This window comes from Lethenteron reissneri, chromosome 39, assembly GCF_015708825.2.
Source record: "Lethenteron reissneri isolate LAM-NWPU_2019-01 chromosome 39, ASM1570882v1, whole genome shotgun sequence".
Classification (NCBI taxonomy): Eukaryota; Metazoa; Chordata; class Hyperoartia; order Petromyzontiformes; family Petromyzontidae; genus Lethenteron; species Lethenteron reissneri.
In genome coordinates, this window is record NC_083817.1 from 5,168,224 (window position 1) to 5,667,128 (window position 498,905).

Below are 498,905 nucleotides of genomic sequence, written 5' to 3' on the forward strand. Positions count from 1 at the left end.
AAACCCAACCAGGACAGGGGGAGAACATACAAACTCCACGCAGAAAGGCGAACCCGACTCGAGACTTGAACCTAGGGGCTTCTTGTTGTGAGGTCACGCGTGTCGCCACTGCACCACCACCCCTCCGTCCACAAACGATGGTTGTTATCGTTGTTTGTGGTGATGATCGCGGTGGAACTGAGGGTGATAATGATGGTGGTGGTGGTTGTTGTTGATGGACGGTGGTTACCACACCACGCTACGAGCCAAGCGACGCGAGTTCGATACCCAAACAAGGACAAGAACAAAGGTGAACACACATTATCTGCATCTCTTTTAAATATCAGGTCGACTCAGCCCAAAGCCGACAACAAAAAATGGCTTTTCTTGTAATTTTACATGCCGACCCCTGTACCAGATGCTTGCACACAGAAAGCAAACAAATATTCGCATATTTCTCAATTACTATTTTTCAGGGAGGCTGGGTCGCACCGTCGGAGTTTGTATTCTTGTGATTATTATCACGTAACAAACGGTTTTGTCAATCCACTGCTGGATGAGGGCCTTCATCACACCTGGGGGTTATACTGGTAGGAACTGCCTGGTTACACCAGCCCACAGGGGATTATTGTGTCCGTCCGTCCGTCGTGCATCCAAAAATGCGAGGGGTGTAGCTGGGTGGAGAGGGTGGGGAATGGGCTGGGTGGGGAGGGGCTAGTCACCCCGTGGTGCCCTTATAAAACTCAACGTTTAACCTACTCACGCCGGCTTGTGCCCGCCCTCACAGTCGGGCATATTTGCGGAATACACCACGCCGCCGTTGACCCTGCCCATTGACCGAGCAACCCGACGTTCCTACCAGCTCCCTCCGCAGGAATGTGTTTTGACCATACTTCGCCAGGACAACAGTGGATCTTGCTCCACGAGCTCTGCTGCCCATGACGCTGACTGCGCTGATGGGTGGTCAACCATCCACGCACTCCACGCACTCCACACAATCTTTATTTGGACTGCAGGAGGAGGACTCCAACGATGTATGAAGATATGTTTTATTATTACACGATTTCATTTCATTCACTCTGTCTGTTGTTGTTGTGGTTGTCGTATCCTCAAATCTTGTAACTCAATTTTAACCCAATTTCCAATGTGGTATCGACTGGAAAGTTGGTATACTTATGTCATACTGATGACAATACTATATTCTATCATAAAAAATATATTTTTTTAAACATTCTTTTTTACATGTTATGTTTTGGCTTGGGTTTAATTGTCCACGGTCAACTAACGTTGCCTATAATTGGCCCCTTACGTTACGGCAAGCTTCGGGGCCACTTTCTGGAGTCGTGGAGTTCTTCCATTACTAGTACAGTACATTTCATAAAAGCGTGTTTAAAAAAAAGTGTTTTTAAATATTGCTTATTTCACAGTTATCCAGTACGGGCGGTCAGCACGTTTCAGGCTCGAGTCTTCTTTACTGATCGCGATTTGGTCATACAAGAAATAGGCTCAACGTGTTCACGTCTTGATGCCGCAGCTTTCATTTATTTCGACATGAAGAATGTTCTACTAATTGGGTCGACGTGTGGCTCCCAAACCTGTGTGACCCGGCCTCCCTGGTCCCTGCCAGTGAATGACCGCGTCGGCTCGCCCTAATTGTGTATGAGCTAGCGTATGAGTCAGCGAGCTAATTAATCATCTCGGAGGCCTGTATCACAAAGCACCCGTGGTCGCGCGTGTGTGTGTTACGTGGGGTGTGATTACTGTGTAGTGGAGCGGTGGTGGAGCGGTAATGTAGCGGTTAGCGCGCTGCGCTACGAACCCGGCGACCCGAGTTCGATTCTCGCTCACGGCCAACACCGGTGACGATTATCTGAACTGGTCCTGGGGGAGACAAAGGCGGCCGGGCGTGGTGCTGGCCACCCGCCAACCCGCTCTGTGTGTGCCACAGTGCCGTTCCGGCCTTCATAGGTGCTCGCTAGCAGCACTTGCCCCAACAGTCTGTTAAGGCTATGCGGGAGATCATTGTCTTTCTGTTAGGCTTTTTCGGTAAAGTCACGTAGGTAAAAAATAAAAAATAAATTAATAGAAGTAATAATAGAAATAAAATAATAAATCACGACGTTTATTTCTATTATTACTTCTATTAATTTTTTTTTACCTACGTGACTTTACCTAAAAAGCCTAAGAGTATGAATGCTTGCAGTCACGAAAGCTTCAAATCTAGAATTTGTCTTTCTGATTACTGTATATCAATTCGCCCCCCCCCCTTTGTCAATCCACTCCTGAACGAACACCTCCCCCATGAACGCCGTGACCATACTTCATCACGCTGGTCATTGCAGGATGGTGAATTGAGTTGTCTTTGTTTGGGGGGTGATATCACTCGCCACTGACATTAGCCCTTGCCGGGGATTGGATTCGGGGCGGCGGATTTATTGATGGCGCTGTGCGCTCACCGCTTCGCCACCGTCATTATATTTCGGGTTGTTATTTTGGCCGCGGCTTATAGGGGGGGGGGGGAGAGGTGCTTCATCCAGCAGTGGATTGACCATGGTTGATGATTTCCAGTATTTGTTTGTCCATTAAAACAAATGCTTTGCACATTCATTACCGCCTGACTGCTTGTATTCAGGATGTGTTTGTCGTGAGTTTGTAAAGTGAGTGAGTGTGCATGAGTCAGTGCACAGTGCACTCTCTCTGTCATCTCGGTCAGTCAACCCGCGACACCGGGGTCTATCTCGTGACTTCCTGTACCTAGCCTGGCACGGGAGTCAACCCACAACACCTGGGTCTGTCCCGTGACTTCCTGCACCTAGCCTGGCACGGGAGTCAACCCACGACACCTGGGTCTGTCTCGTGACTTCCTGCACCTAGCCTGGCACAGCAGTCAACCCATGACACCTGGTTCTGTCCCGTGACTTCCTGCACCTAGCCTGGCACGGGAATCAACCCACGACACCTGGTTCTGTCTCGTGACTTCCTGTACCTAGCCTGGCACGGGAGTCAACCCACGACACCTGGGTCTGTCCCGTGACTTCCTGCACCTAGCCTGGCACGGGAGTCAACCCATGACACCTGGTTCTGTCTCGTGACTTCCTGCACCTAGCCTGGCACGGGAGTCAACCCACGACACCTGGGTCTGTCCCGTGACTTCCTGCACCTACCCTGGCACAGCAGTCAACCCACCCGTGAACTCCTGCCAGCAGCAAGTCTTCGACACTTCACGTGGCCTCCAAGTGCACCTAGCCTGGCACAAGCACCGTGGCGACGTCACCGCCACTGAGTGACGAATGTTGTTGCTGCGACTGATTGCAGCAATGTCTCACACACACACGCGATTGTAACAGTCATAATGATCGGCCACGATCTGTACACTGCTGGACGAAGGCTTCCCCAAAACGTCGCCAACCCGTCGCGCCGTCCTGAAACGCAACAATTCATCACTTGGTCCAGCAGCTGCTCCCAGCTCTCTCCAATCCCATCGCTCCATCTCCGCGATGGGCGTCATCGCGGGCGTGTGTCCTCCTTTGGCGAGACGAGGGGGTCGGCAACCCGCGGCTCTCTGTAAGGACCACTTCCTGGCGTTAGTCATTTAGGGCTGTCTCGTACTCGCGTGCTTTGTGGCTCTTGAAATATTGAAGGGGGGGAGGTTTACCGAATTCGGAATTTTTTTTCTCTTTCTTGTTATTTCGATTCCTACCCCTGGGTTAGACAATTGGTGTTTAATTTTCGATTTAAAGCTTTCGTGACTGCAGGGATTCATCTTCTTGGTTCTTTCGGTAAAATCACATAGAAGGGAGATAATAAAGTAATAAAAATTAACCATAATAAAATAATTACCACGACGTTTCGGCCACAAAAAGACAGCGCTGTCTTTCCGACAGACCTGTTCTTCACCTGAGGACGGCTGCTTGCGTTGTGGCCGAAACGTCGTGAGAATTGTATTTTATTATGTTTTATTTTATTTATTTTATTATTTCCCTTCTACGTGACTTTAACGAAAGAACCAAGAAGATAAATTGGTATTTAAGTATAGGCTTGGGCGTGTCACGATTAATATATTAAAATCGACGATTAAACCCACGACACGAGCACGGATTAGTGTGTGTTAAGAATTAATGATACTTTTAAAAGCAATTATCGTATAATGATTCATATGTTTGATGATGATAATGGCCATGATGATGATTATGATGATCTGCAGACCTTCAACCAGCATTGAATAAACCTTGGCTCAATGATTATGTGGAAACCTTCAAGCATCAGTGGATAGACCGTGGCTCACGATGATCTAATTTACGACGGAGGTTATGATGATGACGGTGGTGATGATGACACACTCCGGTGTAACCCTGTGGGACACGTGTGGATCGATATATCTGCGCGTGGGACGAATTTTCACAAAATCCGCCACCGCCCAGGGGATTTCCTGCTTATTAATAAATCTCTGCTGCAGCGATGGCTTTATTATTATTATCACCATCATGATGATGGATTAGAGACGCGGGGTTTATCAACCCATGCAGGGATTTTCTACAGCAATAATTTTATATGTGTGTGTGTAAACATTAAACGTATTTTTTTTGTTATAATCCGTTTAGTATTGGGCGCAGAAGCCCAAATGACAAATATTCAACACATTATTTATACATACTGCCCCTAAAGGGGATGTGTTTATATAGCATAAATATTTGTGTACATTTTAGGGGAGTGGTATTGCATGTGTTTGTTCGCGTCTATAAATCTGTCATATTTTGCAACGTATATTATTTTCACTTTTCATTTCAATCTTTAAAAAAATCTTTGTTGTGAGTGAATAGTATTCATTTACAGTCCGTTTGTCAACCAACTTCTGGGTGGCAGCCTACCCTCCACACCGTGCCAGTCATGTTTGACCATACTTCACCACGCTGGTCAGTGCGAGTTTGTGAATGGGGGGGTGGGGGTACCGGGGTATGGGGGCTGGAGGGGGGTGCACTACCCACCGTTTAGATATCACTCGCCACTGATGTTAGCCGTGGCATAAAATTCAACTCCGGTAGCCATGTCCAGAGCGCAGCGCGCTAGCCACTACACCACCACTCCTCACCGAAATGTACATGCAAAAATACTGGTAGGAACTTCCTGGTTGCACCAGCCCACAGGGGATTATTGTGTCCGTCGTGCAGAGAGGGGCTGGGTGAGGAGGGAAGGGCTGGGTGGGGAGGGGCTGTGTGGGGAGGGTGGGGAGGGGCTGGGTGGGGCTGGGTGGGGGGGTGGGAGGGGTGGGGTTGGGTGGGGAGGGGATGGTCACCCCGTGGTGCCCTTATAAAACTCAACGTTTAACCTACTCACGCCGGCTTGTGCCCGCCCTCACAGTCGGCCATACTTGCGGAATACACCACGCCGCCGTTGACCCTGGCCATCGACCGAGCAACCCAACGTTCCTACCAGCTCCCTCTGCAGGAATGTGTTTTATTTTAAGAGAAGCAATTATAAATACAGTACTCATCATTTATAATAACTGTAGGAGGAGCAGTGTTGCAGTGGTAGGTCGCGCATGGTGGTGTCAAATTGTGGTGACTCCCAACGTCTTACAAGACGCCTGGTTGGCGTGGAAGAGGTTGGCCGAAATCCACCTCCAGAGGACGCTGTCTCGAGCCTTCTCAAGTGTAGACTCTTCCGACAGCAGTGGCGTAATCAGGCATTTGCAATGCTGCGCATTTTACCTTTACTTACTATTAACTAAGTGGATTTAGGTGGGGTTGGGTGGTGTCAAGTGATGGGCTCAGCATGGGCGCAATGAGTCATCAGCATATTCTTGGTTCTTTCGGTAAAGTCACGTAGAAGGGAAACAATAAAATAATAAAAATATAAAACAATACAATAGTTGTTTCCCTTTTACGTGACTTTACCGAAAAAATCAAGAACATAAATCCCTGCAGTCACGAAAGCTTTAAATCAAAAGTCATCAGCATGTAAAGGATTTTTGTTTATGATCACGCATTCCAGGAGTTAATATGTGGATTGCATAGTGTAACGAGTGAAACATATATATACACAATTGTGTACACATCTAACAGTTGGCCAAATGCGATCATTAGATTGCCCGCTGTAATGAATAGAAGTCCGCACTGAGTACACATTTTGAAGTAAACGAAGGCCGAACAGAGTTCCCTGCAATTCCCGCACGTGTGCCAATGGGACGAGTGTGCAACGTGATGTTCAAAGCGCAGGCCCTGCAATGTCTATCTGCTGCCAGAAGATTGCCCGCTGAAAAGAAAGCTCTGCAGAGCCTCTCTGGATGGATGATGTTTTGGCCTTCTCCTCCAGTTTGGCAAGTCGTTTCGATTCAGTTTTCAGTTTCATTTATTTGGTATAGCACTGTGAGTCATTCGGCTCTTGAATCGGGTGCAACCGCAACAAACAAAAGACAAAAACATGAACAAGAAAACATCTTAAAGTGACTATGCGACTAAGTGCAAACAGAAAATCCAGGAAAAACAACAAAATATTCCAGAAAAAACACCGTACACCAACGCTGTGTGCAAAAATCCCAGTGGGATGCAAGTCAAACAACAACAACAACCACAAGACAACTTAGATCAAGGCCATCAGTCTAACTCTGTACTACAACAAACAAACATGGCCATACCAAAAAGCGTTTTCGAGATCACCAAAATAAAGCCATAAAAGCAATGAAACAGTGCTCATAGGAACTGTGACAGAATTTTCCCAATAAACAACATAAACAACATGTACCATCAAACCCTGCAGCCATAGCTGGCTGCATTAAACACTCCATGGGAGTACAGTACCCCGCCGACTAAACTGTGCTGTACAGGTGTGTGCAAAGGGTGGACGGAATTTAAGAAAATGACACAATCATTTAAATCTCCCACGCCGGGAGATGGAATCGAAGTGGCGACGTCTGTATTGTAATTGCAGCAGCGTTACTAATCCATTACCTCACGGTGGAAAGCAGCAGGCTGGATTTCATGCGAATTGGGTTCCATTGACCTGAATACAACAGCTCTACCCATAATTCAATGTTCCAGCAACACTTTATAATTTTACTTTCAATACAAATGAGTTTATTTACGAATAAATATTTGATCATCGGGGTGTATCTGTTCGCCAATAACTACGAAGAGTTTAAGTATTTGTATGGAAATTTAAAAACTGTTCATCGGGAAACATTAAAACGTTTGTCATCTGGCCCCATGGTGTAAAGTGCAGTCGCAAATTCGTTTCATCAGAATCAGAATGTGTATTTATACTGGAGGTATTCGGTGAGCTATAAAGCTTTCTTTTCACAGATATCCAGTAGGGGCGGGTCAGAACGTTACAACAACAAACAATACAAAGTACAGGAAATGTAAACAAATCACTTGAAAAATATACAAATAAATCTAAACATATATTTTTTAAATCCTTTATATTAAGTTCGCATGCTTGCTTGCTTGCTTGCGTGCTTGCGTGCTTGCTTGCTTGCTTACGACCGTGCAAATCTTTCGGTCGTTTTTTAACCCACTTCCCGTAATCCAATCGAGCTGACATTTTCCACACAGACTCGTTGTGCCAGACAATTAATGTTCGTGAAAAAAATTCCCAAAATTTTACACTTTTTAGGCAAAAAAAATTATTTTACATATATTCAAATAGAACTCATTCTTGGCTTTGGCTGAACGTCACAGTATAAGAGCCCAGAGCGTAACCCCTCCACAGGCCGTGGCGGAGTAGCGCAGTTGGTAGCGCCCTCGCTTCCCATGCCAAAGGTCGCGGGATTGATCCCCGCGTCCTCCACAGGCGAATATATTTTTAAATCCTTTATATTAAGTTCGCTGCCACGCATATAAAGGATTTATAGTGAAAAACTTTGTTTTTACGGGTTATACTTATTATCTTACCGGATAAAGCCCACTGAGCTATTAGCTTCTTCTTTCAAAAGCGACCTGGCCACAAATCATAACTCAACGAAGTGGCTTATCGTGTGGATATTAAGACCGAAACGAGAGGATTTCTCCACAAATCTGGCTGTCGCCTGATGAAGCTAGTTGTAACGATTGCCAAAACGTCGTACTCAAATTGTAAACGTGGGTTTACTCTCCAACACACTGGTGTGCTGTACTAGTAAGTAGTAACGAATTGGTGTGCTTCGTTTACGTGACAACCCTTACTAATTGGCTGTGTTGGGTGGTGGCGGATTTAACGATACATTTGTATTTACACGATCTAACCCAAGAACCTCGATTATGGATGTGGAAATTTAAAGTAGACAAATACTTTAATAATAGTTTTTTACCCTTTTTTCTGACCGTAGGTATTGTGGTTAATGCAAACATGTTTCCTTGAAAAAAGTGTCGGTTTTGTTGCCAGAAAAAAGGGTAAAAAAGCCTATGATTATATTTTGCTACTGGCAAAGGAGGCCTCATGATAGACAAATACTCTAAATAATCTAAACGCACGCTTCTATGCATTCCGCCAATTTTAGTTACGTGTTGTCCAGAAGCACAAAATAACAAACAATTGCAGGAGGGCCATATCCCGAAACATTGCTCGTTACATAATGAACACATTCCACAATAACACCATGTCATGCGGTGTTTTTGTGGAATGTGTTCAATTATTCATTAACTGTGCTTGTGCACCACTGGCAACGCAGACGACGGCAACAAATTATTAATTGCAACGGACAAAGGGGGCCTTCCCCCCCGAAACGTCGCCTATAGGATATAGTTCTCCTATCAAGGGCCACACTGTCATTGACAAGTGCGTTGAGTCTCAACATTAACAACAATAATCGTGCAATTTGTAACGCACGCAAATTCGCGGACAGAACGGCGCGGAGCCAAGCTCAGAGTCACTCGAAAGTCACGTCACAGAGGTGAGTTGTTAAGCGAAGGTCGTGACGATGGAGGGGATGCTGCGAATGTGCAGAGGGGATGGCGTTCCAGACTTTGCGGGGGGATTCCTGGAACCTTGGTGTCGAGTTGTCTTGTGGTTGTTGTTGTTTGACTTGCATCCCACTGGGATTTTTGCACAGCGTTGGTGTACGGTGATATTTTCTGCAATATTTTGCTGTCTTTTCTTGGATTTTCTGTTTGCACATAGTCACTTTAAGATGTTTTCTTGTTCATGTTTTAGTTTTTTGTTTGTTGCGGTTGCACCCGATTCAAGAGCCGAATGGCTCACAGGGCTATACCTAATAAATGAACTTTGAACTTTGAGTCGCACTGCAAAGCCTTCTCGACATTGCTGGCCCGATGTGCGTTTCTTTTTGCTCTGGTGCCCCCCTGTGGTGACTTTCGTTATACCCCCGAGCTCGCTTCAACGCGACCCTGGAAGGCCGGGTTAGGGGCCATCCATTGAGTACGTGCGCATGGAGGGGGGTTAACCCAAATGCGTTCGCTTGCGTTTGGGGGGGTCTACTGACAATGTACGCATAGGAAACGAGGGGGGGGGGCGGTGAAGCCTCGATAATAATTTGTATACATTGGCCTTCAAATGAGTTAGATAGTCCGGCCGTGGAGTATCTGTTTGCTTAAACACGTTAATATTATTAATCCTTGGTCGTTTCTGCGTGGATTAAATATCGGCCGTTCTATAGGATTCGGGGGGTGGGTCAAGTGTACGTACGCAGGTGGGGAGGGGTGGAGGTTAAAAGTCTGCGTGCGTACAGGGAGAGGGGCAGGGGTCAAATTTTGACAGATTTTTGCGTACCTACTGAATGGATGGCCCTTTAAATCGATTCGTTAATTGTCTGGATAATTGGCGCTGTGATTGGCAAGCGAGAATCCCGTGAGAAATGCGACGTTTCCTCCGCATTGCAAGGGAGCGGTCCCAAGTTGTGTTTGCTTTGTCGGCACAGAGAGTTTGACACGATGTTGTCATGTGCGCATGTTGGCAAAGACATAGCCTTGACAGACGTTTCGGGGGCAAGCGCTGTTAGCGAGCACCTATAAAGAGGGGTAAGGGGACGCGAGGTGGAATGGGTGGCCTCTACCACGCCCGACCGCCTTTGTCTCCCTAGTGGAGATATTTCAACACACCGCACCAAGTTATGTTATTCTTTTGAGACCGAGGTGACCTTTACAGTGTATAACTCTGCATGTAGACAAAGGTCCCCCGTGTAGCCTGAACAATCTATTGGGGCAAGTGCTGTTAGCGAGTAGCACCTACGAAGGCCGGCACGGCACACGTGGGTGGTCAGCACCACGCCCGACCGCCTTTGTCTTCCCCAGTGGCGATGTTTACTACACACCGCACCGCGTACTCATTTGAGGCTGAGTCGACATAGAGGATGCCCAGGACCGATTCAGATAATCGTCACCGCTCCCCAATTTGCATGCAGATACACACACACACCACATGGTAACCTCGCTTCGATGCAGGTAAAGGTTAATTGATATCAAGGCCGTAATTATAATATATATTGGGGGGGCACACATCCCCGAGCTCTCAATACTCTGATAGTGCGCTGTCTTTGAGTTTTACGCCTTTTGGCGTCATCTGGTCCAACACCAATGGAGACTAGGCTCTAAGAAAAGCTGTCTCGGGTGTGGACCAATCAACTTCAAGGACAGTGCATATCATTATCATCATCAGAGTTGTTTCTTTTTGTTTGCATTTTGACTGCTTGTGTTGTGGTTATTGCAAACATGATGCCTTGTATAAAGGTGTCAGTTTTTGTACCAGTTAAAAGGGTAAAAAAACCTATTACTCGCAGCTTGGTCAAGTTAAACTTTTAGAAACGTCAACAAATTACTCGTTGTAGGACCATCGCCCGAAACGTCGCCTATTTTACGTATATTGTTTTTTTAAGGCCCGCAGCGGTCACTAACGAGTTGTGTTTGTTAATTGGGAGGTCGTCTTTGCACCACGGCATTAGCATCAACCACCACGTCATCAATCCCTTCAACACACATCACTCACCGCTAACAACAACGACGACGTTGTTGTTGATGTTGTTGATGTTTGTGAGCCGTCTCTTGTGAACGTCGTTCGAATGACAACAGCGATTTCACCCCCCTCGCCCCCCTAACAACGTTGAGCCTGAACAGACTTCATATTCTTGGTTCTTTCGGTAAAGTCACGTATAGAAGGGAAATAATAAAATAAAAAATTAAACAATAAAATTATCACGTTTCGATTGCAACACAAGCAATCATCATCAGGTGTGAAACCCACAGCAAGAAATAAAAAAAACAATAAAATTCTCACAACGTTTCGATTGCAACACAAGCAATCGTCATCAGGTGTGAAAACCACAGCAAGAACATTTTTTAAACAAAAAAAAAACACAATAAAATTCTCACGACGTTTCGATTTCAACACAAGCAATCATCAGCAGGTGTGAAAACCACTGCAAGAATTTTTTTGAGAAAAAAAACAATAAAATTCTCACGACGTTTCGATTTCAACACAAGCAATCATCATCAGGTGTGAAAACCACTGCAAGATTTTTTTTGGAAAAAAAAAACAATAACATTCTCACGACGTTTCGATTTCAACACAAGCAATCATCATCAGGTGTGAAAACCACTGCAATATTTTTTTGGGGGGAAAAAAACAATAAAATTCTCACGACATTTCGATTGCAACACAAGCAATCATCATCAGGTGTGAAATCCACAGCAAGAAAATGTTTGAATATGAATCCCTGCAGTCACGAAAGCTTTAAATCTCACCCTGAACAGATTGTTGGGGGCTGCGAGTGATAGTGAGCAGCAGCACGAGCCAGCCAGCAGCTAATGAAGGCCGACACGGACTGAGTGGCACGCAGGGAAACACACCAATGCCGACGACTTTGTTAGGGTAGTCATTTGAGGCCGAGTCGACCTAGCGGAGGGCCCAGCAGCGGCTCAAGACAATCGCCACACGAATTAAGCCGGAGCCAGCCTCGGTGTGTGGGGGAACTTAACACGCTCACGTTGCAACTTCTACACAAATTATATTTGCCGTACAAGTGCAACCTGAAACGTCAAATGCAACAAACACAAAGGGCCTTAATTATAGATTTGAAGCTTTCGTGACTTGCAAGGATTCATACTCTTAGGTTTTTTCGGTAAAGTCACGTAGGTAAAAATAAAAATAAATAATAAAAATCATATAAATAACAATATAAATCAATTTATGATAATTTATATAATTTTTATTATTTATTTTGAATATACTTTCTATTATTATTAATATTATTTGTATTATTTATTTTAAAAAATAATTATCATTTCTATTATTTATTATTATTATTTTTCCCTACGTGACTTTACCGAAAAAACGAGTACAAAGGGCCTTGGCGAGGAGGGTGGTGGTAGTAGTGGGTTACGCAAATGAATTTAAATGATTTTAACCCACGAAAAAAATGCAGCAGCAACAACGACACCAACAACAATAACAACAACAAAGATCACGTTTCGGTTGCGTCGGGAAGGGTAAAAAGGTTGCGAGTCAAGACGACTGCGAACTCTGGTGTAGAGGTCAAACATCCTCAGGAAAACGAGAAGCCACCCGAGTACGGATTGGGGGGGGGGGCCCAACGCGACATCGATTAATTGTTTTACTACTCTTAGGTTTTTTCGGTAAAGTGACGTAGGTAAAAAAATAAATAATAAAAATAATAGAAATCAAATAATAAATCACGACGTTTCGAAGGCAACACAAGCTTCCTTCATCAGGTGTAAAAAGGCAAAATAATTTTCGATTTAAAGCTTTCGTGACTGCAGGGATTCATCTTCTTGGTTCTTTCGGTAAAGTCACGTAGAAGGGAAGTAATAAAATAATAAAAATAAAACATAATAAAACAATTCTCACGACGTTTCGGCCACAACGCAAGCAGCCGTCCTCAGGTGAAGAATGAGACAATGCCAAGCTAGGAGCTTATATATAAGCTGCGTTGGAGGTGGAAGAAAGAGCGCCTTAACAAAAGAATGTGCATATGAAGAGGAATTTAGCATATACATGGAAAATGCGTAGGAGGTGGGCGGGGGGGGTTTCAAAGTCATATTATGCCCATGCATTATGCAGGATCAACAGCACCAAGGGGGGGGTGCAGGGATTAGCAGTAACAAAGGAAAGGAATGTTAATGATATGTAGCTGCAGTTACTCAACAACCACGTAGAAAACTAAAGTATAAACTACATAAAAAACTAAAGTATAAATTGCATAGCACCATCAGTATACTTACTATACTCTACACTAAGCTGAGTTACTAACAGCAAGTAATACATTACAATTCTACGTCATAAAAATTTATATATATGCTTTATTCTATTGTATATGCTCGTGTGATACAATAGAATAAAGTTTAGATGGAAGCATATTATATAAATTTTTATGACGTAGAATTGTAATGTATTACTTGCTGTTAGTAACTCAGCTTAGTGTAGAGTATAGTAAGTATACTGATGGTGCTATGCAATTTATACTTTAGTTTTTTATGTAGTTTATACTTTAGTTTTCTACGTGGTTGTTGAGTAACTGCAGCTACATATCATTAACATTCCTTTCCTTTGTTACTGCTAATCCCTGCACCCCCCCCTTGGTGCTGTTGATCCTGCATAATGCATGGGCATAATATGACTTTGAACCCCCCCCCGCCCACCTCCTACGCATTTTCCATGTATATGCTAAATTCCTCTTCATATGCACATTCTTTTGTTAAGGCGCTCTTTCTTCCACCTCCAACGCAGCTTATATATAAGCTCCTAGCTTGGCATTGTCTCATTCTTCACCTGAGGACGGCTGCTTGCGTTGTGGCCGAAACGTCGTGAGAATTGTTTTATTATGTTTTATTTTTATTATTTTATTACTTCCCTTCTACGTGACTTTACCGAAAGAACCAAGAAGAAGGCAAAATAAGTGTCGTGGGAGTTATTTGTGATGGGGCATTAATATATAGGGGAGAGGAGGGGGGAGGAGCCAAGGGGGGCGGGTGCAGGGTGGGGGGGTTTGGGGTGTGGGCGGAGCCAGGAAGGTGAAGGTGGTCATCAACGTCGTGATTTATTATTTTATTTCTATTATTATTCATATTATTTATTATTATTTATTTTTTATTATTTATTTTTATTTTTACCTACGTGACTTTACCGAAAAAAAACCTAAGAGTATGAATCCTTGCAGTCACGAAAGATTCAAATCTATAATTGTTTAAACTCTCAAGCGCCTGTGACCCGTAGCACCGAGGTGCCTGGCACGTACTGAATAAGAGAAGAAGAGAGGGGGGGGGGGTGTTATAAGAACTACGAAGTATACAAGTCACGTAGAAGGGAAATAATAAAATAATAAAAGTTTCACATAATAAAATACTATTGTATTTTATTATGTTTTATTTGTATTATGTTAAGTCACGTAGAAGGGAAATAATAAAATAATAAAAAGAAAACAATAAAATACAATAATAAAATAAAAGTTTCACATAATAAAATACAATACACATAATAAAATACAATTGTATTTTATTATGTTTTATTTGTATTATTTTAATTCATGTAGAAGGGAAATAATAAAATAATAAAAAGAAAACAATAAAATACAATTGTATTTTATTAAATATTTTATTTTATCACGTAGAAGGGAAATAAAATAATAAAAATAAAACATAATAAAATACAATTGTATTTTATTAAGTATTTTATTAAATACAATTGTATGTTATTATGTTTTATTTGTATTATTTTATTAATTCCCTTCTACGTGACTTTACCGAAAGAACCAAGAATATGAATCCCTGCAGTCACGAAAGCTTTAAATCAAAAATATAAATACATTGTTTAGTGTTTGTGTGTGTGTAAGGGGAGTGAAGGTATCCCACAATGCTATCGCCCTCTCAGTCACCATCGCTTCCGGGTTAAGGGTCACGGCGGCGGAAGTGAGACATTCGCTACGACGACGACGGCGGCGGCGAGTGGGGCTGACGCGAATTCTGCCGTCGTTGCTACATCCGTCTCACGACTCACGCCTCACGACTCGCACTCCCTGCCTCGTCGTCCACCTCGTCGTCCCAAGGTGAGGACACGCGTTTGTTACACAGCAACAGCAGCCACATCGCCACGCACAAGGTTGCCACCAACAACACCTCCTCCTCCTCCTGCTGCTGCTGCTGCCTCCCCATCAACACCAACACATCCTCCTGCCTCCCCATCACCACCTCCTCCCTCCCCACCACCACCTCCTCCCTCCCCACCACCACCACCACCTGCCTCCCACCACCACCACCACCTGCCTCCCCACCACCACCACCACCTGCCTCCCCACCACCACCATCACCTCCTCCTCCTGCCTCCCCATCACCACCTCCTCCCTCCCCACCACCACCTCCTCCCTCCCACCACCACCTCCTCCCTCCCACCACCACCTCCTCCCTCCCCACCACCACCTCCTCCCTCCCCACCACCACCTCCTGCCTCCCCATCACCACCTCCTCCCTCCCCACCACCACCACCACCTCCTGCCTCCCCACCACCACTACCACCTCCTGCCTCCCCATCAACACCACCTCCTCCTCCTGCCTCCCCATCACCACCACCACCTCCTGCCTCCCCACCACCACCACCACCTCCTGCCTCCCCACCACGACCACCACCTCCTGCCTCCCCACCACCACTTCCTGCCTCCCCATCAACACCACCTCCTCCTCCTGCCTCCCCATCACCACCTCCTCCTGCCTCCCCATCAACACCACCTCCTCCTCCTCCCTCCCCACCACCACCTCCTCCCTCCCCACCACCACCACCACCTCCTGCCTCCCCACCACCACCACCACCTCCTGCCTCCCCATCACAACCTCCTCCTGCCTCCCCATCACCACCACCACCACCTCCTCCTGCCTCCCCATCAACACCACCTCCTGCCTCCCCATCACCACCACCCCCTCCTGCCTCCCCATCAACACCACCTCTTCCTCCTGCCTCCCCATCACCACCACCTCCTCCTGCCTCCCCATAACCACCACCACCTCCTCCTGCCTCCCCATCACCACCACCTCCTCCTCCCTCCCCACCACCACCACCTCCTGCCTCCCCATCAACACCACCTCCTCCTCCTGCCTCCCCATCACCACCACCTCCTCCTCCTGCCTCCCCATCACCACCACCACCTCCTCCCTCCCCACCACCACCTCCTGCCTCCCCATCACCATCACCACCTCCTCCTGCCTCCCCATCACCACCACCTCTTCCTCCTGCCTCCCCATCACCACCACCACCACCTCCTCCTGCCTCCCCATCATCACCACCTCCTGCCTCCCCATCACCACCACCACCTCCTCCTGCCTCCCCATCACCACCACCTCCTGCCTCCCCATCACCACCACCTCCTCCTGCCTCCCCATCACCACCACCACCTCCTGCCTCCCCATCATTATCACCACCACCACCTCCTGCCTCCCCATCACCACCACCTCCTCCTGTCTCCCCATCACCACCACCTCCTGCCTCCCCATCACCACCACCACCCCAATCAACCTCCTCCCCATCACCACCACCTCCTCCTGCCTCCCCATCACCAACTCCTGCCTCCCCATCACCACCACCACCTCCTCCTGCTGTCTCCCCATCTCCACCACCTCCTGCCTCCCCATCACCACCACCTCCTGCCTCCCCATCACCACCACCACCCCAATCAACCTCCTCCCCATCACCACCACCTCCTCCTGCCTCCCCATCACCAACTCCTGCCTCCCCATCATCACCACCACCTCCTGCCTCCCCATCTCCACCACCTCCTGCCTCCCCATCACCACCACCTCCTGCCTCCCCATCACCACCACCACCCCAATCAACCTCCTCCCAATCACCACCACCTCCTCCTGCCTCCCCATCACCAACTCCTGCCTCCCCATCATCACCACCACCTCCTGCCTCCCCATCACCACCACCTCCTCCTGCCTCCCCATCACCACCACCACCTCCTGCCTCCCCATCACCACCTCCTGCCTCCCCATCACCACCACCTCCTTCTGCCTCCTGCTTCCTCCCCATCACCACCACCACCACCTCCTGCCTCCCCACCACCACCGCCCCAATCAACCTCCTCCCCGTACTATCTCCATCCTCGCACAATAGCGATTATACATATTTATCTTGTGAATTCTGTACGTGTAGGTGAGCGAGCGTGTGTTTTTTATGTGACACTAAACGTTTAGATAATATGTTGGGTTGTGTGTGTGTCGGAGTGGGGAGGGGGGGGGTGTTGATGATTTTGTTGAAAGGGAATTGGCGGTGGTTGAGGAGGAGGGGTCGTTTGATCGCTCGTTGTTATGGTGGGGAGGGAGGGAGCCAACGTTGTAGACGGTGGTGATGTGAACGCGATGATGATGATGGTGGTGATGATGATGGTGGTGATAATGATGGTGGTGGTGGTGATGATGGTGGTTGTGGTGGTGGTGATGATGATGATGGTTATGGTGGTGTTCGGTTCGTTTAAATGCCGCTCGAGGGGTGGGAGGTGGTGGTGGTTCGTGTGATGGACAAGAGGGCGGCTATAGACGCGGCCCTGTTTCCCGAGCTCTCGTTCTTCTCGCTCTCCTCCTCACTCTCGCTTGGTGGTGGTGGTGATGGTGGTGATTGTTGTGGTGACGGTTGTCCTATTGTACGAGGGTTTGCGCCGCCGATGTTGGCTCGGGCCTGGTCTGACGGCCAGAGTCGAGGGCTCTGTCACGAGCATCATCATCATTCATCAGCAACATCATCAATAGCTACACTAATCGCACTCCGTATTTTAATCATCATCATCTTCATCATCTATAGTCTGATCGATCGTCCTTTTATACTAAACTTCATCACCATCATCTCCGTCTCTTAGACGACGCTCCTTCAGTCTCTACATCATAATCATGTTCTGCCTTATAATAATACACATCAATATCGTCGTCATGATGATCATCATACCCACCCTCAACTTACAAACAATTATTCCCACTACACCATCATCATCGCCATCATCATCATACATTTCAACCATCCTCATCGGCGATTCCTCGTCACCATAACATCGCGACAATCATCATCATCATCACCTTGTCACCTTACTGTCACCATTACCCTCATCATCAGCACCTTACTGTCACCATTACCCTCATCATCACCATCACAACCATCATCACACCTCCTCACGTTGGGGTTTACGATGTTCGTCTGGCTTTCACGAGCCTCCTTGGCAAGGCCCCGCATGAGCATCGTGTTGTTCACATCTGCGTGTTACATTAAAATAAATAAACACTTACGATGTAATAAAGCGGCGCATTCGTCTGTACACATCCGACGCTCGCAATAAAGAGCCACCATTCGAAATCACAATCATCAGCAGCAGCCTCGGGTTGGACTAAAACGGAGTACTAGTTTGTTAGTGCCACTCGACGCTTCTCTCCCCCTGGTCCTTTCCAGTCTTACGAACGAATACGTTCCATCTCACGGGGTATTATTTTACGTGACACTATAGGGTTTAGATAAAATTAAAACCCAGCAGTGGAGCTGTGTTCATGAATGTACTGATCCCCGTCATGGGAATTTGGAATGTCCGCCGATGTGTTTTTGTTAACTGTAATCGGTAGGCGAACAGGTTTGAGCTCATCTGTCGAAAAAGTGGAACACACTTTTGACATTTTATAGAAATGTGGACTCTGACGTTTGATTTAATTAAAATGGTTTTGCTCCCATTTCTTCTAACGACGATCTGACTAAAGAATCTGTTATTTTGTTTATACGATCTTATTTGTACCGACTTAACTGTTAGTTCTTATGTGTGCTTGTCTTGTGTGTACTGGGTTATCCCTTCCATACTGTCTATCCCATGTGTACTGTCTGCCAGCAATGTCTACTGCCTTGCCTTTACTGTGTTGTCTGTACTATCAGTCTAGTCTTCACAGTGTAAACTCTATTGGCTGTACAGTCTTCACAGTGTAAACTCTATTGGCTGTACAGTCTTCACAGTGTAAACTCTATTGGCTGTAGTGTCTTCACAGTGTAAACTCTATTGGCTGTACAGTCTTCACGGTGTAAACTCTATTGGCTGTACAGTCTTCACAGTGTAAACTCTATTGGCTGTACAGTCTTCACAGTGTAAACTCTATTGGCTGTACAGTCTTCACAGTGTAAACTCTATTGGCTGTACAGTCTTCACAGTGTAAACTCTATTGGCTGTACAGTCTTCACAGTGTAAACTATATTGGCTGTATAGTCTTCACAGTGTAAACTCTATTGGCTGTACAGTCTTCACAGTGTAAACTCTATTGGCTGTACAGTCTTCACAGTGTAAACTCTATTGGCTGTACAGTCTTCACAGTGTAAACTCTATTGGCTGTACAGTCTTCACAGTGTCAACTCTATTGCCTGTACAGTCTACACAGTGTAAACACTATTGACTGTACAGTCTGCACAGTGTAAACTCTATTGGCTGTACAGTCTTCACAGTGTAAACTCTATTGGCTGTACAGTCTTCACAGTGTAAACTCTATTGGCTGTACAGTCTTCAGAGTGTAAACTCTATTGGCTGTACAGTCTTCACAGTGTAAACTCTATTGGCTGTACAGTCTTCAGTGTAAACTCTATTGGCTGTACAGTCTTCACAGTGAAAACTCTATTGGCTGTACAGTCTTCACAGCGTAAACTCTATTGGCTGTACAGTCTTCACAGTGTAAACTCTATTGGCTGTACAGTCTTCACAGTGTAAACTCTATTGGCTGTACAGTCTTCACAGTGTAAACTCTATTGGCTGTACAGTCTTCACAATGTGAACTCTATTGGCTGTACAGTCTTCACAGTGTAAACTCTATTGGCTGTACAGTCTTTACAGTGTAAACTCTACTGGCTGTACAGTCTTCACAGTGAAAACTCTACTGGCTGTACAGTCTTCACAGTGTAAACTCTATTGGCTGTACAGTCTTCACAGTGTAAACTCTATTGGCTGTACAGTCTTCACAGTGTAAACTCTACTGGCTGTACAGTCTTCACAGTGTAAACTCTATTGCCTGTACAGTCTTCACAGTGTAAACTCTATTGGATGTGCAGTCTTCACAGTGTAAACTCTATTGGCTGTACAGTCTTCACAGTGTAAACTCTATTGGCTGTACAGTCTTCACAGTATAAACTCTATTGGCTGTACAGTCTTCACGGTGTAAACTCTATTGGCTGTACAGTCTTCACAGTGTAAACTCTACTGACTGTACAGTCTTCACAGTGTAAACTCTATTGGCTGTACAGTCTTCACAGTGTAAACTCTATTGGCTGTACAGTCTTCACAATGTAAACTCTATTGGGTGTACAGTCTTCACAGTGTAAACTCTATTGGCTGTACAGTCTTCACAGTGTAAACTCTATTGGCTGTACAGTCTTCACGGTGTAAACTCTATTGGCTGTACTGTCTTCACAATGTAAACTCTATTGGCTGTACAGTCTTCACAGTGTAAACTCTATTGGCTGTACAGTCTTCACGGTGTAAACTCTATTGGCTGTACAGTCTACACAGTGTAAACTCTATTGGCTGTACAGTCTTCACAGTGTAAACTCTATTGGCGGTACAGTCTTCATAGTGTAACCTCTATTGGCTGTACAGTCTACACAGTGTAAACTCTATTGGCTGTACAGTCTACACGGTGTAAACTCTATTGGCTGTACAGTCTTCACAGTGTAAACTCTATTGGCTGTACAGTCTTCACAGTGAAAACTCTATTGGCTGTACTGTCTTCACAATGTAAACTCTATTGGCTGTACAGTCTTCACAGTGAAAACTCTATTGGCTGTACAGTCTTCACAGCGTAAACTCTATTGGCTGTACAGTCTTCACAGTGTAAACTCTATTGGCTGTACAGTCTTCACAGTGTAAACTCTATTGGCTGTACAGTCTTCACAGTGTAAACTCTATTGGCTGTACAGTCTTCACAATGTGAACTCTATTGGCTGTACAGTCTTCACAGTGTAAACTCTATTGGCTGTACAGTCTTTACAGTGTAAACTCTACTGGCTGTACAGTCTTCACAGTGAAAACTCTACTGGCTGTACAGTCTTCACAGTGTAAACTCTATTGGCTGTACAGTCTTCACAGTGTAAACTCTATTGGCTGTACAGTCTTCACAGTGTAAACTCTACTGGCTGTACAGTCTTCACAGTGTAAACTCTATTGCCTGTACAGTCTTCACAGTGTAAACTCTATTGGATGTGCAGTCTTCACAGTGTAAACTCTATTGGCTGTACAGTCTTCACAGTGTAAACTCTATTGGCTGTACAGTCTTCACAGTATAAACTCTATTGGCTGTACAGTCTTCACGGTGTAAACTCTATTGGCTGTACAGTCTTCACAGTGTAAACTCTACTGACTGTACAGTCTTCACAGTGTAAACTCTATTGGCTGTACAGTCTTCACAGTGTAAACTCTATTGGCTGTACAGTCTTCACAGTGTAAACTCTATTGGCTGTACAGTCTTCACAGTGTAAACTCTATTGGCTGTACAGTCTTCACAGTGTAAACTCTATTGGCTGTACAGTCTTCACAGTGTAAACTCTAATGGCTGTACAGTCTTCACAGTGTAAACTCTATTGGCTGTACAGTCTTCACAGTGTAAACTCTATTGGCTGTACAGTCTTCACAGTGTAAACTCTACTGGCTGTACAGTCAATAGTGTAAACTCTATTGGCTGTACAGTCTTCACAGTGTAAACTCTATTGGCTGTACAGTCTTCACAGTGTAAACTCTACTGGCTGTACAGTCTTCACAGTGTAAACTCTACTGGCTGTACAGTCAATAGTGTAAACTCCATTGGCTGTACAGTCTTCACAGTGTAAACTCTATTGGCTGTACAGTCTTCACAGTGTAAACTCTATTGGCTGTACAGTCTTCACAGTGTAAACTCTATTGGTTGTACAGTCTTCACAGTGTAAAATCTACTGGCTGTACAGTCTTCAAGGTGTCAACTCTATTGGCTGTACAGTCTTCACAGTGTAAACTCTATTGGCTGTACAGTCTTCACAGTGTAAACTCTATTGGCCGTACAGTCTTCACAGTGTAAACTCTTTTGGCTGTACAGTCTTCACGTGTCAACTCTATTGGCTGTACAGTCTTCACAGTGTAAACTCTATTGGCTGTACAGTCTTCACAGTGTAAACTCTATTGGCTGTACAGTCTTCACAGTGTAAACTCTATTGCTGTACAGTCTTCACAGTGTAAACTCTATTGGCTGTACAGTCTCACAGTGTAAATTCTATTGGCTGTACAGTCTTCACAGTGTAAACTCTACTTGGCTGTACAGTCTTCACAGTGTAAACTCTATTGGCTGTACATGTCTTCACAGTGTAAACTCTACTGGCTGTACAGTCTTCACAGTGTAAAACTCTTGGCTGTACTGTCTTCACAGTGTAAACTCTATTGGCTGTACAGTCTTCACATGTGTAAACTCTATGGCTGTACAGTCTTCACAGTGTAAACTCTATTGGCTGTACAGTCTTCACAGTGTAAACTCTATTGGCTGTACAGTCTTCACAGTGTAAACTCTATGGCCTGTACAGTCTTCACAGTGTAAACTCTATGGCTGTACAGTCTTCACAGTGTAAACTCTATTGGCCTGTACAGTCTTCACAGTGTATTGGCTGTACCGTCTTCACAGTGTAAACTACTTGGCTGTACAGTCTTCACAGTGTAAACTCATGTGCTGTACAGTCTTCACAAGTGTACACCTATTGGCTGTACAGTCTTCACAGTGTAACTCTATTGGCTGTACAGTTTCACAGTGTAAACTCTATTGGCTGTACGTCTTCACAGTGTAAACTCTATGGCTGTACAGTCTTCACAGTGTAAACTCTATTGGCTGTACAGTCTTCACAGTGTAAACTCTATTGGCTGTACAGTCTTCACAGTGTAAACTCTATTGGCTGTACAGTCTTCACAGTGTAAACTCTACTGGCTGTACGTCCTTCACAGTGTAAACTCTATTGGCTGTTACAGTCCTTCACAGTGTAAACTCTATTGGCTGTACAGTCTTCACAGTGTAAACTCTACTGGCTGTACAGTCTTCACAGTGTAAACTCTACTGCTGTACAGTCTCACAGTGTAAAACTCTATTGGCTGTACAGTCTTCACAGTGTAAACTCTATTGGATGTACATGTCTTCACAGTGTAAACTCTACTGGCTGTACAGTCTTCACAGTGTAAACTCTACTGGCTGTACAGTCTTCACAGTGAAAACTCTACTGGCTGTACAGTCTTCACAGTGTAAACTCTATTGGCTGTACAGTTTTCACAGTGTAAACTCTACTGGCTGTACAGTCTTCACAGTGTAAACTCTACTGGCTGTACAGTCTTCACAGTGTAAACTCTATTGGCTGTACAGTCTTCACAGTGTAAACTCTAGTGGCTGTACAGTCTTCACAGTGTAAACTCTATTGGCTGTACAGTCTTCACAGTGTAAACTCTATTGGCTGTACAGTCTTCACAGTGTAAACTCTATTGGCTGTACAGTCTTCACAGTGTAAACTCTATTGGCTGTACAGTCTTCACAGTGTAAACTCTACTGGCTGTACAGTCTTCACAGTGTAAACTCTATTGGCTGTACAGTCTTCACAGTGTAAACTCTATTGGCTGTACAGTCTTCACAGTGTAAACTCTATTGGCTGTACAGTCTTCACAGTGTAAACTCTATTGGCTGTACAGTCTTCACAGTGTAAACTCTATTGGCTGTACAGTCTTCACAGTGTAAACTCTATTGGCTGTACAGTCTCACAGTGTAAACTCTATGGCTGTACAGTCTTCACAGTGTAAACTCTATTGGCTGTACAGTCTTCACAGTGTAAACTCTACTGGCTGTACAGTCAATTCAGTGTAAACTCTATGGCTGTACAGTCTTCACAGTGTAAACTCTACTGGCTGTACAGTCTTCACAGTGTAAACTCTATGGCTGTACAGTCTTCACAGTGTAAACTCTACTGGCTGTAAGTCAATAGTGTAAACTCTATTGGCTGTACAGTCTTCACAGTGTAAACTCTATTGGCTGTACAGTCTTCACAGTGTAACTCTATTGGCTGTACAGTCTTCACAGTGTAAACTCTATTGGCTGTACAGTCTTCACAGTGTAAAATCTACTGGCTGTACAGTCTTACAGTGAAACTCTATTGGCTGTACAGTCTTCACAGTGTAAACTCTATTGGCTGTACAGTCTTCACAGTGTAAACTCTACTGGCTGTACAGTCTTCACAGTGTAAACTCTATGGCTGTACAGTCTTCACAGTGTAAACTCTATTGGCTGTACAGTCTTCACAGTGTAAACTCTATGGCTGTACAGTCTTCACCGTGTAAACTCTATTGGCTGTACAGTCTTCACAGTGTAAACTCTATTGGCTGTACAGTCTTCACAGTGTAAACTCTATTGGCTGTACAGTCTTCACAGTGTAAACTCTATTGGCTGTACAGTCTTCACAGTGTAAACTCTACTGGCTGTACAGTCTTCACAGTGTAAACTCTACTGGCTGTACAGTCTTCACAGTGTAAACTCTATTGGCTGTACAGTCTTCACAGTGTAAACTCTATTGGCTGTACAGTCTTCACAGTGTAAACTCTATTGGCTGTACAGTCTTCACAGTGTAAACTCTATTGGCTGTACAGTCTTCACAGTGTAAACTCTATTGGCTGTACAGTCTTCACAGTGTAAACTCTATTGGCTGTACAGTCTTCACAGTGTAAAATCTACTGGCTGTACAGTCTTCAAGGTGTCAACTCTATTGGCTGTACAGTCTTCACAGTGTAAACTCTATTGGCTGTACAGTCTTCACAGTGTAAACTCTATTGGCTGTACAGTCTTCACAGTGTAAACTCTTTTGGCTGTACAGTCTTCAAGGTGTCAACTCTATTGGCTGTACAGTCTTCACAGTGTAAACTCTATTGGCTGTACAGTCTTCACAGTGTAAACTCTATTGGCTGTACAGTCTTCACAGTGTAAACTCTATTGGCTGTACAGTCTTCACAGTGTAAACTCTATTGGCTGTACAGTCTTCACAGTGTAAATTCTATTGGCTGTACAGTCTTCACAGTGTAAACTCTACTGGCTGTACAGTCTTCACAGTGTAAACTCTTTTGGCTGTTCTGTCTTCACAGTGTAAACTCTACTGACTGTACAGTCTTCACAGTGTAAACTCTTGGCTGTACTGTCTTCACAGTGTAAACTCTATTGGCTGTACAGTTTTCACTGTGTAAACTCTATTGGCTGTACAGTCTTCACAGTGTAAACTCTATGGGCTGTACAGTCTTCACAGTGTAAACTCTATTGGCTGTACAGTCTTCACAGTGTAAACTCTATTGGCTGTACAGTCTTCACAGTTGAAACTCTAATGACTGTACAGTCTTCACAGTGTAAACTCTATTGGCTGTACAGTCTTCACGGTGTAAACTCTATTGGCTGTACAGTCTTCACAGTGTAAACTATACCGTCAGTACTGTCTTCATTTTATAACCTTATTGTCTGTACTGTCAGAGTACATACTGTGCTGCCTTCATAGTTTATAATGTATTGTCTGTACTGCCGTGTCTCTTACTGTCTCTTTCTCTCACCGCCTTCCTCTCCTATATTACCATATTATCAGTACTGTCTTGTCCGTACTGCCCATCTCATTATTTGTACTCTTATTTTTCTGCCACCGCTCATTCTGCCTCTGCTTGGCTGTCCAGTCTGTACTCTCTGTACTCCACATGTTGTCTGCCGTTTGTTCTGCAGGGCCGCCTTTCTTACGTCTTATCTGTACTGCCCTGTTTGTTGTACTGCCTCGTGTGCCCTGCCTCCGTTCCGACAGCCTGAGCCATCTGACGCGATGCACACACCTTGACAGTACTGCACCCGCATCGAAGGCAGTCGATTCTTCACTCGGGACTCATCGCGTAACGTGCTATCGTGATCGTAAACGATATTAATCGGCAATGAACGACGTCGCTCGCCTTTCTGCCGGGCACTTTTCTCCACGGATGTGTTGGTGCTACTCTGCTGCGTTTCCCTCTTCGTACGACTTTGGAGGGTTTCTCTGGGTACTGCGGTTGCCATTCACGTTGCTGTTAACCCACACGGTTTAAGCCCCAGTATTCTTGTGCAGGGAAATTGAGTTTTCAGGTCCATACGCGGCGTGCAGTCAGTTTTAAATTACGGTCAAACACATTTTTTGTGTGTCCCTCTGTTTGTGTTTCTCTCCTTGCGATGGGACTTTGTAGGATGAACGTTGAGATTCATGAGGGGCACGGGGTGACCAATAAGGTCTGAATTGGTCTGTCATAAGGTAGGGCACTGATAAGGGGTTGATAGTTAGGCATTCATTCCGCTGCTGTAACATGTGAGGGTTGACCCTCACATGTTACATGGGAAGAGGGGGGGGGGGTTATTTGGCCATACTTCACCACGCTCGCCATTGAGATTTTTTTGTACAGGCGGGGAACATAGCAATATAGTACAACCGTCGATTTGTTGTGCTGCCCGATGGCGGCCAATTAGGATGGTCACTCGGCCAGACACTATCCAGGTTCAACAACCCTGCTGCTTTAGCTTCCTTTAACTGACCGCACGTAGCCAACCGTGCTAATTGGAGGTGCGAGTTGAGGCACATATACCCGGTGATTTTGGTAATCGGCCAACATACAGGAAGAGGCGTTGTGGTAGCGAGATGTTAACTACCTCGCCTGGTGTGCAGGAGGGATTGTGGGTTCGATCCCGACCCTGACGCCTGCTGTATAATTGTAGTTTGCATGCTCTGTACGTGGTTGCGTGGATTTTTCTCCGGGTCCTCCAGTTTTAGCCACCACATTGAGAATCAACGACACGCGTTTAGAGTATTTGGTTGCTCTAAATTTGCACGTGATAAGCCACTTTATGACAGTCAGGTCGCATCTGAAAAAGAGCTGCATCACTCAGTGGGCCTTACCTGGTAAAATAAAAAATAGTTTAGTTTATAGTACAGACTCGTTATTAAAATGACCAAACATCCCTACGCAGGATCTACATGAAAGAAGAGTCTCTGGTACTTCTTTGAGGATTTTGTGGGTAAATAAATGGGCTCTGTGTTGAGGTGAAAGAAGGCAGCGGAGTGCGACTGGTGGTGGCGGCAAAGGGGTTCGGTATGAGAGCTCTGTGTAAAAAGTGTGGTTTTGTTCAGTGGATTTCTAGTTTCAAATGTCTGATCCACTGGAATTGATTATCTCAAGAATTAAGTGCAGACATTTGAGAAGTTGTCTCTCGATTTTCGATTAAGTAAATCGATTAGCTATCGCTTAAGTGGAACAGCGTGATGATAAACAGAAGCGTGTGTGTGTTTCAGTGAATTGCGGTGAGGTCAATGGCTCGTGTCAGAGCCAGATTCACACACTGAGGGGGGCGTGCCCTCACTGAGGGGGGCGTGGCCTCACGGAGAGGGGCGTGTCCTCACTCAGGGGGGCGTTTTAGACACGTCCCCCTCCGTGAGGCAGATGTGATAGCTGCCTCCCCAGGTGCTTTTTCATTGCAGTTTCATCACGATACCAGCGAGCTTAAATATCTTTATACACATATGTGAAATAAGTTACCTGTAGTATGGAAGGCGAGGACATGAAATGAAGGTGTCTACAAACATTACATTGGTGACATACTGAGATAGTAACAGGCGCGCGCTTATTGCCCGCGCTCCATCCAGTTACTGAGGGGTTGCGCAATCAGAGGGGAGGCTGAGCTCGTCGCTGCCTCACCTCTCGTCTCTTCCTGTATTTGTGTAGCAGCGGAGCTCCGCAAATTTGGCGATTTTTGACTATAAAAATGATTGGAATCGTACATAAATGACATTTATAATACAGATCAGTGGAGAAATCTTAATATATTTTTTTATTCTTTTTTTTACTTTTCGTAACAGCTATTTTCATTGGAGTATGGCAGGTGTGGCTCTGCCTCCCCTGCCTCCCTTGACCGCACGTCCCTGGTGTGTTTGCATGGTGAGCTGTAGTGCAGTGGTTAGCGTGCGGCACTACAAACCCGGCAACCCGAGTTCGATTCCCACTCACGACCAACACCAGTGGTAGCCATTATCAGAATGGGTCCTGGGCCTCCACTAGGTGGACTCGGCCTAAAATGAGTACCTGGTGCGGTGTGTAAACATCGCCACTAGGGAGACAAAGGCAGCTGGGCGTGGTGCTGGCCGCCCACCCCCCTGTGTGCCATGCCGACCTTCATAGGTCATCATTAACAGCACTAGAGTCTGTTGAGGCTATAAGGGTGATCTTTGTCTTTGTGTATGTAAATGTTATGGGTATATAAATGGGGAGTGGTGGAGCAGCAAACCGGGCAATCTGGGTTTGATTTCTGGCCACGGCTCTCATCAATGAGTTACGAGTGATATCTGAACTGGTCTTGGGCTGCTTCTAGATTGACTCAGCCTGATACGAGTAACTGGTGCGGTGTACAACACCAATACTGGGGAGACAAAAATGGGCTAAGTGGTTTTTGCCACTCCACCCCGTGGTGCTTTGTTCCACTTGGCTTTGATCCATTGCGTTGTTGGCAAGGGTCAATGGATCACCTATGAGGTGGCTTGTAGATGGCAGTACAGAAAGTGGGTTCGTGAGCCCTCATGAACAGACATTTGATTGTGTGTAGTGGGTTTTCTCCGGATACTGTACTTTGCTTTCCTCCCATGCAAAGCCATAGATATGAATTTGCCAAAATTCCAAATGTAGAAAAACCTTTCTGAATTCGATTCAATTCAAGAATAATTATTTTTGGTCCGTACTGTTCTTACTGCGTTGTTTGTATTGTTCCTCTCTTTGGTACTTCCCCATCCCCGTCATTCTATGGCTCGTCCAAACCCGCTGATGGAAGTTCCACATTACCATGGCCAATGCTTTCTTTAAACGTGTGCACCATGTGCATAGTAAATCATCAGTGCTCCCAATTCTATCATCATCATCAGCCATGATCTACCCACTGCTGGATGGGGTCTTCATACCCAATTCTCTAAATCTCTTTTTGTATCTGTGTCTCTTTGCGTCTCGCTCTCTACTATAGACCTACAACCTCCATTGTCGGTCGGTGTGGGACGCTATGTGCAGAGTTGTGGCACTGGTAGTTAGCGCGTTGCGCTATGAACCGAGTGACCTGAGTTTGATTCCTGGCCGAGTCGGCAACCCGACAGGGGATTCCAACTCAGGCGTGTATTCCCAGCATGCACCTCTCCGTTATTCATTGCAGCTTTTGTTCCATTTTCTTTCAGTGTTTGTGATCTGCATGGCCACAGCAAGTAATATACATGACGGTGCCACTCACTCCGAATGCAAGTTTGTTATATTCAAGATCACGCCTCTTTGGGTTTTGTTCGTACCTCCAATTAGCACGGTTGGCTACGTACGGTGAGAAAGAAGTTCTACATACCTACATGCATTCGTTTGCCTTCAACTGAAGCCACTGTGAGTTTAAATACGACCCCTCAATATTTACCGCTTGCTCGGCGGAGAGGGGAGGAGGGAGTGAGGGAGGGGGTTGTGAGGTAGGGGGGTGAGGTGGTGCTTGTTCACCGATTACACAAAAAGCTAAAAGTATGTATGTATGTACGCTGAACTTCTTTCGCGCCGTACGTAGCCAAACGCCAAATCATGTTGGGAGTGTGGAGAATCGATCGCCACGAATCGAGGGTGGAGCGTCGTATCGCTGCAAAAAAAATCAGCGCTTGTTTTAATTGAACATTTGTTATTGTGCACCAATATGAGTCCGAACGCGCCGTGCTGATCACACGCCGTAAGCTAATTTGAAATAATGAGTTTTTTTTAAGTCGTGTTGTACATTGCTTAAGCCGCGTTGCGTCGGCTGGCACGAGGTAGCAACGATTGTAAGTTTTATCCCGAAAAAAAAAAATTCAAACACAAACAACATTCCTGTGCAAAGAAAAAAAAACCCAAACCCCTCGGTCGGAACTTGCTTAATTTTTGAGTCCGTTGGGATGTGAAAAGAAATGCGTGGCAGTTTGACTATAAAAGGACTTGCTGGGGAAATGAATGAAATGCGGGCCACGTGCTCATTCCGCCTGGCTGTTGCATTTATTGTTCCGGCTTTGTTCTAAAATAAGACGTCGCATGGGACACACTTATATCTTGCCTAATTCTTAATGTTAACTGTCTTGCCTGGTATACAGGAGGTCGTGGGTTCCGATCCCGACCCTGACGCCTGCTGCTAAATATTTGGAGTTTGCGTGTCTCTCTCTCTCCTCGTGATCGCGTGGATTTTTATTCGGGTCCTCCTGTTTTTCCCTCTACAGTTATAATCAACGTGCGTTTAGAGTATTTGGCTGCAATACATTTCCACACGTTAAGCCACTTCGTTGAGCTATCATTTGTGGCCAAATGTACTATATAGCTCAGTGGGCCTTACCTGGTAACATCACAAACATTTTTAACAGTTTAAAAGCGTGATTTATTTTTACGTTTTGGTTTCACTTGCGCTGCTTTCATTGGGCATCGTGGTTATCACGTGACCCATTCCATCGGCTGAGCAGTGCACCACATTGTGTGAGAGAGTGCCCTGGATGATGCTGTTACACAACTACGTCTGAAACCAGGTTACCCCTTATCAGGTTACCCCTTATCAGGTTACCCCTCGTCAGGTTCCCCCTTATCCACACTAAGGTGGTGCTGTGCCTTCCCACGTGCCCTGCTAAGATTTTTAGTTTTCCATTTGGCAAAGCAATATTGTCATCCTCACAACTGGAACTTTGCCAAATGCCAAACCAAATATAGAAATAGGTTTCTCTCTGCGGTCATTGATGACCAGACTGAGGCCATCAACTCGCCAAACCAGAGAACCCGGTTTCCTCGCGATCAGGCTGTGTGACTCTGGGTGTCTGTGTAAGTCTATAGGTCTACTTAAACCAGTACCTGGTGCAGTGTTGTGTAGTAAACATCGCCACGAGGGAGACAAAGGCGGCCGGGCATGGTGCTGGCCGCCCACCCCCTTCGTGTGCCGTGCCGGCCTTCATAGCTGCTCGCGAACAGCACTTGCACAACAGTTTGTTAAAGGCTATATTGAGAACTTTGTGTTCTGTACATTTATAAGGTCTATATCATAAGTGTTATTCTCTATGTGAGCCTGTGATCCTCTATGTGAGCGCACGGACCTCTATGTAGGGATACGGGTCTCTCTGTACGCGAGTATATGGGCCTCTATCTGAGCCTCTCTGAGTCTCTGTGTACATCGTTGGCAAGTGGACCAACTCATCACTCAACCCTCTTTGAGAACCCAGCGTAAACACAGGTGGGCAGGCGAAACTCCTCGATTTTTGACCCAGGGTCTCAAGCTGTGTGGTCTGAGCTGTCGCTGACCTCGTCATTATGAATCCACTTGAGCCCCACGCGGCCACGTCGCGCTATTTTGTTATTGCTGGCGCGGGGAATGTCGACGGAGACCGAAAGCCGTATTGTTACTGCTAGCGATCGCTTTTTGAAACTCTTGCAGCCAAAGGCCGTCTCCTGCCTTGTGAAGGTGACGTAATGCTCACAGCGAGGGAAAGGAAGAAATGCGGTCGCACGTTTGTCTCCAAGCGAAGCGCCAACGGCGCTTGCAACGATTTTCGAGGGGCGATGAAAGTTGCTTCGAGAAGCTGCTGCTACTGCCGCTGCTGCCATGGGTGCTCGCTTGATGCCATTGGCTTAGCGCAAGGGGTCGGCAACCTGCTGCACCAGAGCCGCACCTGGCTCTTTGAGGACTGCTTCGTGACGTTGTTTGTGAAATGACCACCGTCGCGGATTCGCTCTTGAAATATTTTTTTTTTGTTACCGAATTCGGGGAAAAAATGTCTCTTGTTATCATGGTTTTCCGACCTGGGGCTTAGCGCAATTGGCACGGGAACCTTGGCCAATGAAAAATCCTGGTGCCTGGGCCCCCCCTCCAGCCTGTGCGTCCCGGTGCAGTTACACTGCCTGCACACTCATTCATTCGCTATGCCCCTGGCTAATGTGCTGCAGCTGCAGCTGCTGCTGCTTCCCCTTGCAAACATCTTGTGAAGGAAAACATTGGCTCTTTTGACTTCGCTTTTTTGAAGGTCCAGGAGATAGCCCAAGGTGAGAGGGAGCATTCTTACTTGGGCATGCTCTGGTATTTTGTGAGACGTTGTACTTGCTAGGATTTGTGAGTCAATTAACTTGGATTTGTCGTATATTTTTTTTTTATGGAATTGGATATTTTTCTGCAGTCGTGTTAAATGTTTGTGTTTATCGGGATCACGTCATCAGATTAATTTTCCGTTTGTCTTGAGCCGGCAGTGCCTGAGAGAGCAGCCCTGGCAGGCGAGATCACACAACTCCTTCCGAAGTCTGATCAAACACACGAGGGCCACACCTTTCACGTGACCTTAAAATAATGTTGGTCGCACACTTGGGCGATGGTGGCTACGCACGTGCCCGCCTGTAATCGAGCGCTTGTGTGAAGGCAGCAGCAAGAGTTGGTGGATTCACCGCACACATGTCCATGAAAGTCCCTTCTACTCTTGGGCAGACGAGGAAGTGCCATTCCCTGGCTAGTAAGGAGAAGGCGGTACAGCAAGCTGACTAAATATCCATCTTTTTCCATCTGTACGGTAATGGAGTGTTGCCGCGCCCTCGCGATTGTGGGCTTTCTCTGGGTGCTCCAGTTTCCTCCCACACGGAAATAAATAAACACGACTCGCCATCATTAATTGGCTGAAAAAATCTTTAAAAAAAACGAATTTGACTTAAAAAAATGAAATTTACCAAGGTAAGGCCCACTGAGCTGTATAGCTCTTTTTCAGAAGCTCAAAGAAGTGGTTTATCACGTGAAAATGTATAGCAGCAAAATACCCTAAGCGCATGTTTATTCTAAATGTGGGGGGGAAAAACTGGAGGACCCAGAGAAAAATACACGTGACCACAGGGGGAGAGACATGCAAACCCCGAATATACAGCAGGCGTCAGGGTCGGGATCGAACTCACGACCTCCTGCATACCAGGCAAAGTAGTTAACATCTTGTCACCACAGCAGCAGGACCAGCTTGAAAAAGAGTCCGACAATTCAGTGTGGCTTTCCTGGATAAATAAGTAAATTCATTCATTTGTATCATTATCAATCAAACCAAAATGTTCAGTCTCAGTGCTGGAGCTCAGCAACATTAAGTGACAAAACAAACTTAACACGATGTTTTTTAGTTTGTGCGTGCAGTCATTGGTGACGAGACTGAGACCATGAACTGGTCGCGCTTTGAGATTTCGGTTTAAATCACGGGGGCGTCTATCACCTGGATTCAAACCCAGGTACTCTGAGGTGCCGTCTCCATGCCTCTGACCTCTGTGCCACCCAGCTTCCTCTTAGTGTCCGTGTTTATGCTCATTATACGCGCATCGAGTCGCGTGTTTATAAGAACGCAAATGTTAACTCCGGGCTCTAGTGGAATGGAACAAGATGAACAAACAACACGCAAGGCATGCAGTACAAATGAGACAAGAAGAAAATTAGGTTCTTGTATTAAAATAATGAACGTTCCTCTATTGTAATTCTATTGTAATTGTGCTCCAATGCATGATAGTAATTTAGTTTGTGTCATTGCAATGGGGTGTGTGATTACAGTCAGGTGTGTGGTGGCTGTGTGTGTGTGGTTGAGTGAGTGTGTGGTTGGGTATCGGTAGTGTCGTGGTTAGCACATTGCACCACAATCCTGATGAGCCGAGTTCGATACCTGCTCACAGTCAACACCAGTGGCGATTACCTGAGCTGGTCCTGGGCCCCCCCCCACCCCTCCTCTTAAGTCGACTCAGCCTTAAATGAGTACCTGGAACGGTGTATAAACATCCACACGTGGGAGACAAAGGCAGCTGGGCATGGTGCTGGCCATCGACCTTCTCGTGTGCTATGCCGGCCTTAATAGGTGCTTGCTAACAGCATCTGCCCCAACAATTGGTCAAGACTATTTGGGGGATCTTTGTCTTTATTTGGTTGGGTAGGTGGGCGTGTAGTCAAGTATGTGCGCGGTCGAGTGTGTCGGTTGTTGTACGGTTGAGTGGGTGATTGGCTGAGTTGATGGTTAGCTAGGTTCCTGTGTGTGTGGTTGGGTGGGTGGTTGCCTAAGTCACTCGATGTGCCGTTGGTGGCTGACTGAGTGAGTTGGGTGAAAAGTTGGACAGGTAATGTCACCGTACGCCACGGGGGGACCGCGTTGAAACCGGAAGAACGGGCTCGTTATTGTAACCACACTCTGCCTCTGCGATTTTATTTCTGCTACATGTTTTGTCTTTAAATGTCATTTTCTCTCACCTGTCGCTCGAGTGTTCATCACAGCCGCCAGTAACACCGCATTGACAACCAAAGAATAATAAAAAAAAATAATCAAGACAATTGAAATTCCAATGCCGTTTCAGGTTAGTTTAACACGTAGGCTACCAATATTATCCATCATAAAGGTTGTTATTTGGGTTAGATCGCGTAAATATAAATGTGTCATTAAACCCGTCACCACCCGACACGGCCACTCGGTATTCTTTGTCACGTAAACAGAACGTGCCAATTCGTGACCAGTTCAGCACGCCGGTTATGTGTTGGAGAGTGGAAACCCACAACATTTGCTATTCGAGCACCATGACGTGTCACCGGTTACTACAAATGCTTTCTCACGCCACTGCTGGCAGAAGGCCCTCCGCTCGAGGGAGCTCCAGAGAGCCCCTCTGATGGGTTGTTTCGGCACGCTTGATTCCCGCTGGCCACAATGAACTTTCTAAAAATTAACCCGTAAAAACAAAGTTTTTCACTCTAAATCCTTTATATGCGTGGCGGCTAGAGTCCTCTCGTCCTCTGGCTTGAGATGGCTGCCACCTATGGGTCAGATGATTGTCTGCAGTATTAAACAATTGGTAATTAAATATTTAATTTGTTTTCCCTAAACAGTGTAAAATTTTGGAAAAATGTTTTCACGAACATTCATTGTCTCGCACAACGAGTCTGTGTGCAAAATGTCAGCTCGATTGGATCACGGGAAGTGGGTTAAAAAACGACCAAAAGGTTTGCACGGTCGTAAGCAAGCAAGCAAGCAAGCACGCAAGTGAACTTAATATAACGGATTAAAAAAGGAGCGGGGAGCGCACCCACACTTTACCCTGCACTTTTGTACTGCTGGGTGAACAGAGGTGGCGGGAGGATTTAAGCAACTTGCTCTATTGTTTCAGCTATAATAACAACAACTATGCATGTATTTATTTATCCAGGAAAGCCATGCTGAGTTGTAGGACCCTTTATCAAGAGGGTCCTGCCAAGCCAATTAACAACGAGTGTTTATGCGTGTGGGAGGAAACCGGAGAAAACTCATGTGCGTGAGGGGGCAACACTCGATCCCATACAGAAGGGATAGATGGTATCAGTCCACACTTTGCTGTACTGCATTCTGCTGGGCAGAGCCAGCGCGTACGGGGTTTTGCACCTCAACGCTCAGGGAAAGGGAGTGTGGAGGGAGGCAACGTTCGATCCCCGTACAAGACAGAAACAGATGGCAGTTAAATTTCGACTTAAAGCTTTCGTGACTGCAGGGATTCATCTTCTTGGTTCTTTCGGTAAAGTCACATAGAAGGGAAATAATTAAATAATAAAAATAAAACATAATAAAATACAATTCAGCACGCCGGTGTGTTGGAGAGTGTAAAAAATAAAACATAATAAAATACAATTGTATTTTATAATGTTTAATTTTTATTATTTTATTATTTCCCTTCTACGTGACTTTACCGAAAGAACCAAGAAGATGGCAGTTAGTCCGATTGCTGCGCTCCTCCCCGACTGCCCTCGAAGAAGCGGTGATCCACCAACCGTCACTGCTGCCTCCACAGCGCTGCTGGGTTACAGGCGGCAGGCAGCTCCCGTGTGCAGTGTAGCCGCCACCACCGCCAACCGGCCACCGCACGCCGGGAGCCCGAATCGGACCGAGGATTTCTAGATTGCAAGTCCAATGTCACTTTGCCTCTACAACCAGCACCGCGGCGTCCGTTGTCTCAGTACGCCCTCACAAAGCTTCGCAAGCCGTGGTTCAGTGCAGGAATCTCCTGTTTTACATTGATGAAGCTAGTTGTAATTACTGGCAAAACGTCGGACTCAGATTGTGAATGTTGTGGCTTTGCTCTACAACACACCGGTGTGCTGTACTAGTAACGAATTGGCACGTTCTGTTTATGTGACAAACCTTACTAATTGGCTGTGTCGGGTGGTGGCGGGTTTAACGACGAATATATTTACCCGATCTAACCCAAAAATTCTGTATTATGGATGATATTGGTCACGAAAGCCTATGTGTTAAACTGGTTGTTCTGTTGTTGCCTGGTATGGGTTTATTTAGATTTCTCTTCTCTGCCTATCGATTTGGTTGGCGTGTGTGTGTGCGCGCATGCGGGGAGCGGTAATGCAACGATTATCGCGCTGTGTTACAACACCAGTGATGATTATCTGAACCGGTCATGGTCCTCCACTAAGTCGACTATGTCTCAAATGAGTACCTGGTGCGGTGTGTTTATCATCGCCACTGGGAAGACAAAGGTGGCCGTGCAGGGTGCTGGCCACTCACCCCCTCGTGTGCCGAGCCGGCCTTCATAGGCGCTCGCTAACATCACTTGCCCCAAAAGTCTGTTAAGGTTATGCGAGGGGTTTTTGTCTTTGTGTGTGCGTGCGCGCGCGTGAAAAGAAATTCAATTACGCAAAGAATTTGTGAAATTACGCACACACACACAAACCCACGGGAGAGAGGCGTGTCCTGCCAGCGTCCTATTCTTTTTGTCTTTTGAGAGATTGAAAAGGAAATGTACTGGTCACTGTACACGTGTACAAGAAAAGCCACACAGACAAAGATGAGGACAAAGATCTCCCCCCCCCACTGCCCCATAGCCGCACAAACCCGTGGGACAGGTGCCGTTGGTGAGCACTTTCGAAAAGCAAGAACGGCGCACTGAGTTGAACTCGGGGAGACCCACGGCCGGTTCAGATATTCCCCACCTATTGTTCGTGAGCGGGAATCTAACTCGGGTTGCCGGGGTCGTCGCGCAAGCGCGCCTATCCGCCGCACTTACCCCTCCCCCACGGTTATAGTACACGCATTACTGCACACGCGTACACCTCAAAGACACCCACTTGCATGCGTACTCAAAGACAAACGTCCCCCTTATAGCCTGAATAGACTGTTGGGGCAAGTGCTGTTAGTGAGCACCTATTAAGGCCGGTGCAGAATTTGAGAGGGTGGGTTGCCAACAGCACGCCCGGCCGCCTTTGTCTCCCTCGTGCCGATGTTTACACACTGCACCAGGTACTCATTTGAGGTTCAGTCGACCTAGGGGAGGCCAATGACCGGTTCAGATAATCATATGCGGGTGCATACTGGCACACATATACACACCCACGGACACACCTCATTTTCTTTCCGTCTCTCTCACACATACATTCAAAGAAAATTCTTGACACATTCTCACGCACGCACTCGCTCACCCTCTTTCCCATTATAGGCCATGTAGGCCATTGGGGAAAGTGGCTGTCAACAAGCAACCAATGAGAAGGTTGATAATCGGTATGGCTAGCGCCAGGCCTCTCCGCCGTTGTCTTTCTCCAGTGCCTGCTGATGTTTTAGCGCACAGCAGCTATTGATTTAAGGCTGAGCTGACTTAGGGGAGGCCCAGGACATCCTCTGACACCACCGACATTTGGCGACCCAGATCTGCGCTCGCAAGTGAGACTCATCCCCGTCTCTCGGGTTCTCACCTGGTTAAGTAAAATAAGCGTTGAACTTTCAACGTATGCCGGGTTCTCAAGTGCGGTGAGTTGATGGGTCTCATCGGTGACTGCAGAAACAACAACAAAAAATGGCATAAAATTCGGTTCTACAACTTCATTTGGAAAACTCCCAGCTCTGAGAATTCAAAATATCGGTTTCACCGTCATGCGATGAACATTGCCCTCGTGTACATACCGGGTGGGAAAGTGCCGCCCCCTACCGCGCGGGTTCAGAGGTCACTTGAATTTGATAGGGAGCTCTGTGATATCCGCCTCCGCGGACCGTGCTTGAATATGAAGGGCCGCACTGCTCTCTGAGACTGTTTTTATAGTCAGAAATAAACCATAATCAACGTTTTTGGGTTAGATCGCGTTATTTTTAAATGTGTCATAACCCTCCACCACCCGACACGGCCAATCAGCAAAAAAGTGTCACGTTGACAAAAGACAAATAGTTCACTGCTTTAACCCACCGGTGTGTTGAAGCGTGAAACCACAACATTTACATTTTTTTGAGTACGACATTTAGCTGGTACAGTGATACCTTGGTTCACGAACGCTTCTGTTCACGAACAACTCGGTTCACAAACAGAAAAGTTCATAAAAATATGCTCCGGTTCACGAACTCCGCTTCGGTTCACGAACAGGAGCCGCGGCCATTTTAATGCTATTTCCAGGCTGTCACGTGGTCGTGACTTCCTGTAGGAAGATAGTGGAGAGAAGAAGAGACACAGAAAGAAGTACTGTGAGTACTGTGAAGACACTTTCAGTGACTTTGCTTTTTGGTGTGCTTTTTAGCACATACTGTACTGTACAGTACTGTACTACTGTACTGTACTGTACAATACTGTACTTACTGTATTGTACAGTTCACCCATTTGAGTGCTTACTGAAGTCATCTCAAGCAAGGTTAGTGTTCTCTCTTTATACATTACTATACTGTACAGTACTAATGTGTATTGTAATTTGTTTCATATTTTTGTGCTTCAAAAACCAAAAAAAAAGGTCAGAACGGATTAACCGGATTTACATTGAACCCTATGGGAAAATGTGCCTCGGTTCACGACCAATTCGGTTCACGACCAGAGTCAGTTCACGAATTAAGTTCGTGAACCGAGGTATCACTGTAATTGCATCCAGCATTATCGGGAAATTCGCGATCTAACCCAAAAACGTTGATTATGAATAATATTGGTCGCGAAAGCCTACGTGTTAAACAGAAATAAACCGTTAGAAAGGGTTTTTTTGGTGAGATTGCTTGAATGTAAATGTATCGCTAAACCCACACAACAAGGCCAATTAGTAAGGTATTTAAGACCGAAAAACAGCTGGTTTAAATCACCAGCAAAACATACATTGTAAATGTGGGTTTACTCTCCAACACATTGTTGTGCTGAAGTAGTAACTAATTGGCACGTATAGTTTATTTTACAAACCATAATCATTGGCGGTTGCGGGTTATAACGACGCATTTATATTTACGCTATCTGAACCAAAAAAACATTTATTGTGGATAATATCGTTCGCGAAATCCTACGTGTTAAACAGTCGGAAAAAAAAACACGGGGGAGGAAAAGACAAAAAAATGTCATCGTGAGAATAAGAACATTTATTGTGAATAATGTCGGTCGCGAAATCCTACGTGTTAAACAGTCGTAAAAAAAAAAACATGAGGGAGGAAAAGACAAAAAAATGTCATCGTGAGAATAACAACGACAACAGTCATGTATCGGCAGTTGGGCGGCAAGCACCACCGCGTTCCATCAATACCAGGCTCGCCACGTTCTCTCTATGCGAAAGGTTAAAGTCCATTCGGGTGAAATATGTTTGCACTTTTAACCAGATGCGTTAAGATCCACTCCTCCACTCCGCTGCCTGCTTTTGCGTGGGCCCTGCCGCAAGGCGTTGAAGGGAACGAAGCGTGAGTCCCCTCCTGTATCCACTTTACCCACCCCTCCTCGGGGCAGTTGCACCGCCTGTACACTCAACAGTGGCGGCTGGTGATATTTATTTTTGGGGGGGCGCATTTTTTTATTTTATTGAGGGGGGCAAATAAATATAAAGCAGTACCAAAAACCATTTTGACTACTTGAATATAAATTTTGATGATCTTTATTTACATTTCAGACCAAAAGAAGTACCAAAAAGCATGTTTCCTACTTGAACATAAATGTTTCTCTTTTATATACATTTCAGACCAAAGTACCAAAAAGCATGTTTCCTACTTGAACATAAAAACGTTAGTTTCATGCTATTATCAATATGGCTGCGGCTACTTTCATGACGTTTGCATTTGTCAGAGAGATGTTTGAGGTCTCTTACCCCCGTCGTTGTCCACAAAACTTCAGTGCCGACACTTTGAAATAAAAGACAGGGAAAACAAAAAAGAGAATTGCTAACATCACATCCAGCCACCCACCTCCGTTTCTCATAACAAGCGCGGGTGAAGCTTCGTGTGTAGCTTCGTCCTCTGTCACTGGCCTGCTGCTGGATTTGTAAATCGGGTTGGTCCGGTCCGAGATCCTTTATCTTTTTTATTTCTTCCAGCGAAAGCCTTGTGAAAGGATTTTTTTGTAAATAAATTACAGAATTTGGATGAACTGCTGCCATTGTTTACACAAAAAATTTGATTAGCCTAGCAAGTGTCAAAGTGGTGTCGCCGGCGCACTCGCAGTTGTGGCCCAGAGCGTAAATTTGAATGACAGGTGACGAGAACCAATCAGATTGGATAAAATAACATGTATCCAATTCTGATTGGCCAGGGACGCAACGACTTGCGCCCCGAGGAGAATCTTCAAGAAACCAATTAGAGACCAGCTTCAGGTCACATGCTGTCCGAAAATTTTAAGTCTCACATAGACATCCATTTGTCCGGCGCCCCGCATGAAACACATTGAAAAACATAGAAAATAGTTGACCGATTAAAGCCAGTTTTTATTAAATGCTGATGCTTTTCTTACTACCAGCCGGCACATCGTATGAAAAAAATATTTTATTTATGTATTTTTATATAAATTTTGTATATCTATATGTCTTGAATATTGATGGGGGCGGCGCCCCTGCGCCCTCTATTGACGAGCCGCCACTGACACTCAATAGCCACACCCACTGCCTCTCCAGCCCCGCCTCCGCTCCCCAACCTTGTGGTTTGATGAATCCGTCAGGACACTTGGAATCATGAATTTATTCGAGTGCCCTTTTTTGCTCCTGCGTTTTGATTGTTTCTCAAATATCGCCATTTAGGTTTACAGTGCAGTCTCGTGGACTCCGTTGGCTAAATTGCAGCGTTCACGATAATGATGGCCGTTTAGCTCTGCGTTTTTGAGCCACACAAGCCACTTCTAAAATGTCAAAATGTTATAAATGAATAATACATCTTGCCCTGATACTACTTAATTTATTCGAATGGCGTTTGGCCGACATTTCGGCTCGTAATTCGACGGCCTAAACACCAAATAAGCAAACCCAAAAAATTCTACAAAAAAAAATCTCCAAATTTTCAAATTTCTCTTTTTTTTTGAGACTGGGTGACCTGAGCGGGAGAGCGGACGGACGCAATTTAATGGAGTGACCGGCTGCTTGTGATTACTCGCAACGCCTGTTGATGGACTGCTTCGCGAACACATTTTTCATTCATTGAGTAGCGTTCGCCTTGATTTTTAAGATCCCCCACGATTCCGTGAGATGCACACCGAGCTTCGGAAAAGCTAAAATTCAGGAAGATGCAACAATCCGGGGAAACAATGGGGGTAAAATATAAAGTTACAGAAATCTCCGAGAGTGGCCGCTGCGGGGTGGGGGAATGATCTTATGAGCGAGAGAATGCGCTATCGCTGTGCAGTGCCACGGTCTTCCAGAGGATTATGACGAACGTGCTGCTTTGCAAATTGAGAAATGATTAATACGGGCAGCTGGAAGATTAATTTGGGCAGCTGGTGGTGGTCTTTGGTGTCCCCCGATGTCGTGATGCATTGGTATGGAGAGATGCCTTCCTAGTATTATAAAACGCACCCCCCCCCCAGATTTTGCTTTAAAATATGGGGGGGCGGGGGTGGGGGAAGCACGTCACGACGGTAGCCGGGAGAGCGGGTGGTGGAGGTGCTGCCAGAGAGACTGGGAAAACACGGCACCACGTGGCACCGCACGGCACCGCATGGCGCGCGGGGGGGGGGGGTCACGGAGCCCCCCCCCCCCACCAAACCGTCGCAATCTTACCGTTCACCTAAAAATATCCTCGTCGTCGCCATCGATCGGGGCGTCGCGGGACTGCGGGCGTGGAGCGCGTGAAACGTGGTGACGCACGTGGCGGAGAGCGGTGGCCGCGGCGGCACGCCCCGACTCGCTCAGATCGCTCGCTCGCAGCTCGTTAGCGACCCACCGCAAATTGATGCCACGGGGTGGCGGTGATGGTGGTGGACGCTGGTGCGGTGGCGGTGGTGGGGAGCGGTGGCGTGGCGGTTGGCGCCGCTGCGCTACGAACCCAGCGACACGGGTTCGATTCCCACTCAAGGCCACCAACACCGGCGATGATTATCTGAACCGGTGCTGGGCCTCACTTAGGTCGGCTCAGCCTCAATTGAGTACTTGGTGCGATGTCTAAACTTTTGCCACTAGGGAGTCGAAGGCAGCCAGGCATGGTGCTGGCCACCCACCCACTCATAGGTGCACCATGCCGGCCTTCATAGGGCCTCGCCAACAGCAGGCTAAATGGGGGGATCTTTGTCTTTGGTCGTGGCGGCGATGGTGGTGTCAATGATGTGGTTGGTGATTATTCTGGTGCTGGTGTTGGCTGTAATGATAATGGTGGTGATTTTTATCTGCAGTGGTGTTTGGTGCTGGTTGTGATGCATCAAGGTTGCTGGTGGTGGTGGTGCTGCTGCTGCTTCGTCTGCTGTTCGTTAAACGCAATTTCGATTCCGCACGGACTCGACGCTCGGTCGCCTCTTTGCCATCCACGCACTTCTCTCGTCTCCCCTAACTCGGTGGACCGTCACGGTCGTTTCCTGCTCCTCCATTTCCACGTTATCGCTCGTCACGTTACGATCCCGGTGCCTTGCCCCTCGTGCACATGTCTACATGTGTACATGTCAATATGTCAATCCACTGTTTACATGTGTACAGGTCAGTCCATTGTTTACATGTCAGTACATGTGTACACGTCAGTCCACTGTGTACACTTCAGTCCACTGCTGGATGACGGGCCTCTCCACACAGCACGGGTTCTGTGGCTCTCTGCAGCATTGGAGCAAGAATCCGTCAAGGGCTGGGCTGGGCCGGGCCGTTCTAAGATAGGCTCGGCACGGCTTGGGTCCTCTCTCCAATGTTCATTGAAACGCAGCATCAATGTGGATTGAAAACTAACTTTTCGTGTTTAGTTTGTTGTCCTTCCCCCCCCGCCCGCACCTCCGATTCGCACGGTTGGCTACGTACGCACGTTGATTCTAAATGTGGAGGAAAGAACGGGAGGATCCGGGGAAAAATCCACGCGACCACGGGGTGAGAGTCACGCAAACTCCAAATATACAGCAGGCGTCAGGGTCGGGATGGAACCCACGACCTCCTGTATACATCTCGCCACCGTGGCGCAATGTTGACTACCTCTTTCCCACGACCGTCGTCACCATACATAATACATACAAGTGAATGTAAACGCTCATTAATTGGCCGATAACACATTTGGCCGATTGTGTGGTTCCTCCTCGCGCCTCCCCGTCGCTCTCTCTCGGAGAGTGAGTGAATACTGTGTGGCACGTTTCAGGGAGGGAGGAAGGGGAGAGGGGGGAGGGAGGGGGGAGGGAGGGGGGAGGGAGGGAAGGGTTTGCGGCGGCCTGACGGATCGTTATGTAAGTGAATGGAAGCCCGCACGACCCTTCAGGAAGGGTGTGCGCGTGCGGTGTCCGCACTGTCCTTGTCAAGGAAGATACCATCGGAGTTCCTCTTAGTGTTTTTATGATTATTATTGAATTTAATATATTTATTTATTTTGACGGGACCACTGCCGCCACCTCCTTGCGATCCTGTGACGCGGCAACCCGGCCGATTACACCGCTCCGTCTCCTTGGCGAGGGTCTTCTTGGACGCGTTCCACACCTCCTCGGCTGCCGCCACTCCACTGTTGTTCTTGGGCTCCAGCCATGGACCCTTCGAGCGATGGGTTTCAACCCAGACCCACCGCTTACTCTCCTGCATGTGTTGGGTTGTCTTTCGCCTGCGGATGTGCTCTAATCAAACATGGATTTTTTGAAATTTTTGGCATGGAGAGTCATCGTTAACAGCAAACTCACAGCCACAGCTTGCTTTTAATTATGTTGTAAGTTGTATGGAACTGTTCATGTTTATAATGACGTGATGGTGGTGCTCTCGAGTGGCAGCTTTGTGCCAGAAATGTGCCACGTGTTAAAGCCGAGTTGATTTAGGAGAATCCCAGGATTGGTTCAGATGTTATCCTTGGCTGGGAATCAAACCCCGGTAATTGGCTTCTTAGTGCAGTGTACGTACCAGGTCGCTACAGCTCTACACACAAATACAAAGAGTCTCCGTAGCCTGATCGACTGCTGGGGCAATAGCTGTTTTGTCAGCTCTTCGTTATACACATGTACACAAAGACAAAGATTTCCCATATAGCCTTTAACGGACTGTTGGGGAAAGTGCTCTTAGCGAGCACCTATGAAGGCCAGCACCGCGCACGAGGTGGTGGGTGGCCAGCACCACGCCCGGCCTTCTTTGTCTCCCCAGTGGCGATATTTACATACCGAACGAGTTACTCATTTAAGGCTGAGTCGACCTAGGGAAGGCCCAGGACCGGTTCAGATAATCGTCACCGCTGTTGGCCGTGAGCCGGAATCGAACTTGGGTCACTGGGTTCGTAGTGCAGCGCGCTAACCGCTACATCACCACTCCCTACACACACACGTACACACACGTACACGTACACACACAACAACAACAACAACCGCCATTCGCCACTAAGTGGCGGTGACGTCACCACGATGCTTGTGCCAGGCCAAGTGCACCTTGAGGCCACGTGAAGTGTCGAAAGCCCGCTGGCAGGAGGTCACGGGGCAGACCCAGCAGGTGCCACGGGTCGACTGACCGAGATGACCGAGATGACTGGCTGATGCACCACCTGTGCCCCCTACTGTGCCAACTTGCTGTGCTTTAGCCACCCGGCACACACACACGTACACAACGTACACAAACACGTACACAAACACGTACACAACACGTACACACACGCACACACGTACACACGCACACGTACACACGCACACGTACACACACACACGTACACGCACGTACACACGTACACGCACGTACACGCGCACACACGTACACGTGCATAATAAGACAGGGGGGAGGGTTGTGGTCAACCCCATCTGCCTGGCAAAGCCACATAGCCCTATCAGCTGTCCGCACAGCTTCACAAAAGACTTAGCAGTAGCGACAACAGCAAACACAGCGACAAGTCAAAACAGCGGAGGAACGTTGCATTATCATCATTATTCTCGTCGTGCTAGTTGTTGTCCATTCTCAAATGAAGTTGACGGTGGAATAAAAGAAATTAAACAAAAGCCATGCGGAGGCCGTATGAGCTGGAGGTCAGAGGTATCTAGAGCCGAGGCTGAAATCCACGTTTCAGCCACGGCCCGTGATGAAACCGGTTTCTCAAGCGTCGCGAGGGGGTTGGTCTCGGCCCGGTCACCGAGGGTCGCACAACGGAGCCATTCTCCAAGTCCCGATCTATTTCATTGAAATCGTAGCGATTTCGGGTGAATTATGCAGTAATATAATCGGATGGCATATTCATTGGTGACAACTTAAGCGCTGGATTCATCACGGGCACCCGTCAATGTCTCTGCACAGCTCAAATCTGTCGGCCGCATTTGCCGGAACGCGTTTTGCGGCATCCGTGGAGTTATTCGTGTCACTGCCGCCCCCTACACAACACACACACACGTGTGCGCGCGCGATCTCGTAAATCTTGCAGACCTTTAAACTCTTGTTTTGGTGAAACCTTTGACTTGACGAAGACCCCCATGCAAAGAAATCCAAAAAGGTGTGAAAGCATATATATGCACTGTTAGTTCAATAATAATAATAGGGTCTTCATGGACACCCTGTATTTAATATGGACCTGCGCTTAATGTGCAGCTTTTTATTGGCTTCAGCGTAGCACTCGGACCCTTCGAAATGTGACGTCATATTTGGAAGGGAGACAGCATCTCAACAGCTGACCCCCCCACCCCCCTGCGCACGAATAGCACTTTGGGCTGAGAGAAAGGGAGTCGTGTTTATTATGAGCCAGCGGAGTGCTTGACGAGACAAAAGAATAGATCGAGGATGTAAAATATCCCGGTGAGTGGATGAAAAACGATGCCATTGCGTTCGTCTCATGAATCCCATTTCAGCCCTCCTCTCTGTCTGACTGATGCCGACGTCTTGTCCACTCCCAAGCCCCACCCTGGGTCCCCCTGTTTGACCCACACGCATCTCAAAACGGGTTCCTTGTTTTGCGTTTTTTTAAAAATCCTGCCCAGAGTTTCTTCATCTTGGATTTTGCTAGTCATCGTTTCTGAGCGGCAGCACTTGCTGATCTCCCAAAAAAACCAACCCAGTCCAGCGAGTGAGCCTCGGCCTAGACCAGGTTGGCTCTCAACCTAATTTTAAATCCTTTATATTAAGTTTGCTTGCTTGCGCGCTTACGACCGTGCAAATCTTTCGGTCGTTTTTTAACCCACTTCCCGTGATCCAATCGAGCTGACATTTTGCACACAGACTCGTTGTGCGTGGCAATTTCTTTTAGTGAAATTTTTTCCCAAAATTTTACACTTTTTAGGTAAAAAAAAATTATATTTAATTACCAATTGCTTAATGGTGGCAGGCAATCATCTGACCCATAGGTGGCAGCCATCTCAAGCCAGAGGACGAGAGGACTCTAGCCGCCCGTTTCAAAGACCAATGTGGGCTGGGTTGTGGCCCATTGAACACGCATATAAAGGATTTATAGTGAAAAACTTTGTTTTTACGGGTACATTTTTTGGCTTCTTGTAACCCCCCCTTGTTGAATTTAGTTTCAGCCGAAGTGCTGCTGCCCCCCTTGCCTGACCCAATGTGGTTCCGAGAAATAAATGTATGTAGAATGAACGTCAATATTTGAACCAATTGTACATTTTGTGAGGTATCCTAACTTGCGAGTAGCTGCAAGCAAATAAAACGAAATTCAACGGACCACGTGCGACGTCATTTGTTCTCGCCCGCTGGTTACTCTTGGAAACCGCATTGTTTACGAAAGGTCTTTTATATCGTTCTACGTTACCATACGCATAAGTTATCGTAGTTATTTTATTTTGACAGATTCACACGTGGTTATTCACCGATGACTCTCATGTACGATATCATCTCGCACGTTTATATATCGCCGCAAGTGTCCCCTGGGACATTGCCACGTACCACCAGGAGTCTGCCACGTACCACACCCCCGTTGAGAACCACTGCTGTAGCGTATAGTCGTGTAATGTATAGAAGTGTATAGTGTAGTGTATAGTGTAGTATGTATGTAATGACTATCATGTATGATTATAAATTCACACATTTATAAGTCGCCTCACGTACCCCCAGTGGTCCGCCACATCCGGTTGAGAACCACTGCTGTGGTGTATAGAGTAGTGCGTAGTGTATAGTGTAGTGTAGTGTATAGTGTAATGTGTAGTGTATATAGTGTAGTGTATAGTGTAGTATGTATGCAATGACTCGTGGTTGAGAACCACTGCTGTAGTGTATAGTGTAGTGTATAATGTAGTGGAGTGTGTAGTGTGTAGTGTATAGGGTAGTAGGTATGTAATGACTCGTGGTTGAGAACCACTGCTGTAGTGTATAGTGTAGTGTGTAGTGAGTGTAGTGTGTAGTGTAGTGTATATTGAAGTATGTATGCAATGACTCGTGGTTGAGAACCACTGCTGTAGTGTATAGTAGTGTAGTGTATAGTGGAGTGTAGTGTGTCGTGTGTAGTGTATGGTGTGTAGTGTAGTGTATAGTGTAGTATGTATGTAATGGTTCTCATTGTTGAAAGCACTGTGGCCTCAACGAACCGATGTATCGTGTCCCCGGTGGTCGCTTTTTAAGAGATCGTCGCGGCGGCGGCCGTTTGACTTTGATTGTCATAATCAGTGTCTCTATTTAGGCTGCCGAAGGAGGAATCCGATGAACTATGAAGCTCGATTTTGTTCACAGATGGTTCAGTATGGGGCACGGGGGGGGGGGGGTGTCAGCAAGTTACAACAGCTAACAATACACTACACTAGGAGTGCAAAAATAGAGAAAATGGGAATCAAATCACTAAATAAAAATTACTAATGAATTGCAAAAGGTATATATTTGGTCTGTGGACATCTTTACACCTGTTTTATTGCCAAAGGGTAAACCCCTATTATTTTTCATTCTTTAATATTGACAAAAATTCTATAGTTGCTCACCGCACGCTATAAATGCTCTGATAGTGGCATTGTCTCTGTACTGGTCGCCTCTTGGCGTTTCCTTGTCACCCACCCCTCCCACCCCCCACCCAGCCCCTCCCCTCCCCACCCAGCCCCTCCCCACCCTCCCCTCTCCACCCAGCCCCACCCCTCCCATTTTTGGATGCACGACGGACGGACACAATAATCCCATGTGGGCTGGTGTAACCAGGAGGTTCCTACCAGTAACATTGAACAATCTGGCACATGAACACTGAACTATCGATGGGGTTTGGTGCAGAGTTTTAACCGAACTGGAATTCCTCGCAATCCCACCGTGGTGGAGGTATTCCCGAGTTTGACTGATGAACCGCCACTCAAATAGAAATGCAGGTGGAGTACACGCTGCACGCGCCTGATTATGGCTAAACACGTAGCATATGGATTCAAATTGAGCAATCATTGGAAAGATGTGATTAACCATGTTCAACCTCAACCGCCACTCTCCCCCGCTCTACGCCCCCCCCCCTCCACCATCCGTGACGCGGTCTTTTAGTTCCTTCACTTTCCTGGTCCCCCCCCCCCCATCCTGCACCCGTCCCCCTTGGCTCCTCCCCCCTCCTCTTACCCTAAATATATTAATGCCCCATCACAAATAACTCCCACTACAGTTATTTTGCTGTGCCGTTTTTTACACCTGATGCAGGAAGCTTGTGTTGCCTCCGAAACGTCGTGATTTATTATTTTATTGCTATTATTATTTATATTATTTATTTTTATTTTTACCTACGTGACTTTACCGAAAAAACCTAAGAGTACGTAGCATAGAGATCGTTGATTTAAATGGCACCGGTAGTTGGCACGCAGGGAGGGGGGTTGGAGGGGGGCTACGTTCTCAGCCTTTGACTGCCACTCCGTTGTTCGTCTCGATTCCGTTTCGCGACGTCGTGGCCAGGCCTGAGCGAGATGTTAATTACCTCGCCGGGTATGCAGGAGATTTGGGTGCGATCCTGACCCAGACACTTGCTGTATAATTTTGAGTTCGCGTGTTTCTTTAAACTCTCCCCGTGGTCACGTGAATTTTTCTCCAGGGTCCTCCGGTTTTTCCCCTCCACATTCAGAATCAGTCTGCGTTTAGAGTATTTGGCTGCTTTAAATTTCCACGTGATAAGCCACTTCGTTGAGCTTACATTTGATAGTCAGGTCTCTTCTGGAAAAGAGCTATACAGTTCAGTGGGCCTTGCTTAAATAAAAACATAGTTTAAAATATATTTTTTAAGTGTTTAGGCCTCCGTGGTTTTCTCCACAATGCGATTGGTGGCTGTGACTCCCTGCCTAGGATTACAGCGCCCTCGTGTGGCCAACAACAGCTGCTGCAGAGATGAGGCAAAATATGCAACGCGAGTTTTGTAGCATTCAAGCAGAGGTCGCAACCGGGTACCCGATACCCGGCTACCCGGTCCCGGCCGGGTACGGGTACGGGTACCCGTTTGCGACCCTGGTGCGGCCGGGTACGGGTAGGCCGTGAGTCACTTGTGAGTAACCGTTTGTCACTCATTTCGGGTAGGGTACGGGTAGGGAACGGGTACCCGGGTACGGGTACTCATTTGCGACCCTAGTGCGGCCGGGTACGGGTAAGGAATCAAAATCCGTTTGCGACCTCTCCATTCAAGTAAATGTCCATCTCAAGCTTCGCTGTTGTATAGTGCTGTGATCGCGTGTTTTGAAAGCTGGAAGCCACCACGCAACTCAACACGTGGAGTTGCCAATTATTGCACCAGACTTTTTACCAATTATTCCACCAGACTTTTTACCAATTATTTCACCATTTTTTTGCAGGAGGGCCCTTCTGCATTTGAGATCTTTAGGCCATTTCCATTTTTTGTTGACATTTACACAGACGATGGGGCCCACCAATCAGCTTTGCTGTACTGCCACCTCCAGGTGAACTTGCGGCACATCGGGTCGGGCAGCCTCTCTGATCTCTTGCGTGATCTGCTGACCCCCCTTGCCTTCGGAGCGCTGAAGCACGAGCGTGCATATTCAGCATCACAAACAGAGAGAGATGTCAGAAAGTGATTCCGGGGTCACAGCGATACCTCCTATATCGTGAGCCACAGTCTCTCCGCTGCAAGATGAAGGCCTTTCAGTAATCAACGTCATCGCGAGCAATGGACCGTCCACTGCTAAACGAAGGCATCCACGTCGTCGCGCTGAGCCATGGTCTTTCCACTGCTAGACGAGGGCCTCCCTTGTCGTCGTCGCCCCCCGATTAGCGCGGTGGGCTACGTACGGTGCCAAAGGGAGTTCACCGTATGTCCATGATCAGTGGTCTGCTCGTGGATGGAGGGCTCCACAAACTGTTGCCACCGCGACCTCGCGATGGCAACGGGCCTGTGCAGCACCCGCACGCACCCCGCCAGCCGACTTCATTGCTCCACCTTCTCCGTCCACGTCCTTTCGTCTCACGTTTCCCAACTGCACTGGCCGCCGTCATTGCCACCATGTCCCTGCACAAAGCCCTCCTCCGCTGACTTATGTCAACAGTCCTACAGACTCGCTGCAGCATGTACAACTGTCTCGTGAAAACACGCAATCCCGCACTGCTGGAGGGGGGGGGGGGGCGAGGGTTGCAGGATCGGACGAACGGCAAAATGTTGCGGGACTCTCCCTTCCCTTGGGCGTCGAGGTGCAACACCACACCGTACCCTGGCTCTGCCAGCAAGATGCAGTACAGAAAAGCGTCGACTGCTATCATCTGTCCCTTCTGTTTGGGATACGGTGTTGCCTACCACTCTCCCCCCCCCCACCCCGCTTCATGCGCGTGAGGCTTTCTCCGGGTGCTCCGGTTTTCCTCCCGACGTGTACAATAAACACGTGTGCGCTGATTGGTTGAAAACATCTTTGCATGTCGAGGTGCAGCGGGGGAAATTTGTGTCGCGCACCGGCTCGTCGCCTGGGTAGCCTTCCTGCTCGGTGTCTTGGGTTTCCCTTTGGCGATTGTGAGATGCAATTTGTGAAACGAATTGTCACATTCATTGATTGATTGATTATTTTTCAGTGCGCTTTGCATACAATTAGCAACAAAAACCCCCAGCCCCTCCTTTCCATGCGATTCTAATTGATCAATCGATGCCATCGTCACGGCCGGTCGGTGACCACTCGCGCACCGCGTGGCGGCGCCGTGGGCTGTAGTTGGGATTGAACTCGGCAGAGGGCGCTCTTGGTGCGCGGTGGCGGCGTTGAACCGCGGGGCCACGTGTCTGGTCATGGGGCACAGAGGAAAGTCATTGTCGATCATCAGCAGCAACAGCAGTAGCGGCTTCATCGATAATTATTGCCATAATATTTAGTTGATGATTGATCGTCCGCATCATCTACCAATCGTCATAATTGCATAATCAATCATCATCGGTGTATAATTAACATCATCAGGGTAGAATCATCATCATTGCATTATTATATGTATGAATGTTGAACTTCATTCGCAACATGCGTAGCCAACCGTGCCAATTGTCAGAATTATATTATTAATCATCATCAGTGTATCATCATCAGTTTATAATTATCATCATCATGGCATAACAGTAATCAATCATAACCATCGTTCATTGTCACTGTCAATCAATTATCGCCCATGAGGGCTACTATTCCAGCAGGAAGTTGGAGCAATGGTGAAATCCGCTGCTGTGCAGGTTGCTAGACGCATCGTTGCATCTACTGCAACGGATTTTCAGTAGCCTCCATCCAGCAGGGGATAGATCGTGGCCGACGACGACGATAATGATGATGACATTCCGTTCGCACGGTCACGGTTTGGTAATTCTGTCTTTTGATAGCAGAATGACAGCCTGAGTCCCACCATGACGACGACGATGAACCGGTGCCACGCGACCCGCGTAGAGGTCGTGGGCAATGTTTGACGGTGACGCCGTTGCCGCGCTGTCGTCGTAAAAAAAACTGCGCGACCTGTAAACTCGCGACCCAGTCTGTATTTTCTTCGCCGCCAAACTCAATTTGCCAAGTCGTCACGTGGAGAGCACGGCTTGAAAGATTGGGTGCCCACCGCAGTACGGTTTTTTATTTACATTTTATTTTGTGCACCGTCAACTTCAAAGCTACGTAGTGCCCACCATCGCGGTGACGTACGTGGCCTCACGGCAATCTCCACTGCTGGATGAGGTCAGCCTCCATGTGCCGTGTTGGGTCATGGTGGGGGGGGGGGGTGCGTTGGACCGTACTTCGCCACGCTGGTCGGTTGCGGCGGTTGGCGAAGGGGGAGCCAGCAGGGAGCGGTCGTGATATCGCTCGCCGCCGATGTTAGCCGTGGCCTGGAATCGAACTTGGGTCGCCAGGCTCGCGTAGCCCCCAGTGTGCTTTAACGACCGCGCTGCCCGCTTTTGTGTCCATAGTTTATATTCAGTCGGTGGATTTAATGGCAGGTCACAGCAGATGGGGAAGTGCAGAAAAAAAATCCATTGTTTTCACTGCACTGCGTTGCACTGCGTTGCACCGTCTTTGCTCGCCGCCTTCACCAACACGCACTGCCCAGTGTGGCGAAGTATGGTCAAAACGATCCCCATGACCAGCACAGTTTGGGCAGGCCTTCATTCAGCAGTGGAGAGACAAACAAGGGCTGTACATTGTAATCTATTGCAGGGAAGAAACCCCCCCCCCCCCCCCACTTAGTTCGCCCTCATGGACTGCTTGGGGTAACTTGCTGTCTGCGTAGGCCTGTAAAAGGCCAGCAATGTGATTGCTATACGTTTGAATCTCCTGTAAATACTCCGGCACAACGATTCAAGGCGCCGCGGGTCGATGTCGTAAACGGCGAACGCCTCGCGACTTTGTACTTACGGCAAGGTCGTCAAAAGCACGCGGGTAAATCTGCCCGACGGATTAAATCCATTATCTTTTGTTTCCACAAAAAAACTATTTATTTAGCAACCAGGTGGTAAGCGATCGTGTGACATATTTGGACGCCGCACAAAAAAAAAACCCGAGGTCGCAATTACGTTTTGGAAAAACCCACCACCCCCACCGTTAATCTGTTCTTTGGACTCGGCACGGCGGGGGGGGGGGGGGCTTACCGATCGCCCGACGACTGGCTGTCTACGATCACACCAGTCTCGCGACTTCTCCTAACTCCTCCCCCACCTCCGTCTTTGTCTCTCCGTTCCCCCACCACCTCCACACTTCACCACCCCCAGCACCCACCCCTCCCCACCTATGACTGCCAACCGAGCGAGGAATACCCGCAGTGCTGCTGCTGCTGCATTGGCAGTGGCGCACAAGGACAGATCATGAAAAAGTCAACCCATTCGTCAATAACGCTGCCCTCAAGAGGGAAACAAATATTTTTGTATAGTCTGTGTCGGTGACGTTTCGGGCAGTGGTCCTTCTGCAAGGCAGAGAGATCTTTTAAAGTGTGGCATCTGGATGACGGATCCGATCAGTGAACCCGTGCCCTCATGCGCCATGCGTCTGCCACCACGTGCCCTGCTGGTGGCGACCGTGCACTCTCTCAATATTGGACATTATAAAAAAAAAATTCTAAGAAAATAAAAAAATTAATGTTTCAGCATCCCCCCCACTCACCCCGAAAATGTATTAAAGCCTTCTTGGTTCTTTCGGTAAAGTCACGTAGAAGGGAAATAATAAAATAATAAAAATAAAACATAATAAAATAATTCTCACGCTGTCTTTCCGACAGACCTGTTCTTCACCTGAGGACGGCCGCTTGCGTTGTGGCCGAAACGTCGTGAGAATTATGCAATTGGTAGATTTTATTATTTAATTATTTCCCTTCTACGTGACTTTACCGAAAGAACCAAGAAGATGAATCCCTGCAGTCACGAAAGCTTTAAATCGAAATGTATTAAAGCCCTTTGAAATAATATTCTCACCCGCCTCATCGGTCACTGCTTCGTACCCCACCACCTTGAGTGAGATCTCTCTGCTATTCTGTACTTTTTGTGAACGGTTGCAGCAGTGTGCAAGCGCCGAGGTCTGCTCGCCACCACGAGAGGGCTTCAGGAGTTGAGCGTTTGGTTGAAGGAGCGCAGGCCACAGTGAGTTCGCTATACGGTCCGTAGTTTGTGTTGCGTGGCCAAAGACGCATTGCTGTGCCTTGCGGTGTACCGTGTCTCTTCGAGTCTCTGTTTTTGTTCTGTTTGTCTCTATGTATCTCTATGTGTCTATTGATCTCAGATTCGCTACAGATCTCTATGAGTCTTTACTTATCTCCTGAGTCTCTAGGTAATTCTGTGTATCTCTTTGCGTTTACTGTGTGGTCCATATTTTGGCTCGCATGGCCACAGTCACACTCCTTGCAGGCTCGTCTTAAATTTTTCCCATTTACGTACGTACACACACACGTACATTTTTTTCGCACCGTACGTAGCCAACCGTGCTAATTGGAGGTGTATTTCGAAGGAGACGATGCGGGCACCTAAGGAAGGAGAGGGGGGCGGGAGGTCCGCTGCCCGAAAACATCGTTCGTTTTAAAAACAACGTTGGGCCGTCGGGCGGTGGCCGTGGCGAAGTGCGTCCGTGGTGGTTGGCGGCACGCTTCAGGAACACCGCCGGGGGGGACGCGTTCGCACGGCCCGACGGCTACATCTGGGTTAATCCCAGCAGTTATTTTAGCGAAAGCGGGGCAGTGTGATGCGTGCCTCGCGGGTACATTAATGAGGTCGGCTGTGCCGTATCTGGGCTAACGACGCCCAATTTTGAGATGTGCATTCCAGAGTGCGTGCGTGCGTGAATGCATGCGTGTGTGTGCACCCGCGCACGTGATTGAGGTGGTTGGGTGGCTCGGTGGGTTCATAAATGGCCGTGTCGGGGACACCGAGTCGTCGGCGCCGCTGAGATCATGGGTTTGAAATTTGGGTTTCGGCGGGCCGGTGATTACGTTAGGGTTCTCGGCTGTAGCGAGTTAACGGCTCAGCTCCGTCACCGGTGACTGCATACGGCGACAAAAAACACACACACATCAGTCGGCGATGCTGCTGCAGTGGTGCAGAAGCACAGTGAACCACGACAAAAGTCAATGCGTTCGTCAACAGCGACACTGTGTGTGTGTGTGGCTTTAAAATAAAAAAAACATGTGAGAGGTGACGTTTCGGACAATGGACCTTCTTCATGTTATGTGCTCGGAAGAAGGACCGCTGCCTGATATGTCGTCTGTTATCAAATTTTTTTTTTAAGTAGTGTTATTGACCAATGCTTACAAAATAAAACATCCAGGTAGGGTTTTTGCTTAGTTTGGCTAATTTCCAACTCCGAGAATCAAAGGTGTATCGCTTTCACTGCCACGTGATCCACATTTCCCTGTTACAGAGCAGCGTGGGAGTCCTGGCACGTGACCCAGAATGCAGTGCGCTCGGTGGTCGCCTCCCTCGGCTTTGTCCGCGCTCAACCCTGCTTGGCTGCAGAGCTCTGCACGAAATCGGGAGCATGCTGGGCGATGCGGTCACAGGCCGTACGTAGACTGTTACACACAAGGATTAAGGTCCCCCCATATAGCCTTAACCGACTGTTGGGGCAGGCGCTGTACGCGAGCACCTAATGAAGGCCGGCATGGCACACAAAGGGGTGGGTGGCCAACACCACGCCCAGCCGCCTTTGTCTGGACCTGAGGGAAGTCCAGGACTATTTCAGATAATTCTCACTTGTTTTAGCCGTGAGCGGCAATCAAACTCTGGTCCCCGGGTTGGTAGTGTAGTACACTAATCGTAAGACAAAGATGAAGATCCCCTGTATAGCCTTAACAGACTGTAGGGGCAAGTGCTGTTAGCGAGCACCTATGAAGGCCAGCACTGCACACACATGCACGCACACGCACGCATTGAAATCAGGTGCATTCTGGGCAATGCGGTCATAGGCCGTAGACTGTTACACACACACACGCACACAAGGGACGCACGTAACCTACATTTAATGAAGCAGTTGCAATTGATGGAAATTCAGGTCAGGAGACTCGGATGATGATGGTGATGATGGTCATTGTTGTTATAATTACTGACTTTGTAGTACACGGCTTGGTCCTTTGTGTTCAGCCGGCGGTGCATTATCCATCACCAGACACCTCTTACCCTGCTGCGCCCCCCCCCACCCACCCCCCGCATGGGACGGGACGAGGGCCTCTTAGCGCGGCGCGTGACACATGCACACACGGCGAGTCCGCTGCGACGCGGAGACGCAGCCCACGCACCGCCGGTCCGACGTGCGGCGATCGGGAGAAATTTCCGGATGGCCGTTGTCGTAGTGCGGCGTACGGGAGTCTGATATCTAAGCAAGGGGAGGCAGTGGGGGGGGCATTGGCGGATGGGCAGGGGTGGCGTTGGGGAGGATGAAGTCGCGGGGGTGGCACGTTCGCCACTCGTGGCACAGGCCCGTGGCTCGAACCCGGCAGCCCTGTTTACCACCGCGGGTGTATTTGGCCGCTGTAAAATTCCGCACGATGATGAACCCACTTTATTGAGCTATTGTTTGTGGCCAGGTCGCTTCTGAAAAAGAGCCACATCACTCGGTGGGCCTTACCTGCATATGCTCGCGCGATGCCGAAGTAATTAGAAAACGTGTTGGCGTCACGGTCCAAACTCGCCAAATATAAGAAAAATCACCTGCCCACTACCCAATTGGGATTTGCGCACAGATAAAGTCTGCCCATGGGGGAGCGACGTTCCTCATTGAGGTTACACGAGGCAACGTCGCTGCCCGCTGGGAGGCCATATCTGCCTGTGCAACATCGCAGCTTCCTTCGTCATAATCCTGCGCTATTAAAAGGGACGCAAATACTAAACGTGCCAAATTATTATTGTTAATGAGTGAAAGTGTCTTCCTGCCCAACGGACCACGGGCTATAAGTAAACGCGTGTGTGTGTGTGTTAGGTGCGCAACTTTGCAGTTTCCCCTTTGCTAAGAGATTCAGCCATTTCTCCCACGATATAGATAGCCAATCAGGTGTTGAGAACTGGCAAACACGGTGGATCTGCTGCTGGCTCCGCCCAGCTGCTGAAGTGGCGCGCGGAGCGAAACGTCGGGACGTTGTTTCTGAACAAACCCGCGGTGGCACGACCCCCGCAAAGCGCATCGGAGGAGGCCCCGTGCAGCACCGTCACCATACAGCCACGTATCACAACAACAACTTCAATAATGATGATAGTAATAACAACACTTGCATTCATATCGCGCCGCCAACGCGACTGAAACAATGTCAGTTCCAAGACGGACACAGAGGGCAGTGTTTGTTTACACAAAAAGTGATTTGTAGCCGCCACAGAGTCTCGGGTGTCCCGACACCGGAGGGATACGAAGCGCGGACTGCGTGTGTCTCGTCTGCTAGTTTTTATCGGCAAGACAGCCGACGGGAACCGGTGCTTGGGCCGCCGGGCGGCCGAGCGCTCAGAGGCGGAACTGCCGAGTGCCGGCGAGCGGGCGTACAGCTCCGGCTCGTCGCTGCGGCGTTACCGGTTCGTGCTGGGTTTGTGACTGGGAGCCGGTGGGAGCCGGAGAGATGTGGGTCTGGGTTTGTGATGGTAGGGGCGGGGTGGGGGTGGCGGGGGGGGGGGGGGTGTGGGGTGGGGGTCTTGTGAAGGTTGGGGGGCGGTTTTGGGAGAGTGAGGCAGGTGAGTGGAGGTGAGGGCTGCGTGTGTGCGTGTGTCCGTGTGTGCGAGACTTTATCTGGTGGGGAGCGGTAGTGCAGTGGTTTGCACGCAATCGGCGTGGTGCTGGCCACTCGCGTGCCGCGTTGGCCTTCATTAGGTGCTCGCGAACAGCACTTGCGCTAAACAGTCTCCGGAGGCTATACGGGCGATCTTTGTCTTTGTTGTGACTATATCAGCACTGGGAAGACAAAGGCGGCTGGGTGTGGTGCTTGTCACACCACGCTCTTGTGCACCGTTCTGGCCTCAACAGGCGCTCGCAAACAGCACTTGCCCCAACAGTCCGTACGGATTGTCTTTGTCCCCGTTGTGTAGGTGTCTCTTTGAAGATGTGTACGTGTTTGTCAAAATGCCACATAGCCTAGCACAGAAGCTGTGGTGACATGCCACCACCTGGTTGTGCGTGGCAATTGTTGTCTGTGCGTATATTTGCCCACATGTCTCGTATTTGCGTGTGCACAATTTCGTATTTTGCCCATGTGTCATTTTGTTTGTTATCATCGTGCACACCACGTGTGTGTTCGCATGTCTGCAAGTGTCTTCATATTTCCATGCTCGTGGGCAACCTGTGCGTGCGTTTGACGTGAAATGTTTACGGAGAGCCGTAACCTCGCGTGCCCTCTTCCCTTTTGGAACGTTCACCGTCTGAAATGAATCTCAATCGCACGGGGGGGCGCGGTGGCGGGAGTGGGGGGGGGGGGGTCACCGATTGCGTCAGTGGACAACTCCGGCGCTCTGCCCTTCGTAACCTTTTGCCCCTTTTTTCACCGAGTCCGCGTGCTTTGAAAGGGTTCTGCCGTTTGGCCTGCGGTTTGAATGACGCGAGCCGGGCGAATGGGTTTGCGTGGCGACCTAAAACCCCCGTGTTTAGACCCTGAGCCACAGCACCAATACCCCGCCATTCGCCACGATGTGTGACGGTGATGTCACCGCGGCGCCTGTGCCAGGCCAGGTGCACCTTGAGGCCACGTGAACTGTCAAAGTCTCGCTGACAGGAGGTTACGGGACAAACCCAGGTGCCATGGGTTGACTGACTGAGATGACTGGCAGATGCACCAGCTGTGCCCCCTACTGTGCCACCACCACCACCGTCTGTGTCTATGAGAAGGCCCCTGTTTCTGCGCAGTAACTTGAGAGAGCGGTGGCTCTGGCGTGTGCGAGTCAGCTGCTGCGACTCCCCAGATTTGCAGCGCCCAGCACCTCCTGGGACAACTTCCCCCCGAAAGCAATCCACACACTCGACCCTATCATCACTACATTCACAACGCAACAACAGCACACGCCTCTTTGCATTTGCACACACGACAACAACTAACTCACAGCCGCAACTTGCTTATGCTTTAAAAAAAAACTATAGATAGTACTGTGTATCTATTTTTTACTCCTTGTGTAGAATAACAATTTTTTAAGTTATTGATCATGAGCCCACAAAGCGTGAGCGATTCAAACATACTTTAAAATGTTATCTTCGTGAGTATTAAGCTGATGGTGCTTTGAGTGGTAGATTTGTGCTAGAAAGACACCACGTGTTTAAGCAAAAATAAAATTTACTTGACTGGAGATTGCTCCAGCTTAAATAAATATTCTGATTATAGTTTGTTCGGCCAGTTCCATTACTGAGCGTTAAAGTCTACATTCACGAATGCCAGCGAGTGATTTGTCTGAAGTGTGTGTGATTGTGAGGGTTGCGGGCAGGGTGGTGGTTATGGGCGGTGGATGGTGGTTGTGGAGGCGTAGGACAGAGGTCGCAACCGGGTACCCGATACCCGTACCCTACTCGATACCCGGCTACCCGTACCCGGCCGGGTACGGGTACCCGTTTGCGACCCTGGTGCGGCCGGGTACGGGTAGACCGTGAGTCACTGGTGAGTAACTGTTTGTCACTCATTTTCCAACGTCTTGTCTCTTCTCACAATTTAAGTTCCTAGAATCAACCCACCCGCGCCTGCAACATGGCTTCATCCCAGAGGTCGCAATCGGGTACCCGATACCCGTACCCTACTCGTACCCGGCCGGGTACGGGTAGGGTACAGGTACGGCCGGGTATGGGTACAGGTACCCGTTTGCGACCCTGGTGCGGCCGGGTACGGGTAAGGAATAAAAACCCGTTTGCGACCTCTGGCGTAGGAGGCCCGGGTTTGTGGCTTTGACCGACACTCGGGCGAAATCATTTTTCTGAAGCCCCACCGTTGTGGACCGACGGTGGCCTCTCTACGCTCTTTGTGGCGGCCGAAGTACGTCGGAGGCTCTAAATCTCGCGGGGCGGCGCGGCGTGCGCGTCAGTAGGGGGGTCGGGGGCTGGGAGGCGTCGTCAACTCATTGTGCGTTCACGCTCAGGCGAGCGCGGAGAAACGCGTCGGCGGCATTCTCAGCTGCCCCCTCTCGGCCTGCCCCCCCTTACGTTGTCGTCGTTGTGACGTCAGCAGCGGTGTGAGCAGCCCGCCCCCCTTTCCCTGCCCCCCCTCTCGCTTTGTCTCGTGATCTTTAGCCCGAGTCCATTTCCCCCCCCACCTTAGCGTCGGCCAGGAGGGCGATAGAAAGGCTCGGTCGTTGACCAACGTGAAATACCTCCAGACGATGACATTTAGCGTCGTCATCATCCCCCCCCCTACCCCGACGGGTGCCGTGGTCACGAGTTCATACCTCAGTGGACTTTGCCTGTATGTATGTATCTGTATGTACGTTGAACTTCTTTCGCACCGTACGTAGCCAACTGCGCAAATCGGAGGTGCGGGAGACGTGGTGCGTTCGCCCCGGGTTCTAGCGCAAGACACGGCCGTCGGAAGGGGGTTGATGGGCCACAGTCAAGACGAGCAACGAGGGATGGCACGCATCCGAGGGGACACACACCACTGTGGGGGGGGGGGGGGGGTGGCGAGACGGAGCGTGGAAATTGGTCCCTGTGTGAGCGCCAGGTGGAATCGTCGCATCGAATTACTGGAAGAGGCACTCTTTGGTTCTTTCGGTAAAGTCACGTAGGTGAAAAAATAAGAGTAAAAATAGAAATAACTAAATTACAACACGACGTTGACGGAAGCTTTTGTTGCTTCCGAAACGTCGTGTTTTAATTTACTTATTTCTATTTTTATTTTATTTTTAATCTTAATTTTAATTTTTTTCACCTACGTGACTTTACCGAAAGAACCAAAGAGTATGGACCCTTGCAGTCACGAAAACTTCAAATCTACTGGAAGAGGATTTGCGACGGCTTGAGAAGGCCTTCATCCAGCGGTGGATTTGATCGTGGCCGATGATGATGAAGGTTAACTGTTCTCACTGGTCGTTATGAGCACAGTGTTACTAACGTCGCTCCTGTTGTTGTTGTTGTTGGTTTGCAGGAGCCTTGCCAGGTGAATTGCTGCAGCCAAGCGCCGACGGCCTGCAGTGCCATCTACAACCGTAAGTGGCCTCCTCAGTGAATTGAGTGATGAATAATAAATAAAATTCTCAATCAATCTACACACAAGGTGATTACTTGTCTCACGCATGCGTGGAGTTTATCCGTCCGAAGACACGAAGGAAGAGCCCGTCGCGTGTCCGGTAGCCAAGGAGCGGAAACCATCACGCAAACTTCGGTTATCCTCGCAGCACTGACTTTTGTTAACCATCGAACAAACACAGTCGCTGCATAGCGCGCGCTTTCAGATGCCCTTCTGCGGCCACCTGGAATGATCTTTCCGATATTAGGAATGCACTGGGAGCTGTGCATTTTTAAATTCTCGATAGAAAACGCATTTCTTTCGCACTGGTTTGTTGTCCTTCCCCCGCATCGCCGATCGGCACGGTTGGTTACGTTCATGCAAAAGAGGTTCAACGTACGCACATACTTCATACATACATACACACGTACACACGTACATAGAGTTTCTACCCCTTGGTTCACACTGACGTTACATTGAAGCCGAAGCGGGTAAACGTCGCTCAAGATATTCTGTACAAGCGACGACCACAGGGTCGGGCACTCGGTGTCGCGTTGTCTGGAGGGGAAGGGTCAACGTTGTACCTGTGGCCGCACCACGGGCAGGGAAAGGAGGAGAGTCGAAGGATGTAAGGTTTGGCGAAAGAGAATGGAACAGGAGAGAGAAGAGAAAATCATGCATATGCACACGATACAAAAATAAAAAACATCACGGTAAACATTCACCATTTTTCTCCGTGAGAAGAAGGGTCATTTAGCGGCTGTTTATTTTTTTTTTGGAAAGAAACCCACGTTTATCCCGGTTTGACGCAAGCCGTCGCAGTAAAAATCGGTTGCAGTAAAACCAGCAGAGGGTGGGCGCCGAAGCAAGAACCCACTGTTGTACCCCACTTCTACGTGCCCGCGTCCGTGCCGCTCTCCGGCTTCGCCAAGCGCGGTCGAGCAAACCCTCTCGACCCGTGCGGTGTGGGGCAGGTTCCCCCCCCCCCCCCCCAATCGGAGCAGTGGAGAGGCAAAAGAGGCACACGTGTAGGCGCCCCCCGTTCGGTTTCCTCTCCACGTACAAGAAGGCGGCCGGCGTGCTTGCGCGAGTCTGGCTGTGACACGTCTCGGAGCCATAAACAAACGCAAGGTTATACGGAGCTGAAGATGAACCCCTTCCTTTAGCCAGCGTGGACAGGTAAGGCGGCGGTGGCGAAGCGATGAGGGAACTGCAAGGTGAGTGAGCGGACGACGACGCAAGCTACGCGCCGCTGTATGGAGTTGGACTACCTGGGACAGGTTGAGGCTGCTTCGCGTGGAATAAAGGCTACACTGCACAATAACGCGACACTGCTTAACAAGGCTAGACTGCACAGTAACGCTACACTGTGTAGATTAAGGCTACAATGCGCAGATTAAGGCTGCACTGCTTAATAAGGCTAGACTGTGTAGATTAAGGCTCCACCGCAGAATATGGACAGACTGGACAACACGGCGACACTGCATAACAAGGCGAGACTGCACAGCAACGCTACGCTGTGCAGATTAAGGCTACAATGCACAGATTAAGGCGATGCTGTCCAGAATAAAGCAACAGTGTGTGGAATCGGGAACACGGCGTGCCGTGTGGAATGAGACGAAGGTGGGCGGAGTGAGCGGGGTCCTGCGTGACGTCCGTTGAATAATCCCGGTGGCGTTGGCATCTCGTCCCTGGTGAAGGTGACGGCGCCGTGTGTGTGTGTACATATGTTGATTTTCTTTCACACCGTACGTAGCCAACCGTGCTCGTCGGAGGTGCGGGAAGTTGCGGCTCATCGTGATGATAATAACATACAGATATCAACACGTTCGTCAATAACGCTGCGGCCTTAAAAGGAAAAATTATATTGAACGGGGAAAGCGTCTTGTTGATTTTTGGGTCTGATTGCGGCGTGTGTGAAATGTGTGTCGTGCACCCTCCTCCACCCGACCACGGCTAATTATTAAAGCTGTCGCACGATGAACAAACGTGCCGATTGATTACTGCTTCGGCAGCAGAATCGGCACCGGTGCGTTGTCGCTGGAGGAGCGATCCACACGCGGCTACCAATTGGGGGTGCGGATGTTTCGCACGTAGTTACGATCGGGCATCATCAGGCAATTGCCAGAAATCCTGGGGGGGGGGGGGGTGGGGGCGTGTTTGCGAGGCTCCTTCACTCGCCGGGTTCTTTGTTCTCTGATCACAGGGCTACCCCTCCTCCGCCCCATTCGACGTCTCGATCGGTTGATCAATCGATGACGCCGCGGTTTGACCGACGTCGACACACTGACGACTTGCCTACCGGTTCTTATTTTGGTGTTTGCGTGCGTTTTCACAAACCGAGACTCTGAACGTGAATACCCCCCATTTTTGACCGGGAAAATTGTAGGTACTGCAAATAGTCCCGGGGGGCGGGGTATAGGTGGCGGGTAGGAAGAAGGTGAATTAAGTTGCATGGGCAACTCGGAACAGTTGGATGCAACTGGGAGGCATCGCCAATGCCACGGGCAGAGCGAATCGCTGACCTGTTTGAGAAAGGACACCGTGGTACAAAGAGAGAGACATTTAATCGCGAAATGAGTTTTGCACCCGTTATTAACCACTTTACAACTAAGGATGATTAAAGGGTGTTCGCATCAGCTCTGTCCGTCCACCTGTTTACCTGTCCGTAATTAGATGGGGGGGGGGGGGAGGTTTGTGGGGGGAGGCACTGTAACTCGCGTACAGAGGATTCAATAGGAACGAGTCTCTGTGCTTTGAGGTTGTGTTGCTATTCGGAACATGCACGATTGGAAACCGGCCTAAGCCACCGCACGATTGGCCAACGCTCGGAGACAGAAACCAGCGCCCAACGTATTATCCTTTGTAGCAGAGGGAGAGAGAGGGGCAGAGAGAGATTCACTCACTTTTCTCTGTTGGTCCACGGGCCAGAGAAGAAATCTGTTCCACCTTAGGCAGCAAATTACTTTATAACCCCACACATTTCAAATGGTTATCACATGATGCACCATTGTTGAGCACGTGGAGAGATTTTAACCTCTGAAGCTGTGCCACCTCGGGTGGTCGCGACGTGGAAGATCTGAGCTTCATGGACTCTGTGGGAGGTCCAGGAGAACATGGAGAAGTTATAAGCCAGTTGACTTGGCGTGCCGCGGTGGCGAGATGTTAACTACCTCGACTGGGTTCAATCCCGACCCTGATGCCGGCTGTTTATTTGGAGTTTGCATGTCTCTCCGTGGTCACGTGGATTTTTCTCTGGGTTCTCCGGTTTAGAGTATTTGGCTGCTATGAATTTTCACACGATAAGCCACTTGAGCTATCATTTGTGATGGTCAGGTCGCTTCTGAAAAAGAGCTACATAACTCAGTCGGCCGTGCCTTATAAAATAAAAAATAGTTTAGTTTTTAGTGACGCGCGAGCGGTTTTCAAGTTCGTTACGCACGCACACCGCTGCCAGTGCAGGGCCTTAACTGCTAAATTAATGTTTCCAGTTGTAAATCTGAGAAGGTTGATTGCCTAAAGATAACTCTCTGTCAGTTAATGGCGTTTAAGCAGCGGTCACTCTGAGTTACAGCAGCAGCGGTTTTCCTCGAGGCAACAACAGTCACGGGGTCTGAGTTCCTGTCGTCATTTTCGTTTACTCTTACGCGACAGACGAGAATCACTCTGGCACAAACCCAATGCTTACCGTCATGTTCCCCCCTCAACCTCGGCTGCCACCCCCCCCCCCCCCCACCGGGTCCCTGTGCCCCCCTCTCTCCTCGTGGCAGCCCCATTTGGGTCGGTCTCCGTATCTCAAGGAATCTGAAAGTCAGGTGAAGGCGAAGGGAGCGATGATGCGTCTATTAATACCGGCTCCCAAGGCTCGCGCGACGTTACACCGCGTGGAGTGTTGTAAGTGATTTAATGTTTTAATGCAAGCGAATGGCACTCGCAAGATGCGCGATTGTTAAAATTAATATGAATGCGCAAAGAAGTCGGTGCAAGTGAGAGGGTTTTTTTTACAATACAAACGAGGCGGTAAAAATGAGACGAAAAATCGATGCTTGAATCAATCCGTGGCCCTGAAGGACGAGATAGAAGCTGAGTCGGCACTGTTGAGGCCCAGGGTTCGAATCTGAGCCCGTGCCCCTCTGCAGAGCTCTCTATAGCTCATCGGATTCCTCTAGTCTGACGAAATATTCTGATTCGAATCTCCAGTGGGGTAAGTTCATAGTCTCTCAGCCCGGTCACCAATGGCTGTATGTAAAACTCGCAAGAATATTTGTTTTACTTAATTTGGATGAATATCTTCCTTGAGAGAAAAAAAAAAAAATGGTTTAACAGCCACGTGATCAACCTCTCTCCGTAGCAGGGCATGTGGGAAAGTGCATCCCCTGGTGTCGCATGAGGTCACTTTTAAAAGATCTCAGATGTAGTTCTAAGAAATCTCCTTCTGCGGACCGTCCTCTCACACGGTGATGTGCACTGCTCTGCAACAGTTCAAACTCGACACGCGTCGTCTCTTGCTACGACAGTGGGAATTAAATTGCTAGAAATGCAAAAAAAATCTGAAAGTAAAAGGTTTTTTTGTACATGTAAAAAAATTTTCGCACAGTCTCTGATTGGCTTCACAGTCATCAACATCATCATCAGCCATGTTCAATCCACTGCCGGCTGAAGGCCTCCTCCACAAGCAGTCTCCGTCTTCTCTCGCGCCGGTGCCGCAATGCGACTGCGCGATCTGGATTTGTACCGTGCGCGTGCAAGCGCGGCAGCGTCACGTCCAGCGGCTGCACCCACACGAGGCTGATTTCACTGCTCCGTCTCCGCGGTGCGACGTCCTGACTTGACTGCCTTCGGGAGAGAGAGTGAGAGAGCACGCACGCGCGTCTCAATTTTCGGCCGGTCTTCGAAAACATAAAACGTGCAACGGTGGTGTCCCTGCCTCCCTCCTTCCCCTTCGTTTAAGCTTAACTCGTGGAACGGGTAATCGCTGGGCAATGTCGGGGGTGGGGGGCAGTGGGGGGATTTGCCCAAAAGAATTCTGTTCTTGGCAGCGCCACGCCGCACTTGGTGTGCTGCCCACGCCGATGTTTTTGGCCGCACAGCTGCAGTGGTGGCAGCAGCAGTCAGTACTCGGGTGCGGTGCTCTCTGAGTAAAAGGGGTCCGCTTTAGTCTCCGTGTCAGCGCGACATTCGCGCACGCCCCGTTCCCGGCTCCCGAGTTCCACGTCCTTCCTGTCGCAGCATGGAGATAAACATTTTTTTTGGTATAGAATGTTGAAAGTTCTTTCGCACCGTACCTAGCCAACCGTGCTAATGGTCATTCATGCAAATGTGTCACACGCCGCTGTGCCATCTGCAACGCGAAGGAGACGCAAACAGATTGTGGTGCTTTCAGCCAATTAATTAATGAGCGTTTATGCGTCTGGTAAGAAATCTGGAACACCATGGAGAGAAGCCACGCGTGCGAGGGTGCAACACTCGATACCATACACATGGGACAGATGGCATGTTGCCGTTCCACATTCTCCTGCCAGATTGCTATAATTCTCAGAGCCACAATTTAGCCAACGTCTCTGCATGGGGAAAAAATAAAATCAGATTTTTACGGAGTATTTTTTTGCGTGTGTGCGGCCATCGTTGACTGGGGCTGACATCATCAACTCCGTGCAACCCGAAACCCAGATTCAAACTCGGGCTCTCAGCAGTGCTGGCTGGCCCAGTGTCCGACGCCTATGACCTTTACCCGTATCGCATTGCGAGCGTGCGAGGCTTTGTGGGTCACCCGGCCCCGCGGTGGTCGCCGTCTTGCGCGCAGGCTGCCTGGCTGGTTCGCGACGGGCGTCACGGAGAGCGCACGAGAGGTGGCGGTCGTGAACCGCGGTGGGACGGAAACGCGCGATTGGTTTGAAGGGTGGGGGGGGTAATGGTGGCGTGGGTTTTGTCGGGGGGGCGGGGAGAGGCTGCGTGGGATGAAGGGTGGGGGCAAAGTTTGGTTGTCGGTGGAGCGGGGGGTGGTGCTCTGTTGAGGTGTGGGGTTGGTGGGATTCCCGCTCGTGGCCAACACCGGTGTGACGATTATCTAAACCGGTCCCGGGCCTCCCTTAGGTCGACTCAGCCTCAAATGAGTACCTGGTGCGGTGTGTAAACATCGACACTGGGGAGACGAAGGCGGTCGGGCGTGGAGCTGGCCACCCACCCTCTCGTGTGCCGTGTCGGCCTTCATAGGTGCTCGGTCACAGCACTTGCCCCAACAGTCTGTTACAGGCTACATGGGGGTGTTTGTCTTTGTGCCTGTGTGTTCGTGTGTGCACCTACGTTTTTGTCTGTATGCATTCGTGTATGCGAGTTATATCCACGGGCTCGGTATGTATGTGAGCTGTACGCGTGTACCAGTACGTACGCGCACACGTGCGTTGCACGGGCTCGTCTCTGTGCGCGTGTCAGCAAGCTGCAAAGGCAACCGACCCCGCAGAGGAATTTGATGTCGGGCACATTTTGTGTTACGCCTCTGGGCAAGGTCGTCGGCAACACAAAAAACCACACAAAAAAAGTTGAACCGAACAGAAACTTTTCCCGCAACCTCATCACCCCTCTCTGTCTCCCACACGCCCTTCACCCCCTCCCCCAACGTTTTTTCGTTTCCCCCGTGTCTGTAACGCTGCCGTGGCATCGAAGCGATTGACGCGGAACGTCGGCCCTTCTGACCGGCGATCGACGTTCGCCCCCCCCCCCCCCCCCCGGTTATTTCCACGTGGCAGAGCGTGCATCGAGAGTGATGAATAAATATTAACAAATGCAATGGTTTAAAGATGGCTATGATGCTGGTGGTTGTCGTGGTGATGGAAATGTATAATATGCATACGCACACACGGCCATGTGTTTTAGCGGTAGTCGTACTAATGACAATGCAATCGTTACCAAGGAATGCGTCAGCGTGAGTCTCTCAAGGACACATCTCGTTCAGGAGGGGCCCTGCATCGTCACCGCTGGGACGTTTGGCCAGTCGCCTCCCTAACGGTTTGCCTTTGCTTGGCTTTTGTGTGGGAGGAAATTGGAGAACCTCGGAGGAAAATAATACGTACAATGGATGCCCTTTTATATTAATAACCTTCGCCAGAGCCCATAATTAAAGTTCAGTTTTCCACCAGTGCTCCGACGTTGTTCTCATCCATGGGAACCACGCCCAAGGCGACGCCCACCGTGGAGATGGAGTAATGCAATTAGGCCACATACGCCTCGCGGGGACCGCAATAGTTGGATCATGGCTGGTGCTGGTGATGATGGTGGTGGTGGTGATCGAGAGCACGTAGTCATAGTCGCACGTGTCTGTTATAACCCCCCCCCTCAAAGGCAAGTGGTAGGTGTGAATCCTACTTGCTGCACTGCCTTTGCAGGCCTCGCCTCCCCGGGATGTAATTTTCTTTTGCATGAATGTCTCCCCTTCCTAATGCTCCTCCTCCTCCTCCCCTAAACTCCTCCGTCTGTTCCCACGCCATCTTGCCGCTCCTGCAAACCGGCCCAGACGCCACCGGACCAGCTACACCCCGTCGCCTGCCCCACCGGCCAGAGTTGCCACTGCTTGAGAATCAGAATCCGCACTTTAGACTGGAGCAATCAGAATCAGAAAGGGTTTTATTCGCCATGAAAGTTTGCACAAACAAGGAATTTACTATGGCAGGAAGGTGCATACATTCAACATGTCGGAATCTTAAAACTTAAATAAGTGGTATGCAGTCTAACTATACTAAAATTACAAAGTCTAACTAATACTCAGGGGCTAAAGTATGAGAATCAGAATCTGCACTTTAGACTGGAGCAATCAGAATCAGAAAGGGTTTTATTCGCCATGAAAGTTTGCACAAACAAGGAACTAACTATGGCAGGAAGGTGCATACATTCAACATGTAGGAATCTTAAAACTTAAATAAGTGCTATGCAGTCTAACTATACTAAAATTACAAAGTCTAACTAATACTCAGGGGCTAAAGTATGAGAATCTGAATCCGCACTTTAGACTGGAGCAATCCCATTGGCTGTGAGTCTCTTCTTTTCTTCCCCCCTTTCTCTCACAGATGTCCAGGAAGCGCCGCGTGGCCTTGCTGCAGACGATCAGCTGCGATTGGCGGTTTCCTGCTGGCGAGGCGGGGTTTTTTGTTGTTGTCTCAATCTCGCTTCTCTCCGGTGGTGGTAAATAAATAAATAATCGCGCCGTTAATGGTTACGTGGGGGGGGAGGAGGAGGACGCGTAGGAGTCGCCCCTCGTGCTTGTTTAGACGGGGGAGGTGAAGCGGTCTAGCGGACGACGATCGTAGGAACTTTATTTTTACCCCCCCCCCTCCCGCGTTTGTGGTCCCACGTGCTTGCACGTGTGTTTGGTGGAGGTGTTTCCCAGGGTTTCTGTGTGCGCGCATTTTTTAAGGTGTATTTTTTTTGTATGTGTTTGCATTTGCAAGTCGTGTGTGTGATTGTATATATGTGTGTGGAGGTGCGGTTGGCTCTGCTGCGGCTACGAACTCAGCAAACCGAGTTCGATTTCCGATCACGGTCAACACCAGTGACGAGTATCTGAACCGGTCTCGGGCCTCTCCTAGGTCTACTTGGCCTCAAATGAGTACCTGGTGCGGTGTGTAAACGTCGCCACTGGGGAGACAAAGGCGGCCAGGCGTGGTGCTGGCCACCCACACCCTGGGTGCCACGCCGGCCTTCATAGGCGCTCGCTAACAGCACTTGCCCCAAAAGTCTGTTCGGGCTATACGGGGCATCCTTTGTCTTTGTAACTACCGACAGGTTTCAATTGTGTTTGTGAACACATTCTCATTCTCTCTCTCCCTATTAAATCCCATTGCCTCCCCCCCCTTCACCCTTTCCTTCCGGCTTCCACCAGACCTGGGAATATGTGCGCGCGTGCACTTGCATTGTTTCGGCGTCAATCTGCACGACGACAAAAGTCCGCTCAGCAACTCACCCAGTCACATCCAGCCACTGCTAACCCATCCCCTAAGCCACTCACTCACCCACCCACCCGACCAAGCGCAGATGCACTCGCCCGTCTACTGGCTCGCCCAACAACGAACCCACTCACCCATTCGCTCACCCACTCACTCAAGCATCCACCGTACACCCAACCTCACCATCATTCACCCGCTCACCCACTCACCCGCTCACCCACTCACTCACCCGCTCACCCACCCACCCACTCACCCACTCACCCACCCACCCACTCACTCGCTCACTCGCTCACTCGCTCACCCATTCGCTCACCCACTCAAGCATCCACCGTACACCCAACCTCACCATCATTCACACACCCATGCACCTGCTCACTACACACACAATCTTCCTTTCTACCACCTTTTCCTGGTACGGTCTTATCCCACAATGCATTGCACATTTTCTATTGTTCACATCGTTTTGCTTTACATTTCCACATGATAGGCAACTTCGTTGGGCTATTATTTGTGGCGAGGTCGCTTCTGAAAGAGGAGGAAGCTTATAATAGCTTCGTGGGCTTTACCTGGTAAAATAAAAAGTTTGTTTCGTGATTTGCTTACCATTCCTATACTTTGCACTCAAACCGTGTCTTTGTGTTATTTGTTCTAACGTTCTGATCCACCCAGACTGGACATCTATGAAAAGAGCTTTATAGCTCATCGGATTCCTCCAGTATAAATATTCTGATTCTGAAAAAGAGTGTATTCGCTCACAGACATAAACTGTGCATAACCTGAAATTAACCGACTGACAATATTGCAAATTTCTTATGCCTCTAATTTCTCATCGATTGGAGGAAGTGCCATTTAAAAACAAAGTCAGGTGGTAATGTTGCTGACCCTGTGAATTTAAGCAATTAATAACGCGCTAACAAAGACTGGCAGGTGCACACCAAAACAAAGGTCCCCCGTATAGCCTTAACACACTGTTGGGGCAAATGTTGTTAGCGAGCACCTATGAAAGCCGGAGCGGTTACCCATGGGGGTGCGTGGCCAGCAGCACCACTTTTGTCTCCCCAGTGGCGATGTTTTACTGCACCAGGTACGCATTTGAGGCTGAGTAGACCTAGGGGAAGGCCCAGGACCGGTTCAAATAATCGTCGCTGGTGTTGGTGGCTCGTGAGCGGGAATCGAACCCGAGTCCTAACCACACGCACTGACACTCAATGCAAAAACATCAACAAAAAATGACGTCACAGATCGTGGGTTCCAGATTTAAATCCCTATGATCTCAGCAGTGCTAGCTCAATGTCTCTTAACACGGCCAGTATGAACCACCTTCCCCGAGCCCCCCCCCCCCCCCCCCTCTCAGACCACCCCCATCATCATCGTCCTCCCAACATTCCCAGTATTGATGGTGCTTGCGAGTGTGTGACAATTGCCCGCGCAGCGTTCCCACTCCCCGCCGTTTCCCTTGCTGTGGGAAACCTCCAGCCGCCCCCATGTGTCCACGAAGGCGACCATTGTTTTTTTTAGGCTCGAGTCACGAAAGGTGAGAGCGTCTGTCTCGGGAAACTTGCCGTAGGGCGAATCCATTCCTACGGCATCCCCCCCCCCCAAAAAAAAAACCTCCATCCTCTTTGCCTGCGAACTGCTCTCAACCCCGTTCCAACTTTCCCACCAGCAGCCTCACCACCAGCAGCCTCACCACCACCAGCCTCACCACCACCAGCCTCACCACCACCAGCCTCACCACCACCAGCCTCACCACCACCAACCTCACCACCAGCAGCCTCACCACCACCAGCCTCACCACCACCAGCCTCACCACCACCAACCTCACCACCACCAGCCTCACACCACCAGCCTCACCACCACCAGCCTCACCACCACCAACCTCACCACCACCAGCCTCACCACCACCAACCTCACCACCACCAGCCTCACCACCACCAGCCTCACCACCACCAGCCTCACCACCACCAGCCTCACCACCACCAGCCTCACCACCACCAGCCTCACCACCACCAACCTCACCACCAGCAGCCTCACCACCACCAGCCTCACCACCACCAGCCTCACCACCACCAGCCTCACCACCACCAACCTCACCACCAGCAGCCTCACCACCACCAGCCTCACCACCACCAGCCTCACCACCACCAGCCTCACCACCACCAGCCTCACCACCACCAGCCTCACCACCACCAGCCTCACCACCACCAACCTCACCACCAGCAGCCTCACCACCACCAGCCTCACCACCACCAGCCTCACCACCACCAGCCTCACCACCACCAACCTCACCACCAGCAGCCTCACCACCACCAGCCTCACCACCACCAACCTCACCACCACCAGCCTCACCACCACCAACCTCACCACCACCAGCCTCACCACCAGCAGCCTCACCACCAGCAGCCTCACCACCAGCAGCCTCACCACCACCAGCCTCACCACCACCAGCCTCACCACCAGCAGCCTCACCACCACCAGCCTCACCACCACCAGCCTCACCAACACCAGCCTCACCAACACCAGCCTCACCACCACCAGCCTCACCACCACCAGCCTCACCACCACCAGCCTCACCACCAGCAGCCTCACCACCACCAGCCTCACCACCACCAGCCTCACCACCACCAGCCTCACCACCACCAGCCTCACCACCAGCAGCCTCACCACCACCAGCCTCACCACCACCAGCCTCACCACCACCAGCCTCACCACCAGCAGCCTCACCACCACCAGCCTCACCACCACCAGCCTCACCACCACCAGCCTCACCACCACCAGCCTCACCACCAGCAGCCTCACCACCACCAGCCTCACCACCACCAGCCTCACCACCACCAGCCTCACCACCACCAACCTCACCACCAGCAGCCTCACCACCACCAGCCTCACCACCACCAACCTCACCACCAGCAGCCTCACCACCACCAACCTCACCACAACCAGCCTCACCACCACCAGCCTCACCACCACCAGCCTCACCACCACCAGCCTCACCACCACCAACCTCACCAACACCAGCCTCACCACCACCAGCCTCACCACCACCAGCCTCACCACCACCAGCCTCACCACCACCAGCCTCACCACCAGCAGCCTCACCACCACCAGCCTCACCACCACCAGCCTCACCACCACCAGCCTCACCACCACCAGCCTCACCACCACCAGCCTCACCACCACCAGCCTCACCACCACCAGCCTCACCACCACCAGCCTCACCACCACCAGCCTCACCACCACCAGCCTCACCACCACCAGCCTCACCACCACCAGCCTCACCACCACCAGCCTCACCACCACCAACCTCACCACACCAGCCTCACCACCACCAGCCTCACCACCACCAGCCTCACCACCAGCAGCCTCACCACCACCAGCCTCACCACCACCAGCCTCACCACCACCAGCCTCACCACCAGCAGCCTCACCACCAGCAGCCTCACCACCACCAGCCTCACCACCACCAGCCTCACCACCACCAGCCTCACCACCACCAGCCTCACCACCAGCAGCCTCACCACCAGCAGCCTCACCACCACCAGCCTCACCACCACCAGCCTCACCACCAGCAGCCTCACCACCACCAGCCTCACCACCAGCAGCCTCACCACCACCAGCCTCACCACCACCAGCCTCACCACCACCAGCCTCACCACCACCAGCCTCACCACCACCAACCTCACCAACACCAGCCTCACCACAACCAGCCTCACCACCACCAGCCTCACCACCACCAGCCTCACCACCACCAGCCTCACCACCACCAGCCTCACCACCACCAGCCTCACCACCACCAGCCTCACCACCACCAACCTCACCAACACCAGCCTCACCACAACCAGCCTCACCACCACCAGCCTCACCACAACCAGCCTCACCACAACCAGCCTCACCACCACCAGCCTCACCACCACCAGCCTCACCACCACCAGCCTCACCAACACCAGCCTCACCAACACCAGCCTCACCACAACCAGCCTCACCACCAGCCGCACCACTACCACAAATAACAAAGACAAAGATCCCCCGTATAGCCTTAACAGACTGTTGGAGTAAGTGCTGTTAGCGAGCACCTATGGCACGAGGGGGTGGGTGGCCAACACCACGCCCGGCCGTCTTTGTCTCCCCCAGTGGCGGTCTTTACACTCCGCACCAGGTACTCATTTGAGCCTGAGTCGACCTAGCGAAGGCCCAGGACCAGTTTAGATAATAGTCACCGGTGTTGGCCATGAGCGGGAATCGAACTCGGGTCGTTAGGTTTGTAGCGCAGTATGTTAACTGTCACGCTACCGCTCCCCACATGACTACAAATACAACCACTAGCAGCCCCATCACTACCAGGACCAACCAGCATCAGCCCCACCACCAACACCACCACCACAAATACTACCAACACCACTATCACCACCAGCACCACCACTAGCAGCAGTAGCACAACGATCCATAAACTTCGCTTGTCTTTATGCCCTCGGAGGATGAGATACTCAATAATTTCTCACCGATCTTCTGATGTGCAGTTTTGCAAGGGCTCTTCCATCTGTGATGGCGTGATACTGATAGGCCTGTCGCCATCGAGCAGCGAGGCCTGATGGGAAAAAATATTTAACGCTTGAGCACCACGGTTATGTCTCATTAACGACACTTAATATCCCACTTGACTTTTTCCTGCAATTGCACTGGCCAAAGTTTAGAGGGTCATTAAATTAGTCTACGTCCTATTTAAACATGACTGTATCGTCTTCCCTTAAAATCTCAACATTTTTCGGGAACAGCATTAGCACCACCACTACCACTACTGCACAGTCAAGCCCAACCGCCCGTCAACCCCTCCCCATCTGCTCGTTTCCAAGAAAGTCGGCATTGGCACCACCACTACCACCACCATCTCCACACACCACCACCACAACCACCACCACCACCAACTAATCCTGCCTCTCTACAAACCAACAACTGCCGTTCACCACTAATTGACTTCACCACGGCGCTTGTGCCATGCTAGGTGGTCCCCACAAAGCACCACAATCACCACAACCACCACCGCCACACTGTCACTCCCGCCAACCCGACCCCCATTGCACCATCCCCTCCCCATCGGCTTATTTCTAGGAAACGGCAGCAGCAGCAGCACCACCTCCTCCTACCTCCCTCTCCACAAAACAGCCGCCAGCGCCACACCGTCACTGCCATCCATGCACCCCCCACCCTCTCATCCCCCCCCCCCCCCCACATTTCACCAACTCCCCACCCCACCCCTTGCCCCAGCTGCTTATTTCCAGGAAAGAGTCAATGCAGGCACACATGCCTGGCAGCCGTGCTTTTGTACATGCGGCATCGCAGCAGCGGCAGTGAAAATGCAAGGTGGCTGGTAGCAATAGAGGAATGTCCACTGAATCACAATGCATGGGGGGGCGGGGGGGGGGGAGAGATTGTTTGCATCGGTGCACTTGTGTGATCCCACCCGCATTTACGGCTCAGGTCGTCCGCGTGCGCACGAGAAGGGGTGTGCTTTGGTCTGTCTCTGGGCGCGTTCATGTGCTTTAAATCAAGTTCACGCGTGTGTGTGCGCGTGCAGAGCTGTAGTGTAGCGGTTCGCGCGCTGCGCTACGAACCTGGCGACCCGGGTTCGATTTCCGCTCGCGGCCAACACTCGGTGACGATTATTTGAACCGGTCCTGGGCCTCCCCTAGGTCGACGCAGCCTCAAATGAGTAGTTGGTGCGATGTGTAAACATCGCCACTGGGGGAGACAAAACGCGGCCGGGCGTGGTGTTGGCCACCCACCCACCCACTCGTGTGCCGTGCAGGCCTTCATAGGTGTTCGCTAACAGCACTTGCCCCAACAGTCTGTTACAGGCTATACGGGTGATCTTGTGTTATCTTTGTATATTGTGCGGGTGAGCCGTTGTGGATTTGATAGACCGCTGCACCATCAACTGAACTCCTGCACCCAACCTGCCCCCACCAGCCCTCGCTAACCAATGACTGCCGTGGGGAGGCCTTCATCCATTTGGTGGATAGAAATATAGATGTGTGTGTGTGAACGTGCCGAATGGTGGCACAGTGGTTGACTCGGCGCGCGATGAACCCTTGCGACTGAGGTCCACCTTTTTGGGCGACAGTGGCCAGCGACACCTGAACCAAGTACCGGATTAAGTTAGTGCGGGGGCCTTTAGCATATGTTACAAAGGGGCCCTAAATAAATAAATAAATAAACATGTTGAAACACACATTTTAAACTTGCATAGTCAAGTAATTGTATTTTTTTATCTTCTATACAGCCAGATAATATGACAAATCACTAACCTTAAACACCCAGTCGTTCATAAAATTTGAAGGCGGTATAGTACTATAGTAATAGAGCAAGTGCAGAATCACTGAACCGGAATTGATATCTTGAAAGCATTTAGCGCGGGGCCCTTGAAAGTGCGAGGCTCGTAGCTGCTACATGTGCAGCTGCTACATGTGCAGCTGCTACACGTGTAGCTGCTACACGTGTAGCTACTTTTGCTACGAGGATAATCCGGCACTGCCTGAACCACTACTGGGCTTCTGCTGCTAAGTGGAGTCTTGATGAGAGGGCAATATAGATGTTCGAACCGCGGCCGCCATAGTACAGCACAGCAATGCATTTATCTTCACTTCTCTCTGCAGACTATTTAGCCCTGGGGCAGGAAAATATATGACTTTAAAAATATTTTTTTAATTTGTTTACCTAATGCAAATGTGTATTCACTCGCGTAGACATGAGAGTACAATAACTCTTGACTTAAAGCTTCCGTGACTGCAGGAATTCATATTATTTGTGGGTCTTTCGGTAAAGTCGCGTAGAACAAACAAAAAAGCCATGCTAATCTCTCACATTACAATAGCCACTTCCACGTCCTCGCCGTTAAAGTCGCCTTTCGGTCTCACATTAGCATGCAAATGTATCACTTTAACATCACTAGCGCCGCCCACTTCGTTTATGACCCTTGGGCTACACACATTTCAAACCTTTAAAACAGCCTGCCTCAGTCGCCTTCCCCCTCCCTTTTCCCTCCTGATGACGATTGCTTGTGTTGCGATGGAAACGTCGTAGTTATTTGTTAATTTTTTATTTTTTCTACGTGACTTTATCGAAAAACCCAAAGAATACAATCTCTCTTGTTTTACTTGCTCTGGTCCGTGAACTTGTGGCAGCACTTATCCGCGATCATCGCCGGCAGCCTTCGCCTGCTCTTGAGGTTTAAATGGCATTTAAGTTACGCTTCAGAAACCGGGGTGAGTGTTTATTTGCAAGAGTGACCAAAACGACAAAAGCAGCAACAACAAAACTACAATAAAAAAATACAGCAGTGAAGCAAACAACAACCGCGAAACAAGCAATTGAAAACATTCCTCTCAATCAGTCCATATAATTCAGTTATATAAAAAAAAAAACAGGTGACGTTTCGGGCAATTGCTCTTCGATGCACAGAAGAAGGGCCATTGCCAGAAACGTCACTTATCATAGATCCCCCGCCCCCCGCCTTTTAAGTCCGCAGTGTTATTGACGAACATAAATCTTCGCTTGTTAATTCCGCTTGTGCACCGCTGCCAACTTTGCAGCAGCGTCACCAGATAGCGAATCCGATTGCATTATGCATTGCGGTAAATTCCCACAGCGCAAGCATCGACGCTGAGAACCTCATTGCCTCCCAAACAAACACAGAGAGACATCATCCATCCACCTCATTTCCAACTGTACGCTCATCCTGCACCAACACCACCACCACTCTCTTCCTCAACACATACACCCTCCCCACCACCCTCCCCTTTGATTCCACCACCACAGCCGCAGGATCTCGGAGACAGAATGTACAGACACGCGCTTGGGCACATGTGCTTTGCAGGGCAGGGAATGTCTGTGCCTGTCCATGTGTACTCGTGTGTGTGTGTTTTCAGTGTGTGTGCATGCACGTGTTAGGTGGTCTCTTACGGCACTTGTATGGCTATGTGGGGGATTGTTGCATTTGCATTGCGCGTGTGTGTGCACGTGTGTGTACGTGCATGCACACATGCAAATGTGTGTGTGTACGTGCATGCACACATGCAAATGTGTGTGTGCACGTGTGTGTGAACGTACGTGCATGCACAAATATGCAAACGTGTGTGTGCATTGTATATGTAGAGAAAATTCTGTGCATTCTTAATAAAAGTGTGTGTGTCTCCATGCATCTGTCTGCAAATGTGTCCTCGATGTGTGTGCGTTTGTGTACGTGCATTTACGTGTGCAAATGTGCTGTTGGTGTGTGTGTGTGTGCGCGTGTGCGCATGAGGGGCTCGCTAACAGCATTTGTCCCAACAGTTTGTTTCGGCTATATGAGGGCGGGTCATTGTATTCGTGATTTTGTCTTTATGCATTGTGTGCACGTATCTTTATGCATGCATGTACGTAGCTGTATAACTATGTGCGCGGTGCATCTGTCAGTCAAATCAGGCAGTTAACCTCTAACACCCTGGGTCGGTCCTCTGACCTCCTGTCAGTAAGCCTTTGATACTTCACGTGGCCTCAAACAGTGCACCTAGCCTGGCACAAATGCAGTGGTTACATCACCGCCACCTCTGAATCAGAATATGTAGCCTGGAGGAATCCGATGACATGGTGGTTGTTGTTTAATATCTGTCTGTGTGCATGCATTTTAGTATGCGTGCCCGTGGCGTGTCACTGTGTGCATACGTGTGTGTGTGTGTGTGCAAATGCACGTGTGTGTGTATGTTATGACTTGTGGGGGGAGCGATAGTTGTCGCGTGTTAAGGCTATAAGGGGGGTGATCTTTGTCTTGTGACTTGTGTGCTGTTTTGGATCGCACGCTGCTCAATGACGATCACAACAAGCCACGTTCGTTTCCACGCACACCGCCAGCGGTATTTATAATCTGACCTGACCCGGGTCTTCTGCAGGTAAACTCGGCCAGAAATGGAACTCACGCACGGTGCAACGTGATCAACAACATCTCCCCTCCCCTTTCCACCCACCCCCCTTCCGCACCCCCCGAGGAGAGACCAAGACGTCAGGACACGCACGGGGTGCGGCCACACCCCCCACCCCTCTCTTACACCGTCCCGCCCCTTAATAGGTGCTCGCTAACAGCGGGCATTCTTCGCATGCTAAATAGACACAATTCGTCATTCGGCCGCATGTATGCTGTACGTGACATATGCGGCTGCCGCAGGGAAGCACGCCGTGGATGGAGAATCAAGAGAAAGAGAGAGAGCTGGCAAATTTGGTCTCGTGGCATTTGTAACGTAATGGCCAACACCACCTATTCCGTTCCGCGCCAGTCCATGCCCCCCCCGCCCCTGCCCATCATCCTTTTCAATCCCCCCCTCCTTTAAAAAACGGCTGCTCCCACATCCCGCAACAACATTCGGGACACTTTGACCGCTGCCAGTGGTGATGGTGTCACGAGAGGACATTCAATCGTCATCACGACAACGACAACGCCGCCACCGTCAAACATCGCTGCCTCTGCGCACTGCATCAACGCAACGACCCAAATTTTATTTTAGCAATTCAAGACCCCCACTACCTTTCTCCCAGTATCTTTACCCCCCCAACCAAACCAACCGACCGACCCATTTTTGCCTTCCACGCGTTTACGCCGAGTCAGCGCTCATCTCCAGATTATTGGTGAATCATGCGTGCCGAGAACGACTCTTCTTTCCCAAGGTCGCGGCAGCGGTGATGCGATCTGGACAGGGATGAGAAAATTGCGGACGGAATTTTTGCATTTGTAGCCCCACCACTTTGCAACGCTCAATTTCGCGGCATGCTTTCGTTTCCCGGATGAGTAGGACAACATTTACTCTAGATCGCCCCCTCTAGTGGAGGACGTTTACGCCAACAGTGGCGTGAGCGTGCAATTGCAGGGCCGCATCTTTACCGCTGTTTTGACTTCTGCTGGGTCGCAATAACTCTAGCGGTTCCAATGTTTTTTTTATTTTCACGTGACCAATACCAGTGAATTATGTCAAATCCACTTGAATTGAATGCGGTTAGTTCGCTCGAATTAGCCATGTGAATGCGGTACCCTCAAGACTCCTAAACTTTTTGCTACCTTAGGTGGTTGCTACTATCTCTTCTCGCCCGCGCACCACAAGGCTCGTGGCTCACGCGCAAAATCGCGCGCGTCGACTGATTGACGTGACACCTCCAGCAGCCACTGGAGGCGGGGTGCAGTCGGATTTTTTACAATCGGGTTTAATTGTCTTTTTATATTAAACCTGATCATCTGAGATTGGGAGAAATCCGGTTTAATTGGTTCTAAATGCAGAACCTCACTTCGCCAACTTCTCAACGATGGGCTTCGTCCATTCCAAGCTAAGGAACTCACTGGCGCCCACGATTGTGGAGAAGCTCGTGTTCATCACGACCAACCTGCCCGCCGCATTCTACGACTACCCCGTGCCAGATGGCCCCGAGTACGATAGCAGCACCGACGAGGAAGCAGCCTAAGCCTTGGATCAGAGTTTCGTATTCGTTAAACCAGGTTTTTATTCCCCGAAATCGGGTTTAATTTTATTAAAGAAAAAACCTGATGCCTGCCGCTGGAAAAATCGGGTTTTTTCCACCCATGCTGAAGCGTGACCATTGATACAAGTGTGCGTGGGGGGAGGGTCGAGGTTGAATTGTCACCACCCCTATTTACAAATATGCCATCGCTCCCATCGGTGCACCGAGTAAGTCGCTTCCCGTGAAGGATGACGCAAAAGTTAACATTTCAGACATCCGGGTGCACGGCTATTTCTAAAACCCGGCCGTCTATAAATACATTTCTGGACTAAGATCAAGGGTCAAGGGGGAAGTGGAAAGTGTGCGTGATTGAGATGAAAGCTTTCCATTTTGTAAGTAGACCATCAAAGGTGTGTTCGAGGAGGGTGCTGCTGCATTGGATGACTTGGGCCCCTGAAAGTGCCTGCTTAGCACGTGGTGGAGGAGACCCTGGGTAGGCCCACACTGCATGCTGAGGGGGGGGGGGGGGGTAACAACACTGAAAGCTCTATCTACGGGACATTTTTTGTTGTTGCCAGAATCAAAGTACTAAAATTAAGAATATGGTTTTACCCTTTCTGGTGACGTGGCCTTGTCTCACCAGACGAAGCCTGTTCTCTGGTGTCGGCCAATCGGTTTCAAAGACCGCGCGTGTAATTATTAGAGCATGTTTGCTTGCGTGTTTTGGTCACAAGCACGTGTGGTGAATGCCGACTTGATTCCTTGCAAACGGGCTCTATTTTGAGTTTGAATATCCTAACACCTGTTTTTATTTCCAGAAAGGGTAAAAGCTATTTGTATCTTTTTTTCCCAAAACTGAAAGCTCTGCCGGTCTGCTGGCGACCTCGCGGCAAGCCTTGGCGCGTTTGAACGTTCCACGAACGTTGCTTGATCCACCCCCCTTGCCTTAAAAAAAGTTCTGGGTCGCAGGCCCGTGTGACCGGGCCCCGCCTCGGGGTTGGAGTATAGAAATAGCCGTTTCCAAACAGCTGACTCGAGGGCTCCCCACAATCGGCCCCATTGTTCCGACGCGAGACGGGCGACGGAGCCTCTGCCCATGCCCGTCTCCTCACACTCTCCCCGCAGACTCGGCCACGTGGCCACTGCCATCCCACCCAAAGCACAACCTCTTTCCTCCGCATCCTCCTATGAACGCACTGCTAATCATCATCATCAGCTACTACTTCCTCCACCGCCTCCTCCGAATCGCACTCTGCTCATCATCACATTATCTCCACCCTGCAGATCATGCTCTGCTCTCCCCTGTTGTCCAGATATAGGCATAATTTCAAAGTGCACCCATTTTCTACGTTGGGGGGGGGGGGGGTTGGGGGGGTGCACTCGACTGATTGACCTACAGTCGGGGTGGGTTCATCATTTGCCTCCACCCGCTTGAGCGTGTTGCACACTGGCTGTGACTGAAACGAGGACGTGTATACACAAACGACATCCTGCATCGAAGCAGGGCAGCCTCCTGCCCAATGCCATGGCTGTTCCCAGGCGCCGTGGGGTCCGGTGGTCTCTGACCTGTCACCAGTGGCTAATCGCTGCCACCTTTGGGCGCCCGCCCTGGCGAGACGCTATCACCCTCGCCTGGTATGAAGGAGGTCTTGGGTTCTGTCCCTGACGCCTGCTCTATATTTGGAGTTTGCGTGTCTCTCTCTCTGTCTCTCCCCCTGCGGCCGCGTGGATTTTTATTCCCGGGCCCTCCGTTTGTTTTGCTCCCCCCCCACTCCCCCCACATTTAGAATCAACGTCACGCGTTTAGATTATTTGGGCTGCTATAAATGCCCACACGATGAGAGGCCACTTGCTTTAGCTGTCGTATGTGTTGGCCAGGTCCGCTTCTGAAAAATCGGTCAAATTGACCTCGGTGGGCTTTACCTGCTTCATGAAAAAATAACAACAAATATTTGTGAGGTGCGGGGGGGGGGATGAGAGGGGGGCGAGCCGTCAATCGCTTCCGTGCCCGCATCTCAACAAGCCACTGTGGAACTTGATGGCCGTCGCGTTCGCCTCGCTCGCTCGCCCTCTCGTAAGCTGCTTCTCCGGGGCCGAAGACCAAACCCGCCGCCCTCCGTATTCGCGACGATTTGCTGTGATACAACAGAGCGGTTGCTCACGATTAACAGACGGAACCGCAGGAACCGTGACGGAGAACGCGTTCCCTCGCCACGTTATCATTCCTGTCCAGAAATATCTCTCGCGCGCCGTGTGAATGCCCCGCGGGCGTGTGGGGGAGGTTGGGCAGGGGGGGGGGGGGCGCCAGAGTTATTTTCGTACGGACCCCGGATTTCCGTGGGGGGGGGGGGGGGGGGGGGAGTTAGTGAGTGTGTGAGTACCGTCTGGGTTTTTGTTTTTGCGGTTGGGTTGTTCGTCGTCTTCGCTGTCGCGCTCTCTCTCTCTTGTGAGTGCGCCGTGGAATAAGGATTCGCGTGGGCCCGGCGGGAGAAGGCGCGGCACGCGGACTTGGTGGACTTCAGGGTGGAGCAATCTCGGTGATTCGGGGAGCGGCGGCGCTGCGGTTAGCGCACTTCGCTGCCCGAGAGAAGAGGAAGAAGAAGGACGACACGGTTTTTTAAATTCTTTTGAGCATCGGTGGCGAGCGATGTCTGATATTGATCTCAACAATTCCTGAGCCTCCCGGAGGTGAACTTAACCTTAAACGAGTACCCCCTGGTGTGTGTTAACATCAGCATCGGAGAGACAAAGGCGGCCGGGCGTGGCGATGACGAGACAAACGGCTCGTGTGACGTGCCGTCCTTAATAGGTGCTCGCTAGCAGCACTTGTCCCTACAGTCTAAGGCTACATACAGGGGGGTCTTTGTGTGTTGGTGCACACTTCCTGTGTGAGTCGTGAGATAAGAGGCGCCTTCTATCTGTTCCACCTTCACCCCTTGACCCCCAGCAATGTGATCCCCCCGCCCCCCTCCAACTTAAGTGGAAGAATTTAACGAAACCCACTTCGAGGGGAAGTGGGAAAAAGGAGTTAATGTTCAGCGTAAGGACGCACGCATTCGGCCACACAACTTCACACCTGCATTGTTACGAATGAACACCTCCATTATTGTGAATGAACACCTGCATGCACTCACACCTATGAAGGCCGTCACACGCGGGGGTGGGTGGCCAGCACCACGCCCGGCCGCCTTTGTCTCTCCAGTGCTGATGTTTACACACCGCACCAGGCACACAAACGCGCATAGACGCATAGACTCGATGCCCCCACTTACGATGTTTACACATTACACCAGGTACCCATTTGAGGCTGAGTCGACTTAGGGGAGGCCCAGGCCGTGAGCGGGAATCGAACTCGGGTCGCCAGGTTCGTAGCGCGCTAACCGCTCCACTCCCGCTCCCCACACCTGCATACACAGACTCAGCTGAAGACGTGCATGCAAAGACAAAGATACTCGCGTTTAGCCTCAACACACCGTTTGAACAAGTGCTCTTAAGCGAGTAACACTTGTGGTGAAAAATAAGAATACCATTTACCCTTTCTGGCAATAAAACAGGTGTTAAAATGTTCACACACCAAACATAAACCTTGTGCAGGGCATCAAGTCTGCCTTGACCACACATTCTTGTGGCAAAATATGCAAACAAACACGCTCTGATAATACACGCGTTGTCTTTGAAACCGATTGGCCCACGCCAGAGACAGCCTTCTTGATGGCCTTGTCTGACTGCCAGCGTCAGACCGGAGTATGACGCCAAAAGGTCGAACAGCATAAAGCCAGTGAAGGTATCGGAGCATCTATAGCTCGCGTCGTGAGCAGTTATCCCAACAGTTTTGGCCACATGCATGCACAGACGCATCGAGTGTCGTAAAACACACACACACACATTAACATATATACACGTGTACGTTATAGTTTTGCAGTAGCTGCGGACAGCATGTGCGTGTGGTAGCTTGGTACGGGAAGGGGGGGACGCGTCCCTGAGTGTTGAGGGCGTGAGTGCTGTTTTATTATTGTGAGCCCACATCGCTGCAAGAAGAAGAATTAAAAAAGCAGTCTCCCACGCTCTCTTGCACGCTCGCACGCACACCCGCACGTGTGTGAACACCTGGGGCTGTTTGACTTATTCCGCCCAATTCATAGTTACTTAAGCGAACTTTTTATTGCGTTTGAAGTGAGTGACGGCGTGGGTGGGTGGGTCGCTCAATGTGTCAACGAGTGAGCAAGTGAATTAGTGAGCGAGTGAATTAGTGAGCGAGTCGGTGCATGAGTGAATGTGTGCATGAGTGAATGTGTGCATGCGTGAATGAGTGCGAGTGAGTGAATACGTACATTACGTCTGCGCGTGCATGCGCCAGTAAATGAATGATTGCACGAGTTGTGGTGTTCCACTGAATATTTTATAATTTAGCCTACCCGCCTTACGATATCATCACCCGAGACTGCAACCTTCCTCCCCTCCCCTCCCCGATGTTCACGTTCTGGCCTCACCGAAATGTGGCATCCCGCAACTGCCACGTTACCCATCCATACCCATCCCGGTGGGTCACCAGCGCCCAACGAGCCACTTCGCACCCAACTCCGCCCTTGCCCTCCCTCTCACGGCTTCTCTCCCCCCTCCCCTGCGTATCGCTGCCTCCCCTCTCCGTGCGTGGACGGCACAGCACGTGCTATGCGGTACAACTCGTCTCGACCGCAAACACGTAACGTCCCCCCCCTTCCTCTGTGCTGCTGCTGCTTCTTGCAAAACCAGTTTTCTCGGGTCCGACCGGTTCTCCGGATTTGACTGCTGCCCGCCTCTGTCGCTCGCTTCCGAACGCAGAGACGTGGCTTCGGGTGCTGCATTGTTATTGAGTTGTAAGAAGTGAAGGTGAAGTTACGGTGGGCGAGTGGGTGAGAGAGATGGATTTCTGCATGGTGGGTTGCCACCTGTCCTGATTTTTTCTCATTTTCCCAAGGATCGTTCGAACAGGCCTGGCATATCTCAACGGGGTTGCCCCGGTGCATTAACAATGCCCCGGTTACGTAATCATAAAGCACCGCGCAAGAAGATACATTCTTAAAACGCAGTCCTCTCTCGCTCGATTGCAATGTAGGGAGTGAGCTCTTCTGCTTTCCCATGACGTGTCTCAGTTTTGTGTGGTGTGTGTGTGGTTTTTTTTAGCCTCAAAGGTTTGTAACCCGAAACGGCGGGCGTGCAGATGCCTGCGTGGGGCGGTTCGTGAGGCGTGCGGGTGGGGAGCGGACGGGATGGGTTCACACGGGACCCGGGGTCATTACATTAAACACAAACACGAGAGAGCCACCAACTATTCCACCCACCCCCCCATCTCCGACCCTCCTCCCTCCGTATGGCAAACAAAGATCGAAGTCTCATCATGCAAATAGTTTGTGTGCCCGCCTGCATTCCAACTCGAGAACAAATTCCACGCGCGGCTCGGCTCTTCTTGGGAATACGCGCCTCGCACGGCGGGCGGGTTCTTGTTGTTGGAGATATTTCTGCTGAGAATAACTTGGCGGCGATGCCACGAAAAACACAACTCTCGTTAAAGCTGGGCGGTGTTGGCGTGCCCGAGTCGCACCCCCCCAACCCCCCCAACCACCCCCCCAACCTCCCCCCCCACCCCCCCAACCTCTCCCCCACCTCCCCCCCACACCCCCCAACCTCCCTCCCCATCCTCCCTCCCCACCCCCCCAACCTCCCCCCTCAACCTCCCCCCCACCCCCCAACCTCCCCCCACCCCCCCAACCCCCCCAACTCCCCAACCTCCCTCCCAGCCCCCAAAGTCACCCCCCCCCCCAACATCCATCCCCCACCTCCCCCCACCTTTCTCCCCCAAACCCCCAAAATCCCCCCACCCGTTCTCAAACACACGAGTCACGTGGTGATGCTTTTTTGCCCTCAATATTAAAAAAAATAGTTTTTGTACCGCGGGTTGCTGGGGCCAAGAGGCCCAACATCGCCACGCGGCCAGCAACAAGCAGCACTCTCGGTGTTGCAGGAGATTAGGAGCGACTGGAGTGTCTCAAAATCGAGGAGGGGTAGTTTTAGGGCGTTATTCATGAGAACAACTTTTGGGCGAACGAGTCCGCGATGAGAGGAGGGAATTCGTAATGTGGAGCAGTGGGAAGGGCGTGGCGTGGTTTTTGTTTTTAATCTTCATTTCCCAGCCAAACAACGAACGATTCTTGAATTTAATCCCACGTGTAAGCATGTTTTTGTTCATCGGTTCATGTATACGTACGTACTGTAATGCTGTATGGAATGGGTTCATGGTTCACTTGGAAACGCATTTTGTGTTCAGTTTGTTGCCCCCCCCCCGCCACCGCCACACCTCCGATTAGCAAGGTTGGCAACGTACGGTGCGAAAGAAGTTCAGCGTACGCGTCCATAAATACTTGCAGTGCTGGAGTCTTCGAGCCGCTCGAGGCCGCTACAATCATCGCCGTGTTTACACGAAATAATAGATTGTTGAATGGAATCGCGATCCTGATTTGTGACCAAGCATTGACAGAGGAACATTTTTTAAAACCTCAATAAGTTTATCTTGCAGGCGACAAATGCCTTACTTTTGAGGGCCCATTTTTTTAAATTCATATTTGCGGCGAAAATATAAAATGACATTTTGACCTTGGGGCCTGGGTGGGAGTAGATAATTATAATGGTATGGAGCGCGTAAAATGTTTTTTTGTGATTATCGCACGGGATGCATTTTGGCAAAGTTGTGGTGTTGTGGTGCCCCCTCCCCCCCCCGAAAAGCCGAGGGGGAGGGGGTGGGACCTTTTGTCGGAAGCAATTAGATTTGTTTCCCGTTTACAGATTTACACTTTCATTTTATTGGCAATAACAGCGCACTCGTCCCTGTGGTTTTTCCACGAAAGTGTTTTTTTTCTCTTTTGTTGAAAACAAAATCCTTCTTTCGGAGCACTGCAAATGATTTCGGAGGGAAAACACGCATTTTTATTTGGGCCTTCATCAGCTTCACCGATGACACCATCGTGATGAGCCACGGTCTCTCCCCTGCAGGATGGCTGTTGCCATTCTTCGCCTCGCCACCGCGGGGCGCTACGGTGGCTAGAAGATGTTGACTACCTCGGCTGATATACAGGAGGGCCGTGGATTCGATTCCGACCCTGACGCCTGCTGCTGTATATTTGTAGTTTGTGTGTGTGTGTCTCTCTCTCTCTCTCTCCCCGTGGTCGCGTGGACTTTCTTCCGGGTCTTCCTGTTTCCCCCCTCAACATTTAGAATCGACATCACGCGTTGAGAGTATTTGGCCGCTATGCATGATGTCCGCACGATGATACGCCACTAAGTTGAGCTATCATTTGTGATGGACAGGTCGCTTCTGAAATATATCTAAGTATGATAATTGTTTTTTTACCATTTTATCTGGCAACAAAACTGACACTTGTTTTTTACAAGAAGTCATGTTTGCATTGACCACAATACCTGCGGTCGGAATGCAAACAAAAAACACAACTCTGATCATGTATGCACTGTCCTTGAAATTGATTGGTCCACACCCGATACACCTTTCCTTAGAGCCTAGTCTCACATGGTGTTGGACCAGATGACGCCAAAAGGCGCACAACTCAAAGACAATTCACCATCAGAGTATGAGAGCTCGGGGTCGGCATTTACACCATTGGAACCTCCTTTGCCAGTATGATGATTATCATATTTTGCAACTGGCAAAGAAGGTTCCAATTTGTGGAATATCTAAGTAGCTCAGTGGGCCATTACCTGGTAAAAAAAAAAGTTTGTTTGATAGTTTTAGTTCAGCGACTCCACAACCCATCTCACACCCGCGCGCGGTCATTACACGCACGGGTCCGTGTGAGTCGTGGGCTATCCACTGCTGGGTGAAGGCCGCTCATCAACCCACGCTCATCGCCATCCCTCACAGCCCCGCAATTCCACGGTGCGGGTGAACCTGCGTCATCACTCCACCCTCTCCGCGGTGGTCGTTTTCTCAGGCGTCGCTGCTCTCTCCTTTGACTGCCACTCCATGACCACTCTCCTCCACTGCCCATCGTCATCAATCATCACTTCTGGCTATGATGCATCTTGCCTCTCCAGCTCACTTACTTTTCCCAGCAGTCAAATATTATTCCTCGACCTTGCATTCATTAATTCCCTGACCAATGCTCTCACTCCTCTTCCCGTCTCTCTCTGCACTTACCCACGTGCTCGCTCGCTCTCTCTCTCTCTCCGCACATGTCGTTCGCCATGCGTTGCGCACTCTATTTATAGACGTGTGAGCGTGCGTTGAATAATTGCCGCCGGAATGAAAGTTGGGCGTGCACGTTTCTGCCAAATAAGCAAATCGAGGAATGTTTGAGGGCTTCGAGAGCAGTGTGCGTCCGGTGGCCAAGTCGTTTATAAGGGCATTGGTGCACACGTTGTCATTGTCATCGTCATCACTTATTTTTGAACCTTGAGAATGCGTGCGTAGCTCTTGGGTGTGGTGGCACACACGTCTGTACTTGGGCTGCGAGGTGTCTATGAGAGAGCAGTGCAGCAAGTGGGTTTGTGGGCCCACTTGTTGAGTGACATCTATTGTATTTATGCGGTTTCTCCGGATATTCTGGATTCCTCCCACGTGAAAGCCAAATGGTCGTTAATAGCATTTGCCAAACTTTCTAATGTGGCAGGACCCTCAAGTAAATAAATGATACCATTACAACTCATTAACGTGAAATTGATCTAACATCCTAATATGGTAGGGACCCTTTTGAAAAAGTTTTCAGGATCAATGAGGCTTTCCTGGATATGTGCAATCATTGTAATAATTTAATGTGTAATTAGCTACACATTCCAAGGCATCAGTACACTTTTGAAAATGAGTCTATGAGCCCCAGTGAGTCTCAAGATGATTAACTCAGACTAAGGGGGGGGAGGTTGAATTAATTCAGTTTCCAGAGCCTGGGTCCACACATACCTTGCATAACTTTATTTACCCACAAGCAGCTTGATCAGACAGTGGAGCGCATAGCAAGATACCCATTCACCCCACCACCCACTCACCCACCAACCCTACCACCTACTCGCCCACCAACCCCACTCACCCACCAACTCCCACCGTCTACTCACCCACTAGTCCCACAACCCACTCACCCACCAACCCCACCACCTCACCCACCAACCCCACCACCTGCTCACCCACCAACCCCATCACCTACTCACCCACCAGCAGCAGTATCATCATAATCGGCAGCAGCAGCGGCATTCCTGGCACGCTCCGCAAGAGGCACTGATAGGTCACTTTGAAAGCACGCCTTGTGAAACCTCCATATTTGGAAGTGGCTTTGCTGGGGGGCGAGGGGGAGGGAGTAGGGGGCTATTGATGGTGGTGGCGGTTGGGGACTTCCAATTATTGCATGCACACACACGCACACATAAACTACATGCAAGACAAAGATCCCCCGTATAGCCTTAACAGACTGTTGGAGCAAGTGTTGTTAGCGAGCACCTATGACGACATGCACCACATGCACCACATGCAAAGGCAAAGATGCCCCCTGTGACCACATGTATTGCAGGGACAAGTGCTGTGTGTTACTTGTGGCGAGCGCACCGTAAGTACTGAACACGGTGCACGAGGTGGGTGGAGGTGCTCATGGCAACAACTCTGCTCGGGCTGCCTTCGAGTGCAATCAAACGAGTCGCTGTGTGTGTGTTGTTTGTGGGTTTCTGGACCTCCCTTAGGTCGACTCAGCCTCACGATGCGTAGTTGGTGCAGCGTAAATACATCGCCACTGGGGAGACCAAGGCGGCCGGGTGTGGTGCTGGCCACCCACCGCCTCGTGTGTTGATTCTGACTTCATAGGTGCTCGCTAACAGCACTTGCCCCAGCAGTCCGTTGCAGGCTACACGGAAAGTATTTGCCTCAACTTGCCACGAGTGCTGTGTGTGTGTGTGGAGAGCTGTTCACGCAAAGGTGCGTGTTGAAACGGGCAATCCCCCCCACCACCACCACCACCCCATTCCATTCCGATCGTGTGAGCCAGCCCGTGAAAGTCCCTCCTGTCTCTCCGCAAGACTGCCAGGATGCGCACCGAAACTGCGATTTCTTATTGGCCCAGCCTCGGACGACGGTCGCTCCCCGTGGACTCGCGCGCGTGTTGTGTGAGTGGCGGCGGCAGGAGCCGTGGGTGCCGTGCATCGCTCGCATTCCTTGGTAGAAAAAAAACACAAAGCGACCACGTGCGTCTGTGTGTGTGTGTGCGCATGTGTGTGTGTGTGTGCATGTGGTATGTCTTTGTGTTATGTGTCTGCATGTGTGTGTCTTTGTGTTGTGTGTGTGTTTGGTGTCTGCACGTGTCTGTGTGTCTGCATGTGTGTACCCGCGCGTGCGTTTGTCTTTTATGTGTGTCCGTATGCATATGTGTGAGCATGCATGCGTGCAAGCATTTATGTCTGTACGCCTGCAAGTGTGTGTGTCTGCCTGTGTCTGTCTGTGCGTATGCACGTGTATTTGTCTTTGTGCTCCTGCACGTGTGCGTGTTTTATCTGTCTCTGGTTTGACCACCAGAATGTGAAATCGTAGTTGCCGCTCTGCGTCTGCATCATCGGCCGTATGACAAAGAAGGAGAATTCGACGACGATGATGCATTTGGTGGCATTGCCCCCTCCGCTTGCTTTGCAAAACGTTTCTCTCTTGAACTTTGAACCCAGAGATGAGGCGGTGAGTGTGGAGGTGGGGGGTGAGACGGTGGGTGGGAGGTTAAGGAATGGGAGGGGGGGTGCCGGCAGTGGTTGTTGCTGTAAAACGAAACTTGGATTTTAATGCCTCGGGGCGATGGGGGGGGGGGGGCGTAAAGGGGGGAATTTGCTCAAAATCATTTGCATTGCAGTCTTCCAAGAAATGCACACACGCGTGACCAATGGGCCCGGGTTGGTGGGGGGGGGGTTACTTTATCTGAACTATGTGCATGCGGCGTGGTTGGTGGTGGTGGTTGGTGGTGGTGGGGGACTGGTGGTGGAATGTACGCGGGAGGGGGGGGTTAGAAGGCATCCCCCGCTCGCAGGTGCAGGCGGGCGGGCGGCGTGGATTGTTTTAAATGTCGCGGGCGGCGTGGAGAGACAGCGACAGCTTTTGCCGACTACTTCATCCAGCAGTGGAGCGATCGTGGCCGACGACGACGGTTCGTGGGGAGTGGCGGCGCTGTTGTTAGCGCGCCCCGTTGAACTCTCTTTGAGTTCGATTCTCGACCCACGGTTGGCGCCCGCGCGGCGAGTGATATTTGAATCGGTCTTCGGTCCTCCACTGGGTCGACTCAGCCTTAAAAAGAGCACCTTTCGCGGTATATACATCGGTACTGGAGAGACAAAGGAGGCCGGGCCTGGTGCTTTCCACACCATTGCATCGAAAATGCATGTTTAAATAAACATGAGATTTAGTTTAAAGCTTCAAGTTTATTTTGTTTACCCAGATAAGCGGCTTTTTTTCCCCTCGCAGCGGCCTTTAGCTAACCATAGAACAGAAACGGTGGTCACCGCATCGTGCGCGCTTTCAGATGCGCTTCTGTGGCCGTCTGGAACGTTCTTCCTCCCGATATTAGGAATCCACTGGGAGCTGTGCATTTTTAGATTGAGATTGAAAACTCATTTCTTTAGAACTGCTTTTAGTATTTAAATTGTCGTCCTTTCACCCGCTCCTCCGGTTAGCACGGTTGGCTACGTACGGTGCGAAAGAAGTTCAACTTGCAATTCATAACAACGAACTCACGAGTCCAGGAGGAGTCATTTGCAAGAGTGGACCTGGGGCCGTTAGTGTGCTGCCAGTAGAGGCAACGATTCTTTTGCTTCGAATAATCGCAGTTGAGTACATTTGCGAATACACGTTGGGGGGGGGGGGGGGGGGTGCCCAGATGCCCTTCCTGGGTGGTGCGAGACGTGGCCAGATTTTCGTTTCGAAGGTCAATAATCGAAAACAAACTTGATTTGGAGCTTTCGTGGCTGCAGGAATTCATCTTTGGATCTTTCGATGAAGTCACGTAGAAAGAAAAAATCAATTAAGTAATAGCATACGACGTTTCGATTGCAACACAAGCGATCATCATCAGGTACAGATGAAAGAGAAAATAAACCGAGTAAACTTAACTAGGTTTAGATTTAAAGCTTTCGTGACTGCAGGGATTCATCTTCTTGGTTCTTTCGGTAAAGTCACATAGAAGGAAAATAATAAAATAATAAAAATAAACATAATAAAATAATTCTCACGACGTTTCGGCCACAAGCAGATCTGTTCTTCACTTGAGGACGGCTGCTTGCGTTGTGGCCGAAACGTCGTGAAAATTATTTTATTATGTTTTAATTTTATTATTTCCCTTCTACGTGACTTTACCGAAAGAACCAAGAAGATTAACTAGGTTTGTTTGCTCTTTCAATCGAAAACAATTGAAGCCACTGGCACGTGAGTACAAGTGTCATCAAACCCTTGTGCATTTAGTAACGCAAACTACATTTACGAGTGAGAACCAACGGGGGTGGAGGTGGGGGGAGTGCAAAAAGTCTGCGGCAAAGCTTACGAACCCACTGGCTTGGTGGACCCTCGAAACGTCTCGGCACGCAGTGTCCAGGCGTCATTCAAGCTGCGCCATCCTCCAACGCGGCGTGGCGCACTGCCGGCTGCAGGGAGCTGCCCGGCTTGGGGTCGCCTCTTCTCGTCCTCGCATTGTTCCGATCAGGCAGTGGTGGGGGTTGCAGAATCGGTTGAAATTCGGAAGCAGACCGAATACTGCTCGTGGTGCAAACATTTTAAATGTGGCAGTACCTCGATCTGCCCGCCAGGTGGTGATACCCGCACGGTTTAACGGCGGTGTTTTAGTTCGGTTGGAAGCGAGTTGGGGGGGGGACACCCAATCGATGCTTAGGTCATCGGCGTCAAATGTTGGTTATCAGTAACCACCTGGTGTGGCAAATCCTCACGACGATTTTCCTTTTTTTAAAGTCACAATTATGTGTACGATAGCAAGGTCACTGCGGTAGTTTTTTTGTACATGAGAAAAATGCGTCCCCAAATAAGGTGCCCGACCCGAAAAAACGTTGAACGTTGCTCCAACGGTGCCAGTTGCATCCCCCAACGTTGGCCTGTGATTGGCATCGTGTTGCTTGACAGTGAATATTGCTTCGGAAATAAAAACAAAACGTGAGATGAAACCGCTTCGGAATATGAACACAAATCGGAAGGGTTTCGTTTCAACAGACAGTATTTCTACCCATGGTGGATACGTTGGGCACTGCCTGTGATGGACATTGCCGGTGGTGGACACTCCTCGTGGTGGACACTCCCCATGGTGGACATTGCCGGTGGTGGACACTGCCCGTGGTGGATTTGTGAGTTGCATAAAAAACTCGACGGCAACGCCAACGGTAGTGGCCCCAGGCTTACCGACGCTTAAACCCATCCCCTGCGAGTTACTCAATCAGGATTACGCAGCAGCAGCGGCAGCATCGCCTCATGCTGCGAACAAAACACTTGGCAGGACCCTCCTGAAAAGGAGTCTTGAGACTTTTGCCGGGTAAACAATCGGGATCACAACAATCATCATCATCATCAAAGCCGTGTGGGTGGCATTTGCTGTGTGCGTGACTGCATACTTCATGGCGTGCTGGAGACAGGCAACCCCACATAACCCACGCCGCCCCCCCCCAACCACCCCCATCCTCCCATCACACCTCCTCTTATCCTCCCATCACCTCCCCCACCCCACTCCCCTGGGTAAGTGGGTACACGGGGTTCCTGCGGGCGAGACGGATCTGCCTGACTCTTGCCTTAAGAGGAGACGTGGATGACCCGGCGATGTTTGGGTACTGCAGTTGGTAGTAGTTAGTAGCCGTCAGGGGATAGGGTGGAGAGCTCGTTCAAAACGGCAGTCACGTGTGTTGGGGAGGGGGGTGCGGTTATCTCCCTGGAAAGCCTCACCTCGTCTCAAGGACTCGTTTTTTGCACGAGGGTGCTGCTGCCATTGGCATGTACTGACCGATGGGTTCCTTGCTGTCGAATATCATTGCACGGTAGCCTGTCTGATGATGTCAATAGCGTAATTTACTAATCTTATTAATGCCCCCTTGCTGATGATTATGCAACTGATTACAATAATGCATTTACTGCTGCTGCTGCTGATGATGGTGCAGCTGTTTAAAATTAAGCATTTGCTGCTGCTACTGATGTTGGTGCAGCCGATTATAATGATGCATTTTCTGCTGCTGCATTTGCTGCTGATGATAATGCATTTGCTGCTGATAATGATGCGTTTGCTACTGATGATGATGGAGCTGATTATAATGATGAATTTGGTGCTGCTGCTGAGGATACATTTGCTGCTACTGATGATGATGCAGCTGCTTCTAAACATGTTACAAATACTGCAGCTGTTTCTGCTGCTGCTGATGATGACAACGATGCTCTTGCTGATGCAGACGACAATGCTGCTGCTGCAGATTGTGATGATTCACCTTATGCGAGTGCTACGGCTGTTGCAAATACCGCCGCTTTATTCTGCAACTGCTGCCTCTGCAGCTGCCACCGACGATGATGATGGCGGTGGAGATGTGCCGAGCTCGCCGCATAATTGCACACGTGGTGTTTTGTACGCGCGTTTTATCTCAAGGACTGGCGGCTCCACGCAGGGAGCAGAGTCTACATTCTCCCTCCTCACCGCTGCTATTCTCAGAGACCCTCCGAGCCCCCTCCAAGCATGTCCATGTGCCGCTATATATAACCCCCACACACACACAGCACGCACTCAACGCGGCCCCGCGACACTCAAGTGGCTTTTTGCAGCAGATGTCTCGTGATAATTGTTCCGTGTCCATGAGATCCTTGCAAGATTTCTTTTGTTAGAAGAATGCCGCCGCTGCTGCTATTGCTGGCAGTGGGTCGACGGTGCGGGGAGCGGCAGCGTAGTGGCGAGATGTTACCTACCTCGCCTGGTATGCAGGAGGTCGTGGGTTCGATCCCGACTCTGACACCTGCTGCTGTATATTTGTAGTTTGCGTGGTGTTCTCCCCGTGGTCGCGTGGATTTTTTTCTGCGGGTCCTCCCGTTTTTCCCCTTCACATTTAGAATAAACATCACGTGCTTACGCTATTTGGCTGCTATACATTTCCACGTGATGAGCCACTTCGTTGAGATATAATTTGTGATGACCAGGTCACTTCTGAAAAAGAGCTACACAGCTCAGCGGGCCTTACCTGGTAAAATAAAAAAAATAGTTTAGTTTTAGTAGTGGTCAGCGCACGTGCAGCACCTGCGCTACTACGCACCCGGCGACCCGAGTTCGATTCCCGCTCGCAGCCATCGACACCAGTGACGGGATTGTCTGAACCGGTCCTGGGTCTCTCCGGTGTATAAACGTCACCGCCAGGGAGACAAAGGCGGGCGGGGCCACTCCACGCTCTCTCATGCGCGGTGTTTTGTCTTCGTAGGTTTTTGAAAAGCACGCCGCAAATTGCTCTTTTTGGGTCTCTGTAAAGAGCAATCGTCGCTCGCTCCGGACAAACTTGTCACAGCTCTCGCTCATGCAAATGAGGCTAACCCCCCGCTCTCTGGAGTTCTCTCTTATAATGTACGCATCCAGTACGTCTACGAGGATACGCGCCCACACGCGCGCACTTGAAGTTACGTATAAAAAACTATCACATTTTCAATTTTTTTTTTATTCTACCAGGTAAGGCCAAACTGAGCTATGTAGCTCTTTTTCAGAAGCGACCTGGCCAACAAGGATAGTTCGACGAAGTGGCTCATCATCGTGTGGAAATGTATTGCAGCCAAATAACTCCCAACGCAAGTTTCTAAATGTATGTGGGGGGGGGGAGGGGGGACCAGAGAACCCGAAAAAAATCCATGCGATCGCAGGGAGAGAGAGACATGCAACCTCCAAATATACGGGTGTCAGGGTTGGGATCGAACCCACGACCTCCTGTACACCAAGCGAGGTACTCACCAACAAAGATTCGCCCGTATAGCCTTGAACAGGCTGTTAGGGTGTGAGCGCTGTTAGCGAGTAGCACCAACGAAGGCCAGCGTGATGCACGAGGGGGGGGGGGACGATGCGGCCAGCACAACACCGCCGGCCCCCTTTGTCTCCCCAGCGCTGACGTTCACGGCACACGAGCAGCCGGACTGTTGCGTCGATCGTTAAAGGCCGAGTCGACCTAGGGGGGAAACCCAGCACCGGGTTGAAAAACATTCTCCACTGTTATTGGCCGCAAGCGCGTTGAACCCAATTCGGGTCACGCACGCGCTCGCGCGCACACAGATACTCCTGGACTCACGCAGACACGTGTGTGACATTGAGCGTATAATACAAAGACACAGACGCACGCGCGCGCACGTATGAATGGAATTGTCTGCTGCCCGTGCCCCTACATGTGCCGCTTAAATTCGCTCCGCAAGACCCCGGCGCATCCCATTGGCTGGGAGTTGACCAGCCACAATAGGACAGGAGCATGTGGGTGGGAGGGAGGGAGACGGGGAGGGATGGGGGAGCAGCAGTAGCAGCAGCAGCAGCAGCAGAGATTATGTACATGTGAAGTGGGGGGGGATGGAAGTGGGGGGGAGAGGGGAAGGGCAACCCCCCACCACCTCGCTGAGAATCTCTTAGACTCGCGCGCCGTCTGTCATAGCTGCCGTGTGTTTGTGTAATTTATGCGACGTCATCAGGGTTTAACCGAGTGCTTGTCCTTAATTGAGTTACCGTTTTACAACAACAACAAAAGTACTCAATCTGAAACTGCAATAATTTCATTTGAAGGAAGAAAAAAAAAAAAAGTGAAATGTATTTATTAAGGAAAGCCACGGCGAGTCTCAAGACTCTTGCATGAGGGTCCTGCTACTGGACATCATCGGATGCCTCCAGTATAAATATTCTGATTCTGACATCCCACAGGCATATGAATTTATTATAAATTAATAATTAATTTTTGTGATCTTTTTAACACGTTTAAATGCTCACGAAGGTTGTAATTCACCCTGCGTGTCCATCACCTGGTTCGGAAACGCGGTCAACATCCGGGGGGAGGGGTGGGGGTTGGGGGGGGGGGGAGTTTGAGGGGGGGGGGGGGTAGAATTACAACAAACGTTGAAAAATACGCAAAGCAACGTGAAGAGATGCGTGATCGGAATTACGTTGAGAGACGGAAACGGGAAACTTGTGGATTAGAGGGAGACGCACGCAGGTTTTGTGACATCATCCACACCGTGAATAAATGTAAGCGGGGCTTAGACAGGACACGTCACGGCCGGAAAGGGATGACGACCGACGGCGTTGGGGGCCGTGAGCGACGGCCACGACGATGACGACGGCGGAGTGGCGGCCACGGAACGGAACGCGCTACCGAGGAGATGGAGCGGCGAAACCGGCTCGCGTGCGTCGCCAGCTGGACCGTTGATTTGTCGCGGGTGGTTGCGTCAATCGACGCGTCGTTGCCAGGTCGTTGCCAGGTGGATCGTTGCGTCGATTGTTGCCATGCCGATCGTTGCCAGGTGTATCGATGCCAGGTCCGTTGCCTGGTCAATCCCCGCAACGTTGAGATGTCCAGCAGTGGATCGACCGTGGCTGATGACGAGGATTTGGAAGGAATCGCGATCTCCCACAATGTTCGTGTCGAACACCGCACAGGTCCGATTCATAAAGACAAAGATCCCCCGTATAGCCACTAACAGACTGTTGGGGCAAGTGCTGTTTGTGAGCACCAATCAGAATCTTCATTTATCCTGGAGAAATCCGATGAGTCACAAAGCTCTTTTCACAGATGTCCAGTCGTGGTGGGGTCGGAGAGTTACAACAACAAACAGGAGTGCGAGGTACAGGAAAGGTAATTAAATCGTAAAAAATAAATACGTAAAATAGACCACGTGTATCAGATCAAATTGCGTAAGTACACCAATTCTCAAGCTTGGGTCAAGGCTGGCCCGGCCCACGAGGGGGTGAGTTGCCAGCACCATGCCCGGCCGCCTTTGTCTCCCCAGTCGCGATGTTTATACACCTCACCAGGTACTCATTTGAGGTTGAATCGACCTAGGGGAGGGCCAGGACCGGTTCAGATAATCGTCACTGGCGTTGGCCGTGAGCGGGCATCGAACTCGGGTCGTCTGGTTCGTAGCGCGGCGCACCAGCCGGTGCACGACCACTCTTCAGACACAGACACAGACACACACAGACACACACAGACACACACAGACACACACAGACACACACAGACACACACAGACACACACAGACACACACAGACACACACAGACACACACATACACACACAAAGAATTAGCGACCGATTTTAACCCCCTTGTGAACGTGAAACGCAACCGCAATTGTCAGAGGTGTCTCATAAAAAATATAGCCACCTCAAACGAGACTCGCTTGGTCACTTCGCGTGGCACGCAAACGGTGTCCCTCTGTTGTGCACAAGAGGCAGTTGAAGTCGTTTCAGAAGTTTGTTCACAGGGTGACGCCACCGGCAGCTGCCGGCTGCTCGGACTAAGACTTCCATTTCCAGAGGTTTGTCGACCACGAGATTTGGACGACGACCGCAGTTACAAAAACAAATGCCTCCACTTACGTGACTTTCCATCTTTCAACTTTATTTTGTTTCAACCCAGACGAGAAGAACATCTCAAGAGACCTGGATGAGTCTCGTGGTGGGGGGGGGGCGGCAGGAGCATCAGTCTCTTGCCAGTAGGTGGCGATGCTCAGCTGTGCGTAATCTCAATTGAGTCATTTGCGGCGCCGGTTGTTTTCGAATGTCGGTAAACTTGGAACCCCTGACGCCGGCACACGATGGGCCTGCCTCTCGCGATGACATCACGGGGGGCGGGTTCCTTTAACGTCCGCCGCGGTAACGGACAACAGCGCCGGCTGCTGCGTAGGGTCGACACTTTTACTCGCCTCCGGTATTAACCGGTGGCGGCCCCTGAATTCGAAACCGCGAAACCCTCTGCGGCCATCGAAGCGGCGAACACGCGGAACCAACGCCGCCGCCGCCGCCGGAGGGCCACGAAACGTCTCCGCTATTTATAACTCAAACGCTCGATCTCTCCGTGTTGACATTTTCCCTCGGTTTCCAATTCTGGCTTGATATCGGCACGGCCAATAAAAACATGCCGTGGATCGGAATGTCTATCAGCGTGGGGGTGGAAACAGCTAAAAGTAGATTATTACAACCGTTCGCAGGTTGGAGGTTTCTCAGATTAACAGCGCGGGCAATTACGGAGAGACATCTGTGTCCCCTCTCACCGGGGTTTGCACTCGGCGGGTGAACGGTCGCACCCAGTTGACTTTGTCCGGGCGATACGCCGGTCGCCGAACCCCCGTTTTTTTTTATTTAGACCACCGCTCGTAAATTCCGTGCCGATTGCTTGATTACGGTCGGCTCCCTGTGGACTCCCGCATCTCGCCACGTGACCCCGCGTCTCAATCCGAACGCCGCCGGGTTGAACGGAGCCGCGAGAGACCCTGCACACAAATGGTAGCCCAACGTGTAGTGACTTATCACGCGGAAATGTACAGCTGGCAAATACTCTAAACGCGTGATGTTGATTTGAAATGTGGAGGGGAAAAACCCGAGGACCCGGAGAAAAATCCACACGACCACGGGGAGAGAAACACGCAAACTCGAAATATACAGCAGACGTCAAGGTCGGGATTGAACCCGCGGCCTCCTGTATACCTGGCGAGGTAGTTAATATCTCGCCACCGTGGCCTATGGCTCGCGTATCTTGGTGACACCAACGCTCACTCTTGCAGATGACTCCCGATGCAGAGGCGACGTCGTTTGATTGGTGGTGCCCATCTCCGTGGAGCCACTGGGCCATGGGGGGGGAGGTCCCCTATCGCCCCACACGGGGCGGAGCGTGCGAGCTCGCCAGCGTTCGCCCGCAGGGGAGGGCGGGCGAACGCTGCACGACCCACGCGGCCCTCACCTTGTGGCTGCCGCCCAGCGCCCCGTGGGCTGCGTGTGTCTCCTGGCATGTCCCACGCTGAGCCTGAAGCTTCGTGAATGAGAATGAAGACGGTTTTGTTATCCTCGTCATCGTTATTGTTTACCTCCTGCTGATCACCATCATCCTCGCCGTTATCATCATCGACAGCCTTCTCTTCCTAACCTCTCTCTCCACATCATCGTCAGCATTATCATCATCTACCTCCTTTTCCCCTTGCCCCATGGTTTCCTGGGCTCCTGCAGACCATTGCGGAGAGAGGGAGGGAGGGGGGGGCGAGGGAGGATATGAGTGCGTGGTGTGATGGAGCTGGGTAGCCTGGACGCGTCAAATTTGACGCCTCCGCAAAAGCAATTTGATCTGGGAGTGAGCGGCTGGCTCCTGTTCACCAAATGCCCTCGCGTATCCACGTTTCACGTGCACCCGTGTATGCGTGTCTGTGTATGTCGGGGAGGGGGGCTCCGTAGTGCAGAGGATAGTGCACCGCGCTAAGAACCCGGTGACCCGAGTCGGATTCCCGCTCGCGACCGAACACCAGTGGCCTTACCTTAGTAGGCGCTCGCTAAGAGCACTTACCCCAGCAGCTGTCTGTTCAAGGCCACACCGAGGCATCTTCATCTGTTGTGTGTGTGTGTGCGTGCACTCTCGCGTACTTAGTAAGCGGTGGTTAGCGCGCTTCGCTATGAATCCCTTGATCCGAGTTGGCTACCCACTGGACCGCCAACACCGGTGACGATTATCCGAACCGGTCCTGGGGTTCCCCTAGGTCGACTCAGCCTCAAGGCGAGTACCTGGTGCGGCGTGTAAACATCGCTACTCGGGAGACAAAGGCGGCCAGGCGTGGTGCTGGCCACCCAGCCACCTAGTGTGCCCTGCCGGCCTTTGTTAGGTGATCGCTAACAGCACTTGCCCCAACAGTTTACTTCGGCTGAACGTGGGAGGCTTTTGTCTTTGTAGTGAGCATTAATGTGCAACAAAGGTTAATTTGCCTGCACAGTGTTTTGGGTTTCAAGAGAGGTCATTTCAGTTCCTCTGGCTGTGATTTCGCCGCGTGAGAGCCCATCGAGACAATTGTCCCTCTCCCAGCGCAGATGTCGGGTGAGTTCAGGTGGTAAAACATGAATCAGCCCCATAGCAGGGGGAGCGGGCAAGGTGTGTGTGGTGTTGTGTAGGAAGCAAACCCACCACGCAGAAACTAAACTAAACACTGAACTATCTTTTTTTTATTTTACCAGGTAAGGCCCACTGAGCTATGTAGCTATTTTATTTAGAAGCGACCTGGCTATCACAAATGATTGCTCAACTAAGTGGCTTATCATCACGTGGGAATTTATAGCAGCCAAATAATCTACGCATGTTGATGTTGATTCTAAATGTGGAGGGAAAAACGGGAGGACCTGGAGAAAAATCCACGCGACCGCGGGGAGAGAGACGCACAAACTCCAAATATACAGCAGCCGGTCAGGGTCAGTATTGAACCCCCCGGCCTCCTGTATACCAGGTGAGGTAGTTAACATTTCGCCACGGTAACACGTACCTGCGAGGACTGTTGTCGAAGGGGCGAGCGAGCGAGCGCGCATTCCCGTTTGGGACAATGACATCGTTGAGCCGTGATGTCGAGGGACACGGAATTTGAGGCTCATTTAAGACCAATTAGTGGCGCCCATCACGGCAATTTGGTGTCTGTTAAATTGGCGGTGGGCCGCCGCGGCATTTCGAGCGACATTATCGCGTGGGTGCTGCCACGTGCGGCACGTTCGCTCGCGGAAAACCCTGCGTAGGTTCGCACGGCACGTTGATGTCACCGTGCAAATTAATTCACCGATTGGGACGTTTAGCCCCACGTGCGGCCACCGGTGAGAGGAATAAACGACGGAGCGCGTCGTCACCTGATGCCCGTCAGCACGGCGGGATGGGCGCGCCCAAAGCGATTGATGACCTTATGAGCTTTCCGCTATCGGGGTTTGTGTCAAACCAGGGAGCTGTGGCTAAAATAGAGGTGGGCGGTGGGGGGGGGGGGGGTGGTCCTTGCCTCGATGCGCTTCTGCGGCCGTCTGGAACGTTCTTTCTTCCGATATTCGGAAGCCACTGGAGCTATGCACTTTTAAATCGTCTAGATTGAAAACACATTTCTTTCAAACTGCTTTTTGTGTTTAGTTTGTTGTCCTTCCTTCGCACCTCCGATTAGCATGGTTGGCTACGTACGGTGCGAAAGAAGTTCGACATACATCAACGTCTAGCAGTTCACCAGCATCAACCTTGACTCTGCTGCTGACGAGGGATTGAATGTCGAAGCCGGTTCAGAGTTTGCTCGTGTTGACCTGATCTATGCTTAAAATACACACTGCCAGAAGGCCGTACGGCTAATGGGATGAGTATAAAAAAACTATTCACATGATATGTCAGGGGTCAAATATGAGAAGGAGGTGTATTGTTGTTGCTTACAACCATGTCCTTGAATAGCTCCGATGGACCCAGACAGTTGATAGCGTTTGTGGCCTGCAACTCGCCACACGAGAGAGACAATGAAAGGGAGAGAGAGAGCGCGAGAGATTGGACACGGAGTGGATTTTCCAACTCGGCATTCGGTTATAAACTCTGTCTTGATTTTCAAATGCCGTACGAAAGTAATATTTAATTGTGTATGGACGTTGCTTTGTATGACAGATCATGATCATTATTTATTTCACCGGATGAGAACCCGTTGAGATATTGCCACTTTTATAAGGGCAACCAGGGGGCACCCTGGGGTTCACCTCGGTAGCAACACGATAATCCAGGGAAAGCAAAGTTCACATTCTGGAAAGTCGGGCTTTTTTTTCAGAAGCAGTTTGCGGATAACGGAAGTGAATCAGTAAGTTCATTGTGATGATTAACACCGATTATTTACGTGGATGTGAGCCAACCAAAACGACGATGTCAGAACAGAATTATTCAAAGTGTTCTGCTGGTGAAGCTGATATCTTGAACGCGTGTTCAAGATATCATAAAAAATAATTCCCTGAAGTTTGTAGTTGATCAGCGATGACCTTACGCAAATTGCTTTGACCTTACTCGGTGGTGACGGCAGGCGACGGGGTGAATGCGGGGGTGGGGATGTTGCTGGTCTGGTGAGAAAGCGGTGGTGGTGGTGGTGGTTGAAGGGCTACTTTGGGAATGCTCGTTCTGTCCGTTGGGAGTTCCCGAGATCATTTTTAAATCCTTTATATTAAGTTTGCGTGCTTGCTTGCGTGCTTGCGTGCTTGCTTGCTTGCTTAGGACCGTGCAAATCTTTCGGTAGTTTTTTAACCCACTTCCCGTGATCCAATCGAGCTGACATTTTCCACACAGACTCGTTGTGCCAGACAATTATTGTTCGTGAAAAAAAATTCCCAAAATTTTACACTTTCTAGGCAAAAAAAAATATTTTACATATATTCAAATAGAACGCATTCATGGCTTTGGCTGAACATCACAGTGCAAGAGCCCAGAGCGTAACCCCTCCACAGGCCGTGGTGGAGTAGCGCAGTTGGTAGCGCCCTCGCTTCCCATGCCAAAGGTCGCGGGATCGATCCCCGCGTCCTCCACAGGCGAATATATTTTTTAATCCTTTATATTAAGTTCGCTTGCTTGCTTAGGACCGTGCAAATCTTTCGCTCGTTTTTTAACCCACTTCCCGTGATCCAATCGAGCTGACATTTTCCACACAGACTCGTTGTGCGTGACAATTAATTTTCGTGAAATTTTTTTTCCAAAATTTTACACTGTTTAGGGAAAACAAATTAATATTTAATTATTAATTGCTTAATACTGGCAGACAATCATCTGACCCATAGATTGCAGCCATCTCAAGCCAGAGGACGAGAGAACTCTTGCCGCCACGCATATAAAGGATTTAGAGTGAAAAACTTTGTTTTTACGGGTTTACTTGTTACGTATTCAGAGTCGGTGTTTGTGTGAAACCAGGTGTGTGTTGCCACTAGGAAGACAAAGGCAACCGGGCGTGGTGCTGGCCACCCACCCCCTCACGTGCCGTGCCAGCTTCCTAGGTACCACTCGCTAACAGCACTTGCCCCAAAAGTCTGTTCAGGCTACACGAGGGATCTTTGGCGTTCGTGGCAGTGGCGGCGGCGGCGTAAAGAGGGCCTGGGTGTAACCGCAGGCAGTGTGTTGTGGCGCAGCCCACGCGTTTGTGAATAATTTAAACGCGAGATCGATCCCGGGAGACGGCGACCGCACGCGCCGTGCAAGCGAACCACGTCGCTCCCTACCACCTCGCCCACCTCCCCACCACTGCCCTGCCGCACCACCCACCCACCCACCGTCCACCCGCCCACCACAACCGCCCCATATTGTAGACAGCCGTTGTTCAGCGAGTTCACGTCGCTCATTCACATCGACGATATGTGGACGTGCGGATACGCATAAGCGCGTCGGCAGCGTGTTGAACGCGAACTTTTCTTCGCGCCGCACTTAGCCAGCCGTGACAATCGGAGGTGAATGTACGACCGTTGTCATCGTCGCAACCTCCGTGGCGAAAATTATTTGGGAGCCAAGTCACATCCCAAGAACGGTTCGAATTAACATCTCGCGCAGTCGTCGCTGTTTACTCGGAGTGACCACGTCTGGGAGGCGGAGCGATGGCATGGGCTCGCGTGCAGGAGCTACACGGATTTCCACTGCACCTCGGGATGCCTACCGCCAACAGTGGATAGATCATGGCTGATGATTATGACGACGGTGTGATACATTCACGCGTATGGCATTCCGCGTACAAAAAGTTACGAACGCAGAACTGCGTTGAGCAAAGAATCGCTTCGAATGATCGAGTCCACAGGGAAGTTCAATCCCAGTCCATCGTCCCTCGCGGGGAGGGGGGGGGTCGCTAAAATAGGTACCGCTCTGTGAATTTAGCATCGGGTTGTCTTCGCGTGCGGTCTCTGCCTCGCGTTAATAGGAACGTGGAATTTCCACCGTTGTAACGGTCACGTGGGGGAGCAGAGTGAGGTCTCTGTGTGGGAACTTTCCGTTACCGAAGTAGCTCCCATGACGTGAAGCGTCGGACACTGCGCGGGCTCGCGGATAGAAAGCTGGGAGAGAGACGTCGGGCAGAGAGCCGCGCGGCACGCGAAAGCCCACCGCGGTGACCTCTGACCCCCCCCGCCCCGTCGTCGATCGAAGTCGCTCGCGCAGTGTCGTGGAGAGAGAACGCGTCTCAACGCTTGACGCACGTCGCACGTGGCGTCGCACCGCCGTGGCGTCGCACGTGGCCCACGGTATTTTAGCGGAGAGCCGAGATTAAATTAATTATCCCCAAAATGTCGGTTCCGTCATCGCCGTACTCTGGGGTGGTGGTGAGGGGGGGGGGGCAGGTTGGGTGGGGAGGTCAGCGATGGAGCTAATTGTCCTAATTGGACCAGCGGGTTAGTTGCTGCTCTGGCCGTCACCATGCGTGTCAGTGTGTCCGTGTCAGTGTCCGTGTCGGTGTGTGTGCGTGTCACTGTGTGCGCATGTCAGCGTGGCTGCTTGTCTGTATGTCTTTGTTTTGTGTCGGTGTGTTTGCATGTCAGTGCGTGCGCCCGTGTCGGCGTGCGCGATCGTCGTCGGTATTGGTGCAAGGCCTACAACCAACGAGCAGAACGTCGGGAACGGATAAAAGAAACCACCACTGTTTGTTGCTGGCTTCTTGCATTTTATTTGGGGGGAGGGGGGGGGCTGGGAACTGTGCTCAGGAACCGTGACAAAAGATAATAGCTCAGGTGGATTTTATTTCTTTCCGCTCTGTTAGTGGATGTCTTGCGGTGGGACAGATGTAATATGGTGTGTGTGTGTTTGCATATGCATGGAATTTACGTTTATGTCTGTGCGATGGTTCATTGAGAAAACAGCTCGGGCGAGGGTAGCCTGGGTGCATCTGTGCGTGCGTCTGCATATGTAGGCGCGTTTGCACACGTGTGCGCATCACTACACGTGCGTCGCACGAGCACCAAGGCAGAGATGCACCGACAGCAGCACGCGCGCAGATGCGCGTGCTGCATTCGGTGCATCTCTATCCGTGCGCGTCCACGTGTTGCCCTGGCCGCGCTGCCGCGCCCACGTGCGAGTCCAAACCCCCTTCCCCCCCCCCCACGTGCTCGCGCGCGCCCCCCCCCCCCCCCCACGTGCGTGCCCACGTGCGCGCCCACGTGCGCGCGCGTTTCATTTGTGCGCGTCAAGCGAGCGTCGCTTCTCACTGCTCGTCAACGCTGGCGGAGGTGGTCGATTCTTCGTGTATTTGTTTTTTATTCCTCCGCTCATTCACCGCACCGTTTGTTGGGCTCCGGCTCCGCTCCGGTCAAGGCTGCCCGCGGTTATTTGTTTGCCTTCTCTCCCTCTCTCTCCCAAAAGAAACCTCCCGGAACCACAAAAGCGTCGGGCTGCAGGGTGTCTCCGCCGCGTTCTGTGCGTTAGCGAGGTGCACCCCTCCTCCCCCCCCCCCCGCTGGCGTCACCCCCCTCCCCCACCCCCCCCCCCCCAGTATCGGATTAGAGCGCTCTCACCGATGACCGTTAGCAGACGGTAACACCGGCGGTGTTTGAACTGTGATGGCGAGCCTGGGCCTGCTGATGAGAATCGGAAGGTCGAAAACCGCTCCGTGGTTTCGTCTTAGTCAAGCAAATGCCTTGCCCGATAATCCGGGTGTGGAAGGCCAATGGGCTGATGGACGACGATGACACGCGTTACTTTCACGAGCGGCGTGGGAAGGGAGCTGATTCATTGAATGCATCGCAATAGCCACGTTTTGCGTTGTATGTCGAAGCGAGTTGGCCGCTGCCGTTGCCTGTGAAATGTCACGAACGTCACACGAGCCTCGAGGTGGGCAGGAGAGGTGGCAGTCCAGGAATGGATTCTGGAATCCATCTGTGCAAAGCCTCCCCGCACCCCTCGAATGGGAAGTGGGTTCATACTCTTAGGTTATTTCGGTAAAGTCACGTAGGCAAAAAATAAATAAAAATAATAAAAATAATTGAAATAGTAATAGAAATAAAATTATAAATCACGACGTTTCGGAGGCAACACAAGTCTCCGTCATCAGGTGGGACCGTCACAGCTAAATTTACTGTATCAAGTGAGTAAATTTAGCTGTGACGGTCCCACCTGATGACGGAGACTTGTGTTGCCTCCGAAACGTCGTGATTTATTATTTTATTTTTATTATTTATTTTTTGCCTACGTGACTTTTCCGAAAAAACCTAAGAGTATGAATCCTTGCAGTCACGAAAGCTTCAAATCTGGGAAGTGGGTTGTCTCCGGGTTCTCCGGTTTCCACTCGGCAAAATCCAAAGGTAGCAGGGAGCCTCCTTCCTGCCACACTTGAACTTTGAGAGTAGGTCCAACTTTCCTGGGTCTGAACAAATGACATTGCCCGATTCCGTCAGTTTGGCATTCAACGAGATTTGTTTAAGCAAATTAAGAACCGACGTTCAAATCAACGAGTTCATTCCCATTGTAGAAAATTTAATTTGCATTTGCGGTCACACGTTCGTGGAAATTAAAACCCCGCTGGGTCATAAATTAATGTATTATTTACTCTGAGTTCATTTTGGTAATCACTGTTGAGGTTTAGATCTTTGTTGTTGTATTTAAATGCAAATGAGTTGTTGGAAAATATCACGCAAAGAAAAGTCACCGCTGTTTAAAACGGCTCCGGGGATTTGCATTGCATTGTTTCCTAGCGCCACAGTTACCCACACCTGTCAACCCCTTATCGGTGCCTTACCTTATTACAGACCGAGTCAGACCTCACTGGTCACCCCGTGCCTTTATAAATCTCAACGTGCCATCACAAGGGAGAAACACTAACAAATAGACGAATTTTTTTTTTACCCGTATTGAAACGGCTGTACACGCCGTGTGAACCTGGAAATTCAATTTCCCCTTACAAGAATACGGATAAACCATATGGGTTGACAGGTATGGTTATGGATATTTACACACACACACACGCATATACACGCACACCTACACACTTAACTACAACCTTAACAGACTGTTGGGGCAAGTGCAGTTAGCGGGCAGGGCCTTGTGAAGGCCGCCACGGCCGCCTTTGTCTCCCCAGTGGCGATGTTTACACATTTTTGAAGCTGAGTCGACCTAGGAGAGGCCCCAGGACCCATTCGGAAAATAGTCACTGGTGTTGGCCGTGAGTGTGAATCGAACTCGGGGTGCCGGGTTCGTAGCGCAGCGCTAACCACTACACTACTGCTCCCCCAACACGCGTGAACACACACAACAACAACAACAAGCGCCATTCGCCACTAAGTGGCGGTGATGTCACCACGGCGCTTGTGCCAGGCTATGTGCACGTTAATGCCACGTGAAGTGTCGAACGCCCGCTGGCAGGAGTTTCGCGGGACAGACCCAGGTGCCATGGGTCGCCTGACTGAGATGACTGGCCGATGCACCACCTGTGTCCCCTACTGTGGCAACATGCGTGCAATGACATGCGTGCAATGACACGGACACGCACGCGCAAAAAGAAGCTACAAGGTGGCAGCGCGGGTTGGAAATGTCATTCATTGGCTGCTCTTTGTGTGGGAGAACGCTCTGGCTGCAAGATGAGTAATTGAATAAGGGGACACTTAATAGCGGCCCCGCTGCTAGTATCCTCCCGCCTTCGGGGACGGGAGGGGAGGAGGCGCAGGGGGCAGATGTGAAGGAGTCACCACCCCACCGCTTAAGTCGTTCCTGCAAGGCAGCACACGCACACACGTGCGTGGGAGGGAGGAGGGGAGGTGCATGCATATGGTGGTGGTTTGGTGGGGTGGTCTTTGTGTGTACACGTCTATGTAGGTATCCGTGTATGCAGTAGTGTGTAATGGATAGCGCTCTGCGAACACGGCGACCCGGGTTCGATTGTCTGATCTGATCCTGTTCCTGGGCCTCCCCTAGGTCGACTCAGCCTCAAATGAGTACCTGGTACTATGTGTAAACATCGCCACTGGGGGAGACAAACGCGGCCGTGCGTGGTGCTAGCCACCCACCCCTCGTGTGCCGTGCCGGCCTTCATAGGCGCTTGCTAACAGCACTTGCCCAGTAGTCTTTGAAAGGCTATACGGGGGATCTTTGCCTTGTGTGTCTGCGTGGGGTGTGGTGGAACCGCAGTGCGGTGCAAAAAAAACGACAACCTGTTTTAGATTTCGATATCCCGAACCGGCCGTGGGCCGCCCCCGTAGGTCGACTCAGCCCTAAATCAGTGCCTGCTGTGACGTGCAAACTTCAGCGCTGGGGAGACAAAGGCGGAGAGTGAGAGAGAGAGAGTGTGCGGTGTTGTTGTTTTATCTTCCGGCCACACCACCGCAACGTGGCAGGCCTTAACGTTTCGAGTCGACGCGAGTTTGGAGTATTTGACTGCAATAAACATTTCCACGTGATGACAACGCCACTCTGGTCGAGCTTATCATTTGTGATCGGCCAGGTCGCTTCTGGGTAAGAACAACAAAAAATAGCCGCGTAGCTCAATGTGGCATTACCTGGTAAAAAAAAAAACAAATAAAAAACTGTTGAGTTTTAAGAGGTGCTCGCTCACAAACTACCTGCCCCGACAGCCTCCCCGAAGCGCCACGCGATGGGTGGGTGGGAGTCGTCGTCTGTCCGTGCGCGTGTGGGGGGGGGGGGGCATGTGGGCGTGAGAGGAAGGAAGGGCGGAGAGGGAAAGATGGTTCCAGTGAAAATGTAATTAAACCTCCTCTCTAAGCTCCCAGCTGCTTTATATTTCCAGAAATTCATTGCTCGCTGTGATTACGAGAGGTAGGGGGTGGGGGGTGGGTGTTGGGGGAGGGTTAGAACTGTGTTGTCAATTTTCTTCTCGTTTGTGACGGCAATTTACATGCAGAAATGTACCGTCAACAGCAGATCGTGTACCAGGAATCCCAGCATGCTTTGCATGTCAAGACGACTTCGGTGTGCCCGCTGTTAATGTTATTTGTTGTTATTTTAACTCCGTTGCCGAGCGCAGAGGAACAGAGGCCCAAACTTCGTGAAGCGGCCAGCAGCAAACAGCACTGTCCAAGGTGCAATAGACGAGAGCCAAAGACGTTTCTCGAATTGAACATCTAAGGTTATTAGAGACTCGGGCAACGAGAGCTAACGGGAAGGTATTGCGGACGAGAGGCTGCATCGATTCGTGAGATCAATATCGATCATTTGAGCTTGCAATACAAGCACGATGTCGATATTGTGTGAGAATCATCATGGGGAGCAATGGGCAATGTCCGTGCGAGGGCTTGTGGGTGACTGTCGTTGTGTCCGGCGTGTCTAATTGTCCTTGCTGTTGTCAGTGTCGTCTTGGTGTGTCTCGCAACCTCAATCGGCTTGTTTCCCACGCTGGGTTTGTCTGGTGACATCGGTGTAAAGTTGGCACAGTGGGGAGGGAGCACAGGTGGTGATGCTGCATCTGTCGGTCATCTCAGGCAGTTTACCCATAACACCTGCAGGGTCTGACCCGTCGCCACCTCTTGCTGGCGAACCTTCGACACTTCACGTGCCCTTAAGGTGCACCAAGCCTGGCACAAGCGCCGGCGGCGTCGTTGTAGAGTGGTGAGTGCGCTGCGCTACGAACCCGGCGACCTGAGTTTGATTGCCACACACGGCCAAGATTGCTGGATGGTCTCCCCATCGGCATTTTGAGCCATTGTCTATTCACTGCTGGATGAAGGCCTTTGAATCGTCATCATCTCCATGAGCAATGGCCAATCTGCTGCAAGAGTAAGGTCTCTCCCAATTCGTCATCATCGTCATTGGCAGTCATCCACTGCTGGATGAAGGTGTCCTCCACGCACATAACCTCCCAACGTGCTAAACGGAGGCCGCCTCATTTCGTCCATCGTTTTACTTTGTAAAGCGCGGCGATGCCCGCCCATCCGCCACGTGGTTTTATGAATGAAATAAAAAACCACGTGCGTTTGCGTGAAACTTAAAAGTGGCGCCGCTATGAGGGAGGACCTTTGATCGGGGACGGACCGCTAGAAAGCGGCAACGGCAGCAGCAGCAGCGGCAGCGGCGTTTGGCCAAATACCAGAGCAGTGACAGTGGACCTCGCTGCTTGGTTTTGTTTGCTTAAAGAGGAAGTTCTCTCTCTATTTTTTTTAAAGCTTCGGAGCCTTTCAGGGTGCAAAAACCGCACCGATTGAAGCCCGCCGCTAATGTCAACCGTGCACTTTGACGCCTGCCGCTTAAGGGGGAAAAGAAAAGACGCAATCGTGGAAGAACGCCGATGGCTCTCTGATCTTGTCGCTGTAGCTAATATATGACGAGGGGGGTGAGTGGGCGGGGGGGGGGGCGGTCTGTGTGAGCCCCCCCTTCTCCCCATTCCAGGGGGGCTGCCCCACTCACCTTTTGTGAAGCCTCATTGCAGAGAAGCAGATATTCAGAGAGAGAGGAATATCTACACGTTGAAATATAGCAACAAACAAACAAGCATCGTTAGAATGTGTTAATTGGGTTTCGTTCGAAGTTTTGCAGAAGGGGGTTGGACGGGTGGGTGTCGGGTGTTGGGTGTGTTAACTTCCTGGACTACTTCTCGAATCGTTGCTCGCTGCATGTGCAGTGTGTGCAGTCACGGAGGTTCAACCTGACATCACTCCACCTACTCTCCGGGGCATTGAACACTCTCGCTGTGCACTGCAGTGTATCCCGGAGGAGGCCCGTCACCCGAAACGTCGAGATTTTTTTGTCAGTGACGTGTAAAAACCAAAAACAACTACACACGTTTATTATGATTTTAGTACGGTCAATTTATCCCGCTGTCCATTTGCATGAACGTTAAAAGCTCCGAGAAACTAACGCGACTCACCACCAAGGCACGCCAACCCTTTCACAGACGATTAGCACGGCTGGCTATGTACGGTGCGAAGGAAGTTTAACAAAAAGGCAAATATTCCCCGGAAAGTCTTAACATACTGTAGGGGCAAGTGCTGTTAGCGAGCACACAGACATGCGACGCATGGAGTCAGCAGGCCACGTCGAGAAGCGGAACATGCGCACGTGCGTTCCACGCGGTGCGGTGCACAAGACCGTACCGTGCAACTCTCTCGATATTTTGTTAGGTTTATTTTTTTATCGTCTCGTATTTTATTTGTTTTAATTTCTAACGCCAGTGCGGCCGAACAATGCCGAGCGCGCGTGCACGCGTGCGCCCGTTTGAGAGAGGGACCCACATCAAACGCCTCCGCTGCGGTTTTCCCCAAAACACCTCCCACCACCACCTCCCCCCCCCCAAAAAAAATGTCGGTGTGTGTGTGCGGTGTGTGATGTACGCGCGCCTCCGACTTTTATTTCACTTTGTGAGAGCGCGAGAGTGGTGGGGGACCGGGGTGGTCGGTCAGCATCAAAGAGACGAGCCCCCCCAACCCCCCCCTTTTTTCTGAAGGGCAGCCCGAGAAATGCAGTCATTAGGGTCAAACGATCCCTAGCTGACTCGCTCAGCGCAGCTCCCTCCCTATCCCCGTGCAACTCCGCTCGCCATCAGCCCTCGAGTCTTCCCCCCCTCCCCTCCAACGCCCCCGCCCGCCCGCCCGCCCTCCCACCTCGGGGAGAACATTGCAGAGTCTGAAATGAAGGGCTGACTCATACAACAAGTGTTGTGTGAGTAACTGTGTAAGTGTGAGTAGTGCAGTGTGTGTTTGTGTTGTTGTGTTTCTCATTGTGCGAGGGTACGTTGGTGGTGACCATCGTTGCGTCTGGGTGTCTCGGTGTCATTGTTGTGGTCAGTGCCTGTCCCCCTGGGTGGCTGTGTGTGTCACGGGTTGTGTGTATCACGGGCTGTGTGTGTCACGGGCTGTGTGTGTCACGGGCTGTGTGTATCACGGGCTGTGTGTATCACGGGCTGTGTGTGTCATAGGCTCGATTGGGTTGTTTCCACGATGTTTTTTTTTTTGGTAAATCGGTGCAAATGTTGACAAAGTGGAGAGCACGGGTGGCGGTGGTGGTGGCATCTGTCAGTCATCTCAAGCAGTTGACCTGCAACACCCGGGTCTGTCCCGTGACTTCCAGCCAGCGAGCCTTCGACACTTCACGTGGACTCAAGCCACACGCACCTAGCCTGGCACAAGCGCCGCGATGACATCGCCGCCACTTGTTGGCGAACGGTGGTTGCTGCAGAGAGCGCACTGCGCTACGAAACCCGGCTGCCCGAGTTTGATTCCCGCTCACGATCTGAATCTCGGTCCTGGGCCTCTCCCCGAGGTCGACTCAGCTTTTAAACGACCTTAATAGGTGCTCGCTGACAGTCGAAGACACAATCCTATGCTGCAGCATCGGCAGCATCATCATCTTCTTTGTCTTGTGTGTCGGTGTATACGCATCCGTGTGTTAGTGCCTGCGTGTAATCGAGCATGCATCATCTGTGCGTATCGGTGTTGTGAATCGGTGCGTGCGTTTTTCTCACAGAGCCTCTCTCTGTGTCCGCGCACGCGCGCGCGCCTTGCCTCACTCGGCCCGCTTAGCGAATCGCAATGACATCACTCGCTCGGAGTGGGGAGCTGCTGCTGGGCCGCCTGATGGCATCGATGTTGATGAGGGCGGCGGCGGCGGCGATGGTGGTGAGGATGGTGAGGATGGCCGCGCGGTACGCATCAGATCCCCGTGACCATGAGTCATACAGCAGCGCCGCGACCATAACTTGACATTTACAAAGCAACCTCCTCCACTACCTCCACCGCCTCCACTCCTCCCCCTCCCCTGTGCATCACTCCACTCTCCGTGTGCATCACCTCCTCGTCCGCCTACACGTGCATCCCTCCTCCCTTCCCCGCTCTCCCTCCTACACCGTGCATCCCTTTCTCCTCTCCCCTATCTCCTCTCTCCTCTAATAAGACATCCCTCCTTCCTACTCTCTCCTCCACGTGCATCCCTCCTCTGCCCCCCTCTCTCTCCCTCCCTCTCTCCCCCTCCCTCCACGTGCATCCCTCCTCTGCCCCCCCTCCCTCCCTCCCCCTCCCTCCACGTGCATCCCTCCTCTGCCCCCCTCTCTCCCCCTCCCCTCTCTCCCCCTCCCTCCACGTGCATCCCTCCTCTGCCCCCCCTCCCTCCCTCCCCCTCCTTCCACGTGCATCCCTCCTCTGCCCCCCTCTCTCCCCCTCCCTCCACGTGCATCCCCCCTCTGCCCCCCTCTCTCCCCCTCCCTCCACGTGCATCCCTCCTCTGCCCCACTCCTCCTCCCTCCTCCTTCCTCCCCCTCCCTCCCTCTCCCTCCTCCACGTGCATCCCCCCTCTGCCCCCCTCTCCCCCCCTCCTTCCCCGCTCCCCCCCTCTCCCCCCCTCTCCCCCCCTCTCCCCCCTCTCCCCCCTCTCCCCCCCTCTCCCCCCCTCTCCCCCCCTCTCCCTCCCCCCCCCTCTCCCCCCCTCTCCCCCCCCTCCTTCCCCGCTCCTCCTCCGCCTCCGCGCCTCCCGTGCCCAAGCCAGCGGTAGCGCTTCAAGACGAATCGCGCTTCGGCGCCGCGTTTACAGTAAATGCGAGGGATGATTTACCGACTTTGCTCCCTTTTCCCATCACGTGAAAATGGCAAAGATTCCCGATTATCGGTTTTTATAGACTGTTTGGAGCTACTGGCGTGTAAGCGGTAATCACTCACAGACCCACCACACACACACAGTATATACTCACAGACAGTATACACTCGTTTCGAGTGTGTGTGGCAGATGATAATCCACCCGCACTGGTTTCACGCTCCGTCTCCTCCACGGTAGTCGTCCTCTCGGACTCGTTCCATATGAATAGTAATAGGGTAGTAGTAGTAGGACAGCGGTTTAAGGAGACGGATTGCCACCCGTCAGCATCAGTGGCGTCATCCGCAACACGTCACCGCATCTTCACTTTCAACATGGTTATCAATATTAGCAGTAGCGGCAGCATCAACAGCCCCAAACAAAGACAAAGATCCCCCGTATAGCCTTCAACAGATTGTAGGAGCAAGTGCTGTGAGTGAGCAACTACGAAGGCCGGCACCACGCCCGACCGCCTTTGTCTCCCTCGTGGCGATATTTACACATACCAGGTACTCATTTTAGGCTGAGTCGACCTACGGGAAGCCCAGGACCGGTTCAAATTGTCTTCACTGATGTTGGCCATAAGTGGTTCGTAGCGCAGCGCGCGAACATCTACACGACCGCTCATCACATGGACCCCACCAACCTTGCACACACACACCTCCAACTCACCTCTCACCTGCACACACCCCCTACCCATACACCCCGACTCACCTTCGCCTCCCTCTTAACCACTCGCAACCCCCCTTTCCTCACACCCCCTCTTCACACACCCACACCTTCACACACTCCCTAACCAAAATCCCTCACCCCGCAACCCCTTCTCCACACACCCAAACCTCCTCACCCCACACCCCCTTCTCCACACCCACACATCCACACACCCCCTCTCCCCACTACCTCCCTGACCTCACACCTACACCTTCACACCATCCACACACCCCCACCTCCACACACCCCCCTCTCCCCACTACCTCCCTGCCTTCACCCCCCCACCCCTCCACACACCCTCTCCCCACTACCTCCCTGCCCTCACCCCCCCCACACACCTCCACACACCCCTCTCCCCACTACCTCCCTGCCTTCACCCCCCCACCCCTCCACACACCCTCTCCCCACTACCTCCCTGCCCTGTCCCCCCCACCCCTCCACACACCCCTCTCCCCACTACCTCCCTGCCCTGTCCCCCCCACACCTCCACACACCCCCTCTCCCCACTACCTCCCTGCCTTCACCCCCCCACCCTTCCACACACCCTCTCCCCACTACCTCCCTGCCCTCACCCCCCCACACCTCCACACAACCTCTCCCCACTATCTCCCTGCACTGACCCCCCCACCCCTCCACACACCCCTCTCCCCACTACCTCCCTGCCCTGACCCCCCCCCCCACACCTCCACCCCTCCACACACCCTCTCCCCACTACCTCCCTGCACTGACCCCCCCCCCCCACACCTCCACACACCCCCTCTCCCCACTACCTCCCTGCCCTCACCCCCCCACACCTCCACACAACCTCTCCCCACTACCTCCCTGCCCTGACCCCCCCCCCACACCTCCACCCCTCCACACACCCTCTCCCCACTACCTCCCTGCACTGACCCCCCCCCCCCACACCTCCACACACCCCCTCTCCCCACTACCTCCCTGCCCCCCCCCACACCTCCACACGCCCCCTCTCCCCACTACCTCCCTGCCCTCACCCCCCCCCCACACCTCCACACCTCCACACGCCCCCTCTCCCCACTACCTCCCTGCCCTCACCCCCCCCACACCTCCACACAACCTCTCCCCACTACCTCCCTGTCCCCCCCCCCCCACACCTCCACCCCTCCACACACCCCTCTCCCCACTACCTCCCTGCCCTGTCCCCCCCCCCCACACCTCCACCCCTCCACACACCCCTCTCCCCACTACCTCCCTGCCCTGACCCCCCCACACCTCCACATACCCCTCACTCCACTACCTCCCTGACCTCACCCCCCCCCCCCCACACCTCCACCCCACACCTCCACACCTCCACACACCCCCTCTCCCCACTACCTCCCTGACCTCACCCCCCCCACACCTCCACCCCTCCACCCCTCCACACACCCTCTCCCCACTATCTCCCTGCCCTGACCCCCCACACGCGTCCTCTGTTACGGGAAGCCACGTGCAGCATTCCGTGAGGACAAATCGAGGCACAAATGGCAATTTCATTGCAATCTCTCTGTCGCGCTCTCTCTCCCCCCCGCGCCCTCGGCCTTTGTGATTCGCTGCGGGGCTCCGCCGTGTGGAGCGAGACATTAAAAACATATCCAATCCACCCTCGTTTGCTCTTCCAGGAAACCTCGACGAGTGTCCACATGTATTTGCAGCTTGCACGCTCAGTCGCTAATTGTGTTTATGCACTCACTCGTGTGTGCGCGCGCACACACACTCTTACTGGTGTGTACACTTGCTCACACACACACACTCACTGGTGTGTACACACACTCTCACTGGGGTGTTCACTTGCTCACACACACACACTCACTGGTGTGTACACCTGCTCACACACTCACTCACTGGTGTGTACACCTGCTCACACACACACTCTCATTCGTGTGTGCACACACACACACTGGTGTGTGCACCTGCTCACACTCACTCGTGTGTGCACACACACACACTTACTGGTGTGTTCACTTGCTCAGACACACACATTCACTGGTGTGTTCACTTGCACATACACACTCTCACTGGTGTGTTTGCACACACACACACACTCTCACTGGTGTGTTTGCACACACACACTCACTCACTGGTGTGTTCACTTGCTGACACACACACAGACCCGGCCACTCACCATCCAGTCACTCTCCACTGCTGAGCTATGATTGTTCTCTGCGCGATGAACCTCGTTACACGAACTCTATCGTCACAATCGTTATGATCATCGGCGTTGTTCACACATCCCCCCCCCCCTACTGCCCCCCCCCTCCGCTCCCACCACTTTAATCTCGTGTAAGCAGCTCTTAGAATCGCGGTATTCGGAAACGTCTGATGACAAGCCCCAAAAATAAACCCCGAAAAATATTTTGTTTAATATTGCTTACGGAAATGTGATGCTGATATCCCAATTTGGCAATTCCGGGGAATGCCCAACGAATGGCCTGGGCATTTGCAGAATGCTTACTGGAAACAGGACGACACGTGCTTTGCATAGCAGGCGCATACTTTAGCCACTGCCAAGGGCAAAGTCCCTTCCCCCTTCTCGCCTGGGGACAAGTGCTATCAGCGAGCACCTATTAAGGCCGGCAGTGGTTGCTGGACGGCCTGGCCAGAGCCATGTGAGCCCTGTCCGCCTTTGTCTCCCCAGTTGTGGTGACGTTTTTTTTCCTGCACACCGTGACCGGCCCAGGTACTTGTACTCGTTTAAGGCCGAGGTGACCTAGGCGGCAGGTGCATGATAGGTTAACATGTTGCTTGCCACTGATGCTGGTCGTGAGCGGGAATCGAACTTGGCTCGCACCTATTAAGGGCAGCACGGTACAACGAGACGTGGGTGGTCATTACCTCGCCCGGTCGCCTTTGTCTCTCTCGTGGCGATGTTTACACACCGCATCAGGTACTCATTCGAGGCTGAATAGACCTGGGGGTGGGGGGGGGGGTCCCAGTACCGGTTCAGATAATCGCCACTGTTGGTGGCCGTGAGCGGGAATCGAACCCTTGTCGCCGGGTTCGTAGCGCCATACCCCCCCCCACCCATACAAAGACAAAGACACACAGACATGCACACACACTCGCAACACAAGGCCACTCGGTGTAGATGGGTGAGCGGGAGTGAGTCAGAGCTGACGCGAGGGGAGGTTGGCGGCGGCGGGGCTGGGGGGGTGTTATGGGGAACCACTCACAACACGGGGAATCTCAAGGGACAATGACAAAGACTTGTGGGGGAGGAGGAGGAGGGAGGGGGGGGGTGAGCGAACCCCCACACGTGTTCTGAATCATCCGTCGCGCATGCAGCGCTCGCTCGCGTGCTCTGCATCGTCCAAATCACTCAGTGGGTTCAATACCTCGTCCGTGCAACGTCCAACCACTCAAGAGAGCCGCCAGTTCCCCCCCAACTCGCTCTCGTCATTCACTCCGCCAGGTGATGACGTTTGGCAACTCTTATCGCTGCCTCGAAATTCCGAGCAACGTCGGCACGCTTCTTGTGTTCGAAGGCCAGGCGCTCTTCCCCCGCCCCGCCCCCCCCCGAGTTGCTTTGTTAAAATTCCAGATCACTCGTGTCCTAAACTGTCACGTGGGTGGAGCGGTGGCGCACTGGTTAGCGCACTCTGCTACGAACTCGGCGACCCGAGTTTGATTTTCTGGTCACGGCTAACATCGGTGGCGAATTATGTCTGGACTGGTTCTGGATTAACTCGCCCCCCCCCCCTCCCCATGAGTAGGTGGTGCATTGTGTAAACATCAGCACAGGGGATACAAAGGCGGCTGGGCATAGTGGTAGCCACACCACCCCTTCGTGCACCGTACTATCCGCCTCCATAGGGGCTAGCAGGTAATACTTGCCCCAACAGCCTGTGTGGGCTATATGGGGGGGGGATCTTTGTCTTTATTTATGCACGTGCGTGTGTGTGTGCGTACTTGTTTTAAAATGAGTACCTGGTGTAGCGGTGTGTTAACATCGCCACTGGGGAGACAAAGGCGGTCGGGCGTGGTGCTGGCCACCCACCCACCCACTCGTGTACCGTTCCGGCCTTCATAGGTGCTCGCTAACAGCACTTTACCCCCGCGGTCTGTTGAAGGCCACACGGACGGGGCGGAGGGGGGGAGGGGGATCTTTGTCTTTGTGCGCCGACCACGTGTGGAGGTGCGCTCCCGTCACGTGCTCGCGCACGCGCCCTCCCACCCACGTGCCCCCCTCTCGCTCGCATTCCCTCTCGGCTCGTGATTGACAGGTGAAGGACTCTGGAAGATCCGTGGAAGCCCCAACCCATAACCCCCCTCCCCTCTCACACACGGTGATATTTCTTAACTGATGCAATTTACGAACGTGCAAAGCGGGCCGTGGTAACGTTTGTATAATTATGTTTAAGTTGCATTTTAGCTCGAATTTAAATCGGCAATCAGTTTTCTCAGAAAAAGAGATTTGCTAAGTGGTTAGAACTGGTGCGTTTTTTATATTATTATTGTGTTTTGAGTCACGGCTAATGTGTGAGCTCACGGTTACTCATCACAATAAAAAAAATTCTAATCAAGAATGCGGATTTATTGTTAAGCCTTTTTTTTTTTACAAAAGACCTCGTGTTGTGGTTGTCAATCAAATGCTGAAGACTCTTGAGATCTCATCGTTTTTGCAGGAATCCACCATCGTCAACCAACAGCGATTTAGCTCGGTTGGCTACGTACGGTGCGAAAGAAGTTCAATATACGTGCAATACTTACATACACGATGGCTTCCAGCTGCTCCGAGGCAATCGCGGTTGTGTTCGTCCAGTCATGGAAATGTCACGTTTCCTTGGCGGGAACCCGGATATCCGCTGCTGTTCATTTCCCTGCATCAAGTCGTGTCGTCTGGTATGGTTGGGCTCCTTAGTTACCACCATGATGATTGAATGATAATGTGTGATAGGGATTTTTTGCATCATGATAATGTGTGCTAGGGATTTTTTTGCATCATCATGATGATAACGATTATTCTTATTGACGAAATTTGAATAATTATCGGTTGGATGATGATGAATAATTATTCATTGATTGACCACATGCTATCTCGATCTAACAAGGTTGATGGTTGGACAATGATTTATATTTTCACATGCTGATTATATTTGAACAATGATGATGATGATGACAGGAGGATAATGAAACCTAGATGATAGCGATCATTATTTCAAGACGACATTGATGACGGTTGAATCATAATCATTGATTTAATGATTGATGATTCAATCAATGATCATCATTTAAGTACCAATTATGGTCACGGTCTGATATCTGTAACAACTGACACTTTGACTTGCGGTATCGCTCAATCATTTGACGTCCTTGACCTTTGCCTCTCGGACCACCGTCGACTCTGCTGCTCGCTGTCCTGCGATTCCTTTTGAGCTCGCGGTGTGAAGCGATATTAACCTTAAATTTCGATTTAAAGCTTTCGTGACTGCAGGGATTCATCTTCTTGGTTCTTTCGGTAAAGTCACGTAGAATGGAAATAATAAAATAATATTTCATTTTGTTTTATTTATTTTTATTTTATTATTTCCATTCTACGTGACTTTACCGAAAGAACCAACAAGACGATATTAACCCGTTGACTTTGTCAATGGTCCTTGCGCACCACCGCCAAAACAGTGGCAGCATCGCCACTCAATTTTGCGTGCGCCGAGCATGGTGACGTCAGCGCAGGGCTTTCCCAAACTGTTGACCTCTGACCTCTGCTGCACGGCAAGGCCGTGGGGGAAGTGACCTGCGGAACTGCAGCAGCTTCTACCATCATTTGTTTGAAATTCCCCAATAAAACACCGTTACTTTTTTGTTACTGCCCATTGCAAAAGCTGATTTAGATCAGTCACTAAAAAGCGAAAAGTACCGGTGTTTAATTAAATTTTCGGAGCGCTTCCAGTGTGGTTTTAATGACGTTATTGGTGCACGGTGATCCTCAGGATTTCGCCGAAGGTTGACAGTCGTGGGTCGCGGACCCGGTGAAGTTGGTGGGCTTTGTGAGCTGGAAGAGGGGGGGCTGTGAGGTGGGGGGGCCCTGTGAGCTGGGGGAGGGGGGGACTGTGAGGTGGGGGAAGGGGGGGGGCTGTGAGGTGGGGGGCCCTGTGAGCTGGGGGAGGGGAGGACTGTGAGATGGGGGGGCCCTGTGAGCTGGGAAGGGGGAGGGGCTGTGAGGTGGGGGCCCTGTGAGCTGGGAAGGGGGGGGGGGCTGTGAGGTGGGGGCCCTGTGAGCTGGTGGAGGGGGGGGCTGTGAGGTGGGGGCCCTGTGAGCTAGGGGTGCCCTATGAGCTGCCCTAGAGAGAGAGAGAGAGTGTCGCTCTCGAACAAAGCGATCGTTATCCATCGGTGCCCAAAGGTCACCAGGGAGCTTGGCACGGATTCCGTCTGCAGGGTCAGTGACCCGGGATAGAGTTGGGTTTGGGTTGGTGAGGGTCATTTGTTAACGTAGCGGCTTCTGCTGGCTGGAGGAGTGTCGCTCTCTAACAATTTTATTGGGAAAAAAAAAACCCCGTCTGATTCTGACTTGCGCGCAGTGATTCGATGGCACGTATTGGTGCGATGAAGAGTCCGTGTTCGGCAATGCATCAATGCATCCGTTTACACATCGGCTAGTCCGAGAGATGTATTGGTGATGGGGGGTTAGGATAGGAGGATTTGCAACAGCATCATCATCATCATTTCTATTATCCAATCACTCATCATGAACATGCAATAACTGATCGTGATCATCATCGGTTATCCAATCATCCATCGTCATTTCCATGATCATCATCCGTGCACTAATCAATCAGTATGCAATCACTCATCAATATTATCCAATCATTCATCAAGATCACCATCATCTAATCATCCTCCAGTCACTCATCATAATCAACATAATCGCTCACGATCATCCACTTGATCGCCATCATCATCGACGTCATGATCCAAACATTAATCGTCATCGTTGGCAACACTTTTACCGGGTCGTATAAAATGAATGGCACGAGTGAGTCATGATATTGGGGAATCAGTGGGAACAGCTGATTGCGAGGGAGGTTATTAATGCGATTAGGAACAGCTGATGGTTGTAACGGGATGCGAGATATTGGCCGCGTTTGTTCCCGGTGATGCTGGTGGGTGGGGAGGGAAATTGCTTTCCGTAAACCTCATTATTAAGCAGTAGAGGTGGCGATGATGGTAATTATTGTGCAGCTGCTGATGATGATGCTGACGATGATACTGTTGCTCCTGCAATTTGCTGCGGATGCCGTTGCTGCTATTTCTGTTTTTCTGCTGCTCACGATGCTTTTGCTGTTGCAAATGCTGCTGCCAAATATATTGCTACTGATCCTAATCATGATGCCGCTTGTGATCATAATGCTGCTACTGATGCTGATTATGCCGATTCAGCTCCTCTTACTGCTATTGCAATTGCTTATAATCTCACACTGCTGCTATTGCTGCTAATCACGCTGTTGCTGCTGCTATTGCTGCTGCTATTGCTGCTGCTATTGCTGCTGCTATTGCTGCTGCTATTGCTGCTGCTATTGCTGCTGCTATTGCTGCTATCGCTATTGCTGCTGCTATTGCTGCTGCTATTGCTGCTATCGCTATTGCTGCTATCGCTATTGCTGCTATCGCTATTGCTGCTATCGCTATTGCTATTGCCATTGCTGCTGCTGCTGCTGCCATTGCTGCTGCTATTGCTGCTGCTATTGCTGCTGCTGTTGCTGCTGCTGTTTCTGCTGCTGTTGCTGCTGCTGTTGCTGCTGCTGTTGCTGCTGCTATTGCTGCTACTATTGCTGCTGCTATTGCTGCTGCTATCGCTGCTGCTATCGCTATTGCTATTGCCATTGCTGCTGCTGCCATTGCTATTGCCATTGCTGCTGCTGCTGCCATTGCTGCTGTTGCTGCTGTTGCTGCTGCTGTTGCTGCTGCTGCTGTTGCTGCTGCTATTGCTGCTGCTGATTTTGCAGCTGCTGCGCTGCTCTTGCCACCACGAAGCATTTCCATTGGGGCACAGTGCAAGCGAGCGTGAGAGAGGAGAGATCGCGATACACCACATGGTCACCCGACTTGGCACAGCAATTTTCGCGCCGCGGAACATGCAGTTCCCTGCCGTGGGGATCTGGGTGGGGCGCCACGGGGGGAGGTGGGGGTGCGGGGGGTTCAGGTAGAGAGAGGGACGGAGGGAGGGATGGAGAGAGGGGAGCGCGACGAGCATGAGCTTTAGGTCATGAAGTTCCAGGTCAAATTATCCGGGTTGTTCCATTCTTTGCAGGCGAGAGGCGGAAACGAAGACAACGATCGCCCGCATGGCCTTAACCGGATTTCCGGGGCAAGTGCTGTGAGCGAGTAGCAGCTATGACGGCCGGCACAGCACGCGAAAGGGGTGGGGGGCCAGCACCACGCCCGGCCGCTTTTCTCTCCCCAGTGACGATGCTGTTTTTACACTCCGAACCGGGTCCTCATTTGAGGTTATGTCGACCTCGGGGGGAGGCCCAGAACCGGTTCAGATAATCGTCACGGGTGTTGTTTTGCCGTGAGCGGGATTCGTACTCGGGTCGCCGGGTTCGCAGCACACTGCCACAGAGACACACGCATACACACGCGCATACACACACGCATGCACACACGCGCACACACACGCACGCGCATACACACACACGCATACACACACACGCATACACACACGTGCACATACACACACACGTGCACACACACGCATAAACACACGCGCAAACACACACGCGCATACACACACGTGCACATACACACACACGCACATACACACACACACACACGCTCGCGCGGCTCAGGTCGGCGCCTGCTAACGACAACACCGAGGTGCATTCCTCGCGATGCCGCTTCCAGTTTGACAAGGTTCGATTCACCCGCCAGAGCCCGCGCGTCGCGATGGTTACCCCCACCAAGCTCTTCCCAGACGCCAGGAGGAGCGTCGAAGAGGAGGCAGGCTCAAGATTCCCTCTTCCAAGGCGGGCTGTCCGAGAGCGCCCTTCCACCAGCGGTGGCGTGATCAGGCGATTGCAGGGCTGCGCCTTTAGCGTTACCCGCCAGGTCTGGCCCCACTGCCCGACCGATGCCACTGAGAGAGCGGCTCTGGGCTACGGGCATTTGCTGACCTCGCCCGAACAGTCACCACCTCTCAAGTTTAAGACGGATAAATAAATAAATGAAAGCTATGATCGTCTACAACTATGTTCCCTGGCCGGCTTTAACATCATTACTCCTTGTAGACATGCTGCTGCCAAGAGGGCAACATTACTTCCCGAGGGGTCCTCTTAGAGGGGTTCTCATCATAGGGGGCTCCCACGGAGCAGATAAGGCATCCTTCCGCCAGCAGTGGAGTGGGCCAGGAAATTTCAGGGCCGCGCCTTTTACAGTCACGAGCACCACCACCAAACAGTAGCATCACTTTCTCCGACATTCCTCACTCCCTCCGCCCGGTTTCTTGGCGCTCTGAGCCAAGTCTGAACGCTGCAGATGTTCTGAATTCCGTTCGCTCGCAAGCCAAAGCCAAAGACGCTTTTCTGGCCGTGCCCTGCGGTACATTATGTAACCCGCTCCCTGTACGCGCACGCGTGCATGCATGCATGAGCGCGTGTGTGTGCGCGTGCGTGAGTGTGTGTGCGCGTGCGTGAGTGTGTGTGCGCGTGCGTGAGTGTGTGTGCGCGTGCGTGAGTGTGTGTGCGCGTACAAACTGTAAAGTCCTCCAAGCCGAGAACGCCCTGTGCGCACTGAGACCGCACTCTGCTCTGCTCGCCGTGCACCCGATCACCCTCCCCCCCTACTGCCTGCCTCGTGCCATCGACAAAATCAATCCTCCCCAAGTTGGACTCCCTGACCTAGCCGGTGGAGAGCGCATGGGTGTGTTGGGGTGTGTCGTGGAGCCGCAGCAAAGCAACTCAAGACGAGCAAAGTTTTGCGAAATGTTCGTCAAGTCGAGACGTCCTCGTTACGTTTATTACTTATTTTTGTTTTCTTTGGTGCGGCGATGCCTTCCTTGTGCCGGATTATCGCACCGTTGATGTCGAGGGTCCGTGACCTGAGCTGGAGAGCGGGCAACAACAACGTAACGGCTCAGCTACTTGCACCGCCTCACCGCCATCTGCGAGTCGCGCCAAGCGACGGCTGCTGAGCGGATACCAGAGAGTGCGTCACGGTGCGCGCTAACAAAACTAAACGATTCGGGATCGGCGCTGCCATGGACCCGGTGCGCCGAACAGAAGACGCTCCGAGGACTTGACCCTTGAGTCCAAGGGTCAAAGGTTGCGCCAGTTAGCAACTCGTAACGAAAGTTGCATAAGTGTGGCGGGTGGGGGGCAGGGGCAGTGTTGGTGTTGTCGTGTTGGGGATCTCAGCCGGTGAGTGCCGTTTGTTGCTGAGTGTCACCTCCCCTCCTGCGGTGAATTATACGAAGCTACGCGAACGCTCGCGACACGAACTCGCGACACGGGCTCATGCTGGAACCTTGTTGCTGTGCTAACCCTCAGGTGAGCGGGGACGTCCTGTTCCTCCTCACTGCTCCACGAGTAAATCCGTTTTGTAAATTCCACCACCCCCCCTCCTCCTCCTCCTAAATACACCAACGGGGTGGCGGAGTTCGTTTGGCTCTGCGCGACCTTGCGTCCACTTGCCGGCGTGCCGTCATCAAGAACTTGCCGATCGTTTTTCAAAAATCTAAAAATCGTAACATCTTGAACCAATGCATTATTATTAATGCCGTTAATGGGAACAATGTTCACTCTCAGAGCGGGTGGGAAAGTGCTGCACCCCCCCCCCCCCCTCCACCACCCCCTCCTCCACGAGGATTGTATGTTCCTTGAAGGAATTTCAAAAGTAGTTCTGTGCTATCTGCTTCCATGGGTTGGGTCATTCTCTGACACAACGGGTCGAAGCTGCCTCTGCAAGGGGTCCGATTGTGTTTTCATCCTCGGCATGTGACGCCGATTTTCGCAAACCCGGGGTAAGAAAAAAAAACATCTGTCATAAAAATATTTGAAATGAAATAATTGAGAGAGCCCTTGGTTAATTTCCTGTTGGATGAAGGCTTCTCTGTAGGGTGCTGTTTGACTTTACTTCACCAAGCTGGTCAGGGTGATCCGGTGAGGGGGAACCGGGGGAGTTTCCCAGGACAGGTTTAGATTTTTGACCTCCGCCTCTGATGTTAGCCGTGGCCAGGAATCGGACTGGGGTCAAACGGGTTCACGTTGACTCACTGTGCAGCCACCCGCCAAACTCCAAAGTGATTTAATGAAACAAACGAAATAACTGAACATGTAAACGAAGAAGAAAACCGGCTCGCGATGATCTAGACGCTTATAAATATAGCAAGATGATTTCACACCACTGCCAACCACACCACCACAACCACTGCCAACAAGGACAAAGAGATCCCGCATATAGCCTTCATCAGAATGTTGGGGCAAGTGCTGTTAGCGAGCAGCACCTATGAAGGCTGGCAACGGCACACGAGGGGGTGGGTGGCCAGCACCACCCCCAGCCGCCTTTGTCTCCCCAGTGGTGGCTATTTACACACCGCACCAGGTACTCATTTGTGGCTGTGTCGACCTAAGAGAGGCCCAGGACCAGTTCCAGTAATCGTCAGTGATGTTGGCCGTGAGTGGGAATCGAACTCGGGTCGCCGGGTTTGTAGCGCAACTCGCTAACCGACACACCACTGCTCCTCACAGCCAACAACAAACAAACAAAGATCCCCGTATAGTCTTAACAGACTGTTGGGACACGTGCTGTTAGCGAGCACCTATGAAGGTCGGAACGGCTTGTGAGGAGGTGGGTGGCCAGGATCACGCCCGACCGCCTTTGTCTACCTCGTGGCAATGTTTTTACACATCGCATCAGGTACTCATTTGAGGTTGAGTCGACTCGACCTAGGGGAGGCCCAGGACCGGTTCAGATAATCGTCACTGGTGTTGGCTGCCAACAACACACACAAACACACCGCCACTCCCCCCACCACGCCCAGTACAAAACATTGGATTTGATTTCCTGCAAAGACAAAACCCCTCATGCCCTGCCGTTCCATTTAAGGCCTTGTTTTGAATCTTGCAAGCTCCGCCTCCGCCCTCCACCCTCCTCCTCCCCTTCTTTTCCCCTCCCCTACCCAACCACCACCATCGCTGCCACCACCACCGTGGATTAACAATCTGAGTAATGGATTTTAAATATCCCTTTGTCTGTCATGCAAGACGCGTTGTTAATCTCTCTGGCAGGATGCGTGAGAAAGTGCTGCCCCCCCCATAAGGTCACGATGGAATCTCAGAGGTAGCTGTGACGTCACGACGGGAGCTCAGAGGTAGCTGTGACGTCACGGTGAGATCTGAGGTAGCTGTGACGTCACGATGAGATCACAAAGGTAGCTGTGATGTCACAATGGGAGCTCAGAGGTAGCTGTGACGTCACGGTGGGATCAGAGGTAGCTGTGACGTCACGATGGGAGTTCAGAGGTAGCTGTGACGTCACGATGGGATACAAGGTAGCTGTGACGTCACGGTGAGATCTGAGAGGTAGCCGTAACGTCACGGTGAGATCTGAGAGGTAGCCGTGACGTCACGGTGAGATCTGAGAGGTAGCCGTGACGTCACGATGGGAGCTCAGAGGTAGCTGTGACGTCACGATGGAAGCTCAGAGGTAGCTGTGACGTCACGATGGGAGCTCAGAGGTAGCTCTGCTATTCCCACTTCTGTGGGTCGTTCTCTCCACGCGCAGGGTTTGCCGCCGCTCTGCGTGCACGGCACGGGCGGATTCTACGTCTCAAGACGCCGACGGCCAATTCGGCATGAAATGGTGCGAGAAATCAATTGGCTCGATCGTGATTCTGAAAATTACAGAACCCACCCGCCCCCCTTTTTCTGATGAGTGTGTTTATCCGATGAAGGCCTCCAGATTCCGTGTCGGGCCATGGCGGTTGCATGACCATACTTCACCACTGCCGCATGTCAGCGCCGCTTGCTGACGGTGATGACCCCACGACCGGATTTTGGGGGGGAAAAAGGCTGAAAACAATTTGTGTTTGTTTGTTATTCAACTGAAACGCAGCCGCTGTCAACACAAAACAAAATACAAATGCCCCGAAACTAGCGGCGCTGTGAGATGACCCGCCGCGCGACGTCGGATTCCAACGCTCGCTCGTCGTTGCCGCCCGTCCGCCCGTCACCAGAGACTCCTCGGGGTCGCGAGTAATCGCCGCGCTAAGTGAGAGTGCTCGGTCCCCCAGCGAGTGCGTGCGTGCGTGGGCGCTCCAGAGGCTCTCGGCTCTCTCCCACTCGCCGACGAACCTTTTCCCCGTCGCGGCTTAGCCACGCGCAGGGACGGCGCGACAGTTGCGGCGGACGTCCGGTGAGACGGGGGGCAATGACGTGCGCCCGTGTGGAGTGGTTCAGGCCGGTTTACTATGCCCCGTGGTAATCTCTCCCCACACACCAAATGGCAAAGAGACAAAGGTCCCCCCGCACGGCCTTCACCGGACTGTCGGGGGGGCAAGTGCCTGTGATGGCCGGCACGGCACACGAGGTGGGGTGAGCAGCCAGCACCACGCCCGTGCGCCGCCTTTGTCTCCCCGGTGGCGATGTTTACACACCGCACCAGGTGCACATTTGAGGCTGAGTCGACCTAGGGGAGGCCCAGGACCTATTCGGATAATCGTCACTGGTGTTGGTGGCCGTGAGCGGGAATCGAGCTCGGTCTGGCCCAGGTTCGTAGCGCAGCGCGCTCACCGCTGCGCCACCGCTCGCTCGCCACGAATAATCTCCCACCACCTCCGCACAGAAACGCGCGCACATGTTTCAACACGCATGCGGACACAGTAACGCGCGCACACGTCCACAGCCATGCAGACGCAATCACACGCGCATGTGGAGCCGCACATGTTTTTCACACGCAGACATCCACGCACACAGACAGGCATACACACACACACACACGAGAAAACGTGTGTGTGTGTGTGTGCATGTGTGTGTGTTTCCACATTGTGTTACTAACCCGAGTTCGATTCCCGCTCACGGCCAACACCGGTGATGATTATCTGAACCGGCCCTGGACCTCCTCAGGGTCGATTCAGCCTCACATGAGTTACTTGGCGCGGTGTGGGAAAACATCGCCACTTGGGGAGACAAAGGCGGCCGGGCGTGGTGTTGGCCACCCCCTTGCGTGCCGTGCCGGTCTTTTAACAGCACTTGGCCCAAAGCCTGTTAAGGCCATACGGGGAATCAATCATTGGCTTATTGTATTTCCACACGCAGACATCATGTGGACACAGACGCACACACACACACATGCACGTGGACGGATGCAAAAACACACATGCACACAGCTCGGTACAACCCACATTTTCGCACAAAGTTCCCCCGTATAACCTTAACATACTGTTGGGGCAAGTGCTGTTAATCAGTAGCATCTTCGAAGGCCCGGCACACGAGGGGGGAGGGTGTCCAGCGCCACCCCCGGCCGCCTTTGTCTCTCCAAGTGCCGATGTTTTTACGCATCACACCAGGAACTCATTTGAGGCTGAGTCGACCTAGAGGGAGGCCCGGCACCGGTGTAGGTAATCCCTCACGGGTGTCGGTGACCGCTTCCCCAACGCGCGCGCGTGCAATGTAGCGCGCTCACACACACATGGGCCGATGCAAACACGCGCGCTCTCGCACATGCGCATAAGCGCTCGCGCGTGTGTGTACGCGCATGTGCGGCAGCGAGCGAAATCTGAACCAGTCCTGCCCCCCCCCCCCGCTGCCGCCTCTTTCTCCCCCCCCACCGCTCTGACCAGCCCGCAATGAGCAGCAGTGGTGAAGTATGCTCGAACAACCCCCAACGAGCGGAAACAGCACGGGCAAGTGCCTTGTCCAGCAGTGGATTGACGGAGCCGCCTGTACATACAGTACATATATCAATACGATGTAGACCGAAGACTCCCACTGTTACTGCCGGTGTGCCAGGAGGACTTGAAGAAGGGCTTTTGCCCGAAACGTCGTCCCTCTTAGTATGCCCTTTTGTGGCCGTGCTGTTGACGGATGCGTTCAGATTTTGTGAGTCATGCCAAATGCAAATATCACAAAAAATGCCCACTGCTGCTGCAGGTTTTTTGCTCGCATCAAGAACGGGTTAGGGGGGTGGACATAGCCCCCCCCCCCCCCAACATCATCCGCACCCCCCCTCCTCCTTCCCTCGCTGCCACATCCCACACTCCCTCCCTTCTCCTCCTCCCTACCAGCCTCGTTTCGTCTGGCATTGTGCGCGGCATGATTAGCCGATTGATTGCGCCCGTGATCTTGTTGCCCTGTGGATTAGGGCCGCGTGCTCGCGAGACGCAATCTCCTTAACACCGCTCCGCGTTGTTCGCCCGACTGCAAAAGCTGCCCTCATTTGTTGTTGTTCTCGTTCGCTCTCTCTCGTCGCCGGCCCTCCTGCTTGCTAACCTTCCTCCTCCTCCCCTCTCGTGGCCGGCCGATCCGGCTGTTCATTTGCTCCCTTCTCAACCCGGTTGGCTCGCAGCAAGTTATAAGTCGTTTGCGCGCGCGTGTACGTCAAATCCGTGGCATCTTGGGTTTGTGTGTTCCGTGACCTCCTGTCTTCGACACGTGGCCTAAAAGTGCACCTTGCGCGGTGGTGAGATGTTAACTCTCTCGCCTGGTATACAGGAGGTCGTGGGTTTGATCCCGACCCTGATGCCTGTTGTATATTTGGACTTTGCGTCTCTCTCTCTGTCATCATCATCATCACGGTAGCTAGGAGATGTTCATTACCTCGCCAGGTATACAGGAGGTCGTGGGTTCGATCCCGACCCTGACATTTGCTGTATATTTGGAGTTTGGCTGTCCTCCCCGTGGTTGCGTGGATTATTCCCTGGGACATCCGGGTTTTCCCTCCACATGCGTTTAGAGTATCTGACTGCTGTAAATTTCCACGTGATAAGCCACTTCGTTGCGCTATCGTTTGTGACCAGGTCGCTTCTGAAAAATATCTATATATCTCAAGTGGGCCTTACCTGGTAAAATAAAAAATAGTTTAGGTTTTAGCATAGCACAAGCGCTCTGGTGACGTCACCGCCACTTAGTGGCGAACGGTGGTTGTTCTTGATGTTGTGTAGCGTGGGCAGCGGTGGTGCAGTGGTTGGTTATCGCGCTGCGTTACGAACCCGGCGAACCGAGTTCCATATTCGCTCGAGGCCACCCAACGCCAGTGACGGATTATCTGAACCGGTCCGGGACCTTCCCTAGGTCGACTAAGCCTCAAATGAGTACGTGGTGCGGTGTGTAAATATCGCCAAGCGGCCGGGTGTGGTGCTGGCCACCCACCCCCTCGTGTACCGTTCCAGCCTTCAGAGGTGCTGCTCGCTATAACAGCACTTGCCCAAAAAGTCTGTTGAGGGGGATCTTTGTTTCGTGCGGGTGTGTGGGTGATGGCTAGCGTCAAGGCCAGGCGTTTAGAACAATTCCGCAACAGTGAATGGTAAGTGGCAAATGTTCCCATTTTTGCCACCGTCATGAGGCTTCCGGAAGCCAGCGGCCGCCCCTTCCTCATCCCTCGCGATCCTGGGATCCACGTTTGCACAAAAACGCAGACACAGTGGGCACAACGATCTGTGTTTACGTAGGCGAGGCTGTCGGGAGGCATCGGGAGGATCGAGTGCGATTTAAATGTATCCATCGATCCGTCCTGGGTTCAGCGAAGGACATACGAATAACGTTGTAATCAATCGTCATCAAACTCCACGGGGAGAAGGCCCGTAGGTGTCCACTGCAACTTTCAACACTTGTTTCCACCTCCCTCTACCCTGTGCCAACGTGCTGAGGCTCTGCCACATCTCTCTGGCACCGATCTCTTATTAAGCCGTCCAGCCATTCTCTGCGGGCTCTTCCTACTCTTCCACTTCCCCTCCTTTATTCCCATCATTACAGTTTTTTTTTATATTCCTCTTCTCCATCCTGCACGTGTGGCCCAAACAAGCTCAGTTTCCTTCTCATTACTGCTTGCGTCAAGTCTTCCACTAAGATGCAATTGCGTGGCGAAACATTTCCACCGGGCGCTGTTGTTTAGTTTCTAGGTAGGAGTGCGCATTCACGGGGCGAGTGAACTACATTGAACCCAGCTCCCTTGAAGAGAGAAGTGGACATCTGTGCTCGACGGGGGTGGGGGTAGGGGGGGTTTCTCCCGACTCGTGCCAAAGGGGATGTCTTGTTTAGCCTTGGCCGCCTTTCTCATGCAGGTTCGACGCCGTTTGATAACGCCGCCCGAGCCCTCGGCACAATCGACACGTTGTTCACGCCGGGTTGTTATGCGTTGTGGATTCAACAGGCTTGCAGCGATCCGTCACAGTGACCGACTCGGTGCAAGGCGCCCTTGTTGTCTCGTCCGACACAGAAGCCTCGTGTCACCCAACGGGAATTCCTCGACTCATCCGATCCAGAACCCTACGCCTCAACAGCAGCGTTTATTCAACAGGCCGTGCTGATGAGACTCGCATGAGTCGAAACCGGTGCAGGATTTTGCGTTGCTGAAACGTTGGTTCGGGAGGCCGAACTGGCCGACAGATTATAATGTTAATTTATGTAACGTCTGTTGTCAAAATGGCCAAACCTTCACGCGTATCTGTTTACGTATTACTTAATAACCTGCCCGTGTCGTCCGTTTCGCACAGCGCTCACACGTGGACACACGCGTGATGAGGGGGGCAGGTGGGCGGTGGGGGAGGCAGGTGGGGGGGGGGGGGCAGGGGAGGAGCCGGTATCGGGTAAACAACAGTGTGGGGGTGGGACCGAGTGTTTAATCGCGTGAACTCATTGCCCGCGCTCGAGTAGCGTGTTAACGACTACGACGACGACGACGCATGTGCGTGCCGCTATCAGGAAACAGACCTCCACGCCTCTGCTGCCCAGACAGCGACTGTGCAGCCCACGTGTTGTTTCCCAGTATGCATTGCAATTACCGTGTTCTCCGGATTATTTCGCTCACCCCCTCCCGCCCCACTACCCGCCCCTGAATCTCAAGCGGTTTTATTTTTTTCAGGATGGTCCTGGCAAGTTTTCGCCGTAGTGCAAGGGGCGACGATTGCTTTGTATATTCCAAATATATACGGTGGACGTATCGATCGGAACCTGCGGCTCCGGAAGCACCGTGTGTGGCCCTTTAAGGGCTGCTTGGTGACAGCTATTTATTAAGGACCCACCGTCTCGTACTCACCACCACCACGGTGCATTGCGGCTCTTGAAGTATTGACTTGGATTTTTTTTATTTAGCTTTAAAGCTTTCGTGACTGCAGGGATTCATCTTCTTGGTTCTTTCGGTAAAGTCACGTAGAAGGGAAATAATAAAATAATAAAAATAAAACAATAAAATAACAATAACAAAAACGTTGGAACACGGTCGCTCTACTTGTTCACGCCGATTACACTGGTCAACACACTTTTTCTGGCATAAGCTATTCCAACGGTTTTAAGGTAATTTTGGGGTGCTGATTCCAAATCTGGCATCAGTTTTTGTCTATCACATCAGATATCAAATATTGCATTTTCAATAAAAACTGCAGAAGAAAAATATGAAATAAATGTGGATTTCTACATAAAATGATATTATAAACACACTATCCGAAAAATACAGCACCATATTTTAACACTAAAGCAGTCACTGACTCGCAACAACTTGCAATCATAAGTGACAGAGTTAATTTCGAGTAAAATCAATGAAAATGGGGTATGCCGATAGCATAAAAATTATGTGATAGAGCAAATCTGAGATCAGATTTGGAATCGGCACCCTGAAATTAGTCTAAAACAGCTGCAAAAGTCCAGGCCAGAAAAAAACTCTTTTTTGTTGACCAGTGTTTGATCAATGATGTAATGCGTGCGTGCGTAATCTACGTGTGTGTGTGTAAACTAAAACTACTTTTTATTCATTTTACGAGCTAAGGCCCCACTGAGCTATTGAGCTCTTTTTTTTCAGAAGCGACCTGGCCACAATGGATAGCTCAACAAAGTGCTTTATCAACGTGTGGAAATTCATTTCGGCAGCCAGATACTCTTAAACGCCCGTTTATAAATGTGGAGGGAAAAACCAGAGGACCCGGAGAAAAATCCACGTGATCACGGGGAGAACATGAAAACTCCAAATATAAAGGCGTCAGAGTCAGGATCGAACCCACGACCTCCTGTATACCAGGCGAGGTAGTTAACATCTCGCCATCATGGCCCTCCTGTACCTGTGTGTGTGAGGGAGCGGTAGCGCAGCCGTCATCACGCTGCACTACGAACTCGGCCACTCGAGTTCAATTGCCGTTAACTGGTCTTGAGCATCCCCTTGGTTGACTCGGCCTCAAATGAGTACCTGGTGCTATGTGTAAACATCGCCACTGGGGAGACAAAGTTGACTGGGCATGGTGCTAACCCCTTATAGCCATAACAGACTCGAGGGGACAGTGCCGTTAGCGAGTGGCACCTGTGAAGACCGGCACGCCACACGAGGGCGGTGGGGCGACCAGCACCACGCCCGCCCGGCTACCTTGGTTTTTCCCGAATAGCGATGTTTATACAATGCACTGGGTACTCAGTAGAGGCTGACTTGACCTAGGGTAGGCCGAGGATCGATCACTGGTGTTGATGGCCGCGAGCGGGAATCGAACTTGGGCGGCGGGGGTTCGTAGCGCGGCGCGCGCTAAACGCCGCACTCTGGCTCCCCATTATCCGCGAACAACACACACGCACGCGTGAATAGTGCGCGTCACTCACGCACGCACACGCAATTATCCAATCTTCGTGATTCACGGCGCTCTCGGCGCGAAGGGGGGAGGAGGGGGGGCGGCGGCGGCGGGATGGGGGGGCAGTTGCTGCTCCTTTGTCAGCGAACTTAAAAATAAATCGCGGAGCAGCAAAAGAGACGAACGGCGCAACACTTTGGGCGCACGTCACAATGCGCGTACCTCTTGAGAGGCGGTAAGGGTTGTGGGGGGCGCGATGTTTTTCCGTCGGGGAGAGGAAGCATTACATGGGGGTATGTTTGGGCTTGGGAGTTGGGGGGGCGGCGTGGGGCGGAGCGCCCGAAAGAGACGGATGAATGTTGTGTTGTTGTCCGACCGAGCCTGTACTTAGCGGGTTTTTTTTATTATAAATGTCACCGGCTGCAGACAGGCGTGCGGTCAGAATCTCTCATCGCGTGACGGCCGTGTCATCTTGACGACAACGGGGGGGGCAGTTTCGTAAATCGCCACTCTCGTCGCAGTGCATCATCGAAGGTCACCGACTGACCTACGGCGGTGAACTCCGACCTCCGTAATTGGTGCCCCATCGCAGCGGCCCCGAGGCTGGATGAGGCCCTTTGAAGGCCTGGGTTGCGTCGCGTGCGGAGGTGATGGAGGCCCGCTGAGTTGACGAGCAGGCGATTGGTGCCTTTTCCGACAATGAGGGTGTGCTTGATACAGCAATCGGGCTGTGACGGTTCCACCTGAAGATGGATGCTTGTGTTGCCTCCGAAACGTCGTGATTTTTATTTGACTTTTATTAATTTTAATTTTTACCTACGTGACTTTACCGAAAAAACCTAAGAATATGTGCGAAAGAGGTTCAACATACGTACATAACGGAGGAGGAGGAGGAGACCCGTCTACACGCGTTGACACTTATTTTCTTCGAGGAGGGTCCTGGGAAAGTTTTCTCAGTGACGGCCAAATGATTTCCGTCTTTATTCCAAATGCAAGGTCGTACAGATGTGCATCGAATCCTGTAGACTGAGGCCCATAGGATAACATAGAGATCAATAGATGTGTCAAATTACACCAAGACCCATACACCTAATTACAGATCCATAGACCTATAAATATCTAAATAGAGACCATTAGACGTGCACAGAGGTCCGTAAACTTGCATTTAAACCCATAGACATACATAGAGGTCAACAGATTTACATAGACTAGCATTATGACATACACTCGTATCAATTTGCAGAGCGTACCATATACTTATTCTACACTTGAATAGACTGAAACCACAACCAACCACAACCCCCGATACTACCAACCACAACCACCACTCGCAACTAGAACCAAAGACAAAGATCCCCCTTAAAGTTTAACAGACTGTTGGGGCAAGTGCTGTTAGCGAGCACCTATGAAGGCCGGCATGGCACACAAGGGGGTGGATGGCCAGCAGCACGCCCGACCGCCTTTGTTTCCCCATTGGCGATGTTTACGTACCGCACCAAGTACTCATTTAAGGCTGAGTCGACCTCAGGACAGTCCATAACCGGCTCAGATAATCGTCACTGGTGTTATTGGCCGTCAGCGGGAATCGCAGTGCGCTAACCACTCTGCCACCGCTCGCCCAACTGCAACCGCCACCACACCGATTCCCAGGTGACTCTCCAACACCCATAACCACCCTTCCCGTACCCACCCATCCATCTCCGTCCACTCTTCGACCTCCAACCCTCCTCTCCCCCCACTTGTCCCCCGTCCCTGGGGGTCTTGGTCGTTCTCTCCAGGAAAGGCTGAACTCCACACCCAAAACCGCACGCGGCGATGAAATCATCATAATTGTGAGAAGTGTTCCAGACAGACGAAGAACGGCTTCCTCATTAAAGCTCATTTGTGTCTGCTTGCAAAGGAATGCGTGCTGCTGCTGCTGGTGCTGATGGCGGTGGTAATAAAAGCAATACTTGTTTTTTTTATCCAGGGAAAGCTTCGGGCGAGTCTCAAGACTCGTTTTCAGGAGTTGTCCTGCTGGGTTGGGATTTTTTCGGCCGATTCCTCGACGGATGATGATCCCTTTGCCCCCTTCGCGTGGGAGAGAAACGAGAGGTGCGATGGGTAAACAAACATCGCCGCTCGGGAGACAAAGGCGGCCGGGCGTGGTGCTGGCCACACACCTCGTGTGCTGCTCGTTAACAGCACTTGCCCCAACAGTCCGTTATAGGCTACACGGGGGGGGGGATATTTGTCTTTGCAGCCATCGGTAACTGGGTTTCAATGAAGAGCAGAGTTCCTAGACAGTGGGAAGAGCCTTGGGGACAGCGTGGCAGCTCTTACCACCTCTGGTCTGTGTGGGAAATTGAGGACGAGGGCGGGGGGGTGAGAGCGGATTCAGGATTCTGGGAACCCGGAATCTTCTCTGGAGCCACGGGGAGGAGAGGGGAGAGGTTTGAGAGCGAGAGAGAGAGGGGTGGGTGGGAGGTGAGGAGCTGTGGGAGGCGAGTGAATTTTTCTGAAAGAGGCAATCAACCGAAAAGCGCCGGGGGAGATCGCGAGATTGGAAGCAAATGAACGCCGCATTTGCCTGTGCATGGGAGCGAGAGAGTGGAGGGGGAGGCTGTGAATGAGTGTAAAAGAAGGTCGGAGGGCGTGGGGAAATGGGCAGCAGGGGAGTAGGGTAAGGGCAGCGCTGCTGAACATTGCTGATTTTAGAAGCAAAGCATTGTGGTCCTGCACCGTCCGTGCCCTGCCAGGTTGTGAGAGGGAACGTATTAGCATGCGTGTGCACCGTTGATTATGGGGAGGTGGATTGACGATGCTTCCATCGTGATTACGGGGAAGTCTCTATGCAGCAGTAGATGGGACTGAGGCTCGTGATTATTACGTGGAAGCCTTCATCCTACAATGGATAGACAAATGCTCAATAATGATAATAGGTCGGGGTGTAACGATTTGCCTCTCTCCGCCTTTCACAATTCCATAAATTGTCAGGATTCAGGTTTGCGATTCGATTCAAGAAACTGCCTATTTATATTGTATTTCTATTGTATTTCTGTTATATTTCTATTGTATTTCTATTGTATTTCTATCATATTTCTATTGTATTTCTATTGTATTTCTATTGTATTTCTATTGTACTTCTATTGTATTTCTATTGTATTTCTATTGTATTTTTAAAACCATTGCAGCGACTCTCGGCAGCGGCCTCAAATGGACTTGGGCCGCCACTCATTTAAATGACAAAGTCATTGACAAAGTCATTTAAATGACAAATCCATCCATTGCCACGTCTGCCCATGTCACGGGACGATCTAACCCCGGCTAATTGGGCAGCGCTTCGAAGCTGCCGTCGTTAAAACGAAAGCGCGGGACCGCGAGCCTCACCCGCCCTCCCTCCCGGCGCTTTGGAGGCAAGGGTCGGTGGATCAGGCGGAAGATCCTCGTGTGAGACTCCCAATCCTGCCGCATGGCGGGGATGACCAAGTCGACGGCAATACTGCAAGGGACCCCCGGTTTCCGGCCACGCACAGCGGTGAAAACAAATATCTCATAATCGGTCAAACATCCCAATGTAGTAGGACTCTCCTCCAAAATAAGTCCTGCACAAATAAAGAAACGCGCGTCGCTATAAACAACCTTATCTATTTCAAGCGCTTTTTTTGGTACATTCCTACCGAAATACACGGCGCGCCCCATTGCTCTGGGTTTGGTTTTGTTGCATCATCGGGCTCGCTGTTGTAGTCGCATTGCGTGTGCGCGGGTCACCCGGGGTCGTGATGCCCGAATAAGGTGGGAACCCCCCACACCGCACGGCGGCGCCACGCGCCGTCTCCACATTTTTTTATTTTTTTTACCAAAGCAGAATCGCTGACACCTTGCAGAGTCACGGGGCTGTTGAGCTCACCACGCACACACGCGCAGACGCTCGCTCGTGTCAGGTCATCAATGAAACTGGGTGAGAGTGCACAGAGAGCACTGAGCAGGTGCTGGCGGCGATGATGATGATGACACTGCTGCTGCTGCGTTGGCAGTGGTGCACAGGTACCGCTGCGAACAGCGTAACGCGTTCATCGATAGCGCTGTGACCTTAAAAGGAGAGAGAATATGTAACAGGTCAAGTTTCAGGCAAGTGATTCTCAACCTTTTTTGGCCTACTGTTTCAACCGAGTTTACCCCCCTTGCCTGACCCAACATGGTTCTGAGAAATACATCTACGAACAATAAACATCTTTAACCAATTGTCCATGTTGTGAGGTTATCCTAACCAGCTAGCAATTGCAAGCGACGTCATTTGTTCGCGCTGCGCCGGTTACTCTTGGAACCCGCGTTGTTTACGATCACTGAGCTCAGAAAGGTCTTTTGCATCGTTCTTGGTCACCACAAGGATTTACATTTTCTCGTCGTTATTTTACTTCGGCAGAGTCGTACGTGATTATTCACCGGTGACTCTCATGTACGATATCATTTCACACGTTTATAAATCACCTCACGTACACCCCCCCCCCCCCCCGAGAGACATCAGAATCAGAATATTTATTTATACTGGAGGAATCTGATGAGCTATAAATCTCTTAAATTTCGATTTAAAGCTTTCGTGACTGCAGGGATTCATCTTCTTGGTTCTTTCGGTAAAGTCACGTAGAATGGAAATAATAAAATAATAAAAATAAAACATAATAAAATAATTTTAAAGCTTTCGTGACTGCAGGGATTCATCTTCTTGGTTCTTTCGGTAAAGTCACGTACAATGGAAATAATAAAATAATAAAAATAAAACATAATAAAATAATTTTAAAGCTTTCGTGACTGCAGGGATTCATCTTCTTGGTTCTTTCGGTAAAGTCACGTAGAAGGGAAATAATAAAAATAAATAAAGCATTATAAAATAATTATCTTTTTAAAAGATGTCCATTGATTCACAGATGTCCGGTCGTTGCCACGTACCCCTGGTCGAGAACCACTGCCCTAGTATGCATATTTGTTTTTACTTTCTTGAAAGGCCATTGCCCGAAATGTCACCTATTATAAATGTTCCTTCTAAGGTCACGGCATTATTGATGAATGATTTTCAAGGGGTTTTTTGTTTGCTGCGTAATTGAGAACTCAGGTGCGTTTGACACTGGGGTCATACGAAGGGCAAAAGAGGCCTGGTGAAGTTGGAAGGCTTTGGAGGTGAAGCTCCGGGCTGCTTCAGATCACCCGCCACTTGGCTTGCCACCTTTCCAGTTGATGATGATGATGATGACGCAATTTATAACGCACCCATTATTTCACCCACATAAATACCTGTGACTGATGGCAAAAGGGTTTTGGCCGGTCCACTCCGGGAATTGGCGCCTGTGGTTCGGCAATTGATTCTTGCCGAAGTGCCGGTGGCTGTTGTTATTTTTGTGTTGTACTTCACTGCAGTAAATGCTGAAGTTTTGATGAGACTGATCAATTGCCGATGGAGGAATATGTCTGAGTTCGCCTGCGAAAAATGTGGTTTTCCGCGACGGACCACGGATGTCAGCCCAGTGCGCGAACCGCCAGCCGCACCGCGCCACGCGGATAAATAAGTGACGACATTCGTTATTTTTATCATCATTACGGACGTTAATTATATTGAGCATGACGACAGCATCACGTGGCAGTCTAAACGCACGGGGGTCAAAAGAGATCGATCTTTCCACGCGGCGAATCGACGCGGCGAGATTTCTATTCGGGCGCGCGATGACGGCGGCTTGCGTGGCGCTCAGGAACTCGGTGCAGCTCACCACGAGAGGGCTTTCGGGAGTTTAGAGTTGGTGGCGTAGACTTGCAGTGGTTTACTGGACCGTCCACGGATGCACAGGGAGATGATGTTGTTACATTCCTGGTGGCTGGTGGCTGGCGAGGAGGCGGAGAAGGGGGGGAGGTAACGAGCGTTTGAAGTGGTGCAAGTGATGAATGCGGAGCTCACATTCGCACACCGGCACGTGGCAGAAGCACGCATTCCTGTCTCCGAACTTCACAAAATCCCCACCCGACACTTCAAAAAAATGTAAATCAAAGCCGGAGGCTGTGAGTTTTTTTTTCTTCCCTTCTTCTGCTTCTTCTTTACAAAAGGTACCGTGAACCCGGCGTTCCCTTATTTGGCTTTGTGGTGTTTTTGATTCCTGTAACGCCGCTGCCGCGAGAGGCCTTAGCTTCGGGCAGAATTCGTCTTCTCGCCGAGGGTTTGTGAGCAACACCAGCTGAGAAGCGAACGTCAAGACGGAGCGTGGTTGATGGAGACACGGCCTAGGTGTGTGTTGGGGGGGGGGGGGTGTTCTGAGTTTGGGTTCGTGTTGGGTGTGCGGGGTTAACGGTATGCCTAGTAACGCTGGCAAGATTGGCTATTTGTTTTAAATTTAGTTGTGGGGACTATCATTCGGTTGGTTCGTGTGGTTAGTGCAAGCCAAGGCCGTAATTATAACATATATTGGGGGGGACACACACCCCCCCAATATTCAAATATGCTCAAAATGTCCCCCCCAATATATTGCTATAAAAAAATAATTGTTATGCTATGTAAATAAAAAAAAACTATTTGCTCAACCTTGGCCACAATATCTGGACTTGTCTTCATATAAATCAATGCATAGATTTTTGTTTATATGATTGTGGTTATGGTTGTACTTTATTAATCCCTAATCTCTGCCATTATATACAATGAAGCAAGAAATGGTAAAAAAAAAGTAAAAACAGAGCAATGTAAATACAATACACTGTTAGACATTATTGTGAAAAATAAATAAAAAGTCCATCCCATGTGTTAGTGAATTTTTAAATATTTTAGGAAGGAAATGAGTTTTAAAATTTAGATATTTTTCTGGGTTGGGACCCCCAGACCCCCTGGAAGATCTGGTCCCCCCCCCCCAGTGTTGCCTCCATGGCTACGGCCTTGGGGCAAGTACACGTGCTTGGCTGGCTAATTGGTTAGAGCTCTGGATAGACTGTCATATGGTTGGGTTGGATAGTGGGTGAGGGCTAGAGCGAGTTCTAGTACCCAGTCAGCTAGAATGTTAGGAGTTGGGGATAAAGCTAGCTCTTGCATCTGATTGGCTAGTTCGAGTTGGGGACTAACTCGAACTAGTTGTCTCGTCATCTCCGCAGAGCCGCTGCTGCCACGGCACCCACATCCCAAACCTCTCTCTCCCACTTCTCAACTCCGATTGCACTGCGTTTGAGATGTTATCTCCCTCGCCTGGTATGCACGAGGTCGTGGGTTCTATCCCGACCCCTGTATGTTTGGAGGTTGCGTGTGTCTCTCTCTCTCTCCACGTGGTCGCGTTGATTTTTCTCCGTTCCCTCCGGGCTTTTCCCTCCACGTTTAGAATCAACGTCACGCGTTTGGGCGTTTGGAGTATTCGGCTGCTGAAAATTTCCACTCGATAAGCCGCTTCGTTGAGCTTTAATTTGTGGCCAGGTCGCTTTTGAAAGAAGGAGCTAATAGCTCAGTGGGCTTTATAATAATTATAATAATTTCATTTTATCTAGCGTTATTCATGCAATTGCATCCCAAAGCGCTACACATCAATTATCCATATTCTTTGTTCTTTCGGTAAAGGCACGTAGAGGGGAAATAATAAAATAAATAAAATAAAACAATTAAATTATCACGGCGTTTTGATTGCAACACAAGCAACCGATTATTTTATTTGTATTATTTTATTATTTCCCTTCTACGTGACTTTACCGAAAGAACCAAAAATATGAATCCCTGCAGTCACGAAATCTTTGAATCGAAATCAATCATCCAGTTCCATAACACAGATAATACAAAAATAAAGATAGGTTAAAATAATTAAATAATATGGGTGAATAACATTGGCACAAGACAGGAAAGTGGAAAAAAAATATTAAACGTGCAGTGGTGGACACTCGCGGGCTCTCTGCCCACGTGGATCGTGATGATGATGATAAAATAAAAACGCTTTTGTGATGTTAACGCTCGCGAGCTTAAGTCCACTACCGTCTCCCACCACAAGGTGGTCGCATCACAAAGCCCACACGGCTTTCCTCTCTCGGCTCTCTCTCTCCCCCCTCTACTCTCCACCCCCTTCTCCCTCCCTCTCTCTCTGCTTACGCGGCCCACGCGCGTTATGCAACGAGCAGGCAACTTGAGCGGCAGTTCACGTGGGGCCCTCTCCCCTCTCGCAGTGCAGCCTCGCCGCTGTGACCTTGTGGCAGGCAGCAGGCGGCATGTCGGTGGCGCACCGGGGCGGGGGTGGGGTGTTGGGGATACGATGGTCAACATGTGACTCGAATGCCATGCTGGTGATCACGCTGGCGATTGATGCACAAGTCTCGTGCAATATATAAAACATAAATATACATAAAGACAAAGATCCTCCTCTCCCACACACACACACACCGTATAGCCTTAAACAGACTGTCGGAACAAGTGCTGTTTTGCGAGCACCTATTAAGGCTGGAACGTCTGTACTGCGTGTTTGCACTTGTTTCGCACCGTGCTAGCCTATGAGGTGCGGGGGAAGGACAACATTATAAACACATAGAGCAAGTTCTAAATAAAATTGACTGAACGTGTTATGTTGAAACGACGCAAGGGATGGGTGGGGAGGAGGGGTGGTGGCCAGAACCACAACCGCCTTTGTCTCCCCAAGTGATGCTGTTTTACAAGCGGCGTCAAGTTCTCGCTTTTAAGGCCAAGTGGACTGTGGGGAATCCCAGGACACGGGCAGGCAGATATCGATTGTAGCCGTGAGCGGGAGTCGGCCCCAAGAATACACAATAGCGCCGTTGCATTCCAGAAGATTGGGAACTATGTTCAGTATTTCACAAAATGCCACGAAACCCAGCAAAGGAAAGCCCCAAAACTTCAACTTCCTCCTCTCTAATAAACTCCCCCCACCCCCCACCCCCATCTGATACCTCTCAATGTCCAAACACGTGAACCCAGACCCCCTCCCCAGACACCGCACATCACTGACATAATGCACCGCGCAGCGCTGACATAATAACTGCCGCGTGATCGGGGGCGGGGTAAGAGGATCGAGGGGGTAAGCGGGGGAGGAGAGATGGAGAGAGGCTTAGTGGGGAGATTGGGGGCACGGGCCGTGGGTGAAGCAACGATACGAGAGGTGAGAGAAAGAGAGTGGGGGGAGGAGGGAGGGAGATATGAGAGAGGGTGTGAGAGCAGATAAAGGCGAGAATGTGGAGTGAAGGGGAGATTTTGGAGGACAAATTGCGTTGGAAATAGGAGGGACAAGTGGAGGAGAGGCGAGAGAAAGGAGTGGGGGTTGGGGGAGATAAGAAACAAGCGAGATGTGACATTACGGAGGCTGTGATCTCATAGAAGAGAAGGAGAGAGGCAGGCGAAGAGGGGAGGAGACAGAGAGAGGGAGGGAGGGAGGAGGAGGAGCCGAGGGGGAAGGGAAACCCGTGACGTGGCGAGGCGGGATCGTCTGTCGCCCACACGCCGCACTTGCAGCCCTCTCAGCGTGACGAGGCATGTGGGAGAGGGGAGGGAGGGGAGAGAGAGGAGGGGAGGGGAGAGAGAGGAGGGGAGGGCAAAGTGATGCAGCAATCGCAGTGCAAGCTCAGTGGAATCACGTGTCCCTCCCTGGATACACGAGAGGGCGAGTCGCATGCATCCACGTGGTCGCGCGCGCGCATCGCCTTTACCTGCCCCCCCCCCCTCATCACCACCCCTTAGAGTGGAGGTGGGGGGGGGTGCGGATGATTAGCATCACTCCGTGGGGGTCATGTGCCTTACTAACCAATGGCTCCCCGAGGATGACACGATTGAAGACGACGGTTATGTTAATGATGATTGTGGTTGTATGAGAGATGATGGCATTGCAATTGGTTAATTGGGTTATTGAAATTAATGCTCCATTGTGGTTCACGGGAGACGGTGGTGGACGATGAGTCTAAATACTGCACTGCACGTAACAGCGCTGAAATAAGGGGAAGCGAAAAACAACACCACGTGTTCAGGTCACGTGCCATTTATCATTGATTGCGTTTTGATTGCAAGACGTTGGCTTCCATGATCAGGATTAGCTTTTTGCATTGCCATGATTAATTATTCGTCAAGACGATTGATTGATTGGCAATTGCTCAACTTAAATAATCGGATGACGCTTATTTGGGTGATTGTTAATTTATTTGAATTATGACGATGATGAGCGGTAAGCTCATCATCATAGGACAGATTCATCATTACAGAACCATCATCATCGTCGTCGTCAAGTCCGTTACCTTTGACCACGCGAGAGCCAATTGAAACCCCAAGTAGCCTGGTTTTTTCAAGAGTAGACCTGGGCTATTTCACGGCCGACTTGACGTCTTACAGCAACTGCTGCGTAATACTGTTGGAAGTTACCCGCCCCCTCCTGCCTCCCCCCACCACCCGCCCCCCACCACCCCCCACCCGCCTCCTTCTGCCCCCCACCCACCCGCCCCCTCCTGCCCAACACCCGCCCGCCCCCTCCTGCCTCCCCCCACCACCCGCCCCCCGCCTCCTTCTACCCCCCACCTCCTTCTGCCCCCCACCCGCCTCCTGCCCCCCCACCCACCCGCCCCCTCCTGCCTCCCCCCACCACCCGCCCCCCCACCACCCCCCACCCGCCTCCTTCTGCCCCCCTCCTGCCCGCCCCCTCCTGCCCCCCTACTCACCCACTCGCCTCCTCCTGCCTCCCCACCCTCCCCCTCTTCTGCCCCCACCCCTCTCTTCCGGCCCCCCACCCACCGAAACGCCCCCTCCTGCCCCTGTCAAGGCGACAACCAAGCGATAATCCCACTTAGCCCGCACACCACGTGGATGCACACACACAAAGACAAAGATGCCCCCCGTATAGCCTTAACAGACTGCAGGGTCAAGTGCTGTTAGCGAGTAGCACCTATGAAGGCCGGAACGCCACTTGAAGGGGTGTCGTGGCCGCTACCACGCTCGGCCGCCTTTGTCTCCCTCATGACGATGTGTCCACACCGCTGCAGTATTCATTTGAGGCCGAGTCGATCTAGACGAGGCACAGATAATCGTCACTGGTGTTAAGCGCTGACTACTGCACCACCGCCCCTCACTGCACACCCACAAGGCACACGATCACCACCACCCCCACCGTCCACACACGCTGCCTCTCCCCTCCGTTGCACGGAACCTCGTGTCGGGGGCATTTACCGAATTTTATTTTGTTCAAACCGGCGGCTCCGGCTGAGACAGGAAGGCGTCTGCCGACCAGCGGAGATTTACATCCCTCTGGGCCTGTAACATTACTTCTCACTGTCATGGTCATGGTCACTGGGCACGATCAAATCTGCTGCTGGATTAAAAAGAGTTGACTCTTCCCCACCCCACCTACCCACCCCAAGTCCTGCGCGGTCCCTCGATGCAAACAATCCACCCCAGCAGCACCGGCAACGCTAGCCGGTCTCAGCGCTCTGTCGAATGTAGCGGCCTCTAGCGGCTGGGAGCTTGGGAGGGTTGGGTCCGGGGAGACCCCTGCGGGGAGGCATTGAATTTCCAAACGTCGCGGGGCAGTGTCAATCGAGGCGAAAGTTGAATCCCCCCCCCCCCAATATCCTGTTGCATCAGAATGAACTGAGCAACGGTTGATGTCACGGGCTAAAGGTTCAATTCCTGACCCCGTGGCTGCTGCGGAAATGCGGTGAAGTCACTGGCAGAGTATGCAGGGGGTTTAAGGAAATCGCCGCGCGTGCTTGTGTTTGAATGTCTGTTATGTGTCTGTACGTGTATCTGACTATGTAATTGTATGTCTGATATGGCGTATTGCGTGTGCAACTTGCCCCAAAAGTCTGCGAAGGCTACGCGGGGGAGCTTTGTCTTTGCGCGTGGCGGTATGTCGTGTCTCGCGCACCTCCTCTAGGTCGACTCAGCCGTCAACGGGGGTACCTGGTGCGGTGTGTAAAACATCAGCACTTGGTTTGGGGGGGGGGTGGTGGGGTGAAAACGGCTGGTCGTGATTCTGACCAACACCGCTCCCTTGTGGCCTTCATAGCTACTCATTGGCAGCACCGTTCAATGCCTTACAGGGGGGAGGCTGGGCTGTGTGTGTGTGTGGTGTGTAATATGACAGGTGTGCGTGTGTGTCTGCGTAATGCATTACCAGCGTGTTACAATTACCCCTAGTCAAATCACAGTCGTCTCATTGTGACATGAAACCTGTGCAGGGGAAATCGATGCCCTTAAGAATGGGGGGTGGGTGGGGGGGGTGATTGAGGTGCAGACATGCACAGACACGTGCAAAAAACAAAAGTCCCCCGGATAGCCTTGACAGAACTGGTGGGGCAAGTGGTGTTAGCGGACAACTATGAAGGCCAGCGTGGAACGCGAGCGGGTGCTTGAGCAGCACCACGCCCGGGCCGCCTTTGTCTCCCCAGTGGCGATGTTTTACACACCGCACCAAGTACTAATTTGAGGCCGAGTCGACCTAAGGAAGGTCCCGGACCGGTTCAGATAATCGTCACTGGTGTTGGCCTTGAGCGGGTTCACGGACACACACAAACACGTGGTCCATCACACCACAGGCAGCTCCCTTCATATTTGAGAGTTTTTTTTGTGTTGCTTCACAATTCTTCGTGTGTGTGAAAACCGGATTTGACTTCGTTTTGTCAAGCGGGAACCGGTTATGCACACTTTTCTATAAACAAATTCTATTGTTTGCCTATGGCAGCAGCAGCAACAGCAACAGTTGCGGCATTACGTTTCGGATATACATGCCAATGTCGAGGTCTTGCTGCTGGCCACGACAAGATGGCTTCAGGAGACAGAGAGAGAGTTGGTGTCGTTTTGCTGTTCCTCCTCCTCCGTTGAAGGTGCGCAGACCACATCGGGTTTACTGTGCAGTCCAGAGTTTGGGTTGCGTGGCCAGAGTTGAACCGACTGTGTGGCTTGTGTCTCTGAAGTTTCCATTCGTGAAGGAGATGCGGCGCATCGGCCTGTCGATGTTACGATGCGGTTGGTGGTTCTGCACCCATCGTTGTCTTTGAGGAGGAGGAGGAATGATGTTTGGGTCACGAATGAGGTGTTTGTTATTCTAGACGTCCGCGTTGTTCCACTCTGCTCGCCAGCCTCCTTCCGGATCTGGACACACACACAGACACACACACAGACACACACACAGACACACACACAGACACACACAGAGACACACACACACACAGACACACGCACAGACACACAGACACACACACACCTTTCCCAAGCCCCCCCCCCACTCCTCCCCTCGCGTTTCCCCTCCACCCCTACCCCTCCACCCCTACCCACCCACCCACATCCTCCTCCACCAAACTCCACTTCGTGCCACCGCTCTCTCGCGAATTGCGGGGCCAGACAGAGCTGTCCAGATCTCTCTGGAATATTCCGGAAGTTTTTTTTTAATTCTTCCAAAGTAAAGAAACCGTGACGAGGCTGCCGATGACGATGGATGAATTGCATTCGTTGCATTTCGAGCGTGGCCATGTATACGCGTGCGTTAGGAGTGAGATAGCGGATGTGAGAGAGTGTGCATATAATAGGTGCTCGCTAACAGCCAGAGGCGTCCCCGACGGGTGCGGCGAATCGGGGAGGCTGCCCCGGGCCCCGCAATTTCGGGGGGGGGGGGGGGGGGGGTGCTCTTCGTCAGATGTAATACTCCCGGCTTTTTTTGAAGGCGCCAGGGGGAGGGTGGAAGGGATGTTTCCTGGGCCCTGCACCCCCACCACCACCCCCTCTGGGCGACCCTGCTAACAGCACGTGCCCCACCAGCCTATGTAGTGGAGGCTGCACAGGCGGTCTTTGTTATAAGGTGCGTGTGTGAAAGTGTACGAGTGTGCAGGAAATTTGTGCGTGAGCGTTTGCGTAATGTGCAAATGTGTGTGCGTGTGTGTGTGTGTGTCTGTCACGCCATTTGGAGTGGTTAACGCGCTCCGAACCCGGAGACCCGAGTTCGATTCCCCCGTCACGGCCGGCACCCGTCACGATTATCTGAATCAGGCCTGGGCCTCCCCTAGGTCTACTCAGCCTCAAATGAGTACCTGGAGGAATATGCAAACATCGCCACTGGGGAGACAAAGGCTGCCGGGCGTGGTGCTGGCCACCCACCCCCTCGTGTGCCGTGCCGGCCTTCATAGGTGCTACTCACTAACAGCACTTGCCCCAACAGTTCAGGCTATACGGGGGATATTTGTCTTTGCATGCGTTGTCGATGTGTGGACATCTCGCACGTGTCACGTGCTCGCCAGCGCATTTGTCCCCGTGACAGATTTGCACACTCACTGTTACCGAGCTGCAGATACAATTACACACGGGCAAGCACATACAAAGGTAAAGACAAATTCACCCGCCCCCTCCATAGCCTCAACAAACTGTTGGGACAAGTCCTGATCGCACCTATGAATGCCGGTAGGTGGATGGGCTAGCACCACACCCGGCCCCCTTTGTCTGCCCAGTGCTAATGTTTACACACATTGCACCAGGTACTCATTTAAGTCTGAGTCGATCCAGGGAAGGCCCAAGACCTGTTCCGAAATCTGTCTCGCTGATGTTGGCCGTGAGCGGCAACGGAAGTTGGGTCGCCGGGTTCGTCGCGCAGAATGCTAACCACTGCACTACCGCTCCCCACGTGCACTTACACACACACACGTGCACTTACACACACACACTTACACACACACACGTGTACACAACAAAAATCGCCATTCGCCACCAAGTGGCGGGGACGTCACCACGGCGCTTGTGCCAGGCGATGTGCACTTTAAGGCCACGTGAAATGTCAAACGCCCGCTGGCAGGCAGGAGGTCACGGGACAGACCGAGGTTCCACGAGTTGACTGAGATGACTGGCAGATGCACAGGTGGTGCATTTGCTACACTCATGCACACAGACATGCTCATGTACTCTTCAGAAACGAACATACACATGAACATGTATGTGCTCGACATACACGCACGCACGCATATACATCCACCGCACACAAGACAAAGATCCCCCGTATAGCCTTTAAATGTTGGGGCATGAGCTGTGAGTGAGCACCCACAAAGGCCTCCACTGTGGACGAGGTTGTTATTGATGTGGCCAGCACCATGCCCAACCACCTTTGTCTCCCCAGGGATGACACCGCACCACGTGGGCACTCTAAGGTCAAGTCGACCTTTGCAGAGGAAGCCCAGAGCGCACATGCGCCAGAGCTGCGCGCACACACACATACACAGAGCCATAAAATGTTGGCGCCTGTAGGAGAGAAACTGAGTGTGTGAAGGAGAGAGATGGGGGAGGTGTGGGGTGACGTGGTGGGGGGGGGGGGTTGGAGTGTGGGTGTGTGTGAAGTAATGAGTAGCGAGAGATGCCTTCCGTTTCATAGTGCGGGGAAAAGAACATGCAATTATTTCTATCCATTCTTCATCTTCTTCCGGGAAGAGAAGCCGGGCTGCAGTGTTAGCGAGCTTGCCTGTAAACTGGCTGACTCACGAGGGTAAATGTTTTAGTTTTTTTTTCGAACAAGACTCACAGTAGAGAGAGCGCCAGCGGTAGCAACACATACAGAAGTGGGGGGGGGGGGTGCTCGTGGGGGGCAGGACACGTGGAGAAAGGTCCGCTCACTGCAGTCCCCTGCTACTACCACCACCACCACCACTGACGACGTTGGGATAACGATCAGAGGGCATGGGGGGAAGGGAAGAAAAAGGGGAAAAAACGAGGGTGGGTGGGCGGAATCATCAGGGTAGTAGTTTTAACTTGGTTTATTCCGTTGGAGATTTCAAATTGCGGTTATTTTATTTGAAATCATTACTTGGCGAGTGCTTGTAAATCCCCCCCCCCTCCCCGCCGCACGCTGCAGCCACACACACACACGGAGAGGGCTGCTGGGTGGTTTCCACGTTATTTGTGAAGGTCACAAAACGCCCTACGAAGGTGGCCACGTGGCGAGGCAGTAGAGCAAGCGGGTTTGTGAACCGCGGCGCGTGGTCCGGGGGTTTTCTCCGCACACTCCCACTTCCTTCCGCAAGTGGCAGCAGCAGCAGCAGCAAAACACCCCTTGTGATTTTACAATGTGATTGGAAAAATATTTGGCAAATGTTAGCAGGACACAAGTAGTACTAATCACATATCTGCATTTCCCATATCCCCTCCCTTGGATGCTGCTAATCCTGCATAATGCACTTACACAAGTAGTAATAATCACCTACCTGCATTTCCCATGGGTATGCTGGATTTCTCTTGATATGCAAATTCTTTGTCAAGGCGCTCCCTTTCCCCCCCCCCTTCCAACCCAGCTTATATATATGCTCCAAGCACGTGTGCTGTTTCATTCAGACGCTGTCGCCTCGACAGACCTCGTTTCACCTGAGGACGGCTACTTGCGTTGTGGCCGAAATGTCGTGAGAATTATTTTATTATGTTTTTTATTATTTTATTACTTCCCTTCTACGTGACTTTACCGAAAGAACCAAGAAGAGGACCCCCTTCTTGAAATTCAGCGAGGCGTTCGTGAAGAAATTCAAGATTACATTTCTCGTATCGATTAGCACGGTGGACCAAAGCAGCTCAACATCCATCTGTGCAGTTCATTGGCGTGATGGGCTGCGCGAGCATCAGCTCGCAAACACTCGAGCCCAGTTTGATCGCGTGCGGTTGAAACCCGGGTTCCAAACCCCGCAGGGCCCCCTGTGCCTCCGACCTCTGTGCCACCTGGGCCACCTCTGAGCTGAATTTTGTTTTTGTTCAACACCGCTGCGTCAGCCAACTTGAACAAACTTCTATTGCGCATAACGAAACCTGCCACGAATACGGTTATTTACCGGCGAGTGTCCATTGGGATTTAGCTTGTGTTGTGCCTGTTGTAAACAGACCTTCACGGTTAAATATGGTGTGTGTGTATAAGGGTCCTGACGAGAGGTGGGTGACTTGTCACAACCCGCCCCCACCCCACCTCAAACCCTGAACATGCCCCCAACACAGTAAACTGTTCTCAAGGCCAGCTGTAGTGAATGTTGTCTGTCAGGAGATGCTATTTTAAAGAAGCAGCTGTGAGTGTGGCGGTGGGTGGCTGTGCTGTGTGTGGCAGAAGTATAATGTAATTACCTAGCCCCCCCACCAAGAAAGACAAAGATCCCCCGCTTAGCCTTCACGGACTGTGGGGGCAAGTGCTGTCGGTGAGCACCTATCAAGGCCAGCACCACGCCCTGTCGTCTTTCTCTCCCGAGTGTCGATGTTTACACACCACACCACGTACTCATTTGAGGCTGAGTCGACCTCGAGGAGGCCCAGGACCGGTTCAGATAATCGTCACCTATAACACACACGTACACACACGCGCACGCACACACACTCACTCCCCTCCTGCCAGTGTCGTTCTGTGCCGTGCGAGGACTTATAAACACGGTTTGGGCTGCAAGACCGTGTTTTGGTGGAATATTCGTTTCATGAGTCAGTTATTTACATCCTTGAGTAGAGCAAAGGGAGAGAGAGGAGGGCCCCATTGGGCAACTTTGCAAGGGATACGGCCTATTCTCCTACAACGCTGCGTGTTGTTTTCATAGCCCAAATGGGATATGACGCGATACATGTATTAGTGAACACGTTTTTCAAATTCTAGATTTGAATCTTTCGTGACTGCAAGGATTCATATTCTTAGGTTTTTTTTGGTAAAGTCATGTAGGTAAAAAATTTAAAATTTTTCTTTTTATTTTATTTTACTTTTATTAATTTAAATTTTAAATGTTTTACCTACGTGACTTTACCGAAAAAACCTAAGAATGCATTTTTCAAATATACATATATCACGTGGATGCGAGTTGGATATAACGCGATCGAGTGAACGCAACTACGTCGCTGCGAGTAGGAATAAGCGGTCGTAACGGTTGCCTTGGCGGAGCATCGCACAAGGCAGTGGGATGCTGCTGGATGGCACGTGATGCCACCCACGCGCCTCGGTCTCTGTTCGGCCCGGGTACGCACCTCACGCGTCATCTGGTCGAGCACCAATTGGGTCGAGGCTCAAAAGAAAGCCGTCCCTTGGTGTGGACCAATCAGTTTCAAGGACAATGCATATATTATCACAGTGTGTTTTTGTTTGCATTTTGACTGCAAGTATTGTGGTTAATGCAGACATGAATCCTGGTGAAAAGGTTTCAGTTTTGTTGCCAAAAAAAAGGGGAAAACCCGATTATTATATTTTGGTACTGGCAAAGGAGGTCTAATGATGTAGATGCTCACCCCGAGCCCTCATTACTTTGATAGCGGCATTGTCTTTGAGCTGTACGCCTTTTGGCGTCATCTGGTCGAGCACCAATTGGGTCGACGCTCAAAAGAAAGCCGTCCCTTGGTGTGGACCAATCAGTTTCAAGGACTATGCATATATTATCAGAGTGTGTTTTTTGTAGGCATTTTGACTGCAAGTATTGTGGTTAATGCAGACATGAATCCTTGTTAAAAGGTTTCAGTTTTGTTGTCAAAAAAAAGGGGAAAACCCCTATTATTATTACCTTACACGTTATCGCGGACTGTGCATTACCCTGCATTATATATTATTCATCCAAACGCAATTTTTTTTATAAGACGGTGTTCTTCAGGAATGCTTCTACTTGCGCGTGATTATAGAACAGACCGTGCTTGGGAACATTGCTCAATTGTTTTTGGAATTACACAGTATTTGCCGACTAGTTTCAAACAACAATCGTGCTAATTGTTTACCCTGGAAGAAAGCCCGAGTCTCGGGACTTCTTATCAAGAGGGTCCTGCCACATTGGGATGGCGCGTTTGGTTTTTTGGTGGGAGAGCAAAGCGGAGAAGCTGGAGAAATCCACATGAGGGGAAGACACCCGGCACCACCATCTCCTGGCCGCCACTAAGACAAAGATCCCCCGTATAGCCTTAACAGACTGTTGGGGCAAGTGCTGTTAGCGAGGGGATGGGTGGCCAGTGTCACGCCCGGCCGCTTTTATCTCCCCGAGTGGCGATGCTTACACACCGCACCAGGAACTCATTTGAGGCTGAGTCGACCTAGGGGAGGCCCAGGACCGGTTCAGATAATCGTCACCGGTGTTGCTGATCGTGAGCGGGAATTGAACTCGGGCCGCCAGGTTCGCAGCGCAGCGTAGCGCTAACCGCTACACCACCACTCCACTACGCAACCCCAGAGGTCGCAACCGGGTACCCGATACCCGTACCCTACCCGATACCCGGCTACCCGTACCCGGCCGGGTATGGGTACGGGTACCCGTTTGCGACCCTGGTGCGGCCGGGTACGGGTAGGCCGTGAGTCACTGGTGAGTAACCGTTTGTCACTCATTTCCCAACGTCTTGTGTCTCTTCTCACAATTCAAGTTCCTAGAATCAACCCACCCGTGCCTGCAACATGGCTTCATCCCAGAGGTCGCATTCGGGTACCCGTACCCTACCCGATACCCGGCCGGGTATGGGTAGCCGGGTATCGGGTAGGGTACGGGTACCCGATTGCGACCCTGGTGCGGCCGGGTACGGGTAAGGAATCAAAACCCGTTTGCGACCTCTGCGCAACCCGCTACGCCTACAGCACCCCTCGCTTGCCCTGGTGGTCGCCTATACAAGTTGTTAACAAGGATCAACCCTCGCTTAGCTTCTGAGATCCATCGGGCGCACGCACGGTTGTTTGGTTGTTGGGTTGTTAGGCCTTGGCCGTGGTGGGCTGCTTACCATTAATGAACGCCATTGTGTGAAGTGGACCGCAAGGATTATCGGCAGCTTAGAATTGCAACGGCGAAAGTTTCCCAATACGAAGCGTCGAGTCAAAAGTCTTAAGAGGTCAATCCCAGCCGGTGCTGCGGATGCCACCAATCACAGCTCGTGGTCGCCTCCTTCCTTCTGCCGGGTCTCGCTTTACCGTTGCGCAGTCAATCCCCACCATCCGCTGACTACAATTCTCACAGCCTCGATCTCCATTTGGCACTCAGCGCGTTCTGCGAGGATGACTCTCACAATTAAGATTGACTCTCACAGTCGTCACCACCACCGCCTCCGACTTTCTTTCTACGACGTAGTGGCCGCAAAGTGGATTCGAGCCCACGATCTGAGCATTTGCCGGCTAAGTGCCTCCGACAGGGCCATTATAAATTCCCCCCCCCTTCCGAAGCGAACGGCCGCCTCTGTCGTTACGGTACATTCCCTACACCTCTGATCACGTGTAAATGTGCCGCTCAAGGTGAGGGGGACACAGCTGTGTGTAGTTGGGAGCGAGGACCGCGTGTGCCCTAGCAAGCAATTACATCTCACGCGCCCGCGCGCGCGAATACAAAGGTCCCCCGTGTCGTCTAATAGCCTGCCAGTCCAAGTGCTGTGTGAGCACCTGAAGAGGATACATTTGCTGCTGCTGCGTTGCCAGCGGTGCCAGGGCCGTATTATCTACTAGGCACAGTGCCTTCTGTGCCGATTGGATCGCACTGTGCCTAGGGCCTACACAAAAACTAAAGGGCCTACGAAACTACATTTTGACCACGTTTTTTGTTGTTTGTATGATAAAAACTTTTTTTTAAACCAAGATATCTTCATGAATGAATATATTTGTAGAGCAAGGATAGCCACAGTGTTTATAACAAGGAGCAGTCGTGTCAATCGTTTTTCTTTTGACAAGGTGAGAGAAATGAACACCGGGGATGAACTTTTATAGATTTTTTTTGTCATCGCAAAGATATCAAAAAACATATTCAGATGGTGTTTTCGCACAATCTCATTCTCAATAGAGACTTGCTGTGCTACGCGTGAAACAAGCTGAGTGACGGGGGCGGTGTTTAGTGACATGGGGTAGCAGCGGTATCAACCGCAGAGAGTTGTCACTAAAGGCCTTCAAAACAGAAGCGCAGATAACAACAACGAATCAAAAGTGCGTCAGTAACCCTGCGTGGCCTTGAAGGGAAAAATAAAAATGACAGGCGTCGTTTCAGGAAGAGGGCCTTCTGTTAACGACGGCACGGCACACGAGGCGATGGTGTGATGGCCGCCTTTGTCTCCCTAGTGGCGATGTGCACACACCGCACCAGGTACTCATTTGAGGCCGAGTCGACCCAGGGGAGGCCCACGACCGCTTCGGATGATCGTCACTGGTGTTGACCGCATGCCTGTCAACCCCTTATCAGTGCCCCTACCTTATTACAGACCAATTGAGATCTTATTGGTCACCCCGTGCTCCTTATAAATCTCAACGTTCATCCTACAAAGTCCCATCACAAGGGAGAGAAACACAAACAAATAGACGACACATTTTTTTTGTGAAACGGCTGTGCACCGCATGGACCTGAAATCTCTTTTCTCCCTGTACAAGAACACGGGGTAAACCGTACGGGTTGACAGTGATTTGACCGTGAGCGGGAATCGAACTCGGGGACGCCGGGTTCGGAGCGCAGCGCGCTCACCGCTCCCCACAAACAAACACGCTCTGACACACACACTCCCATACATCACACACACACTCCCATACATCACACACACACTCCCATACATCACACACACACCGAACACACCCTGGACTCTAATCCACGATTTCCAGGAATATAGCCGCTCCCCTCCTTGCCCCCCCATCCCCTCCCTTCTCTCCCCCCTCCCTTCTCTCCCCCCTCCTTTCTCCCCCCCCCTCCCTTCTCTCCCCCTCCCTTCTCCCCCTCTCCCTTCACCCCTCCATTCCCCCCAATCACAGCAGTCCACTCTGCGTGGCCGCCGCTGTTAATTCGCAGCACACGTGTCCCAGGCGAGGTTCGGTGGGGGTGGTGGGGGGGGTGAAAGCCACCTCCGTTGCTGCTGAGTGGATGATGATGCTGCTGCTGCTGATGATGTTGTGTCAACAGAGAGCACCTGTCACCCACACGCGAGTGGGGAGGGTGGGGGTGGGACACGTGTGTCCCGCATGGACTTGCCGGTACTTGCCCCGGATAGAGGGGGGGGGGTTGAGGGTGGGGGGTGATATTTGACCAATTGCAGTGATGATGATTGTTATCTTCATCAATAGATGGTGCCATGTGCAGTCTCCAACTCTCATCATCATCATTATTATTACCCACTGCATCTCTTTGCTGGCCTTTCTATGTCCTACAAAGATGGGCCATTGTCCGAAATGTCGCCACTTTTACATTGATATATTTATTTTGCTTTCAAGGCCAAGGATTGAACAACGCGAACGTTGAGCCGTCAAACGCATCAGAAGGTCATCAGCGGGCCGACGCGCGCATCTTGATGACTGCAAAATTAAAGACAAGCCGCAGTAGTGCGATCACGGTCATGCAACCCAAACTACGGACCATATAGTTCAGCCACAGAGACACATAGAGACACACAGAGACCCATAGAGACACACAGAGACACACCGAGATACACAGATACCCATAGAGACACACAGAGACACACAGAGATACACAGAGACACATAGAGACACAGAGACACACAGAGACACACAAATACATAGAGATACACAGAGACCCATAGAGACACATAGAGACACACAGATACACACACAGATACACAGAGACACATAGAGACACATAGAGACACACAGAGATACACAGAATCACAGAGATACACGGAGACGCATAGACACATAGAGATCCACAGAGATGCATTAAAGACGAGCGGCAGTCGTGAAATTGTGGCCACACAACACAATCTATGGCTGATATGGCAACACCACTCGGGCCTGCGTTCCTTCCACGGTGGAGGAACAGCAAGTACATAGATTTTCCGTAACTTTGCGAAGCATTCAAACGCTCAACTTAAAAGGAGGGTCGTTGAACTACAAGCGCGGCACATTGAGCACTTTCGAAAGATTCAACCTCCTAACCTTAACACGATCACGTGGCTCCCACCGAATTCTAAAAATAGTCGGGCGGCGTCTACCTCACCGTCACGCTCACAAAACTCCGTGGTCATCTGCTGGAGAAGCCGGATTTGGCTGCGTGAATGGCATATTTTCTTGACGGAGAAAGCGGAACATTAAACAGAGAGAGAGAGGGGACTGTGTGTGCAGTGAGCCCTTACGACACCGCCGAAAGAGCGGTTCTTACCGGCCGGCGGGGGGGGGTTGTGTGTGCGGGGTGTTGGGAGTACCTGTCCGGTTAGGTGGTGGTGTGAGGAAGGGGTGGGGGGGGCGGCTGGGAGAGGTGGGGGGGGGGATGGCAAGGAATGGAAAGTTGGGGTGAAGTTGAAGGGTGATTGAATATGTACGCGTGTATGTTGAACTTATTTCGCACCATACGTAGTCAACGGTGCTAATCCGAGGTGCGGGGGGAGGAAAAACTAAACGTAAAAAAGAAGTTCGCTTTAAATCTAGATGATTTTAAATTGCATAGCTCCAGTGGCTTCCTAACATCGGAGGGAAGAGCATTCCAGACGGCCGTAGAAGCGCATCTGAAAGCGCCGCACGATGCGGTGACCATCTTTGTTCAGTTGGTTCGCCAAAAGCAGCCACCGTTGCGTGGATGACACCCTGGTTGATGCCCCCTGACGACATCAGTTGGAGCTGTGTGAGGAGGGAGGTGATGGTGCCGTGACTTGTGCCCGTTTGGGAGTCCAGGTGCCGAGTCGCCCTGTGCCGCACAGGGACGGCAGCCGCTGGGGGTGCCCCCTGCAAAATGTGTTTGAGACGAGCTGTGACGATGTAAGTCGCTCCGGGAGGAGCCCAGTGTCAAGGGGAACTGTCATAAACGCCACGGTGGCTAGGAGATGTTAACTACCTCGCCTGGTATACAGGAGGTCGTGGGTTCGATCCCGACCCTGACGCCTGCTGCTGTATATTTGGAGTTTGCGTGTCTCTCTCATCATCATCACGGTGGCTAGGAGATGTTAACTACCTCGCCTGGTATACAGGAGGTCGTGGGTTCGATCCCGACCCTGACGCCTGCTGCTGTATATTTGGAGTTTGCGTGTCTCTCTCATCATCATCACGGTGGCTAGGAGATGTTAACTACCTCGCCTGGTATACAGGAGGTCGTGGGTTCGATCCCGACCCTGACGCCTGCTGCTGTATATTTGGAGTTTGCGTGTCTCTCTCATCATCATCACGGTGGCTAGGAGATGTTAACTACCTCGCCTGGTATACAGGAGGTCGTGGGTTCGATCCCGACCCTGACGCCTGCTGCTGTATATTTGGAGTTTGCGTGTCTCTCTCATCATCATCACGGTGGCTAGGAGATGTTAACTACCTCGCCTGGTATACAGGAGGTCGTGGGTTCGATCCCGACCCTGACGCCTGCTGCTGTATATTTGGAGTTTGCGTGTCTCTCTCATCATCATCACGGTGGCTAGGAGATGTTAACTACCTCGCCTGGTATACAGGAGGTCGTGGGTTCGATCCCGACCCTGACGCCTGCTGCTGTATATTTGGAGTTTGCGTGTCTCTCTCATCATCATCACGGTGGCTAGGAGATGTTAACTACCTCGCCTGGTATACAGGAGGTCGTGGGTTCGATCCCGACCCTGACGCCTGCTGCTGTATATTTGGAGTTTGCGTGTCTCTCTCATCATCATCACGGTGGCTAGGAGATGTTAACTACCTCGCCTGGTATACAGGAGATCGTGGGTTAGACCCCGACCCTGACGCCTGCTGTTTATTTGGAGTTTGCATGTCCCTCTCTCTCTCTCATCATCATCATCACGGTGGCTAGGAGATGTTAACTACCTCGCCTGGTATACAGGAGATCGTAGGTTAGACCCCGACCCTGACGCCTCCTGGTGTATATTTGGAGTTTGCATGTCTCTCTCTCTCTCCTCGTGGTCGCATGAGGTTTTCTCCGAGTCCTAGAATCAACATCACACATTTAGAATATTTGACTGTTATACATTTCCACGTGATGAGCCACTTCGTTGAGTTATCGTTTGTGGCCAGGTCGCTTCTGAAAAAGAGCTACATAGCTCAGTGGGCCTTACCTGGTGAAATAAAAATTTCTAGATTTTTTTTGATAGTTTAAAACCGATTATTATCCTTTTCATTGATGTGCATTATTATTGATCATCATATTGTCATGCAGTCGATCGTGATTGAATCATCATTATTATCCAAACTTATCAACAATCACCCAGTATTTATTATAATGTATTTCCATCAGTCACCATCATACAGTCAATCAGTCTGACCATCATTTATTCACCCACTGATCATGCAAATGGTTATTATCAGATCATCCTCAGCCAAACGAATCAATCATCACCAAATATCATAATGCACTCAAACTATCGCCATCAACCAATATGTCATAATCGTCACCATCCATGCATTCATCATCATCACACCCACCGAATCGGTTGGTGGGGGGTGTTTACAGAGGGGGCCCAGCAGGGGATTCAAACCCCGATATTAAAACTCTGATGTCACTTACAACACTGAGTCAGCCGAGCCAGTGCTGGGTGGGCAACAGCTGAAGGGACAATGAGGGCAAGACAGCAAGGGCAGAGATGGTGAGAGGTGGGGGAGAGTGAGGAGAGACGTGGGGAGAGAGGGGAGAGTGAATGGGGAGAGGCGTCTTCAACGGCCCTTGTGTTGCAGTGAGCAGCGAGCGTGTGTGCATGTGTGTGGTGCACGGGGAGTAGTGGTGCAGCGGTTAGCGCGCTGCGCTACGAACCCAGCACCTCGAGTTCGAATTCCGCTCACGGCCAACATCAGTGGCGAATGTTTGAACCCATGGGGTGACTCAGCCTGGTGTGATGTGTAAACATTGGCACTGGGGGAGACAAAGTTCGTCCTGGCATGGCGTTGGCCACCCCCTCGTGTGCCGTGCCGGCCTTCATAGGTGCTCTCCAACAGCCCCTTGCCCCAACAGTCTGTTAAAGACTACGCAGGGGATCTTTGACTTTGTCTTACGGTGATTAGGACACTGCACCACTATAAACTTCACCGCTTTGCTCCAATTCGACACCAGGAAATGGCGGGACAGAAACGTATCGTTTAACTCATCTGTGCAGAAATTTCAGTGCTGGGACCCCTCTTATGCCCGGTGGGTTTTCCCTGGGCACTGCGATTTCTCCCCACAATAAGCCAAGCGTTTCCAATGCAGCACCCTCTTGGTCCGGATAAATAAAGGCCGTTATCGTTGCCGCTCAAAAATCACTTGTACATTTGGTGCTTGCGGCACGCTGAAAGCACAAGGGTGGTCGTATTTTGAAACGATTATTCATTCACGTGCCCCGCAGTATTAACCAGGGCGGGGGCTGCGGGGATCGAACCGCGAAACTTCCACAAACAAGCGGCAAACCACGCAATGGCCCATGCCATTTCGCAGCCCGGTGCTAGGATACGTAACGCGCTGTTGTGCGCGTGTCGCACAGTGCCTCGTGCTTTACAGCAACGCGCCGTCGTATGAGTCTCCGCAAACACCTTCTTACGTAAAATTTCAGAAGCCAGCACTTTTGGTTTAGTTGTGTAAGAGAAGACACCTGACTTTTCCAAAGAAGTCGCTTTTCCAAAGTGTAATTCTCACGCAGCAGGTATTTCATAAGTGGTTTGTGGTGTTTATCTTTCATACCGAGGGTAGATGGATAAGTCATTGCATTCCACATGACGTGTTGTTTTCAGCGCCTCACATTGCCCAAGATGAAGGGGAGGGGGGAAATCTACGTTTGCGCATTCCATGTTCTCTTCTTGTTGCAAGGATGTTCTGTTTGATTGTTGCGTCCTCCTGGTTTAGGTTAAGGGTACGATTTCGGTGAGGCCTAGCGTGAAATTTCTGTTACGAGGATTCGGGTTAGGAAGGTACCAAGGGCTCAGGACAGAGCCGTCCCTGGGGTGATGGTTGAATCGGGGTGGCTGCCCCGGGCCCCGCGCTTTGGGGGTCTCCGCACTTCGACGTTGCGGCGTCAGATGTAATACTGCCGGTTCAGTTTGAAGGCGGTAGTGGGGCGTACACGGTGGGATTTGCCCTGGGCCATGCACCCCCCGCACCCCCATGGATGGCTCTGGTTAGGATTAGTGTGTTAAGTCTTTGGGCTAACGTAAGGTTTTGGGTAAGAATTATGGTTCCGGCTGGGGGTAAGGCATTGTGTTATTATTACTTCTGTGGTAAGGGAGGGTTAGGGATAATGTTAGGATTAGGGATAGGGTCAGGATTAGCGATAGGGTCATGGCTAGAGTTAGGGATTGTATTATGATTACCGCAATGTTAACGGTGAGTGTTAAGGATAATATTAATTTCAGGGCTAAGGTTAGGCGTTGTACAAATGTTTGGGATAGTGCGAGAATTTTAATTAGTTTCATCGCTTGCGGTAAGGTTTCTGCTACCGTTGGCATTGTATAATTATTGTTTTGGATAGTGTCAAGATTTTAATTCGGGTTATCGCTCAGGTTAAGGCTCGTATGGCTCAGGTTAGGCATTACAAAATTACTTGAGATGGTGCTAGGAATTATGTTTGGGGATTGATATCGACTGCTCGGGTGGGTGTTGGGGTCACGGCTAGTGTTGGGGTTAGGGCTCGGGTTACGGCTGCGGCTACAGAATGTGTTATGAGTGCCGCTGTGGTGGTCAGGGCCGGGGTTACGGGTTGACGTAGAGGTGACTGCTAAGGTTGAGGATCCTGATAGGATTACTGCAAGGGTTAGCGAGGTCCGATACCCAACACTCGCACAATTGCAGAATGTCACATTTTTTCACGGCGTACAAAGATTTACTGACCGACTACATTCCCCCCCACCCTCCCCCCCTTCCATGATTGAATGGCGTTTTCTCCAACACCCGCAGATGCGAGGTGCGTGACATGGATCATCCCATTCCATAGGTCAGGGGTTGTTCATTGACCGACTTGGGATGCTCATTACGAGATTCTCTTGCCTGCGGTGCTGGGGTGGAGGGGGGCATTCTCACAGGTGGTCCCCCCCCCCCCCCACACACACACCCCCACCTCGTCTTTACTGTCGTTCCTTTGCAGCCACGGATGGCCTCAACACATCGGCCTGTCACTCAGCGAGAGCGAGGGATGCACGTGTGCTCTCACACGTGTGAGCACACGTGTGAGAGCGAGCGAGGCGAGTGTCACTCTGTGTGTGGTTTTGTGGCTGTGGATGCGCGCGTGTACGTGTCACTTTGTGTGTGTGTGGCTTTATGCGCCTGTCCGGTGTGTGAGTTGTCATGTGTGGGTGTGTGTGTGGGGAGCGATAGTGTAGCGGTTAGCGCGCTGCGCTATGAACCCGGCGACCCGAGTTCGATTCCCGCTCACGGCCAACACCAGTGACGATTATCTGGACCGGTCCCGGGCCTCCCCTAGGTCGACTCAGCCTAAAATGAGTACCTAGTGCGATGTGTAAACATCGCCGCTAGGGAGACAAAGGCGGCCGGGCGTCGTGTTGGCCACCCACCCCCTCGTGTGCCGTGCCGGCCTTCATAGGTGCTCGCTAACAGCACTTGCCCCTACAGTCTGTTAAGGCTATACGGGGGATCTTTATCTTTGTGTGTGTGTGTGTGTCTGTGTGGGGAGCAGTAGTGTAGCGGTTAGCGCGCTACACGATGAACCCGACGATTATCTGAACCGGTCCTGGGCCTCCCCTAGGTCGACTCAGCCTCAAATGAGTACCTGGTGCAGTGTGTAGTAAAAATCGCCACTAGGGAGACAAAGGCGGTCGGGCGTGGCGCTGGCCACCCACCCCATAGTGTACCGTTCCGGCCTTCAGTAGGTGCTCGCTAACAGCACTTGCCCCTACAGTCTGTTAAGGCTACACGGGGGATCTTTGTCTTTTGTGTGTGTGTCTGTGTATGGCTGTGTTTGTGCAAGTATGGGGAGCGGAAATCTCGTGGCTATCTTGCTGTGCTACGAACCCAGTGACTCCAGTTCGATTCCCGCTCACGACCAACTTCAGTGACGATTATCTGAACCGGTCCTGGGCCTCCACGCGGTCCGCTCAGCCTTAAATGAGTACCTGGCGCGCTTCTGCAGAAACGCCAGCGCCGCGGACGCCAAGGCGGCCTCGCCTGCCATGCCGGCCTTCATCATCGGCGCTCATCAACAGCACTTGCCCCGGCAGGCTGCTATGAAGGCTATACGGTGTATCTTTACCTTTGTGGCGAGCTCCCAACGGGGGGGGGGGGTGGTCGGGGGACACGTGTGTGTGTGTGTGCACGCACTTAACCCGTGACTCGCTGTCGAGCCGAGTCAACGTAAACGCGAGCAGGCAAAGCCGAGCCGGCGCCTTGCGGTCACAATCCCCTTTGCATTGGGGGCGGGGGGCGGGGGGGGGGGTGCCGGGGGGGGGGGCGAGGGAGGGAGGGGATACAAAGGCGGCAGGGGCAAGCCGCAGGTAGCTGCGAGCGCTTGGTTCCTACGCTTCGCCCCCAAGGACGCGCGCGGCAGAGAAGCCACCGCAAGTCTCTGTCGCTGTCTAGCGGAGGACGCCGTGGGGGGGGGGGGCTATGATGCATGGGGGTGCGGGCGGGGGCTGGGCGGGAGCAGGTGTGGGAGGGGAGCGGTGGCGAAGAATTGGACGCTTCACGTGGCCTCAGGGTGCACGTGGCCTCAAGGTGCACCTGGCCTGGCACAGGCGCCGTGGGGACGGCACCGTCACCTAGTGGCGAATGGCGTTGGTGGTGGTGGAGGGGGAGCGAGAGTGCGACGGTTCGCGAAGCTGCGAACTCGGCGACCCAAGTTCGATTCCCGCTCACGGCCGACACCGGTGACGAATATCTGAACGGGTCCTGGGCCTCCCCTAGGTCGGTTCAGCCTCAAATAAGAACCTGCAACGGTGTGTAAACATCGCCATTGGCGAGACAAAGGCGGCTGGGCACGGTGCAGGCCACACCATCCCTCGTGTAGTTTGCCGGCGGCCTTCCGCGTACCAGCAAACAATTTGCATGACCGGGGAGGCCTTCATCCAGCAGTGGATCGACCGTGGCTCATAGAGACGTTGCGGATATAACGCCCAACCCTTCTCGTCGATGACACTGTGGCCTTGAACCAGAACGAGGTCATAGGCGACGTTTCAGGCAATGGGCCTTCTTCACAGCACCAAGTGCTTGTGTAGAATATTAGTTTCGTTAGCGGAGCGCCCGCGTCAAAGGAGCTGCTAATAGCTGACGACGAAGCCTCCCGTGGCATGCCGATGGGCACGTTGATTCGTCTCTGCACTGTGAGACAACCCTTAGTTTATCTCTCCTCGCGTGCGTGAGCAGATGTCTGAAATATCCGACTCCAGAAATCGCGTTTCTTCGTTCTCACTGCCGTGTCGCCATCGTCGGCGTTGCTCTCTCCATCATCATCATCGTCGTCGTCGTCCTCCTGAAATTCTCAACATTGTTTGAGTGAAACAATGCCGCGTTGTTTTTAGAGGATTGTGTCATGCGTTCTATTCCGGGGAGAGGAGGCGTGGAGAGAGTTGTGGGTTGGGCTATCATGCCTCTGTTCCCACACCCTCCCCTCGCCTCCCCCCCCCCTCTCATCTCTCGTCCCCTTCTTTGTCTCGCTACCCTCTTTCTCTGTGTCTCCACTGGCCTACTCTTCCGTCTGTACCTCCTGTCCATCTCTCTCGCACTCTCCTCATCTCTCTCGTGTCTCTCTCTCCTTCTCCCTTCCCTCTCCATTCCCTCTCTTTTTTTTACGATCAGTGGAAACAAGAAGATGCTCGGTGTAGTCGGCACTTTGCTTCGTTCATCATTTCGTATTTTTTTAAAAATAACTTTGCTTTATGTAAACCCCCACCTCTCGCTCACTCTCTCGCTCACTCTCTCGCTCTCTCTCGTTCTGTACGCAGCCCTTCTCGCAGTCCAACGGCCTCCGACGGGTAGCTCATAACTGCATGCAGAGCTCCCCGTCATCTGCCACCGAGCACACAGCCTCCTCCATCGCCCACTTCTCCTTGAAGGCCGGCACGGCGTGGGTCAGCCGCGCATGGCGGAACTCCAGCCCACACCTCTCCTCTCCCCATTCTTTATCTCCTCCATTTCTGTCCCTCTACCTCTCCCATCCTCTCCCCTATCTCTCCGTTTTCTCTCTCTCCCTCTCCCCACTCCCTCTCTCCTCCCTCTCCCTTGTCTCCCCCCCCCCATGCCTCTCCTCCCCCTCCCCGTGCTCACAAACGCCGCCTGCTCCCCGTGAGTGCCACTTTCCCAGGCTGTCCTCCGCGGTAAAAAAAAAACCGCTGACTCGCGCGCAAAGTCTGCAAAGCGCCCGCAATGTTCCGCATAAATCCGCCTGTGAATAATGGTTACCAAGCCACGAATAAAAGAAAAAAATATATATTCATACACACACGCATGCACATACGTGGCGTGTTCCTCGGAGCCCACGCTGCTACCTGCTCAGACATGCCGCGCTCGAAGCCGCGTGTTTTATTTCCCACGGAAACCGTGATCATCACCTGGGTGTCTCTTGTAAGTTACAATCAATAAATTAACGTGACATTTGAACGGCGAATAATTAATTTCCATGGAACGACTTTGCCCCCACCACATGAACGTGGAATGTTTGTTGCCAGCTATAGAGCGCCCTTAACCAGGGTATGAACGGTGTGTGCTCGCTAATTTGGCTAAGAACCAACTTTGACGTTTTTTGTTAATAAACACTGGTCAACACACGTTTTCTGCCATAAGGTATTCCAACGGTTTTAAGGTTATTTTGGGGTGCTGATTCCAAATCTGTCTATCATATCAGGTTTTTGAGATATCAAATATTGCATTTTCAATAAAAACTGCAGAAGAAAAATATTAAATAAATGTGAATATCTACATAAAATGATATTATAAACACACTATCCTAAAAATACAGCACCATATTTTAACACTAAAGCAGTCACTGACTCGCAACAACTTGCAATCATAAGTGACAGAGTTAATTTCGGGTAAAATCAATGATTTGGAATCAGCACCCTGAAATTAGTCTAAAACAGCTGCAAAAGTCCAGGCCAGAATTTTTTTGTTGTTGACCAGTGTAATTGACAATGAAAGCTAAATTTGCAGCCCTGTGTCGATCCACTACTGGATGAAGGCCCTCCTCCCCCACGTTGCGTCGGTCACTCGGGTTGCTTCACCATACTTCACCGGCATGGGCAGTGCGGGTCGGTGCGAATGAACGAGGGCGACCCAGCGCCGGCTCTCGTGATTTCATGACCGCCGGTGTGTTGGCCCCGGCTGGGAATCAAACTCGGTAACGCCCAAGCGTCGCACCACCAGCTTCGTACAGAGCGTCATTGCCACTCCACCGATGTCATCTTGACATGCAAAGCATGCTGAAATGCTCCACCACGTTTTGCATCTTAATTCTTTTTTTTGAAGACTGCTTTCTTTGCGCGTAGCATTACAATGGGAGGGTTTGTTCTCGGCCGAACGTCAGTGGGGATGAATAAAAACCGTGCCTTGCTTAAAATAAACAAGGCGAACTCTGGAACTGTTTCAGCTACATGAGTTGTAACGAGAAGGGTGTGGCCAATTTGGAGCAGTGTGCTCCGAAAGAATAGCGCCGTATGTGTTGGGCAGCTGCTGAGTCGGCTGGAAACTCCACGACCCTCCAATCCAGCTTTTAAGATAAATAAAAACATAATTCTTTCCAGCGACGTTTCCCGCCCCCCCCCGCCCCGAAGTGAGTAATCTAATTCCGCGGCGAAGAGTCTGCAACGCGCTAATCCTTCACAGCGAAGCAAGCGTCTTAAACTGACCTCGGGTAATAATGTGGCGCTAATGATGTCCAGACAGAGCCCTCTCTGGGGCCAATGCCATGCCTCTTCATTTACACGCCATCAGCCCCTGCTCCACCCCCCCCCCCCATCCTTCTCTCCCAGAGCCAGAGGAGATTCATGGGTTTTGTGTTGTTTTTTCGGTAAAGCCACGTAGGTAAAAATGAAATTAAAATAAATTTTAAAAAATCACGACGTTTCGGAGGCAACACAAGTCTCCGTCATCATCAGGTGGGACCGTCACAGCCAGATTTGCTGTGTTGCCTCCGAAACGTCGTGATTTTTTATTATTATAATTTTTTATTATTATTTTTTATTAATTTTAATTTTATTTTTTACCTACGTGACTTTACCGAAAAAACTTAGAGTAGGAATCCTTGCAGTCACGAAAGCTTCAAATCTAGAATTTTTTGTTGTTGTTGTTACAAAGCCGCTCACAAACATGTGCTCGGGTTAAAATAGTTTTTTAGTCCGCCGGTTGCGGCGCTGCGGTAATATTGGGCATGCCGCCAATATGCTGTGTTCACGCTAACGAACGAACGCTCCCCGCTGGAATGTGGTTCGCGGCTTTCGCAGAACCGGTAACCGATTCTGGAATGTGGTTACGGGTTCGCCGGTTGTCGCTTGGCAGCACTTGTTCGCACTGAGCCAAGCAAAAGGGGAAAACAAAATGAACATCGCAAGCGTAGGACGAAGGAGTGTGCAAATGTCTGGGGAAGCACCATTATAATGTTTCTGACAATTCAGTAACCTAATTAAACCCCGTAACTTATGTAAGGGTCCCCCCCCCCAAATAAAAATGTGCATTCGTTCATAGTAATTTGTTAACTTATTTTGTATGCTGCCTGAATGATAACTCTTCTAATAAGGTTATTAGGCGCAATAATTGAATTTGGATTCATTCGGCGTCTAAATGGAACCATGTCTCAAGACGCCGGCTGCAAGAAACGGCTGTGGCCAACGCCGATGAGGGATGGACCGGAGCATAAAAGAAGTGCGGCACAGGGATTGGAACCGAGACTTGGACAAACGGCCTAAGAATTGACGGAATGATTGCTCGATCAGTACAAGATGTGCCGTCTTAAACGCGGGGCCTAGTTTTTCTCGCAGGAGACGCGAAACAGATTGTGCTCTTCGATTATAATTATGCCTAAGCCTTTAAAAAAAAAACCACACGTGGCACTGCAAGAGAGGACAAAACTGCTCTGTGTAACAGCCACGCTCTGGGTTTTTTTTTAGAGTGGGTTACGGTAAGGAGGGTAGTTACAAAATCCAGGCCAGTGGAAATCTGCAGAAGTTCCTTTAAAGAGATGACACGGGCTGGAGCGTTGGGTGCACTGCTGTGAGCGCGTGTCTCGGTGTGTGTGCGCGTGTGTGCGCATGCGTGCGTGTACGCATGTGCGCAACAATGCGCAACAAAGGAGAGCGGCAGTGCATTGGTTAATGCACTGCGGGCCCACGCGACCCGAGTTCGATTCCTGCTCACGGCCAACATCGATGTCGAATATTTGTACCGGTCCTGGGCCTCCCCTACGTAGATGCAGCCTCCAATGAGTACCTGGTGCCATGTGTAAACGTCATCACTGGGGAGACAAAGGTGGTTTCGGTCACAACACCCCACGGGCCTCCAGTGGTGCTCTCTAACAGCCCTTGCCCCGACAGCCTGTGTGCTCTTTTGTGCACGTGCCCTGGGGAGTGGTGGCACAGCGGGTTGGCACGCTGCGGTCCGAAACCCGGCGATGTGAGTTGGGTTCTCGGCTAACATCGGTGGCGAGCGGTAGCTGACCTGAACCGCTCCCGGTCATCCAGGTTCAGGTGCGTCAGCCTGCGACCGGTCCGCTGCAGCAGCAGACACGGGAGTATTTTTTTGAACTTCTATTTTTTTTATTAAAATGTTGTATTGATGAAACGCGTGGGCCCGTTACATCACGTTGTGCCGCGTGTCCACGAGAATAATAAAAAATATATATATTCGGTCGACGGAACAGGGCTCGTAAAATGTATTTCATAATGCGGGAGGGAAATAAATTGTAAGAAACGTTCAAACGGCCTTTCGGAAAAGTGTTCTCTGGAGAGGAAAAACAACTACAAATCAATCTGTCTCGTGGAAATTAACAAAAAGACGTTGGCAACGGGGGAATAAATTCCACCGTTTCCCGTAACGAGTGGTTTTTTTTCTTTCGTCAAAGTGGAAATAACGATCTGAGAAGAGGGAAAAACACACAAAAAAAATCCCAGATCTAAGAAAACCTGACAACAGTCATCGCCGAACCTCGCCGTGTAGGGTCACGGGGACAACAACACGTGCAGGTGTGTCGGCGAGACGTCTCGCCTGCATGCTTGTTTTGTTTTACCCTCCCCGCAGTGTCGCCGTTGATGATTATTTCTGCGCTGCGTTGAACTGGGATCCACGTCTGACGGAGGGGGACCGCTGGCGGTTCACCAGCGTTGAGGTCAAGCAAGCCGCACTGCTGATGAGACGCTGGATGTCGAACCCGGTCTAGAGTTGTGCTCGCGTCGACCCAATTTCGCTGAAATGATGCACTTGCAGAAGGCCGTGGGGGTTGATCGGATGTGTAAAGATAACTTTTTTTCCTTCATATTTTTTTTTATCGAAGGAGGTAGAGAGATGTGAAGGGTGTTTCGTTTGCTGTGTCCAAGGTCGGATGCGATTTCAGTCGGGGGGGGGGGGGCGGGGGCTTTCTTCAGGGGGTGATGCTTGTCCGTGTGTGGACACCATTGAACTACTCGTAGGAGGAGTTGGGCGAATGCAGCGACCCTCCTGAAGAGGAGCCGTCAGGCTGGGGGACGTCGTTTGGCGGCCGCGATGGGAACCTGGCGGTGTGGGGGTCGTGGTGACGGGAGGGCGGGCGGGCGGGCGGTGGGAGATGTGGTCATGTGAACCAGAGAACCTCGGTCGCTGGGACTCTTGAGGCGACATGAAAGAAGGGCGGTACCGTTGGGGTGGAGTTGACGGCACAGGAAGGGACGAAGGGGGGGGATGAAGAGTGGGGGATGGAGGGTGGGGGGGATGGAGAGAGGCGGTGGCTGGGCTAGAGTCTGGTGGTGCGGTCGGTGTTGGCACGAGTCAGATGTTCTAGACAACATGGTGACACACACGAATGGGTACAGATGTAAGCATAGGCGGCCACACAGACATGTACGCGTACACTCTCACATGTGCACCTATAAACAAGGACAGATCACCCGTACAGCCTTAACAGACTGTTGGAGCAAGTGCTGTTAGCGAGCACCTATGAAGGTCGACACGGCACACGGGGGGGGGGGGGTGGTGGGTGTTCAGCACCACACCCGGCCACCTTTGTCTCTCCAGTGGCGACGTTTACACGTGGGGAATCGAACTCGGGTCGCCGGCTTTGTAGCGCAGCGCATTAAACACTGCGCCACCGCTGCCCACACATGCACACTGTCACATTCAAACACGCACGCTCGCTCTCACAATCACGCACCTGCAAAGACAAAGATACCCACCCCCCCCCCGTATTGCCTTCGCAGACTATTTGGGCAAGTGCTGTTAGCGAGCATGCATGCGCATACACACACACACACGCACGCAGCCAAAAATGTTTTCTAGGCCACGTGGGGCTAATGGGGATTACGGGATTACACCCCTGCACACACCGGCATGGTCTGCGAGAGACGTAATCGTCCCGCAGTGCGCGAGCGTCCAAGAAACTCTCACAGCCGCCGCCGCTGCTGCTGCTTTTGTGATGAGGAAGGGAAAAAAAACCTCGGCACAACGCTCTCGCGAGTGCGCGCACACTCGCTCGCTCACTCGCTCGCTCATGTGCGCCACGCGTCGCGTGGGCTCGCACAGTCGCCCCCCTGTTGCACGTCGCGGTCCGGCAGCGCCGCTGTTTTTTTTTATTGCAAGGGTCACAATGATACCCATTGTGAGTGTCGTCGTACCCCACCCCCACACCGGCGATCAGGGAGGAATTAAAATAATGAATTCACAGCTCGGCAAAAGCACCTCGGCTATATTTAAAGCGAGAGCGGGGTTTTTGTGCGTCGTAGCGGTGGTGGTTTTGGTGAAAGCGGTCCGCTGTTTGTGGTTGAGGCTGCAGTCTGTCTGCTGTTGCTGTTGCGACGCAGACCACATTTGCCACCTTGTCGGGAGTCGGTGTTTGTGTTGGCGTGGGGGCCGTTTGGGGTTTCCATGCGGAGAGAGAGGGGGTGGGGAGACGCAGGAATATTTTCGACCGCGCAGGTTTTCAGGCTTGTGCTCCGTCTCCCCCGGAGCCTAACAATGCCGGCCGACCGGCCTGCATCAACCAGCAGCAGCTGTTGGCAACGCTGTACTACAATCACAGCTCCCGGCCGGCACATAAAGCGAAACGTCAGACATCGTGCCAGACAGCACGCTGCGGTAACACGCTTGCTCCCCAGACGCATGCAGCCTGCAGTTGCACGTGGCACTCCATCGCGCGTGCCACTCCGTGGCGCGTGCCACTCCGTGGCGCGTGCCACTCCGTGGCGCGTGCCACTCCGTGGCGCGTGCCACTCCGTGGCGCGTGCCTACGCTCCTTAAACGTTGTGCCCCGCCGGCAAAGTTATGGGTTCAGAAAAAGTTTTGTTTGCCCAAAGCCATGGAGCCATTGTAAGGAATTTTGCTCACCTCACCGAGTGAAGATTTTCAAAGAAGTGTGCAGAGGGAGAGGGATACACGCTTGTAATTGGAGAGAGGAACACGTGGATTAGAGAGCATTACGCAGAGAAATGACATCGTTCTGACCGTGGATGAAAGCAATTGGGCTTGGGCAGGACACGTAGCCCGGGGGAATGTTGCAAGAGTGGAGCACGATGGCTCCTGCACACCGTGCCCTCGTTCTGTCTCGTCCGGACAAAGGGGGCGGATCTCGACAGCGTCTGCATCGTGGGTTCGTCAGATCTGTCGTGGCACCGTCCCTGACCTGGCAGGAGGGGAGGGGCCTCCTGCACCGCGGTGGAACGTGGCAGTGCACCCTGGGTGGCACAGCGCGGCTTGATGTCAATGACGATGATGATGATGACGGTGACGGTGGTGATGATGATGATGACGGTGATGATGATGACGGTGACGATGATGGTGATGACGACGACGACGATGATGATGGCCACCACCAGCAGGGTTTTTACGACACATTTATATATTTACGCGATCTAACCCAAAAACCTCTATTATGGATGATGACGATGATGATGATGACGATGATGATGATGACGATGGTGATGATGACAGTGACGGCCGTTGGTCGACAATAGCAACGGAGTGACGTGCACTCCCTACTGCAAAGGGCGCAGTGAAATGCGCGGGAGAGGTTCACGCTTGGAAATACGTCGAGGGACGGAACGTGTAGAGCACGTGGATGAGAGAATGAACGCAAACCGAAAGTACGCTGTAGCGAATTCGAAAAAAGGCGGTCCGCAGCTTGAGGAGGGGGAGGGTGGTCGAGACTTACGACAGAGTCGGAGCCAAAGGCGGGGAGCGGCAGGCGAATCGTTGCCGACGACATACGATCGGGGGACGTGGGGAGCGGCTGGGAGCTGTCGTTTCACGTGGAGCAATTCACTACCCTGAGATTCGTTGAGTTGTCGGGCTGATGATCATCATCATCGTCATGAATATTATCATCACCATCATCGCCATGTCCTACAGACTATCAGGCGCACCTTTTTCAAGCAACATTTTTGGCGTTCACCTAATAACCCAGTAGCTTGTGTGTCCGTGTGTGTGCGAGCATGCGTGTGTGTGCGAGCGTGCGCGTGTGTGTGTGTGTGCGAGCGTGCGAGACCAGATTCGCGCAACTCTATTTGACACCGTGCGGCGGAAGTTAGGGGCGCGTCTTGCTTTCTAAGATCCAGGCGATTTGAGTCGCAAGCCTTCTGTACATTGGTACTGCAGTCGTGAGCCTACTTTGGTTTCCAAAAGTAGTTTTCTCCAACGTTTGATGGCCGCTTTTTAACTGCTTGATTAACGTTTTTAGTTTTGTGAGCTTCTTTAATGAGCCCAGCGGCATCCGCCCCCCCCCCCCCCCCCCCCCCCGGGCATAGCCTGTACCGATCGCCAGGACGCGACCGGCGTTATCCGGTCGACCCATGGTGTTGCCGCCTAAAACCGACACGGCCAGAGATTTTTTGATCCGCCAGTTGTTGTTGGTGGCGGCCCGTTGACGACCGCCGCGAGCGGCAGCCTGGCGGTGATGTCACGCGGACCGCACGGAGCCTCGACGGGAGGTCCGAAGCGACGGTCGCACGAGCGCGGCCCCTCGTTTTTGCCGTCGACGAAATCGGACGATCGCAATTTTCATTGACGCTGGAGGAATCCGACGGGGCTTCGTGAAGCGATTTTCTTTGGCTCGCAAGTCGCCTCCCGTGGCGCGCATCCTCCAATTCGGTCGCTTGCGGCGCGGTTCGCGAGAGCCGCCGGGGGGCGTCGATGGCGCCGCCGCAGGGGGGGGGGGGCGGGGGGTGGTTCAGGTACCAGCCGGCGATCGCGTGAGCGCCCGACCGGCGTTCGGAAGCACCGTGTGAACGCTGCGAGCGAAAGTAGGCCATGATGCGCCGCCGCCGCCACCGTCGCGCACTCAATTTCGCATTACAGCATCGGCGGGTGCCGAGTCAGCCGCGTGTGACCCGACACCCCGTGACCCACTTGGCAGCGGAGTGGCGAGGCCTGTTATGAAATGCGCTATTAAACAATTACGGTGGCGGCGACGGTGGCCACCGCAGCGACGCCGGCGGCGGCGGCGGCGATGTTGGTGACATCTGCTGCTGCTGCTGCTTTCGATGGTCTTGATGATGATGGTTGTGGCCCCTGGTTTGGTGGGGGCAATCATGGTGCGATGATAATAATGATGACCGTGGTGGGTTGTGGCAGTGGTGGTGATGATGATGATCGTCGTCATCATCTACACGATTCATAATTCTTGATAATGATGAGGAGGACGATGTTGGTGGAAGCATTTGGTGATGATGGCAATGATGGTGGGTGGCAATGTTAGCAGTGCACGGGAGGCGTTTGTGACTGGTGGTGGATGGTGCTGATGACGATTACAATATTAATCCTTCTTACACTACGATTGTTCTTGGTTTGGTTATTTACGATTGTAATGCTGCTGCTGCTGATGACGACAACGACAATTTATCTCGTGCTGCGACGCAGCAGCCTGCATGCACATGCCCCTTGCAGCCCGCCCGCCTGAAAACCGCCGTCGTCCTACCCGCGACGTGACCTACAAACGCCCTTTTGCGCGCTCGCGCGTGACGTAACGCGGCGCCAGCGTCACTTTGCGGCGTCGTGACAGCGCCCGCGACAAATATGTACATCCCGACGCAGCGCGCAGGTCCCGTGCAAATTGTCAGCTCCCTCGGGCACGTCGGCAATATCCTGTCCTTCGCATGCAAATAAATATTTACGTTACAATTTTTGTGGGTGGGGTGTTTTTTTTTTGGCTCCAACCCTATAAACCCCAGTATGCAAATCCTATGCAAGAATGAGGATATGAGTGGTGAGCGCGCACCGCACTGTGTACCCGGTGACCCGTTGCTCGATTTACGGCCACGGCCGACGTGAGCGGCACGTGATGTCGGTATCAGAACCCGTCCTGGTGAAGTACGGTCAAACATCCACCGACGCGCTGTGTGGGGGGGGAGGGCTTCATCCAGCAGTGGCTCGATAAAGGGGTTCGACATTTTTCGTTGCTTTACGATGCATTGTCACATGTGCCAAGAAGTAAGAACACTGGAACACCTGAGAATCTTGCTCTTGTTCCCAATCGCTCTTCCAACCAAACGTTGTTCCGACAGTGCTGTTGTCGAGTGTCGCCTACCACGAATCTTGAGAATCCATTAGAAGAAATTTGTTTTCCAAGTAAGCCGGGCATCCCCCACCCCCTATGCCGTGTTCATCAACATCTATTATTAATTCCCTGAATTTTGTTGTTTTCCCCAGAAGCCCGGACTCGAACCCAGCAAGCTCAGCGGTGCCGACTCAGCGTTCTCTGACCCCACCCCCTCCACCGAGCCCGCCCCCTTCCTGTGCGAAGCCAAAACGGTGAGTGTTTGAGTCGCGTCGCAACTGTGCCCGCTAAGGTCTTGGCAATTCCATTTCCTCTCCAACCCCTACCCCTGCACCTCCCCCCACCGCCCCCCCCCCCCCTCCGTCTTCCCATCCTTATTTGTTTTCGCTCTCACTTTCCCCACGTGCCTGCTCTTCATGTCGTTTATGGGAAATGTGCTGTGCAAAGGCTCTTTCTCAGAACGCGAAGCCCTCTGCTGCGCAAAAATTCCACTGACCTGTTGCACAGAGCACACAGTCAGTGGAGTTTTGCGCGCGCGTGTGTGTGTGTGTGTGCTTTATGCACATATCTAAAGCCGCGTAAGGAAATGGTAGGAATCGGTGGAGCAGCGGTTAGCACACCGCAACCCTAATAAACCCCGGGGAGCTGAGTTCAATTCGCGGAAACAGATAACATCGGTGGCGAGCGATATCCGAACTGGTGCTCACCCAAAGGTGGCGGGGTAGGGGTGAGAGGGGCGACCTTTCACAAGCGCACTGACCATCCCTCGTGTTGACACAGCATGCTGAGGCCTTAATAGGACTTAATCCAGCCGTAGATGAATGAATGATGTCTTGTAAATCACGTTGTATTCATCGTTAGGTTAAGGGAAAGGCTCACGTAAGCCGTTTTTATTCCAATGTCAACAAAAGTGAAACATTTACAAAAAATGAAATTCCACACTTGAAAATGAAAGGCGGCCCCTGCACACGCCAGCCTAGCAGACACTGGCTCTACCCCAGCCCTTGGATGAACGGATCTGTGGATGGATGGAAGAATGAATATATGAATGCATGTATGGATGGATTTGACGATTGAAGGGATGGATTTGGTGAATGTGTGAATGAATTAATGAATGGGTGTTATTGAGGATGGTTGACGAATCAATGTAAGCGATCAATTATTCAATTAATGGATAGATATATGTATGACTTAACGATAAGAACGAACGCACGCGCGCACGCACGCACACACGGATGTCCATGGACGAGAGCCGGGGGCAGAATGTTGCGCACCACGTGTCCCAAGTTACCCGCACGGACAATTCGGTCCGAAGAAACACGCCGCGCCTTGCCGCGTTAAACATTTCACCGGGGGAGAGCAGCTTTGCCAACATCGCAGCCGCACGGTCTGCGTTGTGCGAGTTTAGTTTAGTTTTTTATCGGTTTAACGAGGTTGTTGGTGTACGTTGCGTACGCGTGCGTTTTAAAAGAAACATCTCTTAAATTCCTCTCCGCCAGACAAATTCCTGGCTACGTGTCCCCGTTTGCACACCGAAGGGTTTGGCTGAATAACAGTGACCATAGCTTGCCAAGGGAGAGCCACAAAGGGAATCTCAAGACCACAACCCCCCCTTTTCAAGAGGGTCCTGCCGCATTGCTATTGTTAATGAGATGTTTGGCTTCGTTGTTCGAGGACACGGGAGAGCCCCGACGAAAACGTGCGGGGTATTTTGATGGGGTAACACTCTGCGCAGGTTCACTAGAGAATCCGTTTGCCAGCCGTATCGGGAATCGCGTTGGCCACCTCGCACAACGCATGCTGTATAACGCCAGCATCCACAGGCAGTCTCACAAGCAAATAGTGACCAGGTCAAATACCTGCTTGGCTTCTGAAATCTGGCAAGGAATATGGTTATCAGTAGCGGTTGGCGGTGGTGATAATGATGGTAACGGTGGTCAATGGTCGCATTGGCGGTGATGGTAGCTCTGGTAGTCGTGGCAGTGATCGTGACGATGATGGAAATGGTAGTGGTGAATGCGGTAGTGGTGGTGGTGTTGATGGTGGTGATGGTGGTGGCAGTAGTGATGGTGGTTACAATTGCATTGGTGGTAATGATGTTAATGAGGATGATGATGATGATGATGGCGATGGTGTTAATTATGCCGATTCAGGATGATTGTGGTGGAATTTCGGGCGATGTCGCCGGTATTGGCTGTGGCCAACGTGCCACCCCACCCCCCTCCCTGGCTCCTGCAGTGACTGTGGCCATTGCGATGGTGTTTGATAGCGGGGTGGGGGGGGGGGTCCTGTGTGTGTGGGGGAGGGTGGATATAATTCTAGAGTGAACCTTTTTTCCTTGTGGCTACTCTGAGCCAATGGTGGAAATTCCACGTTGCTGTGGAGAGGGGGGGGGGGGGAGAATGTCTTATCCATTTATCCGCAGGACAATCGCTGCTGCTGTTGACTTCTCCACAAAGCGGTTACCTATTTTACCAACCACCATGGAGACAATGAGCCGAGTCCCACGCCCCTAACCGGGAGTTCAACTCCTCAACCTTCCGAATTGGGCGCCGCACTCTCTAGCGCCGAGTCAACACGGCCACCGTGGTGATGGCGGTGATGGCGGATGCGATGGTAAACGAAACAACATTTTGTTTGTGTCACGACGCCGACTCACGTTGCTACTCGGAGCCTTTCATTGGACCCGGCATCAGCACTCGGCCCGGGCTTCTTTCTCGCTGCGTGAAGCTCGGTCCTCTCCCCCAACGCCCCCCCCTCCTCCCCTTGTGCTGCCCCCTTGTACACCGCTTGGAGCCTCCTCTCCCGAAGCTTCGCTCGCCCCAACTCCTCTCGGGCAATCCTCGTCCTCCTCCACCAATGGTTGTCAACCGTCGCCCCCCTCCTTCTCGTCAAACGTCGCTCCCCCGTTTGAATCTCCTCTCCGATCCTATTTGAACCTTCACCTCCCGACCGATCACTCTGGAGGCCTCTCTGCAGCAATAGGAGGACTTGGCCTACTTGCGGACTGTCCGTCTGCCCCTACGCCTGCCTCAGGTGAGTGGTCTGTTGCCTCGGTCATTACAAATGTATCACTTGTTTCACACCGCACGTAGCCAACCGTGCTAATCGGAGGTGCGGAGGACAACCAGGTAGGGCCCACTGAGCTCTCGAACTCTTTTTTCAGGAGCGACCTGGCCATATTAGCTCAATGAAGTGGCGGCTTCTCGTCATCGTGTGGAAATTTATAGCAGCGGAGAAATGCTCTGAATGCATCGTCGATATTTAAGTGTGGATGGGAAAAAACGGAGGACCCGGAGAAAATCCACGCGACCACGGGGAGCGAGAGAGAGAACATGCAAACTCCAGATATACAGCAGCAGGCGTCAGGGTCGGGATCGAGCCCACGACCTCCTGTATACCAGGCGAGGTAGTTCACATCTCGCCGCCCTCGGAGGCGGTGGTGATGTCAGCGATAGGGGATATGGGGGGAGGGGGATAAACAGCCCAGCAGCAGCATTGTTCTGTGGTTATTTCCAGGACACTAGTCATAGTCATCTCACAAATTCAAGTGCCACAAAACTGTGACCGCGCCAAGCCCAGATGCTCAGGCAGAGGGTGGTGGGGGGGGTAGCAGTGGGGAATCGCTATGAAATGACTCACTGATTAAAATGCAATTTAACTGTTTATGCCGATAGTGCAGGGACGCATTTAAGATGCGTCTACATGTGATAGCAGCAGCAGCAGCAACAGCAGCAGTGAAAACAGCAGCAAGAATCTGCAGCAGCAGCAGCAGCAGCAGCCGCGATAGCTATACAATCATCAGCATTGTCATCATTCACAGCTGTAGCTGCGATAGCAGTAATCATCAGCAGCAGTATCATCAGCAGCAGCAGCTATTGAATCATTATGATCTGCAGCAAAAGCAATACCATCAGCAGCAGCAGCTATTGAATCATTGTGATGAGCAGCATCATCATCATCTATTGAATCATGATGTGCAGCATCCGTAAAATAAAGAGATTTATCAGTAGCAGCATCATCATCAGCGGCAGCTGTTGAATCATTATGATTTGCAGCAAAAGCAATACCAGCAGCAGCTTTTTAATCATTGTGATGAGCAGCATCATCATCATCTATTGAATCAGGATGTGCAGCATCGGTAAAATAAAGAGGTTTACCAGTAGCAGCATAATCATCAGCGGCAGCTATTGAATCATTAGGATATGCAGCATCATCATAAGCAGCAGCTATTGAATCATGATGTGCAGCATCACCAAAAGCATTAGATTCATAACTAGCAGCATCAGCATCATTAGGATCTGCAGAAAAGGCAATAGCATCATCATCACGAACAGCGGCAGCAACAACAGCAACACAGGGAATGATTATATTATCATCGCGAGCGTTAGCAGCAATAGAATCGGCAGCAACAGTCGCAGCATTGCCGTACTTTTCACACGTGGGTGTCACGTGACAGACACTCTGCTGTAACTTTAGCACTATCGTGCGCTTGCAGCGATACGCCACCGGGGAGGCTAGGGTTGGCGGATCACGGAGAGATCTGAACCTTATGGCGGGACCCCCGCGGTCCCGTAAGCCCCCGGCTCTGGCATCAACTGCGTTGCGACGTCATTTTACGCCTGTTGAAGACGAACAACACGGCAATCTATTCCTCTCGACGAGCTCTACACGATGCGCTAATCAAAGTTTCAAAGTTTTGTTTCTTCTGTGCATTCGTCCTCGCTGCTGCGCTTGGACGACACGACAAGAGAACGATCCGCGCCAGGCGGGTCGCGGTGTTTGTGTGCGCGGTGGGACGGAGTCGCCAAAAATAAATAAATAGATTGCAATTCTGACTTCCGTTTATTCGGGACCCCGGGGTCCCGCCATAAGGTTCATTTGTGAACACCTCCCCCCCCCAATACCATCAACAAGCGCCATTCGCCACGAAGTGGCAGTGACTTCACTCCCGTCGCTTGTGCCAGGCCATGTGCACGTTAAGGCCACGTGAAGTGTCGAACGCCCGCTGGCAGGAGGTCAAGGGGCAGACTCAGGTGCCATGGGCCGACTGACTAAGACGACTGGCCGATGCACCACCACCTGTGCCCCCTCTACCACCGCCCCCATAACCCCCTGGGCTGTCTGCATCGCGGTGATGAATCGATGCACACCGTACCCACAGCAAAGTAGCCAGCCATGGTCACCCCTCCCCCCCGACTCCCCATGCCTCACCTGTCTTAACCCAGCCTGTCACCCCCACCAACCAACCAGTGGTCACACTTCACACTCCCACCGCCACCACCACCGCTGGTTATCCTCATTCTTGGTGCCGAGCCAATGAAGCCGTGTGCTCTTGCATAATAATGCTGCTGCCCCATTGCCAGAAAAGAAATCCTCGGCAGTTCCGCAGAAAGCCACCGCCAAACGCTGCTCGGCACCCCTCCTCTGCAGCGGCGCCGCACCTGTTGGTTGGGGCGGTGGAAGAAGCGGCGTTTGTGACCACACCGCGCGGTGCCCCCGTAAGCAGAGGTCGCAACCGGGTACCCAATACCCGGCTACCCGTACCAGTACCCAGCCGGGTACGACCCTGGTGCGGCCGGGTACGGGTACTGGTAGGCCGTGAGTCACTGGTGTGTAGCCGTTTGTCACTCATTTCGGGTAGGGTACGGGTACGGGTAGGGAACGGCTACCCGTACCCGGCCGGGTACCCATTTGCGACCCTGGTGCGGCCGGGTACGGGTACTGGTAGGCCGTGAGTCACTGGTGAGTAGCCGTTTGTCACTCATTTCGGGTACGGGTAAGGAATCAAAACCCGTTTGCGACCTCTGCCCGTAAGGTGCCGCCGTCAAGCATTTTACTTCACTGCAGATTTGCAGCCGCGGTGCATTTGACCCTGGGGGCGGGGGGGTTGTGGGTGCGGTGGTGTGGGACGCCTCGACCCAGTAGTGGATAGGACATGGCTGCTGCTGCTGCTGCTAGTGACGGTGATGCACAGCAAAGGGCGGTCGTGGCGGCAGCGTGAGTCCGCGTCGCTTTGTCAAGGTGGGACGCGGGGAGATCGAGGGATGCGTCCAGGAGAGAACAAATGCCCGTGCCGCAGATGACGTGGGGAGTTTGAACGTGATGAACAGGGGAGGTGGGGGGCACAGCCGACGTGGTTTCCCAGGGGTGCCAAGTTGACGTCGTAAACAAAAACGGCATGCGAACGTCTGTGAATTATCTGCAAATGTTCGGTGCTTTTTGTTGTTGTTTTGTTGTTGTTGTTGCTGCTGCAAATTCACAACGGGGACACTTTGCTCCGGAAAAAAACGTCGTGCACGTGACTTCACGGACCGCTTGAAACATCAGCTGTAGCTGCAGCAGCAGTAGTAGCCGCTGCTATTAGCAACAGCAGCTATCATCATCATAATCCAGCTGCATATTATCAGCAACTGCATTATCAGCTGCAGCAGCGGAAACGTTGTCCTCGGGATTCGCTGCGGCTGCATCAGCCGCAGCGAATGCAGCACCGGCAGTAGCAGCATCATCATCATTCTCATAATCCGCATCGGTTGTCTGCAGAACTGCGTCATCTTCATCATCAGCTGTAGCCAACTGCGTCATCATCCTCTGGTGCAAGTGGCAGCATCAGCAAAAGCAGTCGCATTGTCATGAGCCGCTGCATCATCAACAGCAGCAGCAATCGCTGCTGCTTAATCATCAGCAGCAGCAACAGCCGCTGCTGCATAATCATCATCAGCAACAGCCGCTGCTGCGTAATCATCATCAGCAGCAGCAACAGCCGCTGCTGCATAATCATCATCAGCAGCGGCATCAGCAGCAACAACCGCTGCTGCGTAATCATCAGCAGCAGCAGCAGGCGCTGCTGCATAATAATCAGCAGCAGCAGCAGCAGCAACAGCCGCTGCTGCGTAATAATCAGCAGCAGCAACAGCCGCTGCTGCGTAATCATCAGCTGCTGCTGCGTAATAATCAGCAGCAGCAACAGCCGCTGCTGCGTAATAATCAGCATCATCAGCAGCAGCATCATCAGCAGCGGTGAATGTTGGGGGGGGCGGGCGCTTTGCTGATTTGAGGCTTCCGTAGATTTCGATGTCGTGCCCTTTGGTCACGTGGCCCTGCCCTTGTTTACGAGAGGGGGTTGAGGGGAGGAGGAGGAGGGGGTCAGTACATCGTGTCCCCAGCTCAGAGAGTAGCACGCGCCTGCACACACACACACTTACACACTCACACCACACACACACACCGCGCACACACACACACTCACACACCACACACACACTCACACACCACCACACACACACTCACACGCACCACCACACACACACAATCTCTCACACACGCTTATAGACATGCAGACTCAACTGACAGACGCACACTGATAGACTCACACATGCAGACTCACACTTGTAGACTCACACTTGCAGACTCTTACATGCAAACTCACACTTGCAGACTCACACTGACAGACTCACACTGACAGACTCGCACATGCAGACTCACACTGACAGACTCACACTTGCAGGCTCACACTGACAGACTCACACTGACAGACTCGCACATGCAGACTCACACTTGCAGACTCACACTGACAGACTCACACTGACAGACTCACACATGCAGACTCACACATACAGACACACTGACAGACTCACACTGACAGACTCACACTGACAGACTCACACATGCAGACTCACACTGACAGACTCACACTGACAGACTCACACTTGCAGACTCAAACTGACAGACTCACACATGCAGACTCACACATGCAGACTCACACTTGCAGACTCACACATGCAGACTCACACATGCAGACTCACACATGCAGACTCACACTTGCAGACTCACACTCACAGACTCCCACTTGCAGACTCACACATGCAGACTCACACTCACAGACTCACACATGCAGACTCACACGCGCACACTGGCGCTGGGCAACGTGGCACGCTGCACTGGAGGGGAAGGAGGAGCAGCCCGCCACACGAGCACCGTCGCTCCTAATTAGTCGCGATCATTAACGCAGCCTCGCACTTGAGCAGTCATTATTTTTAGATGTTTAGGTTTTTTTTGTCCTTGTAGAAATTGCACAACTGAACAACACCCCCCCCCCCACCCCGTCGTAGGCGTGGCAGTTTGCTTAGGGTCCTTATTGAGGAGCGTTCATTTAAAGATGCAAGGATTAATCAAGTAATCGGATGATGATATTTACGAGTGCAATCGTGCACAATCGTATGCACTGCATATTGCATGCAGTGCATATCATTGTGCATGCATGTGGTGGCATGCATGCACAAATCATCGTGGTATAGCATGGGTTCCTCGCCTTGTGATTAATCATTCGGGTAATCGATTGTTGCATTCACAATGCATGCGATTGATAATTATGAGAGCACTATTCGGTTTTTTGTAACGTCATCCACATAACGACTTTTTACTCACGGATGATCGATGAATCGATTAAAATTGACGATGGCACTTGGGGTACGTGTACGGTATATAACCGCAACAGTAGATTGTGTCACCCTGTATAACTCTGCATTTCTATTACAATAGGGATTTTGCTAAGCATTTTGCAGGAACTGCGAACAAAAAGTCGGTTCTTTAACGATTAATTAACGGACGAAGCCGCTGCACCAATGCCCACAGAAGCATTAATCGAATCGCGAGCCATTGCAGTCGCCGGATCAGCCACTGTCAGACCGTCCGTGCCACGTATCACTTTCCGCACGTGAGCTCTGGAACAGACCGTGTGTTTGACATCGAGGTGTATAAATAAGCCAGCCACTGGCCTCCCTCGCTCCATGCCCTCTCGTGATGTTCCCCCCATAACACGGATACCTCTCCCACGAGATGAACCGACGCCACCACCGCTATCATCATCATCATCACCCTCGCAGCTCTCTTTCCATGGCTTTGGGAGTTTTGCCACACAGCAAGCCAATGCACGGACACACGTGATTGAATTGCAAAAACAAAATAGCGTGTGGCAAATATTTTGTTGTTTGCCTGTCCTGCCAGAGGCGTTCCAAGTGACCCCCCTGACCATCAAGGCAGGGGAGGGGGACACGTGATTTCATTCCATAATTATCGATGTTCTTTTTTTTATCTCTTCACTCGATGCACGCACGCACCACGAGCAGCATCAATCGATGTTATTAATCGTGTGTGGTTGTGAGTCTGGCGATAATTTTCTACCCCCAAGATTCGATTCTATCCAGCGTCGCGCCACCCTTGCAGAATGATGATTAAATACACAAAAACATAGACAAGACTGCTGCGTGTTGCACTTCTCAACCTGTTCTTGTTGTTGTTAAGTATGATTTACACTGCCGCATACTTGCACAGCTGTTGCTGCTGCAGCAGCTATTACTGGTGCTGTCGCTGCTGCCACGAGGCATTTGCACGTGGATCTATGAATCATATTTAGTGCACATGTACTCCCCATCTTACGTCTCCCATGCACTGTTAATAGTGTGGAGGTGGGGCGGGGGGGGGGTGTTTGATCATACTTCACCGCTCTGGTCAGGGCAGGTTGGTGGAGTTCATGTCGTTGCGTGTGATTGGTTCACGTGACGACCCTGCACCCACGCGCCTCTTGCAAATGAGACTCATCCTGGGCTCTTGAGTTGTGTCACTTGGTTAAACAAAGTACAGTCCTGTAGTCTTGACTTTCTATTCACTGTGATGTACACAAATTAAATATACGTGGTTATATTTTATCTAATTTGTTACATCTTAATGGTTGCAGCCGTGTTCTCTTTATTATCCATAAATGTGACTTTAGCATCTCCTTTGCGTGACGCTTAGATGAATTGATTTCCTACGTGGGCTTTCACGACCAATAATTACGATTCGTAATAAGTTTGCGGTGGGTTAGATCACCTCTGACCCCCTAAGCCACTCAGCCACCTCCTAAATTGATTTGTTTAAAATTACGATTCATGCTTGCGGTTTTGTTGTGGGTGACACCGTGTAAGTATCGTGTCAACGAGAGCTGCACGCCATCCGCGACAGAGCCAGTCAAATCAAGTTTCAGTTTTAATTTATTCGGTATATAACCCTGTGAGCCATGCGGCTCTTGACTCGGGTGCAAGCGCAACAAAACATGAACAAGAAACATCTCAAAGTGACTACACGCAACAGAAAAATCCTGGAAAAAGATCGCAAAGTTGACACGTCATGGGCAAACATGGGCAAAACACAGGCGGCACAATGTGTTTCGTTTTTAAGCAAAATTGGAGGAATGTTGGAAAGCAGGCAACACTTGTTTTCGACAATTTTACAATCGATTATACAATCGTTTAGATGCCAACGTGTAAATAATAAAATGTTAAATTAATCCCACACACGCACACACACACACACACACTTTGACCCGAATGCAAAGTTGTGGCTGGCAGTAAACAGACTGGGACAAACAAGTAATGGTCTCTGTGGGAAAAACAACCCCAGGTGATTACCCCGTTAACTGTTTGTTCAGTTGTGCTCTCACTTGGCAAGCTGGGACATCTGCCTTCACCGGTTTATCCTTAATTCTTTGCCATTGGTCTTAATTATTACAGAGTACGAACTTTTATCACGTTTAAATCGTATATTGCCTTCAGGCACTACGGTGCTTTGTTCATAAACTTTAAACTACATGTCGATTACATTTCGATTTAAAGCTTTCGTGACTGCAGGGATTCATATTCTTGGTTCTTTCGGTAAAGTCACGTAGAAGGGAAATAATAAAATAATAAAAATATCAAACAATATAATTCCAACTTTCTTGCTGTGGATTTCACACCTGATGATAATTGCTTGTGTTGCAGTCGAAACGTCGTGAGAATTTTTTATTGTTTTATATTTTTATTATTTTATTATTTCCCTTCTACGTGACTTTACCAAAAGAACCAAGTATGCATGTCGATTATCTAACATATTGCCAAGTGTTTGGCATTCGTGCAATTGTTATTGTGTGTTAAAGCGCTCTGAGATGCCTACAGAGTGCTCTGAAGAAGGACCACTGCCTAAAACGTATCCTTTTTATATATACCGTATATATGTTCACGTTAAAGCAGTGTTGTTGTTGACGCATCTCACCATGCTGGACAGAAACAGTGGGCATCTTTACCAGAGGTCGCAACCGGGTACCCGATACCCGTACCTTGGTGCGGCCGGGTACGGGTAAGGAATCAAAACCCGTTTGCGACCTCTGATCTTTACTTTGATACAAACAGGCAGCCAGTCAGTCATTAGCAGAGGAAAACAAATCAAGGTACCGAGTCTGAACTTGAACCAGAGGGCAAGGAAGTCGACAGCACCGGCGGCTGGCGGGGGGGGGGTGGGACTTGGGGGTAGGGGTTGTGTGTGTGGGGGCGCGGCAGTGCAGAATGAGCAAACTCATCTTGGCGTGGGATGCTCCAAGCTCCGTGAGGTTTTGACACGACAGTCTCTAGAAAGTGATGGGGCTGGAGGGAAAAGTTCGGATCCGTGCCAAGTTGTATTTTTTTTATTGAAAATGTCACGACATCCCCATTGGTGGGTTTCCCTTCGGCGGCTTGGGAAATTACTCGGCTTATTCACGTGAAATATTTACACTGCATTCACTTCCTCGTAATTGCATTTATTTGAAAAACGGGAAAAAACCCGACTGACTTTGAAACACGTTTTTTCGTGGACTTGAGTTCCATAAAATGATGTCGTTGCGCTCACCTCCAATCCAGCGCCTTTAAAGCAAGGTGGTTGGTGGATCACGAAGAGATTTTTGAAACTCCCAAAAACCCACGGGTCTTCGAGGCGACCAAAACATTGCAGTAGAGCAAGTGGGACGGCGAACCTCTCTGTGAGCGAGTGTGTTACCCTCGTACGCACGCAGTGCTTCCTTCACGCTTCTCCAGACTTGGCCAAATGTCGGAACGTAGCACGACTCTCCTGAGTACGAGTCCTCGGACTCGGTGAACCTTTTCATAAATAAAAAAAATTGTGCATGTGATATTATTTTTAAATCCGACTTAGCCATTTGCACAAACCGTTTTTGTGTCGAATGCTCGCAAGAAACATAGTAAACGTAAAACTGTGGACAGAGCAGTGATGTATTTCGTTATGACAGGTACACAGCAAGACGTGGCATTAGAAATATGGATTTGGGAAAGAGGAGGCAGTTATGAGGTTAAGATGACCAAAAAGATTGCAATGACGTATGTCAAAGCTTGACTTCTTGTGTTGAGTATTTTTCTCTCTCTCTCTGCCTGGTTTGCATCAGTGGCGCTGATTCATTTTCAAGTGTATCGCGATCAACCAAAAATATTGTGGCAGGCGTAAAAAAATGGGGGTAATTTGAATAAATTTTTCTGTTGTGAGACTTAACGAAAGATGCCTAACTTTCACCAATTTTGCAAACCTCTGTTCACTAACTAATGGTAATCGATCACTTAGTTTGCACATTCCCACTCTGCGATGTTCGGTAACTGCCAAAGGTCTTGGGCTATAATCGTCCTTGGCTGCTTAGCTCAATGGGCATTACAAGCTGAAATTATAACGTCTGAATCTTTTAACGACACATCGATGTGTCCATCAGAATCGATGATCACTCGCGATACGTGCACCGAATCAGAAAGTTACAACAACAAACAATACTAAAAAAACACAAACGAATCACGTGGGAGCTTGACAAAGATTGATGGCTGTGTCAAATGTTGGGAAGATTATTTGAGAATCATTCTTCTCTCTGAAGGTCTCTCTGGGTGAGCCAGCACGACTGAACTCCTGGGTTTTAATCCAGGGTTCAGTCGCCCACGGTTAGACCGGGTTCTAAAGTGTATCAAGTTGATAGTCTCAACTCGGTCACCAATGGCTGCAGCAACAGCAACAACAAAAACTTCACGTTCAATTACACTGGTCAACAAAAAAAATACATTTTTTTCTGGATTGGACTTTTGCAGCTGTTTTAGACTAATTCAGGGTGCCGATTCCAAATCTGATCTCAGATTTTCTCTATCACATCTCATTTTTATGCTATCGGCATACCCCATTTTCATTGATTTTACCCGAAATTAACTCTGTCACTTATGATTGCAAGTTGTTGTGAGTCAGTGACTGCTTTAGTGTTCAAATATGGTGCTGTATTTTTTAGGATAGTGTGTTTATAATATCAAGTTATGTGGATATCCACATTTATTTAATATTTTTCTTCTGCAGTTTTTATTGAAAATGCAATATTTGATATCTCAAAAACCTGATATGATAGACATGCCAGATTTGGAATCGGCACCCCAAAATTACATAAAACCCTTGGAATACCTTATGCCAGAAAAAGTGTGTTGACCAGTGTTATTTGTGTGTGTGTGTGTTTTTAGCTTCGTCTGGCACAACTTCTAGCTCTGAGAACTACGCACACCGGTTTGACTGCTCCGTGACAAACTTTCCTTCGGCATCAGGGCATTCGAGGAAAAAATAAAGTGCAGCGCCCTCTGTTGTGTGGCTAAAAGTGGATCACGTGAATGTTTTTTTGCTGTTCTATTTCAATTTCGAAGAAATCTTTGGAGACGGAATGTCTTGTTTGCAAGTGTGGGCAGGCCGTCACGTGTAGCACGTGTAGCAAACACGTTAATGGCACCGATATAACTTATACGGTAAACATACGATGAGCGTCATACAAATAGATACTTATATAATTAAATGACACATACCACTGGATCGTACTGAATGTACTGCAGCTGGAACAGTTGCAAATGCCATGCAGAAAATTACTGTTGGAAGCAGTTCAAGTTTGAAGTTGGTTTTAGTTTAGCCAGATGTGAGAACTCAACGGACCGGTACGAGTCCCCTTTGCAAGAGTGACCTGGGTCACGCACAATGATTAAAGCAAATACAAATAAAATCAAGCCAAGACAAATCAAAGCAAAAAAACCAACTGCGTCGCGTGAGAAATCTGAAAAAAAAATCGTTCCGTGATGCCCTCCTTACGTTGTCGCGCACGGGGTTATGCACTGGTCATTGCGGGAGCGCCGCATTTGAACTTTGGTCACGTGTCATCATGACGCTGCTTGCGCAATAAAAAAATTGGTAAAAAATTGTTTTTCAATGCACGCACTTTTGTTTGCACTCAAAAGTCGCAAATCTATTATTTTGACCCCAGAATGTATCACATTTTTTGGCATCATCTGGTCCAACACCAATGGAGACTAGGCTCTAAGAAAAGCTGTCTCGAGTGGGGACCAATGAACTTCAAGGGCAGTGCATATCATTATCAGAGTTGTTTCTTTTTGTTTGCATTTTGACTGCTTGTGTTGTGGTTATTGCAAACATGATGCCTTGTATAAAGGTGTCCGTTTTTGTACCAGTTGAAAGGGTAAAAACCTATTACCACATTTGATGTGTTGAAGAAAAAGTTGGTGGCTTGCATAAAGGACATTTACCAAATCGAAAGCAAGCCACCCACTCTTATTCAGCACACCGAATTGGAGCTTGGGTCACCATATCAACATGACGCTGCGGGTGCAATTAAAAAAAAACGCAAAGTGTGTAACATTTTTCCATCTAAATACAGTTCTCGAAAACATTACGCACACGTTCTTTGCGAATGACCTTTCGTAGCCGCCTCCCGTGACAGCTTTGACGAGCATCTGCCGTAGTCGCGTGTCTGTATCCACGTGAGAAGCGTAATTCACGTTGCGGTGGAATGCTTTACAAATGACGCGAGCCCCCTCATTATGAGCTGTAATCGCATGCCCGACGCTACGCTTGGTGCAAAAATAAAAATGAAAACAAAGTTCTCTGGACGAGCTGATAACATTGCCTGCCAAAGTTGGATTCACGCCTCTGATCATTAAGCCTCCGATCATTAAGCCTCCGATCATTAAAGTTTGACGTCGATTTTGTTTAACCGGGTTGAGAACTCGATATACCGGTGTAAGTGTCGTTTGCAAGCGTGACCTGGGTCACCGACACTGACAAAATCAAAACACGTCAAATAAAGCAAAGCGATTTAAACAAATGGATATCGGAAGAAACATCTGAACGGGTCCTGGGCCTTTACCCGAGGTGGATTCCCCCTTAAACGAGTACCCGGCGCGGCGTGTACGCATCAGCACACGGTAAGACAAAGGCGGCCGAGCATGGTGTTGTTTCTCGTGCTGGCATTAATAGGTGGCTCGCGAACAGCACTTGCGCCAACAATTCGTTGAAAGGCTCCACTGGGGTGTTTTTTTGTTGTACACGTGGCCCACGTGAGGGATTAGCACGGCGTTTAGCTCGTCTTGTTTGCATCATTTCGTAGGTGACGGCTGGCGCCGTGTGAGCGTCCCAACACGTGTATTGTTTTTCGCGCTGTGTGATGTTTTTCGTAGTTTAGCAAACGCAGAAGTTCCCATGGCTTCCTTCCCTAAATCCAACTCGGTTCAATTCCAAGGGCCACCCACCTCGCCAATGGGAAGCTGGCTTCCAAAACCCTGGGCTGGGCCTCCCCTAGGTCAGCTCGGCCTTAAATGAGCATCTGTTGCAGAAGTAGCATTGTCTGCAGCCGTAAGAAGCGTGACAAGGGATAAACATGTGGAGTTGACCCTCAGCCTATAAATATTGAACTTGAATTGTGACTCTCCCCTACGTCGACTCAAACTGAAACAAATACTCGGCGATCGCCTGCCGGTAAGCATTGGCCACCCCACGTGACCTCAACGTGCACCAAGCCTGGCACGTGGCACAAGCCCTGCGATGACTTTTCCACCACTTTGTTGTTTTGCAACATGGGTTTGATCCGTGCTCATGGGTAACAGCGGTAAATTGTAGCCATCCCCCCCCTCCTGCCCCTAGGTTATCTCATAAATGAACGACCAGCGGTTGCGGTTTGTAAACAACAGCACTCGGGAGACAAAGGCAGCCGGGCGTGGTTGCTGTTCACACCACCCACCCCACTCGGAAACACGTGCGTGGCTGCGGCGTTAACAGGCGCTCGTGCAGAGCAATTGGCACGGTAGCACGTGGCAGGATTTAGCCTGCCCCGTATGTGACCTGGTGGCGGGGTCTATATCCACGTCACGTCACTCGCTCGCTCGCTCGCTCCCACCCCCACTCCCGTTGATCACTAGCTCAACCAACCCAATCACTTCACTTAGCTGAACCAACCACTCCGCAAGGCGCCCGCATACTAACTTAGTCAGTACCTCGCTCACTGACTCAACCATTTGCTCACTCGGTCACTTACGTACGTAACCACTCGCTAGATCAATCAATACTAGTGATGAGTGTAATAGTGGTGACTATTAGTGGTGATTGTCTATTTCCGTTTCTCCCTTGTGATGGGACTTCGCAGGATGAACGTTGAGATTTCTAAGAGGCACGGGGTGACCAACACGGTCTGAATTGGTCTGTAATAACGTAGGGCACGTGATAAGGGGTTGACGGGTTAATGTCACGGCGTGCTAACCGCTGCGCCACCGCTCGTTCCCATGCCCCCCTCCCCCCAGCTGGTTCCCATGCCCCTCGCTCGCGACGCGTGAACGGAGCACGCGTGCGCTCCTCCTCACTCATTCCTTTGGCGGTGCTCAACGTCGCCTTGTGCAATTAAGCAATTATGGGGGGGTAATTGGCTCTGTACATACGTGCCCGTACACGTCCTGGGTGTTGTCAGGGTGCGTGTTTGTGTGAGGCTGTGCGTGTTTGTGGCTGTGTGCGCGTTTGTAGCTGTGTGTGTGTGTGTGAGGCTGTGTGTTTGTGTGTGAGGCTGTGTGTTTGTGTGTGAGGGTGTGTGTGTGTGAGGCTGTGTGTGTGTGAGGCTGTGTGTGTGTGTCGCCTTGCTAGGCACGCTGAGGAGGGGCTTGCGGAGCCCCAATGCGGTTTCAGGAAAGGGCGGTCCTGCACAGATGCCATATTTTCTGTCCGTCTGCTACAGCAGAGGTGTAGGGAATTTAAACAGGACCTACATCTCTGCTTTATTGACCTGGTCAAGGCCTATGATACCATCAGTAGGCCTGGGCTCTGGGTTGTTCTTCGTGCTTTCGGAGTCCCTGACCCTCTGCTCACGATCATTAAGGACCTTCATGATGGTGAGCGGGCCCGGGTAAAACTACGTGGCCGGGAGTCAGAGCCTTTCCCTGTACACCTTGGGGTGCGGCAGGGATGTCCTCTGGCTCCCACATTATTTAACATCTATTTTGACCGCGTAGTTCGTGAAGCCTTCAATAGCTGTACCGGGGGAATTTCCATTTGGTACAGATATAATGGGAGGCTGATCGACGCCCAGGTGCGATCAAGGGATGGCTCCCTATTGGTCAACCACGTTATGTATGTCGATGATTTGGTAATAGCTGCTCATTCAGAGGAGTTGGAGACGCTGCTGCTGAGACTGGAGCGTGCCACTAAGAGAGGGGGCCTTACCATCAGCCCCACCAAAACTAAGCACCTGCCTGGGTATTTTGTACCATCGGACACTCCACCCCCACAACTCCCAATCGATGATGGGGCAGTAGTGGAGAGTTTCCCATACCTGGGCAGTGTGCTTATGACCGGCTCCAATTTAACAGCAGAGGTCTCATTCCGAATCAGTCGAGCGGCAATATCTTTTCATCGGTTGCGTAACGCTGTGTGGAAGCTACCTGGTCTGTCGTTCCGCACGAAGCTTCAGGTCTTCTCGGCCACAGTCATTCCCTCCCTTCTCTACGTTTGCGAAACGTGGACCCCCCTAATGGAGCATCTTCGCCGGTTGGAAACATTTAGGCTAGCAGCCAAATACTCTGAACGTGTGATGATGTTGATTCTAAACGTGGAAGGAAAACCCGGAGGATCTGGAGAAAAATCCACGCGACCACGGCGAGAGAGAGAGAGAGAGACACGCAAACTCCAAATATACAGCAGCAGGCGTCAGGATCGGGACCGAACCCACGACCTCCTGTATACCAGGCGAGGTAGTTAACATCTCCTAGCCACCGTGGCGCCCCCAAATGGTTTTGACACGCACTGCGTAGCTGTACGGTATGCAAGACCGTTTTTTTGTTGTTGTTTAAAAGTTCCCATTCGCAACCCGACTTCTGGAAATCTGTGGTTGGGGCGGGTGGGGAAAGCGGTGACTCGCGCTCCAAGGGAGTTCCCACGAACACGAGAGCGAGCCGCGCGGTGTTTTCCCTTCCCCTGACCGGTACCCCACCCAGTGGCCCCACCGGCCTCGTCTGTTCCTGTCCTCCATGAGCAACCACACCCAGCCGCCCTCCCTGGCCTCACCCGGCCAAGAGTTCCCATGCCCCCCCCCCCCCACCACCTCACTACCCTTCCTCCCACAGCCCCCCACCCCACAGTATCCCCATCCCACCACCGTCCACGCAACTCCCTCCACTTCCCCACGCAACTCTTATGACCACCCACGGCTGCCCCCCCCCCCCCCCCCCCACTCTGTGCCTTTCTCCCTGTCTTTCCGTCACTTTCCCACCATCATTTCTGGTTTCTACTATTTCTCCCACAACCACCAGCACCACCACCACCACCCCCTCGGGCCGTCTCGCCATGTCCACGTCTGCGTATGTTCTTCCCACCGAGTGCACGCAAGACGCGTTCGCGTTTTTTCGCTTGCGGGGTGATGTCATCGCCATCACGAGCATCGCAATCGGGAGCAATGGGCATCAGCGTCATCAGCGTCATCATCGGCAGCAGCTACTGCTGCTGCATCGTTAGCGGCATCATGACCGTGATCATTATCGGCAGCGACGGCACGATCCACTAATCGTGCAATCATTGTCATCCACCCATCATCCATCGTTATCGTCCACCCATCATCAACAACCCTTTAATCGTTAGCAGCAGCCATGGTCAATCCGTTGGAGGATAAATGCCTCTCCCCTCCACCGCAAAGCCATCACCATCTCTCGCGATCACGCGATCACGCGACGCATCGATACGCCCGATTACTAAGCACAGACGATTTCATCGCTGGGGGTGACCGGTCCTGTCTTGGACAGCCGCCGTCAAAGTTCCCGCTCGCTCTGCTGCAGGCGGGAGAGGCGGCCCTGACCTGGATGTGAACTCGTTACTCTTTATCGCATTGGCTGCGTGCTACCAGCACCGACCGCAAAGAGATATCCCAGCTGTTTGAGTTTTATTGCCGCTTTGATCTAGGCAAGCGTTTGTATGTACGTGTGCGTATTTGGTATTTGAATGTGTGTGTTTGTGTGCGTGTTTGTGTGTAAACATCAGACGGGCAAGGTTCTGACTCCAACCACCCCCTCGTGTGCCATACCAACCTTTAATAGGTGCTCGTTAACAGCAATTGCCCCAACAGTCTATATAGACTACAATCTTTAATGTGTGTTTGTGTGTAACAGTGTGCAAGCGTGTATATACGTGTGCGAGTGGGTGCACGTGTGCACACGTGTCTCTGTGTGTGTCAGTGTGTGCATCAGTCTGTTTGTGTACCTGGAGCGGTGTGTGGGACATCATCAATGGGGAGACAAAGGCGGGCGGACGTGGTATTAGTGTGCCATTCCAGCCTTCAGAGGTGCTTGTTAACAGCACGTGCCCCCAACAATCTTTTCAAGGCTCTGCAGGGTGTATTTATCTTTTGTATGTAATATGCACGCACGGGTGTGTGTGTGTGTGCGTTGACGTGTGCGTCAGTGTCTGTATCTCTCTTGCACAAACTGCCAGAGCAAACCCCAATTCAATGACAGCAAACACAGCCGTCTGTGCAGCCACGTTCTGGACTCTGTGTGCGAGTCAGTGGGTTGCCTCTGCCCGTGTGTAATGTACTTTAAGTGCTCGCTGAAACTCCCTTAAGATCAATTCGCTGTGTTAGTATCTGCCCCGGCAGTCACGTCCTGTGCTCATGTCGGCGTGCGCGGAACCGTTTGGCGCAGGGGTTGGCGCACCGCCCCACGTGAAACTGGCGGCTCCGAGTTTGAATTCCTGCTACGGCCAACATCGGCGACGAGTTATTTGCTGAACCAGCCTGGGGCATATCCCCTAGGTTGACTCAGCCCGAGCTCAGGACTTGGTGCGGTGTGGAAACTTTAGCACGGCGGTGACCAGGCGTGGTGGTGATGGGCACGCCACCCCCTCGTATGCCGTGTCCCCCTGCTTATTGTTGCTCACTGGCAGTTCTTGCCCCAAAAGTCTGTTAAGGCTATACGGGAGACCTTTGTCTTTGTGCACGTCTCTGAGTTTCTGAAGTGCGCGCGTGTTTGTCTGTCTCAGTGAGTGCATATGCATCCATATATATGCGTGCGTGTGTATTTGCGTCTGTAATGTTTCTCAGTTTCTATGCGTGTCAAGAGCGTGTGTGCGTCCGTGTCAGTACAGTATAGATTCCTGCTCACGGCCAACACCAGTGACGATTCTGAAGCGGTCCTGTGCGTCCCCTAGGTCGACTCAGCCTCAAATGAGTACCTGGTGTGGCGTGTAAACATCGCCACTGGGAAGATAAAGGCGGCCGGGCATGGTGCTGGCCACCCCACCCCCCTCGTGTGCCATGCCGACCGTCACAGGTGCTTGCTAACAGCACTTTCCCGAAAAGTCTATTAACGCTATACAGGGGATCGTTGTTTATGTGTGTGCGGTGAATTTGCATATTAACACACAACCCAAAAAACCCTTCACCACCAGCAACCCCAGCTTTCCTTTCGCCCGGAAACTATCACCCCCTCCATCATCTCACAGAGACAGGCACGCACCAAACATTCCAGAAATTATTTAACTTCTGCAAAAAAAGACATATTTCGAGGTTAGTGCGGCACGCTGCAGGGCCCAAAACAAAATCGTGAAGTGATTCGTCAGGGTCGCGGAATGTCTGCCAGAGACGGGGAACTTTTTTTTTCTGTGACCAAGTGTTCATTCCGGAGAAATTCCACCTGCCGTATGAGCTCAAGTCGAGTGGTCGGAGCTGTTGAGTCCTATTTGCTCCTGCTGCTGCTGCTGCTGATGATGATGATGATGATAGCCATCAGCCTGACTTGACCCCTTGTAGCGAGAGGAGCTAATGGTTTTGTTAGCCAATAGCAGCGCGGTGTTGCGTTAGTGCGGTGGCAATTTTTTTCATTTTTTCGATGCAGGAATTAGGTTGATATGTTCGCCACTGGTCGACAAGGTCATTTTGATTATTGTTATTTGCAACAGTAAAAAAAAGCATCATCAGCTACAGCGGCATTAGCAGTCGTCGTAGCAAAAGAACAGCTGTTTTCATAATCAGTGGCAACATCATCATCAGCAGCAGGAGAATCAAAATTATCATCGTCAACGGAAGCACTTTAATCATAACGTTTGTCATCATTAGACATGCTTACACACAAACGCACAGATAGCCTGGAGTATCAGTTGGTTCTTAACGTCTGTGTCGGAGAGCTGGCACGGCCGAGGACCTGGGTTCTTATCCGATTTCCATGCACCCATGATTGCACCAACTTCTCAAGTGGTAACGAGTTGAGTCTCGATCTGATCTCCAATGATTTCACCCGCCCCCATCAAATGACAATTTATTATCACTCTCCTCGGATTATTCCAGCTGAGAAACCCCTCACACACGAACACACACACACACACAAACTCCTTTCAAGATATTGTTTACACATGCACGGCACATTGAACTCAATTTGCTCGAACCGGCAGAGACAGGAATCCTGACGCCCGCCCGCCCGCCGTCAGCCCGGCTCCGGTCAGCGCCGGCAAAGTTCCCGGAGCGTCCGGCAAGCTCCGGCGCCAGTTCCCTTCGCGAGGAGAGCCGAGCCCGGCCGGCTCCGCCTGGGCAACGCGGCGCCGGCAGACAAGCAGAGCTGGCACATTCCAGATTCTGGGCTGCAGGAACAGCTGAGAATTATGATTTGAATGGGGCACCCACCCCACCACACGTGCAACATGTACAGCTGTTTTGTCAATCCGCTGCTGGATGAGAGAGATCCCCTGCGTGCCATGCGAGGCGCGCGGGGATTATTTACGTGGCTCCGCGTACGCGTCGGCGAAGGGCGTGGAGCGTAGACGCGGAACCATAGAAGTGCAGGACAACATTGGATTTTATTTAATTGCCTTCTGCAGCCTGCCACTAAAGAGGCTGTAACTCTGGTCCCCCTGAATGCGCGTGGTGTGTTCGCCGGGCTCAAAACCTGCTTCGCTTTGAAAAAAAATCTGGCGAGATATTGGGCGCGTTCCGAGTGGGGGACCCGGTTATGCGTCGCTTAGTTACATGCAAAGGGGTTGTTGTTGCCGCAAGTCGATGTCGTGAAACCCGAAGGCGCCGAATGAGAGGGGGGGGGGGGTGGGTTTTTTTTCTCTCCAAAAATGTACAAATGAGAAACGAAAGTGACATATCATGGGGTTAAGTTCCCCGAAAGATTTTATCAAACGTACAGGCACGCACGCGCGCGCGCTGTGCACACGTGCAATTATACTGACACACACATACTCGAAGACACAGCTAACAGACAGTTTGGCGCCTGGGGCACAAAGTGCAATTCTCACACCGATATATAAATTGGTATACGTGTGACAATTTGCATGCTACGTCCTGCAGCGTGCAGTGCACAAACAGACCTGTGCCTGTTTAATGTTTTCTGCAACTTAATTTAGTAAGTGTGCTGCACTGCGGATCAGTCGAGAAAATAATAATCTGCTGACTCGAGTTGTAGGAAGTGTAAGTTCGTGCAATGCAGTATTTTAGAATCAGAATTTTTATTTATACTGAAGGAATCCGATCAGCTATGAAACTCGTGTGACGGCTGTTGTTTTTCTGATTTATTTTTTCTTCGTAATGGTCCTCAATTTTTTGTTGTTGCTTTCATTATTTTGGGGACCCGGGTTACGCTTAGGAATGAGCGTCATCCTGGTCTGAGCTCCCACCTCGTTTAACGAATAACCTTGAAACTTAAACCCACTCGCTCATCATTTCACTCAATTGTGTACCCACTCGCCCACCAGCTCGCTCACTCGGTCACCCAACACTCACTCGCCCAGTCACTCACGCTCTTGAAAATGAGACTGTCTTGGTCACCCGTTGAAGCAAATTAAACTTCTAATTCAAACTCGCTCAATCGTGTACCCACTCACCAACTCTCTCACCCATTTACTCACTCACTCACTCCACCATCTCATTCACTCAGTTCCACATTCACTCACTCCTTCACGTGCACTCTTGCAAGTGAGACGACTGCATCTCCCTCTCTTCAGTTATCACCTCGTTAAGCAACATAAACTTGTAAAAACGCACGTCTCTACAAACTTGCCTCACTCGCCATATTCCACATTTCGGCTCGAGGCTATGGACAGGAACGCGCCCAGTCGCACGGCGTGATTGGCATTGGGCCCTTGGTTGCAAGGAATACAATTCCCATCCCCTGCCTGCACACTCGATAGCTACGATGCCATTGGACGCACCTGCACACGTTATTACTGCGGGTGGTGCGGGGAGGGGGCGGACGGATCCAGATCACGTGTGGAGTGTTACATGTGCAGCCCTCGGTCAATCCACTGCTGAACGGGAGTCTACCCGTTCGGCACGGATCATGGGGGTCACATGACCAAACTTCAGTGAGAATTTGGTGAAGGGGTGGGTCAAAGACCTCGAGCATAGAAGTGCAGTACAACACTGGCTTTTCATCAGCTCTCCTCCACAACGTAGCCCCGTAGCAGACAAATAACAACACATTGTGGGTCGCACATCCAAGCGTTATCCAGGATGCAACCTGCTTTAGCTTTTGAGATTTGGCGATATAGGCGGAGGTGGGGGGGGGGGCGGCGGGGTTGCCGCGCATTGCCGGGCGATTTGATCACGGGTCAGCGGTGGTCATCGACGGGCTGGGTTCACGTTCGTTTGCACAGCTGCCCTTGGCTTTGACGTCTGCGCCACATGTCGCCAACCGCCGTTGTTCTTATTGAGATAATGAGATGAATTCAGATGATTGCTGGCGAGCGGCCCCTTTGTGCAGAGGGGGGGGGGGGTTGTTGGCAGAAGATTGCGCGGTACACACGAACCGCTTAGATGCAAGCGGGGGATTCTTGTAAATGGGTTGGCAGCTGAGCAGAGATGGGTGGAGAGGGCTGTGTTGTTATGCGGTGGGGAAGGGGGGAAGGTTGGTGGTGGTTGAGGATTTTTTTGTCAAACCTGAGTAGAAGGTGAAGGGGAGGGCATTGTTGTTGTTGTTGTTGGTTGTGGTGGTTGTGTGTTGGTGGTGTTTTTCGTGGTGGTGATGTTGGTTGCAGTTGTGTTGATCGTGCTGGCTGGTGGCGATAGTGGTTGAGGATTCTGCTTTACCATGTTTTTTGTCTTTGAGCGAAAAGGCGTTAGGGGAGTTGGGCGTGGGGGGGGGGGGGGTTACATTGAGTGTGGTGGTGGTGGTTACTGTGGCGGTTGTTGGGTGGTGGTTTAGGATTCCGCTGTAGCGTAATCTGAATACTGTGTCCAAAACAATATCACCTTGTTTGAACCGCTTTCATAAACCTCAGCACATCACACCCAGTCGTCACCCCCCTCCCCGTCATCCTCCTGCTCATGACCAAAAGTTATTCTGTGAGCAGCAATATAGACACCTCCCCTACATCCCTGCTACCTCTCTCCCTTCCCCCACCCCTCTCGCTGATACCCTCCCCTGACCCCCCCCCCCACGTCCGTTCGTGCTCACGCTACCTCTGCCACGGTTCACCCTGCAAACCATCTTCACCCTGTCCACTGCCAGTGGGGTTCTGTCCCCCCCCCCCACCTCCCCCCCACCACCCCCCCCACCACCCCACCCCCCACCACCCCCCCACCACCTCCCCCCACCACCTCTCTCCCCACCACCTCCCCGCACCACCTCCCCCCCACCACCACCTCCCCCCCACCACCACCTCGCCCCACCACCTCCCCCCCTACCACCTCCCCCCCACCACCTCCCCCCCCACCACCTTCCCCACCACCTTCCCCACCACCTCCCCCTACCACCTCCCCCCCCACCACCTCCCCCCACCACCTCCCCACACCACCTCCCCACTGAGTATCACTTTGAATCGAGCCGACGCGTGATGGATGACGCTGTTCGGTCACGATGGTGGCAACTCGCGGTCGTTTCGACACAAGACGGGGGGCGGGCGGGGGGGTACGCAGACGCACCACGCAACGATGCAGACGCAGGCCGAGACACACACACGTGTTGTGTTCGTGCAATGATGGAGCCTTAAGCGCCTCTTGGAGACATCAACAAACGAAGACACACAGACAAAAACCCCCCGTGTAGCCTTAACAGACTGTTGGGGCAAGTGCTGTTAAGGGAGCAGCACCTATGAAGGTCGGTACGGCACACGAGGGGGCGGGTGGCCAGCACCACGCCCAGCCGCCTTTATATCTCCTAGTGGCGATGTTTACACACTGCACCAGTTACTCATTTGAGGCCGAGTCAACCTAGGGGAGGCCCGGGACCGGTTCAGATAATCGTCACTGGTGTTGGCCGTGAGCGGGAATCGAACACACACACACATGCTGACCTTGGGGAGGCCCGGTACCGGTTGAAACAGAACAAAGACCCCCCCCCCCCCCCTATAATAGACTTTAAGAGACTCGTGGATATAACAACAAACAAAGACACAGACACACACACACGGGCATTCAGACCCACAATCGCCACCACCATGCTCTCTTGAGGCCTAAACAACGGACCTCAGCTACCCATGACGAGCCCAGTGGCCCCTGAGGCTATCCCTCCCCTCCCTCCCTCCTCTCCCTGTCTTAAATGTAATGAGCCCTATCTGAGGATGGGAGTCACGCTGACGCACGAGACAAATTCAATCTCGTACGAGGGATCGCGCGCGCGCACGTGCTAATATTTATTTTCAATTTGAATTAATATTTTGTCTTGTGCGTTGGGCACCGCGCGTTTCGGCCTTTGCAGCAATTATGGTCACTGCAAAGGGTGACATTGAACAACACACACACACACATACGCGTGTGTGCGTGTTCGATTCCCGCCCACGGCCAAAACCAGTGACGATTATCCGAACCGTTCCTGGGCCTCCCCCTAGGTCGACTCAGCTTCAATTGAGTAGCTAGTGCGATGTGTAAAAACGTCGCCACCTCGGAAAACAAAGACGGTCTATGGTTGGAGCTGGCCACCCACCTCTTCGTGTGCAGTGCCGGCCTTCAGAGATGCTTTCTAACAGCACTTGCCCCATAAGTCTGTTAAGGCTATATGGGGGGTCTTTGTCTTTTGTAGAGAGAGTGGGGGAGCGGTAGTGCAGTGGTCAGCGCACTGCGCTACGAACATGGCGTTCCGAGTCGCGATTCCCTCTCAAAGCCAATATCGGTGACGAATATCTGAACCGGTCATGGACCTCCCCGAGGTCGACTCGGCCTCAAACGACAACTGGTGCGGCGTGTAAGACGTCAGCACTCGGGGCGGACAAAGGCGGCCCGACTCACAGCACTTTTGTCAGTGATGAAAACCTTGATGACGCTTTTCCAGTTACAATGACGAAAGATAAAACGTACAAGGATGGCGATTATGATGATGACGGCAACAACGATAAATTAACGGGAAAGTCAACAGTCACGGACTCTTGCGACGTCACTTGCAGCAGTAGGTCATCGCGTGCCAACGAGCACATATCAAACCAACCTCGCGATATCAAAGTAGCAGCTGGCCCCCGTCTCCACTCCCCCCCACCACCTCTCTGTCTGTCCGCCTCTGTGTGTAACTACACCCACACAACTCTTCCCATGCGCCAGAGATAATGAATCTTAATATTATCATTAGGGACAGCTGAACGGACAAGGCACATGCAGTAGGATTTTAATCAGCTCCAGCGTGACAGGGTTATTGGAATTGACGTATTGGTGTTCTGTGCCCTTGTTGTTTTTCATTATCAAACTTCTCTCCCCCCTTCCGCGACCTCTCTCCCCTCTCTGCTCTCTCTCTCGCCACTGCACCTCCACCTCGCGTGGGCTGTGTGATGAAACACGTGTGCTGCTGGATCAATGACGGCCTCCTCCCCCACCACCCCCACACCTCCTGCTTGTTGGACATAACGTGGGGGACAAATCGTTGAAGCGTTGGCGAAGCTCGGCCAAGCGTCGATCGGTGCAAGTCTGATGCGGATATCGAATCCCGTGCGGCCAATGGGATGCGTGTGAAAGTTGATTCTGGCAAATCGCCAGTGAAACGTCACGGGACTCAAATTGTAAACGTTGTGGGTTTACTCTCCTAACACACAACCGGTGTGCTGAAGTAGTAACCAGTTGGCACATTTTATTTACGTGACTAACCTCACTAATTGGCTGTTCCGGGTGGTGGCGGGTAACGACACATTTATATTTACGCGATCTAACCCCACCAAAAAAAACATTGTTGTCGCGAAAATAGACCTCTTCTTGGTTCTTTCGGTAAAGTCACGTAGAAGGGAAATAATAAAATAATAAAAATAAAACATTTTTAAATAATAATAATAAAAATCCCTTAATTTATTATTTCCCTTCTACGTGACTTTACCGAAAGAACCAAGAAGATGAATCCCTGCAGTCACGAAAGCTTTAAAGCGAAAATAGACTTCAAACATTATTGATGCGTAGAGACGAGTATGGGAAAGAGACGAGTATGGGAAAGAGGCGAGTATGGGAAAGAGGCGTTACGCTAGCCTGCTTACTTATTGCTTTCCAGCATTGTTGTGATGGGTTTGATCACAAGGTACCAACAATGGTACCGAGAAGTCTCGCCGCGTCTTAACAAGTATGCGGCCTGCAAGGCTGTGGGCAGGGGGTGGCGGTCGTGAGCGTGACTGCTGCCGTAGGCGACCATGGGTTTTCCTCCCGCTTCTCCACTTCCTTCCGACGCGCGGAAGAAGACGCCCATTCGTGGGATTTCGTGAACCTGTCATGATGCGCATTACGGTAATCAGGCGTGGGGAGGTGAAATGTCGAAGATCCAGATCGTGCGTGCCGACACAGCGGTCAAAGTACCTGTGCAGCGGCACTGCTGGGCTACGAAGGCCTGCCCCCACCGTGTCGGTCACGGGGGCGGGGAGGGGGGAGCATTTGACTATACTTCACCGCGCTGGTCATTGCGGGTGAGTGAAAGTGCGGCGGCAGGGAGGGGTGGGGGGCCGTGGTAGGACCGGTTGAGATACCGCTCGCCCTCGCTCATGTTTGTCAAATAAGTGCGCTGAGGACACTCGCAATGGGAATAACAAGTTTCATATATGCCGTGTACGTCAACAAGCACAACCGTTTATCCTGCGCTGCGGTAATCTACGCCGAGTGTGAGAATCGCTCGCTCACTTTCTCCGAAGAGCCGACGGCACTGACAGATTCCAGGAAACGCGACCTTCCCTGTTCGTAAAGCTCGGCTCCGCGCCGCTGGTCTCTGTGATTTCCTCCCCCCTCCCCGTCTTTACAAATTGCAACAGCAACAACAAAAAACCCATCTATCTGTTCTCCCAGCAGAGAGCGTGCGTCAGGCCTATTTATTTATTCATTCATTGGGTCTTGGCCGAGGTCACTTTATTGGCGAAGGGTCTCGCAAGGGCGGGGGGGGGGGGCTTAGGAAAAGTCCCCAGCGTTGAGTCCGTTTGTAAACAGCGACGGGGGCGGGGGGGATGGTGCGGAAAAACGAAAGAGAAAAAAAATCGTGCGCGCGCGCGCCACCTAAATTACGTAACGCTCTCCCTAACCTGCGCTTTTGTCCGCGGTCATTATTTGATTCGATCATCGCGTGACGGGTATGGACGCGCGTCTGCATATTTGGCCTCTGGCTTTTGTCGTCCACGGGTTTTGACACACGGATGCTTTGCGGCCCAACCAGGTCGTCGCGCGAATGAGACGGTTTTTTTGCGCTCTCTCTCTCTGTCTCACCGGTTGTTAAACAAAATTCAAACTGGGAACATTGCGGCCAAGTCACACATCAGTAAGTCCCTCCTAAGAGCCACGCAACTTCTTTTTATCCTCAAGTTTCGTTCACATTCGATCATCAATTCAACGAAAGTCATGTTGACCCCATGTTTCAGACAGGCGGCACTAAGCGCGTTTACGATTGCAACCTTAGTTTGGGTATAGCAGTGTCAGGATTTTCTACTGGACGCTTCCATTCAACCTCTGCTCCATGGAGGTCGGTGCCTTTTGGCGTCCTCTGGTCCAACACCGTTTGAGACGAGGCTCAAAAGAAAGTTGTCTCTGGTGTGGACCAATCAGTTTCAAGGACAATGCATATACTGTCAAGAGTGTTTTTTGTTTGCATTCTGACCACAAGCATTGCGGTTAATGCAGACATGATTCCTTGTAAACGGTTTCAGTTTGGTGTTTTAAGATCTTAACACCTGTTTTGTTGCCAGAAAAAAAGGGGAAAACCCTATTATCAATACACACACAGTACACACACACAGTACACACACACACAGTACACACACACACAGTACACACACACGCAGCACACACACACAGTACACACACAACGTTGTGCCATGTCCGACCGCACAGCCGCATCTGAGTGAATTCAAACCGCACAGAGCTCGAGATGGGCATGCGTCGAGGGGGGCTGAAGGGGGGGGGGGGGGCTGAAGAGGGGGGCTGAAGGGGGGGGGGCTTTACTTCCTCACACGCAGGCGGCACTGCTCGTCGTGAATGTTTCTGAATGAAGAGATCATCACCGCGCGCCAACTCGACACCGCCGGTGGCACAATTGGAAACTGAACCCCGGAGGGCGAGGAAATGAAACGGGGGAGGAGAGGGGCGGGGTTGGCGGGGTGCGGAGGGCCAAAAAAATATTTACGATCAAATGCCCGTCAACAACAAGTACGATAATGACAAACGGGGACGGGATCGCTGGCCCTCCACTCACTGCCTCCCTCCCTCCCGCGCGCGCAAACACCGGGGGGAGAGAGAGGGGAGCTCGCAAACAGGAGTGGGAGAGAGAGGGGAGAGAGGGGCTCACAAACAGGAGGGGGAGAGAGCGCTGTTGTGACCAGTGTGATTATTGATTATTTTGGAGCGCCTATCGATGATTACACTGGTCAACAACAAAAAAACATTTATATTCTGGCCTGGACTTTTGCAGCTGTTTTCGACTAATTTCAGGGTGCTGATTCCAAATCTGATCACAGATTTGCTCTATCACATCTCATTTTTATGCTATCGGTATACCCCATTTTCATTGATTTTACCCGAAATTAACTCCGTCACTTATGATTGCAAGTTGTTGCGAGTCAGTGACTGCTTTAGTGTTAAAATATGGTGCTGTGTTTTTAGGATAGTGTGTTTATAATATCATTTTATGTAGGTATCCACATTTATTTAATATTTTTCTTCTGCAGTTTTTATTGAAAATGCAATATTTGATATCTCAAAAACCTGATGTGATAGACAAAAACCGATGGCAGATTTGGAATCGGCACCCCAAAATTACCTTAAAACCGTTGGAATACCTTATGCCAGAAAAAGTGTGTTGACCAGTGTTATCAATATACCCAAGCTATGAAAAAGAGAGAGAGAGAGAGAGGGGAGGGAGGGGAGCTCACAAACAGGAGGAAGAGAGAGGGGGGGGAGCTCACAAACAGGAGGGGGGGCGGAGGGGGGGGGAGCTCACAATCAGGACAGGCGGGATGAGTTTCTGCGTTGGGGACGGGGTCGCGTTGGACGCCGCGGTGAGGAATGTGCGGCACGCGCGCGTTGTGGTGGTGGGGACATCGCGCGGGTAACACGAGGCTTTTGTTTTTGAAGTTGGGGGGTTTTTTTTTTCTCGAAACTACAAATTAGTTGATTCTCTATGGCCCGTTACGACCCGTTGTTTGTCTCTTTACAGCGATACCGTGGAATTCGTCAACAAATTAATTTGGTGTTCCTTCCACCCTCCCCCCTCTCCACCCACCCACCCATCCATCCCCCTCCACCCACCTTCCACCCATCAATCACCCATGTATTCTGCAATTGAATGCATAACGCCTGCATGTAAAATCAACTTAGGAAATGTAATAGCTCGACTGGAACTTCGAAAGCAGGGGCAATGTTAAGGATTGCCTAGAGTGTGGGTCGGTGCTGGAACCGGAAAATGGTCGATTTCTGAGTGAAATTGTGAGTGAATGAGCGAGTAATTAGGTGGGTAGGTGAGCGAGTGGAAAGGTCTTTGGGAATATCACCGAGTGAAAGGGTCGGTTGATGGTTGAGTGAGTGCATTTATGAGAGCGTGCGTGAGTGAGTGGACAAGTGCGTGGATGAGTGGGTGAGCGTTTGGCTGAGTGAGTGAGTGGACACGTGTATGAGTGAGCGAGTGGATGAGTGTGTGGCTGAGAGAATGAGTGAATGGACGAGTGTATGAGCGAGCGAGTGGATGAGTGTGTGGGTGAGAGAGCGAGTGAATGGACGAGTGTATGAGTGAGCGAGTGGATGAGTGTGTGGGTGAGAGAGTGAGTGAATGGATGAGTGTATGGGGGAGCGAGTGAGTGAATGGACGAGTGTATGAGTGAGCGAGTGGATGAGTGTGTGGCTGAGAGAGCGAGTGAGCCAGTGGGTTAATGGGTCAAATCGGGTCACGTTCACTCGCCACCGATGTCACCCCTGGCCGCGAATCCAACTCGTGTGTCGACGGGAATCACAACTCAGTAACCACGCTCACCCTTGCCGGCGCCCACCGATCCACCCCACCGCAGCAACCTCCTACAAATAATGACCGCCCCCCCAACCCTATCCCCACCCGAAGAAAAAAAAAAGCGGCCAAACGAACTGGATAAATGAAATCATAAAACGCTCGGTTGTAGCAACGGCAGCTCACTCGTGCGCGTGCGTCTTTAAAGAACAGGAGCTCCTTTATACACAGGGCGGCTTACCAAACCCTGGCGCTGCAGGGGCTGATGTCACGGTTACCCAGCGAGAGGCGGCGGTGATTCCTCTCCGTGGCCGCCGCCGTCTCCCCGTGAGACACAAAGGAGCGCTCTGTGTGTGTGTGGTTGGGCGGCGCGATTGGGAATCGACTCCAGGGGCAATCGCGCGGGGCCTCCCCCCCCACCCCCAACACACACCCCACCCCTCCCACGCGGGGCACGCGACAATTACTGCGTGAAGTCTTGAGTCATTAGTTTTAAGAAAAGACTCGATATTTATTTATTTGTTGCTGCTTTAAACAATGGGAAAGTTTATTACGTCCCCCCCCCTTCCACCGCCTGTGCCCCCGAAAAGACAAAGGTCCCCCGTATAGCCTCAACAGGCTGTTGGGGCAAGTGCTCTTAGCGAGCACCTAATGAAAGCTGGCACGGCAGCCCCACGTACGGCCGCCTTTGTCTCCCCAGTGGCGATTTTTACTACGCACCGCACCAGTTACTCGTTTGAGGCCGAGTCGACCTAGGGGAGGGCCACAGGAGCAGGTTCAGATTATCGTCACCGGTGTTGGCCGTGAGCGGGGATCGAACTCGGGTCGCCGGGTTCATAGCACGGCGCGCCGACCGCTGCACTGCCTGCCGCCGCCACCACCACCTCAGTCCACCCGGCAATCGGTATGAATGGGCGCACGCCACAGCTCGTTGATGGGGCAGGTCGCGTGGGCTGGGGGTCAAGTGTGGGGACTCGCACCTCCTCCGAGATGGCTGTCCGTTCAAAATACTCTCCCAGAGCGGTGCTCCAGAGAAGCGCCCTCGGCTGGAGTTCTTTTCGCCAACGGCGCCGTCGGTAACACATCCCATGATCTATTCCGTTCAGTTACGTTGGGAAATCCCTGCAGCGGGCAGTGCACAACCCTGTGGCTCTACGGAGAACCCAGGCCACCCCCCCCCCCTCCCCCCCAGAAGACGATGTCATTCTAACGTCACTTTTAATCGCAGCCTCTATCCACATCAGGGACGTGCAGTCAACATGCCCTGCAGAGAGTGTGTTCGTTGCAAGTCAATTAAAGGGAACGTTGTAATTGTCGCGGGTACAAAGACAAAAATCCCACCCCTCGCCCCGTGTCGGCTTAGACCAGTGGTTCTTAACCTGGGGGTGCGAGATGCCCTTGCTGGGGCGTGCCCGCAAGTACAACTACTTTGTCAAACCCGATGTATGTATTAGCATTGTACATTGTTTCATGATTGCGATCCGAAGGGGTGCAAGGCTGCAGTAGAGGTTAAGAACCACTGGCTTAGACAGTGGTTGGGGAAAGTGATATTCGCGAGCACCGATTGCAGTCAGAGTTAGTGTGGCCAACACCACGCCCATCTGCATTTGTTTCCCCATTGCTGATGCTTATTTTGAGGCTGAATCGACCTTGGGGAGGCCCAGGTCAAGTCCTGATACATACCATTTGCCACTGATAATAGCCGACACAGATACCCACAGTTGCATGCGTTCATGCATACGCTGACACCACGCACTGAGACACTTAAACACACACACTCATACGAGCGCACAGATACACACACTGAGATACAAGAGACAATGACACATCACACACAATGTAGACATGAACACATTGACACATCATACACACTGACATACACACACACACAGACAATGAGACACCAAAACTTCACATATGCCCAACTGACACACACACGCTGACAAAGATGCACACACACAGAGATACCGACACATCACACGCACGCAGAGGCACATCACACGCACGCAAAACCACAGAGGCAGCCGTGTTATTGTCTAGACTACAGACGGGTGGCTTCAAACGAACGAACAGAAACTTGTTCTTAAATCTGGACCCCAACTCCCTCTCTCTCTCTCCTCTCTCTCTCGACAACGCTTATCCCACCGTTGTCGCTTTGATCCTGCACCGAAGAGTTTGTAAAGGGGCGGTGGTGGGGGGGTGGTGTTGTGTGTGTGTGGCACGGTGTGTGCTGCGAGGGGTGGGTTTCGTTGTTGGGTGGGGGCCACGTGCGTTTAAAGTTGCCGACTTCAAAGTGAAATTTGGCCGCGGAGTTTCGGCTGATTTCTGTGCGTGCACGCAACCCCCAGTGTACGTGTAACTTACCTGTGTTGCACCTACACCTACATGCATGCTCCGTCACTTCGCTGCACGCAGCTGATCACTGCACGCGCCCATTATACCTGCACGCGTCCAGGCTTACCTGTGACATGTCAACGCACCTGCGTGCAGCCCATGCAACTGCATGCACCTGAACTGACACGTGTGTGCCTGAACTGAACTTGCAAACACTTGAACTTGCAGACATGCACCGTTCGACCTGCCCACACGTCGGTTTATCGACACACCCCTTCACCTACCTGCACGTACACCTCGCACTCCTGCATGCCAGAATCAGAATCTTTATACTGGACAAATTCGATGAGCTTTCTACTTTAGCCTACCCGTTAACACAAAACCATACCTGCATATGCTTTTGCTATATCTGCATTTATATTGCCACAACTGCTTTTTCATGGACATGCATGCATATACAATGATGTTCCTGCTGTGTGCACTCACATTCTTGCACACATCCCTTACACCTGCATTGACGAGATGCTGCCTGCGTGCTGTGCACGAGTTCAATTAGCAGACGATTTCATTCTCATCCCTCAAGTGGACTCGTGTCTAGCCAGGCGAGAACTCGAGGCCAGCGGAATCCCACTTTACCAGAGCGACCCTGGGCCGGGTACGTAGGGGCAACTGCGATGTGAACACAGGCAAACGATGCGTTCGATTACCAAGAGGAGTTTATTTTTTTTACAGATCTCTACGTGATCCACAAACCCTTGCCTCCAAAGTGCCATGCCACGTATGTTGCAAATGATATCCGCGCACGATCTTAAACTATGAAGGAAAAAATACCCGGTAAGGGCAATTGAGCTACACAGCTCTCTTTCGGAAGTGACCTGGACGCAAATGATAGCTAAACAAAGTGGCTTGTCGCGTGGAAATTTATAGCAGCCAAATACTCTAAACGCGTGTCGATTCTAAATGTGGAGGGGAAAACTGGAGGACCCAGAGAAAATCCACGGGGAGAACATGCATTCCCCAAATATATCGGCGTCAGGGTCGGGATCGAACTCACGACCGCCTGTATCATCTGGTCCAACCCATGTGAGACTAGGCTCTAAGGAAAGCTGTCTCGGGTGTGGACCAATCAACTTCAAGGACAGTGCATACATTATCAGAGTTATGTTTTTTGTTTGCATTATGACTGCAGGTATTGTGGTCTATGCAAACATGACTCCTTGTAAAAAATGGTGTCAGTTGCCAGATAGAAGGGTAAAAAAAAACAATTATCATCTCCTAGCCACTGTGGCACCTTCTCTTGCCTCTATGCAAGTGGACGGGCGCAGACCGAACAAATACGATTCATCAGATCAATGGTACGAATGAGAAAGAACAGAATCGATCTTGGAATTTAATTTTGATGGTGTTTTTTTTTCGGCTAATTATATTTCTTAATTGTGCACTCATCATCATTATCACGTCCTGAGACAAAGTAATTTCCGTTCCGAAAAAAAACCCTGCAGCTAGCAGTGCAGCAGTACATCACCCCGTGTTATAAAACGACCCCAGAAGGTGACATCGCAGAACTATTTTGTGAAGCCGCCTTTTTATATTTATATAAATATATATGCTCTGATAATAGTGTTCATCACGTGTGAGTCGTACCGAAACATGTCATCCTGAGGGCTGCAATTTTTTGCCGACAACCCAAATTTAGCACGACTGCTGTTTTTGAAAGTCATTGCCGACCGGGCCGAGACCACCAACGCCCCACATTGGACAGCCCGGGCTTAATCACGGTGCGGCAGCCAAGACGCCGATAGCCTGATTCCAGCCCAGATTGTGTTTTTTGGGGGGAGGTGGGGGGGGTGTTGCGTGTCCAGGCTGAGACCACAAAATCCACCGCTGCAGAAACACGGTTTGATCATCGGCAGCTGAAACTCGGATTAAAACCCAGGTACTCAACTGTTCTGGCTCATTACCTCTGACCCCTCGGCCACTCGGCCACCTCCTAAACTGTTGGGCACCGCGGTGACGAGATGTTAACTACCTCGCCTGGTACGCAGGAGGTCGTGAGTTCGATCCCGACCCTGACACCTGCTGCTGTGTGTTTGGAGTTTGCATGTCTCTCTCCCCGTGGTCGCGTGGATTTTTCTCCGGGTCCTCCGGTTTTTCCCTCCACATTGAGCATTTGCCTGCGATACGATAAGCCACTTGGTTGAGCTATCATTTGTAGCCAGGTAAAATAAAAAAATACTTTCCGTTTTTAGTTTTTCTTTCAAATTACGATTCATACTTAGGTTTTGTTTTGGGTGACAGCGTGTAAGTATCATGCCAGCAGGAAGCTACGCACCCTCGACCGCCCAGCGACAGAGCCAATCAAATCAGGTTTGTCACGTGGGGGTCACAATGCGCCAGTTGATTTTGAAGAGCCGAACTCTCACGCCTGATGATGACGCTGCTTGTAATGAGCGGCGAAACGTCGCGGAAAAAACCGTCGAAACCTTTCTTCGGCCTGCCGTCACAACGTAACCCCGGGATTTTTTGGCTGAAAGAAAATCAAATCAATCGACGCACATTTTGACGTGGCAACCCCACGTGATTTTGTTTTGCTCGTGTCAGATGGTCGAAGGTTTATAACCCTGGCTGACGTGGATACCAAGACGATCGGGCACCCCTGAGAGAAACCCAAAGTACGAACCGTAATATCGCTCCCGAAAGCCTGCGTGTGCGTGCTTTATTTATTATCGTCACCAACGTGTGTAACAAAAAAAAGTCTTTAGCACATTCCTGCTCCGGGCTTATCTTCCGCGTGCACTCTCGTCGCGTGCGAGGCAACCCTTTGAGTTAACAGAGGAGAAGGAGCGGAGGCGGGAGGGGAGGGGGGGGGATAACAAAACAGCGGTGCAGGAGAATAAAAGGGCAACAAGAAAAGGCAAAGAATGGAGAGCGATGTGATTTACACTGTGTGCGAGCGTTGAATGCAATGCTCGCAGGTGGGCTGCGGTGACTCAACAGGAGATGGGAGGGGGGTCATACCGGCCGTGTCACCCGCTTGCACGGACGGCTGTCACCATGGAGAAACCCGGGTTCGCGTCCGGGTTGCAGCCGCACCCGCCCAACCCGGTGGGTTTAGCGCTCGGTTCCCGAGGGCGTTGGTGAGTTGACGGACTCGGCTTGCCGCGTCACTAGCGACTTGCACGCACGCAAACGAAAAAGGTTGAGGAATTTGCTTTGCGTGTAATTTGGTAATAACAAAAAAAACTCCTTCCCTGAGAATGAAAGCTGTCGGTTTGATTGGCGTGTGACGGACGCCTCTAGTGTGGCTCAGAGGCGGTTCAACGGGACTCAGAAGTAGCTCTTTGACGTCAACTTCCACGGGCAGTGCTCTGGTTCACACGAGGGTGCACTGCTCACTGCGGGAGTATCCCAATGGACTTTCCGTCGTCTCCTAGCAACGCAACGCTGAGGACAACACAATTAGGGAAAATGTAAATGAAGTGTATTTTTTTTTATACTTGAGGGTGAATGTGGGATGTGGCTGGTGTGGGGGGGGTGTGAGGGTGGGAGGTTGAGGGGAGGGGGGGTGTGGGGGATGAGGGTGGGTGGGGGGTGGCCTCTTGGACCCTGGAATGTGAATGGGCAAGGCGGTGTTTGATGTTTGAGTGGTCATCGTTGCATCAGGAATGATTGGGTGTGGTGCGGTTAAAAGCAATGCACACGCATGGCCCTTGGTCAATCCACTGCTGGATGAAGGCCTAATCCCGCGCTGTGTCGGTTGCCTTTGGGCTTGTTTGACCATACTTCGCCACGCTGCTCGTTGAGTGCGGGTCGGTGAAGGACGGAGGCCTGCGACCGGGTCAGATGACGCTCGCCGCTGATGTTGGCCGTTGCCGAGAATCGAACTCGGGTCGCCGGGTTCATTGCACGATTGCATTCCTCCATACGCCTCCAGCCCACCCGAAAGCAATGTGTGCTGTGTATCTTCTCGTGCGTGCAGTACAGCAAGTGGGTGAGTGAAATCTTCTGTGTGTGTTGGGTTAGATCAGGGGTCGGCAACCAAAATAACAAGAAGAGCCATTTCTTTCCAATTCGGTACAAAATTCAGTATTTCAAGAGCCGCAATGCATCTGAGTACATACTGTACATATCGTCAAGAAGCAGCCCGTAAAGAGCCGCATGCGGCTCCGGAGCCGTAGGTTGCCGACCCCTGCGTTAGATGGTGTAGCGGTTGGCGGTCAGCGCTATGAACCCGGTGACCTGAGTTCAATTCCAAGTGACGATTATTTTAACTGGTTCTGGGCCTCCAGGTCCACTCGGCCTCAAATGAGTACCTGGTGCGATGTGTAAACATCGCCACTGGGGAGACAAAGGTGGCCGGGCGTGGTGCTGGCCACCCACCCCCTCGGGTACCGTACCGGTCTTCATAGGTGCTCGCTAACAGCACTTGCCCCAACGGTCTGTTCAGGCTATATGGGGGCGGCGGAGGGCATCTTTGTCTTTGGTTGGTTATATCCACGTACACCCGATTTTCTTCCCACGTGCAAAACACACAATTTTTTCGTAACAAACCCCAAAAAATCTGCTCCACATACAATTGCCCAAACATCCCAATGTAGCGGGACCCTCCCTAAAGAATCTTGAGACTGGGCGAAGCGTTGCGTGGTGGCGAATGCATACCATTGTAATGTCAATGTTAGGTGAAATTAACAGGTAACAAACCCCATCCCCCCTCCCCGAAAGAGCCACACCACGCTGCATTCCAGTGCCACTCAACGGCCAGACGCGCGAGTTATTAATATCGGTGAGCAAGGCCTTTGACGTGCATGCCTCGTAATTGCACTTTACAATCACACGCTCGTACATAATAAGGGGCTATTTTTGAAGCGCCACTGAATGGAATTAAATGAATGCGCGCGCGCGTGAGTGAGTGTGTGTGTGTACGCTGAACGCCTTTCGCACCGCACGTAGCCAACCGCGCTGAGCGGGAGGCGCTCATCAAAGAGGGGCGCGCACCGCAAGACGAGTCGCTCAGATAGCACGGGCGGGAGAGTGCGAACGAGACGAGTGGCGAGTCGAATCTTGAACGGTTCCCGTGACGCTCGATGGAATTGCCGTCGGGGCTGTCGTGGGGAGTGGGAGATGGAGGGGGGGGAAGTAGTGGGGGGTGGGTGGGAGGGGTGGTCGATGAATCGTTACGTGCGCGCGGTGGATCAGCCGCGATCATTGCCCGGAGAGAAAGATTTTTTACCGTCTCGGATAAATCCTTCAGATCTCTCTCTGTCTGTCTCTCTCGTCTCTTTGATCGCGACATTAGACAATTGACAGGTTCCATAAAAAAAACCGCTCTCGGCCTGGCTTTTAAACTTTCTCTCCTCCCTCTCTGCTCCTCCTTAATCTCTCTCTCTCTCTCTTTCTCGAGGTCATTACCAGACGCCAAGAGCGATCGCTGTAGAGGCCGTTAAAAGGTGCTGTCAAGGACCTTTTGGCCCGGCCTGGCGCAGGCCTCGTCCTCCAAACACCCCCCCCCCCCACCCAAAATTCCCCAACAAACCAAACAGCGCTCGCGGTGCGTGACCCCGTGCAGCAGCAGCAGCAGCAACACGCCTGGCCGTGACCTTCGTGCTGCACGCGCATCTCGCTCTGTGACGGAGAGCGCGGTTGGCATGGAGAGCCCGGTGCTTGAAATGTAGAGAAGTCCTTCTGACCTATTGCACCCTCCCCCCCCCATCCCCCCACTCCCCCCACTTCCCCCGCCCCTCATCCCTTCTTAACCCAGAGCCGTGGGCCCCTCCGGCCCAAGGGCCCCAGTGTAGTGACACCGCCTGCGCACTTGATCGCTACACAAATGTGCCGCTCTCCTCTCGCCTCTCTCTTTTTTTTACGATCAGTGGAAACAAGAAGATGCTCGGTGTATTCGGCACTTTGCTTCGTTCATCATTTCGTAATTTTTTTTAAATTAACATTTTTAAACTTTGCTTTGAGTAAATCCCCACCTCTCGCTCACTCTCTCGCTCTCTCTCTCTCCCCGTCTCCTGTTTCCGCCCCTCTCCTTCCTTCTCGTCTCTCCCCTCCATCTCAGCTCTCTCCCGTATGCTCCCTCCCTCTCTTCCATTCTTCCACCTCTCTCATCTCTAGCTCTCTCCCCTCCTCCCTCCCTCTCTCTCCCCCCCTCCCTCTCTCTGTCTCCCCCCCCACCTCCCCGTTACCCGGCAGCGTGCGGGTATTGAGCCGGACGCTTTAGAATCGCCCCTCGGATTCCAGGAATCGTGGCAGGCACGCTCGGTGACTCTGCGCGCGGAGTTTACTCAGCTGCTTTCAGAGAGGCTCAACAACGCAAACAGGGTGCGTGCGTCTGCGGGGAGTGTGTGTGTGTGCGCGCGCGTGTGGGGAGCGGTGGCGCAGCGGTTAGCACGTTGCGCTAGGAACCCGGCGAGCCGAGTTCGATTCCCGCTCACGGCCAACGACAGTGACGATTATCTGACACCGGTGCAGGGCCTCCCCTAGGTCGACCGGGCCTCGAATGAGTACCCGGTGTGATGTGCAAACAGCGCCACTGGAGAGACGAGGGTGACCCGGGCCTCGTGTGCTGCTGACCACCCATGCCGACCTTAATAGGTGCTCACCAACAGCACTTGCCCCCGACATTCTGGGCGAGGGGGGGGGGGCTTCGTGTTTGTCTTTGTGTCTCAGAGTGGGTGCTCGAGTTGCGAGCAGCGCGTGGCGGAGAGAGGGAGGGGGTGCAGAGAGAGAGGGGGGGGTGGAGGGAGGGGGGTGGAGTTTGTTGCTGGGGGGAGGGGAGTTTGTTGCTGGGGGGTGGTGGAGTTTGCTGGGGGGAGGGGGAGTGGTGGAGTTTGTTGCTGGGGGGGAGGGGGGTGGTGGAGTTTGTTGCTGGGGGGGAGGGGGGGTGGTGGAGTTTGTTGCTGGGGGGGGAGGGGGGGTGATGGAGTTTGCTGGGGGGAGGGGGAGTGGTGGAGTTTGTTGCTGGGGGGGGAGGGGGGTGGTGGAGTTTGCTGGGGGGAGGGGGGGTGGTGGAGTTTGTTGCTGGGGGGGGAGGGGGGGTGGTTGAGTTTGTTGCTGGGGGGGGAGGGGGGTGGTGGAGTTTGCTGGGGGGTGGTTGAGTTTGTTGGGGGGAGGGGGGGTGGTTGAGTTTGTTGCTGGGGGGGGAGGGGGGATTGAGCTGCAGCGTCCACGTGGCCACTCAATCCACTGCTGGATGACAATCCGGCTCAGGATTTGCAAAACCCGCATGTTTGGTTCCCATGAAGTTTAAACCGTTTTGAAACTCCAGTCTTGTACTCCACCATTGCCAATCTTGGTCAACAAAGCAAAATATGGATCTGTGCACCGTGGTTGGGTGAGCTGTGTGGTGAGTTTAGGAATGAGGAACGGACTTTTAATGTTGTCGCGAGTGCAGCCACTATAATCAATGCACAATTTGTCTCCTATAAAGCGGTAGCTATTTTATCGACCAAGAAGGGATGATGGACCGAGGTGACCCAACAACCCCCCCCCCCCCCGTTCCTTCGCCCGCACCGCCCCCTCCATCGTATCGTGCCACCCGGAATTGAGAAGAATAAAAAAACATTTGCGGAACACGATCCAGACAAACACGGCTCCCTCGTGCTGCTGGATTCCAGCCGCTGCTCTCCGCACCGAGTTCCGGTAACGGTGCATTCCTCTGTCCCGACAAAAACAACCAACAAGAACCAAACAAACAAGAACAAAAACATCTCTCGTGGTGCCGCTGTCGTCAATTTTGGCAGCGACGTACGAGCACTTCGGGTGTCGTGGTGCGTGTTGGCATATTTGGTGCGGGGGGTTCCCGATGTTCTCGCACAGAGCGCTGCGCTGCGACGCACGGCGACCTGAGCTTGTCCCGGACAACGGGTGTCGTCAGTGGCGATTGAGATATCGATGTGGTTCTGGGCCTCCCCTAGGTCGACTCAGCCTTGAATGAGTACTTGGGTACGGCGTGCAGACTTTAGACCCGCCCCTACTGTGGACATGTGTGAAAAATAACTTCATAGCTCATCTCATTCCCGCAGTACAAATACATATTCTGATTCTTATTACCGGTCATATTGGCCATGGCCATGTTAGCCGTGGCCTGGAATCAAACTCAGGCCGTCAAGTTAATAGCGCAGTGCGCTGACAACTGCGCCGCCGAGCAGTGCAGAAATAACGCCCTCTATTTACCCAGCGAATAGTCGTTGATGCTCAAGACTAACTTTGAGGAGGGTCCTGCTACTGCCCTGGGATGTGTAGCCAATCCCACGAATGATAAACATTTCAACTGTGTTGTCATTTTCAGGGTTCTCCTGGGTTCGTTGAACCTTCCCCTCCCCTCCCACTGTTTTTTTTTTTTAAATGCTTAGATTTGGTTTCACAAGAGAGGCTAAAAAAACACCTTTTCAGTTTGCACTTCCAAACATTGTGTAAAATATGGGGCAAGAAAGTGTTTTAGTCCCCCCTCCCTTCTTCACATTCCCAGCATGCCACTAATGGCCACCCTCCTTCCCCCCCTTCCCTCCCCCCCTCCCTCTCCTTCACCCTGACCAAGACCCTGACTTTCCAAGGGCAGCAGATTTCAATAGATTTCAGGCAACCCTTCCACAAACACGTGTGTGTGCGCACGCATGTGTGCGTATGCCATTGTGTATGCGTGTCGGTATAAGTGTGTTTGTGGCCGTGTGTGTAATTGGTGGGGAGCGGTGAGTGCAGCGGTTAGCGCTACGCTGCGCTACGAACCCTGCGGATAAATTTCGATTTAAAGCTTTCGTGACTGCAGGGAACCAAGAAGATGACTCGAGTTCGACTCCCGCTCACGGCCACCAGTGACGATTATCTGAAACGGTTCTTGGCCTCCCCTAGGTCGACTCAGGCTCAAATGAGTACCTGGTGCAGCGGTGTGTCAATATCGCCACTGGGAAGACAAAGGCGGCCGGGCGTGGTGCTGCCCGCCCACCCCGCGTGTGCCGTGCCGGCCTTCACAGGTGCGCGCGAACAGCACCTGCCCCAAACAGTGTTAAGGCGATACGGGGATCTTTGTGTCGCACGTGTGTAGTCAACACACCGCACTACATACTTAGAGGGCCAAAGTTAGATTTCTGGCCACGGCTAACGTCAGTGGCGAGTGACACCTGCACGGGTGGTTCCTGGGTTCCCCTCCCCCACCCGACCCAGTCCTTAGCAAACCCCAGTGGCCAGTGGGATGAAGTATGGTCAAATAACCGACATGGCGTGGGGAGCCCTTCCCCACGCCATGTACGGTGTGCGTAAGTGCGCATTCCAGTTGGTCACCGCATCGCGAGTGCTTTCGGACGCGCTTCTGCGGCCGTCTGGAACGCACTTCCTTCCGACATTAGGAAGCCACCGGAGTTACGCACTTTTAAATCATCGTCTAGATTGAAAACGAATTTCTTTAAAACTGGATTTTTGTGTTCAGTTTGGTGTCCTTCCTCCGCACCGCCGATTGGCACGGTTGGCTACGTACGGTGCGACAGGAGTTCAACACACATACATGCAAGCATGTGTAATGGCTCCGGCAGTATGCAGAAGATGTAAGCAAGCAATTTGTGTGTCCTTTTATCTGTCTCTCTGCATAAAAAGTAATCGGAATACATATGTTTTGTATAACCCGTTGATCCCACTGCCATCTGGGAGTGCATCATTTCAGCGGCGTTGATTCAATACGAGCAACAACAAGAAACAAACTCTGGACTGGTTTTGCGACACGCAGCGCCTCGATCCGCAATTCTCACGTCAACTCCAGAAAGGCCGCATTCCCCACCACCGCCGCGTCTCCGTTTCATATTCATTGCTCTGCAGCCGGAGCCTGCGACTTTACAACAGGGCGATAATTGAACACAAACATAAAGGTAGCCCTCCCCCGTATCGCCTTAACAGACTGTAGGGGCAAGTGCTGTTAGCGAGCACCTACGAAGGCCGGCACGGCACACGAGGTGGTGGGTGGCCAGCACCACGCCCGGGCCGCCTTTATCTCCCCAGTGGCAATGTTTTGCACACTGCACCAGGGACTCTTTTAAAGGCTGAGTCGACCCTGGGGAGGCCCAGGACCGGTTCAGATAATTGTCCACTGGTCGAACTTTGATCGCCGGGTTCGCGATGCGGTGCGCTGACCCATGCACCACCAATCCCCGCACACACACGCGCACACACACACGCACACATACAACAAAGACCTCAACATACTGTTGAGCCAAGTGCTGTTAGCGAGCACCTATTAAGGCCGGCACGGCACACGGGTCGGTGGTTTGCCTGGTGCTGAAGTGCACACACCGTGGCAAAATGCTAATTTAAAGGTTGAGTTGACTTCGCAGAGGCTCCAACCAAGGCTGGTTTCAAATATCGCCGTCAAACTCAGGTCGCCGGGTTCGTATCGCAGCACACGTTGTGCTCACCACTCCCAACGCTCTTTTGGCTCATCACACCACAGACACTTGTATACAGAACACACACACGCACACACACCCATATTCACACACCCAACGTGCCAAATGCAAACCCCGGGCCAAGCCGACCTCACCCAACCCAGGCCGAAGTGACCCAGCCCAACCCAGCCGGGTGGAATATTGCCACAGAGCACGCAAAGACAAAGATATCTATCTGCCTTATGGCCTGTTACAGACTGCTAGGCCAAGTGCTGTTAGAAGCGAGTAGCACCTTTTGAAGGCTTGCTATCCATGGCACACGAGGGGGAGTGGGTGGCCAGCACCACGCTGCCTTTGTCTCCCTAGTGGCGATGTTTACACATTGCATACTCATTTGAGGCCGAGTCGACCTAGGGGAGGCCCAGAACTGGTTCAGATTATCGTCACCGAGTGTTGGCCGTGAGCGGGAATCGAACTCGGGTCGCCTGGTTGGTAGCGCAGCGTAGCTAGCGCTAACCGTTGCACTACCCCCCCCCCCAACCACTTAGACATTCGCTCACGCAAACAAGCGTTGAATCTTGCCGTACACTTTCTCGAATGCCTCTCTGCGAGTATTCACAGTGAGTGCTCAATAAACTGGCCTTGCTGGCACTTTAAGAGGTTTTTTTTACACCAAACGAAACAAAGCACGTTACACGGAGAGAACGTAGACCCCGCGCACGCACATAAACACGGAGATTGTTTAGCCGTAGCCGCTGGTAAGTACTGTTAGCGAGCGCCTGTTAAAACCGGTGCGACACGTGAGTGGGTGGTGCGGTCAGTTTCAGCGCACGCCTCGGCTGCCTTTGTGTCACCCAACTTGCTCGTGTTTATGACCGCATTGCAACCACGTGTTTTTATTTTTGGCTGAGTTAACCTAAAAGGGGGGGTCCTGGACAAGTTGAGATATCGCCGACCAGCCGCGAGATATTTCTCGTGGCCGTGACTCCGGATGGCAATCGCGGCGCGCTAACCACTGCACCACCGTTTGCCTCGCAGCACGTCCGCGTCGCACATCCTGAAAATACACGTGCACATTTGCACCTGAACTTACACTTTCTGCACACGTAAAGACAAATATAAAGATTCCCCTGTATAGGCTTTTGGAGCTCGTGCTGTTAGCGAGCACCGATGAGATATTTCACGAGGGGTGGGTGGCCAGCACCATGCCCGGCTGCCTTTGTCTCCCACGTGGCGATGCTTGCACATCCCACCAGGTACTAATTTGAGGCTGAGTCGACCTAGAGGAGGCCCAGGACTAGTTCAGATAATTGTCACTCGTGTAAGCCGTGAGTCGAAATCGAACCCAAGTCGCTGGGTTCGTAGCACGGCTTGCTAACCGCTGCGCTACCACTTGCCACTGCACACACACTCCAAAAAAAAGATCCCCCGTATAGCCTTAACAGACTGTTGAAACAAGTGCTGTTAGCGAGCACCTACGAAGGTCGGAATGGCACACGAGGGGGGGGGGGGGGGGTGGCCAGCACCACGCCCAGGCGCCTTTGTCTCCCGAGTGGCGATGTTTACATACCGCATTAGGTACTCATTTGAGGCTGAGTCGACTTGGGGGAGGGCCCAGGACCGGTACAGATAATTAATTATCACTGGTGTTGGCCGAGAGCGGGAATCAAACTCAGGGCGCCGGGTTCGTAGTGCAGCGTGCTAACTGCTGCACCACCGCTCCCCACACACACACACACGCAAACACGTGTGAGCAGAATCTGAACAATCTTCAAGTTTCGAGTAGATTTTGTTAAAATCAGGATTGTTCTCATTTGCAAGGCTGACCTGGGGCATGTCTGCTGGAAGGGTGACGATGATTGCCGCTGTGTACAATCCCAATTTGCACAGTCCGTCACAGGGTCTTTAAAGTTCACTGCTAAAGCCGACACTGCTGAGTATTCGGTTAATTAGGTTCATATCTCTCTCCCCGTGGTCGCGTGGATTTTCTTTCTCCAGGTCCTCCAGTTTTTCCCCTCTACATTTATAAACATGCGTTGAGAGTATTCGGCTGCGATAGATTTCCACATGATAAGCCACTTGGTTAGGCTATCTATCCTTTGTGGCCAGGCCACTTCTGAAAAATAGCCATTTAACTCAGTGGGCCAGCAACCGGTAAAATAAAAAAATAGTTGAGTTTTAGTTTAATTCACCCGCAGCGTTAACCAGGGCGACCGTTGGAATTCGAACCGTGAACCGCTGCAACGAGCGGCGAACACAGCACTACCGCTAGGGCCGTGTCACCGAGCATTTGACTCACCCATGCACACGCCACGTGCACACGCGTCACATACACACACGTCACGTGCACACACGTCACGGACACACGTCATGCGCACACACGTCACGCGAACACACGTGCACCCACATGGGCGTCCTGAATGCGCCGGCGTCACGTGCATACATGCTCACGTCACACCCGCGTCACATACACATGCACACACACGCATCACGCGCAAAGACAAAGGTCTCCCTTATAGCATTACCAGATTATTTTGGGCAAGTGTTGTAAGCGAGCACCCTGTGAAGGCCGGTCACGGCAAACGAAGGGGGTGGTTGGTCAGCACCACGCCCGGTCGCTTTTGTCTCCCGAGTGGCGATGTTTACACATCACACTAGGACCGGTTCAGATAATTATCATCACTGGTGTAGGCCGTGAGCGGGAATAGAACTCGGCTCGCTGCACTAATCACGACACACATTACCTCTCCCTACTGAGTACACACAGGGCACGCACACACGCACACAGCCGTGCATCCACATGGATCCAAGCACGAACATCCTGTGGACAGAGCCCACGTCACCCACAGTCTCGTGCGCGCGTTGTCCCGAACAGTGACGCTGACGATGATGCCGTTTGTTGATATTTTGTTGGTTAATTCGTCCCCCCCCCCCACCGTTATCACTGCGTGCCCCCCACCTTTCACTCACCGCCAACCCCCCCTCTCCAACTCCGGGCGTAATCGCCACAACTTTGTGAAACAAAACAAGCGGCACGGACGCACGTGCGGCAGAGGACGTGGCCGTCGTAATGGCCGTGTTGTCGACGTCCTGCCGCCACGCGTTTCTCGCGTTAATTGGGCTGTTTTGTGTTTTGTGTGAGTGAGTGAGACCCCATCGCTGCAAACAACCATTGTCGATGGCAGCAGGGAGGGAGTTTCCTGTTGTGAGCCCCATTGTACAAAGGTGGGAGCGTGCTCACCGCCACCACAGCTGGCAGATGTTGAATGTGGCTGTGTGTGTGTAAGTGCGTAAGTGTGGCTGTGTGTGCGTAAGTGTGGCTATGTGTGTGTGTGGAGCGGTAGTGTCGCGGTTAGCGCTCAATGCTACGAATTCGGTGAACCGAGTTCGATTCCCGCTCACGGCCAACACCAGTAACAAATATCTGAACTGGTCCTGGGCATCCCCTAGGTCGACTGAGCTGCAACTGAGTACCCGGTGCGATGTGTAAACATCGCCACTGGGGAGACAAAGGCGGCCAGGCGTGGTGCTGGCCACCCACCCCCTCGTGTGCCGTGCAGGCCTTCATAGGTGCTCGCTAACAGCACTGGCCCCAACAGTCTATTGAGGCTATACGGAGGAGCTTTGTTATTGTGGTGAGTGTGGCTGTTCAGTGAACGTGTTCTGTGTGAATGCGGTAGTGCAGTGGAATGTGAGCGCGCTCGAGTTCGAATCCTGCTCATGGCCAACACTGGGGAGACAAAGGCGGCCGGGCGTGTTACTTGCCGGCCTTCGTAGGCGTTCGCAAACAGCACTCGCCCCAAAGGTCTGTGCCTTATCGCCGCCACTGCCCGCTCCCTCGAGAGGGATGAGGCCCGAGCGTTTGATCTTCCAAAGGCATTGCTGACAAACGAGGATTGCCTCGGACGGAAGGACAGGATGGACAGAGAGACGGAGAGCGAGCGACGCTCCGACCTCCCGGGGTCACGCGGTAATGATCTGCGGGGTCGGGTTTCTGAGGATGACACGAATTGGCAGGGGGGGGGGGGTCGCAGGGGTCGCCAACGGTATAATTAACTCGCCCGTGCGTTCGTTTGTATATGTGTCAATGTGCGAGTGTGTGTGTGTGTATGTGTGTTTATCATGTAGCCAATTAGTGCTGGGCTTGAGGCGTGACCGATTGGCCAGGGAGATCTTTTCGCTGTAAAGATTGTCATCAGCATCCGCGTCATCCATCGGTGGCTCTCGCAGCGGAAACGATGCTCGTCGCTGGCAGCAATGTTTGCGACTGCAGCACTGGCAGCAGTTGCGTCAGCAGCAGCAGCAGGAGCAGCATTGGGGAGTTATAGAAACAGCATCAGTCGCAGCAGCAGCAGCAGCATTGCTTTGTAGTAGCAGCACAATCATCAGCAAGCAGCAGCAGCAGAAGAATCATCAGCAGCTACAGTTGCAACAAAGACAACAATCCCCCATATAGGCTTAGCAGGCGTTTGGGGCAAGTGCTGTTAGCAAGCATCCTATAAAGGCTGGGACGGCACACAAGGGGGTGGGTGGCCAGCACCACGCATTTGAGGCTGAGTCGACCTTGGGGAGGCCCAGGACTGGTTCAGATTAACGTCACTGGTGTTGGTCGTGAGCGGAAATCGAACTTGGGGCGCCGGGTTCGTAGCGCAGCGTAGCGCTAACCGCGACACCACCGCTACACCATCATCATCACTTTTCCACCACCACCACCACCACCACCTCAGTCATCTTATCACCACCACTGTTATCATCATTATCAATCATCGCACTGCGAGTCCATTGTTTAACAAGCCTATCTTGACTCCACACAAACTGCACTTTTGTTGAGTCGGGAGTTACGACATCATTGCCCATAGCCCCTGTGCTAAATATAGCGCCATTGTTTCTTGGAGCGTTCAAATCGCGCGACACGACGGGACCTGGGCGCGTGGGAAGATGACGGGGGACGACCAGTCTCGCGCCAGGGTCAGTGGCCTGCGAGCTCTGAAACTCGCCAGGAACAAAAGCATAAATCAGAAACCAAAAGCCGGTAGCAGTGCTTCTGTTCTCCCGTCATCGGTGCTGCGACGCCTCCAGCAATGTTAGAGGGAGTGGAGGTGATGGAGATAAACGTAATCGTAAACTCAACTATTTTTTACACTATGAGACATCTCGTTTACCAGTGGCAAATATGGTAATAGGTTTTTACCCTTTCAACTGGTACAAAAACTGACACCTTTATACAAGGCATCATGTTTGCAATAACCACAACACAAGCAGTCAAAATGCAAACAAAAAGAAACAACTCAGTTTTTGTACTAGTTGAAAGGGTAAAAACCTGTTACTATATTTTGCCACTGGTAAAGGAGGTCTCATAGTGTAAATGCTTACCCCGAGCTCTCAACACTGATAGTGCGCTGTCTTTGAGTTGTACGCCTTTTGGCGTCATCTGGTCCAACACCAATGGAGACTAGGCTCTAAGAAAAGCTGTCTCGGGTGTGGACCAATCAACTTCAAGGACAGTGCATATCATTATCATCATCAGAGTTGTTTCTTTTTGTTTGCATTTTGACTGCTTGTGTTGTGGTTATTGCAAACATGATGCCTTGTATAAAGGTGTCAGTTTTTGTACCAGTTGAAAGGGTAAAAACCTATTACTCAACTATTATTATTTGACCAGGTAAGGCCCACTGAGCTATGTAGCTCTCTTTCTTTCAGAGGTGACCCAGCCACAAATGATAGCTTAACGAAGTGGGCCATCGTCACGTGGGTATTTATAGCAACAGCCAAATACTGTGACCGCGTGGCGATGGTGATTCTAAATGTGGGAGGGACAGATCGGTGGATCCCGTGCGAAAAATCCACGCGACCACGGGGAGACAGGGAGACACGCCAACTCAAAATACGCAGCAGGCATCAGGGTCGGCATCGAACCCACCTACCTCGCCTGTATACCAGGCGAGGTAGGTGACATCTCACTCACTCAACGAAGTGGGGGGGGGGGTAGAGGGGGGGGGGTCAAGAAACAGTCGATGCTAAGCAAACTTTAAACAAATGTTAAATCAATATTACATGAAATAAAGCACAAATGCTGTGCTACTTTGGTTGTGGTGGGGTACACACTGACCTCGGACAAATATATCCGGTTCCTGATAGCAAGCTGTGATGCTGCTGCTGCTGCTGCTGATGATGATGATAATGATGGTGATGATGATTCTGAAGATAATGAAGATGGCAGTGATGATGATCATTTCCCTGCCTCGGGTGCTGATGCTGAGTATTATTATAGTGGTGGTAGTGCTGCTACCTCTGATGTCAATACAGCCCATGCTGCTGCTGCAGAATTATAGTGGTGGTAATCCTACTGCTTCTGCTGCTGATGAGTGTTCACACATGGCCGGATCCGGAAGCCACTCATCCTGACTCTAACCCCACGCAGTTCCAGACCGGCTGTCTCTCATCAGCGTCCGATCAGCAATTTCCTTTCTCAGGTCCCCCGCTCTCCACACGCGCGCATTCCCACCTCGTTTGCTTGAGAGGTGGGGTGGTGGTGGTGGGGGGGAGACTCTTCAGACCGTCACGTGGCCCACTCTTGAAGTGTCCCCATTCATCTTTTTTGCAGCGGCTCTGAGTTTCCGCGTGTGCCGCGCGTACGCACCGTTGTTCGTGGTCATGAATGCGAGGGTTGTTTTCACGGCCCCTTTTGTCAACCCACCGCTGGATGGGGGCCCTCCCCCACACCGTGTCAGCAGTCGAGGTTGTCTGACCATACTTCACCACGTTTGTCGGTGCGGGTTCGTGAAGCGGATGGAGGGGGGGTGCGCAAGGCCCCCGTTTGGATATCGCTCGCCACTGATGTTCATCCTTGGTCGGGGATCAAACTCATGCGGCGCAGTGTGCGCTGCCACTCCGCTGTCTCTCAGCGCCGTCGTGCGTGGCTGTCTCCCTACCTGTGTCCGTCTTCTCTGTCGCTGTGGGGCTCCCCCGTCTTGCCGGCAGGCCTGTATCTGTGTGCGTTTATTTCTGTGCACCTTTGTCTCGCCGTGTCTACATCCTCGTCTTCATTTCCGTGTGTCCCTGCACAGCTCGGTGTGCCTGTGATTGTCTCTCATTGAGCCTCTCTGAGTCTCTCTGTCTCTCTGTCTCCACGGCTGTTTCCATTCCTACCCGTGCATCGTCCCTCTTTCTGCATTTCCCCGTGCGTCCAACCTCCGCCGTTTCTGCCGCACGGAATCGCCCCGTCTTTCCAACCAGATCCTCCTCCCGCTGCGCCAAATCACCCCCAACATCAAGGTCAGAGGAACGCTATCACGCACGCCGGTTTCCCCCCAACCCTTCGCTTGCATTCCACGGCGAGGGTAAACACGCTTCCGCCTGCAAAGTGCCCTCGCCAACGGTTGTCCCGACGACGAAACGCCGCCACGATTGCCGCCAAACCCACGCGGGGGCATCCGGTAACAAGAAGCGGTGTGGTGGTGGTGGTGGCGGCGGCGTGGGGTGGTGTCTGTGGGGCTCACTTTTGGTGAAGAGGAGGAAAGCCATGACTCAAAAGCTAATCAAACAACACCGGGGCGTTGTTTGAAGTGTCGGCTTGAAGTATGGGAGGAATTTCATTACCGGACTGGGGAGCCAAGACTCCTCGGAGGCTGTTTGCCGTACCTGACCGCAGATTGAGTTTACATTCCTAAAGAGGACTGTCAAGGTGGAAGCAAAGGGGAATAATCACACGTGGCTTGTTTTCTTTACCATAATGCCAGCGAACGCAGTGACCCTGGCAGTGCCGCCGCGGCTTTGACAGTCTATGAGAATTGGACAAATTGTTTTTTTCTTTTGGTGACGATGCCGCTGCCGATGCCGCGTTTGGCAGTGGTGCACAAGCACAGGCAACAACCAGCTCCACGCGTTCGTCGATAACGGCGCTGCGGCCTTACAAAGGAGCAAGCGTATATCATAGGCGACGTTTCAGGGCAGCGGCCTTTCTTCATCGCAACGTTTGCAAAATGATAGATAGGCACATGTGCTTGAAGAAGGTGTCGTTGCCCGTAACGTCGTCTATTATATATATTTTTCCTTTTAAGGCCGCAGTGTCATTGACGAACGTGTTGATGTTTGTAAGTTGTTATCACGATGAAGCGACGACACCTTCCCGACTTACGAACAGACCTCTGGAACTTAACTCGTTTGTAAGTCGAGGGGAAGGTGGTGGTGGTGGGGTGGGGGAGAAGTTGTACTTTTACTTTTGAGTACCGGTGATAAAACTGCAAACGCGACGCGGATTCTGCAGAGTCATTTCGAGTTCCGGGAGGCGGTGCAATATAATAATATAATCATTTATTTATTTTAAGTCACGAGAAGATCACACTTGCGTAAGGCCGTAGTGGCGCGCCTAATGAACGCGGTTTCTTGCAACAAACCTTTTGCCAGCATTCCCGGTTGCCACGTTTGTTTCACACGGCGGGAGTTTTGCGTGCTGACTTGCGTTGACACGCATCTGCGTGTTTTATATCTGCGTCGGTGTTGTTGTACGGTACTGGCCACCCCGACCGCCTCGTGCGCCTTGCCGGCCTTCATAGGTGCTGCTCGCTGTCAGGACTGGCTCCTGCAGTCTGTTAAGGCTATACGGGGGGCGTCTTTGTCTTTGTGTGTGCGTCATGGTCTATGTACCTGTGCGTATATGTCTGCCTGTGTGCACGACTTGCATACGTGTTTCTGTGCATGCATACTTGTGTGTGCGTGCATACGCGTGTGTGCGCGCATACTTGTGCGTGCGCGCATACTTGTGCGTGCGTGCGTGCATACGTGTTTCTGTGCGTGCATACTTGTGTGTGCGTGCATACGTGTTTCTGTGCGTGCATACTTGTGTGTGAGCGCATACTTGTGTGTGCGCGCATACGTGTTTCTGTGCGTGCATACTTGTGTGTGCGTGCATACGTGTTTCTGTGCGTGCATACTTGTGTGTGAGCGCATACTTGTGTGTGCGCGCATACGCGTGTGTGCGTGTGTATGTAATTGTGTTTTCCAGCCGGGTCACAGTTGGACGCGTGGCTGAGTGGGTCGAAGTTCAGATCCTCCGATCTTAGCTCGTATTTCACGCTGTTGGAAGAAATATCCAGCCCCTTCCTGCCAGCCATCCACTGACACGCCACGGTGCACGCTAGGAGATGTTAACGACCTCGCCTGGTATACAGGAGGTCGTGGGTTCGACCTCGACCCTGAAGCCTTCAGGTGCTCCGGTTTTTTCCTCCACATTTAGTCTTTGGCTGCGATACATTTCTACATGACAAGCCGCTCTGTTGAGCTGTCATTTGTGATTGCCAGGTTGCTTCTGACAAAAGCACAGCTGTATAGGCGAGTGGGCCTTACCTGGTCAAATAAAAAAATAGTTTAGTTTGTCGAGATTCGTCTCTTGTTTACCCTCTCGTGTTGTATCGCTCTCCATTTCACCTCTTGTCTCAACAACGTATTTCACCACAGTACCCTCCAAGCATATAATTTGCAAAAATCACAACTCACTGCTTCTCACTAACGCGCGATACGTGAGCGCGCGCGCGAATCGAAGATGTTCGTGCCCCAGGGCGGGAGCTTCCCGTCGTGCCGACTTCCAAGGATGCTCGGGAAAATCAAAGCGCCGTCACAGAAGTGTCCCCTTTGACCCCACGCCCCCCCCCCCACCTCCCCCACCGCATCCCCACCGCTCATCACCCCCAGAGCCGACTTTGTCCCTGGGCGTGATGTGAAACCGCGTCCGGTGGTGGTGTCACCGAAAAGAAACGCTGTCGAGCGAGCGAGGTCACGGGGGGGGGGGGGGGTGGTGGTGGTGGGGGGGGTGGTGGTGGGGGGGTGGAGATGGGGGGTGGTGGTGGTGGGGGGGGGGTGATGGTGGTGGGGGGGGGGTGGTGGTGGGGGGGGGGTGGTGGTGGTGGGGTGGTGGTGATGGGGTGGTGGTGGTGGGGGTGGTGGCGGGGGGGGGGGTGGTGGCGGTGGTGGTGTGGTGGTGGTGGTGGGGTGGTGGTGATGGGGTGGTGGTGGTGGGGGTGGTGGTGGTGGGGGTGGTGGCGGGGGGGGGGTGGTGGCGGTGGTGGTGTGGTGGTGGTGGGGGGGTAGGGTGGGGGTGGGGGGGTAGGGTGGTGGTGGTGGTGGGGGGTGGGGTGGTGGTGGGGGGGTGGTGGTGGTGGGGGGGATACCATCTCGACCCTGTCGTCTTCCCATCGTCACGTGCTCGCTCGAGAGCCCTCGTGTCGAGCGGTGGCGTTTGTGGCGGTGCAGAGCGAGGGTGGCCGGGTGAGTGGGTAGGAGGATTGACCACGTGAGCTACATACCGATCAACAGAGCACTTCGAATTTGCCTCTTGCGCGCGTGTTGGCCATTGGCCGAAATGTGGCCCATTATATAAAACACTTACGTAAAATGTTTCTCGACTTTATCACCCGTCCTCCCCCACCCCCCGTTGTAAGGTCACGGTGTTGTTAGTGACGAACGTGTTCAGTTGCTGGTGGTTATTGGTGCTCTGTGCACCGCAAGCTAAGGCAGCAACACCGAATAGCGTGCGCTGTGTTCTTTTTTGTTTACTCGGGAGGAGTTTTGAACGCACTCCGATGCATTTGCGTACAGGAGGAGCAAACAACGTTTCCGGATGCAAGAGAAATCCCCCCCCCCCCCCGTGTTCCGTTGCGTTAACAAGCCGGAAGAGGCCGTGGGGCAGTTTGAAACGACACTGCATCCTGTATTCGTGTTAAGATGAAAAATAAGTATAACCCGTAAAAACTAAGTTTTTCACTATAAATCCTTTATATGCGTGGCATCGGTTTTATTTTATTATTCATTTCTGTTTTTCTTGAGTAAGAGTTTCATTTTTATCACATTGGTATTTTAAATTAAATATGAAAAAAAAATTTTCCTTAAAAGTGGAAAATTTAGGAAAAAAATTTTCACGAAAATAAATTGTCACGCACAACGAGTCTGTGTGCAAAATGTCAGCTCGATTGGATCACGGGAAGTGGGTTAAAAAACGACCGAAAGATTTGCACGGTCGTAAGCGCGCAAGCAAGCCAGCAAGTGAACTTAATATAAAGGATTTAAAAATAAAACGTGTTTCCTAGGTTAATGAATTTATCACCAAATGAGCGGCGGCCCGGATGACTTGACTGAACAGGGGTGACTCATGCAACAGACATTCCGCGGGCAGCAGGCAGGCAGGCGGGTCTCAACTTGGCAGTCAGGTTGCAGGCTTAAAAAGGGCAGGAAGTTTCGAAGTTTGGTATGTGGGATGTTTCAGCTGCGTGCCATGAAGCGCTTGTCACGATGATAATGAGGGAAAGTACAATTGTGATCGTGGTGGTGGAATTTTAACGACGATGTATTTGGTTGCATTTGGTTGATGTTGTTGGGTGGTGGTGGTGATCATGATGATGGTTATGGTGTGATCTTAATGTGACGATAAAGGTGATGGTTGCATTTGGTGATGCCGATTGCATTCCACATTATTCACCGTTACTGTTGTTGACACACATCGTATACAGTACACACAGTACCTTTACTGCGCGTGCATTCCTATGCTCTGAGTATTTTTTTTGTAAACTATCCCATCCAAAATAGAAAATATTTGCCGAGAATCCGCGTCGCGTTTGCATTTTTCAAAGCATTCTACAAACGCACTGCTCCCATAAACATCGTCACCACCGCCATCATCATTATCATCTATCCTCCCACCTCCCGTGCATACGGCTGAAATCAACTCTAGAGCACGCTGGCTGTCTCTCTCTCTCTCTCTCGCCAACAATCCCGGAGATAAACCCACGTCACCGCACTCGCGCGAATAAAAAAAACGCACGGTAATTTTCCGCGAGACATTACGTATCGCGTGCGTTGGCCGCGTTGCAAATTAGCGAGGAGCGCAGACGTCTATAGAACGTCCTCGGGATGCAAACCGCGTGCGCGGGGAGCAGCTTCCTGTCGCCGGCTGACGCGGGGCACGGCACTGGACGGGGAGAGAGAGGGATGGGGGGGGGGAGATGGGGGCCGAGGTGGTACATGTTACGAGAGAGCTGCAATGGGATAGAATTTTCCAGGGAGTGGAGGGGAAAGGGATGGAGATTAACTCAACTATAAACGCATGGTTTGTTTTTTGTTTCACTAGGTAAGGCCCACTGAGCTATGTAGCTTGTTTTTTCGGAAGCGACCTCGCCACAAATGGATAGCCCAATCAGAAGTGGCTTATCACGTGGACATTTATAGCAGCCACGTGTTCTTAAGATGGAGAAGCGGTGAATAGAGAGATGGGACAGCGAGGAAAGACGGAAGACGCGAATGAGTCAATGGATAGGGAGGACTTGAGGGGAGAGATGAAAGTTGCACAGGCGAGATATATCAGAATCTGTATTTATGCTGGAGAAATCCGATGAGCTATGAAGCTCTTTTTCACAGATGTCCAGTATTTTACAGATGTCCAGGACTGAGAAGGGATGAGCTATAGAGGGGGAGAGGGAGGGGAGAAGGTAGAGTGTTGAAGAGAGTGAGTTAGACGGAGGGACAGAGTGAGACGGAGAGAGGACAAGAGACGGGTACATTGAGACCGAGTGAGATAGAGACAGAGACACAGAGAGACAGACAGGGACAAGGTGAGAGAGACACAGAGAGGGACAAGGTGAGAGAGACACACAGACAGAAACAAGGTGAGAGACAGAGAGGGACAAGGTGAGAGAGACACACAGACAGAAACAAGGTGAGAGAGACAGAGAGGGACAAGGTGAGAGAGACACAGAGAGGGACAAGGTGAGAGACACACAGACAGCAACAAGGTGGGAGAGACAGACAGAGAGGGACAAGGTGAGAGAGACATACAGAGACAAGGTGAGAGAGACAGAGAGGGACAAGGTGAGAGAGACACAGAGAGGGACAAGGTGAGAGACACACAGACAGCAACAAGGTGGGAGAGACAGACAGAGAGGGACAAGGTGAGAGAGACACAGACAGAGACAAGGTGAGAGAGACAGATAGAGAGGGAGAAGGTGAACAAATTCCTACAGATGAGGGGCAAAAAAACAAGACGAGACGGACCTGGCTTTACCAAAATAATTCCTGGAACAGCGTTCCGGCTGAAATTAAGAACTGCTAAAGACTGTTTTGTGAATCCCGGGGAGGGTGGGGAGAGCGGGAGAGGGTGGTGGGCGGGGGCCTTTTGGGCCTGCCCCTGACTTGCCACAACGCTGCCCCTTCTGCTGCTGCTGTTGCTGCTGCTGCTGTTGTGGCTGCAGTGTTTTTGTTTCTGGGGAGCGGTCGTGTAGTGGGTCAGCGCGCGCTGCGCTACGTAGCTACGGACCCCCCCCGGGTTCGATTCCCACACACGACCAACACCAGGGACGGTTGTCGGAACCGGTCCCGGGCCTCCTCTAGGTCGACTCGGCCTCAAATAAGCACCTGGTGCGGCGTGCAAACGTCGCCGCTAGGGAGACTAAGGCGGCCGGGCGTGGTGCTAGCCATCCGCCCCTTCGTGTGCCTTCACAGGTGCTACTCGCCAACAGCACTTGCCCGAACAGTCCGTTGAGGCCATCCGGGGGATCTGTGGCTGTGTTGTTGTTTTTGCCATCGGGCCTGACTCCTTGTAACAAACCGAGAACGGCTTGGTCTCTCCGTTTATGACCCGTCCACCTCTCCACCCACCCCTACCCAGCAGCCCCCGTGAGCACATGCTGTTAAACTAGACCCGGGGTCAGGTTGCCCGTGTGATTTCTAGGAAAAGCTCATTGGCCAGATAACACGTGGCATTGAGAGAACATCCAACCCTACCCCGCTCCCCCTCCTCCTCCTCCCCTATCACTCGCCAACTCCAAGAAAGCACCGCTCACTCCCAAAACTCTCCTTGGACTCCCACGAGTCGTCCCCCTCCACCCACCCCGTAGCGAGCCCACCCACCCCGTAACGAATCCACCCACCCCGTAGCGAGTCCACTCACCCCGTAGCGAGTCCACTCAGGGTCACTGTGCACGGCAGCGTAATGTCAGGGATGTCACCTTGCCACATTCTTATACACGGGGACCCCCCCGAAAGTCAGACGCCCGCTTCCACGGTGTTATTAGTGGCAGCCCCCCCCCCCACCCCCCCCCAGCTGCCGTTCACTCTTGTCTCTCCTGGAATTATCTCTCCGCTGCCATTGCCCCCGAAACGTCGTCCGTGTCGTTTCGGGGGGCATCTTGGTGCAGCGCGTAATATTGTCGAACGCCTGCGAGCTTTCGCCACCGCGCTCGCCCCATTTATAAGACGCTCCCGAGAGCGAGACGCATCACACACCATCTGGTGCCCGGCGTCAATAATAAAGTTACATAATTGTGGCCTCGTGATCATAGACACCCAACACGCCTACCTGCACGTGGTGCGAGACCCCCCCCCCTCCACACCCCCCCCCCCCCCTACCCAGCACCCACCACTGCCCCCCCTCCCTTCCCCCAACTCCAAAAACTGCCACGAACACCCAAAACTCACACGCTTCCATAAAGTCCTTCCCCCACCAACTCACCCCTCACCCCGAGGTTCACCTGCGTGCCCCTCCACCTCCCTTCCCACCCTCACCTCGCTCGCAGCCCCTCCCCACCGGTGGCGGTCACCTTGAGAAGTCGAGCACGCTCCACCACCACGTGCGGTGTCACCTTGCCGACTTAGGGGGGGGCGGGGCGGCGTGGGGGGGGGGGGCGAGTTTGGCATTGATGACCTTTGTGCAGCTGCCGTGGAAGGGAGCAGGAGTCTGGATGCAAATGCATCCTGGTGTTCCTCGCTCCTGAGCTAGGCTCCGGAGCGTGTATTATCATCGTATCATCACCATCATCACCCTCACCAGCCATCATACAGGGTGCTTAAAAAAATGATTTTACACTTAAATGGGACTATCGTTTTTCATGGGAAAAGAACGGATAATTCGCTGTAATAGGATAACAAATGTCACGTTAATAGCTTCAAAAAGTCAAAAAGAGTCTCCACTTGTTCGCCGTCATTGTCAACGCGTGCCTGGAATCTTCTCCAGGTGGTCTCCAGAGCCCGAAGGCAGCACATTTATCGCGGTATTGTTGTTGCAAATTCTTCGAAGTGTTAACATTTCTTTGAAGCAGCCTGTACATCCGCTGCTGGATGAAGTCCGCCTTCCTAAGCCTGTCGCCAACCCTCAGCGGTCGCGCCAACTGCGACAATCCACCTGGGCGCACGCGCCGATTGATTCCGTTGCTCCATCTCCGCGTCCGACCTCCTCTCGGGCGAGTTCGGCCACAGCACATCATTGATGCGTGCGTCAATGGCTCGTGTGTATGTACATTGAACGTCCTTCGCACCGTACGTAGCAGGCCGTGCTAATCGGAGGTGCGGGCGAAGGACAACAAAACTGAACAGAAGAAGGCAGTTCTAAAGAAATGAGTTCTCAATCTAGGCGATGATTTCAAAGCGCTTAGCTCCCGTGGCTTCCTAATATCGGAAGGAAGAGCGTTCCAGACGGCCGCAGAAGGGCGTCTGAAATCGCGTCTGACCCCAATCTGTATCTGGTTTACCGTATCTGCTCGTTGTCTACTCAGTCAGTTGCCCCCCTCCCCACCCGACCTCGTGTGACACTGGTTCCGGCACCATCTCGATGGCTCGATCGTTACGCAGTTGGAATTCACGCCCAGCAACTGCAGCAGCTAGCAGCGGCAAACAAGCATCTCTCCTCCCCGTGGAGGAGAGACGCACCAAAACAAAACAAAATTCACGAGGCTCGTCGAAACTTTGGCTGGGAAGGGAAAAAAAACCAAAACCAAGCGTGACACATTATAAAAAAAAAGACACGTGTTGTCTCGTCGGTGCTGCTCGTCTAGCGCGGCTTGTCTCATTCGCGTCGCCTCATTGGTATCGCTCGCCTCGACTGCCGCCTGCCTCCCCCCGTCTCGAGCACGAAGCTGGCCTTGAGCCCGAACTCACGTGCCGCGTCTCATTCGGAACTGCCCGTCCCGTCCGTTCTGTCGGCACCGAAGGAGGCTCAAGACGTCGCGTGCGGTGCCACGTGGCTCGCCAACAAAACAATCTCGCCCCCCGCGCCGCGCGCTCTCTTGCCCGTTGGCGTCCGTGGTCAAGTTGACGCTCATGACCCACGCGGACGGAGCCTTCATCCAGCGGTGGATCGACAAGGGACTGTGTACAGGATGGTCCCAGATGTCTTGTGACCCCCCCCCCCCCGCCATTTAATTATCCTGAAACTTAATAAATATTTTTTTTTAATTGGGTTTATTTTAAATAGAAATTACTATGCAAAGGGAAAAAAAAGGTTTTTGGTCAATTAATTGAGGGGGGGGGTCACAAGAGATATGGACCGCCCTGTGCATCATCGAACCTTGAACTTAAGAATCGGCACGTCATCGATCGTTATTGATTAATAAGAATGTATAACAATAGATGATCAGTAATCGATTGTCGATAATAAATGTAGTCACAATCTTAACAGTACCACGGATGCTGCCATGGTGGTGTAGTGGTGAGCGCACACCACCCCCCATCCCCCACCACCACCACCCATCTCCCACCACCACCACCACCCATCTCCCACCACCACCACCACCCATCTCCCACCACCACCACCACCCATCTCCCACCACCACCACCCATATCCCACCACCGGTCCCTTCGTGTGGCGAGGTGACGTGCGACTATTTCCACCGCTTTTTCCCCAACACCGGTATGGCCAGCGTGAAAGAGTAGGCCGAAGGTACGCGTTTAATATATATACAGGGGCTCGTTAGCGCTCCCTCGAGTGGCGTAACAAAGATATTGCAGGGCTGAACATTTACCTCGCAGCAGCAGCAGCAACACGCACGATTCGATGCGTGTATTGCATGATAAAAAATCGAAGATCGATTAATCGTCAAAAGTTTTATGAGTAAAAAAAAATTGTTGGAACCTTGTTATGACGCCGCTCGTGCGGGTGCCGTTGCACCGACACCATCCCTCGTGGGCTCGCGGTGCAAACATAGGGCACATGAACTCAGCAGAACAACAAAGTCACGTGACTTGCACCACCACCCCCCCCCATGTGTAAGTCTGGAGACAAGCCCGTAACGATGACTCACCTCTTTGCTTGCACGTGATGGAAGTTGTATCCAAAGCGACGCACAACACGTTCACTCGCACGCACGGGCCTGCATCGTCACCCGATGAAGATCGCATTGAGGCACCGATCTTGGGTGACTTCATGGGCTGCTCGCCACCCCCCCCCCACCCTCAAGCTTGACCGCCACGGTGGCTAGGAGATGTTAACTACCTCGCCAGGTGTGCAGGAGGTCGTGAGTTCGACCCCGACCCTGACGCCTGCTGTTTATTTGGAGTTTGCATGTCCCTCTCTCTCTCATCATCATCATCACGGTGGCTAAGAGATGTTAACTACCTCACCTGGTGTACAGGTCGTTGGTTCGATCTCGACCCTGACACCTGCTGTATATTTGGAGTTTGCGTGTCTCTCTCTATCATCATCACGGTGGCTAAGAGATGTTAACTACCTCGCCTGGTATACAGGAGGTCGTGGTTTCGATCCCGACCCTGATGCCTGCTGCTGTTTATTTGGAGTTTGCGTGTTGTCCCCGTGGTCGCATGGATTTTTCTCCGGGCCCTCCGATTTTTTCCCCTCCACATTTAGAAACGACGTCACGCGTTCAGAGTACATTTGGCCGCTGTACATTTCCACGTGATGATAAGCCACTTGATTGACTTATCATTTGTGGCCAGATCGCTTCTGGAAAAATATACCTATATAGCTCAGTGGGCCTTGCCTGGTTAAAATAAAATAATAGTTTAGTTTTAGTTTAGTTTGAAGTATGGTCAAACAACCGCCATGACTGATGCAGCGGGCATGGGGTGTATCATTCAGCAGTGTGTTGATTAGCAGGTGCACACCTTTATCCCTTGAGTTATTATCATTGTCATAAAACATGCTTTCATAGTGCATTGTCTTTGTGCTGTTCGCCTTTTGGCGTTCTCTGATCTGACACTCGTGGTGAGGCTGGGCCCTAAAGAAGGCTGCTATAACTGGTGCAGGCCAATCGCTTTGCAGAGCCGTGTGTGTTTGCATGTTCGCCACAAGTAGCACGTGCGGTTAATGCTGAGTGACTTGATTCATTGTGAAAAGGTTTCTATTCGGTGTTTGAACTTCTTACCGCCTCCTGTTTTATTGCGCAGAAAGGGTAATAAACCCTATTCCCATGTTTTCATATCATCATCATCATAACCAACTCCACCAACCCACGCCCCAGCCGTCGTGCCCTTGCAACCAAACTGCAGCACGGGCGATCGTCCTGCAAAACCGCATGAATCGGCGCACGAGCCTTGTTCGGCCTTTAAAGCCAAATGTCAGTGGCGGCTATCACTCGAAAGTTGGCGTACCACAGCCGCCCGTGTGCGTGGTGCGTGTGCGTGTGTCGTTGTTACGGCGTCTGTGTGTCCGTGCTCGCTGAACAGAACTTGCCTTAACAGTCTGTTGAGGCTATACGGAGGATATTTGTCTTTGTGTCTGTGTGTGTCTTGCGGAGTGTGAATGTGCATGAGAGCGTGTGTGTGTTTGCTAAAAGCACTTGCCCCAAAAGTATGTTAAGGCTATACGGATAATCTTTGTCTTTCGGTCTGTGAGTGTGCATGAGTGTGTGTGTCTGCGCGCATGCGTGCGTGCATGTGTGTGCCATAGGTGGGGAGCGGTGGTGTAGCGGTTAGCGCACTGCGCTATGAACCTAGCGACCCAGGTTCGATTCCCGCTCACGGCCAACACCGGTGACGATTATCTGAACCGGTCATGGGCCTCACCTAGGTCGACTCAGCCTGAAATGAGTACCCGGTGTGGTGTATAAACATCGCCACTGGGGAGACAAAGGCGGTCGGGCGTGGTTCTGGCCACCCACCCCCTTGTGTACCGTTCCGGCCTTCATAGGTGCTCGCTAACAGCACTTGCCCCTACAGTCTGTTGAGGCTATACGGGGGATCTTTGTCTTTGTGTTACGGTGTGTGGGTGGCGTGAGTGTGCAAGCATCTTAGTCAGCTCGCCATCGCGACCACGTGTGGGTGTGTGTGGTGTGAACAGTCATCTCCGTGTAGGTGGAAGTTGTTTATTCAATAACACCAACAACACAAACACAATGATGCTCTTACCCCCCTATTGTATCTCCAGTGCTTTATGGATTAACGCACTCACATGCTGAACAGAGCTGTGCATTCAGGATATGTTATTTTTCAACTCACGTTTAAAGGCGTGCAACTGAGATGAGAAATAAAAGGTCAAAGCGATTTCTTGCTGCTCAAATGAGCATTGAGGCATGTGTGCTCAACTCCCGTTTACAGGCCCTGAGCCACTTGTGGAAATTCCACATTCCTATGTCGGAGACGAGTATATCCGTGGGACGATTACAATATCTATATGATTGTAGAGTCTATATTATTTATGATGAGAGCAAGCCGATATCTTCATCTCGTTTATATCTGCCCCTATGTGTGTGTGTGTATGCGTCTCACCGTTTCTCTGTCTCACTGTGTGTGTGTCAGTCAATTTCTATTAATTTCTCTGTCAGTCTCTGCGTGTCTCTGTCTTCTCTTCTTGTCTCCGAGTCTGTGAGTGTTCACGCATTCCCTTGTGTTGTTGGCACTATCTTCAGCAAATGCCACGTGCTCTTGTTATGGTCAGGGATTGAAAGAGGGGGGGTGAGTGGGAGGGGGGATAGGATTGAGAGGGGGGTAAGGTCGGTAGGGCTGATTATTTTTGCAGAGTCATGTTTAGTGGTAGCGGTGGTTGCATTGGTGGTTGTGCACTTGGGTTTGCAGAGTGCTGCTAAGTAGGAGTGGTTGCAGTGGAGGTTAATGATGATGGTGGTGGTGGTAGTAGTGGTTTTTGTTGTTGTGGCTGTAGCAGTAACAGTAGCGGTAGTGGTGGCTGTTGTTCTGGCTGTAGGGGTAGCAGTAGCGGTGGTTGTTGTAGTTGTAGCTGTAGAAGTAGCAGTGGTTGTTGTTGTTGTAGCTGTAGCAGTAGCGGTGGTTGTTGTTGTAGCTGTAGCAGTAACTGCGGCTGTTGTTGTTGTTGTGGATGTAACGGTTGCAGTGGTGGAGGCTGTAAGGTTACAACAGAAGGGCACGAGCGCTGCTCACGATATATGATAACAACAACAATACAACCCCCCAGCATTTTCCACCCCACGCACTTGGAGCTGCCAGGAGGTGCATTCCCTCCGCCTCTTCTTCCGTGTTTGCGAACTTCTCTCTCTCTCTCCAGGTCTCCACCTCCCCATGCGTGACGTCCGAGCCACCACCCCCCCACTCCTCCTCCTCGTCAATCCGCTTAGGTTGTTTACAAACAAGTCGGTGTGCTGAGACGTCACCCGGAGGGAAACAGCCTTCCCGAAATCTGATCGCAGTGGGGAAACGGCAACAACAAACTTTGCCCGACCTCTGTGATCGCCCACGATATGCTTATTATGTGGTCGATACCAATTTTTTTGTAAATTCAATAACAGGGAATAATAAATGTAAAAACAAATTCAGCGTGACCTGCTACCTGGAACAATCCCCTATGGCTCACTTCCCCGTGTTTTGATGGCTGTTTTCATGAAACGGGGAGGTGGTGGAACGTCAATTGAACTATGCACGCACACACAGAAAACAATCAACACAACGATTTGCCCTATGAGTACGGCTGGAATTTGTGTTTTTGCGCGTTCAGGCACCCGGGAGTTAACAACAATAACAACCACCAAGCCGGCGGGACTGGAGTTTCACTGGTAATAAAAAAAAAACACACGGTCACTGAAGCCAACACCAAACCTGTCAACCCATACGGTTTACCCCGTATTCTTGCACAGGGAATTCGAGTTTTCAGGCCCATTCGGCGTACATCTGTTTCAATGCGGGTAAAAAATCAATACTTATGAACGTAGTTTTTGTCTCTTTGTTTGTGATGGGACTTTGTAGGATGAACAATGAGATTTAAAAGGGCACGGGGTGAGAAAATAGGGACTGAATTGGTCTGTCATAAGGTAGGGCAACTGACAAGGGGTTGACAGGCGTGCAACACCTTTGACAGATGACGGAAACATCTCTTAAGAGGACGTCATTGCAAACGTGAAATGAGGCTGTAAATAACCGTTAGGCCTCGTGATAAATAGGCGGGCGAATCCGAAGCAGGCTGTCCGACAACTGGCTCGCCACAGACGATTGGAGGACGCGCGTCAACCCGACGCGGCTGGAGGATTTTAAAAAAAGGACAAATAGTCGGAGCTGCGTTCCGACGCGGAGTTAAAACGTCGTCACGCGGCCCCAAGAAGGCTGTGGCCGCAGCGGCTTTCGTAAGCTTGGCGGAACGTGCTCGTCACTAACGTCGTCACTAACGTCATCACTAACGTCGTCACTAACGTCGTCACTAACGTCGTCACTAACGTCGTCACTAACGTCGTCACTAACGTCGTGCATCGGAGGGAGTTGAAGTGAATGGTCGATTCCATCTGTGGGGCGAGAGAGACGATGCGGTGAAAACGTTTACACAAAAAAAAACTGTATTTGGCGAGCAACTAAACTGAGCTGAACTAAATTTCGATTTAAAGCTTTCGTGACTGCAGGGATTCATATTCTTGGTTCTTTCGGTAAAGTCACGTAGAAGGGAAATAATAAAATAAAAATTATTATGTTTTCTTTTTATTATTTTATTATTTCCCTTCTACGTGACTTTACCGAAAGAACCAAGAAGATGAGCTGAACTATTTTTATTTTACCTGGTAAGGCCCCCTGAGCTATTTAACTCTTTAATCAGAAGTGACCTGGCCACAAATGACAGCTCAACGGAGCGGCATATCACGTGGAAATGTATAGCAGCCAAATACTCTAGAACGCGTGATGTTGATTCTCAGTGTGAAGGGGGGGAAAACCGGAGGACCCGGAAAAAATTCCACGCGACCGCGGGGAGAGCGAGAGAGAGAGACACGCAAACTCCCAATATACAGGAGGCGTCAGGATTGGCATGCGTTCCCACACACACGAACACACAAAGCAGAGATGTCGGATATCAGGTTTTGACAAAGATCATCCCGAGCACAGACACGCGGACACGTTTGGCTGCGGCAAGCTGCTTCCTCGCGTGCCGTCTGCTTTCGATCATCTCCGTCCGGGGCTCCCCATGACTCCTCCACTCGCTCCTCCTCTCTCCGACCTCCTCCCCGCCACGCCTCGCCGTGTTGCCCTTCTCTGCAGTGTGTTGCCTCATCTTGACGCGTTGCCTACTGACTACGGCTTGTTGCCCGATTGACCCAGGCTGGGCCTCTCGTGCGGTTAAATAAAGGGGCTTTGTTGTCGGACCCAGCACTTGCACGCGCGGTGCTCTGGACCCCGGTGACCTGAGTTTGATTCCCGGCCACGGCCGACATCCGAACCGGTCCGGTCATGTGCTCCCCCTCCCTGTCCCACTTCACCAATAACCCCCACTGACCAGCGTGGTGAAGTATGGTCAAACAACCCCCGCTGTGGGGGGCGAAGCTTCTCAAGTTTAGCGAGTTGGTGCAACTGCACCGAGAACCCACGGAGAGAAAGGGGGGTGGGGGGCCCCATTTAATTCCTTGCACCAGGACCCATGGCCAATACCACGCACACCATGGCTTCATCCAGCAGTGGATGGACAAAAGGGGCCTCTTGCAACACCGCAACTAACATCACCGTTATAAATAAAAGGCTGTGGTGCTGCTGTTATTGTTTATACAGACGTCGCGACTTGAAAAGTCACAAGCGTGCCACTTGGAGAACTGTCAGTCATGTTCCCATAAATACCCGCGGTGTTTTTGTTCTTAATTTAGGGGAGAGGAGGCGGCGGCGGCGGCGCGGAGGGGGATTAGTTTGTAGAGGGAAGGGGTAAGGGATGAGGTAGAGGAGGGAGTGCGATGTTTCTGGGTCACGTTAACGAAGTACAGGTTGTACCAACCCACCGCCGCGGTACGTGGTTATGTAACCGGCGGTGTCCACAGGAGAACGTGAATGCTCACTCCCGCCGGCGGTGGCGAGAGCGAGCAAGTTTGCAGGGCCGCAGAACCGTGCGGTTGTGATTGGTTCGCGCACCGCGAGACATAGAGAGGTCGACCGGTCGATCCAATCTCCCGGCGCGGCAGGTAAACAACGTTGCAAGTTTCTGAGCTATCTCCGCACGCCACCCGTGTCTGTCTACCCATGGGTATAAATGGTCGTGTGTGGTAAGGTATGAAGTGTGGGCACTCCCACGTCTGGCATGCGTGGAAGAGTAGGCCAAATACCCTCTAGAGGGGTTTTCTTGAGCTCCCTCGAGTGAAGGAACCTTCCGCCGGCAGTGGCCTGAACTGGCACTTTCATTGCGGCGCCTGTACTTTTTACGTGAACGTAATCCCTGCCTTGGAGTGAACGCGTAGAACCGATATGCCGATGCATTTAACTTTGAGCACGCGCAGTATGAATGACGTCCTATCGGTTACGATATGGATGCGTATCATCTTGTCATCGTAGAATATATCATCGGCCGCAAGCCTTGCTCTGCCCACTTTCTGCATCTCGATGCAGCGATGACCCCGAGCATGCGGCCGTGGGTCATTGCCAGGCCGCTGACACAGTACCGTCGGATTTTAACGAACACCGTCGCGCCTTTGGCACGGAGCCAAACTTGTGTCCAGGGAACGACGTGTCCTCTGCTTATTGTTACGCGCCCTACCTTAACCCTCCACTCCCCCCCACCTTCGCGCCACCCACCCACCCACCAGCGCACCCAACCACAAGCAGCGGCGGTCTGAGCACGAGGGTGTGAACCCGGCTCCAGGAGTTCAAGTTCAAATCCTGGCCATCGCATCGGTGGTCAGAGCCAACACTGCGCACGCCATTCTCCCTTTACCCTTGCTTGCATCGTACAGCCTGAGCAGGCTGTTTGGGGAAAGTGCTGTTCGCGAGCAGCACCTATGAAGGTCGGCACTGCACGCGAGCGGGTGGGTGGCCGGCACCACGCCGGGCCGCCTTTGTCTCCCCAGTGGCGATGTTTGCACACCTAGGCGAGGCCCAGGAGCGGATCAGATAGTCGTCACCAGTGTGGGCGGTGAGCAGGATTGGAACTCGGGTCGTGGGGTTCGTAGTGCGGCGCTCTAACTGCGACACCCCCCCACCACACCTCCCACCACACCCCCCCACCACACCCTCCCACCACACCCTCCCACCACACCCAATCCCATCCCACCACACCCTCCCACCACACCTCCCTGCACCCACCCACCAAACCCCTCCACCACCCCCCTCCACCACCCCCCCACCACCCCCACACCACCCCCACCCCCCCATCCCACCACACCTCTCCCACCACACCTCCCCCTCCACACCCCCCCACCACCCACCCACCACTCCCCCCACATCCCCCCACCACCCCCCTCCACCCCCCCCCCACACCCCCCCCCCTCCACCACCCACCACCCCCCCTGCACTCCCTCCCACCTGACACAGTCCCACCCTGGCTTCCGGTGGTTCACGCCGGTGACGTCATCCCTGGCCCTGCGTCAGTGTGACACTTCAGGAGGCCCGGTGACGGGACACGAAGGCTGAGATGGTGTTGCGTGTCTACAAATAGCCACTGCACCTCGCCCACGCGAATAGAGGCACCGCACTCGAGAGATGATGCTTGAGGCGGCGAGCCTGTGGAGGTGCGTAGGATGATGATGATGGTGGCGGCGATGGTAATGCGAGGAGAAACTCGCGTGTTCGCACACCGGTGCAACGCTCACGCGTGCAGGGACATTTGAAATAAAAAACGAGCTCAATGACAAAAAATATTTTTTTACAAAGGGTATTGTGTTGGGAGTTGCGGTGCACAAATGCAAATATTGATTTTTAAAGAATACATTTCATCACGTTCATCAGAGATACTGTCATTAAAACAACAACAACAACATTAATGTACAGCTCTCCGACAGGGTCGCGGGTGAGACCGCGTGTTTTTCGGCACCAAGTCCGACGTTTCGCGATGCTGGTCTTCCTTTTTTTTTTACAATGCCTGGGTCCTGTGTAAGTCTATGCATGCTGTGTATTAACTATGAGTCATATGCACATCTCTTGAGTCGTATGCAAGTCTATGGTTCTTTTACATGTCAGCTTTCTTTGTATGTCTATCTGTCCTGTGGAAGTCGACGTTATTTTATCAGGGTCCTGTGCAAGTCTATGGTTCTTTTGTATGCCCGGACCTGTGTGTAGGTCTATGGGTTCTGTGGTGCAAGTCTACGGGGTCCTGTATCAGCCTGCAATTTTTATTTATTTTTTGTTACCGAGAAAAAAAATACACGTAAGCTCTTAACATAGGTTATTGACGCTCTCAGAGGCGTGTGTGTGTGTGTGTGCGGTGTGTGTGTGGTGCGGTGCGGTGTGTGTGTGGTGTGTGTGTGGTGTGTGTGTGGGGTGTGTGTGGTGTGTGTGTGGGGTGGGTGGTGTGTGCAGTGTGTGTGTGTGTGTGGTGCGGTGTGTGTGTGTGGTGTAGGTGGTGTGTGCAGTGTGTGCAGTGTGTGTTGTGTGTGTGTGGTGTGTTGCGGTGTGTGTGGTGTGTGTGTGTGGTGTGTGTGCAGTGTGTGTGGTGTGTGTGATGTGTGTGTGTGGTGCGGTGTGTGTGTGGGGAGAGGTAGTGTAGCGGTTAGCGCGCTGTGCTATGAACCTGGCGACCCGGGTTCGATTCCCGCTCACAGCTAACACCAGTGACGATTATCTGAACCGGTCCTGGGCCTCCCCTAGGTCGACTCAACCTTAAATGAGTACCTGGTGCGGTGTGTAAACATTGCCACTGGGGAGACAAAGGCGTTCGGGCGTGGTGCTGGCCACCCACCCCCTCGTGTACCGTTCCGGCCTTCATAGGTGCTCGCTAACAGCACTTGCCCCTACAGTCTGTTAAGGCTACACGGGGGATCTTTGTGTGGTGTGGGTGTGCGACCGAGCGTCCCGGCCCACATGAGCCACCTCCGCACGTCGGTGGCACGCGCCGGGGCGTGGCGCGGAGCCGCCGGGTCCCGCGAGGAACTTCTCACGCGCAGAGTTGCGGTGGCGGCAGCCACGGAGGCGGTGGTGACATTAGCACGGCCACGTTGACAGCCGCAGCAGCGCCGTGCTGCGTGCGCCCGAGTGTGTATATATAGCCACGGATGAGGCGCCAAGAATAGCACCCCCTGCTATTTATAGCGAGTCTCTCCGCCGGGTTGCTGTGAACGGGGTGGGGGGCGGGGGTGCCGAGCTTGAACTTGTTTGTTGGTGGATGAACGTGGACCGCTTGAAGACAAAAAGGGGCAACACGGTGTGAGCGTTGCAGCATTGATGACGTGCCCCCCCCCCCACCTTCCTCACCTCCCCCGCTTTATCCTGTTAACAGTACCCCCTCCCGCACCGTGGCCTGTGTTTGTCATTGAATGGCAACGAAATTATCACAGTAACGTGCATCGAATCAGCGGCGTGGGGGAAACACGTTTCGGTTCGCTGATCGTGTTGGGGGTGGTCGTTTTCCCGGTGTTCACAGCATTCCTCCTCCAGTGGCGGATCCAAGTGGCTGGCGCTGAGGGTGGGGGGTGGGGGCATGAGGGGCACTCACCGGTATTTTATTTATATTTTCCAGGAAAAATGTATGGAATGGGTTTTGTGTGTCTTAAATAGTTACCAACGTAGGGCCCTCTTTAAAAGGCTTGCCATTTCAGCGCCCACCCCACTCCCCACACCCCCTGCTTTGGAAAGTTTCAAGATCCGTCTCAGCCTCCCCCCCCCACCCTCCTCTCTCTCGGCCTCGCTCTCAATGGGCCCACGGCACCGTGTGGTGGTGTGCACGTGGGGCTGTTTCCCAGAGTCTTAAGCATTCCGCATTCCACCTGCCTGGAATCCGAAATAGAATGGAACTTCCCTAACTTGTGACTGGCAACTCGGGGGGGAGGAGGGAGGGTTGTATGTATGTTGAACTTCTTTCGCGCCGTACGTAGCCAACCGTGCTAATACCGAGAACCGGTGCATATATCGCCCCCCTGGAAATCGAATCTGTGGGGGTCATAGTCGCGGATTGACCCCCACCCCGACCCCCCCCCCCCCGCCCACACACATTCTGATGCGCTTACTTCGCCAAATAGTTTTAGGGGATATGGATTTAATGTAGCAGCGCTCGCCGACTCCCCACTTAGGGTTGGAATGTGACGGGGAGTTGGTGAATATTTGAGGAGTTATAATTGAACAGGGTGGAGCCTTTTGCAATCCAAGTGACGTAAGGACCCACTCACACTCAAAAGGGTTGATAAAGGAACACATTCCTGAGTGTGTGCGTGTGTGTGTGCGTGTCTGTGGTGGGCAGTGCCGTGGGGGGTGGGCGTTCGTAACCACCACAGCGGCCAAATGGGGGCTCTGGACGGGTGCGAGGGGCTGGTAACCCCTCCACCTTCAATTAATTAGCACTAAACCACGACTGAAAATTTTAATTAATTAGCTTGTGCCGGAGGCCCCGGGGGGACAAGCTTCTATGACGTTTCCGGGCCAAACCCCATTTGGCGGAGCCAGGAGAATCCTTACCCTCGGGACTCCTCCAGAAACAACAAAAATCACTACAGGTGGCCACGTTGAATGTTCGAACGCTCACTGCGGAGGAGATGCTGCCACTCCTCTGTCGGGAACTGGACCGGTAATGCCTGGATCTCTATGGTATTCAGGAGGTCCAGTAGACCGGCTCTAGCTCCTGCCACCATGAGGGGTGGACAGTCCTCTACTCGGGGCAGGACACTGCCAAACAACAGGAAGTGGCTCTTCTTCTGAACAAAAGAATGAAGGGGATGTGGGAGCGTGGCAGTGAGGTGCGGGAAGCTCTAAGCCCCAGGATACTTTGGGCTCGCCTTCCCATCAACCAGAGGCGAGGAGTGGTGGTCGTGGTTACTTATGCCCCCACCGAACACGAACATCCGTGGAGGGATGCAGGCAAGGCCGATGAGTCAGATGCCTTCTATGACCCGTCACAGGTGCGAGCTAAATTGACCCCTCGGGATAGAGTCATTTTTTTGGGTGACTTCGATGCCCGAGTTGGTCATGATGCTGGCAACTGGTCTGGAGTGATTGGAAGGCATGGGCCAGATCAGCTCAATAACAACGGCAGGAGGCTGCTAGATTTTTGTGCAGCCCATGGGCTTGTAATTACCAACATGCTGTTCCGCCATTGGCACATCCACACAACATCATGGATGCATGCCGGGTCTAAGCAAGAACATCTGCTGGACTAAATAGTGATGGAACAGCAGATGCGGGCCCATTTCCTTGACACCAGGACCTACCGTGGAGCTGATCTACCCACTGACCATCGACTTGTCATCTGTAAGATGTGCCTGCCATTATTTCACTCTGGTGGTGGGTGTACACCCAGGACCCCATTCAAATCCAAAGTGACATGGTCTCAGCTAGCTGATGAAAGTTGCAAGCGAGAATTTCATCATCGCTTGCAGCTGGGGTTGGCATCGTCCCCCACTCCTCCAGATGTGGAGGGGAAATGGGCGAGATTTAGGACTGTGGCTCATGCAGCTGCAATGGCTGCTTTGGGTACACGGTCCAGACCTCTCCAGAGACCCTGGCTGACAAAGGAGGTGTTCAGGCTGGCTGAGAAAAAGCACCAGGCCCACTCTCATTGGCTACAGCATCCCACGTCAGAAAATGAGGAGGCTTATCGCAGCCTTCACTCAGAGGTTCGGAGAGCCGTGAGGCGTTGCAAGGATGGGTGGTGGTCGCGGGTTGTTGAGGTGATGGAGTCTACCTCAATGGCCCGCGATCACAAATCGCTATTTAACTCCATAAAAAAGTAACCTGCAGCACCATACCTATTACCATCATTAGGGGAAAGAACGGTGATCCAATTTCCCACCCCCAGGAACAGGTTTGCAGATTTGGTGAGCATTTCTGTGAGGTCCTGGGGGAGGGGAAATCCCTCAGCCTGGAAAACAACGTGGGACAAAGTGGGGATGACCCTGCTGAGGCTGCGGTGCCTCAAATATTGGAAGAAGTCACCCCCTGTGAGTGGCTGGCTGAGGTGCCATTTGTTGAAGAAGTACTGAAGGCGATCCGGGGTCTGAGACTAGGAAAGGCACCGGGCAAAGATGATCTCCCAAGCAAAATGTTGAGGGAGGGTGGCGTTTGTGCACAGACTGCCCTACATGACATCATAACAACAGTCTGGGCCACTAGACGGGTTCCTCAGGATTGAAAGAATGCCCTGGTGGTCCCTCTCTTTAAGAAGCTGCTCACTCAGAGGAGGAGTTGGAGGCGCTGCTGCTGAACCTTCAGCTTGCCACTAAGAGGTGGGGACTTACCATCGGCCCCACCAAAACAAAGCACCTGCCTGGGTATTTTGTACCATTGGACACTCCACCCCCACAACTCCCAATTGGTGATGGGGCAGTTGTGGAGAGAGTGGAGAGTTTCCCATACCTGGGCACAGGTGGTGCATCAGCCACTCATCTCAGTCGACCGGTGGCACCTGGGTCTGCCCCGTGACCTCCTGCCAGCGGGCGTTCGACACTTCACGTGGCCTCGACGTGCACATAGCCTGGCAAGTGTCATGGTGACGTCACCGCCACTTAGTGGCGAATTGCGGTTGTTGAGTGTGCGTGTATGTGTGTGCATGCATGTGCGCGTGTTTTTTGTGTGGACAGCAGCGGTGTTGGGGTAAGCGCGTTGTGCTTCCAGTTCGATTCCCGCTCACGCCCAACACCAGTGATGATGATCTGAAACGGTCCTGGGCCTCCCTATAGATTGACTCGCCCTCGATGAGTACCTGGTGCGGTGTGCAAACATCGCCACGAGGGTGACAAAGGCAGCCGGGCGTCGTGCCTGCCCACCCACCCCCTCGTGTGCCGTTCCGGAATTCATAGGTGCTCGCTAACAGCACTTGCCCCTACCGTCTGTTAAGGTTACACGGGGGATCTTTGTCTTTGTTGTGCACGTGTGTGCGTGGTGCGTGCATGCATACCGGCCTGAACTGGGGGAGTGTGAATAGGAAACGGCCCCTGGTCTTTCTGAAATAGTTACGGATTTGGCAATCGAAAGACGCACGCACGGAGGAGGCTCGGCTATTTTTGGTCGAAACTGAAAATGTGCCTCTCCGGGGCTTTCCTGTAAACCTGATGACACACGTGGTGGTGGAGGTGGTTGTGATGGTGACGATTTTGGTGATGAAGGTGATTGTGATGATTATTGCGATAATCATGATGGTGGTGTTTATTATTGATATTATAGTCGTGATGATGATGATGACCGTGATTATTACAGCGGCGATGATATTGTGGGAGGTGGTTTTGATGGTGATGATGATGATGATGATTTTGGTGATGAAAGTGATTATGATAATGATGGTGGTGTTTATTATTAGTATCATCGTGATGATGAAAATAATGTCCGTGAATATGACAACGGCGATAAGAAAGAACCAAAGAGTAATTGTGGAGGTGGTTTTGATGGTGATGGAAGTAATATGATGATAATGCTGCCGCCGCTGCTGCTGGTAATAGTGGTGATGATGATTTATAGAAATGATAATGGCGTGGATGATCATGATGATTGTGATCGTGGGGACGATGGCTGTAGCGATAGTAATGTTAATGATGGCCTTCCATATTGTGCTGGTCATGGTGGCCGTTTGACCATACTTCACCACACCGGTCAGCACGTGACGGCATAGGACCAGTTCAGGTATCCCTCACCACTGATGCTAGCCGTGGCCGGGAATCAAACTCAGAGGTCACCAGGTTCATCGCACAGTGTGCTAACCATTGCACCACCACTCATACATGCATGCATGTGCATAATTAAGCAAGCTCGGATAAATGCTGCGCGCACGTGGATTATGTAACGCTTTATGTAACGCTTTCCAACGTGGTCTTGTCTTTAGTATTTTTTTTTTATTAACTGTGAGAAAGCTACGGAGCAGCTGTCAGGGCAGAACGTAGTTGTGTATTTGCAAATCGGTTTTTTTTTGCTGTCTTTTTATTCTCAAGTTTTGAGCCACGCTTTGATCCCCGCGGCCGATGTTAAAGTCTCCCACCTCTCATCCACGCGACCTTTTTGGCCTTTCGATACGCTCTGAAGAAGGGGCCATTGCCTGAAACGTCGCCCGCCCCCCCACCCCCTCAAAGACCTTTCCTTTTAAAAGACCACGGTGTTATTGACGAATTGTGTTGAGCCTGTTAAGCTCCACTGTCGCTCGTTCATTTTTGGATCATCTTTACGGAGACTCGCAGCGACCCCCTGCCACCCCCTCAACTCCCCTGTGGGTATTGCCTACTCCAGTGGGTATTGCCGACCATAGCTGAGGTTCCTGCAGCGCGCAAGTCAGATGTGAGATAAAGCGTGCGTGTGTGTGTGTGCGCGTGCATGGGTTTGCACGCTGCGCTACGAACCCGGCGACCCAAGTTCCAATCCTGCTCACCGCCAACACTGCTGACGACTATCTGATCCGGTCCTGGGCATCCCCTATGTCGACCCAGCCTCAAATGAGTACCACGGTGTGGTGTGTAAATATCGCCACTGGGGAGACAAAGTTGGCCGGGCGTGACGATGCTGCTCCCCCCATCCCCTCGTGTACCGATGCCGGCCTTCATAGGTCCTCGCTTGCAGCACTCGCCCCAAAAGTCTATCGAAGCTTTACGGGGAATCTTTATCCTTTGCCCGGGTGTATAGTTTGTGTGTGTTGTGTACACGCGCCTGTGTGCGCGCGCGTTGCCCCGTGGGTTTTGGGAAGCAGATAAAGTGACCGCCTGCGTGTTATCGTTGCCGTGACGAATGCACGGGGGCCAGGCCGTTTCCAAGCGGCCCCTGCATGCGTGCGTGCGTGTTGTGCGATTCCCACTCATGGTCACCAACACCCAAGTGACCATATTATCTGAATCGGTCCTAGACTCCCCCCCCCCTCCTACCTCGATGGAAGCAAGCCGAGATGAAGTGATGCCACGTGGGAATACATCAGCAGCACGGCGGACGGGCGTGGTGCTGGCCACCCACCCCCCTGTGCATGCCGTGCCGGCCTTCATAGGTGCTCGCTAACAGCACTTGCCCCAACAGTGTGTTCAGGCTATACGGGGGATCTTCGTCTTTTTTGTCCGTGAGCGCGCGTGAGTGAGTGTGAGCGCGCGTGAGTGAGTGTTCACGCATTCCCCTTGTGTTGTTTGCACTACCTTCAGCAAGTGCCACGTGCTCTTGTTATGGTCAGGGGTTGAAAGAGGAAGGGGGGGGGGTTGAGTTGGGGGGGGGATAGGATTGAGGGGGGGGGGTAAGGTCGGCACTTGACCCAAGAGGCTATTGAAGGCGCTATGGGGATGTTTTTTTATTTTTAGGTGTCGTGCATATATTGTACTCATCTACATACTGTACATGCACGCAGAGACGCACACACACACACGTACACCCATGCACGCTCAAAGACAAAGGCAGTCTGTTGGGGCAAGTGCTGTTCGCGAGCACCTACTATGAAGGCCAGCACGGCACACGCCCGGCCGCCTTTGTCTCCCCAGTGGCGATGTGTGTGCACAACGTGCTCGGTCTTCATTTGGGGCTGAGTCGACCTAGGGGAGGCCTAGGACAAATACAAAGACTACCCCCCCCACTCCGTCTAGCCTTATTGTGGAAAGTGCTGGTAGCGAGTCGCACCTGTGAATGCCGGGACAGCACACGAGGGGGTGGGTGGCCAACACCGCACACACACACACACAAAAGTCACAGTTGAAAGCAAGTTCAGTTAGTGAGCACCTATTAAGGCTCACTGGTGGCACAGCACGCGGGGCGAGTGGTGAGACCAGCACCGAACATTCCCAGCGGCACCGACGGCTCCAGTAATTCAGGGCCCTCCTTTGCATCCACTCAGCATAAACAGAGCACGTAGTAATGGTTTCCCTGAGATGACTTTTCGCTTGGAATGAGATCTCCTCCCAGAAATGGACCCCCTGACTCACGACTGAGTCATGGGAAAGTGCAAAGTAATAGCTTTCCCCTAGGTTTACTTAGCAGTAAATTTAATTCTGGCTCCGAGCCTCATGTTTGCACACAGCTCCGTGCAGGGGGAGGGTTAATGTAAAATGACCGCCCGCCCCCCCCACCCGCCCGCCCGCCCCCCTGGGTTGACTCAATCGAAAATGTAAAATCGGTGGCTTGGCAGAGGCCACGTGAGTGGCGGCTGACGTGGCCACGGCGCAGTCCGAGGCCACGTGCAGTGTCGAAGGCTCGCCGGCAGAAGGTCACGGGCACAGACCCAGGTGCCACGGGTTGGCTGACTGAGACGACTGGCATATGCGTCACCCGCGCCCCCGACGCACCCACACACACACGCACACACAGGTAGATTGTATGCACACACAGGGACATACACACACACATATGCGAGCACACTCTGCACGCGCGCGCACACACACACACAAACACACGTACAAACATGCGCACGGGCCACATACTTTCAAATAACTCTCGCTTATTAACATAAATAATTCGGTATTATGGTTACACATCCCAAGTGCATTCTAATCGATGTAAGTCTCCGCCGTGTATGGTATTACACAAGTATGTGAGCACGTGGCCCCTTGTGTGTTTATGTGGGGGGGGGGGGGGCGGTTAGCACGCTGCGCAATGAAGCCGGCAACCCGAGTTCGATTCCCGCTCGTGGCCAATGCCAGTGACGATTTATCTGAAAATCGGTTCTGGGCCTCCCCTAGGTCGACTCAGCCTCAAATGAGTACGTGGTGAGGTGTGTGTATGTTGTATGTTGAACTTCTTTGGGACCGCACGTAGCCGACCATGCTAATCGGAGGTGTGTAGTAAACATCGCCACTAGGGAGACAAAGGCGGCCACCCACCCCCTCATGTGCCGTGCCGGGCATCCTCTAGGTCGACTCAGCCTCAAATAAGTACCTGGTGCGGCGTGCAAACGTCTCCGCTAGGGAGACTAAGGCGGCCGGGCGTGGTGCTGGCCGTCCAGCCCTTCGTGTGCCTTCGCAGGTGCTACTCGCTAACAGCACTTGCCCCAACAGTGTGTTAAGGCTATACAGGTGTGTTGGCGGTAGTGTTGTGGTTAGCGCATTGCTTGTTAATTGTGCTTGTGCTCCACTATCAACCAAGGTAGGGCAGTAGCAGCAGCACCATCACCATCATCATCGCGCGCGCGTGTGCGCGTGCACTCGTCGCGATGCCAGTGAACGCATTCCTGCTCTTAATTTTTCGTGGTGGAGTATTTTTTGTTGTCGGGTGTGTAACTTGAATTCCGACACGCGGGGCGTAGCGAGACGACGCAGAAATAGACGCGCCGGCTGGAATTCACAAACGCCGCTTGGAACGCGACTGTGCGGTTCGTTTCTTAAACTTTTTTTTTGTTGCATTTAGTTTCATTTTTTTCTCTTTCCCGCGTCACGCGGAATGTGGCGAAGGGGGGGGGAGGTTTGGTCTAGTTCCAAGAGCGAGCTGAGACCGCGTGGGTTTTCCGAGTAGACTGTTAGTGTGTGACTGAGACTGTGTGTGTGTGTGAGACTGTGCAAAGTGAAACCGAGACTGCGAGTGAGACTGTGCGAGTGAGTAAGTCTGCGAGTGCGACCGTGAGACTGAGACTGTGAGACTGAGTCTGTGTGTGTGTGTGTGTATGAGTATGCTGGACAGAGCGGGACTCTGTACCAGCTAAAACATACGGAGAGAGGGGGAGGGACGGCTGCAAACACAGAAAACGCGACACAGAGACAGACAGACAGATAAACACAGACGGACACACGCAGAAAGGTATACTTAGCGCCCAACCATGCGTATATCAATATCTGTTATTTTCTGGATTCATAAGTGGAGAGTTTTTTTGTGACTGTTCTCAGAAGCCTTATAGTCACTATACATACACCACACCACATGCACCAAGACGTTATGAATCCCTTTCAAGAATTCACGTGTGAATCATTCGCACGCAGAAAGAGCAACTTGATTCCCACGATAATTAACCCAACAAGATTCTGCCTCCACATCGAAAGTCACGTGGGGGATTTCCTGCTGAAATGAGAATGAAACTAGTGCTGATATCCCGTTTGTGGCCCGAAGCCATTGGTGGTACTGATTTTATCGACCCCACCCCCCAATAGGAATGATGATGATGGGCTGAGTCATTCCCCCAACCAGGAGTTGAACTCGCAAACCTTGAAATTACAAGCCGCTCGGTTTACCGCTGAGCCGCTACCCAGCCAATTCTTAAGGGCACCATAGGGCATTTCGCTTCACGATGCACATTTGTTGACAGCGTCAGCTCTTGGTCAATCCACAGCAGGATGAAGGCCTCCCCATTTTGCCGCCACCCTTCCGTTGTCCGTCATCCGCCTTTCGTGCAGGAGGGCCTGGGTTCGATCCCGACTCTGACAGCCGCTGTATATTTGGAGTTTGCATGTTCTCCCCGTGGTCGCGTGGATTTTTCTCCGGGTCCTCCGGTTTCCCCAACTCCCCCGCATTTCGAATCAACGTGCGTGTCGAGTATTTGGCTGCTATAGACTTCCACGCGATAAGCCACTTTGTTGGGATATCAGTTGCGATAGTCAGGTCGCTTTTGAAAAGGAGCTCAATAGCTCAGTGGGCCTTACCTGGTCAAATAAAAATAGTTTAGTTTCAATCATCGCCCGCGGCTGTCAACCGCACGTGTAACGGAAACAGTCGTTTAGCGCGGCGCGTGTGTTGACTTTGTGTTCAATCAACCAGTTTGCTGAGCACGGGCACCACCACCAACAACGGGGAGCGTCTTACAAAGCAACGCACCCGGTGATAGCTTCATCTGCCAATTAATATATTTTCCGGCTCGTCGCTAGACTAGAGTGTTAACTACCGCGCCTGGTATACAAGAGGTCGTGGGTTCGATCCCGACCCTGACGCCTGTATGATTGGAGTTTGCGTGTCTCTCTCTCTCTCTCCACGCGATCGCGTGGATTTTTTATCGGGGTCCTCCGGCTTTTCTCTCCACATTTAGAAACACGCGTTTAGAGTGTTTGGCTGCTTTAAATGTCCACGTGATGAGTCACTTCTTTGAGCTGTCATTTGTGGCCAGCTCGCGTCTGAGAAAGAACCATATAGCTCAGTGGGTCTTAGCTGCTAAAATAAAAGTACTAGTTTTAGAGGCGTCACGTGACTACTAAGTAGCCACGCAGGAGTCGGTGGTGGTGGTGGTGGTGGTGGTATACTGGATGTGGTGTGCTTGGTACGGAATCGTTTTTTGTCCCCCGGGCCGGCCGGTCGATCAGGACAGGCCGGGCAGAAGTTATGCCCTGATTAGAGGAAATGTACTGTGCAGGAAATAAAAAAAAAACATCTTTATTGAAATGAGCGAGGTTTATAGGAACATGGGAGGAAGGATAGAAATAGGGGGGGAGGGCGAGGGAGGGGGGCGGGGGGAGTGGGGGTGGGGCGGGGGGGCGGGGGGGTGGGGGTAATCCAAAGGAAGCAACTTCCCTTCTACGTGACTTTACCGAAAGACCCAAAGAATATGAATTCCTGCAGTCGCGAAAGCTTTAAGTCAAGATTCAACTTCCCTTTCTCGCGCTGCACGACATTCCGAGCTGCCTCCCATTCGTCGAGAAGCGCGCAGTCACAACTCTGCCGACTGAACTTTCAGCAGTGCCGGCTCGTTGCTCTGGCCGCTTGCCAGGGTTTGGCACACAAATGCACACAAACCCACCGTGATTGTTTTTTTTATTTCTAAAAAAGCCCCGCTAAACAGAAAGCGATGGTTTAAAAAAAAAATTATAATCCCGAGTAACTTTTATTGAACCCCGGTGTTAAAACTTGTGGGGGGAGGGAGGGGGGAGGGAAGGGGATAGTGGGAGGGGGAGAGAGTTCCATTGTGGGCAGGGGGGCGGACGGTGGGGGGGGGTGGAAGAAGAACGAGGAAAATAAGTTCCGCGTCCCGTCGCACGTTTGCGGCGGTGCGAACACGGCGCCGCACAGATCCGAGGGGAAACGGCGCCAATCTGGCGGAGGGGATCTCCGCGGCAGCCGATACAGAGCAGCCGAATCGCCGCTGTTTCACCATTTCCAGCGATTTGCGCCCAAGAGCCCTTGCGCCGCCGCACACCCCCACGCTCCGGTCGAACCGAGGCGGCCTGCCCGCGCCCGCGCGTGTCTCCTCCAGCGTGCAGTCGCGGGATTAAGATGACCTTTAATTTCGAGCGAGTCACCGGTCGAACTAGTTAGTCACCGGTAGCGGCTACCACCGCCGTCTTGCTTGTCGGATTCAAGGGTCGCGGTCACCGTGGGTGGGAGACTTTTTACACCGGTTTTTTGCAGACCGATGGTTGCGCCGTGTTTGGCGATGTGGGCCCTGCCCTCTTGAGAGAAGCCAACCCGGCAGCGCCAAAGACAAAGATGCTCCCCCCTCCACCTCCCCCTCCGCTCCTGTAGCCATAACAGACTGTGAGCGAGCACCTATGATGGAGGACGGGACGGGCGCGCGAGAGGGGCTGGTGTGGTCGGCACCACGCCCCGGCTGCCTTTGTCTCCCCCCCCGGCGCTGGTGTTTACGCACCAGCGCACAGGTGTTCACTTGAGGTCGAGTCGACCTAGCGGAGGCCCGGTCCTGCGGTTCAAATCAAGCACGGGTGGCCGGGTTCGCAGCATAGTGCGCTAACCACTGCACCTCCGCTCCTCGCAAACACACGTACATGCACGTGCGCACTGTGCACACGCATAGATACGTATATGCATGCATGCGATTTACACGCGTGTACAGTATACATAGATGACAAGTTGAAGGGAACGGTGGCACGGTGGTTAGCGCGTGACGCTACGAACCTAACGACCTCGGTTCGATTCCCGGTCGCGGCCAACGTCGGTGGCGAGTGATATCCGAAGGGGTCCTGGCACGGCTTGGGGCATGCCTTCATCCAGCACTGGGTGAGGTCATGGCCGCTGCGAGGCATCGCTTGTGTTGTTTATTGGCCTCGCAGCAGAAGCACTGGCGTCATACTTCCCCGCTTTAGCGAGGTCGAAGTGCACGAGTGGAGGTGGCGTCTGGGGGGAGGAGAGAAGTGGGGCGTTGAAAAACAGCAGCAGCTGGAGTCCGGGAGTAGCAACAGCAGCAGTCGGCAAGGACTTGAACACTAATTTCTTTAGAACTGCTTTTGTGTTTAGTTGTGTTTGCCCACCCGCCCACACCTCCAATTAGCACGCTTGGCAACGTACGGCGCGAAAGAAGTTCAACATAAATACGGTCAGCAACACCGGTAACAGCATCGGTGGTACAGCTAACAGCAGGAGGAACAGCGCGAGGAACAGCAGTTGTAGCAGCAGCAGCAATAACACAACAGCAGCAGCAGCAGGAATAGTAGCAGAGGCAGCAGCAGTAAGCAGCATTATTAGCAAGAGCAACATACAAAAAAATCAGCCGCAGTTTGTAACAGCAAAGGGGATCAGCAGTCACACCAGGAGCGGGAAGCAGCATTAGCAGCATTAGCAGCAGCAGCGGCGGTAGCGACATCATAACGACAGCACATATATATATTGCCTTCCGGGCAGACACTTATGAAACTCGTAAAAAAAATATAAACCTCACAAATCCTTGGGCAACACATTTATCAGCAGCCCTCTTCTGTAGCAGGCAGCCTGACCACCCCCCCCCTACCCGCCCTGAGCCAGGGCTGTGCGGGAACATTGATGAGCCAACACATTTGCAGATTGAGTTTAAATGTGCAACACGCGGCCCCCGCTCTCTCTCCCCGCCCACCCACCGTCCATAGCTTCCGTTGCTCGCAAATTGAAGTCACGTTTCCGCGTCGAGATGCGAGTTTGAGAGCTAAAATCGGCATCGTTGGGTGTTGTTGTTGTAGTTTTTGTTGGGTGATTTTTTTTGCACGTGCGCATTGCTTTTTTTTATTCGCCACAAACGTCGTTCGATTTTTTCCGTCGAGACCTGCGCAGCGTCGCGTTTAAGGGCTACGAACATCGGGGCTGCAGCATGCGGCTCGCTCGGAAGCGCCTCTCTGTTTGCCGCAGTAATGCACAAGCCACCGCAGTGGTTTCATTTATCACCTTTGGTTATTTCTTTTAAATATATTTTTATATTGCACCTGGGAATTTTGCACCTGGGTATTTTGCACCTGGGTATTTTGCACCTGGGTATTCCATTGAGATGGAACGTCTCGCTTTTGCGAGGGTCATCCTGGATGTCCATTGACACGCACGTATCAAATGCCTAAAGACCAGAAAAGACAAAGATCACCCGTATAGCCTCAACAGGCTGTTTGGGGCAACTGCTGCTTGCGAGCACTTAAGAAGGCCGGCACTGCGGGAGTGGGTGGCCAGCACCGTGCCTGGTCGCCGCAGGACTTTTTTTACATGTCACTGCACCACCGATCCTGGCACACGTGCACACGCACACCCGCAAAGCAACACCCATTTTTTTTTACGTGTATAAATCCACTCGCGTGTAAAAAAACACATTTTTAAATGACACGTTATTCAAAAATGTCTCGCAAATCACGCGATTTGAATAAATACATTTCAAGCAGGGCGGCCTGTAAAATTTTTTTTGGGGGAGTGCCCCGAGGGGTTTTATTGACTTTTACGAACGTGATTATGAGATCACCTTTGGATTCACGCGAATCAACCGTCCTCCGCCCTCCCCGTTTCAAACGGACAGAACTCACCACCGGCTCGCGCACGCCACGTGTCCGTTGTATCCGGCCAAGAGTTTCACAAACTGCGCCGCCGAGTGCAGCACGCACAGGCCACATCCAACGTGTAGCGACGCAACGACTCCCCTCCCGTCCCCCCACTCCCTTTCCCACAAATGAGACGTCACGGCGATGCACTGACGCGGTTATCTTGGCTTGGCCACCTGATGTGTGAAATTGTAGCCGTGCATCTCCGTCAGCCGTACGGAAGGAAGAAGAAGCAACGCGCAACCGTCAAGCCACGTCCACCCGCGAGCCGGCCACTTTTTGCACATGAGGGATGTTGTTGGGTGCTCTCGACACACGCAGAAACGCCTCGTCGGGGTTCCCGTTGCTACGTGACTGCTCAAGGCTCCTCCGCAGGGGTGCTCTCTCGTGCCCGGTGGCAGAGACTTCACTCTGCGCTGTCCGTGATAAACGTCGTCGTCGTCGTCATCATCAGTCATTTGTGATTATGATAATCGTAATCGCGACTCATGATCGATCTCGCCGCCTCTTCTCGCTTCTGCGACGTGCGCTGATCGATCTCCCCGCTCCGTCTCCGGGGCGGGTCCGCCCTCTTGGGTGCTCTTTCTCTCCTTTGGCTGCCATCATCATCATCGGGCGGTCTTGCCCGTCGCTCTCCACCCTGACCCCAGGCGCATGCCCCGCCCGGGCCACCCCGCTCGCTTGTCTCCGCGCCTCCGATTAGCACGGTTGGCTACGTACGGTGCGAAAGAAGTTCAACATACCATACATACGTACATACACATCGCGTAACATCTCCGATTTGCGTGCGTGCTCTCTTGTCCATGCGTTCCTCTTCCTGTTTCTCGGCGTGCGCTCCTCCACGCTTCTTTGCGCACCTTTCAGCTTTTGTTTCCGTGTTCTTGCTCGGTTGCCGTGTTGCTGATCCATGCCAGAGCTGGTGATGAATGCGTAGCACCGATTGAAAACTGTGGTTTTTCTTAAGGCACGCACGCACGCGCGTTGGCATGTTTCCTGTCGCAACTGGATAAACTTCAGTTTTCGCAAACGTACGAAGGAAAGGACTCGCTTCCTCGTGGTGTGCATGTAAATAAATCTCATATCGATTTGGGATGCTACCACCAAGGTGCATTGTGGTCAGCAATGCACCGGACTCGCAATCCACGCGGTCGCCGTTTCGATCTCCCGGCCCGGCCGTTGCAACAGCGAAGCTCGTCCTTCGAATAATCAACCCTCCGCTGTCCAGCCAGCGACGTACGTGGGTCGCACCGCGGTTTCGGTCCATCGGCAGGTCCGCCTTCTGGTGGGGTGAAGTGTGGGTACCAGCACCTCTTTGCAAGACACCTCGTCAGGTTGGAAGAGGTTGGCCAAGATACCTCCCTCTAGAGAGGGCCTCTGGTAGAGATCTGGTAGAGAGGGGCTCTGATAGTGGAGGCCCCTTGCACCAGCAGTGGCGGTGAACGAGCACTTGCAGGGCTGCACCTTTGACTCCACTGACCCGCGCGCGTGAACTCTTCGTAGCCTAAACACAAGAAATAACAAATTGCACAAAGGTGTACACCGCGTGTGTTTTGTCACCTTAAAACAATTTATTTAAATACAAACCCGGAAGAACAGGGGGGGGTGGGGAAGTAAAAGCAACGAAAACGATCAAGCGGGGGCTTTCGCGGGGCCGGAGCTTGAGGCAGAATGATTTGATTTGCAGACCGTTTCTGGTCTGAAGGTGACAGCGACGAAATATGTCGCTTGCTGCTCAAAGGAAGGAAGGAAGGAAAAATAAACCGAGCGAGCAAACAAACAGACGGCGAACAGACGCACTTCTCAATTCGGAAGGAGTTTGGCCAAACATCGCAGTGCGCTTGGCAAGACGCTACTGAGAGAGCGTCTTTGAGACCCTCGTTGAAGCTTTAACCGGGTCGCGAATCTCACTCGGTCCGACACGATTGCAAATAGTCATCGCTATTATTGTTGTCGTGGAAGTAGCAGCAGTAGTCGTGGCTCTTACGATGTTGGTGTTTTTGCTGCGCGTTGCTTCGGCACGATGTCTGACGCATTCCATTCCTCGTGAACACCCCCCCCCCATCTCACATTAGCATTTAATTTGCATGCGATTTGCATGAATTGCAACCAATCGCTTCTCACTTGCACACGATACGTAAGGCGTGATTTGCAAGCGCGAATCGGTGATATTCATGTCGAGGGGGAATCCTCCCGTTAGCTTCGTCCAGGCCACAGACGCGAAACGTCGGACACCGCATCTGAAAACTGCACCGCGGACGAAACCGCGAAAACGCACGTGGGCGGTGGTGAAAAAACACAACCACCAAAGTGTCCCCTTTGACCCCACGCCCCCCCTCCTGCCCCCCCCACCGCTCACCACCCCCAGAGCCGACTTTGTCTCCGGGCGTGATGTGAAACCGCGTGGTGGTGTCACCGAAAAGAAACGCTGTCGAGCGAGCGAGGGCACGGGGGGGGGGGGGTGGTGGTGGGGGGGATATCATCTCGACCCCGTCGTCTTCCCATCGTCACGTGCTCGCGCGAGAGCCCTCGTGTCGAGCGGTGGCGTTTGCGGCGGTGCAGAGAGAGGGTGGCCGGGTGGGGGGCAGAGACGGATCTAGAAACTGGGGGGGGGGGGGGGGGGCGGGATGGGCAATCCTGATATTGCAAGCTTTTTCTTTTTAAATCGGGCCCTACGCTCATTTCAAAAGCAAATCACCTGCCACGACTGGGGGATTGGGGCAGAGTGGGAACTCGATCGAGCCTTTGGGCCTGTTCCTCGTGCTGGCAACTTGAGACGAGATTTATTGTGTATATGCATATAAGATTACATGCATATAATCAATCAAGATTGCACGCATATCATCAGTTATATGCATATCATATTCTGAATATACTCGATCTGATTGATTTCTGGTATAATAAATCTCTGGTGTCTTAAGGCGCGATTGTATTCAAATCGCGCCTTCAGAAGCAACTTATATCTTTAGGGCCTTTTACATTTCTTGAATCCTCAGTGTTTGGGGTTGGATCTGATTTGTGTGAGACCGCGTGTGTGTGTGTGTTTCGCGCAGTGCTTTGTGATCTTTGTGTCAATTATTTTATTCACAAATCCTGCAGGTCTCTCGTGCAGTGCGCATGTTGTGTAGAACGTGAAATAGAATTGTGAGAAAAAATATTTTGCATCGCCGTCTTTCGATCTACTGCTGGATGCGGGGCCTCAACGTGCCGCGGGGGGGGTAGCGGCGGGGGGGGGGGGGGTATCTCGACCATACTTTACCGCTCTGTGTTGAAACGGGGATGGGGCCAAGATCGGTTCAGATATTTTGCTCGTCACTCAAGCCAGCCATGCCCGGAAATCGAGCTCGGGTCAAGCGGGGTGGAGGGCGCCGACTGGGCGGTGCGTGCATCTCGGACCATCGTCTGTGGAGCCTCTACGGGGGTACGGGGGGGGGGATCTTTGTCTCTGTGAGTTTTACTGCTCCGCGTGTTTTCAGTTCCTCGTCAGGCTGCGTGGGTGGACTTCAATGCCAAAAATCTTGCGTGCCACTGAACTTCCTGGTCGCCTGGATAGTGCAAATATGTGTGTGCGTGTGTGGAAGTGAGGGCGATTGTGTGCCCAGGTGCATGTTAGAATGCACTTATTTATACGTCAATATACGCGTGTTTGTGTACATGCGTGCATGCATGTGCATGGCAATATGCGTGGATATGTAGAATGCATGTATGTGCATGGAAGCGTGTGCGTGTGTTCGGATGCATGCACGTATGTTAGTGTATGTGTGCGTCTTTATCTTTTGTTTACCACTGTTGAATAGGGAGTGGTGGCGCAGCGGTTAGCGCGCTGCGCTTTATTGATTCCCGCTCACGACCCGAATTCGATTCCTGCTCACCACCGATAAATAACAGGTGGCGAATATATGCACCGATCCTGGGCCTCCCCTAGATCGACTCAGCCTTAAATGACGACCTGACTACCTGCTGCGGTGTGCAAACATCATCAGCACTGGGGAGACGTTGGCCACCCAGCACGTACCCAATGTAAGGTGCTCACTGACAACACTTGCCCCCAGCAGGCTGTTGAAGGCCACGTGGGACATCTTTGTCGTTACCTAGCACCGGCCCTGGGTACATCGATACTATATTCGTATTTGTAATAGAAGCAAAGCAACAAAGGCAATGCAAAGCAGATGTGATGTGGGTGGGGTGGTGGGGGGGAGGTGGTCTCATAGCTGCAAACTTCACGTGAGTTATATCTCCCACGGTTGGAGAGTGCTCGAGTTAGCTAATTAGCCTGTTGATTTGCAGTCGTGCGTTCGCACGTGCCGATGTAAAAAGGGTCAAAGTTGAGGCCTGAATTTGTTTCGCTCGCTCGCTCAGCACTTCTGGCAGAACGAGCGTCAACCCGAGCCACCTCTGGATGGAAACTTGGTCTACTCTTCCACGTGGGCCACGTGTGTTGTCACGTGGCGGGGGAGTGGAAGGAGGGGGGGGGATTTAAAACCTTTGCCCTTTCAACTGCCGCACCGCTGCATTGTTGGACTCGAACAGGCAACCGCTGGGTTGGCCTCTGCCATTGCACCACTATGAGCGCGCGTGTTCATACACGGTACGTAGCCGGAGGTGATGTTGGAGTTCACTCTTAGAGAGGCTTTTCTTGACCCCCCCCGCCCCCCTCAGCTGCCCCCCCCCCACCCCAGGCCCCCCGCCCCAACCGCTGTGAGAACCCGCGGCGACTTCCGTGCCGCTTACGAAAGTCGTCACCACTTCTGCATTTCCTTCTCGGCTGGGATAGAGACAGGGGGCGTGGTGGTGCAGTTGCTGCTGCTGGTGATGATGATGCAGCTGTTTTGGTGGTGGTGGTGGTGGTGGTGGTGCAGCTGTTACTGTCGGTGGCGGTGGTGCAAATCTTGATGGTGGTGCAATTGGTGGTGCAGTTGATAGGCCGGGTGATTGTGGTGCAATTGGTGATAGTGGTGCAATTATTAGGGGTGGTGGTTGTGGTGCAACTAATAATAGCAATGGTGGTGCAATTGGTGGTGGTGGCGGTCCAGTTGCTATGCAGATTGGTGGTGGCAGTGCAATGAATAGTTGAGGTGGTGCAGTTGTGGTTGATAATTCAAGTTGGTGGTGGTGGTGGTGGAGGTGCAAGCAATGTGTGGTGATAGGTATTGAGCAGTCAATGTTTGTGTTGGTGCAATTGTCGTTGGTGGTGGTCGGATAATAATTGGTGGTGGTCCCTCTGCGATTATTGGCGGCACAGCTGTTGACGGTGATGGTGGTAGTGGTGGTGATACAATGGATGATGGTCTATGTGGTGGGTCGGGTGCTATGAGCGGGCCCATCCATAGGCTGGTGCAAACAGAGACACGCCAGCGCACACAGATACAGAGAGGCATAGAGACAGAGACGCGGAGGTCATGGGGTCGGTGGCGTTGTTAGGTGGTGGGGGTCGCAGTACCGGGCGAGGGGACAGACCCAAGCTCGCGACTCTGTATGCAAATGGTCCGTGGTGGAGGTGGGGTGTGTGGGGAGTTTCTATTTCCATAGTAGCCACATTCCTCGCACGGTTTAATCACCTGCCCCCATCACCCCTCCTCCTCCCTCCCCCCCGACTTGCTCCCTCCCCTTCAGCTCTCCAACTTGCACCAACATCCACTTCCCCCTCCCTCTCTCCCTCCTCTTGCTGGCACCACACATCTCAATCACGCACCCAAGTCTGCAAACGGTCGCAGTTTATTGGTGCGGTAAATGCGAGTCAGCCGGGTCCAGTAGGTAAAAGAAGACACGACGTCTTCATGCACCTTGTGCCCCCCCGCGAAAAAACATAACTTCTTTTTTTAATGCCGAGTTGGGTTTGGGATCGGTTCTGATATCGATCACGAATGCTTGATGCTGCCTGGAATCGAATTTATTATTTGTATTAGAAGTGCATGCGCACGTCGACTAAGCCTCAAATGAGTAGCTGGTGCGGGGTGTAAACAGCGCCAAAGGTGGCCGGGCGTGGTGCTGGCCACCCACCCCTTCGTGCGCCGTTCCAGCCCTTCATAGGTGCTACTCACGAACAGCACTTGCCCCAACAGTCTGTTCAGGCTGTTGGGGCATGCAATGCATGCATGTGTGTGTGTGTGTATGTGTGTGTGTCTAAACATTTCTTAAGTCTGTTGCAAAAAAAAAAGCACTGCCGTGTGTACGCACAGACGCGCGAAGAAGATTGGTTTCGCACGCGAGTAGTCTCGCTCGCCGCGAGAGTCCTGCGACAATGCTCAAAGTCTCGCCGCCAAATCTCTTGAGCAATCCCTGACATCGCTCGCCACTCGAGTCGAGCCGTGGCTGGGAATCGAACTCTGAACCACGGCGGTGGCCACCGCCGCCACCGCTCCTCCGCCCTGCAGAAACAGCAGCAGCGACGAAATAAATAAATAAAATGCGTTTTTTGTGTGTGTGTGTCGGGTTGTTTGTTTTACGACATATCTGCCGTGACGCGTAAGCTGCTCTTTGACGATCAGCAGCAGCTTCCTGCCGGGAACAGGAGTGACCGGAGCTGTGACGCGTGAACGCGTGGGCAGAGGGTGTGAGGGGCGGGGGGGGGCGGTTGAATTCCAAGGCGTCTGTACCGCTGCAAATGCCCCTTACCCCGGAAATAATTTTTTTTTATGTAATGACATTCACCGATGGTTATACCGGCCACTCGCATGAGCGAGTTGGCACATTGATGCCGATTGATGATACGTGCACGACGACGACGATTGCGCTCGAGGCTGCACGCACCTGGACGCAGGAACAAGCACTTGGCACCCCACGTGTGCATCATTGTCTGTGCCCGCGTCTCGTCGTGCGGCAAACACGCAGCCGTTGTGCTTTCAAATAGCCCTGCAAGTGTGTGCATGCGTGTTGTGTGCGTCTGTGACTGGATACGCGCATATGCAAAAATGCAGTAATGCATGTGTCTATATAATAGACTGTGTGTGTTCGTGTCGCGGTCAACGCTGCGGTATGAACCCGTAAATCCTGAGTTCGATTCCCGCTCACTGCCAACGCCGGTGACGATTATCTGAACCGCTCCTGGGCCTCCTCCTAGGTCGACTCGGCCTCAAATGAGTACCTGGTGCGGTGTGTAAACATCGCTAGTGGGGGCATCGAGTCTGTGCGTGTATGTGCGTTTGTGTGCCTGGTGCGGTGTATAAACATCAGCACTGGGGGAGACAAAGGCGGCCGGGCGTGGTGCTGGCCACCCACCTCCTCGTGTGCCGTGCTGACCTTCATAGGTTCTAGCTAACAGCACTTGCCCCTACAGTCTGCTTAGGCTATACGGGGGAATCTTTGTCTTTGTGTGCCTGGTGTGCTTTATAAACATCAGCACTGGGGGAGACAAAGGCGGTCAGGCGTGGTGCTCGCCACCCGCCCACCTCGTGACGTCGAAGCACAGGGCCCCCCAAAACGCGGGGCCCCGGGACGGTCGCCCCCCCCCCCCCTATTTTCGTCGAACCCCCAGGACGACTCTGTGTGTGGTTGTAATGAATCCGTCCGGTGTTTAATTTAACACGCGGCTAATCGAGCTTTATGCAATAGCCGACTCGTCGCTAAGTGAGTGACGGGTCTGTCCACAGCGGCCTTCCCACTTTTCCTTTAAAGTCGACGGCAAGATTCAAGTTTCACATTTCACGAGTCGTTGCGCGCGACTCCTCTGCCTGCTGGCTGCTCTGGCGGATAATTACTGCTGCAAGGCTCGGCTTTACAAGGCTCGCCTTCTGAGCCTCGTAGTAGCGTCATCGTCATCAGCAGCAACAGCAGCGGCGGCGGTAAGAGCAGCAGCAGCAGCAAGCAGGATCTGACACATGAAAGGGTCCGGCAGAGCCTTTGAGACACCCGATTCCAAGTGGTCTCTGGCGAAAGTTGAGACCCATTGTAGCTTCTGATGGGAGCTGGTGGCGATGATGGAAGATGGAGTGTGGAAAGGGAGGTTCGGAGTTTTTCTTTGGCTTTTTTGTTTTTGTTGTTGTGCATCGCTGTTATTATAGCCAGACGGTGGGAGGGGGAGGGACTTGCGGTAATTTTTACGCTGCCCAACTAGGTTTTGAAAGCGTTTAATGCGACAGCTCTGTCCCGTCCTGTCCGTGCATCTGCAACGGAGCGGGGAGCCTGGGGGTGGGGGGGGGGGTGCTCTTAAAGATGATCCCGTTCGAGTGAAACTTTAGCCTCAACGTGCGTCGCTGTCCAGGAGCTATACTCTGAAGCAAAACCGGACAAAGTGATTTACGTGCCATTACGTTGAACTTCTGTCGCACCGAAACGTAGCCAACCGTGCTAAACGGAGACGCGGAGATGTTCGCAGGCAGTGTCCGCCCGAAATCTCGCGAGACACGAACCAGAGCTATCCGCGTTTCGCCTGACAACCACCACCCCCTTAGCTCCCGCACGGCTGATTGAACCCTTCCGCACACACACACACTCGCGCACACACACACACTCGCGCACACAAAAATACGCATGCACACACATAAACGCGCGTGCTGCGGAGAGTCATTTAACATCGATGTTATCCCTCGTGGATGCCGTCGCACTAAAATAAGGAGCGACCGAGCGTAGCCGAATTCTGCGCCGATTGTGTCGTCTTTAACTTAACGACCGTTGCTTTTGCGTCTCTGAGCGCGCGGCCCGGCGCTGTGCGTAGCTCACCCCTTGCAGGTTGCATTCTGCGAAAGCGGATTGTCTCCCGCTCGACGCCAGCCACTTGCGCGCCGTCCGCTCGCCGTGTAAGCTATACGAGACGAGAGCCCTTTGGCTCCCGTGTCTGCCTTCGGACGTTGGCGTGTTCAAGGATTGCGCGTGTCGGTCGGTGTGCCCCGTACCTGCCTGTACGGGGAGTGGTGGTGCAGCGGTTAGCGCGCCGCGCTTCGAACCCGCCATCAGCTCGCGTTCGATTACCGCTCACAGGCCGCCAGCACCGGAGACGATTATCCGAACCGGTCCTGGGCTTCCCCTCCCCCCCTCCCCCCTAGGTCGACTCGGCCTAAAAAAAGTACCTGCTGCGGAGTTTAAAACATCGCCACTCGGGGCGAGGTGCTGGTGCTGCTCGCAAGCAGAATTTCCCCCTAGGGCCTGCTCAAGGCTATACGGGGAGGCGGGTGGGTGAGGGATCTTTGCCAGCGACACAAACACATGCCCCGTGTTCCCCTTGTACAGCATTGAATTTTCACCGCACCTTCTTTGGGGTACACCTTTGAAATAATGCCCATCTACATTGAGACCCCCCCCCCCTCCCTTCGCCTTTGTCCCCCTCCCCCATTCACGGATTGACCCCCCGCTTCACAGAAGCCCTGCCGACCCAATTGATGTCCCCTAAAGGCCACGGGCTGGGGCTGGGCCCCCCGCCCCCTTTTAATATCGCGCGGGGTATTTCACTGAGCGCCGGGGTCCACGGAGGGGATGAACGCGGCGTAGGGGGACGGAAGGAGCAGAGGCGGCGCTCGGTGCTGCCGGGGCCGTCGCGGCTAACAGAAAATAATAAAATTTGCCGACGATTTACGTCCAAGTTGAATAAAGGCAGGGGGCTGAACAGCGAGGGAGTTCAACGGGGAGAGAGAGAGATCATGGCGGCGACGGTGACGACGTTCGTGGGAGTGGAACGCAACGCGAGGATCGCACGTGGCTTCGGGGGTTTCGCTGCGACTTTCTGAAGAATAAGGGGAACACAATGTAAAGGTTACATTGGTGGTCGAACGTGTGTGTGTGTGCGTGAGAGTGAGAACGTGTGTATGTGTGCGTGAGAGTGAGAACGTGTGTGTGTGTGCGTGAGAGTGAGAACGTGTGTATGTGTGCGTGAGAGTGAGAACGTGTGTATGTGTGCGTGAGAGTGAGAACGTGTGTATGTGTGCGTGAGAGTGAGAACGTGTGTGTGTGTGCGTGAGAGTGAGAACGTGTGTGTATGTGTGCGTGAGAGTGAGAACGTGTGTGTGTGTGCGTGAGAGTGAGAACGTGTGTGTGTGTGCGTGAGAGTGAGAACGTGTGTATGTGTGCGTGAGAGTGAGAACGTGTGTGTGTGTGCGTGAGAGTGAGAACGTGTGTGTATGTGTGCGTGAGAGTGAGAACGTGTGTGTGTGTGCGTGAGAGTGAGAACGTGTGTATGTGTGCGTGAGAGTGAGAACGTGTGTGTGTGTGCGTGAGAGTGAGAACGTGTGTGTGTGTGCGTGAGAGTGAGAACGTGTGTGTGTGTGCGTGAGAGTGAGAACGTGTGTGTGTGTGCGTGAGAGTGAGAACGTGTGTGTATGTGTGCGTGAGAGTGAGAACGTGTGCGTGTGTGCGTGAGAGTGAGAACGTGTGTATGTGTGCGTGAGAGTGAGAACGTGTGTGTGTGTGCGTGAGAGTGAGAACGTGTGTGTGTGTGCGTGAGAGTGAGAACGTGTGTATGTGTGCGTGAGAGTGAGAACGTGTGTGTGTGTGCGTGAGAGTGAGAACGTGTGTGTGTGTGCGTGAGAGTGAGAACGTGTGTATGTGTGCGTGAGAGTGAGAACGTGTGTGTGTGTGCGTGAGAGTGAGAACGTGTGTGTGTGTGCGTGAGAGTGAGAACGTGTGTGTGTGTGCGTGAGAGTGAGAACGTGTGTGTGTGTGCGTGAGAGTGAGAACGTGTGTGTGTGTGCGTGAGAGTGAGAACGTGTGTGTGTGTGCGTGAGAGTGAGAACGTGTGTGTGTGTGCGTGAGAGTGAGAACGTGTGTGTATGTGTGCGTGAGAGTGAGAACGTGTGTGTGTGTGCGTGAGAGTGAGAACGTGTGTGTGTGTGCGTGAGAGTGAGAACGTGTGTGTGTGTGCGTGAGAGTGAGAACGTGTGTATGTGTGCGTGAGAGTGAGAACGTGTGTATGTGTGCGTGAGAGTGAGAACGTGTGTGTGTGTGCGTGAGAGTGAGAACGTGTGTGTGTGTGCGTGAGAGTGAGAACGTGTGTGTGTGTGCGTGAGAGTGAGAACGTGTGTATGTGTGCGTGAGAGTGAGAACGTGTGTATGTGTGCGTGAGAGTGAGAACGTGTGTGTGTGTGCGTGAGAGTGAGAACGTGTGTGTGTGTGCGTGAGAGTGAGAACGTGTGTATGTGTGCGTGAGAGTGAGAACGTGTGTGTGTGTGCGTGAGAGTGAGAACGTGTGTTGTGTGCGTGAGAGTGAGAACGTGTGTATGTGTGCGTGAGAGTGAGAACGTGTATGTGTGTGCGTGAGAGTGAGAACGTGTGTATGTGTGCGTGAGAGTGAGAACGTGTGTATGTGTGCGTGAGAGTGAGAACGTGTGTATGTGTGCGTGAGAGTGAGAACGTGTGTATGTGTGCGTGAGAGTGAGAACGGTGTATGTGTGCGTGAGAGTGAGAACGTGTGTGTGTGTGCGTGAGAGTGAGAACGTGTGTGTGTGTGCGTGAGAGTGAGAACGTGTGTATGTGTGCGTGAGAGTGAGAACGTGTGTGTGTGTGCGTGAGAGTGAGAACGTGTGTGTGTGTGCGTGAGAGTGAGAACGTGTGTATGTGTGCGTGAGAGTGAGAACGTGTGTATGTGTGCGTGAGAGTGAGAACGTGTGTGTGTGTGCGTGAGAGTGAGAACGTGTGTGTGTGTGCGTGAGAGTGAGAACGTGTGTATGTGTGCGTGAGAGTGAGAACGTGTGTATGTGTGCGTGAGAGTGAGAACGTGTGTGTATGTGTGCGTGAGAGTGAGAACGTGTGTATGTGTGCGTGAGAGTGAGAACGTGTGTATGTGTGCGTGAGAGTGAGAACGTGTGTGTGTGTGCGTGAGAGTGAGAACGTGTGTGTGTGCGTGAGAGTGAGAACGTGTGTATGTGTGCGTGAGAGTGAGAACGTGTGTATGTGTGCGTGAGAGTGAGAACGTGTGTGTGTGTGCGTGAGAGTGAGAACGTGTGTGTGTGCGTGAGAGTGAGAACGTGTGTATGTGTGCGTGGGAGTGAGAACGTGTGTATGTGTGCGTGAGAGTGAGAACGTGTGTATGTTGTGCGTGAGAGTGAGAACGTGTGTGTGTGTGCGTGAGAGTGAGAACGTGTGTATGTGTGCGTGAGAGTGAGAACGTGTGTGTGTGTGCGTGAGAGTGAGAACGTGTGTGTGTGTGCGTGAGAGTGAGAACGTGTGTATGTGTGCGTGAGAGTGAGAACGTGTGTGTGTGTGCGTTGAGAGTGAGAAGTGTGTATGTGTGCGTGAGAGTGAGAACGTGTGCATGTGTGCGTGAGAGTGAGAACGTGTGTATGTGTGCGTGAGAGTGAGAACGTGTGTATGTGTGCGTGAGAGTGAGAACGTGTGTATGTGTGCGTGAGAGTGAGAACGTGTGTATGTGTGCGTGAGAGTGAGAAGTGGTGGGGAGGAACGTGTGTATGTGTGCGTGAGAGTGAGAACGTGTGTATGTGTGCGTGAGAGTGAGAACGTGTGTATGTGTGCGTGAGAGTGAGAACGTGTGTATGTGTGCGTGAGAGTGAGAACGTGTGTATGTGTGCGTGAGAGTGAGAACGTGTGTATGTGTGCGTGAGAGTGAGAACGTGTGTATGTGTGCGTGAGAGTGAGAACGTGTGTGTGTGTGCGTGAGAGTGAGACGTGTGTGTGTGTGCGTGAGAGTGAGAACGTGTGTGTGTGTGCGTGAGAGTGAGAACGTGTGTATGTGTGCGTGAGAGTGAGAACGTGTGTATGTGTGCGTGAGAGTGAGAACGTGTGTATGTGTGCGTGAGAGTGAGAACGTGTGTATGTGTGCGTGAGAGTGAGAACGTGTGTGTGTGTGCGTGAGAGTGAGAACTGTGTGTATGTGTGCGTGAGAGTGAGAACGTGTGTATGTGTGCGTGAGAGTGAGAACGTGTGTGTGTGTGCGTGAGAGTGAGAACGTGTGTATGTGTGCGTGAGAGTGAGAAGTGTGTATGTGTGCGTGAGAGTGAGAACGTGTGTATGTGTGCGTGAGAGTGAGAACGTGTGTATGTGTGCGTGAGAGTGAGAAGTGTGTATGTGTGCGTGAGAGTGAGAACGTGTGTATGTGTGCGTGAGAGTGAGAATGTGTGTGTGTGTGTGCGTGAGAGTGAGAATGTGTGTGTGTGTGCGTGAGAGTGAGAACGTGTGTATGTGTGCGTGAGAGTGAGAACGTGTGTATGTGTGCGTGAGAGTGAGAACGTGTGTATGTGTGCGTGAGAGTGAGAATGTGTGTATGTGTGCGTGAGAGTGAGAATGTGTGTGTGTGTGCGTGAGAGTGAGAACGTGTGTATGTGTGCGTGAGAGTGAGAACGTGTGTATGTGTGCGTGAGAGTGAGAACGTGTGTATGTGTGCGTGAGAGTGAGAACGTGTGTGTGTGTGCGTGAGAGTGAGAATGTGTGTATGTGTGCGTGAGAGTGAGAACGTGTGTATGTGTGCGTGAGAGTGAGAACGTGTGTATGTGTGCGTGAGAGTGAGAACGTGTGTATGTGTGCGTGAGAGTGAGAACGTGTGTATGTGTGCGTGAGAGTGAGAACGTGTGTATGTGTGCGTGAGAGTGAGAACGTGTGTATGTGTGCGTGAGAGTGAGAATGTGTGTATGTGTGCGTGAGAGTGAGAACGTGTGTATGTGTGCGTGAGAGTGAGAACGTGTGTATGTGTGCGTGAGAGTGAGAACGTGTGTATGTGTGCGTGAGAGTGAGAACGTGTGTATGTGTGCGTGAGAGTGAGAATGTGTGTATGTGTGCGTAGAGTGAGAATGGTGTATGTGTGCGTGAGAGTGAGAACGTGTGTGTGTGTGCGTGAGAGTGAGAACTGTGTGTATGTGTGCGTGAGAGTGAGAACGTGTGTATGTGTGCGTGAGAGTGAGAACGTGTGTATGTGTGCGTGAGAGTGAGAACGTGTGTATGTGTGCGTGAGAGTGAGAACGTGTGTATGTGTGCGTGAGAGTGAGAACGTGTGTATGTGTGCGTGAGAGTGAGAACGTGTGTATGTGTGCGTGAGAGTGAGAACGTGTGTATGTGTGCGTGAGAGTGAGAACGTGTGTATGTGTGCGTGAGAGTGAGAACGTGTGTATGTGTGCGTGAGAGTGAGAACGTGTGTATGTGTGCGTGAGAGTGAGAACGTGTGTATGTGTGCGTGAGAGTGAGAACGTGTGTATGTGTGCGTGAGAGTGAGAACGTGTGTATGTGTGCGTGAGAGTGAGAACGTGTGTATGTGTGCGTGAGAGTGAGAACGTGTGTATGTGTGCGTGAGAGTGAGAACGTGTGTATGTGTGCGTGAGAGTGAGAACGTGTGTATGTGTGCGTGAGAGTGAGAACGTGTGTATGTGTGCGTGAGAGTGAGAACGTGTGTATGTGTGCGTGAGAGTGAGAACGTGTGTATGTGTGCGTGAGAGTGAGAACGTGTGTATGTGTGCGTGAGAGTGAGAACGTGTGTATGTGTGCGTGAGAGTGAGAATGTGTGTATGTGTGCGTGAGAGTGAGAACGTGTGTATGTGTGCGTGAGAGTGAGAACGTGTGTATGTGTGCGTGAGAGTGAGAACGTGTGTATGTGTGCGTGAGAGTGAGAACGTGTGTATGTGTGCGTGAGAGTGAGAATGTGTGTGTGTGTGCGTGAGAGTGAGAACGTGTGTGTGTGTGCGTGAGAGTGAGAACGTGTGTATGTGTGCGTGAGAGTGAGAACGTGTGTATGTGTGCGTGAGAGTGAGAACGTGTGTATGTGTGCGTGAGAGTGAGAACGTGTGTATGTGTGCGTGAGAGTGAGAACGTGTGTGTGTGTGCGTGAGAGTGAGAACGTGTGTATGTGTGCGTGAGAGTGAGAACGTGTGTATGTGTGCGTGAGAGTGAGAACGTGTGTATGTGTGCGTGAGAGTGAGAACGTGTGTATGTGTGCGTGAGAGTGAGAACGTGTGTATGTGTGCGTGAGAGTGAGAACGTGTGTATGTGTGCGTGAGAGTGAGAACGTGTGTGTGTGTGCGTGAGAGTGAGAACGTGTGTATGTGTGCGTGAGAGTGAGAACGTGTGTATGTGTGCGTGAGAGTGAGAACGTGTGTATGTGTGCGTGAGAGTGAGAACGTGTGTATGTGTGCGTGAGAGTGAGAACGTGTGTATGTGTGCGTGAGAGTGAGAACGTGTGTATGTGTGCGTGAGAGTGAGAACGTGTGTATGTGTGCGTGAGAGTGAGAACGTGTGTATGTGTGCGTGAGAGTGAGAACGTGTGTATGTGTGCGTGAGAGTGAGAACGTGTGTATGTGTGCGTGAGAGTGAGAACGTGTGTATGTGTGCGTGAGAGTGAGAACGTGTGTATGTGTGCGTGAGAGTGAGAACGTGTGTATGTGTGCGTGAGAGTGAGAACGTGTGTATGTGTGCGTGAGAGTGAGAACGTGTGTATGTGTGCGTGAGAGTGAGAACGTGTGTATGTGTGCGTGAGAGTGAGAACGTGTGTATGTGTGCGTGAGAGTGAGAACGTGTGTATGTGTGCGTGAGAGTGAGAACGTGTGTATGTGTGCGTGAGAGTGAGAACGTGTGTATGTGTGCGTGAGAGTGAGAACGTGTGTATGTGTGCGTGAGAGTGAGAACGTGTGTATGTGTGCGTGATAGTGAGAACGTGTGTGTGTGTGCGTGAGAGTGAGAACGTGTGTGTGTGTGCGTGAGAGTGAGAACGTGTGTATGTGTGCGTGAGAGTGAGAACGTGTGTGTGTGTGCGTGAGAGTGAGAACGTGTGTATGTGTGCGTGAGAGTGAGAACGTGTGTATGTGTGCGTGAGAGTGAGAATGTGTGTATGTGTGCGTGAGAGTGAGAACGTGTGTATGTGTGCGTGAGAGTGAGAACGTGTGTATGTGTGCGTGAGAGTGAGAATGTGTGTATGTGTGCGTGAGAGTGAGAATGTGTGTGTATGCAAGTATGGTTCTGTGGTGTGTGTGTTGCTTCTATAAGTGTGATTGCTGTGTGTGAGTGTGTCCTTCATAGATGCTACTCGTTACGGCACTTGCCACATCGGTCTGTTAAGGCTATACGGGGGCGGTCTTTGTCTTTGTTACGTGAGCGTCTGCGTAAGAGAGTGTGATGATTGTAAGAGCTAAACGGTGTGTAAGTATACGTCTGTGAGTGTACGTCTGTCTGTGTGAACGGTGTGGGGGTGGGTGATGGCGCAGTGGTTAGCGCGCTGCACTACGAACCCGGCTACCCGAGTTCGATTCTCGCTCGCGACCAATAACAGGAGTGAAGATGTGAACTGGTGCTGGCTCTTCCCAAGGTCGACTCTTGGTGCGGTGTGTAAGGCATCACAAAGGTGGCCAGGCGTGGTGTTGGCCACCTTTCCCCTGTTGTGCCACGTGGGCATTCATCAGTGCATGCTAAGTGCACTTGCCCCACCAGCCTGTGGAAGGCTATACTGGGGCAGGGGGGTCTTTGTATCTGCCTGTCAGTGTATTTGTGCGCTACTAACCTGAGCTCCTCCCCGCTCAATGGCTCACATCAGTGGCGAGCGACGTGATATGCACCGGTCCTGGTTCTGCCCCGCATAAACTGAGCCCAGCTGAGTACGAGTATCTGCCGCTGAGCTGACGACGGGGCGTGCGTGGTTCGGACCGTAACCCGTGATGCTTTTCAACTATTATGTAGCCAGTCTCTCAGCACGGTCGCTCTCTCTCACCCTGAAGAAGAAGAAGGGTCATTGACTGAAACATCGGCGAGTATTTTTCTGGTCGAACGACAACGAGGAGGAGTAGGAGGAGCGGGTCTGTGCTGAGCTTGCGTCTCCCCCTTGTCTCCCCGTGTCTGTCTCCAGGTGCGAGAGCCCACGCCTGTGACCTGAGCCCCGGAGAGCTACAGCCGAGCGCCACCAGCCGCCAGCCACCAGCCGCCAGCAATGTCCAGCACCAACAACATCGCACAGGCACGCAAGATGGTGGAGCAGCTGAGGATAGAGGCGAGCATGGAGCGGGTAAAGGTACGACGACGCTCCCTCGGCCCCTCGCTCAGTGTACCTGGATGGCTGGGTGATTTGGTTGGCTGCGTGGGTGACTGATTGGGTGGCCGAGTGATTGTTAGTGCAACCCATAACCCTCAACCGCCCTTCTCCACCGAGGCCAAACATTTCCATGTCCGTGTGGAGTGAGAGAAATTGACGCTGCTGCAGTAGCAGTAGCAGCGGATCACCCGGGATACTCGCGCTTGCCAGATGATTTCCTTTCATAATTTGCCTCCTCGTGTCATGCCGCTGACATCGCAGACGATGTATATTGTTCGAGTGCCTGGGGGAAAAAAAACGCACGCCGTTGATGCTTATGCGGCGTTCGTTCCCAGTCGGTGCGTCAAGCCCAGATGACAACCCCGAGGTTTCGCGCAGTTGGCCTCTGCAGATTATAGTCCCAGAGTTTTGGGCATAGGCCCTGCACCCTGTCGCACTGCGGGCGCCCCGTGGCAGAGTCTGCTGGACGGGGCGCCGAGCACGGACGAGCACTCGATGTTGACGGGGGATCGTGAAACTCGCACTTTCCTTGGCAGCCTTTAAACTGGGCGTTTGTGTCCAGCGTTGAGCCGTGCTGTGCTTTATCACACTCTGTGCTTTGGCCCTGAGACGACGCTGGCTCTTGTCAGTTCCCTCGTGAGGCCGCTGTTGGAGCTCTCTGTCCGCTCCCCCCGTGTGACTACCCCAGCCGATAAGTGACCCCTGGTCTCAGTGCCCTCGCATCCCATCGTAATAGTCTTATCTAAGCGTATAATAGGTCTAAGTCTGTTGCGTGTATGTATGTATGAGGAGCAGTTAGCACGCAGCGCTACGAACCTGGTGACCCGAGTTCGATGCCTACTCACGGCCAACACAGGTGACGATTATCTGAACTAGTCCTGGGCCTCCCCTAGGTCGACTCAGCCTTCAAAATGAGTACCTGGTGCGGTGTGTAAACATCGACCACTCGGGTGAGAAAGGCGGCTGGGTGTGGTGCTGGCCACCCACCCCCTCGTGCGCCGTGCTAACCTTCATAGGTGTTCGCTAACAGCACTTGCCCCAACAGTCTGTTAAAGGCTAGAGTGGTGATCTTTGTCTTTGTACGAGCATGTAAGCATATGCATTTATCCATGTCTGTCTGTGTAAATTCATCTGTGCGTACATCTAGAAAGCCTATGGGCCGCTTTATAATCATATGGGCCACTATGCCAAGTGTCACGGACCTCTGCGTAAGTTCATGGGCCGTGACGCACGTCTGTAGCTCACCATAGACTTGCATAGCAAGGGCAGTGCATGTGGACTTGGCGGTCCGTGCGTGTACCCTTGCGTAGTTCCACTCCGGCAGCATCCAAATCTCGTATCTCGTGGCTCCATCACCACGCCCCCGCCCCATCAATCCCCCTCTACACCCCCACCCCCCACTCTTTAGGGATTCCGTTTGATGGTGATACCTTACCCAATAGCCTGGCGGACAGCCACGCTTTCAAGCGGCTGGCGGTGCACCACAGCCTCTGTTTGAAGCCGACTGCCTCTTGCCTTGCACGCTTCCTCTGCCTTGCAGGCAGATGCTTTTGGCTGGGCTGGGTGCAGAGTTGATCTGCTTGTGCTGGACGGGATGCGTGGCTTCACTTGCTGTGTCTGACGTGTGCGGGGGAGCGGTGGCGCAGCGGTTAGCGCGCTGCGCTGCGAACCCAGCGACCCGGGTTCGATTCCCGCTCATGGCCACCACCGGTAACGATCATCTGAACCGGTCCTGGGCATCCCCTAGGTCGACTCAGCCTGCAAATGAGTACCTGGTGCAGTGTGTGAACATCACCACTGTGGAGACAAAAGCGGCCGGGGGTGGTGCTAGACACGCACCCCCTCGTGTGCCGTGCCGGCCTTCGTAGGTGCTGCTAGCTAACGGCTATACGGGGGATCTTTGTATACGCGTGTGGCCTGGTAGTGCACCTAGCCTGGCACAAGCGCCATGGTGACAACACCGACACATTTTTGAAATCATCATTATTATCAACCCGTAATCATTATTATCAGCTCGTTCACCCAGGACAGCCACACTGAGTCTCATGGCTCGCCTTCAGGAGGGGGTCCTGCAATGGTTTTTATTTGGTCTTGCAGTAGGGGGGTGAGGGGGCAGGGGGGGTGATGATTGCCATGGATATTTCCGATTGAGTGGCGAATGCCGACCGCGATCGCTGCTGCTGCTGTTGTTGCTTTTTGTATTTGGTTTGTTGTCGTTCGCCCGCGCACCTCCGATTAGCACGGTTGGCTACGTACGGCACGGAAGAAGTTCACTGTTCCGTACGTAGACACGTGTTGTTGTTGTTGCTGCCGTCGTATGTGCGACCACGTGACGCGTCCGCGTCTTCTGCAGGTGTCCAAGGCCGCCTCGGACCTGATGCGGTACTGCAACGAGCACGCCAAGTCCGACCCGCTGCTCGTGGGGATTCCCAACTCCGAGAATCCCTTCAAGGACAAGAAGCCATGCACCATCCTGTGATGTCTGCACAGCTAGCAGCACGCACGCACGCACGCACACACGTACACGCGCACCTTACACACGCACGCACCTTACACGCACACGCACCTTACACACGCACGCACACGCACTTATCTGCTACACTTCTGGTCCAGCAGCCACAGCCTAATCCACGCACGCGCGCGGGGGAGGTCTGGCGGGCAACGATAACCGCCTGCCGTGACACCATTTAGCCACCCGGCGCCCAGATTTTCGAAAAACGCCCCCATTAGGTCAGTCCGTTGGCCTGTTACCAACAGCTCAGCTGACGTCTGCACGCACAGACACGCACGTGCACGCGCACACAGATACAGAATACACTCGGAGACGTACCCCGTCTAACCCTGTTAGGACGATGGAACAAGTGCTGTAAGCGAGCGCCTATCGAGGCCGTGAAAGCGCATCAGGTGGTGGTGGTGTGGTCGACGCCGCCGCGCGTGCCCGGCCGCCTTTGTCTCCCCAGTGCCAGTGTTAGATCGCACGCCACGGCAGGTGCACGTTTAAGGCTGAGTCGACCTCGGGGAGGAAGGGGTTTTTAGGTGCGATGTGCCACTGATGACTCGTCATGGCAGGCAGGGAATCGAGCCGGTGCGGCTGGGATTACGAGTGCAGCGGGTGAACCACTGCATCACCGCTCTACCACACTCTCACATACACACACACGCTCACATTCACACGCATTCGCGCACACACACACACGGGCACCCATCATTTGTGTTCATCAACAACAGCACCCCCACCTCCCCGTTCCGACTGACTGGCTGACGGGTTCGATCCACGGTAGCAAGTGTGGTTGCGGGAAGGGGGGGAGAGGGAAGGAGGGGGGGGAGGTTGGAACCTCCCTCCCCGCCTCTCTCCCATTCCAGTCGCCCCCACGCTGGCACCGCTGATGAGTAGGTATGTAGCGATGCATCGATTGGTGGGCCAGGGTCGTTTGCCACGCTCGCGGCGTGAGGGTCATGTCTGATTTGCTTCCTGTACCGTCGTCGTCTTTTTGTCGTCGTCTCCGTGCGTTGGGTTCTCGTGGAGAAACCCTGGCAGCCACTCGCGACGCAACTCTGTCACCGCAATGGGAATTTGAATAAGATCGTCATCTGCATCATTGATTAATGAATCGATTCGACCCCCGCCTCCCCCCCCCCTAATTGTTATGGGTGCCAAATCTTTTCAATGTGCCGACAAAGTTAAATTGTGCAAAGCGTGTCTGTGCGCTGTCCTGGTGGATTATGGGTAAATCATATTCTAAACGAATAAACGGAGAGAAAAAATCCAAGGATCAGCTTTGTCACCAACAAACATTCTTTTTGTTACATGTTTTAAGTCCATCGATCTTAACTATCCTTGAGAATCGATTTTTTTTCGGCGACATTCGCACCCGCGGCCGGTTTTGCCTCTGTTGGTTCTCATCAGCAACATGGTAGACCAGAAGTTTGTATTTTATTTTGATTCTCTTGACGCCCCCCCCCCACCCACCCAGATAAAGAAACGAATTATTCAGAGCCAGAGGGAAGGAAATAATTTCAAGGTATAATCGACGATCGCGAAATGTGTCGACATCAAAGAGTTCTTAATTTTGTATTGGCAATTTGACAGGAGAAAAGAATCTTTTAAAAAAATGGTCTATGATGTAACGAGAGTCTGAAATATTTTTGGCGAGGGGGGGGGGGTGAGGGGGGGGGGGCGGGAAACTGCCCCTTTCCCCCCACCCCCCACCCAACCCCCCTCTGCAGTTACCCAGTTAACCCATTCTTCGGATTGTAAGACGCTGCCGAAGGTAAGACGACGCACCCTCAAACCTGTGGCAATAAAGTCATGGCAAATCTGGCCTCACGCGCGCATCAAACTAAACTACGATTTGTTTATATATTCTTGGTTCTTTCAGTAAAGTCACGTAGAAGGGAAAAATAAAATAATAAAAATATAAAACAATAAAATTCTCAACAACGTTTCGGCCGCAACGCAAGCAATCATCATCAGGTGTGAAAAACACAGCAAGAAAATTTGACTTTACCGAAAGAACCAAGAATATGAATCCCTGTAGTCACGAAAGCTTGAAATCGAAATACGATTTGTTGATTCTCTTTGGCCAGGTGAGCCCCCCCTCCCCCCCAACTGAGCTGCATGGCTCTCGTTCAGAAGCGACCTCGCCACAACGAGAGGTAGCCTATCACGTGGACATTTCTAGCAGCCAAATATTATTTCTAATAAACCTCCCGGATTAATTATACCAAGTCGCGCTCCTAACTTTTCGCGGCGGGGGGAGGGGCGAGAAGGGTGGAGGAGGGGGGGGGCACGGCGGAAAAAGCATGCGCGTCTCACGATCCGGAGAAGGCGGCACTCTCATAGATCCATAGCGAACAGCGAGGTGGGGGGGGGGTATTGGTTGGATCTCTCACGATCGCTTTGTGACGCGTCGAGTGACGTCAGCGCGCGCGAGTGGCACGCAGAGCCTGAGCCCCCCCCCCGTGCCCCCTCCACACACCCTGGACCCGACCGCGTGGACTCTGTCATTGCTGCTGCCGCTGCGTTTGCTAAGTTGTGCACGTGGCGGCCTTGAATCGACTTCTCGTCGTGCTCGAGGAAGCCGCCGTGTGTATTGCTGTCGACCCACGCCAATTGGGCCTTCACTCCCCAGGGGCGCTACCCTTGCCACTCGGCGGCCTGCGTCGGCCGTGCCCTGTTTTTTTTTTGGGGGGGGGGGGGTCTGCCCCCAAAGTGAAGTGATTTAGACATTTTTTTTAGTTTCGTTTAGTTTTTGCACAGCGTACCCGGACATGTTCCCAGTGCCTGTCCGTCCAGCGTCCGACCGACGCATGCACGCACGCACGCGCGTCGCGCTCGGCTCCTTCGCCTCGGCGTGGTGGTTGACACCCGTTTTGCCACCCTCGTTACCGCTGTGATTGGCATCGTTATCATCACTGCTGTCAAGAAGCGGCTGGGACTCATGACTTTAGATGGCTGCTTTGGCGTGCGTGTGTGTCTGCCTGTGTGTCATTGTCTATATGTCTGTGTGTGTGTCTGTATTTGTATGCGTGTCTATTTGTGTGTCTGTGTGTTTACGTGTGAATGTCTCTGTGTGTCTCTGTGTGTGTCTTTGTGTATGTATATGTCTGTAGTTGGACGTGCCCGTGTGTGTGTAGGCCTGTGTGTTTGCCAGTGTCTGTCTCTGCGTATTATGTATGCGCGTGTGTGTGCATTTATCTGTATCGTGTCGACGCAGTTCCCTCTTTAACAAAATCCATTTTGATATTAAAACACAACAGGCCGCATGTGCACCGCAGTATCTAGCTGACAACAAGACCAGGTCTCTGGAATTAAATTGCAACAAAAAAATAGATACAATTTCTGATAACAAAAAAACAATGGCGTGCCATAACACAAGCACACGCACATTCATAACCACACACACATTCATAACCACACACACATTCATAACCACACACACATTAATAACCACACACACACACGGAAAGTCGTTCATTAATAACACAACACAAACATGCAAAGTCATCCATTCGTAACACACACAATCGCACGCACACGCTAGAAGAGTGAATCTATGTGTAACACACTCACACGCTCACCACAATCAAACAAGAACATCCATTCGTACAATCGCGCCAGATGTGATTCTGTTCTGGGCGATCGCTGCTTCAATTCTCCATCGATGGGGTGGGGGGGCTACAAAAAACTCATCGTTGGCGTTGTTCCGTAGCTGTTGGACAAACGTGGCTTTAGTTTAAAGGCCCCCCTTAAACACCCCCCCTCTGCCCCCCACCATGCTCAAGGTCCCTTCTGTTCACCGAAGGAAGACGCAGGCGGGGTTGGACCCCTCTCCCGAGCAAACACAACGCGCGCACCGCCCCTCTTATCTTTGTATCCAACACACACAGAGACCCCCACCACCACCACCACTAACACGCACACCTTCATAGCCTTCACAGACTGTTGGGGAAAGTTGCTGTCAACGAGTTCCACCTATGAAGGCAGGGCACCGGGGGGGGGGGGCACACGAGGGAGTGTGCGGATCGCCAGCACCACAACCCGACCGCCTTTGTCTCCCAAGTGGCGATGTTTTTTGTTGTTGTTGACACACCGGACCTAGCGGGGGTGGGGGGGGCTCCAGGATCAGTGCAGATAATCGTCACACGTGTCCGGTGGTCGTGAGCGGAAATCGAACTCGGGCTGCCGGGTTCGCAGCGTAGCGCGCTAACCACTGCACCACCGCTCCCCATCCGTATCTCAACAAAGACGAGCACACACGCGCGCACACGGACACTCACACCGCCTCTTACTGCATCGTCCGGGGCTGCGTCAAAGCGTAAGTTGTCTCCGTTTTTTGTTCAATTCCAATTTACGAAGCTTTAAAACTCGTGTCCACGAACGGCCCAGCGACACCGCGGACAGGGTAACAACAACAACACCAACAACAACACCAACAACACCAACAACAACAACACCAACAACACCAACAACAACACCAACAACACCAACAACAACAACACCACCAACAACACCACCAACAACACCACCAACAACACCAACAACACCACCAACAACACCACCAACAACACCAACAACAACACCAACAACAACAACACCAACAACAACACGCGTAGACCCGCGTGCTCACGATCATAAGACGCTCCGGAAAGTAAGACGCAGCCCCCCCCACCCCCCCATCCAACAAGAATCCCCTGTGCCCTGTCTCGACAGAGTAGCACAATTCCGAGCTCACGTGCACGCACCTACCGGATATTATAACTCGCACACCCCCCCCACACACACATTTGCTTTGAATACATGGGGGGGGGGGGTTGGGGGGTCTTATAATCCGGTACAAGATTAAAGAGCTGGTGTTTGTGTTCCGGGGAGCGTGGGTGGTAGTGAATGAGTAGGAGTCCTCTTTCCTTCAGCTCGCTGTTATTAGGGGAATGTGGCATTTAAACAGCTGGGGTGTGGTTGCGTTTGGGGTGGGTGGGGGGGAGGGTAGAGGTGATTTACAATTATAATTATTGTTACTATTATGATATCACGTAATTACTTTATTGGTGTTAACACGAAAGTTAAGTGGACGCATCTGTGCCGTAGCCTTGAGTGTGTTCTTTTTTTCTAAATGGGTTTTCTGTGCCATGTCTCACTTCACATACATCCACCCCCACCCCGCAATCAAACAACAACAACAACAGCAGCAGCAGCAGCCCGACATTCGCCACCACTAAGCGACGGTGACGTCACGCCGCAGGGCTTGTGCCAGGCCAGGTGCACCTCACCTTGCTTGGCTCTGTGGCGCGCAGCAAAGATGCGCGGGGATTTCCCCCGGGTTATACCCCCTACCCCCGCCCAGGCTGTTATAGGTTTAGCGGACGTGCGAGACGACGGTGATGATGGGTGGTGATGGGTGGTGATGATGGTAAATGCACCACGTGTGCACGTCCGCTGCTGTGCTACCTCCCTCCCACCCCCCTCGATTCTCGACTCGTGGTCGCAAGTTGTCTTCTCGTCACGTGCAGTCGGTGCACATTGATGTGTGGGCTGTCTCGTTTTTCACTCTCCTCTCTCTCCTGATCTCTGGCATTGACTCGACGTAGTGACGGCTGCATTAAACCACTGAGCGCTAAGTACCACTGAAATACACTCGGTAATCAAGGCATTGAAAGGCAATTCGGCATTGTGTTATGAATTATATAGTATGTGTTTTGTTTTTCGTCAAAATGGGTGTTTGGTTGGTAAAGAATCGTTTTGATGTTGGTGTTAGGATGATGCTGCCGCTCAGCATGGCGAGTCATGGTCATATTAAACCCTGTGACACGCACAGCCGAGGAGATGTCCTCATCCAGCAGTGGATTGACCAAGGGTTGTACGTGAACAATGTACACATCTGTTGCCATAGCTGCCACTGGTGAAGCCAAAGTCCATTTAGGAAATTGATGCCGCACAGCCAGTTAATCTACATGCTACATGCATGTGTTTGAGACCCGCGGTCAATTGCTCTATGTAGTCGTGCCATTCCAGACATATAAGAATATATTAACAGTTCGGATTTTGAGTAAAACAAAGTGAACTCTTAATTGTATTACCGCTCTCAGTTTGCCTATACTCCCCTGCAACGCCGGGATTGATAGATCCTCGCGAATCTCATTGATGAACTGATTGGTTTGTTAATTGATTAAATGGTTGGTTGTTTTTGTGAATAGAGTGGTTACTTGGTTGATTGATTGATTGATGGGTTGGTTGTATACTTGATTGATGGTTTGGTCGGTCAATTGATCAGTTGATTTTTGCATTGGTTGATTAGTATGGCGATTAATCGATTTATGAATTAGTTGGTTGATTAATGGATGAATTGCGCGGTGGGGAATCCCTTAATTAACGTGCCATGGTTTTTATACAAACGCGGGATGCGACGCGGGGCCTTAAACTACACTTCATGATGCTGAATTACTCGGCTCGAGAAATTGGCAAACGATAAATTCACAACAACAACAACACCACGTGAAGTCGCGGTTATTTTTCCCGAGGATGTTAACTCATCTCCTGTTTACAAGCCCCCCCCCCCCCCCCCCCCCGAGAAAGAGCGGAGGAAAGTCCACACTTCCCAATGCCGGTGCATGGACGAGCCATTGACCCATCCGATGGCCAAATTGTCAAACAATTTGCGCCTTGATTTTGATTTGAGCCTCGGTAGACAATCACTCTGCGCTGAACGCGACAACTCCGCCTGGATGCGCCACCTCGAGACGTTGCCACCTCGAGACGAATTTACAAATTCACACCGCGCGTTGTTGAGACCATCAGTGGTAAATCGCACGACGCCGACATCACGTGACACGAGTTGCTGTGTTAACCCGACCTATATGAATTACTTTGGTGTAGCCTTTACACGATAAAAAAATAAAAACCTGTGGAACCCTACGTTATTGCTAATTTCTCGGACATGTAATGATTCACAGGCTAAGATTGATGCTTACGCTCGTGATACGCGCCTGTGTCTGTAGAGCTATTGTTTTAGTGTTCGTGCCAATCGTATGTATGTGCGTATATTGTACTTCTTTCGCACCGTACGTGGCCAACCGTACTCATGGGAGGTGCCGGGGGAAGGACAAAAAGCTAAACACAAAACGCAGTTCTAAAGAAATGGATTTTCAATTCAGATGTAAAAGTGCATAGCTCCAGCGGCTTCCTAATATCGGAGTGAAGAGCGTTCCAGACGGCCGCAGAAGCGCATCTAAAAGCGCCACGCGATGCGGTGACCGTCTTTGTTCGATGGTTTGCCAAAAGCCGCTGCGGTGAGGACAGGAGTTTGCGTGATGATGGTTTTGTGCGTGATGATGGTTTGTGGGGGTTGTAAACGGAATTGACCGAGTAAATGGGGATCGGGTGGGGGGCTAATGAGAGACGGCGAGGAGGGCAATGCGAACGAGACGGATCGGAGCGGAGTTGCGTCCAGAGAAGTGGTTCTTCACCTTCACTTGCAGCCTTGCACCCCGTTGGTTCTCAATCGTTTAAAAAAAAACCTCTACAACGTTAATAAACACGTCGGGTTTGATGACACAAAGTAGGTTGTAATTTTTCGATGTAAAGCTTTCGTGACTGCAGGGATTCATCTTCTTGGTTCTTTCGGTAAAGTCACGTAGAAGGGAAATAATAAAATAATAAAAATCAAACATGATAAAATACAATTTTATTATGTTTAAGTGAGAATTGTATTTTATTATGTTTTATTTGTATTATTTTATTATTTCCCTTCTACGTGACTTTACAGAAAAAGTAGGTTGTACTTACGTGTCCGTGCTTAATTTGTCTTTTCGATTATTTACTTTAAAAAAAATTCTGCCCATGCGTGCAGCCCCTGGTTAAGAAGAAGAACCACTGGTCTCGGGCGCAAACCAGCGAGACATTTCAATAGAAAGGAGAGAACGCGCGTGGTGCACCGATGCAGGCGAAGGCGTGCAGTGCCGACGAGACGAGAAGCTCTTGTCGGCGTTGCGATCGAGGCAGAACGTACAACGCGCACGACCCAATTAATGCAAACTAAACAGACAGTCTAAACAGGACGGAGCGCGCGATATTAGACGATGCGAGTGTGAGACGGAGCCCCACGAGTCAGGCGGAACAGACAAGACATGGCAATGCCAACACGGCTGTAAAAGCGATGGGGGTGGTGATATACGAGACGGATGCTGAAAACTGAGCACGCAATTCAAAGCAGACAGAGCACAGGAGACGGGCAGACAGCAGACACTGACTGGTTGCGAAACAAAGGACGTAGAAAGATTACAGGTTCCTGCATCTAATCATCTTTTCAAATCTTGACGATTAAATAAAAACGACCCAGTCGACACGCAACGTTGTCCCAACGTTGGCTTGTGGTTTGGAACCGTTGACCAACGTTGATTCAACGTTCCCCGTTTACTCGGTGGAGGAGGAGGGGGGGGGTGATTAGTTGATTCGCCATCGGCACGCAGAGAAGAGGGACTTGAATCGTGACATGTCCAGTTGTTGGACTTGAAATGCGTCGCTCGATTGGCGTTGTGCGATATCGACCGTTGACAGCGGCCGCATGCTCATGATTTTCATTTCTGATAATGATGCCTTTCTCATCATCATCATCGCCAACATCAGTGGCTACCTTTCGCATGTTTGCTGTCACTCCCCTGTCTCTCTCGTCTCTCTCTCTCTCTTAATACTAAACAGTGCCAATTTATGCTAGGGTCCAAAACTGACAGTAGCTGGCCCCGGTTTGTGACGATTGTGTTTTATGCCGATGTCGCTGTTGATGGTCGGATTTCGGGAGGACGAGGAGGAGGTGTGAGTGTGTGTGACCTGCTTGAACGCGCAGAGCTTGCACTGTTTGTGGCTGCGTATTAGTTTGGGACATTTTGTGCAACAAATATTTGTTTTCGGGAGAGAAGGACACGTGTGAACTAAACGGAGTGCACACACGTGCACGCGCGCACACAACTACATTCGCACAGGGGACGAACACTTAGACACATTGGTGTGCACGGCGACACACACACAGGCGTGCCCTCATACACTAATACACGTACAGATACACGCGTACACACACACATGTACAAATGTCCACTGACATACATGCAATGACACACACAGGCCCAGGGACGCATACACAGAGACCCACGGACACACACACAGACCCACTGACACATCACACACAAACCCATGGACACACACAGACCCACCGACACACACACACAGACCCACCGACACACACACAGACCCACTGACACACACAGACAGACCCACCGACACATCACAGACAGACCCACCGACACACGAGTACACACACGTGCACTGATGCACACACACACACACGGGCGCCCTTCTCCGTGAGCTGTTTTTGGACCCTGAGTTTGTAACGCGGTGCGGCCAAAGCACGTGTGCAAGAGTGCACACTTGCGCGTGTGTGCGTGCACACACGTGTGTTCACGCACACGTATGTCCACGCACACGCGTTCACGCGCATACACGCACGCGCGGCCCCGCGTAAGAGGCATCTGTGGGCTGACGTGTACGCACTGCACACTTGATATTGTTTTGGGTTGTGTTTAGTTTTCTTTACTCATATATATTAAACAAGTAATTATTATAAGGCAGTGTTTCGAATCAGAATGCCATACATAATAATGTCACTTTTTGTTCCTGCTATTATAAGTATATGCCTATTAGATGCGCAAAATTGCACACACACACACGCGCGCGCGCGGACACACCTAGCACACGGGCAATGTACTTGTATGCGCACGTGTGCATAGTACACTGATCGCATTTGCTTAGTTGCCGACTGGCTCGCTCGCCCGTCTTGTTTCGCGTGAGTTCACGACAGTGTGAAACCCTATATATGTAGAAGGTGGTTCTTTGGTTGGTATAGACTCTGTGGGCTCGTGTACAACTCGAATGAAATATCGCATCCGTAAGTTTTAACAACAACAAAAAATCTACCTTTTTTGTTGTTGTTTGGGCACTGGACGGTCGTGGTCGACAAATTTACAGGTGGCGCGTAAAGTTTTTTTTTCGTGTTCATTTCAGATGCGCAAATTCTTGTGCGTACACCGCAAGGGAGATGGAGCGATGGCATCAACTCTATTCAGGTGCTGGGTTGATCGTCGCATCGCGGGATAGTGAAGGGGATGGTGGGGAGGCCTTCATTCAGCAGTGGAAGTATCATGGCTCGTTTTTTAAAATCTGAATTATCGACCCAACTGCAATGAATATTGCCCGTGAAATTTCACGGTACAAGCCTCTAACAGAAACCTCCCCCCGACCTTCTTAAAGCGTCTCCCTTCGGTGGAAATTCCACATTTCTATGGCAGTGGCCAAATCCTCGATGGAGCGACTGCTGTTGACCTACCACAAAGCAGTGCCAAATTGTTGCAGCCTTGTAAAGATGATTGGCCTTGTTAAATACGCTGCGTAGTAGTTAACTACATCAAGTCGGGCTTAACGCAAATGTGATGTTTAGCTTTTATGGCAGATCAAGCTTTTGGCTGGCAGGGATTTCTCTTTTTTTTTATCAGCGGCTGTTAACCTACAACGCGTAATAAACCAAAATGCAGTTGTATTAACATTTATATTGTTACAAGATTTGTCCACCAAAAGTCCAGTGCATAAGCTGTTTTCAACGCGCCGTTTGACGAACTGCGAAATGGATTAGTGGTCTCATGACCGTGTCTGTCTGCTGTAGCCGAGGTGGCGGTGGTGATGATGTGGGAGGAGAGGTGGGGGGGAAGGAGGAGGAAGAGGCAGTCGAGCTAAAGTTGTTCTGCATTTGTCTCTTGAGTACTAGATCAGACGCTTGCTTATCTCTAAACTATCCAGAATATTTTACAGCAAAACCTCCTTCGTTTAAAGCATTTTACACCCACGTTTTTAATTTGCCGATAAGTGTGCGGTGAAAATTGGTTCATTACGTTGAATTCGGCTTAATTGCCTGCGGGTGATAACGCCGATGATGACGTTCAGCAGCTGTTCTGAAATTTTCACGAATAAAACATTTAGCGAATCAGAGTTGCGAATCAACCACGAATGCAACATTATTAATCCCATCTAAAAAAATGACGCAAATCTTCACGTGTGTCAGCATTGGCGTTGTTAAACTTTGTCGCGTTAACTATTCGAAACGCGACCTTTGTGCCAATCGCAACGGCACTTTAGCTGTCACGTGATGGATTCCGCCTCTGCGATTGGCTGTGGAAGTTGATTTCCACACAAAAGTTCGCCAGCCAATCGCGCTCCTCCTCCCCACCTCGTGCCGCGCCGTCGCCAGTGCGGGAGACGCACCGCGATTGGCTGTCGCGTCCCGGCGAGTTGAATATTTTAAACCAATCATTGGGCTCGCTTACGGAAGCGAGGTTAAGGAACCCTTCACCCACCCTCCTCCGTTGCGTATCAGTAGAGGTTGTCACGATTCATCGATGGATATCGATTCGCATGGATTCTTAACACGCATACATCGTATCACGCGCACACGAGTCTGTTATTCCAGTTCATAATACTTGCTGTGCCGTCGGTTTGTGTGAGTCGCGCAGCCACGAAAGGCCGCTATATTCACCACTGTTCAAAAGTAATTTGACCATGGATGATCCTTGTAATGGAATCACCACGGTGCGAACATTTTTCGAGAAATTGCACGAATCGGCGGTCGCTGTGAATCGTTACAACCCTGGTGACCGGAGCGCGTGACGGGTTAATTCATGTTGGAGTCAGTGTCGCAGTAGTTAAGTAACTTGATTACGATTATTATGATTATGATCACCTATGATGGTATTCCAAAAAAAAAAGTGTCATATTTTCTGTGTTCTATTTTTAAGGGGTGGGAGTTGGAGGGGGGTGGCTGGATAAACTTTCCTGGCCACCGAAATTGAATTCCCCCATCGACCTATCAGCCAATCGGAACGCGTCCCTGTGCGTAGCCTTCACCCTCGCATCTTGACGTCACTGGTGCAACCGCGTAACCCCGTGTGACCCCCCGCCCCCCCCAGCTCCAGCCAATGGTCAATGTTTTGAGAACGAGACGCAAATATATTAAAAACAGTCGCACCGATGTTTAGTATTTTGCAGAGGCCATAAATTCCTGTGTGTTACCCCCACAACGTAGACTAATTGTGTTTACACGTCAGGGGTTGCTGTATTATAACTACGTGTCATAAAAACACAACATTCGGTGTGAGCCTGAAATGACTCGATCGAAGGCTATTTGACATCGGCTGCGGTGACCGCGTTGCCTTGGTCGTCCTGGCCGTCGTTCAATTACCTCGATTGGGAAGAGATGTGTCGTCGTTCGAGGCTGTTGCGGAGTTTGTAGCGGGGGTTTGATTCGGGAAGACGCCGTCAAATTGGTTCCCAGTGTTCACGAGAACGCCAATATGTCGACTCGTAAACGTGGCGCCTCGAGTAAAATTCATAAAGACACACACACACGTACAAAGACATGAGCACGCACATTCACACACAGGCACACGATTATCAAGGATGTGTTTTTTGTCGGATTCATGCAAAAATTTAAATCGGAGAATCGGGCCGAGATATTTTGATGATTCGAAAATATATTTAAGCAAACATTTGCGTCGGATTGATCCGAAATCTTGACATCGTATAGACCGATCTCACTTAAACGATGTTGCACCCTCAAATTATCTTCCGAAAAGCGGCGCCACTCGGCATCGGGTGACGTCACTTTTGTTCGCACTAAAGGCGCGTGACATTTTTGTAACAATGCGAAACGACCCCAAAATCTTCAGTAAAATAAATTAAATTAAATCCTTACAAATTGCGAAAATCTCACATCTGAAATGTTACATTCTACAATTCACCCCGAGTCAAACACAAATGTACACGTGGACAAGACAAAGACAAAGATCCCCCCCCCCCGGTACAACCTGAACCGACTTTTTGGGGCAAGTGCTGTTAGCGAGCACCTACACACATCCACACAGACTCTCAATTGGAGATCCGTACACACACGTACGTACACACGCTGGCGCGCGCGCGCACACAAACGCTAAAATTCCCAGGAGGAATTAAACCCCCTGAATCCCGACACGTGGGTTACGCAGCACAGTGACGTCACGGTGGTGGTGGTGGTCAGAGCATCCTCTGTGCCTCGTAAAATCGTAACGGTTCCCAAGATGTAAAACAGAACTCGCTGTCGCGGGTATAGAGCGAGAGAGACATCGGCTCCGATTAAATCGACAACCATTCACTTGCATACGGACGGGGTTCGGCCCTTTATCGATCAACTGCTGGATGAAGGCCTCCTCCACCACGTGGTGTCGCGCATGGGCAGAAGCTTGGCCATGCTTATCTGGTTGGCGAAGATTACGGAACCTTACAAAACACGCAATCGGCTCTTATCTTGGAGCCACGATGTCCAGGGCTGCGCTGTTCGCTACGAGTTGAAAGCTTCGTCAACGATTATTTAAAAAAAAAAAACATGTCCTGTTAAAGTTCCGTAATTGGCGTGAATTGACAGCACTGTTGTGACATCATTGTGACGTCATCATCATCATCGCCGTACGTTCTCAGACCGCGTGCAATGACGTCACGGCAATGCTGTCGAGTCACGGCCCCACGGTTTTATCGACCGACACGATGTGACGTAGAATTTCGGTTTTTGCAGCGTGTTTAATGAGACGATCGCTTTAATGGAGCTCCGTGATGGTGAATGGAGGTGTTGATCGATGGATCGCCATGCGCTCTGCGGACATCAAAGCTGAAAAGAGAATGGACAATTACAATTAGGGGGGGGGGGGTTGAGGGGGGGGCACGCTAAGCACCAGGGGCGAGGCGGGGGTCAGGGCCTGTCTGTCTGAGTTTGTTACGATCTGGGTTAGTGGCGTTGTCTCGTTAGCTGTGCTACTCGGGTTTGGGAAATGGTCTGGTCGGGTAGTGTGGTTTGGGCTAAAGGTCGGGTTAGAGTCTGGGTAGGTGGTGCATTAGGACTAAGGGTAGGGTTAGAGTCTGTTTAGGTGGTGTAATTGTGATAGGAGTAGGGTTAGAATCTTGCTAGGTAGAGTATTAGGGCTAGAGGTAGGGTTAGAGTCTGGGTAGGTGGTGCATTAGGACTAAGGGTAGGGTTAGAGTCTGTTTAGGTGGTGTAATCGTGATAGGAGTAGGGTTAGAATCTGGCTGGGTAGAGTATTAGGGCTAGGGGTAGGGTTAGAGTCTGGGTAGGTGCATTAGAGATAGGGGTAGGGTTAGATTCTGGCGAGGTAGTCTATTAGGACTCGGGTGAGAGTCTGGGTAGGTGGTGCATTAGGGCTAGGAGCGAGTCTCTGGTACGGACGTTTGCTACGGGAAAGTTATTTCCAGGGTGGAGTTGGCTGGCTTGTCGGGGTCGGGACGAGTGTGTGAGTGCCGATGGTGTGGTGAGGGCTGGAGTCTGGGTGGCACTGAGCTTGCCCTGACCCCACACGAATGTTATCCCTGTCCCACCTTGGGCAGATTTTGGCGTTCCGTTATCCATTCACTCTTCAGCGTTGGTGTCTGCATCACGCGAATTCAGAATCAGGATATGTGTTTAAACTGGAGGAATCCGATGAGCTGTAAAGCTCTTTGTCACATGTCCAGCAGCAACCCCACAAGGCCCAAAGCCATGCACGACCCCTACCTCTGCCCCCCCCCCCCCGCTCCGAACCTGCCCCCCGTTAATTTTTTTGATTAACCAGTCGCCAACAGCAGTAGCAGCAGCAGCGATATTCGCGAACAGAAATTTACACCGGCAATCAAACAACACTTTTGATATACTATATATTATACACACACACACAACTCTCTGTGTCTTCTCATCAATTAATTGATTGATTGATTCACCCATCCATTCATTCATGAGTTCACCGCTCACTCATTCGTTCGTTCTGGACGTTTTCTGCCCGTCGTGTTCATCGGTGAGTCCGCTCTGTGGTTGTGTATCTGTAGATACAGTCAAACTCATGTAAGACCGCGTGTCTAGTAGCGTTAATAGATGCTGTAAGGAGCACGTGTTATTAAGTATAGCTCCCCCTCCCTGACTCTCTCCTTCCCTCTCGCTCTCTCTGTCGCTCGCTCTCTCTCTCTCTCTGATCTCCTCTTTCTCTGCCGCTGGGATTATCGTAACATGTTGGTTTTTTTTGGCTTGATTTCGGTATTTTTTTCTTTTCTCCCTTTGAAATAAATAACTTTAATAGTACTCTGGTGTGGCGTGCTTTGTTGTGACTGCGCGCGCGTCTGTGTGGGTGTGTGTGTGGGGATACGTCTCGATAGGGGCCTCGGCAATTTTTTTCAAATAATAATAAGAGCCATTTCCTTTTGTGTATTTTTGACTCAAACATTCTTAGAGCCGCATCACACGCATAGAGAGAGAGCTACTACGTGTGTATACAGAGGTGGGACAAAGTCATTGTTATGCAAGTCCAAGTCGAGTCTGAAGTCATCAAATTCATGACTCGAGTCTGACTCGAGTCCAAGTCACATGACTCGAGTCCACACCTCTGGTGTGTAATGAGCGACTTCCACGACACGTCGTGTAGAGCAGGGGTCCCCAACCCCCGGGTCGCGGACCGGTACTGGTCACGTGTCCTGTTAGGAACCGGGCCGCACAGCAGCAGGAGGTGAGAGCGGTGAGTCCGCACGTGGCCTGCCCCCATTGTTTTATTATTTACCACTTCCATCCACGCATCTTTCCCCCACTGCGCACTTGTCTCAGTCAGAGTCTTGGTAAGCCCACAAGCTGCTAACCCCTAGTAGCCAACATGAGTAAAAATAACAAACGTCGCTGGAGAGCTTCTTTGAAAAGGGGGAAAGACCCAATGATGAACCCCCCCCCCCTCCCCCGGTCCGTGAAAAAAATGTCTACAACGAAATCGGTCCCTGGTGCCATAAATGTTGGGGACCGCTGATTTCGAGCAGTCCACAGCTGGGACATTTGTTGGCACCAGCTCACCGCGTGGGCTTCCTTCTTGCTTGCCTGTCGCTCTTCAGAGCATTTCAAGTTGAAATTATTATGAAACACAAAATGGTAAGCCCACAGGCTGCTAACCCCTAGTAGCCAAAATGAATAAAAAACAAACGTCGCTGGAGAGCTTCTTTGAAAAGGGGGAAAGACCCAATGATGAACCTTCCCCACCCCTGTCCGTGAAAAAAATTGTCTTCAACGAAACCGGTCCCAGGTGCCAAAAATGTTGTGGACCGCTGGTGTAGAGGGGGACTTCTTCTTCATTACTCACACTGGGCACGACACAGGCCAACACGTATTCCTTGTCACACCGAGTACAACACGCGGCATTCACGTCTCCTCTCCTGGCTACACGCGCAGCTTATCACTCGGCGTGGTCCCACCGAACCCACGCAGGAGATCTTCCACGTGGCCGTACGACGGAGAAATCCGATGAGCTATGAAGCTCTTTTTCACATATGCCCAGTCGGGACGGGTAAGAACGTCGCAACAACAAAGAGTATAGAAACACAGCAGGTATATATGGCAGATTACAAACACATCTGACTTACACCATTGGAACCTCATTTGCCAGTAAAAATATGATAATTGGTTGTTTACCCTTCTATCTGGCAACAAAACTGACACCTTTTTTACAAGGAGTCATGTTTACATAGACCACAATACCTGCAGTTATAATGCATCACACACGAGACAGCTTTCCTTAGATCTATCTAAGGAAAGCTGTCCTTAGATCTATCTAAGGAAAGCTGTCTCGGGTGTGGACCAATCAACTTCAAGGACAGTGCACATTATCAGAGTTATGTTTTTGTTTGCATTATGACTGCAGGTATTGTGGTCTATGTAAACATGACTCCATGTAAAAAAAGGTGTCAGTTTTGTTGCCAGATAGAAGGGTAAACAATCAATTATCACATCTGACTTAATGAAACAACATAGGTGATGGAATAAACTGCGTCTGTTTGGTGGGTTTTTATTTTTAACCTCCTGGGTTATTCTACAATTCTACTCTCCCATTTCTATCGACACCAACACAGTCGCATCGCGTCTATGGGAAAGTGGGGTCCGATCTACGACGGGCTGTCCAGGAACGTCGTGAAAGCGGGGACCGCCTCTAACTCCACTCTCGCGAGGGATCTTCGTCTCTGGGTTTAGACCCGTGGACTTGAGCACAGCCGTTGACCGCCACTCAAGGCGAGTCAACGCCTTGCATCCGATTGCGGCTGCTGCATCATCATGCCCCTGCATTCCACGGAGGTGGTAAAAGTTCGGTGATTGCCCAACCGTCGATGTCTGTTTTCAGAGCGGGCTTCACCTGCATCACCGCAGCGAACGCGGTACAATCGCGCCGGGGCAACAGTGTTAACAACAACAACAAAGCAACCGCTTCGTTTACGATTGGGCCATGAATGGGGAGTGGGGTGGGGATGGTAGTAGCGCCACGAGTGGCGGGTGAATATCACCAGAGCCGACACTGACCAGCGTGGCTATATGAAGTATGGTGAAACGGCGAGGTGCAGTATCAAGTTCAAGTGCATTATTCTTTGGTTCTTTCGGTTAAGTCACGTCTAAAGATAAAATAATAAATTAATAGCATATTACGACGTTTCGATTGCAACACAAGCAATCATCGTCAGGCATAAAAGAAATAGCAACAAAAATCTAACTAGAAAACTATAGACAGACATACAAGCAGACAGTCCGTGACTTTACCGAAAGAACCAAGAAGATGAATCCCTGCAGTCACGAAATCTTTAAATCGAAATCGTTAATCATGTTAGAATTCATCACCAGCCATGATCTGTCCACTGCTGGCCGAAAACCTCCCCCACGCGTCGCCAATTTTAATCGTCCCGCGATGCGACAATCCACCGAGCAGCAACTCGTGAGACTCACTCCGTCGCTCCATCTCCTGCCGTGCAATCTACGAGACGAGACTCACGGAGCGGGCAATGCCGCTTTGGTCCTTGTCGTCACACACGGGGAGGGAGGGGAGGGTGGTGGTGGGAAGGGGTGCGGCTGGGCCAGGCTCGTGTGGGGGTTTGCAGCCTGCTCCCCCAGAGTCCCATGAGGCCTCTTTAAGATCCGCTTCGTGACTTGAAAAATATTGAGGGTTGTGTGGTTCATCTTCTTGGTTCTTTCGGTAAAGTCACGTAGAAGGGAAATAATAAAATAATAAAAATAAAACATAATAAGGTTGTGTGTGTTTTTTTACCGAATTCTAATGGGTTTTTGTTTTATCTTCTTGATGTTTTAGTACCATTAACGCAGATTCAGAATCTCTCGCCCCCGTTAACAATATATCACCGCGAGGCACAGCCCAATTGAAATATCGACCTGAAGTTACGGGGCCCCCCGCCCGCCTTTGTTGGGGCCAGAAAAGTGACCGCGTCTTTGTTTTCTTTCCATTAACGCCCCAATTACTCGAGGGGGAAGGGGGGAGGAGGTTTCGCAACGAGTGATAATTACATTTCCCTGCTGCGTGCCGACAATTTCAAAGCGGGCGATGATTAACTCAGCTCGTAACGGCCGACAGCTCTGCAGGGAGTTGGGGGAAGTCTTTGGGGAAGTTTCAAACGCCGAATAATCTGGGATTCGTGTGCACCCCTTCCCTATAACCCTGCAACACGGGCACCTCCACCGCCTTCCGTTCTAACACCGCCACCCCCACCGCTTTCCGTTCTAACACCGCCACCCCCACCGCCCACCGTTCTAACACCCCCCACCTCCACCGTGGGGCCGTTGCTGCGTCCTCCACTCCCTGCTCCAGGGGTGAGCCGCGCTCTGCCGTAGGATCGGACACGACCGCTCCGTCGTGGGGCTCACGAGTTTGGTGCTCCGTCGTGGGGCCCTGGCCGATTGCTCGAGGTTCCTGGCTCTACGGTGGGGATCGTGGGATTAACTCCGCCGTGGGGACCTCGCGTTCAGTTCGTTGTCCTTCCCCGCACCTCCCATTGGCCACGCTTGGCTACGTACGGTGTGAAAGAAGTACATACGGTACGTGCACACAGAGATGCTCTGCGTTAGCGCCCTCAAGGGACAGCTCCGTCGTGGGGCTCAAGGTGATCAAATTCCCTGCAGAGCTTCTGCTCCGCCGTGGAGCTCGGGGTTTCTGCTGCACGGTGGGGATCACGAGGTCGTCTCCGTCGTGGGGATCATCAAGTTGGTACCCTGCGGGCTGAGCGTCGCTAGATGATTGCTCCACAGTGGGGACGAGCGCGAGGGGCCCCATCATTTAATGCGAAGCCATCAGTGTCACTGGGGAGGGAGCGGAGGGGAGGAGAGGGGAGCGGAGAAGAGGGAGCGGAGGGGAGGGGCGGAGGGGAGGGGGGAGCAGAGAGGGGGGAGGGGGGAGCGGAGGGAGCGGAGAGGAGGGGGGGCGGAGGGGAGGGGATGGAGCGGAGGGGAGGGGGGGCGGAGGGGAGGGGAGGGGGGGAGCGGAGGGGGGGGGGAGCGGAGGGGGGGGGCGGAGGGGAGGGAGCGGAGCGGAGGGGGGGGAGGGAGCGGAGGGGAGGGAGCGGAGGGGGGGGAAGGGAGCGGAGGGGGGGGCGGAGGGGAGGGAGGGGAGCGGAGCGGAGGGGGGGGAGGGAGCGGAGGGGAGGGAGCGGAGGGGAGGGAAGGGGAGCGGAGGGGAGCGGAGGGGAGCGGAGGGGAGGGGAGGGGAGCGGAGGGGAGGGGAGGGAGCGGAGGGAGCGGAGGGGAGCGGAGGGGGGCGGGGCGGGCGGTCGTGATGGACTCCCCGGGGCGAGCACGCGCGAGCAAGGTGAGCGGAAGTTGAGAGCGGGGTCGTGACGAGGGGTGGCGGTCTGGGTGGGCGAGGGGTGGGGGATGTGCAGGGCGGAGCGGTGGTGGGGCTGGTTGATTGTTTATCGCCAGAAGTTGGTTAACCAGCAGCCAAGGGGAGCACCTCTCCGCCCGCAGTCTCGAGGCGCGTTGCACGCGACTTGGGCAGAGTCCCTTTTTAAGGCACCGAGAGTGGAATTTGATCTTCGTGACCGAAATAATGAAATGCAATTCTCAGGCGCACGCAGATGGCCACGCGCTCGCTCCACGTGTGCAGCCACATCCTGTGCACGCCCACCCACCAACCACGTGCACACACATACACAGGTTGCTTCAAAATTAGTTTCAACAGTTATATCTTGACTTAAAGCTTTCGTGACTGCAGGAATTTATATTATTTTGGGTCTTTCGGTAAAGTCACGTGGATAGGTTCAAATAAAATGACAAAAATAACCAAGAATATAACACTTATATTGTTTTATAATGGGAAAAGAACGGATAATACATTGTAAATAGCTCCAAAAAGTCAAAAAGAGTCCCCACTTGTTCGCCGTCAATGTCAACGCGTGCCTGGAATCTTCCCCAGGTGGTCTCCAGCGTCCAGCAGGGGCATTTCTCGCGGTGTTGTTGTTGCAAATTCTCAGAAGTGTGAACATTTTTTTAAGCAACCCTGTAAATATATTCTTGGGTTTTTCGGCAAAGTCAAAGAAATAACAAAAAACTACGACATTTCGATCGCAACACAAGCGGTCGTCTTCAGTTTCTTGTAATTTTTTGTTATTTTCTTTGAACCTATCGACGCGACTTTACCGAAAAACCCAAGAATATGAATTCCTGCAGTCACGAAAGCTTTAAGTCCTGTATATATATCCACACACACACACACAGGGGCAAAGGCTCAGCCCTGCAATGTCTCGCTCGCTCCACTGCTGGGAGGATTACCCCTTCATCAGAAGGAGCTCTAAGCGAACCCTCTCGCGAGGTGCTAGTGGGTGTTTCGCCGGGGGGTAATTGACGCGAGTTCTCACGCCGTGTCACGCCGCGCCACGCCATTCACGCACGGCACGCTCACCACGTGCAAATGGACACCCGCACACAAGAAGACCAAGATCCCTCGTGTAGCCTCGAAACAGACTGTAGGGGCAAGTGCTGTTAGCGAGCAGCTATGAAGGCCGGTGACGGTACACGAGGCGGTGGGTGGCCAGCACCACGCCCGGCCGCCTTTGTCTCCCCAGTGGCGATGTTTTTACACACCGCACCAGGTACTCATTTGAGGCTGAGTCGACCTAGGGGAGGCCCAGAGCCGGTTCAAATAATCGTCACTGGTGTTGGCCGTGAGCGGGAATCGAACTGGGGTTGTTGGGTTCGTTAGCGCAGAGTAGCGCTAACCACTGCGCCACCGCTCCTCGCTGACACCCATGCACCCACACGGGCACTCAAAAAAAAACCCACACCCACGCACGGAGCGGTTTCCTGTAAAAGCATTGCAAATCAGCGCAATTTCTTCACTCGAGGGTCCACGCTCCCCGCTCATTTCTCACCTCGATCTGCTCCCCCCCCCTCTCCTCCCGCTCACCCCCAAGGGGACAGGTCTGAGCAAGCGTGAGGTGGTTCCAGCCTCCACCACCACCACCCATTCGCATTGCATGCCAGCCGAATGCAACAGGTGCTCGCTAACAGAACTTGCCTCCATGGGGCTAGGAAGCAACATCGGGAGGGAGGCGGAGGGGAGGGAGGGGAGGGGAGGGAGGGGGGAGGGATGGAGGGGGGGAGGGGGGGGAGGGAGGGGGGAGGGGAGGGAGGGAAAGGGAGGGAAGGGAGGTAGGGAGGCAGGGGAGGGAGGCAGGGGAGGGGAGGGAGGGAAGGAGGGAGGGGAGGCAGGGGAGGGGAGGGAGGGAGGGAAGGAGGGGAGGGGAGGGGAGGGGAGGGAGGGAGGGAAGGAGGGAGGGGAGGGGAGGCAGGGGAGGGAAGGGAGGGAAGGAGGGGAGGGAGGGGGAGGGGAGGGAGGGGGGAGGGATGGGGGAGGGAAGGGAGGGGAGGGAGGGGAGTGAGAGGGAGATCTTTGTCCTTGTTGGTGAATGACAGGGGTAGTAAACTAGCTCATTGTCAGTCACGAGTTTGAGCCGCGACTTACGACTTCCAAGTTCGGAACCGAAGTGGAGCGTGGTGTGACGACGGCATTGATGCACGCACGGGTCGTGTGTGTGTGTGTGCACGGTCAGATCCCCCCTCAAGGCCAACACCGGTGACAATTATCTGGACCGGTCCTGGGCCTCTCCTAGGTCCACTCAGCCTCAAATGAGTACCTGGTGCAGTGTGTAAACATCGCCACCGGGGAGACAAAAGCAGCCGGGTGTGGTTCTGGCCACCCGCCCGTCCCTGCCTTCATAGGTGCTCGCTAACAGCACTTGCCCCCAAACAGTGCTGGATTATCCTCGTAGCAAAAGTAGCTACATATGTAGCTACATATGTAGCTACATATGTAGCTACGGGCCCCGCGCTTTCAAGCTATCAATTCCGGTTCAGTGATTCTGCACTTGCTCTATTACTATAGTACTATAGCGCCTTCAACTTTTATGAACGACTGGGTGTTCAAGGTTAGCGATTTGTCGTATTATCTGTCTGTATAGAAAATGAGAAAATACAATTATTTTACTATGCAAGTTAAAAAAGTTGTGTTTTAATATTTAAGTGTTTTTTTTTTAACTCGGGCCCCTTTGTAGAATATGCTACATGCCTCGCCCGAGCTTCATCCGACACTAGCCCCAACATCCTGTTAATGCTGCTTATTCGCGTGTATCAAGTTCAAGTTCATTTATTAGGTATAGCCCTGTGAGCCATTCGGCTCTTGAATCGGATGCAACCGCAACAAACAAAAAACAAAAACATGAACAAAAAAACATCTTCAAGTGAATATGTGACTGAGTGCAAGCAGAAAATACAAGAAAAGACAGCAAAATATTGCAGAAAACACACCGTACACCAACGCTGTGTGCAAAAATCCCAGTGGGATGCAAGTCAAACAACCAACAACAACCACAAGACTATGTACTACAACAAACAAACATGGCTAAACCAATTCGATTTAAAGCTTTCGTGACTGCAGGGATTCATCTTCTTGGTTCTTTCGGTAAAGTCACGTAGAAGGGAAGTAATAAAATAATAAAAATAAAACATAATAAAATAATTCTCACTACGTTTCGGCCACAACGCAAGCAGCCGTCCTCAGGTGAAGAATGTTCTTCACCATTATTTTATTATGTTTTATCTTTATTATTTTATTACTTCCCTTCTACGTGACTTTACCGAAAGAACCAAGAAGATGGCTAAACCAATACACTTTTTCGAAATCAATATCCTGGGTATGATAAACGTAGCTCCAACCCCTTTCTGCACCGCGTGACATTTCTCCCCGTAAATGCCACAACACAAGTCACTCGCTTACCGCTGGCACTGATCTGGGTCATCATCACCGTCGGAGACAAAGGCGGCCAGGGCGGGCGGGCGGGGGGGGGCATGCGTCACGCTGTTGGCTTCGTCATCCTGGTCTCGTGCTGGGTTTGCCCCCCCCCCCCCCCATTTGGAGAGGTGGTCGCTGACTCTGTGCACTCTGCCTGCGGGCGGCAGGAGCTACCGCGAGCTCAATGGGAGCCTCTGTGTGTGCGCGTGTGTGTTGTGTGTGTCTCTCTCTCTCTAAACACAAGTTACTAAATGTGGCTTTTTGTTTCGTGTTGACGCCGCGAGGGTGACGGCGCTCTGTGTTGGACCCTGACGAATCGTGCACGGGATTGTCGTGGGATGTTGCAGGGTTTATGCGTCAATGTGGAAAGGGCATCTCCTAGCCTGCCCCCCCCCCCCCCACTCTCTTACACCGCGACCTTCAGCCCCCTATTTTCCAACACAATAATCATCACCAGCAGCATCATTTATCGATGATAATGAACTTTGAAGTGAGTTTATTTTTTACGAGTGATGGTGATGATGATGATGGTGATTATCATGATAATGCCCTGCAATATTAATGTGTATTAACCATCACCGGCTAAGGACTGTTAAAAGGAACACACTTTTACTATATATAAAAATTAAGAATTCATATTTTGTTTGTTTCTGCAGGCCCGAACGAGTGCACGTAATTCAGGAACACAGGTGAACACATCGATACCCGTTCTGTGAATAAAAGCGTTATTATTGCCTTTTTTGCACTTCGGTTTTTCCCTATGATTCCAAACTTATGGGACCACCCTGCATAACGACGCTCCTAGTAGTGCGCTCATCACTGCGCCACCGCTCCTCGCAAGCTACTGCCACCACCACCACCGCCGCCGTAGCGATTCACCCGCGTTGGAATTTCTCCCTGTGCCGAATCAAAAAAACATTCGCGGTTTTCTCCGAACTATTACCTAACCGGGGAGGGCACCCACCTCCGTCACCCGTTGCCGATGTATTTATTTAGCTAGTTATTTATTTATTTGTTCACTCACGAAGAAACTAACGCAGCAAGTTTTATTTTGCCTGGAGATGCATCCTGAGACTCATCTCACGCCTGGAGATGCATTCTTAGACTTATCTCACGCCTGTGACTCGTCATCATGAGCAGACATGGTTAATCCACTGCTGGATGGACGAAGACCCCTCCAGGATCTTCATTTGTCCTGGAGGAATCCGATGAGCGATGAAGCTCTTCGTTTCACAGACGTCCAGTCTGGGCGGGTCAGAAAGTTACAACAACACAAACAACAACAGCAACAACAACAACGACACAAACAACGACTGCAGTGCACAATGTGGAAAAGGCAAAGCAAGTCACTAAGAACACAAACGAGCAAGAACTAAATGATATAAAAGTTACAAATTACATTAGTGCATCAATTCGTGCGGACTATTCAACGCAATAAGCAGACGCCGGTCCACACCCAGACAACACAGCAGCCGCTCGATTAACATCGAACTATCGATACACGGGAGTGCAGCCCACCGACGCAGCTGTTCAGGAGGCTCGCTGGCTGATGGACCCTAGACGTTGTCTGCGGTTGGCTAAATGGACCCGTCATTTACGTAACGCTCACACGCAACAATCCGCCAAGACCACATCGTACATTTCGTCCACCGCGCGATCTGCTGAACAACCTTTATTACTAATGCAGCGGAGTGTCCCGCCGAGACTCGGCGGCTCGTTTCGATGAAGACAAACATCTAAGAATACCGATTATGTAACCACGGGGGTATTTATACAGGCGGGCGGGGAGGCGGGCGGGAGGGGTGGGGGTGGGGGTGGTGGTCCTCAGTTTCTGCCTACGGGTGACATCAGTGGCGAGTGATATGTAAACATTCAGAATCAGTCTTGATTTTATCCTGGAGAAATCGGTTGAGCTAACAAGCTATTTTTGTTCTCACAGTTATCCATCCATTATCCATACATCTTTTACCCGATTGCAAATCAGAATGCATCTCCAGGCGTGAGATCAGTCTAAGAATGCATCTCCAGGCGTGAGATGAGTCTAAGAATGCATCTCCAGGCGTGAGATGAGTCTCAGGATGCATCTGCAGGTGTGAGATGAGTCTAAGAATGCATCTGCAGGTGTGAGATGAGTCTAAGAATGCATCTCCAGGTGTGAGATGAGTCTCAGGATGCATCTCCAGGTGTGAGATGAGTCTAAGAATGCATCTCCAGGCGTGAGATGAGTCTAAGAATGCATCTCCAGGCGTGAGATGAGTCTAAGACTGCATCTCGAGACGTGAGATGAGTCTAAGAATGCATCTCCAGGTGTGAGATGAGTCTAAGAATGCATCTCCAGGTGTGAGATGAGTCTCATGATGCATCTCCAGGCGTGAGATGAGTCTAAGAATGCATCTCCAGGCGTGAGATGAGTCTAATATTGCATCTCCAGGCGTGAGATGAGTCTCATGATGCATCTTCAGGCGTGAGATGAGTCTAATATTGCATCTCCAGGCGTGAGATGAGTCTAAGAATGCATCTCCAGGCGTGAGATGAGTCTAAGAATGCATCTCCAGGTGTGAGATGAGTCTAAAAATGCATCTCCAGGCGTGAGATGAGTCTAAGAATGCATCTCCAGGTGTGAGATGAGTCTAAGGATGCATCTCCAGGTGTGAGATGAGTCTAAGAATGCATCTCCAGGTGTGAGATGAGTCTAAGAATGCATCTCCAGGCGTGAGATGAGTCTAAGAATGCATCTCCAGGTGTGAGATGAGTCTAAGAATGCATCTCCAGGTGTGAGATGAGTCTAAGGATGCATCTCCAGGTGTGAGATGAGTCTAAGAATGCATCTCCAGGTGTGAGATGAGTCTAAGAATGCATCTCCAGGCGTGAGATGAGTCTAAGAATGCATCTCCAGGTGTGAGATGAGTCTAAGGATGCATCTCCAGGTGTGAGATGAGTCTAAGAATGCATCTCCAGGTGTGAGATGAGTCTAAGAATGCATCTCCAGGCGTGAGATGAGTCTAAGAATGCATCTCCAGGTGTGAGATGAGTCTAAGAATGCATCTCCAGGTGTGAGATGAGTCTAAGAATGCATCTCCAGGTGTGAGATGAGTCTAAGAATGCATCTCCTGGCGTGAGATGAGTCTCATGATGCATCTCCAGGCGTGAGATGAGTTTAAAAATGCATCTCCAGGCGTGAGATGATGCGTACGCGAGCTTTCGATGCGTGCGCAGTTACGGATGTTGTCGGCGGAGTGCATTCTAAGAATTCCTATTTTTAATTTCCTAGATGTCCACTTCTCGGCAGGCCTCTCCCTTGCAATAAAACAAATTCGATCACATTTCAGTGTCTCGCGGGGGTGATGGGTGGTCGATATCTGATCTCCCGGTTAAATAAAGGATACTTATAAATAAATGATACGCTCACCTTTCTCCCACTTTTGTTTTACCAAACCCACCAACCACCACCATTGGAACCTCCTTTGCCTGTAGAAAAATATGATAATTGTTTTTTACCCTTTTATCTGGCAACAAAACTGACACCTTTTTTTTACAAGGAGTCATGTTTGCATTGACCACAATACCTGCGGTCGGAATGCAAACAAAAAACACAACTCTGATCATGTATGCACTGTCCTTGAAATTGATTGGTCCACACCCCAGACAGCTTTTCTTAGAGCCTAGTCTCACATGGTGTTGGACCAGATGACGCCAAAAAGCGCACCGACCACCATCACCAGCACCAGCAGTCCATCGAACTGCCCATCGTCCTCCCTCTGCACCAGCGTGGACGGCACCCTCGTGGTGTTCACCTTCTGAAGCGCTCGCTCGTCACCGTGGCGTTCGCAATGAACACCACCACCACCACGTGACTTTTCTTTCGAGTTGTGCGCGGTGCATTTAGCACCACAGCGCGTGGATTTGTAGCGTTTATCTGTGTTGCTGGTGACTTTGTGTATTTCATATCGGAATCGCCTCCAGTGCTGTTGCTGCTGGCGGCAATAGAAGTCGTTTAAAAGGCAAAGACTCCTCGCTCTCTGCCGTCCAGACACGGAGCTGCTCCCACGTGACACGCGCCTCCAGCCTTCGGCGCGCTCACGCGACGCATTCGGTGATGCTGCTGCTGCTGCCCGCTGCTGCTGCCGCTGCCCGCTGCTGCTGCTGCCCGCTGCTGCTGCCGCTGCCCGCTGCTGCTGCTGCCCGCTGCCCGCTGCTGCCCGCTGCTGCTGGCTGCTGCTGCCCGCTGCTGCCCGCTGCTGATGCTGCTGCCCGCTGCTGCTGCTGCTGCCCGCTGCTGCTGCCCGCTGCTGCTGCCCGCTGCTGCTGATGCTGCTGATGCTGCTGCTGCCCGCTGCTGCTGCTGCTGATGCTGCTGCTGATGCTGCTGCTGATGCTGCTGCTGCCCGCTGCTGCCCGCTGCTGCTGCTGCCTGCTGCTGCTGATGCTGCTGCTGCTGCTGCCCGCTGCTGCTGCCGCTGCCCGCTGCTGCTGCTGCCCGCTGCTGCTGCCGCTGCCCGCTGCTGCTGCTGCCCGCTGCCCGCTGCTGCCCGCTGCTGCTGGCTGCTGCTGCCCGCTGCTGCCCGCTGCTGATGCTGCTGCCCGCTGCTGCTGCTGCCCGCTGCTGCTGCCCGCTGCTGCTGCCCGCTGCTGCTGATGCTGCTGATGCTGCTGCTGCCCGCTGCTGCTGCTGCTGATGCTGCTGCTGATGCTGCTGCTGATGCTGCTGCTGCCCGCTGCTGCCCGCTGCTGCTGCTGCCTGCTGCTGCTGATGCTGCTGCTGCTGCTGCCCGCTGCTGCTGCCCGCTGCTGCTGATGCTGCTGCCTGCCTGCTGCTGCTGGCTGCCTGCTTTGGCAGTGGTGCCACACAGAGGCACAAACAACAAGAACAACACGAGAGGTGTTTTTTGGGGAGGGTTAGATCGCATAAATATGTAAATGCTGCGTCGTTAAACCCGCCACCACCCGTCACAGCCAATTAGTAAAGTTTTGTGCCACGTAAACAAAACACGCCGAATCGTTATTAGTACAGCAACACCGGTGTGTTGGAGAGTAAACCCGCGACATTGACAATTCGAGTACGACGTTTCGTCAGTAATTACAACCAGCATCATCAGGAGACAGCCAGAGCTGTGGATAAATCCCCCTGTTGCGTTTAATGTTCAGAATAATAATGAAATAACAGACGGAGTTCATGCGGAATGGCCCTCAATCATGCCACGTGCTGTGAAGCACGTGCCACGTGCTATGCTATGAAGCACGTGGCCTGGAGAAGGGTCATTGTCCGAAACGTCGCCTTCAGTTCTGAGGCCGCACGGTGTTATGGAAGAACACGAGGTGTTTTGTGTTATTTAATCACGTAAATAAACTCACCCGTGCAACATTCTCATCTGTTACAGATCGAGCACATTCCACATTGACCGATCTTGTGCATCTCTGAAGTATGCACGTGTTGCGTGTGAGTTTAACAAAAAATATGTTTCGTAATATTTAATGCATGTGTTTGGCTCCGGTCTGACATAATCGTTGCTGTGTGGATGGAAATCAAGGGCTATAAGCGGGATCTTTGTCTCTGGAGCGGTCGTGCGGTGGGTTCGTGCATCGCGCTACGAAGCCGGCCACCCGAGTTTGATTCCCGCTCATGGCCAACATCGGTGACGATTGTTCTTCACCGGTCTGGGACCACCTAGATCGACTCGGCCTTAAACGAGTACCTGGTACGATATGTAACCTAACGTTGCAGACTGTTATGTTTGTACACGTGTCATTACGCGTTCGCTGTGCGTGTTACTAACATAGACAAAGATCATCCGTATAGTCTTAACAAACTGTAGGGGCAAGTGCTGTTAGCGAGTAGCAAAGACAAAGATCCCCCGTATAGTCTTAACAGATTGTTGGGGTGGCCAACACCACGCCCGGCCGCCTTTGTCTCCCTCGTGGTCGCTGTTTACACACCGCACCAAGTAATTCATTTGAGGCTGAGTCGACCTAGGGGAGGCCCGGAACCGGTTCAGATAATCGTCACTGGAGTTGGCCGTGAGCGGGAATCGAACTCGGGTCGCCTGTGGGACACCCAATGACCGGCAAGTAGTGATCCCAATCTCTGAGGGTCCTCCAGGTGATTGTTTATTGTTTTAATGAATCCCAACTCCTTGCCTCGCCTCACCCGACCCACCCATTACCTGCACGGCTGCTGCTCCGCGTGCCACCGCAGTAATGTGATGAGTGAGTGCGTGGCTGAGTTGTTGAATTATTCACGAGGAGTCGTGGGGAGGTGGGAAGGGGGGGGAGAGCTCACTCGAGGAACTTTCAATGCGAAAAGTCAGTCACGTGGTGTGACCCTGAAGAGGTAATGGTCACCGTGACGATGATGAGTTTGCGCATTTGTCGATGCTGTAAAGGTAACGAGACTGCTTGCTCACTCCACTGCTATAGAGGGAGCTGGAGAGAACCTCCTCTGAGAGGGTGTTTGGCCTACTCTTCCACGCTGGCGAGACGTCTTCGGCACTACCCACACTTTACCTCGCCACACACAACTTGCCCATCGACTAAATGTGGTGTTGCCCGCTTACACAAACTCCTGGGTGGACAGAAGCGACGGGTGGGGAGGGTGGGGAGGGTGGGAGGTGGGGAGGGTGGGGAGGGTGGGGGGAGGTGGGGGGTGGGGGAGGTTTGGAGGGTGAGGGGAGGTGCGGGGGGAGGGGAGGAGGTGGGGGGGAGGTGGGGAGGGTGGGGGAGGGTGGGGAGGGTGGGTTAAGGTTGGGGGGAGGGTGGGGGGAGGGTGGGGGGGGTTATTTGTTGGCAGAGTCGTGAACAAAGGTGGCAGCATCTGCCAACCAACTCGGTCTTCGACCCTTGACGTGGACTCAAAGTGCACCTATCCTGGCACAAAGCTCCTTCACTGTCGCCTGTGTACTTGGTTGCCTGCTTGGGGCTTGGGGGATAATGGGAGGGCAGCCATCTTGCGAAAAAGAGCTTCATAGCTCATCAGATTCTTCCAGTATGCATACCTAATCTGACTCTGATGCTGTTTGTGGAGGCCAGAGAAGACTGAATGTCGTCTGTTTTGGGTAGAGGGGTGAGGTGAGGGCGAGTGGGTGAGGTGGGTGGGGAAGTATGGGGAGGGCAGGCGCGATGGACGAGTGGTCGTACGTATGTTGAACTTCTTTCGCACCGTACGTAGCCAACCGTGTTAATCGGATGGTGGGGTTATGGTTTCAAAGATGGTGTGGAAGCGTGGGGGGGGGGGGGGTGAGTTGGGGATACGCTCGGTGGAGGGATGCGTGGATGGAGAGATGCAGCTACAGGCGGTGTGTGTGTGTCGAGAGAGAGAGGTGAGCTGAGTCTCCTCCGTGTCTTCTTCAAAGGCCGCGTGCGGCTCTTTAATGGACTTCTTCGTGAGACGTCATTTATTATGACCACAAAGATAAAGATCCCCCGTATAGCCCTAACAGACTGTAGGGGCAAGTGCTGTTAGCGAGCACCTATGAAGGCCGGCAACGGTACACAAGTGGGTAGGTGGCCACCACCACGCCCGACCGCCTTTGTCTCCCCAGTGGCGATGTTTACACACCGCACCAGGTACTATTTTTTAGGCCGAGTCGACCTAGGGGAGGCCTAGGACCGGTTCAGATAATCGCCATCACCGGTGTTGGCCGTGAGCGGGATTCGAACTCGGGTCGCCAAGTTCGTAGCGCTAACCGCTCCACCACCGCTCCCCCAGTCTCGCATTCACCCACAGTGCACTGCGGCCCGTGAAATATTGAAGTTTTAGTTTTTTTGTGCCGATTTCGAATTCGAAGAAGAAGAAGAAGAATAAAATAAAGTCCCTTCTTGTTATCTTGGTAACCGACCCCTATTCCAAGCGAGCAGAAGGTGTGGGGTGAGAGCGGGGAGGGGGGCATGGGCTCAACGCGATGTACCTGCGGAACCGGCAGGTGCGTGCACGCGCACGCGCACGCACGGCGCGCGACCCTCTGGGAGCGGAGGGGCGGAACGGCACGCGAACGCGCTCGGGTTTCACGCGCGGGTCACCTGCCCGCCAGGTGACTCCCCACGGCGAGTTTATGGTTACGCGTTAACGGGCGCACGCGCCGTGGCGCCTGCTGTTGGGTGAGACACCTCTCCCCCCCACCACCGCATTCACTGCCCCCATCACCCCTTCCCCCCCCCCTCCATCACCCCCACCCCCTCTCTCCATCACCCCCCCCCCCCATCTCTCCATCACCCCTCCTTCCTCCATCACCCCCCCACCTCTCCATCACCCCCCCTCTCTCCATCACCCCCACCCCCTCTCTCCATCACCCCCCCCCCCATCTCTCCATCACCCCTCCTCCCTCCATCACCCCCCCCCTCTCCATCACCCCTCCTCCCTCCATCACCCCTCTCTCCATCACCTCCCCTTCTCCATCACCCCTCCCCCCTCCATCACCCCCCTCTCCATCACCCCCCCCCCCCTTCTCCATCACCCCTCCTCCCTCCATCACCCCTTCGAACCCCCTCCCTACCCCTGGCAATATCTCTCCTCCTCACCCCACGTAATCCCCTCCAACCCCTATGCAACCCACCCAACAGCCCGCCCCCTCCATCTCTTATTACCCCCCCCCCCCCCCAGAATCAAAGCAGAACCCCTCCCCTTCATCTCCCTCCCCAACATCCCTCCATCTCCCTGTGCAACCCATCAGCCCTCCCCTCCACCCCCTATAACCCCCTCCATCAACCCCAGCACCTCCTCCCCTCCACCCAAACCACCCATCCCTTCGACCCCCCCACCTCTCCCTCCATTCCTCCCTTGCACCCCTACACTGGCGCCCCCCCCCCTCTCGAGGAACATCCCACGCATACACTTACAAGACAAAGACAAAGGCCCCCCCCCTATAGCCGTAACAAACTGTTGGGGCAAGTGCTGTTAGCGAGCATACACGGCACGCACGAGGGAGTGGGTGGACAGCACCACGCACGGCCCCCTCTGTACATTTATATTTACACATCCGCAACAGGTAACTAATTTGAGGCTGAGTCGACCTAGGGGAGGCCCAGGCCAGGTTCAGCTAATCGTCACTGGTGTTGACCGGGAGCGATTATTGAACCCCGGGTTCGTATCTCTGAGCGCTAACCACTACACTACCGCTCCCCACAGATGCGTGTGCAACACACACACAGACACATCGTGGATACTCATAAAACGCAAATTGCGACGAACACAAAGAAACATGCACGACCTCGCCCCGTGCCAACCCCGTGACCCCGACCCCCAACCCAGCACACAAAGCCCCCCCCCCCCCCACGATACCCCTCCCCTCCACCCCCCACGATACCCCTCCCCTCCACCCCCCACGATACCCCTCCCCTCCACCCCCCCCGCACCGTCTGGCGCGTGCCTCGCACCTGCCACAGCGCGCGCCTCCTCCTCTGATTCGCACGAAACGAGTCACGTGCCGAGCTAAAGATTTAAAAAGTTTTTATCCTTTTGTTCGCTTCCAGCCACACGCCGCTTCCCTCCCTCACCCCCCACACGCTAGCCAGCCCCCCCCAACTCCCCCAGCAACTCTTAACCCCAGACACAGCCCCCTCCCGCCTTTAAACACAATTATACAAAGGCACGCACACACACACACATGCATATGCACACGTGAATGTGCATATGAATGTGTACGCGTACGTGCATACACACGGACGCGTTTCTCTCCCAGCCACGTGCCTCACCCTCCCTCATTCCCCACCTGCTAGCCAGCCCCCCCTCACCTCCCCCCCCCAGCAAATCCTACCCCCAGACACAGCCCCCTACGGCATATATACGCACAAAGACAAAGATCCCCCGTATAGCAGACTGTTGGGGCAAGTGCTGTTAGCGAGCAGCTATTTTACACGTACAGGCAGGAATGCACACGCAGGCGTACACACGCACATGCACGCACCTTCCCGTGCAAACACAAAGACACGCGTAGAGGCACATGAATACACCACACACAAAGCAAACATCTCTCGTGTAACCTATCTACACAGTCTGTGCAACACACACGCACGCAGACGCGCACGTTCGCGTGTATCGCATGCGCGCACACAGACACTCGCATATGCATGCGCACACACACACGCACGCGCGCGCCGCTCGTACAAAGGAACCAGGACCAATGTTGGATATACAAAGGAACGCACACACGCTCATATACATATGGCAGGCGCGCACACACACACGCACGCACACAATCTGTAACACACAGACCACACGCCCTCCTGCATCACCACAGACGCGTGCCCCCCTCCACCCACCCTGATCCCCCCCCCCCCGCCTCACCTCGCTTATTCATTAAAACTGGAACCCAGGGGGTGACTGAGCAATTTTGATTGCGGCTCTGAAACCCGCTCGCTGCAAACTTTGTCGAGATGATACAGGGGCGTGCGCGCCCACACGCACACACGCACGCACACACACACGCATACACACACACGCACACACACGCACACACACACACACCTACACACACAAACACACACAAGCACACACACACGCACACACGCACACACACACGCACACACACACGCGCACACACACGCACACACACACGCACACACACACGCACACACACGCACACTCGCACACACACTCGCACACACACGCACACACACGCGCACACACACGCGCAAACGCACACACACACACACGCACACACACGCACACACATGCACACACACACGCGCAAACACGCACACACACACACACGCACACACACGCACATACACATACGCACACATACGCACACAAACACACACACGCACACACACGCACACACACACGCACATAAATACGCACACACACGCACACACACACGCACACACACGCACACACGCGCACACCCACACGCACACACACAGTGCAGCGGCGCTGCAGCAGCAGGAGCAGCCATGATCGATCCACTGCTGAATAAAGGACTCCCCGCCGTATCTCGCCCTCATACGACGGCGGCCACTGCATCGCGCGCTTGCACGTGCGCTGCTGCGGCCGTCTGGAACGCGCTCTTCCTTCCGATATTAGGACGCCACTGGAGAGCGATGCACGTTTACAATAATCTCGATTGACACACTCATTTCTTTAGAATAGTGTATTGTGTTTAGTTTGTTGTCCTTCCCCCAGTACCTCCGATTACCCCGGTTGGCTACGTACGGTGCGAAAGAAGTTCAACATACATCATCCATCCATCTCTCTCCACCTCTCTCTCTCTCTCTCTCGGGAGTGATACCGCCTTTGACTGTCACTCCGTCGTTCGCCTCGACCACAGGTTTATCGTATCCCCCCCCCACACCCCTCCTCTTATAGGTGACAGAAACCCCATGACAGACGCTTGCGAGAGGAGGCCTTCATCCAGCAGTGGATTGAGCAAGGGGCAGTACATTATTGTACATGCTCATGATTGTACCGTGTGTGTGTGAGTGGTCGTGCGCGTGCGGAGACACAGGTGATGCATCGGGCAATCATCTCAGTCAGTCGACCCATGGCGCCCGAGTCTGTCCCGTGACCTCCTGCCAGCGTGCGTTCGACCCTTGCGCACGTAGCCTGGCACAAGCGCCGTGGTGACGTCACCGCCACTTCGTGACGAACGGCGATTATTGTTGTTCTTGCGCGTGCGCACTCACGTGTTGAACTTCATTCGCACCGTACGTAGCCAACCGTGCTAATCCACGTGTTCATTTGCGCACGCCAGGTGTGCGTGCACATGGGGACGGTGTTGTACTCCCACTGTTTGCACAACAACCGCAGTGGCCACAGCTGCCGCGAGGAATTTTTTTTATTTGTTTACAGGAGGAGCGTAAGAAAGGAGTTGGTGGTTCACGCACGGATTCGGCACGGAACCCCCCCCCCCCACCCTTCCCCAATCCGTGGCCCGGCAAGCGTGACGAAGCCTACACGGGATGAGGGCTCCATGCAGCAAGTGGGTTCGTCGGCGGCGAGTGGCAACGACATGATGAAGACACGGCAACAGGGCAGAGGAGGGCCCTTGCCAATGACACGCGGTCAAGCCCGGCGCGTCTTTGTTCATCGAAGCCGTGGGTGCTGTTGGTGAGATGCACGGTGCCGAAAGCTGTTAACTTGGAGTGTCGCTTGCTTCAAACCGACGCTGCCGAAGCGATATAATTCCGTGTGGCCAACAGACCAAGAAAACCCATCATGTGCCCCCATGTAATGTTACAATAGAGAACGAAGATCGATACATATTGCGCACGTGGATGGACGGATGCGTTCACAGGTGCGTGCGCGAACGCACAGGTAGATGGGTGAACGACGGAAGGGACGGAGCCGTGGGTCTGGCAGGTGGATGGATGGATGCAGGTGGATGTGGATGGCCGAATGAACGATGGGACCTTTTTTTTATTTATGGACCGGACACGTGGACGGAATGACCGACGGACGGACGGACGGACGAACTTTTGTTGACCGTCAGATGCACGGGACGCACCGCGTGCACACGGCAGCAGCAGCAACAGCTGCTGTTGCTATGGGCTCGAGGCTTTACCGGACCCCCGTGGGTCGCCTCTCTCCAACAATGCCCCCCCCTCACCGTACCCCCCCCCCCTAACCCCAGCCAATCAGCTGACCCCTCCAGACATTGACCCCTCGTGCCCCCACCCCTCCATCCCTCATCCCTCCAACCAACCCACCCACCCACCCCCCCTTAACTTCACCACACAGACACAGAGGCCCCCATGCCGTTGGCCTCAAACCATCTGTTGCTCTGCGCGTGAATAGCCGAGGGCAGAAGGGAGAGAGGAGGAGGAGGGAGGAGGAGGGTTTGGGGTGGTAATTGTGCGTGCGGATGGGGGAGTGGAGTGGGGGCTGCTTGCTACCGCCACTCTCTCGCTGAATATAGCGGGGGGAGGGAGGGGGGTAGCAGAGCGAGGGGCGGGGCGGCGGCGGGGGGGGATTATCCGCTGCCAACTCAGCGCACGCGTGCCGCCCGAACCCCTCCCCGCGACCATTGCAGCAGCCTCTCCCTTCTTTCTCTTTGGGGCTTTTGCTACTTTTATTTAGCGTCGGCCTGACCCAGCCCCACCCCCTCGTCACCACCAAGCCCTTCTCCCCCCCACCCCCTCTCCCCCCCACCCCTCTCCCCCCCCCCCGGTCCACGCGTGCACGCGGGACGGGGTCGCGCGCGCCACGAGGCTGGGTGATTAGAGACCGCGAGGTACAATGGAGAAGGAGGCAGCTGCCTGCCACACTCTTAACTACCCCCACCCCCCACTTACCCCCCCCCCACACACCCCACACTCATCCCCCACTCACCCCCCACCCTCACCCCCCACCCTCACCCTCTTTCGCTTCGCCGGGCTCCGAGGCGAAGGAGGGGTGGATCAATGATGTTGGTGATGACGAGGAGGAGATGTAGATGAGGAGGTCGACAATGAGGGTAGATAGATGATTAGGAGGAGGGGGGAGGGAGGAGGAATTGGAGGAGGGTTGTGATCCTGTAACGATGCATCGATGAAAAACAATCAATTCTTGCGCTCACGCTCGATGCATTGAATCCGCGTGCGTGCGCACGCGCGCATCGATTCGTCACAATGCGCGCACGACGCGTCATCGATTCGTCACAATGGGTGCACGACGCGTCATCGATTCGAAACGTGTGGACAAACGCACGAAGCTTGCGCAACACAGAAAGAAAGAGAAAAAGAGAGACGCTCACGATTTTAATGTTGTATCGGGCTGCCTGCGTCGTCGCTCTGTGTGTCTGTGTGTGCGCGCGCGCGTGCAGCAAGCATCAGGCGCGTGCAGCGCGAATCGACTCGATAATGGGGATGATTTTTTAATCGGCAGACTCGGATCGAGGTGCAGGAACGTGGCGCTGAGACCCCTACCCCCCCCCCCCCCCCCGAGGGTATCCATTCATTCGATTCATAACTCCCGAGGCAGGCGTGCGGCGTGCTGCATGCTGCGTGTGGTCGCCGGTTGTTGCTGGGTGATTCCGGCTCAGCCGAGTGCGGCGGGGGTGGGGGGGTTAGGAGGGTATTAGGGGCAGGCAAATTTAAACAAACATCAAGCAAATATTAAATAGGGGGTGGGGGTGGGGAGAACACAGACGGAGAGATACGATCTGCGTTTTGAGCAGAGCGTGCATTCTGTTCCGTCTCTCGCACTCCGCTTCCGATGCAAATGAGCATACAACTCCCGTCGCTTAATTAATTACCACCTTGTGTTGACATGAGCGTTTCACTCGGAATGCACCATCAGACGTAACGTCTCGCTCGCTGGCTCGCGCCTGCCTCCAACACGTTACAATCATCTCCCACTTACGCGAGTTTGCATTTTAAACCGTGAAAAGCGCACCCAAGTTTAAACACGTGCACACTCTCTCCTCCCCGGTTCATACGTCAACAACAACAACAACATCAACAAAAACTCCACACATTAGCAAAAATACCGTCGCTTTAAATGACAAAAAAACTGCTATATAATAGGCGACGTTTCGGGCAATGGGCCCGATTCATTGTATCTACGACGAAAAAGCGCCATCACCCGAAACGTCGCCTATTTATGTCTTAATGTCAAGTCCTCGCTGTTAGTGTAAAGAGTGCTCGCGAGGTGTAACAATTGCAAGCGTTGTGCACGCGCACTTTGAGTGTTCTAAATGAGTCGAGACCGGTTAAATATCGGTTACCAACATTTTTTTTATCTTGACTCCAAGAATTCAGAAGCGTGGAGAGAGAGAGAGAGAGGGTCTGGGGCGATTGATCTCTGCCGACAAGCGGCTGGCTTATCATGGGGGCAGAATTGAACCGGCCGGGGCAGGATGGGACGGGACGTGGACCAGATGCGAACTGGGGCAGCCCGGCTCTGGGGAAGAACGCGGAGGGAGTTGGCGGGGGTGAGGGGAGCGAGGCTTCTATCAGATCGCGAATTGCGGGCGGCGGAATTAGGTGCAGGGAGCAGCTGCTCGGCTGGCGTCTTCTGCTGTTTGTTTTGCATTCCTCAGGCAAATCATGTAGCGGCCTGCCTGCGTGTGCGTGCGTGTGTGCGCGCGTGTGTGTGAGTGCCTTGTGTGTGTAGTGTGAGTGGTTAGCGGCGCGCTGCGCTACGAACCCGGCGACACGAGTTCGATTCTGAACCGGTCCTGGGCCTCGCCTAGGTCGACTCAGCCTCAAATTGAGTACCTGGTGTAGTGTGCAAGCATCGTCACTGGGGAGATGAAGGTGGCCGGGCGTGGTGTTGGCCACACCACCGATTGTACGAGTCTTTAGGTAAGTCTATGGGTCTCTATATAAGTGTATGTGGTGGTCTTTGTGGATCTATGGGTCTCTATACACGCCTGTGGGTCGTGTAAGCACGTTGGCGTCTATGGGGTCGCGATATATACGTGGAGTATATGGTACAGGCGAAGAGCACGTGGAGACATCAAGTCCGAGCAGCTGACCCACAATGCAGTCCCCGGCAGCAGCGTCTCGTGGCACCTCCTCCGATTCGCACGCTTGGCTACTTACGGTGCGAAAGAAGTCCAACGTGCATAGGAAGCAGGAGAGAGGTTGATGGGAGTTTATCGCGAAATTGCAGCGGCAGGTGAAGGAGGGGAAGGCAGAGACGGTCGTAAGAAGAATATGGTTTGTTCCAATCTCTTTTTGTCAGTTTTATTGCAGCCGTTTTCTGGTGGGTGGTGGTGGGTGATGGGTGATGGTGGGTGATGGTGGGTGGAGACATCTCACGTTTACACAACACTCCACACTCTCTCGCCAACACAGACCCATCCATAAAACTCACTCGCCACGCGCCACCTGCCCCCCCACGATGTGCAGCACCTGGCTCGCGGGGACCGCACCTGAGCAATTAGCCAACCACAGACGCGCGCTTTGATTTCGTAAAATAAATATATCAGGCGTTTTATTTTCCTTTTGTGCCTGTGTGTGTGTGTGTGTGGGACTGTCGCTGTTTCTCTGGTTGATTATTTATTGCCCAATATTCATCTGGGTTGTTATCTTTCTTTCTTGCCAACGGATCAATGGGATGATGATGATGCTGATGATGACTTATATTCATGATGACTTATATTCATCATCAGCAGCAGCAGCAGCAACCGTGGTCAATATATCCACTGCTGGATGGAGAACTCGTGCCTCACTCTCCCAGTGCCATGAGTCATGTTCGTGGCCTTTGAGGACCGCCGCATTCAAGCAAACAGTGGGCAATGCAATGCCAAGAATCAGCGCGTGCCAAACGTCAGCCCCGTACGGCCTTGAAAGCTCTCTTCGTCAATGTTATCCGTTCCATTACAAGTCGCGACTAATAACTTTAACACTCTGCCTTTAAAAGGTAAACGTATATTCTGACCAGAGTATTGGTAAATATGTGACCCTTCACGATCTTAGGGGTTATTTAACAACACATTTGTTACCACGTTCGTCACGTGTGAGCTATCAAGAAGGAGTATTGTCCGAAACGTCGCCAATTACATACAAGTATATCCTTTTAAAAGTCCCCCCTAAAATTGTATTGAACAGTGTGTGCTGGAGTTTTGTTTTTATTTTCTGTTAACTGCAAATATCACGCGACATCATCGCGTGCCAGATAAATGTTGGTACAAAGCGGACCCCGTCTCTCTATGGGTTACAGCTAAAGGGTTAAGACTTTAATAAGAGTGACCCATTCACATTCATAGGGGCTGTCACCATCACCACCACCATCATCATCATCATCTCACGTGAGAGATGCGTCAGTCACTCGCATGGCTAAAGAAAGGCACAATGAGGAGGCTCGCAGTGATGCATGCGGGACAATGACACGTGCTTGAAGTATCGTTAAAGTTGCGTCTCGTATTACACACACACACACCATAGGGTGGACACTGAATATTTAACATCTGTAAAGAGAAGAAGAAGACAACTGATTATTCTTCTTGGGCGATATAGTTATTTTTGCGTGTGATTATTTGTTGAGAAATGCCCTTGTTCATTGTTTTAGCAATTGGGGTTCTTTGCAGTGAAATGTATTTGTGTTGCGTTGTATGTGCACGCTGAGACTCACAAAGAGACCTGTTGTCTCAATGGCCTCTCGTGTGGCTTGGGTTTGCATGTTCGCACGTGTGTGTACGCGCGTGTGTGTACGTGTGTGTGTGTACGCGCGTGTGTGTACGCGCGTGTGTGTACGTGTACGCATGGGGAGCGGTGGTGTAGCGGTTAGCGCTACAAACCTGGCGACCCGGGTTCGATTCCCGCTCACGGCCAACATCAGTGACGATTATCTGAACCGGTCCTGGACTTCCCCTAGGTCGACTCAGCCTCAAATGAGTACCTGGTGCGGTGTATAAACATCGCCGCTAGGGAGACAAAGGCGGCCGGGCGTGGTGTTGGCCACCCACCCCCTCGTGTGCCGTGCCGCCCTTCAAAGGTGCTCGCTAACAGCACTTGCCCCTACAGTCTGTTAAGGCTATACGGGGGATCTTTGTCTTTGTGCCGAGATAGACTCAGACTCAAATGAGTACATTGGTGCGGTGTGTACATATCAACAATAGGGAGACAAAGCGGCCGGGCGTGGAGCTGGCTACTCCACCTCCTCGTGTGCTGTAAGAGCTCTCTAACAGCACTGAAGCTATAAACGAAGCTATTTCTTATTTTTCGATTTAAAGCTTTCGTGACTGCAGGGATTCATCTTCTTGGTTCTTTCGGTAAAGTCACGTAGAAGGGAAGTAATAAAATAATAAAAATAAAACATTATTGTACTAGGTACGGAAAGGTCAACTGGGCAACGTGGCTATTTTTAAGAAGCGACCTGGCCACAAATGATAGCTCAAGGAGGTGGTGGTGGTGGCTTATCATCGCGTGGACATTTATAGCAGCCAAATACTCGAAACGCGTGTTACTAAATCTGGAGGGGACAACCGCAGGACACCGGGAAAAATCTACTCAACCACGGGGAGAACGCGCAAACTCCAAATATACAGCAGGCATCAGGATCGAACCCACGACTTTCTGTATACGAGGCGAGGTCGTTAACATCTCCTAGCCACTGTAATAATGAGACAGAGAGAAAGAGACACCGAAAGTCCAAATATACAACAGGCATCAGGTTCGGATATAACCCACGACTTCCTGTATACCAGGCGAGGTCGTTAACATCTCTTAGCCACTGTAATAATGAGACAGAGAGAAAGACCGAAACTCCAAATATACAGCAGGCATCGGGATCGAACCCACGACTTCCTGTATACCAGGCGAGGTCTTTAACATCTCATAGCCACTGTAATAATGAGACAGAGAGAGACACCGAAACTCCAAATATACAGCAGGCATCAGGATCGAACCCACGACTTTCTGTATACGAGGCGAGGTCGTTAACATCTCCGAGCCACTGAAATAATGAGACAGAGAGAAAGAGACACCGAAACTCCAAATATACAACAGGCATCAGGATCGGGATCGAACCCACAACTTCCTGTATACCAGGCGAGGTAGTTAACATCTCATAGCCACTGTAATAATGAGACAGAGAGAGAGAGAGACCGAAACTTCAAATATACAGCAGGCATCGGGATCGAACCCACGACTTCCTGTATACCAGGCGAGGTAGTTAACATCTCATAGCCACTGTAATAATGAGACAGAGAGAGACCGAAACTTCAAATATACAGCAGGCATCGGGATCGAACCCACGACTTCCTGTATACCAGGCGAGGTAGTTAACATCTCGTACCGTGGCACTTGCCCCAGCAGTCTGTTGAGGCTATAGGGAGGGGGGTGGGGAGCATCTTTGTCTTTGGGGATGTTCGTGCCCTCGTCATCTCCCACGTGCAGGGCACCTATTGCCACACCGCACCAGGTACTAATTTGAGGCTGAGTCGACCTATGGGAGTCCCAGGACCGGTTCAGATAATTGCCAACTGTTATTGGTCGTGAGCGAGAATCAAACTCGGGTCCCTGGGGTTGTGGGTGCTGCACGCTAAACGCTACACGACTTCTCCCCTCGTGTAACACGCACACACAGATCGGCACTTGTAAATGCAAAAACACACGCGATTTCCCTTAAATCCACGCTGTGTTAGTTGTGTGCAACACAAATTATCGGATCGAGATGACAGTCGAATTTGCATTCCTCTCACTCATCCTGTCACCCATGCAATGCCCTCACCTCCACACTCGCTCGCTCACTCACCTCTTACCTGTTCACAAAGGTCACCTATCGAAGCCATTATATTTGTCTCTGTTAAAGCTATGCAAGTCAATTGGTCTCTATGAGTCGCTATGCAAGTATATTGGTCTCTATGCGAGTCTATGGGTCTCTGTGTAAGTCTTTCGGTTCCCTGTATAATGTTATCGCTTTTTATGTAAGTTCATATGTCTGTTTGCAATTGCATGGGCCTCTATGCAAGCCTATATGGGCCTCTATGCAAGGCTGTGGGTCTCTATGTAGGTCTATGGGTCTCTATGCAAGCCTATATGGGTCTCTATGTAAGTCTATGGGCCTCTATGTAAGTCTATGGGCCTCTATGTAAGTCTATGGGGCTCTATGCAAGTCTATGGATCTCTATGTAAGTCTATGGGGCTCTATGTAAATATATGGGCTTCTATGCAAGCCTGTATGGGTCTCTATGTAAGTATATGGGCCTCTATGTAAGTCTATGGGCTTCTATGTAGGTCTATGGGTCTCTATGTAAGTCTATGGGGCTCTGTGTAATGATATGGGTCTCGATGTCAGCCGGCGGATCTCCACGTACGTCGGAGCAAAACTTTGCTGACCACAATGGGGCTATTATCTGCCCGTACACGAAGGTCACACATCTATCCATCTCGGTGCAAAACAATGCGTCTTATGTCAGAGGTAGGCTTTGCATCAATGGGGAGGGGTGTGGGTGACTCCCTCTCTCCCTCCACCTTTACTCCCCACCCACACAACTGAACACACCCCCCCCCCTCTTCTCCCGAACTCTTTCAGCGGGGAGCCAGATGGCCAAGCAAGCCACCTCGTTGCGTGCAGCGAAAGCGTTAAACACCGCGAGCATGCGTCCTGCTGCCAGCTGTACGCCAGACACGCGCCCCTACTCAACAAAAGAGAAATCTGCGGATTCTCCACCCCCACCACCCCCACCCCCCCTTTGCTAAGTCCGAATATCGTCTGACCCCGGGGCTCCACTTACGGCAGGCGGCAGAGAGGAGTTGGAAGCTGCCGCGTCGATGGCACGGGTCGGTGAAGTTTTTTTGGAGTGCGGAGCGAGGAATTTGGTTGAGTTCGCTGCTGCAGCTGCTGCTGCTGTAGAGGCATCGGGCAGCCCCGATTCGGGGTATGCACTTCATAATAATAATAATAAAATAATGTGCGGCACTTTGTTAATCCACTGCTGGATGGGATGCCTCCCCACGCTTTCGTCAGGTGTGGGGGAGAAACGGAGGGGAGGCGGGGCGGATTGTTTGACCATACTTCACCACCCTGGTGTATGTGCCTTGATGATGGTGATGACGATGGTGATGGTGGTGCCGCAAGGAGTAGTTTAGACATCACCACGTCCGTCTTTGTGTTCCGTCGCGGCGTGGAATCGACTTCCTGCTCGCTGGGTTCGTAGCGAGGCGGTTTTTGTTTTGCTCACCGCTGACGACACCGCTCGAACGGGCTCAAGGTCCCTGGGTAATTCTCGACACGGAGTTCGGGGGATTGTTGCGACGATTTCCTTGAAAATCCTCCTGCACCCACCCCCCTGTCCCCACTCCAAACAACCAACTCCCCCTAACGCAGCCGCGGAATATTGAGTCATTGTTTCATACGCTTCGCTGTAGTTTCGCATTCCATTGTTTAGAGGGTTTTTTTTTTAATTCATTACGCGGAAAGATGATGATGATGATTTCGATTTAAAGCTTTCGTGACTGCAGGGATTCATCTTCTTGGTTCTTTCGGTAAAGTCACGTAGAAGGGAAATAATAAAATAAAAATATGTAGTATTATATGTAGTATTATTTTTATTTTATTATTTCCCTTCTACGTGACTTTACCGAAAGAACCAAGAAGATGAATCCCTGCAGTCACGAAAGCTTTAAATCGAAATCATAAAAAAATATGTTTTATTTTTATTTATTATTTCCCTTCTACGTGACTTTACCGAAAGAACCAAGAAGATGATGATGATGTTGTTGATCGTTCCGCTGGGACGCTCCGACGAAAGGGACTTGGAAGGGACGACTCGTGACGTCTCCACCGCCGTGCCACTTTCGCCATCGGCTCCGTGAAAGAGGCTCCTTGCCCACAGCCTCACCCTGCCAACGTGTCTGGGATTCATGGGATCATCCCTCGTCAGAATCAAAATATAATTATAGGGTTTTGTTTGACCCTTTATGGCAATAAAACAGTTGTGTTAAGATGTTAAAACAACAAACGGAATCATGTCTGCATTAACCGCATATAATTGTGGTGAACATGCAGACATGAATCCTTGCAAAAAGGTTTCTGTTTGGTGTTTTAACATCGTAACTGTTTTATTGCCAGAAAGGGTAAAACCCCAGTCTTATATTTACGTTTCTGGGGATGTTACAGGGAGACTTTTTGTTTCATAAAAAAAAAACCTTTACCCGAAGGCACCATCCCATGCACCCCCCCCCCCAAACCAGACCAAAACAATAATCATAGTGACAATGCAAGCCTGCAGGCAGCAGGTTCCACCTGAATGTGAAACCGAATGCAACTGGAGAAGTCCTTTGCCCTGCAGGAGATTGCTTTGGAAGGAGGTGGGGGGGAGAGACATCTGATGGTCCATTGGGGCAAAGGGTAGATGGATGGAGGGGAGGGAGCGGTGGGTGAATGGCGTGCGCTGCCCATCTGCTCCACCACCACCCCCCCCCCCCTTCGCTTTACAATTCCAGCATTCGCCCCCCCCCCGTTCCACCCCCAGCCCCCCCGCCCCCCTACCTCCATCCCCGGGGCACTCCTCCCAGGAGACTGAACGCGATGGCTCTCAATAGGTGAAGTTTCAGTATGCGACTCTGCGTGTGCTCTCATGTTCTAGCTTCACCCACCCCCCACCACCCCGTTATTCGAGGTTATATTGTACCCCTGCCGGATAATGTTCCAGTGATGTTCCACTTGTAGGTACCCGCAATGTTGGTCGCCTGGCGAGAGCGGTGGCGCTGCGGTTAGCGTCAGGGCGATGTTAAGATGGGCGAGGCGGATTGAGACCCGCGCTCGCTGTGTCCGCCGTGCCCCCTTCTGCCCTCGTATCCCCAAAAAACCCGCACCGACCAGCGTGCGGTCAAGTCAGATTCAGGATCTGGCCGTATTACTGGAGGAATCCGATGAGCTATAAAGCTCTTTTCACACATTGTCCAGGTAGGGGGCCACGGGGGGAGGGGGGTCGGAGCGTTTCGGTGAAACAAATCCAGTCGATCTTCTTGGTTCTTTCGGTAATGTCACGTAGAATGGAAATAATAAAATAATACAAATAAAACATTATAAAATAATTCTCACGACGTTTCGGCCACAACGCTGTCTCCCCGACAGACCTGCTCTTCACCTGAGGACGGCCGCTTGCGTTGTGGCCGAAACGTCGTGAGAATGATTTTATTATGTTTTATTTTTATTATTTTACTATTTCCATTTCTACATGACTTTACCGAAAGAACCAAGAAGATGAATCCCTGCAGTCACGAAAGAAGCTTTAAATCGAAATTAAATCCCGTCGAGTTGGACTCCATCCAGCAGCGGATCGCCAAAGATCCGTAAATGTTGCGCAATAAATAAATAAATTATTACCCCTCGTGAGCAGCAGCTGCTGCTGCTGCTGGAGAACGCGCATACAATGTGGGCATGAGGTGGGGGGGGGGGTGTAGAGGATACAAGGAAGGGATCTGGATGGTGGGGGTGGGGGGTGTGAGGGTGGGCTGTAGGATCGGGGGGAAGGGGGATGAAGGGGAGGGGGGTATTGGGGGGGGGTGTTGGGGGGGTGTCGTGCACGCGCCTCCACACGCACACGCGCCGCTTCCGACAACGCTCGTGTCAGTCATCGGCGCGCGTGTTGCGCGACGGGGAAGAGTGTGGGGAGGGGGAGGGGGGAGGGGGAGGTGGGGGGGTGAAGGAGGAGGGGGAGCCGAGGGGGGGGGCGAGTTGGTTTGTCTGGGTTTGTGCGTGGGGTGGCAGGGGGGCTCTTTCTGGAATGGGGGATCAGGCAACTTTGTCTGTCTGTCTGTGTGCCTCTGTCTGTCTCTGTACCTCTGTCTGTTTGTCTCTGTCTGTCTCTGTTTCTCTGTCTCTCTGTTTCTCTGTCTGCCTGTCTCTCTGTCTGTCTCTCTGTCTGTCTCTCTGTCTCTGCCTGTCTGTCTGTCTCTGTCTGCCTGTCTGTCTCTCTGTCTGTCTCTCTGTCTGTCTGTCTCTCTGTCTCTGTCTGCCTGTATCTGTCTGCCTGTCTCTGTCTGTCTCTGCGTGCCCCGTCTCCGTTGTGTGTTTTAGTCGGACTCGTGCGAGTTTGTCCGATTGAGAGTCAGAATCTGTATTTATACCGGAGGAATCCGATGAGCTACAAAGCTCTTTTTCACAGATGTCCAGTAGGTGCGTGTAAGAACGTTACAACAACAAACAGCACAAAAACACGATGGTAGTGCAAGTACAAGAAAGGTAAACAAATCACTCAAACACAAACATTTAAAACGAAACCATCCCCCATCCTGCCAGGCAAAGCCCACTGAAGTATTCACTTATTTAGCAAAAGCGACCTGGCCACAGATGATAGCTCAACAAAGTGGCTTATCGTGTGGACATTTAAAGCAGCAAAATAATCTCAAATGTCTAAACGCGTGATGTTGATTCTAAATGTGGAGAAAAAATTCACGCGACGACGGGGAGAGAGAGACACGCAAACTCCAAATATACAGCAGCAGCAGGCGTCAGGGTCGGGATCGAACCCATGACCTCCTGTATACCAGGCGAGGTAGTTAACATCTTTTAGCCACCGTGATGATGATGAGAGAGACACGCAAACTCCAAATATAGTTGCGGGCGAATCTCCATCCTCCTTCATGCCAGGCGAGGAAGACAACATCACACCAACGTGCTGTTTGTCGCATGGTGATGCTGTTGCTGCTATTGCTGCTGTTGCTGCTGCTGTTGTTGCTGCTATTGCTGCTGTTGTTGCTGTTGTTGCTGTTGCTGTTTTTGCTGTTGTTGCTGCTGTTGCTGCTGCTGCTGCTACTGATGCTGCTGCTGTTGTTGCTGCTATTGCTGCTGTTGTTGCTGCTGCTGCTGCTGTTATTGCTGCTGCTGTTGTTGTTGCTGCTGCTGCTGCTGCTGCTCTTGTTGCTGCTATTGCTGCTGTTGTTGCTGCTGCTGCTGTTGCTGTTGTTGTTGATGCTGTTGCTGCTGCTGTTGCTGCTGCTGTTGCTGATGCTGCTGCTGTTGCTGCTGTTGCTGTTGCTGCTGTTGCTGCTGTTGCTGCATAGGCAGTGGTGCACTAATAACAAAGAGCAACTCAAACATATTCGTAAATGTGTAGACGACGTTTCGGGCAAAGGCCCTTCTGCATAACGCATTCATAGAGAGACCGCTATTTGTTTGCACTTTCTATTTAATATGCTATGAAGTAGGACCATTTCCCTAAACGTTACCTATTATATGCTAAGAACCCAGCGTCTCGAGTTCGATTCCTGCTCACGGCCAACACCAGTGACGATTGTCTGAACCGGTCCTGGGCCACCCCTAGGTCAACTCAGCCTCAAATGAGGGCGACAAAGGCGGCCGGGCGTGGTGTTGACCACTCACCCCCTCGTGCGCCTTACCGACCTTCATAGGTGCTCGCTAACAGCACTTGCCCCAACAGTCTGCTCAGGCTATACGGGGTGATCTTTGTATTTGTATATACGATAGGTGCTCACTGACAGCACAGCACTCCGGCTGTTATTTTGACGGTCAATATTGTCACACGAGATGCGCAACACGGTGTGCTTACGAGTGTGTGTGTGTGGTGCTCACCTTCATCAGCTGACAGCACTACTACCCCAACAGCCTTGCGTGAGCTACTCGGGGAATGTTTGTTGTGTGTGTGTGTGCATACACAAGATGTGAATACACCATGTGCGTACTCGGGGCTCGCTAACTGCACATGCTGTTGCAGGCTGTTAGAGGCTTTAGGATGAATCGTCGTCTTGGTTAAGTGCATGTGCGTGCGCGTGTCAATAACTGCGCGAAGTGACAGCGTCGCGGACTGCGAGCTCCGCTACGAACCTGGCGGCCCGAGTTCGATTCCAGTTAGCGGCCAACACCTGCGACGATTATCGGAAGCGGTCCTGGGCCTCCCCTAGGTCAACTCAGCCTCAAATGAGGGAGACAAAGGTGGCCGGGCGTGGTGCTTGCTGTCCACCAGCGGTCATTCATAGGTTGCTGCTCGCTAACAGCACTTTGCACCAAAAATCTGCGAAGGCTACACGGGGGATCTTTGCTTTTGTGCCGGGGGTGGGGGAGATGGTTGGGGTGGGGGGTGCCGTGGGGGTTATGGTTAAGACGCCCTGGTGGCAGATGCGGTGGCACGAGCCGTGGACCCCAATTAATCCCCCTCGCACCCCCCCCCCCCACCACGGCCTACCTCACCCCCATACAACAGGTCCCTTCAAATTGCCCATGGACAGCTTATCCTCGAAGCCCCCCCCACCCACCCTGACCCCCCCCCCCCTCCTCCCCGCACCTCCAAATCCTCGCTGTAGCAACCATGCACCCCCCCGCTCCTCCTCACCCCAAACACCCTCCCTCCCCACAGCAACACGGACCATATAACCCACCCCACCCCACCTCCCCTACTCACAACACTGACCCTTTATGCCGACTCAGTGGGGAATGAATTGCTGGCTGCGAGTGATTGACACGAGAATGAAAAGTTGCGGGGGGGGGGGGGGGGGGGGTGGGGGGTGGGGGGAGGGGGACGGGGGTGGCGCTCCTCATTCTTCTCCTGCTGACGGACCTCGCGTGCCCGAGTCGCTCTCCAGACAGCGGCAGATGTCCTGTCGGCGGAGGAGGTGGAGTTGATGGTGGAGGAGGTGGAGGAGGAGTTGATGGTGGAGGAGGTGGAGGAGGAGTTGATGGTGGAGGAGGTGGAGGAGTTGATGGCGGAGGAGGTGGAGTTGATGGTGGAGGAGGTGGAGGAGTTGATGGCGGAGGAGGTGGAGTTGATGGTGGAGGAGGTGGAGGAGTTGATGGTGGAGGAGGTGGAGGAGGTGGAGGAGGAGTTGATGGTGGAGGAGGTGAAGGAAGAGTTGATAGTGGAGGAGGTGGACTATGAGGAGGTGCATGCACACATTGTCATCCATGCACAAAGTATATGCAGCATGCAACAAACAAAGACAAAGATCCCCCGTATAGCCTAACAGACTGTAGGTGGACAAGTGCTGTTAGCGAGCACCTATGAAGGCCGGGCACGACACACGACGGTGTGGGTGGCCAGCACCACGCCCGGCCGCCTTTGTCTCCCCACATGCACACACGTGCACACGTACGACAATTATCCCCCGTGTAGCCTAACACATGGTGCTTACATGTAAACACACACGCGTGCACATTACTGTGATCGAGACAAGGGGGGGGGGGGGCTGCACTGTGTGTGCGCCTGCTTGCAGGGGGAGCGGTTGGTTGCGTACGGTGCGAAAGAAGTGCGACACCCATGTACGCAGAGCGTGGCGAGACCAAGCCATTCTGAGTGACGTTTCATGCAGTAGCGCTGACGATGCAGCCTTGCCCGGGCCACGTGACTCGGTGGGGGGTGGGGGGCGTGCGGGGGGGGGCTGCCCTTGCACACCACGTGGGGGTCCACGTGGTGCCCGCACTCTGAGCTCCCAACAGCTGAGATGGATCTCACCCCCCCCCCTTCAATACCTCCCCCCCCCCACCACCTTCCACACCCCCCCTACCCCCCCCACCTACCATACCCTGGCTTCGCCAAGCCATCGAGCTACATGCATACACACACAGCTACATGCACACACAGCTGCTACACACACAGCTACACGCACACACAGCTACATGCACACACACAGCTACATACCTACAGCTACATACACAAACACACAGCTACACCTACAGCTACATGCACACACACACACACACAGCTACACACACACACAGCTACATGCACACACACAGGTACACACACACACAGCTACATGCACACACACACCGCTGCATGCACACACACACAGCTACATGCACACACACCGCTCCATGCACGTCAACACAGCTACATGCACACACACAGCTACACCTACAGCTACATGCACACACACACCGCTACATGCACACACACACTGCTACACGCACACACACCGCTACATGCACACACACACCGCTACATGCACACACACACACAGCTACACACACCGCTACATGCACACACACCGCTACATGCACACACACACCGCTACATGCACACACACACCGCTACATGCACACACACACCGCTACATGCACACACACACCGCTACATGCACACACACACCGCTACATGCACACACACAGCTACACACACCGCTACATGCACACACACCGCTACACGCACACACATGCACACACACACCGCTACATGCACACACACACCGCTCCACGCGCGTATTGGCTGTAGTGGTTGTGCGGAGTTGAGGTTCAGTGGGCGAGTGGCGTCTCTGTGCAGAGAGGGGTGAGTTGGATGGAGAGTCAGTGGTGCGGGGTGGGGGGGGCTGCTGGATGAGTTGTGTAGGAGGCCCTCTCGACATCCATTGTTCTCGCGCGTGCTTCAACGCAGCAGATGGGCAGTGCCGCTTTAGCGCGAGCGACTACCCCGCACATTGATTGGCCTGGAGGAGGCTGGGGGGGGTGGGGATGGAGAGCAGGGGTGGAATGAGGAGATGATGGGGGGGGGGGGGGTGGCTGTCCTACACCAGCTGCCGCGCTCGGCACACTTCAAGCTCGCGTGCGCTTCGCTGCCCCACGTGACCCGCCCTTCGCTCTCCCACTTGATTGGTGCTGCTCAGGAGCGTTTTGCGGGCGCGCGTGTTGCCGAGGGGAGGATAAAGAGGGGGACGGAGTAATTGTGTAATGTGGGTTGGAGAGTCGGGAGGAGGAGGAGGGGGGTGGGGTGATTGGGGTGGACCTCAGCTGTGTATAATCAATTAGGAATGTAACACTACGGATGGTGATGCTGCTGCTGCTGCTGTTGGAGTAGGGAGGCAATCATCCATCAGTGGATAGGTAAAGAATGATGATGATGATTATCATCACCATCATCAGCGTAATTGCGACGATTCGACTCACAACGATCGTCCGAGTGCCCTTCTGCTCCACTTTAGGATATTTCTACAGCGGCCCCTTAAAAACAAATTCCATCCACGCGTCACGCCCCACGGGGTCACGCGCAATTCCCAAATGAATCGATGTCGGCACCTGCGACTCCGCGCATACGTCCGGGGACCGATACAATCCACGACATTCGGGGGAATCGATTGCGCGTCAAATATCGTCAGATCTACCGAAGCTAAGCAGGTCTTGAGCCCGAACAGTTTGCGGGGATGAGTGACCGCCGTAGCACGCACCACGGGCTGCTGCTGCTGCTGCTATTATCGGCTTGCTACGACGCTCCGCGGGTGGGCCCTGTCGCAGCGGACCAGCTGTGCTCGCACGGGCACTGCTGCACTTCGATGCTCCCTCGATCGCTTTCACCGCACCGCACGCGGCGAAGCGTCGTCAAACAACACCGTCCACGAACGGATTGGCAAACGATCCGATTCCACGCGCGGCGTACACCGACACGCTGCTTCCGTGGCTTGTCTGACCCCCATTCGCAGAGTGACTCCCCGGGGCCACTGCCCCCCATAGCCCTGGCATCTTCTTGGCAATCCGTGGAGACGCCCCGACTGGACGTCTGTGACAAAGCGCTTCGTAGCTCATCGGATTCCTCCAGCACGAATCGACATTCTGATGCTGACATCCTGGAGGGCGTCTCGCACGCACGCGGAACCAGAGAAGAGCGTTGCGCGTGGATGGGGTGCATGGGGTGGATGGGGTGGATAGGGTGGACGGGGTGGATGGGGTGGACGGGGTGGCTCGTGCACCTAGCATGGCACGGGCGCCGTGCCCGTCACTCTGGTGAACGGCGTTTGTCGCTGGGTAGTTCGCCCTGCGCTTTGTTGAGTGGGGGGGGGGGGGGGGTTAAAGTGGAATGGACGTGCTCAGCTGTGTTGGTTGGTGGGGGTCGGTGTAAGTGGGGGGAGAGGTGGGTGGTGGTGGGGGGCAGGGGTGGTCGCGCGCGCGTGTGGGGTTGGGCTATTCTCTAAAGTAGCCCCCCCCCCACCACCACACACACCCCCACCCCCCTCTCATAAGCGGCCATGCGTGCAGCACAGAAGTCGTGCACAAAGACCAAATTCACCCTCTGTCGCTACAATGGGGGCCCGGCACGGGCCGAGCCACGCGCACAGAAGCCACGGCACCGTGAAGACGCCGTGCAGTTTCGTGTTGGGTCGGCGGGGAGGTGGTGGGGGTGGGGTGGGGGTTGTATGGGGGGTTGACGAGGAGGAGGAGAGATGGGGGGATAATCTATATTCACGCCAGCTGCACGGGCAGTGCAGGACTTTGCATGAAAAAGCGGGGACAGATTGCCCTGGCACGGCCCCCCCCTCCCCTCTTTGGAGTAAACAATGAACAAAGTGAGTTTTTGTTTAGAATGTTTTTTTGAGGGGGGGGGGGGGGGGTTGGGTTATCATTGCGGTAGTCAGCAGTAGAAGCAGCTGATTCGGCTTCGTCAGCACCAGTTGATGATGATGATGCATCGTCAGTAACAGCAATCGTATTCTTCAAAAATCATCATAATCATCAGCGGAAACATATTCACAGACCAAGAGTTGTAGTATCAGCAGCGAAGCAACAGCCATATCACAATGCTCTTCGTAAGTTAACAGTAGAAGCAGCAAAATCGTAACAAAATCGATATTATCACCACCACTACCACTTCCATCATGAGTCAAGTTTCATCCACTGCTGGATGTGGACTATTCGCCGCGGTACCACGATCCATCGCTTGTTGCATGCCGAGCTAACGATTGATCTGCTGCTGCTGATCGTGCCTAGAAACTGCAACATTTAACTCACAAGGAACTAGCGACAGAGTTGCGGTTTCACTCGAGTGGGGCGCGGGGAAAACCTTTGACATACGTAAAAAAATGTAACCGATAGGTCACGAAACTCACGCACACCACTCAAACGCGCGCGCGTACATTGACACACACACACGCCAGCCCGCGCGCGCGTGCACTGTTTGCAACGATTTCTATTTTTGAAAGAAAAAAAATGTCCCTCGAAAAAGTGCAACGCGTTCGAGTGAACGCCAGTTGGGACATTTTGTTGTTGCTAAAGCACGAACACGCGGTGAATTAAACAATGCGTGCAAATATCTAGATGTAACTAACCATAAAAAACCCCACTTCATACAGCAGTGGATTAGCCATGGCTGATGATGAGAATTTTTATGCGACTCATAACAAATACGGATACAATTACAATTGGTATAACATCTCCCACAGTCAATCTACTGCTGGCTTAAGGACTCTCCCCGCCTCCACGCCACGTTGGCCGTTGATCATACTTCACCATCATGCTGAAGTGGAGGAGGGGGGGGGGGTTAGCGCCACGGTGGCGAGATGTTAACTATCTCGCCTGGTATACAGGAGGTCGTGGGTTAGATTCCGACTCTGATGCCTGCTGCATATTTGGAGTTTGCATGTTCTGCACGTGGTCGCGTGGATTTTTCTCCGGGTCCCTGCGGGTTTTCCCACCGCGTTGAGAATTAACGTGGGGTTCAGAGTATTTAGGCTGCGATAAATTCCCACACGGCGGTATAAGCCACTTCGTTGACCTATTCATTTGTGGCCAGGTCGCTTCTAAAAATAACAGAGCTTCTAATCTCAGTGGGGCCTTTCCCGAGAAAGTAAAAAAAAAATATCGTTTCAGTCCAGAGCTTTCGGGCGCCATAACCGGCGCATACAGATATCACTCACAATGCGTGATTCGTGTAATTGGCATGACCCGTTTCTCCCCCACCCAACCCAACACCATCTCTCACTCCCTCCCTCCCGAGATGAAATATTTGCGTAAACACCCGGTCGGGTCGGAATGTCCCTTTTTACAACAAAATAAAGTTACAGCGACCTTGACTCGTAACCGGTAACGCGACGTTTAGTTTCTTCTGCAAGCGGAGTGGAGTGGAGTAGCGGTGGGAAGGGAAAGGGACGGAGAGGTCCCCATGTGTAGTCGTCTTTACGCGTAGATGTCGTTTAGATGCACGGTCGCAAATGACAGCGAGGGACAGAGAGAGGGAGAGATCGAGAGAAACAGAGAGAGAGGGGCGCGTGGTGGGTTATTGGCCTCGCACGACCTGCTGAGAGACGTCACGTGGCCGTGGGCCCTTTGGGACAGGGCCACGTGACGCTTCGGAAGGCGACGATGGCCGAGGGTCACGAGGGATGACCAAGTTGACACGGCCGGGCGAGCGGCATGGGGACCGCGCCGGACAGCGGCGTTCACAAGCCGGGGTGGATGGATGGGGGGGGGGGGGGGGTAAGAGATGATGAGAGCGATGGAATGAGCTCGGTTGTTGCAGATGCTTCAGGTGGATTGTTAATTACATCGCAGAGTCGCGAGCGATCGAGAGACAGAGAGAGAGAGCAGTGACGGCCTCGGGGGTGGGTGGGGATAGCTTCATCCAGCAGTGGATTGACCCCGGCTCATGATGATGATGATGACCATTGCGTTTGAATGCACTCGCTTTCTCGAGCAGTGGGTTTTTAACCTTCACTGCAGCCTTGCACCCCTTTGGATGTCAATCGTTAAAACAAATGCACAATGTTCATAATCACGCATGGGTTTGATGAAACACAGTTGTCACTTGTGTGCCCGTGCTTAATTTTTTGTTTTCGATTATTTACCTTCGAAACAATCATCTGCCCACGTCTCGCACCCCCTAGAAAGGGCACCTCGCATCCCCAGGGGGGTGCAGCGTGCAGGGGGTACAGCGTGCACCCTCCGTTTAATCACATACCAAAATGTAATTACATGACATGTAGGCTGTGTGTGGCGGGATATATAAACGTTTAGGTTGAGGTGTAGATTTGTGCAGTAGTTTCAGGCTGCCGCGCCCGCCGCAATAAGTTATAATGTAGCGTTGTAAGCCTCATGTTGGCGTCCCTTTACCTTGGCGCCCGGGGACATATGTACCCCCCTGCTATGCCGCTGGGGTACAGCGTGCACCCCCAGTTGAAGAACCACTCTGGCTTAGAGGCATCTCGTTGGCGTGCTGTTGTGTGGCAGCTCTATTGATTTGTTCTCCCCGGATAACCGTGCCGTAATAACGAGCCCTAAAAAATGAAAAAAAAAACCTGATAATGTATATTCCACGAAACGAGAGACTCGGTGTTCTTTTGGCTTGCGAGATTAATGGCTCCATCTCCCCTGGTGAGGAGCGCCCCCCAGTTCTCTGCAGCAAGCACCGCTCTCTCTCTCTCTTTCTCCCTCCCTCTCTCGTGTTCCAGTTTTGCAAGCGAGCGCCTGTGTTCAAATGCGTGTGTAGTAGGTGTGTGTACTGTGTGTGTGTAGTGAGTATGTGTGTGTACTGTGTGTGTGTAGTGAGTGTGTGTGTGTACTGTGTGTGTGTAGTGAGTGTGTGTGTGTAGTGAGTGTGTACTGTGAGTGTGTTTGGTGAGTGTGTGTACTGTGTGTGTGTTTAGTGAGTGTGTGTACTGTGTGTGTACTGTGTGTGTGTACTGTGTGTGTGTACTGTGTGTGTGTTTAGTGAGTGTGTGTACTGTGTGTGTGTTTAGTGAGTGCAACCCCTAGGTCAACTCGGCCTCAAATTAATCGCCTGGTGCATCGTGTAAACGTCGCCACTGGGGAGACAAAGGCGGTCTGGCGTGGCGTTGTGCACCCACGCCACCCTCGTGTGCCGTTCAGCCCTTGATAGGTGACCGCGGAGACAGCACTTGCCCCAACAGCCCGCGTGTACATTGCATGTGCAATGAACGCGGGTGTGCACGTGCTTATCAGTGCAGACGCGCCGTCATTCCGACCGGGCAACCTGCAGTGACCAGCGCGGTGAAGTATGTCTCAAATAAGCCGCAACGGGGTGTGAGAGTTGAAACCCCTCGCGCGGCAGCGGATTGACCGAAGCAAATGCGTTTGCAGGCGTGCGATGAGCCGGTCTGCGTACGCTCGTAGCGGTGTATGTGCGCTAGTGACCGTGCATCGTGTGTGTGTTTGTTGTGTGCGTGCAACGTGTTCACACACAAGAGATGAGCAGCGCAGAGTACTACACGCATGCACCCCCCTCGCGTATACCGTGACGGCCTGCATAGGTGCTCGCGAGAACAGCACTTGCCCCCGAAAGTGTGTCGAGCCTATACGGGGGAGCTTTGCCTCTGTGTTTGCGCGCACGCGAATGTTCTTTTCTGGAGCCCTTCTAGGGACGGTCTAGAAAATACTCCCCCCCCCCCTCCCGTGTGTGCCTCCTTACGCGAAATGAATCTTGCTGCGCGAAAGAAACATGTTCACGGAATGAAGAGTGGGTGGATGGGTGAGTCTGGTGAGCGGGGGGTGTGTGGGGGGGGGTGCAGGAGGTGGTTGATGGGGCTGGTCGTTGCAATCGCTAAACCGAAAAACACACTCGTACATAACAACAACAAAAAAACAGACCGTCTCTCGCGTAAATACGCGAGAAGGGATGAGAAAATGGAATAACAGCCGAGCGGAGAGCCGGCGGTGGTGTGGTGGTGGTGGTGGATGGGGGGGGGAGTGGGGGATCAACATCTCTCCACGAGTCTACTGCATGTTTTGTTCGAATGTCGTGGTATTGTTTTTGACACCAGATCGCAGCAGCAGCAGCAGCGGCGGCAGGCAGCAGCGGGCCAAGCGGCGGTGGTGGGGAGGGGAGGGAGCGAGAGGGAGGGAGCGAGAGGGGAGGAGGGGAGGAGGGAGGGGAGGAGGGGAGGGGGAGGAGGAGGGCGAGCGAGAGGGGAGAGGGAGGAGGGAGCGAGAGGGGAGGGAGTTGAGTTCGAGTGAGGCGGGGGGCTTGGATGACCGCGGGCTAAGGCGGGGAGGTGTGGACCCAGGCGGGGAGGGAGGGAGCCGGTTTATGTGTGCGCGTGTCTGTGTGTGTTATGGGGGGTGGTGGTGGTGGGGGGGCAGAGGCAAGCGAGAGAAGAAGGGAGGGAGAGAAACAGTTTGGGGGGATCATGGGGTGGTTGGGTGGCTGGTGGCGTGGGGGGGGAGGAATCCACAAGCCAATGGGAGAACACGTGGACGGGTGACGAATCAGCCGCCTATATAAACCGAGGCGCGTTGCTCCCGAAGCCCCACACCTCTCTCTCGCCTTCTACTCCTGCCACCCTCTCTCGCTACCACGCTCTTGTTATGAAACCCAGAGCTGTCGCGCCGAGAAAACGGATTACCTCTGCTACGACCGGCTGCACTGTGGCTTCAGCGCAAAGCGACGCTAACAACAACAACAACAGCAGCAACAATTTCAGCAGCCTCAGCAGCATCAGCAGCATCAGCAACATGACCCTGGAGGAGGTTGCGACTGGAACCACCGAGGAGCAAGCGATGCAGACTGTTGAGCAAGCGCTGGAGGAGCTCTTGGTGGGCGCACACAAGCAGGGAGACCTTACGGTCGGAGTCTACGAGTCTGCCAAGCTGCTCAATGCGTAAGTCTCACTTCCAGCACATTGTTCGGGTAGTGGGTGGGTGGGTTGGGGTGGGACACGGGGACTCGAGTAACCGCAGGGCTCGGAGGCGTCTCTCGCGAGTCGCACGAGGGATATTTGGCTGCGCGAGTGTTGATGGTCACTGCGACCTCCACTTAGTGCGCGCGGGTTTAATGCCGAGTTAACCTAGCGGGGACACACACACACGCACGCCACATGAGATTGTCTCGAGTAGAGAATATCCCATTGTGTAATGCAACGGTTTACACGCGACGACTCGCCGCTCGTACACAGTGTCTAACCGTGTCCTCTCTCCTCCTTGGCTCCACAGTGACCCAGACAGCGTGGTGCTCTGTCTCCTGGCCGCCGACGCCGACGAGGAGTCTGACCTGGCCCTGCAGATCCACTTCACGCTGATCCAGGCCTTCTGCGGCGACAACGACATCGATGTGATCCGGGTGCGCGGCGTGGCGCGCCTCGCTCAGCTGCTCTGCGGCGGCGACGGCGGCGTCAGCGCTTCCAGCGGCACCGGTGTCGTGGGAGCCGAGAGCGAAGGGGAGGAGGAGGAGGAGGGCGATAATGCCTCCTCCACCACCACCACCAGCAGCACGTCTCCCTCCTCCGCCGCTGACGAGCCCCGGGACCTGCACTGCCTGCTGCTCACCTCGACGCTGCCCGCGGGACCCCTCCGCGCGGTCGCCTCGTTCTGCGCCGAGAGCCGCTACCGCAATCAGTGGGTGCCGAGTCTGAGCCTCACCGAGCGCTGAGCGGCGTGCCCGTGCCCCGTGACGGGGGGCGAGGCGCAGCCACACCGATGGGTAACGGCAGCTACTACAGCGGCTACAGCAGCGGCTGAAAAGCAGCAGCGGCTACAGCAGAAGAAGCAGCAGCAGCGACAGCAGCGAGAAGACGCCACGAGCTCGAGGGCATCGGCGTCACGGCGACGAAGACGACCACCGCCACGGTGGTGATGATGATGATGGTTGATGGTGGTCGTCAAGAGTCGGTCCGTAGTTTGGCTTCGCTGGCTGGAGGCTAAACAAGGAGCCTGATGGAGGAGGGTCCGTGGACCGGTCTGGTTCGATCCGGATCGGTGCCCTGGCAAGACTGTCGGTCGAGCGAGGCTGGAGTCTTAAGGAGGAGGATGAAGACGACGATGATTTAAGATGAACTGGGATAGGAGGAGGTTGAACTGTGCAGTCGGCTTGTTGTTGGAGGAAGCTGAGCGGCTGTCGGGAGTTCAGAGTTTCGAGAGGAGTTGAGTGATTGTGGTGGGGTGGGTTGAATTACTGACTCACCCCCCACGGCTCTCTCTCTGCGCAACGCATCCCAGTGACTTACCAGAACCCACGAGAATAGTGGGGGACGGAACGCACACACGAACACACGAGTTTTTTTGTTTTTAATTTAAGGTAACATTATTTGTTTAATTTAACTTCACCAAACTTTATTTAATTGTATCCGCACCGCACGGAATGGATTTGCCACGAAAGTGCCGCTTGTAACATCATGTTACGCACAATGATCTTCAATTTGCACCTTGAGATTAACAATGCATTGTTATAATTGTTACTGTGTTACTACTGCCATAGCAGAGTTGAGATACCTTGCGTTACTGTCTTACCATTTGTTCGAAGAGTACTGTCACGATCATAATGTATTTCTTGTTCAATCACAATATTGTATTTATGCACGCATATTCAATCCACGTATTATAATAATAATTTATATTCCTGTCTATTGCATTGTGCAATATTACAAAGAAAATAAAAGAATATATAAAATGCAACTGAATGCTCTGCTTTTGTCTTATCGTTCCTGGAGTTTTGGTGATCCACGATCTGCCATGGTTTATCCACTGCTGAGTGGAACTGCACCCCCCTCCCCCCCCCCCCAAATCAACACAGCCTTCTCACGATCCTGCATTAGCGAGAACTCTATATTAATAGTTCCTTGGGTTTAAAATTAGCGCACTCTTTACGCATTTAAAAAACAAAATGTGTGGGTCTTTCACGTGCATTATGACGTGGGGGGTGGGGGGGTGGATGCTTGAACAAAGCGCGCATTTGCACGCGACAGTCATTACTGAGCGAGGCGTGGACTCTTCCTTGCGTCAGCTGCCGCGCAGTCACCGAGAGGCGGGTGGTGGTGGGGTGGGTGGGGGATTAGATGAGTGTGGGGGTGGGAGAGGTGCGCAGTTTCTAGAATAAAGAGCCGTGCGCAGTCTGTATTATTCTGCGTATCCACACCGCAGCTGGTCACCCTCCCAAACCAACCACACCCCCCCCACTCTTACATAAAAGAATGGTGCGATCCACGTCCATTAAAGCCGAGCGCTGCAGAGCGCGCGACTGTGCCATCTGTTGGGTTTATTTTTTTTACAAAGGGGTGATTTTATCCACCAATTAAAAATAAAAAAAATACAATTCAATTTTTTTCTCTCTCTCTCATAAATAGTGCATTCTTTTTTCGAGGAAATGTTAGCCTCTTGTACAAACAAAACTACATTTTACAGCGCGCATTGAACACATTCAAGGTTCCATCTTTCCAGAACGCGTGTCACAATTTAAACACGAAAAGACGATTCAGCACCGTGTCCCAAGATTTCGCGCTCAAGAAACGCGTGAAACAAGGGTTCGGCATTTTTGCCGCTCTCCATTTACAAAAATACAAATGCAGAAGATTCGAACAGGTGCAATAATGATACTACTGTGACTACTACCGTCCGGCAACACCACTAATTGGTGCACCATGCCTCTATACGTTGATTCGAGGGATGCGATAGAGGATGCACCGCGTGAATTATTATCAGGGGGAGCCAGCGGACTGCCCTGAGACACGCATCTGTCGCGTGCGGCGTGTGCTTGTCTCCAGGCAGACTCGAGGCGCGGAGAGAGGGGGAGGGAGGGAGGGAGGAGGAGGGAGGATGAGGGAGGGAGGAGGGAGGAAGGATGAGGGAGGGGGAACGGAGGGAGCAGGGAGGTGATTTTTTTTAATAAAAAGCTGACTCGTCGCTCGTGCTGCCCGCGTACAGCGTTGGCGCCCTCTGGTGTCGAGAAGTATCGACGCAGAGATGTATAGGAACACGGACACACACACGTCATCGCTGTCGACCCATACGGTTCCGCAGCGTATTCTTGTGCAGGGAAATTGAGTTTGCGGGTCCACACGACGTACAGCCGTTTTGATTCGGGCAAAAAAAAGTGTTTGTGTCTATTCGTTTGCGTTTCTCCCTTTGGATGGGACTTTGTAGGATGAACGTTTAGATGCATAAGGGGCACGTGGTGACCAATGAGGTGTGAATTGGTCTGTCATAAGGTAGGGCACTGATTAATGGGTCGACAGGTTTGTGCAATCGTCCCACGACTTATTATTGCCGTCGTATGGCGGATAATGTAAATGCCCAGCGACAACTACGATGTGACGCGCAAGGGGGTCAAGCCGGATTGCCGCGTAAGGAGGTGCGGGGTCGTGTATCGTCGCTTTGACGTCCCCTTCGTATTTGTGGGTCGGGGCATTGCGTCGTTATACGTCGTGCGCTCTCCGTTCTGGATGGCCAAGGTCGTACACTGGAGATGTTCTTCTTCTTGGTTCTTTCGGTAAAGTCACGTAGAAGGGAAATAATAAAATAATACAAATAAAACAATAAAATACAATTTTCACGACTTTTCGGCCACAACGCAAGCAGCCGTTTTTTTTATTTTGGAGAGGTTTTTTTAACAAAAAAATCGCCAGTGTTTGGAAAATTCTACTTTCTGACGTGGTTCATCTTCTTGGTTCTTTCGGTAAAGTCACGTAGAAGGGAAATAATAAAATAATAAAAATAAAACATAATTAAATACAATTTTCACGACGTTTCGGCCACAATGCAAGCAGCCGTTGTGTCCGAAACGTCCTGAGAATTATTTAATTATGTTTTATTTTTATTATTTTATTATTTCCCTTCTACGTGACTTTACCGAAAGAACCAAGAAGATGAACCCCTGCAGTCACGAAAGCTTTAAATCGAAATTTCTGACGTGGCTTGCGCCGATCGCGGTTTGAGTGTGGACGATGAGCTTCGCGAGGGATCAGAAACCCAAGGGGTCTTCCTCCTCGCGAGGAACAAACACAGATCGACGTAGACAAGGACGCACGCACACACGCGCGCGCAGAGATGCAAAGACACTCACTTGCTCGCCGCGCAAAAGCAACAACGACGACGACACGAGGAGATACACGGATAATTAGTTCAGGTAGAAAAGAACATTGACCCAGGCGCATGAGACGAAAGACCCGCAATATATAATGATGTGCTCTTGCTGCTGCTGCTGCTGATGATGATGATGAAGATAGTGGTGGAATTTGTGATGGTGCATGATTAACTAACTCATGTTACCGACGGTGCTACCACTGCTGGTGATGATGACGACCACGCTGCGAGCAAACGCCCTTCATCGGCAGAGGTCACCTCTTCAGAGTTAACGCACAGACACGGTCGTCATGACGACGACGATGATGATGATTGTGCAGTTGATGCAGCAGCAGCGGCTACTGCTGCACCAGCAGGAGCTACTGCTCCTTCTGCGGAAGCAGCAGCTACTGCTCCTACTGCAACAGCTACCGCTCCTACTGCAGCAGCTACCGCTCCTGCCGCTGCTGCTGATGATGGTAGATGTGATGACTTGATGACTGCGGTGACTGATCAAGGTGACGATAATCCTGCAGATGCTGGTGACGGAAACACGTGTCGCTAGAGGTCACCTTGCCAATCGAGGCAGTCAGGTTATGGCTTTTGCAAAGACACGCCGTGATCACGACGCTGCTGTTGCTTGTGCTGTACGGTAATCATGATGGCTATGCCGATCACCATGTTGATCACTGTGATCAATGATGATACAAATTACGATAATTCTGCTGCTCAATTCGACGGTTCAACAGAGGTCACCTTTTCAAACGAAGGCAGTCAATACACGCACACGCCTCCACGCAGGAGGTGTCAGACAGAGAAGGTGACAGGAAGCTGATAGGGGTCATGAGCACGAGGTGTGGGGGGGGTGTATGTAAGGTGTGTCTGGGGGGAGGGTGCGGTGGGCTAGGGGTTGTAGGCAGGTGAAGGAGGGGGGCGGAGGAGGAAACTGGGACAGGATGGAGCGTGGGTAGCAGAGTGAGCTACGTACGTTGAACTTCTTTCGTGCCGTACGTAGCCAATCGTGCTGATCGGAGGCGCGGGATGACGTGGGCCGGATGGTGATGGTGTGAGTGTCTTTGTAGGGGAGCGGTGGCGCAGCGGTTAGCGCACTGCATGTATGTATGTTGAACTTCTTTTGTACCGTACCTAGACGACCGTGCTGATCGGAGGTGCGGTGGGAACGGACCCGAGCTCGATTCCTGCTCACGGCCAACCACCAACAGCAGTGTACGATTATCTGAACGAGTGCTGGGCCTCCCCTAGGTCGACTCAGCCTGAAATTAGTAACTGGTGCTAAAGTCGTGCATGGTGCTGTCCACCCCACCCCCATCCGTGGGTGCTGGCTACTCGCTAACGGCACTTGCCCCAAAAGTCTGTGTGAGGCTATCCGTGGGGGGGAGGGGATCTTTGTCTTGTGTGGACTCAGCGAGGGTCGCGTTGCGCCACTGGGCGCTCACGCATCGCGTGCGCGCACTCCGCGGCCTCCCCTTGTTGATCGTTGGCTCTGGGCGCAAGCTTCCTGCGACGTTACAATGAGAAGGGAGCACAAAACACCACGGCGGCGGCGGAGCGGTTGATTCTTTATGAGTCTGAGCAGGTGCAACGGATAGAGCCGTGGGGGGGGGGGGGGGGGGGGTGTGGATTGAGTTTGGTGATCATTCAGCTGTCGGTCCCAGGTCGTCTACTGGCGCGGGTGGGCGGAATTGAACTCCGCAGAACCGGCTCGCGTGCGAGTGGAGAATGTGTCGCAGGCTCGCATCGCCGTCCGTTCAATTGGGTCCCCTGCCCTGCTCTTTCTGGGTGTGTTTACCCACGGCGAGCGTGCGGTATTATGCGCGCGAACGCGTATCACACAGGACGTGTGTGTGCGCGCGCGCGCGTGCGTGATTATGTGTGAGGAGCGGTGGTGGAGCGGTTCGTGCTACGCTGCGCTACGAACACGGCGACTCGGGTTTGAATCCCGCTCACGGCCAACACCGGTGATGGCGATTATCTGAACCGGTCCTGGGCCTCCCCTAGGTCGACTCGGCCAAAAAATTAGTACCTGGTGCGGTGTGTAAACATCGCCACTGGGGAGACAAAGGCGGTCGGGCGTGGTGGTGGCCACCTACCCACTCGTGTACCGTTGCCGGCCTTCATAGGTGCTCGCTAACAGCACTTGCCACTACAGTCTGTTAAGGCTATACGGGGGACCTTTGTCTTTGTTTCGTGTGATTATTTACGCGCGCGCGTGTGCGTGTCTGCGTGCGAGAGTGGATAATTGTCGGGCGCTTTGTCCGCGTCTGATTCCATGACCCGACTCTCACCTTCATCACCGGTCGCTTAAGTCTCTTTATCGACCCCCAATGCGCACGCGAGGCCAAACGGCGATCATCCCGCGAGACCATGAAACGCAACGGAATTGATTAATACTCTTTGGTTCTTTCGGTAAAGTCACGTAGATAAAAAATAAAAAAAGATAAATAAATATAAGTAAATTAAATCACGGCGTTTATTTATTTTAATTTATAATTTTAATTTTATTTTTCATCTACGTGACTTTACCGAAAGAACCAACGAGTATAGATCCTTGCAGTCACGAAAACTTGAAATCTTGAAGGAATTTATTTAATAAACACGTTGTCCAAAAGAGCCAAACCCACGTTTGGACGGCTAATTGTGATGCCGCTACAAACAAAAGATACTCAGGCGGTGGGTGACCAATTTGCAACAATTTGCATGGAAGAGCCAAGTCATTCGTTCCTGTGCCCTCCTTCGACTCCACTCCACGCCGCTCCCTCGCAGCCACCGGCCCCAGGTGAACAAACATCAAGGGGCTCGCGTGCGTTGCCGGGACGAGAGACACAAACAGGGTGCGTGGGTGGGTGGTGGGGGGGAGGCCGATTCGCGGAACTCTCTCCACTGACCTCTCTGTCTAACAGACAACCACCACTACCACCGCCGGCATTGTGTCATAGTTCAAGTTCCTCGCAGAGGGGGGTGGTGGGGGATGTGGGGGGGTGGGGGGGTCGGTGGGGTGGTGGGGTGGTTGATGGGGGAGTGAAGTGGTGGAGGAGTTGGTGGGGGGGAGGGAGGTGGTGGGGAGGGTTGGTGGGGGGTGGGGTGGTGGGGGGGGGGTCGGTGGAGGGGGTTGGTGGGGGGATTAGTGGGGGGTGGGGTTGGTGGGGGGGTTGATGTGGGAGTGAATTGGTGGGGGAGTTGGTGGGGGGGGGTGAGGGGTGGGGTGGTGGGGAGGGTTGGTGGGGGGGTTAGGTGGTGGGGGGGGGGTGGTGGGGGGCTCACAACAACCCCGTGGGGATCTTCACTCGCCTTGTTCGCACATGCACACCGAGGCTGTGCGAGTGAAGCTGCTGGCTAAACGCAAGTTTGGCTGTGGATGGTTTTAAACGTGAGCCTCCGATTACTTCCCCCCATCCCACTCCCCTCCGATTTGCACGGTTGGCTACGTACGGCGTGGAAGAAGTTCCACATACACTACTGTCTGTCTGCATTCACGTTGCCGATGGACGATGGGAATATCCGCCAGTTTGTGTGTGCTTGTAATCGTGGAGAGAGAGAGAGAGAAAATTAGGTTGTAAATAATTCAAAGCAATGATTTGCAACCGCCCCGGTTAAAGGACTGCCCGATAAAGGCCCTCAACGTGTCGTGACATACTTCACCAGGATCTCAAATCACCGCTCATCATTGATGGGAGCCGATGCCGGATATCAAACTCAGGTGTCGTTGGGCTCGATGTTCAGGTCGTGCACGCGAACCGATGCCCCCACAACCACCCTCGAATGAAACGTTTAGGTCTGAAAACAAGTAAAGTTGAAAAGTGCTGTTTAAATACGTACAGCGTGTTATGAATTTTATTTTATTACTAATCTAATATACAAATATCTGTTTTGTTTAAATTAACTTCCGTATTGGGTGCGGTGGTCCTAAATTTTGCATGTCACGTGGTCTCGGCAGCGCAATTCTTGCACGTTGCAAATTCGGGAATGGATGAACGTTGGTGAATCATTGGATGGGTTGGTGGACCAGGCACAGATTGGCGCACACGTTTGCGAAACTCTCGGCCAACAGCTTTGCCAGGTGGATGGCAGTAGAGGAAGTATGGTTCACATCTGTTTGTGCGGAACAGCTCGCGAGACAGAGAGACACACACACACAGGGAGAGACAATTAAGGAGTCACAGAGAGACACAAACGCATAGACAAAGAGAGACACACAGATTGCATAGACAGGCATTGAAGACTCAGATAAACACAGAGACACAGCAATACACACACATAGGCACAAATCGTTCCAGGGGGGAGGGGGGGTGTATTGGGCATGGCGTAGCGAGATAAGCCTTTAGAGTTCAGTTGAGTGCTGGGTTTTCTAAAATACCGGTCACTAGTAGAGTGACTGCTTCGTAGGGTCCGCAGAGAAAGGACTGGGTGGAGTTGTGGTTGGGGGAGAGGAGATGGAGGGGGACGGAGGGAGAGGGGGTTTGGAGGGGAGGGAGAGGGGGCTGGAGGGGGGTGGAGGGGGGGGATAGAGAGGGGGCTGGAGGGGGGTGGAGGGGGGGGATAGAGAGGGTCATTGTCCGTGAGTGGCAGCTGCGTTGGTGTCGAGTTTCCCCAAAATTCGCCCAGAGACGCGCATGCGCACACGGGACGACGTCGCGCGCACACAACGCGCACGAATCATCACGACTAGAATAATCATCATAATTACCGGCATCATCGTTACCATTTGCGTTATCATTAACTTCATCTTTCGTCAAGTTATTATCAATCACCACCACCATCATCATCACCATCCCAAAGGGGCAATCCGCTAAAGTGTGTATCTGTAAAAACGTGTGTTTGTGTGTTTAAATGCATGCGTGTGCGTTTAATTGTTCTGTGTGTGTGGCTATATGCATGTGCATACGCATGTTTGCATGTATATACGCATGTTTGCATGTATATACGCGTGTGTTTTAATTGCATGTGCGTGTTTGTTCACTGTGTATTTTTAGCAGTGTGCCTGCGTAGGCGTTGTGTGTGTGCATGCCCGCTGCTCTACGAACCTGGCGACCCGAGTTCGATTCCCGCTCACGGCCAACACCGGTGTGACGATTATCAGAACTGGTCCTGGGCCTCCCCTAGGTCTACTCAGCCTCAAATCAGTACCTGGTGCGATGTGTAAACATCGCCACGAAGGAGACAAAGGCGGCCGGGCGTGGTGCTGGCCACCCACCCCCTCGTGTGCCGTGCCGGCCTTAATAGGTGCTCGCTAAACATAACTTGCCCCAACAGTCTGTTAAGGCTATACGGGGGATCTTTGTTTTTGTGTGTCGTGTACATATGCATATCACTTGGGGATACATTCATCCAGCAGTAGTCAGAACATGGCTGATGATGGCGATGTGGCCAACATCGAACGAGCGGTATTGGAGCCTGTCACGGGCCTCCCCTAGGTCGACTCGGCCTTAAAACAAATAGTACACGACTCCACGTGTAAACATCGGCACCGGGGCGACAAAGGCGGTCGGGCGTGGCGCTGGCCACCGACCCCCACCCCCTCGTGTGCCAGAGCGACATTCAAAGGATGCGTCGCTATCGGAACTCGCACCCCCCCACCCAACCGCCCGTTAAAAGGGCCGTCCATAAATGACGTCACGCGATTTTGGACGATTTTTTACCACCCCCCCTCTCGTCACACGGCGTCACAAAAAGTCAGACCCCCCCTAAAATATGACGTCAAAAAGCTCTGCCCCGCCCCCCCCACAAAATATAAAACATGCTTCAAATCGCTTTAAACTATTGTCATTGTAGTGCGTATTTAATGTGGCGCTGCACTCTGATGCTGTAGGAGAAAACATGTATTAAAACGTCTATTTAATGAAGTAGAACGTGTTGTCTATATTTAAAGTTGCGCATTTTGATGTGACGTCACATTTCTCAAACCTCCCCCCTCTCGTCACACATTGTCACAAATATCTGACCCCTCCCCCCCCCAGGTGCGTGACGTCATTTATGGACGGCCCCAAAGGCTACCCGGGTGACCTTTGTCTCTGTTCCGTGTTCGCAGTGCTATCTGCGTGCGACATTCTTCGTCGTTGGCATTTCGAATTTCCCTGTTTGTTGGAGAAAACAATTCCACACAACCAGATTGAGGTTGACGCGTCTCTTTCCTGCCACCACGCAAGCGCAGTCATAGAAGACGACAGCCACCAAACAAACAATCACGGCATGCGGCCCAATCGCTGTAAGCCTCTATGCACTACCACGAGATGTTTTGCTCGCGGAGTCAAGATATTGTTGTGACTTCGCCGAATGGCAGTCATCCCCCCCCCCGCCCCCAGTTCCCCCCCTCTCCCTCGACCCCCCCCCGCCCCCAGTTCCCCCCCTCCCTCGACCCCCCCTCCCTCGACCCCCCCTCTCCCTCGACCCCCCCCCCGCCCCCAGTTCCCCCCCTCCCTCGACCCCCCCTCCCTCGACCCCCCCTCTCCCTCGACCCCCCCCCCCGCCCCCAGTTCCCCCTCCCTCGACCCCCCCCCGCCCCCAGTTCCCCCCCTCCCTCGACCCCCCCCCGCCCCCAGTCCCCCCTCCCTCGACCCCCCCTCCCTCGACCCCCCCTCTCCCTCGACCCCCCCCCCGCCCCCAGTCCCCCCTCCCTCGACCCCCCCCCCGCCCCCAGTTCTCCCTCGACCCCCCCCCCCCGCCCCCAGTCCCCCCTCCCTCGACCCCCCCCCCGCCCCCAGTCCCCCCCTCCTTCGACCCCCTCTCCCTCGACCCCCCCCCTTCCTCGACCCCCCCCCTCCCTCGCCCCCCCCCTCGACCCCCCTCCCTCGACTCCCCCTCTCTCGCCCCCCCCTCCCTCGCCCCCCCTCCCTCGACTCCCCCCGTCCCCAGTCCCCCCCTCCCTCGACCCCCCCCACCCCCCAGACGTGGAGGGAAGCACGCGAGGCGCATGGGGTCGTCTGCCCCCCGCGTGTCCCTGTCCGTGTCGTACTTGGCGGAGGTGATTCCCGTGACACAAAGCCGCCTTCCGTGTCCTCGTGCGGGTGGTGGTCACGAGCAGCACTGGGGAGACGAAGGCGGCTGGGACGCTACCGATATTGGCCACAATACCAACCCCTCACCCCCTCCCTAGTGGCACAGTTCCGGCCTTAATAGGTGCTCGCTATCAGCACTTGACCCAACAGGCTATGGAGGCTATACCGGGGAGGGGGAGCCTTTGTCTTTTGTATGTGTGCAGAGGTCGACTCAGCCTGAAATGAGTCCCTGGTGCGAAGTGTAGAAACATCACCACGAGGAAAACAAAGACGGCCGGGCGTGGTGCGGGCCATCTACCCCCTCGTGGCCTTCATAGGTGCCTCTCGCTAGCAGCACTTGCCCCAACGGTCTGTTAAGGCTATACGGGGAGGGGCATCTTTATTTTTGTATAAATACGTACACGGTCTGTATTGGCTATATATAATTATTTACTTGTTCCTGTTTTGCCTCTGGATGTGAATTCAGCTCAGAGGTTTTTACCTCTAGGTCCGACAGCTCCACAGTGAATCCAGTGTAGAAAATCCAGTTTCGATAGGGGGGGGGGGTTAAGCTCTGCATCCAAACAGCCGCGCGTTCGGATGCAGACCAAAGGTTCTAAAACCTCTTCTTGGTTCTTTCGGTAAAGTCACGTAGAAGGGAAGTAATAAAATTATAAAAATAAAACATAATAAAATAATATAATAATATAACAATATTACTTCCCGTCTACGTGACTTTACCGAAAGAACCAAGAAGATGAATCCCTGCAGTCACGAAAGCTTTAAATCGAAAGTTCTAAAACCTTTCGAGAATTCCAGCCCGGTGATAAGTCTCAACCCCTTAGTAGGTCGCAATCCAGCTCAGAGGTGTTACCTATTGAAGTGAATTCCACACATTCTAGATTTGAAGCTTTCGTGACTGCAAGGATTCATACTCTTAGGTTTTTTCGGTAAAGTCACGTTGGTAAAAAATTAATAATAATAGAAATAAAACAAATAAAAATAATAATATAAATGATTATAATAATAATATATATAATTATTATTCCTATTAGTTTCTATTTTTTTTTTATTTATTTTTTTTACCTACGTGACTTTACCGAAAAAAACCTAAGAGTATGAATTCCACACAGACAGACACACGCACATAAGCAACCCACACATAACCATTCAATATATAAATGGCCCACCGCGTGTAAATGCGTAGTCAGCTATTGTTCCGCGCGCGCTCTCTGAGTCAATCTGACCTCGTCAATGCCAAAGTAAAAGCGGCGATTCTTGCTCGCGTGACCTTTACAAAGGGCATTCCTCGCTGCCACGTGCGTTGCAATGCCGGCCGGGAGAAGCCCGTGACTAATCTACGATCGCCACAGCCAACCGCGATATTTGTATTTTTGTCTATTGTGTTTGTGCTAAACGCCAAATATATATTAAAAAAAAACACGCACTTCCCCCCTTGTTACGCGAGCCGGTACATTGGCTAATAACTGGCCAATATTGATTGACGAACACACAGGAGGTGCCTGCGTCTTGCCTTCGTGATGTAATGCACCACCACAACATCCCTTGTTGTTGTCAAACTATATTTGTTTTGCTCGCCAGCGTTAATGTTTCTGTTGTCGTGAGTTCTTTCGTCATTTACAGAATTGAATTATCTATCGCCCGGTGTCCGATGGATTTTGTTTTCGTGCCATCCGCGTGCGTGATACTGTCGTCGTCCTTGACCACTTGAGACGGTCCATCACCATCGAACCCAGGGCTCCGCTTCTGTCTGGTGCAGGGGTCGGCAACCTACGGCTCCGGAGCCGCATGCGGCTCTTTACGGGCTGCTTCTTGACGATGAGTACGTATGTACTCAGATGCATTGCGGCTCTTGAAATACTGAATTTTGTACCGAATTGGAAAGAAATGGCTCTTCTTGTTATTTTGGTTGCCGACCCCTGGTCTGGTGAAACATCGAACACAGCCAGCCTCTTGTACCGACCGCGTCTTCCCAGCTCGTGAGCTACTGGCAGTTGTCACTTCAGATTGTTTCTCTGCTCTGTATTGGCCAGTGGGCCAGTGCGGTCTCTATATCGGCCGGGGTCGATAGCCAGGGAACCAGTTCCGGCTAAGCCTCGATGTCCTGTCCCACCACATCTTCACTCGCGCAGTGCCAATACTACGTTGCGAAAACAATCCCGGGCAGTGCCGGTGTTGAAACCACGTGCGGCTGTGCGCGATCAGCGATTTCAAGGCTCTGCAGATCTGACAACTCACAGCCTCTAGCAACAGGGAGACGACAGAAAAAAATAAAAATCATAACCATTATATATTCACTGCTGAATGAAGCCCCCCCCCCCTTCTCTGAGCCGTACCAGGAGTGGGAAGTTTGTTTGGCCGTACGTCACCACGCTGGTCAGCGCAAGTTGGTGTAGACGAGGGACATAGATGCGGGAACGTAGAAGTACAGTACAATACAACGATGTATTTTGCATGCACCGTCTTCTGCTGCTCAGGACGGAGGCAGCCGGGCGCGGTTTTGGCCACCCACCCCCTCGTGTGCCGTGCCGGCCTTCATAAGTGCTCGCCAAACAGCACTTGCCCCAACAGTCTGTTAAGGCTATACGGGGATCTTTGTTTTTGTTTGTCGTGTACATATGCATACCACTTTGGGATACATTCATCCAGCAGTAGTTAGAACATGGCCGATGATGGCGATGTGGCCAACATCGGCGAGCGGTATTGGAGCCTGTCACGGGCCTCCCCTAGGTCGACTCAGCCTTAAAACATATACTGTAGTACACGACTTTCCCCAACAGTCTTCTAAGGATACACGTGGTGGCACATTTCTCTGTGTCACTCTCACACAGCTGCTGCTGTCAACTGCTTGCCGGTCGTTCATCGCACGACGGCCCTCGCCACGCAATGGAGTCTAACCGGGCAGAGGGGGACCCTGATGGGCTTGGTGGGTCTGTGTCGGGGCCGGGGTGAGGCGAGTCTGGGCAGGGTCGGGCTGAACGGGCAGGGCTTCCCCCCCGCCCCCACCCCTGACCCCACACTTGCCGTCGTGGTGGCGGTGACGCAAGAGGCGCCGTTCACTTGCAGGCCGCATCGAGGGCGTTGAGCAAGGGCTGAACGAGTGCGCAAAAGCAGCGAGCGTGGGTGGGGAGACGGATCAATCAGAGGCGTCATCTTGATCCTCATCCAGCAGTGGATAGATTATGGATGATGATGATTATACTATGTAACACGATTTTTGTTCCTGAGTAGTAAGTGTTATTTTCTAATTGATTATGCCTCAAAAGTATAGAAAATGGCTATTGTTCCCAAACAAACTTTGCTTTTGTGACCAGGACTTTATGTGAACGAAAGACACAAATGCACACCACGTTTTCTCATTGAAAATAGGTAAAAGTTCTAAATATCACTATCCTTGTTACACAGTTATTAGTGGAATTACGCTAAGAGAGATTAAAGAAGGACACGTGGATGCACATTGCGGGTATCTGGTGCCGTGTGCAGCGGTTAGCCAGCTGCGGTACGAACCCAACCACCCGGGTTCGATTCCCGCTCGCGGTCAACACCGGGTGACGATAATCTGAATCTGTCCTGGGCCTCCCCTAGGTCGACTCAGCCTCAAATGAGTAACCTGGTGCGGTGTGTAGTAAACATCTCCACTGGGGGAGACAAAGGCGGCCACCCTCCTCGCTCCGCTGCCTCCCGGAACAGGTGCCCGTGAACACCACGTGTCGCAACAGTCGTGGTTTGGCTGTCGAGGGGTAGATCTGTGCCTGCCAGGGGGCGCGGGGCTCGGTGCAAATCGCACCCCGGATACGTCGTTCCCTAGGTCCGGCACGCCTCTGCCGCCAGGTATGAATCGTCCGCGTAGCGCGTAAATCTGCACGCGTTTCACACTCCAGGCCACGTGTTCCATACTCCAGGCCACGTGTTCCATACTCCAGGCCACGTGTTCCATACTCCAGGCCACGCGTTCCGCCCTCTGTTTGTCGCAAGCGCCGTGCCACACGAACTCCATCGCGACCGGAGCGCGCTGGGCGTGATTCTGGCACGAGGCACGTCGTGATCTCCATCCTCGTCGTCACCGTGACTTACACGACACACACAACTCAAGCCAACGATTCTCAGCGAGCCTTGACTACCACCACCATCCTCGTCGTCACCGTGACTTACACGATACACACAACTCAAGCCAACGATTCTCAGCGAGCCTTGACTACCACCATCATCATCATCGTTGTTGTTGTCACGACTATCATTCTCATCAATATTGGCAGCGTAATAGCCACAATGTGATCATCATTATCATCATGTTTCCATTATCATCATCATCACCACCACCACCATTGTTATGATTCTCATTGTTACTACGTTATTTAAAATTGTGCGTATATTGCAAAGCTCTCTATTTACTAGGATGTTTCGTGGTCTCCCGTCCGTTCAGCTGCCCATTATGTTCCCTCAAGAACTCTGAATTATATTCACTCACTCACAGTTGCATCCAGTTGTTCAAACCTTGCTTATGTCGCTTAATTCGCCGTCTCCCCCTTTCCTGCACTGTACCTACAATTCTCCCAAGTCAAGACACGGTTAGTCTATCGTTATCTCATTACACGGCCAATATATCACAATGCCCCATCTAAAATTGTTTTTATTTTTGTGTACGTGAACATGCGTGTTGCAAATCATTCAGACTATTCCTAGCTTCGCGAGTGTATATAATATTGCAAATATGTGCGTGGAAAGACAAATATATGGCCACTATATATGTGCGCGTGAATATATTATGTATGTGCATGCATTATATATGACCGTTAAATGTGTCCGCGAGTCACCGTGAACTGTGCATGGGATTGTATAATCCCCTACACCAGCTAGAGCGGTCGAAATATTGTCCATCCGAGCGGTGTCTTTGCTACAAAATAAATTCGTAAATCAATCGTGATGGTAAAGTACGGTCAGGGCCGACACACGGTTTTGTGTAGGGCCATCATCATCATCATCAAGCAGCAGTTTGACAATCTGTAGACATCACGAGGCGACCCTGGTGTGGGATATAACTCAGCGAGGTTCACTCAGCGGTGTCGTTGGGTGCACAATCGATTCGTTCAGGCTGCAGTAGGTGGCGAGGTAGTGTGGGCATGCCCCAACCACTTTCAAGACGTCTGTGAAGGTCAAATACCGTCTCTTGTGGAGGAAGGGGCTACCTAGAGCTCTCCATAGTCGTGATCTTTCTGCCAGCGGTGACGTTAACAAGCAAATTGCAGGGCGTCACCTTTACCATCATTACAATCACTCCAGCGAGTTATTTGGCGACGCTGCTGCTGCTGCGTTGGCATTGGTTCACAATCACGATTAGTAAAAATAAATAACCCAACGCGTTCATAAGTCAATTTATAATAGGCGACGTTTCAGGCAATGAACCTTCAGAGCACGTGGCCAATGCAACCCAGAGGGCGCCACCTGCTCGTTTCCTCCTCCCATGCCGCACGTAAAACAAGACACCAACACTTTCGTGAAAAGGTATTTTTTTTTATGTAAAGTTTTTTTTTTTAATGTACAATTTTGAGGATTGTAAAAAAAGGGATTCTGAAATGCACGCGCAAACATCGCTTTGTGTTAAATAAATTGCATAAATACACGAACTTAAGATAACATTGCACGGAAGGGAAAAAACTCAACTATAACCATAATACGAGTTTATATATAAATAAAAAATTATGCCAAATGGTTGAACACAAAACCAAACAAAGTTATAAATAATGACACAAGTCATGAAAACGTCCACGTCATGACGATTCATACATCGTCGTGTGTGTGAACCTAGCCTGGCACGGCTGCAACTCCAGCGAGTACACACCGGCGAATATGCATTGGAGGTGCAATCTGGGTAGCAAAACGCGTAATCGAGGATCATCATCATCATCATCCCTTGGTGCAATGCAACACACGTGGGCGGGATGAATCGAAATCGCGTGTCGGGGACTCACAACCGCTTGAGGCCGCTACATTGATTGCAAAATCAATTTAGTTTCTCTTCAAAAAATACCCCAGGTAAGAACACCAACTCGTGGATCGTGACTTTAACTTTTGAGTCTCAAAAAACATTAACCGGCAGGACTCGTGCGTCAACAAAATTCACTTGACGAGATTGTCGAGACTTGAACACAACAAAAGGGGGTTGACAAATCCTGACCCCCCGTCACAAACACACCACGTGTCCTTAATATGAAAAAAAAAAATCACAAGATCCACACGATGCGAGAAACACTGAGAGTCTGCACACGCATTGCCCACGTGGGCGAGTTGACGTTTCAAGTCGCCTCTGTTGCAGCCAACAAAACAAAACTACAGTAGTAGGGATATTGCAGACATTGTTTAACCTTGTCATTGTTTAAATTAGGCCAATAAAAAATATATACACAATGCACACAAAACGCTACCACCATCCGACTGTTCGTTAAGATTACCAAGCATGTTTGAACGCACACGCAGTCGAGATCCACGACCACATTTAGTCACAAAAAAAAACAGCATTTGGAATATCATCACCACAAAGCATCATCATCATCATTTCGGCGTTGCTAATAATGCATCAAGAACTGCCGTCGAAAGTGGCTGTACGCATGCGCGGAGACTCCCAACCCCACCCCACACATTCCCACCCACGTGCCTGCCGTTAACCGTGCGGGCGGAAACGGTCCAAGTCGAGAACGAGTTTCCCCAAAGCCACCAAAGCGTCACAGTGACGCACAGACCCACGGAGAGCCTCCACCCCCCTCCCTCCTACCACAGCCCCACTCTTTCCTCTGCCCTGCCCAGGCTTGTTGAGCAATACTGTGGATGCGCTCTGTGTTTGCGTGGTGCACCATAAAACCTGCTTAGGAGTTATGTTCATGATGCTGCCACGATTGTGCCTTTGTGTGTGAATGTGCATCGTGTGAGAGTTGAATTTTCTCTCACACGCACATTTAATATTATTCACGAGAAAGTCCACGAGTTGTCCACCTCGTGTCTTCTTGAATGAGTGTACTGCAACAGTGCAAGTCCGTACCACAAAAAGTGTATTTTGTTATCTTCTTAAATCGAGTTCCACCCATCCCACTTGGGGCACTGGATTCCGCTCTTGTTGTCGAGGTTCGCCGTCGCTACTATGCTCTGTGCTCGATCGAAACATCCCCTACAACTTCCACATCGGGGTGTCGAGAGCGTCTCTCCTCCTTGGCGCAGCCGGAGCAACAACAAAAAACTGACGGAGATATCATCATCACGATCGGCGACCTTCCGCGCTCATCATCCTCCTCCTCTCGATCATCGTTAACATTTTAATAATCGTGCTCCCTCTTTTTAAATCATCATCATCACTAATCACCATCAGCATCATCATCAATATTCTGATCCCTTATCATCTTCATCTTAACTCATCAATATAATCGCGGGGCCATTTGGGAGCGTTGCAACTGCTCATCTCTGCTCACCGCTGCTGCCGCTGCTGCTATATCGACATAGCTGCTGCTGCTGTAGCCACTGCTGCTGCTGCAGCCGTTGCCCATCGTGGCTGCGCCTGGCCGCCTCATCGCTCGGCGAGGTTCAGACACGGCACCCACTGATTGTTGTGGCGGCTGTCTGCGCAGAACGCCGCTACGGTGCGCAGCGGCGCCGCCGGCAGGGGCGCCGTGAGCAGCAGGCAGTGCAGGTCTCGGGGCTCGTCAGCCGCGTAGGAGAAGTAGGAGGAGGTGGTGGTGGTGGTGGCGGTGCAGCACGACGCATCGTCGCCCTCGCAGCCTGCGGCTCCCACCACGCCGCTGGGAGCGCTCACGCGTCCCGCGCCAACACCGCCGCTCATCGCGAGCAGCTGAGCGAGACGCTCCACGCCGCGCACTCGGATCACATCGATGTCGTTGTCGCCGCAGAAGGCCTGGATGAGCGTGAAGTGGATCTGCAGGGCCAGGTCAGACTCCTCGTCCGCGTCGGCGGCCAGGAGACAGAGCACCACGCTGTCTGGGTCACTGCGGAGCCAAGCGGCGGGAGGAGGGTCACGGTGTTAGACGCTTTGGTATGAGCGGCGCGCGCAGATGGATATCGCTGGACGCGTGCAGAGTGCGGTGTGCATCCGCGCGCTGCCCGTGCATTAAACTGTTTTAAAGTTTGAGACAAATCTCGCGATGTGTGTGTCCCACTCCCCCCCCCCCCCCCCGCTAGATCGACTCGGCCCTAAATACATACACAGTATGTTGAACTTATTGCGCACCGCACGTAGCCAACCGTGTTTGTGAGAGCAATCCACGCAACATTTAAAAGATGCAGGAAGTGTGTGTGTGAGCTTACATGTTCAGAAGTTTGGCCGCTTCGTAAACGCCGACGGTGAGATGGCCGTGCCTGTTGGAGCCCAGTAGGAGGTCCTCCAGCGCCTGCTCAACAGCTCCCACGTGCTCCATGCTGCAGACGAAACGACGAGCACAGCACGCAATGCGGGAGGGGGGGGGGGAGAGGTGATGATGATGCACGGTACGAAAGAAGCCCAAGTATACGTTGCACACGAGAAACGGTTGTTGTTGAAGTTTAGCAAAAAAAAAAACACAGTTAAAAAAAACGTTGACAAAAATAAACACAATTTGCCGCACGTTTGCAACGTGCAAAGCGAAACGCTGCGACCTGCTTGGTGAGCGGCACACGGAGTGGGGCGGCGTGGGGGGTAAACTTGCAGAGAGCGATGTTGCAAACCACCCCGAGTCTCCGCTCGAACGCGGCGCCGTAGCTAGCGAGTGACCCTGCACGCAAATTGCGAACTATCGGGACTGCGACAGCCCCCCCCCTACTCCAATCTCTAGCTCGCTCCTCGAGATCGCAAGCAAACAGCAGCGCCATCGACACAAGGCTAACAACCCATGCCCCGTATTAGGCTCGACAAGATCGTAGCGGGCAAGTGATTGGAGCGCACGCGCGCAGATACATCGTCCCACGCAACTACCCCCCCCCACTCCTCCCATCTCATCCTCGAGTGAATCTTACATTCTCGCTCGCCCTTACGCAATCGTCCGCTCGAGTTACACACACACACACATACACACACCGATAGATCACCACCATCCCCATCGCCCAGTGCATTGGCCCAGCTTTACCCTCCGGATTAACAAACTCGCTTGCTTCCTCATCCACCACCACTCGCGCCTCCCCCCCCGTCTCGTCTCACCTCTCGATCGGGCAGATGTTTTCGTCGTTGGCCGCCCGTTCGCGTCCCACAGTCATGCTGGGCTCGGGAATGCCCCCCACTCTGTTGCGCTTGGCCCGCGGGAAAGCGAATCGCATCCGTCGCTTGCGCACGACGCCGCCGCCGCCGTTGCTGCTGCTGCCGCCGCCGCTAAGGTGAGTGGGAGCGGAGCCGTTCATTCGAGTAGCTTTGTGCGGACGATGGAGGGCAAGCGTGGAGGAGCGGGGTGGTAAAGGCAGGCAGGCAAGGGAAGGGAAGGAAGCAAGCAGGGAGGAGCGCGCACGGGAGGAAGGAGCGAGTGGATGAGCGCAGACGGAGGCTCCGCGTCCTTTTAAGAGGACGGAGGAGGGTGACACCCCCCCCCTCTCACCCACCACTGGCCCCGCCTCCCAATCGCTGACCCCGCCCATAGCTCCGCCCCTTTGTTGCTTAATCCCGCCCTCCGCTCCCGCCCACCGCCCACACAAAGCAGCTTCCCATTGGTCGACGACGCTGAGGGCAACGCCCCCTTTGCCGAGCGAACCCTCCCCCATCTAGCCCCACCCCACCACCCCCCCCCTCCTCCTACCCCACCTCTCCCCCCCGCTCTCTTTGTCTCTGTAGATATGCGCATGCATAAGCCGTGCTCCACTCCGACACAAGGCGCGCGCGCGCATTCATATTCACGCGCACCTCGTGGTGCCCCATCACCGTGCACGCGCCGCGAGGTTACGAAGAACAAACAAAAAAGTGGCGGCGGCTGGGGGGGGGCACGGGGGGGGTGTTAATGATGCCCCTTGTGTGCGTGTCTGTCCGTCGTTGCGTGTGATTCATAGGGCATTTGAGAGACGAAAGGCGACACTGGCGCGCTTTTGCCGCGTGAGTGTTGCGCGCCGTTTGAACTTTCAGCATGCAGCAGCAGTCGACTGCTGCGCAACTCCAGAGGAGGAGGAGGTGGTGGGGGGGGGGTCCATGCGGGTTCACGTGTCCGTGTGTGTGCGCGCTGCGCTAAGGGGTGAGCGGTTCGTGCAGCGGTCAGCGCAACGCGCTACGAACGCGGCCACCCGAGTTTGAATTCCCCCCACCATCGACACCACTGACGATTATTTGAACCTGTCCGCGGTCTCCCACTGGGTCGACTCAGCCTCAAATGACTGCCGCGCCTGGCGTGGTGTGAAACGCATCGCCCCACTGGGGAGACAAAGGCGAGCGGGGCGTGGTGCTGGCCACCCCACCGTGTCGGCCTTCGTAGGTGCTTGCGAACAGCACTTGCTCTGACAGTCTGTTACAGGCTATACGGGGTTGGGTGGGGGGGGGTCTTTGCGAGGTGTGAGTTGCACGTGCGCGATTGAGCGGTTTTCGCACTGCGATACGAGAATTTGGCCACATGTAAGGTGGGGGTCCAGATCCACTGCTTCCAGTGGCGGGCGTTTAAACGAGTTGTCAGACACGAAATGCAAACCTCAGCACCGGGGAGACAAAAACGGCCGGGCGTAGTTCTGGCCATAAGCGTCGATCTGCGCGCAGCTCCGACTTTTTAATAGGTGCTCACAAATAGCAATTGCCAGGCAACGTCGAAGGTGTCTACACGCCGCGGTGGTGGCAGGAGGAGAGGAGGGGGGGGGCGGGTATGATGATGGATTGGTTGATGGGTGATCATTGTGCCTGAGCGATCGCACGCGTCCCTTATTCCACGTGAACGCGCGTGCGTGGGCGAAGCGCGTCTCGCCCCGCGTGTCTCCTCCTGCACGGGGAGCTGGCGCGCGCACGTGCGCGCGTGCGCGCACGTGCGCGAGTGCGCGCGCGTGGGCGAGTGAGCGCGCGCGTGCACGTGAGCGAGTGAGCGAGAGATCTAGAGGAGGTGAAGAGATCTAGCGAGGTGATGGAGTGAGCGAACGAGAGCCGTGTTTTTTTTTTGGGGGGGGGGTTGCGATGGGAACACCGGCGAAGGCATTGCAAGTTCCCCCACCCCCCCCCCCCCCCACTCTTCTCGCACGCAACGCGACATTACCGGGCAACTTCATAACGACTGTCGATTGATCCAACATTGAGAACGAAAATGTTTAGACCGCAGCGCAGGTGGCAGTGGGAAAAAATGAAACTGAACCGAGGAGAAAAGCAAAATATGTGTTTAGTCTGGTCTAGAAAGCACCGATTTGCACGACTGACTACAGACTTCAAGTTGGCAGGAACTGTTCCAGACAACCTGGTCTGTGTATGGTGATCGCTCGCAGAATTATCAGCCATGGTTTCGCCACCTACCTCCCTCCCCGTCACCATCTCGCACGATCCCTGCCATCATTTCCTCCCGGGGGTCAATACAATGAGTACTGCGTCGTGCAGAATACAACTGTGGTTGTTCTATAGATAGACTCAACCACCGCCACGGGAATGTGGAATTTCCACCACTCTAAACGGGAGATGAGCAGAAAATCGCTTGGCTGCTTTAAACCACCCACTTGGTGGAAGAAACATTCATCTAGCAGTGGATTGACAAAGGGCTCGAGAATATACATATACCGATTTTTGCGCAGAAGGTGTGAAACTAAGTCGCACATTCGCACGCACGTGTGTAATAATCATCATCAGCATCATCACTGTTAGCGATCTTTCAATCCAGATTTTGTTAGATCGTGGGTACTGTTTGACCATACTTCACTTCGTTGGTCGAAAGGGGCGGCCGGGAGGGGGGTGGTGGTAAACAAAGGGCCGGTTTCCATATCACTCGCCACTGATGGTAGCCGTGGTCGGGAATCGAACTTCAGTTGACCGGGTTCAGACCGCAGTGCGTTAGATGTTGCTCCACCACCCTCTCCCGGTATGTGCATAAACTACTTTGTATATGCATATACACTCGTTGTAAATATGTACATCGAAATTAAGCTGCCTTGGCATTGGTGGTGCACGAGCAGCACAGATACCAGCAATAACAAAGCAAGCACAACGGTCGTCAATTACCATGTGGCCCGAAACATTTAGAGCTTTAAGACTGGGCGAAGTTTTGAGCAGTTTATCCATGAAGTCTGCACTCTGTATTGTTTCATACTATTTGCTTCTTTCGGTAAAGTCACGTAGGTAGAAATGAAATTAAACTATAAGTTTTATTTATATAAGTTGTATTGAATCCATGCTCTTTGGTTATTTCGCGTGGGTAGAAATACAATAAATACAACTTGTGGTAGGTAGAAATAAAATAAAACTTAAAAATTAGCTTATAGTTTTATTTAATTTCTACCTACTATAAGTTTTAGAAATCAAATAAAACTATAACTTTAAGAAATCAAATAAAACTATAAGGATAGGTAAGTAGCTCTTGAGCAAGTTTTATTTTATTTCTACATTAAGTTTTATTTTATTGTATTTCTACCCACGTGACTTTACCGAAATAACCAAAGATCATGGATTCCTGCAGTCACGAAAGCTTCAAATCTACATTGTTTTTTTTACACGTAACGTCTTCTATTAGATAAACTGTTTATAACTGGCCAATTTTAAAACTGCCCATCAGGATACATTTTCTTAAAATGTCATTCTTATCAGGCACCCGCGGTCTCCAACTAATGTTTGATCTCTCTATTTGTTTTATCTCTCTGTGCTATGAAGAAGAGTCATTCCCCGAAACGTTGCATAATGTAAATTTTTTCTTCATTGTTTGGAGGATAAGTAGGTAGCTCTTGAGCAAAAAGCCTTCAAAACGCGGACGGTATGAGCACGTTCGGTGCAAAAAGAGCTTTCTAGCTCATCGGATTTCTCCAGTATACATATCAGAGGAGAAGGAGCAATCTCCCATTGAGTCTGTGGTGGAGTGCATCGATTCTAGCTGACAGCACTTATCCCAAACCGTCTGTTAAAGCCCATCAGGGGGATCTTTGTTTTTATCGATAAAATAGTCAGTTTATTTCAGACATAAGGCCCAACCGAGCCAAAGAAGCTCATTTATTATGATTATTAATTACGATCATTTCTCCAAATAAGGTCTCGAGAACAACAATGCATATCCCCCCATTCACACTTGGCGACATTCAAGTTATTACAACAACACATACAGAAGTCCCAGGACGCACTGTAACCACAACACCGCAAGCAACATCAGCAGCAGCACAGGGGACACGCTGTTCATGGGTGCACGAGTTGAGGTCACTATGCCCGTCGTCTCGCTCGCTCTCTCTCCGTGTCGCCTTGCCGCGCCTGCAGAGCCCTCTGGTGGCAGCTGCTCGTAGCATCGGAATCACTTTGCCCGCGGGTTAAAGTGTAAAACGTATTTAAAAGTACCGCATGCAAATTTATTTTATTTTACCAGGTATACCTGTTTTTCAGAAGCGACCTGGCCACAAATGATAGCTCAACGAAGTGGCGTATCATCGTGTAGAAATTGAGAGCAACCAAATACCCTGAACGCAGTCTGATTATTAATGTGGAGGGGAAAACCGGAGGATTCTGAGAAAATTTCACGCGACCACGGGGAGAGAGAGAGACACGAAAACTTAAAATATACAGCAGGCACCAGGGTGGGCTTCGAAACCACGACCTCCTGCATACCAGGCGAGGGAGTTAACATATCGCCACGTTTGAACCATGGGGCTCTCAGCAGAGTCCTGCTGCTACATTGGGTTTTTATATGTTTTCGTAAAAGATGTTTTCAGCCAAATAATAATGAGTTGTGTTATTATTCATATTATACACGTGGGAGGGAGGAGGGGGAAATCGGAGCACCCGGAGTAAACCACGCGGATGGACACAGATGGGGATTAGTCAACAAAAACGTAACGCATTCATCAATAGCAATGATCTTAAAAGGTAACAAAAAACTATATAATAGGCGACGTTGCAGGCAATGCCCCTTCTCCATACCACATACATAGGTCAGAGAGAGATATCGTGGGTAAATAAGAGTTGGAGACTGCACTTTACACCGTGGGGCCTGATAAAAGTTGAATTTTGCTCAAGAAGCTTCCTGTTCTTGCTCTGCCGCCAACGCAGTGTCGCCCAATAATGTGTTTAACAATGCACACGGATGCGCCGCCTGATTACTATACCGCTCCACCACTGGCGCAGGTACAAGGGGACCCTTAAACCAGCAGTGGATAGACCATGGCTGAGAATGACAATGATGATGATGAGGTCCTGTTTGTGCATATCGTGTATTGCATCGACGTAGGGTATTGCTGCGTTGTACCGAGCCATTGTTGATTATCCGCAGAGTTGGTGTGCGATCAACATTTTTATTGAAGAAAAAAATGAAAAACCACAACACACAGTTGCTCACCGAGGGCCCAACAATTTCCAAGCGGCCAGCAACAGACAGCACCGTAAAAGTTGCAATAGATATGAGGGTGAACACGTTTTTGGATTTAACCGAGAGTTTTTTTTCTCTCTCAGAGCACGGGGAAATTAGACGATCGCAGGGAAGTTAAAAAAAAAGTCGAGCAGCGTTTGGGATGAAGTGGAATGAAAAGTGTTGTTGTGACCTGCAGTGTGGTGAGTGGGTGAGTGTATTGTTGTGACCTGCAGTGTGGTGAGTGGGTGAGTGTGTTGTGTTGTTGTGACCTGCATTGTGGTGAGTGGGTGAGTGTATTGTTGTGACCTGCAGTGTGGTGAGTGGGTGAGTGTGTTGTTGAGACCTGCAGTGTAGTGAGTGGGTGAGTGTGTTGTTGTGACCTGCAGTGTGGTGAGTGGGTGAGTGTTGTTGTTGTGACCTGCAGTGTGGTGAGTGGGTGAGTGTATTGTGTTGTTGTGACCTGCAGTGTGGTGAGTGGGTGAGTGTATTGTTGTGACCTGCAGTGTGGTGAGTGGGTGAGTGTGTTGTGTTGTTGTGACCTGCAGTGTGGTGAGTGGGTAAGTGTTGTTGTGACCTGCAGTGTGGTGAGTGGGTGAGTGTGTTGTGTTGTTGTGACCTGCAGTGTGGTGAGTGGGTGAGTGTTGTTGTGACCTGCAGTGTGGTGAGTGGGTGAGTGTGTTGATTTTACCTGCAGTGTGGTGAGTGGGTGAGTGTGTTGTGGTGGTGGTTTGAAGTGTGGTGAGTGGATGATGATGACGCTGAGACACCCTGATTATCAACCTTTGATCGTGCCGGATTAAGCTAGTGCGGGGCCTGTAGCATATGTTATAAAGGGGCCCTAAAAAACGTAAATATCAAAACGCAAAATTTTAACTTGCATAATAAAGTAATTGTAGTTTTTCATTTGCTATACAGGCAGATAATACGACAAATCGGTAATCTTCAACACTCAGTCGTTCATAAAAGTTGAAGGCACTATAGTACTATAGTAATAGAGCAAGTGCAGAATCACTCAACCGGAATTGATAGCTTGAAAGCATTTAGCGCGGGGCCCTTGAAATTGCGGGGCCCGTAGCTACATATGCAGCTACTTTTGCTTCGAGGATAATTCGGCACTGACCTTTTAAAACCAATTTGCCAGCCAGCCCCTTTATGTTGAACTCATTTGTGTACACACCCACGGAGATCTCGCCCCCCCCACCCGCTCCGCCATCCCGTCTGACCTACACAGACTTTTGGACAAGTGCAGTTGGCGAGCACCTATTAAGGCCAGTACGGCTCGAGCAGGGGGTTCCACGTGGGGTTTGAACCACTACAGATGCTCGTTTGCGGTTGAGTCGACCGAGGAGACGGCACACGATATGTTAAAATATCCACGCACACAAGACAAAGATCCCCTCTCCACGCGTGTGGCATTCACATCGGAGCTCCTTTACACTTGCATGTATGTTGACCTTCTTTTGCACCGTACGTTTGCAACCGTGCGAATCGGAGGGTGCTGTTAGCGAGCACCCGTGGAGGCTTGCACGGCACACGAGGGGGTGGGTTTCCAGGACCACCCCCGGTCGCCTTTGTCTCCCGAGTGGCGATGTTCACACATAGCACCTGGTACTAATTTGAGACTGAGTCGACCTTGAAGAGGCCCAGAACCGGTTCAGATAATCGTCACGAGAACTCGGCTTCGTCGTGTGTGTATGTACGTGGCGCTGGTCACCCATCCTCTCGTGTGCCGTGCGGGGCTTGAACGGTGCTACTCGCAAACAGCCTGTTGTTAGAGGCTATAGCGGGTGGGTCTTTGTCTTTGTGGATGGTCAAATCGGGCCTCCGCGACCCAGTGAACTCGGGCATGCCCTAATTCTAGATTTGAAGCTTTTGTGACTGCAAGGATTCATACTCTTAGTTCTTTCGGTAAAGTCACGTGGGTAAAAAACGAAATTAAAATTAATACAAATTAATAAAAAAATATATAATAAAAACAATAAAATCACGACGTTTCGGAGGCAACACAAGCTTCCGTCATCAGGTGAAACTGTCACAGCAAAATATCTGTATCATGCATGCCCTGCTGGGCTGGGAGGTGTTGGGCAGGGGTGGCGAGTCGGGGCAGGGTCGGGCAGGACGAGGCAGTGTGACCGCCCTTCCAACTTGCCGTCGTGGTGGTGGTGGTGGCGCAAGAGGCGACGTTCACTTGCAGGCCGAGTCGAGGGCATTGAGCAAGGGCTGAACGAGTGCGCAAAAGCAGCGAGCGTGGGTGGGGAGACGCACCAATCAGAGGCGTCATTTTGATCCTCATCCAGTGGTGTCTAGACCATGGATGATGATTATTATTGACATTACACTGGAAGACAGAGAGAGGGACTGATGGCTCATGGAACATACGCAAATCAGAGGCATCATATTGATCTTCCTCCAGCAGTGGATAGATTATGAAATCGTGGCATTGCATCGATAAATAGACGTAAATGTGTTATTATTACTCTTTTGATTCTTTCGGTAAAGTCACGTAGAAATAAATGAAAGAATTATTTAATTACCGAAATTTAATTATTACTTAATTTATTTTTACGTGACTTTACCGAAAGAACAAAGAGTAATTCCTGCAGTCACGAAAGCTTTGATTCTTGTATTATTATTACGCTTTTTTACCTGGGAAAGTATCATTACTCTCTTTGATAAATATCCTGCTAAGTTTTTGCAGGAGGGGGCAATGATTGCCATGTATTGTATATTTCTAATGAAGTAATATTGATCTTCATTCAACGGTGGATAGATGAGAGATGCCGATGATGAAAGAGAACTCGATTTAAAGCTTTTCTTGACTGCAGGGATTCATCTTCTTGGTTCTTTCGGTAAAGTCACGTAGAAGGAAAATAATAAAGTAATAAAAATAAAACATAATAAAAGAAATTTATTAAAAAAAAAAATTTGTATGTTTTATTTTTATTATTTTATTATTTCTCTTCTACGTGACTTTACCGAAAGAACCAAGAAGATGAAAGAGAACTCGTTTCTTTAGAACTGCTTTTTGTGTTTAGTTTGTTGTCCTTCCACCTCACATCTGAGCAAGAAGATCAAAAGACATGCATACGAAAGCGCGTCGATATGCATGCATGGAAAGAGGAACACGTGGATTAAAGATTAAAAGATTGCGCAGGCACAGGTTAAACTAAATATAGTTCTATTTTACTAGATCAAGTTTTAAGTTTATTTATTAGGTGTAGCCCTGTGAGCCATTCGGCTCTTGAATCGGGTGCAACCGCAACAAACAGAAAACAAAAACATGAACAAGAAAACATCTTAAAGTGACTATGTGACTATGTGACTAAGTGCAAACAGAAAATCCAAGAAAAGATAGCAAAATATTGCAGAAAAAGCACCGTACACCAACAGTGTGTGCAAAAATCCCAGTGGGATGCAAGTCAAACAACAACAATAACAACAAGACAACTTAGATTAAGGCCATCAGTCTAACTCTGTACTACAACAAACAAACATGGCCAAACCAAAACACTTTTCGAAAATCACCAAAGTAAAGCCATCAAAGCAATGAAACAGTGATCATAGGAACTGTGACCGAATAAAGATAAAGCTCACCGAGCTATGTAGCTCTTTTCAGAAGCGACCTGGCCACAAATAAAGGCTTATCGCGTGGAAATTTATAGCAGCCAAATACTCTGAACGCATTTTTCTAAACGTGGAGGGAATACCGGAGGACCCGGTGAAAGAATCCACGCGACCACGGAGAGAGAGAGATGCACACTCCAAATATCCAGCAGGCGTTAGGGTCAGGATGGAACCCACGACCTCCTCCATACCAGGCGAGGTAGTTAACATCTCCTAGCCACCGTGGTGATGATGAGAGAGAGAGAGACACGCAAACTCCAAATACACAGGCGTCAGGGTCGGGATCGAACCCACGACCTCCTGTATACCACGCGAGGTAGTTAGCATCTCTTAGCCACCGTTATGATGATGATGATGAGAGAGACACGCAAACTCCAGATATATAGCAGGCGTTAGAGTCAGGATGGAACCCACGACCTCCTGCATACCAGGCGAGGTAGTTAACATCTACGAGCCACCGTAGCATCTTCGTGTTGTCTGTTATGAAAAGAGACGGGCTTTCGTCACGTCACACCATGGCTACTAGGGTGCTTGATGCCAATGATGATGGCCAATGGTCGAGACTGTTTGACGGAATGGCAGTCAAATGTCGAGAACATGCCCCGTCCAGAGAGTCCATCACCACGTGGAGATGGAGTCGTGAAATGTGTTCGTGTGCATGTACTCGGTGGTTTGTTACATCATCGCATGATCGTTAAAGAGTTGGGGTGCTGGCTTGGAGGCCTTCATCCAGCAGTGGAGTGATGCTGCTGCTGCTGTTAATGATACAAAGAGCACAGCGCGCTAACCCACTGCGCCACCGCTCCCTTCTTATAATTATGTAACACGATTTTTGTTCCTGGGTAGTAAGTGTTATTTTCTAATTGCTTATGCCTCAAAAGTATAGAACATGGCTATTATTCCACACAAACTTTGTTTTTGTGACCAGGACTTTATGTAAAGGAATGATACAAATGCACACGTTTTCTCATTGAAAATGGGTACATTTCAACATATCACTGTCTTGATCACAAAGGCAAAGTTTATGGGGAATAAGAGCCATTTTCTGTACTTTTGAGGCATTCGCAATTAGGAAATAACACTTACTATCCAGGAACAATAAATAAATAAATTAGTTCCACAGTGTTATTAATGGAGTGGATTATTAACTTTGTCTTTGTGTCTTGGTGACAAAAGCAAAGTTTGTGGGGAATAATATCCATGTTCTGTACTTTTGAGGCATAAGCAATTGGAAAACAACACTTACTGGAACAAAAAATACTATTTTTTGTTACACAGCCACAGTACAATTACTATCCTATCAACCGACTTACGTCTTTGTCCTTACAAAACTATCCCAGCACCGCCGTTGCAAAATGCAGGCTGCATGCTGTTCGTGGAGCCGAGTTTCCTTATTATATACAAGGGTCGGGGGGGGGGTGGATAATTACGTAAGATGGAGCGAAACCCCCTACCACACATTACACTCCTGCTAATACTACGAGTGCACTTGGGTAACGTTTGCAGCTTTGCTATCATCTGCCAAGAACAATCTGTCCCTGATGCTGTTTACAATTACGGTACGCGCCACGAGATGAACATTCAAGTGGTGCTGGCGGTACAGAGGGCAGTCTAACCCCACTACTCGACGCATTCCGTCCGTTTAACAAAGTTACGATGATGCCTTTCCATTATTCTCCGAAGTGCGTGTATATGTAATACGTAAAAAAAAAATCAATTCCAACCACGGTTCGTCAATAACATTCACGTGGCCTTGAAAGTAAAAACAAACCTCAGATGTACTAGGCGACGTTTCGGGCAACGGACCTTTTTTTCCATAGCTCGTAAATTACGAAGAAGGGCCCATTGCCTGAAACGTCACATATTAAGTATTGTTTTCAGTTCAAGGCCACGCGTTGTTGTTGTTGTCGTAGTGAATATTGCTTGTGCGCCCCTGCCAACGCAGCAGCGGCAGCAGCAGCAGCATCACCAATTCATTTGTTTAATACTCAGAATAACAAAGAACAATTCCCCCCTCTGTTGTTTAAAGGAAACATTGTGGGATAGAGGAGGAGGGCAGGGTTATATAACCCCCCCGCACCCTCCCCCAGGTGTGCGTGACCACATGTTTACAACTCGCTACTTCGTCTTACTTTCCGCAGCGTCTCATAATCCAGAGATCAGGGTAGCTGGCACAATTATACAACCATCGGCAGGCACGTGGCAATCCACTGCTAGATGAAGGCCCCCCCCCCATCCCCCACGTCGTGGGCTGGCGCGTGGGGGGGGGGATGAAGGAGACCCCACGCACCCAGTTCAGATGTCACTCGTCGCCGATGTTAGTCGTGGGCGGGATATCGAGCTGAGTTTGGGCGAGTTTAAAGCGCGGCGTGCGCCAAAAACACCGTTTCCCCCCGCATGCATTGCATGTTCATTGCGTAGCACAAACATCAGAGCAATGCGCCAACAATAGAGCCTGCATGTGGTGTGAGTGGACTAGTGGCCACGGGAGGTAATGGCAGGGGAGTCAGTCTGCAGTGTGAGTGGACTAGTGGCCACGGGAGGTAATGGCAGGGGAGTCAGCCTGCAGTGCGAGTGGACTAGTGGCCACGGGAGGCAATGGCAGGGGAGTCAGTTGTGAGTGTGAAAGGACTGGTGGCTACGGGAAGGACAACACCACAAATAAGTAATATTTAAAAATACTTTTTTTAAACACGCTTTAATGAAATGTACCGTACTCGTAATGGCAGAACTCCACGACTCCAGGAAGTGGCCCTGAAGCTTGCCATAACATACAAAAATAATGAATATTCAATTTTAATGATAGAATATATTATTTTCATCAGTATGACATAAGTATACCAAGTTTGCAGTCGATACCACATTGGGAAGTGGGTTAAAATTGAGTTACAAGATTTGAGGATACGACAACAACAACAGACACAGTGAGTTGAATAAAAGCGTGTAATAAAAAAAACACAGTGGTCACGAGTTCAGTTCCCGGTTGCAGTTACTCTGCAACAGCATTGTCCTCGCCAGGATAGCGCCCGGCCGCCTTTGTCTTCCCAGTGCTGATCTTCGCGCACGTTTAGCGACTCCGATTAGCACGGTCGGTTACGTGCGGCGCGAAAGAAGTTCAACGTGCATACGTTGCGCGCGCTTATGCACGTAAGAATATATATATAAATAAGGTTCCCACGTTTATAGACTTTGATATGCAAAGTCAAGTGTTGTTCGTAAGCCCCCCTTTCGCAGACTTGTCCCAACACGCCTTTCTCAGCCCCACTGGGCGAGTCTCGAGAAATCAGGAAACTAAGTTTGCTGCCGACACACGTCGCGAAACGTCGGACGTCGTGCCGAACACGACGCCTTGTACAACATCGCACAGAGACACTCCAAGGGTTCATCTTCTTGGTTCTTTCGGTAAAGTCACGTAGAAAGGAAATGATAAAATAATTAAAAATAAAATAACATAATAAAATAATTATCACGACGTTTCGGCCACAACGCAAGCAGCCGTCCTCAGGTGAAGACCAGGTCTGTCGGGGAGACAGCGTCTGAAGCTGTCTCCCCGTCTGAAGCTGTCTCCCCGACAGACCTGGTCTTCACCTGAGGACGGCTGCTTGCGTTGTGGCCGTAACGTCGTGAGAATTATTTTATTATGTTTTTAATTTTATTATTTTATTATTTCCCTTCTACGTGACTTTACCGAAAGAACCATGAAGATGAATCCCTGCAGTCACGAAAGCTTTAAATCGAAATTTAACACTCCAAGGGGTTCCAATATTTATCCCCCCCCCCACGCTCTCCTCCGGCCTCCTACAACCCTCCCTGTGCGTGGTGACCTTGGTGGTGAAGTATGGTCAGCCGACCCACGGCACCTGGGCCTGTCCCGAGACCTCCTCCCGTCAACGAGCCTTCGACACTTCACGTGGCCTCAAAGTGCACCTAGCCTGGCACAGGGGACGTTGAGACGTCGCCGTCACTGGCGACTGGCTGGGGGTATTGGAAGTATGGTCAATGTGGGTGTCGCGCATCGTTTTGCACCCACGCTCTCTTCACCACGCTGCGTTACGTAACCCCTGGCAGCCATTCGCAAATACCGACATACCTATAGTATTTACATACTTGACCTAGTTATGTGTATGTGTGTACAAATGTGTATGCGTGTGTGTTTATGTAAACAGGCGGGGAGGTATGTGATGGGGTGTGTGTGTGTGGAGCGGTAGTGTAGTGGTTCGCAGCGCGCTGCGCTACGAACCCGGCGACCCGAGTTCGATTCCCGCTCACGGCCAATACCGGTAACGATTATTTGAACCGGTCCTGGGCCTCCCCTAGGTCGACTCAGCCTCAAATGAGTACCTGGTGCGGTGTGTAAACATCGCTACTGGGGAGACAAAGGCGGCCAGGCGTGGTGCTGGTCACCCACCCCGTCGTGTCACTTGCCCTCTATCGGTGCTTGCTAACAGCGCTTTCCCCTAACAATCTGGCAAAATGTAAATGGGGGGGGGGGGGTCTCTGTCTTTTGTTCGGTTGGAGGGCAATGGCTTGCGCACTCCGCTGTGAACCCGGACCACCTGAGTTTGATTCCCGCTCACGGCCAGCATCAGTGGTAAATATCTTAGCCGAATCCAGGCCTCCTGTAGGTCGACTCAGCCTTAAAGGAGTACCTGGTGTTGTGCTGCGTACGGTGCGAAAGAGGTTCAACATCCATACAGTACATACAAGCATTGGGGATACAAAGGCGGCTGTGCGTGGGTGCTAGACACAATCGCCTCCTCGTGTACTATTCCAGCCTCAATAGTTGCCCGCAAACAGCATTTGGCCTAAGGAGTCGCTAGTCGCCTTCACCTTTGTGTGACATTGCATTTGAAACGGGCCGATCAATCTCCACTAAGGTCTCCCCAATGGTGGTAAGCGCAGAGATTATCTACACGAGCGAATGGAACGTGCCTGGACTTGCCGGAGATCGCACGGCTCAGCAAAGGGGTGTGCCTGGTCCACTGCTCGTGCCTGGAAAACCCCCCCGCGTTTTTTTGTTGTTTGAAGGCTCGGGCTGCAACCTGTTCAGGGGGACGGTAATGCAGCGATGTCGTCTTGAATCCATCTGGGTGGGAGCTTCGTTGTTTGTTGTGCGTGGTGGAGCAAACTGGTCTTGTACGCGTGTACGCTGAACCTGTTTCGCACGGTATGCACCGCGCCGCACGTAGCCAACCATGCTAATCGGAGGCCAAACATCACAACGCAAGGAGCCTCCTGCAAATATTCTTGAGAATTAGCGAGGCTTCGCTGGGTAAAGGGCATGCGCGTGCATAATTATAGAATCATTTGTACATCCAGCTGCTGGATCGATTCCTCTTCAACGCGCTGTTGTTCGTGTTGGACCTTGCTTTGGGCAGACTTCACCGCGGTGATCAGTAGAGATCGACGGAGGCTTTGGGAGCTTAGGACCAAACCACATATTGCTCGCCACTGATGGCAGGCAAGTTCAGGATTCGAGCTCTGATTCGAACACTGCGCCACCCACTCTACCCCAGCCACACGAGTCATACCGCACACACACCCTTTACGCATGGGTTAAAGCAAACGCTGTTTATAAAATAAAATTAACCCGTAAAAACAAAGTTTTTCACTATAAATCCTTTATATGCGTGGCATCGGTTTAATTTTATTATTCATTTCTGTTTTTCTTGGGTAAGAGTTTCATTTTGATCACATTGGTATCTTAAATTAAATATGAATTTTTTTTCCTAAAAAGTGGAAAATTTTGGGAATTTTTTTCAGGAAAATAAATTGTCACGCACAACGAGTCTGTGTGCAAAATGTCAGCTCGATTGGATCACGGGAAGTGGGTTAAAAAACTACCGAAAGATTTGCACGGTCGTAAGCGCGCAAGCAAGCAAGCAAGTGAACTTAATATAAAGGATTTAAAAAAACAACTCCAGTTTGTCTCTCCGCTTCATACTATTTTAGGAAGCAAAGTTATTTTTTTCGCCGGCTGACTGGCTGGCGACGGACGGACGGACGGTAACGTCCAGTGGTAAAAATTATAAAAAACAATCCTAATTATCGAGCAGCAATTATTGACAGCAAGCAAACCTCTGGACCGGGTTTCGACCTCCTGGATCTCATCAGCAGAGCACCAACTTTGCGAACCAAACAGTGATGCCTCAATTTCGAGATGTTCCCCGTTAAATTTCGACTCAAAGCTTTCGTGACTGCAGGGATTCATCTTCTTGATTCTTTCGTAAAGTCACATAGAAGGGAAATAATAAAATAATAAAAATGAAGCATAATAAAATAATTCTCACGACGTTTCGGCCACAACGCAAGAAGCCATCCTCAGGTCATTCTTCACCTGAGGATGGCTGCTTGCGTTGTGGCCGAAACGTCGTGAGAATTATTTTATTATGTTTTATTTTTATTATTTTATTACTTCCCTTCTACGTGACTTTACCGAAAGAATCAAGAAGATGTTCCCCGTTGCCAAAGGCTGCTTTCGCATAGTCACGACAGAATGGTGGTTTACAGGCGCACGGAACTTGCAAATGTAATTGTTGCACGGGGTTGGTGGGGGGGGGTAGGGAGAATGGGTGATAATTGATATGGAGATGGGGGGGGGGAGCCTGTGTTGTGGGGGGGCAGGGCAGTTTTGTAGGAGCGAGATGACTCGGATCCGCTCTCCCATTACCCAGAGGCTGCTACTTGTGACTCGCCCGAGGCACCGTAATCCGGAATGAACCCGCATTGCAGGGACATCGAGTTCTGAAATCGAATTACCGTATTGCCTGGGTGGGCTGTGTCCCTGTGTGTGTGTGGGTGTCCGTGTGTGTCTTGGTAGGTGCTCGCTAACAGCACTTGCCCCAAGAGTATGTTGAGGCTATACGGGGGATCTTTGTCTTTGTGTGGGTGGTGCATTTCGCTACGATGGACCCAGCGACTATCTGAACCGGTTCTCGACCTCCCCGAGGTCAATTCGGCCTTAAACGTGATATTAGCCACCCACTCACTCGTCGTGTGCCGAACCGGCCTTGGTAGGTGCTCGCTAACAGCACTTTCCCAAAACGTGTGTTCAGGCTATCTTTGTCTTTGTTTTGTGTGTGTGTGTAAACTCCCGCAACCACACCTCCAAAGACAATTACAAACTGATTAATCATTGCTTCTTTGGGGTTGCATCATTCTGTACGGAGTGTTCTTGCCAATAACATTTGGTAATCCAGCAAGAATTGAATGAATACATCTGTTCTGCTGATGAGATCCAGGGAGTTGAGCCGGGTCTTGAGTTTGGCGAAAGCCAAGACGCTGATGAACGAGAGGACATGTTTTATTTTAATTTTTTGTTTATTTTATTTTTTTGTTTATTTATATTTTGTTTATTTTAGTGACTGTGCGCGTGTAAAACACACAATTGACGTTCTGCTCGGTCAAGGGGAGATCGGCAACCGGCTCCGAGGCAGCATTCGGCGCCTCTTTAAGGAGCGCTACACGATAGTTTATTTATTCACGACCACCGTCTCGTGTTCACCACAGTGCATTGCGGCTCTTGAAATATTGAGTTCGTTACCGAATTCGACGAAAACATTATTTTGGTTACCCGCTCCTGTGCTCGTCATAGTTTAGTCTCCAAAGATAAAGATCACCCTGTGTCGTCGCCTGCGTAGGCTGTTGGGGACACTTTTGTTCGTGTGCGGGCTATTCATATGGAAAAACGGGCGCATGAGAGGTGGCTGTTGGAATAAAACAATGAATGCCCGTGTACCGTATGTGCATTTTTACTACGATAACAAAGAGAAAAGGCTCCACCGGTGCAGCCAGACTTTTTAGCATACTGTTGGGGCGAGTGCTGTAAGCGAGCGAATACTAAAACCCGGCACGGCACGCACAAGGAGTCCGTGGCCAGTGTCACGCCCAGTCACCTTTGTCTTCACCACTGCCGATGTTTAGACACACCGCACCAGATGTCTTAGGCGACGTTTAAGGCTGGGTGGACCTCGGGGAGGCCCACAACCGGTTCAGAAACGTGTCACCGATGTTGGCCGCGAGCGGTAATTGAATTCAGGTCGCGGCGTTTGATTCACGGCCACGGCAATCATCGATCGTGATTATCTGCACCGCAGCTTGGGCTTCCCCTAAGTAGACTCAGCCCTAAATTATGACTCGGTGCGGTGTCTGAACATCAGCGACGGGGAGACACTAAGCACGAAAGCTGCTGCTGGGCGTGGTTCAAACCACCTCGCCCCTCGTTTCAATTTTCAGTTTTTCATTTAGTAGGTGTAGCCCTGTGAGCCATTCGGCTCTTGAATCGGGTGCAACCGCAACAAACAAAAAACAAAAACATGAACAAGAAAACATCTTAAAGTCAATATGTGACTTAGTGTAAACAGAAAATCCAAGAAAAGACAGCAAATTTTTTCGCAGAAAAAGCACCGTACACCAACGCTGTGTGCACAAATCCCAGTGGGATGCAAGTCAAACAACAACAACAACCACAAGACAACTTAGATTAAGGTCATCAGTCTAACTCCGTACTGCAACAAATTAACATGGCCAAACCAAAACACTTTTCGAAATCACCAAATCACTAACCAACCACTCTCTCAAACAATCACTAACCACTCACTCAACCACCCACTCACTCAACTAACCACTCACTCACTCACTCAACCACCCACTCAACCACCCACTCACCCACCACCAACACCACTCAACCACCCACTCAACCACCCACCCACCCACTCAACCACCCACTCAACCACCCACTCAACCACTCAATGGCTCCACCCCCCCTGCCCGCGTGTGGCGAGCTGGCCTCAATAGGTGCTCGCAAACAACACTTGCCCCCGACCGGTAGTGGAGGCGACGTGAGTGATATCCGCGTGCCCCCTTTTGTCTGTACCATCCAGACGGCTGTTTTGGGGTGGGGGGATTAAGAGTCCGGTTTAATATTTAGACCTGTGTACACAGTGACCTGTGTTTTCCAATGGCATCCCCATATATGTATTTATATATGTCTCGAAACCGGTTCAAAGTTTCGCGTGTGCTTACTTAATCCTTGCTGAATTGATACACTCGAAGAAGGCGGTTGGCGCTGATGAGTAGTTTAATCAACATTTGTATTTTGTATTGTTATAGGGAAAGAGAGACATTCGCAGGAGACGGCGTGTCTGCTGATCTGTTTCGTAATGTATATTCTTCACAAGTACGCTAATGATTAATTTGTGTTAACGATCTCGCCACGTGTTTATGGCGGCGATCGAAATGAAGAGGTATAGACAAACGAGAGAGCAGGTTGGGGTGCTTTTGCGAAATCTGAACTTGGGAATACAAGCAACTTACCGTTTTAGATTTGAAGCTTTCGTGACTGCAATGATTCATATTCATAGGTTTTTTTCGGTAAAGTCACGTAGGTAAAAACATTAAAAAAGTAAAATAAAATAAAAAAATAAAAATCACGACGTTTCGGAGGCAACACAAGCTTCCGTCTTCAGGTGAAACCGTCACAGCCACGACAGCTGTAAACGGAGTGGTAGCTCCTGCAATCTCTCATTTACTTGATACAGCTGTCGTGGCTGTGACGGTACCACCTGAAGACGGAAGCTTGTGTTGCCTCCGAAACGTCGTGATTTTTATTTTATATTACTTTTTTAATGTTTTTTACCTACGTGACTTTACCGAAAAAAACCTAAGAATATCAACTTACCTTCATTATTTAGTGTTGTAATTGTTTCGGAAGCACGTAATATTTAATAGAGAAGGGCTTAGCATGACTCTACATTTCTAGGTCAGCTCAAGCCTCCTCCTGTAAGTCACGTGACTTCTACGTGAACAGCCCCACTATGAATCCCTCCCATCTCCCCACCGCCCACTCTGAAAACAGACGCTGCTCTGTACAGCATCGTCGAGGCCCTGGTGTAGCCTATTCTTTCTAGATTTGAAGCTTTCGTGACTGCAAGGATTCATACTCTTAGTTTGTTCGGTAAAGTCACGTAGTCTCTTCTTCCCAATCCTCCCCTAGTGCCAAGCTGTCGAGATTGTAACTACTTCGCCTGCTATACAAATGCACGTGGGTTCGATCCCGACCCTGATGTCTGGATATTTGGGTGTTTGCATGTTTTTCCCGTGGTTGTGTGGATTTTCTTCAGGTTCTCCATGTTTTCCCCCCACATTTAGAAACACGCGTTTAGAGTATTTGGCTGCTATACATTTCCAGATGATAAGCAACTTCGTTGAGCTATCAATTGTGGCCAGGTCGCTTCTGAAAAAGAGCTACATAGCTCAGCGGGCCTTACCTGGTAACTTTCTGACCCGCCCTTAATGGACATCAGTGAAAAAAGAGCTTTACAGCTAATCAGATTCCTTCAGTCTACATAAAGAAATTCGTAGCACAGTTTGCCAACCACTGCCCACCGCTACATCGTCATGGCGAGTCGTTTGTTTGACAGAAATTGTGTCGATGTTCAAAAGTCTGTTACTGGAGGAAGCCCTCTCTACAAGCTGCCGATCCTTGCAACTGCTACTGATGATGGTAACTCATCATATAACATGTGGCATGCTTTCTCGGTTAAAAGATTTGATCTCTCTAATCCGCGAGGTCTGGGATTAACTTGCTAATAGCTGCGCTGACGGAGCCATGTTTGTCCAATTAAGGGCGCAAACAGCCACTAAGGCGGCTTAAGATAGAATTTTTTTAAATCCGTAAATCCACGTGTGTGTGTTTAATTGTTTTGTTATATATTAAATGCATTTTGTTCCGTAAAGTTCATCATCATCATCAGCCCTGATCAATCCACTGCTGGATGAAGGCCTCCCCAAGCCTCTCACGATCCTGCGATGTGATAATCCACCCAGCACCGGCTCAGGGACCGATTTCATCGCTCCATCTCCACGGTGGACGTCCACCCTCCGATGCGTTCCATTCCTTGGTCGGCTGCCACTCCGTGTTTATTCGCGACTAGCATCACACAACAACAACAACAACCGCCATTCGCCACTAAGTGGCGGTGACGTCACCACGACGCTTGTGCCAGGCCATGTGCACCTTGAGGCCACGTGAAGTGTCAGCATCAACAACATCATCATCAACATGATTTGTAGCAACGTGTCCAGCTTTAAGCCCCTGCTTACTTTTCTTAAAAAGTGTAATCGATGCCATTAACCTGAGTACGTTTTCTAATCCGCACATTCCTCTTTCTACCTCGTAATGTCATTCTCAGCACACATCTCTGCAGCTTTTAGAGGTTTTTTTTGCCCCACTGGTTATACTTTAACGGCCACGTGTCTGAACGGTGCCACGTAGCGGGTAGTAAGCAGCGTCGGTGTGGGAACGTATCGAAGTAAAGTTAGCGAAGTTGAATTTCGATTTAAAGCTTTCGTGACTGCAGGGATTCATCTTCTTGGTTCTTTCGGTAAAGTCACGTAGAAGGGGAATAATAAAATAATAAAAATAAAATATAATAAAATTATTCTCACGACGATTCGGCCACAACGCAAGCAGCCGTCCTCAGGTGAAGAACAGGTCTGTCGGAAAGACAGCGTCTGAAAGACATTATTTTATTATGTTGTATTTTTATTATTTTATTATTTCCCTTCTACGTGACTTTACCGAAAGAACCAAGAAGATTAGCGAAGTTGGTCTGTTCGAACAACAACAACAACGGCTAAACGCAGACGCATTCTGCTGGGAATTGCACTGCGGCAGACGCGAAGAGAGACGCGGGTCTCGAGACTCGGTGAGGCCTTTTCCTGAGTAAACAAATTATTTGTAAGCGGTTGTTGTTGCCGCTGAGCATCGCCGTCGAGTGTTCGTCTGCTATAAATGGACACTAATGCCATCACCGCCCATGTCACGGTGTGTGTTGTGTAAGAGGTTTTAAACCCAGACTCACCGACTAATGAGCCGTGAAAGCTGACTCGCTGCAAGATGGTCTACATATTTATGCCGTCCCCCCCCCCAAAAAAAATTGTGTGCACTCTTTGTTTGAACGCTTTTCGTCTCTTATATCCACAATTAGTTTGATCCCCAATTATCTACGGTCGCTTCTCTCCCATCTGCCACCGTGGAGCAGGCGATGACATAGTAGTAGGGTTTTACCCTTTCAACTGGTACAAAACTGACACCTTTATACAAGGCATCATGTTTGCAATAACCACAACACAAGCAGTCAAAATGCAAACAAAAAGAAACAACTCTGATAATGATATGCACTGTCCTTGAAGTTGATTGGTCCACACCCGAGACAGCTTTTCTTAGAGCCTAGTCTCCATTGGTGTTGGACCAGATGACGCCAAAAGGCGTACTAGTTTAAAGGGCAAAAACCTACTACTATATTTTGTCACTGGTTAAAGAGGTCTCATAGTGCAAGTGATGAAAGCCCAGCGGCGGTCACCTGGCCTACGATTCATCGGAGCGGATCCATCAGCCGACTTGCCGGCTCTGTCCGAAGGCTAAAAGAAGCCAGACATCGATTCATAACAAAGCAAAGCAAAAAGAAATGCAATTTATAACGCGCGCGGTATTTCACGGACGCAAAACGACCGTGACTTTGATGTTGCGGAGCAACGTTCAGTGTCGCTCGAGGTCAAAGAGGTGTCAGCCTTTAAGGGTCTCTTAGAAGTCGGTGTGGATTGAACGCTGCTGCTGCTGCCAGTGATATGGTCAGACAACGGCAAGTGGCGGGGACGTCATCACGGCGCTTGTGCCAGGCTATGTACACTTTGAGGCCACGTGATGTGTCGAAGGCTTGTTGCTTGCAGGAGGTCATGGCACAGACTCAGGTGCCATGCGTTGACTGAGTGAGATGACTGGCCGATGCACCACCTGTGCTTCCCACTGTGCCACCTCGCCGCGTTTATCCGCCCGGCGCTCCGCTCGTTGTTGTGAGCGTCACCCCTCCGCCCTCCGTTGTTGTTGGAGGGCGACTGCCTCCAACTGCTCAGCAGCGTCCTTCACGAGCCTCCTCCACAGAGGCCGATCTCGACACCGCTGGTTACCAGTCAATCAACGTCTCATCATACAGAGACGCAGCGATATACAGACACGGACATTGAACAATACACGTAAAGAGACATGGAGAGACGGACCCAGAGATATGGAAACCAGTGACGTAACGACATTCGCAGCTCAGGGGGTGCGGCAATCGATCAGGGGACCCAATATTCGATTTATCTCGCACGGTCGCACCCAGGCTATTGTATCTCGCCGCTCCTCTGACATAATTCACATCGTTACGGTTACGGTTTCGAACATGTAACGCTGTAGGGACACTGCGTCTTCGCAAAAAAAAAGTGCACACTCTTGTTGAAAACAAACCTCATGGTGGTTGTCAAGGGGGCCCAAACTCGTAGCTTCGGCCACCAGGAGGGAGCCAAGGCCCCCCTGCCCCTACGCTGCTACTGACGGAAACAAAGATACAGACACAGAGGCACAAGTGGCATGCTTACAAACTGCATCGTCGTATTCGCTGCAGTTGTAGTTGACGTTTGGCTCGGCAGAGGGCACTGTCGTACAAAATGAAAGCGATGCCTTGATGGCATCGTAACGCATCATCAACCGTAATCACGAATCGCCAGTATTCCCAACATCATTATCATCAATGTTCATTGTTATTTTCTTCATCATCATCACCGCCACCTCATAATCATCATCATACATGCTCATTGACATGAAAAACAACTATCATGGCCTTTCACCGTCATCGTGAGCAGCATCATAATTATTATTCCCACTGCAGTATAATCAATCATCATCTAATAGCGATTTGAAGCTTTCGTGACTGCATTTGTCAGTCAGTTATATCATAACGATATCTCATGAAAGAGCCTGTAAGGTGAAGATAGTGAGAAGCGTAGAGGCTATTAGATGATATTCTTGGTTCTTTCGGTAAAGTCACGTAGAAGGGAATTCTCACGACGTTTCGGCCACAACGCAAGCAACAGAAGAGGACGGCTGCTTGCGTTGTGGCCGAAACGTCGTGAGAATTTTATCTCATTATGTTTTATTTGTATTATTTTATTATTTCCCTTCTACGTAACTTTACCAAAAGAACCAAGAATATCATATAATAGCCTCTACACTTCTAACTATCATCACCTTACAGGCTCTTTCATGAGATATCGTTATGATATAACTGACTGACAAATGGGCAGCTCTTTGTGGATAGGGCAGGACCATCTCTGTTAGATACGGGGCCTAGTTCGGCGCACAACTGTCTATATTACTGGTAGGAACCTCCTGGTTACACCAGCCCACAGGGGATTATTGTGTCCGTCCGTCGTGCAGGGAGGGGCTGGGTGGGGAGGGGAGGGTGGGGAGGGGCTGGGTGGGGAGGGAGGGGAGGGGCTGGGTGGAGAGGGTGGGGAGGGGCTGGGTGGGGAGGGTGGGGAGGGGCTGGGTGGGGAGGGTGGGGAAGGGCTGGGTGGGGGGTGGGAGGGGTGGTGCTGGGTGGGGAGGGGTTGGTCACCCCATGGTGCCCTTATAAAACTCAACGTTTAACCTATTCACGCCGGCTTGTGCCCGCCCTCACAGTCGGGCATATTTGCGGAATACACCACGCCGCCGTTGACCCTGGCCATTGACCGAGCAACCCAACGTTCATACCAGCTCCCTCCGCAGGAATGTGTTTTTATAAGAAATAATCACAAAATAATCACAACGCAATCGTTTTGTGGGTTTGCGTCGAACTGGGGCCCCACATCTAAGCGAGAGAATCCTTGCCTGAGAACGTCTGGCAGTTCACCAGCATTGATTGGTTCCAGCAAAGCCCGACTCTACTGATGAGACACTGGAGTGTCGAAACCGGTCCAGTGTTTTGCTCGTGTTGAATCAATTTGGCTGCAACTACGTAGTCCCAGAAGGCCGCACGGCTGATGGGATGCGTAAAAATGCTTGGACTTTTTTTTGCGTGTGGAGAAAAAGATATGGGAAGGAGGTATTAGGGGCCGTCCATAAATTACGTCACGCACCTGGGGGGGGGGGGGGAGTCAGACATTTGTGACGAGGGGGGGGGGTTTGAGAAATATAACGTCACATCAAAATGCGCAACTTTAATAAATATAGAATTGTTATAACAACACTAATTGTGCAGCGCCATATTAAATACGTACTTCAATGACAATAGTTTAAAGCGATTTGAAGCATGTTTTATAGTTTTGGGGGGGGGGGGGGCAGAGCTTTGTGACGTCATATTTGAGGGGGGGTCTGACTTTTTGTGACGTCGTGTGACGAGGGGGGGGGGGGGGGTAAAAATCGTCCAAAATCGCGTGACGTCATTTATGGACGGCCTCATAAATTGTCAGCTTATTGTCCAACCCGAGCCAAACCCACACCATCGACCTTTCCCCAACCACAGGCCTCATCATAACCCCAGCTCTTAACGTCATCAACAACTATGGGCTTAGATAACCAACTGCTGTATTCAATCTTGATTTGAAGCTGTATTCTTACGGCAATTTAAAAGTTGTTCATCAGGAACGCTTAGAATGTCATTCCCGTCAAGCCCCATGGTGTAAAATCTCGTATTAGATAATTGTGATAATTATTTTTTTACCCTTCTATCTGGCAACAAAACTGACACCTTTTTTATACAAAGAGTCATGTTTGCATAAACCACAATACCTTAATTCTAGATTTGAAGCTTTCGTGACTGCAAGGATTCATATTCTTAGGTTTTTTCGGTAAAGTCACGTAGGTAAAACATTAAAATTAATAACCACAATACCTGCAGTCATAATGCAAACAAATAACATAACTCTGATAATGTATGCACTGTCCTTGAAGTTGATTGGTCCACACCCGAGACAGCTTTCCTTAGAGCCTAGTCTCACATGGGTAGGACCAGATGACGCCAAAAGGCGCACAACTCAAAGACAATGCACCATCAGAGTATGAGAGCTCGGGGTAAGCATTTACACCATTGGAACCTCATTTGCCAGTAAAAAATATGATAATTGATTTTTTACCCTTCTATCTGGCAACAAAACTGACACCTTTCAAGGACAGTGCATACATTATCAGAGTTATGTTTTTTGTTTGCATTATGACTGCAGGTATTGTGGTCTATGCAAACATGACTCCTTGTAAAAAAAAAAGGTGTCAGTTTTGTTGCCAGATAGAAGGGTAAAACAACAATGATCATATTTTTTACTGGCAAATGAGGTTCCAATGGTGTAAATCTCGTATTAGCTTAACTTCTTTGCCCTTTATAAATGTGTTATGAAGAAGGGCCGTTGCCCGAAACGTCGCCAATTATCTACTTTCCTTATAACGAACGAGGTTTTTTACCTGAAACGTGAGTGCAGTGCGCCATTGCTTGTCGTGTGATAGTAAACTAGTGGGCGTGGTTTAGTGTGAGTAGGCGTGGCTATGTGTCAGTAGGCGTGGCTTCGGCGGCGATGGGCGTGGTTTAGTGTGAGTAGGCGTGGCTATGTGTCAGTGGACATGGCTATGCGGCAGTGGGCGTGGTTTAGTGTGAGTAGGCGTGGCTATGTGTCAGTGGGCGTGCTTTAGCACGAGTAGGCGTGGCCTTCGAGGGGGTGACGTGACAGGGAGGCGGGCCCAAGAAGTAGGCGGAGCAATGCCAAGTCTCGCCAGCCCCGTAGTCTCGCGAGATCTCAGTTTGCCCTCCCCCCCCCCGCCCCCCTACCCCGCAATCCCCGCGTCTTCTCCGGCCGCCGCTGTCGCCCCCGACGCCGACGCCGCCATCGCAATGCCCCAGTTCGTGGAGAACTTCTGGGTGAGTTTCTCTTCCCGCCGCGTGTTTGTTCGCTTCCTCGGCGCCGGCTGCCGCAGCCTGGGCTGGCCCTGGCACGGCCCGACTGAGAGCGGCGCCGAGCCGCTCCGAACCCCCCCCGCCGACCCCAGAGGCCTAGTGGAGCCCCGGTGCTCGGCTAGAAGTTGTACCGGGAAAGATGCGCCGTCGGCGGCGGCCGCGACTCCAGGCGACACCCCCCCCCTCCCCCCGCACCTCTTAACATACCCGCTACTGTTTTTGACGGCGAATTGTATCACTTGTGTTACCCGGTAATGGTTAATATTAGCATCATCATAGCCATAGTCACCGTCGGCAACGCCACGACTGTCATCCCTATAATGTGTACTGTCACGAGCGTTGCAATCATTAACATGGCATCTCATTACTGTCATCTTCATAATAGCAGTACCATCAGCATAGTACTATCCGATTAGTTATTATAATAGTACTGTCATTACCTTCACTATAGTCAGCTCTATTATCACAACGTTTACAATAAGTGTCTGTTTTCTTTATCGGTCTCGAGTCGGTACGATCATTTTCGTTCGTGAGATCAACATCTTTTGCGAGAGTGAGTGCCACCATCATCGCTGCCCGATGAATCGCTGTCACTGTGATCATCTTCACCGAAGTAATTAATGTTCATTATTATAGTCCGTATTACTGTATAACAAGTGGTGTCGTTCTAGTTACAAGCACAGTGAATAGAGTTAACGTCCCCGCATAATCGCCTTCACCCTAGTCGGCTCACACTGCCACCGTAATAACGACTGTCAGCCTCTCATGACTAAAGTGGTTGCTGTAAAAACATTTTTTTTACTAATCCAGTGCCCATCGCTGGCAAAAGTATGCGTGCCCCACCTCCTCATGTGATGCACGTGTCCTGTGTGTGTGTACAGCGTCTCAAGACGCCGTTCCGTTTGTACGAGTTATAAATATCGACTTGTACGATACTATCATGTTTACTGTGATCAGCTTCACCGCGTTCTTCATCATCACGAAGCCAAATGTATATCACTCAGCGTTTCGCATCATCGTCGTCGTGCCTGTGATCACCATCGTCGTTTCTGAACTCTCGTCTAACCTGTCAGCCGGTATAAAGGTCACAACTTTCTTGTGCTGTGTAACCAGATTAAGCTACAGTGCAGTTAATTTACAACGAAAACCAAGAGAGTTCAGTTTGCCACTGGCTGCATCTTGTGAACAACTGGATGGTTTTGGGTTCACACCAACGGTTGGCTCCGCGAGCCCATCACCTTTCTAGTTTTAATTTTAAAAAGTACCACTTTGTTTGAAGGTTAGCAGTAGTTGTCCTAAGATCGTGACTCATCTGGCCATGGGGAATGTGGAATTTACACCTCGAGATTGTCTACTGTCGTGTTTCCACCTCGTCACCCAGTTAAGCACTTAACGCCGATAAAGAATCTTGACATGCAATTTTAATTTGAAGCTATTTAAATAGTTTAAAAGACAGCACGTATAATAAAGCAAAGTACATTGCTACATGAGGGATTCCCCACGGAGTGAGATTTGTGGCGGTTATTTTTGTCACGGCTGATCACTGCGGGTCGGTGAACGCTGGGAGCATAGACATTGGACCATAGTACAGTACAACAATTTATTTTTCTGCACCCCCCTTTGCTACCCATATCACAGCCTCACAGCCTATAAGACCCGTTGTATGCCCAGCGATCACATATCCAAGCATTAACCAGGTTTAACTCTACTTAGCTTCCAAGATTGACAAGATCGGGCACATTCTGAGTTGTTTGGCTCATAAACAGCGGCGTCTCCACCTCTAACACAAGACAGAGATTGTATCATTGCTTGTTTGTGTTGACGTATGGGTTGGTGGTCATGGTAGTGGGGTTTTTGGAAGTTGTGCTCTCCGTGCCTATGCTAAACGTAAACAGGAAGGGCTTAGAGAGGTGTGGCGTTTAAATGGTGCAGTTTGAACGCGAAGAATGCGACCCTACGGAATCCGATCCCATTTTAACAAACACAGCTCTGTCGAATCTCATTTTGCGTTGACAACGTTGGCCTTGTCAACACAGACGCCAATTACTTGGTGAATCCTATTTGCAAGGCTGACATGATCTAATTGCATTTTTCACGTACAACTCTTTGTCAATCCACTACTGGATGAAATATATAAAACAGGGGTGGGGAACCTTTTTTCTGCCAAGGGACATTTGGATATTTATAACATCATTCGCGGGCCATACAAAATTATCAACTTCAAAATGAGCCTGTTATATTTGGTCAAACATTTAATTAACTCACCCCTAATGTGATGGCTGGAACTGATTCTCTTTGTTTAGGCATGTGATGTTAGCTGGTATTGATGATATTGCTACTCGCAACTGCTTTTCCAGGTTTTCTCCTAGATTTATTGAATTTCGAGTCCTTCCTGCGGTTGCCTTGGCAGGGCCAGACCAAATGATTTTGCGGGCCTTATACGGCCCGCGGGCCGGACGTTCCCCACCCCTGATATAGAAAGATTGAGATCGAACGAAGCAGTAATATTGGCTAAAGAAATAAAACCATGATGGGAAATTTGTTGGACTCCAATGTAGCTGAAGGAAGGCACGGATGATGAGGGCTGGCTTAAGGTCTCCCCAAGTCATGGTGACTGTGCGACCATACTTCACCATGCTAGTCAGTACAGGTTGGTGAAGGGAATGTGCCCAGGAGTCTGGTTCAGATATTACTTGTCACTGACGTTAGTTGTTGCCAAGACTCAAACTCAGGTCGACGGAGTCACAGCCACAATGCGCTTACCACTGCCCTGCCAATGGAACCCAGTTGAGTGTTTAACACAGGCATTAATCTCACTGATGAGGCTAACAATCCGATTGTGTGTTTAATAGACTCTCGTAACCCTACATCATTCGACTGCATGCAGAACAATTACAGCACCAAGCCAATTCTAACATTTTCAATCAATGGTGAAAATCTCACGAGACACACAACGCAGTACTTTTCAACCACATTGCGTGTTTACAGACCTATTGCTGCGGTATCCAGCTGTGCCTTAGCAGGCCATAGTCTCTTATAATGAAAACTACTTGACTGAGAATTGGTTGTTGACGAGGAAATTTGCTGATGGTTCATTAGGGATGAATTCCAAACGCCTCTCCAGCATTTCATTTCATTTGGAGTGACGTCCGTATGGAAGTCTCATCGAGCTAGATTATGTTCGCCATTGGGCAGGTTTTTCCTTGATGAATCATGTTACACGCTAACATGCCTCGCCTTGTGGAATATGATTTGCTGGTTAACCTACCTCGGGATGTTAACTACCTTGCCTGGTATACACGAGGTTATGGGTTCGATCCTGACCCTGACGCCTATATTTTTGGAGTTTGAATGTTCTCCCCGTGGTCGTGTGGATTTTTCTCCGGGTCCTCCGTTTTTTTTCGCCACACATTTAGAATTAACATGTGTTTAGAGTATTTGGCTGTTTTAAAATTTCCGCACGATAAGCCACTACATTGAGCTATCGTTTGTGGCCAGGTAGCTTCTGAAAAAGAGCTACATAGCTCAGTGGGCCTTACCTGGTAAAATTAAAAGTAGTTTATTCTTCTAGTTTAGTTTAAGTAATGTATAATTCTACAATGCGTTCGGCCTTTGCTCCTCTAACGTGGGTTGAGCGGTTTGGGATGGAGGCAAGGCCCTTTAAAAATCCATCTCAAATCTATGGCGCCATTCTTTTTCACAGTATCAATTTTTCGCTGTGTTTGCATTACAAAGCCCACCGAGATTAGGCACTCGCTGTGCATGTTTAAGTTAAGGCATCTCGAATAGACCGATAGGCAGGAAGGAATGTGGGTGTGTGTGCGTGTGCGCACGTTGTGCGTGTGGGGTTTGGGAGTGGTGATTCGGTGGTTCATACATTGTGCTATAATTTCCGCAACCGTGGGTTCCATTCCCAACCAATGTGGTCGTGGCATGTGGTATCTCAGCCAGCCAATGGACTTCCCCTTGGTTGACTCAGCCTTAAATGAGCACGATGGGTTGTCAACATTGGCACGAGGGAGACAAAAGCTGCACCGTTTTGCTACATCAACCTGTTGTATGCCACGCTGTCATTGATAGGTGCCCACTATCCATTTGAGTTAATCGCCCAATCTGGTCTATTGAGGGCCCTTTTTGTCATTAGTGAGAATCTGGCTTTTGCAATAATGTGTATATTGTATATTACTTGTAAATAAATGGCTGTTCAACATGTGGGAGGGAATCAGAGTACCCAGAGAAAACTCACCGCACACGGGGGGGGGGGGGGGGGGGGATAAGAACCTCCTCTTAGCTAGCCCTTTGGTTTATGGAAGCTTCACCAATCTCAGCACGGTCCACCAACTCTTGCCTCCAAAGCATTGGATCATGGGCATACGCCTCTGCCTTCGGCTCTAAAACAATGCGCTTCTGTCAATCTACACAAGGGGGAGTTTCAAAGTAATAAAAATAAACAAAATCTTAATGGCTTTACAGCCGTATGCCTGTGATGCGCTTATATGGTGATTAAAATTCCAGTTCCTTTGCTATCTTCTCAGCATCACCACCACTGCCCACCCAGTGCCGCTAAAGACAGACACGGAGACAGACAGACACAGAAACAACACAGAGAGAGATGCATGCCGAGACGGACACAGGAGTGACATCGTCACACATGCATAAATGCAGACACAGTGAAAATGCAACGAGACACAGAGAGACATACACGTGAAGAGAGCCGGGACAGAGGCGGCGCAGGAAAACGGATTGCTGGCGCTCTGTCTGGAGGTGCCGTGCGGCAGCGCATTCCTGGCTGTCTGCTGCATTGTGACATCATCCCGTGGCCCTTTCTAAAATGTTGATTCATATCTCCGCCGCTGAACCGATTACAGCCGGGGGATTGCCGAGCTTGAATAGTATTTGAGGCATGCTGCTAGTCACATTGTTGGCTGACATTGCTTGTATTTGTGGGTGCGTGGGACAGGTTCTTCGAAGTGTATTCGTGCAGGTAAAGCGCCTTTTGTTGTGCCACCCCTGGATGTGCGGCTCTACACGCCATGCTGTTGTAGACAAAGGTCATAGGTCATAAAATATTTTTATAAATCACTGACGATATCGATACCAAAAACAGAATAAACTCTCGTATTGAATCACAAACTCAAATCCGGACAATTCCTTCCATAGTTTGTAATGGTTTATTTTATTTCGATCTTGTAAAAATAATGTGTCGTAAACCCTCCTCCACCCAACACAGCCATTTAATCAAAGTACGACGAAAATCACGATCTAACCCTTACAATAAAAAAACACACAATTATGAATCACAACACAATTCCTCGTCTATGTCGGGCAGCAGGAGACTCGTCACGTGCCTCGTAGCAGTCACAGGCGCTCGCCAGTGTTCGCATGCGAAAGGAAACGCATTTTATGGAGCTGGCCTCTTAGCAGCTGGTGGCCCCTTGTTGATGTTCCGCTTTGACTTGGGTCTCTTCCTGTTGACCGCGGCAGCCAGGGAGAGCCGGCGTTTGACTCTTTGTCGATCAAAACCCCCGATTCCCATGCTTGCTATGAATGTGCTTTCGAGAATCGTTTACTCGACTCGTGCACATTTTTTCGTGAAATGTTTGACTAACGGCTGTTTATCAATCCGCTGCTGGATGAAGGCCTCTTTTCAAGTCCGGTGGCTCATGGGGGTTTGTTTTGCTCGTTGTACTTCACCATGCTTGTCAGTGTGGCTTGGTGGAGGGTGAGTTGAGGAACAGCTCAGACACCACTTATGTTAACCATGGTCGAGAATTAATCGAAATCGGTCATCCGATTAAGGGATTGGTGGCGCGCAGTGAGACAACCACTTGACCCCCTGCTCCTTTATCATATAATATTCGTAAGTTATTCATTCTTAGTCCAAAAAGCTAAACATTATTTTTCACTCCGCCTCTTGTGTGATTCCATCTCCACCGTTCAAAGTGGCGAACTGATAACTGGCTACCTAAATTGAGATTGGACAATACCACCTTATACTCTTAGGGTTTTTCGGTAAAGTCACGTAGGTAAAAAATAAAATTAATTTAATAAAAGTAATAATAGAAAATAATAAATCACGACGTTTCGGAGGCAACACAAGTCTCCGTCATCAGGTGGGACCGTCACAGCTATATTTACTGTATCAAGTGAGGCAAAAATTCCAAGATACAAGTTCTTAAATACAGAATCTAGAATTAATACTACCTTACTCAGCTCATCACATCATCCACAAGACCACACCTACAAAAGCCCAAATACTACGACAATATATCTTTATGTGAAATACTGAAGAAAAGTTTAACATGATGGGAGTCCAAGGAAACATCCTCGGTGAGCATTAATTCATCTTTGGCATTCAACACTCCAAATTACAAACGATCCCGTGGAAGATTATCACTCGGCTGTCATCTATGCCTCTGGATATGCAAGTTTTCTATTATGAGAGCTCCCATTCCGATCTCCCGTCTGTCAGATACCTTGTCTATATACTGTCTTGGCTGTTTTTATTAAAACTGCTTCTCAGAATCATAAGTAAACACGCCTCCCTACATAAAGAAAATGTGAGTCAAATTGCAAACAACCACCATGGTTCACCCCGAATCTAGCTTATCTCAGAATTCGCAATGCTACCTGGACAATTGCAAGGCGCACACAAATTAGAAGTTAACTGGCAATGCTTTAGAACTCTGAGAAACTGGGTTACGAGCCTAATCCGGGAGTAAAAAAAGCCCTCTATTTTCAAGGCACTTTACTGGTCTGCAATTATGACCCTCAACTTTTCTGGAAAGTGATAATCTGTCTGAGAAGGTAAAATCGAGGACAGTGGCCATCTGCGTAAGCTATGATTCAATGGTACCTGCTAGTTGGATGCAACTAACTTCACAAATAGCTTAAATGGCCACTTAGCGTCTGCAAGAGGGGGGTGGGGGTTGGGGATCAGTGGCGCAGCATTTAGCGCACTGCGCTACGAAGCCGGCGATCCGGGTTCGATTCCCGTTTGCAGCCACCACCAGTGACAATTCTCTGAACTGTTCCTTGGCCTCCCCTAGGTCGACTCATCCTCAAATTAGTCCCTGGTGCGGTGTGTAAACATCGCCACTGGTGCTGGCCAGCCTCCCCTTTTGTGTACCGTGCCGGCCTTCATTTGTGTTTGCTGACAACATTTGCCTTAAAAGACTGTTAAGGCTATACGGGGGATCTTTATCTATGGGTGTTGGGTGGAACAAAACTTTATGATAGTGCTGTGTTGTTGTTGTTGTTGGGGATAATTTATCCTATTTAAAACAGACCAACTCAATTAAAGGGTTGTCCAAAATCTGAAAGCACAGACCAGACCGAACAGGTTACATATATATACAAATAACCAATTGTGTTTTGCGGGACACCTACTTATCAAAAATCTGCCCTGACATGTATCCATTGGAAATTTGCATTTATATTTGGCCCTGTTAGCTAACTTGGGCAGCTTGTGTACTGATGATTTAAATACATTAAAACGCCTGTTGGAAAGCATTAGGTAAGCCAATGTCTCGCTTAGTTTATCTCGGCTTGTTTGGTTTGTGCCTGGCTTTGAACTGACTGGTGGCTTTGTATAATACATTGAACCTGTCCTTTGTGTCCGTGCGTGTGTTGTTGTACCCTGGAGACTATGGTTGACATGGCAGTGCTTAGCCTCATTTGCAGAGTGGAGTGTCCTCTCTGTAATCAATAAGTAATTGGCCTGGCCAGGTATGTTGTTCGCTTTATGCGCGTGAATTGCCCGTGCAGTTGCTGAACAGCAGCGGCAGCAGCAATTTGCAATGCATTGTGGCACATTATTGTAAATCGTAAATTTGTATTGCCATTCCACACTGGTTAGTGTGGGTGAGGTGGGGGGGGGGGAAGGGGCCCTGGACCAGTCACTGATGTTACCCAGGGAAGAAACTCAGGTAGCCTGGTTCACAGCGCAGTGCGGTAACCACTACACCACTGCTCCCCAGACATATGTGCTGCTATTCTTATTATTTACAGCAGTTTGTCATCCGCTGCTGGATGAAGGCCTTCCCATGAAATTACTGTAACATTAAATTTTATTCCTATACGCAGTTTTGATTTTTGGTCTAATGCCACAGCACTAGCTGCATTTATTCAGCTGTGGATAGAATGGGTTTGGGACTTCCTATACTGGCTCGCATTCCGTACATGGTGCACATTCCGTGAGCTCTCAAGGGCTTCATCAAAGTTTTGGTTTGTGGTCTTGGATTTACGCACACACAGGCCTATGTTCGGCTGCCGACTTCATACGTGTTTATGCATATACCCCCCTTATTGTCGCTCCACTGCTGGATGAGGCTGTGGCGGTGTGCATGACCTCCCTGTTAACTCCCTCGCCTGGTATACAGGAGGTCTTGGGTTTGATCCCGAACTTGACGCCTGTGTATTTGGAGCTTGCGCGGATTTTTCTCCGGGTCCTTCGGTTTTTCCCTCCATGTTTAGAAACGTGCGTTTAGAGTATTTGGCTGCTCTAAATTTTCACACGATAAGCCACTAAGTTGAGCGATCATTTGTGGCCAGGTCTCTTAAAGTCACGTAGAAGGGAAATAATAAAATAATAAAAATAAAACATGATAAAATTATTCTCACGACGTTTCGGCCACAACGCAAGCAGCTGTCCTCAGGTGAAGAACAGGTCTGTCGGAAAGACAGCGTCTGAATGGGCACCACCAGGCTTGGCAGTGTATATTTAAGCGCCTTAGAGGCGCCCCTTCCCCCCTCCAACCCAGCTATATAGCTCAATGGGCCTTACGTGGTAAAATAAAAAAATGTGTTTTAGTTTAGTATAGAATTCCTGTATAACATTGGATTTTGCTTCACTACCCATCACATGATGTAGCCCAGAAGCAGACTATAACACATGAATTGTGCGTGGTTGCCACCCATCCAAGCACTATCCAGGCTTAAACCTGTGGAGTTTCCGAGATCTGGTGAGATCGGGGCTTATTCCGGCTCATTTTGGCCTGGCCCAAGTCTATATATACACACACACACACACACCCTGCTTAAACAATACTCCCATGGTGTTTGTTTACTGATGGTAAGAAGCCATGTGCTGGTGCATCAAGTCATCGATTGGAATCGATTCTTTATGTTCTAGATACACGCGTCAAATTGCGGAGGGCTAGATTGTATTGCTTACCACTTATGTGAATTGTTTGGTAATGGTATGCTGATGTAGGCTAAATGATCGAACAGAAACAAGTTATGGGCAACTAAAATTAATTTGTGAAAACTAGACAAATGAGATTGCAATCCAAACCTTGAATTGTGACAATCCTTAAAATCTTTGGCGGGGGGGTGGAAGGGGGGGGGAGATGCCCTCGCCCCATGCCCTCGCTTGCTCTCCATGCCCTTTCTCCCGGCCCTAGCCCCATGCTCTCACTCACTCGCATTGCCATTCAAAGTAGATTGTCAGGCTCCGGTGCATTTGTGAAAATGTTCACCTTTACTCCCTCCGCCACGAGCCTGTGCGATTGTCTTACTCTTGTAATTATCGTGTGATGGTCACGTGCCTTGGTGTGATGTAATGTGTGAAGTTTCACGTTTTTTTCTTCACCTCCTGGCCGGCTTTAGATCATTCACGAGGCGTGTATAAATTAATCTCCACCCATCCCTTTCCTTGGCAACTGTATGAATTCCATGATTTGTGGTCACAAATCGGTCCAAAATTTGTTTAAGTTTTCCGTCTCATTTTTAGCATCTTGTTTGTATTGTTACTCACTTTCTCCTTCTCGTCGTACAGTTTGACCTCTTTTTTTATCCTAGATATATGTAGCAATTTTTTTTACATTTAAACAACATGCATAATTATACATGTAACGAACATAGGAATACATTTTAAAACAATAACTCATTACATTGTTACATGCCTTAGATGAACTTTTACCCTAAAATGTCTACCAAGCTCAGGTAACTAACTTATTTCCTTCGTGCAATGGTTGACTTATTGCATCGTCAGGTCTGTGTGGTTGCCATGATTCTTTGAATCTTAGCGGCAGTTTCACAGTTATATTGTTTTTAGGTAAGAGGCTAGGCCACAGGTCAGCTTTAGATCATCCTTACTAAACTAAACTATTTTATTTACCAGGTAAAGCCCACAGCTATTCGTGACCTGGACGCAAATGATAGCTCAACGAATTGGGTTATCACGTGGAAATTTATAGCAGCCAAATACTTTTAAACGTGTGATGTTGATTATAAATGCGGAGGGAAAAACCGGAGGACCTGGAGAAAAATCCACGCGACCACGGGGAGAGCGGGAGAACACGCAAACTTGAAATATACAGGAGTCAGGGTCGGGATCGAACCCGCGACCTCCTGCATACCAGGCGATGTAGTGAACATCTCGCCATCGCGGCGCTCCACTACGCGTACGAGGATTCACCCACCTCGTCGCTCGAATGGATGACAGCTCCTTGGTGAGACCTTACAACGGAAAGACAACCAAAAAAGGGAATGTGCCCTCGATTATGTCGAGGGCGGAGATTGAGCGTTGAAATCAGCTCGTGCGCGGGAGCCAGATAGATTGTTACATCATTGGGAGACTGCGAGAGGTGGCAGGGGCTTGGGGTGGGGGGAGGCCCCAATCCAGTGGTGAATGGATCACGGCTGCTGCTGATTATGAACTCGTAACTCACTTCTCGCTAAGCTCATTGTGGCGACAACCCAGATGGACACTGCGCGCCTTCACAGGATGCCCTTCAGGGTTCTCGCGGACACAGTCGGTACACGAGCACCTCTGTCGGGGACTGGATCTAGGAATTAACGATTAACATCTCTTAGCTGGAATTGACTGGATTAATGCAATGTATGTGTACGTGTTGGCCGGTTTCTGCTGACCTGTCTGATTTGAGGCAACTCCCTTGCCATCTGTGCGTGAGAACTAGGATTGTTATCTCGGCAGTCTGACCGCTACTCGGAACGCATCTCAGCAATGGTCGGGTGACGCGCATGCACGTGTGCTCTATTGCCCTTAGCTTTCCACGCAATTTCCCCTGAGCCAGTCCATTCTCTCGACTTCCGTCGTCTGCTCGTCTGCCTGTGACTGACTCTTTCTCGACGAAGTGCCTTCTCCCCTCCTCCTCCATCAAGTCACCTTCTTACCCGTCTCCTCTGGCACCTGTTGTATATTTAGAGTTTTGCGTATTTCCCCCTCCACCTTTAGAATCAACATCACGCGTTTAGATGATTTGGCTGCTATAAATTGTCCACGTGATAAGCCACTTCGTTGAGCTATCATTTGTGGCCAGGTCGCTTCTGCAAAATAACTATATAGCTAAGTGGGCTTTACCTGGTAAGATAAATGAGTTGAGTAGAAAGTTATTATTTATTTTTATTTATTTGTTTATCTTTTCTATACTTTGCACTTGAAATTTTTTTTCTTGTTTGTAGTAACTTTCTGGCCTGCCCGTACTGGATATTTGTGAAAAAGAGCTTCATAGCTCATCGGATTTCTCCAGGATAAATAAAGATTCTGATTCTGTTAACCCCAAAAATTACTCCTCGTATTTCCCCTGCTCCCTATTTGTACAACATGTTTGGATTCGGTCACTATCAGACTCTACATAAATCCAAATAGCATTGCTAAGGCCGACGAGGAGTCTCGAGTCTCGATTTTATGATTCCGATGAATAATTGTGCCCAATTTTCACTGTATCTGGGAAGCTAAAGCAGGTGAGAGATTGGTCAGTAGTTGGGTGGGTGAGACCACCTGGGAATAGCAGATGTTGTGGCCTTGAGTTGGCAATTACAGCCGGTGGATTCTTGAATGCATCTGCAGATTTGAATGTCAAAATCCCTCATGTGCGCGCAGGGTTTTCTTTGGGCGTTTTGACTTCCACGTAACAGGGGGGTGGGGGGGGGGGATTCATGCATCACCCAGTGCTGCATTGCTGGGTGATTAAAGGTATTTTTCTTTATTGTGTTCCAAGGGAGGGGAGTATTTCACAAGCGTGAATCACGGAAAAAAAAAACGTTATGCATGTTGGATCGCACAACGCAGTGCACGCCAAGCTGGTGTGTCGATCAAGAAAAGCCCTCGAGTAGAACCGGTCACAAATGTAAAACCGTGGACCGCATTGATGCCCGCTTCCATCATTTTCTGGCAGAGTTTCAGATATCCACCACGCTACTCCTGCCGCCGCCCACTTATTGGCTCACTCAGCAAGCTGGACATGACTACATCAACTTTGCCCAGTCAGCTCCCTGCCAAACGGAAATAGAAGCACGCCCACCCAGATGCTCATACAACTCTTTTCTTGTTTGTATGCTCACTGGCCTAGGAACAGCCCGGTTGTTCCTGCCCTGGATTAGTGAGTACTAGGTCCTGGGTCTGTGTGCCCCTGCTTAATGAGCCATGAGGTTCCGTGGGTTTTGGTCTCACCTCCTCACAACGTCAACTCTTCCCCTCCTCACCCTCACCCCTCCCCTCCTCACCCCCTCCCCTCCTCACCCCCTCCCCTCTTCAGCACCTCAGGCTCCTCAACCCTGCCATCCATGGCTCCAGGGTGAGGTCAGCTAAAAGTTACTTTTTAACAAAGATTAACATAGTCAATGTTTAAATGAAAATCATGGCCACTGTGCAAAATTCTTTCTGCCCGCCCCCTCCATATTTTCTCGCGTTACTCCCCGACACGCACGATCTGCTCTCCTGTGACCACGTCCATCTCTCAAAAACGTCTGCCAACTTCACTTAGTGGAAGGTCACTCCTTCTTTGCTGCTGCTGCTGCTACTGCTGCCTGGAATTCCCAACCCCCATCTATCCGTGCAGCCTGATGCTCTTCGTTCAAGTCCGTGGCTCAATACTTTCCCTTTCTCCTATACCCATGACGTCTGACTCCCTCTCTTCTACCCGCGAGGTTGCTTAATTTTCACCTTGCTTTAAACATGTCACATTACATTTGCATCCCAATTTCGGTGGTGGTTCCCTTTGGTGCACACATACTCACGTTTGGCACCGCATCTTGAGATGCCGTAGTGTTTAGTTGCTGTGTAAATCAAAACTGTTGTGAAGCTGGCGGGCGATGGTTCAGTTTCCCCACCGATTCGTAAGATTATCCCACACCTCCGATTAGCGCGATTGGCTACGTATCATGTGAAAGAAGTACATCATACATACATACCACAACTTCGTGTGATGAGTTGATTGAGGGATTCGTGTCTGCGTCTAATTTTGAACGCTTCGTATGCATTGTTTAACGTGATCTTTTTGTTAGTTTAATTAAGTAAAATTGACCACTAAATTGCATTACCTGCCCGTTCAGTTTTTCTAGCTCCGTTCGTATAAATGTAACAGAATAATAGTGTTTAAAATGATAAATAATACATTCTTACATACATGATGCAATGCATGTAATTGTTAGCGTAAGAATATTTTTTATCAATGAATCTATGCATTATTACGTTTTCCGTTCCATAGGCTGCGTTATTCAATTGTACAATCAGGGCGAGGCAGTTAAACTAAGTTGAGTCACTTCCTTTTTAAATCCTTTATATTAAGTTCGCTTGCTTGCTTGCTTGCGCGCTTACGACCGTGCAAATCTTTCGGTCGTTTTTTAACCCACTTCCCGTGATCCAATCGAGCTGACATTTTCCACATAGACTCGTTGTGCGTGACAATAAATTTTCGTGAAAATTTTTTTGCAAAATTTTACACTTTTTAGGATTTTTTTTTTTATATTTAATTACCAATTGCTTAATGCTGCCAGGCAATCATCTGACCCATAGGTGGCAGCCATCTCAAGCCAGAGGACGAGAGGACTCTCGCCGCCACGCATATAAAGGATTTATAGTGAAAAACTTAGTTTTTACGGGTTAATTTTTTCACGCTGTGAGATCATGGTCGCTCCTGGGTTCTGCGTGGCTTTCAAATGTATGGGCATGGGTGCACAAGGGAGGCCAGGTCCTGACCTCTCTGAGAGGCGGGCACCGTGCCAGCACGCTTTCCCGCCGGCTGTGCGAATGCGGTAAATGTTTGAGCAAACAGCTGGACAAGTGGGGAGAGACACTGTTGATCCTGGCGTTGTGTGGTGACGGCGGTGGAGCGACAGTGCCAGGTTGTTTATTTCTGGAGCTCAGCTGGAAAATTGATCGGCCTCGTGTGACATTTGGCGCCGCCGCCGCACAATTCACGCTGTCGCGATAATTGAATTCACTGTCCACTTGGGCACCCCGCTCTTGTTTTTTCCCTGCGGAGGTACGAATAGAAAATTCAAATAACTTTTGTCGAGCCACGCGTCAGTCACTGCTGTTTCGGCGACGGAGGAGACCGATCGCCCTAAAACGATATAATTTTTTTCACCTGGTCAAATGTAATGCCCGCCCAGTGGAAGCTGAGATGCGTGCAGTGATGGGCAAATATTGTTTGTGAGTTGTTTGGAAGTGGTCAGCCTCACGTGGCCACACGGGCCATATGACACGAAGTCGTAGGCTGCATCTGGCCTGCAGGCGGAGGTTCCTCACCGCCTGATTTAGAGGCTCCATAAATACGAACACAACGGACGTGTTTGCCCCACTTCCCCCTGTCAGCTCTCAGCGCGCGCCCCTCGTGTTTTTCTCTCTGTCTGTGCCCACGGTGCCGCGGGCCGCCTCGCCATGAAGGTTAAAACACTTCAAGTGCCCTTTTCGGCCACTCCGTACGGCGCAGTGAGAGGGGGCTCTTGAGTCGTTGCACATGCCGTTGTGGTCGGGGTTTTGTTTATCGGAGACGATAAGATCAACAAGGGAATGGGAATATAACAAGGAAGCAAAATAATACACATGCATACGTGGATTCTGTAAACAAACTGGTGCGAAAAGGATAAAGCCTGGTTAACGAAAGCAATGAAGTCAGAATCGGAATGTGTATTGATCCTGGACAAATCTGATGAGCTATGAAGCTTTTTTTCACAGATGTCATTTTCCAAGTCATGCAGCAAGATGTCTTGCATAAAGTACGTCATCGGCAGGGGAGGCGAGCACGTAACGTTTGACATCGTCCCCTTGGTCGACACGGATTTTATTTTTTGTAGCTGGGTTTCTACTCCAAGTTTTGGCCACCCCTTGATCAGTGTGACTGGTTTGCTTAGGGCAAGCCCCCAGTAGCAAACCCAACTTGGTACCGACGTTTAGTTCACATTGGATCATCTTTACAAGAGTTTTCGTGACCTGCTGCAAACACACAGACATTTTTTTATACATTTGCACTTCAAGCCTTAGTTGAAAAGTGTTGATGCAAAAACATTATTGATTCTTGAATCGAATTATAATCCTGGAACATTATAACTCATCAATTATTTGGGGGGGGAGGGTGGGTTTGTCATGTTACAGGGAAGGTGTCAAATGAGTGCGCGCTCCTTTTGAACGCTAAGCTGGATTGACAGCTTTATAGTTTAATGCCCTGTACCAGAGTGTGATCACACAGTGCGGTAACACTGTATGTCACCGCTTCGACAGTTTTACATAACAGCAAGAATATTAATAAAAACAAATTCCTTCCTTTGTCAATCGAACGCTGAACAAAGGACTCCACGTTCGTTCTGTAACGGGCATTTGTTTTTCGGCCATATTTCACCATCCTGGTTCAGTATGGGTTGGCGAAGTAACCCATACTGAACCAGGGGTCCCAGGACCGGTTCAGATATTTCTCGCCACTCATGTTAGCCCTGGCTGGGAATCCAACTCATTGTTGCCAGGTTCATGGCGTAGTGCACTCAGCACAGGGACGCCAACTCCCCCTTTTACACAAACAGAATTGACTAAAAAGCTTTACGGCAGAAGGTGGATACAATCACGCCCCTCGGCAGCAAGTCCTGCTGTGCTTATATCCGAAGTATTGTGCTTGTGTCAGACGTTGCCCCCTTACCTTCCCCTCCACCAGTGTTGCTCATCTCAGAGCTGTACTTATATCAGGTGTGCTTATACGCAGATTACTTTATATAACATAAGGTGACATTTTTTTTTAGTGGTTCACAAAGCACACGAATGTCTATTATAAACAAAAGCCCACGCCACATTCTGTTTCAAGGCAGCGTTCTACTAACGAATTGGCCGACGTTAAAACATTTTTTGGCTCGATGTAAATGGGCCACATTCCCGTTTTTGACAGGAGGGCCACGGCATGCACTTAATTGATTGCCTTGGCCGCTCCCCCCCCCCTCCCATCGTTTAATGACAAATGAGACGTCGGCGCATTTGCTCCCAATAATCGTAGGGAAAGGAAACTGTCTTTCCACGGCGTGAATCACTTTATGCGTGCGGGAACGTGTACCTTGACTCCTCCCACCCTCAACAAGTATATATACGAGGACTGTTTTCTTGGAATTTCTCTTACTTGATACAGCTATCGTGCTGTGACGGTTCCACCTGAAGACGGAAGCTTGTGTTGCCTCCGAAACATCGTGATTTTTATTTTATTTTTATTTTACTTTTATTAATTAAAATTTTTTACCTACGTGACTTTACCGAAAAAACCTAAGAATATGAACCTTTTGAGAGCCGGATCCCGGGAAGTTTCTGTTTCGGGCTGTGCGGCTGCAGAGGAGGGAACTGCTAAAAGGAAGGAAGCGGTGGCGCTTTGTGGAGGCGGTGACTCAAATTGGGTGCATGCAGTTTGTGCATTTTCTCGTAAACGCGTGACAATTTGCCCCCTTGATTGTATGTATGTTGAACTTCTTTCGCACCGTTCGTAGCCAACCGCGCTAATCGGAGGTGCTGGGTTAAGGACGACAAACCAAACGCAAAAAAGCAGTTTGCGATTCGTGGTATTGTGACCATTCGGGGTAGCGATTTGATTCAAGAATAGATTCTTTATTTTACAGTGTGGTTAATATAGCAGCCTCTAGTGGCTGTTAAGATTCGCATGATCCCCCTTCATTACGCGTGGATATGAATTTGAATTAATAAATTCTCAAGTGCGCAACACACAATTGGATCGTGAGAGTGCGAATCGGTTTAAACGGTGAATCATTGTTGCGCCCCTGTTTTCGCCAAAGTTTGATTTGTACAGAAATCCATATCGCCGTGCTCCTGTGGAATTTGTGTATACTGCTAATAAAACCGCATGTAATGTAAATAAATAAATAAGTGCGTTTATTATTAGAACAAAAAAAAACCCTCTGGCATGGAGATTTGAAATCGCCTAAGAGGCTTTTGCATTTTCTCTCGGGCAGCTTGTTTGACCGCTGTGAGTGTACAGTGAATCATGAAATACAGAGTGTTCCTAAAGGTGTCATCCGTGATAAAAAAAGCAATTATGATTAGACAGCGGTTTGAACTGCGTGTTGCAAATGTTGGAAATTGATTCATTATAAACCTCATGTCCAAATAAAACATAATAACTTCTGTTGCCAGACTTCACACCCGCAGCTGTTAACGAGGTCACATCAACACAGCGCTCCGATCCCTCCACCGGCTGCCAGTCCAGTCCTGGAACAAAATCAGGATTAGAAATCGTTATCAGAATGTTTATTTAGACTGGAGGAATCCGATGAGCAATGAAGCTCTTTTTAAATCCTTTATATTAAGTTCACTTGCTTGCTTTCTTGCGTGCTTACGACCGTGCAAATCCTTCGGTCGTTTTTTAACCCACTTCCCGTGATCCAATCGAGCTGACATTTTGCACACAGACTTGTTGTGCGTGACAATTTATTTTCGTGAAAATTTTTTTTCTAAATTTTCCAGTTTTTAGGAAAAAAAAATGTTCATATTTCATTTAAAATACCAATGTGATAAAAAGTAAACTCTTACTCAAGAAAAACAGAAATGAATAATAAAATAAAACCGATGCCACGCATAGAAAGGATTTATAGTGAAAAACTTTGTTTTTACGGGTTAATTTTTCACAGATCAATTGCATAATGGACACTCATTGCCTGCAACATTCTCCTCCATGGGCCTGCCTCCCTCTCTCTCATCTCACTCTGCTTCTGTCTACACGCTGAGCTCCGCCAACGCAAGGTCTTCAGTTGCAGCCCCCAGTCACCCTCGTTCAGTGGGATGTCACTCATTCACTCATTCTCATCTGCTGCCTTCATAGCTGGCGACTCCCTGCCCATATTCAAGTCTTGGCTGAAGGCAACTTTTTGGCTCTGCCTATGACTGACTGCTTCTCCCTATAAATTAAACACGTGCACTGTTTTTTTATACAGTTGCCATGCAAAAAAGATTTAACTACACTTATTTGTCAATCTTATTTGACAGACAACCATTACTGTTTTACCATGTTTAGTGGTGGTCCTCTTGTTACAGGTTGAGTCACAAACTGCACCTCTCCATAACAGGGGCTCAGCCTTTGTTATGCAATCTAGTCTTGGTCTCAAGCCTCACCGTACCATATTAATAATAAGTATGCGGCCCTTGCCCCACCACCTTCTCCAGCCATTATATAAACGCAGTGGTAGCTCCTGCAATCTCTCATTTACTTGATGCAGCTGTCGTGGCTGTGACGGTACCACCTGAAGACGGAAGCTTTTGTTGCCTCCGAAACGTCGTGATTTTTAATTTATTTTACTTTTTAATGTTTTTACCTACGTGACTTTACCGAAAAAACCTAAGAATATGAATCATTGCAGTCACGAAAGCTTCAAATCTAGAATTAATGCTTGAGAAGGGTTTTCATTTACGTGCTGTATAAAACCAAATTGCTTTGTATCTACATCATCAACAGAACAGAGCGGAAACATTGGAAATAATCACCGCAGAGATGTTGGCAAATACCCGAGATTCTTCTCAAATCTCGATACGATTATTATAATTACTTACTATTGTTTTCCCATCAACGCCTCACTGACCCTCACAACTTTTTCTCAGAAGTTTCCTGCTAAGTTTTCGCCTTAGGTGGGGGATGGAGGGGTGGGCCGGGGGGGGGGGGGCGATAATTTCGACGTATATTCTACTGCGCATCTTGTGGAGGGTCAACTTATGGAGGGAAGGTTGGAGCAGAGGTGGGGGAGAGAACCTGTTGCCTGCAATGTGATTTAACCATCCACGGCCGCATGAGGCTCGCTGTTTTGAAGCGGCTGCAAGCGACATTTATCCGTCACTGCAAACGTCTTAGCTGCACTCGGCGGGTACTAGAGGGGGGGGCAGGGATATTTTCAACCTGGCAGCAGCAATTCTGCATTTCTAATCTTAGTGCGTTCAGTCACTTCTGTCACTGCGAGGGCCTCTTGCGGTGACAGGACTGACTGGGGTGTGAGGTGTTAATGAGTTGGTTGTCCACCAAAGGAATCTGAAAGTCCTCTTCGGCTCTCAGCAAAAGTGTTTCCCCACTCCTGGTTTGTGTTGCAGCGTTCTACGTGCGCTGAAACCTTTCTGAACATACGGTCGAAACTCCCATAGCAAAATCTTCATACTGCCACGTGTGCGTGTCTGTACAGCTCTTATCGAAGTCGTTCAAGAGTGGTAAAGGTGCAGCCCTGAAATTACTTGCTCACACCTCCGGATTAGCACAGTATGGTGCAAAAAGTTCAACATACAAAAAACTGTTGGAAAAATTAACCCGTAAAAACAAAGTTTTTCACTATAAATCCTTTATATACATGGCGGCTAGAGTCCTCTCGTCCTCTGGCTTGAGATGGCTGCCACCTATGGGTCAGATGATTGCCTGCCACCATTAAGCAATTGGTAATTAAATATAATTAATTTTTTCCTAAAATGTGTCAAATTTTGGAAGAAAAATTTCACGAAAATAAATTGTCACGCACAACGAGTCTGTGTGCAAAATGTCAGCTTGATTGGATCACGGGAAGTGGGTTAAAAAACGACCGAAAGATTTGCACGGTCGTAAGCGCGCAAGCAAGCGCGCAAGCAAGCAAGTGAACTTAATATTAAGGATTTAAAAAGGGCCTCCCAACAGAGGGAGCTCCGAGAGAGCTCCTTCACAGGGTATTTGGCCTCCACTTCCATGCTGGTCAGACATCGTGGAAAAGTACCCACACTTTACCACACCACACGCGACATTTCTCATCGACTAACTGTTGGTGTGCCCGTTCATGCTGCTGGGTAGCCACGCGAAGAGGTCGGACCCGCGACCTCTGGATTGCAAGTCCGTCGTGCGAGCCATTACACCACGGCACCATCCCCCAAACCGGTGTCATTATTAACTGTTTAGCTACGGATTGATACCTTCATAAACAACCCCCCCGGTAGTACTCGCGGTTGCGAATCAGCATCGTCGTCTACGCACGGCATGTCTCGTGGGGATTATTGGCTGACATGTGTTTCCAGTTGAACATCAAAATGGTGTTTTACAGTCTCTTGTGTCAAGCACCAACTGCAGCATTGTGCCAGGCTGGGTCAAACAAAAAAAATACCCCCACATATAGTTGGCATCATCGAGTACCCACCCACTACCACCACCGAATGAGTGTACAGCGCAGAGGTCGCAACCGGGTACCCGATACCCGTACCCTACCCGATACCCGGCTACCCGTACCCGGCTGGGTACGGGTACCCGTTTGCGACCCTGGTGCGGCCGGGTACGGGTACGGGTAGACCGTGAGTCACTGGTGAGTAACTGTTTGTCACTCATTTCCCAACGTCTTGTCTCTTCTCACAATTCAAGTTCCTAGAATCAACCCACCCGCGCCTGCAACATGGCTTCATCCCAGAGGTCGCAATCAGGTACCCGATACCCATACCCTACCCGTACCCGCCCCCTACCCGTACCCGGCCGGGTACGGGTAGGGTACGGGTACGGCCGGGTACGGGTACCCGTTTGTGACCCTGGTGCGGCCGGGTACGGGTAAGGAATCAAAACCCGTTTGCGACCTCTGGTTCAGCGGTACCGCCACTTTCAACGTGAACTTTGCCTTAGTCTCAAGCTCATTGTTGGATAGGCCTCTCTTTTATGTGTCTGTGATTACGTACGAGCGCCTTGAGATTTTATGGAAGGTGCCAATACAAGCAGTCATTATTATTATTACATGTGTATATGTGTTTGTGGAGTGATTACACTGCTCTACGAACCCAGCGACCCGAGTTTGATTACCGCTCATGGCCAACAACAGTGACAAATATCTGAACCGGTCCTGGGCCTCCCCTAGGTCGAATCAGCCTCAAATTAGAACCTAGTGCGGTGTGTAAATTTCTCCACTTGGGAGACAAAGATGACCGAGTGTGGTATTAACCACACTACCCCCTCTATGCTCGCTAACAGCACTTGCCCAAGCAGTCTTTAATAGGCTATACCGGGGATCTTTGTCTTTTTGCGTGTCTTTCTATATATGTGTAAATCCAGCTCTGAAAATTCAAAAGATCAGTTTGATTGTCACGTGACAAACAGTAAAGTACTGCCCCCTACTGTGTGGACCCAAAGGTCACTTGAATGCCTGAAGAGCCCTCCGAGGTAGCGCCGTGGTATCCACTTCTGTGGGCCATTCTCTAACGTGAAGGGTTGCTCTGCTGTGTGAGGAAGCGTATTGGATGCTCGTCTCACGACGTGTGACAGTGTAACAAGGGGGGTAAACCTGGAGGCGAAATACAAAAGCACTGATTTGTTTAAACTTTTATTTTTTGTAGAGTAGCCTCGAGTGCAGTGGTTCTTAACCTGGGGTGCACGCACACTCTCTGGGGGTGCGAGATGTCCTTTTTGAGAACCAGAGGGGGGTGCAGGCTGCAGTGAAGGTTAAGAACCACTGCTCTAGTGGCTGCAGGGACCTGTGGTCATGTGGACAAACATGCAAATATGACTAATTGATTTTCATGAGCATAATATTCGATACATGTTTTGTGAGCAAAATGATTGCTTTAAATGTATAAATCGATACATCGTTACGTGGCTGATGGACAATATCGCAGCGGCTTTTGGCTAACCATTGAACAAAGACGGTCACTGCATCGCGCGCTTTCAGATGCACTTCTGCGGCCAGCTGGTACACTATTCCTTCTGATATTAGGAAGCCACTGGAGCTATCCACTTTTAAATCACCTAAATTGAAATAATTATTTTTTTAGAACTGCTTTTCGTGTTTAGTTTGTTGTCCTTCCCCCCCCCCCGCACCTCCGATTAGCCCCGGTTGGCTACATTTGGTCCAAAATAAGTTCTACATACATACATCCTACATGAACCTCAGCTCCTACTTCCCTCTCATCTCACTCTACTACCTTCCCCGTGCTCTCTACTACCTCTCCCCACTCATCTCACTCGACTTTCCTCTGTCCTCTCTTCAGGCTTTCTGTCGTAGCCCCCAGTCAACCGTGACTCAACTTGAGGTTGCTAGACAATGGCTGATGATGATGATGGTCATGATAGTTCAGTACAAATTGTACAAAACGTTCAAAGTATATTACCCTGTTTGTTCCATCTCCCCACCAGCCCGGGCTCCTAACAACCTCGCTCATTCCCACACTTGGAGAGCCAGTATTAGCCCAAGGGCTGTTTGAGCCTGCCGTTTACACGTTTTGTGCAATCAGATTAGCAGTAATACAACTTGAATGTTAATCTGGCTCTCATGTGGGATCTTTATTGCTGCCAAAATCCACATTTTCCAGATTAGTTGCCGACTTCGCGCACCCGCAGGAGTCAACGTTTGGCTCGCGCAGCCAAAAGGGGTGTCACGGTGGAGAGATGTTACCTAACTCGCCTGGTATACGGGAGGTCATGGGTTTGAACCCGACCCTGACGCCTGTATATTTGGAGTTTGTATATTCTCCTCTTGATCGTGTGGATTTTTCTCCGTTTTTTTCCTCCACATTTAGAAACGTGCGTTCAGAGTATGTGGCCGCTATACGTTTCCACGTGACAACCCACTCGTTTGAGCTATCGTTTATGCCTAGGTCGCATCTGAAAAGGAGCTATATAGCTTAGTGGACCTTACCTTGTAAAATAACAAAAAGTTTAGTTTTTACGCTTTAAACGGAGGAGCTCGCACAATGCGCAGTGTGCGGTAACCGCGCAGTTCCGTACGACGCTTTGTGTGGGACCTAGAATACTGCCCATCCACGGCGATCCGCCAAGCGTACCGGACGTAGCTCACCACCGCCTGAAGTTGTTCTTGTGCACGGTCGGAGTGCTTGTAAAAATGTAGGCCACGGATTTGGACGACCGCCAATAATCCCGAACGTGCACCTGATCGCCAATCCCCCAACGAGAAAGGTGGACTCATGATTGGTGTGTTTTTTTATCGCATTTCTAGTTGGTTAACATACTATGACGAAGTCAAATGCCGCGTTTGCCAATTACGATTGAGATGGCAGAACGAGACAAAGATAATCTGTTCTTGATTTGAATCGCATCTCTTGATTGTGACAATTCATCGAAATTGCGAGTGGGTTAGGTGAATCCTGACATACCTATGGAACTTATTGTTATTTTCATCATCCGGCTTGTTTATCCACAGAAGCTCCACCGAGTTTCAAGACCCTATTTCAGCAGGTTCCTGCCAGATGTTCGCGTCGCTATCTGTAATTGCAATTGAGTAATATGCAGGATAGTTTTCAGCATTGGGATGTTTTGGCCAATACCAGTTACAGTGGGTGTTTTTATTTTTTAGCTACGTGAAAAATATGAGAACCCGGAGGAAACCCATGAAGAACATCGGGAGAACTTACAAACTCCACACAGAAAGGCATCCGAGTCAGACTTCGAACCCAGGGCTTTCTTGCTGCGAGTCACGAGTGTTGCACCACCGCGCTACCATCCTGCCGCCCACAATCACGCTAACGATCTCTTACGCAGCTAATGTCGAACGTCTACCGCCAAAGATCCGTGTATGCGTGGCAGAGCTGCACGTAAACATTTGCGCGATCGGCTGCGGTGCCGTTGCCGCCGATGATTTTCGGACGTCGTCGATCGCGTTTCTCTTTCTGCCGACGCTCGGAGCGCTGACGGGTCGTTGCTTTTGTGTCGTCTTCAGGGGGAGAAGAACAATGGATTTGACATCCTCTACCATAACATGAAGCACGGCCAGATATCCACCAAGGAGGTGGCCGACTTCATCAGAGAAAGGTACATTGGGTTTAAAAAAACTATCAATTCCTGTATTCGAAATTCTTTAGAAATTCTGTTTTACGGAGTTTCATCGTCAGATGTAGACTGCAGCATCACACTTGAAGGGTTGCCGCAATATTTGTGGCAGAAAGGTTGCGCCGTTGAACTTCAGTATGGTCTGTGTGTTGTATCAGATTTTTCAATAGCGGTCAGAGCAAATGCGTAGACACTGCTGACACTTGGGGTCGAGCCCATGTTTCGGCCTCCCGTGGTTTAAGTCGAGTTCTGAAATTGTACCAAGTTCAAAGCTTTCACCACATGCTGCTCCGAGCATCTTAAGGAGTTCCTTGCAGCTATTGAAGATGCCCACAGCAGTGCACGTTGAAAACTTGCGAGAAGAAATGTTTAACGTGCAGCCCAAACCGGAGAAACCCACGCTTGCATTCCAAGTGGCTGTAAAAACGTATTCATTAAATTAAGTTTTATGGTATCAGCCTGTTCAGCTACAAAGACTGTCAAATTAAATTTAGTTTCTGCACTAACTTTGGAAAGATTCCAGCTCTTGACAATTGAAAACATGTGTTTATCTGCCACGCGACGGACATTAGGAACATCACTCCGCAACAGGGTGCATGACAAAGTGCGTGCCCCCTTGTGTGTAGGTATTGAAGCTTCAAATCTAGAATCAAGGTATTGAATGGTCACTTTGAGGGACCTCAGAAGTAGTCCTTCGATATCCCCCGTCCGCAGAGCCGTTCTCTGCTGTGATTTACCGCTTTGGACGCGTCTGCGTATTCGTGGCACGCCGCTGATGCGTCTTTTCGTTCTGAGGATACGGTCATCCTTAGAACAGCGTGCGTGGTGGAAACCTATTGGCACTTATCCTTCTTACACGGCCAGAATATTGGGGCTCTTGTCCCTTTGAGTCATGAACGTGGGTATTCTGATTTAAACTAGATGTGTTAAAATACTGGACATGTGTGAAGGAGAGCTTTTTGTCGCTCATCGGATTCCTCCGGTATATATATAAACAAAATTTTGATCCTCGTCTTCTGCTTCGCTGAGTAATAATAATATAATAATAACTCAATTTGTAACGCGCGCAAATTTGCGGCTGTAATGGCCGCAACTCGGAGGCGAGGAGCCAAGCTCAGAGTCGCTCGAAAGCGTGGCTGTAGAGGTGAGTTTTTAAGTCTCTCTTGAAGGAGGCGATTGAGGTGATGCTGCGAATGTGCAGAGGGATATCGTTCCAGACTGTTGGGGCTGCCACCGAGAAGCGGCGCATAGACATGACCATCCTGGATCTTGGTATCAAGAGGAGGTCGTGAGTCGCGCTGCGCAGGCATCTGCCGTGTGCTGAGCTGCAAGTTGTCAGTAATGAAGAAAGGTACGGCGGGCAGGCAGATGTGAAGGCATGGTGCTGTTCCGCCCGTGTGTTTTTTTTCCTTTTCAGGATGACGGTGGAAGAAGTTTATGCCAAGTCGTTAACGAAGCTGGCCAAGACGGCCAGCAACAACTCGCAGCTGGGGTACGTAACCCAGGCGATGATGCCCATCGGATTCCGGGCTGCTGTGTGTGGAATTTTCCGATTGTTTATTCGTTGGGAGTGTGGTGTGTGCCTCTTGTGTGCCGCTGCTTTGTTGGCAAAGGTGGCGGACACGCGTAATTTGGTTTCTACTTTTCGACTGTGGATCATTGTGCGAATTTGACTTTGTGTAAACGTATTACGTCCGTGCATTCAGCAGTGGACTGACAAAGGGGCTGTCCACGTACCCATGCCTATGGACAATCGGACAGAATATTCCCGATCTCGGAGGCTAAGCGGGCTTGAGCCGCGATAGTGCTTGGATGGGCGACCATCTTCCGTAAAGCAGGTGTTATAGGCTGTTTGCGGGTGCTATTTAAACTAAAAGGCGAGACTATTTGTTATTTTACCACGTAAGGCCCACTGAGCTATATAGCTCTTTTGCAGACGCGACCTGGCCACAAAATAACATCTCAATGAAGTGGCTCATTGCGTGGAAACTTATAGCAGCCAAATGCTTTAAACGCGTGTTGATTCTAAATGTGGAGGGGAAAACCGGAGGACCCGGAGAAAATTCACGCGGCCACAGGGAGAACACGCAAACTTCAAATATACCGGCGTCAGGGTCGGGATCGAACCCACGACCTCCTGTATACCAGGCGAGGGAGTTAACATCTCACCACTGTGGCATCAGCAGTGTATTGCAGCAGCAGTAACCATTGTTGTGCTGCACTTCTATGCACCCGTTACTACGCTCCCTACCTTCAGCAACCCGTAATGACCAGCGTGGTGAAGTATTTTTGAGGATTGTAATGAAGGGTGTAGCAATGTGTCAGTGCCTCATTTATCATCACATTTTTATTTCATGGGGAATTAATTTATTTGAGTCTCATAGAGCATATGTAATGGGTTTTCTTGACCCATCCAGCCACTGGAGGCCACTTCATATATTTTAAATGTTTTAATAAAATCGTAATCAACTATTTAATAAAACCGTGACTCTGAATCATAATTATACAGGGCGACCCATTTATAGATACCCCACTAATTTCACTCCGTTGGAATTTACATATCAGTCATCACCCCCTACTGTGCAAACTTGGTAGAACACTCGTTAACATGAGTCACGAGACTCAGTGAGGCTTTCCTTGGTTAACAAGCGGAACAATACTAATACAATAAAAGGGATTAATTACATTATGGAGATAACAACATTTTATTTAAAATCCTCTACGCATCTTCCACCAATCTCAATACACGGACAATTAAACAATTTACCGCTCTTTTACGTAAGACATGGAGCCATTGCCTTGCGCAACATTCAGTCGTTTGAAATCACTGCGGTATCTGTAAACGGATCACCCTCCATTATTATGATAAAGGTCGTTGCGTAACACCCATAAAGCAGTGCATTGCAGAGCGCGTGCGTGTGCGCGTGCGTGTGCGCGTGCGTGTGCACGTGCTTGTGCCAGCGTGCACAACAGCAGCGAGCGTAACAGGTCGTAAAAGAACGTCGCGCCCTATATGAACGGCGCAAGCATTGCCCGTGCGTGGCCAGCTCCACGTCGCTTTCCAGCGCAAGGAGGTGGTGTATGCCGGGGGGCTGCGCCATGTACAGCATTGTGCAGTCGCGGTGGCGCGGGCTCCGTGTCCGTCGTACAGCGCGCTACGCGATGCTCGGGCGTCCTTTGGCCCGGAGAGCCGCGGGCGAGACATGACCCGCGGAGGGGGGAGAGGGGGGGGGGCTTTTTTTTTGTGTCCCGCCGAGAGAGCTGTGGCTCGTCCCGAGACATCGTTGAGCTTCAGATTGGTGAGAGGAAAGATTAAATGAGAGACGGGGACGACGAGAGAAAGCTGTCGACAAGAGATAACTGTTGGTGAGGGGAGAGCGGTTAGAGACGCTAAAAAGTCAAAGTGCTTGTCGAGGAAAATAAACAGTTGGAGGCATTTCAGGAGGCAGCCCCTATATAGGTCGTTAACTATGAAGGGCCGATAGTTTGAGCTATTAAGAAGGGCCATTGCACTGGACGTTTGTTAAAAAGAGCTTCATAGCTCATAGGATTCTTCCAGTATAAATACATATTCTGATTCTGACACAAGAGATCACTGGAGACAAGAGATTTTTTTAAAAATAAAATACGAGTGAGATGAAACAGAGACGAGAGGTGGAGGTGGGAGACCTGGAGGAAAGAAAAGAGGGACAGATTCGAGAGACGCAAGAGTTTGATATATCCCAGAGACAAACAAGAGGGAGATGAGAGTCCCGGAGGTGAGGTGTGGATCAGTGGTTCACATGGATAGATGATTTGACTTTGCGGTGCCATGTCGTAAAGACTACACGTGACGCCGGACGTCAACTCTGCGCTAATATAACGTTGGGCACCAAGACCGCATGGTCTGTGGTTTAAAGTCCCTGGGAAGTGTGTGTTTGAGATTTTGTGTAAAAGTTGGCATCGAGGTGGTCACGAGAGAGCCGCACAGCAATGGATTATTGATCTATCTGTCGTGTGCGCCTCTGGTTTCCATTTGCATGCTAAACATTTATGGAATTGGCTAATAATGCATCAAGTCATGCGTGTAAGGATGAATATTAGTGTAATTTATGGCTTGTGACATGCAAATGATATGTTAATGCTACCTTTAGGCTTAACTGAGTGAACAAAACTGTAAAAAGAAGAAACGATAGTCATGAGAGAGTAAAAACAAAACGTAATTCGAATTTTTCATGACTTGGAAGGTGACCCAGATCTGTGCCGATCTGTTGTTTTCGCATGGATTCATTGTCGTCATCGTCGTCATCATCATCATCATCGTCGTCATCATCGTCGTCATCATCGTCGTCATCATCGTCGTCGTCGTCGTCATCGTCATCAGTCATGATCATTTCACTGCTGGATGAAGAACTCCTCCAAAACCATCGCCGTCCTAACTGCCGCTGTCCATTGTGCACCTGCACTCAAGATACACTAATTGATGGATTTGCTTGATGGATTGTTGCATTTAGGACTATAGGGGATGTTGCATGCATGCTGGTAGAACTACTGAACCGAGGTGGCACGGTGCCCTGCTCGGGTGTATCACCTGCTACTTGTGGGCGAACCGCGGAGGACTAAGAGGAAACGTCAGCCTGGAACGTGTCCAAAACCGGACCGTAATAATAACGCTGGCAGCGACAATGAGAGGAAAATCTAACCTTTATTATTCCCTCGGCCCGAGCAACCGCTGTCGTGCTTTTGCCGAGCATGGTAATTACGTCCGAGAGCCGTTGTTACCCCGCTTCCGCACACACGCACGGCGGGTCGCGCTGGATTTGGCGCCCTGCTGCCTGTCAGTGCGGCGGTGTGGCCCGTACAGCCGGCAATTTTGCCTCGGTACCCGTTTGTTAACGGGGCTTTTGAGAGAGCTTTGACGCGCCGATTCTTAGCGCGCGGTGCGCTCGCAACTCTCGGGTTGCGTGGAGCAGTGCCCCCAACCATTCGGCCGTCCCTCGGGTGTACACCAAATCGGGACGACTGTCCCGGGCCCCGCGGTTTTGGCGGGGGGGGGGATCTGCACTTTGACGTCACAGTGTCAGATGTAATTCTTCTGGTTTAGTTTGAAGGCATTACCAACCCCCCACACCGCGCCCCCCGCCCCCCGCCCTGAACAAAAATACAGAGATCCCCCGTATAGCCTTAAAAAAGCTGTTGGGGCGAGTGCTGTTAGCGAGTACTAAATTAAGGTTGGCATGGCACACGGGGTGGTTTGGGTGGCCAGCACCATCCCTGGTCGCCTTTGTCTCCCCAGTGGCGATGTTTACACATCACATTTGAGATTGAGTTGACCTTGGGGAGGCTCAGCACCGGTTCAGATAATTGTCATAGTTGTTGACCACATACACACAGATACACAACAATAACAACCGCCATTGTCACCAAGTAGTTGATGATGTCACCACGGTGCTTGTGCCAGGCTAGGTGCACCTTGAGGCCACATAAAGTGTTGAAGGCTCACTGACAGGATGTCATGGGACAGACCCAGGTGTTATGGGTTGACAGATTTGTGACGCGCGGTCGGATATTGGTAGTGGTTTGGGTGAATCTCTTCCTCCCATTTGTCAACCCACTGTAGGACGAGAGCCTTCTCACGCTGTGTCGATCATGGAAGGTTGTTAGACCATGCTTCACCACACTGGACAAAGGTTGTTAGACCATGCTTCACCACACTGGACAATGCGGGTTCACAAACGGGGTGTCCCTAACCAGTTTGGATTTCCCTCACCGCTGTGAGTTAGCCATGGCTCGGAATCAAACTCAGGTCACCGCGCTCATTGCGAGGCACACCTAACCACCCCAGTGAATCACTACATGTCCAGCATTCATCCTGGTCCCTCCGTACTGCGCCCGACCAGTCGCTACACAGCCGCCACTAATTACGCTCTCAGCTTAAGGTCACCCTTTCCCACGGGGTCTCGATTGACGCGGGGTTAGCGGTCGTCTTCTGCAGAGTGGGCTAGGCTGGGGTGGACAGGCGGAGCGCGAGAGAAAGGCGGTTCGCGTCGGGAACAAACAGTCGAGCGAATATTCGACCAGCGTGCCACGGCTTAGGCAGCATTGACCGCGAATGGTCTTAATCCGATCCGTGGTAAATGGGCCGTGAGTGGAAGGCCCCCGCCGTCGCCGCTGCAGCTGCACGGCTCGGCTGACCTGTGTGCTCTCAGGCCAGCTAAGCGGAACCAGCCTGGCACAGAACCGGTCTCCGCCAGTCCCTCCCAATCCTGGCTGGTACTGGCACCACGCTGCGTCTCTGCTGCAGCAGTAAAAAGCCCCCTGTGCGTGTGTGCGCGTGAGACGTCGCCAAAAGCGACGCTTTGATTCTCCCGTGAGGCTATGTTATCACTCCTGTGATACGCACGTTGGAATCGCGCGCGTGCAGCGAATCGGTTAGTTATGATTTATCCGATTTATATGCTAATGTTCCGTCTTAGAGAATCGTATCAGCAAAACTGTATCAACGGGACAAAAAAAAACATGTTAAAGACGAGACGGTAAAAAAAAATGTCGCCGTAGGTCAAGGGTGAGACTGTACATTTGCAAATCCATGCCGGCCGATCGTATTGCACGTTAAACGCGCTGGCATCGTTATGGGCAGGGTGCTGACGCTAATTCCTAATGTTCGTGCTGGAAGCCTAATCGGGCTGGAAATTGATGTTCCGGGGGTGGGGGGATGAAGGCGGGGGGGGGGGGGGGGGACGAGGAAGGACTTCTGACGTCCTCGTGGCTCGTTTTAGATTTTTTTTGACAAATCCATTCAAGCGGTGGGGGGGGGGGGGGGGTAATACAGTGCCGGGCTTCAGCTGCTGTCAATTGAGCCGGATAATGGATGCGAAGCGCCGTGCGGCTACGTTACATAAGAGGCGGTGGTGGGGGCTATTGCTGAGTGTGCACATGTTCTTATGTGTGCGATACTTGATGTGAACCCCGGTTGCCAACTGTCCTGGTTTTTCCAGGATTGTCCTCTCTATTTCATTCGGTAGCTGCTTTTGTCCGTGACATAATAACCACATCACTGCGGACAATGCATGTACGTGTGGTTCTCTCCCCCCGTTGCGATATTGTGAGGATAATCTTCTTGCCATTGTGTCCTGTTCTCTTGCATCTCAGATGTGACAACACAGGATGTGACATCAAAGGTTGTTGGTGCTTCCTGGAACAGGATTTCTTTTGGTTCATGTTTATATTTTCCAGCATGCTCTGGGATTGTGATATTTTACATATTGCAGGCAGCCCGTTCCACGGACACGGGAGACATATCACACTCACTTGACCCTCATCAGTCATTCACCAACAAACCTGACACTCGCCACTCAAAACAGTAGTCGTCAGCACGAGCCCAGCTACCTGAATTTGATGCCCGGTGACAGCGAGCATCAGTGACAAATGATATCGGAACCAGTCGTGGACCTCCCCTAAGTTGACTCGGCCTGGGTAAATAGCACCGGAGGACCAAATGCGGCCGGGCGTGGTGCTGGCTGCAGCACACTGTCACGCGCCGGTGTTTGCCTTTATTAGGTTCTCACGAACTGCACTTGTCCTATATAGTCTTTCAAAGGCTATACGCGGTATTTTTGTCATTGCCTTTGTACATGTTACACACGCGTGTATGCGTGTATTAATGCGTCCATTTGCATGGATGGTGGAAAATGACCTCCAGCGGTGCTTGTTGGAAATTCATCTCGTCGCTTGAAGCGCTTAACGCCCTTGCTTTGCCTAAACTGATCCGTGTAATAACATTATCTTGTACGTAGTTTTTTTTTATATATATAAAAAAGGTTACAGTAGTGGCTGCGTTCGGTGTTCTGCTTGAATGTGGTGAAGGTGTAATTATGAAAAGCGCGAGCTTAGTAAACTTGGTTAGTGTTGGAGAAGTCGGTGACAAAATCAGAACGTGAATCAAAATCCGAATTTCCCGAGTCTTCAATTTCAGTCATGGTCTGACCACCCACGCTATCCTGCGGGTAGTGACGATGCCCCTAGGGTACACGTTCGCCGTCTGTTGCAGATGCTCGCGGGTTCGAATAAAGCGGCTGCCCTGGTTAACACCGCAGTTGTGTTAACCGTCTCCTTGCCGGCGCCTGTTGAGTTCCTGTGCTGTCAAACGAAGAACAGTTCCTTGTGTGACGTCCGCGTGGTCCAAAATTTTGAAATTTACTTTCAAATGACTTTTTTGGGCAATCCATGGCCATCGGTGCCTTGATAGCGAATACTTAGCAGGGACCCCTGTGAGAAAAGATACGCGGGGAGGATTTTTTTTGGTTTATAAGTGTATTGATTGTAACAACTAACAACCCACACATCATTTTAATGTGACTGTCTGTCCATTCCTCTCAGCCAGCCAGCAAAACTTGTATTGCTACATAGAGCCCTGTCTCTGTACTGTACATGGTAATTTATCTCGATTTCTCACTTTGTCTTTGTTTTTATCTGTTTCTCAATTCCTCTGTCCCCTCTCCTCCCTCCACTGTACCTCCCCCACTTCCCTCCCGCTTATTCCTCTTCCTGTTTCTCTCACCTCTCACCCTCACTCTCCTTATTCCCACCTTGGGAGCACTTGGGACCGTGGCACCCAGCCAGACAGGAATTCACCCAGGTCATTCGGCGAGAAGACTTTTTTTTCGAATATAGACCGATATAATAATCCCTCTGTAGTCAATAAAGTATGTGCCGTGTAGTTGTCGCTTTGTGTTATTGTGTTTCCACTTTGTATGTTAAATTGCAGGATGGCTTGGGGAGGCCTGCATCCCACAGTGGATTGACCATGGCCGATGACGATGACGTTACTTTTCTGTCAATTGTGCGTAGCTTGCAAAGTACTCCCACCTTCGGGAGGCAGACGTTTTTTTTGTCGTCGATTAATTGTCTTCATGGACTAACCGTCCTAGCTCTGGTGACATCGTGAAGTCCCATTTTCACCATCGTCTTTCTCGCATTCTCGCCTGGCGCGCCCTCAACTCTTTCAAATTAAGTCAGCCGGTTAACGCCTCGCCTGTTCCGCCCGTCCCCGACGCAGGACGTTTGCGCCCATGTGGGAGGTGTTCCGCGCCTCGTCGGAGCGCCTCGCCTTGTGCCACCAGGAGCTGAGCCGCAAGCTCATGGAGCTCATCCGGGAGGTGCAGAAGTACGGCGACGAGCAGACCAAGCAGCACAAGAAGGTGCGAGCGACGCAGGCGCAACCATTGCGAGGTGGCCGCGGAAGTTGAAAAATAGCGCTGTGGCCAATCAACAGCACGAGCGCTGTTCTCAGGGCTTCCTTCGTATACCCTTAGCATTGCAGTCTGTAGCTCAGCACCGTTACCAAGGCTTAATTGGTACCCTTAGCATTGCAGACGGTAGTCCTAGCACTAGTCCCAGGGCTTAATCGGCAGACCTAGCGATATTCCCAGGGCCTTATTTCTCACTCAATATTTTCCTGAACGCTGCAACGCTGGTTTGGAGTGGAGATGTTCTGCTCGAGCACAAGGTACATCTATATAAAATCCTTCATTATTGTACCAAACTCCACACCTCCGTTTAGCACGGTTGGCTATGTATGGTGCAAATGAAGTTCAACATACATACAACAGGTTAAATAATAATTGCTCGGCAAGGTGGATGTGAGGTGTCATATAAAGCATCTGAAATGTGAATCCAAAATCGTGAAACTGCCGATACCAATGAGACTGCAAATATGAGACGGAATACAGTCGATACTTGAATCGAATCGTGGCCCCGAATAGTGACAGTTCATAGAATTGCCGGGTCGGGGTGTAAATTTCGGATGTAAATTTGAGACAAGTGCATTGTGCTCATCTCAAATGTACATCCAATATCGTAAAACTACCCTATCTCAATGGCAATTTTTGCTTTTTATGCGGTCTGCAAATGAAAGTCATGTTCCCTCGTTTCTCCTTTTGCATTGCTGACTCTTTAACTTCCCACGTGCCACAGACGAAGGAGGAGGTGTCGGGGACCCTGGAGGCCGTGCAGGGCATGCAGACCACCACACAGGCGCTGCTCAAAGCCAAGGAGGTCTACAACAGCAAACACCAGGAGACGGAGAGACTCAAGAAGGAGGGAAACCACAAAGAGTACGAGAAGGCAAGTGAGCCCACCGCCGTCGCCACCGCCGCCTTCAGCGTCGCTACCTCCACCACCGTGACCATGGCCGTTGCCCCCGCGTCCATGCTCACCACCGCTACCACCAGCAGCAACAGCAGCACCACCGCCTTCACCACCACGGCCACCACCACTGCCACCTGGCTCGGTTGCGGCGCCCGCTGAGCTATCCACCCGTGATCTGAAACGTGGCGACGGGAGTTGATTTTTGCTTGTTTGTCGTTTTGGTGGTTTTTCACCTAATTCTATTTAAACCAGTTTCGGTGTAGCGCATACGCCGCCGTCTTGCTAACGCCACCAGCCGTGCGTACGGGAAGGCAAACCGTGCGCGCAGACGCTCACCCTTGCCATTATGCTCCAGCGATGCTTCAGCTTGTCGAGTAAAACAAGCATCATGATGGCCCAGTGTCCGCCGTGAGACTTGGCAATTGCTGCTCTTTGCGACCCTTAGTGGCAACAACTGGTAAAGGGCACAGGTCGACATTCCTTGGTGCCAAAATTATTTCGTACCAGTGTCACACACCACACTGAAAATAAGTTGCAAAGCAGATTTTTCGAACGTTACCGTTCGTATTACGTTGTCACTATCGGCATCATGCGATCAAGAAAATGTTTCCATTTTACAACTCTTTTGACATTTCGGTTTTGAGTTTATTTTGTTTTCACCGGGCGGGAACTCGCGAGAACGTTTGTGCGAGTGACGTGGGTCACCAGAACGACAAAGGCAATAACATAAAAACAAGAACAGCAACTGAGCGAATAGAAATCGGAGCAGAAAACAACAAATACAAAATGACAACAAGACCCAACTGCGTAACAGAATAAATATTTAAACGTTCGGTTCTCGAATGGAATTTGCGGGGCCCTGAATCGCGATGGGCAACCGAGACCAGCAAACCGTTACACTCCGCGGAATAAAAGATGTGTGTTTACGTGTGTCCTTTCTATAATGGACTCGTGTCGCTATAAATTCACACTGTGGAGAAAGCTTGTGACCGCCGGTCATGTATCCTGGCGAAGTAATGTAGGAATGTAGATGGACAGGCTGCGGACAGATTCATGGTCAGTGCGTTGTGCTCATAGGGCGTGCAAAATCCTCCAATAGGGATTTTTAAATTTTCTCTGCCAAGCTGCAGTAAATCAACCCCTGATTGCATCCCGAACCAAGCTGTCACTCTCAAAATCTAAATTCCAAAGGCATCGGCTGAAGTTTTGTGCCCGAATTCTCATTATTAAAGCATCGAGGCGATGAAAAAGTTTTTGGATGTATGGCTGCGAGAATATATCCGTTACCGTTCACGGAGCAGCGACTGTGAAATCATTAGGCGGAACCTTCCTGGCATCACAAATTTTCAAGGCTGCTTTTCTTTCAAGGGAAGGCCGTAATGACAACCGAAAACATAAACAGCTCTTTCTCTTCCAAGAAGTGCGTCCTGGCTTGTCCGAAATACGTTTGAAGCTTCGTTAACAATAAATAAAGACTTTTAAAGTTAATTAGTCATGCTGTAATGGCACCTCGCATGCATTTACTACTATAATTGCTACTACTTTTATTTTACGAGATACGGTCCACTGAGCTATATAGCTCTTTTTCAGAAGCGACCTGGCCACAAATTATAGCTCAACGAAGTGGCTTATGTGGAAATGTATAACAGCCAAATACTCTCAACGCATGTTTGCAAATGTGGAGAGAAAAACCGGAGGGCCCGCAGAAAAAATTCACGCGTCTACGGGGAGTGAGACATGCAAACTTCAAATATACAGGCATCAGGGTCGGAATTTAACCCACGACCTCCTGTATACCAGGCAAAGTAGTTAACATCTCGCCACCGTGGCGCCCCTTAATACAGCATTAGAATGCTATAAATGAATTGCCTGATGGTAACCTGAAATCCTTTTTCTTTATAATGAAGCTTGGCCATCTTTGTAAGAGAGCTGTTTAGCTAATCGGGCCTTACCAGCTAAAATAAAGTCTTCGCTTCCAACACAGGGCAGCCAGACCAGGACACGTATAACCTTTATTTAAAACCAAGTAAGAGGGGGTGTAACGGTGGTGCAGTGGTTAGTACACTGCGTTATGAACCCAGAAAACTGACTTAAGATTCCTGGCGACAGCTCACATCAGTGGCCAATGATGTCTCAATCAGTCCTGCTTCCTTCGATTCTTCACCGGTCTGCACTGACCAGGATGTTCAAACAACCGCTATGACCGACACAGCATGGTGAGTTCTTCATCTCGCAGTGGCTTTATAAAGGACTGAAATGTATTGTCTGTATTACCACTCAGAGCTAATTGAGACTAGAGTTATATTTTTCTAGGGAGAACTGCGTACAAAAATGGCACCATACAAGGTGCATTTCTACATGGAAAGGAATGTTTTTTTTTGCTTGGAAGTGTACCACACTTCCAAGCAACACACACAGTGCCTGGGCGGACAAAAATACATACTAGTCACTGTTCACTGCTGAATAAAACCCTCCCAACAATGACACCACTGCCAAGCGTTGCTCACAATCAACTGAGTCTCCACTGGATGCCGTGTAGCTATGATCTTTTAGCAAGCAGTGGGTAGATCATGGCTGCTGCCGATGATGATGCTGTTCCTGAAGTTGAACCATTGTGCACCCAATCCGTCAGATCTCGGAAGCCGAAGAGGTTTGAACCTGGTTAGTAAAGTACTTGCATGTGGGAGACTGGCAGGGAGAATTATCTGCCAGGTTTATAATCTTGAGGTGCGTGACAGTGGAATGCTCGCCCTGTCATGTGACGTTATTGAATATGCGGTCATGGTGTGACCTCATTGCTCAGCAAGGGTTGAGAATCAGGTCAAGTTCAAGTTCATTTATTAGGTATAGCCCTGTGAGCCATTCGGCTCTTGAATCGGGTGCAACCGCAACAAACAAAAAACAAAAACATGAACAAGAAAACATCTTAAAGTGAATATGTGACTGAGTGCAAACAGAAAATCCAAGAAAAGACAACAAAATATTGCAGAAAAAGCACCGTACACCAACGCTGTGTGCAAAAATCCCAGTGGGATGCAAGTCAAACAACAACATCCACAAGACAACTTAGATTAAGGCCATCAGTCTAACTCTGTACTACAACAAACAAACATGGCTAAACCAAAAAACTTTTCGAAAATCGCCAAAATAAAGCCATAAAAGCAATGAAACAGTGGTCATAGGAACTGACCGAATTTTCACAATAAACGACGTAAACAACATGTGCCACCAAACTCTGCAGCCATAGCTGGCTGCATGTGTCACTCCACAACAGTAGGAGCATCAGTCGGAGTATCAACATTTTTCAATGCACCTTTAAGATCAGCACACTAAATCAAAACACAGATCATACTTTGCAGCGATCATGTGACCTTGTTGAGAAGCGAGGGGTTCAGAAACTGGTCACGTGACCTTGTTGAGAAAGCGAGGGGTTGACAATCTGGTCACGTGACCTCATGAAATGAGCCGTTCAGACTCTGGTCACGTGATGTTGATAAGCCAGGCGTTGACAATCTGATCACGTGACCTCGTTGAGAATCAAGGGGTTTAGAATCCGCTGCTGCTGTATGCGCGTACGACAACAGGCCCAGGTGAAGTCACGCAAGGCGATGGAGGCGTACAAGGTGTTCGTGGATAAGTACGCCAACGTGCGCTCCGACTTTGAGCACAAGATGACGGAAACGGCACAGGTGAGCGGCGGCCCCCATGTTTACACCGGGGCCACCGATAAAACTTGGAAATTTCATCCTTCCCCCGCACCTCCGATTAGCACGGTTGGCTACGTACGGTGCGAAAGAAGTTAAACATGCATACATCATCATGATCATTACTTTCTAAGATCTCCCGATTGTAAGACGCTCCGGAAAAAAAGTAAGACGCACTCCAAACTTGTGCCCGAAGTTAATAAACCTGGTCTTGCACATACACACAGACATCTACCAAATTATAATCCGCACCCCCAACTTTTGCTTTAAAATGCAGTGGGAACAGGTGCATCTCGTAATCCTGAAAATGCGGTAATAATTATACCGTGCCTCCCATGCGGTACATCTCCAGTTTCTCAATTCTGGTGGCATTTCTATCGAATTCTCGGGTTGGGTTCAATTCACAACTTCGTGCTCATGGCTACAGTCTTGTGTTTGCTGGCCTACCACCCTGCCGCCCGAAACGTGCCAGATCTCATCAGATCTCGCAATCCAAACGCAGGTGTTGGGCCCGGATCGTGCTTGGGTGGGCGACCGTTATACATGGAAAAGACGTTATCGGCAGCAAAGGGCAGTGGAAAAAAAATCCATGATTGTGCTGTACGATGCTTGCCAAATATATGCAAATAAATCCACCATGACCAATATGGCATGGGGGGAGGCATTCATCCTGCACTGGGTTGCCAAACGGAGCTGTACACCTACTAATGTATTTTTTGATCATCTTATTTATTGCAGAAAGCGTTGCCATGTATCGAACCGTATCGATAATAATATCTCGATTTAAAGCTTTCGTGACTGCAGGGATTCATCTTCTTGGTTCTTTCGGTAAAGTCACGTAGAAGGGAAATAATAAAATAATAAAAATAAAACATAATAAAATTATTCTCACGACGTTTCGGCCACAACGCAAATTCCTTTGTCAAGGCGCTCTACCCCCTCCAACCCAGCTTAAATACACGCTGCCAAGCCTGGTGGTGTTCATTCAGACGCTGTCTTTCCGACAGACCTGTTCTTCACCTGAGGACGGCTGCTTGCGTTGTGGCCGAAACGTCGTGAGAATGATTTTATTATGTTTTATTTTTAATATTTTATTATTTCCCTTCCATGTGACTTTACCGAATAAACCAAGAAGAAGAATAATATAATTTACATGTCTGCGAAAGCCTCACCGAGTCTCACTCGTCATTGTCAGGAGAGGATCGCGGATTGGATGTTTTGCCAATTCCATCTCGAGGGAGCGTTCTGCATGAAAGCATTACCTCCCGTACCCCTGTGGGTTTTCTCAATTCGCCTCCGAGCCGGTCGCTCGTTCCCCCCTCTCCGTCGCCGGCCCTTTATTCGCCCCTAACGCAGGCGAACAATGCCGCGCACAGATCCGTGCGCAAGCTTATTCAGCGAAATCACAACGCCATCCTTGTTGAAGCACCATGTCCCCCCCCCCTTCCCATGTGCTGGATGGGAGATTACACGGAATGTCGTCGGATGTACATTTTTCTGCCGCCGGGTGTGTTTTCTTTGGAGCAAGTTCATGCGAGCGTTCCTGCGTTTTGCCTTTGGCCCTAAACGCAGTGACAAATGCTGGCCCACGAAGTGTTTAATTTTATCGGCTGGGGGACTGAGATGACAAGGAGATAGGAGTACAGCAATGGATTCTATAATGTATATATGTCTAATTACTCTTCTTGGTTCTTTCGGTAAAGTCACGTAGAAGGGAAGTAATAAAATAATAAAAATAAAACATAATAAAATAATATAATAAAATAATATAATATAATTACTTTCGCATCGTACTTAGCCAACCGTGCTAATCGGAGGTGTGGGGAAAGGACAACAAACACAAAAAGCAGTTCTAAAGAAATGAGTTTTCAATCTAGATTCAAAAGTGCATAGCTCCAGTGGCTTCCTAATATCGGAAGGAAGAGCGTTTCAGACAGCAGCAGAAGAGCATCTGAAATCGCGCGATGCAGTGACAATCGTTGTTTGATGGCCTGCCAAAAGCCACTTGTGTTTGAACTTTCGAGTTTGCATAGCGCCCACGAGACCACGTGACGGATAGTCTGTTTGAAGTCCCTGTAATGTGTGTGTTGAAGGTTTCCCTGTCAGATATTCACGAGATGGCAGTACACCAATGGATTGTCGAATCTCTCTTTGCGGGGCATTCGGTGTTATTCACCTGCAATGAGTGGTGGGCTTGCTGTGGGTACCCCCGCTGCCTCCCACGGCGAATTCGGACACATCAAGGGATGGAATTGGCCAAACGTCTCAATGCAGAGCCCATCCTGAAACAGTCTTGAGATGAGGGCATGATCGTAACGCTTTTTTAAATGAAGAAGCAACCTGTAAAAACAATTGCATATCATTTTATGCGTTCTTTAAACAGCACGAATCCATCCAACATCACGCCTATGACCAAATCACGGCAAGTGCTAAGCAGTTGTGGGCCTGGACCGTGAGCGCTTGGTGGACGGGCGACTGCGAGCGTGCGCGGATCCACGGCGATGCGACGACTACTTGCGCCCTGGCGGTTGTCCGAGAAGCTCACTGCTTGGTGTCCGTTGCTTCCGTGTTCCAGAGGTTCCAGGAGATTGAGGAGGCTCACCTGCAGAGCCTTCACGACTTCATCAAGGCCTTTTCCCAGGCTGTGGAAGACACGCACACCCTCATCGGGCAGGTGGGAGCGGTCACGTGTGTACACACGCACAAAGACACCCCCCCCCCCCCCCGGTGTATAGCCTCCAACAGACTGTCGGGGCGAGTGTCGTTCGCGAGGAACTATCATGGCGATGACGTCACCACACAGCCTCTTTTTAAGGCTTTGTCTCACCTGTGCGAGATCAAAAGGATGCCACAAGGCAAACAAGACAAGGACAATGCAAACGCCAAAGCATTTATAGCTCAGGTTTAGCAGTTTGAATATTGTTATTATGCCAGAAAGGGTAAAGCATTTCTTATATATATGTAATATTAATACATACACGCTTGCACATGCACAAAGCCACATACAAACACATGCACCTATGTACGTGTACACGTCCGCTCGCTTGCACGCTTCCGCACAAGCACACGCACACATATGCATGTACACTGGTATAGACTAGGTTTGTAATGGTTGCATCGATTGAATTCAATTCATATCAAGATTGAATTCAATTCTTCTGCTCACGATGCATGCATCGAATTATATATGTGAGGTTTGATCATTGTTTATATGTGTAGTGTGAATGCACCGCGCGTGCATTCATGCACGCGGTGTTGGCTGAACCCCCGCTGGGGAACGGGCGAGGTTGGAGGTGCAGGTGTAGGCAGGCTAGCAGTGGAGAGGCTAGCGGAATCTTTAGTCTGAGTGTGATAGGCTAGCGGGGTGAGAAGCTAGCAGAGCATACAGAGAGAGAGAGAGAGTCCGTGACAGGCTAGGAGAGCGGTGAGTAATAGGCTAGCGGAGCGAGAGAGAGTTACGCTCGAAGTAGCAGGCTAGCGGAGGAGTGCGTGGTGTTGAACAAGAGGAGCATCCGTGTGGGATGCTGTGAATAAAGTGACACAGGAGAAAAGACGAAATTGTCCGCGAGAATAAACACCACACTACACATGTACATACATATGTACATGTGTAGGTGCTGCATGTGTTGGAGTCATATTTTGTACGAGTGGGTGCAGTGGTGCAGGAGTCCGCGCACAGTGTTATGAAACTAATGACCTCAGTTCCATCTCCGTCCATGTAATTATGCCAGAGAGTAATTATGCACGTGTGTTCAAGTTCAAATCCATTTATTAGGTGTAGCCCTGTGAGCCATTGGGCTCTTGAATCGGGTGCAACCGCAACAAACAAAAAACAAAAACATGAACAAGAAAACATCTTAAAGTGACTATGTGCAAACTGAAAATCTAAGAAAACAGGAAAATTCCACAAAAAAGCACCATACACCAACGCTGTGTGCAAAAATCCCGTATGCATGTATTCGTGTGTGGGGAGCGGGAGTGTAGCGGTTAGTACGCTGCGCTACGCACGAGCTCGACTCCCACTTAAGGCCAACACCAGTGACAATTATCTGAACTGCTCCTGGTCCTCCCCTGGGTCGACTCAGACTCAAATGAGTACCTGGTGTGGTGTGTAAAAATCGCCACAAGGGAGGCAAAGGCAGACTGGCGTGCTGTTGGCGACCCACCCTCTCGTGTACTGTGCCGGCCTTCATAGGTGCTCGAAAATTGCACTTGCCCCAGCAATCTGTTCAACGGCTATACGGGTGAATCTTTGTCTTTGTGTGGGACTTAGGTGCACATGGAGTTCAGGCAGCAGGTGCGGGACATCACTGCGGATAATCTCATCGAGAAATACTCGGAGAGCAAGGGCACGGGCAAGGAGCGTCCAGGTGAGCAGCGAGCGCCAGGCACGTGGAGCCTTGTCGTGCGACCTCTTCTCTGCTCCCTCCCCTCCCCCTCCCAATTGCCACCCCCCTCCCCCTCCCAATTTCCACCGCCACTCCGTAGAACCAAACCCAGAGGTCGTCGGTTCTTTCTCCCGGCGTGGCAGTTCAGAATCTGTATTTGTCCTGAAGGAATCCGTTGAGCTATGAAGCTTTTTCACAGATGTCCAGTGGCTAAACAATGGGAACGTTTTCAGTCCGCCCCCCTTTCCACCACACCCGCTTCTGTCCACCCAGCAGTATAAATGGGTAAACCCACAGCTAGTCGCTCATGTGGTTGGGTAAGTGTGGTACACCTACCATCTGGTCAGTTTTGAAGAGTGGGCTAAATATTCTCTCTCTAGAGCTTTCACTCGAGCATGCCCGAATGATAATAGATCCATATACACAGGTTTGTAAACCTACTTGCTGTTCTGCTCTCTCCAGCCACCTTGCATCCCATCCATCAGGTTTTGGGATCCTCAAAAATGTTCATGATCCACCAACACATTCCTCCAAAGGGCTGCTTTACAGGTGTGCAAACCCTACCGTTTCATCACGATAATATTTTTTTTTTTAATTCGTAAATTATGCACTATTTTCACGAACGAAGCGTTCATAATCTTTCAGCCTTGGCGTTGCGTGCAGTGAGTAGGCAGGTTTTCGTCACTTACCTTTGTGTTTGCGCACGTGCGTTTGTGTCTGCCGAGTCAGCCGATTTTTGTTTAAAAACCACCGGACGCAAACGGAAGAAAAAGTCGCGTTACTCGGAGCAGGGGGGGGGGGGGCGGGGGACATAGGCTCACAAATCGTTCGACGTTCAGCGCCAGCACGCGTTGGGATCGAACGCCCCCCGGAAGAAACGTGCACTTCGTAATATCAGAACGTCCTCAGCGAGACCTTGACACGTCCAGTCGAGAGAAAAAAAAAATGTAGCGTTCGTTTTGACTGGTGGCGGTGCCTAAGTTGAAAGCCCGGCCTGCCCTTTCATCCTGCCGCCTTTTGTTTCCCCCACGTGCAAGCCTGTTCTTGTTGGTCTTGGAACTGGTTTGGTGTCTGGGGGGAGGGGTAGTATAACCGGGGTGAGTGGTGGGAGGCAGCTATTGAATGTCGTTTTGGACGGCCCTTGCTGTCCAGAGGAGTCTGTCCCTGCCACTCGGCAGCGCTTCGGGGCCGTGCGAGCCACTTACGTTTTAAATTGGCCTCCATAATCATAAAAACAAAGGCAACCAAAAGAAACTGCCCTCTCTTCCGCCCCGCCGATTAATACTTAATGCGTGCGCAATTCAGGGCGGTGTGTGTTGGGGCCAGGAGATGCGGTGTTCCCAGTGGAGATGCTAATGTACGTGCGTGTACGTGCATTAGTGAGCGCGTGAGCGTCTGTGTGCGTGCATGTTTCTGTGCGTACTGTACAGGAGGGATGCAATGGTTCATCGAACGCGATCGATTTGGGATTCGACGCGTGCATTGATCCGTGTGTTGTGTGTAAGAATCGATTATGTACCATCTGGTTTTGTTGGTTGCAGTAGTTAGCCGTTATGAATTACAGTTGTTGATCGGTTCAGCTCTACAGCAGCTCGGGGATTTGTCGGGATTCGGGGAAGGGAGGGCAATTGGTTGAAATTCAGATCGAGAATCGATTCTCTGTTGTCCCGTTTTCACCGTTAATATTTTTCCCATGTTGTCTGTTCTGTCTGCACAATTTGGTTTGTCTGTTCTGTCTGCACAATTTGGTTTGTTGCGTCAGCCAAAGTGTAATGTGCTTTTCCGCGTATACCGGGAGCAAAACATCGAAGTCAGTGAATGGGTGCATGGTTGCAAGCCCTGATAGACTATATACATTTATACCACTCTAGACATAACGAGCAACAAGAATCGCGATTAATTTATCAAATCGCAACCCCTAAATTGTGACAATTCATCGTTTTGTCGAGGAGGAGGTGGATCCGTTCCACTCCTTCCTGGTCGCACAGCCACCTCGTTCCACACGCGCGTTCCCTTGTTTCACACGTCCCTACTTTAGGCGGCTTTGTGAATAAGCAGAAAAAGGAAAGAATAAACGCGAAAGAACGTCTTTGCGTTTGGACGTCGCTTACGGAACAGATTAATATTTCACGAGGTCGCCCCGAAGGTTGCATGGCTCCAGCCATCGATTCGGCCGGCCGTGTTATTTCAGGCCCTTTTGGAAACACTGTCTCTTGCCCAAGTCCTCCCGGCCTCGCCTGGATCTTCGTGTTGGTGGCGTGGGCGCGCTAGTGACGATCCTCTGCGCGCATACAAATGCCGGAATAGGCTCTCTGCGTTCTGCAGCGTTTCATTTGATTTGAGTCATTATTACCTTCGTGCTGTGTTATGCTGAGCTCGTGGGCTGCAGTGACGAGGTGTTGAGGATTATAATTATTATTATTACAATTCGTGTTGTTGTTGTCATGCTTTCCAACTGTGGTTTAAAGCATTTATGCGCGTTCCTACAAAGTTGCGTCGCTCTTTGGGACGCGCTGAATTGTGCTCGTCACCGGAAAGGACATTTTGACTTTGGTGGAAAGGAAGGAGGGATTTACCCTTCTTGAAAACTGGCCACATTTATTAACTGGTTTGCACAAACTACACCTGAGAACTCTTTTAATCACTGGCAGTTGAAAGCCGAATGCCTCCGATGTAAGGTTTGGAGTGATACCTTGGATTTGCAGTTGTTTTTGTTCATGAGACTCAGAGAGTCAAAATCCATCCAGCGTTTTGTCTGCTTAAACAGATGCCGATGGACAATATTGGTCCCAAAGTCTCACAGGATTAGAGACCTAAACGTATTAATTGTTTTATTTTGGCGATGAAGCAGTAGCTTGTCTGTTATCTCATTGTTAGAACAGGCGTCCTACGGAGAGACTGGCTCCTGTCACGATAATGTAGAATCTCCCCAAACTGTTTTGGGGCTGGCAATCGAGGTGATTGTCGACCCATTGCCCATTTGAGCAGGAAAGTGCTGACTTTGTCTCATAGTACAGCAAGTAGGTTGCTCACAGGCAGTCGGTGCAGAATTTCGAGTGCTTTGCCCCTCTCCTGCGTGTGGGTTGTCTCGTGGCACTGCGGTGTTCGTCAGAAAGGTAGATAAATAAATGCATAAATCTGGAATGAAATTGCACTGACTCACACGCAGCCAGTCCTGGGATTTTAGCTCACTCACGCTTCTCTCTTGCTATCCCCATGGCACTGCTGGGCTAGTGGGCAGGCCTGGCCTGCTCCCTCTCCTCATTGGAGGAGGCGCAAGAGAGCTCCCGGCACAGCAGATAACGGGGGCGGGGTTTGGACGAGCGATGTTAACATCAGGATTCGACGCCAGTCGCTCGCTCACGGTACGAGCAGCTCTCGTCCCACCGGGGACATTTATTGACTCCTTCGCCCGCTCGCCTTATCAAAAATAGAGAAAACAGCAACAACTAAAGTAATAATAAATAGGAAGGTCGGCATTTGACGGGGCAGACAGCTGGGGCAGGCATGGCCAGGCGAATGTGCTGTCGGTGGCTGCACTTGGCACCAGGTGAGGTCGTCCGTCTATTGTCCATCACCTGTCCCGTCGTCTGTCCGTCGTCTGCCGCTGCTCGCCGTGTGCGGCGCCGTGTGCCCCCCCGTGCCGTCTTCTGGGCCCGGGCTGTGGCGTTCTTCTCGGCGTCCGGCTCGGGATGGTCTCACTCGGGAGCTGCGACGGCCGTCTACGGAAGGGATGTGCCGCCACCCTTTGCTAAATTGACCGTCTTGTTTGTCTGCCTGCTGCTTTGTTGGCTCGCTTGCTCAGGTTTGGTTTCGTAATTTCATTTGGCAGAGGTGGCTGTGTCGCTCGGGGCTCAGACCACCGAGCCGTCACTGTTGCACGTATTGAACCTGGGCCACCACCTGTGATTAAATTGAGTTTTTAAATTGTTAGTCTCGACCCAGTCACCACAGATGGTTGCAATACAAAACCCACTGCATTTAATTTGATTATGTTCTTTGTTTGCCTGAATTCCAACTGAGAATTCAAAAAAATATATATAATTTTGACTGCCATGCAGAGGATACAAAGAGTCATTTTGAATGCATATCAGAAGTCGTTGTGATAGCACCTTCTCGAACACATTGTTCTGCCAGAGTTTCCGAACGGATCCATCGTCCCTTGACGAGACAGCCGTTAGCACCATGAAATAGAGAAAAGGCAGAAAGTTGGTTCACTCCGTTTGGGTGTGGTGATTAAATAATTATTTTTTTCCCCTCATCCAGGGTGTCAACCTGAGATGATGCTGCCTATTCACAGTGTCGATGATCCACGCTCCATTAGCGATGGGACCAACTCTCCCCATTATATTCGCTGTGCCCGCGGAGTGGCGGCAGTCGCGGTTGCCGCACTACGAGCTCATTTTTTTTTTACCGTCGTAAGCGCACAAACCTGGTACAGGACGTCAATGGTTTCAGGGGGGGAAGGTTGATGAACTCGGTTACTTGAATTAGATCCCTGGTCGTCACGCGTCGGCATCAGTGTCGAGCAATATCTGAGCCGTTCCTGATCCGTCCTCCACCCATTCGCCTTTCACCAACCCGTGCCGACCTGTGTGGTGAAGTATGGTTAAGCAACACGCGTGACGAAGGGGGGGGCCCTTTGTACAGTGGATTGGCAGAGGGCTGCCGTACGCGTAACATTCAACGCTCGGTGCAGAGTCGCCAATGCGGAACGCTTCAAATCTCTTTGCCAGCGGGGATTGGGCCATGGCTAATTAGTCGTGACCGGCTCTCCGTGGAAACAATTAACTTCGTGTGAAACTGCCGTCGTTTAAATTTTGTTTTTATTAAGTGTTGCAAACGCCGCTGTTCCTTCACCAGTGCCGCTCATGGTTCATGTGTCTCTTGCAACAGATGCTTGTTGCCGTGGTGGGCTGTATTGTGGGGTGGTGACCGATGGCTTGCGTAATCTGTCACTCTGCTAATTATATTATTAGTCTGCTTCATCAGTTAATTAGATCATCTTTTCAGTGATTTTATTTCCCCTCATTGACTATAAAAGAACCTGTTTTTATGATTAAATTGTTATTTTATCTGTATAGCTATGGATTTATATGTCCTGGTGCCCTCATCCGTACATCTGTCTGTTTATCCTTCTGTCATTTTGCCTGTCCATTTTTTTTGACCGTCTGGCCACCTATCCATCCATCTACATGTCTGTCCCATCTTCCTGTCTCGTCATTCTTCCATTTGTTTATCTGCCCATCTATCCATCCATCTATCCATCCATCTATCCTGTCTGTCCGTCAATCTATCCGTGTCTCTGTCCGTACAGCTCTCTCTGTAGAAATGGCATTGCACAGTGCATCCGAACAAACGTCCCTTCAACGTGTTCCTAACACATGGGCGTGCCCCCGGTTCTCTTGTTCCGTCACGTTAGTCCCCCCCCCTCCCCCTGCTCCCCCCCCAGCCTCCCCGAGTCTCCCGGAAGCTCGTCAGGCTAGTTAATGGATGGGGGTCCGTGTCTGCCCTCACTGCAGCAGAGGCGGCGTTTTTTTTCCCGAACCGTGGCTGAGGGCTAATGGGGGTGGCACATGTGCGAAATCGAGTTTCATGTTTCGCTGATGGTGGGGCAGTTGGTTGCACCCGCTGACTCGCACTGTCATCTCGCTGTGTCATCGTCGGCATCATCATCATCTTCTTCACTGTCACCATGATGGTGAGGTTTATGAGCTCAAGGCACTTGGGTCGATTGCAGTATCATCATCAATCATCATCATCATAGTCATTGCCACGATCACATTTATGCTTACCGCATCGTGATTTTAATTGTCTACATCATGTTAAACATTAGCATCTTTATCGTCATTGTCATCATCGTTATCATCATTAATATTTTAATGAATGTCATCTTTCTCATCATCATCATCATCAAGTTAGCCCCGGAGATGGGTTAAATCCATTCAGCTACTCTTGTTAACATGCCATCAGATTCTACGTGGATTGTCTCTTTACCAAGAAATGCGATGTTTTATCCCCCGTCACGTTCGCTTCATCATTTCAATTCCGCTCGATTAATCAATTTAAGAATCGCATTTTTTTACGTTGAGGTAAATGGTAGCACCACTTGCAGCAGCAGACGAGGGGGTGGGGGTTGTCCTGTTAACCCATTACGTACATACTCACAATCCGCCATGACCAATCCACTGCTGGATGGAGGTCTGCCCAAGCCGCCATCTGTCACTGCCCTGTGATGCGACGAGCCACCTCAGCTCCTGTTCACAAGCACCGTACATTGAGGGGTGCACCGATCTTAGGAATGTCCCCGCTTGTCCTCACGTGGTCCCGTTCCATATCCTGGCTTTGTTTCTGCGCTCCGGTCTCATGCGGACCCTCGGTCAGCTGACTTGGAACAAGGCGGGGGGGGGGGGGGGGTCCTTGCTCTGTTAAAAAATAATCCTTTTCTTCTCAATTGATATATAGACTCACGGAACCCCCCAGTACACGACGACTCGTGAGAGTCTGCGCAGAGGGCAGGGCTGGCAAAGCAGCCGATAATTGGATTTGTGAAGTCAATGTGAATTGTGCTCTGGGTCGTTAAATTCGTTTGAGCTGGGTTTTTTTTTTACTGTTATGAGTTGGGTGTGGTGGTGGTGGTGGTGGTGCACTCCTGTGATCAGGCGTTTCGGAGTCGAGGGTTAGTGGATCACACCGAGGCTTTTGAAACTGCCCGACACGCTTGGCCTTGCTGCAAGATGATCAGGAGATGGCGTTAATAGCAAGTGGGTTCGTGAACCCATCTGTGCGGACATTTGAGTGGTATTCGTTGGTGCGTGTGGGTACATTTTTATCCCACATATCAATCATGCATTGAAGAGGAATTTGTCAAAACAACCGACTCCATCATCATCAGCCATGGTCTCTCCACTGCTGGATGAAATCCCACCCCCTCCGCTATACGGAGGCTCTTTGTCTTTGTTTGCGTTGCAGGACCGTAAGAGTCGGGGGCGGGGGGGGGTACGACAGTTTGGGAAGGCCTCCATCCAGCAGTGGATTTATTTTATTTGTTTGCATGTCAATATTGCTCAGGAGCTTATTTGCAGTGTCGAGGTCTGCTGCTGGTGCTAGCCACAACGAGAGGGCTTCAAGAGAGAGTCTGTGCAGTTTCACTCCTCTTCCATTCAAGGAGCGCAGACTTGCAGTGGTGGTTTACTCTTCATAATCAACGTTTTTGGGTTTAGATCGCGTTATTTATAAATGTGTCGTAACCCTCCACCACCCGACACGGCCAATCAGTAAAAAAGTGTCACGTTGACTAAAGACAAATAGTTCACTGCTTTAGCCCACCGGTGTGTTGAAGCGTAAAACCACAACATTTACAATTTTAGTACGACGTTTCGCTGGTAATTGCATCCAGCATCATCGGGCAATTCGCCAGAATGGTGAGGCTCTGCTGGATGCAATTACCAGCGAAACGTCGTACTCAAATTGTAAATGTTGTGGTTTCACGCTTCAACACACCGGTGGGCTAAAGCAGTGAACTATTTGTCTTTTGTCAACGTGACACTTTTTTACTGATTGGCCGTGTCGGGTGGTGGAGGGTTACGACACATTTATAAATAACGCGATCTAAACCCAAAAACGTTGATTATGAATAATATTGGTCGCGAAAGCCTACGTGTTGAAGTGGTTTACTCTGTGATCCGTAGTTTGGTTTGCATCGCCACAATTGCACCGTGGCTTTTCTAGTGGATTAATCGTGGCTGATGATAATGATTAAGCTCTTAAGCAAAGGCTGAATGAAGGGCAGCCTGGACAGTGAGGTCATCCGTTCTGTGTGATCGCGTGACTGGAACATTGTTTGGAGGAAGGGTGATGAGGGTGCAATGGTCCTGGCTCCATCACTTGGTCTGGCGCGACAGCCGATTGGCCACCTTGAAATCCTTTCTTTGGCAGGAGCATGCGGGGGAAAACACGTCAATAAGAGCACGGGCGAGGTTGCACATCCGATGAGCCGCTATTTTTAGCCTTTTTCACCATCTGAGCTGCCCCTTGGTAAGAAGTGTGTTCATTCATCCGCTCGGCGGTGATTCAATGAAATTGTGACAATTGGCGAAGGCGGCCGGCTGTGCCTGATGCTGACCACACCCTCGCGTCGTGCACCGTTACGGGCTGTTAGAGGTGCCTGCTGACAACGCTTGCCACTGCAGTCTATGTAGGCTACATGGGTGGCGAGTGGGTTTGGGGGGATATTTGTCTTTGTGCCGAGAGTATGCGTCTATTTATTGCATACATGCAGGTTAAATTGTTACACCTTCTACATCGTGGGGCTGATTTCCACCTCGTAAGAACTGCCGAAAACACACCGCCTTGGCGATTTACCCCTTTGTGGGCGATGCATACATCGGCACACGGTTTGCGCAAAGTTTGAGTAAAAACGAACGTTCTCCGAGCATCTGTAAATGATGTACGCTTATAGAGATGTAATTTGTGTAATTAGCCCCGGAGATGTCAGCACAGCGAGACAACCCAGAATTGTTTCTTATTGTCGTGAAGGAGCCTGGGACCACGGTGGGATGATGGGTTTTATTTTCTTCTTCCCTTTGTGTCTGTGATCAATGCGTTCATCATTTAATTGCTGCGAGTGCTGTTCCTACCCTTGTGTGCGTGTGTGCACGTGCATGTGTGTGCGTTGCCTTGCTTGTGTGTGTCTTTGCACCTGCGCATGTGTGTGTGTGTTTACGTTTGTGGGCTTGTGTGTGTTTGACGGAAGAACGGTTAGTGCGGTGCTTCCTTGATGGTTAACCTTGGCCAAGAATTGAACTCGAGTAACTGGGTGCATAGCGCACAGTATGCTTTGCCCAGTGCCACCACTTTGTCTGGCTATGAATAGCCAGCCATATCTGAACCTGACCTGGGTCAATTCAGTCTTTAAAAGATTTGTATTTCGTGTGATGGGTTAACGGCATCACGTCCTGACAGACGTGTCAAGCTGCCTTTTTTTTTTCTTACAACAAAACGCGAGCCCAATACAACACGCTGGAATATTCCGGGAACGGGGTACGGAAAATCCGTGGTAATCCATTTTGGCGTGACCGAACCGCCATGAAAGGGGAGGGAAGAAGGGGAATAGGGGCCCCTGCTGCCCCAGCCAAGTTGGGGGGGACCTCACTCACTTTAATAGGTGCTCGCTAACAGCTCTTGCCCCTATCTGCAAAGGCTAACCGGTGGATCTTTGTTTATATGTTTGTGTGTGTGTGTGTCCTTCACAGGCCCCATTGAGTTTGAAGAATGCAACAGCACCAACTCGGCCAACATGATCGAGGGTAGGCATTTGGCATGCTTCACCCCGTCTGTCTCATTGTGCGGTGGCAGAAGGCAGTGGCTCGGCAACCTTGATAAGACAACGGCGTTTGCCCGGGAAAAAAAATCCCCGCGACTTTCAAGTTGCAGTGACGAATACGTGAATTGGTTCGAGGAGATGCTAACGCTCGCATATACACTCATCGAATGGCTCACGTGACAATCGTTTAAATTTCGATTTAAAGCTTTCGTGACTGCAGGGATTCATTTTATTGGTTCTTTCGGTAAAGTCACGTAGAAGGGAAATAATACAATTATAAAAATAAAACATAACAAAATACAATTCTCACAACGTTTTGGCCACAACGCGAGCAGCTGTCCTCAGGTGAAGAACAGGTCTGTTGGAAAGACAGCGTCTGAATTCAGACGCTGTCTTTACCGAAAGAACCAAGATGAGAATAGAATGTTTTTGTATTTATGTAAACAATATGCAATTGTTACGCTTATGCTAAATGGTGAGTGGGGAGGGGGTGGACGTACAAATAATACATTTATGGAAATTTGAACTACGACATGAGTTGTGACAATTCATAGAATTGCCGGAGGGGTGGATGGCTGACTCGTTGTACGCCCAGTTCACCACACCTGGCGCTCAGCGTTTGGACGTCATGTCGACGGCCGCCGTGGGTTCGACTTTGCAGCAGGGGTGGGGAGGGTACGGCCCACGGGCCCCGGACTTCGCCCGCGGATTCAATTCACGTGGCCCACGATCGCATGATGGGCTCCCGCTTCGAACCGGCCTGCAAACAATATTTATCCATCACTGCAAGCATCCTAGCCATATTGATTGGGTGCTATAGCGGAGGTTGGGGCAGAATATTTAGGTCTATATAAATGTAGCGTTTCTCAATTTAGTGCATTTTAGTCCCTTTTGTCGCTGCGATGGCCTCTGGAATCCATTTTTTAGGTGGCAGGGTGGGTGCAGTCTTCACGCTTGTGTCTCACAGCAAGAAAGGCCTGGGTTTGTGTTTCCCAATTCGGCTTCCTCATATGGAGTTTGTGTGTTCTCTCACTGTTCTGCATGGGTTTCCTTTGGGCTATGCAGTTTCCTCCAATAGCTAAAAAAAATAAATCCAAAACATTTCAATTTTGAAAAATGTATGGTTTTGGTGACACCAGACGCGAAAAAACTTGGCAGGAAAAGTAGTGTGTGACTCGGTGAGGCTTTCCTGGGCCTACTGATTACAATATGAATAATACAATATTCCTCATCTCATGGCGGGACGCTGGTAGCGCAATCAGGCCGTCTCGTTCGTCCCTTGTGGGATGCATGCTGTATTGGATTGTCGAGTGCTCCTTGCTGATACCTGCGCGGTGTGTGTGTGCGTGCGTGCGTGTGGGTGTGTGTACGTGCGTGTGTGTGTGTGTGCATGCGCACTGCCGCCCAGGACTGAGGAAGAGAACGAGGAAAGCGTTTGGAAGAAGAAAGAAAGAGAAAGACACGGACTCCACGTGAGTGACGCGATGACCGGGTGTGGTGGAGCACGTCCTCGGTCCGGTGCCCTATAGGGCGAGGGGTGATGGATCACGTAAAGAAATTACGAAATTCCCAAACCTGCTGTGGGATGTCTGCGAGGCGGCCAGAATATTTGCAGTACAGCAAGTGGGTATTGTGAACCCATATGTGTCGACCGTTGAGTGTGAGGCCCTCATTTTCAATACGATACAATTTTGATTATATAGTTTCCAAACTTACGCTTCATCTCAATTGGCTGTACCAAATTATCTAACATGTGCATATCTGGGGAAAAGAAGTGTCATATAAAAAAATAGCCAGTCGTGGGCGGTGGAGGAGGGGAAAGTCCTTAAGCCTTGACTTGAACCGGGGCAGTGAGTCAATGGCACGGATGGGTGGGGCAAGGACATTCCAGACGATGGCGGGAGCAGAGGAGAATGAGTGACCTCCCACTGTACAAAGGTTGAATAGTGGCTTCGATATTGGTAGAGGAGAGTTGAGTGAGGTGAGAGGGAGAGAGGTCGTGTGCATTTTAAATACAATAAATAATCATAAAATACCTGCACTACAAAATTCAACTGCACTGTCCGATAAAAGCCCAACTGGCTAAGTGATCGGTCCAGATGCACGCGCGCGTTGTTAGACGTTGATCAAACTCACATTAACACACTGGGCCTTTGTCTCGTTTTGTTTCTTCGCAGGGAATCGCCAGACGCAGACTCAGTTGTGAGTAACGCACCGCATCGTCACATTTCCTCCCCAACTGAAACCCATCCACGCGTTCCACCGAAGCCTGACTTCTTTCCTCCGCTGTGTCGTCGTTCACTCAGAAACGTTCCCAACTGTCGCTACGCCGCCTCCTGTCGTGATGGTTCCCTTCAGGGCCCTGTGCCTGTTCTTGCGAAAAATGTCGCGGAATCCACGCGTTGTCGGCTCGACGCCGTGGTCACGTGAATTCCAACCGGCGTTTAAAATTTGTGGGCGAAAGCCACCGAGTGAGGGATTTCACGGTTTACAATCCTGGCATTGTGCAGCAGATAAATACATTTGTGTCTCAGTACGCAGGGGGTGTAAATAATTACGTTGGCTGTTTGGGGCGTGGCGACGATTGTCGCGCTGTGCATTGAAAAATGTACGTCCACTATTTGTCCAATGTCTTGAAGTTCTTCCCAACATTATTTGATATGTATGTGTTTTAAATCAACGTAGAGAGCGGACCGTTTTGGTTGATATTTTGTTTTTATTATGAGTAGGTGTTTGCCCCCATTCCATCTGTCATACTTCAGCTTCCGCCTGTTTTAACTTTTATCCCCAATCTAGGGGCGTCGCGTTACACCAGTTTGCCTGCATATTGATGAAAATAATTACAGACTTAGGATTGTTAAAGTGATTAATTGCCCACTGTTCCTGTGATGTGAACTCAAAACCTGGCAATTATTTATTTCGGTATTACGCTTCTGCCTTAAATTAATTAATTGGGCGCACGAGCGTCCATGTGACTATGCACACAACTGCTCACGTGCCCAAATAACTCGTCGCATTATACACTTTTTTAAAATTCGTATGCATTTTCTTTTTTTTAAGTCTGCGTTATTTGACGAGCATGAGTTATTTTCACTTAATTTGTGTCGGGTTTAGCGCAGTCAGAGTACACACACTCCTGGCATGTGGATTATGGTGGCGAGGTCGCTTACACTCGTGCGCCGTTGCAGGTCAAGGGACGTGCTAACGTGACGCTCACGGTGACACCTGAGTTGATGATGACTGGTGAGTGGCAAGTGTCGCTTTACACTTGCCACTCACCAGTCTGCAACTCACCCAAACCTCAACACTCACCAGTGATTGCAAAACAGCGGAAAGCTCCATTGAGATTCGGAGACTCCCACCGCCCTTACCTATAAGTTGTATCAATTTGAAATTAAGTCATGTCAAAGGTCTGGATATTTTAAATGGTAAAGCGTATAAGCAATGCTAGGACCGATCACACAAATTGTGTTTTTTTTAATACTTCCATCTCGTTTGGACGACGGAGTTCTCCAGGCGTAAAGGTACATCGAGATGAAAAAACACGTTCATATTATCACTCCCGCACCTCTGATTAGCATGGTTGGCTATGTATGGTGCAAAAGAAGTTCAGCATACATACACGCATCCGCGTCTAAATCAAGAAAAACTTCCCCATTAAGTTGCATTTGGCACGCTTTTCGTGCCCGCTGCCTTGCAATGAAGTCAACCGAGAGAATATCTTTGGTCAGTGCGACCCGCCCCCCCCCCCCCCCCCCCACGACGTCCTGATTTTTCCTGCACCACCATCACCGCCACCACCACCACCGCCCTTTCCTCCGTCCGCATCTCTTCTTACGGCGCCCGGCCACGCACCCCTCCTCGTCTTGGATGCGCCGCAATTCTGCACAAGCACCTCCCTTTGGGTATCGCCCCCCCGCCCCCCAAAACCAAGAACGTCACGTGACGCGCGAGCTCGTGGGCTGTGCTATTGGTTTTCACGTCCACAGTGCGGAGAGCGTTGCCGACGCCCGCCTATGAACACCAGACGCGAACGCCAATAGCACAAGCTGCGTTTTTGTTGTCAGCTACAGCGAATGAAGTCTCCCCGCGTCCCCCCGGCTCCCCACCCCCCCACCCAAACCCACCTACCTTTGGGTTTAATTTGCACCTCTCTTTCTGCGCCTGTTCCTCTCCTCCCTGACGCTAGCCACAGAAGTTGCCAAACGGCGCTCCCAATGGCTATGTTGGGGAGATAGAGTGGCAGAGATATGTAAGTACGCACCTGCGGCCGGCAATGGCGTTTTGCAACGCTGGGGGGGGGGGGGGTGAGGGCCCAGCTTGTGCAGCGTGAGCGGCGGTTTCATTTTGGGTGGGAAGGGGCAGGGGGGGGCGGCACTTGGGTGGTGGCACTGTTCGGGAGAGGGGGCGCAGTTCCCCACCGTTCAGGTTTGGTTGGAGTCCTATACGGCCACTGTTTTTTTTGGAATTTATCATTTTGCTGATATCTGGAAGGACCTAAGTCTGGCTGGCTGTTGTGGACTGGACAATAAAGGCTATAATGAGCGATGATTCACCATCTTACGGGATTCGGTGAGTTGTAGCGGCCACTGGTGACTCTGATTTCCTGATTTCAAGTGGGAAGGCGTTCCATCGCTTGGGTGCCACGCTAATAAAAACCTGATCACCCAAAGAGCGCAACCTCGACCTGGGAGTGCTGAGCAGTTGGAGGTCCGAAGGTCTTAAGGACCTTGATGGAATATATAAACGTATTAGTTCCTGCAAATAATGTGGCGTGAACCCTTTTGAAGCCTTATAGGTTGATAGCAGTATCTTAAAATCCACTCGGAATTTGACCGGTAGCCAATGAAGAGATAAGGTTTGAGACGCGTGTGTGTCTCTATCCCCGAGTCCCACACGTTGCTCAATGCCGTTTTCGGTACCCCGGCGCGTGGGCGCGAGGCCACGGCCGCCCCCTCCCCCCCCCTCCCCCGGGTTGAGAATGCGTGAAACGTTGTTTTGCCATCACCCCCTCCCCCCCCCCCGGCTTGTGGGGTAAACACAGCGGCGGTGGCGGGTCGAGGCCGAAATAGCTTGAACCGCTCCGACGAGTGGCAGATTTTTTAGATTTAATTTTGTGATTAGGGTGCCAGGAGGCAGATGTTGGAGTGCTGGGGAGATTTGGGATAAGTGCATGTGGATGGTAATTTGTTTTATATTTTTGAAATATATATATATACACACACATATGCAATGCATTGATAGTGTGTAGTTACATCCCGGTTGTTATAAAAACATGTCTAAGCAGAAACTAAGGAAAATACATTGACGTAAGTTTACTTTCGGTGCCGTTTCACGAGACAGAAAATTAACTTGTAACTCTCGCAGAGCAGTGCAACGTTCCGCGTTAGATAACGGATGTCGCAGAATCATCTCTGAGATCGTTCAAGTAATCACACAAACAATGGGGAAGCACATTCCCACCCCTCCTAGCACATGACAATAAATATTCATAATAATGTGCAGTTAAAATTATAATAGTTTATCGTGGGATTCGAACTCGGGTTCGCTCATTCGTAACCCACCACTCACCTAGGCGAGCCACAGCTGCAATGACTCATTCCCCTGACCAGTGCTGCCCCTTTTCCTCCCCTACATGCCGTCACGTGACGCGGGCAACCCTTGCCTCGTACGCATCGCGATGGAAATTGGGTCTTCAAAACCGCTCGGGTCAGCGAAAGCGACGGGTTCTGTTCGGTGCCTTCGCGAAACCCACGGCGCTTTGGCTAACCTTCCGTCCGCTGTCTTCGGAGATTGTTGCACGGCAATTGTGCATGCTGTGCAGTCAACAGCTGGCCTAGTCTAGGTGCACACTTGCCAATGGTTCCACTTACATGGTTTTTAAATCACGTCTTTATGATGCACTCCTGTCAGTCATTTGCTGGATGAGGGCTTCCCTGTGCTGTGTTTGTCATGGGGGTTGTTTGACCACACTTGGCTTAGCTGGTTAGTTGTGGACGGTGAAGGGTTAGAGTTGGGAGGGTGGGGTGGGGGAGTAGGGGATGCGTGCCCAGGACTGGTTCAGATATCGCTCGACGATGGTGTTGGCTGGTAATTGAACTGAGGGCGCTGCATGTCCATAGCGAGCGGTGTTGCTAAGCACCACACCACACCACCGCTCCACCTAAAGCTGGTCAAATAAACCCATGACCTGTGTACCCTGGGTGGGGGGGGGGGCAGGTCATCATCCAGTAGTGCATTGGCAAAAGGGCTGTACGTGTACAGATGTATGTAATTGATTTACGTGACCCTTGAAGTCACTGGAGGTGCTACATATACACAGCAGTGGCAGAAAAAAAATTCCATGATCGGATTAAATCGTGATCTCAAATCATCGTACGTTATTGGACAGAGAGGGTGGGCGAATCGTTACATACCTTCTCTTGACTGTGAGTTTAGTCAGTGTCGTTTATTGCAAGGCCCGTGGGCCACTGGTGGCCCCTGGTGGCCTTTAGTCCAGCCCCTGACGTGTGGCCCCTGACCGTAGGCAAATGTGAAAACACCCCATCATGCTGTCGACAAACCCCAATGGTTTCAAATGTACGGCGGCCCTCACACTGATGTCTTATCCCCTACTGGACATCTGTGAAAAAGAGTAATAGCTCATCGGATTCTTCCAGTATAAATACATATTTTAAATTATTCGGATTATCTTCAAAAAGTGGGCCCCCCCCCGCTTAAAATTTAGCATGATGGTTTGGGCTTCTCATACAAACATTTTTAACAAACAAAAAAAAAAATCTTACACGACTGGCACCAGGAGGCTGTGTTTTCTGGAATGTAGAAATACTAGAAGCGCATGATAAAGCGGCATGTGTGGGAGAACCCTTGGTCACTGCCCCTTTCAAGTAAAGTAAAACATTCGTTGCAATGGGTTGGCAGAGATAGAGAATCGAGAGCTGAAAACTTTTTTTTTTCCCCAACCACCAACATCATTAAAAATCTCGGACCTTCAGCGTAATGTGTGCGTGTTGTTCCCTGCATCAAACGTTGACACCCGCGCAATCCACTACGTGACCGCCGCATGCACAGAGGCTCCGCCGCGTAAAAAGTTTTGCAGGGACTCCTTTGGGATCCTTGGGCAGCTTTCCCAGATGTCGTAAAATTAGGACCACTACCCGCGCACGCTCAATTTTTATTCGCTGCACCTCGCCGTTTGTTGGCGCGGCACGAGGTCTTTTTAAATTTATTTTTAATTTGTAGCATAGTTTGTCACACTTATTTAGCCACCTTGGGTAGGCAGGTATAACATAATGACCACGCACAGCCAGTCAACCCTGTACCGCATGCACCATTGCTATTAGAAGCATTGCTCTGTGTGCCAAGCCTGTAATGATTAATCGATTCTTCGATTCAAATCTTGTCTCATGCTCGTGGTCCTGAGAACAGGTAAATTTTTGCCGTTGCAATTTGCTTAAATGTTACAATTTGGGGCGATATAAACGACGTGGTATAAACGAGACTGCGAATTATCGATTCTGTAATCGAATCGTCACTCCCCTCTCCAAATTCGTGACAACTCATTGCATTGCACCGGCTAAGGGATCAGGAGTCTGAATGCTTGGGCTTTAGCATTGTGAGCATCCGCGCTGCATTGCCGCGCATGACAGCATGGCGTAGCGCCCCCTCGTGCGCCGTGGCTTTGCGAGGCTTCGCCTGTGCCATGCGTGTGTGCTGCGAGTATGTGCCGTGCGTGCCGTACCCATGCCCGCCCGCCCCGCGCGCGTGCATTCAGAGTCTAACCAAGATGCTGCTCTACTAACCTAAACCCGAGACACGTCTTTCTGCACGTCCGCTTGTAGGAAGACTCGACACAGGAGCGTTTTTGCCAACTGCTTCAAATGAAACCGCACGTGGCAATGGGGTCGGTTACAATGACAGGGTAGCGTCATCGGCTGAACACGCAAATTGCATTGCGATTGCGATTCATCACAAATTTAAGTCTGCAATTGTAATCGACCCCAGGTCCCCGCCGCCTTTGCACGCGCGGTGTCATTTAAAAGTGTCGCGTGGTGTGGTGACGCTGACTGTCGCAAAGTGCGTCTCGGTTGTGTGCAAGCGACTGTAAGCGAGACGCTAGGCTCCGTCCGCGGCAGACGTGATGTGTTGACAGCCCTCCGCGTCCTCTTTTGGTTTCGTCTGTGGCAAACCATCGGGGCCCCTGTTTGTGTGACACCACCCGTACCGCCTGTTTGTCCGGCTTGATTTATTTATTTAGCTCGCCCACAAATTTGCCGGTTTGGGGTTGTTTTTTTTCTCTTTCCGGAATGTGGAATGTCACGGCGTGGGGCCAAGGGTTGGCACGGGTGGCGCGTTATTGACAACCGTGTATAACGATTCTTCGCCACCTATGGTTGTAAAAAAAAAAATCGTAATTAAATGCACACAAGGGGCTCCTTTGTCAACGGTGGCGCCAAATGTGTTGCACACTTTGCCGCAGTGTGCGGCTCACTCGCTCGCACAACCTCGGTGCCACTCATCATCATCACCACAACCATGGCCTGCTTTCCACAGAGATGAAGGCGGCTCGTGCCGTCTTAAACCGGATTTGCCGATGATGGCGGTCGCTCAGTTTCTGTTAACAAGTAGCGGAAGAAATGTCTCGACTCCAACCCTGTTTTCATTCGAATAAGTCACGGAAACTTTTGACGTTTTCCAATATTGGACAGTTTGCCTTTAACGGCATCTCATGCCGTCGTTTTTACAGCAGCGTCCCCGATTTTAACTGTCTCCGGTTGGAATACGTCACTTGTCGCCCGTTTCGAGCGAAAACTCATTCACTGCATCCTTATTGCACATCTGTTTGACAAAAATTTCGGGGAAGCATACATCTTAATCCCTTTGGTAAGTACTATACATTTAATCGGAAGGATGTATACATCGATTGGCTGTCGTTTTTTGCGGGCAACTTTCGTTTGCAACGAAACACCGCTTTATTCGAATCCGAATCGGAAACTTGGTGGGCCGCGTCTCCGGCAACAAAAAAGCGGAAGTCCTGCGTTGTAACGTTTTGTTGCTTGCGTTTTCCCGTTGTCGTCTGCTTTTCTCTCTCCCCCTCCGTCTTGCGTAGAACTCCCCGGAGGTGGACGAGGAAGGCTTCAGCGTTCGACCGGAGCCCAATCAGAATGATATCCTCTTTTTCGCCGGACGAACACCAGACCCGTGGTCAAATGCAATGACGGCAGCAACAGCAGCAGCAGCAGCAACAGCAGCAGCGTCGCTCTCCGAGATTACGATGGGGATTCATTTCAGATGACGTGGTTGCCGTCGTGAAACTGATTTCAGGTCGGACGCGCACCGCAGCCGGCTATAAGGGCCCCCCACCTCCGAGAAAACCCAGAGTCCTCTGGTTCAGTGGCGGCACCTCTCCCACAAAGCTCTCTGAAGGAAACGGTTTGGCCAGGAGTGGCGTGTGTTCTTCCCACGTGCGATTGGTGCGTCGGTGTAATCGGTGAACTTCTCGGTTGCAATCTTGATTTGAATCCATACTCTTTGGTTCTTTCGGTAAAGTCAAGTAGGTATAAAATAAAATAAATCACGACGTTTCGGGCGCAACACAAGCGTCCATCATTCGACAAACGGTTGCGTTCGACGAAAAGCGAAAGCTGAAATTAAGAGACCGCATTGGTAGCGGTGTATACGGAAATGCTCGGCGTGGCGTAAAACTCCCGTCGACTAGACTAACGCTACGACCCTAAAAAAAAGTTTGTTTTTGGATTCGATCGTGTAAATACAAATGTGTCCTTAAACTCGCCACCACCCGACCATTAAGGTTTGTCACGGAAACAACGTGCCAATTAGTTACTACTTCCAGCACACCGGTGTGTCCGAGGGTAAAACCCACGACGTTTGGCTACGACCCGCATCACAAAGCGGTGACAACACAAACGCATTCTCTCACCTCCGAGCCGCCCCGACCGCCACCTGCCGTGTCTCTCCGCCGCCGCCGCTCTCCTTGACGGCGCCGCACAGCCGCGCGAGAACCACTTCTACTCGTCGAGCGACGACGACTCGGACGACGAGGACCGCAAGCGGTTCCACGTGGAGATCAAACCGGTGCAGCCGCGCGACTCAAACCACAACCCGGCCGCGGCCATCGAGCAGCTGAAGGCCTCCATCGGCAACATCATGCTGTCTTCGCCCGCCACCGCGGTAGGTGGCTGTGGGGGGACGATACACGATGAAGCGTGGTTGCTCTGGGAAAGCTGCCTGCAAAACTTTTACGCGGAGCCTCTGTGCATGCGGCGGTGGATAATACGCTCACGTAGTGGATTGCGCGGGTGCCAACGTTTGATGCGGGGAACAACACACACATTACGCTGAAGGTCCGAGATTTTTAATGATGTTGGTGGTTGGTTTCAGTTTATTTTTTTATTGTTCCGTGAGCCAAGAAGCTCTTGAATCGGGTTTCGTCAACAAAAAACAACACCGCCGCTTCTCCGACAAACGCAATAATTCGCAGTAAAATACATCGACAATAAACATTAACAGATACACGAAATATAAAAAACAGCAAGTCATAATCGCGATATAAAATGTTCTTTTTTAAAAAAGAATAATTTATTTAAATATAGATGATTATCAAATAGCACACTTTATCTGTAAAACATACTAATTTAAATCTGCCATATTAATTGTAATGCAGATACAGCTTGAAACACGATGGCATTATAGTGAGGAATAAAAAAACACGGCATCCATAAAAAGCGCCGTGTAAACAACGCGCAAACGTGGTCGCTTGCATGCAATACATTTGTGTAGCTCGTCTAACTTTTTACGTCCAGTCGTTTTAACAGATGTCCATTAGTATATCCCAATGAAGCTAGCTGTTACCCCCCACCCCACCCCCCCGCCCACTGCTATCGTGACCGTCACGGCGTAGGGCGGCATTCATCCAGCAGTGGAGGTGGGGGGGGGGGCGGCAGACAGAGACGTGACAGGAAGGGGGCTTTCTTGATTTCGGGGGTTGTGGCAGGGAGTGGAGGGTTGGGGCCTCTTGCGTTGGTGTCGTAGGGTTGATGCCATTCAGAAGCAGTTGCATTGATGTCAATAGAACCGCTTGGAATTCCCTCCCGTGTTCATCTCTGCTCCCAAGCTCTCGTAACCTTGCTCAATTCAAGGCACGTGCTTGTTCACTCTTATCGATTACAACTGCCAAGGGTCTCGGTTGTTGCCGGCCGCTGCATGTTTCGTGCATCCGGGCCTGCACTTGCGAAACTGCTCGCGGTATTGTACGCCGAGATGGCAGCCTCCACGCTCCTGCGCCAACTCCTAGGCGGGGTTGGGGGGGGTCCCTCTTGGCAAAGCCCCCAAGTCACGCAGCCACGAGGCAGCAAGCCTTACCGTTGTTTGCTGCAGTAACCGATAGTCATGGTCTCCCAATCGGCACCCCGAGGTTGTGCAAGGGTACCTCCAAGATGCTCGTATGAATTGGCACACGCGCCGCGTGATCGCGCGCTCGACTGCACACTGCCGTAACCAATAGCCAGACGTGATGTGACACGCTCGCCGAGTGGCACGGCAAGTAAGCGGCCGTGTGTAACGACGCGTTTTTTGCTGTTGTGTGTGTGTGCGTTCCCCAAACTCGGCGGCCTGTGTGTGTTGCCGCGGGCAGAGGCGAAGTCCGGTAAGCGTACGGGAGTTTTGCCGTTGCCTCTATCGTCCATCGTGTGTCGCTTCTTTGGGTGTTATTATTTGCTTAATTTTTGCGGTCTGTTGCTTTCGTGGAATCGGTGCGAAATCGCTCATCGCATGCTGTGTTGTGCACTGTCATTTGTTTAAATCGTTGCTAAATTCCCATCGCGAATGGCAAGAGTCTGCGACAACCGATTTGACGCCACAGACCAACGCGTGAAAAAAGTCAGTCAGAATCAGAATATATATTCATACTGGAGGAATCCGATAAGCTCTCAAGATCTTTTTCACAGATGTCCAGCAATGCCCCCACTCCCCCCAGCACCTTCATATTGAGAACGCAACGATGCATCTACTCGCGATGGTGCATCGAATCTCTTCGTATATGTTGCATCTAGTGGGGTCGCCTTCACTCCTGTGACCGCTGGAGCTGCTACCGTTATCCGCAAAGTGAAAGAAAACCAAAACAATATTTCATTGAATCCTGACCCCCAAATCGTTCGACCCCTAGCTGACGAGAAGGTTCACTCTGCATTTAACCTGTGGGTAAACGCAAAAAAATTGTTACCTGCCATGCCGGGCGTGACGGCAGCACTCGTGTTGTTGTTTTTTTGGCTCCAAACTCACCGTGATTGAGTCAGAATAATTTAAACCAAAACAGCTGCCTCGGACAGGACCTCACGAAATCCAGTGTGGCGCTTGCTCAATCGGACGTTGACCAAGTCAGGCCCCCCGCGTACCCTCGCTTCGTTTTGCTTACGTTTTGTCGTCGTCGCATTTGTGTGATTGTCGCCGTTGTTCTGTTCTCCGTACGGCAGCCTGCTTGCACGCCGTTTGCTTGCGAGTGTAACACGTGGCCTTCGTGTACGCAACCCTGCTTGAACAAAAAAGAAATGGCAACCCCACAAACTGAAATCCACCCCCCCCCCTTTTTTTTAATGCGGAGAGGTACGTGTGGTCGTATGTCCCAAGCTCTCTGTCACGAGTTTCAAATCATTGTTTAAAGACACTGTCAAATCGCATTTCCCGAGCTCTGCAGTTGAGCGGCGTGCAAAGCGTTGTTATCATCTGCGTCGAAATGAGTCTTCATAGAACTACGCTATCGGGGGTTTTGTCAAGAGAATGGGAATACTGGAGCACCCCCCCTGCATCAACTTGGTGTATCAAGGACGAACTGAATTGGAGGAAATTTTAATTCCCGCACTTCCGTGAATCGACGGTGCTTTCGATAACAAAAACGCAACAGTGGCTTGTCGCTTTATTGGGGTTGCCTCTGTCTTCAAGCCAGAGCCATTCAGGAGCGTGAGCACTTGCAGTTCGGTGCCTACACATTAAGCAGTGCCCCTCCTTAAGCTCGTTCCGCTCTTAAATCCTCACCTCTTCTCTATTGCCCATTCTTTTCCTCTTCCCTCCCCTACCCATCCCTTCCGTAACTCCTACGTACCCTCTATCGTACCCTCTAACGTGGCCACTCATTCCATCCATTGCACGCCCCTGTCATGTAAATCATTCTTACTTATATTGTGTTTTTATTATTATGTTAAGCGCCTTGAACAAAGGCTCTCCGTAAATCTAAAAGAAGATAAGATCAGAGTCAGTGGCAACTAAAAGCGATTGCTCTCCAGTGCAAAATTTCCTGCTTTCCTGCCAGCGGAAGAGCCCGGTGTGTGGCGTTTGTTATTTGCGAGCGTGCCTCCTCGCCCTGACTACGCACGGCAACAACGATTGATTTCCATCTGATAGGAACAGCAGTGATGTCTGTGCGTGCGTGTGTACAAGTGGGGAGCGGTAGTGTAGCGGTTGGCGTGCTGCGCTATAAACCCGGCGACCCGGGTTCGATTCCCGCTCACGGCAAACACCAGTGACGATTATCTGAACCGGTCCTGGGCCTCCCCTAGGTCGACTCGGCCTCAAATGAGTGCCTGGTGCGATGTGTAAAAACATTTCCACTGGAGAGACAAAGGGGGTCGGGCGTGGTGCTGGCCACCCACACCCTCGTGTACCTTTCAGCCTTCATAGGTGCTCGCTAACAGCACTTGCCCATACAGTCTGTTAAGGCTACACGGGGGGTCTTTGTCTTTGTGTAATAAGTTGTGGGTAGCGATGGCGCAGCGTTTAGCGCGCTGTGCTACCAACCCTGGCGTCCAGCGTTCGATTCCCGTGGCGGCCTTGATCGGTGCTTGCCAACAGAACTTGCCCCAAAACCTTGTTAAGGTTATACTGGGGGGGGATCTTTGTATTAAGGGTACACAATTAGAGTACTTGCATTCGGGGTGTCACAAAGACCAGCGGTGAAGCGGTTAACACACCGTGTTATGTAACCCGTGGCCCAAGTTTGATTCCTGGCCTCGGCTAACATCAGTGGCGAGTAATATCTGAACCGGTTCCCAGGCCTCTCCATTATTAGCTCGGCCTTACATTATTACCGGCTGCGGTGTGTGATCCGCAGCGCTGGGGAGAGAAAAGCATCGGGGTGTTGTCATGGCCACAGTTACCATGCCCCGTCCATCATGCCAACATTATTTAGTTGCTCACTAACAACGCTTACTCCTACGGAAAGTTAGGGGCAAGCGTTGTCAACAGGCCATCTTTGTCTTCGTACGTCTGCTGTGTTTCCACATGTGTGTCGATGTCTGAGATTCACATTTCACAGGCAGAACTCTTGAACGCATCCTCGTTTACGAATCTGTCAAACGTAATATATTTTTTGTGCTCATATAATGTTTGTCCCACTTTTGTTCGTCACGCAGCTTATTGCTGCTTGATATGTTGTGATCACGTTTGCCTGGCCTCCTAATCGTTGCACGTGATCATTGTACAAATCTCGTTTTTTTTTGCTGTCGTTGAAAACAACCGAACCCTGGCGTCCCTGTGTCGTTTCTGTTGTCGTCGCTGAATTGACATTAATGTCACAGTGAAATCGACATTTAACCAAATTGGCGATGCAATAAATGAAATTCATGACTGCGAGGGGTCGAGATTTCCGACGTCAACAACTGTGCCGTTGGTAACGCTGCTGGAATATAAAAAAAACACCCTTTGAGATGTGCGATGTTGTTAAATTTACTTGAACCTCAACCAACAATGACCTTCTCATGCCTTAAGGAAGTACTTGAAGGTGGCATAATTTCTGACGTTGAAATCAGTATTCCGTACTCAGAAATACAATGGAGAAATCCTCCAACTCAACATGTCACCGTTATTCGTCATCTTTGCCATCATGTCTATCCGTGACCTAGATATGTAAAAAATTAAGCAGGTAACAATTCCTTGATTAAAACGGATTTCTACAATCACGATAAATGCATACGAATGTAAATGTAATGATTAATTTACAATTCATGCAAATTATATGTAACTGACAGAACGGTCTAGAAAACAATAGAAACTAGTCCCATTAAAAACAAGGTCCTGAATCGCAGCGATTAGTGGAATTTCCAGGGAGGCGAGTTGTGAGATGGATGCTAAAGACGATCGATCAGGATGCTACTTGGATGGAAACGCAGACACACAGTAAGCCAAACGGAGTCAGTCGGGCGTGTTCATGATGTGTCACTGGCCTTGCTTGAACCAATTCACGTCGTCAACACGTCCACCGAAGTCAAATAATTACGCACATTAGAATTCGCGATTTGAGATCACGCCTTGATTTTCACGAGCCACTTATCGTCACCCTTGGCGATGGAGAAACCTCCCGGTGGCCGCTGCGTTTCCACGAACAAAAACAAAATAAAATTGGCACGTTTGTTTCGGGTCACAACTTGATTTGTTTGGCTGTTGTCGGACGGTGGAGGGTTTTCGCTCTTAATCGGCATTATACGTACGCCATCTAACTCAATGGAAACATTTGAATCGCAATGTATACGAATTGGAAATATGATTCGTAGTGGATTCTTGGGTTAGGCCACGTAAGGATCTGGCCAGTTTGTTCCCTTGTTGCCGAACAAATGAAATAGTCGTGCGGTGTACAAGCGTTTAACACGCCAATTTTTATTGTTTCAGCTCTCACCGGTAAGCCAATGGACAAGTCTCACAACCAACATGTGGAAATGACGTACGACGTTTTTGCTTGAAACCGCGCCAAGAATCTTCAGGAAAGTCCGGAATAAAATCAGAATGGAAATGGTCGCTTTTTTCACGCACGATTCAATGCTCTTATCCCGATTCCTAAAAACCGATATTTATCGATGAATTATTGACGCCCCACCGAAGGCGACGTGAGTGTTTATCGAGGCGTGTGGCAACTTGGCGCAGACCGACGTGGTCACCTCTCGAGGTGTTGCTGTGTGGCGTAACAGCCATAGTAATGAAAACACTTTGCGCTCTGTTTTCTCCACGGAAAGAGGCCAGCTGTAGCAAGTGATGCAGAGCGAGTAACATTTACCCTGACACCAGAATTCAATTCACCATTACGTCAGCGGTGGCGTCAACGCTCTCTCCGTTTAGGCGACCTTTTCGTTTTCCACTCTCATAGGTGTTAGGTAACGCATGCAATTGGAGGAATCCATCAATGGGAGAACATAAACGCAGCATGATGATGATGATGCTCATGATGAATCATTTTAATGATGATGATTGACCAGTGCTGGGCTCCGACCAGACCAGGAATCTGAATGTGCTGCATGCGCCCGTCTGCTGGAGAATGCGATGATGATGGACTGAAGCGACTGCCAGTGTATTCCAGTTACTCGGTCAATCCACCTGTGAATCATTTTAACACACGCACAGGCTTTCGCGACCAATATTATGATTCACAGTTGTTTCTTAGGTCGGATCATACGAGTAAAAAATGTGTGTCGTACACCCTCCTCCACCCGGCACAACCAATTGATAAGAGTTGTCATGTGATGAACAAAACGTACCAATTTATCGCTGCCTCAGCATCGTATTGCTCTTCAACATTGCTGAAGCAGTCATTAATTGGGCCCATGTGTTCACGTGACAGCGGTATTTGATTCGGGTGGGGGGGGGGGGCTGTGTCGGGTGGAGGAGGATGTACATCACAATTTACTCTACTCATGCCGGCAATCTGATCTCACAATCAGTTGCGAACCGCCTCTGTGCGTATTATAACTCAAAACAAATTTTTTTTTTTTAACACCTTGGTGACATTTGTGTAAGCCGCCTACGATACGGAGCCGTTCGTCGCAAACTGCCAATCCCCCAACGCAGCACGGTTGTGTCGCCACAAATCTGACCGTCGCATTCAAAGCCTCATCGACGTTCAACTCCGCTCGCCAATCGCGTTGTTCTTCCGCAACCGTCCTGTGCACGCGCTACCGCCATCGGCATGCCACCGATTGCATTCCGCCCTGTTGGAGAAATCCAGAGCTTGTTGGCCTTTTTTGCGTGGTTGCTCCGTTTCATTTTGTCCTTTCTTATGGTTTTTCTTTTCTTTCAGGGTCCTATTAAAAGAAACTCGTCGAGTAAGTAATGTTTATTTAAAGATTTACGACCACTTACCTGCACTTACCTGATCGTGGTGTCAGTGTGGTTGATGGAGGTGTTTACATATTTCATGGATAATACCCGCATTCCTCTTTGGGTCACTAGAGGAGCACGAAGCCCAGCTGAGTTATATTTAGTTGGAAAGCCTTTTGACGGGGGGGGAGGGGGGGGCTTAAAGTCGTCTGGTTATAGGTGGCCCGGTGGCTCGGAGGTCATAGCGCTCAGCTGACACCACAATGACACCTGGGTTCGAATCCTGGTTTGAGCCACCTTTGATAAAAAAAAAACTGATTTTCAAACGTAGTCAGTTGATCGATCCCGACCCTATCAAGGAATGACCGCGCAAAATAACAAAATAACCCGTGACATTAAATATTGATTCTGCGCTGAATGTGGCTCAATTGCAGCTCTCAGACTAAAACGCTTTGGGGTTCAGCTCTCGTGCATCCAAATGTTACTCAGTAACTGGGCGGGGTGGAGTGGGGTTGGAGGTCGCTTTGAATAGCTCTCAGGAGTAGTTATGAGATACCTCCTGCATCATTCCCACCGGCTTGTCACGGTGGTGAATTTCCGAGCGAAATCGACTTTGCCTGCTGTGAGGCGAGCGACGATGGCCGTCGCCGCGGTCGTGATTTTTTTTTTCTCCTCCGGTCTCTCCTCCGATAGCGGACGAGCTGTCAAGGCCGCGGCGTTCCACCCCGACACCCGACAACATCAGGTGAGAGACCCGACCACCGACACCACCGATCCACCGGCTCCCCACAGCCGGGTTCCTTCAAACGTCATCGCTGTTGTTAAGTTGCTTTACCCAGGGACAGCCTCGACGAGTAGTGAGCGCTCACAGGAGGGGGGGGGGGGGGGGGGGGGCGACGGTTGCTGTGCATTTAGCACTTAAGTAATTTACGAGTACATTTTCACGTCTTGGCAAGAATAGTTTACCGTTCGCGTGTCTCTCGTCAAGCCACTTAGTTGTGGGTGTAAGAATCAGACATTTAAAAAAATGTATATGCCATGTATATTTTTTATGCTATGTTTACAAGTCTTTGTCAGCCCATTCTACATACAAAGTGCTTCTGCCTTTAAACTGCAATCCTTAATAAAAAAAGGCATCACACGAGAGACCCGAAGCCTCATTCGGCTTTGCCCTCCACCACCCCGGTCACTGTTGACCTCATCGACTTGACCCACGCACAACAGCCCGCACCTGCGATCAGCACGTAGGTTGCCTACGTACGGTGCGATAGAAGTTCAACGTACAAACATACACAGCTTGTGAGTGACTTTTGTCCTCATAACACTCTGCTGCCCTCTAAGGGTGGTGTTATGGAAACATCTTTATCTTCATGTTAACGTATTCGGTCGTACATACCTCATCATCCATACAATGGGGGTCCCTGGTTACTTGCTGCTCTTGTTGGGTTCTCATCATCATCATCACCATTCGTGATCTATCCCAGTGGTTCCCAACCTTTCTGGACCCGTTGACGCTCGTTACATTTTCGTTGACCACCATGCATTAAAAAAACATGGAGTTAAAAAAAAATGAAATCTGCGAAAGTTCCGCAGATTTCTTCCCACGGCCTTGCGGGCCACCAACGGCCATAGAACACAGCTCAGGAACTGCTGATCTGGCCAACGAAATGACCTCAAATCATTTCGGGCCATTGAATCGTGTCGTGGGTGAATCGAATCGAGCCTATGTACCCGTCAGGTTACCGCTATCGACGAGAGCCCGCCGACGACACTCAAGACACGTTGGAAGTTGTCGATGGTGATGTCTTGTCGACGGTGATGTGTTGTCGACGGTGATGTGTTGTTGACGGTGATGTGTTGTCGACGGCGATGTGTTGTCGACGGTGATGTGTCCTGCCTGTGTTGGTCCCCAGCGGCAACTCCAAGACCAACAGCGATCTGTTGGCCGCCCTGGACCCTCTGTACGGTGGCGCTGGCGAGTCAGACCCCACCTCTCCCGGTGAGTAGCGCCCGCCCACACACAGACGAGGACGGTGACCGCCCGTGCAGCCTTTGCCAACCGATTTGGGGGGCGGCTGCTGTTGGCAAACGCCTCTGTTCCAGGCTCGCATGGCAAACCGTGGAGGGTGATGCGGTTAGCACCACGCACAGCCGGCTGTGCACTCCTATTGCTGATGCGTGCGCGCTGTGTCCTAGTACTCGTTTAAGGCCGAGTTGAACTAGGGGAGGAACAAGGATGTATTCGGATGCGCAACTGATGATTTGGAGCTGTGAAATAGCAGCAGTGTGTTTGTGGCTTTTTGCGCAGGTTCAAATGCAGCGGCCGCCCTGGTTAATACTGCAGGTGTATTAACCATTTAAAAAAATGTAGCATCAGCTTCACAGTGGATGTTTAATGGTCCCGTGACGTGTCTTGCGAGAGTAGTGTGGGCCGGCGTCATGCTGCAAATTTACCGAAATTGCAAATGACTCGATGGGAGTTACACATAGCAAGTGTCCGCCCCGGCTGGCAGACCACAGACACAGAGCTTGGGTAATCGTTGACACCGGTTTATGGCTGCCTTCAGCTGGCCTGGTATTTCCTGTCCGAATGTGCCAGATAGACCCAATCGCCCCCTTTAGTTAGGAACCATTTAAGGCAGAGTTGACCTCGGGGAGGCCCAGGACTGGTTTAGATTAAAAGGATTTACTCTTCCTACAAAAGAAACTTCCAACTATTTTATCATAGTCGGATCACCGGCCGTCATCTTCAGTGCACTTCGTCCGAGCGGTCAATCGGTTTCTTGATCCCAGCACAACGACGTGAGCTACCGCAAACGCAGTGGACGCGGCTGCGTTACCTCCCCCCCTCTTCCCCCAATCGGCCAACACGAGGAGCATCTCCACTTTTGCTCGTTATCGTTTTGGGACTTCCAGCCGGCCACGGACATTGCAATCCGCTCCCACTATCCCCGCCGAAGACGTACGCGGAGCGCCCGCTTTGCCCGTCGCCTTTTCGTCTCCGCAAATCCTCGGTGACGACGTGCCGATGCACTTTCGACTCGGGTTTTCTCCCCCGCCCGCCCACCCACCGACTACCGCGAAGCCGACAGCGCCTCAACAATGGTGACATCGTACTCGCACCACCAAGTGGAGGTCCAGCCTGAACACGGACTTCAGCGTCCAGCTGCCAGCGAAGATGAATCCCCATTGATGTGAACGTTTCACGTTGGCGGATCCTTCGACCGCTTGAATTTAACAAGCGCTCGGATGCCCCCTTGACCGAAGCTTTGTCGCCGGTGCTTGACGGCCCTATTTTTACTCCCAGCAAACGTTGACTTCTGGTGTTCACCGGACAATTACCAAGCCACTGGGGACAAGCACAGGTGACGTATTTGAACGTGTACTTAAAAAGTCAACACGGAGTGGGGAGGAGGGGGTGGTGATAGAACGTGTGTGGGAGGACCACGGTAGACACCGGTGGTAGAGATGGAGGAGGGCAGGAAGGCGCTTCCCTTTGCTCTGCGCTGTTTTGCTTCTCAGCTGCCCGTACTGCCAGTCGCAGTTCCGCTTGACTCTGCTGCACTAACGATCAGGTCGACTGTCGCTGCCTCACTTTCTTTGCTTACTAATGCCTTACCAAAGCAGGGCTCCTCGCCTTGTCTAACACAGCGATCGGTTGAACAATCAAATGCTTGGGCAACTGCTCTCTCGTACGTCTTGTGTGTACATTTGCTGCTGCTGCCTTACTGATGTCTGGATGTTTTATATTCATGTCTCTTCCATCACCGCCTTTTGCATTTCCACCCCTCATCCGAACGCTCGCCCTGTTGTGTCTCTTGTGGTTTGTGTCTCTGTCCTTCTTTCCTCACCTTCTCCCCTGCATCGGTGTCCTCTCCCCTCCTTCCGTTTCCATTCCACGTCCGCCCCTCCTACACCTCCTCCGCCACCGCCCTCCTCCACCACCCTCCCACCCACCGCCCTCTCCGACCCCCGACCCCCGCCACGGACCGAAGCCTCGCGGAGGCACAAAGGCAGTAGGGGTCGCGGCGCCACGGCCTCCGCCCCGCCGCTCACCGCCTCCTCGGCGCACACGTCCCCCGGCGGCGGCGGCGAACGCAGCACGCCTCGCTCCCCGGGCACGCGCAGCGAAAACGGCAGCGCGACCGCCGGCGCCGCCGCCGCCGAACCAGCGCAGCAGCACGACCACTGGGTGTCGTTCGACGACGACGACGGCGGCGGGGGAGGCGGCAACGTGGTTACCGGCGTGGCACCGCCGCCACCCCGCCCGACCGTCAGAGTCTACCTGGAGCGCCGGGGATCGCTGCCGAGCTCGCTGGCCCCGGAGGAGGCCGCGGGCGGCCGCGCCGAGACGTCCCCGTCGCCGCCCGAGAGCCCGTCGCCGCGCCGCACGTCGCTGCCCGTGCACTGGGACTCGGACTCGCTCGCCGTCTACTGCTTCGGGCCGCTCTCCGAGCCCGGCTCGCCCGTCGGCGAAGCGGCCCGCTGCTCCACGCCGCCCGTGAGCCCCCCGCCGCCTCCGCCGCTGCCCCCCCGACCTCCCGCGCAGCGGCTGACGCCGACGCCGCCCTCGGCGGGGGCGCCGCCGTCCCCGCCGTCCCCGCCGTCCCCGCCCGTCGCCCCCGAGGAGGAGCCGGCGCCGCGGCCGCCGACGCCGCCGCCCTCCAGTCCCCCGCCGCTCCCGGCGACGAAGTCTTCGCCGGCGTCGCCGGCCGCTTGCGGGAGACGCTGCGCCACGCCGTCGGGCGGGACGCCGCCCCCGCTGCCCAGCACGGGCCCGCCCAGGACCCCGCCGCCGAGGCCGCCGTCGTCGTCCTCGGGGCAGCCCGGCACGCCGCCGCTACCGTCCTCGCCCGGGGCGGAGAAACTGCGGGCGATGACGCAGCTGCCGCAGGCGCGGCAGGAGACGCCGCCAGAGGAACTCGGGGGCGGCTCTGAACTAGCGGCGACAGAATTGTCCGACGTTGAGAGCGCCCTGTTGGATGGAGCGGTGGAGGAGGGGTTACTCGACGGCGTTCAGCAGGCTGCGGGCACGGCCGGTGGGCGCGGGGCGGGCGACGCCGGTACGTGAGTGAGTGCTGCAGCGCCGTGGATCCGGTGCTGCAGCACCGTGGATTCGGTGCTGACGGAGCTGTCCACCGTGGGGGACGTCAATGGTTCACAACCTGAAGGGGGGTCGCTGTCCAGGGTGCTGGACGTTCAGGGTTCACAACCTGAAGGGGGTCACTGTCCAGGGTGCTGGACGGCCATGGCCATGGGTGATGAGTTGGGGTAACGCTTTTTGTATTTGAGCTGTAGTGGGGTTGTCCGAGTAACAACGTTCAACATCACGTGTGTTGCGGTCAGAGGCCTGTCGTGTGTTGGGTGGATCTTTGCAACGCAAGACCGTTAGCGATAGCGACGACTTTGGGCGGGGAGCTTCATCCAGCAGTGGATGGGACTCGTCCCATGACGTTAATGATTGACGTGACAATGGCAACGCGTTTAAAAATATGCTTCTCCAGATGTCCGCCTGCGCTCGATGGGTGCGTGCGTGTGTGGGTTCACTTGTGCCCCACGGGCTTTCTGGCAGATGGTGTCATCGGACAAGATTCTCGCTTGTTTACGAGTCCCGTGCTCCTTCCATGCTGTGCCCAACGGGAGCTTTGACCAAAGGCCGCACCGCAAAACATCCGGCAGCCAACAGCTGCCAAATGGCAAATTCGCCGCTTGTTAAAAGAATAACAATAATATTTATTCAACAAATAATACACAGCCATATATGGTGCTTGATTCACCGTACTTTACCTCGCTGATTAATGCACGCTCAGATGTCACTCGCTGCTGAAGTTAGCCAGGCCATGAAGAAAGTTAGCGAAAATGTGTTTATTGTCGCTTGTGGAGCTTCAAACGTATATGGGACACCCTTGGACACTTGAGCGAGGTACACTTTTACAATCTACGAATATAACCGCAGTTTGTTGTTTTCTCGCGTGCAATCGCAATTACTTCTCGTAATGTTTTATATCGCCCACTGTGGCGTACGGATCGGGGGCATGGCACATCGACAAAGAAAATTTGAACAAAAGCTGAAAAGCGAGGAATGCATGTATCAGAGAACACACGGAAGTCATAGGCATCGAATCCACCGCTTTAAGGAAACGCATGTGGACTTTGGAGCGGTGATGGCCGATGGTCGAGACTAACCACTGATTGGCAGCCAAAGGAGGGAACGCCCAACGTGGAGCCGGAGCGATGTGATCGGACCGTTGTGCGGGAGCTCGAATGCATCGTTGCTTCGCAAGACCGTGAGAGTCTTTGTCCATCGGTGGATAGACCACGGCCGATGAGCATCGAAGCTCATTCCAATTCAGAACGAACCGGGGACCTGGTAACCGTCGTCATGCAGAGTTAAGTCTGCTTACGTTGCCTTCGTTTACGTGCGGCGTTTCTTTTGTTTCAGGGCCCTCTCCAGTTCACACCACCAAGAGCCCGCAGACGACGAACGGCGGAGGGGGGGGAGGGGGAGGGGGAGGGGGAGGAGGAGGAGGGGGGGGTACATCGCTCATCCCACCGCCCCGGCCCCCGTCACGGCCCAAACTCCTGCCCAGCAAACTCGGGGGCATCGAGGAGAACGTAAGGGCGGCGGACGTTTGGGGCGGCACGGGGGGGGGGGGGGGGGGGGGGGGGGGGGGGGGGGGTTGTCAGTGGCCGTGACGCTGACCCAGAAGCGTCAAGTTCCTGCATTAGTTTCAGCCGCTCACCTCTGCGATCGAACCAGGTTCTATGGTACCGCAAGTCAACGGTCTCATCCTCTCTCACCCCGCCCCCCCCCACCCATCAACTACCCCCCCCCCCCCCGCTCAATCGCCCCTCGTCCTCACCCATCCACCCCCTTCCCTTCCCCCCCCCCCCCCTTCCCCGTCCCCGTGCAGCCGCGAGCGTTCAGCCCCCCGCTGGCCCCGCTGGCGCGCGCCGAGAGCTCCTCCTCCATGTCGTCCTCCGCGTCCATGAGCGCCGCCACGACGCCCACATACGGTGAGGTGGGGGGGGGGCCTCAGCCTGGGGAGCGGAGATTGTTCATGTCGTGCATTGCATGGGGTCGTGGTGTTGTACGGGGTCATAGTGTTGTACGGGGGTTGTGGTGTTGTACGGGGGTCGTGGTTGTGTTGTACAGGGTCGTAGTGTTGTATGGGGTGGTGGTGTTGTACAGGGTCGTGGTGTTGTACGGGGTCATAGTGTTGTACGGGGGTTGTGGTGTTGTACGGGGGTCGTGGTTGTGTTGTACAGGGTCGTAGTGTTGTACGGGGTCGTGGTGTTGTACAGGGTCGTGGTGTTGTACAGGGTCGTGGTGTTGTACGGGGTCATAGTGTTGTACGGGGGTCGTGGTGATGTACAGGGTCGTGGTGTTGTACGGGGTCGTGGTGTTGTACGGGGTGGTGGTGTTGTACAGGGTCGTGGTGTTGTACGGGGTCGTGGTGTTGTACAGGGGTCGTGGTGTTGTACGGGGTCGTAGTGTTGTACAGGGGTCGTGGTGTTGTACAGGGGTCGTGGTGTTGTACAGGGTCGTAGTGTTGTACAGGGTCGTGGTGTTGTACAGGGTCGTAGTGTTGTACAGGGTCGTGGTGTTGTACGGGGTCATAGTGTTGTACGGGGGTTGTGGTGTTGTACGGGGGTCGTGGTTGTGTTGTACAGGGTCGTAGTGTTGTATGGGGTGGTGGTGTTGTACAGGGTCGTGGTGTTGTACGGGGTCATAGTGTTGTACGGGGGTTGTGGTGTTGTACGGGGGTCGTGGTTGTGTTGTACAGGGTCGTAGTGTTGTACGGGGTCGTGGTGTTGTACAGGGTCGTGGTGTTGTACAGGGTCGTGGTGTTGTACGGGGTCATAGTGTTGTACGGGGGTCGTGGTGATGTACAGGGTCGTGGTGTTGTACGGGGTCGTGGTGTTGTACGGGGTGGTGGTGTTGTACAGTGTCGTGGTGTTGTACGGGGTCGTGGTGTTGTACAGGGGTCGTGGTGTTGTACGGGGTCGTAGTGTTGTAAAGGGGTCGTGGTGTTGTACAGGGGTCGTGGTGTTGTACAGGGTCGTAGTGTTGTACAGGGTCGTGGTGTTGTACAGGGTCGTAGTGTTGTACAGGGTCGTGGTGTTGTACGGGGTCATAGTGTTGTACGGGGGTTGTGGTGTTGTACGGGGGTCGTGGTTGTGTTGTACAGGGTCGTAGTGTTGTATGGGGTGGTGGTGTTGTACAGGGTCGTGGTGTTGTACGGGGTCATAGTGTTGTACGGGGGTTGTGGTGTTGTACGGGGGTCGTGGTTGTGTTGTACAGGGTCGTAGTGTTGTACGGGGTCGTGGTGTTGTACAGGGTCGTGGTGTTGTACAGGGTCGTGGTGTTGTACGGGGTCATAGTGTTGTACGGGGGTCGTGGTGATGTACAGGGTCGTGGTGTTGTACGGGGTCGTGGTGTTGTACGGGGTGGTGGTGTTGTACAGGGTCGTGGTGTTGTACGGGGTCGTGGTGTTGTACAGGGGTCGTGGTGTTGTACGGGGTCGTAGTGTTGTACAGGGGTCGTGGTGTTGTACAGGGGTCGTGGTGTTGTACAGGGTCGTAGTGTTGTACAGGGTCGTGGTGTTGTACAGGGTCGTAGTGTTGTACAGGGTCGTGGTGTTGTACGGGGTCGTGGTGTTGTACAGGGTCGTGGTGTTGTACGGGGTCGTGGTGTTGTACGGGGTCGTGGTGTTGTACAGGGTCGTGGTGCTGTACAGGGTCGTGGTGTTGTACAGGGTCGTGGTGTTGTACAGGGTCGTGGTGTTGTACAGGGGTCGTGGTGCTGTACAGGGGTCGTAGTGTTGTACGGGGTTGTTGTCGCATCGTGAAGGGAATCCTCGTGTCTCGTTACTGCAGAGCATGGTGAGCTTGTTCCTTACAGCGTCATCGCATCTCACGGGGTCATCATGGAATCATTTCTCGAATCGATTCGTAATCTGCAATTGTGATAATTCGACTCGGCAGTGGGGTGAATTGTCACGTGCTTGGCGAACACATTTGCACATCACCATCGTCACCGTTGCCGTGTCACCGTGCGCAAGCATTCCGCGTGGCGTTATTTCACTCATTTTTTGCGTTTTTGCATCGTACGGATTTGTTGCTCTGCCGCGTGCACGCACGCACGCACACACAGCGCGATCATAACTTTCCTGGCGGCTGTCGTTTCTGCGCTACCGTGCGGCACGCCGCAAGCCCGTGACGGCCGTTCCCATTGTGACGTTTGATGTTGCTGTGCGGTGCAGTGTGTAGCTTTTTCAACGGTGTCGCTGCAGTGCGGCGCGGTGAGTAGCATTGCTCACGAGTGTTGTGCAGCTGTGCAGCGTGCGGTGTCGCTAAGCGTGTCGCCGCTGTCCGTGTGCGCGTGCCTGCGCGGTGTGGCGGGTAGCGCCGATAATAGCCGCTGCTGTGTTTTCTCTACCGGTGGTATTGCTGCTCTGCAGAGTAACTAATGTGTACAATCTAGATTTGACTAATGTGTAGATTAGATTTAACTAATGTGTGCAATCTCCAGTGGTTCGTCAAATCCAGTCCTTGCGTCGACCCCCTCGCGTTCGCACGAGGAGGGTGTTCCGTGTGCAGTGGCTGAATTTGTTTTGTGTGAGGAACAGGTAATATTTGCAATCGTAAACAGGCAGCCAAGAACGTGGGGGATCGCAAGGACTGGAGTTGAAATGCTGGGCACAGATTAACTACAGCTGCTGCTTTGATTCACAGCCTGCTGCTTTGTAAAAACGATTGGCCCTTGGTTTAGTTTTCTCGGGATCATCTGGTTTCCCACCCCTCACCACCACATATATATAAAACATTTAATTGGCCAAACATCTCAATGTGGACCAGCCCCCCGAAAAACCTGTCTCTCAAGATTTATTCTGAAGATTTGAAGTCAAATTATCGTTCATTGCACGGCTTTTGTGCTGTGCACGTGGCAGCTGAGAGCCGATGCTTAAGCTCCGATAGGCCCCCCCCCCCCGCAACCCCGGTCCGCCCCTTTATATATTTTAAACCAGGGCATTGGCTGCCTCCCAATTGAACAGTCTATTACTAATAAACAGACAGCCGATAGACCAGTGGTGGGCAACCTGCAGCTCCTCGTGGTGGCCTGCTCTGAGTGTATCCGGGGTGATGCGCGTGGGGGTCATGATTAGTGCACGAGCACGATTGAGGACCGCTCTTGTGGCCCGCTAACTCGTCTGGGGGGTGCCCATCACTGCTCTCGGCTGTGGAGACGCGTGGACTGCATTGCAATACCACCACGACTGCCGTGCCCCCCCCCCCTCCCACAACCACCACCTCGCCCCCCACCTCGTCTCACGCTGCCCCGAGGCAATCTCACACGCCGCTCCCCCCCCTCCACTAGATATTCCTGTTTGTGCTGAACTTGAGTCATTACTTTCTAATTTGGCAAATGTAGTTGTGCGGTGAGAGCGTGCTGTTATTGGGCCGGTGGTACAGCGGCCGTGCCGTTGGGTGATGGTGATCGCCTCAGTGTGGAGTGCGTTGTTGTCGTGTCGTGTGTCTCCTGTTTATTCTTAAGCTTTTGCTCATGCATACGTCCAGCTTAAGTCGGTGTCTTGTTTCAGATAGGTAAGATGATTCTTCAGTAGCTGTCCTTAGGTATACATTCTTGCCAGTTCTGTCGCTCCGACAGATTTCTCTCGGTTGTTTAGCACACCCGTACATTCCTTTTTTTTGCTCGTGTTTATCTTGTACGCTGCTTTTGAATAATGTTATTGTTTGGTTCTTAAATCTTTCCCTCGAGTTAATTCCTCTTGGGTTGTTAAGATGGCTGTGGAGAGGCCTTCATCTAGCAGCGCATAGGATAGTTTATGGCTGATGATGGTAGTGAGAATGATGATGATAATGGTAGGTTAGCTAGGCACGGTAACGATAGACCTCTCCCCAGACTTATTCGATGGGTCATCACAATGCAAGATTGTAGTGGACTCGACTTATTTATTTTGTCTCATTGTTACCACCTCGTTGGCACCGACATGGGCACCGGATCTGTGAAAAAGTGCTTTACAACTTATCGGATTCCCCCAGTTAGATCAATATTCTGATTCTGATCTCCGCGAGGCTGGCCACTTAGGAGAAAGACTTTGGTAGGGATACGGTTAGGACAGATCTCGGGGGAGGCGAGGTAGGGGGGGTGGGGGTCTCGTGTCTACTACGCATGCAAGCAGCCGCTGCAGGATATGGCCGGGGTTAGGGAGCGCGTGGCGCCACGCGGTGGCATTCGGCGTGACTCGTCATCGGCGTTGTAATTGCAGTGGGAGCGTCGCGGGGTCCCAGCCCGCTCACGCTGAGCGCTCACGACTCGGTGCCCATCGCCGCCGCCTTCACGGAGTCCATCAGCGCCTACTTCAAGGGCGCCGACCACAACAAGTGAGTGTGGCGTCCGTGGCCGGCACGCCTACGGTGGTGCTGCGGTAGCGCTACGCAGCAGGGGATCTAGAGAAGGGCGCGTGTGAGTGTGTGGTATGTGAGTGTGTGGTATGTGAGTGTGCGCGTCTGTCAATGCGTCCATGTGGGGGGCGGAAGTGTAGCGGTTACCGTGATGTCCTACGGTATCGGTGACCCGAGTTCGACTCCCACTAATGGCCAACACCAGTTATGATTATTTGAACGACTCCCCTGGGTCGAATCAGCCTCAAATGAGTACGTGGTGCGGTGTGTAAACATCTACCCTGGGGAGATGAAGGTAGCTGGGCGTAGTTTAGGCCACCCACCCCCTCTTGTGCAAACATCACTTTCCCCAAAAGGTATCTCAGCGCTTGTGAGATGCATTTTTCATTTACGACGCTATATAAAACTAATCAATATTTTTACTTATTAGATTAGTGTTCAAATACTCTATGGGTTCTTTCGGTAAAGTCACGTAGGTTAGAAAAATAATAGATCACGACGTTTCGATCGCAACACAAGCAATCGTCATCAGGTGGGACAACCGCAGCAAGACAAAACTGCTGAAGTCGGCGAGAGATCTGCCGTGGCACGGGGTTATATAGTGTAGTGTGTAGTGTATAGTGTGTAGTGTATAGTATAGTGTAGTGTATAGTGTAGTGTATAGTATAGTGTAGTGTATAGTGTAGTGTATAGTGTAGTGTATAGTGTAGTGTATACTAGGCCTCGGCAGTAGGGGGGGAGGGGGGAGAGAGGGGGGGGAGGAGGAGGGGCAGAAAGTGAACCCCTCGGCAGCACCCGGGTCACTGGAGTAGAGATCAGAGAGAGATGCAGAGAGAGAGAGACACACAGAGAGTCGAAAATAACAGCTGACATAGACAGGTAGGATGGAAGCATCACAGTCAGTTAAGACTTTACCTGGTTAATAACGTCCTTCCAATGATTGCTCAGTTTGTACCCATCTTCTCAGTTGAAGTTGTGTCTGTGTGTATATATCTGGATGGCTTCATGAACAAATCTCTGATAATAGCCGGTGGGTTTGCAGAGTACCTTCGTCTTGGAAAAGTAAATTTCGTGTGAGCCCACAGCGTTAAAACAATGATCAGCAACGGCAGAGGTCTTGGTCCAACCGTGTTTCAGATCTGCCTTGTGTTTGCAAGCGCGGTCCGAGACATGTCGTTTCGTTTCCCCAATGTAACTGCTGCCGTAGCCACAACTAATGTTCAAATGTATCTGTATTTGCATGTCACAATTTGGATCAAATTTAGCAGAAAAGACTAAAACTAGATTTCCTAAAAGTCCCGCTTAAAATTCCACTTTCATCCTAATAGGGATCGCGACTCGCTCGCATCGCCATTTGACGTGTTAATGATTCTGGATTTACGATTCGGTAATTTTCTTGAACACCGCGGTGAAATGTCGGCGTTCGCCGCGCGCGTGTCCCCACGTGCGTGCCTGCGCTCGTGTGCAGCTGCATCGTGAAGGTGGTGGGCGAGATGACGGTGTCGTTCCCGGCGGGCGTGGCGCGCGTCTTCGGGGGCAGCACCTCCCCGCCCGTGCTCAGCTTCCGCCTGCGGCACGCTCGCCGCCTCGAAGCCGTGAGGCCCAACGCCTCGCTGCTCTTCAGGTGAGCGCCGCCGGTGGAGGGTGGAGGGGGGGGGGTGGACGGTGGAGGGTGGGGGGGGGGGTGATCGGGACGGTGCCACTGCTCCAGATGAAGCTGTGGGATTTCTCCCACATTCCCAACATTCCTCCCAAAGAATATTTTTGCCAGACGTCCCAATGCAACGGCCATCCTGAAAAATGCTCGGAAACACATTCCTGCGGAAGGAGCTGGTAGGAACGTGGGGTTGCTCGGTCAATGGCCAGGGTCAACGGCGGCGTGGTGTATTCCGAAAATATGCCCGACTGTGAGGGCGGGCACAAGCCGACGTGAGTAGGTTAAACGTTGAGTTTTATAAGGGCACCACGGGGTGACCAGCCCCTCCCCACCCCTCCCACCCCCCACCCAGCCCCTCCCCAACCAGCCCTTCCCCATTCTCCCCTCCCTACCCAGCCCCTCCCTCCCCACCCAGCCACTCCCTGCACGACGGACGGACGGACGGACACAATAATCCCCTGTGGGCTGGTGGAACCAGTGGGTTCCTACCAGTATATCGCCGTCTATGTCTTTGTTGGGGGAAACAAAGGACTCGTGTTTATTATCTGACCAGGTGGTGCAGTGGTCAGGGTGCCAGTGAGTTCAAGTCTCGGTCGCTGTTCATCTTTTTGGGGTTGATGTGAAATAGTCAACAGCGGTTGTCAGCGGGTAGACTCGCACCTTCCAGAGCAATGTGGAATTTTCCCACCTCTTCAGGGCTGTAAACAATAAACAGCAACTCATTGGCATGGAAAGTAATATTAATGAATTCGCCTTTGAACTGATAAAAAATAATTCTTGCCCTCTACCATCCGTGCCGCACATCAGCCGCCGAGATTCACAAACCCCCCCCCGGTCCGCGTTTTATTCCTCTCCGCAGTGACCCCTCCCAGAGTGACCCCAACTGCAAGGACTTCTGGGTGAACATGGCGGCTCTGACGACGCACCTCAAGAAGCTGTCGGAGCAGAACCCCACGGCGACGTACTACAACGTGGACGTGCTACGATACGAGGTCTCGTCCGCCACCCGGCACCTCGCCAGGTCTAACCCTCGCCTGCCGTGTCCGGGTCGAGGTTAAGAGGTCGTCACGGCCAGTGCCATCATAGCCACCAAAGACTAAGACGAAGATCCCCCCCGCCCCGCCCCGGATAGCCTGCAGCAGACTGTTGGGGCAAGCGCTATAGCGAGTACCGATGAACGCTTCCACGGCACACGAGGTGGTGGGTGGCCCCTTGTGGTGATGTTTGCACATTGCACAAGGTAAACATTTAAGGCTGAGCCGACCGAACGGAGACCCAGGACCAGTTGAAATATTCGCCACCATCATTGGCCGTGAGTGGGTATCGAGCTCGGTTCGCCGGGTTCGTAGCGCACTGCACTAGCCGCTACACCACCGCTTCCCACTAAGCCGCCACCACCGCCACGCTTCATCATCACTTCCTTCAATCTCCTCGATCCCGGGGGTTGTTTTGCGAGGTTTCATTTGTATTATTACTGCTACTACTACTACAGGATGTCATCTCATTGTTTGGCGGCTGGTGCAGCACCGCAAGCAGTGGGGACTGACCTTCCAGTATCCATGCAGCTATTGGCCTCAAGGGGGCTCAGCTGCCGGTAGTGGTTGTGCTGCTTTCGCTGTCACGGCTGTCATCTCTGCGCGTGTAGTAGCCGCTCGCTGAACTAAAGGGAAACCGTAGCGTTGATAGCCAACAAACATAGACAGCCTACCCCCAACTGTTCTCATCGCTTTAACCTACACTTAGCTGTACCCATAGCTACTGCCTACCCCTAGCTGTACCCGTAGCAGTGCCCATATATACAGTCCACCCCTAGTTGTACCCATAGCTGTAGCCCACCCCTAGTTGTACCAATAGCTACAGCACACCCCTAGCTGTACCAATAGCTGCAGCTTACCCCTAGCTGTACCAATAGCTGCAGCACACTTCTAGCTGTACCCATAGCTACAGCACACGCCTAGCTGTACCCATAGCTACAGCCCACCCCTAGCTGTACCCATAGCTACAGCACACTCCTAGCTGTACCCATAGCAATACCCATTACTCCAGGCTACCTCCAGCTGCACCCACAGCATTATCCGTATCTATTGCCTACCTCGAGCGCCAGCCATAGCAGTGACCATAGCTAGCGCCCACCCCTAGCAGTACCCGTAGCTGTAACACCGCCTGCGCTCTTGTGCCCATCGCGCCCCTCCTCCCGGCCCGGCGTGTCCAGGTGAGTGTGTCGGGCGGTGCCCAGTCGGTGCCGCTGAGCCTGGTGGCGCGCTGGAAGTGTGAGCCGACGGCCACCGAGGTGCAGGTCGACTACCGCTTCAACAGCGCTGCCATGGCCGCGCCGGTGCCGCTCACCAGCGTGCAGGTCATCATCCCCGTGGACGGCGGCGTGCTCGGCATGCAGGCCCAGCCGCCCGCCATCTGGTGGGTTCCCGCCTTGCCTTGCCCTGCCATGCCCTGCTGTGACTGGTCTGACCCTGCCCTGCCCTGCCCTGTTGTGACCAGTCTGACCCTGCCCTGCCCTGCCTTGCCCTGCTGTGACAAGTCTGACTCTGCCCTGCCATGCCTTGCCATCTTCCCATTGTCTTGACTGTCTCACTCTTTCTGGCCTACCTTGCCCGTGCCCATCCTCTGCCTTGCCATGCCCCATGTCTCCTTGCCCTTACTCCTTCTCCTGTCTCTCCTAGCCCCGCCATGCCCTGTCATCTCTCTTAGCCCCGCCATGCCCTGCCATCTCTCCTAGCCCCACCATACCCTGCCATCTCTCCTAGCCCCACCATGCCCTGTCATCTCTCCTAGCCTTGCCATGCCTTCTCACTCCATGCTTTTCTGTGTCTACTCTCATTCTCTTCCTTCCTGCTGTGCCTCTCCCCATCTCGTCCCTCTTATCACCTTGCATTCTCAGAATCAGAATGTGTTTATTCTTGAGGAATCCGATGAGCTCTTAAGCTCTTTTTCGTCTCCCCCACCCCATCTCTTTCTGCCTTTCCCTCCCTCCCCGTTACCAATCCGTCTGCCGTGGGCACCAGCATTCCTAGCCGTACCCTCTTCCCCCCGTCCATTATTAAAGTAACCTTCGTGGCAAAGTTATTATACCAATCCCTGCAGTCACGAAAGCTTTAAATCGAAATTTAACAATCCAAATGTTACCTGTGAATAGCCTAACACCTAAGCAACAACATGTCCTTAAATGACTTACTCACGTGTTTGTATTACCTTGTCCTCTGTGTCAACAATTATTTTTTATAACCCCTCCCCCCCCCCCCCCCTCTTTCTCTTTTTGCTATTTCTATTGTGACATTGCTGCAGGAACGCTGAGCAAAGCAGGGCACTTTGGAAAATACCAGAAATATCTGACAAGTCAGATGGGGCGGGTGAGTGAGATGCTATATTTGTGAACAGCACTTGCTCCTACAGTCTGTTAAGACTATACGGAGGATCTTTGTCTGCATGGCGTGTTAATCTGTGTGTGTGTAGTTGTGTGTGTGTGTGTATCTGTGTGTTTGTGTGTGTAGTTGTGTGTGTGAATATATATGGCTTTGTGGGTGTGGATTGTAGCGATTAGCGTCCTGTGCTACAAACCCGGTGACCCGAGTTCGATTCCTGCTTACGGCCAACACAAGTGATGGTTATCTGAACCAGTCCTGGGCCTCCCCTAGGTTGACTCAGCCTCTAAAGAGTACCTAGTGCGGTGTGTAAACATCGCCACTAAGGAGACAAATGCAGCCAAGTGTGGTACTGGCCACCCACTCCCTCCCTCATGTGCCGTTTCCACCTTCATAGCTCCTAACAGCACTTGCCCCAGTCTGTTAATTCCCATACAGGGCATCTTTGTATGTGTGTGTGTGTTTGTTTGTGGGCAATGGTGGCACTGTGGGTAGCGTGTTGCCCAACAAACCTGGTGACCCCGAGTTGGATTGCCGACCATGGCTAACATCAGTGGCGAATACCTAAAGCGGTCCTGGGAGGGATGGTTAAGATCCAGAAAAAATAGGGCAAATACTATAAACATTACAATTACACCATGGGAACCTCATTTGCCAGTAAAAATATGATAATTGGTTTTTTACCCTTCTATCTGGCAACAAAACTGACACCTTTTTACAAGGAGTCATGTTTGCATAGACCGCAATACCTGCAGTCATAATACAAACAAAAGACGTAACTCTGCGCCTTTTGGCGTCATCTGGTCCAACCCATGTGAGACTAGGCTCTAAGGAAAGCTGTCTCTGGTGTGGACCAATCAACTTCAAGGACAGTGCACATTATCAGAGTTACGTCTTTTGTTTGTATTATGACTGCAGGTATTGCGGTCTATGCAAACATGACTCCTTGTAAAAAGGTGTCAGTTTTGTTGCCAGATAGAAGGGTAAAAAACCAATTATAACAATACAATTATTATAGGATTAGACCAGCCTTGCGTGCATTTATCCTCCGAAAAAGTGATGAGTTCGTGGTGGCGAGTGAGGTTCTGGGGTCCTCAAAAGGGCATTGGTCATATTCCGCACTACCACCATAACCATTTGGGGGGGGCAGATCATAAAGACGCGATAATAAAAGCAACAGTGATATGAAGATAAGAGCTGGTCTCTTGATTGCGTCTGTTTTCCAGAGTTTAAACTCGTTGGTTGCATAGTTGTGTCATCGCGTGATTGTGTGGTGGTTGCACGATGGCGGTTGTTTCCTCTAGGCTGTGTGGTTGCGTTGTTGCGTGATCTTTGTGCTGCTGTGTGGTTGCGTGGCTTGATTGTGAGGCTGTCTGGTTTGCGTTATATGATTCTGCGGTTCTGTGATTGTCCTGTTGCCTGGTTAAGTGGTTCTCTCTCGTCGTTGTGTGGTTGTGTGATCGCGTGATTGTGTAGTGGTTGCACGATGGCGGTTGTTTCCTCTAGGCTGTGTGGTTGCGTTGTTGCGTGATCTTTGTGCTGCTGTGTGGTTGCGTTGCTTGATTGTGAGGCTGTCTGGTTTGCGTTATATGATTCTGCGGTTCTGTGATTGTCCTGTTGCCTGGTTAAGTGGTTCTCTCTCGTTGTCGTGTGGTTGTGTGATTGCGTGGCTGCCCCCGTGCGCGCGTGCGTAGGCTGCGGCTCACTGCGAGCACACCTGGACGTGTCGGCGGGACCCAGCTCCCCGTCCACGCTCGCCGTGCAGTTTGGCTGCGAGGGAGCTTCCCTCTCGGGCCTGCAGCTCGAACTCGTGGGCCCCGGCTACCGCCTCTCGCTGCTCAAGAAGAGGATGACCACTGGTCAGGAGCACACTCGCTCGCACACTCGCGTGCGCTCACCCGTTTGCTGATTTATTCATTTGCTCACTCTTTCACTCGTACGGTCACTCATTGGTTATGTTACATTTACACTCGATGACTCTTCATTTCACTCGCTCACCACGAAATTCACCCTCTCACCTCTACTTCGCTCCCTCGTTTGTTCACTTGCTCATTTACTTTACCCACTTATTGCTTCACTTACGCACCCACCTGCCCACCTGCCCACCCAACTTACCCACCCGTTCGCTCGCCTGCTCGTCGACCCACTATCTCACTGTCGTCTCTCCATCTCTACCTCTGGCGCGCGTGTCCATATACGCACACGCACACACACGCTCACTCCGCCGCGCGTGCTCACCAAAGCGTACGCCATCAATGCCAACCTAAGCCGTGTCCCGCAGGTAAGTACTTGGTGGACTGCTGACCCACCGACAGCGCCGCCCCTCCTGCGCCAGCCGGACCTCCCTCCCCGCACGCGTCGCTCGCCTCCGCCGCCACTAACGGTTGTGGCGCGCCCGTGAGCGTTGGCACTGCGGTCGACGCTGCCGAGGGCTGGAGCCAGGAGGGATCGTCAGTCGAGGCCACAGAGCCGGCGAGCGTGGAGGCCGGAAGATTCTCGCGAATCTCCCGACGCGAGCCGCAAGCCTCTTCCAGCCTCGCCGGTGCCGGGTGCTCCCGACTGGATTGGCGTCCGTCTGTCCGTCCGTGCGTCTGCGAGTCCGCTGGTTTCGGCCGAACGCACGGTGGTGATGGAGGCTGCCCCCCCCCCACTCCCTGACCCTAAATGTTGCCAGCTCCTGCAGGTGCCCCCCGACCCCCCACTCCACACCATCACCCGCAGCACCCCCCCCCCCAAGGTGCCACCACAGCTCCCAACGTCGCCAGTTCTCTCCCACGTCGCCGGTACACGCGGCGTGGCCGTTGTGTGTCTCTACGGACCTGCCTGCCGGTCCTCCCATGGACAAGCCATTAAGCAAGAACTTTGCACTTTACATTGTATACCCTTGTTAAGTTTTTTTGTTTCGTTATAGGGGGGAGGAATTACTTCATGGTGTTAACGTTGGTATCGTTGTTATTGTAATGTTTTATATATACAGTGTTGTTTCTTTTCTCCTCTGGCCCGGCTTCCCCTCGCCGTCGAGTGCGCGCGGTGACTGTGCGATGCCACGTGCGTGAGACACGCGCACGGCTGGCACACCGGCTGTGTTTGGCGTCGGCTACTGCCGCCATTGTATTCTCGTCGACAGCGGCGGGGGGGGGGGGCAGTGCCATCGTTGCGCAACGCCGCTGCCCCCCTGCCCATCGTTCGATGCTGCGATCACTAATCGTCCCAGTGGCGTCGATATAAATATTTACACACACATGCAGACACGCATACGTGGGTTTATGTTGATTCTCTCTCTCTCTCTTCAAGATCCTTGATTTTGTCTTCGTTCTGGTTGTTGTTGTTGTTGTAATTTTGATTCGTTTGCTACTGTCTGCTTGGCAGGGTTCGCGTGCCTCTGGGCGCGTGTCTTTGTGTGTGCGTGCGTCTTTGTGTGCGTGTGCGTCTTTGTGTGTGTGTGCGTCTTTGTGTGTGTGTGCGTGCGTCTTTGTGCGTGTGTGCGTCTTTGTGTGTGTGTGCGTGCGTCTTTGTCCGTGTGTGTGCGTGTACATGCGTGTGTGTCCGTGTGTGTCCGTGTGCATGCGTGCGTGTGTACGTGCGTGTGTACGTGTGTGTGTACGTGTGTGCGTGTACATGCGTGTGTGTACGTGTGTGCGTGTACATGCGTGTGTGTACGTGCGTGTGTGTACGTGTGTGCGTGTACGTGCGTGTGTGTACGTGTGTGCGTGTACATGCGTGTGTGTACGTGTGTGCGTGTACATGCGCGTGTGTGCGTGTGTGCGTGTACATGCGCGTGTGTGAGTGTGTGCGTGTACATGCGCGCGTGCACATATGCGCGCGTGTGTGTGACCCTGCAATACCGCGACGCATCTGCCAGAGGCTCTAAGCTGCTCCTCTGGAGGGGATGATGATGATGATGTTTGACTGCTGCTGCTGCTGTGCGTGTGTGTGCTCGTGTCTAGTCGAGAACGCTGTAGGTTTCTCACTCATTTTAAATGTTAGACCTGCCTTACGTGGTGGCGAGTTAAAACAAAACAAAAAAAAGACACGATATATTCTAATGTAAATAGTCGGTGATTTGTTCCTGAGCACCTATATGATAATGATGATGATGGTAGTCGTAATACAGACAACAGAAATTGTACATTTATAGAGATTCAGTCACTCTTAAGAATATTTTTTTTTAATGTGTTGCACTTGTAATAAAATTTAAGAAAATGTATATTCTAGAGCGGGGGAGGGACGGATCGTGTGCTGTACGTACACCGAGGGGGGTTTTCTGTTCGGTAACAAAACAAAAAAAATTAACAAATCGGAAAAATTACAAATTCCCGTTGGGTTATAAAAATGAAATAACGGTGATTTTTTTATTTACCTTTTGTTTCTTCTTAACTTCCGCCTCTGTCATGTCCTCTCTGTGCGGTGCTAACACACCGAGAGATGCCGTGTATATACCGCCAACGTAACCGTCCATGTAGAAGTTACCGTTACCGCTTTCACTTGTATATGCCAAACAGATCCGTTCGCATATAAAGACATCTATTGATGGACGCACGTTTGTCTCGTCTGATGGGAGGGCGCGCACACACACGCGCATGCACGCGTACGCACCCCAACGGAGGGAGCACATCTCACCTTGAGGACTGTTGCCTGAAACGTCAGTTGTTGCACATCTCGCTGTCTGAGCCAAGTTGAAATATCCAACAGTGCCGAGCAGTGAGTGGCAGAGTTTGCAATAGATTTTATGGAACCTGGTTAAAGCACTTAAGAGACCAGGACAAGCCTCTTTTGCAAGCGTAACCTGGGTCACTCTGTCGAGGCGAAAGGGCCACTCACGGATAAGGACCAGCGTGTCTCTGGAGTCGAGCTTCTCGGATCTTTCCCGAACCAGCCCAGTGAGGTGAGGTCAACACAACCCAACCTCGAGTGCCATGGCGTGGGGAAAGGTCTTCATCCAGCAGTGGATTGACACGGAGTAGCTTGACACGAAGTAACTTGGGGGGGGTGGGGGGGGAGAAGAGATGATGCGAGGGAGCTCCGAAAACCAGCAATGGAGGGCACTATTAATGGGACAGGAGTGTTAAAAACAACATTCTTAATCGTCTTGGTTCTTTCGGTAAAGTCACGTAGAATGGAAATAATAAAATAATAAAAATAAAACATATAATTACATACTATAATATATTCTTTTATTATTTCCATTCTACGTGACTTTACCGAAAGAACCAAGAAGATGAATCCCTGCAGTCACGAAAGCTTTAAATCGACATTCTTAATGTCATCATGACCCTTGACTTAGAACATTTCATGGAATCGAGCAAGTTTGTCGGGGTTTGCAAAGTGCGATGTTGGGAACGAGTTCCCAAAGTCGAGCGGTGCGAGGCCAACGACAAGAAGTGGAATTTTGTTTGCGAAGACGGCGCGGACGAGAGGGAGCCATCGGCCTGGCAGAGCGAGTCCCTGGCATGGGCGGGAGACTCGAGGGGTGAGTTCATGGCATCAACGTCCGTGGTGGTAGCAGTCGAGGACTATGACAAGGAGCCGACGGGATATTGGGATAGTATATTGATGATATTGATGTAGTTTATGTTTTAGTTTTTACGTGGTGGTTTGGCTGCTGCAGCTTCTTCCTATTAAAATGCCTTCCCTTTATTACTGCTAACCCTACTTCCTCCCTTTGTTGCTGCTAATCCTACATAATGCACGGGCATAATATGACTTTGAGACCCCCCCCCCCCCCCACCTACGCATTCCACAAGTAGTCACTAATCCCATATCTGCATTTTCCATAAATATGCTAAATTCCTCTGTTGATATGCAAATTCCTTTGTCAAGGCACCCTTCCTCTAACCCAGCTTAAATAAACGCTGCCAAGCATGGTGGTGCTCATTCAGACGCTGTCTTTCCGATAGACCTGTTCTTCACCTGAGGACGGCTGCTTGCGTTGTGGCCGAAACGTGGTGAGAATTGTATTTTATTGTTTTATTTTTATTATTTTATTATTTCCCTTCTACGTGACTTTACCGAAAGAACCAAGAAGATGAATCCCTGCAGTCACGAAAGCTTTAAATCGAAATTTGGGACCAAGAGAGTTGATCGGTGAGTGTTCGTGTGGCTGTGCTTCAGGTGGCATCGGTAGTTATGCTTTTGTCCCCAATGAAGTGCAATAGGCATCAAGATCAATACATTTCCATTCGGAACTCTGCAGCTGTGGGTGCATCAACCTGTCTCGGAGAACGTCCCCTGGAAGATGTCACGCAACTACGACTGAGCACGCTTTCAATTCGACACTTCATCCCACGCCAAGGCCATAGAAAAAGTGTCCCTTGCGTCAAACTGAAGTTGACTATCGGAGCTGGAATTCATCCACATTTTTAGTGAAAAGCAAATTTATTTAAATTGTTTTTTTTCGTGTGGTCTTTGGTGAATGTGCTTAGACCGTTAATTTTTAACTTGATATTTTACCAGGTAAGGCCCACTGAGCGATGTAGCTCTTTTTCAGAAGTGATAGCTCAACGTAGTAGATTATCAATGTGGACGTTTATAGCAGCCAAATACTCTAAAACGATGGGCGGCTGAGGTCTGGATTCAAACCCAGAATCGGCCACCGATTCTGCCAGTAAAACAATATTTTGTTGTTGTAATTTTCCATAACAAAGCTACAGCAGAACCAGTTTTCAGTTAAAAAATGAGAATCAATATTTATACTGGAGGAATCCGATGAGCTGTGAAGCACTTTCTCACAGATGTCCAGTAGGGAGCGAGTAAGAACGTTCCAACAAACAGTACAACACAAACACTATACCGGTGCAAAGTACACAAAAAAGGCAAAACAATAACCCATAAACATGCAAATACAACTAAACCATCCGCATCTTAACCGGCAAAGTCCAACTGAGGTATTCACTTATTTTTCAGAAGCAACCTGGCCGCAAATGATATCTCAACAAAATGGCTTATCGCGTGGAAATTTATAGCGGCAAAAGTGTGCCCACACGACTCCGTTTGCGGAATTTGCCCGGTAAACGCTGCCGTGGGAATTCAGGTGGAGTCTGCTACGGTGCCCGGTTCATGAACCTGAGCGAGATTCTTTTAAAGTTGTTGCAGGGGCCGTGGCGTGATTAGTATCGGCGAGGCAACTCCCACACACGCCAGAATCTCTTTTTTATCAGTAACAACCGTGACATGACAGTTTTACGTTAACAAGAGTCGTGAACATAAAGTCAGGTTTGTTCGCTTATCTGGGTTTTGTTTTATTACCACAGTTCTCAAATGTCGATGCAACACTCGTACGACCAAGCGCTCTTGAGAATGTACACCATTAATTCATTAATTATGGGTTGTTGTGGAGCATTTTGGGCCACAAAGGTAAATTGTCAAGTCCGTTTCACAACTAAACGGATCCCACAGCGATTGGGTTGCTCGGCGTTGGCATCGTTGAGATTCTGGGGTCGAATCCAGGCAAATTCCGCCTGTGGTTACATCGAGTTCTCAGTGGTGAGCAGACAGGATGTTCAATGTCGTCGTGTTTTCACGTGGAGTGGTAGCTCCTGCAATCTCTCATTTACTTGATACAGCTGTCGTGGCTGTGACGGTTCCACCTGAAGACAGAAGCTTGTGTTGCCTCCGAAACGTCGTGATTTTTTTATTTTTTTTATTTTACTTTTTATTAATTTTAATGTTTTACCTACGTGACTTTACCGGAAAAAACCTAAGAATATGAATCCTTGCAGTCACGAAAGCTTCAAATCTAGAATTAACACCTTGTGTGGCAAGGCGAGTGGGATAGTGCTGCCCCCCGACTAAGGAAGGCACGTGTGTAGGTGATATCAAGTGACCTTGGAGCTAGCTCTGTGATGTCCGCTTCAGTGGGCTCTTCTCTAACACAAGGCGATGGACTGCTCTGCGAAAAATCCAAATGGATTTTTCATCTCAGGACATGAAGCTCATTGCACAATCAGCGGGGATTTTTGAGATAAAACATATACCAAAGACAAAAAATTATCTTGATATCTCTAAGCCTATTGGGCCCTCTGATCCAATGCTTCCCAGTAGCTAAACGCCCTGGACTGGTTTTTACTTCTCTCGGTCTCGTCAGTTGACCTTGTGACCCGTAAACACACAAACAGCCAGCCTGTGCCAAAGCGACGAAAGGGCATTCATTGGTGGCAGGTGACATCACGCACTGCACTGTGGGTCACGCGGTCCACCGTATGACGCGGAGTGCCCTGTCTCCTCTGACGTGGACCGCGGAGTTGACACTCGTGTTAATTGCTCCGCTCCTTGGGTCTTGCGGTGACGTTCAAGTACGTGGCGATCAACGCCTCCGGTGAAAATGCCGAGGGGGGAAAGGGCCCGATCTGAATTAGGGCCATTACCCAAAACGTCAGCCCGTTGTGTTCTGGTTTACAACGCAGTGGTTTTTTGTTGTTGCTCCTAACGTGACCATTTCAACTTGGTTCAGCTCCGCCCGTTTTTTTTTTTACAAAACGGTGTTGTTTCGATTTAAAGCTTTCGTGACTGCAGGGATTCATCTTGGTTCTTTCGGTAAAGTCACGTAGAAGGAAAATAATAAAAATAAGACATAATAAAATCATTCTCACGACGTTTCGGCCACAACGCAAGCAGCCGTCTTCAGGTGGAGAACAGGTCTGTCAAGTAGACAGAGTCTACTTGCCGAAACGTCGTGAGAATTATTTTATTATGTTTTATTTTTATTATTTTCCTTCTACGTGATTTTACCGAAAGAACCAAGAAGATGAACGGTGTTGTGGCGTTCATAATTCGCGTTAATTAAAACCACCGCTCCCAAAGCGCTTCGTAGCTGCCGCTCTCTCCGCTGCGGCTTTCGGTCGGTGCCGCGCGCTGCCCCCGGGCACGGCGTCCGAGGGCCTCGCTCCACGTGTCGCGAGCGGGAGGGAGGGGTGGGGTAGAGCAGCTCCTTGACGGGCACTCCGTTCGCTTCCGAACGAAGATCGTCAACACGCGGTTGCAGCCAGGACACCCTGGGAGCCCAGACACCGCGCGAGCGGAGATGAAGATTACTTTGTGCGCGTGCACGTCTGTGCATGTTTCCATCATCGGGCCATGCTCAATCCACTGCTAGATGAACCTCCACCTCACCTCCCCCCCACTGTCACGGCCCTGAGGTGTAACGTAACGCTCCGTTTGAACCACCTAGCCCCGCAAAGCTGATTCCATTTGAGAATATTTATTTCGATCGCAGGAGTAATCCGATGAGCGATGAAGCTTTTGTCTTTCTCACAGATATCCACTAGGGGCGGGTCACAACATCGGGCGGTGTTCTCGCCTTTGGCTGCCACTCCTGTATTAGTCTCGACCTACAGCGATCATCCCTTGCAGCGACGTGTCCTGCCCATACAAAGTGCACAAGCGGCAGCCTGTGAAAATATATATACTAAATTTCGATTTAAAGCTTTCGTGACTGCAGAGATTCATCTTCTTGGTTCTTTCGGTAAAGTCACGTAGAAGGGATGTAATAAAATAATAAAAATAAAACATAATAAAACAATTTTTATTATTTTATTATTTCCATTCTACGTGACTTTACCGAAATAACCAAGATGATGAATATTTATACTGTACTGTTCGTATTTCCATTGCGCCATGACGTGCGTAACTTCCATTAACAGCTCGTTGCCTTGTTTTCGACCCGGCACGAGATTGATTAACGTCCTGCCCCTAATAAAGAGCAGGTGAGAGTCCATCGAGATTCATGATGATTTGGGCTTTGAACTTTGAACGCAATGGGCCGAGATTTTTGTTGAGCACACGGCCGCCACCTCGGAAAGGGAATAAAACCCCGGAACATCTCTTGGGAAGACGAATATCGGCAGGGCACCGGGAGAGGAGGGGGCGTACGAGGTGCTGAGTTACGGTATTACGCGACGAACAAAATAGAATAAAGTCGACACGTGCGTCGATAACAACACCGTGACATTGAAGGTCAAACAGTGTCTCATAGGCGACGTTTTGGGCAACGGCCCTTCTTCATGGCACATCATGTTTTGTGAAGAAAGGGCCATTGCCTGAAACGTCGCCTATTATCTATCTATCATGTTTAAGGCCACGCCGCTAACGACGAACGTGCTGAGTGTGTTGTCGTTAAGGGTGCTTGTTCACCACTGCCTAACGTAGCGGTGCCAGCGAATCTGACAACAAACAACAACAACAAAACCCGCGACTTTTAACATCGGGTTAGATCGCGTAAATATATAAATGTGTCGTTAAACCCGCCACCACCCGACACAGCCAACTAGTAAGGCTTGTCACGTAAACAGAACGTGGCCAATTCGTTACGAGCACAGCACACCGGTTGTGTGTTGGAGAGCAAAGCGACGATACTTACAATCTGAGTACGACGTTTCGCCAGTAGTTACTGGCGAAACCTTCTGTTTACGTGACAAACCTTACTAATTGTCTGTGTTGGGTGGTGGTGGGTTTTGACGACACATTCATATATTTACTCGATCTAACACAACACAACTGTATTACGGACGTTTTCCCCATGTTAGCCAATGGGCATCCGTGTGCCCCATGTTGTTAACCTTTGGGCATTCTGTATCTTACTCTTAGGTTTTTTCGGTAAAGTCACGTAGGTAAAATTATTTTTATAAAATAAAAAATAATAAATTATTATTGTTTTATTTTATTGTATTTTTATTATTAAAAAAAATTTACCTACGAGACTTCACCGAAAAAAAACCTAAGAGTATGAATCCTTGCAGTCACCAAAGCTTCAAATCTAGAATTCTGCATCTTATCTTAGTAGAAACACACCTGGGCCGTGCCCTGCACTGCCTGACGCGGTTCGTGTAGGAGGGGAGCGGTGGTGTAGTGGTTAGCGCACTGTACGGTCCGAGTTGGATTCCCGCTCACAGCCAACACACCAGTGACGATTATCTGAACCGGTTCTGTGCCTCACCGAGGTCGACTCAGCCTCAAATGAGTACCTGGAGCGGTGTGCGAACATCGCCACTAGGGAGACAAAGGCGGCCCGGCGTGGTGTTAGCCACCCACCCCCTCCTCGTGTGCCGTGCCGGCCTTCATAGGCGCTCGCTTAACAGCACTTGCTCTAGCAGTCTATTAGAGGCTATACGGGGGAGCTTTGTCTTTGCCACACGCGTCAAGCTCCGTTAATCATTACACGTGACCTTAAACATTTTATTTGGTGATGACTCAGCCCATCATCGCTCGCTCCTTTCGGGGGCGGGGGGGGGTCGATAAAACAGGGCACCAATTTGTGGTGACGTCAACCGCGGACCGTACTTATCGAAAGACTCGCACCCCCCCCCACCTCCCCCGCCATGTGAATGTGGAATGTCCGCTGCGGTCTGCGAACAGATGAGCAACAGCAATCCACTTCGGACCCTCGTTTGAGCAAAGTAAATCCGCTCTTTCAGTTGTTGACTTTTCAATCGGGCCCAGCCCGTGCCTGCTGGTGAATTGTCAAATTGCGCGCGTGACTTTGTGTGACATCCACTCCGTTTGTTGCCCCGCGCGGAGTCCTGAGTTATTATTTAGCGCTAACTGCTCTTGCTCCTCATTCCACATCCCTCCCTCCCACCAAATCACCTCCCCAACTTTGCTGCTGGAACGCCGCCACGAACCGCACAGCACACACAGAGGCACCGCTCGCGTCGCGCGCGTGAACCCGCGACCGCCCTTGTGATCGCAGCAGCGGAGTGGGTTCAAAGTTTACTGTGTACACAAAGATCCCCCGTATAGCCTTAACAGACTGTAGGGGCAAGTGCTGTTAGCGAGCACTGTGTACGCGCACACACACAGGCGCGCGGACCCACACACACGCGCGCGCGTCCTCACACACGCGCGCGTACCACGACAGCTGTAGGGAGTAACAGCGTAGCGAACAAGCGAACGAACGCCAGATCTTTGCGTGTTATCGTTAACGGGTTGCATAGCAGCGTGTGCCAGAATGTCGTGCAGTGTCGGGTAAATTGAGGGAGGAAGTGGCCACGCACCTGCCGCTCCCCCCGACTGAAGGTTTTCATGCGCGTGCGTGCGTGCGCGCGCGCGTGATGCGTTAAAACCAGATCGACTCAGTCGCGAAATATCTACAAGTGATCCTTGTGCCTGCGTTTGGATGAGTCAACCCTGGAATGAGCTCCTGGGTGCGCGCCGCGTAAAACTCCGGGGCCTGGCGCGGTGCTGCCAAAAAACACCTTCATCATAGGTGCTCGCAAACAGGTGGGCGTTGAGAGATAGGGACGCGGCGAGAGGGGGGGGGGGGGGAGACGACAGAGAGAGAGAGAGGTGAGGGACAGAGAAGACCTCGATTGAAAACTGCGCGGCTGCTCAGCCGATTGACCCACCGGGCGGATCGGGCCAGCGGACAAAATCTAAATCGGCCGCGCAGCAGCGAGAAGGGAGGGGGGGGGGGGCCCCAGCCATGCTGCGTCGTAGCGGCCTAACGACCCCCGTCAACGACCGGGCCGGAGTGACCCTCTCGTTCTCCGGGTTCTTCCTCGTGTTCGCCGGGCTCACGCTCACGTGCATGGGATGGCTGTACTACACGCGCCACTCGCATAGCTTCGACTGGTCACAAGTGCTGGGACCCATCCTGATGGGCCTCGGCGTGGTCTTCTTGCTGCTGGCCGCGTGGCGACTCAGGACTCTGATGTGAGTGTTGCGTGCCCCAGCTGATGAGTTCATTGTCATCTTCTTGGTTCTTTCGGTAAAGTCACGTATAATGGAAATAATGAAATAATAAAAATTTTACATAATAAAATAATTCTCACGACGTTTCGGCCACAACGCAAGCAGCCGTCCTCAGGTGAAGAACAGGTCTGTCGAAAAGTCATTCAGACTCTGTCTTCTCGACAGACCTGGTCTTCACCTGAGGACGGCTGCTTGCGTTGTGGCCGAAACGTCGTGAGAATTATTTTATCATGTTTTATTTTTATTATTTTATTATTTCCCTTCTACGTGACTTTACCGAAAGAACCAAGAAGATGAATCCCTGCAGTCACGAAAGCTTTAATCGAAATTCATTGTCATTGTTGTTACGATTGTGATGGCAAGCCTCGCGGAGCCTCATGACTTGTTTTTTTTAACGAGAGCCCTGGCCACGTTTTCACGATTTCCGCACGTGTTTCTCCATTTTTTGAGTGATTTGCGGGCTTATTTTTTTTCTTCATTTATTTAAAATTGGCAAGCCGGCGCACAATGGGGGCCTACTCTTGCGAACGACGCCACTGGATCTTTAACGTCCACTGCGAGTGAAGCAGGCGGTGCGTATTTTTTTTCGTTTACAGTTTATACACCGGCAGTGTTAACCAGGGCGGCCACTGAAATTCGAACTGTGAACCTCTGCAACGAGCGAGTCAAACGCAGCGCTACCGATCGGGCCGTGTCACTGCCTCAGTAATGTCATCTTCATGATTTAATCTTCTTCTTGCGTTCGCAACAGCGTAGAGAGAGAGAGATGGCCCATGGCTCGTATATGTCAATTTCCCATCCCAATGTATGTATGTTGAACTTCTTTCGCACCGTACATAGCCAACCGTGCTAATCGGAGGAGCAGCTGTCATCTCAGCAGGCTGTGATCGCTTCGCGTGAAATCAATGAGGTCGTCCACCACGGAGATGGAGCAGTTGATAGAGTACGTGCACAGGAGCTCGATGGCTGTGAGATGGCCATGGTTTTAGGAAGACTTAACTCGTTTATGTATTTGTCCCGGAAGCCACACTGAGTTGTCGGAGGGTCCTGCATCGGGCTTTCATTTTAAGATAGTTTCAGCCAATTAATGACGAGTTGTGATTATCGTACACGAGAAAACGCACGCGCGCGAGGGGGCAACACTCAATCCCCGTACAGATGGCGATTAGTCCACTTGCTGTACTGCCCTCCCCGACGCCCACGTATAGAAGGGATTTTCCCAAGATCCAACAACTCTCGCTGCTGCCCCCACAGCGCCGCCGGGTTACAGGCGGCAGGCCACGTGCAGCGCAGCCGCCTTGACTTGTTGAACGTCTCCCACGACGCTCAGATGCTGCCGCTCTAGAGGGGAGCAGGAGGAGGAAGATACGGAGATGCGACGCCGCTTCGAGGCGTTCGGCATTCTGGTGGCGAGCATCCAGGCCCCGGGAAATCCCACGGCTTCCTCCGCGAGCGACCACGGCTTCCTCCCGCCGCCCCCCTACGACCCCGAGTCGGCACCCCCAGCCTACAGCGGCGGTGGAGGAGGAGGCGGCTACGTGAACCGGGCGTGCGAGGGGGAGATGGAGGAGCAGGCGGTGCCCGGAGCGGGAGCCGTGGCGGCGATGGGGATCGAAACTGGGAGGCAAAGGTGAGGAGTTGCTCGTTTGTGCAGCCGTTGGTGGTGACCCATGACCCATGGTGATCAATGGTGAAGATGTCAATGGTGGACACATTCATAGATTGGTGATGACTTTAATGATGTTGATGATCAAGTTAATGATACAAATGATGACACCAGTCAAACTAATGAGGTCAACCATCGTGTTCGATGATGATATTGATTACGCAAATGGTGGCAACAATAATGGACCGTGGACATATCGATGATGACGATGATGTTGATTATGTGGACGATGATGATGTTGATGATGATGACGATGATGATGTGGACGATGATGTTAATGATGATGATGACAAATGATGATGTTGATGACGATGATGTTGATGATGATGTTGATGATGACGATGATGACGATGATGATGTGGACGACGATGTTGATGACGGCGATGATGAGACCCATCCATCTCTCCACCCCTCCCAAAGGAGCGCCGAACTCTCTCCTCGCCCCTCCTCCGACGTCCCTTGGAAGGAATCCACATTCCCAGCGATGCCTCCGTCATACGAGGAAGCCATCGCAGATGCTGCCCTTTGCCCGCTTCCCTCGCTCCCTGCCCTGCCCTCTGCGGCTGCCCTGCCCTCGCAGCCCGGTCCCGAGAACGACATCACGTCAAACGCCCTCTCGACGTCGCCTGCACGGACGGACGCAGCGAAACTCGACAGCTAGGCGCGACACGAGAGCCCACGAGCCACGGTGAATTGTATTTCGTCGGAGGAGGTTGAATAATGGACTTCAGAGGTGGCCCTGGAAGCTTAAGAGGTCAGAGCGCTGAGTGGGCTCTGCCGAGAGCCAAGGCTCGAGCCGGGGTCCAGCTGTGTGTGATTTAATCCGGGGTCTCTAGTGCAGCGAGTTGGACGTGTCAGGCCAGCTGACCAGTGCCGGATGAAGCTAGTGCGGCGCCTGTAGCATATGTGATAAAGGGGCCCTAATTTATAAATATGTTAAAAACACAAATGTTTTACTTGCATAGTAAAATAATTGTATTTTTTCATTTGCTATACAGCCAGATGATGTGACAAATCGCTAACCTTGAACACCCAGTTGTTGATAAAAGTTGAAGGCAGTATAGTACTATAGTAATAGAGCAAGTGCAGAATCACTAAACCGGAATTGATATCTTGAAAGCATTTAGCGTGGGGCCCTTGAAAGTGCGGGGCCCGTAGCTAATACATGTGTAGCTACTACTACTACATGTGTAGCTACTACTACATGTGTAGCTGCTACTACATATGTAGCTACTTTTGCTACGTGGATCATCCGGCACTGCAGCTAACCAATGACGACTCAAACAAACAAAAAAGCCATCGCAATTAAATTTGGTTCCGCACCTAAAATTTCTCTAAATCGCAGCTCTGAGAATTAAAAAAAACGTCTGTTTGACCGTCGTGCGACGAACGTTGCTCTCAATTGGTTGGTAGAGCGAGCGGGCTAATGCTGCTACCCCTCTACTGTGTCGATCATTGGGTCACTTGAGGAAGATGTAACTCAGAGGTAGCTCTGTAATGCCTGCTTCCGCGGACCGTTTTATAAACACAAAGTGGGTTGCTACGTTTACGTGATCTAACCGAACAAAAAAAACCACTTTACTATGAATAATATTGGTCGGGAAAGCCTGCAACGTGTTAAATTCATGGAAGGTGAATGAACAATGCCGTAATTGGTCGCTCTTGGGTCCGATCGTGTTGATATGAATGTCATCTAGGGCTATAACTCTCCAACAACAACCGCCACTCGCCACTAAGTGGCGCGGACGTCACCACGGCGCTTGTGCCAGGCGATGTGCACAATCACAAACGTGTAGATTGATTTTGTTTTTGTGCAAAAGCAGTTACGTCGATAAGCAGGATTTATTTTCGTACGACTTGTCGCTGGAGATTACAGAGCTCACAACTTAAAATCAAACCCGTGTGCTCACGCCCGGACTGGCCCATAGAACAGTCCCGGCAAAATGCTCGTTGGGTCGGGTCCATACCGAGGGGGCCGTTCGGCCAGTCTGCGTGGGGAAATTGCCAATGTGATGATGAGTAAAAAAATAAAATATATTTTTCTAATGAAAATATTTTACTACCTCCAATGTGTACGCTTCATTGCATATTTTTCTTTCTCAGTTGGCATTAACCTCCCCCCCCCCCCACATCTTCGGCAGCCCCAAAGATTGTTCCTCACCGGTCCACGTGTTTTTTGGACCCAGTCCCCAAACGGGCCGAAGAGATCGCACGGGCAATTGGGTGCCCGATGGGTTTACAAATTCCGATGTTTTGTTTTAGTCCCCCAGGCTGTCGACTGCGTTTGCCCATGTAACATCCCGCTTTATTTTGGCTGTGCCAGGTGTTGGAGGGGGGGTTTTTTTTTTGGTTAAACGTCGACATGATATACACGGCACGGGCTAACCTAAGCAGAAACCAAATACGAATCGTAACATACTCTTAGTTCTTTCGGTAAAGTCACGTAGGTAAAAAATGAAATTAAAATTAATAAAAATAAAAATATTCTTTTATTTTAATTTGTATTAATTTAAATTTCAAAAAAATATTATTTTATTTTTATTAATTTTAATTTCATTTTAACCTACGTGACTTTACCGAAAGAACTAAGAGTATGAATCCTTGCAGTCACGAAAGCTTCAAATCTAGAACGAATCGTAACATTGGTCGAGAAAGCCCGTTAGGTATTTAAAGAAAAACAAAGACTAAATGAATGTTCGCGTTTAATAATTTGATCCGAGTTTACAATACGGATTGCGTGCGTGTGTGCGTGCGTGTGTGTACGTGCTTGTGTACGCGTGTGTGTGTACGTGTGTGCTAGTGTGCATTGTGACGGAGCGGTGGTCTAGCGGTTAGCGCACCGCGCTACGGATTTTTCCTCTGTTCACATAAATTAGTGAGATCGGTACACTTGGCGTGCGTCTCTTGATTGGTAAATGCGATGCAAATGAGGCGCTGGTGCTCATCAATCAAGCAGTGGTCTCTCTAAGATCTACATGAAGTGGCCGTATGGGTCGGGTTCATGATGACCGCGTCAGAGAATCAGAGTCAGAATCTTTACTTCGACTGGAGGAGGAAATCCGATGAGCTGTAAAGCTCTTTGTCACGAATGACTATTGAACAACAACAATAACAACAATCGCCTGGCGACCGCGCCGTGCAGGATCCACAGTGTCTTCGCTGTGGATCGACTGACATTTGCCACGTGATTGTAATGCATCGCTATCATCCCGTGTTCTTGTACAGGGAAAATTAGTTTTCAAGTCCACGCAGCGTACAGCCGTTTCAATTACCGACAACCTTTTTTGTCTCTTTGTTTGTGTTTCTCCCTTGTGATGGGACTTTGTCGGATAAACTTTTGAGATTTTCAAGGGGCACGGGGTGACCAATAAGGTCTGAATTGATCTGTAATAAGGTAGGGCACTGACAAGGGGTTGACAGGTATGTAGTGGTGAGTGTACTACTACTAGTGGTGAGTGTAGTAGTGGTGAGTGTAGTAGTGGTGAGTGTAGTAGTGGTGAGTGTTGTAGTGGTGAGTGTACTCGTGGTGAGTGTAGTAGTGGTGAGTGTACTAGTGGTGAGTGTACTCGTGGTGAGTGTAGTCGTGGTGAGTGTAATAGTGGTGAGTGTAATAGTGGTGAGTGTACTCGTGGTGAGTAGTGGTGAGTGTACTCGTGGTGAGTGTACGAGTGATGAGTGTAGTAGTGGTGAGTGTACTAGTGGTGAGTACTGGTGGTGAGTGTACTAGTGGTGAGTGTACTCGTGGTGAGTGTAGTGGTGAGTGTAGTAGTGGTGAGTGTAGTAGTGGTGAATGTACTCGTGGTGAGTGTAGTAGTGGTGAGTGTAGTAGTGGTGAGTGTACTAGTGGTGAGTGTAATAGTGGTGAGTGTAATAGTGGTGAGTGTACTCGTGGTGAGTAGTGGTGAGTTTACTAGTGGTGAGTGTACTAGTGGTGAGTGTAATAGTGGTGAGTGTAATAGTGGTGAGTGTACTCGTGGTGAGTAGTGGTGAGTGTACTAGTGGTGAGTGTAGTAGTGGTGAGTGTACTAGTGGTGAGTGTAATAGTGGTGAGTGTAGTAGTGGTGAGTGTACTCGTGGTGAGTAGTGGTGAGTGTACTCGTGGTGAGTGTAGTAGTGGTGAGTGTAGTAGTGGTGAGTGTACTAGTGGTGAGTGTAATAGTGGTGAGTGTAGTAGTGGTGAGTGTAGTAGTGGTGAGTGTACTAGTGGTGAGTGTAATAGTGGTGAGTGTAGTAGTGGTGAGTGTACTCGTGGTGAGTAGTGGTGAGTGTACTCGTGGTGAGTGTAGTAGTGGTGAGTGTAATAGTGGTGAGTGTAGTAGTGGTGAGTGTAGTAGTGGTGAGTGTACTAGTGGTGAGTGTAGTAGTGGTGAGTGTAGTAGTGGTGAGTGTACTCGTGGTGAGTGTAGTAGTGGTGAGTGTAATAGTGGTGAGTGTAATAGTGGTGAGTGTAATAGTGGTGAGTGTACCAGTGGTGAGTGTAATAGTGGTGAGTGTAGTAGTGGTGAGTGTAGTAGTGGTGAGTGTAGTAGTGGTGAGTAGTGGTGAGTGTAGTAGTGGTGAGTGTAATAGTGGTGAGTGTAATAGTGGTGAGTGTAATAGTGGTGAGTGTACTCGTGGTGAGTAGTGGTGAGTGTACTAGTGGTGAGTGTACTAGTGGTGAGTGTAATAGTGGTGAGTGTAATAGTGGTGAGTGTAGTAGTGGTGAGTGTACTCGTGGTGAGTAGTGGTGAGTGTACTAGTGGTGAGTGTAGTAGTGGTGAGTGTACTAGTGGTGAGTGTAATAGTGGTGAGTGTAGTAGTGGTGAGTGTACTCGTGGTGAGTAGTGGTGAGTGTACTCGTGGTGAGTGTAGTAGTGGTGAGTGTAGTAGTGGTGAGTGTACTAGTGGTGAGTGTAATAGTGGTGAGTGTAGTAGTGGTGAGTGTAGTAGTGGTGAGTGTACTAGTGGTGAGTGTAATAGTGGTGAGTGTAGTAGTGGTGAGTGTACTCGTGGTGAGTAGTGGTGAGTGTACTCGTGGTGAGTGTAGTAGTGGTGAGTGTAATAGTGGTGAGTGTAGTAGTGGTGAGTGTAGTAGTGGTGAGTGTACTAGTGGTGAGTGTAGTAGTGGTGAGTGTAGTAGTGGTGAGTGTACTCGTGGTGAGTGTAGTAGTGGTGAGTGTAATAGTGGTGAGTGTAATAGTGGTGAGTGTAATAGTGGTGAGTGTACCAGTGGTGAGTGTAATAGTGGTGAGTGTAGTAGTGGTGAGTGTAGTAGTGGTGAGTGTAGTAGTGGTGAGTGTAGTAGTGGTGAGTGTAATAGTGGTGAGTGTAGTAGTGGTGAGTGTAGTAGTGGTGAGTGTACTCGTGGTGAGTGTACTAGTGGTGAGTGTAGTGGTGAGTGTACTAGTGGTGAGTGTCATAGTGGTGAGTGTAGTAGTGGTGAGTGTAGTAGTGGTGAGTGTCGTAGTGGTGAGTGTAGTAGTGGTGAGTGTACTCGTGGTGAGTGTAGTAGTGGTGAGTGTACTAGTGGTGAGTAGTGGTGAGTGTACTCGTGGTGAGTGTAGTAGTGGTGAGTGTACTCGTGGTGAGTGTAGTAGTGGTGAGTGTAATAGTGGTGAGTGTAATAGTGGTGAGTGTAATAGTGGTGAGTGTACCAGTGGTGAGTGTAATAGTGGTGGGTGTAGTAGTGGTGAGTGTAGTAGTGGTGAGTGTAGTAGTGGTGAGTAGTGGTGAGTGTAGTAGTGGTGAGTGTAATAGTGGTGAGTGTAGTAGTGGTGAGTGTAGTAGTGGTGAGTGTACTCGTGGTGAGTGTACTAGTGGTGAGTGTAGTGGTGAGTGTACTAGTGGTGAGTGTCATAGTGGTGAGTGTACTAGTGGTGAGTGTAATAGTGGTGAGTGTAGTAGTGGTGAGTGTAGTAGTGGTGAGTGTACTAGTGGTGAGTGTAATAGTGGTGAGTGTAGTAGTGGTGAGTGTACTCGTGGTGAGTAGTGGTGAGTGTACTCGTGGTGAGTGTAGTAGTGGTGAGTGTAATAGTGGTGAGTGTAGTAGTGGTGAGTGTAGTAGTGGTGAGTGTACTAGTGGTGAGTGTAGTAGTGGTGAGTGTAGTAGTGGTGAGTGTACTCGTGGTGAGTGTAGTAGTGGTGAGTGTAATAGTGGTGAGTGTAATAGTGGTGAGTGTAATAGTGGTGAGTGTACCAGTGGTGAGTGTAATAGTGGTGAGTGTAGTAGTGGTGAGTGTAGTAGTGGTGAGTGTAGTAGTGGTGAGTAGTGGTGAGTGTAGTAGTGGTGAGTGTAATAGTGGTGAGTGTAGTAGTGGTGAGTGTAGTAGTGGTGAGTGTACTCGTGGTGAGTGTACTAGTGGTGAGTGTAGTGGTGAGTGTACTAGTGGTGAGTGTCATAGTGGTGAGTGTAGTAGTGGTGAGTGTAGTAGTGGTGAGTGTCGTAGTGGTGAGTGTAGTAGTGGTGAGTGTACTCGTGGTGAGTGTAGTAGTGGTGAGTGTACTAGTGGTGAGTAGTGGTGAGTGTACTCGTGGTGAGTGTAGTAGTGGTGAGTGTACTCGTGGTGAGTGTAGTAGTGGTGAGTGTACTCGTGGTGAGTGTAGTAGTGGTGAGTGTAGTAGTGGTGAGTGTAGTAGTGGTGAGTGTAGTAGTGGTGAGTGTACTCGTGGTGAGTGTAGTAGTGGTGAGTGTACTAGTGGTGAGTAGTGGTGAGTGTACTCGTGGTGAGTGTAGTAGTGGTGAGTGTACTCGTGGTGAGTGTAGTAGTGGTGAGTGCACTCGTGGTGAGTGTAGTAGTGGTGAGTGTACTAGTGGTGAGTAGTGGTGAGTAGTGGTGAGTGTACTCGTGGTGAGTGTAGTAGTGGTGAGTGTAATAGTGGTGAGTGTACTCGTGGTGAGTGTAGTAGTGGTGAGTGTACTCGTGGTGAGTGTAGTAGTGGTGAGTGTACTCGTGGTGAGTGTAATAGTGGTGAGTGTACTCGTGGTGAGTGTAGTAGTGGTGAGTGTACTAGTGGTGAGTGTAGTAGTGGTGAGTGTACTCGTGGTGAGTAGTGGTGAGTAGTGGTGAGTGTAGTAGTGGTGAGTGTACTAGTGGTGAGTGTAATAGTGGTGAGTGTACTCGTGGTGAGTGTAGTAGTGGTGAGTGTACTCGTGGTGAGTGTAGTAGTGGTGAGTGTACTCGTGGTGAGTAGTGGTGAGTGTACTAGTGGTGAGTGTACTAGTGGTGAGTGTAGTAGTGGTGAGTGTACTCGTGGTGAGTAGTGGTGAGTGTTGTAGTGGTGAGTGTAGTAGTGGTGAGTGTAGTAGTGGTGAGTGTACTAGTGGTGAGTGTAGTAGTGGTGAGTGTAGTAGTGGTGAGTGTACTCGTGGTGAGTAGTGGTGAGTGTACTCGTGGTGAGTGTAGTAGTGGTGAGTGTAGTAGTGGTGAGTGTAGTAGTGGTGAGTGTACTAGTGGTGAGTGTAATAGTGGTGAGTGTAGTAGTGGTGAGTGTAGTAGTGGTGAGTGTACTCGTGGTGAGTGTACTCGTGGTGAGTGTAATAGTGGTGAGTGTACTAGTGGTGAGTAGTGGTGAGTGTACTCGTGGTGAGTGTAGTGGTGAGTGTAGTAGTGGTGAGTGTACTCGTGGTGAGTAGTGGTGAGTGTACTCGTGGTGAGTGTAGTGGTGAGTGTAGTAGTGGTGAGTGTACTAGTGGTGAGTGTAATAGTGGTGAGTGTAGTAGTGGTGAGTGTAGTAGTGGTGAGTGTACTAGTGGTGAGTAGTGGTGAGTGTACTAGTGGTGAGTGTACTAGTGGTGAGTGTAGTGGTGAGTGTAGTAGTGGTGAGTGTACTAGTGGTGAGTGTAGTAGTGGTGAGTGTACTCGTGGTGAGTGTAGTGGTGAGTGTAGTAGTGGTGAGTGTACTAGTGGTGAGTAGTGGTGAGTGTAGTAGTGGTGAGTAGTGGTGAGTGTAGTAGTGGTGAGTGTACTCGTGGTGAGTGTAGTGGTGAGTGTAGTAGTGGTGAGTGTACTAGTGGTGAGTAGTGGTGAGTGTTGTAGTGGTGAGTGTAGTAGTGGTGAGTGTACTAGTGGTGAGTGTAGTAGTGGTGAGTGTAATAGTGGTGAGTGTACTAGTGGTGAGTGTAGTAGTGGTGAGTGTACTAGTGGTGAGTGTAGTAGTGGTGAGTGTACTAGTGGTGAGTGTACTAGTGGTGGGTGTAGTAGTGGTGAGTGTATGTAGTGTAGTGGTGAGTGTACTAGTGGTGAGTGTAGTAGTGGTGAGTGTACTAGTGGTGAGTGTAGTAGTGGTGAGTGTAGTAGTGGTGAGTGTAATAGTGGTGAGTGTAATAGTGGTGATTGTAGTAGTGGTGAGTGTAGTAGTGGTGAGTAGTGGTGAGTGTAGTAGTGGTGAGTGTAATAGTGGTGAGTGTAGAAGTGGTGAGTGTAGTAGTGGTGAGTGTAGTAGTGGTGCGTAGTGGTGAGTAGTGGTGAGTGTAGTAGTGGTGAGTGTAATAGTGGTGAGTGTACTCGTGGTGAGTGTACTCGTGGTGAGTGTAATAGTGGTGAGTGTACTAGTGGTGAGTAGTGGTGAGTGTACTCGTGGTGAGTGTAGTGGTGAGTGTAGTAGTGGTGAGTGTACTCGTGGTGAGTAGTGGTGAGTGTACTCGTGGTGAGTGTAGTGGTGAGTGTAGTAGTGGTGAGTGTACTAGTGGTGAGTGTAATAGTGGTGAGTGTAGTAGTGGTGAGTGTAGTAGTGGTGAGTGTACTAGTGGTGAGTGTACTAGTGGTGAGTAGTGGTGAGTGTACTAGTGGTGAGTGTACTAGTGGTGAGTGTAGTGGTGAGTGTAGTAGTGGTGAGTGTACTAGTGGTGAGTGTAGTAGTGGTGAGTGTACTCGTGGTGAGTGTAGTGGTGAGTGTAGTAGTGGTGAGTGTACTAGTGGTGAGTAGTGGTGAGTGTAGTAGTGGTGAGTAGTGGTGAGTGTAGTAGTGGTGAGTGTACTCGTGGTGAGTGTAGTGGTGAGTGTAGTAGTGGTGAGTGTACTAGTGGTGAGTAGTGGTGAGTGTTGTAGTGGTGAGTGTAGTAGTGGTGAGTGTACTAGTGGTGAGTGTAGTAGTGGTGAGTGTAATAGTGGTGAGTGTAATAGTGGTGAGTGTACTAGTGGTGAGTGTAGTAGTGGTGAGTGTACTAGTGGTGAGTGTAGTAGTGGTGAGTGTACTAGTGGTGAGTGTACTAGTGGTGGGTGTAGTAGTGGTGAGTGTAGTAGTGGTGAGTGTAGTAGTGGTGAGTGTAGTAGTGGTGAGTGTACTAGTGGTGAGTGTAGTAGTGGTGAGTGTAGTAGTGGTGAGTGTAGTAGTGGTGAGTGTACTAGTGGTGGTGTAGTAGTGGTGAGTGTAGTAGTGGTGAGTGTAGTAGTGGTGAGTGTAGTAGTGGTGAGTGTAATAGTGGTGAGTGTAATAGTGGTGAGTGTAGTAGTGGTGAGTGTAGTAGTGGTGAGTAGTGGTGAGTGTAGTAGTGGTGAGTGTAATAGTGGTGAGTGTAGTAGTGGTGAGTGTAGTAGTGGTGAGTGTAGTAGTGGTGAGTGTAGTAGTGGTGAGTAGTGGTGAGTAGTGGTGAGTGTACTCGTGGTGAGTGTAGTAGTGGTGAGTGTAATAGTGGTGAGTGTACTCGTGGTGAGTGTAGTAGTGGTGAGTGTACTAGTGGTGAGTGTAGTAGTGGTGAGTGTAGTAGTGGTGAGTGTACTAGTGGTGAGTGTACTCGTGGTGAGTGTAGTAGTGGTGAGTGTACTAGTGGTGAGTAGTGGTGAGTAGTGGTGAGTAGTGGTGAGTGTACTCGTGGTGAGTGTAGTAGTGGTGAGTGTAATAGTGGTGAGTGTACTCGTGGTGAGTGTACTCGTGGTGAGTGTACTCGTGGTGAGTGTAGTAGTGGTGAGTGTACTCGTGGTGAGTGTACTCGTGGTGAGTGTAGTAGTGGTGAGTGTACTCGTGGTGAGTGTACCCGTGGTGAGTGTAATAGTGGTGAGTGTACTCGTGGTGAGTGTAGTAGTGGTGAGTGTACTCGTGGTGAGTAGTGGTGAGTAGTGGTGAGTGTACTCGTGGTGAGTGTAGTAGTGGTGAGTGTAGTAGTGGTGAGTGTAGTAGTGGTGAGTGTACTAGTGGTGAGTGTAGTAGTGGTGAGTGTAGTAGTGGTGAGTGTAGTAGTGGTGAGTGTAGTAGTGGTGAGTGTACTAGTGGTGAGTGTACTAGTGGTGAGTGTACTAGTGGTGAGTGTAATAGTGGTGAGTGTACTCGTGGTGAGTGTACTAGTGGTGAGTGTAGTAGTGGTGAGTGTACTCGTGGTGAGTAGTGGTGAGTAGTGGTGAGTGTACTCGTGGTGAGTGTAGTAGTGGTGAGTGTAGTAGTGGTGAGTGTAGTAGTGGTGAGTGTACTAGTGGTGAGTGTAATAGTGGTGAGTGTAGTAGTGGTGAGTGTAGTAGTGGTGAGTGTAGTAGTGGTGAGTGTACTAGTGGTGAGTGTACTAGTGGTGAGTGTACTAGTGGTGAGTGTAATAGTGGTGAGTGTACTCGTGGTGAGTGTACTAGTGGTGAGTGTAATAGTGGTGAGTGTAGTAGTGGTGAGTGTACTCGTGGTGAGTAGTGGTGAGTGTCTCTTTGTCTGTGTTTCTCTCTCTTGTGATGGGACTTTGTAGGATGAACTTTTGACATTTATAAGGAGCACGGGGTGACCAATCAGGTCTGAATTGGTCTGTAACAAGGTTTAGGCACTGACATTGAGGTTTACATGTTGTGTAATTACGTGTAATGTGAAAGCGACGAAAGTAGTTCGAGTATAAAACACGAAGTTAACCATTTCCCATACGGCGCCAGCAGAGGGCAGTGCAAGCAAGAGCCACCGAACTCCGCCCACCGTCTCTGAAACCCTCCCCCTCTCCTCCCCCCTCCCCTCCCCCTTCCCCCTCCCCTCCCCCTTCCCCCTCCCCTCCCTCCTCCCCTCTCACCTCCCCCTCCCCTCCCCTCCCCCTCCCCCCTCCCTCCTCCCCTCTCCCCTCCCTCCTCCCCTCTCCCCTCCCTCCTCCCCTTCCCCCTCCTCTCCCCCCTTCCCTCCCCCCTCCCTCCTCCCCTCCCTCCTCCCCTCCCCTCCCCCCCCTCCTCCCCTCCCCTCCCCCCTCCCCCTCCCCTCCCTCCTCCCCTCCCCCCTCCCTCCTCCCCTCCCCTCCCCCCTCCCCTCCCCTCTCCCCTTCCCCCTCCCCCTCCCCTCCCTCCTCCCCTCCCCCCTCCCTCCTCCCCTCCCCTCCCCCCTCCCCTCCCCTCCCCTCCCCTCTCCCCCTCCCCCTCCCCTCCTCCCCCCTCCCTCACCAAACCCGCACTGACCGAGCACGGTGAAGTACGGTCCAACAATCCACGCGACCAGCACGCCGTGTTGGAGGCCGTCATCCAGCAGTGGAGTGACAGGGCTCGCTCCGTACGTGCGCTGTGGTTTCCTCGCTTCGGTGGTTCGCATTGTCGCGGGTTTTTAAAATATAAAGTTGGCGGTGTGTCATAATCTGGGACGTGTCTGTGTGTCAACATCGCCACTGGGGAGACAAAGGCGGCCGGGCGTGGTGCTGGTCACCCACCCCATCGTGTGCTGTGCTGGTCTTCATAGGTGCTCGCTAACAGCACTTGCCCCACCAGTCTGTTAAGGCTATACGGGGGATCTTTGTCTTCTTCTTTTTTTTGGTGTTGGCACATTAGGGGGCACAGCTGATGGTGCATCTGCGAAACATCTCAGTCAGTCAACCCACGGCACCTGCTGGGTCTGGACCGTGACCACCTGTCAGCAGCGAGCCTACGACGCTTCGCGTGGCCTCAAAGTGCACCTAGCCTGGCACAGGCGCCATGGTGACGTCGCCGTCGCTGAGCGTCGAATGGCGTTGGTGTTGGTATTCGTGTCTGTGTGTCGACTCAGTGCGATGTGTACAAAAATATGCTACTGGGGAGACAAAGGCGGCCGGGCGTGGTGCTGGCCACCCACCCCCTCGTGCGCCCTGCCGGCCTTCATAGGTGCTCGCCAACAGCACTTGCCCTAACAGTCTGTTAAACGCTATACGGGGGATCTTTGTCTTTGGGGCAGAGCAAATCCGGCGACCCCAGTTCAATTCCCGCTCACGGCTCACACCAGTGACGATTATCTGAAATCTCGTTATGGGGCTCCACTAGGTCGACTCAACCTCAAAAGCTGGCCACCCACCCCACGCCACTCCACCCCCTCGTGTGCCGTGCCGACCTTCATTAGGTGCTCGCTAACAGCACGTAGAGTCTTTGTCCGTGCAAGGATGGGGAAAAAAACGAGAGACGCAAAATAAATTTTCCGAAACTTTTTTTTTGGGAAAAAGAAACATGTTTTAGAGTTCACGCACCTATACAACGACATGCAACTACGTGTTTCACGTGGTACCATAGGGATCGGCACAACACACACACACGCGCGCGCGCGTGTTCCTATCGTTCCCTTGACTAGTCTGTACACAATCAATTGCGCCGTGTGCTTCTCTCCCGTGTATAAGTTACATGCTCCTGTTGTGCTTGCCGGTGACGGCTCAAAGTATAAAGATGCGAACCCAACCAACCCGACAACAACAACAACTCAAGTCTCTTGCCCGAGACTGGTGACGTGGCGGAAGGGAATGGCAGCCACAGGTTGTGAGGGTAAACAAAGAAACAAAACGCACGCGGCGTCGTCGTGGATGTCGACGGAACATCCCCGTCCACCTCCGGACGTCGGAGCGATGAGAATGAGCTCACGGGCACCCACAAGGTCGGATTGTGGCCGCTTTACGACAGCCGTGGAGAGGTGGACACGACGACGTAAAGAGGTAGACAGACGTTCACCCAGCAGTGGATCGAGCATGCGTGCATGATGATCTTGGAAGATTACGCAACCTGCACGTTTTTGTTGTTTGTTGTTGTTGAATTATCACTGGTCAACAAAAGCAAATTCTGGCCTAGACCTTTGCAGCTGTTTTAGACTAATTTCAGGGAGCCGATTCCAAATCTGATCTCAGATTTGCTCTATCACATTTTTTATGCTATCGGCATACCCCATTTTCATTGATTTTACCCGAAGTTAACTCTGTCACTTATGATTGCAAGTTGTTGCGAGTCAGTGACTGCTTTAGTGTTAAAATATGGTGCTGTATTTTTAGGATAGTGTGTTTATAATATAATTTTATGTAGATATCCACATTTATTTAATATTTTTCTTCTGCACTTTGTATTGAAAATGCAATATTTTATATCTCCAAAACCTGATGTGATAGACAAAAACTGATGCCAGATTTGGAATCAGCACCCCAAAATTACATTAAAACCGTTGGAATGCCTTATGCCAGAAAAGTGTGTTGACCAGTGTAATTATCACATTAAGTAAGTTTCACACTCGTGGCAGCCAGACCTCAAGTCACCCCGAGGAGCGCTTTAGCGATGGTGCGGGTCCATTGAGGACCCTATGCAGAAGTCACTTTTGGGGGTCCCCCACAAATTCCATTAATCAAAACTCAGTTTTTATCATCTCCTAGTTTATGTTTAAAAAAAAATGGAGACGCTACGAGTTTATGAACGGAAATGGAGAGGAGATGTAGCGAGATGGGAGATTTGAGACGGAGAGGCCAAAGATTACGGAGTTCCCCGAGAGAAGATAGATGCAGACACGATATGATTAACATATTAAATTAGCTCTTAACATTAATTGTTTTTTTTTACGTTGATTGGGATGTGAATTTGGAGCCGTATTTTTGTTCACGATACCAGGATCCCTTGAGCTACTTTTGGGGGTCCCGAAGGCATGTTTTGCTTAGTTTAATCATCATTAAAAACTTTTTTTTAGACATTAAAAACCTGCGTCCTCCACTGTTCATCCACCAAAACAAAACAAAAAAAAAATCACATTTGGATTACAAACACGTAACAGGGGATTAATATTAAAAGGAGGGGTGATGCTTGCTATACCTCTTACAAAAAAGAATTAATCGAACGAGCCGTTTCTGTAACACAGTAATAGCTACGATATAAATATATACTGTCTTTAGGGGCCACGTGTAAAGAATAGGATACGGGCATTCGCGGGTGTGTGTATGCGATGTGCATGCTTGTCTAACCCCCAATGAAAACAGAGCAGACCAACATCAACAGTAACGAGAGCGATAACAAATTGTAACAGCCACGCATTCAACATTGCAAATATTGTAATCATGTATAAAGGGCTCACTTCACGTGACTGTAAAAAAATAATTATTATAACAACATGACAAATTGTAACAACACGCGAAACGAAGAGCACAGCTAAGGGCCCTATCGGCCATGGATAACGCCACAGGGTAACGCAGGTAACCCCCGCTGTTACCCGCGCCGCACACTCTGGTCAGCTGGGTTTAAAACTACAGCTACCTGGTCTCACCTGGTTACCGAGTTTCACCTCGGTTTCACTGAACCTACCTAGGTTACCAGGTGTCTCATTGGCCAACGTGGACTTGCCTGCACCACACTTGATCGTTCACCTGGCACAGGTGAGTGACTTGATCCCCCCCCCTCCACTGAGCGTAAGTTACTCAGGTGCTGAGCGATTTGGCTAATTGGTAATGACGTCGTCGAAAGACCGCTACCAATTGGCTGAGCGGCACAATACTGGAAGACAATCAGCTCTCATCTTGTTGCAAGACCTGGAACCAATTACTTGTGGAATTGCGTAATTAGTCCTGCAATCAGTAGATGCCAAACTTGTTCTACTGCAGCCAAAGATACGACTGCTGCTGCTGCTGTATTTGTGGATATATTATTATCGATTCCAGGCAGAGGTTAATACGTCAGCCAGAGTTTTCCAGGACTCAACTCCGGAAGATATTTCCGTGGTCCCATTAAATCACAAACGGAGCTTCAAAGTCACGTGGCACGGCCCAGCAGACGCGGGTGGCGCGTGTAGCTACAAGATAAGAGCTGCTGCTACATCGCATCGTTATAAGCAGTGCTGTCATCACGGAGTTATAAGCAGCGTTATTTGACTCGTTCGCTACGACTCTACCATTTGGTTTAAGACGCGAGGGGGGAAGGGGCGCAAAATGATCTGTAATGGGTGGTCCCTTATAACTCTCACACACCCCTTCCTTCGTAATAAATGTTTTTGCATGAATATAAATGCGTCGTTAATCCACCGCCACAGCCAATTAGTGACTACTTCAGCACACCGGTGTGTTGGAGAGTACACAAACAACATTTATAATTTGAGTCGTACGACGTTTCGCTGCTGATTGCAACCAGCTTCATCAGGCGATTTGTCAGAGTTGTGTCAGGTGTGGTGGGTTAACGACACATTTATATGCACGCGATTGAACCTAAAATCACATTCATTATCAATAATATTGGTCGCGAAAGCCTACGTGTTAAACTGACACCTCTCCCGATACAACAACAAAAATAACAATGGAACGATCCAATGGCATTGCTCTCACCTGTGCACCTCCAAAAACAATGCGTATAGGACGAGTGGCTCAAACGCGAGCATTTTTGTTAAATAGGGTATATTTTTTTAAGGAACAGTTGCAACATATTCTTGGTTCTTTCGGTAAAGTCACGTAGAAGGGAAATAATAAAATAATAAAAATAAAACATAATAAAATAATTCTCACGACGTTTCGGCCACAACGCAAGCAGCCGTCCTCAGGTGAAGAACAGGTCTGTCGAAAAGTCATTCAGACTCTGTCTTCTCGACAGACCTGGTCTTCACCTGAGGACGGCTGCTTGCGTTGTGGCCGAAACGTCGTGAGAATTATTTTATTATGTTTTTATTATTATTTTATTATTTCCCTTCTACATGACTTTACCGAAAGAACCAAGAAGATGAATCCCTGCAGTCACGAAAGCTTTACATCGAAATTTAGTTGCAACACAATGACAGGTCACGGTGGTCTCTTCCTCCCAAAGGGGATCCTTGGTTTGAGTCTTCACGGTGACCACTCTACTGGCTTTCCCACGGGCAAAACTGGCACCTGGCACGGGAATGTGGAATTTCCACCACTAAAATGAGATGGGCACTTGCCCAACCCACGGCTCGTCTGTGCAGGAAGACATCGATTTATTGTTACTGCCAACCATCTAACTATCTCATCATCCCCTCTCCCCCACCCAAACATCAATTGCAAGATGCATGCAGTGAGCTCCATTACATAAATGCGGGCCACGGTATATCCGGCAACGCTATTAGGAAGACAATCTCCGATGAGAATTAATAATTGAATAATATAATGTCTAAGCTAAATGTATGGACCCTATAAGACGTTACAAAAAAAATCCATAAAATAATAACACAATCGACGCATGTATTAATAACGATGAGCTTAAAAAAATGTTATTTTAAGGGCGGTGTACTCACAACATCATGGTAAATAACAACACGATATAATATGTTCGCTTATACAGCACGCCGAGGAGTCGTACGTCCCGTTACCATTAGGGGGGCGATAACAACACAACACTCATGCGCCGTTGGTACTCGGTTCATAAAATTTCAGTTTGATTTCATAAAATGCGATTTTTCTTCTTGTTGTTGTTGTTGTATAAGTGTCTGGGTTTCTTTCTCATCGCTGTTGTCTTATACAAGATATGGCTCGCGCCATAGGAATGTGGAATTTCCCAGCACCACTGG

General features: G+C 51.1%; 5 protein-coding genes across 12 annotated transcripts; 4 read left to right on the forward strand and 1 right to left on the reverse strand.

Annotated features, from left to right (window-relative positions):
• Positions 1-14,823: 14,823 nt before the first annotated feature.
• Positions 14,824-294,202, forward strand: GNG7 (G protein subunit gamma 7). 4 transcript variants are annotated; one of them, XM_061567686.1, is made up of 6 exons: positions 14,824-14,965; positions 54,108-54,205; positions 61,125-61,185; positions 175,984-176,085; positions 276,333-276,494; positions 278,869-294,202. In XM_061567686.1, the coding sequence occupies exons 5-6, from the start codon at positions 276,414-276,416 to the stop codon at positions 278,992-278,994; spliced, it is 207 nt and encodes a 68-aa protein (XP_061423670.1). In that variant the 5' UTR covers positions 14,824-14,965; positions 54,108-54,205; positions 61,125-61,185; positions 175,984-176,085; positions 276,333-276,413; the 3' UTR covers positions 278,995-294,202. The 4 variants fall into 4 exon arrangements, with proteins under 4 accessions (XP_061423670.1, XP_061423669.1, XP_061423668.1 ...); XM_061567685.1 differs by having other exon boundaries at positions 54,108-54,189; XM_061567684.1 differs by lacking the exon at positions 54,108-54,205.
• A 42,296-nt stretch (positions 294,203-336,498) lies between these two features.
• Positions 336,499-338,631, forward strand: LOC133351974 (growth arrest and DNA damage-inducible protein GADD45 beta-like). Its single transcript, XM_061567619.1, has 2 exons — positions 336,499-336,842; positions 337,174-338,631. The coding sequence occupies exons 1-2, from the start codon at positions 336,550-336,552 to the stop codon at positions 337,607-337,609; spliced, it is 729 nt and encodes a 242-aa protein (XP_061423603.1). The 5' UTR covers positions 336,499-336,549; the 3' UTR covers positions 337,610-338,631.
• Positions 338,632-353,527: 14,896 nt separating this feature from the next.
• LOC133351986 (growth arrest and DNA damage-inducible protein GADD45 beta-like) lies at positions 353,528-357,574 on the reverse strand. Its single transcript, XM_061567652.1, has 3 exons — positions 357,199-357,574; positions 356,334-356,444; positions 353,528-356,014 (listed from the first exon to the last, which is right to left on the reverse strand). Exons 1-3 carry the CDS (start codon positions 357,393-357,395, stop codon positions 355,579-355,581), a joined length of 744 nt encoding a protein of 247 aa, XP_061423636.1. The 5' UTR covers positions 357,396-357,574; the 3' UTR covers positions 353,528-355,578.
• Positions 357,575-382,707: 25,133 nt separating this feature from the next.
• Positions 382,708-472,461, forward strand: LOC133352031 (F-BAR domain only protein 2-like). 5 transcript variants are annotated; one of them, XM_061567740.1, is made up of 28 exons: positions 382,708-382,806; positions 406,714-406,805; positions 408,241-408,315; positions 415,861-416,002; positions 416,778-416,927; positions 420,536-420,640; positions 423,231-423,329; positions 424,929-425,025; positions 425,506-425,592; positions 434,298-434,351; positions 435,777-435,840; positions 436,546-436,570; positions 443,478-443,535; positions 444,378-444,559; positions 451,443-451,467; positions 452,156-452,207; positions 453,376-453,461; positions 455,458-456,525; positions 457,905-458,077; positions 458,377-458,479; positions 460,729-460,767; positions 462,757-462,871; positions 464,361-464,516; positions 465,409-465,541; positions 466,762-466,964; positions 467,850-467,914; positions 469,621-469,785; positions 470,208-472,461. In XM_061567740.1, the coding sequence occupies exons 1-28, from the start codon at positions 382,780-382,782 to the stop codon at positions 470,228-470,230; spliced, it is 3,663 nt and encodes a 1,220-aa protein (XP_061423724.1). In that variant the 5' UTR covers positions 382,708-382,779; the 3' UTR covers positions 470,231-472,461. The 5 variants fall into 5 exon arrangements, with proteins under 5 accessions (XP_061423724.1, XP_061423726.1, XP_061423725.1 ...); XM_061567742.1 differs by lacking the exon at positions 425,506-425,592 and having other exon boundaries at positions 424,929-425,043; XM_061567741.1 differs by lacking the exon at positions 460,729-460,767.
• A 7,714-nt stretch (positions 472,462-480,175) lies between these two features.
• On the forward strand, positions 480,176-483,608 carry TMEM174 (transmembrane protein 174). Its single transcript, XM_061567571.1, has 3 exons — positions 480,176-480,571; positions 481,941-482,240; positions 482,697-483,608. Exons 1-3 carry the CDS (start codon positions 480,342-480,344, stop codon positions 482,935-482,937), a joined length of 771 nt encoding a protein of 256 aa, XP_061423555.1. The 5' UTR covers positions 480,176-480,341; the 3' UTR covers positions 482,938-483,608.
• The last annotated feature ends 15,297 nt before the right edge of the window (positions 483,609-498,905 follow it).

Bases quoted from the DNA above. Each gene is read 5' to 3' on its own strand.
- LOC133352031 (XM_061567740.1), top strand. From the start codon at position 382,780: ATGCCCCAGTTCGTGGAGAACTTCTGG. The intron at 423,330-424,928 runs GTGGGAGCGGTC...TGTGGGACTTAG, and splicing joins CGCACACCCTCATCGGGCAG to GTGCACATGGAGTTCAGGCA. The intron at 425,593-434,297 runs GTGTGCAAACCC...TGTCCTTCACAG, and splicing joins TCCAAAGGGCTGCTTTACAG to GCCCCATTGAGTTTGAAGAA.
- TMEM174 (XM_061567571.1), top strand. From the start codon at position 480,342: ATGCTGCGTCGTAGCGGCCTAACGACCCCCGTCAACGACCGGGCCGGA. The intron at 480,572-481,940 runs GTGAGTGTTGCG...CACGACGCTCAG, and splicing joins TGGCGACTCAGGACTCTGAT to ATGCTGCCGCTCTAGAGGGG. The intron at 482,241-482,696 runs GTGAGGAGTTGC...CCCCTCCCAAAG, and splicing joins ATCGAAACTGGGAGGCAAAG to GAGCGCCGAACTCTCTCCTC.
- LOC133351974 (XM_061567619.1), top strand. From the start codon at position 336,550: ATGAAACCCAGAGCTGTCGCGCCGAGAAAACGGATTACCTCTGCTACG. The intron at 336,843-337,173 runs GTAAGTCTCACT...TTGGCTCCACAG, and splicing joins TCTGCCAAGCTGCTCAATGC to TGACCCAGACAGCGTGGTGC.
- LOC133351986 (XM_061567652.1), bottom strand. From the start codon at position 357,395: ATGAACGGCTCCGCTCCCACTCACCTTAGCGGCGGCGGCAGCAGCAGC. The intron at 356,445-357,198 runs GTGAGACGAGAC...TTTCGTCTGCAG, and splicing joins AACATCTGCCCGATCGAGAG to CATGGAGCACGTGGGAGCTG. The intron at 356,015-356,333 runs GTAAGCTCACAC...TTGGCTCCGCAG, and splicing joins GCGGCCAAACTTCTGAACAT to TGACCCAGACAGCGTGGTGC.
- GNG7 (XM_061567686.1), top strand. From the start codon at position 276,414: ATGTCCAGCACCAACAACATCGCACAGGCACGCAAGATGGTGGAGCAG. The intron at 276,495-278,868 runs GTACGACGACGC...CGTCTTCTGCAG, and splicing joins CGAGCATGGAGCGGGTAAAG to GTGTCCAAGGCCGCCTCGGA.